The sequence below is a fragment of the Cetorhinus maximus genome, chromosome 18 (assembly GCF_964194155.1).
Source record: "Cetorhinus maximus chromosome 18, sCetMax3.hap1.1, whole genome shotgun sequence".
Classification (NCBI taxonomy): domain Eukaryota; kingdom Metazoa; phylum Chordata; class Chondrichthyes; order Lamniformes; family Cetorhinidae; genus Cetorhinus; species Cetorhinus maximus.
In genome coordinates, this window is record NC_135896.1 from 2,906,312 (window position 1) to 3,338,811 (window position 432,500).

A 432,500-nucleotide genomic window follows, 5' to 3' on the forward strand; every position below is an offset into this window, starting at 1 on the left:
TGTAGAGAAATCCCTCCTGACATCGGCTCTGAGCAGCCGAGCACAGTGTTCTTCACTGCAAACCTCGCACACCACTGGCAGCTCCCATCCTCACGATGATGTGCGGCTTCCCGACTCTCCCTTCCCTGTGATCTCGCTGAGCGCCACGAGAGTCGTTTTAAAGTCGTTTCCCATGTGACTGGCCCGGAGACACGGAGCAGCTGATCTCCGAGCTGTGGCGGGATCGTGAATGGGGACGCAAGTCTAGGAGAGGGCAGCAGCAAGAGGATGAGTCAGGGGGGCTCTGCGAGAGGGTGGGTCAGAGAGGGGGAAGAGGGGCCATAACTGGAAGGTCGGGGGAGGTGGAGAGACCACAATGCTGTGGGTTAGGGAGGAGGATAAGGGAGCAGGTAACAAATAGAAAGTTTCTGTTAACTTTTATATCTTTAAATTTATTTTATTTCAGTTACCAATTTAGCAATGTAGAATATTGCCACTTTAGTAAGTTTTGCATTATTCAGCTTTTAAAAACCTGACTTGCGTCGGTGCATTTTCAGTTCTGTATATTTTCCTGGTTATTGTTTTATGAATGCTGTGTTTTAATTGCACATGTGTGTTTATTTTTAAGAATAATATGTGATTTTGTATCAGATGCGCGTGTTCTGTAACATTACATCATGAAGGAGTAGGAAACAATGATAATTTGGTGAAGTTGTCGATGTGGCTCTCACGCTGCAGGTTTTTTTGCTGAAGTGGCCCTTGCTTGACAAATAGTGAAGATCATTGGCCCAGCTCCAAGTTTAAGGTTAATGCCCCCCTGTTCTCGATTTCCCCCAACAAGAGAACACGTTTCTCTATATCCCTATCAAACCCTTATTAAATACCTCGATCAGACCACATCTTAATCACATAAACTGGAGGAAATACAAGTCTGGTTTATGCATCCACTACTTTCATCCTTTTATCCCCAGTTTGATTGTAGTGAATCTGGGCTGCACTTTCTCAAAGGCCAAGCTATCCTTCCTGACTGGCCGTGCGCAGAGCAGAACACAGGGTCTGGCCAGCATGTTATACAACTGCAGCATCATGTTCTCCCCCTGCACAAAAACAAAAATACCTGGAAAAACTCAGCAGGTCTGGCAGCATCTGCGGAGAGGAACACAGTTAACGTTTCGGGTCCGAATGACCCTTCAACAGAACTAAGTAAAAATAGAAAAGAGGTGAAATATAAGCTGGTTTAAGAGGGGGTGGGGCAGGTAGAGCTGGATAGAGGGCCAGTGATAGGTGGAGATAACCAAAAGATGTCACAGACAAAAGGCAAAGAGGTGTTGAAGGTGGTGATATTATCTAAGGAATGTGCTAATTAAGGGTAGAAAGCAGGACGAGCAAGGTACAGATAGCCCTAGTGGGGGTGGGGTGGGGGGAAGGAATCAAAAAAGGCCAAAAGGTAGAGATAAAACAATGGATGGAAATACACTTAAAAATAATGGAAGTAGGTGGGAAAAGTTCTCCCCCTGTGTATTCCAACTATTTGAGATAAAGGCCATTCTTCCATTAGCCTTTTCAATTATGTTTACATCTGCACCTTTTGGTATGGAAACAGGAAATGCTGGAAATACTCAACAGGTCTGGCAGAATCTGTGGAGAGTTAAACAGAGTTAATGTCTCGTGTGTGATCAGTGATTGCTATGCACGTTTGCTTGGATAGTGTAGAATGAGTCCATTCATGATCACCATCCAGTCACCCGAACTGGGAAAGAAGCTTTTCTGTTTTGTTCTTGGATATGAGTGTCACTGACAAGGCTGGCATTTGTTGGCCGTTCCCTAGTTGCCCTTGAGAAGGTGGTGATGAGCTGAGCTGTGGTTTATGTGTATATCAGCTGAGGATAGGCTCAGACTGGACTCTGGTCACTTTCACTGAGTCAAAATCCTGGACATCCCTCCCTAACCGTGTTTCGAGAGTACCTGCACCAAAAGGACTGTGGTGACTCGGGGGTGGGTGGGGGAGCCATCACATTCTCAAGGGGCATTGAGGAGTGAGCAATAAATGTTGACCATTCCCATGAATGAACATAAAATGGTGCCTGTACTGTGACCATCCTGGCTAGGCCTGGTTCTTGGGAATGAGGTAGGTCAATTGGACCAATTGTCAATAGGCGAACATTTAGAAGATGGTGATTGTTGCATCATAAGATTTAGGATAACTATGGAAAAGGACAAAGAACAATCCAGTGTAAGAAAAATCTACTGGGGAAAAGCCAACTTCAATGGGGGAAGAACGGATCTGGGCTGAATAAATTGGAGTCAAAGGTTGGCTGGAGAAACAGTAGCTGAACAATGGGCTACCTCCAAAGAAGAGATGGTTTGGACAGTTAAGGTATATTCCCTCAAAAGGGAAAAGCAGGACAAACAAATCCAGAGCTCCCTGGATGACAAAAGAAATAGAAATTGAAGAAGAAAAAGGTGGAAAATACAATTGAGAACCAGGCTGAATATAGAAGGTTCAGAGGGGAGGTGGTAAAGCAGATAAGAGAAGCAAAGAGGGAGTATGAAAAGATACTGGCAGTCAACATAAGAGGGAATCCCAAAGTCTTCTATAGGCATATAAATAGCAAAAGGAGGAGTAGGGCTGAATAGGAACCAAAAAGGGGATTTACGTATAGAGACAGAGGGCATAGCTGAGATATTAATGAATAATTCACACATGTCTTTACCAAGGAAGTGGATGCTACCCAAGCCATGGTGAAAGGGGAGCTAATTCAGACACTAGAAGGGTTTAATAAAAGCAAAATATTGCAGATGCTGGAAATCTGAAATAAAAACAGAAAATTCCACATTATTCTTCATAGCTCTGAAGAAGAGTCATACGGACTCGAAACGTTAACTCTGTTTCTCTCTCCACAGATGCTGCCAGACCTGCTGAGATTTTCCAGCATTTTATGTTTTTTTACTAGAAGGGTTTAAAATTGATAAGTAGGTATGGGATAGGCTGTCTGTACTTAAAGTTGATAAGGCACGGGGACCGGACGAGATGCATCCAAGGATATTGAGGGAAGTGAAAGTGGAAATTGCAGAAGCATTGGCCATAATTTTTGAATCTTCTTTAGACTCAGAGGTGGTGCCAGAGGACTGGAGAATTGCAAATGTTGCACATTGTTCAAACAGTGTAAAGATAAGCCCAGCAACTACAGGCCAGTCAGTTTAACTTCGGGGGTGGGGGGAACTTCTAGAAACAATAACTAGGAACAAAATTAATAGTAACGTGGACAAATGTGGGTTAATTGAGGAAAGCCAATATGAATTTGTTAAGAGAAAACTAACTAGCTACAGTTTTTTTTGAAGATGTAACAGAAAAGGTTGATGATGGTAATGCTGTTGATGTGGTGTACATGGACTTCTAAAAGGCATTTGATATAGTGCCACACAACAGACTTGTGAACAAAGTTATAGCTCATGGAATAAAAGGGACAGCAGCAACATGGATACGAAATTGGCTGAGTGACAGGAAACAGAGAGTAGTGGTTAATGGATGTTTTGGAGCTGGAGGAAGGATTATAGTGGGGTTCTCTCGGGGTCAGTGTTGAGACACTTACTTTTCCTGATATATATTTTTATTCGTTCATGCGATTTGGGTGTCACTGGCTAGGCCAGCATTTATTTCCCATCCCTAATTGCCCTTGTTCAGAGGGTATTTAAGAGTCAACCACATTGCTGTGGGTCTGGAGTCACATGTAGGCCAGACGGGGTAAGAACTGCAGATTTCCTGCCCTAAAGGACATTAGTGAACCAGATGACCTAGACCTTGGTGTACAGGGCACAATTTCAAAATTTGCTGATGATACGAAACTTGGAAGAATTGTAAACTGTGAGGAGGATAGTGTAGAACTTCAAAAGGACATAGACAGGTTGGGGGAATGGGCAGACAGGTGGCAGGTGAAGTTCAATGCAGAGAAATATGAAATGGTTGATTTTGGTAGGAAGAATATGAAGAGACAATATTAAATAAAGGGTACAATTCTAAAGGGGGGTGTAGGAGCAGAGAGACCTGTGTGCACATGTGCATCAGGTGGCAGGACAGGCTGAGAGAGAGGTTTAAAAATATATATAGTATCTTAGGCTTTAGTAGTGGTTAATGGATGGAGGGGCATAGAGTACAAGAGCAAGGAGGTTATGTTGAATTTGTATAAGACACTAGTTTGGCCTCAGCTGGAGTATTGTGACCAGTTCTGGGTGCTGTACTTTAGGAAGGATGTGAAGGCATTGGAGAGAGTGCAGAAAAGATTCAAGAGAATGGTTCCAGGGATGAGGAACTTCAGGTATGAAGATAGATTGGAGAAGTTGGGATTGTTTTCCTTAGAGAAAAGAAGGCCGACAGGCGATATGATAGAGATATTCAAAATCATGAAGGGCCTGGACAGAGGAGATAGGGAGAAACTGTTCCCACTCATGAGAGGATTGAAAACGAGAGGGCACGGATTTAAAGTATTTTGCAAAAGAAGCAAAAGTGATTTGAGAAAAAAAAAACTTTTCACACAGCAAGTGGTTAAGGGTTTGGAATGCAGTGCCAGGGAGTGTGCTGGAAGCAGGTTCAATCGAGGCTTTCAAAAGGGAATTAGACTGTTATCTGAAAAGGAAGAATGTGCAGGGTTGCAGGGAGTGGCAGGAAGGGAATAGCTCATTCAGAGAGCTGGTGCAGACGCAATGGGTTAAATGACCTCCTGTACTGTAACCATCCTCTGATTCTGTTATCCACAGTTTAAGCTCACTTCTAAATGTCAGTGAATACAACTCTAGTTAACTTAATCTTTCCTCATACCTTGGGAGTTCAGGTATCAATGCAGCAACCCCTCCAAGGACAAAATACTTTCCAAGGTGTGTTTTTCTATCGCTCTCTTTGGTGAACTATTGGAGAGTAGACATGCTCATGGAGCTGGGGGAATCAGCAGTTTCAGTGGAAAATGCACCATTTCTGTCCATTTCACACATCCACTGCACACGTGGCCTTTGTATCCAGCAGTAAATGTAACGATTCAAACTGCCGCCTTCCGCCCACTCTGCTTTTCTAATTGGTCAGCTGGCTATCCAATCAAAGGATGACGCCGCCACTTGAGATGCCAATCAAATTCAGGCGCCGCCCTACTTGGGGCCGGCCCTGTGGAGCACGTGCCGCTGGCGGTTGGTGATCAAGACGCCTTGGCCCCGCCCTCCTCGTCCGCTCCAATGCAACGTGCCCGTGCGCGGCCCCCTTTATTTTGATTGGTCGGAGCTCGGCGCCTTACGCGCAAGCGCCGTTGGCACACGTGCCGACCGCCGCACAAGGCGAGGTTAATCTCCTCGCGAGGTTGGGGAAGCATTGTGTCCGGATTGGCTGGCGTCCGGATACGTCGTTTCCCCACGTGCCCGGCTGTACAAATGCTGTGCTCTGATTGGCCAGGCGGGGTGTGAAGCGGCAAGTTAAAATGGCGGCGGGCTGGATATAAAGAGCTCGAGCGGAGAAACGGACAGCCGCGTGGCGCCCGCTCCCCCTCAGCTTGTTATCCCGGCGCCATGGCGGGCCGCTCGCAGGCGGTCGGCATTGACCTGGGCACCACCTATTCGTGCGTCGGCGTCTTCCAGCACGGCAAGGTGGAGATCATCGCCAACGATCAGGGGAACCGCACTACCCCGAGCTACGTGGCCTTCACCGACAGCGAGCGCCTGATCGGCGACCCCGCCAAGAACCAGGTGGCCATGAACCCCACCAACACCGTCTTCGACGCCAAGAGGCTGATCGGCCGCACCTTCGACGACCCGATGGTGCAGACCGACATGAAGCTCTGGCCATTCACCGGTGAGCGGGGTGAGGATGGGATGGGGATGAGACCCAGGGCATGAAATGGCCGTCGGCAACTCTAGTCAGCAATAAGCACCTGCATTTATATGGCGCCTTAACAACCATCTGCATTTATATAAGCGCTTTAACAACCACCTGCATTTATCTGGCGCCTTAACAACCACCTGCATTTATATAGCGCCTTAATAACCTCCAGAATTTATATGGCGCCTTTACCACCACCTGCATTTACATAGCACCTTAACAACCTCCAGAATTTATATGGTGCTTTAACAACCACCTGCATTTATATGGTGCCTTAACAACCACCTGCATTTACATGGCGCCTTAAGAACCTCCTGCATTTACACAATGCCAAACAACCTCTTGCATTCATATAGCACCATAACAACCACCTGCATTTATATGGTGTCTTTATTGTAGTGTAAAACGTCCTGGCAATGTTATCTAACAGAATTTCACACTGAGCCGCATAAAGAAATATTAGGTCAGATGATCAAAAAGCTTTGTCAAACAGGTGTGTTTTAAAGATAGTCTTAAAGGAGGAAAGCAGGTAGAGTGAGAGATGGTGAGGTTTTGGGAGGGAATTCCAGAGCTTAGGACCCAGGTAGCTGAACGATGCAGCGATTGAAATCAGGAATGCTCAAGAAACCAGAATTAGAGGAGCACAGAGATATTGGAAAGATGTGTGGCTGGAGGAGATTACAGAGATAGGGAGGGGCAAGACTATGGAGAGATTTGAAAACAAGGATGAGAATTTAAAAATTAAGATGTTGCTAGTCTGGAGTCAGTGTAGGTCAGGGAGTGATAGGGGAACAAGACTTTGTGCCTTTTAAGATACAGTGTTTTGGTTGATTTGTGTCTACACCAGAATTGGTGTGATGAATCAGTGATAAATGTTTGATACAATTTAAATAAACCATCTCCACCAATACAGTGATCACAGGACATCCTAAAGGATTTTTTTTGCCAACTCACTGTGCAACTCTGTGTCCTTCATTTTTCTCTTCCTTCTCCACTTCCTCCTATAAGCTGTGCTGTTCCAGTGCTTCATGCTCTTCAAGGTCCACGCCTCTCTGGAGGACCATGTTATGAGAACACAGCAGACCACCACCATGCAGGAGATCCTCACAGGAGTGTACTGCAGGGTGCCACCCGACCGGTCCAGGCACCAGAATCACATCTTCGGAAGCCTGAGGCCTGCTCAGTCATTGTCTTAGTGAGCAGATGGCTATGGTTGTAATGCTTCTGCCTCTGTGTTGGGTTCTTGTAGAGGGTAAGTAGCCATCTCTTCAAGAGCTATCATTCTATCATTTGTTACTTAGAATTGACCCACAGAGTTTAGGTGGTGGAATGAAGAGCTGCTGCACTCTGGACTGGAGGAGAATGAAGGAGTCATGGCAGCTGCCAGGAAAGCAAGTGCACAAAGCTCTTGTTGTAGCCACAGACCAGTTGAGCGCTGAGGCAGTGAAAGCTCTTCCTGTTGATGAATCTCACAAACCAGGCATTGGGTGTTTTGATGGTCACATGGCTTCAACTGATGATGCCCTAAACCTGCACAAATATCACGATGGAGGTGAAACCCTTTGTACCTGTGAGGCACTCTGTGTATGGAATTGGATGTATTGTAAAGAGGACATGAGTAACTTGTGAGATGCAATAGTGAGCAGCTGCTTGCGATACACCACCAAGGTCCACAGTTAATCTATGGAAGGAGCCAGAAGTGAAGAGATTCAAGGCTACAGTGATTCTGATGACTCCTGGAAGGCATGGTGAACCGTGCTGTGAGACGTGAGGTTTTCCACAATAAGTCTCTTCTGGCATTGGTTCTTGGTCATCTCAAGGTAGCTCCATCATTGGTGATAGATCCCGTACCTGATATGAACACCAGTATAGTTATTAAAGATCTTGTGTGGTGGTAACATTCCAATGATACTGCATCTTCAGGTGGCATGACATAACAGGATCACATAATCAAAAAATAGTATGCATGCTTGGAAACATTAAAAAGACATAAAAGACAGCAACAGTGCAATACAGAAAGGTGAATAATGCTCTTTCCTTCCTCACCCCACCTTTTGCCTTCAGGAAACAGTGTAATACATGATCTGGGCATTAAAGATTTAATAAACACTCAAATACAAGGCAGACAAAAGGTAAACCTTCTCATTTCCTATCTTCTAGACAATCCTTTCCCTCTCTCCTTTTCACCTCTCAACACCCCTCTTCCACCCCTCCACTTCTCCCACTCCAGTCTTTTTCCCCTCTTTCTCTGGGGTTTCTGCTGAAATTATAAGGATCCCTACCGTTCTTGAAACAGTGACAAGTAGGTAATGGGAAAACGATACAATAAGTGTTGACATTTATATGGATTTTTAAGAAAGCAGATGATTAGATGTCCCACAGGAATTTGTTGCAAAATGTTAACACATGGTGTAAGAAGAAATGAACCATGGATAGAAAATGTGTTGATGGTCAGGAGAGAAAGACCTGGTTGCTTACTTTGGAGAAGAGTTGGAAGTAGTGTACCTTAGGAACCAGTGCAAGGTTCACTTTCTTGTTTCTTGGTGTCTACATAGGTGATTTGAACTTGGGCATAGGGATCACAATTTGCTGATGATACAACAAAAAGAGTTTTTCAAATAGCAAGGGCTATAAAGAGTTTAGGAGGACATAGACAGTTTAGTGATAAATGCAATGTTAATGTGGAACTGCGAAATGATAGACTTTGGAAGGAAAAAACAGGAATGGAACTTTACACTGACGGACAGATGCTGATGGATCTGGAAAAATCCTCTGGCTTAAAATGCATGATTCCCTGAAAGTGTGAGTGCAGGTACATAAGATGCTAGGAGATTTAACAGATGCTGATTGAGTGAGTCGAGAAGGACTATTTTCACTGGCTTAGGAGCCAGTGTCAATTTACACCAGCCAGTGAAAACGAGAAGAAACGTTGTGAAGATTCTTTATGCAGAGAGTTGTTAGAGGGAATAAACAAATAATTGGCTGGAACAGACACTGTTACATTTTTCAAGGAAAAATATATAAATGTTTGAAGCTGAGTTTATACAGAGGGAGAACGCAGGACAGTAAAATTAGTTTTGGACTGCTACAGGAAAGAGCACATACACAATGGGCCAAATTGCAACATCTGTGCTGTTAGCATCTATTCTCTGACGACCAATTGCTTTGCCCAAGGAAGGGAGGGAAAGTCAAAGATGCCAGAACGTGAGGCTTTTCTTGGCCGCACCGTGTTCAGATGGTTATAGATTAAAATTGGCAGGGGAGGGCTGCGAGCATGTCTTACCACTTGTCCTGTAAGGGGAGGTACTTGACATTGGGAGATTACAATTATTCTTATTAAGAACTGGAACGAAAGAGTGTGTTCATTTGACATTTCGCTTATTAAAAATGTCTTCATTCATCTTTCCCCAGTGATTAATGATGGAGGGAAACCCAAAATTCAGGTGGAGTACAAAGGAGAACAGAAGACTTTCTTTGCTGAGGAGATTTCCTCGATGGTGCTCACCAAAATGAAGGAGATCGCAGAAGCATACCTGGGCACTGCTGTGAGGAATGCTGTGATCACTGTGCCAGCTTATTTTAATGATAGCCAAAGACAAGCGACCAAAGATGCTGGAACCATTGCTGCTTTAAATGTGCTGAGGATTATCAATGAACCAACTGCAGCTGCCATTGCTTATGGACTAGACAAAGCAGGATCTGGTGAGCATAATGTCCTCATCTTTGATTTGGGAGGTGGAACATTTGATGTTTCTGTTCTTACCATTGAGGACGGTATCTTTGAAGTCAAGTCCACTGCTGGAGATACTCATCTGGGAGGAGAAGATTTTGACAATCGCATGGTAAGCCATTTCATTGAGGAATTTAAACGGAAATTTAAGAAGGATATCTCCCAGAGCAAGCGAGCAGTAAGACGTCTGCGTACGGCTTGTGAGCGTGCGAAGAGGACCCTATCCTCAAGTACACAAGCCAGCCTTGAGATTGACTCTCTGTATGAAGGGGTTGATTTCTATACATCCATCACAAGGGCCCGGTTTGAGGAACTGAACAATGATCTGTTCCGAGCCACACTGGAGCCTGTTGAAAAAGCCCTTCGTGATGCAAAAATTGACAAGTTTCGGATTCAGGACATTGTTCTTGTAGGAGGCTCCACGAGGATCCCTAAAATCCAGAAACTGCTTCAAGAATTGTTCAATGGGAAGGAGCTGAACAAGAGCATCAATCCAGATGAAGCTGTGGCTTATGGTGCTGCTGTACAGGCGGCTATTTTAACAGGTGATAAGTCTGAAAATGTGCAGGACCTGTTGCTGTTGGATGTTGCTCCCCTGTCTCTAGGTATCGAAACAGCTGGTGGTGTCATGACTTCCCTCATTAAACGAAACACTACTATCCCCACCAAGCAGACTCAGATCTTCACCACTTATTCAGAGAATCAGACCAGTGTCCTTGTTCAGGTTTTCGAGGGTGAGAGGGCAATGACCAAAGACAACAATCTGCTTGGCAAGTTTGCCCTTTCTAATATTCCACCAGCTCCCCGCGGAATTCCACAGATAGAGGTGACCTTTGACATAGATGCCAACGGCATCCTGAATGTTTCAGCTGCGGACAAGAGTACAGGTCGAGAAAACAAGATCACCATCACCAATGACAAGGGACGGCTAAGCAAAGAGGAGATTGAGCACATGGTACAGGATGCGGAGCGCTACAGGACGGAGGATGATTCTAACCGAGAAAAAGTGACTGTCAGAAATGCCCTAGAGACCTATGTATACGCCGTGAAGCAGGTTTTACAAGATGAGAAATTGAAAGGAAAAGTCACTGATCAGGAGAAGAGTAGTATCCTTGCGAAATGTCAGGAGGTCCTCGGCTGGCTAGAAAGAAACCAGGCAGCAGAGAAGGAAGAGTTTGAGCACCAGCTGAAAGAGCTGGAGAAAGCCTGCAAGCCAATAGCCAAATTCTTTCGATGTCCTTGTGCTGGTGTGCGTGGAGGGCCTGGCAGTAGCTCCGACCCTGCCAATGTGTCTGGACCCACAATTGAAGAAGTTGACTGAGTGAAGTGGGTAGGGGCACTGGAAAATTTTAAGACGTTTGGCTCGAGTTACTAACTGCTGCTTAGTTTCCAGATCACTTCAGTATTGTAGAAGGAAGGAGGGAATATGTGATAGTGCATTGACAAGTTACTCAACAGTTTAGTTATCTTGCAGTGTGAAATATCTGAGGAGCATTAGCTTATTGTAGATTAACTACCAGAGTTCATGACCCGATTATGATCCATATCGGCCCATTGTCTTTCCACTTTTAATTCTCAATGGGTTTCTTCACAACCTCAAATGTGTGTTTATTCTAATGAAATTTGCACAGTTATCAAACAGAGTGGATTCAGATAAGGGAAGAATGAATACAATCAGTAGAGATCCCACCACAATGAACCCACAACTTCTTTAGGTGGCACCCTGTCCCTTAACAGAATAAGGAATGTATTGTTAGCTTAATTTGGGAAAAACATTTAAATAACCAATAAAAAAGATGCCATCATTTTCAGCCACAATTTGGCAAATGTGCAGTGATGTAAAATCTTCCCTTGTAAAACAACTGATGGGGAGGAGGAACAGAGGCCTTTTTATTGAGGGAGTGGGAACTATTGGTGGAGGGATTACAGTTTTACTGTATTTCTGGAAGGGGAAGAGGAACTACACCCGTTCTTTATTATGGTGTCAGAGGAATTGTAACCCTTCTGTACTGCTGGAGAACATTAACTACACCCCTTTAATGGTTGAGCTTCAATCTGTGGACTGCTGCAATAAGAGTATTGCATGTGTTCATGAAACTGTTGGAATAGATCTAAACCTTCTGTGTAATGCAATGGAGCAATGTTATTCATTGCTCCTTGTGGAACAATGATAAGTTGCAGAGATCAAAGTTACTTGGCTTTACAACAGCATGCTTTAGATGAAAGTATAGCTTTGCTGCAAAACATTATAGTTAACTCTGGTTATAAGAATGTGATAGCTCTCTGTGGATGCAAAACTTTGTCTGTTATCTTCAACTATTTCTGTGTTCCTTATTTATTTTACTAAACAAAAATTCTTAAATAAAAACAAAATGCTGGAAACGCTGAGCAGGTCAGGCAGCATCTGTGGAATGACAAAAAGAGTTAACATTTCAGGTCTGTGACCTTTCATCAGAACTGGAAAAAGTTAGAGATGTCATAGGTTTTGAGCAAGGGGTGGGTGGGACAAGAACAAAGGAAGGTCTGTGATAGGGGGGAAGATAGGAGAGATTGAATAACAGAAGAGTGAGTCTTCCAGGGCCAGAGGGAGTGGTGAAGGGGAAGGGATAGCAACAGGGGTGCTGCTGTCTGAAAGTGTAAATAAGAGCAAATCAGAAACACGCATTCTATTACATTGCTAACTTTTCTGAGTTCTTATGAAAGGTCATCGACCTGAAACATTAACTCTGTTTCTCACTCCACAGATACTGCCAGATCTGCTAAGTATTTCCAGCATTTTCTGTTTTTATTTCAGATTTCCAGTATCCACAGTATTCTGTTTTTCGCTTAACAAAAATTCTTGTTGAGTTTTTTTGTTTACATGTATTTTGATTCATTGCGTTTAACCCAGATGTGAAACGTTTTAAAAAATAAACAAAAAAAATAAAGACAACCTTATTTCAGTGCTGTCTGGAGCAGAGTTTCTAGAGATGGGACCTGACATCATTGAAGAAGTTGCTACTTTTAAATGTGTTTTAATTCCTACTCTACTGAGTTAAGTAACCTAAGCAGAAGGTGACATGAAAGGCACTATAATTGGTGTTAACAACTTAAGGCTAAGAAAATCCTAACTAGTATCCAGTGAGGATGCTTGGAGATGAGGTGAGGCTTCATATAGGTTTACTGTAGTCCCCATCCACCATGAACAAGTAGCCAACACTCCCGCATAACACTCAGCCGCTAGCTCAGATACTGTCACTGCACATGGTTTAGGAACAGGTTTGGAGTTGGGATTACCGTGTGATGAGTAACTGGACATGAATGGGCTGCAGTCAGGCCAAAGGGAAAAGCCTTTAAGCCTGCTCCGCTATTAAATAAAACCATGGCTGATCTGATTGTAACCTCCCATCTACCCCTGATAACCTTTCAGCCCTTTGTTAATCAAGAATCTATCTCGTTCTGCCTTAACAATATTCAAAGACTCTGCTTTCCCACCGCCTTTTGAGGAAGAGAGTTCCAAAGACTCACGACCCTCTGAGAGAAAGAAATTCTCCTGTCTTTAACGGGCGACCCCTTAATTTTAAACCGTGACCCCTGATTCTAGATTCTCCCAAAAGAGGAAACACCCTCTCCACATTCATCCTGTTGAGACCCCTCAGGATTTTAAAGGTTTCGACCCAGTCACCTCTTACCCTTCTAAACTCCAGTGCATACAAGCCTAACCTGTCCAACCCATCTAGTGTTTGAATTACCTCCTCTTTTACCATTGCCTGGTTAGTGTCTGCTTCCTTCATAAAGATAGACGCAATGTATTCATTTAGTACCTCAGCTATGCCTCCTGTCTTCATGTGTAAACCCTGTTTTTGTCCCTAATCAGTCCCTATTGGTCCCTACTCCTCCTTTATCACCCATTTACTACTTAAATGCCTATAGAAGACTTTGAGATTCCCTTTTATGTTAGTTGCCAGTCTCTTTTCATACTCCCTCTTTGCCACTCTTATTTGCTTCTTCACCTCTCCTCTGAACCTTCTATATTCAGCTTGGTTTTCAATTGTATTTTCTACCTGACACCTGTCATAGGCACACTTTTTCTTCTTTATTTTAATTCCTATCTCCTTTGTCATGCAGGGAGCTCTGGATTTGTTTGCCCTACCTTTCTCTTTCGAAGAAATATACTTTGAATGTGCCTGAACCATTTTTTTTAAGATAGCCCATTGAGCAGCTACTGTTTATCCTGCCACACTCTGACTCCAGTTTATTCGGCCCAGATCTGCTCTTAACACACTGAATTTGGCTTTCTCCCAGTTAATTATTCTTACTCCAGATTGTTCTGTCCTTTTCCATAGTTACCCTAAACCTTCTGATACAATGATCACTGTCCCCTAAGTGTTCGCCTACTGACACTTGATCCACTTGGCCTACCTCAGGTCTAGCAATGCCTCCTTCCCTGTTGGACTGAAAGCATACTGCTGAAGAAAAGTTTCCTGAACACACTTTAGGAACTCTTACCCTGCTCTACCCTTTACATTATGATTATCCCAGTCTATATTTGGATTATGTCCCCCATTATAATTGCTGTTATAATTTTTGCACTTCTCTGTAATTTCTTTGCAAATTTGTTCCTCAACATCCTTCCCACTTGTTGGTGGCATATAGACTACATCAAGCAATATTGTTGCACCTTCTTTAATCCTTAGCTGTAGCCAAATAGATTCTGTCCTTGAACCCTCTGGGACATCTTTTCCCTAGCACTGCAATGCTTGCCTTTATTAATACACCCACCCCTCCCCCTTTTCTTCCATTCCTATCTTTCATGAACATCTTGTATCCAGGGATATTTAACACCCAGTCCTGCCCTTCTTTGAGCTATCACATGGCAATCTGTGCCTGTAACTCACCAATCTTATTTACCACAACTCTGTGCATTCACATATATGCACTGCAACCCTGATTAGACTCTATAACTTTCTCCTGTGCTCTGACCCCACATATTAACTTACAACTCACTAACCTAGTGCTAGCTGTTTTTCCCAGTATTCTGTGCACCTTGCTATCCCTCTTTAATATTATTTCCTCATTCCCACACCCTCCCCATCAGCACTAGCAAAACACCCAGTAAGGAATTCAGTCCCTGGCTCTGTTCAGCTGCAACCTGTCCAGTTTGTGCAGGCCCAGTCTCCCCTAGACCTGGTCCCAATGTCCCAAGGAACCAAAGCCCTCCCTCCTGCGTCATCTGGCCAGCCGCACATTCACCTGATTTATCCTCCTGTTTCTGTACTCGCCCCAGGTACTCTCCCTGAGGTAATTATTCAATCCCTGTTGGGGGTATGCGCGGGGGTGGGGGGGGTGGTGGGAGAGGTGTTACTCTTTCCCAGGGAGGGAGGGGTTTACTCTACTCTATCCTGGGGTCATCACTCAATCCGGGGGCGGTGGGAGATGGGTTGGTGGTTACTCTCCCCTTGGGGTTATTACTGTCAATCTCCGGTGGTTACTCACTGAGCTCATTGCTCCCCGCGTTACTCATTACTTGGAGATTTGGGGGGGTGGGTGGGGGTGGTTAAGGGGTAGGGGGGGTTACTCTCACCTACCCCGGGGGTTATCACTCAATCCCCAAGGCCGGGGGAGAGTGGGGGGGGAGGTTTTACTGTCAATCCCCTCTGGGGACTCCCACTGGTTACTCTCTCCTGCTGTGCTGCTGGAATGATTGTTACTTGCTGCGGTTGCCAGGATACCGGTGTAAACAGGCTGTGTGGGGTTGCGGCTGCTGCCTGGGAGGGATGGACGGGTACCTCAACCTGGAAAAGGTGAGCACTGCGAGAGGGGGAAATGTTCCGAGAGGAGCCGCAGGGCAGGACGAGGCGAGTGGGGAAGGAGCTGAGGAGAGCCCGGGAGCTGGGGGTAACCCATCCCGGTGAGGAGACTCCTCGCTCTCTCACTCCCCTCCACAACTGACGCTGTCACTAGCGGGCTGTTATTGATCGGGCACTGTACACCTCAATGAAAAACCTAACCATTTGCTCTACTCGCAGCACCGTGAGACTAACTCTAACTATTAACCTTAACCCTAAACCCTCACCCTAAAACCTTATCCAAATCACTAACCCTAACTCTAAAACCTAACCTCAATCACCAACCCTAATCTTCAAATCTAAACCCAGTAACCGTGGTGAGAGGTCACTTGGAATAGTTTTTTTTGTTGCCCATCCCTAGCTGCCCTTGAGAAGGTGGTGTGATCTGCCTTCTTGAACCGCTGCAGTCCGCCTGGTGCACATTAGGGTTAGGAGCTGATGGAAAGGGTCCAGCTATGATGTCCTCGCATGGTGCGTGATCTTGAGACTTGGAAAGGGTGCAGAGGAGGGCGAGTTGGCAAGTCTCCAGTAAAGCATCTTAGTTATCAAAGTAGGATAAAAGAGTTTAGAGAAGTGTAGATATAGGGGTGATTTGATGAGGTTTATAAGACAATAACAGGAATAAATTGTGATACAGTTGACTGATGGTTCCAATTAAAGATATTAGGGAGAAGAAACAGTCACAAATATTGCCCTGGATTTTTTCACCACTTCCAGACAATCACATGGTTTTGGTTGGTGTGGGGAGTTCAAGTTCAATGTGCCAGAATTGTGTGGGACAGGCTGGATTGACCAGAGGATCTTTACCTGTCCATCAGTGTTCATGTGTTCCTATAAATTCCTCTGGCCACATTTATAATGGAAACTCCCTATGTAAACGTGTCATGCTGTAACTACACCGTCATGTAAGTGTAGTGCATTGTAGTGCTTCAATTTTCAATTTCCCAGCCTCGGGCTATTCTGCAGAGTATCTCCTGTATCCAGGCAACTTTACTTTTCTGCTTCAAGTCCCACTCCAGAGCCTTGAGCACGTAATCCAGACTGACACTCCAGTACAGTACTGAGGGAGTGCTGCACTGTTGGAGGTACTGTATTTTGGATAACATGTTAAAACGCAATGCCATCTGGTCTCTCAGATGAATGTAAAAGATGCCACGGCACTATTTTGAAGAGCAGGAGAGTTCTCTCCAGTCTCCTGGCCAATATTTACCCCTCAACCAAAAAAAATCTGATCATTATCACGTTGCAGTTTGTGGGAGCTTGCTGTGCACAAATTGGCTGCTGTATTTCCTACACTACAACAGTAACTACAGCTTCATTGGCAGTAAAGCACTTAGGAACATCCTGGGGTTGTGATAAGCACTACAGAAATATAAATCTTTATTCTCCTTTTTTTACAAATAATATAAACCGTTGTCTTACATAAAAGGAGAGTAGACTGGGTGCCTGTAAAATGAAGATTGACTTTTTTGAGGTCTTTGTACCTGTTAATTTTATATCCTTTCCTCTCATCCCAATTTACCCGAAGACTACATGACCCTGAGTTCTTGTGTAGCAATGCCTTAGAAAACGGACTCATAATAAATAGCAGCGCTTGCATTTGTTAAAAGATATTCACATTGTAATGTCTGAGGCTGTCATTGGCAGTGCTATCAAGCGGCACTTACTCAGCAATAACCGACTGAGTTTGGGTTCCACTAGGGCCACTCGACTCTGGACCTCATTACGGCCTTCGTCCAAACATGAAATAAAGAGTTGAACTCAAGTTGTTCAGTACCATTTTCAACTCCAGATACTGCATGCAGCAAGGCCTGGACAACATTCAAGCTTGGACTGAAAAGTGGCAAGTAGTATTCGTGCCACACAAGTGCCAGGTAATGACCATCTCCAACAAAAGAGAATCTAACCATCTCTCCTTGACATTCAACAGCATTAATATCGCTGAATCCCCAAACATCAACATCCTGGGGGTTACCATTGACCAGAAACTGCACTGGACTAGCCATATAAATACTGTGGCTACAAGAGCAAGTCAGTGGCTAGGAATCCTGCAGAGAATAACTCACCTCCTGACTCCCCAAAGCCTGTCCATCATCTACAAGACACAAGTCAGCAGTGTGATGGAATACTCTCCACTTGCCTGGTTGAGTGCAGCTCCCACAACATTCAAGAAGCTTGACACCATCCAGGACAAAGCAGCCCACTTGATTGACACCCCATCCACAAACATTCACTCCCTCCACCACCGATGCACAGTGGCAGCAGTGTGTACCATCTACAAGATGCACTGTAGGAACTCACCAAGCCAAGCCTCCTTAGACAGCACCTTCCAAACCCACAACCACTACCGCCTAGAAGGACAAGGGCAGCAGACACATGGGAACACCACCACCTACAAATTCCCCTGCAAGCCACACACCTTCTCACTTGGAATTGTATCGCTGTTCCATCACTGCCTCTGGGTCAAAACCTTGGAATCTCTTCCTGACAGCACTGTGGACTATCCTATCCCACAGGGACTGCAGCGGTTCAAAAAGGTGGCTCACCACCATCTTCTCAAGGACAATTAGGTTGGGCAATAAATGCTGACCTAACCAGCAATCCACATCCCAAGAAGGAATAAAAAGGATACTTTGAATTACTTTACTTGAATGGTGGTGACTGTTATGTAGGTGAACATGATAGCCATGGGTAATATATCACAAACATTGCAAAGAGTGGCTGCCAAAGGAGGATCATCCTCCCTGTTATACAGAGCAGGGACTGCCCGTAATACACCCACGGTCACTTCTAATAAACCTAGGGTCACTCATAATACACTCCAAGGTTAATCACCCACCACTTATACAGCCCAGGGAGGATCACCCCTTCCTGTTATACACCCTAAGGCTGTCGTTATACACTGACAGTCACTCGTAATACACCCCCGAGGATATCACATGGCCATTATATATCCCAGGGAGGTTAATCATCTGTTATACCCACTGAGGCCAACACCACCACCCCCTCCCCCCCACCCATTATATCCCCCAGGGCTGATCCTCCTTACCCGTTCTACACCCCGGGGGAGGATTGACTTGAATAGAAAGCGATATTGGATATGGTGTATATGGGGGTGCCAATTGTAGATTTGACCTCCAACCTCGAATTGCCGCAGCCTGGCACTGCTTTCTTTGGTCTGCCCTCCAGGGACACCGTCTTTTCATAGCCAATTGGAAATGGAACTGAGCCTTTGTTACCCAATAAGATTAATTTTAGCTGTCAAACAACCTATTTTAGCCATCTCCAATATTTTATAACTGATAGACAAAAAGTTTGAAAGAAAATGAAAGAAGCACAATTTTGTTTAATATTTCTATGATTTTTCTCCTGGGTTTTTGCTCCGAGCAGTTTCCAGGAGATTAATCTTCAATCCCTGGGGACTCCAGGACAATCCTGGAGGGTTGGCAACACTAGGGTGGACTGCTGATATCCTTACCTTTAATTCGATATACTTTGATATTCTACTGAGAATCTCATGTATTTCTTTTCATAATTGGACTATTTGTATTTTGCAGCTGATTGCAGCAGTACCTGCACAGTGGGTCTGGAAGGATGACACAAACACACTTGAGTTAGTCAGGTATGTGACTTGACCTGTTCAGTCCCACATAACGCCTGCAGCCTTCCTCCTCTGTAGGGTTGTTCAGTCAAGCGTTTCGGGAAAAGACTGACAGAGATTCTGTTCATGTCCCTGTGCATCATCTGGTGTGGTATGAAAGAAAGAGTTTTCACTTCTGTCCATCAACACATCGATTTTAAAATTCTCATTTCTCACCCCTCCCTATCTCTGTAATCTCCTCCAGTCCCACAGCCCTCCGAGCTCTCTGTGCTGCTCTCAATCTGGCCTCTTGTGCATCCTTAATTTTTATTGATTCACCATTGGTGGCCATGCCTTCAGCTGCCTGGGCCACAAGTTCTGGGATTCCCTCTCTACACCTCTTTGCCTCTCCACCTCTCTACCCGACTTTCCTCCTTTAAGACATTCCTTAGAACCTATCTCTTTGATCAAGCTTTTGGTCACATGTCCTAATATCCCTTTATGGGACTCAGTGTCGTACAATGTTTGAGAATGCTCCTTTGAAGCCCCTTAGGATGTTTTTGCTTTGTTAAAGGAGCTATATAAATACAGGTTGTTGTTGGTGTTGTTTAGATTGCAGTTTAATGACTTCTCCCAGAAGCATTATTGAACAGCCGCTGTTGTGATGTACGATAAGTGTACCAACTATTGGTAAAGTCCCAACAACAGTGAACTGAGTGGCCGATTCATTTATTGCTATTTTGGTTGACAGAGGTTGAGGAAGGAATCCTGACAGGACAGCAAAAGGGTTACGTGCTTTTCGTCAAACTTAGTGTGGGATCTTTAACTCTGTCCCAGTTACAAAAGCAAAACAGGCAGACAGGTGGAGCTTGCTTGACCAGATGATGATTGGATACAGGACTGTACACACCAGACCTCACTGGGTCCTGGGTTCAACCTGTGCTGATTGGCTGATCTTCGGTGGAGTTGCTGGTGGAACCTGATTCTGAACACTGTACTATCCTTCATCTCATTAAAGTAGCTTTCCTTTTATGTGTAATAAAAGCAAAACACTGCGGATGCTGGAAATCTGAAATAAAAACAGAAAGTGCTGGAAAAATTCAGGAAGCCTGGCAGCATCCGTGGAAGGAGAAAAACAGAGTTAATGCTTCAAATCTGTATGACTCTTCTTCGAAAGAAGATGACAGTTCCAAAGAAGAGTCATATTGGACTCGAAACATTAACTCTGTTTCTCTTTCCTTTTATGTGTGTAAGCCAAGATGATGAATTTTGACTGTGGAGGGGATCACAGCCCAGACATTGTAACCCTCATACAATGTCTACAGGTGTGTACCTCCAGCAGCGGTAGCTGGACATGAGTGGGATCCCTGCCACTACCTAAACCTGAGAACTTGATGTCAGTTGTGATACCCCTGACCTTCGGACATTGGCTAACGTAATAGAGACTGGGCATTGAGAAAGTGTGCCACTAGTCTACAACACTGCTTATTGAATGAGTCTGGGAAAATTTAGTATTTTGGAGAGACGGTGGCATAGTGGTAACGTCACTATACTAGTAATCTAGAGACCCAAACTAATGCTCTGGAGTTGAGATGATCAGATTAGCCATGATCTCATTTAATGGCGAAGCAGTCTCATTGGGCCGAATGGCCTACTTCTGCTCCGATGTCTTATGCTGTTATGTTCTCTGGAGGTATGGGTTCAATCCCACCATGGCAGCTGGTGAAATTCAATTCAATTAATAAAATCTGAAACTGAAAGCTAGTCTCAGTAATGGTGGCAATGAAACTACCATTGATTGTTGTAAAAACCCATCTGGTTCCCTAATGTCCTTTAGGGAAGGAAATCTGCCGTCCTTACCTGGTCTGGCCTACATGTGACTAATGTGGTTGACTCTTAACTGCCTCTGAAATGACCTCGTAAGCCACTCAGTTCAAGGGCAATTAAGGATGGGCAACAAATGCTGGCCTTGACAGTGACACCCACGTCCCATGAAAGGATAAAGGACTCTTCACACTGTCTGTATAAATAGTACAGGTGTCAGCTCTTGTGGTGACACACTGACCTTTCTCAAACAGCTTTCCCTGTTTTTTTTTGCAATCTGTGTAATTACAAATCCATTTTCAGCAGAAACCATCTCTACAGAAACCATGGCCAGGATTTTCTCACTGAAAGTCAATGGAATTTATGCTGGTTCATCAAATTTTCCATCCTGCTCAAGACGGGACCCCTGGGGGCGGGGCCAGGAAATCCCAGCCCATAATACTAATGGAAAATACTGAAAATGCTGGAAATCTGAAATAGAAACAGAAAATGCTGGAAAACCTTTGGGCAAGAGGTGCAGGAGGAATGTGAAGAAGACCTTTTTTATGCAGCTGGTGGTAATGACCCAGAACTCACTATCCATGAGGGTGGTGGATGTGAAGAAGATCAATGATTTCAGAATGAAATTGGATGGGCACTTGAAGGGAAAAGGCATGCAGGGTTGTGAAGATGGTGCGGGTGAATGAGACTGACTGGATTGCTCCCTGGAGAGCCGGCATGGATTCAATAAGCCGAATGGTCTCCTTCTCTGCCATAAATGGCTCTATGACTGTAAGTGACTCTAAATACTCAGCAGGTCGGGCAGCATCAATGGAGAGAAACAGCGCTAATGTTTCAGCTTGATGATCTGAATGGAAGGTCAGGATAAAATTCATCGACCTGAAACGTCACCTCCACAGCCTGACTGGCTGAGTATGTACAAGATTTCCTGTTTTGCTATTCTATGGAAACCATCTCTTTCAGATCAGACGTTAAATGGTCTGTCCACTCAGGTGGACATAAAAGACCCTTTGGCACTATTTCAAAAAAGAGTAGGGGGGTTCTCCCCAGTGTCCTGGCCAATATTTATCCCTCTAATCAAAATCACAAGTACAGGTGACCTGGTCATTATCTTATTGCTGTTTATGGGAGCTTGCTGTGTGCAATTTGGCTGCCACATTTCCTACATTACAACCTTAGCTATATTTAAAAAAAAACACTTCGCTAGCAATAAAGCACTTTTGGACATCATGAGCTTGTGAAAGGTGCCACAGAAATATAAGTTCTCCTTTAACCTCTTTTCCTTTATTCACCTTTCCCATTCAGTCTTGAAATTTGACATTGTTTCTGACTCAGTTACTAATTCCAACGTGAAGTCCAATTTACCAGGCCAGGTCCCTTCTCTTCGTTGTTCTGACCAATATTTACCTTCTCGATCAATATCACAAAAACAGGTGATCCGATCATTATCCTATTGTTTCTTTTTGGGATCTTGCTGTGCAGAAATTGGCTGCCCTGTTCCCTAAATTACACCAGCGACTACACTTCAAAGGTACTCGATACTTAAGCATTGATACTGAGCGTCCTCAGGTCATGAAAGGTGCTACAGAAATGCAAGTTCTTTCTCTATACCGAAAAGATTACTGTGCCTCTGAAAGAGGAGATGCATCCTTGTTTCCAAAAGAACTCTTGGTTGAAAAAGTGGACAATGACAATGCCCCCCCCACCGTCAGTGAGGGACTGAAGAGCTGTTGCTGGTTTGCTCACAGAATATTCACCCGACTGTCTTTATGATTGCAACAAGACCATTTTGTGCACCAATGGATTTAATGTGGAGGTCAATGACGTCTGACCTTCACTCAGGCAAAGAAATTCACAGAATTCTACACAGTATTTAAAAAAAAAATCACACACACAAACAGCTGACCCAAGTTGCTGTTTACTGGATTCACTTTGTTGAGCTTGTCAGGAATTTAGGCAAATTTAGGTTGTACCCCAGAGCAGTTTTAAGTTTTGTTGCTTCCGATTTTATAGGAATTCCTGTTTTCACAGGTTTTTCCTGGGCAGGGACAATTAAGTGGGTTTGCCTGTAGAGGGCGTGTGTAAATTTTACAGCTAAGGGGAATGCAGTGTGACATGCTAACGTCTCTTAGGGCAGGATTTTTAATTCGGCAGGCGTGTGCGATCGGCAGGCCAGGGAACAGACCGCCGACCACGATTGGCCCCCGACCTCAGTTTCACGCTGCCTGGCCAATTAACGGCCAACCAGCATGAAACGCACGCTGAAATGCTCAGCGCTGCCAGAGCCGGGGTGAGAGGGCAGGTGCTGATGTACACAAGGGCGCAGGGGAACGTGGAACAAAAGCTCCCCGAAGGCGGAGAGCTACCTCAGGGAGCTGAAGAATTTAAAAGCAATCAAAGATTTTAAAATCCAGGAAAACTGTCCACGCATCAGAATCAGTCACCTGAACACATAGATGATGAAAATTCTGCCCAAACATTTTTATTTTTAAAAATTTAATAACGGAAACCTCTTCCCACTCTTGGATGAGGTTTCATCAAAATGCAAAGTCTGCCTGGCAGATTCGCCCGTCCGCCAACCGAAAGGTTGGACGGACCACGAAAATCGGGAACAATTGGAACTTTAATGGGCTTAAATGCCCTCTTAATTGTTGGCAGGTGCACTTCCGACTTTTACCGACCGAAATATCACTTGCCCGACATCATCGGACACTATTTTATACTCGAGCGGGTTGGGCATGTGCCTGAATGCCGAGCTAAAAACTCTGCCCTAAGTCTGAGAATGTTAATAAGCTTACCAAGAAAGTGTGGGTGAGGAAGACTTTGAAGAACCCAACAGGTTCCTCCAAACTGAGCTATATGAGTAGAAAAGTAGTTAGTGAGAATATTTATCCAACATCACAAAGACAAACAGGTTATCTGATTACAATCACTTTGTTTGTGGAAGTTTGCTATGTGCAAACTAGCTTAGTTTTTTATTTGTTCATGGGATGTGAGTGTCGCTGGCTAGGCCAGCATTTATTTCCCATCCCTAATTGCCCTTGAGAAGGTGGTGGTGAGCTGCCTTCTTGAACCGCTGCAGTCCATGTGGTGTAGGTACACCCACAGTGCTGTTAGGGAGGGAGTTCCAGGATTTTGACCCAGCGACAGTGAAGGAACGGCGATATATTTCCAAGTCAGGATGGTGAGTGACTTGGAGGGGAACTTCCAGGCGGTGGTGTTCCCATGTGTCTGCTGCCCTTGTCCTTCCAGGTGGTAGAGGTCATGGGTTTGAAAGGTGCTGTCGAAGGAGCCTTGGTGAGTTGTTGTTATTGATGCTTCCATTCTTGTAACAGTGATTACACTTCCTAATTATTGACTGTAAAATGTTTTGGGACATTCTGAGGTTGTGAAAGGTTCTATAAAAATGCAAGTGCTTTCTTTTCTTCTAATTGTAACACCGAGGGCACGCTACCTGTCCAGCTGTCGTTCCTGCCAATTTTAATGTCCATGTTTTTGTTTTGCAGCTTGCTGCCGAGTCCAGACACTAAAGAGAAAAGGCCATCGTCCAGAATTCGTACTTTCATGGATCCCTTGAACCAAGGGTTTGAGAAGTGAGTGAGTGACTTGCAGACATAATAACATATCAAATAGGAGCAGGAGTAGGCCATTCAGCCGCTCGAGCCTGATCCGCCATTCGATAAGATCATGGCTGAACTTTGACATGAACTCCACTTACCCACCCGGTCCCTTATCCTGTGATTTCATTGGTCTCAAAAATCTATGAACTGAGCTCTCTAACCCCAAAAATTCCCAACACATCAGTTCAAGAAATTTCATCTCATCTCAGTCCTAAATGGCCAACCCCTTATTCTGAGACTGTTCCCCCTGTTCTAGATTCCCCAGTCAGAGGAAATAATCTCTCAGTATTTCCCTGTCAAGCCCTATAAGAATATTATGTTTTCATCCTGACTTCACCATCCTGACTTGGAAATATATCGCCGTTCCTTCACTGTTGCTGGGTCAAAATCCTGGAACTCCCTCCCAAACAGCACTGTGGGTGTGCCCACACCGCATAGACTGCAATGGTTCAAGAAGGCAGCTCACCACCTTCTCAAGGGGCAATTAGGGATGGGCAATAAATGCTGGCCAAGCCTACAAAGCCCACATCCCATGAATGAATAAAAAAAATCATGAAATCACCTCTCATTCTTCTAAAATCCAGGGAATATAGACCTATTCTACTAAAACTCTTCTTATATGACAGACCTCTCATCCCAGTAATCAATCTGGTGAATCTTCTTTGCACCCTTTTTAAGGCAAGTATATGCTTCCGTAGGTATGGAAACTAAAACTACACATTGTACTCCAGCTTTATCTAATTGCAGTGAGACTTCCATACCAACAGCCGATTGGTAATACGGAACTTGAATCTTGATGAAAAGAGAGACATGTTGCTGAATCTTTTCATCTTGCACTCATCAAGAATGCCAAATTTCAAAAGATTACAACAATTTATATTACGGGAGAAAAGGGTGCTTATTGGTGATTCCATGATTGGGCAGCACTTGCCAAACAATCCTGAGTGTGCTAATAGCTACACTAACAGCTAATTTGAGCTCATAAAGTGGCTCATTTACGCTTGGTAGAAATGACATACATTCATGCGCAGGGACCCGTTCTCTACAAACTAAAGGAAAAGCCCTTTTTTGAATTACCCGGGAGCTTATGGAGCCTGTAGTTCCTCTTTGCTTTCTCCGTGGCAATGCCTTAGCCAATCAGAGTCGACTTACCAATCAATCAGCACCTTTTCTCCTGCAGTATAAATTGTTATGATCATTTGAAATTTGGCATTCTTGTATTTGTCCTGATAAGTGCAAGATGAAAAGCTTTGACAACATGTCTCTCTTTTTAGCAAGATGTCCTTGCTCTAATCCATCCCCCAACCTCCTTGCAATAAAGGCTGAGATACCATTTCTCTTCCTAATTAGTTGCCGTTCCTGTATGTTAACTTTCTGTGATTCTTGTACAGATCTCTCTGGATGACAACATTTACTCATCTCTTAAAAAATAAAGAATATTTTACTTTTCCATTCTTCCTACACTTCCCTGCATTATACTTTTTCTGCTGCCCTCTTGTCCACCCACTTAACTTATCTGTATCCTTTTGCCTCCTCCTATATTTCCCTCATAGACTACTTTCCTAACCAGCTTTGTAACATCAGCAATTTTGGTTTTATTACACTCAGTCCTCTCTTCTAAGGCACTGATGTAAATTGTAAATTAGCTGAAAGCTGAATGCTGCTCCTTGTGACAGCTCACTAGTTACAACCTGCCAAGCTGAAAATGCAGGGAATGGCAGCGTAGTGATAATGCTACTGGGCTAGTAGTTTAGATATCGCTATCAAATCCCACTAGAACATCTGGGGAATTTAAATCCTGTTAATAAATAAACCTAGTATTTAAAAAAATACAGCTGCATCAGTAATGGTTGTTAGTGGAGTGTTGTAATCTGGTTCATTAATGCCCTTTAGGGAAGGAAATCTGCCATCCCTACCAGGTCTGGTCTATATGTGATGCCAGTCCCATTACAATGTGGTTAACTCTTAACTCCCCTCTGAAATTGCCCCACAAGCCACTTAGTTAAGGGCAATAACTGTAGACCTTGCCCATATCTGTGCATGAATTTAAAAAGTGACCTGCTTCTTCCTACCCGGTTTCTGTCTGTTTCCCAATCCTAAATCCATGCTAATATATTATCCCCAATCCCAAAAGGCCTAGTTTTGTGTAATAACCTCATATATTCCACCTTATCAAACACTTCCTGAAAATCCAGTTTTTTTTTCCCCACTCATTCCTCCTTGTCTATCCTGCTAGTTACACACTTAGAAATCTCTACTAGATTTGTCAAACATGATTTCCCTTTCAAAAAACAGTGTTGACTCTGGCTAATCATACTGATATTTTCCGAGTATCCTGTTGCCTGTCCTCAGTAGTAGATTCTAGAATTTTCCCTTCCACTGATGTCAGGCATTCTCTCTCCCTCCTTTCCTGAATAAGGGGGATAAAGGCCTTCCAATCCACAGAGGACATTCTAGAATCTAAAGAATTTTCAAAGATCAAACCAATGCCTCCACCATCTCTGTAACTACCCCTTTCAAAATCCTAACAGTTGGGCCAACAGGTTTGTTAAGATTTAGCAGACACGAGACCGACACTCCAATGCGGTTCTGAGGGGGTGCTGCACTGTCAGAGGCACTGTCTTTCAGTTTTATTTTGTTTCTTTTCTTTGATGTTGGCACAGGAAGGTGAAAGGTAAATTAGCAACTCAATAATATCTTGTTTTTTTGAAACCAGCTCAAAGACTGGCATTTTCAGGCATAGTATTGCCATGCTGAGGAAAGCATTAAGCAATGGGAAAGTTCTGGGAAGTGCACTAGAAGTCCAGAAATCATCAGATCGGCGAGGACAATATGTTACACTCGAGGATGTCAAACGTGAGCATGCCGTGTGCAATATTACACTTTTCATTGTTTCCCCTTTCCCAATCATTGCCTCCATTCCTCTTCCAAAGACACTAACTCCCACGAGAGCTGGCATTCCTCCAAGTGTGTCTGTTATGGTTCAGTGTGTACCACTTTCGTCTCTGAAGGTCACTGCTATTACCCCCACTCCAGAGGTGTAAGCTAATCTAGGCTATTGCTCCAGTGCAGTGCGGTATTATCCCAGTCTTTCAGATAAAATGTTAAACTAAGTCTGCCGTGAATGTAAAAGATCCCACGGACACACTTAGAAGAAGAACGGGGCGTTCACCCTGGCACCCTGGGCCAATATTTATCCCTCAATCAATGTCACTAAGACAGGTTATCTGATCATTAGTGAGTCCAGGTTGCTGTGGCAACATGCATGATGTAATCTGGAAATGTGCATAGTGGTGATAGAGGCGCCAACGTTCTTTCCATCACATGGTCGATCAGGAATCTCTGCCACTCTTACCACCTGGCAATGGCATGTGTTGGAAGGATTTGCAGGTTGATAATCAACCTGTTTGGCCACATTATGAACATACCTTCCTTGGCCCTCCTGGGGTGAGACTGGAACCTGGAGCTTCTGGCTCAGGGGCAGGGACGCTACCCACTGCTCCACAAGATCTCCATAACACTGGAGTAGAGAATTCCAAAGATTCACAACCCTCTGAGTGAATAAATTTCTTATCATCTAAATGGCCAACTCCCTATCCTGAGACTGTGACCCCATGGTCCAGACTCTCTAGTCAGGAGAAACAGCCTCTCAGCATTTACCTTGTCAAACCCTCTAAGAATGGCATACATTTCGATGAGTTCAATTCTCATTCTGCTAAACTCCAGAGCCTAGAGGCCCATTCTACACAATCTCTCCTCCTAGGACAACTCTCGCACCCCAGGATTCAATCTAGTGAACCTTCCTTGTTCACTCCCTAAGGCAAGTATATCCTTTCTTAGAGATCAAAACTGTACTCAGTACTCCAGATGTGGTGCCACTGCTCCATTCTACTCTATCCTTCCTTGTAGAATAGCACTATCATCCCAGAAATGAATCCATGGTTGATCTGGAATCAGAGTGGAGTCAGTGAAAAAACCTTGCACTGACATAGGGGAGATAGAAATGGATAGCAAGCAACTGGGGAGAGGGTATCTGAAGGTGGGAGCAGACAGGGTTATTGTGTTAATTGCGTTCAATATATTGGTTATTATGATGTAACATGTTTTTGTTCTTCCTTTAACAGAGGCTGCTTTCCTTTTATTGAAAGAATATGATTCACTGAGAATTTCACTGCTTTTTCAGCAGATGTTAGGGTAAGAGGCTGGCTCTTTTTGCTGCCTTATAGCTGTGCTACTGCTGTTCTGTCCTTCCTTATTCAGAGCAGAGAGATTTCTCAATCTTCATGGCCAACAGTTATCCTCCGTTGAACAACACCCTTACAGATTATCATGTTAGTGTTTGTGGAAGCTTTCTATGCATGTTTCCTAATTACAGTAGTGACCACACTTCAAACAAAGCACCCCATTGGCTGTAAAATATTTTGGGGCATCCTGGGGTGGTAAAATGTGATATAAAACTGCCGGTCTTTCTCTGTAGTCATCTCTGTCTCTCTCGTCCTCTCTCTCCCTCCCTCCCTCCCTCTTCCTTCCTCTCTCTCTTTCTCCTGCCCCACTTCTCTCTCTCTCTCTTTCTATACATGTTTGTCAGTCACTTTGTTTGTCTCTGTGTTCTTCTGCTTGTCTTTGTCAGTTACACTGGGAATAATTTTAATTCAGATGGTGGGATAGGCTCGGGTGGAGTTTGCTGCTTGGCCCATGACTTCGTTGGACACTAGATCCAGGGATCGCTCGAACCCCATCCCTTCAGTGTCCCAGTGGGTGAGTTAGGTTAAAGGGATCACCCACCACCCCAGCCTTTTCCCACCCTCCCCTACCTCTTCCTCAAGTCTTTCTCTCTCTTTCTGTGTTTTTGTTTCTCTTGATTTCTTGTTGTTAATATTTTGATAGGTCAGCATTTGTTGTCCATCCCTAATTGCCCTTGAGAAGGTGGTGGTGAGCTGCCTTCTTGAACCGCTGCAGTCCATGTGGTGTAGGTACGCCCACAGTGCTGTTAGGGAGGGAGTTCCAGGATTTTGACCCAGTGACAGTGAAGGAACGGTGATATATTTCCAAGACGGGATGGTGAGTGACTTGGAGGGGAACATGCAGGTGATGGTGTTCCCATGCATCTGCTGCCCTCATCCTTTTAGATGGTAGTGGTTGTGGGTTTGGAAGGTGCTGTCAAAGGATCCTTGGTGAGTTGCTGCAGTGCATCTTGTAGATGGTACACACTGCTGCTACTGTGCGTCGGTGGTGGAGGGAGTGAATGTTTGTGGATGGGGAGTCAACCAAGTGGGCTGCTTTGTCCTGGATGATGTGGAGCTTCTTGAGTGATGTTGGAGCTGCACTCATCCAGGCAAATGGAGAGTATTCCATCACACTCCTCACTTGTGCCTTGTAGATGGTGGACAGGCTCTGGGGAGTCAGGAGGTGAGTTACTCATGGCAGAATTCTTAGCCTCTGACCTGCTCTTGTAGCCACAATATTTATATGGCTGGTCCAGTTTAGTTTCTGATCAATGCTGACTCCCCAGGATGTTGATGATGGCGGTGGGATTCAGCAACATATTGCCATTGAATGCCGAGGGGAGTTTCTCTCTTGTTGAAGGCTGAGATAAGGGAGATGGAATGGGAGGAGATTCATGCGAAGCATGAACACCAAAACAGACTAGTTGGAATAAGGGCCTGTTTCTTTGCTGTATATTCTATGCATTTCTTTCAACAAACCAGCACAGGTATTATGGGATGAATGGCCTTTTTCTATGTTGCTTGATTCTATGGTTGCATAAACACTGGTCTGTAGCCCAGTATTGTAGCCAATGGGCAGCAAGCTACGTGACCACGTCACTGAAATGGTGGTTCCTGTATGGTACTTTCTCACTGCACCATGTCTCGGTCTCTCTGGTCCCCACCCCACTTTCCAACGAACTAAAGCAACTGATAGAATGCACATGGAGATGGCTCAGGAGGCACAGAGATGCTGCTGATCAATTTATTCTGTTGCCTTAACCCTGCACAGAGAGCCTCCAATCTTGGTGAGTTTTGACCAGGACAAGACATGGAATGAAACATCAGCATTCACCCAATAGCTGTGATAGGGAGGCAGAAGCTGCTATTGCATTTTTTGGGATCGGTGGGGGCCTTACTGGCCATTGATGCATTTAGGGGTTCTCTAGATGAATATATGAGGGAGAAAGGAATAGAAGAAAATGCTGATGGTTGAGGTGAAGAGGAGTGGGAGGAGGCTCATAGGAGCATAAATACTGTACATGTCAATGACCTGTTTAACTTGATGTAACTTGTTGAGGTCCTAAGCCCTACTGGTCTATTTTGTGCCCTGGATAACGGTAAACCCAGCCTGGAGATTATTGGATAACGGTAAACCCAGCCTGGATATTATTGGATAACGGTAAACCCAGCCTGGAGATTATTGGATAACGGTAAACCCAGCCTGGAGATTATTGGATAACGGTAAACCCAGCCTGGAGATTATTGGATAACGGTAAACCCAGCCTGGAGATTATTGCATAATGGTAAACCCAGCCTGGAGATTATTGGATAACGGTAAACCCAGCCTGGAGATTATTGGATAATGGTAAACCCAGCCTGGAGATTATTGGATAACGGTAAACGCAGCCTGGAGATTACTGGATAACGGTAAACCCCACCAGTTGATTTAGGGATAAATATTGGCCAGGACACTGTGGATAACTCCCCTGATCTTCATCAAACAGTGCCATAGGATATTTTACATCCTCCTGAGAAAGCAGTTGTAGCTATGATTTAAAGTTTCATTTGAAACGGCATCTCTGACAGGGCAGCACTCCTTTAGTACTCCACTGGAGTGTCAACCTAGAGATTATGGGCTCATCTCTGAAATGGGATTTGAACCCACACCCTTCTGCCTTAGAGGTGACAGTGCTACCCACGGAGTAGGTGCTGCACTGTCATAGGTGCAGTCTTTAAGATGAAACAATAAACCATGGCCCCACCTGCTCTATCAAGTGGTCATAAAAGATGCCACAGCCACTATTTGAAGAAGACCAAGGGAGTCAGTAACAATACTTCCACTATTGGGAAAGGAATGGAGAAAAACGTGGATGGATGATGGAGAGGGGAAGAATTCTGATGAAAGGTTCACCAATGAAACAATATTTTAATTTCCCAGTTTCGGATGGAACTGCTGTGTATTTTCCAAAGTTTTCATTTCCAAATTTTTGCTGGTTGTATTATGATATGTAAAATGCAGCCTCTTTCTTTTGCTGTTCCAGGACTCGTCACTTGAATGAATTCCTGATGACTTTACTCAGTTACTTTTCCGCATTTCTTTCCAAGTATGATTTGGAGTCCAAGCCGGGTATTTTTGTGACGTAAGTGTGGTCGTAAGAACCTAAGAAATAGGAGCAGGTGCAGACTACATAGCCCATTGAGCCTTCTCTGCCATTCAATATGATCATGGCCAATCTTGGGCTTGGAAATTTGAATTCAATAAAAATCTGGAATTAAAAGTCTGATAATAACCATGAAACCCTTGCCGATTGTTGTGAAATCCCATCGGTTTACTCATGTCCTTTAGGAAAGTAAATCTGTCGTCCGTACCTGCTCTGACCTACATGTTTTTTTTCATTCACGGGGTGTGGGCTTCGCTGGCTGGGCCAGCGTTTATTGCCCATCCCTAGTTGCCTTGGACAAGGTGATGGTGAGCTGCCTTCTTGAACCGCTGCAGTCCCTGTGGTGTAGGTACATCCACAGTGCTGTTAGGAAGGCAGTTCCAGGATTTTGACCCAGTGACAGTGAAGGAACGGTGATATATTTCCAAGTCAGGATGGTGAGTGGCTTGGAGGGGAACTTCCAGGTGGTGGTGTTCCCATCTATCTGCTGCCCTTGTTCTTCTAGATGGTAGTGGTCGTGGTTGTGGAAGGTGCTGTCTAAGGAAGCTTGGTGAATTCCTACAGTGCATCTTGTAGATGGTGCACACTGCTGATACTGTGCATTGGTGGTGGAGAGAGTGAATATTTGTGGATGTGGTGCCAATCAAGTGGGCTGCTTTGTCCTGGATGGTGTCAAGCTTCTTGAGTGTTGTTGGAGCTGCACTCAACCAGGCAAGTGGGGAGTATTCCATCACACTCCTGACTTGTGCCTTGTAGATGGTGAACAGGCTTTGGGGAGTCAGGAGGTGAGTTACTCTCTGCAGGATTCCCAGCCTCTGACCTGGTCTTGTAGCCATAATATTTATATGGCTAGTCCAGTTCAGTTTCTGGTCAATGGTAACCCCCAGGATGTTGATAGTGGGGGATACAGTGGTGGTAATGCCATTAAACATCAAGGGGCAATGGTTAGATTCTCTCTTGTTGGAGATGATCATTGCCTGGCACTTGTGTGGCATAAAAGTTTCTTACCACTTGTCAGCCCAAGGCTGGATATTGTCCAGGTCTTGCTGCATTTGGATATGGACTGCTTCATGTGACTCCAGACCCACAGCAATGTAGTCGACTCTTAATAATGCCCTCCAAACAAGGACAATTAGGGATGGGCAATAAATGCTAGCCTAATCAGCAACACCCACATCTTATGAATGAGTAAAAAATACCCAATTTTCCTGCCTGCTCCCCATATCCCTTAATTCCCTGAGAGACCAAAAATCCATTTATCCCAGTCTTAAACGTATTCAGCGATGGAGCATCCACAACCCTCTGGGGTAGAGAATTCCAAAGATTCACAACCCTTCGAGTGAAGTAATTTCTCCCCATCTCAGTCATAAATGATTGGCCCCTTATCCTGAGACTGTGCCCCCATGTTTTAGATTCCCTGACCAACAAAACAATCTCTCAGTGTCTACCCTGTCAAACTCCTTCAGAATTTTGTAGGTTTCAATAAGATCGCCTCTCATTCCTCTAAACTTTGGAGAATATAAGCCCAATTTACTCAGCCTCTCATCATAGGACAACTCCCTCATTCCAGAGACCAATTTAGTGAACCTTCCTGTACCACCTCCAAATCAAGTATATCCTTTCTTAAATGTGGAGACCAAAATCTTTCTCGCAGGATGTGGGTGCCGCTGGCTGGGCCAGCATTTTTATTGCCCATCGTTAATTGCCCTTGAGAAGGTGGTGTGGAGCCGCCTCCTTGAACTGCTGAAGTCCATGTGGTGTAGGTACACCCACAGTGCTGTTAGGAGGGAGTACCATCGTTTTGACTCAGTGACGATGAAGGAATGGTGAAAACTGCACATAGTATTCCAGATGCGCTCTCACCTAAACCCTGTTCAACTGTAGCAAGACTTCTATATTCTTGTACTCCGATCCCCTCGCAAAAAAGGCTAACACTTGCATGCTAACTTTCTGTGTTCCTTGTACACCCAAGTCTCTATGAACATCAACACTTACAAGTTCCTGACCTTTTAAAAAATACTCTGCTTTTTTATTCTTATGACCAAAGTGGATAACTTCACACTTCCCTATATTATATTCCATCTGCCATCTTGTTGCCCACTCACCTAACCCATCTATATCTCTTTGCAGCCTTTCTGTGTCCTCCCTGTAGTTTACCTTTCCACCTAGCTTGGTATCATCAGCAAACTTAGATACATTACTCTCTGTCTCTTCATCTAAGTCATTAATATAGATTGTAAATAGCTGAGGCCCCAGCCCTTATCCTTGCGGCACTCCACTATTCACTGCCTGACAACTTGAAAAAGCTCTATTTATGCCCACTCTCTGTTTTCTATCCATTAACCAATCCTCTATCTATGCTAATATATATACCCTCAACTCCATGAGCCTTTATCTTGCCAATTAACCTCTTGTGCGGCACCTTATCAAATGCCTTTTGGAAATCCAGGTATACTACATCTACTGGTTCCCCTTTATCTACCACGCTAGTTACATCCCCAAAAAAATCTATAATAAATTTGTCAAATAGTGTCTCGCTAAAGGTGTTGGGAATCACATCGCCAATAGTCCGTAACCAAGGGGAGATTTGAAATAGGTGTTCCAAAATATGAGGGGATTTTGTTAGAATAAAATAAGGAGAAACTATTTCCAGTGACAGGAGGGTCAGTAACCAGAAGAGATTGGTTGAAGGAAATTGACAAAAGAACCAGAGGGGGACAAACATTTACACAGTGAGTTGTTGGTGATCTGGAACGGACTGCCTGAAAGGGCGGTGGAAGCAGATTCAATCGGAACTTTCAAAAGGGAATTGGATGAATAATTGAAAAGGAACCATTTACAAGGCCCTAAGCTCTGGCATTTCCCTCCTAAACCTCTCCGCCTCTCCACCTCCCCCTCTCCTCTTAAGATGCTCCTTAATAAGTGCAGAGAATATTTTTATACTCATGTAGCTGAGGTGATAGATAGACAGAAGTAGACCGCCATCTGTAACACACTGTGGGAAATCTTTGATGACCTGTGAAAGAACCCCGGAAACAGTGGCTGGCTGCAGAAGCCAGGCACAGCTTCCAACAACATTGGTAACTTCTGGATGGGCAGCTGACTGTGGGTGTCATAGACACTTTCAATGTGACTTAAAACCTGACTGGGACTATTTGGTCTCAGATGACTGAACAACATGATAAACAACAACTTGTATTTATAAAGAACCTTAAACATCGCAAAATGTCTTCACAGGAGCAATTAGCAAAAGACATTTGACACTGAGCCAGATAAGGAGATACTAGGACAGGTTTTAAGGAGCATCTTAAAGGAGGAAAGTGAGGTAAGAGAGGTGGAGAGGTTTAGGGAGGGAATTCCAGACTTAGGGTCCAGACATGAGTACCAATGATGGAATGATTAAAATCTGGGATGTGCGAGGGGCTAGATTTGGAGGTGCGCAGAGATCTTAGATGGTTGTGGGGCTGGAGGAGATTACAGAGCTAGGGAGAGGGGATGAAGCCATGGAGGAATTTGTGCATGAGGATTTTAAAATTAAGACTTTGCCAGACTGGGAGCCAATGTAGGTCAGAGAGCACAGGGATGATGCATGAACGGGACTTGGTGCAAGTTAGGATAGGGACAGCAGGGTTTTGGATGAGATCAGGCTTGTGGGGAGGGGAGGCCAGCCAGGAATGCATTGTAATTGTCAGGTCTGGAGGTGATAAGGTCAAGAGGTAACAAAAGTTACCGATGAGTAACACCTCTCATATTAGGAATGTGGTAACAGAGCACTTAAAGATCATAATATAATTAGGCAGAGTCAAACATGGATTCGTGAAATGGAAATCATGTTTGTCAAATCTACCGAGAGATTTTTGAAGTTGCAACTTGCAAAATAGATAAAGGGAAGCCAGTGGATGTAGTGAATTTGGATTTTGGAAAAGTGTTCAATAAGGGGCCAAACAAGAGGTTTTTACACAAAATTTCGCTTATGGGCCGAGGGTAATATAACCCAATGCAGGCAAGACAACGTGTATCGCTGACGGTTCCCAGGGCTGGGGGAATTGGAGGGTTAGTGGCAGGAATGGCATCCAGCTGTAAAATCTGCCAAATCCAAAAGAAAAGAGATGATAGTTGATATAAAGAAATGATCAACCAGCATTGTGGTGACCCCATGTCACATAGGAAAATCTGAAAGAGGAAAGAAAGAGAGGATGGGACTAATATATGAGCATGGATTGAGGATTGGTTAATGACAGAAAGTAGGAATAAAGGGGTTATTTTTGGATTGGCAGGCTGTAAGTAGCAGGGTACTGTAAGGATCAGTACTTGAGCCTCAGTTATTTACAATCCATATCAATAATGTGGAGGAGGGCAGTGGGTTTAATGTACCCAGGTTTGCTGACATTACTCAGTTAAGTAGGAAAGGAAGCTGTGAGAACAATGCAAAGAGGCAGCATAGGGACAAATGCAGGTTGAGGGAGTGGGCAAGAACATGGCAGATGGAATATAATGTGAGAGAATGTGTGGTTTTCTATTTTGTAGGAGAAATAAAAAAAAAAGCAGAACATTTTTTGATTGGTGAGAGACTGGGAAATGTTTGCATTGAAAGGACCTGGGTGTCCCTCTACATGAACGTACAGAAAGTTAACACGCAGATGCAGTGAGCAACTAGGAAAGCAAATGGTATATTAGCTTTTGTCACAAAGGGTTGGAGTATAACAATATCGAGTCTTACTACAATTATTTGGCACTTTGTTGAGATCACACCTGGAGTATTTTTTTTATTTGGTCACAGTATGTGAGAATCACTGGCTGGGCCAGCATTTATTGCCCATCCCTAATTGCCCTTGAGAAGGTGGTGGTGAGCTGCCTTCTTGAACCGCTGCAGTCCATGTGGTGTAGGTACACCCACAGTGCTGTTAGGGAGGGAGTTCCAGGATTTTGACCCAGCGACAGGTGAAGGAACGGCGATATATTTCCAAGTCAGGATGGTGAGTGGCTTGGAGGGAAACTTCCAGGTGGTGGTGTTCCCATGTTTCTGCTGCCCTTGTTCTTCTAGATGGTAATAGTTGTGGGTTTGGCAGATGCTGCCGAAGGAGACTTGGTGAGTTCTTACAGTGTATGAACATTGCATTGAGAAAATGAGTGTATGTGTGTGTGTGTGTGGGGTGGGGGTGAGAAATAATGAGCGTGAGATTGTGCGTCTGCCTTACTCCCAGTCTCAGGTTTCTCATTTACTCTCACCACCCACTCACAGTAGGCGAGGGTGAGTGATCACCCTGAGCCTGGAAGTGAGACTGGCACACACACATACTCTGGTCATTTTTATTAATTACTCTTTTTTTAAGCTTAACTTATTGCTCTGGGTTGTTTCAGTTTTGTCCAGCAGTTGTTTCTTTTCTTAATGCCTCAACTTTTATTTTGGAAATTCAGTTTAAGGTTGTGCCGAACCCAGATTAAAGAAAGTTGGAATGTTCAGGCTGAGAGTTTGGACTTTTTGAAGCTGGTCTGTCAGGTCAACTTCATTCGTTGCTGCGCGCTGCTGTTGAGGAGATTGGGGGCTTGGGAGGGGGGTTGGGTGGAGAGGGTTTGGTTGGGGCATGGGGAGGGGTAGGGGGGAAAGTTGGGGAGGGGGTGTTGGGGAAGGGTTGTGAGGGTGTTGGGGAGGTTGGAGGGAGCGGTGGGGAGAAAGTTGGAGGGGATTGAGGTGGATGGGAGATTGGTGGGAGGGAGTGGGAGCTGGGGGGTGGATGGAGGAGGCTGTTGGAGGGAGGGGTGAAAAAGACATTGGTGGCACCAATATTTTTTCACTTAAAAAAGCAAAGTTTTACTGACTTTTGGGGACTCAAATGATTAATACATAGGAAAACAATGTAATAGTAGATTTAGAAATGATATGGCCAACACATTTTCTTAGACCTCCAGCATCTCAAAATTTGGCACTGATTGTGACCCAGCGACAGTGAAGGAACGGTGATATAGTTCTACGATGGTTAGTGGCTTGGAGGGGAACTTGTAGGTGGTGATGTTCCCAAGCATCAGCTGCCCTTGTCCTATGTGGTAGATGTCACGGGTTTGGAAGGTGTTCTCAAAGAATGTGATGAGAAGGTGGGTGGGGTGGGTTTGAGGGAATCGAGGCAGAGATGGCAGACCGGGTTGATCAATGAAAATGGGAGGGGCTTACTTAGTCTGATCGCTCTTTGCTGTTTTGTTTCTGTTTTGCTTCCCCTTATTCTCAGTGCTCTGGACCAAATAGAGATAGCTGAGGCTAACGCTAAAATGGATCTGGCACGAAAACTGATGGCACAGATATACTCCAGATTGTTACTGGGCCTGGGCATGGCTGAACAGCACCACATGGCATGTGGAAAGTAAGTACAGATCTCAGGAGCTCTTCAGTTTTGTTCCCCATCACTCACATCTGCGTGGATGGCTGCCAGGTCTGGGCTAGCACGAGGCTGAGTGGCCGCTCTCCCAGGCCCTGCTCCCAATCTCATTTCCAGGTGCCTCCCTCCTTTTTTGTTTTTGGCTTCTTTCCCTCATCTCCCCTCCACCTGATTGGTATTGGCACAGCCAAAAATATCCTGCATGGTGGCAGCGTGACCGGCCAGAATAACTACTACAACCACAGGCTCTCTCTCTCTCTCTCCCACCTAAGCTGCTCCATAGATTCTGTGTCTGGAGGAGCAGTGAGAGTGGGAGAGAGGGAACTGTTGATTGGATGAACTGGGACACCGAGTATGGTTGGGAGAGCAGCTCTTCACAGATTCTCTCTCTCCCATACTCGTTGCTCCTCCAATCAAAACTATTATTTTCCCACTCTCAATGAGATACCTTTGCTTGCAATTGTTCATCTGTGTTTGGACTGGGGAGGACCCATAATGTGTGGGTGTGACCTTTCTTGAATTTTTTTGTCCCCATCGTTGATGTTTCGTGGGCTATTTGTGAGGGCGAATTTGTCTGCTGCCCTCGTGTATTTTGAACACAGGGCTCATTTTAGACAAGTAAAGAGCTCTTGTGGAGGCAGGGGACATGACTGATACTTTGCATCGTTACATCATATTATAGAATGATGCAGCACACGAGGCCATTCAGCCCATTGTGCCTGTGCCAGCTCTTCAGTAGGGTTATGATTAGTTCTACTTTCCTGCCCTTTCCCCATAGCCCTGTAAGTTTGTTTGTTCATCAAGGGCCGCTGGAGCAGATTGAATAGTAACTTTCAAAAGGGAACCGGATAAATACTTAGAGTAAAAATTTGATGTGAAAGAATAGAGTAGTGAGACTGTTTGGATAGCTCTTTCAAAGAGCCAGCACAGGCACAATGGGCCCAATGGCTTGTATCTTTTCATGAATCTGTGGTCAAATAGATAGATTTTAAAGGTATGTCTTAACGGATGAAATAGATTGGAATACAGAGCAAGGGATTTCCTGAGTTTGGGTCCTTGGCAGCTGGAGGCATGGTCACCAATGGTGGGAAGAAGGCGGGAATACACAAGGGGCCAGAATTGGATGAAAACAGTTCTCAGAGGGTTTAGGGCCAGAGTAGGTTACAAAGATAGGGAGGGGTGAGGCAATGCAGGAATTTAAACAGAAGAGTGGGAAAATAAAAACAAAACATGGGGTGGAATTTAATGTCCTCCCCCTTGGCAAGTTTCATAGGGGGGCATTTAATCAGGCAGGAGGGCAGATGGTGGGAATGACCACTGAAGGGCCTAACCCCTCACTGCTGGTATTCACCCAATGGTGGGCGAGAGACTTATCAAGCAGGAAGCCCAAAATGCAAACCCCAGTGTCTTTGCTTAAGGGCTGCCAGAAAGGGAAACCTCATTGTCAAGCACTCAGTGCGTGATCGAGGGAACCAGCATCAGGATGGAGGGGACCCACCGAGAACCACCGCCACCCCCCCTTCCCCCTTGCTGCTGACCACCCTCCCCGTTCCCCTCATCTGCCACCTCCACCCCATGACCCACTCTCCCATCATCACTCACCTGGGATCCAGCAACAATCCTAGGCCTCGGGTACGTGTAGTACCAGCAGCAGCCAAATCCCCAGTGGTACTGCATTCAATAGAGCTGTCAGCCTGTGATTGGCTGGCAGCTCTTGGCAGGCTGGACTTCCAACCCCAGGGTTGTAAATCCTGGGAAAGGCCCGTCACTACCTAATATGGTGTGCCTTCCTGAAAAGGGGCAACGCGGGAATCTCATCAGCTCTCCAGACCCAGTCACCTCCATTAAGTACTGTCCATAGATCCTATTTTGTAGTTAAACACGTCAACCATCCCCACAGGTACATTCCCTCCCTGCCCTTGGGTATATCCCCATGGATATATTGGCCTTGGAAGTAGTGCAATATAGATTTACCAGAATGATACCTGGACTCCAAGGGTTAAATTGCAAAGAGCAATTAAATACTTATGGGTTGTATTCACTGGGATTTAAAAGGTTACGGTGTGATTTGATCCTAGTTTAAAATATTAAGGGAACAGATAAGGGTCGATAGAGAGAAACTATTTCTACTGGTTGGGGAGTCTCGGACTTGGGGTCAGAGCCTAAGAATTCGAGCCAGATCTTTCAGTAGTGAAATTAGGAAACACTTTTCCAAACTTCTCCCACCCTTTGTGTGTAGCTCTCTTACACAGTATATGCTCAAATAGCCGATTGGTTTTTACTGTGTTGGTTTGGGATGAAGCAAAGTAACTGATTGGATTTCTTGACAGGGCGATGGGGTCATCCACACACAAGGACAGGCAGCTGTATGAGGTAAGTGGCATTCTCACAGACAGGGAATAGCTCACCAGCCTCTCCTCCATTCCAGCTAAAAGGATCGAAAGCCCTCAAGGGTAAACTTGAAGCTCAATCCAACAGCAATCAGCAAACAACAGTTAGCATGGATTCTAAAGAGGAAGATCCTCACTGACACTTCATCATGACTGTTTCCAAAGACATGATACCTCATAATCCTGCAAACCTTTCCTCTTTAAATGTATATCCAATTGTAAGTTACTAGTGAATCTGCTTCCACCTCCCTTCCAGATCACAGAATCTCAGTGCAGAAGAGGCCCATCGAGTCTGCACCGACACGTGAGAAACACCTGACCTACCTACCTAATCCCATTTACCAGCACTTGGCCCATAGCCTTGAATGTTATGACGTGCCAAGTGCTCATCCAGGTACTTTCTAAAGGATGTGAGGCAACCCGCCTCCACCACCCTCCCAGGCAGCGCATTCCAGATCCTCACCACCCTCTGGGTAAAAATGTTTTTCCTCACACCCCCCCTAAACCTCCTACCCCTCACCTTGAACTTATGTCCCCTCGTGGCTGACCCTTCAACTAAGGGGAACAGCTCCTCCCTATCCACCCTGTCCATGCCCCTCATAACTTGCTATGTAAAAGAAAAATTATTTTCACATCACTTCTGGTTCATTTGTGAATTATTTTAAATCTGTACCCTCTGGTTACTGACCCATCTGCAACCAGAAACTCTCCTTTTTCATCCTGACAAAACCATTTCTTAACGGTTGTTAAGTTCCAATAGATGTTTGGAAATGAAGACTGAAACCAAGACAGACTCCTTCAGACAGAGTTTTATTGTTTGTCATAAAACTTTCCACAGACCATATTAGTCTCAGCTGTCATCCCTTTTATCCAACCAAACGGGTACTTAGTTAAACAGCCTAATAATTAGCAATTGAACTTTAACTGTTTCCTTCCCAACAGATTCCCCTCTTAAAAAGTAACCCTGAGTTTATATAAACACAAAAAATAGTAATGACAAACAACAGTATATATTTTTCATTCAATAAATTTACCTTATTCCCCTCCTTAAAAATAAAAACACATGTATAGATATGAGCACACAAAAGTATTTTTTCTTAAAGAAAAAGGCATCCCTCTTTGAGGGTCTCCAGTAACTCCTTGGAGCTCACTCCTCTTTTGGTGAAGCAACCAGATAATTGGTAGCTGCTTTCAATCCATTTGACCTTGGCAATCTCCTTATTCTGGAGCATCTGTTTTGAGATTGTAACATCAATTCACAATCTCTTCTCGTTAACGCACTTTGGAGAGTGAACATTTTCCCCAAAGTGAATTATCTATAAGTCATTCGATTGGTGCCATTCCTGAATACCCTTTTCCATTTAAAACTTCTGCCAGTATCTTTGATATAAAGAATGCCATATCTACCACCTCAACAAGGGTAAGAGTCTCCGCTGCCAACCTACTTTTTACAACTCTTCGTATCTTTTTAGATTCCCATGCCAAAGGGCACCCTCAATTGGGGAGGTGATGGCATAGTGGTGGACTATTGTTCCAGAGACCTGGGATCAAATCCCACCACGGCTGATGGTGAAATTTGAAATCAATAATAATCTGGAATTAAAAGTCTGATGGTGACCACAGAACCATTGTCGTAAAAACCTACCTGATCCACTAATGTCCTTAGGAAAGGAAATCTGCTGTCCTTACCTGGTTCTGGCCTAAATGTGACTCCAGGCCCACAGCCATGTGGTTGACTCTTAAAATGCCCTCTTAACAAGAGCAATCAGGGATGGGCAATAAACGCTGGCCTAGCCAGCGATGTCCACATCCCATGAATGAATAGTAAAAAATAATTTGCCTTTTTCCCTCCCATGAGAAATATTATAAATCCTCCTGCACTCGAAAATCCATCACAGAGATTTGCATAAGACGCACCACTGAACACAGTTTCATTTTTCTAACATCACCCAAAGATGAGAATTTCAAAACACACTGCTCGATTTTAACTCTTGTCCGTTTTGTTTGCCCGAATGATTTCTTCATCCTTAGGATCGTTCATTTTAGTGCTCAATTCCAAAAAGTCAAAACTGAAGTATGGCTTGTTTGCTTAGCGAACTGAGTTGCCAAATTGGACTTCTGAGTCCCTCTTTCTGTTTCAGAAGCCACTGTATCTTTCTGGGAGACCCTACCACAACTAATTGCAATGGAATTGATGTTCTCTAAATAGGATTGCTAATGTAAAAGGGCGTGTGATCCGCTCTGCCTAATTTCCAATCCAATGTACTTAAATGCATCAGGAGCCTGACTTCCAATTTTAAACTCCGTTCTGAGCCCATTAACGACAACGGTTTCAAATTTGCTACTACCAGCCCACAGAAAAATAATCTACATGCATCATAAAGATGCCTGCAAGTTTCCCTCTGTGGTGCCAATATAACATTATCAGGTCTGCTTCCAACTGAAGACAGCCCAAGTTTAATAAAACTAACCTCAGAGAAATATCAAACTCTGGAGGCATCGTTTAAACCATATATGCATTTATTTAGCTTCCAGAGAGTCCCTTCTGCATTTGGTGCCTCTTTTGGTGGACGGAGAAAGACTTCCCTTTGAAGTTGATGTCTTTGCAAAAAAGCAGCTTTAATATCAATGGATGTACATTCCCAAGCATTTGTAGCTAATAGAGTCAAAAAGATCTTCAGCATAACTTTCCCTGCCGTAAGTGAATCTACTCTTATATCCCGGTCACCCAATTTTTCTTAAAACCCTTGTGCCACTTGCCTGGCTTTAGCTTTATAAGTCCCATCAGGAAGCACCTTTTCCGTGCATGTCCATCTATGAGACAGAGCTGGTTGTTCCCTATCTGGCACCTGTATATACCCCAAATTCTTTCCAACTATGGAGTTCTTGCTGTTTGGTATCCTTTATTAATTTATCATTTAATTTGTTTGAAGCTACAAAGACTTCTTGATCACATGGGCTTCTCATCCTTGTAGCATTACCAGTCTGTCTATCCTGCCCTCTATCATGCTCTGCACTGTTACTGTTTGATCTCCCTCTCTCATTTAAAGATGTTCTTTCAACAGTTCGCAATCTCTTCCGAGAGAGATGTTGACTCCGACACCCACTGTCTGGACTGATACTGCAATTCCGTGCCTTCCATTTTTGTACTTCGTGTTCCCAATCCATAGGCCTAACTGCCTGTCCTTTATCTCATACGTTTAACTAGTTTTTATATTGCCCAATGGCCTTTCCTGCTCTACCTACTTTTATCACATCCCGCCTTTGACTGACCCCCTTCTGGGAAGTATGTAACTTTAGTGCCAGCTTTCGGCAGTTGTCCTCTGGGACAAATCACCTCATCTTGTTCGTCCGAATTACTGTCTTCATCTTCAGATACCCGGTCCTCACAATCATGCAACATAAAGGTATGAGAAGTACGTGGTTCCTTGACCCTTCCTACCACACTTTCCATACCTGTAAATTTGTAATCCCCGCCAACTAATCTTGATAAGTGTGCCCATATGGCCTGGCTCCGGTGTTGTAAAATGTCTGTTTTACCATCTTTACCTACAATCTTTCCTGGGCCTTTCCACTCGTTAAGTACTTGTCTTTTACAGTATACCATGTCTCCCTGATTGAAAATAGTTTCCAATGGTCGTACATTGTGTCTTAGAGCTCGCCAAATTCTTTCTGAAACTTCGGCTTTAAGGAATGTTCTTCTACCCATGTGCAGTGCATTTAAATGCTTAGAAAAAAGGTAGAGTTAATTGTAGTTCCCTCCCAAGCTGGGGGATGATTACTCAGGACTGAGGGAATTTTTGGATTTCTACCAAAAACCAACTGATATGGACTATAGCCCCCAACCATCTGCAGTGAATTCTTGGCATGGACAGCCCATGCTGGAGTTGATGTTAATTTACAGCTTGGACTATCTGCCAATATTTTACGAAGCATCTTATCTATAACCGCGTGATTCCTTTCACACTCTGTTACTAAAGGGGCTTTTTGCTGCTGTATTCATAATTATTATATTCATGTTTTCACACATATCCCAGAACTTGTCATTAGCAAATGCCCCCACATTATCAGTGAGGAATTTCGCTGATGGTCCCTATACAGTTCTCCATTACCTGATCCACAATTACTTTCTTTACTGTACATGGTCATCAACAGCCTAAACCTTGTTGCCAAATCTACGAAATGTAAAATAAAAAATGTTCCTTCCTTTATCCCACACCTTTAAATCCATCACCACAGCTTCATTGAAGTCCCTCGCTAAGGGCAGACTTGCTATCGGCTGTGATGATGTCCTTCTGCATTTCCTACATCTGTCACTTATCTCCTCTATAAGTCTAATGTCCTCTCCATCCCTTAGCAAAATGTTTAATCTTTACGAAGAAGGATGGGCAAACTGCTGATGCAATTTTAACACAATTTGCTTTTTGTCTTCCAAATTCCTTTCCCTGACGCTAATAACGCTTTTAATTTCCTTAGTAGAAAAGTTAGGTTTCATTAAAGGAATACAGTAGTGTCCAGATTGCATAAATTGTAAATCCACAGGTTTTCCAAATACAATGACCTTGTCATTTTCCATATCCAGATTCATTTGTGGTTTCTCCATCGATGGTCTGTTAAACAGTAATGGTATTTTGCTAGACACTACATTCATGCTGATGAAATGATTGACTCCAGCTATCTTACAGGGAATCACTACCATTTTTAAAGATTTAGGGTATTATCATCTCCAAATCTGAAACTGGTGAAACTCTCAAATTCTTTAACCTTATTCTGGTCCTTGTCATTTAAGGAGTCCAGGTAGCGTTTTAACCAGTCTATTCCACAGACTGTGTAGATGTGCATCCACTATCTAGCACCGCACAGCTGAAGGACTCTTCCACCAAGACATTCATCACCGGGCTGAAGCTTCTTGTAATTAATACAACGCCCTCTCTTTGGTCAATATCTCCATCTTCTTCGTCTTCTGTCTCATTTTTAATTTCGAACACGTTATTACATTGTTTAGGACAGTTCATTACATAATGGTATTTTGAATTGTATCTAGCACACCGATTGACCACATCCTGGGCATTTCTCGGGTTCTTTCTTTTGTCGTAATTCCCCAATTCTTTTCTCCTGCCAGAAATGTCCAAGGTGTTTCTGTCCTTATTGTTTCTAGTTACAAACCATCCTTTCATACTGAGGCCTGTGTCCTGTTTCTAAATGATCTTGCCATCCCATTAACATTGTATCCTCCATTTTCTGTCTTACCACCAAATGGCTCATTTGCGCCATGAACATTGCCAGAAAGGAATGTTTTCCGAGGAATTTTTTAGAACTTCTGACATCTGTTCTAGCAGTGTGTGTGTGTCTTTCTGCAAACGGAACTCCCATTTGAACTAGAAGCCTGTCCATATTCAATACTTTGGCACGGTCTAGTAAATTGAATGCCAGCACCGATTGGGGAATTTCTAAATAGAACTTTTGCAATCTTGCATATTGTCCACTGAATTCCATTTTGTGATCTTCTATGGAACTTTCTTCCAATTCTCTAAATTTGTCAAAATCAGACCATGCTTCATAAGCACTTAATAAGTCATCCTTCTAGTAGATCTTATTCATAAAATCTAATAACATTTCCAAACCTTCATCCGTGTTCAAATGTTCAGGCCCCAACTCAGAAAATACTTTGCATCTTATTTTGTTTTTGTGTGGTAACAAAAGTGCCAAGGCCATTCTCCGTTTTTCCTTCAGCAAGGATGTAACCCGTGTCCATATAGTTACTTCATTCTTCCATTGCTCATAGGGTTCACTCTCCAAAAACATTGGTGGGTAATCCTATCCCGAAACTCAACATTTTGATTCAGCCATTCTCCTTTTTTTTTCTCCAAACCACTCTGCTCTTAAAGTTAACTCCAAATACAGTCTGTTGTCCAAAGAAAGCTTAGTTTCCAATCTATTACTTACAAGCAACAACCATTCTCTGCTACCACAGTTAAGTTCCAATAGTTGATTAGAAATGAAGACTGAAACCAAAAGAGAGTTTTACTGCTTTTCATAGAACTCTCCACAGACCAAACTAGTCTCAGCCCTTATCACTTTTATACAACCAAATGGGTACTTAGTTAAACAACCGAATAATTAGCAATTGAACTTCTTTAACTGTTTCCTTCCCTAACAAGGGTCAGTGCTGGGACCACTGCTTCTTTGATATATATGAATGACATGGATATGGAAATACAGAGCAAAGTGACACAAAGCTGGAGGTGCAGCAAACAGTGTGGATGATACCAGTCTAACGGTGTACTGATCAAAAGGGTTGCTTTGTTCTGTATGGTGTCTTCAAAATAGTGTCATGTGTTCTTTTATATCCACCTTAGCATGGGACCTCAGTTTAACATATCATCCGAAAGACAGCACCTCCAACAATGCAGCATTCCCTCAGTACTTGCACTGGAGTGTCAGCCTTATAATCACAGGACCTTATCACTCAGAGGCAAGAGGACTACCGCAGAGCCTCAGCTCACACTCGGTATAAAGGGATGTATTTCGCCACTGTTTGAGGAAATAACACGTATGTGTACTTTAGGGTCATAAGAGTAATTTTTCACAAAATGTAAATAGTTTGGTGTAAGTGACTCCTGCTCCTATGTTCCTAGATACTAAGCGACGTCCTCTTGTAATTTTAGAGCTTTTACTCCTACTGTGCTTATGTGACGTGGGTGACATATGGAAGGAAAAACCTTGATGTGATCAATTCAGAAATAGGACGATTGCTTCGATCAGACTTTTTCAACCCTGCTCAGAAAGTGAAGAGGGAGGAAACCTCCAAAAGTTCCCAAGGAAGCTCCAGGTAACAGTGTTACAATGAAGAACCCTGTATTTTGAACTTAAATGCTTTCATTTTCCACCCTCCTTTCTTCCCTCTCCTGAAGGTGCTGAATCAGACGGGGATACAGGTCACCTCTCCAGGGCAAATTTCTCTCTACACTGTCCCCAACAAACACTCCCAGGACAGGTACAGCACAGGGTTAGATACAGAGTAAAGCTCCCTCTACACCGTCCCCATCAAACACTCCCAGGACAGGTACAGAACGGGGTTAGATACAGAGTAAAGCTCCCTCTACACCGTCCCCATCAAACACTCCCAGGACAGGTACAGCACGGGGTTAGATACAGAGTAAAGCTCCCTCTACACCGTCCCCAACAAACACTCCCAGGACAGGTACAGCACGGGGTTAGATACAGAGTAAAGCTCCCTCTACACTGTCCCCATCAAACACTCCCAGGACAGGTACAGCACGGGGTTAGATACAGAGTAAAGCTCCCTCTACACTGTCCCCAACAAACACTCCCAGGACAGGTACAGCATGGGGTTAGATACAGAGTAAAGCTCCCTCTACACTGTCCCCATCAAACACTCCCAGGACAGGTACAGCACAGGGTTAGATACAGGGTAAAGCTCCCTCTACACCGTCCCCATCAAACACTCCCAGGACAGGTACAGCACGGGGTTAGATACAGAGTAAAGCTCCCTCTACACTGTCCCCATCAAACACTCCCAGGACAGGTACAGCACAGGGTTAGATACAGAGTAAAGCTCCGTCTACACCGTCCCCATCAAACACTCCCAGGACAGGTACAGCATGGGGTTAGATACAGAGTAAAGCTCCCTCTACACTGTCCCCATCAAACGTTTGCAGGGCAGGTATAAAATGCCAGAGGTCCAAACTCAAGGAGCATCTCCTAATGAATGAATCTTCCAGTTGCCATTTGTGAGACCAACTTCCTTTCTGATGGAGATTGCCAATTTAGTGCCAAATGGCGCTACCTTAGATGGCTTTGGGGTGGGGTGGTGTGTGGGTGGTTTCTGGGGGTGCTTGTCTGTCTATGGACTCCAGGCAATTAGATCCAGTTGGGAATGCTGGTGCGTGAGGTCCACTCAATTGTACACGGGTGAGATTCCTTCCTCTGATTTCTGATCAACCTTTTCTTGTTGCTCAGATGGCTTCAGCCACGGAGACCACCAATAAATAAAATCCTTAACCAACGCTCACCAGTCCTTAAATCACTGCTCCAGACGCCTAGGGAGAAATCGGAGTACCTCTTCAAACAGCACCGTGTGAATCCACACTTCAGCACTGACCTGGCCGATGAGAAGATCAAGGCGGTGCACCTGGAGTCCAACTTGTCTAATGAGTAAGAAGATGGTCAAAAAAATTAACTCCACTCATCCCAGGAGATGTTTTCTGGATACGGATATTGCAGTACAGAAGGAGGCCATTTGGCCCATCATGCCTGTACCGGCTCTTTGAAAGAGCTGTCCAATTATTTTGACTCCTCTACTGCTCTTTCCCCATAGCCCACACATTTTTTTCCCTTCAAATATTTATCCAATCCTCTCTTGAAAGTTCCTATTGAATCTGCTTCCACCGCCCTTTCAGGTTATCACAATAACTCGCTGTGTCAAAAAAGTTCTCCTCATCTGCCCCTCTGCTTCTTTTGCCAACTACCCTAAATCTGTTGTCCATTTGGGCTGTCGACCCTTCTGCCACTGGAAATGGTTTCTCCATTTTAAAAAATTCTTTCATGGAACCGTGGGTGTGTCGTTGGCCAGGCCAGCTTGTTGCCCATCTCTAACTGCCCTTGAACTGAATAATTTGCTAGGCCATTTCAGAGGGGCATTTAAGAGTCATCCACATTGCTGTGGGTCTGGAATCACCTGTAGGCCAGACCAGGCCAGGACGGCAGATTTCCTTCCCTAAAGGACATTAGTGAACCAGATGGGTTTTTACAACAGCCAATGATAGTTTTATGGTCACCGTTACTGAGACCAGCTTTCAATTCCAGATATTTTTTTCATTGAATTTAAATTCCGCCCATTGCCATGGTGGGATTTGAACCTGTGACATCAGAGCAATAGCCTGGTCTTCTGGATTACTAGGCCAGTGAAATTACCATTACACCACCATTTCCCCCAATACTTTACCCTACCAACCCCTCATGATTTTGAATATAATTATTCAATCTCCCCTTAACTGTCTCTGCTGTAAGGAGAACAATCCCAGCTTCTGATTTTGTAAAGTGTTGATGAGCAAGAGACCTTGGTGTCCATATACACAAATCCTTAGAGATGACTGGGAAAGCTGATAACGTAGTTATAAAAGCATATAGGTTATTTGGATTTATAAATAGAGGATAGAATAGAAAAGAAAAAAGATCCATCTAGAATTTTATAAGTCACTGGTTAGGCCTCAGCTGGAATAATGTACCGACAATTCTGGGCTCCAAACTTCAGGAAAGGTATAAAGGCCTTAGAAAGGGAACAGGGAGAGGTTTACCAGGATGTCACCAGAGTGAGGGATTCAGTTATGAGGAGAGGTTGGAAAAGTTAGGACTGTTCTCCTGGGAAACCACTGCATTACTTTGCCAAGCAAAATTATGGACCAATCCAATGGAAGTCTACGGTTGCCAACACTCTCTTAGGGCATGATACCTGAAGGAGGAGGAGGTTCCCCTCGGAACAGAGAAGGTTAAGAGGTGACCAAATAGAGGTTTTCAGGATGATGAGAGATTTTGTTCGAGGAAATAGGGAAAAAGTATCATCTCTGGCCAGTGGGATAATATCTATAGGTAACCGACTCAGAATTATTGGAGAAAGATCTAGGGGGAGATGAGTTTTTTTTCTCGTTCAGAAAGTTATCACAGAATCACTACTGCTGAATCAGATAGCAAGATCTTTCAATATGCAAATGAAGTTCCTGTTTGGTATTTGAGGACAATGCTGGTTGGTTATCTGAAACAGTGAAGGCTGAGAGGAGATTTGATAGAGGTATTCAAAATCCTGAGGGCTCTTGACAAAATCATGAGGGGTCTTGACAGAGTAGATAGGGAGAAACTGTTCCCACTCCTGAAAGGATCAAGAACAAGAGGGTACAGATCTAAGGTGATCGGCAAAAGAAGCAAAAGCGACATGAGGAGAAACTTTTTCACGCATCAAGTGGTTAGGGTCTAGAATGCACTGCCTGAGAGTGTGCGGTTCTATCGAGGTATTCAAAAGGGAATTAGATTATTATCTGAAAAGGAAGAATGTGGAGAAGGTGGGGAAGTGGCATGAGGTGAATTGCTCCTTCGGAGAGCTGGTGCAGTCAGGATCTGGAACACTCGATCTGAAAAAGTGGTGGAAGTTGATTTCATGAATAATTTTAAAAGGGAGCTGGACAGCTTCTTGAGGATGAAGAACTTAGACAGTTGCTCAGAAAATAACAGTGGTATGGATGACTGCTGTTTCAAAGAGTCAACACAGGCAGGAAGGGCAGAATGGCCTCCTTCTGTGCTGTAAGTTTCTCTGATTCTCTAATCTCTCCACAGAACTGAATTCCCTCAGTTTTGGACCAAAATGATCGCAGAGTTGCAGCTCTGCTGGTTAATCTGCTCTGAGGAGGGAGAGAGACCAGAGGCCCCAGCCTACCTGAGCCAGGTTGGAGGAAAGAACATTCCGAGCTCATGTGCTTGAACCCTGTTCCACAGACTTGCACTCTGAGTGTGCACATAAACTTTGGGTGAGGGAAGTTTGGGATTGCTTCACTTGTTGAACAATGTGCTGGAGCTCACTGTCCTGGGCCACACATTACAACTGGCCACCTTGGTAAGGTATGAGAGAGACCTCAGGATCTGTGCACTTGTATCCCAGAGTCAGCACCCTCAGCAGTGAAGGGAAGGCCTGGGGAACTCAGTGAAGGAGGAGCGCAGTGTTTATAATGGAGCCACAGGGAATGTGAGATGAGAAGCCAAAACATTATAGCGAAGGTTGTGGAGAATATCAAAGGGAAAGGGTGTGGGTTATATCAAAGAGGTGTACAGTGAGGGGTATGGAGATATGTTAATGAGGTATACAGAATTACAGAATTGTTACAGTGCAGAAGGAGGCCATTCGGCCCTTCATATCTGCACCAGCTCTCTGAATCAGCCTTGTGACTCCTGTCTTTTTCCCGTAACCCTGCACATTGTTTCTATTTAAATCATCTAATGCCCTGTAGAATGCCTTGATTGAACCTGCCTCCACCACACTTCCAGTCAGTGCATTCCAGACCCGAACCACTTGTTTTTCTCACCTCGCATTTGCTTCTTTTGCAAATCACTTTAAATCTGTGCCCTCTCATTATCTATACTTTTACGATTGGGAACAGCTTCTCCCTATCTACTCTGTCCAGCCCCTTCCTGGTTTTGAACATCTCTATCAAATCTCCTCTTAGCCGTCTCCTCTCCAAAGAGAACAGTCCCAACCACTCCAATCTGCCTTCATAACTGAAGTTTCTCATCACTGGAATCATTTTTGTAAACCTCTTCTGCACTGTCTCCAATGCGATCACATCCTTCCTAAAGTGTGGCGCCCAGAACTGTACACAATGCTCCAGCTGAGGTCTAACGAGAGTCCTATACAAGTTCAGCAGAACCTCCTTGCTCTTGTACTCTATGCCCCTATTAACAAAGCCTAGGATACTGTGTGATTTATTAACTGCTCTGTCGACCTGTCCTGCCACCTTTAATGACTTGTACACAGAAACATTCAGGTCCCTCTGCTCCTGCACACCCTTTTGAGTTGTACCACTTATTTTATATTATCTCTCCATGTTAGTCCTACCAAAATTAATCACCTCACACTTCTCCGCATTGAACTTCATCTGCCACCTATTTGCCCACTCCACCAACTTGTCTATGTCCTCTTGAAGTTCTACACTGTCTTCCTCACAGTTTACAATACTTCCAAGTTTTGTATCCTCTGCAAACATTGAAAATACACCAAGATCTAGATCATTGATATATATAAATACAATGAGGGGTATGGAGTTATATATCTAGGCTGGGAGACACCATCTCTCCTGAAGGTGCTGACTCTCACTGGGATAGGGGTCACAGAATCACACAGTGCAGAAGAGGCCCTTCGGCCCATCGAGTCTGCACCGACACGTGAGAAAACACCTGACCTACCTACCTAATCCTTTTTGCCAGCACTTGGCCCATAAGCTTGATTGTTATGATGTGCCAAGTGCTCATCCAGGTACTTTTTAAAGGATGTGAAGCAACCCGCCTCCACCACCATCACAGGCAGTGCATTCCAGACCGTCACCACCCTCTGGGTAAAAAAGTTTTTCCTCACATCCCCCCTAAACCTCCTGCCCCTCACCTTGAACTTGTGTCCCCTCGTGACTGACCCTTCAACTAAGGGGAACAGCTGCTCCCTATCCACCCTGTCCATGCCCCTCATAATCTTGTACACCTCGATCAGGTCGCCCCTCAGTCTTCTCTGCTCCAACGAAAACAACCCAAGTCTATCCAACCTCTCTTCATAACTTAAATGTTTCATCCCAGGCAACATCCTGGTGAATCTCCTCTGTACCCCCTCCAGTGCAATCACATCCTTCCTATAATGTGGTGACCAGAACTGCACACAGTACTCCAGCTGTGGCCTCACCAAGGTTCTATACAACTCCAACATGACCACCCTACTTTTGTAATCTATGCCTCGATTGATAAAGGCAAGTGTCCCATATGCCTTTTTCACCACCCCACTAACATGCCCCTCCGCCTTCAGAGATCTATGGACACACATGCCAAGGTCCCTTTGTTCCTCAGAACTTCCTAGTGTCATGCCGTTCATTGAATACTTCCTTGTCAAATTACTCCTTCCAACGTGTATCACCTCACAGGTTTCAGGGTTAAATTCCATCTGCCACTTATCTGCCCATTTGACCATCCCGTCTATATCTTCCTGTAGCCCAAGACACTCAACATCACTGTTAACCACCCGGCCAATCTTTGTGTCATCCGCAAACTTACTAATCCTACCCCCCACATTAGCATCCAGCTCCAGGTCCCCTCCTTTCCTGAAGGTGCTGACTCTCATTGGGGGCTGCTAAGGCAAATGGTAGTGCCTCTCCCTTCCTGCTGTGTTTGAGATGTGAGAATTCATCTTAAGTGGAGATTAAACTGGAGCTTCCTGGCCTTTGCTAGACAGCGTGGTTATAGTGGCTCACTATGGGGGGAAGCTAATGATCTGCTGTGGCTCCAGTATCAGACAGAGCTTGGATGGTACTTGGTAAGTGCAGGTGGGGACAGAATTGGGCTTGGCCGGTACGCCCTCCAGAGTCAAATAGCTAACTGACACTCACTGGCTTACACGTCAATAAGGGAAAAGCCATCAGCACCCATGTAACCCAGTGAGGGATCAGCGGTTTTGGGAAAAGTGAGGAGGAATCTGAGAGAGAAATGCCTCCTTTATTATTGTCTGCTTTGTTTCTTGTAGCATGGGAATCATTGGCGAACCTCTCTCTAACTTCTTTTCGGATATGCTTATCCCCATCGAAAGTTACATGGAGAATGAAAACCTGAAGGGGCAGGAGGAGGGGGAGGTCCTGCTGCAGAAGAGTGGATACTCTCACACAACTGTGATTGATTCTTCTACTAGAGACATGAGCTCCGACCATCAATATAAGGACATGTCCAGAGCAACAACAGTAGGTGTAGGCTCTGAATACAATTTATAAGTTATGTCTACTAGTTACACTAGCTAAACTGACTTTGATGTTTTCATGAATAAAACCTGTATTTTGTGTGACTGAGTGATTTTGTTATATGTTGGGAGTTTCTCCCAATCTGCTCCATCATTATCCAGCTCCTGGAAAGTGAAGGCACAGAGAGGGATAGACAGACCCTTAGACAGTCCAGGACAGCAACCCGAATCACCAGCACTGCTGGTGGACAGAATCACACCCACCTTTTCCAAACAACAAAAGGCAGATATCTTCAGCTTTCACCCCCATCCTGCTCAAACTTCAACTTGAACAGACTGATATTTAGAAGAAATAAAAATCTTACATTTCTATAGTGCCTTTTCCAACCTCGGAAAAGCCAATGACAAAGGGCATAACTGGAGCTAATCTTTACACACATTTATAAGCATTTATTTACAGAGTTACACATTACAAGCATACACCTCCTAACCTCTGGTCCTTACATCATCAACTAATGATAACAGTTTGAATGGCCCGTCCTAAGCCCTAATGACTCTTTCTCATCTGAAAACCAACAGTTCTGATAGTGCAGCACTCCCTCAGTGACTGCACTGGAGTGTCTAGAGATACTGTGCTCAAGTCTCTGCAGTCATGACCTTCCAATCCACTGAGCCAGGGCCAATAGGAATAAAACAACTGAAGCAGAGGCACACACACTCATTCCAGCAGCACATCATAGTAGCCACTACAGAGACTTGGCTTCATATTAAACACGATTAGGAGAGAGATATCCCAGACTATAAATTCATTCATAAGAATAGGAGGAGTGACAATATTGTTAAAAGACATTATGAATGCAGTTGGAAGAGGATAAAAGGTAATAGATGCGATTAGAAGGTAAACCAGAAAATAAATCAAAGGAAAGAACTTAGTGCATTCAATATTCATAAAAGCAAAAAATGTTAATGCAAAAAATTAATAGGGCTTTAAGATAAGCCCTAAATCTCTAGGACCTTACAGTTTTTACCCCAGGGTGCTAAAATCAGTGGGGAGGAAATTGTAGAAGAAGTAATCTTTCAGAGTTCTCTTGGGAATTGTTCCATTAGTTTGGAAATTTCTTAAAGCCATAAACACATAAGAAATAGGAACGTGAGTGGGACGTGTGATCCCGCAGGTCTGCTCAGCCATTCAAAACCTCAACTTCACTTTCTTCTCCTATGCTTCCCTTCCCCCCACATATCCCTTGATTTCCTAATGTCACTTAATTAAGGATGGTGTGGTAGGTAACTACAGGCCTTTTGTTAAATGGAGGAGTTGGGAAAATTACTAAAATCTGCCATTAGGGCCATTAAGGTGCAACCAGTCCAGCCTGAAGAGGTCCCATCTCCCCCAAAACAGTCCCAATATCACAGGCATCTAAAGCCCTCTCTTCTGCACCATCTCTCCAGCCACGCATTCATTGGACTATCCACTATTTCTGTGTTCTCTCGCATCTGGCACCAGGAGCTGTCCAGAGATGGGCCCTGCTCGTTGGTTTCTTATCCAGCTCCATCAGATCCGAATTCTTTGGATACTGAAGTAGTCCATGTCCAAATGCAGCAAGACCTGTTCAACATTCAGGTTTGGGCTGAAAAATGGCAAGTAAGATTCACACCACACAATTGCCTGGCAGTGACCATCTCCAACAAGAAGGAATCTTAACCACCTCCCCTTGACATTCAATGGCATTACCATCGCTGAATTCCCCACTATCAACATCCTGGGCATTGCCATTGACCAGAAACTGAACTGGACTAGCTGTATAAATACTGTGGCCACAAGAAGATTCCCTGTGCTCTCAGTGCCTTGTTTTATGGCTGTGAAACATGAACTTACAGTTATCAAGAAAGGAAGCTCAGCAACTTTCACCTTTGCTGTTGCGGCATATTCTGGGCATCTCATGGAAGGACAAAATCATGTGTGCATTAATCCTCTCAAAGCCAAAGCTCCCAAGCATGTTGGCGCTCATCCAGCAGAGGTGACTTCACTAGCTTGGGCATGATTGCAGGATGGAAGGTTGATGGTGCAGGATGATGGAGTTGAGGTTGAAGATCAGCCATGATCTTATTGAATGATGGAAAGGCTTCAAAGGTCTTGAGGGGCTTTTTGCAGTTCAGATGAACAGGGGAGCTGGTGGCATAGTAGTATTGTCACTGGACTAGTAATCCAGAGACCCAGAGTTTAGGGAAGGATATCTGCCATCTTTACCTGGCCTACAGCAATGTGGTTGACTCTTAAATGCCTGCTGAATTAGGGAGGGGGCAATAAATGCTGGCCTGGCTGCCCACATCCCAAGAATGAAAAAAAAATGAACGGACATTAACTCTGCATGGATGCTGCCAGCCCTGCTGAATATTTCCAGCATTGTTTTTATTAGAGGTTAAGTCTGGAGGTAACAACATTGTTGTGTTTGTCAGTGCGGCCCCTTTAAATGGCAGCACGTGGTTTTGTTCAGCGTGCTCCCTGGACCTTAGTAACAAGAATCCGGGCCGGGGGGGGGAGAGAAGCAGAATCACAGAATAATAATTTAATATTAATATAATTTCCACAAGGAGTAGGGGCTGTTTATAGAGAATTTTATTTGAGTAAATTTTATTTATTGAAAGCGGAAGGGGTTGTTGAATAGTTATGTTCTATTTCTGCCTTTTCCTTTACCCCCCCCTCCCCTACCCCACAGGTGGTGAATGGGCGGTTCCAGCCCAGTCTGGCTCCGGCCGCCGAGCGGAGCGGCCACGGAAACCGGGCTCCGGGCGGAGGAGCGAGCGGGCAACCTGGAGCAAACAAATCACCGAGAGAGAGAGAGAGAAATAAAACAGGCCGGAGAGTGAACCGAATCCCCTTCCCTCCCAAACCTGATTCAGTGTAAACCCGGTTTGTCCAACCGACTAGGCCGACAAGAAGCCTCGGGCTTTCCTGAGCGGAGCATCCGACCCGGAGGAGGCCGGGGCCGGCCTGAGTGGTCGTGGTCAGTCCCCCTTAAGAAGGGGGGGGGGGGGAAGAGTCCCCGGTGCAGTTTTTATTTTGAAGCTGATTATTATTATTATTATTTGGGGTGGTTTGTGAGGCGTCGCCATGTCCAGCTCGCGGGTTTGCCGCACTTGCGGCTGCACCGATATCGACATTGACCAGGCCCGGGGCGATGCGGTGTGTACCGGCTGCGGCTCGGTGCTGGAGGACAACATCATCGTCTCCGAGGTCCAGTTCGTGGAGAACAGCGGCGGCGGCTCCTCGGCGGTCGGGCAGTTCGTCTCCCTGGACGGTGAGTTGCATGGAAACCACTCACCGCGCGGGCAGCGGACACGGTCCCTTCGGCTGGTCCCCGTAAAATACCTGCATTTCCAGCATTTCACTGTCCCAGCTACACTTACACTGATTCCTGCGCTGATTCCTGCGCTGATTCCTACGCTGATTCCTGCGCTGATTACTGACATAGCTGCTGGATTGCTGCAGTGTAAACTTTTCACATTGCCAGCCTCACTAACTTAGTATTATTATTATTATTGCACGATTACTGAAACATGAAGAGCTTTTGATTCCTGTGGAATGAACTTAAAACACCAAAGGTGCTCCCTCCAACCCTGTCATGTACTTTTCCAAAGTGTGGTCATTGTTGTAAGGGCATTGTTGCACAGCAAACTCTTCCCCCCCCCCCCCCCCCCACCACGTGTGACAATGATCAGGCAGTCGGTTCCAGTGAGTTTAAAAGCAAAAAAAAAACTGCGGATGCTGGAAATCCAAAACAAAAATTCCTGGAAAAGCTCAGCAATGTCTGGCAGCATCGGCGGAGAGGAGCACGGTTAACGTTTCGAGTCCGCATGACCCTTCAACAGAACTAAGTAAAAATAGAAGAGAGGTGAAATATAGTTCCAGTGAGTGTTGGTTGAGGGATAAACGTTGGCCCGGACCTGGGGCTCTAACTCTCCTGCTGCTCTTGGGATGCAATGGAATCTTTACATCCATCTGAGAGTGCAGATGGGGGACTCGGTTTACTGCCTGATCTGGAGCCTGGCATCTCGGACAGTACGCCATTCCCTCAGTGTCGCACTGAGAGCGTCGGCCAGCGTTACGGGCTCCAAGTCTCCTCAAACCCCTCTCTCAGAAGGAAGAGTACTGCCCATTGACCCACATTGCTAATGCGCAAGACTTTATACATTAATGATTTAGATGAAGGAACTGAGGGCATCCTGGCTAAGTTTGCAGGTGATACAAAGATAGGTGGAGGGACAGGTAGTATTGAGGAGGCGGGGAGGCTGCAGAAAGATTTGGACAGGTTAGGAGAATGGGCAAAGAAGTGGCAGATGGAATACAACGTGGGTAAGTGTGAGGTCATGCACTTTGGTAGGAAGAATAGAGGCACAGACTATTTTCTAAATGGGGAGAAAATTCAGAAATTTGGAGTGCAAAGGGACTTGGGAGTCCTAGTCCAGGATTCTCTTAAGGTTAACTTGCAGGTTGAGTCGGTAGTTAGAAAGGCAAATGCAATGTTGGCATTTATTTCAAGAGGACTAGAATATAAAAGCAGGGATGTGCTGCTGAGGCTTTATAAGGCTCTGGTCAGACCACATTTAGAATATTGTGAGCAATTTTGGGCCCCGTATCTCAGGAAGGATGTGCTGGCCCTGGAGAGTGTCCAGAGGAGGTTCACGAGAATGATTCCAGGAATGAAAGGCTTAACATATGAGGAACATTTGAGGACTCTGGGTCTCTACTCAATGGAGTTTAGAAGGATGAGGGGGGGATCTGATTGAAACTTACAGAATACTGAAAGGCTTGGATAGAGTGGACGTGGGGAAGATGTTTCCATTAGTAGGAGAGACTAGGACCAGAGGGCACAGCCTCAGAATAAAGGGAAGACCTTTTAGAACAGAGATGAGAGAAACTTCTTTAGCCAGAGAGTGGTGAATCTATGGAATTCATTGCCACAGAAGGCTGTGGAGGCCAGGTCATTGAGTGTATTTAAGACCGAGGTAGATAGGTTCTTGATTGGTAAGGGGATCAAAGGTTACGGGGAGAAGGCGGGAGAATGGGGTTGAGAAACTTATCAGCCATGATTGAATGGCGGAGCAGACTCGATGGGCCGATTGGCCTAATTTCTGCTCCTATGTCTTATGGTCTATGGTCTTATGGCGTCTGTTGCTTTGGTGTCAGTTGTAATTTGGGTAACACATTCGGTAGATGGTGTAACCAAGAGATTTTTAAGTGTGGGAGGAATCTTCATCCTTCATCTCTGCATTTCCCACTCCACTTAAATGGCCCAGAAATAACCTATATGTGACAGAAGAGGAGAGAAATGTAGCGCTATGGCTAGTTTTGTTCACTGTTATGATCCTACGCCAGTCCCCCAAGTAGTTGGCAAGATCCAGTTAGGGGCCATTAATGTTTTGTTTTAAGAAGACAAAGTTTGAGATCCAAGACACTTGCTCAGTGAATAAACCATAAGATGCCACGGGTTTTGAATAAACAAAAATAAACTTTACTGTACAAGGTCAGAAAAATAAAGCAATTTACAATATCTACCTTGTACTCTTAACATTCAGGGTGAGTATGAGGTACATGTGAATTAACAAGCCAACTGTGGTTTAACACACCACACTATAGAATAAATGGCAGATGTGACCAAGACACAGCCCATGGGTTTCTCAGCAACCCATCCAGATGTCAGTAACACTGTGAGTCAACCAATCTCACTGAAACTGTCTCTCTGTCACGAGGGATTCCAATCTAACCTGTGAATTCTCTCCAAAGTTTGCTCCAACTCGGACAGCATCAACAATGGCCCGTCTTGCAGAGTTTCAGTCTCGTCTTCCGAGACTCGGTTTCCCTGGATTCCCGAGTATACGCACTCAAACATCAACTCACAAGCACAACTTCAGCTCTTCGGCTGTGCCGAGCACAACGCCACTGCTCCAAAGGGACACCTTTGCCCCAGTGGCCCTCAGCACGGAGTCATCAACATTTGGTGCTTTCTTGGATCTTCAGGGCTTCTCCTCAGCCCTCTTCAATTACCAGGGCTTTCCTTGAGCCCTTTTTATTAAAAGTCTGCTAACTGCAGCCTATTTGGAGTCTTTTTTTCCCTGCTGCTCTCTTTTTAACTGAACTGGGCCACTTCCTGTCCCCTCCCTGAGACTCTCCCTGTCCCCTGCCTGGGACACCAGTCTTCCATGGCGCTCTGCTCCTGGTCACCTGACCTGGGTTTTCACAGCGTTTTCCCTTTTTGTGCAGGCACGCTAGGCCTGGTCAAGGCCTGAGATAAAAACAAAAAACTGCGGATGCTGGAAATACAAAACAAAAACAGAAATGCCTGGAAAAACTCAGCAGGTCTGGCAGCATCGGTGCTGCTTCATGCTCTCGTCGGGACCTGGAAAAATTTATTAATTTTGCTTCCAATCTCCACCCCTCCATCATTTTCACATGGTCCATCTCTGACACTTCCCTTCCCTTCCTTGACCCCTCTGTCTCAATTTCTGGTGATAGACTGTCCACCAATATCCATTACAAGCCTACCGACTCCCACAGCTACCTCGACTACAGCTCCTCTCACCCCACTTCCTGTAAGGTCTCCATCCCATTCTCTCAGTTCCTTCGCCTCCATCGCATCTGTTCTGATGATGCCACTTTCAAAAACAGTTCCTCTGACGTGTCCTCCTTCTTCCTTAACCGAGGTTTTCCACCCACGGTAGTTGACAGGGCCCTCAACCGTGTCCGGCCCATCTCCCGCGCATCCGCCCTCACGCCTTCTCCTCCCTCCCAGAAACATGATAGGGTCCCCCTTGTCCTCACTTATCACCCCACCAGCCTCCATTTTCAAAGGATCATCCTCCGCCATTTCCGCCAACTCCAGCATGATGCCACCACCACATCTTCACTTCACCTCCCCCCCGGCGGCATTCCGTAGGGATCATTCCCTCTGTGACACCCTGGTCCACTCCTCCATCACCCCCTACTCCTCAACTCCCACCTATGGCACCTCCCCATGCCCACGCAGAAGATGCAACACCTGCCCCTTCACTTCCTCTCTCCTCACCGTCCAAGGGCCCAAACACTCCTTTCAAGTGAAGCAGCATTTCACTTGCATTTCCCCCAACTTAGTCTACTGCATTCGTTGCTCCCAATGCGGTTTCCTCTACATTGGAGAGACCAAACATAAACTGGGCGACCGCTTTGCAGAACACCTTCGGTCTGTCCGCAAGAATGACCCAGACCTCCCTGTCGCTTGCCATTTTAACACTCCACCCTGCTCTCATGCCCACATGTCTGTCCTTGGCTTGCTGCATTGTTCTTGTGAAGCTCAACGCAAACTGGAGGAACAGCATCTCATCTTCCGACTAGGCACTTTACAGCCTTCCGGACTGAATATTGAGTTCAACAACTTTAGATCTTGAACTCCCTCCTTCATCCCCACCCCCTTTCCGTTTCTTCCCCCTCCCTTTTGTTTTTTCCAATAATTTATATAGATTTTTCTTTTCCCACCTATTTCCATTATTTTTAAATCTATACCTTTTATGCCCTTTTAGTCTTATTTCACCCCACCCCCACTAGAGCTATCTGTACCTTGCTCGTCCTGCTATCCATTCTTAATTAGCGCATTCTTTTAGATAATATCACCACCTTCAACACCTCTTTGTTCTTTTGTCTGTGACATCTTTTGATTACCTGCTCCTATCACTGCTTGCTTGTCCCTACAACCACCCCAACCCCCACCTTAAACCAGCTTATATTTCACCCCTCTCCTATTTTTACTTAGTTCTGTTGAAGGGTCATGAGGACTCGAAACGTCAACTTTGTTCTTCTCCGCCGATGCTGCCAGACCTGCTGAGTTTTTCCAGGTATTTCTGTTTTTGTTCTGGTCAGGGCCTGTCCTGGGCCTGAAGAACTTACATTGCAGAACTGCTCATGTGCAGCCCACTCCCGGCCTGCGCATGTGCGAAAGTCTGAGATTTGTCAGGAGTTGAAGTTTCCAACTTCCGCTCTCAGCATTAAGGCAAATATAGTTTTCAATACATGGCTTATCCTTTTTTCAGCACTAGACTTGACCAATCCTGACTGACCTTCCATATTCTACCCTCCATAAACTTGAGGACGCCAAAAACTCTGTTGCCTTGTCTTAACTCGCACCAAGCCCCGTTCCCCCCTCATCCATGTTCTCATTGACCTACATTGGTTCTCGGTCAAGCAATGTCTTGATTTTTAAAATTCTCAATTTAATATTCGGAAGATTTGTAATGGAGTTCCCTAGGGATCAGTATTGGGACTCCTGCTTTTCCTGATATATATTAATGATCTTTCCTTGTTCAAGAAAGATTTAGGATAAGCCCAGCAATTACAGACCAGCCAATTTAACTTTGGTGATGGGGAAACATCTAGAAACAATTATTTGGGATAGAATTAAGTCTCTCAGAAAAAATGTGGGCTGATTAGGAAGAGCCAGTATAGATTTCTTAAGGGAAAATGGTGTTTTTTGAAGAGGTAACAGAGAGGGCTGATGAGGGTAATGCTGTTGATGTGGTGTACAGAGTCTTACAAAAGGCATTTGATACAGTGCCACACAACAGACTTGTGAGAAATGTAATGGAATAAAAGGGACAGGTGCAATTTGGGTTCAGAATTGGCTGAGTAATGGGGAAGCAGAGAGTAATGATCAATGGATATTTTTCAGGCTGGAGGAAGGTTTGTAGTGAAGTTCCCCAGGAGTCAGTATTGGGGCCTTTGCTTTTCCTGGTATATATTAATGACCTAGACCTTGGTGTGCAGGGGACACTTTCAAGGTTTACGGGTGATACAAAACTTGGAAGTATTGTAAACTGTGAGGAGGCCAGTTCAAAACTTCAAAGGGACATATACAAGTTGGTGGAGTGGGCAGATGGGTGGCAGATGAAGTTCAATGTGGAGAAGTGTGAGGTGATGAATTTTGGTAGGAAGAACATGGAGAGACAATATAAAATAAAGTGCACAACTCAAAAGGATGTGCAGGAGCAGAGGGACCTGGGTGTATATGTGTGTAAGTCATTAAAGGTGGTAGGACAGGTGAGGAGAGCAGTTAATAAAGCACACAGTATCCTAGGCTTTATTAATAGGGGCATAGAGTACAAGAGCAAGGAGGTTATGCTGAACTTGTTTAGGACATTGGTTAGACCTCAGCTGGAGCATTGTGTACAGTTCTGGGCGCCACATTTTAGGAATGGTGTGATCGCATTGGAGAGACTGTAGAAGAGGTTTACAAAAATGGTTCCAGGGATGAGAAACTTCAGTCATGAAGGTAGATTGGAGAAGTTGGGACCATTCTCCTTGGAAAGGAGAAGGCTAAGAGGAGGTTTGATAGAGGTGTTCAATGAAGGGGCTGGACAAAGTAGATGGGGAGAAACTGTTCCCGCTGGTAAACGGGTCGAGAACCAGAGGGCACAGTTTGAAAGTGGTGTGAAAAAGAAGCAAATGCGAGATGAGAAACTTTTTCTCTCAGTGAGTGGTTTGGGCCTGGAGTGCACTGCCTGGAGGTGTGGTGGAGGCAGGCTCAATCAAGGCATTCAAGAGGGCATTAGATGATTATTTAAATAGAGACAATGTGCAGGGTTATGCAGTAAAGGCTGGAGAATGACATTCAGTCATAATGCTCATTCGGAGAGCTGGTGCAGATGCAATCGGCTGAATGGCTCCTTATGCACCTTAACAATTCTGGGTTTATCCTTGTTTTCAAATCCCTCCCAGGCCTCTCCCCTCCCTATCTCTGTAATCTCCTCCAGCCTTGTAACTCTCCAAAACCTTTTCATTCCTTGAATTCCGGCCACTTGAGCCCCCGATTTTAATTACTCCACCATTGGCGGCCATGCCTTCAACTCACCGAAGCTCTGGAATTCCCTTTTTTAAACATCTTGCCCCCTCCCCTCCTCTCTGCCCACTGCTTTCCTCTTTTAAGACACTCCTTAAAACCTACCTCTCCAACCAAGCTTTTGGTTGCCGGAGTTGAGGGCTATGGGGAGCTGACAGGAAAGAGGAGTTGAGGCCCGGGGCAGATCAGCCATGATCTTATCGAATGGTGAGGCAGGCATGAGGGGCCAAATGGCCGACTCCTGCTCCTATTTCTTATGGCCTCTTATTTCCTTTTGTGGCTCAGTGTTACACTTTCTTTGATAATGCTCTGGTGAAGTACCTTGGGATGATTTATGACGCTAAAGGTGCTGTATAAATATAAGTTGTTGTAGTGGTGTTGGGAGAGCTGAAGGGGGTTGAAGTACACCGATACTTTAACTAGCTTCCTGTGACAGGCTGTGAGCTTAATACCGTTTCAGTGATGCCTTTAATTGATGTTTGTGGATCGAGCCATTAACCTGAGGGAGGTGACTGTCTAGATAATGGGAGGATGATGGGAAGTCTATTGCAATATCTTTGAAACAGTTGTAATGTTATTTCAGAATTCTTGTGGTTAGGTTTTATTTTATTTCATTTCTCTGTCACAATGATGGTGACATGTTGTACCATGACCATCTTATAATCTGTTGTGCTGGGAAAAGCTGTAGAGATCCGTTGGGATCTAACAGAATGCTGGAATGGACTTGGGCTGAATGGCTGTCTCCTGTTCCTAAATAACTTGAAAGAGCCAGTGTTTGAGAGAGTGTTATCCAGGTGCTTTCCTGTTGTGAGTTTACGTGTGTATTTTCATGCTATATCGATATGGCATTTGAGCCTGTAGCAGCATTTCCGTCAAGTTGAATCTCCTTTTGATAACCGTTTGTTTGTATCTGCATTAAAGTATTTGATGTTTGAAATTTATGTTTCAAATAAATGATGATATGAGGTGGCGGAGTAGTGGTATTGTCGCTGGACCAGTATTCCAGAGACCCAGGGTAATGCTCTGGGGACCCGGGTTCGAATCCCACTACGGCCGATACTAGTGGAATTTGAATTCAATAAAAACCTGGAATTAAGTCTGATGATGGCCATGAATCTATTACAGATTGTTGTAAAAACCCTGGTTCACTAATCTCCTTTAGGGAAGGAAATCTGCTGTCCTCACCTGGCCTTTTTTTTATTCATTCATGGGATGTGAGCTTCGCTGGCTGGGCCAGCATTTATTGCCCATCTCTACTTGCCCTTGAGAAGGTGGTGGTGAGCTGCCTTCTTGAACCGCTGCAGTCCATGTGGTGTAGGTACACCCACAGTGCTTTTAGGAAGGGAGTTCCAGGATTTTGACCCAGTGACAGTGAAGGAACGGCGATATATTTCCAAATCAGGATGGTGAGTGATGTGGAGGGGAACTTCCAGGTGGTAGTGTTCCCATGTGTCTGCTACCCTTGTCCTTCTAGATGGTAGTGGATGTGGGTTTGTAAGGTGCTGCCTAAGGAGCCTTGGTGAATTCCTGCAGTGCATCTTGTAGATGGTACACACTGCTGCTACTGTGTGTCAGTGGTGGAGGGAATGAATGTTTGTGGATGTGGTGCCAATCAAGTGGGCTGCTTTGTCCTGGATGGTGTCGAACTTCTTGAGTGTTGTTGGAGCTGCACTCATCCAGGCAAGTGGAAGAGTATTCCATCACACTCCTGACTTGTGCCTTGTAGATGGTGGACAGGCTTTGGGGAGTCAGGAGGTGAGTTACTCGTCGCACAATTCCTAGCCTCTGACCTGCTCTTGTAGCCACAGTATTTATATGGCTATCCAGTTCATCTCCTGATCAATGGTAACTCCCAGGATGTTGATAGTGGGAGATTCAGTGATGGTAATGCTACTGATGGTTGGATTCTCTCTTGTTGGAGATGGTCATTGCCTGACTCTTGTGTGGCGCGAATGTTACTTGCCACTTGCCAGCCCAAGCCTGGATATTGTCCAGGTCTTGCTGCATTTGGACATGGGCTGCTTCAGTATCTGAGGAGTCGCGAATGGTGCTGAATATTGCAATCACCAGCGAACATCCCCACTTCTGACCTTATGATGGAAGGAAGGTCATTGATGAAGCAGCTGAAGAGGGTTGGGCCTGAGGAACCCCTGCTGTGATGTCCTGGAGCTGAGATGACTGACCTCCAATAATCACAACCATCTTTCTTTGTGCTAGGTATGACTCCAACCAGCGGAGAGTTTTCCCACTGATTCCCATTGACTCCAGTTTTGCTAGGGCTCCTTGATGCCACACTCGGTCAATGCTGCCTTGATGTCAAGGGCAGTCACTCTCACCTCACCTCGGGAGTTCAGCTTATTTGTCAATGTTTGAACCAAGGCTGTAATGAGGCCTACGTGTGACTCCAGACCCACAGCAATGTTGTCGATTCTTAAAATGCCCTCTGAACAAAGGCAATTAGGGATGGGCAATAAATGCTGGCCCACATCCCATGAACGAATAATAAAAAAAAATCCAAATTAACCTTTGTGTTTGTAGCACCTGATTATATGAAAGAGAGAACCTGTATTCTTACTATGCATTTCTGAACATCCCAGAGTGTTTTACAGTCAATGAAGTACTTTCCCTCTGAAGGGCCCCACGAGGCACATTGCTGCCTTTTTACGCTACCCCAACCTACACTCTCTCCAAATTTCTTGCCCAGTGTACCTGCTGGGGCGGGGTGGGAAGGTGGGCTAACCTTGCTAAACCCCTCCCTGTCTAACTCTCCCCTCCCAGCCCTGCCCCTGTGGACTCTGTCAGCAGGTCTGCTCTTACCGACCCTTTGCGCATCTTGATTTGTCTAGAGAAGAGTGTGTAGATAGCCTGGATCGTGTTGAGATCAAAAAAGAGGTGTTAGGCGTCTTGAAGAATCTTAAGGTGGATAAGTCCCCAAGGCCAGATGGGATCTACCCCAGAGTACTGAGGGAGGCAAGGGAGGAGATTGCTGAGGCCTTGACAGAAATCTTTGTATCCTCATTGGCTATGGATGAGGTCCCAGAGGGCTGGAGAATGGCCAATGTTGTTCCATTGTTTAAGAAGGGTAGCAGGGATAATCCAGGAAATTACAGGCCGGTGAGCCTTACGTCAGTGGTAGAGAAATTATTGGAGAAGATTCTTCGTGACAGGATTTACTACCATTTGGAAGCAAATGGGCGTACTAGTGAGAGGCAGCATGGTTTTGTGAAGGGGAGGCCGTGTCTCACTAACTTGATCGAGTTTTTCGAGGAAGTGACAAAGACAATCGATGATGGAAGGGCAGTGGATGTTATATACATGGATTTCAGTAAGGCCTTTGACAAGGTCCCTCATGGCAGACTGGTACAGAAGGTAAAGTCGCACGGGATCAGAGGTGAGCTGGCAAGATGGATACAGAATTGGCTTGGTCATAGAAGACAGAGGGTAGCAGTGGAAGGGTGCTTTTCTGAATGCAGAGCTGTGACTAGTGGTGTTCCGCAGGGATCAGTGCTGGGACCTTTGCTGTTTGTAGTATACGTAAATGATTTGGAGGAAAATGTAACTGGGCTAATTAGTAAGTTTGCAGACGACACTAAGGTTGGAGGAGTGGCAGATAGTGAAGAGGATTGTCAAAGGATACAACGGGATATAGATCGGTTGGAGACTTGGACGGAGAAATGGCAGATGGAGTTTAATCCAGACAAATGCGAGGTAATGCATTTTGGAAGGTCTAATACAGTTAGGAATTATACAGTAAATGGCAGAACCCTTAAGTGCATCGACGGGCAGAGGGATCTGGGTGTACAGGTCCACAGGTCACTGAAAGTGGCAACGCAGGTGGATAAGGTAGTCAGGAAGGCATATAGCATGCTTGCCTTCATTGGCAGGGGTATTGAGTATAAAAGCTGGGAAGTAATGCTGCAGCTGTATAGAACCTTGGTTATGCCACACTTGGAATATTGCGTGCAATTCTGGTCACCACATTACCAGAAGGATATGGAGGCGTTGGAGAGGGTGCAGAGGAGGTTTACCAGGATGCTGCCTGGTCTGGAGGTTATGAGCTATGAGGAGAGGTTGGAGAAACTCGGATTGTTCTCACTAGAGCGACGGAGATTGAGGGGCGACTTGATAGAAGTTTACAAAATTATGAGTGGCATGGACAGAGTAGATAGTCAGAAGCTTTTTCCCAGGGTGGAAGAGTCAATTACTAGGGGACATAGATTTAAGGTGAGAGGAGAAAACTATAGAGGAGATGTGCGGGGCAAGTTTTTTACGCAGAGGGTAGTGAGTGTCTGGAATTCGCTGCCAGAGGAGGTGGTGGAAGCAGGTACGATAGTGGTGTTTAAGAGCAGTTTGACAAATACATGAATAGGATGGGAATAGAGGGATACGGACCCCGGAAGTGCAAAATGTTTTAGTTTGACGGGCAATATGATCGGCACCGGCTTGGAGGGCCGAGGGGCCTGTTCCTGTGCTGCACTTTTCTTTGTTCATCTCCCTGCAGAATGTCTGTTCGCTCTTGGACAAAGTGCTTACAACCCATGAGCTTATCATGGGTGGTGACGTTGTCGTCAGGTCCTTGATGGTATCTGGCTGAGGGGGTCACCTTTCCCCAAACTGAAGGCTTCCCACTTGGCTAAAGCTTCCATCACTGTTCAGCCCTGTCAAGATTTCTTGGTCTGTGACCCATACTGTTCTAGCACTTTCTCTGCTATGAACATCTTGTTCCACCCTCTTACCTTTCGTTTCAAATCCTGGTTCTCTACTGCTCACCCAAGCACCCAAAAATGCAACCTGCTCACTGAGCTGTCTTCACTGCTCCCCCCGCTCAGCCTCTGTACCGGATCATTTCTCATCCTTGATGATTTCCGTCTCAGTTCATTCTGTTCTCTTTCCTCTAATTTCATTGTTCTCCTAACTTTCTTTGATCTCTCCTTCCATTTAAACTCCCTAATATTCATGGCCGTCCCCTTGACCTTGTCATCCCACTTGGCCTGGCTACTCCCGTGGTATTAGTCACAGATAAGGTCATCTCTGATCACTTGTTTTACTGTGCACCCACATCCCTCTTCACGCACCTCTTCCCCCCGCCACCAGCGCTTTCTCCCCTTGTACCCGCCTTGATAGCTGCACTTTGAAAGTCCCAGCTGTCCAGCCCTCTACCCTCTGCTAACTGTGACATTTCTGCAGCTGATGATTTGCTCAGCCACCCTCTCTCCACCTAATGATGTCCCAGTCTCCATTGAAATCATCTCTCTCTCTCACCCTGGCCATTCTCCCTGGTACAGGCCTCATCACTCCTTTAAGTTCAAAGGTTATGGTGGGCACTGGTTTAACCATTCACTGCCAGATCGGTCTGGACCACATAAAATGCTATCAGGTCCTGCTCACAGAATCACAGTGCAGAAGAGGCCCTTCGGCCCATCGAGTCTGCACCGACACGTGAGAAACACCTGGCCTACCGACCTAATCCCATTTACCAGCACTTGGCCCATAGCCTTGAATGCTATGACGTGCCAAGTGCTCATCCAGGTACTTTTTAAAGGATGTGAGGCAACCCGCCTCCACCAACCTCCCAGGCAGCGCATTCCAGACCATCACTACCCTCTGGGTAAAAAAAGTTTTTCCTCACATCCCCCTCTAAACCTAAACCTCACTTTGAACTTGTGTCCCCTCGTGACTGACCCTTCAACTAAGGGGAACAGCTGCTCCCTATCCACCCTGTCCATGCCCCTCATAATCTTGAACACTTCAATCAGGTCGCCCCTCAGTCTTCTCTGCTCCAACGAAAACAACCCAAGTCTATCCAACCTCCCTTCATAACTTAAATGTTTCATCCCAGGCAACATCCTGGTGAATCTCCTCTGCACCCCCTCCAGTGCAATCACATCTTTCCTATAATGTGGCAACCAGAACTGCACACAGTACTCCAGCTGTGGCCTCACCAAGGTTGTATACAACTCCAACATGACCTCCCTACTTTTGTAATTTATGCCTTGATTGATAAAGGCAAGTGTCCCATATGCCTTTTTAACCACCCCACTAACATACCCCTCCACCTTCAGAGATCTATGGACACACATGCCAAGGTCACTTTTGTTCCTCAGAACTTCCTAGTGTCATGCCGTTCATTGAATACATCCTTGTCAAATTACTCCTTCCAAAGTGTATCACCTCTCAGTTTTCAGGGTTAAATTCCACCTGCCATTTATCTGCCCATTTGACCATCCCGTCTATATCTTCCTGTAGCCCAAGACACTCAACCTCACTGTTAACCACCCGGCCAATCTTTGTGTCATCCGCAAACTTACTAATCCTACCCCCCACATAGTCATCCATGACATTTATATAAATGACGAATAATAGGGGACCCACATCTCATCTGCTAAAACTGCTCATTATTCCAGAATCTTCCTGGAATGTGAAAGTAATCCCTGGCTTTTTTCTACTTTAAACCCCTCTCCCTTGTCTCCTCCACCCTCACCTTTGTCACTAAGATGAAGACTATCTCGTCACTTGCCTCCCTTCCTCTAGATCACTGGACAAAATCCAAGTCTTAGCCCTGGACTTGTATCTTCCTCTAGTTTCTCTCTTGTATCAACTCATGCCCTTTCCAATATCATCTTGTCCATGAGACCCACCTCCTGCTTTCTCGATCTTATTCCAATTAAACTGCCAACCTCCGAACTCCCCTGCCTGGTTCCCATGTTAACCGATATTGTTAATAGTTCTGTCTCCCAAGTGTTGCCCCTCTCTCCTTCAAATCGATCATCATCGTCCCTATCCTCAAAAGAAAACGAACCCTTGACCCTGCAGTCCTGTGAACTACCATCCCACCTCCAACCTCCTTTTCCTCTCGAGTCCTTGAACTAGTTATTACCTCCCAAATCTGTTTCTGGGAACTTCGTTTTTGAGTCCCGCTGATCAGGCTTCCTGCTAGACCATTAAAACGACTCTTAGCAAAGTCACAAATGACATCCTATGTGACTGTGACAAAGGTAAACTTGTCACCCTTATCTTTCTCGATGTGTCTGCAGCCTTTGACATGGTCGACTGCACCATCCTCCCCCAGAGCCTCTCCACTGTCGTCCGGCTAGGTGGTACTGCTCTCGCATGGTTCCATTCTTATCTATCTGATTGTAGCCAGAGAATCACTTGCAATGGCTTCTCTTCCTGCTTCTGCACCATTACCTCTGGTGTTCCCCAAGGATCTACCCTTGACCCCCTCCTATTTCTCATCTACATGCTGCCCCTCAGCGACATCATCCCAAGGCACAGCGTTAGTTTTCACATGTATGCTGATGACACTCTAACTTGTCAGACTGCTTGTCCAAAATCAAATACTGGGCAATAAAAGTTTCAACCAACTATATATTGGGAAGACCAAAGCCATTGTCTTTGTCCCTGTCACAAACTCTTCCCTAGCCACCAACTTCATCCTCTCCCTGCAACCTTGGTGTCATATCTGACACACTTGAGATGAGTTCCAGATCACCTAGTTGCGCCGTTGCTATGACTATTTCAACCTCCGTAACATCGCCTGACTCAGTCCCTACCTCAGTTTATCTGCTGCTGGAACCCTCATCTGTGCCCTTGTTACCTCCTTGACTTGATCATTCCAGTGAGCTCCTGGCTGGCATCCCGCTTTCTATCTTCGGTAAACTTGAAGTCACACTGCTGTCTGTGTGCTAACTTGTGCTAAATCCTGTTGACCTATCACCCTTGTGCTCACTGACCTTTGGCTCTCGATTAAGCAGCATCTCAATTTTAAAATTTTCATCCCTGTTTTCAAACCCCACCCCACCCCTCCCCTGTGGCCTCACCCCTCCCTATCCCTGTAATTACCTCCAGCCCAACGATGCTCCGAGATCCTTCTGCTCCTCTAATTCTGGCTTCTAGACTATCCCCAGCTTTAATCACTCCACCACTGGAGGCTGTGCCTTCAGCTATCTGGACCCTATACTTTGGAACTCCCCCCAGGACTCTACATCTCTAAGACACTCTTTAACCTGCTTCTTTGAGCAAGCTTTTGTTTGATGATGCTCATGTGAAGTGCTTTGGATGTTTTACTATGTTAGAGATGCTTATATCTAAAAGGTTGTTGGTTATCAGATAAATATTTGCTAGAAAAATGGGGATAATTCCTTTACTGTTCAAAGTAGTGCCACTCGATATCTTTACGTCTATCTGAGAGAGCTGAGGGAGCAGACAGTTCAACTTTGCATCGAAAAGCAGCATCTCCAACAATGCAGCACTCTGGCTCGGGAGTTGAAGCTTCTGACTCGGAGGTGAGAGTGCTACCCACTGAGCCACGATGGACACCTAATGTTGCTCAAACATTCCAAGGTGTTTCCTGTACAACAATTTGCCTCAAATTTGGCACCTAGGCTGGAGTGACTGTCTGCTTGCATGCAGCAATATCCTACAAGGAACAACTGGCCAGTTAATGTACTCTGATGGTATTGGCTGTGTAAAGATTACTGGGAGATTACTCTGCTTTTCAAATAGTGTTATCAATACCTGTAGCTGTAGTTGTTTGGTCGTACAGCACTTGAGCATTGCTGAAAAAAGAGCCACGTTTAAGCTTTTCATCTTACACTCAACGGAACACTCGCAAGAGTGCTGATTGGTTGGCACTCTCTTCACGCATACTATAAATTGTTATTTTCCCCTTTATATTGGTATCCTTGCGAGTCTCCTCATTATGTAGGCAATTATATCATATCCATTTACCTCTCTTTGTGCCTTTAGATCATCTACCTTATTGTGAATGCTGTGCGTATTCAGGCAGAGTGCCCTTTGTCTTTTTGACATCATTCCGCATTCGAAGTATACTCCCATGTTCTGCTTTGTTTCTCCTGCCTTCTAGTCTCACTACTACTTCCTGTTATCAACTTTACTTTCTCCCAATTTGGGCCACCCCTCAAGTTCCCACCCCAGTGACAATCTAGTTTAAACCCACCCCAACCGCATTAGCTAATCTCCCTGCCAGTATATCAGTCCCAGTCCTGTTAAGATGTAACCTGTCCAGTTTGGATAGGTCCCACCTGCCCCAGAGCTGGTCCCAATGTCTCAGAAATCTGATGCTCTCCCTCCTACACCAGTTCTCCAGCCACATATTTAATCGATCAGCCCATCTATTCCTATGCTCGAAAGCACGTGGCACTGGGGGTAATCCTGAGATTACTGCTCTTAAGGTCCTGCTTTTTAATTTCATCCTTAACTCCCTGAAATCTGCTTTCAGGACCTCCTCCCTCTTTCTACCTATGTCGCTGGTACCAATGTGGACCATGAAACCTGACTGATCCCCCTCCCCCTGAAGGATGTCCAGCAGCCTCTCCGTGACATCCTTGACCCTGATACCAGGAAGGCAACACACCACCCTGGAGTCACGCTTGCCTGCAGAAACGCCTGTCTGCTCCCCTGACTATGGAATTGCCTATCACTATTGCCCTTCCATTCTTCTTCCTCCTCCCTGTACAGCTGAGCTGCCCGTGGTGCCACAGGCTTGGCTCTGGCTGCACTCCCCTGAGGAACCATCACCCTCATCAGCATCCAAAATGGAAAACCGATTAGCAAGCAGGTTATCTCAGGAGCCTCCTGCACTACCTGCCTGCTTCTCTTAGACTGCCTGGTGGTCACCCGTTGCGCCTCTGGCTGTACGCTTCTGACCTGCTGTGTGACCACCTCCCTAAATGTGTTTTCCAAGTCGCCCACTGCCTCTTAGCTGCACAACAGTGACTCCAGCCGCCGCTCAAAAACTGTTTATTACACTTAAAGTAAGTAGAATAAATTACTAGTAACTTAACTTTACTGCACTTAATGCTAGCTTTCTTACTATGGTTTACTTTATTACTTTATTTCACTTTGACTTGATTTAACTTTACTTCCCTATTGCTAGTGTTCCTTACTGAAATCCAAGTAGCTACTTCTTTGTAAATGATAGGTTTTTCTAGTTTTAAGCTATTTAAACACACTCCCTGACAGCAGCTTCTCACCAACCAATGAACTTAGTTTTCCTGTGATGTCACTCCTGGATTTATTTCAAACTCAGCCTGCTGCCCGAGTAGAGGTGTCCCTCGCAGGTCTGGCTGTCTCTGCTCCTGGCAGGTGAGTGAAGGCCCCGAACCTCGCCCTCTATTTATCCGCTGCCCGAGTAAGTCCAGCTGTTACCCCCTACACCATGAGCTTTTATTTTCCACAAAAAGCTTTGATGTGGCACTTTATCTAATGCCTTCTGGAAATCCAAGTACAGTACATCCACTGGCTCCCCTTTATCCACAACACGTGACCCCTTCAAAGAACACCAGTAAGTTTGCTAAACGTTATTCCCCTTTCTCTAATTTTTCTAAGTGCCCTGCTATAACATCTTTAATAATAGCTTCTAACATTTTCCCTATGACAGATGCTAGGCTAACTAATGGAACCTTCCCCAAATCCAAGGAATTTTGGAAAATTAAGACCAATTAAAATAAATCCAAATCTGAACCTGGAAGTTTCAGTGTATGCGGAGATTTTGATTGGCTTTAAAATCTGCTTGTTTGCATTCTGGGGAGACCGTGGCATAGTGGTAATGTTACTGAACTATGTAACCCAGAGGCATAGGCTAATGTTCTGGGGACATGGGTTCAAATCCCACCATGACAGCTGGTGGAATTTAAATTCGATTAATAAATCTGGAATTAAAAGCTAGTCTCATTGTCCATTGTCATAAAAACCTACCTGGTTCACTATTGCCCTTTAGGAAAGGAAACCTGTCCTTACCTGGTCTGGTCTATATGTAACTCCACACCCACAGAAATGATGTTGACTCTTAACTGCCCTCTGAAATGGCCCAGCAAGCCACTCAGTTGTATCAAATGGCTACAGAAAAGTTAATAAGGAATGAAACCGGAAAGGCCACCCGGTATCGGCACCACACGGCCTGCAGCGGTTCAAGAAGGCGCCTCACTATCACCTTCCCGAGGGCAATTAGGGATGGGTTATAAGCGTTGACCTTGCCAGTGATGCCCACACCTGTGAAAAAATTTAAAACAAAAGCTTCTAGTGGTTTGGTTGATACGTGCACTATCCTGAGCTGAATGCTGGAGATAATTTGAACTTCCAAGAGTGAGCTTCCGGTGAATGTGTCACTAAATTCAGTTTAGTATTCCTTATCCCGACACCAGCCTCACCAGTCTTGTTGTCAATCCCACCCAACGTAAGGCGGTCAGGTTTAATGGCAGAAACACTGGGAGTTGGTTAGTTGACATTGGGCTGGGGCTGCAGTCCAAATTCACAGGTTTCCCAAGTACAAGCACCTGTATATTTTGGGAGATCACCCTGTGATGAACTAGCTGATTTTGGCCATACATTGAAGTCCTGCATTTGGGCTCGGTGCTCCCTGGGCTGAGGAAGGGAAAACCCAGCCAGGGTTCTTGCTCCTGATGGCTTGTCACAAACTCCCCCTCAGGTGAGTGGATGTAGGTTTTGTGGTGAGGGCTGTATAGCTGGACCAGGGTGAAATGAAGTGATCGTTTTAAAATGAGTGAACGGGACATTTTTTAAAAATTCATTCATGGGATGTGGGCGTTGCTGGCTGGGCTAGTATTTATTCCCCACCCCTAATTATGCATGAGAAGATGGTGGTGAACTGCCTTCTTGGACCGCTGCAGTCCATGTGGTGTAGGTACACCCACAGTGCTGTTAGGAAGGGAGTTCCAGGATTTTGACCCAGTGACAGTGAAGGAACGGTGATATATTTCCAAGTCAGGATGGTGAGTGACTTGGAGGGGAGTTGCCAGGTGGTGGTGTTCCCATGTGTCTGCTGCCCTTGTCCTTCTAGATGGCATTGGTTGTGGAAGGTGCTACCTAAGGATCCTTAGTGAGCTCCTAGAGTGCATCTCGTGGTGGAGGGAGTGAGTGTTTGTGGATGGGTACCAATCAAGCAGGCTGCTTTGTCCTGGATGGTATCAAGCTTCTTGAGCATTGTTGGAGCTGCACTCATCCAGGCAAGTGGGGAGTATTCCATCACACTCTTGACTTGTGCCTTGTAGATTGTGGACAGGCTCTGGGGAGTCAGGAGGTGGGTTACTCGCCATAGGATTCCTGGCCTCTGACCTGCTCTTGTAGCCACAGTACTTATATGGCTGGTCCAGTTCAGTTTCTGGTCAATGGTAACCCCCAAGATGTTGATAGTGGGGGATTCAGTGATGGTAATGCCATTGAACGCCAGAGGGCTATGGTTAGATTCTCTCTTGTTGGAGATGGTCATTGCCTGGCACTTGTGTGGCTTGAATGTTATTTGCAACTGGTCAGCCCAAGCCTGCATATTGTCCAGGTCTTGCTGCATTTGGACATGGGCTGCTTCAGTATCTGAGGAGTCGTGAATGGTGCTGAACATTGTGCAATCATCAGTGAACATCCCCACTTCTGACCTTATGATGGAAGGAAGGTCATTGATGAAGCAGCTGAAGATGGTTGGGCCTAGGACACTACCCTGAGGAACTCCTGCAGTGATGTCCTGGAGCTGAGATGACTGACCTCCAACAACCACAACCATCTTCCTTTGTGCCCGGTATGACTCCAACCAGCGGAGAGTTTTCCCCCTGATCCCCATTGACTCCAGTTTTGTTAGGGCTCCTTGTTGCCACATTCGGTCAAATGCTGCCTTGACGTCAAGTGCAGTCACTCTCTCACCTCACCTGACTCTGTTCCACAGTTACCAGAAGACTTCATTTCTCAGCATGTTCAGGAGAGAAGGGAAGAAATAGTCAGGGACCAGGAATACTTGGCTTCTTTCTCACAGGCCTGTTGAGTTTTTGCTCCGTCTGCTCCCTCAAGTGGAAGTAAAGCTCTCCCATCTCTGTTTCAAGAGCTGCGGAGTTCTCTCCGGTGCCCTGGTCAATATTTATTCCTCAGTCAATATGACTAAAAATGTTATCTGGTCACATATTTCGGTCCTGTTTGTGGGGGCTTGCTTTGCACAAATTGGTTGCTGTGTTTCCTACATTGCAACAGTAGCTCCACTAAAATCTACTTCATTGGCTGTAAAGCGTTTTGGGGCATCCTGAAATGGTGAAAGGTGCTAGAGAAATACAAATCCTCCTTATCTCTTGTACCATCAGGCAAACCATCGGGGGAAAGTCTATCGACAAGTATTTAAATCGAAGCACCTGTTGTCTTGACTCTTTTGGTCACATGCTGAAAGTTAGGAAATTGTTGGAAAATCATGGGTTCAAACTTTGCTCTGGCCAGGTGCTCGCAGTGTTGTACTGAGGGAGTGCTGCACTGTCTGAGGTACCATCTTACGGGCTGAGATGTTGATCTGAGGCCCGCTCTCCCTGATCCGCTGGATGTTGTTATTCCTGTGGGATTATTCGAAGACCAGTTTCCTGGCCAGAAGAAACCCCCATAATCAGTACCATCGTAACCTGTTTGCTCATCTCGTTGCTCTGTTCCTCGCTGATCTCACATTGAATCCTCTTGATATGTTTGTGATGAGGTGCAGAATGACACTGTGCAGGATCGATTACCTTCATACAGTGGTTCTTGTGGCAGTGTTGGGAGTTGGCAATGCAACATGGATGGTGTAGATTCCACCACACCACTGGCCATAACGTTAGAGTTGTGTCAGGAAGGGAACAGCTTTGAAACTGTAACTCCTACCCACACTCTTACCCCCTGGGATGGTTGGTACTGACCTGTTCAAAAGGTGGCTTTGCGAAATATGTGTTTGGATGATATACAATGACTGGCTCCTGGTGGAATAACACTTCCAAAGAACACATTCTGAGGTGGCTGTGTGGAAATTTGTCTCGAGGTCAAAATTTCTGACTCTGTCTGTGTTAAAGAACTTTAACGTGATCTAGCAGCTGTAATGGTCCTCAAGGCAACCTGCTCGGTAAGTATTTAGGCTCTGGCCCGTGGGCCCTTGCAGATCTCTGAGGTCATCAGATTTCCACACTTTATTATATCCATTGACTTACTCGTGCACCATATCTTCTGCTCTATCCATTCAAAATTCCCATGTCCACATGTGCAATGGAAACTACCTGTGTAAAATGTCCAGGCTGTAATTACACACTTTGTCACTGTATTGCTGAGAGTGTGTAATTACAGCCCATTTGCATGTGCAATTTCCACTATTAAATGTGATCGTGAGAACTGACAGTGGAAATAGCAAAAGGACTGAATCATGGCCATGGCCCTGTTCACGTTGTCGTCTCTCATCCATTTCTTCCGAAGATTTCACTCGTGCTAAACATTGTCCAGAATCCAGCATTGTCTAATAAATCACAGATGTTTGGTGATTTTCCCGGTCGCTGCAGATGAGAAAGGCGCTTTGTATTCAATGAGTGATCCCACTTCTGACATTTGCTTAAATACAAAGCGTCACTAATAAATCCAATAGGGAATTGAGGGAAAACCTCTTCACCCAGAGAGTGGTGTGAATGTGGAACTCCCTACCACAGGGAGTGGCTGAGGCGAATAGCATTTGAATACATTTTAGGGTAAGTTAGATGAGAGAGCAGGGAACAGAAGGGTAAATGTTGATAGGATGAGGTGAAGAGGGTTGTGAGGAGGCTCCTGAGGAGCATAAACAGCAGCGAGGGCCCAGTTGGACCAAATGCTGCCTTGTTTTTGTGGCTGTAAATTCTAATAATGTCCCAGCAATTGGCATTTTCGTTGGTTCAGTACAGGCCTCCTGGGGAAGGTTAGATGAATAGGATTCTTCACATGGGATGTGAGAGAGGACTTTTTTTTGTCCTTCTCGCTTCCTTCTGACACTCCGATGAAGAATGGCTCATCCTTGGACTGGTTGTGTTGTGTTGGCAGCTTGCAGGACCATTCCTGACATAAAGCAGAGAGAGTGAATATTATTTCACTCTTGGTCCATTAGGGTAACATTACAGCTGAGCTAGTTTCAAGCTGCACTGGATAATCGAGCGGCACAACCCCTTGCTGACTTGTTTTCAATTTGCTTCCTCATCTTTCTTTAATTGAAGTTTCAGCTGAACCATAGCCGGCAAAGTTAATCCTGCTGCTTTTGTTCCCTGTGCTTTCCTATTGCCTCCATTCAATTATTCCAATGTTCTCCAGGTCTGTCTCCCATCTTCCGATTTCTGTAAACTGAGCTCATTCCAAGTTTTGCTGCCTGTATCTTAACTTCCACCAGGTTATTTGCATCCATCAATCCTGTGCTAGCTGATATACATTGGGCCCCAGTTCACCAATGCCTCATTTAAAGTTCTCATCCTTGTGTTCAAATCTCTGCAGGATCTCACCCCTCCCTATCTCTGTAACCTACTTCAGCATTACAATCCTCTAAGATGTCCCCCTCCATTACCCTCAACTCCCTTGTCGATCAAAAATCTGTCTAACTCGGCCTCGAATATATTCAATGACCCAGCCTCCTCTGCTGACTGTGGAAAAGAATTCCGAAGATTAACAACCCTCTGAGAGAGGAAATTCCGCCTCATCTCTATCTCAGATGGAAGATCCCCTATTTTTAAAATTGTGTCCCCTATTCTCGATTCCCTCACGAGAGGGAATGTGCTGTCAGCATCCATCCTGTCAAACCCCCTCAGAATATTATATAATATAATAATATTATGACAATATAATACAAGATTACCTGTCATTCATCCAAACTCCTGTGGGTATAGGCCCAACCTGCAAAGCTTTCCTCATAAGACAACTCCTTTGTCCCAGGAATCAGCTGAGTGAACCCCTTCTCTGAACTGCTTCCAATGCAAGTATATCTCTCCTTAAGTAAGGAGACCAAAACTGTGCGCTGTACCCCAGTTGCAGTATCACCAATGCCCTGTACAGTTGCAGCCAGAACTCCTACTTTTATAATCCATTCCTCTTGCAATAAAGGCTAACATTCCATTTGCCTTCCTAATTACTTACTGTACCTGCTGTTAACTTTTTGTGACTCAGGTACCTAGACACCCAGATCCCTCTGTACTTCAGAGTTCTTCAATCTCTCCATTTAAATTTAAAGAATATTCTGCTTTGGGATGCTTCTCTTTGATCGAGCTTTTAGTTACCTGTCCTAATATCTCCGTATATGGGACGGTGTTCATTTATCTGAGAAATTCCTGAGAAATGGATTGCATTTAACTGAGTTAAAGACATTTAAATACATAAGTGGTTGTAAACTGCTGTCAAGAGGGGGGGTTATTCTATCCGGGACACCCTGGTCCACTCCTCCATCACCCCCTACACCTCAATCCCCTCCCACGGCACCTTCCCGTGCAACACCTGCCTCTTGACTTCCTCTCTCCTCACCATTCAAGGGCCCAAACACACCTTTCAATTGAAGCAGCATTTCACTTGCACTTCCCTCAATTTAGTCTACTGCATTCGCTGCTCCCAATGCGGTTTCCTCTACATTGGACAGACCAAACGCAGACTGGGTGACCGCTTTGCGGAACACCTTCGGTCTGTCCGCAAGCATGACCCAGACCTCCCTGTCGCTTGCCATTTCAACACTCCACCCTGCTCTCATGCCCACATGTCCGTCCTTGGCCTGCTGCAATGTTCCAGTGAAGCTCAACGCAAACTGGAGGAACAGCACCTCATCTTCCGACTAGGCACTTTACAGCCTTCCGGACTGAATATTGAGTTCAACAACTTCAGATCGTGAACTCTCTCCTCCATCCCCACCCCCTTTCTGACCCCCCTTTTTCCAATAATTTATCATTTTTTTACAAATATATTTTTCTCTTCCCTCCTATTTTTAAATTTATTTTGATCTATTGTTTTATCTCCACCTTTTAGCCCATTTCGATCCCTTCCCCCACACCCCACCCCCACTAGGGCCATCTGCCACTAGCTTGTCCTGCTTTCTACCCTTAATGCCCCCATTAGCACATCCTTTAGATAATATCACCACCGTCAACACCCCTTTGTCCTTTTGTCTATGACATCTTTGGCAGTCTCTTCTTGGCCTCCACCTATCACTGCCCCCCCCCCCCCCCCCCCCAGCTTATATTTCACCTCATTTCTATATTTTTTAGTTCTGTTGAAGAGTCATTCGGACTCGAAACATCAACTATATTCCTCTCCGCAGATGCTGTCAGACCTGCTGAGTTTTTCCAGGTATTTTTGTTTTTGTTCTAGATTTCCAGCATCCGCAGTATTTTGCTTTTATTCTATCTTTGTCTGCTCTGAAGAACTGTGCACAGTTATGTGCGTATGGATATATTTAAGCCTGGTTTTTCTTGTTAATTCATTCACGGGAAATGAGCCAGGGGGAAGATGAGGAGAAGCATTTCCTGTAACAAGCTGATGTGGCCTGCCATTACAAGGCCTGATAGGGGGCGGAAGCTGATCCAATTATGACTTTCATAACGGAATTGGATAAAAGCTTGCAAAGGTAATATCTGCAGCACTGTGGGGAAAGAGCAGCAAAGTGGCACAAAGCTCTTTCAAGGAGCTAGCACAAACGTAATGGGCCAAATGGCTGCTTTCTGTGCTGTCAGGTTCTATGCTGCTATCGACTATATGTCTAAGTGACTGTACTGAATAAGCGAGGATGCCACCTGGGGAAGTCCAAAGGGTGTTTATTCAGATCAATGACCATCTCCAACGAGAGAGAATCCAACCAGCTCCCCTTGACATTCAATTATATTATCATCACTGAAACCCCCACCATCAACATCCTGGGGGGTTACCATTGACCAGAAACTGAACTGGACTAGCCATATAAATACTGTGGCTACAAGAGCAGGTCAGAGGTTGGGAATTCTGCAGCGAGTAACTCACCTCCTGACTCCCCAGAGCCTGGCCACCATCTAGGACAAAGAAGCCACTTGATTGGCACCCTATCCACCACTTTAAACATTCACTCCCTCCACCACCGACACAGTGTGTGTGTCATCTACAAGATGCACTGCAGGAACTCACCAAGGCACCTTCGACAGTACCTTCCAAACCTGCGACTGCTACCATTTAGAAGGACAAGGGCAGCAGACACATGGGAACACTACCACCTGGAAGTTCCCCTCCAAGTCACTCACCATCCTGACTTGGAAATATATCATCATTCCTTCACTGTCGCTGGGTCAAAATCCTGGCACTCCCTCCCCAACAGCACTGTGGGTGTACCTACACCACAGGGACTGCAGCAGCTCAAGAAAGCAGCTCACCACCACCTTCTCAAGGGGCAATTAGGGACAGGCAATAAACTTGCTCACATCCCATGGAAAAATTTTTAGAAAGTTTGGAGGGAAGTGGAAAGCATTGTCTGGCAAGGATCGGTGTTGGGACCGCTCTTCTTAATGATTTGGAGTTGGGCAGAAGTAATTGTCAGTATTTGCAGAGGAGACCAGGCTGTGGTGGGGCTTGAGGGGGGAGGTCGGAGGGGTAGTATTGTTATCTGAGGATAATGCAGCTTCAGTAGAAAGTGGCAGAAAGCCTGTGGACTGGACAGTTAAGTGGCAAATGAACTGTAGCAGATAAACGTGAGGTGATGTGTAAAGACGGGAAAAATAGAAACTATTTATAATCTTGGAAATTTTTTTTTAAATGGGATATAAGAGCAAAGGGATATATAGATAAAGACTTACATTTATATAGCACCTTTCATGACCACAAGCGCACAATGCTTTCCAGCATTAGGAACCGTGGCAACCAATTTATGCACAGCAAGCTCCCACAAACAGCAATGTGATACTGACCAGATAATCTGTTTTTGTGGTTTTGATTGAGGGATAAATATTTGGCCAGGAACATGGGACAGCTCCCTCATCTACTTTGATATAGGGTCGTCCATTGAGGGGACAGACAGGGCTTTGGTTTAATATAAAAGCAAAAAACTGCGGATGCTGGAAATCCAAAACAAAAATAAAAATAGCTGGAAAGACTCCGTAGGTCTGGCAGCATCGGCGGAGAGGAACACAGTTAACATTTCGATTCCATATGACTCTTCAACAGAACTGAGGAAAAATATCTTGCCTGAAACGGCTTCCAGCTCTTGTGCATAATTCTGTCGATTGTGGCACCTCAAGGGCACATCCAGGGACTGTTTTTAATGCAACGAGGCTTTCTCCCTCTACCACCCTTCCTGACAGTGAGCTCTGGGCCCTGCCCCTACCCTCTGCAAGGAAAAAATACTCAACTCCCCCTGACCCCCCAACGCATTCCTCCTGCCAATTTCGTCCAACCTCCCTCTACTGGCTCTTGACCTCTCTCCTAATGGAAATAGCTCCTTCGATCCACTCCACGTCAGCCTCTCAATCTTCAAATCAGCCTCACCTGTTGCAAAGAAAATAGCCCCGACCTAAGCAATCTTTTCCCATTACTAAAATTCTCCGGCAGCATCGGCGGAGAGGAACACAGTTAACGTTTCGAGTCCGTATGACTCTTCACCAGAACTAAGGAATTTAGTTTAATATCTTGCTTGAAACGGCTTCCAGCTCTTAGGATAATTAGAAGACAGAATTATGCACATCAGCTGCAAACTTCTTAATCACGCCGCCTGTATGAAATCATTGATATTTCCCACAGACAGCAAGAGCCCCAGTGCTGGGCCCTGCAGAACACCACTTTCCCATCAAGGAAATCATCTATCCACGGTTTCCCTTTGCTTCCTGTCACTGAACCAGTTTTGGATCCAAGCTGCTATCCCCCCATGGATCCCACTAGTTATAAATTTTCTGACCATTAACCCATGAGACCCTGTCAAAAGCTTTGTGAAGTCCATGTAAACCTTCAGTCACGCTACCTTCACTGGTTACATCTCATATCCTGTACAAAATCCCCATTGCCCCGTCCTCTCTGAATTGTAACTCACTGAATTTCAGATCCTCCTCATCAAATCTTCCTCCCCCTCTGCTGCCTGCTCCACTACATCACACCACCCCAATCCTTGCCCATTTGCTACCTCTCTGGCTTTTGTGCTTTTGTCATCAGTGCCAGTCTTGTGCCACTTCATCCTTATTCTCTGAAGCTCCCTCCCTCAAGTCACCAATATCTGTCTCTCTTTTAAAACCTATCCTTCCCACTAAACCTTTGGTCACTCACACCTCCTAAACCCCTCTAGGACTTGCAGTTATCCTCCCTTTTATCGAGTAGCTTTCTGAATTCTGCTCTCTGTCCCTTCTAAAAAGGGCTGTAATGATTGTGCTGACTGTGATTGTTCAGTGGAATCAGTTTGCTTATCTTCAGGTGAGACATCCTGTCATGTTGGCAGTGCAGCAAACGTATTGATAAGTTTTTATATGGAGCAAGGACTTGTGCATGTTGCTAGGTCTCGGTTATTGGAGTTTATCAGCTGTCCTTCCACAATCTGTCCCCCAGATGGCAGCATGTACCCACGAACAGAAGCCCGGTGCTGGTTTGCCTGGTCGAATGTTTTGCTGCACTTGTGGCGGGAATGAATCGCACAGTATCGGTTTCGAAGCAAATGTAAACTGTTTCTTTACAGCCAGTGAAGTACTTATTGAAGTGTAGTCACTGTTGTATGGGTATTAGTTGCCATGTTTCCTATAGTACAACAGGGATTACATTTCAAGGCTCTTCATGGAGAGTAGAACTCTTTGAAACATCTTTGGGTCGTGAAAGATGTTATAGAAATGCAAATCTTTATGTATTTAACACATAATGTAGGCGGACACTGTAGTTCAGCGCTGAGGGAGTGCTGCACTGTCGGAGGGTCAGTACTGAGGGAGTGCTGCACTGTCGGAGGGTCAGTACTGAGGGAGTGCTGCACTGTCGGAGGGTCAGTACTGAGGGAGTGCTGCACTGTCGGAGGGTCAGTACTGAGGGAGTGCTGCACTGTCGGAGGGTCAGTACTGAGGGAGTGCTGCACTGTCGGAGGGTCAGTACTGAGGGAGTGCTGCACTGTCAGAGGGTCAGTACTGAGGGAGTGCTGCACTGTCGGAGGGTCAGTACTAAGGGAGTGTTGCACTGTCGGAGGGTCAGTACTGAGGGAGTGTTGCACTGTCAGAGGGTCAGTGCTGAGGGAGTGCTGCACTGTCGGAGGGTCAGTACTGAGGGAGTGCTGCACTGTCGGAGGGTCAGTGCTGAGGGAGCGCTGCACTGTCGGAGTGTCAGTACTGAGGGAGCGCTGCACTGTCGGAGGGTCAGTACTGAGGGAGTGCTGCACTGTCGGAGGGTCAGTGCTGAGGGAGAGCTGCACTGTCGGAGGGTCAGTACTGAAGGAGCGCTGCACTGTCGGAGGGTCAGTGCTGAGGGAGCGCTGCACTGTCGGAGGGTCAGTGCTGAGGGAGTGCCGCACTGTCGGAGGGTCAGTGCTGAGAGAGTGCCGCACTGTCGGAGGGTCAGTGCTGAGGGAGTGCCGCACTGTCGGAGGGTCAGTGCTGAGGGAGTGCCGCACTGTCGGAGGGTCAGTGCTGAGGGAGTGCCGCACTGTCGGAGGGTCAGTGCTGAGGGAGTGCCGCACTGTCGGAGGGTCAGTGCTGAGGGAGAGCTGCACTGTCGGAGGGTCAGTGCTGAGGGAGTGCCGCACTGTCGGAGGGTCAGTGCTGAGGGAGTGCCGCACTGTCGGAGGGTCAGTACTGAGGGAGTGCCGCACTGTCGGAGGGTCAGTACTGAGGGAGTGCCGCACTGTCGGAGGGTCAGTACTGAGGGAGTGCTGCACTGTCGGAGGGTCAGTGTTGAGGTCAGCCCCTCGATCCTGCCCCACCATTCAATACGATCATGGCTGTTCATCCACTTCAATGCCTTTTTCTCTCACTATCCTCATATCCCTTTATGTCATTGGTATATAGAAATCTCTCAATCTCTACTTTAAACATACTCAGTGATTGAACTTTCACAGCCCTTTGGGGTGGAGAATTCTAAAGATTCACAACCCTCTGAGTCAAAACATTTCTCCTCATCTCGGTCCTAATTGGCTTTCCCTTTATTTTGAAAGTGTGTCCCCTGGTTCTAGACTCCCCAACCAGGGGAATCATTTTACCTGAATCTACTCTGTCTATCCCTTTAAGTATTTTGTAGATGTCAATGAGATCACCTCTCATTCTTCAAAACCCTAGAGAATACAGACCCAGTTTCCACAATCTGTCTTCATAAGACAGTCCCACCATCCCTGGAACAAGTCTGGTGAACCTTCGTTGCGCTCCCTCTATGGTGGTAATATCTCCCCTAAGGCAGGGGGTTTAAAACTGCACAAAGTATTCCAGATGCGATTAACCACGGTTCTGTACAATTGAAGCAAGATTTCACTACCCTGTACTCAAATCCTCTTGATTAATTCCATTAGCTTTCCTATTTGCCTGCTGCACCTGCACGTTAGCTTTCAGTGACTTATTGACAAGGACAGGCAGGTCCCTTTGTACATCTACACTTTCTAATCTCTCACCATTTGAGAAATACTCTGCACATCTATTCCTCCTACCAAAGTGGATAACCTCACATTTTTCCACGTTATGTTCCATCTGCCATGTTCTTGCCCACTCACTAAGCCTGTTCAAATCCTCTTGAAGCCGCTTTGCATCTTCCTCACAACGCACATTCAAGCCTAGCTTTGTATCATTCGCAGACTTGGAAATATTACATCTAGTCCCCACACTCAAATCATTGATATATATTGTGGAACAGCTGGGATCCAAGTACTCTCAGCCTGCCAAGCGAGAATGACCCATTTATTCCTACTCTCTGTTTTCTGCCTGTTAGCCAATCCTTAATCCATGCCAGTATATTACCTCCTATTCCATGTGCTTTAATTTTGCTAATCAATCTCCTGTGGGGGATTTTATCAAAAACCTTCTGAAAATTCAAGTATACCATGTCCATCGACCCTCCTTTATCAATTCTGTTAATCAAATCCTCAAAAAAAAACTCCAAAAAGTGCGTTGAGCATGATTTCCCTTCACAAATCCATGTTGACCATGCCTAATCAGATCACGATTATCCAAGTATCCATTTGTCACATCCTTTAAAACAGATTCCAGCATTTTCCCTGCTACTGCTGTAAGACTAACAGGTCTGTAGTTCCCTGTTTTCTCTCTCCCTCCTTTCTTAAACAGTGGGGAGGCATTTTCTACCTTCCAATCTGCAGGAACCATTCCAGAATCTTTAGAATTTTGGAAGATGATCACCAATGTATCCACTATCTCCATAGCTCCCTCTTTCAACACTCTGGGATGTAGAATATCAGGTCCTGGGGACTTATCAACCTTCAGTTAATTTCTCCAGTGCAACCTTCTTATTAACACTATTTTTCTTCAATTCCACATTCTCCCTAGTCCCTTGGATCTCTAATTCTGGGCGATTTCTTGTATCTTCCTCCGTGAAGACAGACACAAAGTAATCATTTAGCTTAAATAAAAGCAAAAAACTGCGGATGCTGGAAATCCAAGACAAAAATAAAAATACCTGGAAAAACTCAGCAGGTCTGGCAGCATCTGCGGAGAGGAACAGTTAACGTTTCGAGTCCATATGACTCTTCAACAGAACTAAGTAAAAATAGAAAAGAGGTGAAATATAAGCTGGTTTAAGGGGCGGGGTGGGACAGGTAGAGCTGGATAGAGGGCCAGTGATAGGTGGAGATAACCAAAAGATGTCACAGACAAAAGGACAAAGAGGTGTTGAAGGTGGTGATATTATCTAAGGAATGTGCTAATTAAGGGTAGAAAGCAGGACGAGCAAGGTACAGATAGCCCTAGTGGGGGTGGGGTGGGGTGAAGGGATCGAAATAGGCTAAAAGGCAGAGATAAAACAATGGATGGAAATACATTTAAAAATAATGGAAATAGGTGGGAAAAGAAAAATCTATATAAATTATTGGAAAAAACGGGGGATTGGAAAGGGGGTGGGGATGGAGGAGAGAGTTCATGATCTAAAATTGTTGAACTCAATGTTCAGTCCGGAAGGCTGTAAAGTGCCTAGTCGGAAGATGAGGTGCTGTTCCTCCAGTTTGCGTTGAGCTTCACTGGAACAATGCAGCAAGCCAAGGATGGACATGTGGGAATGAGAGCAGGGTGGAGTGTTGAAATGGCAAGCGACAGGAAGGTCTAGGTAATGCTTGTGGACAGACTGAAGGTGTTCTGCAAAGCGGTCACCCAGTCTGCGTTTGGTCTCTCCAATGTAGAGGAAACAGCATTGGGAGCAGCGAATGCAGTAGACTAAATTGAGGGAAGTGCAAGTGAAATGCTGCTTCACTTGAAGTGAGTGTTTGGGCCCTTGGACGGTGAGGAGAGGGGAAGTAAAGGGGCAGGTGTTGCACCTTCTGCGGTTGCATGGGAAGGTGCCGTGGGTGGGGGTTGAGGAGTAGGGGGTGATGGAGGAGTGGACCAGTGTGTCCCAGAGGGAACGATCCCTGCGGAATGCCGCCGGGGGGGTGAAGGGAAGATGTGTTTGGTGGTGGCATCATGCTGGAGTTGGCAGAAATGGCGGAGGATGATCCTTTGAATATGGAGGCTGGTGGGGTGATAAGTGAGGACAAGGGGGACCCTATCATGGTTCTGGGAGGGAGGAGAAGGTGTGAGGGCGGATGCGCGGGAGGTGGGCCGGACACGGTTGAGGGCCCTGTCAACCACCGTGGGTGGAAAACCTCGGTTAAGGAAGAAGGAGGACACGTCAGAGGAACTGTTTTTGAAGGTAGCGTCATCAGAACAGATGCAACGGAGGCGAAGGAACTGAGAGAATGGGATGGAGTCCTTACAGGAAGCGGGGTGTGAGGAGCTGTAGTCGAGGTAGCTGTGGGAGTCGGTAGGCTTGTAATGAATATTGGTGGACAGTCTATCACCAAAAATTGAGACTAAGAGGTCAAGGAAGGCAAGGGAAGTGTCAGAGATGGACCATGTGAAAATGATGGAGGGGTGGAAATTGGAAGCAAAATTAATAAATTTTTCCAGGTCCCAACGAGAGCATGAAGCAGCACCGAAGTAATCATCGATGTACCGGAGAAAGAGTTGTGGGAGGGGGCCGGAGTAGGACTGGAACAAGGAATGTTCCACATACCCCATAAAGAGACAGGCATAACTGGGGCCCATGCGGGTACCCATAGCCACACCTTTTATTTGGAGGAAGTGAGAGGAGTTTAAGGAGAAATTGTTCAGTGTGAGAACAAGTTCAGCCAGACAGAGGAGAGTGGTGGTGGATGGGGATTGTTTGTGCCTCTGTTCGAGGAAGAAGCGGAGAGCCATCAGACCATCCTGGTGGGGGATCATTTAGCTTCTCTGCCATTTCTCTGTTCCCCATTATAAATTCTCCTGACTCTGTTTGTAATGGACCCACAATTGTCTTAGCCAAATGTTTCCTTTTTATGTACCTACAGAAACTTTTACAGTCTGTTCTTATGAATGTAAACTAGCAAAAATCATATTGTATTCTCCCTTTGTCAGTTCCTTGGTCCTCTTTGCTGTATCCCCCCCAATCCTCAGGTTTACTACTGTTTCTGGCAACTTTATTATTAGATTGTACCAGTTTGCCTCTATTTGTGCCTTTAAATCATGTACCTTGTTGCGAATTCTGCACGCATTCAGGTAGCGTGCCCTTAACTTTGCCTTTTTAATATTATTCCATGTTCTAAGCCTAGTAGACGCTCACCTTCATTTCGCCTGCCTTCTAATTTCACTTGCTACTTTTCTATTTCCTGTTACCAACTTTACTTCCTTCCAATTTGAGCTACCCCCCTCAGGCTCCCATCCCTCTGACAAGCTAGTTTAAACCCACCCCAACAGCATAAGCAGCAAATCTCCCTGCGAGGATTAGCACTGTGCCTGTTAAGGTGTAACCCATCCATCTTGTACAGGCCCCACCTACCCCAGAACCAGTCCCAATGCCGCATAAATCTGATGCCCTCCCTCCTACACCAATTCTCCAGCCACGTGTTCAATCACTCAATCCTCCTATTCCTATGCTCAATAGCATGTGACACTGGGAGTCATCCTGAGATTACTGCTTCTGAGGTCCTGCTTTTTAATTTCCTTCCTAACTCCCTAAAATCTACTTTCAGGACCTCATCCCTCTTCCTACCTATGTCATTGGTACCAATGTGGACTGCGACCTCTGGCTGCTCACCCTCCCCCCAGAAGGATGTCCTATAACTGCCCTGTGACATCCTTGACTCTTGAAGCATGGGTTGAAAGGATAAACCAAGCAGGCGTTCACCAAGCTTATGTTAGTAGCTTGCAAAGTCTTAAGAAACTATAACTAGTGAATAAAATGCATGAATAATTTAGATAGATCGCATGGATTTGTCAAGGGTCGGTCATGTTTGTCTGAACTGATTTTTTATTCTCTGAGACTAGCAGTCACAGTAACCGTTAGGTGAGGGAGGGTGTTGTATATTGACTTTTGTTGACTATATGGACTTCTGGAGAGCAATGTGCACAATGGGTATTTCTTTGTCTGACAGATAGTAGCTAGCGCGATATTCCAACAATTGGCCTTTGAGGAAAGCATAGAATCCTTTACAGAAGAAGGGTTAGAAAAGTTTGCAGATTCGCCAACTGAGCGGTATTGTCCCCACCTCCTCATCTCCTCCCTTTTGCCTTGTCAGCCGGTCTGCTCTCCTTTTCTGCTTCTTTGAAGTGTCTTGGGATATTTTTCAACATTTAAAGGATCTATAAAAATGCAGGTTGTTGGTATAAATCAACAGAAAGTGGGCAGCTGTTTATTAGAACATTAAGGGAATGCATTGGAGGAAAGAATAGAATAATATTGCCCTGAGAAATTTCTCTTTGTCCTGGGGGATGGGGGGTGGGAGGTCAAGATCTGCAGAAATTCAAATCGGGAAACGTGCTCCATGCCTCTGTTTATGCTCCACAGGAGCCCACTTTGTCTGAGCTTAACAACATGACCTTCTATTCCTTTCTATCAAGTCTCCTCGGGATAGAATTAATAGTCACATGGAAAAATTTGGGTTGATTCGGAAGAGTCAGCATGGGTTTGTTAAAGGAAAATGGTGCCTAACCAACTTGCTGGAGTTTTTTGAAGAGGTAACAGATGGTTGATGAGTGCAAGGCTGTTTGATGTGGTGTATATAGACTTCCAAAAGGAGCTCAATTCAGTGCCACACAACAGACTTGAGGAAAGTTATACGTCATGGAATAAAAGGGACAGTAGCAACATGGATACAAAATTGGCTGAGGGATAGGAAACAGAGAGTAATGGGTATTTTTCAGGCTGGAGGAAGGTTTGTAGTGGAGTCCCCCAGGGGTCGGTATTGGGACCCTTGCTTTTCCTGATATATATAAATGTTCTAGATCTTGATGCGCAGGGGACAATTTCAAAGTTTGCGGACGACACAAAACTTGGGAGAATTGTAAACTGTGAGGAAGACAGTGTAGAACTTCAAAAGGACATGGACACATTGGTGGAGTGGGCAGATAGGTGGCAGATGAAGTTCAATGCAGAGAAGTGTGAGGTGATACACTTTGGTACAAAGAACATGGAGAGACAGTATAAAATGAAGGAAAAACAGAAAGTTGAAGAGTCATACGGACTCAAAACGTTAACTGTGTTGAGACCTGGGTGTCTCCCTTATAGATTTTTAACCATAAAAATCCAGTAATATTACCCAAGGCAAAAACTACTACTTTAATAAAGCATACTACATGACTTCTCACTCTCTTCCACTCTGCTGCAGAAATCTGAAGGAAGTTCAGGAACAGACTGCTTTCTGGAAATGACTGGATGGCTGCTTCAGATTCACAACTTTCCTCAGCACAGAGCTGGTCTAGGGGCATCTCCCTCACACAGCCACCTCAACTCAACTCTCCCTTAAATATCAACTTTTTCCCTTTCATCCTAGACTCCATTGTCCTAAGCACCTCTTTGAACTCAGCATTTCCAGAATATAAAAATATTTAATGTCTTCCTATTGACTCCACTTTTGGGTCATATAGAAATGAATAACCATCTCTTCTTTCCTAGTGAAACCTTTGTAAGTTATAAAAGTCCCTTAAACTCCCTTTGAAATGTAGCAGCTGAAAAGTCAAGTCCTTACCCATCACCTAATGCAAATCTTTAGCCCACCCTATTTTCTTGTAATTCCAACTTCACCATAGCCTCTCATGACAAATGCATGCATTCAGCACCTTTACTTTTCATCTCTCAGTTCCCACAGACAAGCTGTCTTTACTAACCTTTAACAAAAATAGAAAATGCTGGAAAAACTCAACAGATAAACAGCATCTGTGGAGTGAGAAACAGAGTTAACATTCGAGCCAGTATGGCTCTTCCGAACTTTTACTAACATTTTCCCAGTTTGACTATTCATAGACACACCCGCTTCTTTACAGAATACCACCATATTCCCAAAAATATTAAAATAATAATATCCATCTTCACGATATCTCTTTAACCGGAAGCTGCAGTGCAGTACTGCTGGCTTTCTGAATGCCTGAGGTGCATTCCTTCAGGTGTCCTGCCTGTCACTTTGAGTAATTTAGATTCCATGTGGTAAAGGTTCCATGGTACCTAACGAAAGAAGCACAGGGGAGCTTTCCCCCTGTGTTCTGATCCCTAACCTTCATTCCTCCCTTAACTAGTGCCCCAGAAACAGATTGACTGTTGTATGTGTGCTGTTGACAGCGCATGCTGCTTCAGAAAGTCACCACTGCTGTTTTAGTAAGCGATGCTTCTCACAGCTGCGATCGAGTGCGGCGTGGGGTGTGAGCCCTTAACCTGCACAACCTGTTGGAGGGAGAGGGTGAGTTTCTGTAGTCTAGTCAGTTGCTGTGGTTATTCATTTGAGACCATACAGTGCATCCTGGAAAGAGCATGTCATCTCCTCTCCCACTCTGCCATTGCGAGGAGTAAAGGCTGAGCAAATCTACTGTGTGAGTGCTCGTTTGTGCCGTTTGATGATGTGGACTGTTGAGTAGGAACACTTTTCAGTGAACACACTGTTGCACCATTGCCAGCATTCATTGCTTACCCCACATTGCCCTGGGAAGGTGAGAGTAAGCTGCATCCTTGAAACACTGCAATCCATGTTGTTTGTAGAGGGTTCGATATGACTAAGGGGCTCTTCAGAGGGCAACTATGAGTCAACCACATTGGGAATGGGGTCTGGAGTCACAAAGAGACCCAGACTGGGTAAGGACAGCAGATTGCCTTCCATAAAGGACGTTAGTGAACCAGATGGGTTTTTACAACAATCGTACAGTCATAGTCTCTGCAGAGGTCTACAGCACAGAAAAAGGCCCATTGAGTTTGTGCCAGTCAAACAAGTACCTAACTATTCTAATCCCATTTTCCAGCACTGGGCCCACAGCCTTGTATGCCGTGGCATCGCGAGTGCAAAAATTACACCAACTACCCTTGTGGGATTTGAACATGTGTCCCCAGAGCGTTAGCCTCAGCCTCGGGATTACTAGTCCAGTGACATTATCACTATGGTACCATCTCTCCTACAGCTTCAAGGTCATTTTCAGTGAGAGCAGCTATTCATTTCCAGATCATGTAAACTGTATTCCGATTTCTCAGCCTGCCCGTGTTGGGTTTTCTGGATGGCTAGACCAGTATCCTTCCCACGATGCTCCTGCACCCGGGCTCCTTGGACCTGTGCTCTACACTTCCTCTTGGCGTGGTCGATTGCTGCTCTGCACTAGTCAGGCGTGCTGAATTTTGTCTCTGCTGAGACTCTGGGTCTCTTTCCGTAGCTATTTCAACACCGTTCACAAAGTACGCCTGCTGCTGCTCTCACCCTGACCTGTGTTAAATTCCACTTGCTGTTGGCCTGCCCGTTTACATACCTCGCCTGTGTTTTCTGCTAGTTTGTGGCATTAACTGCAAATGTCGCCATTTTGTTTTGGGTTCCTGATGCAAGTTAGAAAATATCAGTAATGTTTCAAAGCCCACACCCAGTCTTTATTCAGGAGAACTAGCCTGTGGTTGGTGGGCGTTTGCCCGTTTTGTACCTTTTTATTTTTGGGGATTTGCACTAGTTGACCCCTCTCTGCTCTTTTAAGCAGCTTTTGTGGCACAAGGTGATGGGTTTTTATTTGGGATTATTGATTCAGGGGTTTGTGCAGGCTTGAAATAGATTGATTCTTCTGAAAGAAACACAGACATTCATCACAACTGATTTTGAAACAATGAAAGGGGATTCTGACTGATGTGGTCTCTTTCACATTTAATAATCTTGCAAATTAAGATTGATACTGTACAGTGAGTCCATCATTGGGTCAGTTCTAGTGTGGAAAGGACGCTTGATAACTGTATGAGGGTGATGAGTGAGCAAGTGTGACCAATGCTCACTGAGAATCATCCTGTGTGTGTGTGTGTGGCTGTATCTCTAATTACATCATGCTGACATTCATATGACACCTTATTTTGCATCTTGGGATGTCTCAAAGCACTTCATGTAGAAAGAATTATTTTAAAATACAGTGACTGCTATGTAGGCAAACCTGGCAGTCTCTCTGCACACAGAGTTCTCAGAGAGCAATGAGATGACCCTCGTGTTCTCAAACAAAAACAGAGAATACTGGAAAAACTCAGCAGGTCTAGAGGCATCTGTGGAGAGAAAAACAGAGTTAACGTTTCGAGTCCCTATGACCCTTCTCCAGAGCCTCATGTTCTGTCAGTCTAGCATCATGGCTACTCTACTGCCAAGTCATTCATCAGCTACAGATTCTCTTGGGACATCCTGAGAGATCGAATAAGGCATTCTCCAGAACTAAGGGAGAGGAGGATAGAGAGGTTGGACCAGGAGCGAGAGGAAGGGTCTATTTTGAGTCTGTTGGAAGCAGGAAAATGAGTGACACCCGGGTGAAAGAGTTAACTGTTGTCTGAGAACAGTGTGTTCTCAGTGGAGTGAATGGCTGAGGTATAGGAGGGTCAGTGATGTTCATTGTGAGGGGTACACAAGAGTGATTCAGCCTGAGGAAGGGGTGTGGAGCAAAGACTCAGTCACACCGCATCAAGGAGCCAGTGTTCAGTGAGGACAGACTCTGCAGAACATGGTCATGAGTTTGCTGTTGATGTTTGTAAATCCTGAAATTAGAGTATTGCAGGCTTGACACCTGCCTCACTGGCAGCACACGGTGTTAACTTACCTCACCATGAGGTAATGTTACTGGATTTACAATGATTCACAAACACCAATTAGCGTGTTGATTTCCTTCGTGTTAATGAATCGATCATGCCAACACTGATGTCATTTTATTTAATACTCGGGCATGAATAAACAAAACAATCTTATTGCGAGAGATCAGTAGTGTGCGCCTAAACTTGCTTTTTCAGTGCAGCCTAGGTTTGGGCAGGTAAACTAATCTTGTAGCTGTCCTGCATTTATTTACCAGGTGACCTTGCAGACACTGCTGTAACCTGATTGAATTAAATAATACTTTGTTATTTAGTATAGACAGCTACGTGCAGTACACTGATGCTGTTATAAATGCCCAAGTCAGCAGGCCGTGGTTTCGAGTCCCACTCCAGAAACTTGAACACAAAACCCAGGCTGCCGTTCCCAGTGCTGGACTGAGGGAATGCAAAACTCTCGGAGGCACCATCTATCACATGGAGTGAATCGAAGTGGCTGAAGACTGGCGTTTGTGATGCTGGGGACCTCCAGAGGAGGCCGAGGTGGATCATCCAAATGGCACCTTTGGCTGAAGATAAGAAAAGACATAGGAGCAGAAATTAGGCCATTCGGCCCATCGAGTCTGCTCCGCCATTCAATCATGGCTGATAAGTTTCTCAATCCCATTCTCCCGCCTCCTCCCCGTAACCTTTGATCCCCTTACCAATCAAGAACCTATCTATCTCGGTCTTAAATACACTCAATGACCTGGCCTCCACAGCCTTCTGTGGCAATGAATTCCATAGATTCACCACTCTCTGGCTAAAGAAGTTTCTCCTCATCTCTGTTCTAAAAGGTCTTCCCTTCACTCTGAGGCTGTGCCCTCGGGTCCTAGTCTCTCCTACTAATGGAAACATCTTCCCCACGTCCACTCTATCCAGGCCTTTCAGTATTCTGTAAGTTTCAATCAGATCCCCCCTCATCCTTCTAAACTCCATCGAGTATAGACCCAGAGTCCTCAAACGTTCTTCATATGTTAAGTCTTTCATTCCTGGGATCATTCTCGTGAACCTCCTCTGGACCCTCTCCAGGGCCAGAACATCCTTCCTGAGATACGGGGCCCAAAATTGCTTACTATTCTAAATGTGGTCTGACCAGAGCCTTATAAAGCCTCAGCAGCACATCCCTGCTTTTATATTCTAGTCCTCTCGAAATAAATGCCAACATTGCATTTGCCTTCCTAACTACCGACTCAACCTGCAAGTTAACCTTAAGAGAATCCTGGACTAGGACTCCCAAGTCCCTTTGCACTCCAGATTTCTGAATTCTCTCCCCATTTAGAAAATAGTCTATGCCTCTATTCTTCCTACCAAAGTGCATGACCTCACACTTCCCCACATTGTATTCCATCTGCCACTTCTTTGCCCATTCTCCTAACCTGTCCAAATCTTTCTGCAGCCTCCCTGCCTCCTCAATGCTACCTGTCCCTCCACCTATCTTTATATCATCTGTAAACTTAGCCAGGATGCCCTCAGTTCCTTCATCTAGATCATTAAAGTATAAAGTGAAAAGTTGTGGTCCCAACACTGACCCCTGCGGAACTCCACTAGTCACCGGCTGCCATCCTGAGAAGGACCCCCTTATCCCCACACTCTACCTCCTGCCAGACAGCCAATCTTCTATCCGTGCTAGTACCTTACCTCTGACACCATGGGCTCTTATCTTACTGAGCAGCCTCCTGTGCGGCACCTTGTCAAAGGCCTTCTGGAAGTCCAAGTAGATAACATCCATTGGCTCTCCTTTGTCTAACCTACTCATTACCTCCTCAAAGAATTCTAACAGATTTGTCAGGCATGACCTCCCCTTGATGAAACCATGCTGACTTTGCCCGATTTTACCATGCACTTCCAAGTATTCTGAAATCTCATCCTTAATAACGGACTCTAAAATCTTACCAATGACCGAGGTCAGGCTAATCGGCCTGTAATTTCCTGTCTTTAGCCTCACTCCCTTCTTAAACAGGGGGGTTACATTAGTGATTTTCCAGTCCTCTGGGACCCTCCCTGACTTCAGTGATTCCTGAAAGATCACTAACGCCTCTAATATCTCTTCAGCTATCTCCTTCAGAACTCTGGGGTGTAATCCATCTGGCCCAGGTGATTTATCCACCTTCAGACCTTTCAGTTTTCCTAGCACCTTCTCCTTGGTAATGGCCACCATACTCACCTCTGCCCCCCGACTCTCTTGAACTTTGGGGATGTCACTCGTGTCTTCCACTGTGAAGACTGACGCAAAGTACCTATTCAGTTCCTCCGCCATTTCTTTGTTACCCACTACTACTTCTCCAGCGTCATTTTCCAGCGGCCCAATGTCCACTTTTGCCTCTCTCTTACCCTTTATATATCTAAAAAAAAACTCTTGCAATCTTCTTTTATATTACTGGCTAGTTTACCCTCATATTTAATCTTCTCCCTCCTTATTTCTTTTTTAATTGTCCTCTGTTGGTTTTTGTAGGCTTCCCAATCCCCCTCGTTTCCCACTGCTCTTCGCCACATTGTATGCTTTCTCTTTAGCTTTTATGCTGTCCCTCACTTCCCTTGTCAGTCATGGTTGCCTCGTCCTCCCTTTAGTATGCTGCTTCTTCCTAGGGATGAATTTTTGCTGTGTCTCCCAAATTACAGATTGTTGCAAATGCTTCAGCCAGAGCATAGCTTCCTCACTGCTTGGACAGTACACTGATCCTTGAGCATAGCTTCCAGACAGCTCTTCAAACTGGAATAGGTGGATTCACAGTTACAGCTCGAATATGCAGTGACCCTAAAAAGCAGTAGCACTGAGTGGTGGAGTGGAGTTGTAATATTTAAACAAAGGGTTTACATTTTACTTAATGTCTTTCACAATGTCCCAACCCACTTTATGGCCTGTTACTTTATGAAATATTGAATTATGTAATGTAGGAAACGCAGCAATCAATTTGTGCACAGTGAGCTCCCACAAATGTAATAAAAACAATGAGTGGACCATGAATCTGTTTTAGTGATATTAGTTGATGGGAATAAATGTTGGCCAGGAATGAGTAAATCAGGAGTAGAAAACCCATCTGATTTTCCCCTTCCCTTACAGGGGCAGAGACCCCCAGTTGTAGGATCATGAGTAGCCCACCTTATGAGGGAGAGGACGGACAGTCGGCAAAGCATACTCAGGAAACTGGTTTGGGTTTTCCAGGAGCTGGCTTGAGGTAATGGGTTGCTGCCCGTGATGGATGTCAGTTAACCAATGCCACAAGAAACCGACTTGAGAAATAAATGGCAGTGAGGTAACAACCAACTCATCTGATTGACGTTGATTGAGATAAATAATGAGCAGGACACCAAGTCAAACTCCCCCATCCCTCTTCGGGATTGTGCCATGGGACCTTCTATATCTAATAGAGAGCAGATGGAGCCTTGGTTTAACATCTCAACTGAAAGACAGCATTTTCCCCACAACTGCACTGGGAGTGGGACTTCAGCCCACAACCTCCTGACTCTGAGGCAGGAGTGCGACGCATGAGATCATAAGAAATAGCAACAGGAGTCGGCCACTCAGCCCCTCAAGCCTGTTCCTCCATTCAGTAACATCATGGCTGACCAGATTGTGGCCTTAACTTCCCTGTCAGTCCCTGATAACCCTTAACTCCTTGTCAGTCAAAAACCTGTCTAACTCACCTTTGAATATATTCAATGACCTAACCTCCAGAGCTGTCTGGGAAGAGAATTGTAAAGACTAACCACCCTCAGAGAAGAAATTCTTCCTCATCTCTGTCTTAAATGGGAGATCCCTTATTTTGAAACTGTGTCCCCTAGTTCTAGATTTCCCCCGTGAGGGGAAACTTCCTCCCAGCATTGACCCTGTCGAGCCCCCTCAGTATCTTATCACCTCTCATTGTTCTAAACTCCAATGAGTATAAGCTTCAACCTGTTCAATTTTTCATCATAAGACAAACCCCTTCATCCCAGGAATCAACCTAGTGAACCTTCTCTGAACTGCTTCCAATACAAGTATATCCCTCCTTAAGTAAGGAGACCAAAACTGTACACACTACTCCAGGTGTGGTCTCACCAGTGCCCTGTACAAGACTTCCCTACTTTTATACTCTATTATACTCCGTTTCCCCTTGCAATAAAAGGCCAACATTCCATTTGCCTTTCAAATTACTTGCTGTACCTGCATGTGAACTTTTTTGTGATTGGTGTACAGACCCCCTCTGTACTGCAGTTTTCTGTAGTGTGTCTCCAATAAATAATCTGCATTTCTATTTGTCCTGCCAAGGTGGATAACTTCTCTTTCTCTCCACATTATACTCCATCTGCTTCATTGTGATCTGCTTCACTTCAGCCTCCACATGGATCATCATCCACTTCCAATGTGATGCCACCACTAAAACACATCTTCCCCTTCCCCTCCCCCTCCCCTTTTAGCATTCTGGAGGGACTGCCTTCCATGACACATACTGGTCTGGTCCTTAATCACCCGCCTCCCTTACCATGGCATCTTCAACTGCAAGTGCAGGGGATGTAAGACCTCTTTCATCACCTCCCTTCCCACCATTCAAGAACCCAAACCCTCCTTCTAGGTAAAGCAGTGATCTACTTGTACTACTTTAAGTTTAGTATACTGTATTCTATGCTCACGATGTGGTCTGCTCTGTTGGGGAAACTAATACAGATTCAAGTGACTGCTTTGCGGGTCACCTCCATTCAGTCCACAAGTGTGTTATCAAGCTTCTGGCCGCCTGTTATTTTAACACTGTGCCCCATTCCAGCTCTGACCTTTCTGCCCCATACTGGTTGAACTGAAATTTCCTCCAATGAAATATTGGCAAGGCTGAAATCAGTTGTCTTCAGTTGCCTCTCAGCACAAACTCTGGTCCTTGGCTATTGAATCCATCCCCCTCTCTGGAAACTGTCTGAGGCTGAAAATTGTTTGCAGTTTCGCTGTCATACTTCGAGATGAGTCTCTGACAAAATGTCCACGCTGGGAAGACTACCAATTGCTGCTGTTGAAACCCTCATCCCTACCTTTGTTACCCCTAGACTTGATTATTCTCACGTACTCCTGGCTGGTTGCCCATGACCTACCTTCTGTAAACTTACAATCATCCAAAACTCAGCTGCCGATATGTTGTCTTGCACCAAATCTCGTTCAACTATCACCCCTGTGCTCACTGAACTACATTGGCTCCCAGTTAAGCAACAGGTCGATTTTTAAAAATTCTCATCCTTGCTTTCAAATCCCTCTGTGGCCTGACACCCCACCTCAACCTCCACCCCCTCCACCTCCACCCCCTCCATTTCTGTAATCTCCTTCAGGCCCATATTCTTGTGATTTCTCTGTGCTCCACTAATTTTGACCTCTTGAGCCTCCTTGAAAATGTAACCAGCCCTGCTTTAATTGATCAGATTGCAGCAAATTGCAAGAAGATAATGACCAGATAATTTGTTTTAGTGATGTTGGCTGTGGGATAAATATTGGCTTCTTATCCATTCCTGATTTTATTTTTTGCCACTATTGGCAGCTAGGTCTTCAGCTGCCTGAGCTCTGGAATCCCCTCCCTAAATCTCTCCACATTCCCTCTCCTTTAAGAGTCTCCTTAAAATCTGCCTCTTTGACCAGCTTTTTTAGTACCCTTCCTAATACCGCTCCCTTTTCCTTTGGGGTTGCATTATTGTCTGACCACGTCAGTAAAGTACTTTGGGATATTTTGAGTATTATATTGGCATGGCTAGTGATTGTCATGGTATTGAACCCCTCGGCCTCTTCATTCATACTTCTCGGTGCCGATCTTGCCCCTAGGAGTGTACTTTCCAGCAGGGCTTATCGGATAATAGTGGGATTCTTCTTCCTCCCCTCCCCGCCCCCAACTGCCCAAACACAGGGTAATCCATCAGTGGTTTGAAGCTGGGATCTTCCTGCTTGTGTGGTTCAGCTGCTTCCTTGTGTATACTGTATGAGCCATTGTCAAGTTTATAAGTATTTTGTAAATCTCTTGGCTGTTTTTAACCTCTTTGGAAGTATTTGACTCAGTCGTTTTCCCCTCTCATTGATGATTTGTGCTGTCTTCCCTTGCCCAATATGGTGCCTTTTTCTGGGAGATTTCAATTTCGGGATTTTGAAAGGGGAAAAATTGTTGACGTTTGGCTTATGCAACTTGTTCAGAAAACTGATTGGACTGCATGATCATGAAAAGCTGCTGCACTTTAATCCCCAGGTCTCTGCTAAGAAAGACAATGCCAGTGGTGTGAGTGGTAGAGTTGACCCCGTTGCCTTGGGCTAGAGAGAGGAAACATAAGCAAATATCCCACTGTAGGTGCGATCCAGCAAACCTATAACCTCTTGTTTTACCCCAACTCTTTCATCCCCAGTTGTTACTGTCTTCAGCAGGCTAATCCCACAATTGGAAATTCCATGGTCTCCCACCCCTCCCGGCCACCGCCCGGTAGGGGAATGGGTGGGGCCCTCTGACAGTGAGATAGCAACAACTTCAAAGCTGCCTGAAGAAAATGCTCTGAAGTGTTGACCCCAAATGATGTCCTTGTGTCGACCTCTAATCGTATGCTGCCAGTATAATCCCTAAAAAGGAATTGTGTTCCCAGAGCATGAATGCCAACTGATTAAAACTAAATTTTATAGAGTGGTTTTACTTTGGGATTGTTAAATGAACTTGGGTATAAACGAATCGATCCTGTGAATCTTGTTCAAATATTACTATGCATTTCCAAAACCCGGTTTCTGCTTGCCCATCTTTCTCTTACCCTGCTCTGCTATTTCACAGAAAAATATTTACAGACGTCGCATTGAAAATGCCAAAGGATTATTTTGCACGTACAACAGATAGAGATGGCAGGCTTCCTGGCTAGCTTGTTTCCTGTGTGTTTACTTGTAGTAACCTGCCATGTCTGAAGAGAATGCTGACTCTTGCTGAGTCAGCCAAAACAACCCCAGTAATTCCATAATGTGTTTTTCTACATCAGTATTCAAAGTTGTGTAATATGGAGCTTTTTAAAAATTGTTCATGGGTTCTGGGCTTTGCTGGCTGGGCCAGCATTTATTGCCCATCCCTAGTTGCCCTTGAGAAGGTGGTGGTGAGCTGCCTTCTTGAACCGCTGCAGTCCGTGTGGTGTAGGTACACCCACAGTGCTGTTAGGGAGGGAGTTCCAGGATTATGTCCCAGTGACAGTGAAGGGACGATACATTTTCAAGTCAGGATGATGAGTGGCTTGGAGAAAATTTGTAGGCGGTGGTGTTCCTATAAGCCTGCTGTCCTTCTCCTAAGTGGTGGAGGTCACAGGTTTGCAAGGTGTTGTCAAAGAAGTCTTGGTGAGTTGCTGCAGTCCATCTTGGTCCATGTACAACAAAATTCATCACAACTGCAGAAATACCTGTGTTTGAATCAGAGTGATTCACAGATAACGGAGACCATTCACCTCATCCTAACCCATCCATTGAGAAAGACCATCCAAATCTTTCAAAAATTATTCTCTATTTTGAATCCACTGCCCTGTCAGGAATCCACTTCATGTATTGATCATTTTGCCTCAACTGTATCCTGACATTGTTTCCTCACTTGGCATTTGCTAGTTTAAACCCTTGCTCTGTTAGAACACATTAGTTTAAGGCCGTGTTCTGGGTTAATATTTCAGATGCTGTTTGGTATCTTACACATGCAGAGGTTGCTGCCTGTCATTTCCCGACATGAGAAACCCAAGCTGCTTCTATCTGTTCTCGTAAGTCACTACTACTAATGTTAGGGGTTAGTCTTGTGGCTTATCCTCACAATGTCTCCCTTATTGTCTGAGTAGCAAGATCGAGACATGAGCTGTGGTGTGACCAGAGAAATGTATGATTTAAGCATGACTTCCTCTGTTCGCTGTCATGTTGTGGTACCTTGGAACATTTTACTACATTAAAGACAGTACATAAATGCAAGTTGTTATCATAGTGTCCTTTAGCCTCCCTGTTTTACACATTGAGTATGGGATCATCCATAAAGCTCCGAGACACAGTAATTTCAGCCAAATCACCCTTTATGGAGCATCTGACGTGCAGTATTTAACCGCATTGAATTGAATTTTTATCTTTCACTGATCTGCCCGTTTAGGTTTGGTTTGGATCAAATTCAGGCAATAAATCCTTGGCCCTTTCTTCATTCAGCCAAATCAGTGTCTGCAGATTAAATGGTTGACCACACTTGGTGTTACCATAACCCTGTGACATTTGTATTAACACAAGGTCACTGGTAGCTTGGTGAGCAGTTACACTGCTCTGTGTGCCATTGAACCGTGCAGTCTAGACAATGTGTTGGATCTTTTGGGCGAGGGAGGGTGGAGCCAGAGTCTCCCCCACTGATCACTGTAGAAGAATCCATGTTTGAAATTGTGTGTATTTCGAGTGGTACTGCACAGAATGAAGTCATTCAGTCCAATGACTTTGCAAGGCTCTTTTGAAGAACAATCCAGTTAGTTCCACTCCCTTGCTCTTTCCCCATCTCTTAGTATTTTTTGACTCTTTCTAGTAATTATCCATTTCACTTTTGAATGTTAATGTTGAATCTGTTTTCGCCATAGAGCCCATTCCTAATCCTAACCACTAGCAGCCCCTTAACTTAAATCCCCACCCTCTGCTTTCCAACCCTCCAGCCATTGGAAACAACTTTTTTTCCCCCAAGTACTCATATTAAATCTTTGTTGTAAGATATCGAAACATGACAGCCAATTTGTGCACAGTAATTTTCGACATGAGTTAACCACCAGGTAATTCTGTTTGTGATACAAAAACAGAATTACCTGGAAAAACCCAGCAGGTCCGGCAGCATTGGTGGAGAAGAAAAGAGCCGACGTTTCGAGTCCTCATGACCCTTCAACAGAACCTTCTGTTGAAGGGTCATGAGGACTCGAAACGTCGGCTCTTTTCTTCTCCACCGATCCTGCCGGACCTGCTGAGTTTTTCCAGGTAATTCTGTTTTTGTTTTGGATTTCCAGCATCCGCAGTAGTTTTTTGTTTTAATCTGTTTGTGATGTTTGCTGAATATTGGGCAGGATATCAGGGAGAGCTCCCTTGCTCTTTGAATATTGCTGTGGGGTCTTTTATATTCATTGAAGAAGGCAGGCAAGTAACATCCAATCAGAATGATGCCACTTCTGACTCAGCAGTGCTTCCTCAGTACTACACTGTGCATGTCAGCCTGGATTATGGGCTCAATTCTTTGCAGTGAGATATCAACCTATTATCTTATGACACCAAGGCTGCCATTTTGAGGCTGACTGGACAGGATTTGGGCTCAGCACCTCCTGCGCTCATGTCTCGTTATGAAGCTTGGTGTCAAATTGTGTTTGTGAATCGTCTTGGGATGTTTTACTGCTTTACAAACACTATGTAAATACAATTAATTGTTGGTTTGGGGAGGTGGTGGTACCTATGGAACTGTACACTCGGGGTAGGCTAAGGAGAAGAACAGCAGAGGTGTTGAATGATTGTGCACATTTGTTGCTACTGAGTGCTTGTTAAATGCATGTTTCTCTTGTTACTGTAATCATTGAGCCTCAGTCTTAATGTGAATGGCTGCTTGGGTTCAGTTAGTAATTGATCAGGGTTAAAGCTCTTATGTTCTGTCTCTAATAATGTTGGAATGAAACATTTCTTTATCGTCGTCCCCTAATGAGAGATGATGCAGCACCGAGTTGTTGACTTCCCAGAAATCATGATCTGCAGGATTGCATTGCCAGTCTGTGGGCTACTCTATGCTATGTGTTAACAGATTGGAATGCAGGGTTCTCCTTTATATTTTAGTATGTGCGCAGGCCTTGATATATTTTTGCTCTGGGAACATCCAGTGGGGTTTGAAGCCTGCTGCTACTTCCTCTAATTGTTGTGGAGAGGTAAAGAAGAGAATTGATGGAGAGAAATTGAATTTAAGAGTAATTAACACATTGCAATCTATGTGTAGTTCAAGGTCTTAGATATAGAAGGAAATAGCTTGCATTTCTGTAATGTCTTTCACTGCCTCAGGTCATCCCAAAGCACTTTACAACCAAGTGTAGTCACTATTTTAATGTAGGAAATATGGCAGCCAATTTTCACACAGCAAGATTCCACAAACAGTTATTAGATAATTACCAAATATTTTTTGGTGTTGATCGGGGGATAAGTGTTAGACTGGATACTGGGAGAACTCTTTAGTCTTACTCACAATGGTGGCATGAGATCTTTTGTGCTCATCTGAGAGAGAGAGCAATGGCAGGAGGTTTAATGTCACATCCAAAAGATGCTAAATTGGCAGAGTGACTTTCTGCGCACAACTGTTGGAATGGGAGAGAGTGTTTGCAGCTGAGACCAAGGTCTGAAATGCTCCACCCACCAACACCCCCCCCCCCCCCCCCCCCCCCCCCAAAAAAAAAACAACGCTCAGCAGGTCTGGCAGCATCTGTGGAGAGAGAAACGGAGTTGACTATGACCTTTTCCTCTGATGACTCTTGATACGAAGTTAGGTGGGAAAGTAGCCATGAGGATGACACGAGGAGGCTGCAAAAGGATTTAGACAGGCTAAGTGATTCAGCAAGAGTGTGAGAGATAGAATATAATGTAGTGAAGTTATCCACTTCGGTAGAAAAATGTTGGTATTCAATGGGACCTGGGTGTGCTTGTACATGAATCGCAATGTTAACATATAGGTACAGCAAGCAATTGGGTAGGCAAATATTGGTAAGTTAGCCTTTATTACAAAGGGGTTAGAGTATAAAAAGTCTTGTTGCAATTGTATAATGGTCTTGATGAGACCACATCTGGAGTATTATGTACGGGTTTGATCTCTTTACTGAGAGAAGAGGGAGTGCAATGTAGGTTCACCAGATTGATTGATTCCTGGAAGAAGGAGATTGAGTAAACTAGGCCTATATTCCCTAGAGTTTAGAAGAATAAGAGATGATCTGATTCAAGCAAATGAAATTCTTGCAGGGCTTGATAGGGTAGATGCTGGGAGGTTGTTTCTCCCTGGCCGGATAATATAGGACATGGTGTACAGTCTCAGAATTAGGGGTTGCCCTTTTAGGACTGAAATGAGGAGAAATTTCTTCACGTGGGCTTGGAATCCTCTGCATATCCACAGCTCTCTAGTAGCCTTTGAATGTGTTCAAGACAGAGATTGACATTTTTTTGGGTACGAAGGGAATCAGGGGATATGGGGATAGTGAGGGTAGGTGGAGTTGAGGTAGAAAGTCAGCCAAGACCGTATTGACTTGCAGAGCAGGCTTAAAGAACCAAATGGCCTACTTCAACTTATGTTCTCTCTCTGTACCATGCTCTTACTCTCACTCCCTCCCCTTTTTCTTTCCACCACCCCACCCCATTCTGTTTATACAGTCTGCCATTGGTTAACATGGTGGTTGAAGTTTAGCATTATGTTGATTTGTGTGCTTAAAAATCATACTTCAGTATATTTTACTGATTCACTCCCATTCTGAATTTTTATATTTCAGGTCCTGGTAAAGCTCCATCACTGGGAACAGGGTTCCACACTAACCTTGGGAAGGAATCGCGCGCACAGACACTACAGAATGGTAAATCTGCAGCAACAATGACTATTAGATTAATTGGTGGCAGCCTGTACATGTCTCTGTCTTCAAAGCAAAATACTGCGGATGCTGGAAAGACTCAGCAGGTCTGGCAGCGTCTGTGGAGAGAGAGACAAAGTTAATGTTTCAAGTCCATATGACCCTTCTTCAGAGCAAGGGTCATAGGGCCTTCTGAAGAAGGGTCATACGGACTCGAAGCGTTAACTTTGTTTCTCTCTCCACAGATGCCGCCAGACCTGCTGAGTTTTTCAAGCACTTCCTGTTTTTAGGTCAGATTCCCAGCATCTGCAGTATTTTGCTTTAATTTTGATTTTCTCTAGGGCAGTGCTTGTCAACGTTTTTGATTGTTGGGCTAGTGGTTTTGCACTTCCGTCTCTCAGGATTACTTCCAAATGTTTACAGTGAAGGGCAATGTATTTCTGTTATGCACAGGATTAGAAGACATTTTTTAAATTGTAAATGCTGTATATGTTCTAATTTTACTGGGAGTGATTTGGATTATTGTTTTTGTGCAGTAGCATATATCTGAATTAACAATTTCATATTATGTTCTAAGTTGATAACTGCTTTTTCAAATTGTTTTCAAATAATCTACCGTGTGTACATTTATTAACGTCCTTTTAGTGTTGTCCATCAAAATTTTCACTCCAAGGATAGTAGAAATCTTAAATTCTTTCTCCCCAGAAGGCTGTGGATGCTGGGGAGGTCAGTTGATATTAGCAAGACTATGATCAATAGATTTTTGTTATTGTGTTATCAAAGAAATGGAGTAAAGTGGGTAAATGGAGTTGAGGTGTAAAGATCAGCCATGGTCTAATTGAATGATGGAACAGCCTCCTCCATTCCAAAAATCATTTGTTGCCTCAAGGGAACAAAGGGGCAATGTTCTGAGCTGATTTGTAATCATGCTTTCATGGGTGTTTTTTGCTGGTGGCCGCAGGGCTTGCCAGTAGGAGAGGAGTAAGCTATTGGGCTGAAATTAGGACCTACAGGGTTAATGAGGCTCCTACAAATGTTTTATGAATGAAGTGTTTTTCTGCCTCTTGAGGACATTCCCTTTCTGTTACCACACAACAAAATCACAAGACAAAATGGACAAGGAAGCCCATGAAAGGAAGATGAATTTGTATAAGCACCTTATCATGCCTTACACCCAATTGAAGTACATCTGAAATGTATTCACTGCTGTAATACCTGAAGCGCAGTAACCAGTTTGTACATAGCAAGGCTCCATAAACAGCAATGTAATTAGAACCAGATATTCTGCTTTAGTGATAAGGAACAAATGTTAGCCAAGGCACAGGAGACAACTTCCCCCACTTATCTTGGAAATGGTGCAGTGGGATCTTTTCCATCTCATCCAAAAGTCATAGAATTCGACAGTGCACAGCCCCCTCAATGTTGCCCCTTCGATAGCGCAGTACCCATCCTCAGTCCAGCACTGGAGTCTCAGCCTTGATTTTGGACTGAAATGTTTGGGGTGGAACTAGAACCCATGATCTGACACAGGAGAGAGTGCTACCAACTGACCCAGGGCTGGCACTCTAATGGCAAAGCTCATACAAGCGTGCTGAACAACAGTTTGTAATTATATAGAGCTTTTAACATGACAAACATTCCAAGGCACTTCACAGCAGTGTTAGCAAACAGATTTTGACACTGAGCCACACAAAGTGATATAAGGACGCAACCACGACGTTGGTCAGAGGTAGGTTTTAAGCATCGTCTTTAAGGGGGGAGGAGAGGCAGAGAGGTTTAAGGGAGGAATTCTAGAGCTTGGGGCCGAGGCAGCTGAAGGCGTGGCCACCAATGGTGGAGTGATTAAAATCGGGGATGCCCAAGAGGCTGGAATTAGGGGAACACAGATATCCTAGGAGTGTAGGGCTGAAGGAGAGATGGACATTGTGGAGATCGAGGCCACAGAAGGATTTGAAAACAAGAATGAGAATCTTAAAATCATGACATTGCTTAATCAACAGCCAAAGTAGGTCAGTGAGCACAGGGGTGATGAGTGAATGTGATTTAGTGAGAGTTATGGCATTGGCAGCAGAGCTTTGGGTGATCTCAAGTTTACTCAAGAACATGTGATCTCAAGAATATGTGAGGCTGGCCAGATATATATTGGAATAGTCAAGTCTAGAAATAATTAGGGTTAATGAGGGTTATGTGTAACAGAGGTGGAAATAGGCACTGTTAGTGATGGGTGTGAATATGTGGCTGGAAGCTCATCTCAGGTCAGATATGGCAGCAAAATAATGAACAGTCTAGTTTAGTCTCAGACAGTTGGGAAAGGAGAGGGTGGGGCTATGGCCAGTCTGTGGAGGAAATTTCTGCTCATATGGTATTGAGTGTCAGCCAAGCAAGCAGTCTGACAAACTGGGAACAGTGGAGGTTCAAGAGAGGTGGTGACCGTGGCCTTTTAAAATAATTCACACATCTGTGCATGTGCAGTAATTCAAAGGGGTCAACTAGTGTCTGCTTTGCATAGGGAGTTTCATGCTGCTTCACTGTACCGCAGCTTAAAGGGAACATTGGTGATGAGCTGGATGTTGTCAGTGTATATGTGGAAACTGACACTCATTTCAAATGATCTTGCTGAGAGACAGCATATAGATGAGGAATGCGAGGGGGCCAAGGATAGGTCCTTGGATGCCAGAGGTTACGGTGTAGCTTCAGGAAGAAAAGATGCACTGGCTATGATTGGATAGATAAGAATGGAATCAGGTGAGAGTAGTTCCCCCCCCACCCCAAGCTGGACAACAGTGGAGAGGGTTAAAGGAAGATGATGTAGTCAACCATGTCAAAGGCTGCAGTCAAGTCAAGCAGGACGAGGAGGGATTCAGTGTTTCAAGTCTGTGTGACTCTTCAGAGCTGAAGAAGAGCCACACGGACTCGAAACATTAGCTTTGTTTCTCTCTCCACAGATGCTGCCAGACCTGCTGAGTTTTTCCAGCATTTTCTGTTTTTATTTCAGAATCTGCAGTATTTTGCTTTTATCTGAGGGATAGTTTAACTTTGTTACAGTCCCTTAGGATGCCTTTTGTGACTTTGATAACAACTCTTTCAATCGTGCGATTGGAGGGATTCAGACATGAGTTTTAGGGAAGGTGAGAACGGATTTTGGAGGCAGCAACATGTTTGAGGACTTTAGAGAGGAAAGGGAGGTTGAAGATGGTGCAGTAGTTTGCGGGGACAGAAGGGTTGGTATCAGTGGTTGGTATCTTAAGGAAAGGGAGGATGATGGCAGCTTTGTCGGAGAGATGGTACAATACCTGAGAGGGAGCCAGGAAGGCAAGTTGGTTGCTCAGCAGTTTAATGTAAAAGGAGTGGAGGAAGCAGGTGGTGCGTCTCGATAAGCGTGGAAAAGATATGAGGAAAACGGGAGAGCAGAAGATAAAAGTTCAGGGCTGGGACAGTGGGGTGCATTAGAAGAAGCTTGGCCAGATGGGCTGGATAAAGGGAGGGAAGCAGCAAAGGCTTTTGTGAAAGAATTTAAGGAAGGGGAACAGTGATGAATCTCTGCTCTGGTGACGTAACCACAGCCATGTGGAGTGTTCAGCTACCCTCTCCAGTGGCATCATCAGCATGTGCTCGTATCTTGGCATGGAACCGTCATATATAGTTCCTTGATCAAAAAGGGGCCGATCATTTAGGACAGAGATGAGGAGAAATTATTTCAGTCGCATGTTGTGCAATTGTCTACCCCAAGGATTGTGGATGCTCCATCGTTGAATACGTTTAAGCTCTCAGGGTATTAGGGATATGGGGGGTTGGTGGGAAAGTGGAGTTGAAGACCAAGATCAGCCATGATCATATTGAATGATGGAGCAGGCTCGATGGGCCATATGGTCTACTCCTTTTTCTTACGTTCTTGTGTTTGACGTCTGAGCTCCATTTTAAAAATAGAAAATACAGTCTGTAGATAGCCAAGTCCATCAGCATCTGAAAAAAGGTTAACATTTGCAGAACTCGCTTGATAAATCTGGGTAATTATGCTCTTTCGTCCGCTATTCAGCAATGCCTGTGAGAAGCAGTGCCATCTGGTAAGAAAAGAATGCTCAAGGGAATAAAATGACTCATCTTGAATCCCATGGTGTAAATATAATATATACTTAAAATTCCCTAAAGTAATCTCAAAGTGCACATGTTGCATAGAATTTCTTTGTAATTGCTGCAAATGACTATTCCCACAAGTGAGTTGGGAGGGAGAAATTTCTTCTGTTGGTTTTCTGTCCATGTATAGCAGCTTCCAATCCCTAATTTAATGTCCCTTCCTTCTTCCTCCTCTCTGAGGATGTGCCGACTCTTTTCTGTCATATTATTCCACACTTGTTATACTGCATTCAGGCTGCCATCCTCCAAGTTGAGGTATGATAGTGTAATGGTTGTTACTGGCCCAGTAATCCAGAGGCCTGAACTAATATCTGGAGACTTGAGTTCAAATCCCACCACATTTCAAATCGATTAATAAATAATCCTGGAATTAGAGGCTGTTATCAGTAATGGTGTAACTACCAGATTATCGCAAAATTCTACCAGGTTCACTAATATCCAATCGGTAATGCCATCAATACCAATATGGACCTCCAAATCCACAGCAATGTGACTAACTCCTAACTTCCCTCTGAAATGGCCCAGCGAGCCACTCGGTTGTCAAGGAAGTGGCTCACCGCCACCACCTTGAGGGCAATAGATGCTGGCCTTTCTAGTGATACCTACATCCTGTGAACGAATTCACGTAAAGTGTGAACCTAGTCAGCTGTTTGTGAGTATGGATGGCACCACAACTGAACTTTTATACTTTCTCACAGGGATCAGTTGGCCAGAAGTGGCAGTTTAGTGTGCAGCAGCCAGTTGCAGCTCCTCAAGCTGTGGTTACCTGCCTCACCTCGATGGCCTGATTGGCCTTTGGTGCTGTATGATTTTATGGTGGAGGAGTGGGGTTATTAACTGGATAGCTCTAGCAAAAAGCTGGTACAGGCACAGTGGACTGAATGGCCTTCAGCACAGACTTAAAATCGAACTATACTGGTATTACACTGCCAGTCTTCGTGCCCAGAGGCTATTGGAGGTGTTGAGTTGTATGCTTTTAAAATACTTTTTCTTTGTCGCCTCCAATCTCCTTTATCTCCTCATTTTGAACAGTCAAGGTGCCCTTTTGGTTAACAGGTATAAAATGAAACGTTCATAGTGATGTTGCATAATCTAGACTAATACCAGGAATGGGCGGGTTGTCTTATGAGGAAAGGTTGGACAGGTTAGGCTTGTATCCACTGGAGTTTAGAAGAGTAAGAGGTGACTTGATTGAAACCTTTAAGATCCTGAGGCGACTTGACAGGGTGGATGTGGAGAGGATGTTTCCTCTTGTGGGAGAATCTAGAACTAGGGGTCACTGTTTAAAAATAAGGGGCCTCCCATTTAAAACCGAGATGAGGAGAAATTTTTTGAGGGTTGCGAGTTTTTGGAATTCTCTTCATCAAAACGTGGTGGGAGCAGAGTCTTTGAATATTTTAAAGGCAGAGCTAGATAGATTCTTGATAAACAAAAGAGGAGGGGGGTGGTTTGAAAGGTTATAGGGGTAGGCAGGAATCTGATCAGCCATGATCTTATTGAAAGGCAGAGCAGACTCTAGGCAGAGTGACCCACTCCTGCTCCTAATTTGTATTTGCCATTTTAAGCCATTTTATGATGTGTATATGCATAACATCTGGGACCCCACTGCTTCTAATTGGCAAGCTGGTGCTAACACAGTTTGCTGTCTATATGTGTTGAGTGATCAAACAATTCTGATACTAATAAAACCTTGAAATGGGCCAATAAATTCCTTTTGAGAACCTGTGCATAATGGTAATTTGCATAGGAAAGATAAATTTGTTGGGTTATTGTGATATGATTTACTTAAAGTACACTAGAATGAGGTTTGAGCTCTTCACTAAACACCTGTTTCTACCTGCAATAACTGGCACACTTTGCCCAGTGTAAGCAGCGACTAAGAAATTGAAATTGATGGTAATAGAAATCGGTTAGTGCTACTTGTCTGATTTGAACAGTTGGCCGGTTTAAACAGTTTAAATGGTGGAATTATGTACATGAACACTCAAAATTCACTTACAACCACTTTCACTCAACTCGTGCTCGATCTGCTTTCTTTCTCTCTCTCTCTCTCTCTCTCTCTCCTTCCCTGCTCCTTCTGACTTTCAATCCAAAAATGTAGGATTTGTTGATCATGAGCTCATTTGTCATGCTGAATTTGCAGATTAGGAACTGGGCTGAGGCTGCTGAAAACATTTACCATCCATCCAGCTTTTCATCTGACTGGCCTGGGCTGAACTAGAACTCCGGTCCCCAGAGCTGGAAGGACTGTGCTTTCATAGTCTAAATGACCTAATTTTGGATTTGCACTGTTCTTTGATGTCTAGCTTTCACAAGCTTGCTTACTGTTTGGAGGAATGATTTGAAATTTAAAAAAATATTCCTTTTTAGGTCATGTTTGCTTGACATCTTTTTGAAGCTGGGGAGAGTTTGCGTTGTGTGATGTGCTGACATCAGCAGGAACGCAGCCCCTCTGGCACCTCATCCAAGCTGCCATTGTGTGTGCATAAGGTTTGACCACCAGCATCGGGTTATTCGATCGTGGAGCGAAATGAGCTGAGCCAGAACCTGTTCTCATCTTGAACAAAAACAAAAATACCTGGAAAAACTCAGCAGGTCTGACAGCATCGGCGGAGAGGGATACAGTTAACGTTTCGAGTCCGTATGACTCTTCAACAGAACTAAGACATATAGAAATGAGATGAAATATAAGCTGGTAGAGGGGGGTGTGGGACAGGTAGAGCTTGATCGGGGGCCAGTGATAGGTGGAGGCCAAGAAGAGACTGCCAAGATGTCATAGACAAAAGGACAAAGGGGTGTTGACGGTGGTGATATTATCTAAAGGTTGTGCTAATGGGGACATTAAGGGTAGAAAGCAGGATGAGCAAGTGGCAGATGGCCTTAGTGGGGGTGGGGTGTGGGGGAAGGGATCAAATAGGCTGAAAGGTGGAGATAAAACAATAGATCGAAATAAATTTAAAAATAGGAGGGAAAAGAAAAATATATTTGTAAAAAAAAATTTTGAAATTATTGGGAAAAGGGGGATCAGAAAGGGGGTGGGGATGGAGGAGAAAGTTCATGATCTAAAATTGTTGAACTCAATATTCAGTCCGGAAGGCTGTAAAGTGCCTAGTCGGAAGATGAGGTGCTGTTCCTCCAGTTTGCATTGAGCTTCACTGGAACAATGCAGCAGGCCAAGGATGGACATGTGGGCATGAGAGCAGGGTGGAGTGTTGAAATGGCAAGCGACAGGGAGGTCTGGGTAATGCTTGCGGACAGACCGAAGGTGTTCCGCAAAGCGGTCACCCAGTCTGCGTTTGGTCTCTCCAATGTAAAGGAGACCGCATCTTGTCGTCTGCATGTTTTCCAGTGGCTGGGGGATTGAAGGATGGGGAAAGGTTGGGGCTTGTTTTAGCAATTGGGAGTGGGCTGGTTTTGTTTTCCATTCCAGTGCCTTGTCCTGGGGCAGTATGCTGTAGCCCTGCCTGAGACTGGGTAACTCAGTGCAGACTGAGATTAAACATGGGACCTTTCTGATCATTGCATTTTAGTACCACAGTGGGCACATCCTGTACACCACAGGCAATTCTGGGAAAAGATCTTTGTTTGTCGTCATTTAAATTTATGGGAAAAATCGAACTCTGGTAACTAACATACAAAGAAATGTCTATGGTCTGGACTTCGCACATCATTTACTTCCAGTTATTGAATGATATGAGTGCTAAAGAGAACAGAATTTTAGGCCAAATTAATTGCACACACAACTATTTTACATTCAAGTATCCATGATTTTGTTTGAATGTTGGTTCAAATGTTCATTCACCAGAAGCAGTTCCTGCTCACTTAACGAACCACTTCCCAAGGCTGGCATGGCAGCAATCAGCCGATTTGTGCCTGTTCAGGGGTGTTTATTACATTGTGTACAGTCCCTCAAGCGCACAGGCACCTGTGATTGCATTAATCACCTGTACCTGCAGTGAGTGGCAGTCCATTTAAGCGTGACCCTGTTGCTTCTCCTGCTGCTGCTACAGATACTTCATATTCACTTCAACTTAGTCTAACTTCACTCAGTTACAAAGGTGTCAGCTGTGGCTCAGTTCATAGCACCCTCGCCTTTGAATCAGAGGGTTGTGGGTTCACGTCCCACTCCCGGAAACCAAGAACTGTGATTGTACTCGAAAGAGTTGCAATCTGTGACTGTTGATAACTCGAAAGAGTTTCACTCAGTTACAGCGAGCAGGGCACACCTGTGCGGCTTCAATTGAGTGCCGGTCACAGGTCTTATGTACCAAAGCAATCAATTGAAACCAATTAAATAGTAAGACCAACATCATTAAATGAGCCAGTTGAAGGATGGTCCTTTTGCTGGCAATCCCACTCTAGTTTGTGATGGTAGAGAATGCAATATCTCAGTCATGAATTGATTAAGTTGATTCATGGGGCGCCTGGGCTTATGTTAATGAGTCCACATGGTGATGAGCGTAATGTCACCTTGGCGCAGCATCCACTGCATTTTACCAGCTGTGGCCCTAATGTAAACTCCAGGCCAATGGATTTTTGGCTCAGTTGTGCCCAAGCAATTACTCGTTTATCAGATATGACACCGTACCTAGCTTGTTTGTAGAAGTGTCCAGAGACATTTAAACCTTGCATGCCCTTTCATATTTTCCCTGACTCTTTACACCTGACTCCTGATCCTACTGGACTTGAACACCTCCCGATTAAAAGCAGACCCTCTGCGGATGTCCAGCAGGTCGATTGATATTTGTAAAGTGAGAAGATTGAATAATAATCTGGGTATAGACTCTGCACCAGAACAGCTCTGATGGAGAATAAACCCCAAATTTGCATCTGATATTAACTCCTCAGTAACAGTTCTACACTACATTTTCCTTAATTAATTTAAATTTTCAATTACACTTTGTGCCTCTACAAAACCAGCCTTTTGGATTTAAAATATCCAGTCAAACTTCTGAATTTTAGTCTTGACTCTTAGCCATTCTTGGGTTGTTGGCAGTGGTGTCTAGGCTTTCATTTATTGCCCATCCCTAGACACCCCGAGAAGGGTAAGACAGGATGACTACTTGCTGGCCGAAGTGGGTGCAGTGGACCAAATGGCGGCCTCCTGTGCTAAGTTTCTATGATTCTATGAAAGTGGTGGATTTTGTTCTGGATTGATTTTTTAATTCAACTGTGTATCCCACTAGGCCACTTCAGAAAGCAGTTAATAGTTAAAACATGGTTGTGAGAGACTGGACTCAAATATAGGCCAGATTGGGCAAGGTCAGCATATTTCTTTCCCTTAAAGCACATTAATGAACCAGTTGGATTTTTGACATTCCAAAAGCTGTATCACTTCCAAACAACCCACATACCCAATCCTTCAAGCATTACCTGCCGTGTGTGTGGTAGAGTCTGTGGATTGCGCATTGGACTTAACAGCCATCTCAGAACCCATCAGCCCGGTGTGGGAAGTAAACTATCCTCCATCCTGAGGGACTGCTGAAGAAGACAGATCAAGTATTTTTTTTCAGATTTGTTAAACTGAATTCAAATTCTCAAACTGCCCATGATTGGATTTGAGCTTGCATCCTCTGGATATTTAGCCTGCTAACATAATCACGACACTACCTTCCGTATGAGTGTGAGCATACAAACATGAATTAGGAGCAGGAGTAGGCCATTTGGCCCCTCGAACCTGCTCCGCCATTTGATAAGATCATCAGCTGATCTGATTGTGGCCTCACTTTCCTGTCTACCCCTATACTCTGACTCTCTTGTCAGTCAAAAATTTACCTAACTTAACCTTGTATATATTCAAAGATCCAGCCTCCATGCTCTCTGAGGAAGAGAATTTCACAGACTAACGACACTGAGAGAAAACATTTCTCCTCATCTCCGTCTTAAATTGGAGACCGCTTATTTTTAAATTCTGTTCCCTAGTTCTAGTCTCTCCCATAAGAGGAAACATACTCTCAACATCTACCCTGCTAATTCCCCTCAGGATCCTATAGGTTTCAAGAAGATAACCCGTCAACTGACCAACAGTTTTCTGACTTAGAGATAGATTAAGTTGGAGATTATAAATGTCAAAACAAAACACCAATCTCACTGCATGTCTGAAATATTAATGAGGACAAAGAGTTTTGAAATTGATGCATGGTGTATTGGTTCACCAGTGAAGGTCACTCTCCATGACTTGATGCCAATGGAAAGATGTTTTGTAGAAATTGGCAGAATGAGCATTGCTTGGTGGCTGATGGCAGCGATGGCCACAGGTTGGTAGCAGAGAAGACAACAGTTGATTCATGAATTGATGTCTTGCCATTTGAGAAGATGTCCTTTTATTTGATATGGGCACAGATCTATTAATAAGGCTAGATGCACAGTTGTGAAGGCATCTGACAATTCATTATGCAGATGAGCTGGTGCTTTCCTGTTGGTCAAAACCTGTTTACCTACGCTGGAATTCTGAATGAGACGCACAGATGTGCCTCCTTGATGGCTTATTCGGTAAATGGAGCTGGGCCATAAAGACTCGGAAGACCTGGGATTAGTTCATGGTTTCATGTTTCCATGTGCCCTGAAGAAGATAGAAAATTGAGATGAGATTAAAAAATAACAGCAAACAACAGTAAGTTGGCATGATCTAGTTAGTGCAGAGTTGTGTGTTAAATCTATGAATTAAACATCAACTGCAAGCTGTGAGATTTATTCTACATCCGTTTTTTTCCCCCCACTGATCTCCATTCCTCCTCCTGAAGGCACTGATTCCTTAGTTGAGGCATGGTTTACCTGTGACTCCCCCTCCCCACACCCACAGTCAGCCTCACCAAAGAGCTGTTTATGTGTAAGCCTCAGCTTTTAGACCTCAAGGTTGAGGGTAGTAGTGCCAAATTTTTGTCTCGCCCAAATCTTTCCATGTACACCTCCAGCTGGGGTCACTGACAATCAGGAGCCGGATTACATCAAATTTACAGCACAGAAACAGGCCATTCAGCCCACCAGTTCTATGCTGTTGTTTAAGTTCACATAAGCTTCCGCTCACCCTACTTCATCTTGCCCTATCAGCATAAACTTCTATTCCTTTCTCCCTCAAATTTATCCAGCTCCCCCCTTAAATGCAGCTATTCACATCACCTTAATTACTCTTTGTGGTAGTGAGTTCCAACCAATGTCTTGACCATTCTGCCCATAGGCCATTTCCAATGACAGGAAAAGGATATTGCTATCATGTGCACACACATCTTTGGGAGCAGCCTTACCCCAGTTGAATGTTCCCCCACCCCAAAAATCCCAAGATCTGTGTTTACATTTGGTGCCACCAGTTTATATTTGGGACCAGTGATAGGGAAGGGTGTTTTCCCTTTTGGAGGCATTCATAGGAATATATGGATTAAGAGCAGGAGTGGTGAATCTTTGGAATTCTTTACCCCAGCAGCGCTGGAGTGCTGCTTTGGGCTGCATTAGAGTGCTTAAGTTGGAGTTTGGTGAGAGAGGGATTTTGCTGAAGCGGGAAGGAGGGATCCTTTCATTTTCTACCTTTCCTCAGTAAGAAGAGGAGTGGCCTTGTAATTGGGACCTGGCAAATATTTCTTCTGTCCTTAATATTCTCTAAACTAGTGGAAGTAAAAGTAAAGGGAGCAATTTAAGAGTAAGTCATGGCAGGGCAGTTCGGCCAAGTGGAATGCTGCTCCTGTGTGATGTGGGAAGCTGTGAACACTTTGTGTCCACGGTGACCATGTGTGCAGGAAGTGTCTCCAGCTGCAGCTACTCGAAACCCGAGTTTTGGAGCTGGAGCTGCGGTTGTGGCTGGAGTCACTGTGGAGCATTCGCAAGGATGAGAGCTTCATGGATAGCACGTACAGTGAGGTGGTCATGCTACAGATTAAGAATTCACAGACAGAAAGGGAATGGATGACCACCAGACAGACTAAAAGCACTAGGCAGGTAGTTCAGGAGCCCCCTGGGTCTATCTCCATCTCTAACAGATTTTCTGTTTTGGATGCTGCTGGGGGAGATGGTTTCTCAGGTCAATGCAGCAAGAGCCAAGTCCGTGGCACAAGGATTGGCTCAGCTGCATGGGGTGGGGGACAGAAAAGAGTGGGAGAGCAATAGTAATAAGTGATTCCATCGTAAGGGGAACAGATAGACGTTTTTGCGGCCATGTATGTGACACCAGGATGCTATCTTGCCTCCCTGGTGCCAGGGTCAAGGATGTCACTGAGCTGCTGCAGGACATTCTGAAGGGGGAGGGTAAACAGCCAGAGGTCGTGGACCATATTGGTACCAACAACATAGGTAGAAAGAGGGATGAGGTCCTGAAAGCAGAATATAGGGAGCTAGGAAATAAATTAAAAAACAGGACCTCAAAGTTAGTAACCTCAAGATTACTCACAGTGCCACGTTCTAGCGAGACCAGGAATAGGAGAATGGACCAGATGAATGTGTGGCTGGAGAGATGGTGTAGGAGGGAGAGATTGAGTTTCCTGAGTCATTGGGACTGATGCTGGGGATGATGGGACCTGTACAAGCTGGACGGGTTGCACCCCTTCAGGACCCGGACCAATATCCTTGCAGAGGTCGGGAGGGTTTAAACTAGAGTGATGGGGGAGTTGGGGGGGGTGGGAACTTGAGCGGGAAACCAAGATAGGAATGAAAGCAAAAGTGGAAGGCAGAGGAAATGAAGGCTAGCAACAAATAAGGGCATACTACAAAAAAAATGTATAAAAATATTAAAAAGACAAGCCTAAAGGCACTGTATCTGAATGCATGGAGCATTTGCAATAAGGTAGACGAATTAACAGCACAAATAGATGTAAACGGGTACAATATGATTGTGATTACGGAGACATGGCTGCAGGGTGTCCAAGGCTGGGAACTGAATATCCAAGAGGACACGGTATTTAGGAAGGACAGGCGAAAAGGAAGTGGCATGGCATTGTTAGTTAAGGATGAAATCATTGCGATAGTGAGAGAGGATATTGGCTCAGAAAATCTAGATGTAGAATCAGTCTGGGTGGAGCTAAGAAGCAACAAAGGACGGAAAACATTAGTGGGAGTTGTCTTTAGTACTCTAAACAGTGGTGGTAAGGCAGGGGATGGCATTAAACTGGGAATTAGAGATGCATGTAACAAGGGTGCTACAAGCAGAGAAGACTGAGGGGCGACCTGATTGAGGTGTACAAGATTGAGGGGCATGGACAGGGTGGATAGGGAGCAGCTATTCCCCTTAGTTGAAGGGTCAGTCACAAAGGGACATAAGTTCAAGGTGAGGGGCAGGAGGTTTAGGGGGGATGTGAGGAAAAACATTTTTACCCAGAGGGTGGTGATGGTCTGGAATGCACTGCCTGGGAGGGTGGTGGAGGCGGGTTGCCTCAGATCCTTTAAAAAGTACCTGGATGAGCACTTGGCACGTCATAACATTCAAGGCTATGGGCCAAGTGCTGGTAAATGGGATTAGGTAGGTAGGTGAGGTGTTTCTCACATGTCAGTGCAGACTCGATGGGCCGAAGGGCCTCTTCTGCACTGTGTGATTCTGTGATTCAGAGCCTAACAGAGCTAAACAGGGCCAAACAGAGCCTAAAAGAGCCTGGCAAAGTCAAACAGAGCTTGGCAGAGCCAAATAAAAATTATCATGGGTGACTTTAATCTACATATAGACTGGGCAAACCAAATTAGCAATAGTACTGTGGTGGATTAATTCTTGGAGTGTGTATGAGATTTTTTTTTAGACCAGTACATCAAGGAACCAGCTAGGGAACAGGCTATCCTCGATTTTGCTATTGTGCAATGAGAAGGGTTTAATTAATAATCTTGTTGTGTGGGGTCCTTTAGGGAACAGTGACCATAACATGATAGAATCCTTCATTAGGTTGGAAAGCAAAGTAATCCGATCCAAAACTAGGGCCCTAAATCTAAACAAAGGGAACTACGAAGTTATGAGGCATGAGTTGGCTAAGATAGATTGGGGAACTCTTATTAAAAGGCATGGCGGTGGATAGACAATGGCTAATATTTAAAGAACAAATGTATGCATTGCAACAGTTATACGTTTCCTTTCTGGCACAAAAACACAACAGGAAAAGCGGCCCAACTGTGGCTAACAAAAGAAATTAAAAATAGTATTAAAAAAATAGTATTAGATCCAAAGGGGAGTCATATAAAGTTGCTAGATAAAGTAGCAAGCCTGAGGATTGGGAGCGGTTTAGAATTCAGCAAAGGTGGGCCAAGAGATTGATCAAGAGGGGGATAAATAGAGTATGAGAGTAAACTTGCAAGGAACATAAAAGCGGATTTAAAAGCTTCTATATGTAAAAAGAAAAAGATAAGCGAAAACAAGTGTAGGTTCCTTACAGTCTGTAACAGGAGAATTTGTAATAGAGAACAAAGAAATGGCAGAGCAATTAAGAAACTACTTTATGTCACAGAGGAAGACATAAATAAACTTCCCAGGAATGCTGGGGAACCAAGGGTCTAGTGAAGAGGAGGAATTGAAGGAAATTAGTATTACTAAAACAATAGTACTGGAGAAATTAATGGAACTGAAAGCCGATAAGTCCCCAGGGCCTGATAATCTACATCCCAGGGTACTAAAGGAGGTGGCCATGGATATAGTGGATGTGTTGGTTGTCATCTTCCAAAATTCAATAGATTCTGGAACAGTCCCAGCAGATTGGAGGATGGCAAATGTAACCCCACTATTTTTTTAAAAAAGGCAAAAAACAGCAAATTACAGACTGGTTACCCTAACATCAATAGTAGGGAAAATGCTAGAGTCTATTATAAAGGATGTGATAACAGGACACTTAGAAAATATCACCAGGATTAGACATAGTCAGCATGGATTTATGAAAGGTAATTCATGTTTGACAAACCTACTCGTGTTCTTTGAGGACGTAACTAGCAGAATAGATAAGAGAGAACCAGTGGATGTGGTATATTTGGATTTTCAGAAAGCTTTTGATAAAGTCCCACATAAGAGGTTAGTGTGTAAAATTGAAGCATGTGGGATTGGGGGTAATGTATTGGCGTGGATTGAGAATTGGATAGCAGACAGGAAACAGAGAGTAGGATTAAATGGGTCTTTCTTGGAGTGGCAGGCAGTGACTAGTGGGGTACCGTAGGGATCAGTGCTTGGGACTCAGCTATTCACAATATATATCAATGATTTGGATGAGGGAACCAAATGTAATATTTATAAGTTTGCTAATGACACAAACCAGATGAGAATATGAGCGGTGAGGAGGATGTTAAGAGGCTTCAAGGTGATTTAGACAAGTTGAGTGAGTGGGAAAACGCATGGCAGATGCAGTATAATGTGGATAAGTGTGAAATTATCCACTTAGGTAGGAAAAACAGAATGGCAGAGTATTATTTAAATGGTGATAGATTGGGAAATGTTGATGTACAAAGGGACCTGGATGTCCTTGAATACAAGTCACTGAAAGCAAGTGTGCAGGTGCAGCATGAGAAATAGGAACTGGAGTAGACCTTTCGGCCCCTCAAACCTGCTCTGCCATTCAATAAAATCATGGCTGATCATCTTGTGTTTTGATTTTCATGTGTTAAGAAGACCAACAAGTGGCATGTTGGCCTTCATTGCGAGAGGACTTGTGTACAGGAGCAAGGATGTCTTACTGCAGCTGTACAGTGCCCTGGTGAGACCACACCTGGAGTATTGTGTGCACTTTTGGTCTCCTTAGCATAGAGGGAGTGCAGTGAAGGTTCACCAGACTGATTCCTGGGATAGCAGGATTGTGGTATGAGAGATTGGGTCAACTAGACTTGTATTCACTGGAGTTTAGAAGAATGCGAGGAGATCTCATTGAAACGTGTGTATAAAGTTTTGACAGGGCTGGACAGAATAGAAGCAGGGATGATGTTTCCTCTGGCTATGGGGTCTAGAACAAGGGACCCTCGTCTCAGGATACGGGGTCGGCCATTTAGGACTGAGATGAGGAGAAATTTCTTCACTCAAGAACCTGTGGAATTCTCTACCACAGTGGGCTGTGGAGGCCAAGTCACTGAATATATTCAAGAAGGAAATGGATAGATTTCTGGACTCTAAAGGCATCAAGGAGTATGGGAAAAGAGCGGGCATTGAGATAGAGGATCAGCCTATCTCATTATTTTGAATGTTGGAGCAGGCTCGAAAGGCCGAATGGCCTACTCCTATTTTTTCTAATTTTCTATGTTTCAGAGAGCTGTGCAAACTCAATCATTGAGCATGCTCAAGGAAGAAATCGATAGTGCGGGTTAATGGTGTTGAGGTAGATGATCAGCCATGATCTAATTGAATGGGAAGCAGGCTCGATGGGCTGAATGGCCTACTTCCATTCCTGTGCGTAATATTGGGCCTAGTGATTAGGCTACTGATTCTTTGTCCTCCTCAGGGAGCAATACATTTCTTGAATAATCTATCCCTGCACAGCAGTAAATTTTGAATATGAGAACGTTGCATGAGAAATGAAGCTCACTGAGCTCATAAAAGCACTCATCCCAATATTTATGGCAATGGTGGAATAATAAAACTGAGCAACATGGGGCACCAGTCCTATTGTATGTCTATCCTCCAAACTAATACAATGGTGGGGAATGGCAGTTTTCCATGATTACCGACATCTAGTTCTGTTATTCAAGAAATGTGAATGCCGACAGTGCATTACCTGCCTTCTTCATAAACCGTTCCCTTCATCTAATTACCAGACAAAACAATCTAGAATATATACCCTCTGACAGCTTGACTCTGTTCCCAGCCTGTAAACTCATAAGGACAGCATTTATCTCTGCAAAACATTAAAAAAAGGAGAGACTTGCATTTATATAGTGCCTTTCATGTCCTCAGAATGCCCCAAAACACTCCTCAGCCAATGGAGTACTTTTGAAATGTAATCACTGTTGTAATGTAAGAAATTAGGCAGCCAATTTGTACACAGTAAACCCCTACAAACAACACTGTGATAATGAACAGATAATCGGTTTTTGTAATCGTCTTCCGTTTGGCTGGGTATAGAGCAGCAACTATAATTTTATAAAATGTTTTCTTAATGTTGGTTGAAGAATAAATATTGGTCAGGACACTGAGGAGAGCTCCCTTTCTTCGAAATAGCATCATGGGAACTTTTATATCCACCTGATAGGGCAGTCAGGGCCTTGGTTTAACAATCCATTGAAACATGGCTAGTTATAGAATAGACAATTGTGTGTGTGTGTGTTTTAAAATGTGTTTGTTATATATTTTAACTCTATTTCATAACCTGAAACAACAGCACACCTCAATCTTGGCAGCGTAGATCGGCTTATGGAATCACAGGGACTGCAACGGTTGAAGAAGGCAGCTCACCACCACCTTCTCGAGGGCAATTAGTGATGGGCAATAAATGCTGGCCCAGCCAGCGATGCCCACATCCCATAAAATAAAAGAAAGGAAGCTTCCGCTTGTGTGGGAGGTGTTGGAAGGCAGCTTAAACCTTAGAATTCCTCAGCTCCTGAGTCTCCCGAGTAGAGGCTGCTATTGAAAACAAAAACAGAATTACCTGGAAAAACTCAGCAGGTCTGGCAGCATCGATGGAGAAGAAAACAGTTGATGCTGCTATTGAATGGAGGTTGCCATGCATTCCATAAAGAAAGGGACAGTCAGCAACAACGTCCATTTATTATAGGGCCTTTAACACAGGACCTTCACAGGAACATTGTCAGACAAAATTTGGCACTGAGCCACGCTGAGATATTAGAGCAGCTGACAAAATGCTTGGCTGAAGAAGTGGACTTTTAAGGAGCATCTTAAAAGTGGAGAAGTTTAGATCTTGTGGTCTAGGTAGCTGAATACACAGTTGTCATTGGTGGGGTGGAGAAAGCGGGAGATTTTTAAGGCAGAGGTAGATGGGTTCTTGACTAACAAAAGAGCAAAGGGGTACCAGGGTAGGCAGGACAGTGGAGTCGAGGCCACAACTCCACTTTATGGCCGGTCTGTCATTGGGTGTGTCCTCATGCCCCAGTTCCACGTGGCATTTTTAATATTTCTCCTGAGCATCTGCCAAGGGGCAGCTACAGTGTGACACTGTGAAGCTTTTGACTATAGAATGGGTCATCATGGAGCTGTACAGGTGGCTGGAGTTATTTACTCCACCCACATTTCCTTGTTCTTTTCCTACGTCATTAATACTTAATGCGTATCTGTAGTAGTATTGTAGTTGACCCGGTTTTACTTGCATTGTATTTATAGTACGGAAACAGGCTATTCAGCCCAACTGATTTATGCTGGTGTTTGTAGTCTACAGGATTCTCCCTTTCCTAATTACCTATTCCCACCTTGCTCCCCTCTGCAACCCATATCCGCCTAATTCCTTCATCCTCATGTTTGCATCGAGCCTCCCCTTGAATGTGTGATTGCTGTACTGCTTCAGCTACTCCATGTGACAGCGAAGTCTACAATCTTGCCACTACCTGTGCAAAAAAAATTGCTTCCAGATTGTTCATTGGATCGATTTGTAACCATCTTTATGCCAACCTGTAAACAGTTTCAGTACTTATGTTAACATTGCTTATGACTTGTAGCACTGTGATTGGTGTCTTTCATTCCTAGCTCTCTTTTCCCTATTTTATTTCTTAACCATCCAAGATACCACTTCAACATATCCTAATACCCTTTATGTCAGAGAACCTTTGTAACCTGCCTGTTTGCTTTTAGTTTCTAAGTTTATTCCTTGTTACTGAATCACTGCCTAGCAGAGATAATCTTTAACTACTCACCCTTAAACTCTGATCACCGTGAGCACTTTGGTGGTGGTTATTTTTATTATTATTATTTGGGGGTCCTTGTGCATGAATTGCAAAAAGCTAGCATACAAAAGGGAAGGCAAATGGAATGTTGATCTTTATTTCAAAGGGAATGGAGTATAAAAAGAGTGAAGTCTTGCTAAAACTGTACAAGGCTCTAGTTAGACCACAACTAGAAAACTGTGAACAGTTTTGGTCCCCTTATCTAAGGAAAGATATACTGGCATTGGAGGGAGTCCAGAGAAGATTCACTAGGTTGACCCTGGGCATGGAGGGATTTTCTTATGAGGAGAGGTTGAGTAGGTTGGGCCTGTCTTCGAAGAATGAGAGGTGACCTTATTGAACTTATTGAAACATATAAGATTCTTAGGGGGCTTGACAGGGTATATGCTGAGAGGTTGTTTCCCCTTGTGGGAGAGCCTAGGGCCAGAGGGCATAATCTCAGAGTAAGGGGTCACCCATTTAAAACAGAGATGAGGAATTTCATCTTGCAGAGGGCTATAGAGGCTGGGTCATTAAGTATATTCAAGGCTGAGATACAGATTTTTAATCAGAGGATCAAGGGTTAAGGGGAAAAGGCAGGAAAATGGAGTTGAGAATAATTAGATCAGCCATGATCTCATTGAATGGCAGAGCAGACTCGGTGGGCCGAATGGCCTACTTCTGCTTTTGTCATATGGTTGGGCCCCCATGACAATCTTTGCTCCAGTGAATACAGTCTGACTGTCTCATTAAATTTTTTCCCCTTGCTCTATGTGTCTGTCCAGTGGTTGTGTGGGGTCAAGTATGATAGATTGTTAAATGACAAGTTTCTCAGTTCTGGACTGGACCATCAAAGGATGGTCCTTTTTCTCCCCTGCCCCACCTCCTCAGGACACTGAAACAAAATGGAATACCATCACTTGAGACTGACCAGAAATCATTCCGGTTTGGTTAGTATGCTGAGGGGGTGAGCCACAGAACCTGCTTTTTGTATTACTGGAGATCGTGAGTCGCTGTTTCTGGTGTCTGGGAAATGGATATTCTCCCACTTACCCTTCCTGAATGAGGAAATGGTGCACATAGTTCATCTCATTTTTTTTCTCCGTCTGTGTTTGTTCCCACTCCCACCCAGAAACCGTATCCACGTTCAACCGTACGGCTAACAATAGATGAAAGATTTCCACTATCCCCAGTATCTCTAGTGTGCATGAGTCATTCCAAGAGATGAATCATTTTTTGTAGGCGGGATGGGCAATCAATTAAACTGGTGCTGGTTGACGTATTCAGCTATCAGAAAAGGAGAGGTTGGGACTGAGTGAGGTGAGGGTTTTATGGCTCCAGTCACACACTTTTTCATAGTTTGCAGGAGTTTTGACACCATTGGAGTAAGTTTTATTTCACTTTTAAGACTGAGCTAGCTGCTACTTCCCCACTCCACTCATCTCTGACCCCAAACACAAGTGTGTCTGTGTTTATATACCCACAGGACATTCTTGTGTGTGTTCATCCTCTGCCTTATCTCTATGCCCATAGTCTGGGTGTATTATTTATTTATTTATTTTGCGCTGATTTGTCTGGTATTTGAAGGACAATAATCTTTTGTTTCACTTTTAATTCATCCGTCCCCCTCCCCCTCATCACTGACTCATCCTGTTCCAGACTCTGAAGCCCACAGGGCAATCTCTTCTTTTAATTATACATGCATACAGAGCTGGGGCTGGAGCCAGACTGCAGCTTTTGGTTGCTAAATTGATGTCTCTGATAAATCTCTGTTGCGACACTAATAATGTCATGATAGCTTTCACTTTTCAATTGGGTACGGCTGTGTCTCTAACTACACATCATAGTTCCTAAATGACTTGAGAACCTATTGTAAAATAACACAAAACACATCAGGTCTCGTACACCTTTTGCTGCGGTGCTCACTGACTTGCATTGGTTTGCGGTCCACTATTGCTTCAGCTTTAAAATTCTCATCCTTATGTTCATACCCCTCCATGACCATAGCCCTCATGATCTCTGTAATCTCTTCCAACCCTACAAACCTCTAAAATCTCCATTGTTCTCCAATTCTGACCTCTTGTGCATCCCCAATTTTAATTGCTGTGCCACTGGTGACTGTGCCTTCAGCTATCTTGGCCCTAAGTTCTGGAATTTGAATGGCAGACCAGGCTGGAGGGACCTAATTCGTATGTTCATAAACCTCTCTACCTTGCCTTCCCCTCGAAACAAATGCCTTTAACAAAGCAGTTGTTTATATAGTTTCTCTCTGTGGCCCATTGTCAAATGTTAGCTGATTACACTCTTAAAGTGCCTTGGGGCATTTTATTATTTTAAAGATGCTATATGAATACAAGGTGCAATTGACCCTGACTGTTCAGAGAATGAGCTTATTGAGTCACTTTGCCACTCCTCATTTTATCCTCCATGCTTTTTGCTACATTTGAATTTCATGTCATCTGCAAACTTGGAAATTATGCCTCCTATGCCAAGTTCATACCATTTAATAAATGTATTTAAAAAGTGTGCTGGTCCTTATGTCGACCACTGGGGAATGCCACTCTGTTCTTCCCTTCAGCCTAAAAAATAGCCGTTCACCACAACTCCCTGTTTTCTATTCCTTAGACAATTTTGTATTCTTATAACCGTTAATCCAATGTGCCTCAGTTTTGCTAACAAGCCTGTTCTGTGGCACTTGCTGTTCAGTGCCTTGGGATGTGTTAATATTTTAAAGGCACTATATAAATATAAGTTGATGTAGTTCATGAGGTGCCTTTTTAAAAACCCATATGCACAACTTCAACTGTAATGCCCTGACCAACCCTCTCCCCCACTTCATCAAAGAACTCGATCAAGTTAGTCAAACTTTTATTCGTTGGGGTGATGAAGAGGGGTGGAATGAGGCTCGTTTGGAACATAAACACTAGAATAGAGCAAAAACAGAAACAGAAATACCTGGAAAAACTCAGCAGGTCTGGCAGCATCGGCGGAGAAGAGTACAGTTGACGTTTCGAGTCCTCATGACCCTGAAACGTCAACTGTACTCTTCTCCGCCGATGCTGCCAGACCTGCTGAGTTTTTCCAGGTATTTCTGTTTCTGTTTTTGTTTTGGATTTCCAGCATCCGCAGTTTTTTTGTTTTTATCTAGAATAGAGCAGTTGAGTCAATTGGCCTGGTTCTGTGCTGTAGACTTGTTGTATTCTGAGAGTTGTGACGAAGAGCTGTATAACCATACATCCTAAGTTCTATTTTGTTTTTACTTTTACTCCTCAGGTCGGCGTCAGATTCACCATCTGGGTAACCAGCTCCAGCTAAACCAGCACTGCCTCGATACGGCCTTTAACTTCTTCAAAATGGCAGTTAGCAAGCACCTCACCAGAGGCCGGAAAATGAGCCATGTAGTCGCTGCCTGTCTTTATCTAGTCTGTCGAACGGAGGGGACTCCTCGTATCCTTTTCAAGCTGCAAAAATAATGTCAACCTTAAAGGTTAATTTATGAAGATTTAAAACATGTTTACCTGGATTTATTTTTTTTAAAAACTACAGTTAATGTGTTACTTTATTCAGTTCTCTTTCCAAGTTTGTGGTTTGAAAGTCTATAGTTACTGTACGCCAGCTCTGCTCTGTGTGTGGGTGTGTGTGAAATGCCTAGTTGTTGCAGAGTAAAACTTTCAGCGTATGTAAATGCCTCGGGTGCATCTTAGTACCATTACCTCTGGTGGATGTGCTTATTTAGGCCAGTTTCTACTCTTGAGATTAACACATGAAACTCTGTCAGCAAGTGAAGATACCTTGAACTTAGAAGAGAATCTGAATATCTTGCTCCTGTTGCTATAAAGATGGATGTGCCCTGTATGAAGTTCCAGTTGCAGCTATTCTAGGGCAGTGGCCTTTTGCTTGAGTGCAGGGCTGAGGGAGCCCTGTATAGTATGGAGGTGCCTCTTCAGGTGGACATGGTACTTTCCAAAGATGAGAAGGGGAGTCTTGTCACTCAACCTGAATCACCTATCCCTTTGCAGACTTTGTGTCCTCACAACTTGCTTTCCCACCTATCTTTGTATTGTCAGCAAATGTCAGGAATCCATGCGTGTTCAGGAAAATTTCGGTGGTGTTTCCCTCAAATGCAAGCCCCAGAGTTCCAGCTTCTTAATCATTGACCCAGCTTTGCCCTGGATATTGAAGATGGTTGCACTCAGCCCTTGAAGTCCTAGATTTAGCTCAGTCTTCGAGGAAATATATCCGACAATTAGTCCAGGTGCGAGAGCCAAACTGTGTCATGCACACAGTAAGAGGGTGGGAATAGGTGGCTTATAAAGAATAACTTGACCTTGGAGTGATCTTGCCATGTGAATCATCAAACCTTCATGTGGAGCAATAGATAGATGTGCTCCCTTCCCACCTCATCTCACAGAAATGAAACTGTGCTCAAATTCAAGGATCATTGTTTTATAAAGTTTACCATTTTCACAGCATTATCCAGCGTTTCCATTGAGATGGTTTTGACAGTGAGTACTTACCAGCGTATACTTAATGCACCTACATTGCATTTGCAGCAGATCCTCTGATACAGGTCACTACTACGCTAGTCTTACGAGTCATTGACTTTGCTCCAACAGTGCTGATGCTAGTATGATGTGACCACACGATATCACGTTGATTTATGAAGTTGTCAAACAACCATAAAGTCTCCTCAACTATTGTGGGTAGGCAGCAACTGGAAAAATAAAATGTCCTCCTGTATTGCACCTCTGTAAGTATACCACATGTACAGCAGAAGGTGAGTTTAGCTTGCACTCCTGTGGATTCATCCAGGTACAGAGCACAATATTGGCTGCTAATGACATGGTTTGCTAATTGAATTAGGAAGTAATTGGTTATGTTATTAATTTGACGTGTCACTCTTATTAACTGAATTAATTTTAGTGCCTTCTCTCCAAGCATAGTGCTTACCATATCTGCAGCCACAGGTAGTAAGTATATGGTGTGAAGTCTTCCTGCTTTTGCAACTTTAACTTCCTAGGTATGAGGCTTCGGGTGGCCAAGTATTATCAGTAGCAGCATGGAGTGTAAAACTGTCTTGTCACCAGCGCAGCTAACATTGAGCTACTTGAAAAAGTTTGTTGTTTTTTCCTTTTGTGCGTGTTTTGTTTCAAAGTATCTGCATAGAAGAGATGATTTTTGGCAACAGGACTTCACCACATAAACTGCAACTTAAGATATTCACCAGATCCATTACGCAAAAATCCCTTTTCTATGCACTTGTCATATTTCCAACTTCAGGATATAGATCCTGTATTGTGTCACTGGCTGAGATTTGCAAGTTGAGTCATTAGTCGTCTTATCTGTGATTTCAGCAAGTGACAGTTGTCCAACAATTGTCCAGCCTTTCTGCGCTTGGAGTTAATTTGGGTTTTCCTTTGGTACTATATGTTGCACGATGCTATACCTGCTGGGACATAATGGTGAAAAATGGACAGCTGGCTAAAGGCAGGTTGTGTTGTGAAGAGAACGCACAGTATGAGTGATGAGAAGCGGAATAGTGAAATGCTCCTTACTAGTATTCAGTGACTGACACCCCATCCCTTTAATTTTATTAAATTTAAGGCCCAAAACTAATAGGATTTGAGCCCTTTTCGCACCTGTAATATGGCCTGCATTTCTGGTGTGACCTTGAACCCATCACTATCTGACTGAGTGATAGTAGCTCAGGTTGACACATGCAGAAATTATGAAAGTTTTCCTAAGGGAATGCATCAGATAGATGAGCAAAATGATTAAGTCTTAAGTCACTAATAATGTACTTTTACCCAGCACTCTCACAGTTAAATTTTGCAGTAACACAGAAGCAACCTTAACAATGAAGGGTAAGAAATCCTTTGGACTTCACCTCTCAATGATATTCAAACAGTTTACAAATGTAATACATTCAGTGCAGGAGTAACTGTTGTGCTGCCACAGCACACTGAACCTTTGATAATGAATGCTGATAGCAACTACCTCATTCACTTCGCCTTGCTTTTGTTTTTCTTAGGAAGCTTTTGTGGACATCTTGCTGCAGGTTAGTAAGCAGCGTTTGGCAGGAACTATCTGCCAAGTTTACTAGAACTGTTTTACACAAACAACTGCAGTTCAGACTTGCCCCTGTCAGAGTTGCACCTGGAGTTGTTGGGGCGTGCAATGGATTCTGTGCACTGCCATGCAGCGCCTGGTATACTGGACAGTGTGCCTTAAATCTTAAAGGTCATGCCATCAAAACCCTGACTGCCTTTGAGCAGTGTTTGAGTCAAGGGTAAATCAAAGGCATTGAGGTCTGTTGGAGTTTTGTGGTGCTGTTTAGAAATGGATAGACAGTGGAGGGTTCTTACGTAATCCCAGCATAGGCTATGAGACCCAAATGATACAGACTGGGGCCATACCCTTCTATGGAAAGAAGGGGAAACACACGCTAGGGTACTGCCTTGAAGGCTGGCCCAGCATATTCAAAAGAATCAATGGGACAGATCTCTGCTCACCTGAGAATACTTGAAGATGGGAGTCCTATAGAAGCAGAAATTGGGCAAATTTATCTTCCTTGCTCAACAGGTCCCATGATGTTATTTGTGTGAAGTTCAGTGAGCTCTCCCTAGTGTCCTTGACAATGTTTATCTCACAATAAACATCATTAAATTGGACTTTTTTGGTTATTAGTTCATTGTGGGGCATTGCTGTGTGTGAATTGGTGACCACATTTTCCTGCATTACAACAGTGACTGTACTTAAAATGCTTTGGCACATTCCTGAGGCTGTGAAAGAACCTAGGTAAATGCAATTTTTTTTCTTTTTTGTACTTTGACTTCCTATTTATAAAACCCAAAAATTATTAGACATTTTTTATGTATTTATCTACCTATACTTGTACTTTCGGGGAATTATACATTTGAATCACTAGGTGTCTGTTTTCCATACACTTAAATGTCTTTCCATTAAGTGTACATTCTCATTCCATGCTTTTTCTCTCAAATACTCTGCACCTGAGACTGCACCTGCCACCTGTCTGCCCATTCCACCAACCTATGTTTTGCTGAAACCTCTCGGAGCACTGTGTTTGCCAAACTGACAATTTTGTCACGTAATAAATTTTGAGATTCTGTATTCAAATCCAAGTAATCTATAGGTTCCTCCACTCCACGCACACCTCACACTGTGGGCCGATTGAGGCCACATTTGCTGAGGTCAGCTAACTAAGCTACTGAGCGGGTTTTAAACGATGGACCTTGCTGGACTGTATGGTCCTGTAACCCACAATCTGGTCACTTAGCCAACCAGCAGCTCTTCTGTTGTTCTTCGCTTTCACTGTTTCTCTGTTGGTGCTTGAGCTTTAAGAAAAAAAAACTGCTGCCACAAAACTCACTTCATGGAGGTCTGAGGGATTTAAAATTTATCCTCCCAACTGAACATGTTATGTAGCCCATAAGTGATGACAGTAGTGGAGGGTGACTTCATAGCTATTTTGTGTGGCACTACACTAAGCCACGGAGTTCTCCGTATCTATCGTTCTTTCAGTGATGCTCCTGAGAAAGGAGTTTTTTTTTTGGGTTACAGTGGGATGATGTCATTGTGTCACGGTAACTAAACTGATTAAGTGATTTATCTGCGCAGTGGTTGTGGGAACTACATAATTTGGTGGCGTGGGGGATGGACAGGCCAGGGGCAGTTTGGCGATGGTGTAATGTAGTGAGCAGCCAACATATATTGTAAGGCATTGAAATCCTAGCAAATGCAGAACAAATTTTATCCTAGAATGGGGGGAAATTCTGGAACATTTACAGATGTTGTAAATGTTTTCATGGTCATCTTGTCAGTGTTTCATAGCTCTGATTGGGATGGGGGAGGGAGGAAAAATTCAGATCTGCAGGACCAGGAATAACACCAGCAGCTTTGCCAGGAACGGTCTGTACAATAGTCCTTTATTTAGAACTCTTATTAAACTTCCACAGAGTGAAACAGAAGCAGGAATCACAATGCCCTTTGAGTCCATCTGCAGCATGTCAGATTCAGTCAATAAAAGATTTATATCTGGCAGAACCCATTTGTGCTCCTGACAGAAGGCTGAGGGGAAGGATGTACAAGACATCACGTGTGGAGCTTGAGAGGAAAAGGGCTGGTTGCGAAGATGTTGAACCATTGTGAACATCAAACTCCCCCAGCCCTGTAGCAACAATGCTGCTGATTACAAAGTGTTTTTTGCCCTGGTTTGATGGGGGCGTGGAAGGAGGAGGTGGAGTGAAGAGTGATTGTGTATTGGAACTAGTGGTGATTTTCTGGTTTTTAAAAAAAACCCATTTGAACGCCTACCCATAAAAGCTGCAGATTTACTGTGCCCTTCAGCCAAAGGGACCCTCTGCACTGTGTTGTAATTGTTCTCAATTTTCACAGATCTGATTTTGTTTTCCAAGTGAGCTGTGCAGGGATGCAGATTATTTTAAGAGAGTTATTGTTCCACGAGAGCCTGTGCAGAGCATAGGCTGCATTCGAATGCTTAACGCTTTTTTTTTCTCCTCCTGCTATAAACCTCCTTACCCTTCTCCGGAGCAAAATATGTCATTCTTTTATATCGTGATAGGTACAAAAATTACAAATGCTGGAAATCTGAACGGAAAATGGGAAATGCTGGAAATACACAGGTCAGTTCTGGGTCCACAGGCGGAAATACACTGGCTTGCTTCCAGCTTTATCTTAATTGTCCTCGAACTCCCAACTCCAGATAGGAAACAAAATGCATTCACAAGCTAATGCAGAGCTAAAATGAGCGAGTGAGTTATTTGTCTAACTGTGATTGCTGTAACAAATATAAATTTTACTTGGTGATGAGCGCACATTGATAATTTTGGTTTAGTTGAGCAGGAAAGGGATCCCAGCTTTGCTCCATGGTCTGTACTGAGTTAGCGGATCTTGTCTGTAGCACTGTGAACCCTTGGGATAGAGTGAGCGGCAGTGTCGGGGGAGGGCATGTGGAATAAGCCTGGGCTCCTAATCACAATTGAAGAATGCCTTCCTGGAAAGTATATGTTGGATGAGTTCATTATCTGACTGATTTATGATGTGCCTTCTTCCCATGGTTGAATAGGCCTGCGAACATTGCACATAGCCCTAGCTTCCTACATTACTGCGAGTTGAGTTTGAGACCCTGTACCTAACCCTCAACAACACCAGCATCCTTCACTCCCTACTGCTGCTGAGACCCTCATTGATGCCTTTACCAACTCCAGATTTGACTAAGCACTACTCACTCATCCAAGCTGTCATCCCTCGGCTGATTCAAGCTGTATCTGTGTTAATTCATGATACCCACCACCCATCAATGTTTTTGCTAACCAATATTGTCTCCTCATCCCCCAGTTCTTCCTATTTGAATTACTCATCCTCTTGTTTAATTCCTTTATGGCCTTGTTACACCCTATACATGTAGCCATCCACCTCCAATTGCCTTCCACCTTTGGGTCTCTTCATACCCCCTTTCCCAATGACTCAGCACTTTGTGGAAGTTTAATAAGAGGTCTAAATAAAGGACTATTGTACAGACTGTTCCAGGCATGCCCTACCTTCAGCTGCCTAGGCCCCACACTTAACATCCCCTCCTTTGGCATTTATTTTATGTGACTGTGTCTCTGTGAAGCACCCTGGGATATTTCTCCATGTTTGTTGTGACGGCTACTTACAGAAGGCACAAGAACATTGCTGCCCAAGAGCCAGCACTGATGGGGAGGGTAAGGGGAAGAGAGACACTTTTTTTCTGGTACTAATGGAATCAAGGAAACGAAGGTTGAGCTGAGGTGGTAGATAGTCATGTTCTTGTTTAATCATATAGCAAGCTAGAAGGTCTGAATGGCATAATTCTACCCGGTTTCTTATGTTCTTGTATAGCTTAGTGCAATCTTTCAGATCTATGGAGGATGGAAGCACTGATCTTCAAATGACAATTAAGGTGAGAAAGCAAAATGATGGAGAGCAATTGCTAACAGGATCAGCACCCCTCCACCTCTTTGGTAAGGATGGATTATTATGCACTGATTAGAGATTCAGTTTGCCAAAGTTAGTGATTTGAAGCTGGTTTTAGCATATCTTCCACAGGGTACTGGTTATACATGTGTCCTTCAGTGTTGGTCTGCGAAAGAATGTGGGCTGTTGCATTTTCTCTTTCACATCCCACCCCCCGTCCCCCAAGGCACTTGCTGCCTTACTGGGTTACAGCCCCACAGTTTGGGGTTGAACATGAGTTGGTTAGTTTGCTGATATGCATTGTTGAGGTACATTCAAGAGAAATGGCTCTGAGGTCTATCAGAGCTAGCTTCTTATGTCAGGCAAATGACGGAAGCTCACTGAAGTCTGTCATCCTCCTTAAATCTTTCAAACAGAACTCTTGAGAAATCCAAACCGGGTAGATTTTCTGGGTGTCTGATATTAAGTGTGCATTCTTTCCATCGAAGATTGTAGCCCAGCAGCTACAGGCCTGCCAGTTTAACCTATGGTGGAAAATGTTTAGAAATTATAATTCAGGACAACATTAAAAGTTATTTGGACAAATGTGGGTTAATTTAAAGAAAAACAGCATGGAATTAAGGGAAAATTGTATTGAATTAACTTGCTTTGAATTTTTTTTGCTAAGGTTACAGAGGGCTGATGAGAATAATGCAGTTCGCGTGGTGAACATGAACTTCCAAAAGGCATTTGATGAAGTGCCACATGATAGGATTGTCAGCAAATTTAGAGCTCATGGAATTAACAGGAGAGAAGCATCACGGATGCAAAATTGGCTAATTGGCAGAACACAGAGTAGTGGTGTGTTGCAGTGTGGCCTTGACGCCTATTTGTAGTAAAGCTGATCCGCAGACAACTTTCTAAGTGGAAACATTAGGTTTATTTACAGTACAGCCAGCAGCAGCTACACGTGTGCTTTCAACTCCATCTCTACCTCCACGCTGACTGTGGAGGAAGCCCACGCTGCAAACACATTTGGTTTACACAGATCATGTGACCTCACATCACAGGACTGTTGTTAAAGGCACAGTCCAACATTTGACAAAACCATAATTACTACATGGTGATATGCCTTCATCTAGCCTAAAAAATAGTGAGATTCCCCAGTGATCAGTGATAGGACCCCTGCTTTTCTTGACATATTTTAATGAACTAGACTGGGGTGTAAAATGTCAAAATTTATGGATGACACAAAACTTGTACAGTGAACTGTGAGGAGAATACTGATAAATCTCAAGAGGCCATAGACAGGCTGGTGGAATGGGAGGACAGGCGACAGATGAAGTTTAATGGAGAGAAGTTTGAGGTGATTCATTTTGGTAGGAAAAACAAGGAGAGGTAATATTAAATAAAGAATATAATTCTAAAGAGGGTGCAGGAACAGAGGGACCTGGGATATATGTGCATAAATCATTGAAGGTGTCAGGGCAGGTTGAGAAAGTGGTAAATAAAGCATATAGGATCCTGTGCTTTATCGATAGAGGCATGGAGTCCAAAGGAAGGAAGGAAGTTATGACTAACCTGCATAAAACACTGGTTTGGAGTCAGCTGGAATATTGCGTCCAGTCCTGGGCAAGACATTTTAGGAAAGATGTGAAGGCATTGGACGGAGTGCAGAAAAGATTCACGAGGGTCGATTGGAGAAGCTGTTACTATTTTCCCTGGAGAAGAGAAGATTGAGAGAAGAGTTGATAGAGATATTCAAAATCATGAGGGGTTTGGACTGAGTAGATAGGGAAAAACTGTTCCCGTTGGCAGAAAGATCTAGAACCAGAGGGCACCGATTTAAGGTGATTTGGCAAAAGAAACAACGGTGACATAAAAAAAGCCTTTTTACACGACAAGTGGTTAGGACCTGGAATGTACTGCCTGAGTGTGTGGTGGGGGCAGGTTCAGTCGAGGCATTCGAGAGAATTGGATAATTATCTGAGGGGGAAAAATTGGGAGGGCTATGGGGAAAAGATGGGAAGTGGGACTAGGGGCTCCTGCAGAGAACCAGTGTGGAAACAACAGGTCAAATAGTCTCCTGTCCAGTGTAACCATTCTGTAATCATAGGGTTGCGAACTTAGTGTTCAGTCAGCACTAGTTAGAAAGTTGCTGGTTCAAGCCCCATTCCAGAGACTTGAGCACAAAACCTAGTTGACATCCCGTGTTGGACTGAAAGTGTGTTGCAGTGTCAGACCTGCTGTTGCTTGAATAAGATGTGGAATCAAGGCCCTGTCTTCCCTCTCTGGGAAAGATCTCATGACCACTATTCCAGGAAAAGCAGGGCAGTTCTACCTGTTGTCCTGGCCAATATTTATCCCTCAACCAACATGATTAAAACAGATTATCTGTTCAGTATCACATTACTGTTTGTGGGAGCTTGCTACATGCAAATTGGCCATTTTCTACGTTACAGCCAGGGTGACTAACAGTTCTTTATTTTACAGAATTGTCCTATAATTGAACCCACTGTCCCATGGCTGGTTGCATGTTGTTTTTCCCTTAATTCAAATTTTTAGAACCCTCCCACAGATCTGGTATCCCCAGCCTCTCCACCCCCGCCCCCCTTGCCACAGTGACCCTTAATTTCTCCATGAGAGTTGGCCACCCTAATTACAATGGTGCCTACACTTCAAAAGGGCTTCATTCACTGTAAAGCATTTTGGGATGTCCTGAAATTGTAAAATGTGCTACAGGTATAAGAATGTAAGTTTGTTCATCTCTTTAATTCAATCCACAAAATTTGTGACTTGGTCCAAAACTAAGATGTATGGACCCCTAAATATATGTAATGTGCCACCTGTAGGCCACTCTTGAGAGACTTTGGGCAAGACTATTGTTCTAGTTCAAAAACCTGATTTGATCAACCCTGAGACTGGTATAATTAATCAACTTGTCAAGCTAATTTATTTCCATTCTACCTGAAGCAGCATTACAGTCTGATAATTTGAAATAAAAATAGAAAATGCTAGAAATACTCAGCAGGTCAGGCAGCATCTTTGTGGAGAGAAGAGCAAAGTTAACAATTTATGTTGAAGACCTTTCAGAACTGATAATTTGGAGTTATTTATTTCATACAAAAATTCAATTATGCATTAATTCCAATTGAACAATATTGAATTGAAGATCAGACTGTGTTACTGATTTCTTTCAACCAAACTCAAACCTTTGTAATATGAACCTTTAATTAAAAAAAAAAGCCACTCAGCCAGTTCATTACAAGTGTATAATAAAGGAGGTTAGACTTCATGACTAGGATTAAAGGCTGACAAATAACAAGTTTTTACAGATTAAGACAAATGGCGAAATGTAAACCAAGGCACTAGAAAGTCATTCAGGACTTCAAAAGGGATTTGGGATTTGAGCTCTGATCTCTCATGTCGGGCTATTTTGGAAACATTTTAAATTAGACTTTGAACTTCTGTAGGTTCAGAGCAATTCTTGACACGATTTCCCTTGTCTTCTGCAGAATTTGCAGTTTCCAACTCTCAAATTGGTTGTGCAATCACAAAGAAGTAGAGGAGTGGTTTCAGTTGCAGCTGTAGAATCAGAAGCTGATTGGCAAACACAAGATTCCTCCCCTCTTGTGCATCCCCCTTCCCTATCCTCCACCATTGACAACTGGGCCTTCAGTTGCTTAGGCTTTTCTGCAATTCCCTCCCTGAACATTCTATCTCTCTACCTCTGCTTTGATGTTCCATTAAACCTACTTCTTTTCATCAAGCTTTTGGTCACCTGCTCTAATATGTCCTTGCATTTCAAATTTTATCTGATATTGCTCCGATGAAGCATGTTGGGGTGTTTTACAAAGCCTAGGTACTGTATAAACACAAGTTGTTCTTCTCTTGTGAAGACACTGTTGCTGGGAAAATGGATGGTTCCAAATGTGTTAATGGCTCTTGGAAATCGCTCCAGGGTGTTTATTCTTCATGTGTGTGCTTCAAATGTGAATGCTGATTAACTGTTTATCTGAGGGAGGGGAATAATCTGATCTTTTACTACTTTCTGATTTTTCAAGCAGGAATCTCTGAGCAGTACTGAGGGATGCAAATACCTGGTTTCTTTACTAAGATAAAAGCAAAAAGCTGCGGATGCTGGAAATCCAAAACAAAAGCAAAACTAGCTGGAAAAACTCAGCAGGTCTGACAGCATCTGCAGAGAGGAATACAGTTAACATTTTGAATCCGTATGACTCTTCAACAGAACTAAGGAAAAATAGAAAAGAGGTGAAATATAAGCTGGTTTAAGGGGCGGGGTGGGACAGGTAGAGCTGGATAGAGGGCCAGTGATAGGTGGAGATTGCCAAAAGATGTCATAGACAAAAGGACAAAGAGGTGTTGACGGTGGTGATATTATCTAAGAAATGTGCTAATGGTGAAATTAAGGGTAGAAAGGACGAGCAAGGTACAGATAGCCCTAGTGGGGGTGGGGTGGGGGGAAGGGATCGAAATAGGCTAAAAGTTAGGGATAAAACAATGGATGGAAATACGTTTAAAAATAATGGAAATAGGTGGGAAAAGAAAAATCTATATAAATTATTGGAAAAAAGGGGGATCGGAAAGGGGGTGGGGATGGAGGAGAGAGTTCAAAATTGTTGAACTCAATATTCAGTCCGGAAGGCTGTAAGGTGCCTAGTCGGAAGATGAGGTGCTGTTCCTCCAGTTTGCGTTGAGCTTCACTGGAACATTGCAATAGGCCAAGGACGGACATGTGGGCATGAGAGCAGGGTGGTGTGTTGAAATGGCAAGCGACAGGGAGATCTAGGTCATGCTTGCCGAAGGTGTTCCGCAAAGTGATCACCCAGTCTGCGTTTGGTCTCTCCAATGTAGAGGAAACCGCATTGGGAGCGGCGAATGCAGTAGACTAAATTGAGGGAAGTGCAAGTGAAATGCTGCTTCACTTGAAAGGAGTGTTTGTGGGCCCTTGGACGGTGAGGAGGGGGGAAGTAAAGGGGCAGGTGTTGCACCTTCTGCGGTTGCATGGGAAGGTGCAGTGGGAGGGGGTTGAGGTGTAGGGGGTGATGGAGGAGTGGACCAGGGTATCCCGGAGGGAACGAGCCCTGCGGAATGCCGCCGGGGGGGTGAAGGGAAGAAGATGTGTTTGGCGGTGGCATCATGCTGGAGTTGGCGGAAATGGCGGAGGATGATCCTTTGAATGTGGAGGCTGGTGGGGTGATAAGTGAGGACAAGGGGGACCCTATCATGGTTCTGGGAGGGAGAGGAAGGTGTGAGCCCCCTTGTCACTGTCCCTCTATCCAGCTCTATCTGTCCCATCCCCCTTAAACCAGCTTATATTTCACCTCTTTTCTATTTTTCCTTAGTTCTGTTGAAGAGTCATACGGACTCGAAACGTTAACTGTATTCCTCTCTGCAGATGCTGTCAGACCTGAGTTTTTCCAGCTATTTTTGTTTTTGCCTGATTTCTTTCCCTGGCTCGGTCAGTGTTGCTCATCCCCAATTAGAAGGTCGAAAAGCAGAATACTGCGGATGCTGGAAACCTGAAATAAAAACACACAAAAATGCTGGAAAAAGCTTAGGTTAGAAGGTCCTTGTCCCACCCACCCCTTGCTCAAAACCTATTACATCTCTAACTTTTCCTAGTTCTCATGAAAGGTCATCAACCTGAAACGCTGACTGTGTTTCTCCCGTTACAGAGGTGCTGCCTAACCTGTTGAGTTTTTCCAGCATTTTCTTATTTATTCCTGATTAGAAGGTTGTTGTTCCAAGTTCCATTTCAGAGACTTGAGCTCATAATTTAGACTTTCTCTCGCATGCAGTGCTGATGGAGCATTGTACTATCAGAGGTGCCATCTTTCGGATGAAGCTGCGTCTGTCCTGTAAACTGGGTGTAAAAGATGCAAGGAAAGTCCTGACCAATATTTATCTCTTGACCAACATCTGATTATCTGGTCATTATCAGATTACTGCTCATGAGAGGTTGCTGGGCACAAGCTGGGCTGCTGCATTCCTTACATTACAACAGTAATTACACTTCCAAAAGTATTTCATTGGCTCTAAAGCATTTAGGACATCCTGTGGTCAGCTGCTATATAAATGTAAGTTCTTTTTTCCCCTGGGAGCACTGCGTTCCATCTGCAATTAGCTAACTCAAGAGTGAGACCCTGTCTAATGCTCAAAAGCGTATGTTTTGTTTTAAAGATGATTGTCTTCTCTTGACTGCCCTAATGTGGATAGCTCATACTCGCCCGCCGCTACACACCTTTATCTCCAGCTGCCACTCACACATCACTGCTGTCGCCCTCATGCATTTCCTAATCTCTCCTGTTTGGCAATCTATTACAGACCAATAAGTAATTCAAATACTGATAGCAGACGTTAAACTGCCTGTGGACAGGAAGGGCCAGTTTCACTATCAGTATTAATTCTTTATAGTCTTCAGTAATCCAGTTGGCAATTCAAGAGCTCCTCTTATCCTTTTATTGCCTGTAGTCTTACTGGAAGCAGGGAGTGTGAGATACTTGTTACTGATTGCCTGCCACATCTTCCATGCCTGCACTTGTCTAAACACTAGAAAAGCAATAGAACTGAACCTGTTGACTAATGTTTTGGTGCTTCATTGAGTAGGGATGGTGAAAGACTGGGGTTGTGTAAATCTGTAGGTCTTTGGACATTTTGTTCAGTAACTTACCCACTTTATGTCCCGAGGGAGTGTTATGAATATAACTGCAGTAACTAGCACTGTCCTTCTGAAGCACGTATGAAGGAATATATTCAGTTTTATTTGGAAGACTCTGTGGCTTAATGGGTGCGAGCACTGTCTGATGTGCTGAGTTTTACAGATCAGGAAATTTTGAGTTTGACTCTCGGTATATGCTGAGTATGCTGATCTTGGTGCTGCCTGTATTAGGGAGAAGAAAACAAATCTGCCCAATCACTCTTGGTGCAACATGTATTAGGTAGAATTACTTAGAATTTGCAGCACAGAAGCAGGCCATTCAGCCCAGCAGGTTGGTGCAATGCATGTCAGGAATGATATTTTGGCTGTGGAGGAGGGCAGTGCAGATCCACCAGAATGATGCCTGGGCCTAAAGGATTAAAATGATTATTAGTATCTCATTGTTTTTTGTGGGAGCTTGCTGTGCTGAAATTGGGAATCATCAATATAACAGTGAATATGGTTCACAGATACCTCACTGACTGCCCTGGAATGTCCTGGTCTTTCTCTGCATTTTATTCTCTGCAGGTTGGTCTTAGAAAAAATTAAAGGCTGTACTACAGGCTTGTAGCTGCACCATGAGCTCTTCAGAAATTCTCTGAATGGTGGAGGGTTGGTGGTGGTCTGTTTGATTGTCCAGTTCAGGAAGCTTCCTGAGTAAAGCCAGGCCTGACCCTGCTTGGGTAAGTGGGCAGTGGTGAATGAGGATAAGAGTGAGCTCACTTTATTGAGCCCTGTTTATAGTAAAGCATGAGTTATCCAGCCTCTGTGTCCCTCTCCAGGGGCTTAAAATAGTACATAGTTATATCATCGTTGTGCATGGAGTTTTCTGATAGAAGTATGGACAAGCTAGCCAGGAGCGCAGGAGAAGGGAGTGCTGTCTGGCTGTCTGTATAATGTTAAAACCTGACTTTTCTTTCTCTCATTCTCCCCTGAATGTGCTGACCATTGGTTGGGTAGCCCTCTGGAATCAAAGTATTTACAGCACAGGCGTGGGCCAATCGACTCAAGTCTAAGATGGCATTTTTGCTGCACAGGAGCTGCCTCCCATTCCTTCATCTCACCCTGTCAACATGTCTTCTATTCCTTGTGCGAGCCTAAACAGTGAGTGATGCCTGGCTGTTTAACTGTATAAACCATTGCAGCAGCTGATTCCTGGTCAACACCTGTACATATTCAGTTTCTAGAAAGACTTGCTTAATAACAATCAGAAATAGGAATGCTGCTTGACTTTCCCTTTCCCCCACCCATCTGCTTGTAGACAGTGAGGCCAAGTATTATCATCCTCTCGTTTACCCCATGGGAGAACAGTTCACTTCTCACACAAACCAAGGATCAAGCTTGGGACCTCCTGCTATGCTTAGTACCACAGCCGCTTGATGCACTTAATCACTGAACACAGACAGCAAATACAGTCTTTACTTTTATCACTGCTCAGTGAATTTCCTCTAACAATTGCTTGGTTGTGCACCATCAGCTTTGAAGTTTGTTGTCGTAACTGTGCCATTTCAGAGGCAGGTACAGAGAGCAAATTATAAAGGTTGATGGAATGTTGGCCTTTATCTCAAGGGGGTGCTGGAATACCAAGGGAGGAAGCGATGCTTCGGTTGTACAGAGCTTTGGTCAAAACCAGTCTGGAAAGCTGCTTTCAACTCTGAGCACTGCACCTCAAGAAGGCCTTGAAGGTAATAAAGTGCGAAATGATACCAGGGCTGAGAGGGTGAAATGATGAAGACAGGTTTCATTAGCTTGGATTGCATTCCCTTGTATTTAGAAGGTTTTGAGAGGTGATCTGATTGAGGTTTAAAATTATTAAGGCCTGATCAGATAGATACGGAGAAACTATTTCCTTTTGTGGGGAATCGAGAAGGGGATACAGTCTTAAAATTAGAGGCAGGCTGTCAGGTGTGTTATCAGGAAGCAGTTCTTCACACTTAGTAGCAGAAAAATGGAACACTTTTTCCCCACAGAAAGACTGTGGTTGCTGAGGGTCAGTTGGATTTTTAAAGACAGTTTGGTAGATTTTTGTTAGGTAAGCACATTGAGGGATGTGGAACAAAGGCAGGTAAATGGAGTTGAGGTGCAGATCAGGCAGAATCTAATTGAATGACGGAGCAGGCTCGATGGGCTAGATATCCTTCTGTTCGTATGATATTGAAGGTGACAGTATGTTATGCCCTAGAATTGGAACATGACTCATGCTGACAACTTTGTTCTTCTTTTGAGAGAGAACATGGTGAATAAGGAAAAGGAAAGGACAATGGGTTACAGATAACCATGCTTTCTGCAATCTCATACTGATTTTCATTGAGTATGCAATGATGATGGATTCCTGTTATCACTCTGTTTTCCTCATCTCATCTCTGGGTTTCCAAGAAATGTAAAATCTTGAAACCTTGGATTAATTTCCGTCAAGCAGCCTCTGCACATCAAACTGGGACTTCTTCTTTGAATGAGACACTCTAGAGACTTGAGCATATAATCTATGCCAACATCATGCAGTACTGAGGGAGCACAGCACTGTTGAAGGTGCCTCCTTTCGAGTGAGACATCAAACCAAAATCTCGTCTACCCTCTTGGTGGATGTAAAAGATCCCACACCACTGTTTCGAAGAAGAGCAGAGTTAGGTCCTCGGGTGCCCTGGCCAATGTTTATCCGTCAACCAATGCTCCAAAACAGATCATCATCTAGGCATTATCACATTGCTGTTTGCAATACCTTATGGTATGCAAATTACTACAGTAATGTGCTGGTGCTGGCCTGCTGCAGACAGTTGGGAGCACTGTGCAGCTTGGGTTCCATGAGATCCGTGAGTTAAAAGCAGATAAAAGTATAAAAAGCCACGGTATAAAAGTGACTTTACGTTCCATTTATCAGTCAGGGCTCTCGGGTGCACAGCTGTACATTTGGCTCATTGCCAGGCAACCCACTGTTTAACTGCAAGTTGATGTGGCTGCAGTGACGTTGCACATTCAACTTGGTGTAAGAGGGATGTTGATATAAGCAGAACCAGAGCTTCCCAGAATCTTGTTGTGTTGTGATCTGTTGAAGGTTGGGCTGATTCATTTCTCCTCTCAGATGGAAAGCAGTTTCTGCATCTTGTGTTACTACGAATGGCAGGAGGAGGTGGAGCTCAGTGTTCAACTTGCTGCAGTCATCATTTAACCCTTCATTGCACCTCTCAAAGCCAGAACAAGACGTGCTTTATTTTCCCCTCAGTTTTCTGTCTTTCAGTCTCATTCCTTGCAAGTGTGCGCCTAGACTGAGTGACTGGGGGGAGGTGCAGAGAGGATGTGCGCACTCGGGCATGTGCAGGCATTCCAGCAGGAGTCACTAAAGCAGCTGGGACCAGGAAAGGGAGACGGAGAAATGAAAACGTTGGAAATAACCTAGCATCTTTATTTGAGGGAATCATATCCCTCCGTGGGCTCTCCCACCCTCCCGCCCCACAAATCTCTGTAACATCCTTGAACCCTACAACCTTCCCTATCCCTGTAACCACCTCTATCTCTAGAATCCACTGAGACTTCTGTGCTTCTAAAATTCTGCCCTCCTGCACATCTTTGATTTTAAATCGCTCCACTATTGGCGGCCATGCATCTAGCTACTTAACCTCCTTCCCCCTCCTCCCTCTTTTTAAGATGACCTTAAAGCCTATTACTTTGATCAGGCTTTTGCTCACTTGTCGTAGTGCTGGATTTAAAATTTTCTTTGCTTGCATTCCTGTGAAGCATCTTGGGGTGTTTTACTTCATTAACAACAGCTTTCGTTTATATAGCATTTTTATTTAATTTACCTAGCTCTCCCTCACACAGCAGTCCTAAGGCTAGTTGTCATGGTCCCTCTTCTGACTGGCATGAGATTGGCCAACTCAGCAGAGAGTGGGAGGATGAGAAAGAGGGCGATTAATCTGAGATTTCTTTGCTTGCTATCTCAACAGGCAGCGTATTTACACACGAGGTATTTAACTGTAAATAATTTGCAATGTGAAGCAAAATGTTCCGTACAGTCAAATTCCACTTAGCGGATGTGATCCGAGGAAAAGCTTGTATTAGGTCCGCATGGAATGTTGTTATTCGTAACGCACTATTTTTCCTCCCAGAAACTGGAAACTGAGAATTGGTTTCCATTTATTCTGGGTTCTGCATGTGGAGAGGTTTGCTGCTCCGCGTATTTTCAAAATGGTGCCATAGAATAGAAGCAGTAACACTCCTGGGAATGGCTTTTACTGATGAACTGATTTGCCAGGCATATTCCCTGAGTTTTTGACAGTAGCCCACTCTAGTGCTGAATTTAAATTTTTAAAGAGTGAACATTGTTTTACTTCGTGTTAATAGAAAAACCAGGTGTCTCCCTGCATCTGTGTGTATATTAGTTATGAAAATGTGCCTCTCCTGTTGCAGGGATTTAGAGCAAGTGCTTCTCTATTGCTCTGATATGTTGGGTTGTGAAGGCAGGGGTGTGTTTCCACTTTAATTTGCTCTCTCTAAGCAAGTGTTGGAGGGTGAGATTGCATCCCTATTCTAAGAGGGGGTTGGGGTTAATAATGCCTGTACTTGGCTCCTTAAGCTAAGATAGGAGATGTGAGAAAGTGCTTTTCTGGACTGCAGCCAATAGCCTGTTAAGAGTGGGCTGCTGATAACTCAGCCTTCTCCAGTTTTATGTCCTCTAACTTGGCAATGAAACAAACTACTTCTGTTTACCCCATTTTTCTTTGAAAGCATTTCCACCCATGTGTCACAGCCAGAAGGAACAATGATCCCTTTGCTGCTGCCGATGTTCCCAAGAACCTTGCTACTGTTCAGAAATGTTTTCATTCTTGGGATGTGGCACCCACTGACGAGACCAGCAGTCATTGCCTATCCCGGTTGCCTTGAGAAGGTGGTAGTGGTGAGCTGTCCTCTGGTACTGCTGCAGTCTGTGTGGTGTCATTGAGCCATTATGGCACAGAAGGCCATTTAGCCATCAAGTTCATGCCAGCTCTCTACAGGACACTCCAATCTGGAATTCGCCTGCTGTATCCCTATGGCTTTGCACGTTTATTTTTTTCAAGTGTGTGGTGTGCAGGCTTTTTGTTGTTGTTGTTGATACAAACTCAGTGTCTTGCTTGGCTGCTTCAGAGGGTCTTGAGTCAACCACATTGTTGGGGAACTGGAGCCACATGTCCGTTAGCCTGGGTAAGGATAATAAATTACCTTCCTGCAAAGGAACCATCTCCGTTTCGTGGTCACTTTTACTGAAACTGACTATTTTTGAAATTCAGAAATTATCTGTGGTGGGATTTGAGTCTGTTTGCTGTGGATTGCTAGCCCAGTAACATAACCACTATATTATCTTACCCAGTCCTGCCTTCCAAAAAAATTAAATCAATCTTAGAATCAAAGATTGATACAGCAGAAGGTGGGCATTCGGTCCATTGTATCTATACTGGCTCTTGTGTAGAGCTATACATAGGATAATGTAGTATATACAGAGCTCTTCGGATAAAGAAATTTCTTTTAAATTCCCTATTGGATTTCTTGGTGACTATTTTGTTTTGAAGGCCTCTAATTGTGCTGTTTCCCATAATTCTCTTGGGAGAATGCCTGGTGACATAGTGGTAATGTCACTGGACAAGTCACCCAGAAGCCCAGGCTAATGCTGTGGGGACGCAGGTTCAAATCCCGGTGATGGAATTTAAATTCAATTCATAAACCTGGAATATAAAGCTAGTCTCAGTAATGGTGTCATGAAGCTCTCATTGATTGATGTATAAATCCATCTGTTTCACTAATGTCCTTTAGGGAAGGAAAGCTGCTGTCCTTACCCCATCTGGCCTACATGTGACTCCAGACCCACAGCAATGTTGTTAACTGCCACTGTAACGGCCCTGTAAGTCACTTAGTTCAGGGGCAATTATGGATGGGCAACAGATACTGGCCTTGCCAGTGATGCTCACATCCCATGAAAGAATAAAGAAAAAAAAAAGTGGAAACATCCTGCCTATTGGAACCTTTCAGAATTAAAAAAAACTCTTATTAGGTCACATCCCAAACATATCACCAAGTGGGTAAATGCCCTGAGGTTGAACTTGCTTGTACAAAGTTGGAGGGTTTATAGGTGGGGTGTCACTGGCAAAGTTGGGATTTATTGCCTATCCCTTGCCCCTTGGCTAGCTGTTGCAGTCCATGTTGTTAAGATGCGCTGTTAATCACTTCTAGGATTATGACCCGAAGACAATGAAGGAATGTTATTTCCAAACTGAGATGGTGTGTGACTTGGATGTGATGATGTTTCCATGCAGTTGCTGCCCCCCTCTTAGGTGGTGGAGGTCACAAGTTGAATCTTTGGCCTTTGCTAATGCAGTTGATATTGTCTTGGCGTTAGCTGAGCACTACAGTAAATCTCAGCAACCCTGGCTGCAGGAAGGTAAAACAAGTAGCACCTTTGGCTGTCCCTGACCCTTGTGTTTTTGTCTAGTGGATAGCTAGTCAACGGTTCCTTGGTGTATTTTTACCACAGTACTATTTGAAGAGCTGGAAGTTTTTCCAGTGACGTAGCTAAAGTACCTTCCTTCACCCACCAACAGATCATAAAAATTGACTAAACATTTATTTCTCTTTTCTTTGTGTAAATTGGCTGTCACGTTAGCAACATTAGATTTGCTGCACTTCAGAGAAATATTTAAGATGTTGCAAAAGCAAAACAAATTCCAAATGTGGGATATCTGGAATATGAACAGAAAATGCTGAAAATACTCGTCAAGCCTGGCGGCATCTGTCGAGAGTGAAACAGTTAACACTTCAGGTTGCTGGCTTCTGTTTTTACTTTTAAGATATTACGGGAATACGAATCTTTGATGTGGACATAAGAATGACCTGTGAACTGCTTAGATGGAGAACAGGATATGGTTAAATGGCAGAATTAACAAAGCGATGAGGCAACAGGAGGCGTAATAAGAGAATCAAAGGCTACCACAATGGCGATATCTCCTGTGGGCTAGCATGCACCATCTGGATGAGCAGTGCCTACAGTGGCTTGGAAACAGGTGCCAACGTCGAGAACAACAATTCACAAGGATACCCGGTAGCTTCCTGTGCGGCGCTTGTGGAAGAACCTGCCTCTCGAGGATTGGCCTCTTCAGGCATCAGCAAAAGTGCACCATGTGAGGGCACCCCACCTGAAATGGATTGTTTGCTGCATGTCCATCATCTTTCATAGATGGAAGGATGTGCTAAAAGGATGGGGATTGGCAAGGCTGTGCAACTGCCTCCAGCCTCACAGTGGTTGTAAATGAAAGGCCTCTGGCTAATTGCACCTACTGGTCCTAATTTGTTGCTGTTGTGGTTTAGTGCTTGCCTGTAGTATGTGAAGAATAGCCACTGTGAAACAATTTTTGCATTACAGGAATAGTGCCTTCTGGCTGATCTTGATGCTTTGATCAAAGAATGAGTTCCAATTAGACCACTCGAGGGGGAGTGAAGGGAGCCTTTCAAAGATGAAAGCACCTTACAGTGCTTTATTATTGTAATGAGTTCTGTTGGAAGTGCAGAATGACTCAATGCTGCACTGAGATAAACACTAGGGTTGGAATTTTACAACTGCTGTTCAGTACTGTTTACACTGCTCTGTCAAAGGAGGTGGTCACGCCCCAGTATCTTGGACAACATCTGCCTGCACTACTGATTGTGACATTGGGGGTGGAGAGAGACTTACTGTGCCTGTAACAAACCTCTTTGCCAGAGTGTGGTTAGAATGTTAAACTCGCTACCACAAGGAGTGGCTGAGACGAATAGCATTTAAGGAGAAGTACATGAGGTGGGATGGGGGTGGAGGAATAGAAGGTCATGTTGATGTAAGGTGGAAGGAGGTTCACTTGGTGGTGAACGGCCTATTTTTGTGTTGTCATAATTCCATGTAAACATAGGGCATTTTTAAACCCTGCCTGAATCTCGAACGGCTGCTGGCAGCCCTGGATTAGTCATGATCGATTGACTTAGGCATTCGCTTGGTGTTGTCAGCTGCTATACAGCCATATGTTGGGAGGTCTCGGTTTTAATTGTACTTCATTGGTTATGAAGCACTTTTGGACATCCCGCCATTATTAAAGGTGCTATTGACATGTTTGTGAGTCCTCTAACTTAGCATGGTCCAGAAGTGAAACAAAGAGGACTCGTATTCTTGATGCTGAATACCAGGAGCATAATTAACTTTGCCTAAGGAAAAAAAATTAAGTGCCGTGTTTTGAAACATAATTTTTGATGTTTGAAGTACTGAGGAATTCTTGAAGCACACTAATGAAATCCACATTTTGATTTGAAAGTGTACGTTGTACAGATTTAATCATAATGACACCGATTTTCATGGGAACACAAGCTGTCTAGTGTTTTCCCAGAGTGTGCCTTACTAAGAGTTGCGTCCCCTGGGGCAGATTGTGTGTAGCATAGCAGTTTTTGCAGAGCCCTTCCCACAGAGACTTGCACCAGCTGGGCTAAATTTAACACAAGAGGTCAGCGCTGGGGGAACTGAGGTTAACAATTCTACGCTCGCAGACAGTGGCAAAACGTAACCAGCAGGTTCGCTTGCAGTGCAGAGAGGCTCACTCATTGGTGGAATGTGTAAGCAGTGAAAGTAGCCCTTTCTGTTTTAGGGGTGTCACCTTTGCCCATTCCTGAACTTGTTGAGGAAAATGAAGTTTGCAGTGCAGACAACTGTATCTGGTCTCACTTTGAGATAGAAACATTGCCTTTTTTCTTCAGCCTCTGAAGAAAGCAACAGTGAATAAACATTGGAGCGTAGATTTTCCACTTTGGATGCAATCGGGTTAGGTTACAGTTCAAGTTTCCCATAAAATTCATTTGCATAATCACAAACATTAAAGTTTCCACAAACCAGTGCAATTGAGCAGTGTAATAGAAGGGAAAGAAGCAATTACATTCTCTTTCCATCAAAAAGTATTCCTTGATGTATTTGAGTGGTAACCTGGTCAATTTCAATAATACAGCTGAAAATGAATTTACCAGCAGAATCAATCATTTAGTAAGGGGCGTTCAGTCCTCCAACTGTAATTCAATTGCGTTTAAAATTCCCCAATCTTTTGCACTATTTGGGCAGAATTTGCCTGGATTGTGTTGATGTGACAAGTGGAAACTCTGTCCCCTGTTGTCGATGTGGCAGTACTGTAATATATTCCAGATCACCTTGATTCTGTCCGCCTTCAGCAGACTGCTGTTCTTTGAATAAGTAATTTCAAATGCTCCATTTCACGACCAATTTTCATAGAAACATACAGCACAGAGGGAGTCTCTTCAGCCCATTGAGCCTGTGCCAGTTCTTTGAAAAAGCTATTCAATTATCCCCAGTCCCCTTGCTCGTTCCCGTAGCTCACAAGTTTTAAGTAGAGATCTAATTCCCTTTTGAAAATTACAGTTCTATATATTTGCTTCCATCACCCTTTCAGACAATACATCATAACAGTTCTGATGTACTTTAGGAAGGAGTAGTTTCAGTTCCCATGTCTACTGATTAAAATTTACTGAAAACTTTGACTAATTGCTCTGAATCACCAGAACTGTAAGTGGAGACCAAATTTTGCTGTTTGATTTTCATTCCAGACATTTTCTGGACAGACCACTCAAAAACAGAACAGTCCAGTCTGATCGTTGATAAATGAACTCAACTCTTTAATTTTAACCAGCCCTCCCAAAAAAGCAACCTCTGCTTGATGTGGGCTTGATTGAAAATTGATTTGAGCTTTCATATAGCAGTGATTGTCTCTGGGAATACTGTCTGCTTGCTTCCTAATCCAATGAAAATATTCGACTAAATCTCATTGTCCAGGTGCAAATACATTAAAATTGGACAGTTAGTGTGTTTAATGAAAAGATTGATCTTTTCAGAGGCTGGAAACTTTGGCATGCTGCTCCCTTGTGTGTTTGAATCCAGTAACTAACAATGATGCGTTCTGTTTTACTGTAAGTAAATTGTATTTTCCTCTTGTACGTGTGTTTCTTCTCCACCTCTCATCAATTTTCTCCCTCTTTTTTGCTGGGGTAAATTCTTACAGGTGCTAATTATCCTGCGTGGCCTCGCACAAATGGCCCTCAAGGCTTGTCAGCCTTCATGTTGTTTAAGGCCAGGGGGGTTTATATATAGAATAACAGATACCTGGGAGTGAGTTACAGACTGGAATCTAATCGAGGGGTTCGGGGGGTTTATATATAGAATAACAGATACCTGGGAGTGAGTTACAGACTGGAATCTAATTGAGGGGTTCGGGGTGGTTTATATATAGAATAACAGATACCTGGGAGTGAGTTACAGACTGGAATCTAATCGAGGAGTTCGGGGGTTTATATGTAGAATATCAGATACCCGGGAGTGAGTTACAGACTGGAATCTAATCGAGGGGTTCGGGGTGATTTATATACAGAATAACAGATACCTGGGAGTGAGTTACAGACTGGAGTCTAATCGAGGGGTTGGGGGGGTTTATATTATAGAATAACAGATACCCGGGAGTGAGTTACAGACTGGAATCTAATCGAGGGGTTCAGGGGGGTTTATATATAGAATAACAGATACCCGGGAGTGAGTTACAGACTGGAATCTAATCGAGGGGTTCGAGTTGCAGCATAAACAGATTGGACAGTTACTAGTTCAGAGTGCTATAGCATTTAGTGGTGATATGGTATGTAAGTGAATACCTGTTTGTTATCCTGTATGGCACAACAGCTAAATAAACTGAATTATAGTAAACCTGGATTAGATCCATAGGGCCAAAGTCCTGTTAATGGAACAACGTCACAGTCTGCATTCAAACTGCACGTACTGCACTCTCAATTCTATTGGTGTCATCAGTCTGGGTGCTCCCTGTGATTGTGTACTCTGCCTCCTGTTGAGGCTTGCATATGAACCATGGTCACATGGGCGAGGTACTAGAAGCCAGCTGGTATCTGAGGGGCTAAGCCATACCTCTGTATGAGGAGAGGAGATGCGATAAAGGGGGAGAGAGACGACCCGAGTTGGAACACGCCCACAACTAATTCAAGTAACTGCATTCAAGTAACCTGAATGAACCGAGCAGCTGATTTTAAATGGCATTTGTTTTGATGCCTTACAGCACTTGCGTCATGCTACATCGTTTGTGGAATACTAATGGCATTGTGTGTGCAGAATATTTGTGTTGACTTGGTTCCGACTGGATCTAATCCAAACACCAATCTTTTCCAAAGAACAGTTTGTTACCTATTTACCGTACCCATACAATACAACACACATTCACTTTGTCTACCCTACATACCTGATGCAATGTCCTTGTTCATTTCCATTAGCTCTGTCTCCCAGTTCGTTGAACTGAAAATGCTCATACAAGAAAAATATTATGGATGTTGAAAATCTGAAATAAAAATAGGTCAGGCAGCATCTGTGGTGAGAGGAAACGTTCATGTTTTAGACTGATCAGCTTTAATCAAAACTGGAAAATGTTAAAGATGTAACAAGTTTTAAGCAAGAACAGATGGAGAGAAAAGGAGAGAGCGGGGGAAGAAAATGGAAGGTCTATGATCAGGTGGAAAGCAGGAGAGATTAAATGACACAAGGGATGCAAGGCGAAAGGAACCGGTCATGGGACAAATAAAGAAATGAGAGGTAGATCTAGGAATCTTAATCAGCTGCCATCCAAAAAAGTGGAGTCAGAGATTGCAATCGGAAGTTTTGACTCCAGAAAGTTGCAAAGTGCCTAATCGAAAATGGAATGTTCATTGACCAAATGCGAATGTCCTTCTTGAAGCCTCCGCCACAAGTGTTGAGGCTAAACCCCTGCAAAATCAACTTTGATGGACTGGATACTCTGTCTGGATGGCCAAACCCCGTTTTCCCATCTTTCAGATGACCAGTGTTCCAAGGGAGGGCAAAGAAACAGTTTCAAAGACTCTGAAACTCTCCTTGAAGCGCAGCAGCATTGTCATTAATGACTGGAGGAGCTTGCTATCGTTCATTCCGAATGGCGACAACCTGTCCATCAAGCTGCCTCACGCTTTTAGTCACTAGATCCTAATTATGAGGCAGAGAGGCGGCAGAGAAGGAGAGAAAAAGAAGCAAATCCAGCACTCCGGATCCCACTACCTTGTGGGACCTCCTGGCCCATGTGCCCAAAGGTCTGCAGGGCTAGAATCAGCCTGTTTAGTCACATGGCAACAGCTTGCGACCCTGAGTAGATGTCATTCTCGAATTGAGAGACAGACAAAGATGGTGACTTCCTTGAGTTGTATTGAGCTCAGTGGAACAGTATAGCAGGATGAGTTCAAAGTGGCATTGGTGTGGAGAATTGAAATCACAGGTGACCGGAAACTGGGGGTCATGCCTGTAGACTTGAGCAGAGGTGTTCTGTAACGTGATCACCCAGTCTGTGTTTAGCCTCCCCACTATAGAGGAGACTGCAGCGAATGCAATATGAATAAATCACTTTCATCTGGAAGGAGTGTTTAGACTCCTGGATGGTGCAAGTGGAGGAGGTAGAAAGGTAGGTGATGCATCTCCTGCATCTGAATGGGAAGGTGCCATGGGAAAGCAGGGAGCCGTGGATGTTGTTGGGAGTAATTGAGAAGGAGGCCAGGATATTGTGGAAGGAAATGCTCATCCTTCTAATCTTTTCCAATCTGCTCATTCCAATAGTCTCATCCCTGCATCATCTTCAACCTTGCAACCTAGCGTATGCCCTCTGGCGACTGCACATTTCTCTCCTCCTTTCCGGGATCTGGTTTGGAGCCTTGAGCCAAAACATTTCTGTGCTCTGGGAATTCTCTCCCTAAGTTTGTTTGCTTTGCTACCTGTTTATCCACCTTCAAAGCCAAGCCACCTGTCCACACTGAGGAGAGGAGAAATCAAATGTTTCTTCTATTCATTCATGGGATGTGGGCATCACTGGCAGGGTCAACACTTATTGCCTATCCCTAATTGCCCTTGGGAAGGTGGTGATGAGCGCCATTTCTTGAATACAACTGAATGATTTTCCAGGCCATTTCAGAGGGTGGCTAAAAGTCAACCACATTGGCCGTGGATCTGGAGTCACCTGTTGACCAGACCAGGTAAGGGTGGATATTTCCTTCCCTGAAGGATGTGACTGAACCTGATGGATTTTTACGACTGTCTGGTAGTTGGAGGGGAAGAAACTGAGCCTGAAATGAGTTACATACGAACAGCTGTATATATGCAGCTTTTAAAAAAAACTTCAACTTTGTTTTTTTGCCCCTTGCTGTGGTGACCTCTACCGTAACAAACATCCAATGGGTGACCCCCTCCCAGGGGAGGGAGTGGAAGCACAAAAGTAGTAGTTGAACTTTTTGCATGGAGGTGCTTCCCCTGATGAGATGGCTGAGTAAGAAAGACGTTCACTCCCTCCGCCACCAACGCACAGTGGCAGCAGTGTACACCAGCAGTGTACACCAGCAGTGTACACCATCTACAAGATGCACTGCGGGAGCCCACCGAGGCTCCTTAGACAGCACCTTCCAAACCCACAACCACCGAGGCTCCTTAGACAGCACCTTCCAAACCCACAACCACCGAGGCTCCTTAGACAGCACCTTCCAAACCCACAACCACCGAGGCTCCTTAGACAGCACCTTCCAAACCCACAACCACCGAGGCTCCTTAGACACCACCTTCCAAACCCACAACCACCGAGGCTCCTTAGACAGCACCTTCCAAACCCACAACCACTACCATCTAGAAGGTCAACGGCAGCAGACACATGGGAACACCATCACTTGGAAGTTTCCCTCCAAGCCACACAACATCCTTACTTGGGAATTGCCGCTCCTTCACTGTCACTAGGATAAAGGACCCCATTTTAGCAAAATGAACTGGCAGTGTTCTCCCGAGACCCTATCTACAGAAGTGCTTCTGTTCGCCTGACATGGATTCCTTGGCATCAGTGGCTTCCACATTAAGATATACCCAACTCACTGAAGTCCAGAGAACCTGAGTAACCATCCTGTTTTAGGGACGCCCAAGGTTTGCTAGAGTTGAAATTAGCTGAAAGTAATTTCTCCCCGCACAGTGGACAAATAAGCCTACAGTTAGGCTCAATAACAACAACAACTTTTATACAGCAGCATTTAATGTAATGAAATATCCCAAAGCACTTCATGGAATCATTATAAAATAAAGAACAACACTGAGCCACATGAGATATTGGGTCAGATGACCAAAAGCTTGAAGGTTTTAAAAAGCACCTTAAAGGAGGAAGGTGAAGTAGGGAGGGAAATCCAGAGCTGAGGGCCTAGGCAACTAAAGGCGGGGCCACCATTGGTGGAGCAGTTATAATTGGGAATGCACACGAGGCCAGATTTAGAAGAGTGCAGATATCTTGGGAGGGTTACGGGGTTAGAGGAGATTACAGAGATAGGAAGAGGAAAGGCCAAGGAGGGATTTGAAGATGAGGATGAGAATTTTAAAGTCAAGACATTACCGGGAGCCATTCACCCTATCCAATGATGTGCTGGCCTGACAGATTATCAGGAACCTAATGGGAAGAATTCCAGGTTAACGTTGAATAGTTGGATTTCAGTAGCCACCATTCAGTGCAGCAGTTGGAAGCACGAATAAGAATGTGGTCAGGGAGCTGCTCACTGAGTTAAAGGCTGCAGGTCCTGCCTGGGGTGGTACCCAGTCATATAGACCAGAATGCTCCATGATCAGTGTTTGGCCTGTGTTGCGCGAATGCCTTTGTGCTGGATTCACATGGTGGGGGAGATGGTAGTATCACTAGGATAGTAATCCAGTGGCCCAGGCTAATGCACTGAGGACACGGGTTCAAATCCCACCACGGCAGCTGGTGGAATTTAAATTCAATTTAATAAAAAAAACCTGAATGTTGACCGTGACAACAATAATCAATTATTGTAAAAAGAAAACTCATCTGGGGGTTCACTAATGTCTGGAAGGAAATCTGTCATCCTCCTTACCTGGCCTATCTGTCTCTCCAGATCCACAGCTTTGACATGGTCCAGCAAGCCACTCCGTTCAAGGGTAATTGGGGATGGGCAACAAGCTAGCCTTGCCTTGCCACCATGATAGAATAAAGAAATATTGCTCACCTGATTTGGAAAGTATGTGTATGTTGACTTGAGTTGTCAGTAAAGTAGAGGTCGATTCTGGTGACCACTGTTCTCGAATGACAGTGTTAGTCCATTGGGATAGTGGTCGCTTGAGTGAGTTAACAAATAGCAATCGGTGTGTGTGCATCCCAGAATGAGTCAGGATCTTCAGACAGTAGAACGATGAGTGTTTGCTGCAACATAACATCACTGTATTCTATTGAAGTACCCTGAAGGAAGAGAGCGCCTGATTTTAAATGATGTTTGTTTTGTTGTCTTTACTTACGTAATGGCTGCAGGAGTGTGTGGAATAGTAACTGTATTGTGTGCACTGTACGTGCAGAGTGAGTGTGTGTGTTGTGGTTCCACTAACGTGGTCTTAGTTTAACTGGATGTAATCCCAGCTTCATTATGATTCAAATAGTTTGTTTAACCATTATGCTATATGGGCAGTAAATCACTCCACTTTATGCACTGAATATAGCGTTGGTTTCTTGCTCAGCTTGTGGTTTTCCAATCTCTCTTCAGCTGATTACTAAACCAGTTCAGTATAACTTTCATAATTGTGATGTGATATGAACCTTTCGATTAGATTAACTCACTCCAGCTATGTATGAACCTCCTGAACCTTTTGATTACATTCCAGCCTGTAATTCGCTCCTGGATGTATGTTGTTCCAACTAGTGTTTGGTCACCTGTCCTAATTTTGGTTCAGTGACAGCTTTTGTCTGATTAGGCTCCTGTGAAGCACCTTGGGACTTCTTTATTGTGTTAAATGCATCCTATAAATGCAAGTTGTTGCTGGAAAGCTGTAGGCCCCAATAATGAGCTAAGCTCCTGGTTAATCATTGGTGGTGCCCTGATCTACTGCCACCTTGCCTGACTGGCTATCAGATTACTGAATCTGTTACAGGGAAAAAGTGCTGGATATTTCAGCATTTGTGCATAATATTCGACCTGCCTGCACCTTGATAGTAACTTACTGTCTTCATGCTGCTTCTCATGAGCTTAATGCATTTTATTCGTGCAAATCTAAATTACAGAATTTATTTTTTGTTTGATTTTAATTTTTGGCCCCCGCCAGCGACATACTTGAGCTGAACTAGACCATGCAGAGTCTTGACCCTAAGTTGAGCTACAAACCACACACAGTTAACCGTCAATTCATTCTTTACTCTCACTCCGTAACATTGCCTGCCTCAGTCCCTCTGGTCCTAAAGCTCGAATACATGTTTCTCTGCCAACACACTTCTTGCTGTCTTCCCACCCTCCATAAACTCTAGCTCTGTCCAAAGTGCAGGTACTGCCAGCCTGTCACCTCATAAGCCACACTGGCTCCCTGCACTTTGGTGCATTAAGGTAAAACCCTTGTCCTTACCCATAAACCCCTCTGAGTAGCTTCTCTATCACAGCAACTATTGATTTTAAAAAAATATATACTTTATTCATAAAATATCTGGAAGAACATTATAAAACATTTCAAAATCGCCATCACAAAAAGTACAATCAGATTCAACTTTTACACATGGATCACGAGGTGCATCAATACAATCAATGAATATTACAATAATTTCAATATGGTCATTACAGACAATCGGACAATGGTATTGGAGTTATCAACATACATCATATTGCACCCTTGAGGTGCTTCAATGCAATTATAATACAATTAGTATTCAATGCAGACATTCATTGTGAGCTGTGCAACCCGAGGGGCTCTATACAATTCCCACAGCAACTGTTGATGGTAAACCTTTCAGCTATCCTGCTCCTAGTCTTTGGAATCCCTCCCTAACCCTCTTCACCTATTGTGTTTTAATTTAAGAAAACATGCTAATTTCTCTGCCAGTCCCATCTCTTTTTAACAAGCTTTCTGTCGTGCTTCCTATTCCTTCCCTTTGCTTGATGACCATCTCTATTCTGCTGCCTTATGAGGCACCTTGAGATGAAAGACTGTATATAAATGCAAGCTTATGTTAATTTGTTATTTGAGGGATTCATTCTTTATTGTATTTTAAATTCTAATCTGTGTACCATAAAAATCTAGCTTGGCTTGGTTGGTAGCACACCCGCCTCTGAGTTGGAACACTGTAGAGTCAAGGGTTTGAGTATATAACCTGAACAGCTCAGTGCCTTTCTACGAGCAAGCTGTTAGACATACTATATTTTGGATGAGACATGAGGCCCTGTATGTTTTTTTCCTCACAGCATTAAAAATCCTGTGACACTAAATGCAGAGAGGGAGTTCTCCTGAGACCAGCATTCATCCCTCACCCAGGACCGCCATAAATAAACTAACTTATTTGTTTCATTGCTGCCTGTGCAAATTCTAATTTAAATATTTGAGTGATACTCAGGTTGTATAGAAATGCAAGTTTGAATTGCTCTAACCAGGATTAAAAAAAACACTTTAAATATTTTCTACCTCTTTTAACTCCAGAATGGAGTCAAAGGCTTGCAAGATTGTTTACAACTTGGGAAATTAATTTGCGAAGTCAGTGCACCCTGATTAAAATGGAAAGATTGAGAGGTATACAGTGTATCCCTGACTCCAGTATTGGCCTGTAAGCTGTTGTGCTCATTTACTCACTGCCCCACAATGTTGGGATGTGCTCCGATGCCCATCATTTTATTCAATGTGATGTGTGTAGCCACCCTCCTCTCAATCTTCCCCACCGCCCCATTCTATTGTTCTGGTGCCAAGGGATGATGCAAGGTGTTTCCTAGGAGGAGGGGAGAAGTGGGGATGCATTTGCCCTGGATTGGTCTTACACCCTTCATAATGGGTGACCCAGTTGGTGGTTGTGCAGTGTTTGGAGCACGTCTGCTTGCCTCTCAGTGACAGCTTACATTTATATAGCACCGTTAACATAGTAAAACTTCCCAACCCCTCAACTGGGAAATGATGTAACCTGGGGAAGCCATTAACGTGATGGGAGAAAATAAATGTGGGGCTAAATTTTATTGTTCAATTTGAGGATTGAGGAGTCTTTTCCAGCAAAAATGGATTTGATAATTCTGATCACCAAAACTAGTTAAGCATTTCTTGCCTCATTTTTTCCCCGCCCTCTGTCCCATTTTTTGCTTACCGTTCTTGACTTCCTTCTGGTGTAAACTCCCAACTCATCTAGAACTCTGCAATGCACATTGTATCCTACACATTTTCCTATTCATTCAGCACCATTCTCCTACTCAAACCCACCACCTGCTGTGCTTTAATTTCTAATTGGCCCCCTTATTTACAAATCCATCCTTTTATCACTGCAAACTCCTGTAGCACTATAACCTAACTCACATTGTGTTATTTTAAGTTGCGTCGACTGTACGTTATTCCTCTTCACTCTTCTCCTACCTTCACCTTCTGACTACGTTGCAAGTTTGTTCTTTCCTAAGAACATAGACCTGGAGAAGGAGTAGACCACACGGCCCATCGAGCCTACTCCGCCATTCAATACGATCATGGCTGATCTTGGGATTCAACTCCGTTTTCCCACTCGCTCCCCATATCCCTTAATTCCCTGAGTGCCCAAAAATCTGTCTATCCCAGCCTTAAATGTATTATATGATGGAGCATTCATAACCCTCTAGGGTAGAAAATTCCAAAGATTCACAACCCTCTGAGTGAAGAAATTTCTCCTCATCTCAATCCTAAATGATCTTATCCTGAGACTGTGCATCTGTGTTTTAGATTCCCCGACCAATGGAAACAATCTCTCAGCGTTGACCCTATCAAGCTCCTTCAGAATTTTGTAGGTTTCAATGAGATCGTCCCTTATTCTTCTCAACTACAGAGGATATAAGCCCAATTTTCTCAGTTTACACTAACTGCTTAGTTTAGTGTCTTTCACCATGGCCCAGTTCCCCTCCAAGTCACTCACCACCCTGACTTGGAAATATATCGCTGTTCTTTCACTGTCGCTGGGTCAAAATCCTGGAACTCCCTTCCTAATGGCACTGTGGATGTACCTACACCACATGGACTGCAGTGGTTCAAGAATACAGCTCACCACCACCTTCTTAAGGGCAGTTGGGGATGGGCAATTAATTGCTGGCAGATTAAAAAAAAAAAATTCTCGCCTCAGTCACAAGGTTCTGGGTTCATGTCCTACTCTAGGATTTGAGCACAAAATTCAAAGCTGACAATACCAGTACAATAATTAGGGAGAACTGCACTGTTGGGAGCTACTGTCTTTCAGGTGAGACGTTAAACTGAGGGCCCCCCCGTACCCTCAAGTGGGTGTAAAAGATCTCGTGGCATTATTTCAAAGGAGAGCAAGGGAGTTATCCCTAATGCTCTGGCTGATATTTTCCCTTGATCAACATCACTAAAAACAGATTACCTGCTCATTATCCCATTGCTGTTTGTGGGAGTTTGCTGTGCATAAATTAGCTTAATTGTTTTCTACATTGCATCATGGCTACACTTCAAAAATGTAAAGTGCTTTGAGACATCAGACATCCAGTGGTTGTGAGTGCTATATAAATGCAAACCTTTTCTGCTTTCAGTTCCTTCACTGTTCTCGCCAATCAATTGCTTTCCCCTCTAATTTTCTCTCTTGTTGATGCTGCCTCCTTATGGTCTGGATAATACCAGCTACCCCTCACATACCTCCCATTTTAAAATTGAGCCCAGATGGTGAGCGTAAACCTAGTTGTTCACCTGGGTATCCCAGCCATGCCCATCCCTCGTCTGATGCTCTCCCACCCAGGGCAGCTGTGGCTGCCGTAAGGTCATCCTGGCTACGGCCACCTAATCCAGCACAGAGACGGGAAAAAGAATGGATTGGGACTGTCCTGTTTTGATGGGGCTGCAATCCTGTGTCAAAGCCATTGGGAATCGTATGCTCTGCAGGAATTTAAGGGAGCACATGAGGTGCTCTTGAGTTCACTGTGATTTCAGCTTGTCTGCCTTTGGTCATTTCACGTGAGTGGAGTTTGTTTTTTGGTATTGACCCGTTTAGCAATTGCCACTAGAGTCATACCAATGAGACAGCAGCTTGTTACAGTTGTCTATGGTTGCACCCTGATACCTAATCCTGTATGCAAGAGAAATAGCTCTGGGGGAAAATACACTGTGTTCCTTTATTCTATTTGGGCTAGTTCCAGCAAACAATACAAGAACCACACCCATGAGTGTCCCTCTACTACACTAACTCTCTATTTCTCAACCCAGATTGCAGGATTCTCTGAAAGAACAAATATAGAGCTTGGGAAGGCCGCTTATGTTAACTTCTGACATTCTGATGTTTTCATCCCTCCCAATTGCACCAGAAGGGGAATCCACACTCTTTTGATTTGGGAGGAAATTAAACTCTTTTAACTGAGCAACAATTTGAATTTGTGTTGTAATAGAATTTGAATTTCCCCAAGGCACTTCACAGAATGGCTGGAGGAGAATTAAGGAGAGGTGACTGAAAAGCTGGTGTGAAGGATAAGGTTTGAGCAGATTTTTAAAGGTGGGAAAGTTTCAGAGGAGGTTCACTAGATTGATTCCAGAGATGCGGAGCTTGTCTTGTGAGGAGAGATTGAGCAGTTTAGGCCTATATTCACTAGAATTTAGAAGGATGAGAGGAGATCTAATTGAGGTATATAAGATGCTAAAGGTGATAGACAAAGTAAATGGAGCGGATGTTTCCCCTTGTGGGGCATTCTAGAACGCGAGGCCATAGTTTTAGGCTAAGGGGTGGTAGATTTAAATCAGAGATGAGGAGGAATTACTTTTCTCAAAGGGTCGTGAATCTGTGCAATTCACTACCTCAGAGTGCAGTGGATGCCGGGACGCTGAATAAATTTAAGGAGATAGAAAGATTTTTAATTAGTAACCAGGTTGAAAGGTTATGGGGAGAGGGTGGAAAATTGGAGTTGAGGCCGAAATGAGATCAGCCATGATTGAATGGTGGGACAGGCTCGAGGGGCTGAATTGCCTACTCCTCCTAGTTCTTATAAAAGGAAAGAAGCAAGCCAAAAAAAGTTTCAAACTTCTGAAGACTGGGAGACTTGTGTTGCTAAAGTGCTGGGAGTGAAGGATGCACAAGACCCAGAGTTGAACTAGAGTAGGTTGCATTGGAGTTAATTCTGGCTGCACCCGAGGTATTGTTGCCACAAACACTCCACCCACACCAGTATAAAAACAATTTAATTTTGGCAAGCCTACCTCTGCATGGCTCAGAGGCACTGATATGGACCCAGGGTAAATCAGTGAGGATAGGGATGGTTAGTGAACAGTGTGGGATGAGCTGAAATTTAGGACTCTCCAGGCCAGCATTACAATAGTTTTGGTGGACCTGACCCACCTCCCACCTTTTCAACAGCATAAATCCCATCACATTTCTGCCTCTCTTCAGTACCAAAGAGTCATATTGGACTGTAAATGTTAACTCTCTTACTCTCTCCACAGATGCTGCCAGACCTGCTGAGTTTTTCTAGTACTTTGTTTTTATTACAGTAGTCAAGTTTGGAGGTGAGAGATGTAGGTGAGGATTTGAGCAACAGTTGGGGCTGGTCCAGCTTTTCTCCCTCTCCCTATTCCCCGCTTTTTCTCTCTCTCCCTCTCTCTCTTTCTCTTTCATTCTTTCATTCATTCATTCTGAAGGAAGTACTTGACTCAACATTAACTGTTCTTTACTGGAAGTATATTCCACGTATGCACTGCTGTTTTGACAATGGACCAGCATCAGTAACGTTATTATACAGACATCTGTGCACATCAAACCATTAGCACCTCTGTTCACTCTTGAATTAGCAGAACAATGGTATCTGCTACTCATTGAATGTGAATAGAGTGGTTAATGTACAGCCATTATGAAACCATTGTGATGCAGGAAGGAACACTTGCCTCAAAGTATGAATTTTTAAGCATGTTTGTGATTTAATGTCTCCTCAACGCTACAGTACTTAGGTTCTATTCACTTGTGCATTTATAATTTATTGTTGGTTCTCTTCTTTCGTGATACGAGTGCCTGCTGTACCCTGCCAGAGATTCCTAGGCCTAAACTTTGCACCTGCCCAATTCTGGACTTACAAAGTATTTGCAGCACTGAGACTGGCCATTTGGCCCAAGAGGTCCATGCCATATTTATGTTCAGCATGAGCCTCCTCCCTCCAACCCCATCAACATATCCTCCTTGGGCAAATTAAGAGTTCACAGGACTGTATGCACTGCGTATCTAGAAAACAGAAACTCCGGTGGTGTAGAATTAGAAACAGCTTGCTCTTGGAGATTCCTGAGCTTGGTGATAGGCTTTCCAACATCTTAGGTCCTTGGCAGCACGAGTTCAAGTTGTGCCCGATGTTTTCCAGACACCAAATCTTCCTGGAGTCAATGCAGGCCTTCAAGGCCTGATAACCCTGACTGGTGTGTCCATGTTTCATCCCTCTTCAATATCTGGCTAAGCCTGTGTCTTTGTAAGGTCTGCCTTAGCTTGATGGATTGGCTGCTGTTTCATAACTCTCTACAGTTGTTGAGCACCAACAGTAGAATTACCAGTTTTGCATGTTCAGATTGCTTTATTGCTGCCTTCAGCAGTCTGGGCCCTGTGCTCTGCAATTCCCTCCCTAAACTCTTCTACCTCTCTTTCCTCCTCTAAGACACCTCAAACAAATCTTTGGACAATTATTCTAATATCTCCTTGGGTGGCTCAATGTCAGATTTTGTTTGATAGTGCCCCTGCGAAGTGCCTTGTGATAGTCCACTACGCTAAAGGTCCTTTATCAATGTAAGTAGTTTTTGTACTCTGACCGTTGACTCCTGTATACATACTTCTCTCATTGTTCAGTATAGTGTTATTTTGTACTTGGTAGTTATTTCTGACCCAGAGCATGGTTCTAGCCTGTGGTAGCACCTGGGGCACAACTGCAACCGCATAAAAATTAACTGGAAGATGCACAGCCCATTTAAGTGTCTACAACTACTACTATCAGCATGGAATAGGGGAGGGGTACTGCTTCATTTTCCCCCTCTTCTGCTCCAGATCCCACCAGTCCTCTTTTGAAGGGTTGGACAGGGAGGAGTGAAGTTGATAGTGGGCTGCTTTCATATAGCTAACCGAGAGATAAAAATTGAAAGTGTTTTGGAAGACTGAGATTCTGCTGGAGATGTCAATATTCCTTTCTCTTATTCACTCCCCTGTCCCCATGCTGTAATTTTTTAAAGACCCAAATCTTCGTTTCTGGGAAATGCGTTACAGAAATGTGCGGTCCAAAGGCCAAGTTTGATCCTGATACTGAGTTAGCCATTCTACCTACTGGTACACCAGTTGGGAAAATTGCATTTAGCCTTTGGCTGAGGGAGGGATAGAATTGTCCAGAGCTACTCTTGTAATCACTGTTCAATAGAAATGCATATGTGGATGTCAGGTGAGTAGAGCAGCGCGCATGGCTGTAATGCGCTCGTATTATAATATTCACCAACTCTATCTCCAGCCATTTGCTTAGATGGGATAACTGAAGGTGTCAGTAAAATTATAACCCAACAAAGGGGAAACGTTTTTTAAAATAAAATTCAAATATCAAAATGATTTGCTAACAAATATCCTGTGATTTTGGATTTGCTTTAAAAAAAAATCTATATTTCGATCCTGTGTCTTGAAGGATTGAGGCTGTCATGGTAGCAATTTCTAAACTGCATCATCTGCCTGCAGCTAATTCTCACTGTCGAGGCGATGATTCAGAGTGCGCACACATGGTGCTTGTGACTGTGATGTCTGTCGTGACGCTGAAGGGTTTATTTTGGCAATCTTCTCTCTTCTGCTCCTGCAGATGCTGACCCAATGCTGGAGTATGGATCACTGGGCTCCAGCAACTCCGCACTACTTCACCACGTGCTCATTCCATGTGTTTGTGGGCAGGCTATTCAAAAGAAGCAACTTGTGCTTGTATATAAACTCAACCTCAGGGTATGAAAGTGCTTTACAGCCAATAAAGTCTCTTTTGAAGTTTAGTCACTGTTGTAATGTAGAATGTGTTGATGATCTGTGCACAGCAAGGTTCCACAAAAAGCAATGTGACAGTGACCAGATCATTTTTTTGCGTTCTGACAAAACGTCATGGACCTGAACTGTTAACTCTGTTTCTCTCTCCACAAATGCTGCCAGACCTGCTGAGTATTTCCAGCATTTCCAGAGAGAGCACCCCTCTCCTGCTGCTCTAGTATTGTTGGCTCTTTTGCATCCACCTGAGAGTGCACTGTGTGGGCCTTTGGTAAACTACACATCTGAACAATGGCACCTCAAACAGTGCAGCATTCCTTCAGTATGGCACTGTAGTGCTAGCCTAGGTTTGTACTCAAGTTTCTGAAGCAGGTCCTTCTGACTCGGGGTGAGAGTATGACCACTGAGCCACAGCTGACAGGAACATGAACAGAGAATGTAATGCTGTACATGCCAGGAGCATTCGCTGCATAGTGACCCCTATTGCGAACCCTTGCTAATTTTGTGTTCCCTTTCTTGCCTGCCCTTCCAAACCCCCCCAATGCAGGATACTGAGATCAGTTTTAGGACCCCAACCGAGAGCGAGTTCTGAGGAAACACTGTGGGACCTTCCCATCTGTATGGTTTGCAATCTAGGTGTTGACTTAGTTCAGCTGATTGGTCTTTAGCCTCGTGAATCAGAAGAACAAGAATTCTCACTGAAGGAGTGCTGTTACTCTATCAGAGTTCCAGTCTGAATGCTCCAGAGACTCTGGTGGATATTAAAGGCCCCATGGCAATATTTGAAGAAGAACAGTGGAATTCTGTCAGTTCCTGTTCAATGCTCCTCTCTCAGTGGTCACCAGAAGTAGATTAATTGGTGTCTCACATTGCTGTTCGTAAGAGCTTGCTGCATATGAAATAATTGCTGCATTAACAACATAGCAATGATTGTACTTAAACGTTTTTTTATCCTTTCATGGGATGGGAGTGTCACTAGCAAGGCCAGCCTTTGTTACCCATCCCTAATTGCCCTGGAACTGAGTGGCATTGATAGGCCATTTCAGAGGGCAGTTAAGAATCAACCACATTCATGTGGGTCTGGAGTCACATGTAGGCCAGGCTAGGTAAGGATGGCAGATTTGCTTCCTTAAAGGAAGTGAACCAGATGGGTTTTTATGATAATCGGTGATAGTTTCATGGCCGCCATTCCTGACACGAGCTTTCAATTCCAGATTTTTATTAATTGAATTTAAATTCCACCAGCTGCTACAGTGGGATTTGAACCCATGTCCCCATAGCATTGGCCTGGGACTCTGGACTACTAGTTCAGTGATATTGCCACCATGCAACTGTCTCCCCAGGTATGCAGTTAAAGTTATAACAACTTGCTATAAAAAAAAACTTATTATTCATTCATAGGATGTGGATGTTGCTGGCAAGGCCAACATTTATTGCCCATTCCTAACTGCCCTTGAGAAAGTGGTGGTGAACTGTGTTCTTGAACTGCTGCAGTCCATGTCGTGTAGTTACACTCAGTGCTGTGCAGGGAAGGAGTCACAGGATTTTGACCCAGCGACAGTGAAGGAACGGCCGATTATATTTCCAAGTCAGGATGGCGTGTGGCTTGGAGGGGAACTTCCAGGTGGTGGTGTCCCCATGTGTCTGCTGCCCTTGTCCTTCTAGATGATAGTGGTCGTGGGTTTGGAAGGAGCTGAGTTCCTGCATCTTGTAGGTGGTACACATTGCTGCCACTGTGCGTCAGTGGTGGAGGAAGTGAATGTTTGTGGATTTTGTGCCAGTCAAGCTGGCTGCTTTGTCCTGGATGGTGTCAAGTTTCTTGAGTGTTGTTGGAGCTGCACTCATCCAGGCAAAGGGGGAGTATTCCATCACTCCTGGCTTCTGCCTTGTAGGTGGTGGACGGGTTTTGGGGAGTCAGATGGTGAGTTACTCACTGCAGGATTCCTAGCCTCTTACCTGCTCTTGTAGTCACACCACTTAAATGGCTAGTCCAGTTCAGTTTCTGTCAATGGTAACCCCCAGGAGGTTGATAGTGGACAATTCAGTGATGGGAATGCCATTGAATGTCAAGGGGCAATGGTTAGATTCTCTCTTGTTGGAGATGGTTGTTGCCCGGCACTTGTGTGGCTCGAATGCTACTTGCCACTTGTCAGCCCAATCCTGGATATTGTCCAGATGTTGCTGCATTTGAACATGGACTGCTTCAGTATCGAGGAGTCGCAAATGGTGCTGCATATTTTGCAATCCTCAGCAAACATCCCTGCTTCTGACCTTATGATGGAAAGATGGTCATTGATGAAGCAGCTGAAGATGGTTGGGCCTAGGACACTACCCTGAGGAACATCTGCAGTGATGTCCTGGAACTGAGATGATTGACCTCGAACAACCACAGCCACTTTCCCTTGTGCTAGATATGACTCCAACCAGTGGAGAGTTTTCCCCCCAACTCCCATTGACTCCAGTTTTGCTAGGGCTCCTTGATGCCACACTCGGTCAAGTGCTGCCTTGATGTCAAAGGCAGCCACTCTTGTCTCACCTCTGGAGTTCAGCTTTTTTGTCCATGTTTGAACCAAAGCTTTAATGAGGTCAGGAGCTGAGTGACCCTGGCGGAACCCAAACTGAGCATCAGTGAGCAGGTTATTGCTAAGCAAGTGTTGCATGATAGCACTGTTGAATCACCTCTTCCATCACTTGACTGCTGATCAAGAGTAGGCTGATGGGGTGATAATTGGCTGGGTTGGATTTGTCCTGCTTTTTTGTGTATACGACATAACTTGGGCAATTGCCGGGTAGATGCCAGTGTTGTAGCTGTACTGGAACAGCTTGTCTAGGGGTGTGGCAAGTTCTGGAGCACAAGTCTTCAGTACTGTTGTTGGAATATTGTTAGGGCTTAATAGCCTTTGCACTATCCAGCGCCTTCAGCCATTCCATGATATCACGTGGAGTGAATCGAATTGGTTGAAGACTGGTATCTATGATGCTGGGAACCTCCGGAGGAGGCCGAGATAGATCATCCACTCAACGCTTCTGGCTGAAGATTGTTGCTAGCTCTTTCTAACTGCTAGTTAATGCTGGATGGTAAAGTTTACCCACTGAGATGTTGGATATTTGACCTTATACCTTGAAGCGGCGAAGTTGTTAGAGTAGCAGCTTCACATTGCATTGCTTCCTTGCTACTTGATTTTCACTATCCAGTCATTTGATGTTAGAGGCTGGAGATTTGTTGACATGCAAACTTGAATGTGTAGGAGGGAATAACAAATGCAGTGAAGGTGATCAATTGGGATACGCTCACTTGTTTTGAATGCAGAGTATTGTGTCATTTCCCACTTTTTTGATCCTGTTCAGTAAAGTTATTGACTTAAGAACTTGTAGCTGAAACATTGCTGAAGGCTCTAGTTGGAAATTTATTTTGATGCCTTTAATTGTACCGTATCCAGAGGTTTGTTCCTCCTCATTCCCACATTGTTACTGCTGCTATATACCAGTGTTTCATTCTTCATCCTCTCCTTGTTAGCATTTATAATTATACGCCTCGGAAGTATCACCCAGAAGCATGGGGCTTCTGCATATGCATAGGTGAACCCTGGCTACATCAACCAAAATCTACTGATCCTACTTATTCTGACTTTAAGACTTGGTTGAGGAAAAAGTTTCTTTTGGCTTGATAGGACTGAAGCCATTGCCACGGCTCCTACCAGCTCCAGCTTGCCTTTGACTCAGTCTCCCCAGCTGCCACCTCATATTAAGCCACTGGTTGCAAAATTTAGGCGTATGCTGAATTTCAAGCTTGAGTACCTATGTCACATCTGTTCAAGTACCAAAACTGCTTTCTTACACCTCCAAGATTGCTTGTTTCTGCCCTTGCCTCTTCCTGTACCACTTTTAGCCCAGCCAACAACATTGCAATATCTGTAGTGGTTTAAAAAGGCTTACCGCCACCTTATCAGAGCAACTGTGGATGGACATTAAATGTGACCTTGCAGTTTTAACCACCCATCACAAAGCCTTTTTTTTTAAACAAAGAGTGAACAAGACAGACCAGGAGTTGATCCTGGACTGTTTGATAATGAGACAGGATGTGAAATCAGTGTAGTTTCAGTATGTATGCTTAGTGGTTGTCCAAGAGTTAAAGATTAATCCATTAAGTGCAATGAATTTAGTAGATCTAGATGGAGAAATGAATTTAGGGTTTTTAGTTACTGCTCATTAAAATTTCTTTTGGTTGAGAACCTTTAGGATAGATTGGACTGTACAACATGTAATTTGGTTCAGTTTGTACATTGGAAATGTAACATTGCTGCAAAGACTTCTCTCACCTACCCCCTCCCCCTTCTTAATCAAAACAATCATTCTGTGCTAGTAATCCCCAACAGATTACATGGCAGTAATCTTGCAGCAATTGCCCCACAGATGTGATAGTCATGCAGTGAAGCCATCACAAACCAATCTGGGGAAAAAAACTTGTCATCCAATAGATGCTCATTCATTTTGAACTAAATGTCACTGTGGATGGCTCTTCATTGAACTTCCCCTCTTGTTCCTCCAAAATTTCAGATACTCCATTTCACACATTCTTCTTCTCCTCTATCCTTACACAGATAAAATTGGTACTCTTTGAACATTCCCTACTCTTTCCAGGAGCACAAACTGGGAATACTACCTCTCTTACACTCTTTGCCTCTGTAAAATCTTTTAAATGCTTAAATTTGACATTGCCTAATCACTACTTCCTGATTTCACCTGTCTTCTCTTCAGCTGTCAAGCTGGTGGTGTCCCACACTCTAAGCCTCAGGAGAGAAGCTGGTCCCTCGACAGCACAGTCACCACCTGCTACGCTGCTAAGTCTAATAGATCATCAGCCAATGGTACGAGGACTAGAGGATATAGATTTGTGGTTCGGGGCAAGAGATGGTGGTTGGGGGGTGTGGAGAGGGGGTGAAGGGGAGGTGAGGAAGAACATTTTCACCCAGCAAGTGGTAATGACCTGGAACTCGCTACCATGAAACTCTTTCAAGTTATCAACAGTAACAGATTGCAACTCTTTTTCGAGTACAATCACAGTTCTTGGTTTCCGGGAGTGGGACATGAACCCACAACCCTCTGATTCAAAGGCGAGGGTGCTATGAACTGAGCCACAGCTGACACCTCCTACCATGAAGGTGGTGGAAGCAGGGATGATCAATGATTTCAAAAGGAAATTGGATTAGTGCTTGAGGGAAATACACTTGCAGGCTACAGGGATAGAGTGGGGAAATGGGACTAATTGGATTACTCCACGCACAACTAGAATAGATTCACTGGGCAGAATGGCCTCCTGTGCTGCAATGACTCTGACCAGGAACAAGAGTAATCAAACCCACTCCATCAGTTTTGGTTTATATTATGAGAGAGCTGGGAGTGGTTCTAAGACTAAGGGAGTTTCTGAATCCCAAGTGTAGTTGCAAAGACATAAAATCCGTAAAAGAACTTATCAGTAAGGATTAACATTACCAGAAATTTAAAACCCATAAGTAATCATCTTTCTTTCTCCCTCATGGAAGAATTGTGCAGGTACTGGCTTCCATCTAAAACCTCACACAATATCCATTCTCCATACATGAATGCTTGTGACTTACTCACAGCCAATCCCCCTATTCACTTTCTAGGAACCTGACATACTTGTGCAGCCTCCAGCAAGGGATAAGAGGCTCAGAATCCTGCAACGGGTAACTCACCTCCTGACTCCCAAAGCCTGTCAATCACCCTCAAGGCACGAGTCTCCACTTGCCTGGATGAATGCAGCTCCAACAACACTCAAGAAGCTTGACACCATCCAGTACAAAGCAGCCTGCTTGATTGGCACCCCATCTACAAACATTCACTGCCTCCACCACCGACACATAGTGGCAGCAGTGGGTACCATCTACAAGATGCACTGCAGGAATTCACCAAGGCTCCTTAGACAGTACCTTCCAAACCACAACCACTACCATCTAGAAGGACAAGGGCAGCAGATAAATGGGAACACCACCATCTGCAAGTTCCTCTCCAAGCCACTCACCATCCTGACTTGGAAATATATCGCTGTTCCTTCATTGTCGCTGGGTCAAAATCCTGGAACTCCCTTCCTAACAGCACTGTGGGTGTACCTACATCACATGAACTGCAGCGGTTCAAGAAGGCAGCTCACCACCACCTTCTCAAGGGTAATTAGGGATGGGCAATAAATGCTGGCCTAGCCAGCGACGCCCACATCCCATGAATGAATAAAAAAAAACATAGCATATAAGTGAATCTAAGCCAGACTTTAAAAAAAATCCGCTTCCCTAGCCTTAGAAAACTGACGCTGCCTTCAGTGTCCTGGGGCTACGAGCAGCTAATGTAACATAAGACCTGGGACTTTCTTGCTCTTTTGGGATCACACAATGCAGTACTGGAGTCATTGGGAGGTCCAGCTGAACCTGCTTTGCTCATCTGCAGTTAGGATGGAAAAAGTAATGAGAAGATTGCAGTGATCAGCAAAACCCACACTTTGATAAATGCTCATGACTTCAATGATCTGTCCAATTAATCCCAATACAATGGATCTAAACACTGAAAATTACTGCTTGCTATACACAGCAGCTGAGCTCATGTTTAATTGGTGGGCTCGCCAACAAAGACAAAAAATTATTGGGTTCGTCAGTACTCATGAAACTGGGAAACGTCAATGTGACCCTCCCCAACCATAGTACTGGGAATTTCTGGGGAAGGGAATGAAGAAGGCAGAGAATTTGTAACTGATATCAAGAAGTTTAATGAAGACCTTTCCCAACTTCGTATGGTCATCAGGCAAGCTCCAGGAGAGTGTGGTCTTTTAAAAAATTATTCTTTCATGGGATGTGAGTGTTACTGGCAAGTGCTAGCATTTGCTGCCTATCCCAAACTGAGTGACTTGCTGGGCCATTTTAGAGGGCGTTTCAGAGCCAACCACATTACTGTGGATAAAAGCAAAATACTGTGGATGCTGGAAATCTGAAACAAAAACAAAAATAGCTGGAAAAACTCAGCAGGTCTGACAGCATCTGCAGAGAGGAACACAGTTCTGATGAAGAGTCATACGGACTCGAAACGTTAACTTTATTCCTCTCCGCAGGTGCTGCCAGACATTGTGGACCTGGAGTTACACGTAGGTCAGACTGGGTAAGAATGACAGATTTCCTTCCCTAAAGAGCATGAGTGAACAAATCAGTGATAGTCATGGTGACTATCACGGAGACTGTTATTAATCATTATTATCAATTATTAATTTAATTCAAATTCCACCAGCCTGTCTTGGTGGGATTTGAAAGCATGTCCCCAGAGCATGAGCCTGGGCCCCTGGGTTACTGGTCCAGTGATATTACAACTATGTCACCCTCTCTCTGGCAATGGTCTTTTCAGCAATAAGCCCAAGCAATGGAGGTTTTTTGTTGCTGTTAACAATCTTCATTTAAATATGAGTTCCTCGTCATGAATCTATCGATCTAGTGTTACATCTAAACCTGCAATCTCTACCACTTAGAAGAACAATGGCAGCACAGGCATTGGAACAGCACTGTCTGCAAGCTCCCCTCCAGTTCACACATCATCCTGACTTGAACTATATTGCTGTTGCTGTTGACTGTTGTTGGGTCAAAATCCTGGAACATAATGGTACAGTGGATATATCTACACCATGCAGCCAGTGTTAATTGCTGCGCAAACCAAATCCCAGAGGGAAACTTGGCTTATGGGCCATACCCATTTTTTTTGTATTCTGAAAATGAGAAGACGACTTACCGACCTCAACAGTAAGAGGTCCAGTAATACTTTTGGGATTTTAAAAATTAAAAATAAAAGTTTTATTAACAAGAATAAAAGAAAACTTATGCACACAAGATTACAGTTGCACAATTAAGGTTAGTCATACAAACATTTCCCACAAGTAAATACCTTCCAGGCAACACTCCCTTTATAGAGGTTTTACTAAAAAACCCAGTACTATTACCCAAGGTAAACTGCTGTAGCTTCAATGAAGATATACCACATGACCTGTAACTTGCTTCCACTCTGCTGTGTAAAACCTAACTTCAGAATAAAACTGCTTTTTGCAGTCCAAGACTTTCCTGGCTTGACTGGATGGCTGATTCAAACTGTATCCTCTCCCAGCTCCAGCTGCTACAGTTCAAACAGCTTTAGCTCAACAGCTATCCCCAGCTACTCCTACAACAGCTCAAACAGCAACTCTGAAATACCTTTTTGCCCCTTTCATCTCGCATTCCATTGTTCTCACACCTCTTTGAAACTCAAACTCTTCCAAATACAAAGTCTTTTGTGTGTCTATCTTGTCTTTGCTTTTGGGGTCAATAGAATATTTACCTCTATTTACCTATGGAACTCCTGTAAAATACAAACATGTTTCTTGACATCTCTGACTCCCAAACTCAACTGATCTAAAAATGCAAATGTTATATCTAACCTCTTTATCTGTACCTCAATCATAACACCTCTAGCCTTTTCATGTTTTACACTTTCCGAGACAACCTGCCTCCTATTAATCTCTGTTCAGTTTAATTAAATCATAAACACACACACTCACACATACAGACACATGCAGCCTTTTCCACAGAATAACACAATATTCCTTCAAAATATTTTTTTTAAAAATCCATTTCTCGCACTGTTCAAGAAGGCGACTCAGCACCACCTTGAAGGCAATTAGGAATAGACAATAAATGCTGGCCTAGCCAGCGACACCCATGCCCAGAGAATGGAAAAAAATACTAGGCCATCTTTAAAGGACACTTTTTCTCCCAACCTTTCCTGAAGGGACTGACTCTTGCTGGGGTTTGAAGCCAGCAGTCTTCCCAAGTGATCATTTCATGCAGGCTGTTTATTATAGAGGAAATCACAGCCTTGCTCACCATCTGCTTCCAGCAGGTACCCCGATCAGTGATCAGGAATGAACTCCTTGATTATCAGCGGATGTAAAAAAATAGGGCTAGTTTCTAGAAAGTGGGTAGATTCGCTACGCAGGTTTGATACCCAACTGGTAAGTTTAAAATATACCCCGAGATCTTCTGTAAGCAGCAAAAACATATCTTGATTGAGGAAGAAAAGAGAAAACTTGCATTTACATAGCACCCTTCACAACTTTAGGATGTCCCAAAGCATTTTATAGCACCTTTTGAAGAGCAGCCACTGTTGAAAAGATAGGAAATGTGGCAGCTAATTCATGTACAGCAAGATGCAACAAAAAGCAGTGTGATCATGAGCAAATCAACTCTTTTTAATGATGCTGTTGTTTGAGGGGTGCATATTTGCCAGTACTTGGGGGAGAACCCCCTTGTTTTTCTTCTAATAGAGGCCATAGCATCTTTTATATCCACCTGAAAGGGAGGACAAACTCTCGGTTTAACGTGGTAGCTTCCACATAGCAGCAACCCCTCAGTACCACACTGAGTGTTGACCTAGATTTTGTGCTCGTGTCTTTAGAGTGGCACTTGAACCCACAACTTTCCGACTGAGATGAGAGTGCTACCCACAGAGCCATTGCAAACACCCTGCCCATTTTAATTGATTAGTCTCTGTCTTCTGTGTGTCAGGAGCAATACGGCAGTCCACATAGCACTCTGACCAGGTATGATTTCCCACCAGTGAGTGGGTGAAATGGAAAAGTTGTTAAGGATTTAAATGGTTGGTTTATTCTGCTCCTACTTGAACGAAAGTCCAACTCAATCTTGTGGCCCCTTTCCCTATGAATTCTCCGGTGGGTTTTGAAGTTTTAAGATTTGGGCTATTTTAAGCTTGCTGAAGCATGTTATCACTGCTTGGAATCCTAGTGATTATGGTTATGGACCTTGAACAAATGGAAGCCATTAGGTTAATCTCGTCAACTAATCCCCAGTTTAAAAAGCAGAGCTACAGTGAAAAGAATGGTTTGGCTTCTGCCATCTTGCTGGTGAAGCTGCTCTGTTGCTCTCAGGCCACAGATTCTTATTTTAATGCAGATTCCAGAACACCAGTTCCTGCTGTTTACACTGCAAAGCCCAGCTCCCTTCACCTTGGCGGCAGAATCAAAGATTCATTGATTCCAAAGGTCTGTGCCTCTCCTGCTGGGATAAGGAGCTGGATTTGGGACTGTGGATGGCAGAATCCAAATCAAAATTACCTCCAGTATAAAATCAGATCTGATGTGGGCAGAAGAGCAAGAAAATAATGGGCGTATCAGCCAGGTTCTCCCTCACCCTCTCTGTACTCTCAGGCAGATTTAATAGTAGCACCATTAATGTAAAACAAAACCTGTATTCTTATGATGAATACAAAATACTGCGGATGCTGGAAATCTTAAATAAAAACAATAAACGCTGGAAAAGCTCAGGAGGTCTGACGGCATCTGTGGAGAGAGAAACAGAGTTAATGTTTTGAGTCCGTATGACTCTTCAGAGACCTGTATTCTTATGTCTTTTTTCTCTCCCTTTCCACTCAAAGATGTTAACTTGCTCCTGGTATACTGTTCCAAAGGTGAGAGCTATTCTCCAGCACCTTTTGTCCATTTGGCTCAGTTGGTGCCACATATCATCATCTGACTCAGAAGGGAATGGTTTGAAGCTCCAATCTGTAAATTGAGCGCATAGTCTAGCCTGCCTCTCCAGTGCAGTACTGAGGGAGCGCTACACTGTTGGAGGTACCATCTTTCAGATGATACTTGAATTTGACACTGCACCGACCTGTTGGGGAAGATGCAAAAGATGCCACACTGCTATTCACAGAGCAACAGGGGAGTTCTCTGGTGTTCTGGCCAGCACTATTCCCTCAACTAGTTAATCCCAATGAGTTATCTGCTCAGCATCTCCTTACAAAATGAATGTAGGTAATTTATTGACCTTGAAGGGATTTGGGTTGCAGTAAAAGCATAATGTGTTATATCCCTGCAAATTCCTTTACTCCCTCCATTTCATTCTTTTTGTCTTGGCCATGTTAACAGCTCTTTTTTCTGATGCTGACTGGCACATTACGTTGAACAGTAAATTCTGTGCTTTATATATATTGTATATTAAAAGCTCCTTGAGTGAGCTGAGCCATCTGGTGCCGGCTGTTAACAGCCCACTGCACAGGTGTGGCCGCTCAATTGTGTTGGGATGAGAGAAGTATGCTCTTCTGTCTAATAAAGGCTCGTCTGCTTTCTGGGGAAGCTGAAGTCTTCTGTTCTTGTGCTGTGACATGAAAAGCACCTCAGGAATTATCAAAGAGATTTCAAATTGGCAAAGCTTCTGAAAAGCAATTTTTTTCAAGGGAATCTACAAGTCTTTTTATATTACCACACTCCCTTTTTTAATGTATTGAGTTTTTTTGAAGTATCTGCTGAAAACAACAGAAAAAAAACTGTCAGTGGGATTGTGGTCCCTTCACATCCATTCAAGAAAGAAGTAATTAATGATACTTGTACATTTCTATAAACGTGGCACAAAGCCAAGTATTTTCTAACCCTACTCCCCACTCCCTCTCTTCCTGAAAGCATTAACTTCTTGCAGGGCTTTTCTTTGCTTCTATAGGAACCCTGTAGTCTCTCAGTTATTCCCCATGAGCCTAGATGAAAGAATGAAAGACATACATTTCTATAGTACCTTTCACCATCTCAGGATGAATGAAAGTGATTTGCAGCCAATGAAGTACTTTGAAAGTGTGTTCACTGTTGTAATTTAGGTGCCAAATACTAGCCAGCTATTCAACCACAGCAGCTGAACCTGATTCTGTCCTTGTTCTTCTCTTACAAGGTTACAGTTTGGAGCAAGAATCCAGTCAGGACTTTTTCCCCTGCCCTTTCCATTACCCTCCCCTCCCCCTCCCCTTTCAGGGAAGTTGAAAGGCAAGTTCCAGGCTTATATTCTTACCTTTCAAAAACGGTAGTGAAATAGTCCTTTATATGAGACAGGGCTCCTGTTCTTTACCCAGTGATTCCTGTTGAAAGTGCACATCAGTGGATATCCAGTGTAAATAGGCATGAGCCTGTGATGCTACTGTGGTCAAATATCCTGGCATCATTCACTGCTGGGTTTGACGTGTAAGCACTGACCACTCGGGTGAGTTGTAAGGGAGCATTGAGCAGCTGTTAACTATATTCCAGCAAAGAGTCAACATCTTCAGCAGGAGAGAGGGGGAAACATGATAGAATTGCAGTGCTGTTTCTGGTTTGCTATGTGATTCACCACTGTATTTAAGAGTAAACATAGCACAAAGTGGCTCTTGTTCCTCACAAAGGCAAGTACAGAGCACTCCTGTTAAGTATAGAACTGATTTATCTGCAATCTGTGTAGATTTGTCCGGAGTGTAGGAGTCGATGCCGGGTGAAGGACATCATGGGAACAAAAGCCTGTTTTCATTCAGGAACAGCAAGGGGTTATGTTTACTGTGATGGAGCTGTGCAGGACTGCTTCAGAAACTCAGCCTGTGAAGTTTTTTTTCCCTTATTTTCAAAATGTGACCTGTTTTAATGTGTGTCACTCTTAAAATAGCGTACGGCATAGATTCACTAGAATAGAGAAATAAAAATGCGAAGAAAGATTTGAAAAATTGGGACAGCTTTTAGTTAGAACAACACAGATTGCAGGGTATAATAACAGAAATGCTTAAAATTTTGAAAGTCTAGGAGAAGGTAGATAAGCAGACTATTCAATAGTTGAGAGGGACAGAATATGCGGTACGTGGACACAAGATTGTCAGAAATTCAGAACAGGAAACTTCAGAGATTTGAGAGGATGAGAGTTCAGTTTCAGGTAGAAACTGTCAACATTTCAAGGTTAGATTGGGTTGGGGGATGAAGGGACAGCTAAATTTGCTTTAGGCTATTGGACCCATGTGCACATGAGCTGGATGGGCTTGAACAGCCTGTTTCCATGTTTCAGCGATTAAAGCAAATAGACAGCTCCATGTGTTCGGAGGGGTTTGCAGGCAGTGTCACTTTCTGATCCTAAATGTCACTCTTGAAGTGTATCTCCAGCATCGACAGCTCAGCTACATGCCTTTAACCGCACTAATAAACAAACCTGGCTTTCCAGACCATTGAATTTAATGCTTTTGTTGGAAGGAACATTGGTGTTTGAATTGTCTGGGTGTCTCTCCCTCCATGTTGGTCTCATTGTGTTGTCACTGGACTGTGTCACCTTTCTTTACATGTTCCTTGACTAAATTCTCAAGATATGTTATTGGATCTCAGTGACCTGTTGCAGGTATGTACAATGCACTGATTGAAAATAGTTTACGTGTCCTGATTTTTTTCTTCATTAAATCTTTGGCATCTGTCTTACACTTACTGACACTGTCAATTTTATATTTTTTTGTTAAATTAAATTTGGCCAAAAATAATTTGACAGTGGGCGAGGAGCAGGTAACACATGACAGCTTTTATTTACAAACTACTCTCCTTGACCTCTCTTATTGTTGAAATGTGCCCCAAACCGTGACTGCTTTCCACAGGAAACTGCTGTTTCCCCACCCCCCCCAATATTCTACTCTCCTTGAATGCTGAATCTTGCTGGGGTCACCAACCCATGGCTATCTCAAGCTAGTGGTCATTAAAGAAATGATTTCAGATGGAAGAAGACTATTTGGCCCATTTGGGTAATATCTATACAAACAACCCTACAGTTCCCAAGTGTAAAATCCAGTTATTTCTTAAACAGCGTCAGGATTTTTGCCTCCAGATGGTTCATGGTTAATGTGCAAAAAATCACCTGCTTGGTAAATGGTTACGTTTTACTAGTTTATTAGTCTGAACCTGTATTTCCCATATTATAAGATCCTGAGGGATCTTGACAGGGTGGATGTGGAGATGATGTTTCCTTTTGTGAGAGAATCTAGAACTAGGGGTCACTGTTTAAAAATAAAGACAGAGATGCGGACAAATTTTTTCTCATAAGAGGATCATGAGTCTTTGGAACTCTTCCTCAAAAGGCAGTGGAAGCAGACTCTTTGAATATTTTTTAAGGCATAGCTAGATAGATTCTTGATAAACAAGGGGGTGAAAAGTTATTGAGGGTAGGTGGGAATGTGGAGTTGAGGTTGCAATCAGATCAGCCATGATCTTATTGAATGGTGGAGAAGTTTCGAGGGGTGGAGTGATCTACTCCTTCTAATTCGAATGTTCATATGTCTTATTTTTGGAATTCACTTTACTGTCAGTATGGAATACGATTAGACTAAAAGGCTTAAATTGCGAGGGCAGGTTACTGTCTAGACTAGTCTTATATTCTCTGAATATAAAAGATCATGAGGTGATCTAAAGAGTTTAAGATGATCAAAGGATTTGATAGGGTCATTGGAGAGAATATTATCAAAACAGAAACAGAATTACCTGGAAAAACTCAGCAGGTCTGGCAGCATTGGTGGAGAAGAGCACAGTTGACGTTTTGAGTCCTCATGACCCTTCAACAGAACTAAGTAAAAATAGGAAAGGGGTGAAATATAAGCTGGTTTGGGGGGGGGGAGAGGGGGGGTTGTTGGGACAAGAAGCCAGTGATAGGTGGAGATAACCAAAAGATGTCACAGACAAAAGGACAGAGAGGTGTTGAAGGTGGTGATATTATCTAAAGGAATGTGCTAATTAAGGGTAGAAAGCAGGACAAGCAAGGTACAGATAGCTCTAGTGGGGGTGGGGTGGGGTGAAGGAATACTAAAAAGGCTAAAAGGTAGAGATAAAACAATGGGTGGAAATACATTTAAAAATAATGGAAATAGGTGGGAAAAGAAAAATCTATATAAATTATTGGAAAAAACAAAAAGGAGGGGGATGAAACGGAAAGGGGGTGGGGATGGAGGAGAGAGTTCATGATCTAAAATTGTTGAACTCAATATTCAGTCCGGAAGGCTGTAAAGTGCCTAGTCGGAAGATGAGATGCTGTTCCTCGAGTTTGCATTGAGCTTCACTGGAACAATGCAGCAAGCCAAGGGCAGACACGTGGGCATGAGAGCAGGGTGGAGTGTTGAAATGGCAAGCAACCGGGAGGTCTGGGTAATGCTTGCGGACAGACCGAAGGTGTTCTGCAAAGCGGTCACCCAGTCTGCGTTTGGTCTCTCCAATTTGGAGGAAACCGCATTGGGAGCAACGAATGCAGTAGACTAAGTTGAGGGAAGTGCAAGTGAAATGCTGCTTCACTTGAAAGGAGTGTTTGGGCCCTTGGACGGTGAGGAGAGGGGAAGTGAAGGGGCAGGTGTTGCGTCTTCCGCGGTTGCATGGGAAGGTGCCGTGGGAGGGGGTTGAGAAGTAGGGGGTGATGGAGGAGTGGACCAGGGTGTCACAGAGGGAACGATCCCTACGGAATGCTGCCGGGGGGGTGAAGGGAAGATGTGTTTGGTGGTGGCATCATGCTGGAGTTGGCGGAAATGGTGGAGGATGATCCTTTGAATGCAGAGGCTGGTGGGGTGATAAGTGAGGACAAGGGGGACCCTATCATGTTTCTGGGAGGGAGGAGAAGGCGTGAGGGCGGATGCGCGGGAGATGGGCCGGACACGGTTGAGGGCCCTGTCAACCACCGTGGGTGAAAAACCTTGGTTAAGGAAGAAGGAGGACATGTCAGAGGAACTGTTTTTGAAAGTGTCATCATCAGAACAGATGCGATGGAGGCGAAGGAACTGAGAGAATGGGATGGAGTCCTTACAGGAAGCGGGGTGTGAGGAGCTGTAGTCGAGGTAGCTGTGGGAGTCGGTAGGCTTGTAATGGATATTGGTGGACAGTCTATCACCAGAAATTGAGACAGAGGTGTCAAGGAAGGCAAGGGAAGTGTCAGAGATGGCCCATGTGAAAATGATGGAGGGGTGGAATTTGGAAGCAGAATATTTTCCTCTGAACAGGGAATTGAGAACAAGGAGGCATAATCTTAAAATTGGAGTCAGACCGTTCAGGCATGATGTCAGGAAGCACTTCTTCACATGAAGATTAGTGAAAATCTGGAACACTCCTCCCGCAAAAAGCTGTTGAGGCAGAAATTGGGGAAGGCAGGAAAGGGTCAATTGAAGATTTCAAAACTGCGATTAATAGAATTTTGTTAGTCAAGGGTATTAAGGGTGATGGAATTAACATTGGTAAATGGGTTTGAGGTACAGATCAACCAGGGTCTAATTGAATTGGAGAACAAACACAAGGGGCTGAATGGCCTCAACCTGTTCCAATGTTCCTTCAAAGGCAAATCCAGAGAATTACTTCCAGCGAAACCCATCGGATACTTTTATACAGCGGGAGTGCGGTCGAGGGCAGCTGCAGACCTCCTCCGTCTCTATCGTATGGACACACCAGTGTTCGTGAGACAGATGGCAGCGAAGAAACTGACACGGCATGACTCGAAACAGAAAATGCTGGAAACCCTGAGCAGTAAAACATCATCTGCGGTGAGAGAAACCGAGTTTAACATTTCAGGTTGATGTCCTTTTGTCAGCACGGGAGGAAGTTAGAGATGTGACCGGTTTTAAGCAAGTGCAGAGGGAGGGAACAGGAAGACCAAAGAGGTACGGCCTGTGATGGGGTGGTGGCAGGTAGTGATTAAATGACGAAAGTGATGATTGGGCAGGGAAAATGGAGCAAGTAAAGAAACACAAGATAGAAGCAAAAGCAGAATACTGCAGATGCTGGAAATCTGAAATAAAAATAGAAAATACTGGAAATTGCAGTGTCCGCCAACCAAAATATTGCCGAGTGACGTTTGGGTGTCCCTATCCCAAGATAGGAATAGGTTCACAGTTGAGTTGTGAGCCTAGGTGAGGGGTGCAGAAGACTGTTTAAGAACATATGAATTAGGAGCAGGAGTAGGCCACTCGGCCCTTCGAGCCTGCTCCGCCATTCAATAAGATCATGGCTGATCTGATTGTAACCTCCCGCCTACCCCCGATAACCTTTCACCCCTTGTTTATGAAGAATCTTTCTACCTCTGCCTTAAAAATATTCAAAGGCTCTGCTTCCTCTGCTTTTTGAGGAAGGAAGTTCCAAAGAGACACTACCCTCTGAGAAAAAAACATTTCTCCTCCTCTGTCTTAAATGGTCAACCCCTTACTTTTAAACAGTGACCCCTTAAGTAAACTTAACATCTGTCATAGGGAAAATGCTAGAAGCTATTATTGAAGATGTTATGGCAGGGCACTTAGAAAAATTCAAGGCAATCAGGCAGGGGCGACATGGTTTTGTGAAAGGGAAATAATGTTTAACTAATTTATTGGAGTTCTTTGAAGGAGTCGTATGTGCTGTAGTTAAAAGGTGGATGCACTGTACTTAGATTTCCAGAAGACATTTGATAAGGTGCCACATCAAAGGTCATTGCAGAAAATACAAGCTTATGGTGCAGGGGGTAACATATTGGCATGGATAGAAGATTGGCTAGCTAATGGGAAACAGAAGTCATGCATGGGCCTTTTTCTGGTTGGCAGGATGTAACGAGTGGTGTGCCACAGGGATCAGTGCTGGGGCCTTGACTTTTTACAATTTATATAAATGACTTGGATGAACAGACCGAAGGAATGGTTGCTAAATTTGCTGATGACACAAAGACGGGTAGGAAAGTAACTTGTGAAGAGGACATAAGAAGGCTACAAAGTGACATAGGTTAAGTGAGTGGGCAAAGACCTGGCAAATGGAGTATAATGTGGGAAAAAGTGAATTATCCATTTTGGCAGGAAGAATAAAAAATAAGCATATTATCTAAATGGTGAGAGATTGCAGAGCTCTGAGATTCAGAGGGATCTGGGTGTCCTCGTGCACAAATTACAAAAGGCTAGCATGCCGGTGCAGCACATAATCAGCAAAGCTAATAGAATGTTATTGTTTATTGCGAGGGGAATTGAATATAACAGAGTAGGGAGGTTATGCTTCAGTTGTACAGGACACTGGTGAGACCACATCAGGAGCTCATCCAGCATCATAAATGAAACCTGCCTCGTCCCCGTGTGTTGTTTACCCTGGACGATGATGGCGTACAGGAGGGAAAGCCTATTTGTCTCAATTTGTCTTTGAAGAATGACCCCTTGCAAATGGTACTGGAGGGCTTTCTCAAAAATACATGCTAGGGATTTGGATGTTATTGGCAAAAATCAGCATTTTACCTATCCCTAATTGCCCTTGAGAAGGTGGTGGTGAGCCACAGACTTGAACCACTGCAGTCCATCTGGTGTAGATGCACCCGCTGTATTGTTCAGAGGGAGTTCCAGGATTTTGAACCAGCAATGATTTGGGAATGATAACTTTCCAAGTCAGGATGGTGTGAGACTTGGAGGGGAGCTTGAAGGTGATGGTGTTCCTGTGCATCTGCTGCCTCTGTCCTTCTTGGTGGTGGAGATCCCGGGTTTGGAAGGTGTTGTCAAAGATGCCTTGGCATTTTGCTGCAAGCTGCAACCACAGTACACCAGTGGATGTTTAAGTCGGTGAGGTGAACTTGCTGGCATTTGGCACCCTAGATGGACACCACCCGCCCCCCCCGACTTATGTCAATACCTTTAGCGAGGCTGCAATTTGTAATGCGGCGTGAGGATTTGCCCTTTAGGGCCACCTTTAAGTCACATTTTTGCTGATTGCTTTGCCACAGCAACAGCTGTCGAGGACGAAATTAGATTGCCATTTGTTTGCATTTTAACCTGGCCAAGCGACATTGCTAAATTCTGCCCAAATGCAGCTGGTGCTTGGTTTATTTTTGTCTTTCCAGCTGCTCTCTTTGAGTGAGCACCTCGCTTGCTTTCCCTATCAGGGAGATGGTTTTTCCTTTTTTATACTTTCCAATTGGCAACTGCTCAATATTGGATAAAAAAATGATGCTGCTTTAGTGTTATACTTTTGTGAGAAAATATTCCATGTGTGCCCTGTGGTCCGTTTGATCAGATAATGTATTTTTGTAGTGTTTGTTGAGGAATAAATGTTGGGCAGGACTCCAAGAACACTTCTTCGGAATATTGCCATGGGATCTTTGCATTTACTGAGAGGATGCCTCACCCGAAGAATGGCACCTCTTAGGTGCTCACTCTTTCAGGGGTATAGTTTCACAGGAACCAGCCTATAGTCCTCACCTTTGGTGTCAGCTGTGGCTCAGTGGGTAGCGTTTTTTCTGCTGAATCCAAAGATTGTAAGCGCTCAAGAAACGTGAGGACATAGCCCAGGCTTGCACTCCAGGTCAGGACCGAGGGAATGCTGCACTCTCAGATTTACCATCTTGCAAGTGAGGTTTCCTCTTAGGTGGTAAATTATTCCGTGGCACCATTTCAAAGAAGAGTTCTCCCCGGTTTTCTGGCCAATGTTTATCCACCTACCATCATCACTACAGAGCATGACCTAGTCATTATCTCATTGCTCTTTTATCACATTGCCCTTCAGCCCATTGCATCTGTTCTGGTGCTAACTTCTCAACGTGAGCTATCTCTTGTAATCCCATTTCTGTATCCTTTCCTTGTCATCTTTGTTTTTATGCTGATATCCAGTCTTGAATGAGGTTCAACTTCCTCCAGCTAAATATTGGGAAGACCAGAGTCATTATCTTCCATCCATGCCACAAACTCTGTACGCTAACCACTGATTCCATTCCCCTGCCTTCCCACTTTCAGGATGAACCAGACTTTGCATCCTGTTCAACCTCGAACTGAACTTCCAACTCTATATCCTGTCCGTCTTTCTACTTTCACCTTTGTAAAATTGCCTGTATCCACCTTGACTTACCGTGTCTTTGCCACCTCCAGAATCTACTGAAGTATCCCATCCCCCATGCTCTTTAAAATTCAATTTATCCAAAACTAGTATATTTATCTTATCTCATTCAGCCACTATACCTGCCCTTGCTGATCCAGATAGGGCTCCAGGTCCCCCTGTATCTTCAGTTTAAAATTCTCATCCTCGTGTTTAAACCCCTCCATGTTCTTGCCTCTCCCTATTTCCCAAACTAACCTCCTCTGCCTCTACAATATTCCCCTAAATTATCCATTCCCAGACTCTGACATCTTGGGCATTCCTCTCATCCTTCGCCAAGCATTGATGGCTGTGATGCAACCCCCCCGCCCCTCTCTCTCTGTGAGACGTCTTGGGGGCATTTTTCTACTTTAAAAGCAATGGTGTAGTGGTATTGTCGCTGGACTAGTAATCCAGAGACCCAGGGTAATACTCTGGGGACCTGGATTCGCATCCCGCCACAGCATTTCAATAAAAATCTCGGTGACCATGAAACCATTGTCGATTGTTTAAAAAAAAACCCCACCTGGTTCACTAGTGTCCTTTAGGGAAGGAAATATGTCGTCCTTACCTGGTCTGGCCTACATGTGACTCCAGACACACAGCAATGTGGTTGACTCTTAAAAATGCCCTCTGAGCTAGGGCAATTAGGGATGGACAGTAAATACTGGCTTAGTCAGCGATGCCCACGTCCCATGAATAAAAAATAAATAAATAAATGCACTTTGATTTTAAAGGTGTATCCAGTTCCCCTCTAAATGATGTTCTAGATTTTGTGTGAAAACCTTTCTTCTAACTTCTCCCATGTTCTCTCCTACTCTTTGAAAGAGTTGATGGGCCGAATGACCTGCTCTTGTGCTGCACTATTCTATGAATTATATTCCTCTACTAATGACCTTGAGTCAATGCCATTTTACTGCTGATTTGCTGACCAATAGAAACAATTTTTCGATGTTTACTCTCTCCAAATTTTGAAATCTCTTTTTGGTACTCTTTGTTCCAGTGAAGAGGCCCCAGTTTTTTCTAAGCCTTTCCACATTGAAGCCCTCATTCCTGGTATAATGGCGAATCTTCACTGTCCCTTTCCTTGTTTTAATATTTCTTTTGGGATGGCCAGAATGGCATCAAATATTCCTAAGTGTGGCCCAAACTATTTCTTGTTAAAAATTCAACAGCACTTGCTCGATTATTTCATGCCCTTATGTATTAAAAACAGAATCTTCATACAGCATTTTCAAATAACACTTGTGGCAAGTGAACTAGTGAGAGAAACAGTTTCCTATCATGTTTCTGATAAGACTATACTATTACAGAGATAGTGTGCACAGTGCACTTAAAATGATGAGTCCAGGCATTGAACAGTGTAGAAATGCTGCTGTCATAGATTGTTGTGTTCTTATTTTCTGCTCCATTTCACGTCCTTGCTGTGTTACATTTGATGGCTGGATGCCAAAGTTATCCTGGCTGTTTCTAAGGTAACAGACCTCAAAACCTAACCAGAGTTTTTCATGGGTAGAGAAAGTTTTGTGTTGTTTCTTTGGGGGAGGAAGGAGGAATGGGGCCAGTGGGGGGGGTTGTTGCTGCTAAGGGTTAGAGAGTGGTGAGGTGGTAGAAGAGGGGGTGGGGTGCGGGGAAGAGGTCTCAGTTTCAGTTCCCAGGCTGGTGTTTCTGGGAATGCTCATTACGATGAATGGAGCAGCTGTGCGGTAAATGGCAGCTCTACCCAGTCAGTAACATTGCTGGAGTGGCCCTGGAAAGGAGATGGCCAGGAATGGCACACCAATACCAGGGCAGTGAATCTGAAATTTAGGTGTTATAGGTGCCTTGGTTGTTCTTTTTCACATTGACCTTGGTGGAACACATTTAACATTAAGTACTCCCTCTGGACTTAAGCTTTTCAGAAGTTTCTTTGGGCTCAGTCATTTCCTACTCCCTCCCAAAATGGATTGGGTGTTTCCGTTACTGAAGATACTTGCTCCTGGATCACAGTTCCACAGACATCAGCCACGCGTCTGTCCCTGGACTGAGTGGCCACTCTTCAGGTCTGAGCCCAAACAACTGTCAGCAGGCTATTTGACTATCAGTCCACCACAGATGAGCTGTAGTCCTGACCCAAAGCCTGCCTATGCTGTGATGCTTCCCCCACCACACCCCACTTATTTGCATACCTTACTGATTCGCAATATAGGCTCACTTGTAGAGTGCTCACTTTGGTGAGGTGCTGAAAGAAGGGAAAGTGGATTTCTAGAGTCATTATGGCACAGAAGTAAGTTATTTGGCCCTTCGAATCCATGCTGGCTCTGTATAGAATAATCATCCCATTCCCCTGCATCTCTTGCCCAAAACCTTAAATCTGTGCCCCCTCGTCCTTGTACTATCAGCCAATGGGAACTGCTTTTCCTTGCCTACCTTATCCAAAGCTGTCATAATCTTGCACGCCTCTATCAAATCTCCCCTCAACCTCCTTTGCTGCAAAGGATTTGTGGCACAGCAGCCAGTAGCCTAAGGAAAGTATGGGGGGGAGAAGGGGAAGTAACTTGTTGCGTGTGTTGGATGCTTTATTACAGGGTAGCAGCACACGAAGAAGGGGGGGAGTAGTGAAATCATGGGAAGATATGACAGTTTGGATCTGAGCTATTCTTTTGTGGTAGCAGATTATTGAAAGGTAACAGCAGGCATTCAAATATTAAAAAGAGCCAAGGGCACCTTTGAAAAGAGGATAGGGGATGTATATTTTAAAAATTCAAATTTATAGTTTTTAAAATATTGTTAAACTTTCTTGCAGGTGAATGTCTACGTTTTGGGAAAGACTTTTCTTCTCCTGGCCAGAGAGCTTTGTATAAATGCTCCAGCGATAGGTCTGTAAGCAATAATTCATTTCCTACACTATAGTTAATGAGTGCACTATTATTGTTTTTAGTCGACACTAGTGAACATAGCCTGCTTTGGCTGTATAAAAACCTGTGTAGCTTTGAGGTGAACACACTGTCTCTGAACTGAGGTAGACAGACTTTTGGTGTCTCAGGAATAAGGGATTTTTAAAATTTATTAATTTGTGGGATGTGGGCGTTGCTGACTAGGCCACCATTTATTGCTCATTCCTAATTGTCCTTGACAAGGTGGTGATGAGCTGTGTTCTTGAACCACTGTAGTCCATGTTGTGTAGGTACACCCACACTGTTGACCTGAGGAACTCCTGCAGCGATGTCCTGGAACTGAGATGATTGACCTCCAACAGCCACAGCCATCTTCCTTTGTACTATGTATGACTCCAATCAGTGGAGTTTTCTCCCTGATTCCCATTGGCTTCAGTTTTGCTAAGGTTCCTTGATGCCATTCTCGGTTAAATGCTGCCTTGATTTCACCTTGATGGAGTTCAGCTCTTTTACCTACGTTTGAACCAAGTATGTAATGAGGTCATGAGCCAAGTGGCCCTGGTGGAACCCAAACTGGGCGTCAGTGAGCAGGTTATTGCGAAGCAAGTGTCACTTGATGGCACTGTCGATAAACCCTTCCATCACTTTATTGATGACTGAGAGTAGACTGATGGGACGGTAATTGGCCGGGTTGGATTTGTCCTGCTTTTTGTGTACAGGACATACTTGGGCAATTTTCCACATAGCTGGGTAGATGCCAGTGTTGTAGCTGTACTAGAACAACTTGGCTAGGGGCGCAGCAAGTTCTGGAGCACAAGTCTTCTGCAGTATAGTCAGAGTATTGTCAGGGTGCGTAGCCTTTGCAGTATCCAGTGCCTTCAGCTGTTTTTTGATATCACGCGGAGTGAATTGAATTGGCTGGAGACTTGTATCTGTGATGCTAGGGACCCTGAGAGGAGGCCGAGATGGATCATCCACTCGACATTTCTGGCTGAAGGTAGTTGCAAATGCTTCAACCTTATCTTTTGCACTGTTGTGCTGGGCTCCCCCATCATTGAGGATGGGGATATTTGTGGAGCCTCCTCCGGTTAGTTTTTTAATTATTCACCACTACTCATGACTGAATGTGGCATGACTGCAGAGCTTAGATCTAATCCATTGGTTGTGGGATTGCTTAGCTCTGTCTGCCGCATGCTGCTTTTGCTGTTTGGTATGCAAGTAGCTTCACCAGGTTGAAACCTCATTTTTAGGTATGCCTGGATATGGAGGATGGCCAGGAGAATGGAGTTGAGGCTGAAGATCAGCTTTGATCATATTGAATGGCGGAGCAGGCTCGACAGGCTGTATGGTCTACTCCTGGTCCTCTCTCATGTGCCCATCCAGCCCAGGAAGATTCAGTACCCAGTCTGTGCTGAGTTAGCTAATCTTTGCCAGAGGCAGTGGAAGGGGTGCTGCAGTTAGTAAGGGAGAATAGTTGTTCTCTGGTGCTTCCTGTTGAAGATTTACAATTGAACAGTGACCATGTATCAAAACCCAAACATCAAGCAGGTACGTCTGTGGAGTGCATGATGGGTGAGAGAAAATAGTAGAGAGAAAAAGCTAATTAGTTATTTTCACTTTGTATGCATTGAAATGAAGAAGGACTTGCATTTCTTTAGTGACTTTTACCACCTCGGAATATCAGAGTGCCTTACAACCAGTGAAGTGCTTTTGAAGTGTAGTCACTGTTGTAATGTAGGAAGCAGGGCAGCCAATTTGTGCACAAGTTCCCACAAACAGCAAAATGATAATGACCAGATAATCTATTTTTGTGATATTGATTGAGGGATAAATATCAGATCAGGACACCAGGGAGAACTCCCCTGCTGCCCTTTGGGGTGAGACATTACAATGAGGGCACTGTTTGCCCACTCAAGTGGAGATAAGAGATCGCGTGGCACCATCTTAAAGATGACACCTCCGACAGTGCGGCATTCCCTCAGTACTGAATAGAGGTAGGTGTGCACAGGCATGGAGTCTGTTCAAGGTCCTCAGTAGAACAGAAAGGCAGTCTCCTGATGGCTCAGGTTTGTTAAGGCATGAACTGCTACACAGCTGGTTTATGCTGAGTTGTGGTTATAGGCATGTTGCAATTGGCCTACAGCTCGAGAGCAAATTGACCCGATTTCCTGCTTCCAATTACTGTTGAATGATCTATACTAAAAGCGAGTTGTGTGGACATTTGTTTTAATTATTCATCCACAGGATGTGGGCATTGCTGGCAAGGCCCGCATTTATTTCCCATCCCTAATTGTCTCTGCGCTAATCCAAAATTATTTCATTGCACCAAAGTGATCTGTTTCAGAGGGCAGTTAAGAGTCAGCCGCATTGTTGTGGGTCTGGAGCCGCGTGTAGGCCAGACTGGGTAAAAATGGCAGATTTCCTTCACAAATGGACACTGGTGAACCAGATGGGTTTTTACAACAATCCCAGTAGGTTCATTAACGAGACAAGCTTTTTATTCTGGTTATATTTAATTTGACTGCATTTAAATTTCCCAGCTGCCGTGGTGGGATTTGAACTTGTGTCTTTGGATCATTAGTCCAGGTCTCTGGATACTAGTCCAGTAACATAACCACTCCGCTACCATACCACTGTAGATTTTTGTGATGCCTTCTATGATCGAATACTCTGAGCCTGGACCCTTTCAAGTGGAAGAAAGTAAAATGGGAGGTTAGTTACAGCACCTCACTTTGTGCATTTCCAGTACTAAGTTCAAAATGATCTAAAGGCTGAACAAGATACAAAGGTGCTCAATAGGTTTGATTGCAGCACTCCTTAGTATCTCAGTGAACTCACACATGGCTGGCCTGCTACTGCCTCTCTGCCATTGCATTTGATCCAATCCAATTCGGAACATGATCACCTTGGGTTTATTTTTTTTGTCTAAAAATGTGTTTGATAGAATTGACCGCTCAACTTAGAGCAAGAACTGCATAACTACGCCATACAAATCAGGTTATCCTGGGTGCAATGTTGGGTAAGGTTCCACAGTGCCAGTACCAAATGTAGATGTTGACTTTCTACGGCCAAAACTTCATTTAACATCAAAAAATCCCAAGACGGCTCACAGCAGTGTAATCAGGCTGAAATGAGTACCAAGTCAATGAAGAGGATATTAGGAGGAATGACTAAAATATTATTGAAGAAATGGATTTCAAGAAGGATCTTAAAATCTTATATGACTGACTTAGATGAAGGGACGGCAGGTATGGTTGCTAAATTTGCTGATGACACAAAGATGGGTAGGAAGGTAAGTTGTGAAGAGGACATAAGGAGGCTACAAATGGATATAGATAGGCTAAGTGAGTAGGTAAAGAGTATAATATGAGAAAACGTGAAATTGTCTGTAAAAAAAAATATAAAAAAGAATATTATCTAAATGGCGAGAGATTGCAGGGCTCTGAGATGCAGAGGGATTTAGGTGTCCTAGTGTGTGAATTGTAAAAGGTTAGTATGCAGGTACAGTAAGCAATGTACAGTAAGCAATGTACAGTAAGCAATTAGGTAAGCTAATAGAATGTTGTTATTTATTGTGAGGGGAATTGAATACAAAAGTAAAAAGGTTATGTTTGAGTTATACAGGGCACTGGTGAGATATACCTGGAGCACTGTGTGCAGTATTGGTCTCCTTATTTAAGGAAGGATGTAAATGTGTTGGAAGCAGTTCAGAGAAGGTTTACCAGGCTAATACCAGGAATGGGCGGGTTGTCTTATGAGGAAAGATTGGACAGGTTAGGCTTGTATCCACTGGAGTTTAGAAGAGTAAGAGGCAACTTGATTGAAACATATAAGACCCTGAGGTTCCTTGACAGGTTGGATGTGGAGAGGATGTTTCCCCTTGTGGGAGAATCTAGAATTAGGGGTCACTGTTTAAAAATAAGGGGTCGCTCATTTAGGATAGAGATGAGGAGAAATTTTTTTCTCTTGAGGTTTGCTAGTCTTTGGAACTCTCTTCCTCAAAAGGTGGTGGAAGCAGAGTCTTTGAATATTTTTAAGGCAGAGATTGATAGATTCTTGACAAGCGAAGGGTTAGGCGGGGATGTGGAGTTGAGGTAACAATCAGATCAGCCATGATCTTATTGAATGGTGGAGCAGGCTTGAGGGGCCAAGTTGGCACACTTCTGCTCCTAGTTTGTATGTTCTAGTTCATATGTTAAAAGAGTGGAGGAAGATGCGGAGGCAGAAGTTGGGGGGAGCAATGGGAAGTTGCGCTACTTAGGACATAGATGGCTGAAGGCTCAGTGGCCAATGGTGAGGTGAAGTTTGGGAGTAGTCACAAGAGGCAAGAGTTGGAGAAATACTTAGAACTCAGCAGGTTGTAGGGCTGGAACAGTGACAGAGTTAGGGAGAAGCGAAGCCATGGAGGGATTTAGAGAATTAGAATTTCAAATTGGAGGCATTGGAAACTAAGAGCCAATATTGCTTAAAAAGGACAGGGATGGTGGGTGAACAGGAATCGGCGTGGGTTATGATGCATGCAACAGAGTTTTGGATGAACTGAAATTCCTGGAGGGTGGAATAGAAGAGGGCATCCAGGAGAGCATTGGAATGGTTGGGCCTGGAGTAAAGACATGGATGTTGGTTTCAGCAGCAAATGAGCTGAGGCAGAAGCAGAGAAGGGAAATGTTCCAGAGAAGAATAAAGGAAGTGTTACACAGAGGAATAGACTCTGGGTGGTGCGAGCGGATATGGGGTATAGTTTAGCCAGAGTTAGTGACTGGGGAAGAAGTTAGAACCAGTTCCAAGGGTATGGAGTTTTAATCGAGACTGAAGGTGGCAATCTTACCAACTGGTTGAAATTGTCTTGCCCAAGACTCTGTCTTGAATGACACAGACAGTGGAGGTGGAAAAGTAAGAATTGTTGGACTGGGGGTGGAATGGATGGGCTTGCGAGAGAGAGAGAGAGAGAGAGCCCAACACAGCTGGACTTGATCACTGCCACACAAGCATTTCCAGCAGGATCCCTGGATAGTGAGCTGGAGCCTTGGCTGTCACCACTCCCAGGGGACCGAGACCAGTGGCAGATTACCCAGCTCATCGCAGACAGGAAAAGAACCTCAGTGCGTGCTGCAAATATTTCATCCCTTTGGAAAACACCATTCAACTTCCACAGAGTGGTCAAGAAATGTGCACCTTAAGGAGAAAGGTCTGATGTGATAATCAAGTTCCACCCTGGGATTAATCCAAGATTGGGAAATAATAACTCTGGACTGTGGTTAGTACAAACAGAATTTATGGAAAAAAAGTTGCATGTCTATTTTAGATTGATGAGGATGAAGGTTGCGACTGTTGATGGCCAGTGGAATAAACAGTTCTTTTATTTTGGCGATATAAGCCTCCAGACAAGGAAACTGTTCAGTTAGGTCACATTTGCTGTTTTTCTTGAGCCTCTGAATGAACAGTGCTGGTCCTGTCCGGTATTTTGTAGCCACAGAGAATTCAGGCCTTTGTACCAGTGATTGTTTTCCATGGTAAAACAGCTGTGCAAAACTCTTCACAGTTGAAAGCTATCTTATTTTATAAATACAAGAGAGATATAGTGAGATGGAGAAAAAAGAACACTAGACACAAATCCAGAGAGAATGACATATACAGAGCAGGGTAGGATGAGAGGCACAGAGACTGTGGGGGCACAGACTATTTTATAAATAGTAGGATCCTGTAAGGAAACCTTTTTTATCAGCTGACAGCTATGGGTAGGTTAGAGCAAAATGATGTTGATACTGGATTTGAAAGTAAAGGAAAATTGAATGTGTATTATGGATATGAGGAGGTCCATATCAAAATTAAGACATTGTGTATGCAGATTCCAGACTCTTGAAAATAAATGTGCAATGGCATTTTTTAAAAAAGGAATTAAATTATTGTAACTATTCTTATGCTGCCAGTTTTTCCTGTTGTGTCCTATGACACTCCCTCATAAAATGATAACCATCTGTTGATGTGAATGGGTTACTGTTTGACCATGTAGCACAACCGAACCCAGTCCTCCCAAGCACTTTCAGTAGGAGTCGGTGAATGATAATCAGGGGAATTGCCCATCTTGTGTGCGTCTTTCTCTGTCAGATACACACTTGTACGTTTACCTCCGATCTGTCACCTATACTTTCCTTTTGTACATGCACCTCACTCTCTCTCCCTTTCTTCTCGGTCGCCCTGCTTCTCACTCTTAGTGTCTGTCTCTTTTTCTCTTGAACTGTCTGTCTCATGGTAATGCTTAAACTGTATAAAACAGTATTTCAGCCACATCTAGAGTACTTCACACAGTTCTGATAACCATGTCGCTGGAAGGATGTGATTGCGGTAGAGTGTAGAGGATATTGATGAGGATGTTGCCAGAAATAGAGAATTTTAGCTAGGAGAAAAGATTAGAAAGGTTGGAGTTGTTTCTTTGCAACCAAGAAGGCGAGGGGAGATTTAATTGAGATGCATAAAATTATGGACCTTGATAGAGTGGATAGGAAGGACCTATCTCTCTCAAATGCCACTAACCAGGGAATGTAGACATAAAGAAATTGGCAGAAGGACTAGAGGGGAGTTGAGGGAAAATTTTTGCTGGGAATTTTTTTTTACCCAGATTGGTGGTGATGATCCATTTATTTAAAAAATAATTGGATATGCACTTGAAGTGCCATAACCTACAAGCTAAGGACCAAGAACTGCAAAGTAGGATTTGGCTGGATGGCTCTTCTTTGACTGGCACAGAGGATAGGCTGATTTGAAGGCTCCTGTGCTATAAATTTCTACTATTCTCTCTCCTGCCTCTCTCTCTCTCCACTGTTTCCATGTGTTTCTCTCTCCTGTCTTGCTCTCACTCTCTCCTGTGTGTCTGTGTTCTCCCATGCCCCTCTCTATCCTCCTGTCTCTATCCTACTGTGTTTACCTCTCTATTCCGTGTGTGTCTGTCTCTCTTTCTCTATCCTCTGTGTTTAGTGCTCTCTTCTCACCAGCTAATCACTCTGGCTTTCTGTTACTCTTGCCTTCAGTTGATCAGTCTTGTTTTGTTTCTTGCTTACTGGCCCCACTGCCACTGCAGCTCCCTTACCAGGAGTAGATATTGGGATCTTACTGTGCATTTTGTGTGCTGCAACTTTTGTTTTTAATTAGAAAAAAGGTGGGGCAGGGAGGTCTCTGGAATCTGGATTTTAACGTGATTTGTTTCTCTTTCCTGCTCGTTGGTATTTTGAAATGCTGAATTCTAGAAGTATGCTGTCTGCATTATCAGGGCTCTTGCTGCTATTAAGCAAAGTGAGTAAATTTTTAGGCACGTAAGCATCCTTTTTATATCCTCACGTTCCCCTGAAGCCACCCTTCTCCTAAAGGTGCTGATTCCTTGGTGGAATACAATTCCAGAAATACTGGCCACCTCCCAGTATCTCAACCCAGTGATCTTTGATAGCTCTGATTCTCACTTGATATTTTGGGTGAACTCAATTTCTTGATCAGATTTGGTTTGACCCGTTCCCCCTCAGCACTGGGATTTTGACGGTATCTCACATTTGCTCTGCTGAAGTTAGCTATTTCAGCACGATTGAAAATTGAATATATCTGCTAAACATTAGAAATGTTGATCTGCCACAGGGCTTTTTTGGAGAACTGAGTAAATCATGCACTGTACTGAAAAGCTTTTCACGTGTGTATAGGGTGTATTGTGCTTAAAAGCCTTTCAACAATGTGTAAACAGTGTTTCAGCTCACAGTGGAAATACTGCACATCTGCTGGTGGTTTCATATCTAATGTAACAGGATAGGAACATCTGAGCCTTGAATTAATGACAAGATGGAAAAGTGATTTATCTGTTTTGTCCATTTAATACATAGCTGTTTCCCTGCCTCCAATTAGTTTATTGCTGTCTGCTTATTATAATAGCTTTGTTTCCACTGTCCAAGCAGTTTGATAACCTGTTATCAGGTCTCTACATCAGTGTGAGGAGCTGTCTGCATGGACTGTATATTGCAGCACAAAGTCAAGGTGTATCTTGTACTTGTTTCTTTCTGCCCTAACTGAGTTTGACAAGCAGACCAGAAGAAAATTCCAAACTGTAATTTTGACCTTTTTGGTAACTGCTGGTTTTTGCAGAAATCTTTCAGTTCTAAATCCCACCATCTCCCAGCAAGTGGTTTAAAAAAAATAACTATCCAACAAAGCACCAAAGATATGGCCAATTCCAAGTTGGAAGGATAAAGATGGTATGTCTTGTCATAGCTTTTAAAAAAAAAGCCTACAACGTAAACTTTAATTCATGAAGGTGTAGCATGTCAGTAACAGGGAGAGAACATTTTTCATTTACTTACTGTCAACATTGAATAATGCCCCAGGCCAGGTGTGGCAGAGTTTGGTGCAGTGTAAAGCTCCCTCTGCATGTCCCCCAACAAGTGTATTCAGCTCTAACTTCAGTACAGCACCCTCTTCTCATTTTCTCCCCACATTAGCAGTTTTGTCATTGCTGTATGAGTGTTCTGCTGTTGGGACTAGATTGTTAGGATAGTGATTAGCCAGACTCTCTTCACATCAGACTCCAGCTGTTAGATGGATTTTCTTGGCATCAATGTAGGCTGTCTTTGAACCATGGGACCCAGGGGAGGGGTCCGGCTGTGGGATGGGGAGCAAATCATTTAAACATTGATGAGCGAACTTTTAAGGATTATTCCAAATTGTTAACTGGCTTTTTGGGCCAGTCCTGCTTTTTGGATTAACATCTAAATACACTTTAAAGCTCATTCAGGTTCTATTCTGTGCAGTGCTCTGCATACACGACTAGACTTATTTATTTAAGAAGCTTTATCTCAAATATACCAAAAAGTGCACAGCAATGTTGGTTAGTGATATAGTGGATTGGTATCGGGGACATGCCCATGTCCACAAGTCAATAAGCTGGTTACTTCTCCACAACATGGTAAAGTAGTCTGCTGGTGTGGTGTTTCATAGCACTAATGACTAGAATTCTGTGCAAGCAGGGTTCCTAGCTGATAAGGAAGACTTGATTGAAGAAAGGAGGAAACATAGCAATAGCCACTCAATTTGGGAGAGAAATGGGCTCCTAATCTAGTACTTCCACATAAAAGGTAATATGCAGTGCCAGAGGGAGACAGTCAAAATAACACATTCAAGTAGGAACTGGACAGCATTGTGGCAAAGGTGGGTGATCGGGAAGTAACAGATCTACCACATTTGGAACTTAATCACTTGGATTACAGTGATCTTTTCTGATCCTGTGGCTTCCTAAACTTCAATGAAGACAACAGGATAAAATATAACCATGTAAAAATCTTTATACTGTACAGGTTCATCACTTGCAAGTACACTGAGGTGTTCAGACATGTCATTCGTTGGTCAGCTTCAAGCCACTTTAAACAGAGCACATCTGTACAAAAGTACGGCACAAGAGTGCACCACTGAATACTGCCCATTGCAGCTTCAGTAAGTCAAATAACAATACTCTCTAGTCATTATAAATAAATAAAATTAATTTACAATCAAACATTCCTTCAGTTTTTAAAGATAGTTTGACTCTGCAGTTGATGTAATAGGACCACGGTGTGGAGTTTAATATATTATCGGTTGAGGCAGCAAGAAGTCTGATACCTTGCTGTGCTCCCTTCTGTTAGCAGCAGTTGGATGCAAAACATCTTTTGTTTTTAGTTTCAGGGAGGCAGGTTTAAACACTTTTTGCTCATGCATAGAAAATAAGTTCGGGGATCTGCCCCCCTTGTACCCCTGTGCCATTGGTGCTGTCAGACGAGCACTGGAATTGAAATGTCACTTTCCCACACTGCACTTCTGTCATTCCCTCCTGTCCGAAGTAGCTCAGCTCATTGCCGTCCAGGATAGCACTGGCAGTGTAAAACGTGTCCTGCTCCACCTGCACCGGGTGTTCAAACCAGACTGAAAACGTGGTGCTGGAGCCGTCTGATATGAACTTGGTAAAGTTTTGAGCCAGGACTACCCCCTGCCGCTTCAGTTCAATCTTGACACTGTACTCTGCCTTGCCACAGCTCGAGCCGTACAGCCCGAGCCCGGCAATGAAGATGCGCTTGTCCACAGCAAACTGGATGCTGTCACACCGGCCCCGGTACCTCCACTGGTTGCTGCGGTAGGCGGAGGACTGGAAGCGATGGCACCGCTGAGACGCCAGGCCCTTCCTCTGGACGGTGGGGAATTCCAACTGGGGCTTCTTCAGCGCTGTGTACCACAGGAATATGTCATGGGTCTGCTCCAGGGTCAAGAGGTCACACTGCGCAGCCCCATTGGCAAACTCCTCCAGCGTCATGGTAGGAATCCGAACTATATAGAGGGCCTTGCCCAGCACGCTCCTCTTGTTCCGGGCAGTGGGAGGGAGCCCCTGTCTTTTGCACTCTGCCTCCGCCCAGTTCAGGATGGCCTCGAACACCACAACCTCTTTGGTGTTGAGCGTCTCCCGTGACAGGATGATCTCCAAAGTCTGCAGATCGATCTCACAGAAGCCCTCTGACTTCAGGGCCAGCTCTGCCTGGGCATCTATTACCTCCCAGCAGCGCTGCGTTAGCTCGGGCTCCTCAAACAGCCTGCTCTGGGACAGCAGGACGCAGGCATTCTTGGCCTCCAGGCTGGTTTCCAGGAAGTTAACACAAGCCTTTGCCAGATAAGGGACAATATACTTCTTGGCAGCATACAGAGAAGCCAGCACTGTGTCTGCTTCCAAGTCAATCTCGTCGCTGTACAAATACCTGTAGCAGCAAGGGGAATAGAAACTTATTGAAAATCTCATCAACAATTAAATCCACTTTCTAACAGTTCATGCAGAAAAAAATCATTTAAACTCATAAAAAAAAATTAGTTTCACTTAAAATCTCATGCACAAAACCACTTAAAAACCACCTTAAAGTCTCGTCCACTATAACGCAGAAATCGCAGGCAGTATCCAAAAGATGATTCTAGTTTTGTTTTAGTGATTAATGGAATGATAGCCGCTCTCCTAAGATGGTAAGTTGCTTTACACTCCTCCCACCCCCTTTCCAGGCCACACACACAAATCCCCTTACTTTAGTAGAATAAGGAAAGCTGCGGGTTCCACATCTGGAATATGAATGTCGGATTTCTCCTCGGCGAGTTCTCCATAAAACATGGCATAGAAAACGGAACTGCCGACTGCCAAAATGTACTGGAAGGGGAACAACAGAAGTTCAAAACAAAAGATTAGAGGGCGGCACATAACATGAGCAACGCCTCCTCCCTCCCCCCTATGCACAGGACCTTACATGCAAAAAAAAATCTCTCGTACGTAATTTATAATGTGCTAAACGGTTTTTTTTAAAGAAAGCAAACAATAATTATAGTTGCCAAGCTCCCAGTCACGCAACCTTCTAGTCACACAGTACTTCAAAATAGTGATTTCCCTGCAATGTTTGCAATTCTCTTAATTTAATACAAACTATAATCATTTACAACGCTCTTAAAAATATTCCTAATGGTTGAGAAAAGTCCCGGGATTTTATACACACACACACACACACACACCTTATGAGCTGGAACTCTCTGTGTCGATCCCGGGGAACCCACGATAAAATGTACATCTGCCATAAGTTCGTTATTGTACATCATCGCATTCCTGAAAGGAGGCGAGACACAAAACGTTTTAGTTTTTATTTTACTCTTGCAAACGATGCAAAATTTAAAAAAAAAACAAAACACAAATAGATGAAAAGAGGAGGAAGGGAGTGTGGCTTTGCTTGCTTTGCTGTGCTGTTTACCTTTCCCGGAGTGTGGGGTAGAAGGACTGCCAGTTACTGTTGTGGATGTGGTTGTTGTTGAGGTTCTGCTGCCGGCCCTGCCGGAGCAAGAGGCTGCGCTTGGAGCTGCTGACAGTGTTACCGGTGCTGCTGCCGCTGTGGCTGCTGCTGCTATCGCTGGACTGCAGGCTGCTGCTGTTGCTGTGTTTGGAGGGATACAACTCTGCAGCCATCTTCTTGCCGAAGGAAAGCGTTACGATCTCATAGCAAGCTGGTAGCTTGCTGCCGCTGCTCTCCCTCTTCACGCTCTTGGACTTTTTCAGCGTTTCTAAAAAGCATTTAAGAGTAAACAAAAGAGAGAGAGAGAGAGAGAGAAATGAAACCTGGCGTTGTGATTTATCCTGGGCGGCAGGTCACTTAATTCACATTTATTTACCCCCCACCCCCTCCAAAAAAAAAACCCCCACAGAAACTTTGATCGACTTACTGACCCTGGATATATTTCACGAGCAACATAAAGATCCTGGATTGTTTGAGTTTAATTTTCCACCAGTGGATGCGGGCCAGATTTGCAGTGAAAAGTTTTTTTCCTCCTCTCTTTTCTTCTCCCCAGCCTTTTAAAGCAGAGAGTGAGTGAGTGAGCAGAGATCTTAGCTGTAAAAAAACAAAAACTGCCACTGTTTTTTTTCTTTCTTTCCCTTTCCTCCAAAATCCTCAAAGATTTAAAAAAAAAATAAGTCCAGTAAAAATATCCGGGCAAAAAAAAAAGGATTCTCAGCGATATTGTTGCACTTTTGTTTTTTTTTTGGTTCCTTTTCCTCTGCAAGATGTTGGGGTCTCTTCCGGAGTAAAAAGTTGGAAAAGCAAAAAAAAAATAGAGTGCGCTTCAGGCTTTTTTTTGTTTTCAGGAAAAAGTTGACCGCAGTCGGGTTCCCAGCGAATGGCAAACACACTTGATTCCGATCTCCACACTAACTCCAAACCCCTTCCTGTAAATCCTACAAAACTAGCAGGGATCCTGCTGGCTCTCCTTTTACTAACAGCAGGTGCTCACGTGATGCCAACCTAACCCAAACATCAGGCTCCAATAATAAAAGAGAGAGAAGGGGGGAGGGAAAAGGGAAAAAATGAGGAGGAGGAGGAGGAGGGATGAAATCTCAGCCAGCTCAGCAACGATTGATTGGAATATTTAAAATGGAAAGAAGAAGGGGGCTGGTACACACACAGAGAGAGAGGGAGAGATTAGTATGTCAATCTCCACTCAGCCCACCCACCAATACAATTATGTACTTAGTCCACACATCAATATTGTATGTTTATGTATTAATTCTAGCGACTGGTTCAGGTTTAAAAGCAATGGAGGAGAGGGGGGGAAGTTGGGCTTTGGAAATGGAAGTTCAGTTGCTACTCGATTAATCGCTGTTTATTTATTATTTTTATTTTTAAACGCACGGTTAGCTTCAGCTGTAATGCCAATTGTTTCCTTCTCCACCGCCTCCACACGTTCATCGTTACCTGTGGGCCGATTGGGGTTACAAACAAAAAAAGGATTAAAAATATGGATCCAATAATTGCAAACGTCGGTCGGAAGGGGAGACTGGAAATACACCCCACACACACACACACACACTCTCTCTCTCTATCTATAGCTCGATCCGCCCGGCCGCATTCAGAGGCCAAAGTGGAACAGGATCATTGCAACACATCGCCATTTATTTCCTGTCAATCCGCCGAGCGTAGCTTTGTTCAAGGTCCTCCACTGTACCTGGGCTGCTGTGTAGCTGAGGTCGGTAAGGAGAGAACAGGCGGTGAAAGTTTGGATTCTGCGGTGCTCCCAGCAGCAGGAAGCCATGATCAAGCTCTGTGTCTAACCCATCATCATCATCATCACCACCACCACACCTCCCCCCCTCTCCTTCCTTCCCTCCCTCCCTTTCCTCCAAAACCAACGATTCAGGAATTAGAAATGAGGCCGGGGCCGGGCTTAAAGAGAAACCATCTGCTTTTCTCAAACGATGCCGACCTCCAGCAGCAGAGGGACTCCGAGCTCCCACATAAACAAGGCTGGCAAATGAAATGTCAGATCCGTGCCTCTGCAGGATGTAGGATTTAAAGGGCACTTATTGTATAGAAAAGCGTCAAAGCTTTTGTTTATCAAACACTGGGCACCATCACACAAGTCTCAAGCATCAGACATAGATACACAAAAAGAAATATACTGATGGCGACTTGCAGCTAATCTGGCCCTTGTGGTGAACGTTGTTCCCATTTAACCCTTGCAGTGCCACAATTAAAGTCACCCAGTTTGGGTACAGTTTTGGGTTTTAAACACTTGCAGGTTATGTGAGTAAAGAAGGACTGAGGGCAATGTGTAACGTGGCCTTCAGTCACTGGGAAGGAATGAGTTAGAGTAGGAGGTCTCTGCACTGAACTTTTCTTTGTGCATCTAGTCTAGGAGCGGGATAGAGAAAGTGTGTCCAGATTTGGGAACAAGATTCAAACTTTGGGTGGACTTGGGGGTTTTATAGAGAGCTGAGGCTTGAAAGCAAAATTTGTTCCTTGGAGACAGTTTCATTGATGTAAAATGGAAGTTCAGTTTGAGATGCGAGGAAGGAGAATGCCAATTTTATTGGTAAATGAAGGATTGTGGTTGGATTCAGCAAAGTGAGGAATTGGTTGGTCCTGAGCGTTCTTTTGAAAGACTCAACTATCATCCTTGAAGAATTGAAAGGTAGATTTTTAACACCTTCTTGAGGGATATAGTGACTGTCAGGATATGATTCAACCATTGCACTGGGTGAGGACTGAAAATGTATAATCTGGAAGAAATTGATGAACATAGAATGAAATCATCAGGTACTGAGCATTCGATGATGAGCAGAGTTAGTCATAGGTGCAAAGAAGGAGCAGATGGGAGAGAACAGAGACCCGGGGGAGCTATAACTTAGTAAGAGAGGATGAGACATGAACTGCAACAGGATAGTTAATCTGTGATCTAAGGGCCATGTCTGGCAACACTGACAATTTTCTCTTGAAGCTGTCTTGAAGCATCTCAGTCCTCTTTAGACTTATTTTTTGATTTGTCCTGTTTGGATTTTCTGGAATGAAGATTGTTCTGAGCGTCATTGGAGGAAAAATCCTACATCAGAATGTTCTAGTTGGTTAGTATCAGAAATTTGAAGTTGATGAGACATGGATTTAAACTTCATAAATCACTCTCGAGCACCAATGCTGCACACTTATGTGGCCCACGCAGACAAACACACATCCAACTACAGCACAGACGGAGCTTCAGAAGCCAACAAAGTAGTTGTGAACTGAGCTTTATTGAACTTCAAACTAGAGGTCACTCAAAATTCTACTGTCCACCAGTTCACACCGAATCTGGATCACCCATCACCCCTGGGCTCGCTGACCTACATTGACTCCGGGTTAAACTATGCCTGGATTTTAAAATACTCATCCTTGATTTCAAACCCCTCCATGTCCTCACCTCTTTGTATCCTGGAAATCTTCTCCAGCCTTGCAAGATATCTGCACTGCTCCAATTCTGATCTCTTGCTCATCCCCAATTTCAATTGTTCCACACAGTACAGAAAATGCATGTGCTTTTGGGGTGACATTGGCATAGTGGTAATGTCACCGGACTAGTAATAAAGAGGCCCAGGCTAATGCTCTGGGAACATGTGTTCAAATCTCACCATGGCAGCTGGTGGAATTTAAATTCAATTAATTTTAAAAAACCGGGATTTGAAAGCTAGTCTCAGTAATGGTGACTGTGAAATTACCTATAAAAACTCATCTGGTTCGCCAGTGTCCTTTAGCTAATGAAATCTGCCGTTCTTGCCTGGCCTCATCTACATGTAACTCCAGACCCACAACAATGTGATTGACTCTTTAACTGCCCTCTGCAATGGCCTAGCAAGCCACTCAGTTCAAGGGCAGTTAGGGATGGGCAACAAATGCCCACATGAAAAAAAAAAGGGCTCAATGTTTTCCCTCCTGTGCTGTTATAACTATGCCTCTATGACCGTTGGCAATCATGCCTTTAGCTGCCAAATCCCTAGGCTCTGGAATTTCCTCTCTCAACCTCTCTACCATTCCTGGACTTGAGCACAAAGATCTTGTCTGACAGTCTAGTATTACTGAGGGAATGCTGTGCTATTGGAGGTGCTGTCTTTCGGACAAGACGTTAAACTGATGCCCCATCTGCCCTCTCGGGTGGACGTAAAAGATCCCGTTACACTTTTTCAAAGAAGAGCATGGGAATTCTCTAGTGTCCTAGCAAATATTTATCCTTCCGTCAACATCTCAGCAACACATGATCTGCTCGTGTTGGTGTGAGCTTGCTGTCTGCAAATTGGCTGCCATGTTTCCTCAACTACAATAGTGGCTACACTTCAAAAGTACTTTATTGGTTGTAGCACTCTTTGAGACACCCTGTGATTTTAAAAAAGGTGCTATTTAAATTCAAGCTTTTCTTTAATTCTCTTCCCTCCTTTAAGAAGCTCTTTAACACTTAGCACTGACCAAGCTATTGATCATCTGCCCTTGCATCTCCTTATGTGGCTCGGTGTCCCGTTTTGTTTGGCAACATCCCTATGGAGTGTCTTGGGATGTTTTAATACCTTAAAGGCGCTTTATAAATATGTTATTGTTTTTTCTTTGTTTCCTTTTATTCATACACGGGACGTGGGCTTTGCTGGCTGGGCCAGCATTTATTGCCCGTCCCTAGTTGCCCTTGAGAAGGTGGTGGTGAGCTGCTGCCTTGACCTGCTGCAGTCCATGTGGTGTAGGTACACCCACAGTGCTGTTAGGAAGGGAGTTCCAGGATTTTGACCCAGCGACAGTGAAGGAACGGCGATGTATTTCCAAGTCAGGATGGTGAGTGACTTGGAGGGGAACTTCTGGGTGGTGGTGTTCCCATCTATCTGCTGCCCTCTTCCTTCAAGGTGGTAGTGGTCGTGGGTTTGGAAGGTGCTGTCTAAGGAGCCTTGGTGAATTCCTGCAGTGCATCTTATAGATGGTACACACACTGCTGCTACTGTGCGTCGGTGGTGGAGGGAGTGAATGTTTGTGGATGTGGTGCCAATTAAGCGGGCTGCTTTGTCCTGGATGGTGTCCAACTTCTTGAGTGTTGTAGGAGCTGCACTCATCCTGGCAAGTGGGGAGAATTCCATCACATTCATGACTTGTGCTTTGTAGATGGTGGACAGGCTTTGGGGAGTCAGAAGGTGAGTTACTTGTTGCGCGGTTCCTAGCCTCTGACCTGCGCTTGTAGCCACAATATTTATATGGCTAGTCCAGTTCAGTTTCTGGACAATGGTAACCCCCAGGATGTTGATGGGGTGGGGGGGAATTCAGCGATGGTAATGCCATTGAACATCAAGGGGCAATGGTTGGATTCTCTTTTGTTGGAGACGGTCATTGCCTGACACTTATGTGGCGTGAATGTTACTTGCCACTTGTCAGCCCAAGCCTGGATATTGTCCAGGTCTTGATGCATTTGGACATAGACTGCTTCAGTATCTGAGGAGTTGCAAATGTTGCTGAACACTGTGCAATCATCAGCGAACATCCCCACTTCTGACGTTATGATGGAAGGAAGGCCATTGATGAAATAGCTGAAGATGGTTGGGCCTAGGACACTACCCTGAGGAACTCCTGCTGTGATATCCTGGAGCTGAGATGACTGACCTCCAACAACCACAACCATCTTCCTTTGTGCTAGGTATGACTCCAACCAGCAGAGATTTTTCCCCTTGATTCCCATTGACTCCAGTTTTGCTCGAGCCCCTTGATGCCACACTTAGTCAAATGTTGCCTTGATGTCAAGGGCAGTCACTCTCACCTCGGGAATTCAGCTTATTTGTTCATGTTTGAACCAAAGCTGTAATGAGGTCAGGAGCTGAGTGTCCCTGATGGAACCCAAACTGGGCATCAGTGAGCAGGTTATTGCTAAACAATCGCTTAATGCACTGTTGATGACCCCTTCCATTACTTTACTGATGATCGAGAGTAGACTGATGGGGCAGTAATTGGCCGGGTTGGATTCATCCTTTTTGTGCCCAGGACATACCTGGGCAATTTTACACACAGCGGGGGAGATGCCAGTGTTGGAGCTGTATTGGAACAGCTTGGCTAGGGGTGCGGCACGTTCTGGAGCACAAGCCTTCAGTACAATTGCCGGAATATTGTCAGGGCCTTTGCAGTATCCAGTGCCTTCAGCCATTTCTTGATATCACGTGGAGTGAGTTGAATTGGCTGAATACTGGCATCGGCACTTCTGACTGAAGATTGTTGCGAATGCTTCAGCCTTATCTTTTGCACTGCTGTGCTGGGTTTCTCCATCATTGAGGATGGGGATATTTGTGGAGCTACCTCCTCCAATGAGCGGTTTAATTGTCCACCACCATTCACAACTTGATGTGACAGGACTGCATAGCTTAGATCTGATCCGTTGGTTGTGGGATCGCTTAGCTCTGTCTATCACTTGCTGCTTATGCTATTTGGCATGCAAGTAGTCCTGTGTTATAGCTTCAGCAGGTTGACGCCTCATTTTTAGGTATGCCTGGTGCTGCTCCTGGCATGCCCTCCTGCACTCTTCATTGAACCAGGGTTGATCCCCTGGCTTGACGGTAATGGTAGAGCGGGGAATATGCCAGGCTATGAGGCTACAGATTGTGTTCAAGTATAATTCTGCTGCTGCTGATGGCCCACAGCACCTCAGCCTTGAGTTGCTAGATCTGTTTGAAATCTATCCCATTTAGCACAGTGGTAGTGCCACACAACATGATGGAGGGTTTCCTCAATGTGAAGGCAGGACTTCATCTCCACAATGACTGTGCAGTGGTGACTCCTACTGAATCTGTCATGGACAGATGCATCTGAGGCAGGCAGGTTAATGAGGATGAGGTCAAGTATGTTTTTCCCTCTTGTTGCTTCCCTGACACCTGCCACTCTAGCAGTTATGTCCTTTAGGACTTGGCCAGCTCGGTCAGTAGTGGTGCTACCGAGCCACGCTCCGGACATTTAACTCCCCCACCCAGAGTACACTCTGCACCCTTCCTCCAAGTGATGTTCAACATGGAAGAGCACTGATTCACCAGCTGAGGGATTGCCCATGTTTGGCCTGATGCCATGAGACTTCATGGAGTCTGGAGTCGATTTTAAGGACTCCCAGGGCAGACTGTATACTCTGTGCCGTGCCGCCACCTCTGCTGGGTCAGTTCCAGGGATGGTGATGGTGGTGTCTGGCACATTATCTGTAAGGTATGATTCTGTGAGGCTGACTATGTCAGGCTGTTGCTTGACTGGTCTGTGAGACAGTTCTCCCAATTTTGGACCCAGATGTTAGTATGGCGGACTGCAATTGCCTTTGTCATTTCTGGTGCCTAGGTCGATGCCGGGTGGACTGTTCGGATTCATTTGTAGGCCAGTTTGGTTTATTACAACTGAGTGGCTTGCTAGGCCTTTTCAGAGGGCATTTAAGACTCAACGAAATTGCTGTGGGTCTGGAGTCACATGTAAACCAGGTAAGGTTGACAGATTTCCTTCCCTAAAGGACTTTAGTGAACCAGATGGGTTTTCACAACAATGGTTTCATGATCACCATTAGACTTTTAATTCTGGAAATTTCTGCTCCTATGTCTTATGGTCTTATATTTATTGCCGTGGTGGGATTCGAACCCGGTCCCCAGAGCATTACCCTGGGTCTCTGGATTGCTTGTCCAGCGACAATACCACTATGCCATCACCTCCCCATAATCTACTGATGATGTTGCACAGCACTCAACTGTATTGGGCACCTCCAAACCCTTTGTCAGAGGGAGTGAATGTGTATGTCTCTCTCTTTACCAAATTAGAACAAGATTGTTTAGCTGCCATTTGATTCTTTTCGCAGTTGAACACATTGTCTAGATACTCACTCAAAGAATGGCCACCTGAATGAGATATCAGAGTCCTTTGATAGGGTAGGCACGGTGAAACTATTTCCCATGTTGATGGAATTCAGAACAAGGGGCTTAATCTTCAAATTAGAGCAAGGCTATTCAGGAGTGAAATCAGGAAGCACTTTCCAGCAAGAGAGAACCCTTTTCACACCAACACGCTTGGGGAATTGACTGAACTCTAATGGTTAATATCTGAGCTGTCACTGACTAATCTAGGTCAGGTGTTGGACTGCGGTGGAGGTGGTGGGGGGGTTGGAGGGAAACCAGATCACAGTCTCCCAGCGTGGAACCAAGTGCACTAACCTAGTTAATAAAGTACCTTGTTCAGTCAAAACTACCTAAAATAAATTCCATCAGGATGATCTATGCCTAATAATAGGTTCTACCCCCACGCTGCCAACTCCACCCCCCCAATATTCTCCCTTCCCTCTCTCGAGGTGCTGACTCTTGGAGTTGAGTATCACAGGCACAGGCTGCCTCTGATGCCTCGTTCAGATGTGTAAACCCAAGCCAGTGAGTGTTGGGCAATGAAGACTCTGTTGAACCTGTCCTCATCCAATTTATGTATAATCACTGGATGGTGATCCTTGGCATGATTACTTTCCCCCACCCCCCTGCCCCTTTCCATCCAAGGACACTGGACACTGCCTCTGTAGCCCAGCTGTGATCAGTTAATTTGACAGAGTCTGGGGATTGAACCAGTGTCAGGTTTGGGCAGTCGACAATGTATATTACCTGTGGAGCAGACACTGAACCAACAACACTGGAGCGCAGTCACTTAAACAAAATAAAGAGTATTATTATGGAGATAAGTACTTGGAATTGTGAGCACTCTGAGATAAACGGCAGCTTATCTTTCTTTAATCATACCCCATTATTTGTAAAATAATCCTATTTACAGGGCTCATAAACCACTTCAGAGGAACAGATGTGTTTGAGTACACAGGAATAAGGACCTTCAGTGAGCTCAACTCTGAGAGGAAGAAGGGAAGGAACTTACATTTAGTGATGTAGCACCTTCCATGACTTCAGGATGTCCCAAAGTGCTTTACAGCCAAATAGTACTCTTGAAGCGTAGGCAATGTTTAATAAGGGAATTACAGCAGTCAATTTGTACTCAGCAAGGTCCCCCAAAAAGCAACAGGGTAAATGGCCAGACGATCTGTTTTGACATTGATGAAGGTGTAAATGTTGCGCAGGAAGCCAGGGACTCTCCTGGCATTGGGACATTTCATGTCCACTTGTGAGAACAGAAGGGGCCACGGTTTAACTCAGTGCATCTGAACGATGGCACCTCCATCAATGCAGAACCTGCTCAGTATTGTACTGGAGTGTTAGCCTGGATTATCAGCTCAAGTCTGTGGAACGGGGACTTGAACCCACAACCTTCTGACTTGGAAACCTGAGTACATATTCATTGAGCTACTGTTAATACACTACGTTCTACAATACACTACGTATTTAGGTATTTTCAAACTGATCTTGTGTAGGATTTTCAAACTTACTTCCTTCACTTATGTCCACAGTTTCCTCATTTGCTTAGACAGTTACAGATGCTGAGTTCTTTCTCTATTCCTCAAATAGGAGCTCAGCGGGTACTTGGCCATCAGTGTGGGCATGTGTCAGAGCGTTATCCTGTTCTAGTCTTTATGGAGCAGGATATTCACGCACTCTGGTGTTACTGAGTTAAATTTAGGAGTTGGAATCTACCCCATGCTCACTCAGCACAGAACAGGGACTGAATCTGAGACTTATTTGATCCTTCTGGCTCAGTCATCCATTGAGCTGGTTTCATTTTTTTTATATCTAGGACTACGTGTTAACAGTTACTGGTACTTAGAGTTTCAGTGTAGTTCCCTACATTGTTGAAATTTAATAATACCAAGAATTTGATCATTTTTAGTCTGTTTTGTTGTAATTCTTAACACAATTCTGCTACAGTTATGAATTTATCTTTGCCACAGTTATGTAGCACTTTCTGTGAGAGGAGTGGAGGAGGCAGTAATATAGGCCTTTCCATCCTTAGTAATTACAGACTTGTTTAAAATGTAGCTTTGCACCCAACACTTTTCCCAGAATCATGCCTTGCCTTCTAATCTCACCAGATTGATATAGAAGAGAAATCTTGCTCAGCTCCTCCTAGCTCCTTTATCAACAACAACTTGTATTTATGTAACCTTTTAATGTAATAAGCTGTCCCAAGGTGCTTCACAGGAACATTATAAAACACAATTTGACACTGAGCCACACAAATTGATACTAGGGGAGCTAACCAAAAGCTTGATGGAAGGGGTAGGTTTTAAGGAGCGTCTTAAAGGAAGAAAGAAAAGTATAGAGGCAGAGAGGTTTAATGAGGGTATTTCAGAACTTAGGAACCAGGGCTGAAGGCAGGGGCACTAAAGACAGAGCAATTCATTCAGGGATGCTTAAAAGGCCAGAGTTGGATGAGTGTGGATATCTTGGAGGGCTGTGGGACTGGAAGAGATGGGGAATGGCGAGGCCATGGAGGGATTTGAAAACAAAGATGAGAATTTTAAAAGCAAACCAGGAGTCAAGGTAGGTCAGCGAGGGATGATGAGTGAATAGAAGTTGGTGCAGGTAAGAACATGGGAAGCAAAGTTTTGGAGGGTAGAATTTGGGAGGCTGGCTAGGAGTGCATTGGAATAGTCGGATCTAGAGGTAACAAAGATATGAGGGTTTCAGCAGCAGTTGAGTGAGGCAAGGCTGAACCCAGGAATGTTACAGAGATGGAAACAGGTGATGTGATGGGAATCAAGTGTTATGGGGAAAAGACAGGAAAGTGGAATTGAGGATTATCAGATCAGCCATGAACTCATTGAATGGTGGAGCAGACTCAGTGGGCTGAATGGCCTACTTCTGCTCCTATGTCTTATGGAGTGCAACTCCAAAAGCAATCAAATCAGGATTGTGTGAGACTTAGAAAGGAGTTTGTAGGTGGTGGTGTTCCCACACTTTTCCAACTCTTGTTCTAGGTAGAGGTTGTGGATTTGGGCTTTACTGTCGAAGGAATCTTGGCAAGTTGTTGAGTAGACTTTGGAGAGGTAGAGTTCACCTCGGGGAGTTCCCCATTTCAGCTAAGTGGAGTGTGTGAGAGAAGGCTCCTCGAGGGGCAGTTTCACACATGCTCTAGTATGAGTAGGAAATCCAAGAAGTTTTCCTTTCTATCTTTGAGTTCAACTATATGTGCTTTCTCCTCATCTGCTGCTGCACAAGATCAGAAGAGGTCTGTGACTGGGCTATCTGCTGAAGAATGGACCTAGTAAAGGGATAGAGAATGTATTGGATTGTAAAATAAAATCCTGCAGATGCTGAAAATCTGAAATAAAAACAGCAAATGCTGGAAATGCTCAGCAGGTCAAGCAGCATCTGTGGACAGAGAAACAGAATTAACATTCCAGGCTAACATTTCCTGTTTTTATAACATATCTGGACTGTCACCTACTCCCCATTCAGAAATAATCACTCTGCAATTGCAAACATTCATAATCATATCCATATCTAATGGCACTGAAACTGCTCCTTCTACAACTGAGTGGTTTCCAGGATATTAAGAGTTAACCATGTTGTGTGGATCTAAAGCCAGGTAAAGGGCAGACTAAAATAAAGCCTCTTTCCCCAAGAACAGTAGTGAATCAGTTTTGTACTTACAGTTATCCAGCAGCTTTCTTGGTCATTTTCTGTGGCTTTAGTTCACAAATGACAAGATTTATTGATTTTTATTTTGTAGTTAGATTGTTTCCCTGGTTGGGGTTTGGGTGTGGGGGATGGCATGGGGTGTCATTGACGAGGAGACATCAATTTAAAATGGAGTGAGGAGAGATTTCTTCAGGCAGAGAATTTTAGGAGCTTGGCATGTTTGCCACAGCGGGTTATTGAGGCAAAAACAGCCGCTGCCTTTAAGGGAAATTGTTTTGAATCGGAGGAAGATACAGGCTCTGCACAGAGCACAGGGTGGTGGAATTAGTTTTGGATTGCTCTGGCAATGAGCTGGTGTAGACACTCTATGCTGTCGGCTCCTGTGGTTCCAGCTAGTTGCCTGTCGCAGCCAGGGTGGCGCTAATGGTGTTACAATTGGCCTCAACCACCCCTGGGCCAGGGAAGTGAAAATTCAGCCAGGGTTCATGTCCTCAACCACTATCCAATAACTTTCACTGGATCCTGAGCTCCTGAGGGAGGAGGGAAATGAAAACTGGGAATGTTTTTAAAAACTGATTCTGTACCTTGGAAACCAAATACACAAAATGACATTCATGAAGTGAAACAGGCCTTTCATTGAGGTGGGAGCTGAGCTTGAACTCCTGGGATTCCTTGTGTTGGAGCTGGCAGCAGGATTGGCCTCAGAAATGTTTGAATGGGAATATTATAGTGCCTGGAAGACGGAGGAAGCTAATGGGGCTTTATCAAAGATCAGTTGCAGCTAGTGGCAACATGCCATTCGAAACCTCGCGTTGCAGTTTGACAGAGCTCTCAATCTTGGGTGTGATTTTGTACATCACCTACTCTCACTTGTACGATCTTGTACTCATAAAGAATTAGGCAAACAGAGGCCCATTCTTTCAACCAATGCAGAGTAGAATTGGCACTCTGCATCTCAGGTCAGTTTCCACTGGAGGCATATGATAGTGTAAGGAATTCTTCAAAATGTATCAGCTGTGACTCAGTTGGTAGCACTCTTGATGCTGAGTCAAAAGGTTGTGGGTTCAAGTTTCAGTCCAGGACTTGAGCACAAATTCAATGTTTGTAAAAAACCAGATGTGCTGTCGAAGCATGTCCAAGAATTCTAAGTTTACGCTCCAGTGCAGAACTAAGGGAGTGCTGCACTGTCAGAGGTGCCGTCTTTTGGATGACATGTTAAACTAAGGCCTGTCCTCTTAGGTGGGCAGAAAAGAGCCCATGATACCTTTTCTAAGAAGAACAGGGAAGTTATCTCTGGTGTCCTGGTCAATATTTATCCTTCAATCAACATTACAAAAAACAGATGATCTGGTCATTATCACATTGCTGTTTGTGACAGTTTGGTGTATGGAAATTAGCTGCTATGTTTCATTGCAACAGTGACTACTCATCAAAAGCAATTTATTATTATAACACCTGGGACATCCACTGGTTGTGAAAGCTGCTGTATAAATGCAATACATACTCCCTAGGTTAACAACCTCCCCCCACCTCTAAAATTCCATGTTGTAGGCCTGGGATTAGAGTTGCTAACGCTGCTTGGATGTATTCCTGGAGGATTGAACATACAACCTCCTGGTTCCAAACACCCAGTCCTGATATTGCTTTCTTGACACGCCCACCTAGGGGAAGAAAAGCAATTTAAAAAAAAGTGTGTTCTGATGAAGGGTCATACGGACTCGAAACATTAACTGTGTTCCTCTCCGCAGATGCTGCCAGACCTGCTGAGTTTTTCCAGCTATTTTTGTTGTTGTGTAAGAAAATATATATATATATCCTGTTGGTTTTTCTCCCTGTTCACAGCAGTATCCACAAGATTAATCTTCAATTCCTGGAGATTTCAAGCCAACCCTGGAAAGTTGGCATTCCTACTTGGAATGAACAGTGGGCCAGCCCAGTGTGTTGTATGTTTACGTGGTGTGACCATTACGCTGACCCAGCTCAGTGTGCTTACAGAGTAGTCTTAATTTCCTGATGATCCTGACCGCCTAGTTCCAGCCATTTCACCAGCACCCTGTGGAGAGGAACAAACTGCCATCGGCGAGTTGTGGCACTGAACCAGCGATTCTGTTCACTGTGCCATTAAGTCGCACAGCACTAAGCCATGGAGTCATGTGAAGAATTCCAGATTTCCACTATCCCATGTGCAGGAAAAATGCTTCCTGATTTTGCTCCTAAACAGCCTGGCTCTCTTTTTAAGATTATGCCCCTCAATTTGTATTCCCTATCAAAGGAAATAGTTTCTCCATATCTATTCTATCTAATGCTTCATCATTTTTAAAGATCTCAATTAGATCACCCTTCAGCCATCTAAACACAAGAGAATACAAGACCTAGTATCATTCTTGTGAATCTGCACTGTACTCCCTCCAAGGCCAGTATGACTTCCCTGAGGTTTGCTGCCTGAAACTCAACACGGGGCTCCAGCTGGAGCCTGACCCAGGCTCTGTACAAGTGGAGCATCGCTTCCTCACTTCTATAGTCTAACACCCTTGAGGCAAAGGCCAATATTCCATTAACCTTTTTAATTACTCTTTGTACTTGTGCACCAGCTTTTAGTGATTTGTGTATATGGTTACCTAAATCCCTGTGCTCCTCCACAGCTCTTAGCCTCTCACCATCAAGATAATATTGCAATTTGTCTTTCTCTGATCCAAAGAGGATAACTTCACGCTACCCCACAATTAAACTTCTTGCTCCCATCTGCACAACTTACTGTGCCTCCTAACTTAGTGCCATCTGCAAACTTGGAAATACAAATCTCTCTTCCCTCATCCAAGTCAGTTTATAAGGTGAAAGGCTGAGATCCCTGAAGAACACCACTCGTCACATCCCCTTATCCCTACACTCTGTCTCCTACCTTCCAACCAACCATGTCACAAAGTTACCTTCAATTCTGTGTGCTTTAATTTTTGTTACTATCTTATGTTGAACCTTTTCAAATGCCTTTAAGAGGTTAACATCCATAAACACTCCCATTTCCACCAAGATAGTGATCTCCTAAAACAGGATTAATCAATGCTGACTCTCTTTGATCCTTATGTAGGAGTTCAGTCACTCTTCTCTCTGCTGTTGGATTCCAGTGACTTTATTGCAATTCATATGACACTGAGGTCTGTACTTACCTGGTTCCTCCTCGGGTTGCCAACTCAGAGTTAAGTTATTCTGGGAGATTTTTTTTCCCCCTAAATGTGATGACATCATTGATTGACCTTTAACCTGTCATTTCCAAACCCGTGCACAATAAAGCCATAATTTTTTTATTTTAATGTGAGACTTTGATTACTCAGATCTCTGGGCAGAGAGATTTCTAAGTTTGATTTTTAGTGTTTTTTATTCATGCAGTTTTTCAAGCCCAGCAGCAAAGTGAGGAGCTGGAAGCAGAAGCGCTGTCTCTCACTTGGAGTGAGTCTGGGCCTCTATTGGGACTTTCTTTTCAGCCCAGGGTCAGGGGAGCCACTTCTAGGCTGGGCTGTACTGATGGGACCATGAGTATGAATTTTCTAGAAAATTCCAGGGTGTGGACAGGTGATTTCCAGCCAGGAGTAGCTGTGAAAGCTCAGCTGCCTTGCTTTATCGCTCGCTGCTTTAACTCCTGATTGGGCTGGCTCCTTTTGTTCGTTCTTCCCTCTGAGTCTCGGGTAGGTCATCCAAAGACTCTATTGGAGCCTTGCTGGTTCCGCTCGGTCTCAGACAGGCTCAGCGCCAGCCGCCATGGGGAAAAAACAGGCAGGGCAGCAAGCACCGATGTCCACAAGTGCAGGGCGCATGTGTGACCATGATGTAAACATCCTATGTCACCACGTTGGCTGTGTCTGTGTGGTAGTGCTGCCTTTCAGTTAAATGGACTCTGGCTGCCTGGAGTTGATCGATTAATGGGGAGTCCAAATCATATTGTTTTAAAATCTCCTGGACTGCTTCTGATAGCTGCTGTGAGATTGAGGGTGATTCCGGTAGTCTCCCTGCATCCCGGGAGGGTTAGCAACCTTAAATAATGGAGTAACATTTGCAATTTTTAAATCCAAAGGTACAATTCCTGAATCTGTAGAGCTTAGAGAAAAATTGACTGTGGCATCTGCAATTCCCTCACCTAGCTCTTTTAATATGCTGGGGTGGAAATCATTAGGTTCTGGAAATTTGTCCACCCACTATTTCCTGTACTGCTATTTTATTTATTTATATCGGTGAAACTTAGCGGATTTAATATTTAATCCTCTTCCTCTACTGTACAGGCTTCTCATTTAACTAATCTGCGGTTTCCTTATTATCCACTATTGATTTGACTGCATCTGTCCTTTAGTGGATCCACATTCTCCTTTACCACTTCCTTTCTCTTAAAATATTAATAAAATGTTTGTTACCTTTTATATCTCTTGCAAGTTTCTTTCATATTCTCTTTTTGTACTTTTCTTTGAATCCTTTTGTTACTTACAGCTTTCCTGGTCCTACTGGGTTTGCACATTATATCAGTGCATCTTGTAGATGGTATACACACTGCTGCCACTGTGCATCGGTGGTGAAGGGAATGAATGTTTAAGGTGGTGGATGGGTGCCAATCAAGTGGAATGCTTTATCTGGGATGGTATTGATCATCTTGAGTGTTGTTGGTGCTGCACTCATCTAGGTAAATGACAAGTATTCCTTCACACTCCTGACTTGTGCCTTGTTGAAGTGGTCAGGTTTTAGAGAGTCAAGAAGTGAGTTACTTGCCACAGAACTCCCAGCCTCTGACTTGCTCTTGTAGCCACAGTATTTCTGTGACTGGTCCTGTTAAGTTTCTGGTGAATGGTAATGCCCAAGATGTTGGTGGTGAGGGATTCCAGGATATTCCAGCGATGGTAATACCATTGAATATCAAAAGGAGATGGTTAGATTACCTCTTGTTGGAGATAATCATTGTCCGGTACTTGTGTAGTGCAAATGTTACTTGCCACTTATTAGCCCCAGTCTGAATATTGTCCAAATCTTGCTGCAAATGGACACGGACTGCTTTAGTATCTGAGGAATTGAGAATGGTCTGAACATTGTGCAATCATCGGTGAACATCCCCACTTCTGACCTTACAATGAAGGGAAGGCCATTGATGAAACAGCTGAAGATGGCTGAGCCAAGGACACCACCCTGAGGAACTCCTGCAGCAATGTCCTGGGATTTGCATTTGTGGTATTGACACTGGACTAGTAATCCAGAGGCCTGGACCGATGCTGTGGAAACATGGGTTCAAACCTAACCATGGCTGCAGCTGGATTTTAAATTCAGTTAGCAAAAATATGAAATAAAAACCTGTGCTCAGTAATGGCAGCACAAAACAGGTTGCTGCAAAAATCCATCTGGTTCACTAATGCTCTTCAGGGAAGAAAATCTGCCATTTCTACCCAGTCTGGCCAAAGTGTGATTCCAGAACCACAGTAATGTGGATGACTCTTAACTTCCCTCTGAAATGGCCTAATTATATCAAAGGTTGAAAAAGAATAAAACCGGACGGACCATGTGACATTGACCTTGGCACCGGAAGTGACAAAGGATGCCCTTCTCAGTCAGTCCTACAAAGTCTTCCCTACTAAAATCTGGGAATTTGTGCCAAAATTAGGAAAGTTGCCCTACAGACTAGTCAAGAAACAGCCTGACATGACCATACTCACTGAATGATATATTGCAGCCAATGTCCCAGACTCCTTCATTACCGTCCCTCATTGTGTCCTGTCCCACAGGGAGTCTGCATGTACATTGTACACAGAGCCATACAGGGGGATGGAGAGGCCCAGGGAGTTTTCAAAATTGACTCCGGACCCTATGAAGTCTCATGGCATCAGATCAAACATCGGCAAGGAAACCTCCTGCTGACTACCACCAATCGCACAGCGATATATTTCCATGTCAGGATGGTGAGTGGCTGGAAGGGGAACTTCCAGGTGGTGGTGTTCCCATGTGTCTGCTGCCCTTGTCCTTCCAGATGGTAAAGGTCGTGGGTTTGGAATGTGCTGTCTAAGGAGCCTTGGTGAGTTTCTGCAGTGCATCGGTGGTGGAGGAAGTGAATGTTAGTGGATGGGGCGCAAATCAAGAGGGCTGCATAGTCCTGGATGGCGTCAAGCTTCTTGAGTGTTGTTGGAGCTGCACTCATTCAGCAAGTGGGGAGTATTCCATCACATTCCTGACTTGTGCCATGTAGGTGGTGGACAGGCTTTGGGGAGTCAGGAGGTGAGTTACTTGCTGCAGGATTCCTAGCTTCTGACCTGCTCTTGTAGCCACTGTATGTATATGGCTGGGTCCAGTTCAGTTTCTGGTCAATGGTAACCCCCAGGATGTTGATAGTGCGGGATTCAGCAAAGGTAATGCCATCGAATGTCATGGGGTAATGGTTAGATTCTCTCTTGTTGGAGATGGTCATTGCCTGGCACTTGTGTGGCACAAATGTTACTTGCCACTTGTCAGCCCAGGCCTGGATGTTGTTCAAGTCTTGCTGCATTTGGACATGGGCTGCTTCAGTATCTGAGGAGTCGTGAATGGTGCTGAACATTGTGCAATCATCAGTGAACATCCCCACTTCTGACCTCATGATGGAAGGAAGGTCATTGATGAAGTAGCTGAAGATGATTGGACCGAGGATACTATCCTGAGGAACTCCTGCAGTGATGTCCTGGAGGTGAGATGACTGACCTCCAACAACCACAACAATCTCCCTCTGTGCTAGGTATGACTCCAACCAGTGGAGAGTTTTTTCCCTCTTATTCCCATTGACTCCAGTTTTGCTAAGGCTCCTTGATGCCATACCCTGTCAAATGCGGCCTTGATGTCAAGGACAGTCACTCTCACCTCACCTCTGGAGTTCAGCTCTTTTGTCCATGTTTGAACCAAGGCTATAATGAGGTCAGGAGCTGAGTGGCTCTGGTGGAACCCCAATTGAGCACCAGTGAGCAGGTTATTGCTAAGCAAGTGCCGCTTGAAAGCACTATTGAATGACCCCTTCCATCATGATGATCGAGAGTAGACTGATGGGATGGTAATTGGCCGGGTTGGATTTGTCCTGCTTTTTATGTACAGGACATACCTGGACAATTTTCCACATTGCTGGGTAGATGCCAGTGTTGGAGCTGTACTGGAAAAGCTTGGCTAGGGGTGCAGCAAGTTCTGGAATTTAGAATGTGGTTGACAATTAAGCAATTAACCGGAGGTGGAGGCTCGTCAAACATCGCCATCTTCAATGATGGGGGAGCCCAGCACACCAATATAAAAGACAAGGCTGAAACATTTGCAACAATCTTCAGCCAGAAGTACAGGTACAGTGTGTCAAAATTGGCAGCCTCAGGGCCGAGCCTGTGTTGGGTTTTGAATCTTGTCGGTTTTCGGGTTGGGCGGTTCAGTTCAGGACGGGTGGATTAGGTGGGGTCAAGGGTCACTCGGACCACAGGAAAAGACAGGCACGCGAAGCCGATAACTAGTTGGCCCGCCACTGTACCGATTTAGCACCTTGCCAAACAAGCCGGTAAGATATTTTGCACATCTAGTAGTAATTAAAATTCACGCAAGACAGTTCAAAAAAAAAAGCAAAAAACTGTGGATGCTGGAAATCCAAAACAAAAATAAAAATACCTGGAAAAACTCAGCAGGTCTGACAGCATCTGCGGAGAGGAACACAGTTAACGTTTCGAGTCCGTATGACTCTTCAACAGAATAGTTAAAAAAAAATGCCTGGTGTTCGGACTGTCAGTTTCTGGAAAGCCGGATTTGGACACTGAACCTGTCCTGAATGGATGATCCACCTTGGCCTGCTTCTGAGGTCCTCGCCATCACACATCCCAGTCTTTAGATAATTTGATTTACTCCACATGATATCAAAATGGCTGAAGGCATTCGAATACAGCAAAGGCTGTGGGTCCTGACAACATCCTGGCAGTAGTAGACTTGTGTTCCAGAACCAGCTGCAATCCTAGCCAAGCTGCTCCAGTACAGTCACAACAGTGGCATTTATCTGGCAATGTGGAAAATTGCCTGGTTATGTCTGTGCACAAAAAGCAATCTAGCCAATTACCACCCCCCATCAATCTATTCCCAATTATCAGCAAAAGTGCTAATAGGTGTCATAGACAATGCTATCAAGCAGCACTTAACCAGAAGCAATCTGCTCACCAGTGCTCAGTTTGGGTTCAGCCAGGGACACTCCGCTCCATAACCCATTGCAATCTTGGATGAAAGAGCTATTGTTGTCATAAAGGATTCCGGTATTTTTTACTGGCGTTTGGAACTAGCTTTGTGATTGTTTGCCTTTTCCCATAAAAACATAGATGAAAGAAGGAACTTGCGTTTATGTCGCCCCTTATTATTCTCAGGATGTGCCTATCACCTCACATCTAAGGGATTACCTTTGAAGTATTGGTTGAGGGAAGCTGGCCAGGAGTTCAGCAAATGCCCTGCTGCTCTTTGAATACTGCTATTTAATCTTTAACATCGTCAAGCAAAGTTTCATTTTTAACAATCCCTCATTGCTGCACTGCAATGCCAACTTGGATGACGTGTTCAAACCCTGGAGTGGCTCTGAGCCAAGAACGCTACCACTGAGCATTTGAATCAATGGGATACCCTGATCCCTATTGTAGCACCCCTGCCACAAGCTGACTGTGACCAGATAACTCGGTGTGGACCACAATGGAACTTGAGACCTTACTGCCCGCTGTGCCACGTTACCAAACTGGAAGGTAGCAGGGAGCTAACTGTGGGGCTTCCCAGTAAGAAATCGTAGAAGCCAGTTAACTTCACCATTCTTGATAATGTGGCACTCTATGGCTATTTGCTAATAATTTGAAAGCACAATCAAAATGATTGATTCTCGCCAATGGTTGGCCATATTGTTGATATTATAGACTTCCAATACTTTTTATTGAAACTAAATGGCCCAGCTCAAGCGCTGAAGAAGAGTCATACGGACTCAAAACATTAACTCTGTTTCTCTCTCCACAGACCCCGCCAGACCTGCTAAGTTTTTCCAGAATTTTCTGTTTTTGTTTCCGATTTCCAGCATTCACAGTATTTTGCTTTTATCTTAGCATTCTGCCGGTGTTCACTGACTTTAGAGGTAGGGTTAGGGGCTGATGGGTAGGGGGAAAGATGAGCCAAAAGTTGAACGAATGAGGGGGGAAAATTGAGAGATGGGGATTTAAACTTTTTAAAATGAGATCAAGATAGAAAATGCTGGAAACACTCAGCAGGCCTGGCAGCATCTGTGGAGAGAGAAACCAAGTTAATGTTTCAGGTCGATGACCTCTCGGAACACATTTTGCTGTTAAAAGATGGCATGCTTTTGTAGAATCATTTGAGTTTTCAGATTTGTTTTAGAAGCTGCACTTACTGCATCATTGTTCATATCTCAACTCTTCTTCCTTCACCCACTATCACCACCACTATTTTGTTTACCCTTTAGCTGTCTTGCTAATATGCAGTTTGATGCACACTCCACTGCTGCAACAGTGTGTGTGAGAGATGGTGCTTAGAATCCAGCACATAGCTCAGAATCTGCATTGCAGAGGCATGAAACTAGCTGTCCAAACTCAGTCTGCTTCTGCGCTTATTTTAACAGGTCAGTGATGATGCATTGATTAGCAATAGGAAGAATATTAGGTCTTAAATTGATGTACAATTGAGCAAGTGCTTTCTCTTCTATCTCACAAGTGTGTTCACTTGCACTCCCTCACGCTCCTCCTTCATCTGACCCCTTGCGCAATAATTTCTGTCACAGATACAATTTGGTGTAATAAGCAGTTGGTGCCAAAATTATTCTTATAATCTCCTTTCCTAACTGTATTGGGAAGGTTTTGAGTGAAGTTGTTCTCCACATGTATCCTGCCTCTTTCTTTTGGTGAAGACTCATGCTGGGCATTTGCACTACAAGAGGATTGGGTTAGATCCCTTTTCTGTATCCCATCACCATTGACCTCAGCACCCTTGGCTTAGGAAGAGACAAACTTACCAGAGGTTTCTCCCTCCAGAGTGCCACTGCTACAGAGAATGTATTTGTGTGGGTGCTGTCTGAAGACACAATTGATGTTGACCATGTCGACCCATCCCTGTAGCTGAATAGCTTGCTGCTCTGACTGTATAAGCTCACGTGATTGGTCATTATGGGAAGGCAGTTGGATCAAGCACAAGACCAAACCTTCAGGGAAAGAGAAGAAAAATTATTGGAAAGAGCCTGAAATGTATATAAGCACATCAAAAAGAAATGTTAACATTCCGCCCTCTCCCAAAAACAAAATTAAAAAGGAGAAAGATATGTCGAGTTAACGGTTACGTCTTCAGTTAAACTTGTACAATATCCACCAATCTTCCATCAGTGAGTTACTGTTCATGTTGCTTCTCACTGCTAGATGCTATTGCAGTTTTCTCATATCAGAATTTTTGATTAATGTTGTAATGGAGTGTGACATTCCCAAGTAAATATTTGTAATATTGCCATCGTGAGCAAAGGAACAATGCCTCATATTTTGAAGAACTTGAAATGTAAAGTAGGAAAAATCCAACATGGCCAATCACTGCCCTTTCAGCCTATTTCAAATCATCAACATAGAAATGGCTAGTCCAGTTCAGTTTCTGGTCAATGGTAACCCCAAAGTGGAGGATTCAACGATGTTAATGCCATTGAACGTCAAAGAACAATGGTTAGATTCTCTCTTGTTGGAGATGGTCATTGCTTGGTACTTGTGTGGTGCGAACGTTACCTGCCACTTGCCAGCCCAAGCCTGAATGTTGTCCAGGTCTTGCTGCATTTGGACATGGTCTGTTTCAGCATCTGAGGAGTCGCGAGTGGTGCTAAACATCATTCAATCATCAGTGAACATCCCCACTTCTGACCTTATGATGGAAGGAAGGTCTTTGATGAAGCAGCTGAAGATGGTTGTGCCGAGGATACTGACCTGAGGAACTCCTGCAGTGATGTCCTGGAGCTGAGATGACTGACCTCCAACAACCACAACAATTTTCCTAGGTGTCAGTCCATCAAGCGGAAAGTTTTCCCCCTTATTCCCATTGACTCTAGTTTTGCTACAGCTCCTTGATGCCACACTCGGTCAAATGCTGCCTTGATGTCAAGGGCAGCCACTCTCACCTCACCTCGGAAGTTCAGCTCTTTTGTCCATGTTTGAACCAAGGCTGTAATGAGGTCAGGAGCTGAGTGGCCCTGGCGGAACCCAAACTGGGCGTCAGCAGGTTATTGCTAAGCAAGTATCGCTTGATAGCACTGTTGATGACCCCTTCCATTACTTTACTGGTGATGGAGAGTAGACTGATGGGGTGGTAATTGGCCGGGTTGGATTTGCCCTGCTTTTTGTGTACAGGACATACCTGGATAATTTTCCACATAGCTGGGTAGATGCCAATGTTGTGGCTGTACTGGAACAGCTTGGTTCGGGGTGTGGCAAGTTCTGGAGCTCAAGTCTTCAGTAATATTGCTGGAATATTGTCAGGGCCCAAAGTCTTAGCAGTTTCCAGTACCTTCAACCGTTTCTTGATATCACGGAGTGAATTGAATGGACTGAAGACTGGCACCTGTGATGCTGGGGCCTCTGGAGGAGGCCAATATGGATCATCCATTCAGCACTTCTGGCTGAGGATTGTTGCAAATGCTTCAGCCTTATCTTTTGAACTGATGTGTTGGGCACCCCCATCATTGAGGATGAGGATATTTGTGGAGCTTCCTCCTCCAGTGAGCTGTTTAATTGTCCTCCACAATTCCCGACTGGATGTGGCAGGATTGCAGATCTTAGATCGGATCCTTTGGTTGTGGGATTGCTTAGCTCTGTCTATCACTTGAAGCTTATGCTGGCTGGCATGCAAGTCCTGTGTTATAGCTTCAGCTTGACACCTCATTTTTAGGTATGCCTAGTGCTGCTCCTGGCATGCCCTCCTGCACTCTTCATTGAACCAGGGTTGATCCTCTGGCTTGATAGTAATGGTGGGGGGATATGCCAGGCCATGAGGTTACAGATTGTGTTTGAGTACAATTCTGCTGCTGCTGATGGCCCACAGCGCCTCATGGACTCCCAGTCTTGAGTTGCTAGATCTGTTTGAAATATATCCGATTTAGCACGGTGGTAGTGCCACACAACACGATGGAAGGTATCCTCAATTTAAAGACTTGCCTTGATCTCCACAAGGACTGTGCAGTGGTCACTCCTACCAGTGCTGTCATGGATAGATGCATCTGCGGCAGGCAGATTGTGAGGATGAGGTCAAGTATGTTTTTCCCTCTTGTTGGTTCTCTCACCACCTACCACAGACCCAGTCTAGCAGCTATGCCCTTTAGGGCTTGGTCAGTAGTGGTGCTACCGAGCCACTCTTGGTGATGGACATTGAAGCCCCCCCCACCCTGAGTACATTCTGTTCCCTTGCCACCCCCAGTGCATCCTCCAAGTGATGTTCAACATGGAGGAGCACTGATTCATCAGCTGAGGGCAGGGGTGGGGGCGGTACGTGGTAATCAGCAGGAGGTTCCTTGCCCATGTTTGACCTGATGCCATGAGACTTCATGGGGCCTGGAGACGAATCTAACTAGTTCCTTTAAATATATTCAGTGACTTGCCCTCAACAACCTTCTGTGGTAGAGAATTTCCCAGGTTCACCACTCTGAGTGAAGAAATTTCTCCTCTTCGCAGACCTAAATGGCCTACCCCGTATCCTGTGACCCCCTTGTTCTAGACTCCCTCCGCCCCTCCAGCCAGAGGAAACATCATCCCTGAATCCAGTCTGTCCAGCCCTGTCAGAGTTTTACACATTTGGGTGAGATCTCCTCTCAATCTTCTAAACTCCAGTGAATACAGGCCTAGTCAGCCCAATCTCTCCTCATACAACAATCCTGCCATCCCAGGAATCAGTCTGGTGAACCTTCACTGCACTCTCTCTATGGCAAATATATCCTTACTTAGGTAAGGAGACCAAAACGGCACACAATACTCCAGGTATGGTCTCACCAAGGCCCTGTACAGCTGTGGTAAGACATCCTTGCTCCTGTACTCAAGTCCTCTCACAATGAAGGCCAACATACCATTTGCCTTCCTAACTGCTTGCTGTACCTGCATGCTTGCTTTCAGTGACTGGTGTACATGGACACCCAAGTCCCTTTGTACATCATCATTTCCCTATCTATCACCATTTTAATAATACTTTGCCATTGGTTTTCCTACCTAAGTGGATAACTTCACACTTATCCATGTTGTACTGCATCTGCCATGTATTTGCCCACTCACTCAATCTGTCTAAATCACCTTGAGGCCTCTTAACATCCTCCTCACCACTCACATTCCCACCTAGTTTTGTGTCGTCAGCAAACTTGGAAATATTACATTTGGTTCCCTCATTCAAATCATTGATATATATTGTGAATAGCTGGGGCCCAAGCACTGATCCCTGCGGTACCCAACTAGTCATTGCCTGCCACTCCAAAAAAGACCGGTTTATTCCTACTCTCTGTTTCCTGCATGCTAACTAATTCTCAATCTATGCCACTATATTACCCCCAATCCCATGTGCTTTAATTTTTCACACTAACCTCTTAGGTGGGACTTTATCAAAAGCTTTCTGAAAATCCAAATACACCACATCCACTGGTTCTCCCTTATCTATTCTGCTCGTTACGTCCTCAAAAAACTCCAGTAGGTTTGTTACATCCGAAATGGGGCTTTTCACTGCCTTTTGCCATTCAGCTCCATTAGTAATTTGTCAGGTGATGAAGCAGTCTGTTCCCACATACGACAAGGCTATGGCTGATCAGTGGCAGGAGCAGGAAGAGAAGCCTTTGCAAGGGATAGTTAGGTTACAATTAGATAAATAAAAATGGAGCCAGGTGAGTGCAGTCGCACTCAGCTGGACAACAGTGGAAAGGTTTTAAAGAAGGTTGGTGTGGACAACTATGCCAAATCCTGCAGACAGGTTGAGAAGGACGAAAAGGGGATAAAAACAACCTGTAATCTCATGGCCCAGCATATTCCCCACTCGACCATTACCATCAAGTCAGGGGATCAACCCTGGTTCAATAGAGAGTGCAGCAGGGCATGGCAGGAGCAGCACCAGGCATACCTAAAATCGAGGTGTCATAAAAACATAAGAACTAGGAGCAGGAGTAGGCAGTTCAGCCCCTCAAGCCTGCCCTGCCATTCAATACGATCGTGGCTGATCTCATTTCGGCCTCAACTGCAATTTCCCGCCCTCTCCCTATAACCTTTCAACCCGTTACTAATTAAAAATCTGTCTATCTTCTCCTTAAATTTATTCAGCGTCCCGGCATCCACTGCACTCTGAGGTAGTGAATTCCACAGATTCATGACCCTTTGAGAATAGTAATTCCTCCTCATCTCAGCCAGAAGTGCCGAGTGGCTGATCCGTCTTGGCCTCCTCCGGAGGTCCCAGCATCACAGATACCAGCCTTCAGCCAATTTAATTCATTTCGTGATATCAAGAAACAGCTGAAGGCACTGGAGATGGCAAAGGCTATGGGCTCTGACCCCTTAGCCTAAAACTATGGCCTCTCGTTCTAGAATGCCCCAGAAGGGGAAACATCCGCTCCACGTCTACTTTGTCTATCACCTTTAGCATCTTATATACCTCAATTAGATCTCCTCTCATCCTTCTAAACTCTAGCGAGTATAGGCCTAAACTGCTCAATCTCTCCTCATAAGACAAGCCCCGCATCTCTGGAATCAATCTAGTGAACCTCCTCTGAACCGCCTCCAGTGCAACTATATCCTTCCTCAAGTAAGGGGACCAAAACTGTGCACAGCACTCCAGGTGCAGTCTCACCAATGTCTTGTACAGTTGCAACAACACTTCCCTATTTTTGTACTCTATTCGTTTAGCAATAAATGCCAAAATTCCATTTGCCTTCCTTATTACCTGCTGTACCTGCATACTAGCTTTCAGCAATTCATGCACGAGGACACCCAGATCCCTCTGCACTGAAGCATTCTGAAGTTTCTCTCCATTTAAATAATAAGTCGCCTTTTTATTCTTATGACCAAAATGGATAACCTCACACTTATCCACATTAAACTCTATCTGCCAGATTTTGGCCCATTCACCTAACCTGTCCATATCCATTTGTAAATTTCTTATTTCTTCATCACAACTTACTTTCCCACCTATTTTAGTGTCATTGTAAATTTAGCTATAGTACCTTCTATCCCTGAATCCTGTGAAGCTACAACACAGGATTACTTGCATGCCAAACAACATAAGCAGCACTCAGCAGACAAAGCTAAATGATTCCACAACCAACAGAGCAGATCTTAACTCTGCAGTCCAGCCACATCCAGTTGTGAATGGTGGTGGACAATTAAACAACTCACTGGAGGAAGCTTCACAAATATCCCCATCCTCTGTGATGGGGGAGCCCAGCACATCAGTGGAAAAGATAGGGATGAAGCATTTGCAACAACCTTCAGCCAGAAATGCCGAGTGGATGATCCATCTTGGCCTCCTCCGGAGGTCCCAGCATCACAGGTGCCAGCCTTCAGCCAATTTAATTCATTTCGTGATATCAAGAAACAGCTGAAGGCACTGGAGATGGCAAAGGCTATGGGCCCTGACAATATTCTGGCAATAATACCGAAGACTTGTGCTCCAGAATTTACCACGGCCCCAACCAAGCTGTTCCAGTACAGCTACAACACTGGCATCTACCCAACTATGTGGGAAATTGCCTAGGCATGTCCTGTCCACACAAAATAGGACAAATCCAACCCGGCCAATTACCGCCCCATCAGTCTACTCTCCATCATCAGTAAAGTGATGGAAGGGGTCATCAACAGTGCTATCAAGCGGCACTTGCTCAGCAATAACTCACTGACGCTCAGTTTGGGTTCTGCCAGGACCACTCAGCTCCTGACTTCATTACAGCCTTGGTTCAAACATGGACAGAAGAGCTGAACTCTCGAGGTGAGGTGAGAGTGACTGCCCTTGACATTAAGGCCGCATTTGACCGAGTGTGGCATCCAGGAGCCCTAGCAAAACTAGAGCCAATGGGAATTGGGGGTGGGGGGAAACTCTCCACTGGTTAGAGTCATACCTAGCACAGAGGAGGATGGTTGTGGTTGTTGGAGATCAGTCATCTCAGTTCCAGGACATTATTGCAGGAGTTCCTTGGGGTAGTGTCCTCGGCCCAACCATCTTCAGCTGCTTCATCATTGGCCTTCCTTCCATCATGAGGTCAGAAGTGGGGATGTTCGCTGATGATTACATAATGCTCAGCACCATTCATGACTCCTCAGATACTGAAGCAATCCATGTCTAAATGCAGCAAGACCTGGACAATATCCAGGCTTGGGCTGACAAGTGGCAAGTAACATTCACGCCACACAAGTGCCAGGCAATGACCATCTCAATGAAGAATCCAACCATCACCCTTTGACATTCTATGGCATTATATCACTGAATCCCTGACTATCAACGTCCTGGAGGTTACCATTGACCAGAAACTGAACTGGACTAGCCATATAAATATTGTGGCTACAACAGCAGGTCAAAGGCTAGGAATCCTGTGACATGTAACTCGCCTCCTGACTCCCCAAAGCCTGTCCACCATCTACAAGGCACAAGTCAGGAGTGTGATGGAATACTCTCCACTTGCCTGGATGAGTGCAGCTCCCACAACACTCAAGAAGCTTGACACCATCCAGTTCAAAGCAGCCCGCTTGATTGGCACCGCATCTACAAATGTTCACTCCCTCCACCACCAATGAACAATGGCAGCAGTGTGTACCATCTACAAGATGCACTGCAGTAATTCACCAAGGCCCCTTAGACAGCACCTTCCAAACCCACAATCCTTACCATCTAGAAGGACAAGGGCAGCAGACACATGGGAACACCACCACCTGGAAGTCCCCCTCCAAGCCACTCACATATCGCTGTTCCTTCACTGTCGCTGGGTTAAAATCCTGGAACGTCCTCCCTAACAGCACTGTGGGTGTGCCTACACCACATGGACTGCAGTGGTTGAAGAAGGCAGCTCCTTCTCAAGGGCAATTCGCAATGGCAATAAATGCTGGCCTAGCCAGTGATGTACACGTTCCATTAATGAATAAAAAAAGTTAATGATTCAGGTGTGTAACAATTAATCAGAACTGGGAAGAGTTAGAAGTGTAATAGGTTTTCAGTAAGTGAAGGGGATGTGCGGGGTCGTATCTATGATAGTATGGAGGGCAGGAGAGATTAAATGACAAAAGGTGTCACGATGTAAGCCCAAAGAGAGTGATAATGACACAAGTTAATAAAATATGTGAGGTGTGAATGGCTGGATAACAGTCATCTGAATGTAAAATAAGGAACAAATGAGAGAGAAAAAATGAATTAACAAAAGAAAGACAAAATTACCTGGAGGCAAAGGTTACAATGTAAAATTGTTGAACTCAATGTTGAGTCCAGAAGGCTGTGGAGCACCAAGTCAAAAGGACAAGTAGGGATCATTTATCCTTGTTTAGTCACACAGGATATCGTTTGTGACTAAACAAAGTTGTTTCAGAATAAAGAACTAATTGTGTGATGACCAATGGAAGTGGTCAGGGAATCTTTACGAAGAGCTTATATGTGGATGTTTATGCAGCTGGGGTAAAAGAGACAAAGATCTCCAATTTCTACAGCACCTTTCATGGCCTCAGGATATCGTAATGTGCATGGATAAAAGTAAAATAAAATGCTGGAAAAACTCAGGTCTGACAGCATCTGTGGAGAGAAAGACAGAGTTAACATTTTGAGTCCGTATGACTCAGCTGAAGAAGAGTCATATGGACTCGAAAGGTTAACTCTGTCTTTCTCTCCACAGATGCTGCCAGACCTGCTGAGTTTTTCTAGCATTTTTTGTTTTTGTATCGTAAAGTGTTTTTGTGCCAGTGAAATACTTTTGTAGCGTACTCACTGCTGTAGTGTAGGAAACGCAGCAGTCAGTGTGTTCATAGCAAGCTCTCACAGGAAGCAATGAGGTAAATAACCAGATAATCTGCTTTGATGGCATTGGATCAGGGATAAATTTTGGTCAAGGCATCAGAGACACCTGAGAGGGCAGGCAGGGGCCTTCTGACTCAGGCACAACGGTTAGCCACTGAGTCAGCGCTGACACTGTGGATTGTATATAGGTGTAGCAGGGGAATGGTGTTAAATGAGCAGGAAGAGTAAAAATTTATGTGCATAATCCACAAAAATTAACATGCTTAGAGACCCCCTAAAGCCACAGATACTGAGGACCCCCCTACAGAGACGCTGATTAGAATATCTGCCTCCAAAATGATAACAGAGCAATCACTACAGGGAATGTTTGTTTTAATTTTTAATATTAGTATACAGCAACAGAAATAAAGTGCAAATGTGCTAACAAGTACAGAATCTGATGATGGGTAGACAGAAACCAAATGGCTCCTGGAGACTGTTGCGACCGGGATGGGAGGAGTGTGCAGTTTGACTAGCCCCACTACTCCACAGATCGCACCATTAGTTTAAAAGTTTGATTCATTCATCAAAGTGCCCAAGTATTTACCTTCGCTACTGTTACCCAGAATAAAAGAGACTTTATCAGGCTTCTTTCAATAAATAGCAGAGTTATTAGCTCATTATAAAACTAGTCTTGTCAAATAAGCAAAACCTATTAACATACAGTATTAAATATGAAAGTGAACCACCTACTCTTTCGAGATACCTTAAGAGTCTGTCTCTCTCACTCACTCACTCACACAGCAAAAAAAAATCAATAAAAATGAAGGAATTCTGTCAAAGGTTAAAAGTTAATGGTTCAAGGGAAAAGGAAAGATGATAGAGTCCTTGAGATGTCGTCTGGGTTATACAGTTGGTGTCTCTGTTTTGTAGATCAGCACTATCAATGACTCTTGCACTGCTTTTCAGGCAGACTCGAGGACCACTTGCAGGTACTCCATTCCAGCACGTAGAGCAACTTAGAAGCAAATTATATTCACATCCAGCTGTGGACTCGCTATGGATTGCAGAAAGGCCGCTGTCTTCTTTCCCAAGCAGTTGGTCCTTCTCTCCTCAAAGCAAAACCCAAACCAACTTTTAAACAGTTTTCCAGGCATGGTTTCTTTTCCAGAGCCATAAGCTACCACGTGACCCCATTTGTACACAGCCCACCAGGGTCAAGAGGTTTCCAGCTTTTTTACAACTGCCTAATTACCTCGTCTTGGAAATGGATGTCCCTTCCAAGAAAAGCAATCAGAGTTCTTGCATTAACCCTTTAAGGAATGGTGTCCTTTATAACACAGACTCTTCCAGAATGTTCTTAGTCCTTGAAGATGAACCATTTTCTGTGATTAAAGTGTTCACCACAAGGGAGTGCAGAGCTGTGGAGTTGATTTTAAATACTGTATTTTAGGCAGCAGCCTAGGGGGAGAGCCTTTGGTCAGAGATGATTTCTACTCTTCCTGCCACAGGTGCCTGACACTCACTGGGGCAAAGTTCTATTCATGTTCTTTCTTTTCCCTCCTCATTGTAACATTTTCTCCCTTTTCCCACAGATCCATGTTTATATATCCCAAGGTTTGCGCATATGCTAGAGTTTGGGGATAAGAATCATGAGGTTTCTATGACAGCGCTCCGTTTGTTGCAGAGGATGAAGCGGGACTGGATGCACACTGGCCGGCGGCCATCTGGACTGTGCGGAGCAGGTAACACGTCCTCACCCTCTCTTCATAGCCTTGCAACCACCCATACCCTCACCCTCACTATCCTCCATCTCCAAACTTATAGCAACTCCCTTTCTTCAAATCTGACTTATGAAACAAACCTGTCATATTAAACTTGTATTTAACCCTCAGTTGGAGGACTCTGCTTTCTGCATATTATAAAAAGGCTATAGAGCTATTGGAAAAAGTGCAAAAAAAACAATTACAAGAATGCTACTGAAAGGTTACAACTATCAGGAAAGACTGAACAAGCCAGAACTCTTTTCTCTGGAAAATAGAAGCCTAAGAGGTCTTTGAAAAGGTTTGATAGGGTAGAGAAAGGGAGTTAGCGTTTCAAATCCGTATGACTCTTCAGAGCTCTGAAGAAGAGTCATACGGACTCGAAACGTTAACTCTGTTTCTCTCTCCATAGATGCTGTCAGATCTGCTGTGTTTCCCCAGCATTTTCTGTTTTTACCTCAGAGTTCCAGCATCCACAGTATTTTGCTTTTATATTATTTTGATAGGGTAGGTTTGTGTTGAGTCCAAAATCATGGGCCATACATATGATATGGTCAATAGTAAATTCAATAGGGAATTAAGGAGAAAGCAGCAAGTGGTGAGAATATGGAACTCGCTACCAGAAGGAGTTAAGACAAATAAAGTAAGTCCATTTTAGGAGAAGCCAGATTAGCACATGATAGAGAAAAGAATAAAAGGTTATGCTGGCAGAGTTAGATGAAGAAGGGGTAGGAGGAAGTGCATGTGGAGCATAAATTCCAAAACAGACCTTTTCGACTATTTCTATGTTGTACACTCTCTGTAACTAAGTCTCCGTCCTCTTTAAGAAGGAAGTATATGGGGAAGGGGCTTGGTTGATGTAGTAATTTTATAATTCACTTCTGGGAAACCCAGCTCTTCTGGGGCCAAGGTTTCATCTGTTTGGTGACTGTAATAGAACCATAGAAAAGTTACAACACAGAAGGAGGCTATTCAGCCCACCTTGTCCATGCCAGCACGAGGACACCCAGGTGCCCTTTCTAATCCCACCTTCCTGCACCCGGCCCATACCCCTGCAGCTTACAGCACTTAAGGTGCAGACCCAGGTACTTTTTAAAAGAATTTAGAGTTTCTGCCTCTACCACCAACTTGGGCAGCGAATTCCAGACACCCACTACCCTCTGTGTAAAAAAAGTTCTTCCTCATGTTCCCCCTATACCTTCTGCCACTTATCTTGAATCTATGTCCCCTGGTTCTAGAATTCTCCACTAAGGGAAACAATTTTATCCTGTCCACTCTCTCTATTCCCCTCATAATTTTGTACACCTCAATCAAGTCACCTCTCAGCCTTCTTTGTTCTAAGGAAAATAACTCCAACCTATCCAATCTGACTTGGCAACCTCCTTCCCTCCAGGGTGGTTAGTGCAGGGGATAGCAGCTCCTGCACTATAGGATCTGGGATGAGGTATATAGTTGAAGCAGAGTGGAGGGAGCTGCACTGTACTTGGCACTGTCTTTGCATTCTTCCCCTTGAGCACAAAATTCACTTTTTAAAAATTCTATAAACAGTACGGTATGTTAAAAACCAGAAAGCAAATGATTGTAATGGAAAGTTCAAGCATAGTAACTTGGAGGAATATTTTTATCAGCAATTTGGAGCTCTCGACACTGACTCCTCCCCACAACTGAATAGTGCAGCATTGATTAAAACCTGCCTTTAACAATACGGTGAATTCCTGATCTCTGCTGGAAGTGTTGGTGGGATTGGCAGAAGTGGGGCATGTTTTCCCCCCTCATCCCTCCCCAACCCATCCAAAACGGAGAGGGAGTTGGGAGGCAAAGCTGTTTTTCAGATATAATTATTTAATTACCCACCTCCACATCGTGTTCAGGAAATTTGCCTCTCCCTGCAAAATAGTTCAAATTATTAAGACCATTGCTCCTTTCTGCCTGAGTAAGTACGATTTGTCTTGCACAGCCTCCTTTATAATGTATTAATGGATTTATAATGTATTAATGAGCAATGAGAGAAATTTTTTCTCTGAGGGCTGTGCGCCTTTGGAATTCTCTGCCTCAGAAGGTGGTGGGGGTGGGGTCACTGAATATTTTTAAGGCAGAGGTAGATAGATTCTTGTTAGGCAAGGGAATCAAAGGTTATCGGGGTTAGATGGGAATGTGGAAATCGGAACACAAGATCATCAGCCATAACCTTATTGAATGGCGGAGCAGGCTTGAGGGGCCGAATCATCTACCCCTGTTCCTATTTCTTATGTAGCAAGCCAGGATTGTGGGCACTGATTCAGTCCACGTTGTAGTTCCTTTTTTTTATTTAGCCTGTGCTGTTCAGGACTGGAGTTGGTTTTGATTCTTACTGATTGGTACTAGAAATGGCATCAGTTCAAGATGCATGAGTTGGGTTGTGGCAGGGAGAGAGGAGTAGAGGCATGTCCAGAGATTGTTCTATAACCCAGTGGCATGTGCTAGTGTAGTCCCTCCATCATCTTAACACTGGCCACAAGCGCAGTCAATCTGCAGCACTGACATTCAGCATGAATCATTGCTAACTCTCAGTCCCCTTTTCCGAATTGTAAATGTTAGAAACTGTGTGGTGTACTATAGGTTCCAGATTCCACACAGGCTTGGCACTGCTTATTTGCAGGTTATTGTTGTGGCTGTCCTCCAGAAGCTGAGTGGGGAAGCAGCACTGCCTGGATGGATGCCTCTCTTTCACGGTGATTGCCCAGAATTTGTTTCACATCAGCAGCATGGCTGGGAAATGCATATGTGTCATTTTTCTTGTGCTTATCATACATGTGTGAGTAGGGGACAGATGATACAGATGATTAAATGGTTTGGAACAAAGTGAGGCATTCTGAAGAAAGGCCAGTTAGTCTGTCGTACCCACTCTGCAGATTCTGCAAAGGTTGAGAGACCTCGTCCCCAGGATTCTATGCTTTTCCCATCTCTGATACACAATCGCAACATAAGAGAACTGTACCTGCCTCAAGGCAACAGGTTCAATCTCTAGGCTATTCTGTGTCAGCTGCTAGCAGTCTCAGCACCTTTGGGTCCAGAGAGGAGAAAACCTGCCCCAAGAGCAGGTGCTCTTGATCATTCTCACTTTCCAGCTGGAAGTGCTTGTGGTGTATGCAGGATAGGGCAGGTACACGTGATGCCCTCCCCTGGCAGTCAAATAGCCTAGCAACACTCACATAGGAAGACTGGCTGCTTGGAGGAGATATTGGAAGGTGACAGGCACCTGTTGAACTGTATCCCAGCCATAGTCAGCACATGTGGGAGAAGAGGGAGGAGAGTTGAGGAAAGCAGTGGAGCTTGCCAGTGGCTGCACAGCGCTTTGGAGCCATGGGGCAATAGAGTTTTATCTCGACCCACAGTTTGCTATTGAGCTTTTGTTCTTGGTGCTTTGATGGAGAGACAGATCTAATTCCCAATGGAGTGGGGAGAGTTCCCTTAGACCCAGCGACTACAACAGGACAAGGTAATGAAATACATTTTTGTGTGGTTGCTTAGATATTTTGAGTGCTGTTTGAATCATTTGTGGTATCCCGATTCAGAAGCATGTTGACATATCAAAATTTTGTGCACCTGAGAATATAAAGATTCTAGTTTGTGTGCACAAATTTCAACCTGCCAAGTATCTAATGTAGCTCATGCTGAAACAGCAGAGACCTGGCCCCCTTCCTATGTGAAGGAGAAATCCTATGTGACCCTGAGAACGGTTCATCACTGCTGTCCAGTGGGCAATTCTCTAGTCAACTTGAGTGGAGCTGCAGAGCTCTGACAACATGCTAAATGACCCTTCGTTCCTCTCCCTGAAGGGTGAATGGACATTGCCTGGTGTCAAGTAGCATGTTAATAGGCATGTGTATCCAGGGCTGTGCACTGCCACTTATTTGGAGTAAGACTCACTCAATTTGGTTTCTGTTTTAATGCTCCTGCTCCCTTTTTTAAAGTAAACCTCATCTCAATTCATTTGAAGTTGCCTGCATTGGTCTCCTTGCAGTTGTGATTCTCTCGTGTCTGTGCCTCTGTTTACACCTGCTCGTATGTCTGTATGAGGTTTTCCTAGCAGTCTTTCGGGAATGAGTTTTGATGTTGTGTTTTCCAGCTCTCTTGGTTGCTGCCAGAATGCACGATTTCAGACGGACTGTGAAAGAGGTCATTCGCGTGGTCAAAGTCTGTGAGTCAACTCTAAGGAAAAGGTGAATTTGAATGTGTGATGCTTTTTTCATCAGTTTCTTTTTGGTCTTATTTTCTTCTCTCTTCTGTAAGTGTTGACAGCTTCCACAGGAGTCAGCTGTCCTCTGATACTTCACCCAATCTTCATTTGTAAACCTAGGGAGGCTGTGCGACAATTGAGGGCATCACATTCAAGTCTAGGTCTGCCCTCCCAAAATGTCCACACATGCACCCAAACTATTTAACACTCAAGCGGATACGTGACGCTGTCTCATTGGCATCCTCTCACTCACATGCACCATCATATACAAGGCTGGTGCACATTACTGGTAGGTAATTAGGTGTGGCCTGTGTAGCTGAACATTCTCAGCTGAGTGGGATGAGGGTTAGATGCTCTTAGTCACCTATACTGTTGAGTAATTGGTCAGAAACGACGCAGAGATTTTTTATTTCTCTAACGAAAATGCTGCTGTTACCCAGTGTGGCAATGAGCCAGACAGATTGGGAAGGTCAACTTAACCTCTGTGACGAGTGAGCTGATCTCAGCTAGAGTAGCGGTGAGAGCATTGCAGTTGAACTCAGTGACACTGTGCTTCGGTGGGAATCACTGAGCTGGATTCTTGATCCTGGTCATTAACCAGTGATTGCTCTTGATAGTGTAGGTCTGTGGCCAGGTGAGGAGAGATCAGGCCGGAATGTGATGCAAATAACCTGATGCCAATCACTGTTGAGGGTCACACTTGGGTGCGATATTTGACGGTGCAGGAGATTTTGAAGCTTCACTCCAACGAAGGTCAGCTGCTGAATTTGAAGAGTTAAGTCTGCCTATTGAGGGAGCCGGCCAGAAATTTTCAAACTGTAAACTAGACACCAAAGATCTTTGTTGTTTTTGTTACCTCTGCTCACTAGTTCTTTTGGTGCATTCATCTATTTTTTTAAACACACTTTGCTGCTGATAGAAACAAATAAGAATTGAAACATGCCATGATTCTCATCCCAGTACTGGACTTTGCAAAAGGTGGTCACACTAACAAAGACAATTGTCTCCTGATCGACAGCTCAGGTTGCCAGCTGCATATTACATGAATAGGGGAATGAAGCCCGTGTGTGTAAAGTTGGTATATTCACTGAGGAATGAAGAGGAGGTTGCATTTAAATAGCTCCTTTTACAGCCTTGGAACACTGAAAGGGTTTTTGACATGCTTTAGAAGTTGAGGAGCTGGGGAGTTGTCCCAGGTGTCTTGACTGTTTATCCCTTGGTCAACACCTAAAACAAGAGCATTTGGTCATTTAAATTAGAAGCAGAACATGCTGGGAATGCTCAGTGGGTCTGACGACATCTGTGGAGAGAAAAATGGAGTTAATGTTTCAGGTCAATGGCATTTAATTATTTGTTTATTGTGGGGACTTGCAGGGTACAAGCGGCCATATTTCCTCCATTACAATAATGGCTACACTTCAAAAAGTACTTCATGAGCTGTAAAGCGCTTTGGGGCATCGTGAAGTTGTGAATGGCACGATAGAAATGCTGTCTTTCTTTATGATAAATATATGTGTCGTGTCTGAAGCCAGAGAGATGATAGTTCAGCGTTTAGTCTTTCCAGTATCTATATCTTCCTGTAAAATGAAAGTGCTCACTGTGGTGCTGAACAGATGTGTTTTCCTTTAGGGCAATTCTTAAATGTTCTTTCTGACATGAGTCGATGGTTTTTTTTAAGTAGCCTCCAGTATTTCTCTTTTCTTTCCCAATGTATGTTGGGGGAGGGGTTATGATGCATGCTGGCAAATGCCTTTTTAATGGGTCCCTATGGAAAACTGCAGCTGGTTAAAAACCTGTCAGAAATACGAGGCCAGAAGAGTTCGTGTTCGATCGAAGGTTTGCTTCTAACAGTATAATGCATCGTCTTTTCGTATGCAATTTGTGTGTTTATTTTCCCTTGGTCTGTCCTAACCTCTTGAAGGTGCTGACTCTTGCTGGGATACAGTTCCACTGATGCTTTCCCCAAAGAGAGAGGCTCCTGCATGAGCCTAGTCAGGAGTGTTAGACCATGAGAAACCAGCTGGATTTTTAATGTCGATTGTTGGATAAATGCTGGCCAGAACACTGAACGGAACTCCCTTGCTTTTTTTAGTACATTTCAAAAACTTTAGGAGGTCCTGAGGTGGCGAAAGGCACTATACAAATGCACCCTCCCTCTGTACCTCAGCGTACAGTCACTGACTTTAATACAGAAGCTTCAGTCGCCTGCCCATGTAATGTTTTGCATTCAGCTTAAACTATGATAGATTAGGAGACAATTGTTTCTGTTGGCGTGAGCACCTTTTTCAAAGTCCAGTCCGTACCTAATGTCCATACGTGTGCAGAGCCCACTCGACAACGACCGGAACTGACCACTGAAGCCACTTGGAGGCTCTCACGTCCCAAAGCGCTTTACTGCCAAGGAAGTACTTTTCAAAGTGTACTCACTGTTGTAATGTAGGAAATGCAGCAGGTAATTTGAACGTAGCAAGTTTCTATGAACAGTAAACGCCTGAATAATCTGTGTTTTAGCAATGTTGATTGGGAGGATACATATTAGTCATGATATTGGAAAGGACTCCTCTGCTCTTCTTTGACAGAGTGATCTGGGATCTTTTATGTTAACCTGAGAGGGCAGATGGAGTCTTGGCTTAAATGTCTCATCCGAAAGACTGAATGCTTCAAAACCTCAAAAGCATTCGTCGGCGATGACGTCTGTCAGACTCGGTGAGACGTGAGATGACTGAAGAGCCCAATTCTGGATCTACATGTTCTTCCACTGCGGCAGCACATTGTTGCACAGGGGAGTGGAAATCACAGCCCCGGGTTGGCTTCCTCCTCCTTCTCCTGCCGCCGTTCCGAGTCACTGAGCCCAAAGTGGCTTGTGCCTTGTTGGACCAGATGGTGCCACGCCAAGCAATTGGCTGCATTCTCCTCCCAGTCAATGGTGTTAAAGCCTCTGTGCTTTAGGACGACCTTGAGCGTATCCTTATACCTTTTCCTTTGGCCGCTCTTTGAGCGTTGGCCAACAGAGAGCTGTGAGAAGAGGACCTGCCGAGGGAGGCAGTTTTCAGGCATCTGGATCTAATGGCCTGTCCACCGGAGCTGGTTCCACAGGAGCAGGGCTTCAATGCTGGTAGGCGCAGCTTCATGGAGGACGCTCATGTTAGTCTGGTGGTCCTCCCATTGGATCCCCAGGATTCGATGTAAGCTTCGCTGATGGAAGCTCTCAAGGAACTCAATGTGGTGTCGGTAAACAGTCCATGTTTCGCTGCAGTAGAGGAGGGTGGCCAACAAAACGGCCTTATAAACCAGAACCTTTGTTGACTTGCACAGGTCCCTGTTGTCAAAGCCACGTTGGCTCAGCTTGAAGAAGGCAGCGCTGGCACAGTTGACTCGGACTTGGACTTCCTTATCGATGGTAATCCTTTGGGAGAGGTGGCTACCAAGATAAAGGGAAGTGCTGCACGTACTCCAGAGCCACCCGATCTACTTGGATGGCGCAGGGGATGTTCAACTGGCCCAGGGAAAGTTGGTGAAGGACCTTCATTTTGGCAATGTTTAAGAACAGGCCAAGCCTCTTAAACGAGGTGTTGAAAAGGCCAAGCGTTCTTTGCATGTCCTGTACAGAGTGAGCTATCACACAGCAGTCACCCGCAAACTGAAGGTCGTGGATGTCCATGGGAGAGTTTTGTTTTTGCCTGGAAGCAGCAAGGTTGAAGAGCTTCCCGTCCAGACGATACTGAATGCTGACGCCAGGTGGTAGGTCATTTCGGATGAGGTGGATAATGGTGGTCAGGTAAATGGTGAACAGCCTTGCTCGATCCCGGTCTGGATGTGAAAGGTGTCAGTTTCAGATCCTCCACTCGGGTCGGTGGCGGCTGTTATGACTGATGCAGTTGGTAAAGCAGAATTATTTAAAAATCCCAGAGGGAAGCTTTAAACAACTGTCATAACCTATAATTTTAAGTGTTATGTTTGAGATGCGACTCTAAATTCAGGAATCAGACCCCCAGCTCTCAAGGTTTCACATTAAACTAATTGAAACATTTTATTAATTTACTCTGGTTAAAATATATATACACATGGCTACAAATTGCTAATATCATAACTTTTAACAGATTCCCAAACTAATATCTGTTAAGGCAACAGCAACCCATAGACTTAACCTGACACCAGGCAAAGCATTTTCACCTTACGAACTCGAGATGAGATTCTTTTCACTGTGGAGTCAGTTGGAGGCTTGCAGCTGCCTTTTGATCTCACATTACCTCTGCTGTGCACACCCAAAAACTACTGAAGTTATACCTACCACCACTGATTGAATTCAAATTCTCATTGTCTCACCAGCCTCTTTGAACTTCACCTTTTAACAATGAAACCCCTTTCATAGTACCAATTTTATTAGTAATATAAACATGTTGCTTGGTAGCTGCTAGAAAGGCGTAGGCCTGAATCTCGTGTGCCTTCTCCATCCACCAGTTGGCTCTCCATGCCTCGAAAGCGTCGCGGGACCTCAGCCGTCAGTTGGCGGTACACTGCCGTCATTCGCCGGGTATGTGGGTGACTTTACCAGGCAATGAAGGCTGCTCGCTTCCACTCGAGATCACGGATCGTGGTGTCATTGGCGTCAAGCTAGTCCTGGCTGTGTCGTGAACCTGATAGCCTGTGTGCAGGTGTCTAGGATTACGGACTTGAGTTGCTCCCAGTATGCCTGGAAGGAAATGGCATCAGTGGTGGGCACTTGCTCCAGTGCACTGTGCGACTGGGCCTAAAACTCTTCCCACAGTCCCGGGTCCTTTAATACTGCAACGTTCAGCTTTCTCCGGGTGGCTTTTTGGGTCCTCTGGTGTCTTGGCGCCAGGCAGATGTTCATCACCGGGCACACAAGTCGATGGTCCGACCAGCAATATTTAGAACACTTCGTGGCCCTCATGCCAAGCATGTCCCCAGGTGTCTGCCTCGGACAATGATGTAGTCCAGGAGGTGCCAATGCCCTGACCTCTGGTGCCTCCACGTGGTCGTGAGCTGGTTCTTCTGGCAGAAGACTGTGTTCATTGCCATCAGACCTTATTGGGCGCACTTGGTCAAGAGTAGAATGCCGTTGGCATTGGCCTTCCCCACACCATTCTTGCCGATAGTTCCACTCCAGATTTCATGCTCATGTCCAATTCGGGTATTAAAATCTCCTGGGAGGACAACCATGTCATTTTCTGGGGATAGAAGCAAGGACGCCATCGAGATTGGAGTAGAACCTCTCCTTTACTTCGTGGTCAGAATCTAAAGTCTGCGCTGATGGCTGAGTGGCGCATTGGTTACGACTGAGATGCAGGTGTAGGGTCATCAGCCTCTCACTGACCCCCAAAGGGAGTTCAGAGAGCGCGGCAGCTATTCTGTTCCTCGCGGCGAAACCAACTCCATGGATGCGGGGGTCACGGTCTGACTTCCCTTTCCAGAATAAGGTGGACCCTCCACTGGTCTCCCAGCGAGCCGGCTTTCGCTGAGAGCAGCGATGTCGATGTTGTGATTCATTAGCTCTGGAGCCATGATTGCAGTTCGTCTTTCCGGGCGGTCACTCTTTGGGTTGTCAACAAGTGTTCTTACATCCCAGGTTCCGAAGTTTAGTTCTTGTTTCGATCGCGGAGATGGGTGCAGTTTCCCAGCCAGGAGAAATGGGACAGCCTATTTTGGGGCACCTTTTCTAGCCCCATCCCATTTCGGGGTGAGCAGAGAGTATCCTGAAGAGGACTGCTCAGGTGCAGCTGCCAAAAGGCACCCCTGTCCCGGCACAGGTGCCCGTCGACCGCCACACATCCAGCGCCTGTGTGTGGAATCTTGGCTGGGGGCCTCCAGGTATTACAGCCCTGCCCCTGTTGCCAAACCCCCATCACCTCAGGGCTTTTTGCCTAACGGAGGCCTGCGTGTGGCATAGTTTTGCGTGGGGCCTCCTGTGCCTAGCCGGGTTCCACACAGTTCGCGGTTGGTGGCTGGGTTCAGCGGCATGGCGGACCATGACAACTGAGGACACTTCCCCGTTGCAGTCCTTCTCCGCCTTTGCAGCCCTCCTCTGCCTGCTCTGCATTAGGAGGAGAAGGAATTACTCTGGCTCTTGGAGCTCATTTTTTTATTTGTTCATGGGTTCTGGTGTCCTGGCTAGGCCAGCATATATTTCCCATTTCAAATTGTCCTTGAGTAGGTGGTGTTGAGCTGCCTTCTTGAAACGAGGAAAGCATGGTGGTTTAGTACAACTGAGGCCATTGCTCAGCCAGTTCAGAGGGTAGTTAAGAGTCAGCCAGAGTGCTGTAGTTCTGGAGTCACGTAGACCAGTCTGGCTAAGAATGTTAGATTTCTATTCCTAAAAGTTATTAGTGAACCAGTGGGTTTTTGACAACCAGTAGGGTTATGGGTTACAATTACTGATGCTAGCTTTTAAATTTCAGATTTGTTTAAGTAGTTGAATTTAAATAGCTCAGCTGCTGTGGTGGAATTTGAACTGGATCTCTGGAACATTAGTCCAGGCTTCTGAATTACTCGTCCAGTAACATAACCATTATGTTATTGTTCCCCATTTCTTGGAGCTCTTGTTAAGCCATGAATCCTCCTCTGTTGAGCCCTGATCTATCTTTTGTTTGCTTATCCTCGACCTGTAGGATATCTGGCAAGGCCACCATTTGCTTATCCCTAGTTGCCCTGAGATGATAATGACTTTTTCTTAAATGGCTGCAGTCATCTGGTATGATACAACTCAGGATCTCGCCTAGGCCAGTTCAGAAGGCAGTTGAGTCAACCACATAAAAGAAGAGTCATGTTGGACTCCAAACATTAACTTTGTTTCTCTCTCTGCAGGTGTTGGCAGACCTGTTGAACATTTTTATTTGAGTCAATCGCATATAGAGCAGACTGGGTAAAGACAGCAGGTTCCTAAAGCACATTCGCAACCTTGCTCCATTTTCACAACAATCAGATAACACCATAATCACCTTTTATTTTGACACCTGCTTTTAACCAGCTTTTTATTTCCAGATTCTTAAAACTAAATTAAAAATTCTCGCTCTCATATAATCATGCACTGAATTTTGTTCTGTTTGTTTACTTTTTCTATTGTTATTTCCACCTTCTGTGTTAGGGAAAGAACTGTGTATTTATATGGCGCCATATCACATCCTCAAGTTGTCTCAAAGTACTCTACAATCAAGGTGCTGTCTGTGGTTTTTGTGGCAGCTGCTTGCAAAGCCTTGAATTGATTGATCAGTTAGAAATACAGGAACAGGAGGCCATTCAGCCCATTAAGTCTGTTCTGCCATTCAATTAGATCATGACTGAGCTGTACTTCATCTCTATACCTACCTCTCTCCATACACCCCTGCTTAACAAAAACTTATTGATCCCGGTTTTGAAAGCTCCAGTTGACCTCCAGCATCCACAGCCTTTTGAGGAAGAGTGTTCTCGAGTTCCACTCCTCTTTTGTGTGAAGATTGCTTCCTGATTTTCATTCCGACATTGTCCAGCTCTAATTTTAAGATGATGCCTCCTTGTTCTGGATTCCGCCACGTTTTTTGTTTTATTCGTCCATGGAATGTGTCTGTCACTAGCTAGGCCAGCCTTTATTGACCATCCCTGGTTGCCCATGAGAAAGGGGTGGTGAGCTGCCTTCTTGAACCGCTGCAATCCATATGGATACATGAAGAAATAGTTCCTCTGTATCTACCCTTTCGACTCCATTTTATCATATTTAAGTGCTTTAGGATGTTGTGAGGCGCTGTTTAAATACCAAGTTTTTTCCTTTCCCGTCAGCATTCTTAAATTGAAGAAACAAACCCCAAGCTGTCCTAATAATTTCACTCTTTTAGCCCTGGTATTATTCTGGTGAATCTATGAGATAGACAGATTTTTAATTAGTAACGGGTTGAAAGGTTATGGGGAGAGGGCGGGAAATTGCAGTTGAGGCCGAAATGAGATCAGCCATGATCGTAATGAATGGCAGGGCAGGCTCGAGGGGCTGAATTGCCTATTCCTGCTCCTAGTTCTTTTGTTCTTATGCTGCAGCCCTCTAAGGCCATCCCATCATTCCTGAGCACAGTTACTCCAGGTGGGAAGTGACCAATGCTCTCTACAACTGAAGCACTCCCTCCCTTTTATACTTGAGAAAAAGACCAACATGCCATTGAACTTTTTAATTGCTTCTGGTATCTGTGCACCAGTGGTCTGTGTGCATGGCCACCTCAATCCCTTTGCTCCTGCACAGCTCTTATAGTCTCTCCCCATTAAGAAACTAATATGAGTTATCCTCCTCTGATTCAAAGTGAATGGCCTCAGACTTTCCCCTACATTGGACTACATAGGCTACTTCTATCTACTCACTTAGTCTATTTTTCTTTGCAACTTCCTGCTGTCAAATTACTGTACCACCTTAACTTAGTATCATTTGCAAACGTGGATATACAACTCCCTATTCTTTCATCCAAGTCTTTCATGTAAATGGTGAAAAACAGACCTCAGAAAACTCCCTGGGGACCACCACGTACCCCCTCCTATCAATCAAAGTATTTTTCCTGCCTCCCAACCAATTTCCAATGCATGTCACAAATTTTCCTCCCAATTCCGTGTTCTTTCATCCTGTTTGTAATTCCTTGTAAGGAACCTTATCGAATGTCTCCTGGAGGTCCATTCAGGCAACACCCATTGACCTTCCCCTATCCAGTGTGCTTGTGACCTCCTTAGGAGTATGTTTACAGTTTAGTCAAACCTGATCTACCCTTCACAAATCCATACCAACTCCCTCTGATCAGCTGTTATTTGTGACAGTCACTGTCTCTGCTACACTATACTGACAGGATGTAATGAGCAGGTTTTCCCCCTCCACTTAAATAATGGCGTGACATTTGCAGTTGTTCTCAGTGGTGCTGGCTGAGGGATGAATGTTGGTTGGGACAGCAGGAGAGCTTTCTCTTCCTCTTTGAATACTGCCATGAGATCACTTGATCTTTTACATTCACTCATACAAGGAGGTGAGGCCTCATGTAAAAGATGGCACCTCTGACAATGCAGCACTGCACTGGAATGACTGCCTAGATAATGCCCTTAAACCCTGGGGTGAGGCTGGAATCCAGAAACCCGAGAGTAGTGTGTGTTATCACTGAGCCAAAGCTTGCAAATAAGTTTTTTTTGAAAAAAATGCATGTTTGTCCTGGTAGGCTAGAAAGGAGTATTAGATTGGAGTTGAGGAGTTTCTAAAATGCTCATTTTCAAGCATTTAGGATGTAGAATATAAAAGGAGAATTTGTACAGGGGAATTTTTTTCAATACATTATTTGTTTGAGGCTTCTTATCAGGACTATGTGGAGGTTGAACTAACATGGTACAGTTTATGGGGCTCTATGATCCAAATTTAGCACATCAGATTCCTCCAAGCTTGCTTGGCAGAGTTTACAGTGGTTGTAAAGCAGATAGAGAAAGGAATATATCGTGGGTTCATGACCTGTAGAAATGCCATTTGCCAAGGTTGGTGTTAACACAGTGAAAAAATGACAGAGGGAAGCATTCTGTTGAGGCCTCATTAAAATTATCTGAAATAAATTTCAGCTTTGAACGTAGTGATTTTTGATCCACTCTCGCTGTTCTCTGTGCCTTTTGCTAATATTCTACATGAGTCTTGTGAGATGTGGCCTTGCTCCGCTCGCAAGCCTGACTTCATTTGCATGAGTGTTTTTAAAACAAGACATTTCTTAAAGCCTACTGCCTCTTTGATTGAGCTTTTGGTCACCTGTCCTTTTGGGGAAAAAAAGCCAGACATGTATTTCTGTATCTCCTTTCATGGCCTCAGGGTATCCCACAACACTTTAACAGTCAGTGAACTACTTTCGAAGTGTAGTTGCTATTGTAATGCTGAGAAACGGCAGGCAATTTATGAACAACAAACTCCCACAAACAACAATGTAGTAATCAGCAGATCATCCGTTTTTATTAGGAATGTTGGTTGAGGACTAAATATTGGCCAGGACACGGGGGATTAACTCAAGCAAAGTACTGCACATGTTGGAAATCTGAGATAAAAACCAAAGGTGCTGCAAATACTCGGCAGGGCTGGCAGCATCTGTGGAGAGAGAAATCGTGTTAATGGTTCAGATCAGAACTGGGAGTGCTTGGAGATGTAACAGTTTTGAAGCCAGGAGGAAAAGATGGGAGGGGAGGGGGAGAAATAAAAAAAGAAGTGGAAGGTAGGAGAGATTAAATGACAAAAGGGAGCAAGGCAAAAAGAGGTGATAATGGGACAAGTAAAGAAACAAAAGAAGTGTCTAGAGGAGAGTTGTAAATGGGAAAAGCAGAATCATTACCAACAGCTGCCATCCTAAAGAGTAGGAATTATAATCTGAAATTGTTGAACTCGAGTCTAGAAGGCTGTAAAGTGCCTGGTCAAAAGAGGAGCAGCTGTTCTTCAAGCTTCTGCTGAGCTTCGTTGATCTGGCTTAGGAGGTTGGAGACTCAGAAGTCTGAGTGGGGCAGATAGTTAAAAGGACAAGCGACCAGGAGCTTCAGGTCACACTTGTGGACTGAACAGCGGCCGTCTGCAAATTGTATCTGTATTTGGTCTTCCCAATGTAGTGGGGTCTACAATGTGAGCAGTGAATATGGTATACTAGCTTGATATGCGTACTAGTAAATCACTGTTTCACCTGGATGGCAGGAAGGGAGGAGACAATAGGCAGCTTTTGCATCTCCTATTCTTGCATGGGGAGGTGCTGTGGGAGGGAAGGAGTGCCCCAGAGGGAACAGTCCCTTCGGAATGCTGAAAGGGGAGGGGAGGAGATGATGTGTTTGGTGATGGTGGAAGTGGCGGAGGATGATCCATTGAATGAGGAGTCTGGTGAGATTGCAGAGGAGGACAAGAGGAACCCTTTCGTTGCCTGGGGTGGAGGAGGGGGAAGGGGTGAGAGCAGAGGTGTGGGAAATGGAATGGCCACCATTCAGGGCCCTGTCAACCATGATGAAGGGGAATCCCCAATCAGGTCTGCATATGAATGTGGGAATATAAGAAAGCAGTGTTGAAAAGGACATTTGGGATATTAAACCTGATTTTACTGTTCCATGAATACTCTTCCACCCATTTAACCTTGAGAGAAAAGCATCCATTGCCCAGAAATATGTTTGCAGCACTTAATGGCCAAGATTTTATGGCCCTGCCGCAACGTGTCTCCCCCTGGTGGATGTGGTGAGCTATTTAAATCTCCATTCAGTTTGGTGGGACTGTAATATCCCACTGGGCAGAAGGGGCTGTAAAATCCTGGCCAATATTTTAGAAGTAATCAAGTGATGATGTGTGGATATCTAGTTTTATTTCAATGTTCCAAATGTAGTTGTGTTTACATTCTTCATTGAGACAAATCCTAATATCAGTACTAGTGTGCATCCAGGAATGGGATACTGTCTAAATTCATACCTTCTCAAGGACAATTAGGGATGGGCAATAAATGCTGGCCTAGCCAACGATGCCCACAACCCGTAAGATGAATTTTTAAAAAAAGTCGTACAGCATTGGAGGCTATCCTGCTTGTGCTCACTCTTTGAAAGACCCCTTCAATTAGTTCCTTTGCTCTTTCCCGATAATCCTGCAGATTTTTTCTTTTGTTTCCTATATCCACATTCCTCCCACTTCAAACAGTCAGTCCGGATGTTACTGCATGCTTGAGCTGTGAAGCAGCAATCTGTAACGAGAGGGAGAGTTGTTCACTCCATCAGGCCTGTTCCATTTGGTCTGTGTATGGTTATTACATCATGGACTCTTCCAGCCTCTTCTTCACCTGGTGATCTCTTTCCTTAAGGGTACTAAGTTCTTTAAGTTTGCCTTGGAAAACAAACTATAATTAACAATATCACTACAGCCCTCGATTTTTCCCTTCTCAGCAGGAGTGTGGTGTAGCAAATGCTGAGACTCCCCCACTCATCACAAGCAGTGAAGAGGGTGGTGGAGGGGCAAGAGAGGATCAGCTACACTCCCGCTCAGCAGTGCATTGTGCAGCAACAACAACTTATATTTATAGAGTGCCTTTAACATAATGAAACGTCCCAAGGTGGTTCACAGGAGCATCATAAAACAAAGTCACATCATGGGATATTAGTTAGATAACCAAAAGCTTGGTTAAAGAGGAAAGTTTTAAGGAGTGTCTTAAAGGAAGCAAGTGAGGTAGAGAGGAAGATGTTTTTTTTATTCATTCATGGGATGTGGGCATCGCTGGCTAGGCCAGCATTTATTGCCCACCCCTAACTGCCCTCGTTTAAAGAGTCAACCACATTGCTGTGGGTCTAGAGTCACATGTAGGCCAGATCAGGTAAGGATGGCAGATTTCCTTCCATAAAGGACATTAGTGAACTAGATGGGTTTTTTTTTTACAACAGTCGGCAATGGTTTCATGGTCGTCATTAGACTTTTAATTCCAAATTTATTTTATTGAATTCAAATTTCACCATCTGCCGTGCTGGGATTGGAACCCTGGAATACTAGTCCAGTGACAATACCACTGTGCCACTGCCTCCCCATGATGGGGAGGGAATTCCAAAGCTTGAGGACTTAAGGCAACTAAAGGTCTGACCATCAGTGATAGATCATTTAGAATTGGGGATGTGCAAGAGGGCAGAATTAGAGGAGCGCAGATATCTCACAGGGTGTCAAATTATCACCTGCTCATTACTGAGGGGTATGAGGCAGTTACTGCTACCCTCATTGAAAGGCATGGATGGCTCTTATTAACTTGGCAATTTAACAGGTTAACTTTGCAGCTGTTGGTAGCTTGCAATTTAGAGTAAATGATAGTTACAGAATTTTCACCGTGATTGTGTAGCGTTCTTTTGCAGAAATCCATGTTGGTTTGAGTTGACTTCCCTGATGTCAATGTTTAGATGTGCTGTATGTAATTACGAATCACTTGAATCCCTTTCAGCTAGGTTTTCTTGACTTGTGTTGTAGGCTGAATGAATTTGAAGAAACGCCAACTAGCCAGTTAACAATCGATGAGTTTATGAAGATCGATTTGGAGGAAGAGTGTGACCCACCTTCATTCACAGCGGGGAAAAGAAAGATTAGACTACAACAGGTAACCTTGTCAATAATTGGTAGGCCCAGGGACATGCAGCAGGACACTAGAGTGGTGTCTTTGACAAACTTATTTTTAATTCCTTCTCCAATCTTACAACTTTCCTTCACCTCATTGCTGAAGATGCTGGCCCTTGGTGGGGTATGGTTCCCCAGCAATCAATTCTCCTCAAGTATCTCGCCCAAGTGCCTTTCTTTGTGTGTGAGCTGTTCAATCACAGGGCCACCATAGCTCAGCCAAGTCTGGTCAACACTTCATCTAACATCAACACCAGACTTTTCTGCAGATGTTTTAAGATAATCCCTGACAGCCCATTTTTCCCATGCTGCCTCTATGAAACAGCTGTCAAGTTAGATCTACTCCCCCCGTTCTTTCCCATAACCCTGCAAATTTTTCCTTTTTCAAGCATTTATTCAATTCTCTTTTGAAAGTTACTATTGAATCTGCTTCCCACCACCCTGTCAGGCAACAGAATCCAGATCATGACAAGTTGTTGCATATGAAATCGGCATGGAATGGCCTGTTTCTGTGCCGTATATATCCTATGTAAAATATCCTTACTTCCCCTAATACTTTTGCAGATGATCTTAAATCTGCGTCCTCTTATCTCCAACCCTCTTGCTGCTGGAAACCGTTTCTCCTTATTCATTGCTGAGAAAAAGAGACATGTCAAAGCTTTTTGCCTTGCACTCATCAGGACACTACAAGAATACCAATATAAGGGGAAAGTAACAGTTTGTACTGCATGTGAAGACAGTGCTGCTTGGTTGGCAAGTGGACTCTGAAGAATGCACCAGTGATGGTCACTGATGACCCTGAAAAGTGCCCAGTCTACCTCAGATTACCCTGGAAGGGCAAAGGTATCTCAAAAATTTAACCAACAGGTGAAGCTAGCTGTTTCACGCTGCTACTATGCAGTAACAACACGAGTGGCATTCGCCACTAACAGGATGCTGTCGTCAAGCCAAAAAAGATGTTCTGCCTATCACACAATGAGTAATGTAGTGTATGAATTTCAGTGCCAGTGTGATGCTAGCTATGTAGGCTGTACATCCCAAAGACTGGTGGATCGTATCAAACAGCCTGTCCCAGCCGCTCTTCACAATGGGCAGGGTACAGACCGTACCCAACCAGCCCGTGCTTGCAAAACTCAAAACACAGTGTCCAAAATTAGATGTGATTCCGCGATTGGACAACATTTGCTAAATAATCCTCAGTGTGCTAAGAATTACGCTGACAACCAGTTTAAGATTGTCAGTCGGGCTCGCAGTGTGGCGCATTTGCGTGTACTGGAAGCTACATATATTAATACACAGGGCCCTGTTCTTTGCAGACAGAAGGAATACGTACACACATTGTGCCTGTTTCAGCTAAACAAAGTAAGTGACAGCCATTCACTGACTCATTGGTCAAGGCGTTGCCCTGGAAAATCAGAGTCAAGCTGCCTGGTTTAAATTTCAAACAATGCTTGGCAGTCAACTGTCAGTCATCACTGGTGCATTCTCCATGGCAACGCCTCTGCCAATCAGACTCCACTTGCCAACCAATCATCTCTCTCTTCACATACAGTATAAATTGTTGTTAACCCCTTATATTGGCATTCTTGCAAATTGTCCTGATAAGTGCAAGACGAAAAGCTTTGACATGTCGCTTTTTTCAACAATACTCAATTTCTGCGCTACCAAATGACTATTTTCCTTATTTATTCTATCAAATCCCTCATAACTTTGGACACGTGTATTAAACCTCCCCTTAACCTTTTCTGCTCTAAAGAGAACAACCCCAGCTTCTCTAAGTCTCTCCACTTAGTCCTGAGTTGATGACGTGTTATGACCACAGCCGGTGTTGGTTGCTACGCAAACTAAGTCCAGAGGGAAACTTGTCTTGCGGGCCACAACCCTTTTTTGTATTCTGTTAACGAGAAGATGATGTACCAATCTCAGCAGTAAGAGGTCCAGTAACACTTTTACTTTTAATTTTTAAAAACCTAAAAGTTTTATTAACAAGAAAGAAAAGAAACCTTAACCCACAAGATTACAGTTACACATTTACAGTTAATCTTACAAAACATCCATCCAAAAACACTCTACTTGGTCAAACCCACAAGTAAACACCTTCCAGACAATACTCCCTTACAGATGTTTAAATATGAAATATACAGTAATATTACACAAGGCAAGCTGCTGTAGCTTCAATAAAGGTGTACCACGTGACCTTTACCCTCTTCCACTTTATGGTACGGAATCCACTTCAGAATAAAACTGCTTGCTACAGCCTAAGACTTCTCAACAGCTCAGACAGCTCCAGCCATCTCCAGCTTAACAGATATACAGCCGCCTCTCCAGCTCAGTAGCTAAAAACCAGCTATCCACAGCAACTCTAATATACATTTTTTCCCTTTCATCTCAGTCCCATTGTTCTCACACCCCTTTGAAACTCAAACTCTTCCAAATGTACGATCTTTCATGGTTCCATCTTGTCTTTGCTTTTGGGTCAATAAAAATATAATATCCCCACTACTATTTAGCTATGGACTCCTGCAAGATGCAAACCTTTTCCTTGTTACCTCTGACTCTCCTTTGAAATTCAAACAACCTCTCAACTTATCTAAAAATGCAAAAGTTAGATCTAACATGTTTACTTGTGCCTCAATTTACACCGCTACCCTTTTCGTGTTTCCAAAACCCAGCCAACCTGACTCCTATCAAACCCTTGCCCAGCTTAATTAAGTTATACACACACCCAGACCTCCAGCCTTCTTTACAGAATAACACTATATACCCCAAAATATATTTTTTAAAAATACATTTTCACAGAGGCATAACACCATCCTGACTCATCTCTCCTGATCAGATCAGCCTGTCTGGGATAAACCTTCCTAGCCTGTTAGACTCGGTATCGTATCATGGGCTTCACCATCAGGGAGGCTTTACTTTTTAATTTAAAAACAAAATATCAACACATGGATCAGAAATAGATGCACACATGTGCACAAACACCTCCCTATCTGTCTGCCTTCTGGATCAATTATAGTAAAGACCTGATATGGAAAATCATCAAAGGTGCTTTTCTATTGAAATGATTATCTTTTTAAAAATACATGCAAGCATACCTCCTAAAGTTTACTTTCGGATTAAGTGAATAAGCTGTGGTTTCTCGATGACATGTAGCCTGGTATAACCACACGATGAAACTTCCTAACTTGACAGGCAACTGAGCTCGAAACATGACAAGGGATGATTTTTTTTCCTAAATAATGATGAGAAAGTTGAAACGTTTTGAGAGGTTCTCTGGTTCTCTCCCCCTCACTTAGCTCCTAGATGGCTTCGCTGGTAGAAAGATAGAGAAAGAAAGACTTGCATTTCTATAACGCCTTTTGCCACCTCAGGACATCCCAAAGCATTTCACAAGCAATGAAATACCTTTGAAGTGCAGTCACTGTTGTAAGCAGTGCGGGGGCCAATTTTGTGTACAGCAAGCTCCCACAAACAGCAATGAGCTAACTGACCAGATAACCAGATAATCAACGATGGAAGGGCAGTGGATGTTATATACATGGATTTCAGTAAAGCCTTTGACAAGGTCCCTCATGGCAGACTGGTACAGAAGGTAAAGTCGCACGGGATCAGAGGTGAGCTGGCAAGATGGATACAGAATTGGCTTGGTCATAGAAGACAGAGGGTAGCAGTGGAAGGGTGCTTTTCTGAATGGAGAGCTGTGACTAGTGGTGTTCCGCAGGGATCAGTGCTGGGACCTTTGCTGTTTGTAGTATACATAAATGATTTGGAGGAAAATGTAACTGGGCTAATTAGTAAGTTTGCAGACGACACTAAGGTTGGAGGAGTTGCAGATAGTGAAGAGGATTGTCAAAGGATACAACGGGATATAGATCGGTTGGAGACTTGGGCGGAGAAATGGCAGATGGAGTTTAATCCGGACAAATGCGAGGTAATGCATTTTGGAAGGTCTAATACAGTTAGGAATTATACAGTAAATGACAGAACCCTTAAGTGCATTGACGGGCAGAGGGATCTGGGTGTACAGGTCCACAGGTCACAAAGTGGCAACGCAGGTGGATAAGGTAGTCAGGAAGGCATATGGCATGCTTGCCTTCATTGGCAGGGGTATTGAGTATAAAAGCTGGGAAATCATGCTGCAGCTGTATAGAACCTTGGTTAGGCCACACTTGGAATATTGCGTGCAATTCTGGTCACCACATTACCAGAAGGATATGGAGGCTTTGGAGAGGGTGCAGAGGAGGTTTACCAGGATGCTGCCTGGTCTGGAGGTTATTAGCTATGAGGAGAGGTTGGAGAAACTCGGATTGTTCTCACTAGAGCGACGGAGATTGAGGGGCGACTTGATAGAAGTTTACAAAATTATGAGTGGCATGGACAGAGTAGATAGAAGCTTTTTCCCAGGGTGGAAGAGTCAATTACTAGGGGACATAGATTTAAGGTGAGAGGAGAAAACTATAGAGGAGATGTGCGGGGCAAGTTTTTTACGCAGAGGGTAGTGAATGTCTGGAATTCGCTGCCAGAGGAGGTGGTGGAAGCAGGTACGATAGTGGTGTTTAAGAGGCAGCTTGACAAATACATGAATAGGATGGGAATAGAGAGATATGGATCCCGGAAGTGCAAAATGTTTTAGTTGACGGGCAATATGATCGGCGCAGGCTTGGAGGGCCGAAGGGCCTGTTCCTGTGCTGCACTGTTCTTTGTTCTTGTTCTATAACCTGGTTGGGTGACATTGATTAAGGAATAAATATTGACCAGGGCCTTGGGGATACCTCTCCTGCTCCTCTTCAAAGTAGTGTCATGGGATCTTTTACCTGAGATGGCAGACAGGATTTTGGTTTAATATCTCATCAAAAAGATCACACCTTCAATGGTGTGATACTCCCTCTGTATAGCACTGGAAGTGTCAGCCTGGAATATGTACACGAGTCTGATAAATTATTTGCAGAAGATACTGATTATGTGAAAAGTAATTTTTATTTCATTTCAGCTGGAGCAGGAACTCGCCAAAAAATTGGTGGATTTTGAAGGTAATTGAACATTCCTTCCTCTCTTGCTCGCTCTCTCTCTTTCATCGATGCCCCCACCCCCACCCTTCCGCCCCAGCTTTGAAGAGTTTTAACTTCATCGCTGGTCAGTAATAGGTTTTTGTTTATAGTATGTGTCTTAAAAAGAAAAATTATGTTTACACTTTGCAGGTGAAATAGCAAGTTACCAAGATGAGATTGAGACGGAGCTGGAGATCACTCGACCAAGGTATCGAGGAGCATATGCTACATATGCTAAAGGAGGTTTGTATACATAACTTGCTCTTTTCTGGAGGTGGTGAGGGGGCTAACTTTACATTAATGATAAAACGTTTGTGTACAAATTACCATGAATATAGGCAGCATTCCATCACATCACCAAAGTGACAAATCTTCATGACACTGTAGGATGTAGAGCATCACAGCTAGTCCTAATTCTGCCCTAATCCCATACTCACTCACAAGCAACCTTCGGCATTAGACCGCTGACACTTGTTGCAACATTTCTGCCTGTCCCGTGTTGAGTTGCTGGGTCACTGCAAGGCAGGAATAGCGTGGGGACCTCTGTGATTGACCTGCAGTGACACTGGCCTCAAGAAGGGGAAAAAGTCAGTAAATATTATTGCTCCGGCTCACAGTTTTTAAATAGGTCGCTGCTCTGCGTTGATCATGGGTGAAGCTCCATTCCAGGAGTGTAATTGAGGCTAACACCAGTGTTGAGAGTGTGTGGCTTTGTCAGAAGTGCTGTCCTTTGGATGAGGTCCTCTCTGACTGTCCCAGTGGGTAGGGTAGATGATCAAGATCCCATGGCATTATTTGAAAAAAAAATACAGGGTGCTGCCCCTGTATCCAGTTACCACCACCAGAAACAGAATAACTGGCCATTAATCCCATTGTGGGATCTTGCTGTGTATATTTTCGCTGCTAATTTTACAGAACAGCAGCAGTGACTACACTTCAAAAAGCAATTGATTCCGATATTTCTGAGAGACACATTATGGCAGGGACCAAAGGCAATGGGTGGAATCGTCCCAGATTTGCACAGAAGTGTGGTAGCAGGCAGGAAAAAGTCATTTTAGCTACTGGCCGCAATGGCGGGTTTTCTTGCCTTATCACTCCGTTCCACCTCATTAATTATGCAGCCACAGGTGTCTCTTGGCGGGCGGCCTCCAAATTGCCTTCCACGCTGTTACTTCGCCACTTCCTCATGCAGAATGTCATATTTAAACTGCAGCCGCACACACACTTCTCAATGCTCGCAGCCCAGGACTACTCTGGTGAAGACATGGCCCCAAAAGCCAAGAAGAGTGCAGCCCCCAGATTCGATGACACATCTCTGGGACGCCTTCTGGACACCATGGAGGTCTCTGTGATGCCTTCTACCTTCACTCTGGCCGCAGGAGGCCCATCAATCTCACCACTCCAGCTTGGGAGGTGGTGGCAGAGGTGGTCAGTGCCAATGCTGCACACAAGGTCAGCCATCCAGTGCAGAAAGAGGATGAATGATCTCATCCGTGCTGCCAGGGTACGGCAACCATCTCATCACTCTAAACTCTCACACTCACAAGGCCATTATACATTCAGTGGCATCTCATGCACTGCCAGCACAAGGGACATCACCACTCTCTCTCTCACACACACACCCTCACATGTCCATCTGGCCTCACCTTCTCTGGAGGCTGCCTCCTCAGCCCTCACCATCTTGAGGCTGCTTGCACAGATCAACATGTGCTCCCACGCACACCCTGGGATACCCTCCTTCCCCAGTACAGCCCTCGCCCTGCAGCTTCTTCCCTTGCCTGAGGCTGCTTCTCCCCCTTCCCTAAGCAAGCCCTAGCCTTGCAGCCATTGAAAAGCCACCCCCGCCTTACGGCTGGTCTGGTAGGTAGAGACCTGCCCGTGAGCCTCCTAAAAGTGATCTGGTGCTGCTAGCGAATCCTGGAGCTGATGACTGCGAGAAACGCAGCCCACCATTGGCAGACGATCGCAAACTGGGTTAACTATGGCGTGAAACCGATTTTTGGTGTTATCGATATTGTTTCCCCCACCTGCCCACCATGAAGTCCAACACCAAAGGGACCGGAAAATCCCGGCCAGTGGCTTTGGTCTTCCCATAATTCAGTTGGAGGAAGTTTCTGCTTGTCGAGGATTGGATGTTGAAAAAGCAGCGTAACAAATCAAAGCCAGTGGGAGGGGATGAGCGAAGTGACAGTGAGGTGTAGAGCTAATTTACCAAGCCCATCCCACACCGTGATGGCTGTAGTCTTAACTAAATACTTCCCTTTTCCCCCATCTCCCTCGCAGCATTGTAATTTCCTGGGAGGGCCAGACATAAAAAAACAAGGGCCAGTGAGGACCCAGAAGAATTTCCAGCTGTCACTTAGCGTTTAAAAAGCTGAAACAAGCATCTTCCAGCCTGAGTCGATACTCTCGGGAGAGTAGAGTGGAGCATAGGAAATGTAAAGAATGGAGAGGGAGTAGTGTGTGTCCCACTAAAGCCCATGGATAGCCATAGAGCCGAGGGAGTCATCAACAGTAGGATTAAACCCTGTGCTGTGTGAGAAACAGATCAGTTTAATTAAACTGCTCGATCGTTTTGGAACAAAATATTCGAAATGCAAGAAAAATTAATTGAGAGCACTCGACCTGTCTTTATGGATGTTTTTTCACTGTGATTAAAACAGATTACATGTCCTTACTCTCCAAGTTCCCTGCTTCACAGCTTATCCATTTCATAATCTTACTGGGTGAAAGGAATATGCCTGTGTAACACGAAAAGTTTAATTAAAGTTGTTTGACACTCGCATGTTGCTGACAGATGAAGAGTTGAATGAACAGCTGCTTGGAAAGAGGATGTGATGATCCCCCTTGGAGAGGCTGAATCGAGTGTGCCGTGTGCTTTGTTTGGCTTCTGTTCAGTATCCTCAGTGCGACAATGCAAGAGTGCTGTGGAGTATTCTTGAACCAGTGCTGATTGTACACTAAATCTGCCTCATAAAATGCCATGCAGTAAAATCTGTTGTAATCATTTTAACAACACTGAGTTATTGATTCCTCCCCCCCCCCCACCACCCCCAAACAACTGGTTATTCTTTGAGCAGGAGCTGAGACATTGAGTGCAGCAGGCTGTTTGATGTTGCTGTGAACATAACTGAGCCTGAACCTGTCCTTAATGTCGGGATCCTACCCTGCCTTTAATCAATTGGAATTGCCTAACTCCACATGGACCAGAGCTCCAAACTTGAGGCTTATTTTGGTTTTTATAGATCACTTTTACAATGTTTGCCTTTATCAGTGAGACATGAGAGGATAATTTGTGTCCACAGTGCTTTTCTCTTCACCAGCCCTCTCCACCCCTTCCCAAACCAACCTGAGCAAGGCAGGACTTATTATAGTGATCACTCCTATCTTTTCTGAGGTATATTTTATGGGGTGTATACTGATATCTTGGGAGTTCTTTTATTTTTGATAAATTTTGATTTTGACTACATCAGCAGTTATTGAAAGCCGATGACACCAAAGAATTTACCAATGTCTTGTCATTTCTGTGGCTTATTGAGTGTCAACTTGTAGTTGATTGCAAACAAATAAAGGTCATTTATGTACAGGTTGTATATGAACTATCCAAACCTCTCAGTTGGATTCGATTTGCAGACTGTAATCTAATCAAGGGGTTCAATGGGTTTATATATCAAATGTCAGATACCTGGGAGTGAGTTACAGGTTGGGTGGTTTATGAATTGAATAGCAGACACCCAGCTGATATACAGATTGGGATCTAATCGAGGGGCTCAGTGCAATTTATATATAGAATAACAGGTACCTGAGAGTAAGTTACAGGCTGGAATCTAATTGAGCTGTATGAGTGGTTTGTATTTTGAATAATACATACTCAGGACTGAGTTACAGGCTGGAATTTAATCAAGGTGTTTGGTGGTTTATATATAGAATAGCAGATACCTGGGAGTGAGCTGGAATCTAATCGAGAGGTTGATATGAATCGAAACCCAAAAGCACAGTTAAATTGTCTTGTAAATTAGATTTTTCAAAGGGGCAGTGAAGGTGAGGCAGCCTCTGTAGTCTGAGTCGTTGGCTATTTACGCACTGTGCATTCTTGAACCATTTTGTGTTTTACTGGGCTAATACTGTATTCCAGATGCTCTGGATGACGGAGCCTCAGTAACCTCCAGTGGATTAGGTGAGGAAGAGGGGGAGGATGAAGAGCTGACAGCAGTCGCAAACCATCTCAACAAGGACTTCTGTGATGATTTCCTGAATGAAGAGCGGCCAAAGGACAACGACAAAACCGAGGAGAAGAAGGAATTGGAGCCTCCGCCCAAACCCCCCAACATATCCACTCTGTTAGGCCCCCTCCCAACAGCTGCCAGCCTTGGCCTGAAGGAGTCCATCGAGGAGTGTATAGCAGCTGATGAACCTGAGTCAGGTAAGAGTGTTTGGTTTATCTGACTGTATAATGCAGCAAGAAAGTGTTGCCTGCAAACTTGTGTCTATGTGGTGACTTGGGTAGAAAGTAATGTCACGCAAAAGGCCCTGAGCAGTTGCAACCCCTTCTCTCTCTGCACTGTGGCTGAACTAGTGAATCTGAAGGTGGGGTAGAAGTCTGTGTTCTGCACCAGGGCTCCAATGCCATGCTGCCCATTTGTTAAATTGTTTAAAATTGAGAATCAAGTGACTGGCGTGTTCTCTGCACTCTTATAATTCTGGCTCCTTACACACCTATTTTTAATTGCTCCACCATTGGCAATCGTGTTATCAGCTATCTAGGCCTTAAGCCCTGGAATTCCCTCCCTAAACCCTCTGTCTCTCTTTTCTCCTTTAAGACCTCCCTAAAAACCTACATCTTTGACAAACCTACGCTTGCCTGTTTCTATTATCACCTTATGTGGCTTGGCATCAAATGTGTTTGATAATGCTCCTATGAAGTGTCATGGGGCATTTTACTATATCAAAGGAGCTTTATGAATAATATTATTATAAATCAGTAAGGGGATTGTTTAAGCCAGATACTACTATTATCGATATTCGTGGACAGTTGATCCAGTGGCAATCCCCTAATGTGTTTGTGCAATGTTTCTTTGTAATCTATTTTAGGCGGTGTTAGCTTGCAGGTTGTAAATAGAAAAATGCCTCTAATAAAGTACAACACAGGAATATTGTGGTTTTTTGCTGATATCTTCAACGCTTCTTTTTAAGCTGTAATATATTCTGTGTATCTGTTGGTCAACACACAAAATTAAAAATGGGTAAAGATTGTGTTTCTATTGTGTTGTGCCCAGTTTGGGGCTTGGGGGGGAGGGGGAGTAGTGTGTGTGTATATTTTATGTGTATGTTTATCTACACGTGCATATTTACACACATGTCTATTCAAAGTATTGTATTGGTAAAGTAAAAGCAGGAAGATTCAGCTTCACGTCTGGAGATTTTATATATAGTATCATTTTTCATGTGTGAGATATACTTTGAGTTTTGGCAGGCTAATTGAGACCAGTAGAGCAGAGTGGCCCCTGCTCTCCCCCAAGTTACATACATCCCCATCGATGGGGAGAGAGTGGTGTTGTGGTACTGTCACTGGACTAGTAACCCAGAGGCCCAGGCTAATGCTCTGGGGACACTGGGTTCATACCCTACCACGGTAGATGGTGGAATGAATCAATCCAGAATATCAAGCTGGTCTCAGTGATAGCGACCATGAAAACTGTTGTAAGATGTTGTGTCTAGTTTGGTAGGTCTCATGAAGAGGCTGTAAGTCTTGTACAGTTTAACAGTAAGTGTTTATTAACTATATACATATATACAGCATAAGGTCTAAGCTTGGAGCTGTCTCCATGTTTGCCTCTACACATGTCTCTGTCCAGTACAAGACTGCCCTTTAGACTCGGGTCATGTGCTCCTTTACATCACAGCGTGGATGATACTATACCCAGTCCCGTGTTAACCCTTTCTATGCCAGACCCTAACTACCATCGATCTTTGTCAAAACCCATTTAGTTGACTAACGTCCTTTAGGGAAGGAAATCTGCTGTCTTTAGCTGGTCTGACCTACATGTGACTTCAGACAGACAGAAGTGTGGTAGACTCTTAACTGCCCACTGAAATGGCCTAGCAAGCCACTCAAAGGCAAGTAGGAATGGCAAAAAATGCTGGCCTTGCCAGTGGTGTCCACATCCCATGAAAGAATAAAGAAAAATAAAAATGGACTGTCGGCACTGGGTGATGATCGAGTGCATGGAGTTGATCTGTTCACTCCTCCGCCCCCAGTTCAGCATGCAAGGTGCTGAGGCTAATTCTAGTTTCGCTACTGCTTACTGAACACAGTCCAAGCTATTGAGTGAAACATTGGCTCTATCCAGCAAGCAGCACCTAAGTTATTTTTTAAATAGTCGCCTGGCAGTACAGAATTTGAGTATTGCTGATAAAAGACATTTTGTCTTGCACTCATCAGGACAATCGCAAGAATACCAATGTCAGGGGAAGCAACAACTTTATATTGTATGAGAAGATTTATTTATTAAATGTTCACCGATGTAAAATGGGTGAGAACTTAAAGGCAGTAAGTGATCTTCAAAATCTTTCCATTTCAAGTTCTGCACTTCCAGCTCATGTGGTCTCCTCAATGAGATTATTGACTTGTGATCACTTCCAGCTATGAATTTTAATCCATGGAATTTGAAGAGGTTCTGTTGATGCCGCAAACAACTGAACTGAACATAAATGTTTTGAGCGTTGTCATAGCTGCCTCTGTTGTGATCCAGCTGCAATGCCTGAGGCCATCCTCTTCTCTGTTGTGGCTTTCTAAAGAGAAAAAGCTAAATATCTCACTTAAAGTGTGCTGAAGTGATTAGCTCTAATTCACCCTCCCTCAGAACCCTGCAGTTCTTTACCTCAAGAGTGTTTTCTTCATTTGGCGGGGAGACCATGGTGTAGTGGTAATGTCACTGGGCTGGTAATCCAGAGGCCCAGGCTAATGCTTTGGGGGCATGGGTTCAAATCCCATCACAGCAATGGTGAAACCACCATCGATTGTCATATAAACCTGGTTCACTAATGTCCTGGAGGAAATCTGTCATCCTTACCCAGTCTGGCCTACATGTGACTCCAGATCCATAGCACTGTGGTTGACTCTTAACTGCCCACTCAGCTCAAGGGCAGTTAGGAATGGGCAGCAAATGCTGGCCTTGCCAGCGATGCCCACATCCCATGAAATAAATAAAAGTAAATAAATAATTCTATGATCCAAAGGTTGGTAACTCAGTTGGTAACAGTTTCACTTCTGGAGTGAGAAAGCTGTGGGCCCAAGAGACTTAAGCCAGGCTGGCACTCTTAGTGCAGCACTCCCTCAGTACTGCACTATCAGAGGTTCCATATTTCAGATGAGATGTTAAACCAAGGCCCCATCTGCCCCTTCAGGTGGATGTAAAAGATCTCACAATCATTATTTCAAAAAGCAGGGGTATTCTCAGCATGTCGTAACCAATATTTATCCCTCAACCAACATGACTAAAAAAAATAGGTTATCTGGCCATTACCACCTTGCTGTTTGTGGGAGCTTGCTATGCACAAATTGGCTGCAGTGTTTCCTACATTATGGCAATGACTTTGAAAAATACTTCATTGATTGCCAAGTACTTTAGGATGCCCTGAGGTGTGAAAAGGTACTATATCGGGAAGGCAGTGCTGTAGTGGTATTGTCACTGGACTAGTAATTCAGAGGCCCAGACACATGCTTTGGGGTCCAGGGTTCGAATCCCACCATGGCAGATGGTGGAATTTGAATTCAGTTAAAATCTGGAATTAAAAGTCTAATGATGACCATGAAACCATTGTCGATTGTCATTAAAAACCCACCTGGTTCACTAATCCCTTTTAGGGAAGGAAATCTGCTGTCCTTACCCAGTCTGCTCTACACCTGACTCCAGATCCACAGCAATGTGGTTGACTCTTAACTGCCCCCTGAAATGTCATAGCAAGCCACTCAGTTGTATCAAATTGATAAAAAAAGTCAGCAAAAAGGAATTAAACTGGACAGACCACCCGGCATCGACCTAGGCACGGGAAACAACAACAGCAAACTCAGCCCTGTCACCCTGCAAAGTCCTCCTTTCTAATAACTGGCGGTTTATGCCAAAATTGGGAGAGTTGTCTCACAGATTAGTCAAGCAACAGCCTGACATAGTCATCCTCACGGAAACATACCTTACAGGTAATGTCCCAGACACCATCACCATCCCTGTCCTATTCCACCAGCAGAACAGACTCAGCAGGGGTGGCAGCACAGTGGTATACAGTCGGGAGGGAGTTGCTCAGGGAGTCCTCAGCATTGACCACATGAAGTCTCATGGCATCAGGTCAAACGCGGGCAAGGAAAGCTCCTGCTGATTACCATGTACTGCCAACCCTCAGCTTATGAATCAGTACTGCTCCATGTTGAACACCACTTGAAGGAAGCGCTGAGGGTGGCAAGGGCACAGAATGTACTTTAATGTCCATGCTCGGTAGCACCACTACTGACCGAGTTGGCCGAGTCCTAAAGGACGTAGCTGTTAGACTGGGTCTGTAGCAGGTGGTGAGAGAACCAACAAGAGGGAAAAACATACTTGACCTCATCCTCACCAACTTGCCTGCTGCAGATACATCTGTCCACGACTGTATCGGTAGGAGTGACCACAAGGACTGAGTCCTTGCCGAGACAAAGTCCCGTCTTCACACTGAGGATACTCTTCATCGTGTTGTGTGGCACTATCACGGTGATAAATGGGATAGATTTCAAACAGATCTAGCAACTCGAGACTGGGCAACCATGAGGCGCTGTGGGCCATCAGCAGCAGCAGAATTGTACCAGCCACAATCTGTTCATGGCCCGGCATATCCCGAAGATTGCAGGAGAGCATGCCAGGAGCAGCACAGGCATGCCATAGACCAGAAACTGAACTGGACCAGTCATATAAATAATAAATAAAAACAGAAAATGCTGGAAAAACTCAGCAGGTCCGACAGAATCTGTGGAGAGAGAAACAGAGTTAACGTTTCGAGTCCATATGACTCTTCAGAGCTAAAGAGAAGTAGCAATGAGATGGACTTTATACTGTCGTAGGGCGGCGTGGAACAGGTGAAGCTGGATAGAAGGTCGGCAATAGGTGGGGGCTAAGGAGAGTTGACAAAGATGTCATGGACACAAGACATAGGGAGTGTTAGTGCTGAAGACTAAAGGTGCTGATAGTGGCATAAAGGTGTGAAAGTAGAATGTGTTAACGGCAGAATGAGGGTCAGCACCCTGTGAAACAGATTGAACAAGTGACAGATGGCCCTGTTGGTGGAGGGGGGAGGCTGGTAAGGGAGCAGTGGTTGGGTAAAAAAACAGATAAAAGGATTTAAAAAGGGGATTAAAAATAAGTAAATGAAAAATAAAGTATAAATGTGTAAAAAAAAAGAAAAATAAACTAGAAAAAAATGAATAAGGTGATTTTTTTTTAAAAAGGAGGGTAAAGATGGAGGAGAGAGTTCATATAAATACTGCCATACAGCTGTATAAATACTGTGGTTACAAGAGCAGGTCAGAGACTAGGAAACCTGCTGTGAGTAACTCACCCCAAAACCTGTCTAACATCTACAAGGCACGAGTCAGGAGTGTGATGGAATACTCCCCACTTGCCTGGATGAGTGCAGCTCCCACAACACCTCAAGAAGCTCGACACCACCCGGGACAAAGCAGCCCACTTGTTTGGCACCACATCCACAAACATTCACTCCCTCCACCACTGACGCACAGTAGCAGCAGTGTGTGTACCATCTACAAGATGCACTGGAGGAACTCACCAAGGCTCCTTCGACAGCACCTTCCAAACCCACGACCACTACCATCTAGAAGGACAAGGGCAGCAGATAGATGGGAACACCACCACCTGGAAGTTCCCCTCCAAGCCACTCACCATCCTGACTTGGAAATATATCGCCGTTCCTTCACTGTCACTGGGTCAAAATCCTGGAACTCCCTTCCTAACAGCACTGTGGGTGTACCTACACCACATGGACTGCAGCGGTTCAAGAAGGCAGCTCACCACCACCTTCTCAAGGGCAACTAGGGATGGGCTACAAATGCTGGGCCAGCCAGCGAAGCCCACATCCCATGAACGAAATTTTAAAAGAGAAAATTAAATATATATAAATGCAAGTGAGTTCTTTCTAAAACCTTTGTGTCTGCTATCTCCAGACTGGTGAGCTTTATTCACCAAATCATGGGGTGCTGAAAAGCTTCGAATTTGGTAGCAAGCAGTGTACAGAGGCCATTGGGCCAGTGCGACAGACTCAGAGTCGCTGAGCAGCTGGCGCTTGTCTGCATTTGGCCAGTGTTTTCTCTGGAAAGTGAAACTCTTAGCTGGGCTGCTGTGATGAAGATTGTTAAGGATTCCTCCACCCCCGCCCTCCCTCACTCCCTCCACCAGCTCTCCAATGATAATGTCAAGTTGAATCAAGTGACAAGAAACCAGCTTAATTATATCGCAGGAAAAGGTTGTGCAGCGACAGCTTCCACTATTGCAGCTGAATGGATGGATGGAAGTGTGGATGAAAGCTGGAGAAAGAGGGGATTTCTGCTGATCCCAGGCACCTTGCAGAGTGCACAACATTCCCACTTAAGTGATTAAAACTTACTTCCATTTCTGCTGTCCCATTTTGTGTGTGATGGGCGTGGGGTAGTGATAGCGGATTGAGAACACAGCCTGGCTTCCTGCTCTGCTGGTTTCAATGGGAAACACCTGGAGTTGCAAGTTGTGTGGGGGTAAACCCTTTTGTTTTTGATTTTTTTTTGTGAAATGCTTACTGATGGCTGTTTCTGCACAAAGACAGGAAGGAGCATAGGAACAGGGGGAGGCCATTCAGCCCCTCGAGCCCTTTTTCTGCCTTTCCGCCAGACCATGGCTGATCTTTATCTGAACTCCGTACCGTGTGAGAACACAAGAAATAGGAGCAGGAGTAGACTGCACGGCCCATCAAAACTGCTGTGCCATTCAATACAATCGTGGCTGATCTTCAGCTTCAACTCTACTTTCCTGCCTGCTTCCCATATCCTTTGATTCCCCGAGTGACCAAAAATCTGTCTATCCCAGCCTTAAATGTATTAAATGATGGAACATCCAGAACCCTCTGGGGTAGAGAATTCCAAAGATTCACAACCCTCTGAGTGAAGACATTTCTCCTCATCCCAGCCCTAAATGATTGTGCCCTTATCCTGAGACTGTGCCCCTGTGTCCAAGCTTTCCCAGCCTCTGTCTCTATCCTGACAAGCCCCTTCAGAATCTTGTATTTTTCAATACCCGGTTTGATTCTGTAACCCTTAGTACCTTTACCCAACAGAAATGATCAATCTTAGCAGGCTGCCCCACTGGCTGAATGTCTAAAGACGCTGCCTGAAGTGATACTGAGCTATGCAGATGAGGACAGTCCCAAGTTTGATTTTTGAGCTTACCCTGTTAATTGACCTCAGCAGAGCAGCAGTTGAGATGCTTTGTTTGACCTTCATACCTTTGGGATAGGGAGGAGGAACAAGAAAGACATTATAGTGCCTAATTATGTCTCCACAAAATATCATAAAATTATAGAAAACAGGCCCGTTGTGCCTGTGCCAGCTCTTTGATAGAGCTATCCAATTAGCCCCACTCCTCTGCTCTTGAGCCATTACGCTGCAAATTTTTCCATTTTAAGAATAAATCCAATTCCCTTTCGAAAGCCACTGTTGAATGTGCTTCCACCACACTTTCGGGCAAAATACCTCCAAAGTGCATCAGGTAAGATGAACGGCAAACACTGCCATGTTAGAAAACTTAGTTACACAGCAGGATCCCATAATTTGCGAATCCTGATCCAATGGCTCTGGGTGGAAGGTGTGTGTTCATGAGGGGTATGCATTAGGGCTCGGCTGTGATACCCGTCAGGATCGAATGTCCAGCTGACACACACTGTCTAGGTTCACAGTGATGAAGGCCACTTGGGTGAGGTGCTGTAGGGCTGCTTGTGTCACCGGACGCTTGTGCATATCTGAGGAGATCAGCACAGGACCAAACATCATGAGCACAATAAAATTGAGAGTGATAGAGGAAACACCACAATATGGAAAACAATAACCTTGGTGAAGGGATCAAATACCAAGGGAACAAATTAAAAATAAGGAAGTTAGGAGCAAGCCAGAAGTCACCCAAAGGGTTTTGAATAAATTACCAGGGAAGCGAACAGCATAAATGGGGTCAAGAGATAATTAGATGAGGTTCTGCACTTCTCCTGATAGTGCCGTGAGCTTATACATTCAACAGATCGAGCCACATCAAGGTGGTTGGTGGCAAAGATATTAGAATTAACCTTGGATTCACCAAGTTAATAAAGGGGAAAAGGGGAAAAAAAACAGTCCAGAGATCTGCAGCAAAACTCCACTACAGTTAAACCACCTGCTAAAATTCATCATCAAGCTTCGTATAAGTGCTACCATGACACCAAGTCCAAGAAAAGATTCAACTTCTTGTGCTCAAATCTCTCGATAGCCACGTCCCTCCACGTCTTTGCTGTAACCTCCACCAGCCCTACGACCACACCACCGCAGATTCCTGGCCTTTTGCTCATCTGCAATTTCTGTTGCTGCTGCACTGGTGGCTATGACTTCAACTGCCTGGGCCCCAAACTCTTCCTAAAACTCTCCATCCCTCTCTTCTGTCAAACACCCTTTAAAACCCTGCCCTCATTGACCAAGCTTTTGATCATCTGCCCTAATATCTCCTTAGGTGGCTAGGTGTCTGATAATGCTCCTGTGAAGTACATCAAGATGTTTTACTACATTAAAGGCACTACATAAATGCAAATTGTTGTTACTCAGAAGAGGGGTGGACAAATTGGGAAGAAAAAGTATTGAGAGAGAGAGAGAGAGAGATGGGACTATGAAACCTCGTAGCTAAGTGAGGTTCACAGCAACCTGAAAGGACCAGGCTCGGCCCCTATTCCACAGTTAAAACAGATGCCAATCCGTGACAGATGCCAGTTGTTGGGTGATTTGCAAATACTAAAAGCCAGCAGGTGCTGGCCTGGCAAAGAATTACAGTACCACTCCCCCACTCCCTTAGTTTCAGGAGAAGCAGTCAGTTCTCCTGCAGGGCAATGAGGCTTTGTTGGTCACGGGTAGACAGTCGATGGAGACTCAAATCTGTGACCTTTTACTGAATGGATACAATACAACCCACTCTTTATACCAATAGTACTGCACTTCAGCTAAGTACAGGTCTCAATGGAAGTGCTAGCCTTTAACAACATTATTCTCCTCACCTTCTGCAGGGCCCCCTACAATTTTCTCTTTTCCATCCCCTGAGGGTTTGAGCCCGCACTGGGGCAGAGTTCTGGCGACACAAGCAGCCCCACAGCACCTCACCTAAGTGGCCTTCATCACTGTAAACCTAGATAATGTGTGTCTGCTGCACATTCAATCCTGATGGGCATCACAGCCGAGCCCTAATGCATACCCCTCTCAATAATCATAAACACGCACCTTCCACCAAGAGTCATTGGGTCAGGGTTCACAGCTTATGGGATCAACTGTTTAGACTCTTTGTTAGCCAGGCAATAGATTAGAACAACTAATCGTTTGCGTAATGGAAGATAAACTGGTTGACTGAAGCATACATCCTCTCATAGTAATTCCAGAACAATCTTGTTTGATTTCCAATTTTTGTCCCCCCTCTCAAGATGCTGACTCTGGCTCCACGTGCCCCTGGCAGCAGGCTCAAATAGTCATTACTGACATCAGCCTAAATGCAGCAAGAGTCTGATCAGCTGTGGGGGCTATGGGGGAATGTCCTGTGGAAAGATGGTGAATAATGATCAGAAGCGGGAATGCTGACAGACTTGTAACTCTCCCTAAATCAGAGTCAGCCCAGCTGAGATCCAACTGACTCCTGGAGCTGCGATTTTTCTGTTCTTCCTCGAGAGATTTCAGTAATTAAAAAAAAAGAAAAACTTTTGCCTTTCAGACCATCGGGTCATCCCAAAGCATAGTTACTGTTGTAACGTAGGAAAGGTGGCAGTCAGTTTGTGCACAGCAAGCTCCCCCACACACCAATGGGATAATGAGCAGGTTATTAAGTTTCTGGAGTGTGGCTTGAACCCATAACCTACTGACTCAAGAGGTGAGTGTGCTACATACCAGGCAGTGCACTAAGCCATTGGTCTATGGGGGCAACAAAGAAACGTTAACTGTGTTCCTCTCCACAGATGCTGTCAGACCTGCTGAGTTTTTTCAGCTATTTTTGTTTTTGTTTCAGATATTTATGTTCATCTGTACCTTTTGAATTATTGAAAAAAATTTTTAACTCTACATTTTATTGGGGATGGAAATTGTTGCTGTCAATGGGACAGCGTCAAAGTGGAGTTTAAGGGGTGCTGACCCTGCTCCTGTAATCTTGCCTGGACTTTATGTAATCCGTACAAATCAAATCAGTCCACAGCAAGCAGATTATACTGCACGGCAATCTCGCAATTTATGTAAGGGGATTCCTAACGAACAGACACTGAAACTGCCACAGCACAGAAAGTATAGACAGCTTTCCACCATGGGTTCAGTACTGACACTGTTTGCTTCAGTAGATAAACCCTTGTTAAAGGGGACACTGAGAACCGGATGCCACCACAGTTACAAGGGGGATTTAGGGACAGATTGTCAAAACCATAACCATCCTGAGCTCTTCATAACCCTGTAAACTTTTCAGTTATGAAGAAGGTTTTTCTTATTTAGAAAAAAGTTCTGCCTGGAGAAATTAAACAGGTAAATCTCCAAACACTTGTTACAAACGATTCTGAGGAATCAATGATATAGTAGCAAGGTCCTTGCTTTGTACGAGCTGCTAAAACAACTAAAAATACTGGAATTGCAGAGGGGGGCTCTGAATGAGAAAAGGCAGTTTGTTATCTTGGAGTGATATTGTTTCAGATTTTTCAGCCTAGCAAAGATATTTACCAAGCCGCAGCTGGTTAGGCTGCAGGTGGAATAGAACTCATGCTGGGACCAGGCTACAGGTGTGAAAAGCACTCCTGCTGGGATATTAACAATTAGATACCCAATTGTTGACGTTTGTAGGTAGACATCCAACTGTGGATCTTTGTGTATGAAGCAAAGTATGGATGTGTGTGTGTGAAATGATAAACAGATGATCAGTTATTGCTTCAGCTTTGAGGTATCTCCTATAGCCCCTTTATATTGAAGCAACTTCCAGTAGATATATTTAAACAGTACACCCACTCTGCTAATGTTGTACAGATCAGTAACCCTAAAGCTGAATTATGCACTCTCACTGCCTGTGCCACTGGCACTAATTGTTAACACTCATTACTGTGATCAGCACTGCTTGTGGGACAGCAAGTGTATCCCATCTACTGTGCTAGTTCTACACTCTGCTGACAGCAGTGACATCAGCTGAGGGACATCGACTGCTACGCTGCTGAAGTCGGGGAGGAGTGGTTGCTTCCTATCTATGACAGTCCTGTAATACAAAGGGGCCTGATCTTGTACTGAATGCCTGTGATTCAGATAACCAGGTGCTCAAACACTGAGTGAAAGGAGTTGGATGGTTGAAGTGGGCAGAGTCGGGAGTGTCAGCTGAAACTGGGTGAATTGGTTTGTTGATGGAGTTTACTGATTTGTGTTCACACTCTAAGCCCTATTCAGCCATTACCCCTGTGCTCACTGGCATACATTGGCTCCCAGTCCAACAATGCATTGATTTTTAAAATTCTCACTCTTGCTTTAAAAGCAACTTGTGACCCGTTCCTCCCTATCTCTGTATCCTCCTCCAGCCTAGCAAGCCTCACTGCACTCCTCCGATTTTGGCCTCTTGAACATCCCATTCTGGATAGGCGGTATTGCAACAGTGTAGATGGAGGCCTAAGATTATGAATGAGCAAAACAGTGGCAAATGGAATTCAGTGTTGGCAAATGTGAGGCCACCCACTTTGGACAAAAAATGGATAGAACAGAGTATTTTCTAAATGAAAAACTAGAAATAGTGAGAGATCAAAAGAGATTTGGGCGCCTAGGTATACAGGTTATTAAAATATGATGGACAGGAATAGGAAGTAATCAAAAAAGCTCTTCGAATGCTGGCCTTTATATCTAAAGCACTAGAATACAAGAGGGTAGAAGCCCTACTTCAGCTGTACAAAGCCCTAGTTAGACAACACCTAGAGTCACTGTGAGCAGTTCTGGGTACTGCACCGTGGGGAGGATATATTGGCCCTGGAGGGAGTGGGCTGTAGATTGCTATAACGATACCTGAACTCCAAGGGTTAAATTATGAGGAGAGGTTAAACAAACTAAGATTGTATCCCCTGGAATTTAGAAAGTTAGAGGATGATTTGATTGAGTTTCAAGATATCAGGGGGTAGAGAGAGACTATTTCTGCTGGTTCGAGAATCTAGAACTAGAGACCATTGTCTAAAACTTAGAGCCAGACCTTTCAGGAGTGAAATTAGGAAACACTTCTTCACACAAATGGCAATTGATGCCAGATCATTTGTTAAATCTAAAACTGAGAACGATAGATTTTTAAGGGATATGGAGCAAAGTTGGGTGTATGGAACTAGGTCACAGGTCAGCTATAATCTCATTTAATTTACAGGTTCAAGGGGCTAAAAGGCTTCCTCCTGTTCTTATATAATAAAAGCAAAATACTGTGGAAGCTGGAAATCTGAAATGAAAGCAAAGTGTTGGGGAAACCCAGGTCTGTCAGCATCTGTGGAGTGGGAAAAAGAGTTAATGTTTCAAGTCCAATATGACTTTTCTTCAGACTGAGAACCCAGTTCCAAAGAAGAATCATATTGGATTTGAAATGTTAACTCTGTTTCTCTTTCCACAGATGCTGACAGACCTCCTGTTCTCATGTTCCTTTCTCCCTCTTGCACTTGTGTAGATTTCCCCTTAAATGTATTTATGCTGTTTGCCTCAGCTGTTCCCTTTAGTAGAGAGTTCCACATTCTCACCACTCTGTACAGGGCACTAGTGAGATCACATCTGGCGTACTCTGGTCTCCTTATTTAAGGAAAGATGTAAATGCGCTGGAAGCAGTTCAGAGAAGGTTTACCAGACTAATACCTGGAAAGGGCAGGTTGCCTTATGAGGAAAGGTTGGACAGGCTAGGCTTGTATCCACTGGAGTTTAGAAGAGTAAGAGGCGACTTGATTGAAACATATAAGATCCTGAGGTGTTTTGACAGGGTGGATGTCGAGAGGATGTTTCCTCTTGTGGGAGAATCTAGAACTAGGGGTCACTGTTTAAAAATAAGGGGTCACCCATTTAAGATGGAGATGAGGTGAAATTTTTTCTCTGAGGGCCTTGAGTCTTTGGAACCCTCTTCTTCAAAAGGCGGTGGAAGCAGAGTCTTTGAATATTTTTAAGGCAGATGTGGATAGATTCTTGGTAGGCAAGGGGATGATAGGTTATCAGGGGTAGGCATGATGCAGATTTGAGGTTACTATCAGATCAGCCATGATCTCACTGAATAGTGGAGCAGGCTCGAGGGGCTGAATGGCCTACTCCTGCTCCTTGTTCGTATGTTCTCTGGAGTTTATCCTTACTGCATTTATTCACGATTGAACTCCCTACCAGTGAATCCATCTTCTCCACATCAGCCCAAAGCACCCAGTCAGGTTTCCTGTTCTAGGAAAAGGGGCCACTTATTGGTTCCCTCCCCCATTCGGCTATTAACCAGTGCCCTCCCACAACTCCTCCATTTACTGGTGCATTCCCCTAACTGGTGTTCTTGTATTTTTGGTCATTAGTTTGTACTGTTCAAACTTTGGGGCCTGTCTGTTAGGCTGTTCTTTACACTGTTGCCCTTTTGATGAATAAATCAGAGCAACGAAAATTGTTGTTATCAGCAACTGGAGAAATGTGGGAATTAATGTGAACAAACGCTACAACTTTATATAGTGACCCTAAAAGTCCATGGCACTCATTTAATCCAGAACCCTCCTGGTGAAGCATATTCAGGAGAAGTATCATTAAATCTGGTCAAAGGTGAAAATTGATTGCAATTAATATTTATCGTGGTAGAAGTCAGGTCACTGGGGTGGAACCCAGTCTGGGATGGGTCACAGTGAAAATCTAAGCAAAAGCGAAGTGTTTAATTTTGGCATCTGGGGACCTGTGTGGCAGGAGCAGCGCTGTCTTGTATCCTTCCTGTAGGAGCTGACTGTCACTTGGGAAGCTGCTGCCTCTGCTTACTAATTAAAGCATTAACCCTGACCTGTAGACTGGAATCCCACTCCTTAGGGAAAGGAGATGACATGGGAGACACTTAATTGAATGAATTGGAAAACAATATGTTTTCAAGGATTTTTGTTTTGTGTCTTTTATTTTAAGGAAATGCAATGAAACTTTTTGGAGCTCTTATCAGCCATTGTGGTTCTAAGCCAGGGGGCCACAGTTTGCAGCCCTGTCTGTGCTAAGCCAGCTGATCTCTGCTGGTGTGGTGTCAGTCATATCTCAGTAGGTAGCACTCTCACCTCTGACTCAGAAAGCCTGGAGTCCACACCAGAGACTTGAGTACAAAAATCTAGACTGACGCTCCAGTGCACTACTGAGGGAGTGCTGCTTGGTTGGAGGTGCTGTCTTTTGGGTGAGATAATAAACCAAGGCCCCTTCGGCACACTCAGGTGCTTTAAAAAAAAAACCCTGTGACACTATCTCAAAGAAGAGCAGGGGAGTTCTACCAGATGTCTTGGTCAATATTTATCCCTCAGCTAGCATGACTAAAAGTGTGTATCTGGTTATTATCACATTGTTACTTGTGGGATCTTCCTGTGTACAAATTGGCTGCTGAATTTCCTGCTTTACAACAGTGACTTCAAGAGTACTTCATTGGCTGTATAGCACTTTGAGATGTCCTAAGGTTGTGAACGATGCCAGTGAAAATGCAAGCCTTTCTTTTAGGTTCTACAATAGACATCAACACCTCTGGTAAAATGAGGATGGTGAGGGGGTGCAAATTGCTCATGACTCCAGCTTGTAATAGGAAGTGCATATATGTTCTACGAGGATAGGATCTGGTTCGGTTACAGTGCCTCGAACATTTGAATTTATCGTCACTCACTCTCCAGCTACACAGTACAGACTGGCTTCTTGGGTGAAGCACTGGAGTGGCTGTCTCAAAGTGCCCGAGAAAGAGTCACTGCCTTTGGAAGGGTATTAAAATGGGGTGCCTGGGCCCATTTCAGATCTGGAACTAAATTTATCCAGACTACTTTGCAACGTGCAAGTGCCAGCTTGTATTTTCCAGCCTTGAGGCGTCTCTAAAGGGACCACTGAGGAGCACTTAAAAAAAAAGACCCTGAATCTTTGCACGCTTTTGTTTCACAAAGTGATAAGAATGGTCGCTCAGGCTCCACAAAACCACTTGCCGGCCTATTCCTGATTTCCTTGCTCCTTCCCTTCTCCACCTTCCCAGATTTACCTGTGGGGAGGAATTGGTGAGACCTAGACAGGTGAGATGCAGCAGCTGGGGTGCCTGATTGATGCACGCAGTTCACTTGAATTGGGATGATGAAGCCCAAAGATGAGTTTAGTGTGGGATTATGCTTTTCTGTTCCAGCACATATCATTGCGTGCCAGCGGACTGGCATCCAGTTTGTGAGGCTGACGAAGTTCGACATCCCGTGTGTTTGTTATTTCCCCCCTCTCCCCAACCCCTGTGTGAAGCAGTTGACGGGGAATACATGACTTTACTGTATCAGAGGAATGATGATCAGCAAGTGTCTCTTAAATCTTGCACAGATGTTTTACACTGTGTGTGCATCTGCTTCATGTTACAAAGGGGGAGATTTAAAATTTCAGCATATTTTTAAAAGCAAAAATATGCTGCTGAGTTTAGGCTGTTTGGTGGGAGGGAAGGGAAATCAAAAGAGAGCAATCATCTTTAAATGAATTACCGAATATTAGCCCTAACGCCCATCAAACTGAGGAATTGGCATCCTGGGAGTAACTTGTAGATGGTTGAATTCACAATTTTCTAAGGCTATTAACTGGCTGAGCGATTGGGTCCAGTAGAATAATTGTGTCCAGCGGAAATTCAGCCATTTGTGAATTTAAGAGCAATTTCAGTTTGCTGTAAAGACATGTCTAACCACAGTTTTACACTGTTTGGGCATCAATTATTTGTGCTGTCTCTCCTCCCCTCTTTCCTAGCCTGCTCCAGCATCCCTGTCCCCCTCCCCGCACCACCCCGCCTTTCCCTTACTCCAGCCCCTTCTGAAGGATATGTGGGTTAAGACTTGTCAGACAGCGTTTTTACCAGTTTATTCCATCACTTTGAGCATGACAGATGGGCCCAATCCTGTCCAGACCCAGTGCCTGTGCATTCCAACACTTGCCAACAGCGGTGCTGAATTGCAAAAGGGAGTGGAAACCCTGTCTATGGTTTTATTTTCACCCCTTCCCCGTATGTGGGCAGGGGTATTGAGGTCAGCTGTAGCCCTCTCAACTTGCTGCTCTGACTGAGGTCAGCTGCCTTGGAGTTATTGCATTTGAATATTTTGTTTGTTGCATTGAATAGCCTGAAAGCCATTGTGTAGCATTGAAGTAGGCTTTTCAGCCCAGCTGGTCTATGCCAGTGTTTATGCTCCCCTACGATCCCTCTGCTACCCTACTTCAGCTGGACACATTATATTTGACTGCATTTTAGACCAAATGCTGCAGGAGGTGGTTTTGGTCCATGGATGCAAACAGATCTTGGTGCTTTCATCCTCCACAGACAACTCTTTCAACTGTTGAATTCTACTTAAGATAGATAGGCTTCAGTCAAGTAAAGTGTTCCCACCCTTGTTCTACTTTGGATATTGGAATATGCTGCCCCTCCACAATAATGGCCCGGTTGCTAAGGGCATTTTTTATTTTAAAGTTTAAAAAGTTGGAGCTTCGAGAACTTGCCAGCAATCCTTAATTGGACGGAGAGCCCACCCCCTGTCCACTGATTGGGACAGCTGGGTGGTAATAGGGCAAGAAAAGAAACAAAAATGGGCCTAGAGGAGGCGTGAATGGCAATAGGAGAATCATTAACAATAAAATAAAAGCAAAATACTGCAGATGCTGGAGATCTGAAATAAAAACTGAAAGTGCTGGAAAAACTCAGGTCTGGCAGCATCTGTGTAGAGAGAAACGGAGTTAATGTTTCAAGTCCAATCTGACTCTTCGGTTCTGAAATGTTAACTCTGTTTCTCTTTCCACAGATGTTACCAGACCTGTTAAGTTTTTCCAGCACTTTCTGTTTCTATTTCAATCGTTGTTGTCTGGAAAAAAAATGGTTATGATCTGAAATTGTCGAACTGAATGTTGATACCGCAAGGCTGCAAAGTGCCTCATTGAAAAATGAGGTGCTGGTCCTTGAGCTCCCGTTCAAATTCTTTGGAACTGGAGGCAGAGCCAGGAACCCATGGTCACTCTTGCAGACTGAACAGAGGTGGTCTGCAAAACATTCACCTAATCTGCGTTTGGACTCTGCAATGTAGAGCAGCCTGTATTGTGAGCAGCAAATATAATATTCTAAATTGAAAGAAGTACCAGTAAATTCACTGTTTCGCCTGGAAAGAACGTCTAAGGTCTCAGATGATAGGAAGGAGGGAGATAAAAAGGAAGATGTTGCATCCATTATTGTGTTTCACTCCTTCCATTTTGTAACCTCCATATCTTGAACCCCTGCCCAACCCCGTCCCAGACTCTCTACTGCATAGACCCTCCTTTGTCTCTGCACCTTAGGGCCTTTTTCACCTTGCAAAATGTAACTTACATAAATGTAAATTCTTGTTATCGTGTGACTCTGATAGGAAATATTTGTATGGACGTCGACTCAGAAAGGAGCCTGTGATGCTCATCGTGGCCCACACTCCCAGAAGGATAGTCACCTGAGTGAGATTCCGATTCAAGCATGTGTCAGTGGCTTCGAGAGACGATAAGACAATAAAATAGCTAAAAAAAACAGATGGAAGGATTCATACTTGGGTGAATCATTGAGTGTTCTTCCAGTACCCTCAATATAGAAAAACATCTGAGTGCAGACAGAAATAGGCATGGAGCCACAGGTGATATTGGGGGTGAATGAAAGCTTGGTCAAAGGGGTGGATTTTGAGAAGGGTCTTAAAGGAACAGAGGGGAGTGGTGAGGTGGAATGCTTTAGAGAAACTATTCCAATGATTAGTCAGTAGGTGGCCCAAGGCATGGCTGCAAGCGATGGAGCAAGAGGAAAGGAATGTGTAATAGGCTAGAGGAATGTAAAGTTTGTGGGATCGGGGGTTTTATGAGAGGTCCTGCAGGAGGTTATAGAGACCGGGGAGAGATGCCGCGTAGAAGGGTATAAATACACCAATGAGCATTTTAATTTTGAACCATTAGAGGATCATGAGTCAAAGTATGACAGCGAGGTCAGGTGTAATAGGCAAGCAGGAAATAGTGTGGAATAGTAACAGAGTAGAGAAGGAAATGAATTCTGATCCTCTAATGATGTGCTTGCTGAATCAATGCTCTTCAAAGACTTTTGATTCTACACCAGAAAAACTTGGCAAAGGAAAGGGCTTTGAGGCCCGAATGTATAATGAGAAACTAAATGAAGACAAATGACATGATGGAACATTGGGAAAGATAATTTAGTTGACACCTGTTCTTCAATAGTTTCTCCTCACAATAAATCTATCACTCCTGGAATCAAGTCTAATATAATGTAGCAGGAGCTCAGCTTAGTGAAGAAAGATGATTGGGTGGCATCAATGGATAAGTAACTGAAAGTTCTGTGAAGAATTTCCTTTGAGATTGGTGAATCATTTTTCCACAGTTCTGTGTAGCTTCAATAACATTTTCCTTCTATTAAACTGGACCAATTAGTAACTGGGAAGAAAGTAACCTTTCCCAAGCTCAGTATAAACAACAAGCGTTTCAAAGCTGGGGTCTGAGGAACCTTCAGCACACACTGCAGGGCAGAGATAGCAGAGCTATTTCTGCACTGGAAGTACACATCATGAAACAATTTCCATTGAGCTTATACTATAAAGGGAACAGATTTATTGGCAGCTCAGCTTTGAATTGGTGATTATTATGTAGGAGTGAGTTACAAAGCTCAGCCCTGCACAATAATCATCGTATAAGTCATCAGATTCTCTCCTCACTTACCCCGCCCCATTGAGACAGAGTGTTGCAGCTCCTAGTAGATTCACAACTATCTTCAGATTTTGCTGAAGTTCTCTTTTTTTCCTTTAATTCCCTCTTCCAATTTCAGAATTTGGTCAGCAACATTTTTGAATAACTTGTCGCGTACAGAGTGTAGAGAGTGGGAGGCCGGACAGGATAGCTTCGGAAAAATCAAGACTGGAGGCTTCAAAGTTGTGGACTCAGCAGCAGATGGGGCAAGGCAGGAATGGAGACAGGATATGGGAGAGAAGTGGTGCTCTGGGATAGGGAGAGAAGTGGTGCTCTGGGATAGGAACCTCAGGTCAGGTTCAAATAAGCCGAAGTTGTACATGGCTTAGCCTGAAACAATGGCAAGGAGGGAGATGGAATCAGCCTCACAGGTTTGCAGTTTGTGGCAGGGGTCCAACGACAATGTTCTTCCTGATGTTTAACTGCAAGAAACTTCTGTTTGTGCAAGACTTGACATCTGAAAAGCAGTGGAGAGAGGTGGAGCTGAGTGCCAACAGTGCACATGTGGAACCTGAACACATGTCTTTGAATGATATCACCAAGCATACATATAGAAAGAAAGTGGTCGCAGGGTCGGGCGGTAGGATAGGATTCTTTGGGGATTCTGAAGTTCATGGTAAAGGGCCAGATAGAGAAGCTATTGCTGGAAGTGCCTTGGTTGTCAATTTTATCAATTGAGGTTAAGTACATACCAGTGGACGGCATTGATTGAATGGTTACTTGAGTATGTATAAAGAGACACTTATTGACATACGGGTAGAGTGGTATATGGAGGTATATGTCTGTAATGATTCACTCTTGTGAATAAATCTATATCAAGTAGAGACTGGCTCTGGTTTCTTCCTTCACTGACTGGCTATCAGGATGTAACACTGGTTACGGTTGGATAAGTGTGATGTTCCAGTCCAGTAGGCATCCGAGATTCCTCCATTCCTCAAACTCCAGCCCGAGCACATTGTTCCACTATTGGCAGCTGCCTAGGCTCTGTGCTCAGGAATACCCTCCTTCTCTACCTCTCTCACATGCTCAGCCACTCCCTAAAATCTACTTGTTTGACCAAGCTTTCCGTCACCATCCTAATATCTTACGTGGTTCAGTGTCAAATTTTACTTGATGATATGCCTGTGAAGCGCCTCGGAATTTTTACTATGTTGAAGCCGCTCCATAAATACAAGTTGTTGTTGTAAGTGTTGAACTAGTCGAGTGAAGTCCCACTGAGCCTGAAATCAGAGGAAAGATATTGGAGGAGGGTGATGTGGTCTACCATGGCAAAGGCTGCAGGAGGACAGCTAGGGGTGGGGGGAAGAATTTCCTGATCACAGTTACTGATGACATAATTTATAACTTTGATTAGGCCCAATTAGAGCTGTGGCAGGGGCAGAAACCTAACACTGAGCTGGGAAAGATGGGCACGGATTTTAGAGGTGACAACATATGGACGCCAGAGTCTCAGAATTCTGTGGCGAGTAACCTCTGACCTCCTCAAAGCCTGTCCACCACCTACAAAATACAAGTCAGGAGTGTGATGGAATACTCTCCACTTGCCTGGATGAGTGCAGCTCCCACAACACTCAAGAAACTTGACACCATCCAGGACAAAGTATCCCATTCACCACCTTAAACATTTACTCCTTTCACCACCGATGCACAGTAGCAGCAGTGTATACCACCCACACGATGCACTGCAGTAACTCTTCAAGGCTCCTTCGACAGCACCTTCCAAACCTGCGACCTCTACCATCTAGAAGGACAAGGCCAGCAGATAGATGGGAACACCACCACCTGGAAGTTCTCCTCCAAGCTACTCACCATCCCCTGACTTGGAAATATATCGCCGTTCCTTCACTGTCGTTGGGTCAAATTCCTGGAATTCCATCCCTAATAGCACTGTGGGTGTACCTACACCACAGGGACTGCAGCGGTTCAGTCTGCTCACCACCGCCTACTCGAGCAATTAGATTTGGGAAATAAATGATGGCCTTGCCAGCAACACCACATCCCATGAATAAATTTAAAAATTTCAAAGAATTTGGAGAGGAAAATGAATTTAGAGATGGGGAAGTAGTTTGCAAGGACAGAGGAGTCAGGGGTGGATTTTGGAGGAGTTAGGTGATGGCTATTTCGAAAGGGCAGGAGAACAGTACCTGAGAAGAGAGAGTGTCCTTGCCTATTGTCCAACACCGATGTGACTGGGCACCAACCTTTTCTGCAGAAGTTGTGGCCCGTGGTTGCAACCCTGAGATCAGCTAACGCAGCATAAATAGGAAATTACAACAGGCAACTTCTGATTCATGTGCCTTTCTGCTATACTGGACCAAGAAATAGTGAGCAATATTTAACACGAGGCATCATAAAGCCACAGCGTGCTGGGCTATGATTAAAATAATTTCAGCCCAGGCTTTTGATAGATTTCCTCTCATTGACTAATAATTTCACTCACAGCCTCAATCAGACCTTGAGGCAGTTTTTTTTTTTAAAATGCAGGAAAGTTATTAATCTATTCAGCTGAATTGCAGGTTTTTTTTTGAGAAGCTTTATGCAGCAGTGGCTCAAAATGAATTTTACAGCCGCCAGCAGCCCCTCCCCCTATGCTCCAAAGCCTATTCCCTGTGCTGTGAGAGCCAAGACTTTGTGTCGGCTGTTCTTGTCCAGGATGCACTTTGGAGCAGGGATCACTGAACGTAGGGCTGGAATCCTGGCTCTACCCCCACCCTGCCTCTAACCCCAGCTGATGGGAGACAAGGTCAGCTGCACCCCGACTACGTTACAAGTGGAGTCAGGAGAATTTATAATGGGGAATAAGAAAATGGCAGAGAAACTAATCTTAATACCTTCTGTCTGTCTTCACGGAGGAAAATACTAAAAACCTCCCAGAAATAATGGAGAATAACGAAACTAGTGTAAACAAGGAACGGCAAGATATTAATATTAGTTTTATTTTTAAAGTACTAGAGAAATTAATGCGACTTATAAGTCGATAAATCCACTGGACCTGATGATCAACATCCCAGAATATCGAAAGAGGTGGTTATGGAGGCAGTGGTGGTCACTTTTCAAAATCCTGCTGATTCTGGAATGGTTCCTGCAAATTGGAACATAGCAAATGTAACCCCACTATTTAAGAAAGAAGGAAGAGAGAAAATGGGGGAATTACAGACCTGTTAGCCTGACATCAATGGTAGGGAAAATGCTAGAATCTATAATAAAGGATGTGATAACTGAACACTTAGAAAATAATGGTAGGTTTGGGCAGAGTCAGCATGGATTTACAAAAGGGAAATCATATTTAACAAACCTGTGGAGTTTTTTGAGGATGTAACCAGCAGAATAAATAGGGGGGAAGTGTTGGATGTGGTATATTTAGATTTTCGGAAAGCTTTTGATAAGGTCCCACACAAGAGGGTGGTAAACAAAATTAGAGCAGGTGGAATTGGGGGAATATACTAGCATGGATTGAGAACTGGTTAACAGGCAGAAAACAGAGTCAGAATAAGTCAGTCAATTTCAGGTTGGCAGGCTGTGACTAATGGGGCACTGCAAGAACCAGAGCTTGGGACCCAGCTATTCACAATCTATATCAATGATTTGGATGTGGGTTTTAAAGGTAATATCTCCAAGTTTGCAGATGACTCAAAACTAAGTGGAAGTGTGAGCTGTGAGGAGGATGCAAAGATGTTTCAAGGGGATTTGGAGAGGCTAAGCAAGTGGGCAAAAATTTGACAGATGGAATACAATGTGGAGAAATGAGAGGTTATCCATTTTGGTAGGAAAAACAGAAATATAGAATATTTTGTAAATGGTGAGAGACTGGGAAGTATTGAACTTCAAAAGGACCTGGGTGTCCTTGTTCATGAGTCACTGAAAGCTAACATGCAGATACAGCCAGTAATTAAGAAGGCAAATGGTATATTGGCTTTTATTGCAAGAGGAAAGATAGTGCAACAAAGGTTCACTAAATTAATTCCTGGGTTGGGAACATTATCCTATGAGGAGCAATTGAATAGACTGGACCTTCATTCCCTGGAATTTAGAAGAATGAGAGGTGATCTCATTCAAACATACAAAATTCTCTCAGGGTTCAACAGGGTAGATGCAGGAAGGATGCTTCCCTGGCTGATGAGTCTAGAACCAGTGGACACAGCCTCAGAATAAGGGGCAGGTCCTTTAGGACTGAGATGAGAAGGAATTTCTTCACTCAGAGGGTGCCGACTCTTTCGAATTCTCTACCCCAGAGGGCTGTGGAGGCGCAATCATTGAGCATGTTGAAAATTGAGATCAATAAATTTCTACATACTAAAAACATCAAGGGATACATAGATAGTGCAAGAAAATGGTGTTGAAATAGTAGATCAATGATGATCTCATTGAACGGTGGAGCAGGCTCGAAGGGCTGAATGACCTACTCCTGCCCCTATTTCTTATGTTCTTATGACTACCTGAGAATAAACTAGGCGAGGAACCTGGATCCTGCTGGTCTGAATGGAGCATTTCTACAATGTCTGCCAACAGAAGCTAAATGGAGATGTGGGTGAGAATGGATTCAATTGCTGACCCTTCACACTGAGAGGAGAAACATTTGGAGCCCTACAGTGTAGCATTAGAAGAAATGTAAGAGCAAGCGGATTACCTGTCCTATTACTTTACAGAGACAACCATGACCCTTTTGAATATGGAGCCTTCTCAAGGGGCTGTACAGTTGTCTACTCCTATTTCTTATGCTCGTCTGTAAAATGGTGCAGCAAAACACTTAGTGCTACCCCAAAACATTACAGTGACAACCCTGCAAAGATAAAGGGTTGGAATCGGTGTTCTGGCATCCATGTGTATTGGCATTTTCCTGGTACCTTGGACTGCCAAATACAAAGACTTAACAAATCTACGATTCTGTCACTGATGGTATGTAGCTTGTATACATCATCTAGCCAGGAATAGACTGACCTCTTGCCTGTGTAAAATCTTGCATTTCTAATATTGCCTTTCATGACCTCAGACATCCCAAAGCGCTTTACAGCCAAGTACCCAAGTACTTACTAAGCGTCGTCACTGTTGTAATGTAAGAATGTGGCAACCAATTTGAATGCAGCAAGCTCACTCACAAAGCAATGTGATAAGGCCAGGTCATTTGTTCTTTTAGCTATGTTAGTTGAGGGATAATTATTGGCTGAACACTGGGTAGAACTGTCCTGTGTTCTTCAAATAGTGACATGGGATCTTTTATGTTCACCTCAGAGGGAAGATGGAACCTTGGGTTAACATGTCATTTGACAATGCAGCACTTCCTCAATACTGACTTTGTGACAGAGCAGAGCTACCTCTGTGCTGTCTCTCTGACATCGCAGTGCTCCCTCAGTACTGACCCTTTGTCAGTGCAGTGCACCCTTGGTACTAACTCTCCAACAGTGCAGTGTTCCCCCAGTACTAACATTCAAACAGTGTATTGCTCCATCAGTACTGCCCCTCTGACAGTGCAACTCTCCCTCAGCACTAACCCTCCCATAGTGCAGCTCTCCCTCAGCACTAACCCTCCCATAGTGCAGCTCTCCCTCAGCACTGACCCTCCCATAGTGCAGCTCTCCCTCAGCACTGACCCTCCCATAGTGCAACGCTCCCTCAGTAGTGACACTCCTACAGTGCAACTCTCCCTTAGTACTGACCCGCTTACAGTGCAGCACTCTCTCTGTACTGTCCCTTCGACAGTTGCTGCATTGTTCCAGTGAAGCCCAACGCAAACTGGAGGAACAGCACCTCATCTTCCGACTAGGCACTTTACAGCCTTCCAGGCTGAATATTGAATTCAACAACTTTAGATCTTAAACTCCCCCTCCCCCCATCCCCACCCCGTTTCTCCCCCCTCCCTTTTTTTTCAATAATTTACATAGATTCTTCTTTTCCCACCTATTTCCATTATTTTTAAATCTAAAACTAAAACTTTGTTAGTCTTTCCACCCCACCCCCACTAGAGCTGTACCTTGAGTATCCTGCCTTCCATTCTTAATTAGCACTTTTCTTAGACAATATCACCACCTTCAACACCTCTTTGATCCTTTTGTCTGTGACATCTTTTGATTATCTGCTCCTATCACTGCTTGCTTATCTCCACAATCACCACACCCTCAACTTCTCTCTCCCCCCGCCCCCCAACCTTAGACCAGCTTATATTTCTCCTTTCTCCTAACTATACTCAGTTCTGCCGAAGGGTCATGAAGACTCGAAACGTTAACTCATTTCTTCTCCACCGATGCTGCCAGACCTGCTGAGTTTATCCAGGTAATTCTGTTTTTGTTTTGGATTTCCAGCATCCGCAGTAGCTTTTAGCTTTTTGTTTTTATCTCAGTGCTCCACCAGTATTGCCCCACCGGCGTAGCACTCCCTCAGTACTGCCCCTCCCACAGTGCAGCACCCCTTCAGCAGTGCCCCATTGAAAGTGCAGCACTCCTTCAGTACGCTTCTCCTCTGACAATGCAGCACTCCCTCAGTGGTGCACTGGGATTTTGTGCCTCGATTTTGTGCTCAAATCTCTGGCGTGGGGCTTGAACCCACAATTTTCTGAATAGAGGCAAGTGTGCCACAGCTGACATGATAATGCCTGTTCTCTTCCACTCACATTTTCAATTTCCTCACAGCTCAGCTGCAAGTGGCCCATGATCTCGCCTGTGTGCAATAATCCTGTTGCAGAATCGTTCCACTGGATATAAAGGACAGTGAGGGATCTGGATTATATTACAGATAAATGGGGCACAGGGCTGTGAGCTCCAGTTAGCAACTCCATTGTGTGGCTAATGGGTTATTGACTGGGTTCTGCACCGCATTTTGAATTGCAGATGAAAAGAATATTCAATCCCTTCTGAGAGGAAGGCTGGAAGCTGATAGGCTGATGCTGTAATTTTGAAGTCTTTGAAGTGGAATAGAGATCAGTCAGTTATCCCATGCTGAAATGTTTTGATGTCGTAATGGTTTCAAACAGGCAGGCAGCTGGCACTTGTAAAAACAGCATAGTGTTTGCTTTACGCACTTGAAAGAAAAGTCCAAATTAAGCCTATGGCACTGACCCACACAACAGAGAACCCAGCAATGATTCTCAGCCTATTTCGAAGGTACTAATACCAGCCAGGGCACTGCAGCAGCCCATCGTAGCACCTTCTGGGCAAGAGTGGTACAATCATCCAGCATCCCCATACTTGGTCAGTGTCAATTTCGGCTATGGTGCCTCCCACAGTCAAAGAACCTGCAAAAAGTGAGCATGAGTGATGGGCAAGAGGCTGGGAGCTGCCCGTAGCTGTGGAACTGTACCTTTAGAGAAAAAGCAGAGAGAATTGGAAGAATGTGCAAACTGTATAGGGGGGTACAGCATACTTTTATCACGGTGCCACATTCCCATTCCAGAGATTTGAGCACATAATCTAGGAAGACACTTCCAGTTGAGGCCCCGTTATCTCTCCCAAAGTCATAAAAGTTGGCATCATTTTGTGGGAGTGCAGGGAGTTTTCCTCAGAGTCCTGGTCAATATCAGCATCAGTAAATGGATTATTGGCTATTATCACATTGCAGTGAGGGAAAATTGGCACATTTCCTAAAGTGACTACATTTCAGAAAGTCAGTCATTGGCTGTGAATATCTTGGGATATTCATGAAAGGTACTAAATTAATCAAGTTCTTCCTTTCTGTGAACACCTTTGCCTCCTGTGACTTTGGGGTCATATGTAGGCCAGACCAAGTGAGGATGGCAGATTTCCTTCCCTAAAGGACACTAGTGAACCAGATGGGTTTTTATAACAATCGGCAATGGTTTCATGGTCATTGTTAGACTTTTTAATTACAGACTTTTATTGAAGTCAAATTCCACCATCTGCCACAGTGGGATTCGAACCCTGGTCCCCCAGAACATTACCCTGGATTACTGGTCCAGTGACAATACCACTACGCCATCGCCTCCTCCAGATGATTTTGCATAAAAATCTTAAGTGGTGGGGCAGAGATGTGGGTGGAAGGGTTAAAAGCCACTGAGGTGTGTGTGGATAGTCAGGTTTATTTATTTTATAACACTATCATCTCCTGCCAGGAAGATGTGACTATGGGAAGATTCAAGGACAACTTCCTCCAGTCTGTCCTACTTTACTTGCTGCTTACTGCTAGTTCCTGTAAGCATTAATAACTAACTGAATGTGTGAAACAAATGGAACTGGGTGGTGTGCTGGGCACCACATTGGTCTTCCACCTCTGAGGTCTGGGTTTTCAGTTCCACTCAAGATTGATGATTTCAAAGTGACCAGGTTTGTTGGCCTAAGCTCATAGGCTTCAGCATCCATCCCCATCTCACCTACTCATCCTACCATGTATAAGCCTGGACATCGAGTATCAGTGGATGGTCCATCCTCCAGTTACTTAGCCAAGTGGCCACTTGTGAGGTATAAGCTTACACAGCAAGTATTTGCAGGTATTTGAAAATTGAAAGAACTTGCATTTCTGTAGCACCTTTTAGTAGTATGGTAACTTTACAGCCAGTGAAGTACTTTTCAAAGTATAGACACTGTTGTAATATAGAAAATGTGCAGCCAACTCTGCAAGGCAAGCTTCCACAAACAGCAACCTGATAATAAGAACATAAGAAATATAATCTCAGTTCTAATTGATGAGATAACCTGTTTTAGTTTTTTTCATTCTTTCACGGGACATGGACGTCACTGGCCAGGCCAGCATTTATTGCGCATCCCTAGTTGCCCTTGAGAAGGTGGTGGTGAGCTACCTTCTTGAACCGCTGCAGTCCCTGTGGTTTAGATACACCCACCGTGCTGTTAGAGAGGGAGTTCCAGGATTTTGATCCAGCGACAGTGCAGGAACGGTGATATATTCAAAGTCAGAATAGAATGGTGTGTGGTTTGGAGGAGAACTTGCAGGTGATGGTGTTCCCATGTATCTGCTGCCCTTGTCCTTCTAGGTGGTAGGTGTTGCGGGTTTTAAAGGTGCTGTCAAAGGAGCCTTGGTGAGCTGCTGCATTGTATCTTGTAGATGGTACACACTGCTGCCACTGTGCATCGTTGGTGGAGGGAGTGAATGTTTGTGCATGGGGTGCCAGTCAAAGCGGGCTGCTTCTCCCTGGATGATGTCATGCTTCTTGAGTGTTGTTGGAGCTGCACTCATCCAGGTAAGTGGGGAGTATTCCATCACACTCCTGACTTGAGCCTTGTTGAAGGCAGACAGGCTTTGGGGAGTCAGGAGGTGAGTTACTTTCTGCAGAATTCCCAGCTCCTGACCTGTTCTTATAGCGACAATATTTATATGGCTGGTCCCGCTCAGTTTCTGGTCAATGTTAACTCCTGGGATGTTGATAGTGGGGGGATTCAGTGATGGTGATGCCTTTGAATGTCAAGGGGAAATGGTTAGATTCTCTTGTTTGGAGATGGTCATTGCCTGGCACTTGTGTGGCACGAATGTTACTTACCACATCAGCCCAAGCCTGAATGTTGTCCAGGCCTTGTTCAGTGATGTTAGATGAATGATAAATATTGACCAAGGCATAAGGGAGAGCTCCCCTGCCCATCTTATCTTTTGTGTCCACCTGAAAGGGAAGACAAGGGACTAGGTTTAATGTCAAACTCGAAAGGCGACATTTCTGACAGTGCAGCACTTCCTCAGCACTACCCTGAGAGTGTCGACTTTGATTATGGGCTCAAATCTCTGGACCCCTGTAACACCTCGTCCATGTGGCAGTCTGAAGTATAAATGTGTACAGCAAACATTGGCTGATATTTGACCATCAAGGACATCACATCTGATTCCTATCAACACCCAGGTGTGAAAACTTTCCAGCAGGAACTACTGAGAAGGAACTACTAGCAAACGCCATGACTATTCTCTTCTTCTTCCCTCCAGTCCAGTTTCTGGTGTCAACTGCAGTTTTCCTCATTGTGCTCCAGCTCAGACCAACAAGGGCATACGAACATACGAAATAGGAGCAGGAGTGGGCCACTCAGCCCTTCAAGCTTGCCCTGCCATTCAATAAGATCATGGCTGATCTGATTGTAACCTCCCGCCTACCCCCAATAACCTTTCACCCCCTTATTAATCAAGAATCTATCTAGCTCTGCCTTAAAAATATTCAAAGACTCTGCTCCCACCACCTTTTGAGGAAGAGAGTTCCAAAGACTCAACCTTCTGAGAAAAAAATTCTCCTAATCTCTGTCTTAAATGAGCGACCCCTGATTTTTAAACAGTGACCCCTAGTTCTAGATTCTCCCACAAGAGGAAACATCCTCTCCACATCCACCCTGTCAAGACTCCTCAGGATCTTAAAGGTTTCAATCAAGTCACCTCTTACTCTTCTAAACTCCAGTGGATACAAGCCTAACCTGTCCAACCTTTCCTCATAAGACAACCCACCCATTCCTGGTAAACACCTAGGGAAAAAAAATTCCTAGTAAAAAACTAGTCTAGTGACCTTCTCTAAACTTCTTCTAATGCATTTATATCCTTCCTTAAATAAGGAAGCTAATACTGTACACAATACTTCAGATGTGGTCTCACCAATGCCCTGTATAACTGAAGCATAACCTCCCTACTTTTGTATTCAATTCCCCTCACAATAAATAATAACATTCTATTAGCTTTCCTAATTACTTGCTGTACTTGTATGCTAGCCATTTGTGATTCATGCACTGGGACATCCAGATCCCTCTGAATCTCAGAGCTCTGTAATCTCTCACCATTTAGATAACAAGCTTCTTTTTATTCTTCCTGCCAAAATAGACAATTTAACGTTTTCCCATATTATACTCCATTTGTCAGGTCTTTGTCCACTCACTTAACCTATCTATGTCACTTTGTAGCCTCTGTACATCCTCTTCACAACTTATTTTCCGACCTATCTTTGTGTCCTCAGCAAATTTAGCAACCATACCATCTGTCCCTTCATCCAAGTCATTTATATAAATTCTGTAAAGTTGAGGTCCCAGTTGTTTTTCTGTCAGCTCTAGTATCCATTTTGGTTTCATTTTTGCCTGGCTAAGATTTTTTTCTTTGAACCTTTAATACGTTAAGATACAATTAAAACACCAAAAAGCCTTTCATTAAAGAACTGTGACCATTGGTGCTTTAAAGTACAAGATCTCTTTGTGTTGGACTCCAACTCACTGATGAAATACCTCATTGTCCAAATAATCTAATACTGTCACAGGATTAGGAGAAACGAGCCCCGACATTTTCAACAGACTGCCCTGGCTCAACGACAGCACAAAACTGTGCCTTCACCTCGCTGTGCTCTTTGTCATTGGGTTCTCTCTCAGGCAGTCTCATCAGCAAACTTAAAAAAATGCCTTGGAAAAATTAAACGTGAAAGATTAGAAAAGGGCAACCTGCACAGACACAGGCAAGGATACACGCACACACACGCACACATGCATGCGGGTACGCATGGACACACACACGGATATGCATGGACACACAGCACACAGACATGCAGGAACAGACACACACATGGATTCACACACTCGTGGGAACAGACACACACACCTACAGACATGAATATGCACAAGAATGTGCACAAATGTGTTCACACGCAGACATGGACATACAAGCATTTGCAAGGAGATACGCAGACATACACACACCCTCCTCATTAGCTGGGTCACACCAGATCAATGTCACTCAATTTCAGAACTTCTCAGTCCTCAGCCAGGGTGAAACTACTACAAAACCCAAAGTTGCTGACTTGCATTTGAAGAATATTCCGAGATCCTGCTACTTCCTGCAGAACCCTTGACCGAAACCTTTAGTGATCCCTTGCTTTAGGATCTCTCTGTTTCAGTGCCCGTGAAGTGTGTTAAACATAGACCAAAATTTAATTTGTCTTCAATTTTATATTTCCTCACACCATGCAGCATTCAAATGAATCTGCATTGCATCTTCTCTTAAAGCCTCAATCTCCTTATTTTGTGCAGCCCAATACTGCACATCTACTCAAACTGAGACCTTATTGAGGCTTTATATAAGCTTCTCATTAGCTCTTGGTTTTTATATTTTAAACCTCGTGATAAAATTTTGGATTCTATTATATCAGCTTTTTATTTACAACTTTGGAATATGTAACACCAACTTTCGAAAATGGTTTAGCTCCTCAAGCTCTGCAGAGGCTGCCAGTGATGACCACCTGAGAGTTACTTGTAGTATCACTAGATCTGACATTGTTCATCTCTGAGCCTGTCCCAGCTTATCTGCTGTTGAAGTGCTCGTCCATGCCTTTGTTACCTCTCATCTTGGCTGTTCTATCACACTGCTGACTGGCCTCCAATCTTCCACTCTCCATGACGTTAAGGTCATCCAAAACTCTGCTGCCCTTACCCTAACTTGCACCATGTCCCAATCACCTATCGGCCCTGTGCGCGCTGACATGCATTGGTTAAGCAATACCTCGATTTTAAAATTCTCACCCTTGTTTTCAAATTCCTCCATGGCCTCGTCCCCGCTCAACCATTGTAACAGTACTGGTAACTGGTAACACACACACTGGTAACGCACACTAAAACCCTCCAACCCTAAAACTCTCCGAGGTAGCTGCGCTCCTGCAGCTCTGGCCACCTGCATATCACGATTTTAATCACTGGCCTATTTTCAGCTTCCAAAACCCTCCTTAAACCACTCCACCTCTCTAACTTTCTTTCCCTTTAAAATGCTCCATAAAACCTACCTCTTTGACCAAGCTTTTGGTCATTTGCCCTGATATCTCCTTTGTGGCTTTCAGTGTTAAAGTTTGTTTGATAATACTTCTGTGAAGACACTTCACTTGACATTAGGACATTTTAACACGTTACAGGTGCTATGTAGATATAAGTTGTTGCTGCTGCCTGATTCTCTTAAACAATTAATTGGTTTCTGTAATAAAAGCAAAATACCATGGATGCTGGAAATCTAGAACAAAAACAAAAATACCTGGAAAAACTCAGCAGGTCTGACAGCATCTGCGGAGAGTCCGTATGACCATTCTCCAGAACTAAAAAATATAGAAATGAGATTGAAATATAAGCTGGTAGAGGGGGGTGGGACAGGAGGAGCTCGATAGGGGGCCAGTGATAGGTGGAGGTCAAGAAGAGACTGCCAAAGATGTCATAGACAAAAGGACAAAGGGGTGTTGACGGTGGTGATATTATCTAAAGGACATTAAGGGTAGCAAGCAGGACAAGCTAGTGGCAGATGGCCCTAGTGGGGGTGGGGTGGGGGGGAAAGGATCAAAATGGGCTAAAAGGTGGAGATGAAACAATAAATCGAAATAAATTTAAAAATAGGTGGGAAAAGAAAAATATATTTGTAAAAAAAATTATAAATTATTGGAAAAAGGGGGATCGGAAAGGGGATGGGGATGGAGGAGAGAGTTCCTCAACACCCCTTTGTCCTTTTGTCTATGACATCTTTGGCAGTCTCTTCTTTGCCTCCACCTATCACTGGCCCCCTATCGAGCTCCTCTTGTCCCACCCCCCTCTACCAGCTTATATGTCATCTCATTTCTATATTTTTTAGTTCTGATGAAGGGTCATACGGACTCGAAACATCAACTGTATCCCTCTCCGCAGATGCTGTCAGACCTGCTGAGTTTAATTGGTTTCTGTAGTTCAGATGGACATCAGAAATCCTATGGAACTGTTTGTAGAGCAGGGATTTCTCCCTTGTCTCGGTCAGCATTCCCCCACCCCCCCAGCAAAAAAAAATTCAGATCAGCAAAGCACCGATCTCGTTGCTGTTTGTGGGATCTTCCTGTGTGCCTAATGGTTGTCATGTTGGTCTAAATTTCGTTGTAATTGATTTGAGATCCAGTTATGCTCTCCACAAAGCACAACTCTGTTACCAGTACTTTTCAGCACAAATTGTCCCAACTTCCTTCCTAAAACAAAATACCCTAGCCAGAGACTTCTGAAAATAAAAAATAGTGTTCTTGTGCCACATGGGAACACAATGCCTATTGTGTGCTGAAACACTAATCTTATAAAGGTCACAAAGGAAATTCATATCAGATTCTTTTATTACCCTCAAGGTCATATTCATGGACAACAAACCCAGATCCATTTCTGCAGTAATAAGAAATGGTTCAGTAACCTAGGGGTTAACGGCGCACAGCAGTGACAGTAAACGTTAGGGTTAGGGTTTCACTTTGTGTAAAAGGGTAGAATGGACTATCCTTATAAATCATTCACACTCTGCCAGTGTCAGGTGACCAGTGCTTCAAACATTAGCAGCAGAAAGTTCCTCCCTCTTTCTCCTCCTGTCTTCCCACCCCCAAACATATTCACTCCAGGGTTCACTGAAATTGGGAACAGGAGCCTTGAGTAACTCTTGAAGGTTTTGCTAATCCAGTAATGCTTCAACCAACTGTAGCACCCAACCTGCTGCCCAGTTAAAACTAGCTGACGCAGCCCATGTTGGGGTTCGAACCTGGAGCGTTCCACGTCTGTCACCTACCAGGATGCAAGTTTCCCACTGCAGAATTCCCAGTCTCTGACCTGCTCTTGTAGTCATGGCATTTATATGGCTGGTCCAGTTAAGTTTCCAGTCAATGGTTACAGCACCCCCAGGATGTTGATAGTGGGGGATTCATTAATGGTAATGTCATTGAATATCAAGGAGAGATGCTTAGATCCTCTGTCATTGGACGTTGGTACTGTGTGGCTCGAACCTTACCCGTCAGTTATCAGCCCTGAATTTTCTCCAGGTTAAAGCTGAATTAGAAAGATTCTTGATTGACAAGGGAGTTAAAGGGCACAGGGGATAGGAAGGAAAGTGGAGTTGAGGCCGCAATCAGGTCAGCCATGATCTTATCGAATGGCAGAACAGGCTCGAGGGGCCGAATGGCCTATTCCTGCTCCTAATTCATATGTTCGTACATTTAGTCTTGCTGCACCTGGGCATAGACTGCTTCAGCATCTGAGGAGTTGTGGCTGGTACTAATAACTGTACATCCCACTTCTGATCTTATAATGGAGGGAAAGTTATTGATGAAGGAACTGAAGATGGTTGGGCCGAGGACACTACTCTGAGGAACTCCTGCTGACTGGGGCTGAGGTGATTGATCTCCATCAATCATAAGCATCTTCCTTTGAGCTAGGAATGATTCCTGCCAGTGGAGAGTATTTTTCCCAGATTGTCATTGACTCCAATTTTTCTAGGGCTCCTTGTGCCATACTTGGTCAAATGCTGCCTTGATGTCAAGGGCAGTCACTCTCACCTCACCTCTGGAATTCAGCTCTTTTGTCCCTGTTTGGACCTAGGACTTTTATATGATTCTATGGTTCTAAGGCTGTAATAAAATCTGGAGCTGAGTGTCCCTGGTGAATCCCAAACTGAGCATCGGTGAGTAGATTATTGACCTGTAAGTGCTGCATGAAGGTATCGTTGACACTAATATCCATCACTTTGCTGATGATCGAGAGTAGACTAATGGGGCAGTAATTGGCGGGTTGGATTTGTCCTGCTGGTGAACGGGAGAGGGGGTCTTGTAGTCATTCAGAATTAGATGGGAAGTGGAAATCTCCCCCCTCTCCCTAGATCCAAATATTTGCTGTTAAACTGCAGAAATGTTGATATTGTATGAATCTCTGCTGCAATTGATCACACCTGGTGCTGGGTCTTCCATGATGTACAAATTAATTATAATCACATTTTCTCTCTAACGTTTGTTTTAAAATGGTCTCAGTGATGTAGATTATTTTTGAAATTGTGTGATTTCAAGCATGTATGAAATCCTCCCACGCTATCGAGCCCCAACATACCTTGGTGGCCATTAGTTTTACGCTGATCCCCCTACTTTGTATGCACTCTTTTCTTGTCTTTCTCTGTTAACTGTCTGAATATGAGTGGGAGGCAAAGGGAGAACTGCCAAGGGTAACCGCTAATGCATCAACACCTACGCTAACTGCCAATCTATGCACAATGCAAGGAGGCTGCCTGATATGAACAGCCTTCACTCCTGCTACGGGCTTTACCACATGACACATAGAATATGCAAGCCAACAGGTCACGATAATCCTGACGATCTCAGTGAGAGTAAGGTGCAGCATTGGGCTTTGAGGGTTAAATACAGATTGACAAATACGCTGAGTATTATGAGGAAAGGTAAATGTGAAAAACTGAATTTGTTTTGTTACACAGTGCTAGAATTTGCAATGTACCTGTTGGGCCAAATGGCTTCTAATGCAATAGAAGTGTTTAAACTCTGAGACAGGGTAAGTTGTTTCCACTATTTGAGGGATCTTTAATGAGGGAATATAGAACCGCATATGCAAAGATAAATGTGACAGATTTATAACAGAGGGAAGAGCTGTGAGGCTTTGGGCTTCACTTCGGGCCTATTGATTAAGGCAAAAACTGTGTCAACATTCATGATTAGATTGGATAGTGCGATGAAGAAACTTGGAACAGAACATGTCAATACAATTAGAACCTTTACTTGCATGGACAGTAAATGCGGACATGAACTGATTCAGCTGCATTGTTTCCTTGTTGTAACTTCTTTGTCCCCTGAAACTAGTTGTCAAGAAGCACCTGATTGATAGACAGTTAACCCTTGAGGCAGGTTTTGTTTGTGATATCTGAAATATTAGTTGGGAATATATTGAATGTGGGACACAGCAATGTTGTGATGTAATTAGACCCCAGAGACTTCATCCCATGCCCAATACAAAGGACAGTTTCTGTGGGGAAGCTACGCTCCGTGAACCAAACAAAAACAACCTTGTCCATGAAATAGTCTTGATATTAGATCTTGAAAATAGTCTTGATGTTAGGCTGAATGAGGACCCCTTTTACCACATAGGAAATAACATGGGATTGCTAGCATAAGCTCCCGATCGCTTTGATAAATACAGTAACACCGATAGACAGTAAGGCTCATGCTACAACCATGAAGTAAGTTATGAATTCAATTTATTAAGAAATAAAATTAGTAGTAAAATGAATCATAGTGACTCCCTTAGCTTACAAAATCCATTACAGAACAATGAAGCATCTCAGAGCTTACATGGACCTTGAAACTAATGTTCCTCATAAGAACTATCACCCAGTAGACCAAGTTTTATATGTGAAATTGGATATCCATAAACTTCCACTAGATCCTGGTGAAGTAGATGCTCACTAAAGAACATTGATAGATAATTACACCCTTTCTTTTCTTTGAAGTCCAAACTGGGACATAGTATGATCAAAAGGGAGTCTTTAAGAATTAGTGAGAAACTGTAACAAAAAGACGGGCATTTCCACATGGAATCAATCAAAGCTGACCCATTACCATTGTCAAATTTATGTTTCAAAGGCTGAGAATCTGCCTGACAAATATCATCAGGCAAATGATCCATAATGCACCTTCAGGCCAAAGCGGAGGCAAGCATCTGGTAAACAGATCCCCTCTTGTTAGGGTGGACGGTCACAGTGAATGGTCCCGGCCCGTTTTCCCATTAGACCAGTTGTGAAAGTGAGCAAGAGGGAGTTGTCTTGTTGGACTTCTGTGTAGCGGGAGTGCATTGTAAATTATCCTGTCTGGATCCATACATTGGGTGGATGTGTGGGTGAGGACCTGTTGGAATTCTACACAATGGATTGGGAAGCTTTCCTACTGGGAGTGAATGGGAGGATTGGGGGCTCTTATCTTGGGATTCTGATAAATAGAGCTTACATGGACACTGAATGTAAGTTGATGCGTATGGATTCTATACAACGAAAATGAATGGTGTGGTCGGTTGTCCTGTAGGGATTTTATACAGTTGGAGTGAATGAGATGATTGCCCTCTTGCATTCTGTATAGTGGGAGTAATTGGTTGGGGGTGGGGAGGGGTGATTGTTTAAGGTGGGAAGAAAAGAAAGTTGGTCTGTTGATGTCCTTTGCAGTGGAGTGAATTTTTAAACATCATTCTCAAGTTGTGAGTATCACTGGCAAAACTGGCATTTATTACCCGTCCCTGGTTGCCCTGGTTTGATACAACTGAGTGACTTCCTAGGCCATTGCAGAAGACAGTTAAGTCACCATGTTGGTATAGGGGCTGATGGTTATACAGGCTAGACCAGGTAAGGACACCAGATAACTTTTCTTAAATGACATTAGCCAATCCCCCAGCTTCATGGTCACTTTTACCAATACTGGCTTTTCATTTCCGGACTTTTAAAACCAAGTTCAGGTTCTCCAGCTGTTCATAGTGAAATTTGAAGTCTCAGTTTTTTGGGTTATTAGCCTGGGCCTCTAGATTACCAGTCCAATAACTGAGGGAGTGATAAATGAGGGGGTGAATTGTCCTGCTAGGCAGAATAGGAGCTTATCCAATTATTTGCTTTCTTTCTATTCCCATGTCTTAGCTTCCTTCCAGCCCTGATGCAGCTGAATTTGATGCTGTACCGTTCTTTGATTCTAAACCCTAGAACTCAATCGATGGACGTGTCATGCCCTGTCGAGGGCTGTTTTAAAAATTGGATCATTAAGGAAAATGATGGTTGAAATTATCTTGGTTTTTCTCCTGCCCATTCATTTGCTTAAATAGTTCTGGCTTGCTGACTGTTGTTATCGGAGGTACCTAATTGCTGGCCGTGTGGGAGAGTTTAATGAATGCGTGCGGATGCAATGACACCAAACATCAGGTTATTTACGTATCGGTGCTGATGTCAAAGCAGCGCTGTAAGTGTTGGTTGGATCTTATTTCATTTGGAAAACATACAAGTCATGAATCAGCTTGTGAAGCTGTTTCATCATCTTCCCCCAGTGGCTAGATTAGTAAATGCAGCACTGTGCTATGCAAACCAGAAAGTTGCACGTTTGATCCCCCAGCTGTGCCATATTCAGCTGATCTCAACCAGGGAGCACAGCGGTCAATTTGTGCACAGCAAGGTCCCACAAACAGGACTGAGATACATGACCAGATAATCTGTTTTTTGCGATGTGTTGAGGGATAAGCATTGGCCACAGGACAGAACACCCTGCCCTTGTTTGAATGGTACCGTGTGAGTGAGCAAGCAGAAAGGGCTTTGGTTTAAGACCGCATCCAAAATATGGCACCTGTGGCAGTGCAGTACTCCCTCGGTGTTGCACTGGATGTCAGCCTGGATTAGCCACTCGTGTCTCTGGAGTGGGACTTGATCCCATGACCTTCTGACTCAAGCGAGAGTGAAATAACAATGGTTAGGAAGGATTTCTGTATCTAATCCACATTCAGTGACCTCTGCTAGATGTGTGTGGGGGAAACATTGAATACAAACCATTTCAGGGAACACAGTAACTCCTCATGGTGGGCAGGGTACCTTTAGGTGATATGCAAGAGTGGAGAGCAGAAAATGAATTGGTCAGAACTCTTTGCAACTGAAAACAAATGCTTTTTATAAGCAGTGAGCACTGATGGCTTAACTGTGGTGATTCGAGGTTCTGTAAAGCTTAGCTGCTATTTTTAACAGAGGTGGATGCAGAATGTCCTTGTACAGATTTTGTTAGAGCTTTCTAATAGGAACTGACTCCTGCTATAAGCACATTGCAGGAAGTAACAACTGTTAAACCTTGTCAGATTTGGCGTGCTGGTCAGCTCCTGAACAGATAGGGTACACACCAGGTAAAACAGGGACACTTTACTCCCATCTGGTGCTGCGTGGCCTGTATTGTGACTGTGTCAGTGACAGGACTCAGCAGAAGGGAATAATTACGACTGCTTTGTACAAACCATGTCTTCAGTATCCACCCTCACCTATCCCTCCTCGTCCTGCCTAGTGTCTGTCTTTCCCCTTGTTAAACTGTCAGTGGTGATTTTTTTAGTGAGCTGTGTTACTTAAATGCTGTTGTTTTTTAAAAGAGGGAGTTTAAGATTTTTTTTTATCATCTAGGGCTATTTTCAATGTTCCCCCCGCCCTCTCCTAAATCTGGAGTTTTATTGGCGTTTTTGTTCTCTTTCATTTTAAAAAGTGAAGCCTGAGAAAAGGAATGTGAGAATGAGTTTTTTGATGGAGACGTGCAGGAGAAAATCACTTTGCACTTACCATGAGGTTGATGAACCCATGGAAGGTTGTGCTAATTCAACTAAAAATGAAGATCTGTGCTTCAAGACTGACTTGCAGAAGTGTTGCATTGTTGGAGAGGCTGACCTTTGAATTAGTTGTGAAGTCAATCCCTGTCTCTCTGTTGAGCTGGTTGTTGAAGGTACCTGAATACTTGAAGGCAAGCAGGCAGTTCTCCTGATGTAGGTAGGGTGTCCAAGGGTGTACTGGAAAAACACTCTCCTTCAGCCAAAAGGGGCGCAGATTCACAAATCATCAAAAAACGGCAGCTGAGGCCATTAAAATGCAAACAAGTTATTGGGGTTCATTTCTAGAGGAGTAGAATTGAACAGCAGAAAAGTTTCTACTCTTAAAAGTGTGGGTCCAGATAGCAAGTGGGATCTCAGAGAACCTTAGTTGGATCGCACTTGGAAAACTGTGCATAGTTCTGATCTTATTATAACTAGGATATAGAGGCACTGGGGAAAGTGGGAAAATGATGTTGCCTGCCCGGTGCCAGGGTGAGGGACATCTCTGACCGGCTTGAAAGGATATTGGAGAGGGAGGGGGAGGATCCAGTTGTTGTGGTCCACGTCGGGACAAATAACATAGGTAAGACTAAGAAAGAGGACCTGTTTGGGGATTATCAGGAACTAAATTAAAGAACAGGTCCTCAAGGGTTATAATCTCCGGATTACTACCCGAGCCACGTGCAAATTGGCATAGGGACGCAAGAATAAGAGAAGTAAACATGTGGCTAAGGGAGTGTTGCAGGAAAGAGGGGTTCCATTTCGTGGGGCACTGGCATCAGTATTGGAACAGGAGGGATCTGTACCGTTGGGACCAATGTTCTGGCGAAAAGGGTAAATAGGGTGGTCAACAGGACTTTAAGCTAGAAAGTCGTGGGGGGAGGGAAGGGTAAAACTCCAAGAAGTATGACTAATGGGAAACAAAGCAGCTGGGTGGGGGGTGGATTCAACTTTATGGAAAATTATGAAAAAACTGAAAAGAAAGGAGAGCCCAGGAGAGGCTATTAAAGTCTCCAGAACACAAAATAGGACAGAGTGTTTGGAAAGGACTAGGAATCTAACCTCAAGCACATCAGATAAAGGGACGACAATGAGAAAGGGGACGGTAAATACAGGACTGAAGGTGTTGTATCTGAATGCACGCAGTATACGAAATAAGGTAAATGAGCTTGTGGCGCAGATTGAAATTGGCAGGTATGATGTGGTGGGCATCACGGAGACATGGCTGCAAGGGGATCAGGACTGGGAGTTAAATATACAAGGATATACATCCTATCGAAAAGATAGGCAGGTTGGCAGAGGGGGTGGGGTTGCTTTGTTAGTAAGAAATGAAATTAAATCGATAGCAAGAAACGACGTGGGGTCAGATGATGTAGAATCTGTGTGGGTAGAGTTGAGGAAGCGCAAAGGTAAAAAAACCATAATGGGAGTTATGTACAGGCCTCTGAACAGTAGTCAGGATGTGGGGCACAAGATACACCAGGAGATAGAAAAGGCGTGTAAGAAAGGCAAGGTTACAGTGATCATGGGGGATTTCAATATGCAGGTAGACTGGGAAAATCAGGTTGGTAGTGGATCCCAAGAAAAGGAATTTGTGGAATGTCTACGAGATGGCTTTTTGGAGGAGCTTGTGGTGGAGCCCACTAGGGAACAGGCAATTCTAGATTTAGTAATGTGTAATGAGGCAGATTTGATAAGGGAGCTTAAGGTTAAGGAACCCTTAGGAGGAAGTGACCATAATATGATAGAATTTACCCTGCAATTTGAGAGGAAAAAGCTGGAATCAGATGTAACGGTATTACTGTTGAATAAAGGCAACTACAGAGGCTTGAGGGAGGAGCTGGCCAGAATTGACTGGGAGATGAGCCTAGCAGGAAAGACAGTGGAACAGCAATGGCAGGAGTTTCTGGGAGTAATTTGGGAGAGACAGCAAAAATTCATCCCTAGGAAGAAGAAGCATACTAAAGGGAGGACGAGGCAACCATGGCTGACAAGGGAAGTCAGGGACAGCATAAAAGCTAAAGAGAAAGCATACAATGCAGCGAAGAGCAGTGGGAAACCAGGGGATTGGGAAGCCTACAAAGACCAACAGAGGACAACTAAAAAAGAAATAAGGAGGGAGAAGATTAAATATGAGGGTAAACTAGCCAGTAATATAAAAGAAGATTGCAAGAGTTTTTTTTAGATATATAAAGGATAAGAGAGAGGGAAAAGTGGACATTGGGCCGCTGGAAAATGACGCTGGAGAAGCAGTAGTGGGGAACAAAGAAATGACGGAGGAACTAAATAGGTACTTTGCGTCAGTCTTCACGGTGGAAGACACGAGTAACATCCCCAAAGTTCAAGAGAGTCGGGGGGCAGAGGTGAGTATGGTGGCCATTACCAAGGAGAAGGTGCTAGGAAAACTGAAAGGTCTGAAGGTGGATAAATCACCTGGACCAGATGGATTACACCCCAGAGTTCTGAAGGAGATAGCTGAAGAGATAGTGGAGGCGTTAGTGGTGATCTTTCAGGAATCACTTGAGTCAGGGAGGGTCCCAGAGGACTGGAAAATCGCTAATGTAACCCCCTTGTTTAAGAAGGGAGTGAGGCTAAAGACAGGAAATTACAGGCCGATTAGCCTGACCTCGGTCATTGGTAAGATTTTAGAGTCCGTTATTAAGGATGAGATTTCAGAATACTTGGAAGTGCATGGTAAAATAGGGCAAAGTCAGCATGGTTTCATCAAGGGGAGGTCATGCCTGACAAATCTGTTAGAATTCTTTGAGGGGGTAACGAGTAGGTTAGACAAAAGAGAACCAATGGATGTTATCTACTTGGACTTCCAGAAGGCCTTTGACAAGGTGCCGCACAGGAGGCTGCTCAGTAAGATAAGAGCCCATGGTGTTAGAGGCAAGGTACTAGCATGGATAGAAGATTGGCTGTCTGGCAGGAGGCAGAGAGTGGGGATAAGGGGGTCCTTCTCAGGATGGCGGCCGGTGACTAGTGGAGTTCTGCAGGGGTCAGTGTTGGGATCACAACTTTTCGCTTTTTACATTAATGATCTAGATGAAGGAACTGAGGGCATCCTGGCTAAGTTTGCAGATGGTACAAAGATAGGTGGAGGGACAGGTAGTATTGAGGAGGCGGGGAGGCTGCAGAAAGATTTGGACAGGTTAGGAGAATGGGCAAAGAAATGGCAAATGGAATACAACGTGGGGAAGTGTGAGGTCATGCACTTTGGTAGGAAGAATAGAGGCATAGACTATTTTCTAAATGGGGAGAGAATTCAGAAATCTGGAGTGCAAAGGGACTTGGGAGTCCTAGTCCAGGATTCTCTTAAGGTTAACTTGCAGGTTGAGTCGGTAGTTAGGAAGGCAAATGCAATGTTGGCATTTATTTCGACAGGACTAGAATATAAAAGCAGGAATGTGCTGCTGAGGCTTTATAAGGCTCTGGTCAGACCACATTTAGAATATTGTGAGCAATTTTGGGCCCCGTATCTCAGGAAGGATGTGCTGGCCTTGGAGAGTGTCCAGAGGAGGTTCACGAGAACGATCCCAGGAATGAAAGGCTTAACATATGAGGAACGTTTGAAGACTCTGGGTCTCTGCTCGATGGAGTTTAGAAGGATGAGGGGGGATCTGATTGAAACTTACAGAATACTGAAAGGCCTGGATAGAGTGGACGTGGGGAAGATGTTTCCATTAGTGGGAGAGACTAGGACCCGAGGGCACAGCCTCAGAGTAAAGGGAAGACCTTTTAGAACAGAGATGAGGAGAAACTTCTTTAGCCAGAGAGTGGTGAATCTATGGAATTCATTGCCACAGAAGGCTGTGGAGGCCAGGTCATTGAGTGTATTTAAGACTGAGATAGATAGGTTCTTGATTGGTAAGGGGATCAAAGGTTACAGGGAGAAGGCAGGAGAATGGCGTTGAGAAACTTATCAGCCATGATTGAATGACGGAGCAGACTCGATGGGCCGAATGGCCTAATTTCTGCTCCTATGTCTTATGGTTTTATAGCCTAACTGAAAGGTTGTAACTATCAGGAAAGACACAGTTAGCTGGGGCTCTTTACTCTAGAAAAAGAAAGGGTGACCTAATCTTTAAAATTATGCAAGGATTTGATAGGTAGACAAAGATGATGTTTGCGTGTGTGGAGGAGACCAAAATTAGGGGCCATAAATTTAAGATAGTCACTAATAAATCCAATAGGGAATTCAGGAAAGCCTTCTTTAGTCAGAAAGTGGTGGGAATATGGAACTCTCCACCACATGGAATGGTTGAGGTAAATACCTTCCCCTTTAGAGTATCTATGCTCAATAAGTACATGGGAGGGAATGGGCTAGAACCGTGAGTCGCAACCCTCAATAGGGTACTGGAACAAAATTTTGGGGTGGCAAGCTCTGAGGCTGTAACGGCGGCTGTGGAGCAGAGACTCTGTTAGGAAAGACCTGGGACCAGCTCTGAGGCCCCATGATACAGACACCTGGATTTTTTCCTCTCCCGGTTCGCAGTAGGTCTGGAGGGGAATGAACAAGCTTCACACCGGAAGCCTCCGTGTCTGCCGTGAATTCACCTGATTATTTTTGTTTGGTTTGCTCAGAGGGGAGGGCACTGAGTGAGCTTGGCACAGGCAGCCTCAGCCTCTGTATCTGCCGTCAGCATACTCAATGTCTGTTTTGGCTTGCAGTTTGCTGGGGAGAGGAGGTGAGTGAACCTTCTCGTGATCCCACTCAGGGTCACCTCAATCAATGGGAATTCCAATTGGAAGATTTGAAGTCTCAGTAGGCTCAGTCAGTTTGATAAAATTTTCACAAAATCGTTTAAATTTAAGAACACTGATTCTTGTATGTGTAAAGCTTTTGCAACCTTTAACAATTAAATATTGAAGGTTACTATCTTGCTGTTTCATTTTTAGTGCTGCCGGTGCCCGCCCACCCTGCTTCACTTAGGGGTCACACCGAGCCTGACGCGTTAGAATGGGATCACAAAACTTTGGGCAGCACTGGGCTAGAAGGTTATGCTCATGGGTTGTGTTGATGTAGGGTGGGAGTAGGCTTGTGTGGTGCGTAAAGACCAGCATTGTCATCTTAAGTCACTTGAACACAAGGTTGGACCAAATGACCTGTTTGTATGCTGCAAATTCTATGTAACTTTAAACAAAATTCTGTTACTTCAGGGAAAGTCATGCTTAACACTAACGTCATAGGATTTATCACTGTATGGCATCTCACAGCCATGCTCATAAGTCATGAAAAGGTGCAAGTCATATTGAATACTTGTGTCTTTTCGTCCGTCACACTGTCTTGCGCTCTCAGTCTCACATATGCATACTCACTCATACATACATTTAGTGAAAGAAGGTGATTCAAGATGCATGCAGATCCCTTTGCTGTTGATGAGATGCCTCATCCGTCCCCATTCTAAGCAAGTTTTTCAGCAGCAGAACCGTATCATCTTTGAAAGCTATATCTCTGTAGGGGAAAGAGCTGTAGCAACAAAGTGTTCATCACGTGGACCCTGTATTGTCACTGACCCAAGGCAGCAGAGTCACCAAAACTCTCCTTGGAACTGCCAGGTCACTCCAGAGACAAAAATAAAGGTTGATGTCGCTGGCTTTTGCTTTGGGCCTGTCATGTGAACTCTGGGTTTTGCTGCTGCTGAGTTACACAAAAAGTCTGCAGACAAGAGTCACAAATACAATCTTGCACCAACTGCAAGGGGCCAGTTAGGAAATGGTACGGGCAAAGCCAGCATTTACTGCCCATCCGTAGCTGATTGAGAAGATGATGGTGGACCTTTTTGAACCACTGCACGTGTGATGAAGATACTCTCACAAATGCTGTCAGGTAGAGTTCCACGATTTTGACCCGGTGATGATGAAGGAATGACCAGTATATTTTCAAGTTGAAGTGTTGTGTGACTTGGAGGTGATGGTGTTCTCATGTGCCTGCTGCTTTTGTTCTGCTAGGTGGAAGTCATGGATTTAGAAGGTGCTGCCGAAAAGCCTTAGCAAGTTGCTGCAGTCCATTCTGTGGATGGTATACAATGCAGCCATGGTGCTCTGGTAGAGGGGCTGCCTATCAAATGGACTGCTTTGTCCTGGGTTGTGTTGAGCTTTGTGAATACTGCCAAGCAAGTTGATGAGGCAGGACCAGAGAGATGGTCCCTCTTGCTGCTCGTTTTAAACACACAATATTTATACTTGGCTACAGAAACAAAAATAAATGGCAAGATCCCTTTGTTGGAATGGAGATTTTTAACTATGCCCTGCAGTGCTGTCCTGTTAGGGTGGAAATCTGAGCCCTTAGTCACAGCTACTTCAAAATCTGAAGCTTGCTGAACCCAAAGTGTACTACACCAGGTGGTAATATATACGCTTTCAAAATGCAGCTTACATCAGATATATATAGAAAAGTAAAAGACATTAGCGAATAATAGATACCGAGAGCGTAATTGCACAAGGCAATCCTACCCTTGTAACTCAATCAAAGGGCTAGGGCGATGTCACAAACCCCCTTCAGCAAATATCAATAGATTTGTTAAGCCACCTGAATCCCAAGGTTGGATTACTGCCTATAATGCACTCCCAGCCTTCAAGGAGTTTTAAACTATCTGTATTTTATTTTGTTTATGTAAAAATATTAATTTTTTGATGGATAGTTATATTAGATGTCACATGCTAGGCAGTGACTTTGAATTTATATAATGTCTTATCACACCTCTCGACACATCTTGGAGCATTTCACAAACATCAAGTTGCCTTGGAGTGTAGTGACTTAAGCTGGCAAATGCGGTGCAATTTTTCACATAGCAAGCCTGACAAACAGTGATGAAGTAAGTGATCAGTAAACGTGGACTGTTCTTGAGGGATTAGCAGCATGTAGACTGACCTGCCTGTGAGGTAGGTTCTGCCAGATTGTGGAGTTGGTTCCTTTACAATCGCTGCAACATGTTGCACCCTTTGTAGTTCAGGCTACAGTTTTGTACAATTTATCAGGTCAGTTTTAATCCCCCTGTAAATTTGGAATATATTTAGTCATTTGGAACTACAGAAATTTCAGAACAGAAAGATGCTGTTTGAACTCACCACTAACTGTGCCAATGCTGCCTCCACATCAAAGCCAGCTACTAGAATTCCTTTTTCCTGCTTGTTAATCTTCAGAACCTTTCCTCTTGAAATGTTTATCTGATTGCTTCTTAAATTTTGGAATTCTCTTCCTTAAACTCCTTTTCTCTTTTTCCTCTTAAGGCAGTATTTTTAAAACTTGCATCTTGGACCACGCTTTTGGTCACCTCTGCTAGTATCTCCTTCAGCTTGCTCTCAGTTTTTCTGGGCAAGTGTCATGATTGACTTGACTCCATTAACCTCTTTTGTTGACGTATTCCATAATCCGCTAACCCTTTACATGTAAAAACACTGTTTCCCGTGGTAATGATCCTATACGTCTAACTCCTTGTTATTGATACAACAACCAGTGGAAATAAGGTACTATCAACTGAGACAAATTGTAGCATCCTTATGACCATTCTAACTGAAATCGGTCCCTCTATTCTGCAGTAGTACCTCATCGCCTTCAGAATCTTCCCCTGACAGCACAGTTGAGATTGGGAACTCTTGAGTGTGAGGATTCGCAGGCACAGGACCATGTCTTAAGGCACCATGTATTAGATGTCACCTGCTAGGCAGTGACTTTGCCACGAATTTTATGTGTCACTGGTTACTTGACAGCTGCATAGTAACATTGTTTAATGTAAAACAAGCGGTAAGCTTGTTCCCATTGTGCTGATTTCAAGCTATTGACATTTTTATGCCAGCGAGGCCTTTTGGTAGCGCTCTATCACTGAGCCAGAAGGCCGTGAGGTTCAAGCTCCATTGCAGGATGCGGGCACATAAACTAGCCTGACACTCTGGTGCCATACTGACCTTCGTTTATTTGAACGAGGAATTAACCTGAGACCCAGCCTGTTCACGTGGGTGTTAAAGATCCCATGGCACTTTACAATGTGCAGGCCATCATTTATCCCTCAATGAACACCATCAAAACTTGTGTATTGCTGAAAAAAGAGGCATTTTGTCAAAGCTTTTTATCTTGTGCTCATTAGGACAATTCACAAGAATACCAATTTAAGGGAAAATAACAATTTATATTGTATGAGAAGAGAGTGCTGATTGGTTGGCAAGTGGACTCTGATTGGTAGAGGTGTTGCCATGGAGAATGCACTAGTTGGTGGTGACTGACAGTGAATTATCCTGAAGAGTCGAGGCAAAAAGCTTTGACAAAATATCATTTTTTTTCAGCAATACTCAGGTTCTGTACTACCAAATGACTAATTCTATACCATCAAAACGGGTGATTCATCCCCTCTTGCTGTAATGTGGGACTTTGCTGTGTGAAGATTTATTGTCATGTTCACAGTTTCTATGCATTAAACCTAATCCATTGGTTGTATAGCACTTTGGGATGTCTTGAGGATATGACTGAAGGTGCATTCTTTTCTAGAGTGGTATGAAATACAGAGGGCTTTAGACTGATTGCTGCTGTAACATTGAATCTGTGCGGATTCTTTCAGATAATCTCTTCCTTGAAAATGATTAGTGATTACATGTTAAAGACAGAGAAGCTTGTGGGTGATGTGTCCTCAGCCCAGCCATCTTCAGCTGCTTCATCAATGAGCTTCCCTCCAACATAAAGTCAGAAGCAGAGATGTCCGCTGATGATTGCACAATGCTCAGCACCATTCACGACTCCTCAGACATTGAAGCAGCCTGTGTCCATATGCAGCAAGACCTGGACAATATTGATACTTCGGCTGACAAGTGGCAAGTAACATTTGTGCCACACAAGTGCCGGACAATGACCATCTCCAGCAAGAGAGGATCCAGCCATCTCCCCTTGACATTCAATGGCATTACCTTCGCTGAATCCCCCACAATCAACATCTAGAAAATTAACTGGACCAGCTATATAAATACTGCGGCTACAAGAGCAGGTCAGATGCTAGGAACACTGTGGAGAGTAATTCACCTCCTGACTCCCCAAAGCCTGTCCACAATCTACAAGGCACAAGCCAGGAGTATCTATGGAAAAGTACAGCTCCAACAACACTCAAGAAGCTCCGCACCATCCAGGACAAAGCAGGCTGCTTGATCAGCATCCCATCCAACGCCTTCAACATCCACTTCCTCCACCACCAATGCAGAATGGCAGCAGTGTGTACCAACTACAAGATGCACTGCAGCAGCTCACCAAGGATCCTTCGATAGCACTTCCAAACCCATGAACTCTGTCACCTAGAAGGACAAGGGCAGCAGATAGATGGGAACACCACCACCTACAAGTTCCCCTCCAAGCCACACGCCCTTCTGACTTGGATCTATATCGCCGCTTCTTCACTGACGCTGGGTTAAAATCCTGAAACTCCACACACACACACACACACACACACACACACACCCCCCCCCACGCCCCCCTCCAAATGGCCTGTTTCTACGTTGTAACTATTTAATTTTATGCCCCTTAAGGAACAGATGACTTTCAAACCCGTGAATAATTTTTAAGGACTCCAGCTGCACAAGGCCACATCTAAAGCGTCTTCTACTCTCCTCCTTCATAATTGCAAAAGAACTACAAACCAGCCTTTGCTTCAGCCCTTCGATCACATTTCACTGCCTGGCTTTTGATTTGTTTTCAAGAGATTTTTTTCTTAATTAGAGAAATTGAAATTCCACAAGACAACTCTGAGGTTTTTGCTTGGGAATAGGGATCATGCAGTTTTAATGAGACTGGGAATGGTTTGCACTAAAGCACGGGAGAAGCTGAATGACAGAGTCGCAAACCCCGCTGTCTGCGCAAGTTCTTTTTGGGTTTTTCTTTTGAATGTGCTGCTTAGATTTGTTTGAGGGGCTTTAGTATTCCAACTAAACAGACCGCAGCCTGTGGAAAGTTAACCAGCTGCCCCACCCAGCACCCACAGAAATTAGTGGAGAGCCTGGGCTGAGTGTTTGGATAGATTTTATGCTGATAGTAACAAGGAGCTGGCTGATAGCTCTCTATGTTATTGCATTGGAGGTAGCTCACTGGAGATGTGGCGATGGCTGAAAATGGAAATTCTTCCCTCAGTTGGCGCATCCTCCCTCCTTCAGATGAGATGTTAAACCAAGAGCCCACCTGATGTAAGAGATCCCACAGCCACTATCCCAAAAAAGAGCAGGGGGATTCCCAGTCTCCTGGCCGATATTTATCCCTCAATTAATACCTGAAACAGATTATCTGGCCATTGTCATATCGCTATTTGTCGGAGCTTGCTGTGTGCAAATTGACTGTCGTGTTTCCTGCATTATGATAGTACAACAAGTACCTCATTAATTGTAAGGCACTTTTAGGTAAGCTCCTTGAGTCCTTGGGGCAAGACCTGCCACAGTACTTCACCTGCCCACAGTTTTTGCATCACCAGCTAATGGAGACTCTCACCAGCACTGCAGGAAAGTTGCAAGTTTTAAACCACTGTAGATATTTCTGTCTTGAGGCCAGTGGTGTAAAATCCATCACTGTGTAAATAGGGAGGATTCCAGTGCACTGAGAGCCCCAGAAATCAAACTGTAGAGGAGGCTTTCTGTCCTCCAATACCAGAGTTGACTGCTGTGTCTCCAACCCTGTCCCCAAAAATACCAGGAGCAGCAACCTCTGTCCCCTTGTATTGTTTTGAACTATTTTTTAAAACCCGTCATTCCCTTTTCACAAGATTCTTTATTTTAATGTTTGTTTAACATTTTTCTTGTTGTATGTTTTTCTTTAAAAAAAGGAAACTTTTGTGATCTGTCTTCTGATCATTGGGCCCTTAGCAGCAGTTAGTGACTGCTGGGCGATGGGGCCTACTGTTCTGCTAGAATACACAGGGGAGTCTTTAATAGATGTTCAAAGTGGAGTAAGCTACATCTGGGGAGAGGGTAAGGAACCAGCATGGGACCAGTAGATAATGACATTCGATTGTGCTGTAGGGCTGCAGTTAATCTGTCCTCCCTTTTATTTAATCTCAGCTATTCTTTACTATATCTCTACAGAAAGTATTCAGTAGACTGCGTGACTGATGGATTCGTTAACTAACTGCTATAATTTATAAAATAACCATAAGTTAGAGTACGGTGCTCAGTTCTGGTCTCCGTATTACAGCAAACGATACAGAGGCTTTGGGAAGGTGCAAAATGATTTACAAGAGTAATACCAGAGCTGAGAGGTTACATCTAGCAGGAAAGATTGAACAGGCTGGGTCTCTATCTAGAAATGGGATGACCTGATAGAGACCTTCAAAATTATGGTGGAGTTTGATAGGGTAGATGAAGAGAAGATATTTCCACTTTGATGGGGGAACCAAAACTATCAGCCATAATCGAAGATAGTCGCTAATAAATTTAAAGGGGAATTCAAGAGAAACCTCTTTACCCAGAGTGTGGTGGGAATATAGAACTTGCTGCCATGTACAGCAGTTTATCATTTACCTATTGCCTACAAATACGCTAGACGACCATACAGATGCATTTAAGGGCAAACTAGATAAGTACATGAAGGAGAAGGGAATGGAAGGAGAAAGGAATGGAAGGAGAAAGGAATGGAAGGATATGCTGATAGGGTGTGATAAAGTTGCATTGGCAGAGGCTTCTGTGGAGTATAAACACCAGCATGAACCTGTTGGGCTGGGTGGCCTGTTTCAGTGTTATAAATATTATGTAGCTCTACAAAGTTAGGTAAAGTAAAGTGCCTGTATTTTTGAAGCAAGCCCCCCTGCCCATCACCACCCACCCCCACCCCAAGCCTGATGCAGAGTAGGAGTGTGGCTGTGTGGGGGATAGGGCAGGGAGTGTGGAGAAGTGGACCTGTGACAATGCTGAGGTGAGACTCGAGCCACGTTACGATGATGCTGCGCTGATTCCTGCCTGAATACAGGATGAGTGGTGAGGAAAATGACGAGGCAGGAGCAGGAGGCTGCCGGACACCTGAGAGAACAATCCCTGCACTAAAGGGAGTTATTGAGTGGGGGGGGTGGGTGGGGGGGGAGGGTGGCGGTGGCGGTCCAAGGGAAATCGGGGAAAGGGGAGGCCACAGTTCACCTGACCTGCTTCTGGCCATGGTCCTGCCTTCGGTCAGCTCCCACTGACGGCTCAGATACTGCATGCCACTGTTGCGATCTGTAGCATAAAAACATGTTGGGGCCGGTCCATATTATGCCATCATACCCTAACATGTAAATATGAATGAAGTCCCCATCAGGCAGCCTTGATGCTGCCGTGTTAAAATGGCAGAGTGTAGTAACATAATAGGTAGTGCTTGACCTCCATTTGAACCTTCAGCCTGCCCATTCTGTCCAGGCACATTGGATTGATCATAGAATTGAATCACCCAGCATGGAAGGAGACTATTCAGTCCATCGTGCTTTTGCCAGCTCTTTGAAAGAGTGACCCAATTAGTCCCTCTTACTCTGCTTTTTCCCCGTAGCTCTGCAAAAAAATTCCTTTACAAGTATTTAGCCAATTGTTTTCAAAGTTGCTATGGAATCTGCTTCCACCACCCTTTGAGGCAGTGCATTCCAGCTCATTATCAACTCAGTCTCACTGGGAACACCACCACCTAGAAGTTCCCCTCCAAGCCACTCACCATCCTGACTTGGAAATATATCGCCGTTCCTTCACTGTCGCTGGGTCAAAATCCTGGAACTCCCTCCCTAACAGCACTGTGGGTGTACCTACACCACATGGACTGTAGTGGTTCAAGAAGGCAGCTCACCACCACCTTCTCAAGGGCAACTAGGGATGGGCAATAAATGCTGGTCTAGCCAGCAACGCCCACATTCCATGAATGAATTTTTAAAAAAGAAATTAGACGCAAACTTTTCTCCCTCTCACTAAGGTGCAACCAAACCCCTCAATTAGATTCCAACCTGTAACTCGCTCCTGGGTATCAGTTATTCTACATACATCCCACCCTACCTCCAGACCCCTCAATTACATTCCAGCCTGGAAACCATTCCTGGGTTTTCGTTGTTCTGTTTTTCACAATGGGAATAGGTTTCCTCCCTTAGTTTTTGAAGTGCGCTCTGTTCTCACTCTTGTATTTGAAAATGCTGACTCTGGCTTTCCTCAAAGGAAAGCTCCTCCTGGCAGGATCAGTGCTCACCATAATAGGGCTGCTTAGAAAGCTGGCTGTCTTCAAAAAAAACACTGAGAGTCTTAATCTGTTCGCAGTGTACAGCTTGCATTTCAAAGCTAGGTAAGGTCCTGTTGTACCTGCAGCTGGAATGAATCTGTATTCAATTACTGTGATATTTCACTGCTGTCCCCTGAAGCATTGGCCCATAGAAAGAATCAGGAGCACTGCACCTGTTCAGAATTAATCACCGGTGCAGCCCATTCACTGTTAACATCAATAAGATACACATCAATGTTGAAACTCCAAATCCCAACTTGCAACAATTCTCCCATCTCCCACTTGTCTCCCCCCGCACCCCGCCCCCACAAAATAAATACTTTTACAAAACAAAGGTTTATTATAATGGTGGGGGGAAGATTTAATATCTTGGTTGACTTTTAATTTGGCTATTGAACAACGAATGGGATTTTGAAAATGTACTCCCAGCCCATCATTGGCCATTGTTACAATTTCATGCATGCGCTGTCCTGTTGTCGCACATTTCACGATCGGAACTTGATATCTCAGTGGGTTGCACGGTGTGTTACCAAGCCTTCCAGATCCCTGATGTGGACAGGGGAGAGAGGCAAACTGAACTCCTTTATTTTTCTCGTCATTTGTCCGTAAGCAGAGGTGATTTGATTTTTGAAATAGACTATGGCGTGTTTCCCCAAACCCCCCCTCAAATTGGTGAAGTAAATTTTAAAGTGACTCGCAGCATACTTTCTTTAGGGTTAAATCAGAAGTATTGTTTATTCATACGTTCACACCCAGGGGATGGTCATCGCAACTACACACACACAATCTCACACACACACACACACAATCACACACACACTCGCACACACACACACACAATCACACACACACACACACACACACACACACTCTCGCGCACACACACACACACACACACACACACACAATCACACAAAAAGGAGATAGAAAAGAAAACAGTGTTACAACCAGGAATAACTTAACCATATCTTTGGGGGTTTTTTTGTTTTATCAGTTCACGTGAATGTCAGAGCCCGGTGAGAGTTCCTTCATGTAGGAGTTACGGTTCAGGCAGGTCCAGCTAGCTGAAAGCAGGAGTTACGAAATTCCTTTAAAGTTGGTGATAGGTGCAGCAAGGTGAGGTTGGTATCCAGAGATTTGGTCCACTCTACAGGCTATGGCAGGAATCATCCAGAGAATTTGCGAGGAGGTTTAGACTTGAGGCAGGCTTTGTTGTCAGCCCGGAGTCCTGCTTTAGTGTCGACAGGCTGGATGTTAACAGCAGACTGCACTGGGAGTCCAGGAATGTAATATTAAAACTTTCCAACAGCTAGAGGAGCTTGGGTCATGTGGTGTTACCCGTTGATGAGTCAGTTTCATGTAAACAATCAATTTCTCTGTCTCTGGTCAAAATCCATTGTTCACATTAGGGCATAGATGTTGGCTGTTGGTGCCTCCACAGGTATAGTGAGTTTCAATGGCTCTCTCTTTGTTATAAGTTCAGGCTGGGGAGACAGACTGTCTGCTGCTTCCTCGTTTCGTTGATTGTAATGGGCCCACACAATGTTAGGTGTAAGATTACACAAAGAGGAGTGTTGAGCTTTGTCCTGTAATTATTGTTGGGATGTTTTCAGAACTGAAGCCAACTTGTAAACCATGTGATCTGTAGCAGCCATGATTTTGGTCCAGCAAAGTCCATTTTTTAAATAGGCAGAAAGTAAGGTTTGATTTAAACAGTTCACGTAGCAGTGGGGTTATCCTGTAGGGTTTGATCTAAATAAAGACTAAGTAAGGGTCAGTAACCAGAGGATATGAGCTTCAAGTGATTGAGAAAAAATCAGAGGCGACAGGTGACTGAGGATTTGGAATGTGCTGCCTGGTAGAGCGGTGGAGGCAGTTTCAATAATAGGTTTCAAAAAGGAACCAGTAAAATACTCGAAAGAGAAAAAAATTCAGGGATCTGGGAGGAGCTGGGGAGTGGGACAAACTGCATTGCTCTTCGAAAGAGCCAGTACAGACTTTGTGGGCCAAATGGCCTTCAGTGCCATTCTATTCTATGATTCTATCATTCAGCTTCAGTGTCCCCTTGGAGAAATCAGCCAGGGTTCCTACTCCTGGACCCCAATGAGTGGTCCTGTTTAGAGGTTTTTCACGTGAATGAGGCACACAGATATGTTCACTCGAACTTGATAGCCCAGCATGGGTGGGTGAGCTGACTCAGCTGCTGGTGTTCAAACTCGAAAGATATCCACCCAGATGAACCACTGGAGCACAGCCAGTCCCCATGAAAACATATATTTCGGCTTCCATCCCCCATGGTCACTCACCTCCCTATCTCCGTACTCAACCCTACAATGCTCCCGAGGACTCCGCACTTCTCCAATCCTCGCCTCTTGTCCACTCCCCACTCCCTTTGTCCCAGCATTGACGGCTGTGCCTTCAGCTGTCTGGACCTTAAACTCTGGAATTCCCTTCCTAAACCTCTTGGTCCTTAAAACCTACCTTTTTTGACCAATCTTTTGGCCACCTTCCTAATACTTTCTTTGGCTTGTCAGCTTTTTGTCCACTAATGCTCCTGTGAAGTGTCTGGAGACCTCTTTTACTATAAGTAGAGGTGCTTTCTAAATACAAGTTGTTGTTGATTGAGACTAGCTAGATGAGCACACGCTGGCACCTTCAGTGAATGAGCTGAACAGGTGTTTTTATTCTCTCTCCTTGCAGGCATTGATCCTCAGAAAGGTGAACTGGACTTGAATGGCATCGATGACAATGAAATCGATAGGGTAAGCTCATTCTGCAGCCCTTATGACTGGAAATATGAGATTGTAGATCACCTTATGTAAGAAAAAGTAAAATGAGCAATTCTCTCACCATCTGCACCAGCTAGTTGTCAGAGAATCTGGTTTCAGCACTGTAGTCACATTTGATGGTTTCTCTTTTCTTTTTGTAGGCACTCATTTGGGAAAAGTAACTTTATATAATAGTTTATTGTTACTCATCCAAAATACTATATCAAGATGGGATTGCGCAGTGTGCTCGGAATGATAGCTTTTCATCTGAGGGAGCTGGGTTCTGGTCCAGCTGGACAGATAAGGAGTGAATCATAACTTGCACTCTCTCACACTCCCTCTCTCCATCACCCACTTCTCTCATACACATTGGTGAGACCACATCTTGAACACTGTGTGCAGTTTTGGTCTCCTTATTTAAGGAAGGATGTAAATGCTTTGGAGGCAGTTTAAAGGAGGTTTACTGGATTGATATAAAAACAGAAAATGGTGGAAAAACTCAGCAGGTCTGACAGCGTCTGTGGAGAGAGAAACAGAGTTAATGTTTCCAGTCCGCATGACTTCTTCAGAGCCTGTGAGAAGGTGCGATACAGCTGGGGCTGCAAAGACTCTGCTGCTGATTTAGCTTTTCCTATCTGAGTTACTGCTCATCATGACTGCCATCTCACCAAATGGACTCAAAACATTAACTCTGTTTCTCTCTCCACAGATGCTGTCAGACCTGCTGAGTTTTTCCAGCGTTTTCTATTTTGATTCAGATTTCCAGCATCCGCAGTATTTTGCTTTTACTAGATTGATACCTGGAATGAGCAGGTATAAGGAAAGGTTAGACAGACTGGGCTTATTTCCACTGTTGTTTAAAAGAATGAGGGGCGACTTGATTGAAGTATATAAGATCCTGAATGGTCTTGACAAGGTGGACATGGAAAGGATGTTTCCTCTTGTGGGTGAGTCCAGAACTAGGGGACACTGTTTTAAAATTAGGGGTCGTCCTTTTAGGACAGAAATGAGGAGAATTTTTTTCTCTGAGGGGTCTGCAACTTTGGAATCCTCTGCCTCCAAAGGCATTGGAGGCGGGGTCATTGAATATTTTTAAGGCCGAGGTAGATAGATTCTTGATCAGTAAGGGAATCAAAGGTTATCAGGGGTAGACAGGAATGTGGAAATCAAAACACAAATGGATCAGCCATGATCTTATTGAATGGCGGAGCAGTCTTGAGGGGCCAAATGGCCTACTCCTGTCTCCTATTCCATATGTTTGCACTCTCCATCCTACTCTGTATCCCATGCTCTGTATCTGACCCTGTAAACTACCTGCTTTTGAAGGTTCCTGGTGACACTGGATAAGAGTAGGAAAAGCTTAATTTCCTAGCACTGACACCCCTCACTTAATGAACATTGTGCATCGTGCAGAATAATTCATTCTTTTGGTTTACATCTTTGTATCGTCATTGAAACTAGTTGCATTTAGATAGCAGCATGGTTTTTGGAAGTACCAAGGCCACAACACAGTGCCTCACGATGAGCTTAGTTATTATCATTTGGTGAGATGGCAGTCATGACGAACAGTAACTCAGATAGGAAAAGTTAAATCACCAGGAGGGTCTGCACCTTCTTGCAGCTAACTACTGTTTGGAATTGGCAAAGAATTGCAGGCAGATCATTTACCAGCTATTCTCTTGCCTGCATTCCAAATTGCATCATCCTGCTCTCCCATCACCCCTGTGCTTGCTGACTTGCATTGTCCCCTGGTCTGGCTACATCTTGATTTTAAAATTCCCACCCTGGTTTGGGCCATGGGCTTACCTCTCCCTGTCTCTGGAATCTTCCCCCAGCCCAATGCCCTTCCCAGATACTTATCCATCTAGTTGTAGCCAGGGTGGGAGAATCACCTACAATGGCCTCTCTTCCCATTCCTGGACAGTTACCTCTGGACTGTCCCAAGGATCTATCTATGGCCTCCTCATTTACATGCTTCCCCCCGGTGACATCATCTGAAAACACGTTAGTTTCCATGTGTATGCTGATGGTACCCAGCTCTGCTTCATCAAAACCCCCTTAACTGTTTCTAAATTATCAGAATGCTTGTCCAACATCTTGTACTAGATGAGCAGAAATTTCCTTCATTTAAGTATTGAGAGGAAGGAAGCCATTGGCTTTGGTACCCAACACAAACTCTGTTCTCTAGCCCCTGACTCCATCCCCCTCCCTGGTAACTGCCTGAGGCTGAATCAGATTGCTTGCAACCTTAATGTCATGTTTGACCCCGAGGTGAGTTTCCAAGCCCACATCCACGCCATCACTAAGATCACCTATTTCCACTTCTGTAGCACTGTTCGACTCTACACCGGCCTCAGCTCATCTGCTGCTGAACCCTCATTCATGGAGATAGTGCGGGAAAGTGGCATTGAGGTAGATGATCAGCCACGATCTAATTGAATGGCGGAGCAGGCTTGATGGGCCTAATGGCTTACTGCTGTTCCTATGTTCCTATGCCTAAGTCAGCTACAGGCTTGACTATTCCAGTGCACTCCTGGCTGCTCTCCCACATTCTAGCCTCTGTAAACTTGAGGTCATCCAAACCCCTGCTGCCCATGTCCTCAATCTTGCCACCTGTGGAGCCATCCCTGTGCTCACTGACCTACACTGGCTCCAGGTTAAGCAATACATTGATTTTAAAATTATCATCCTTATTTTCAGATACCTCGATGGCCTTACCCCTTCCTGTCTCTAATCTCCCCGAGTCCGACAACTGTCTGAGATACCTATTCTCCTTCATTTCAGTCCTGCACATCCCAGATTTTAAGCAGTCTATCATTAGTGACTGTACCTTCAGCTGCTGAGGCCCTACGCTGAGGGATTCCCTCCCTAAAGCCCTCCCTCCCTCACCTTTTTGATCAAGCTTTTAGTGACCTGTCCTAATATCTGCTCATGTGGCATAAAATTTTGTTGGATAATGCTCTGGTGAAGAGCCTTAAGATAACTTACTACATTAAAGGAACTGTAGGAATAGAAGTTGTAGTAGAGGTTTAATGGAACTTTATGATAGAATTTCACCGAATGACAATGTGTCTTCGTTTATCTGTCAGAATGCTGTGCACTGCAGCTTTTCCACATTAGCCACATTGAAACTTCAGCAACTCATTGTGCAGTTGACCTTCAGCTATGATCATATCTTGTATATTTTCTGTGCAGTATCTACTGAACGAGAAGGAGGTGGAAATGAAAACTGAGCTGTGGCTGAGGGAAAATGCAGATTACCTGAAGGAACAAAAGGGTAAGTGTGCCCGAGGAGGGCGGAAAAGAACAGGAAGGACGGAGAGAAGTTGGAGAGCTGAACCTCAGGGGAATACCTTGCTAGGGGCAAGGGTCGAACAAGGAGATCTTTATCGCCTCCCTGTTTCTCATCAAACTGCACGATCTCTCTTAAATTGAGCCCAATCCCGAGTGTAATTCCAAATGCTCTTTTTCTGAAATAAAAGTAAAATACCCTGCAGGTCAGTGAGCATCTATAGACAGGAGAGGCCAGCGAACATTCTGGGTGCTGAAACTCCATTGGAATTCATCCAGAATGTTTCCATATGTTGACGAGCTGCTTATCTCCAGCATTTTCTGTTTCACGTTTTCAGCAAGTGCTATTTATCTCCGCCTCTGGTTTTCTAAAACCACGTCAGCTGCTGTGCGTTGTGAATTTTACTTATTTTTTGGGCTGGATAACATCTGGACAGTCAGAATATGCAATAAGCAATGGGCTGTGTGCTGTGACTGAGGATCTGACAGCTGTGCAGGACTGTGCTCATCCCACAGGGAATGGTTACACTTATTCAGGAAGTCGCAATGGAGATGAGGGTGGCCAATTAACTCACTCATAGGGGAAAAAGAAACGGGAATCCTACCCCATCTTTGTCCAACTGTTAAATGATTCCAGGGCCTTTGTGTCTCAGTATTCAGTTCGGTTGCAGATCTGATCTATTACAATAGCAACTGCTCTTCGAAAAAAGTTCTTAACTGGCTGTAAATCATTTTGGGATATCCTGAGGTTAAGAACGGCTCTTTAGAGATGATAAGTCTTCTTCGTCATAACATGGCACTCGCGCATAAGTAATAACAAACTCACCCAAGTGCCTGCAGCTCTGGTTTAAATGGCCATTTGTTGAGAATCTATTTGACTATAGTAAACACCAAAACGGGAAAATGTCACCCAGCACCCAACCTCCCTCTGCTGAAGCCTCGCTGCTTTAACCTTTCTGTCCCAAAGTCTCGCTGTTTGCCAATGTGAGGTGAGAAAAACCTGTTTCACACAGCAAATAATTAGGTTTTGGACTGCACTGCTTGGACGTGTGGTGGAGGCAGGTTCAATTGAGGCATTTTAAGAGGGCATTGGATGATTATTTAAATAGAAACAATGTGTAGGGGTAAGGGGAAAAAGCAGGAGATTGGCACTCAGTTGAAATGCTCAGAGAGCCGGTGCAGACACAATGGGCCGAATGGCCTCCTTCTACACCGTAACAATTCTGTGCTACGTGCACTGTCCAGCACAGGCAATTGGTTAGTAACAAGCCGGGACCCTGCCTGTGTCTCCTGGCCCAGACTTACACTGAGTGCAACTGCAGTTCCCCCTGCTGTTGTGCCAGCTGAGGTCAGCCAGCTCACCACAACCCAGTGATGGAACTCATCACCATCTGAATCAAAATCAAAATATCGCAGGTGCTGGAAATCAGAAATAAAAATGGAAAATGCTGGAAATACTCAGCAGATCAGGTAGCATCTGAGGAGATGGAACGTTTCAGGCTGTGACCTTTCATGCTACCCTGGGCAGTTCACCATTGGGAGGCTCACTCCTATATCCTGAAAATAATCTTCATATTTTCTTTGCAGAAAAGGAAGAACGAATAGCGAAAGAGAAGGAGCTCGGGATTTATAAAGAGCAGAAGGTAATTTTTGCTGGAGTGATTTCACTAACTGAGGTCCCCAAGCTATAGATCTATGGAATCGCATATATTTGCATCTTTAAATTTAACTGCTTCATCATTAAATTTTACTGATTCCTTATTTCACCGTATCCTACAGGCTGTTCCACTGAGTGTCTTTGTTGACAGATAATAATGGTGATATTATCAACTTAATAGTCCCTCAACAACTGTGCAAGCTTTCCTAATGTGTGTTTGTTTCTCTTTCTTTATAACTCTGTCTCTACTTGCTCTCTCTATCACCTTCGCACTCTATCTGTGCTCCTGCTGTCAGTCTGGCGCACTCTCTGTGTCCGATGCTCAGTCTGTGTCCAGTGCCCCTCTCTCTCTCTCTCTCTCTCTGGCACCCACCACCCTCTCTCTTTCACTCACACTCCTCTGGCACCTCACTCTCTCTGGTGCGCATGCACTCCTTCCCTCTCCCTCTGGCACGCGCACACTCTCCCTCTCTCTGGCGCCCATGCTCGCTCCCTCCCCCTCTCTAGCGTACGTGCTCTCCTCCTCTCTCTCTGGCGTGTGCACTCTCTCTTTCTGACACATGCTGTCTCACTTCCCTGGCGCTCATGTGTGCTGTCTCTCTCTCTCTCTCCCTCCCTCTGACACATGTTCTCTCTCCCTCCATGTTTGTCTACCTCTATCTCTCTCTCCCCCCAGCCCATGCGTCCCTAAATATTTGTCTGTCCAATGATGAATCCTGAGACAGATACAGATGAGAAAAGCTATTTGCATGTTCATTTCTATCCAGAAAAAACTAACAGTGCCTGGTTTTCCTAATAATCAATCTTTCTTTTGTCTGCATTCTCTCTTACCCTCACCCCCTTCTTGACTACTTTATCATCCTTACTATGTCCATTACCCCTGAATTTTTAGCTGTCTTATTCCTCATAAGCTCCAGTTGTCCTGATCACACTCCCTTTATTCTCACTGTGTTGAAATCAAGAGAGTTTGCAGTTTACTACTTTTCCCTAATACTTTTTCGGAATCTTCAAACTGGTTTTCTGTGACACACACAATTGTTTCCTACAATTATCAGACATTGAAAACCCAAGCTTGCTGTCTCTTAGTTACCTGGTTGTTATTTTTCAAACCTTGGTGTTTCTCCTATTTCTCAATGTCTAAGAAACAATAAACCAGAGATGAAGTGCCAGTTCTCAAAGAACACTGAAGGATCTATCCAGAATTTTAAACGTTTTTCTTCCTTCCAAAGCACTCGTTACTGATCTCCCACATTCTACCCTCTGTGAACTTGAAGTCATCCAAAGCTCTGCTGCCCATATCCTAACTTGCACCAAGTCCTATTCACTTATCACTCTGTGCTCACTGACCTACATTGGCTCCCGGGTAAGCCATATCGTGATTTTAAAATTCTCATCCTAGTTTTCATATCGGTCCGTGGCCTCACCCCTCCCTATCTCTGCAATCTCCTCCAGCCCCACAACTCTCTGAGCAATCTGCGCTCCTCTAATTCTGGCCTCTTTGACCAAGCTTTTGCCCATCTCAGAATCACAGAATTGTTCTGGCGCAGAAGGAGACCATTTGGCCCATCATGTCTTGCACCGGCCCTCCAAATGAGCAACTCGCCTAATTCCATTCTCCCACCTTCTCTTTGTAACTCTGCACATTCTCCCTTTCATATAGTCTAATTCCCTTTTGAATGCTTCAGTTGAACCTTCCTCCACCACACAGTCAGGCAGAGCATTCCAGACCCTAACCACCCACCGCGTGAAAAAGTTTTTCCTCGTATCCCTTTTGCTTCTTTTACTAATTACTTCAAATCTGTGCCCTCTCGTACTCGATCTTTTCACGAGTGGGAACAGTTTTTCCCTACCTGCTTTGTCCGGACCCCTCATGACTTTGAATACCTCTATCAAATCTCCTCTCAGCCGCCTTTTCTCCAAGAAAAATAGTCCCAACTATCTAATCTAATATCTCCTTATTTGGCTTGGTGCCAGAATTTGTTTTATATGCTCCTGTGAAGCACCTTGAGATGTTTTATTACATTAAAGACACTGGCCAGGATTTCCCTGTCGGCGATTTGGGGGCGGGGCCCGCTCACCGAGGGGAAAATGACGCGGGATGACATCGGGAGGAACCCCCGACATCATCCCAGTCCCTTTAAATTTTCAGGAAGGCAGGAGGACAGCGAAATCAGCTGTCCGCCCGCCGACCTGTCAATGACCAATTAAGGCTATTGACAGGATGATTAAGATAATTAAAGACCTGCCCGTCCAACCTTAAGGCTGGCGGGCAGGCCAAGAGCCCCAGTGGGCTCCTGATAATACATGAAACCTCATCCACTGGTGGGCCGAGGTTTCATGTTCATGTATAAAAAGTTTATTAAAGTTTATGTGTTTCTTATTAACATGTCCCATCTTGTGTGACATTGTCACATGAGGGGGACATGTTAATAATTTTAATATTTTTCTATTTTTGGAGGTTTTTTTACCTGTCAGTAATCTCCCTGAGACAGCACTTAGTCTCAGGGAGATGTGTGCACATGCGTGAAAGAGCGCATTTTGACAGCTGGGGAATCCCTTCACCCCCCCTACACAGTGTGCTTCCTGTCGGGCAGGAGGCTGGGTGGGCCTTAATTGGCCCGCCCACTCAAAATGGCGGCGGGACCCGTTTCAGTGGTGGGGGTTGGCTGCCCACCTACTGCCAAGCCGGTTGGGGGTGGGGGGCGCACCCACCACGGGCAAAACTCTGCCCACTGTATAAATATAAGTTGCCCTTGCTCATTGCCTGGACGATAACCCTTTTCCTTTGAGTAAGTTGGAGCAGGGAATTTATTGTCAATAATTCTCCATTTCTTTCAAAGCCCAGAAAATCATCTAAGAAACGCGAGCCAATTCGAGCCAGCACAGCAGGGGAGGCCATAGAAAAAATGCTGGAGCAGAAAAAGATTTCGAGCAAGATAAACTATGACGTGCTGAGGGATCTGAACAGCAAGGGGAGCAGCACACCGACCCGGGAGGAAAACGACAGCAGTAACCGTGGTGGCAATAACAGCCGTGGTAAGAAGGGGCCAGCTCAGCGAAAGTCAGCCGCCACCTCCCGAAGCCTGGCCGCACCAGTCAACAACCTGGGCAAGAGGTACCGTTATACTACTCAATGCAGAATAGTACAGGCTTGTCAGCTTAATCCACTGTTAAATGCTACATTACTGTAACGTCACCTTACATTGCGAAAATGAGTCTGGGCTTTCTGATGGTTTGATCAACAGGCACACTGCTTTTTCCCCAATGGTAGGGCTTATAGGGAAAGAGACAGGCGGAGTGTGACTAACTGGATACCTCTTTCAAAGAGACGACATATGCACGATGGGCCACTATGTCCTCCTCCTGTGCTGTGTGATTCTATGATGATGTTACGCTAAGCTGTGCAGTCGAGGAACGTATCCATTTCAGTTTTCAGTTTATGAATAGTTGGTTCACGTTGGCTGGCAGGGTGGTAGAGGTGTCTGTCAGCCGCAGTGCCTGGTTTAGGGTAAAAGAACCCTGGCCAGGGTCTTCTCCCACTCGAGGGAAATTAAACTTGCAAGATTCCAGGAGAGAAGCTGATAACTAACAGCTAACGTTTGGAAGCAGGTGATGGATCCTCTTATGCCCATCAATCAGGGTGCAGGACCTTCCTCAACCCTGCATCCCAATTAAATGACGAGAGGTTACTCTTTGGTGTGGCACTCTTGACTGTAGAAGGTATCTGTGATGATTTATGTTGTGCGACAGGTTCAAGTGTTTTGCAGAGAGAGAGATTTACTCAAATACACTTTCTCTAACTTCACTATTCTGGGGATAGTGCAGGAAAATGGTGTTGAGATAGAAGATAAACCATGACCTAGTTGAATGACAGAGCAAACTCGAGGGGCCAAATGGCCTACTCCTGCTCCTAATTCCCATGTTTCTATGATGGTTACGGTCTTCCCTGATGTAAGGTGGGGATGGATGTTTTTGATGGGAGAAGAGTAGGAGATCATTCATGCAGGCTAGAAATGTTAATCCTGCACACAGGAAGTCTGTATGTCCAAGGTTGTTCCCCAGACACTCTAGAATGCAAACCAGCAAACACTACAGTGCAGGGCTGAGTGAGTGCTACATTGTCTTCAGACCCCTTCCTTCGTAGGAAATAGTAAACAGTAGTCCCATCTTCCATCTCTGGTGGTTCAGTTGGATGTTAAGTAGAGTGAGTTCTCCTAGTGTCCTGGCCAACATTCCTCCCTCAACCAAAATCACCCAAAAATTGATTCATTGATCATTCAACACCTTGATATTGTGGGACCTTGCGGTACATGTTTGCCTACAGAACCATAACGACACAATGTATGAACCACTTTGGGCTGTTTCTGCAGCAGATGATGTAGTGCTACAATGACAGCAGTGCTAATGGTAAGAAGGAAAGGAAGACTTGTACTTGCATTTCTGAAGCATCTTTCACCATCTTAGGACATCCCAAGCTTCACATTGAGTGAACTACTTTTGAAGTGTAATCACTGCTGTAATATAGGAAATGTTGCAAATAACTTGCCCAAAGCAAGCTCCCACAAACAGCAACGTGATAATGCCTGAGTAGTCTGTTTCTGTGATGATTGAGGTATAAATGTTGGCCAGGACACCGAGGAGACTCCAGGAACAGTGCCATGATGTGTTGCATCCACCCAAGAGGGCAGACAGAGTCTTAATGTTTCCAAAAGACAGCACTTCTGACATTATGACACTTTCTCAGTACTGCACTGGACTTTTATGTTGGCCATTCATGGTATTTGGCTGTTGGTGCTTTGCTCTCAAAGAAAGGAGATAGAATTACTTTGTGACCACCTATCCCTTATCTCTCAACCCATGTACAGAGTCTTCTCTCTTCCTCTGTGGCATTGCATCTGAAGCCAAGGATGCTCACTGAGGTTTAGAGGCAGTTTAAGTGGGATGCAGGAGCATTTTTGAATCATTCTCTCTGCACAGAGGCTGGATAGGGAATGGGTTAGGGGGAGATGCATATTGGCGTAATTAGATTACATGGAATGAAACACTACATTTTATGTATTTAAATCATAAAAGTAATTTCAAAGTTTAATCCCTTCTTTCTAAACTGGAAAACTGGAATTGGTCACAGAGTCACTTTCTCAAACTCATTTTTTTCGCTCCAAAGTCTTGAACACCTTTATCTCACCTTTATCTTCCTTGTCTGCTATAAGCTAAAGACCTTTAAAACCCAAGGTTAGAGCTATCTAATACAAGTTCTTGATTTACCCTCTCAACTCTTCTGGAGTACTGTGTACAGTTTTGGCCTCCTTACTTAAGAGGGGTGGGGGGTATACTTGCATTGGAGGCAGTTCAGTGAAGGTTCACTCGGCTGATTCCTAGGGTGAAGGCTTTATGAGGGAAAGTTGAGCAGGTTGGACCTGTACCTATTGGAGTTTAGAAGAATGAGAAGCGATCTTATTAAAACATACAAGATTCTGAGGGAGCCTGACAGGGTAGGTACTGACAGGATGTTTCTCCTCATGAGGAAATCTAAAACTAGGGGACATGGTTTAAAAATAAGGGGAGTCTCATTCAAGGTGGAGATGAGGAGGAATTACTTCTCTCAGAGGGTCCTTAGACTTTGGAACTCTCTTCCACAGAGAGTAGTGAGGGCTGGGTCATTGAATATGTTCAAGGCTGAGTTAGACCGATTTTTGACGACAAGGGAGTCAAGGGTTATGGGAGACAAACAGGGGAGTTAAGACCACAGTCAGATCAGCCATGATCTTATCGAAAGGCAGAGCAGACTTGATGGGCTGAATGGACCACTTCTGCTCTTATTTCTTATGATCTTATCATGATCTTTTGATTCAGCATTTGATTGACATTTTGAGATAACTAAACAGCGTTGCAGATCATTCCGAGATCAATGACAACTGCTTAATATGCTCGTCTTTGACTTTAGGCATGACCTCGCCTTCAATTGGTACATGGTCTGTGTGGTCCAGAAATAGCTTAGTAATAATAATCTTGTTTTAAAAAGCCATCAGCAAAAATCGCAGAAGAGGTGTGTAGTCAGCTAATCTTCATCGGAGACAAATTAGGTCAACGAGTCCTTGCAAGCAGTGCTAAAAATAAGAGTGTCAAGGGTTGCTGTCCAGATCTGATAGCTGTCGGTGTTAATATTAGTATGGAACCTGATTCTTTCCTCTCCTCATCCTGCCCCAAACTTTCCTCAGTTCAGGGCTGTGCTTCCCTCTCAGCTGCTTACTCCAATCAGAGTTAAACGACAGATGACTGAATGCCAGCCATTAGTGTGTTGGATTACATGAATATTTAATATATCCTGCTGGTTTGTGTGTCCATGCAGTACAGCAATTATTCCGCTTTGTGAAGGGCTGTTTGGCTGCAGCTGAGCTTCACCGCACAGTTTTGTTTCTATCGTTTTCTACTTCCTCCTCCTGCCCTGAAAGATACAGACAATTCCATAGGCTCTGACAGGTGTCCCTGTGTAAGTTCAGTTCATGAATACCGGTAGATTTTTGAAGTGTAGGCAATCACAGCAGAGATCAGACCTGTCCCACTTGGATGCCTCGATTGAACCTGCACTCTCACACAGCGCATTCCAGATCTCAACCACTCGCTGTGTGAAAAAGTTTCTCCTCATGTTGCCATTGCTTCTTTTGCCAATTACCTTAAATCTGTGCCCTCTGGTTCTCGATCTTTCCACCAGTGGGAACAGTTTCTCCCTATCTACTTTATCCATACTTCTCATGATTTTGAATACCTCTATCAAATCTCTTCTTGGCCTTCTCTTCTCCAAGGAGAACATTCCCAACCTCTCCAGTTTACCTATGTAACTTAATGTGTGGCGCCCAGAACTGGGCCCAATGCTCTAGTTGAGACTGAACCAGTATCTATACAAGCTCAAGGAAGGATACATTTAAAAAAAAGACTGTGTAGTGATTATGAGTGGGAACTTGGCTGATTCCCCCCCCAACTCACTCCCCCAAACTTAGGAACATCTTTCTCTTCCTTTATTCGTACATACACTTCATGCCACATCTGATCCCACTGTTTCTGCTGCTCACTTGGAACTCTTCAACAGAGGCCCAACCTAATCCAACAGCGCTTCCCAAACTTTTTCCCACTGTGACCCCATTTTGAGGTTTCGAAATTGCCATCACCCTTCAGTGAGAGAGGTGGGGAGTAGAGGGGTGGTGTGGAGAGACCTGTGAGAGCAGGACTCAAGGTTTTTAATCTTCAGATTTTTACCTTTAGTTACCTTTTCAGTGGGTTTTTTGGAGCAGGAATCAGGCCTCAAGCGTCACCCATTTAAGCCATGCCCACCATTAAAAAAAAGTGAAGACTTAAAGGGGCCTCGCAGTTTATAACATACAGCCAGAGCTCCACAGCTGCAGAGCTTGTCATCCCAGAATCTCATCTCGTGACCCCACTGAGGGTCGTGACCCCCGTTTGGGAAGCCCTGTGGTACAACCTTCAATCTTTGCAAAAACATAATTATTTCCTTTTATTCATCCTGTTTGACCAGAAACAGCTCTCGAGATTGTGAGCATTAACACACATTATAACTGCACTCTGTACCTTTTTCTCCTCTGATGTATTGAAGTGACTGGCCCATAGGATTACCAAGTAACTGTACTGAGTCTCTCTCTCATTCACGTTCTCTCGCTCTCTCTCTCTCTCTCCCCCACACTCACTCTCTGTCACTCCCTGTAGCCCTGCTCGTTCTTCCTTCTCAGGTACTAACCTGAATCCTTCTTAGATGCCTTGATTAAACCTGCTTCCACCACAGTAGATTCCAGATCCTAATCACTTGCTGAGTGAAAAGGTTTTTCCTCATGTCGCCATTAGAACATATGGAACCGTTGCCTATACAAGTTCAAGAAAGGGAACTTTATAAAAAGACATACAATTGTGACTTCCATAGTACACGGGATCCCAGCACAGATGCAGGGTAAAGTTGTGGCAGCATGTGTCTGAAATGATTGCATTGAATTGAAAGTGCCCCACTTCTACAATCTATCCATCTTAACTCAAATGAAGACAAATAGGAATATTTATAATTCTTCCATTAGGAACGAAGATTAAAAAAAACCCTTTGAGATCATAGATGGAGAGATGTAGCTGAACTGAAATAGATTTTTGAAATATTTGGTTGTTCCAGACGATTGCTTTTGTTTCTAGTTTTTATCTGAAAATAAATGCAGCATATAATGCCCTATGATTAGTTCTCTATAAATAAATTGGTTGCCATAGGTACTAGTGGAGCAGGTAAATCTCTTGGATATTCAGAATTAGGTTAGCTAGTCTTAAAGGATATCTCTGGCCTAATTTGCTTCTGGCTATGCAGCGATCCCTGTGCACTCCTTCAGGCGGGCTGGCTTTATTCTGCCAGCTCTCTTCTGATGCTGACAGCGTTTTTCTGGGATGCAGTTCCAGAGATTTGACCCCATTATACAGTACTGAGGGAGAGCTGCGCTGCCGGAGGTACCATCTTTCAGAGAGTGGTTAAACTGAGGCCAGGTGGATGTAAAAGATTTCACGCGATTACTTTGAAGAATAAAAGGGAAGTTATTCCCAGTGCCCTGACCAATATTTATCCTTTAACTAACATTACTAAAATAAATTATCTGGTTACTAGCACACTACTGTTTGTGGGATTTTACTGTGTGCAAATTGGCTATTACTTCAGAGAAGGCTGTAAAGTGCTTTGGGAAATTCTGAAGCAGAAAAAAGTCTTGCTGTTTTATATCGGGAAGGCGATGGTGTAGTGGTATTGTCGCTGGACTAGTAATCCAGAGACCCAGGGTAATGCTCTGGGGACCCGGGTTTGAATCCTGCCATGGCAGATGGTGGAATTTGAATTAAGAGTCTAATGACGACCATAACTAACAACCCATCTGGTTCACTAATGTGGACTAATACCTTTAGGAAAGAAATCTGCTGTCCTTACCTGGTCTGGCCTCCATGTGGTTCTTAAATGCCCTAGCAAGCCACAAAAAAAGAATGAAACCTTCTCAAGGGCAACTAGGGTTGGGCAATAAATGCTGGCCTAACCAGCAAAGCCTACATCGTTTTCAGTAGCCCTGACCAGCACTGATTGACCAGTGAAAGGAAAGGGGGTTGCAGGGATACAAGAATAGGGTGAGCACATGGGATTAGGAATGTGGAGGATAACTAACAATCTGGACTGGTTGAACCAAAAGGCCTGTTTTTATGTCATGTCTTCTTTTGGATTCCAAAGCCTGTTTTTGTCAATGGTTTCCATTGCTTAATTTCATTATATTGTTGACCTCTTTCTGAAAAATTATAGTTGAATTGAATAATTAAAATATCAATGGGTTCTTTCAAAATTCATAAGTAATGGGGGAAAAAAAGTTAAATGTCAACATTTTAACCGTGAGACAGCATTAGCTTTTAGAAGCTATGAAAGCTGTACCAGGTCAGCTCTTGAAAAAGACTGGTGCAGTACTGAACCATCCAGATCAGCATTTTCCTATTCATTCATGGGATGTGGGCATCCCTCGTACGACCAACGTTTATTGCCCATCCCTAATTGCCCTTGAGAAGGTGGTGGTGAGCTGCCTTGTTGAATATAACCAAGTAGCTTACCAGGGGACTGTTATGAGTCAACTACATTGCTGTGGACCTGGAGCCATATATAGGCCAGACTGAGTAAAGATTTCCTTCCCTAAAGGACATTAGTGAACTAGTATATCCCAGATGTAATCCCCAATCTGGGCTGAGTTAGCAGCTATCAGTAAAGGAGCAACAAAAATAAGTCATCCAGTATCCTGTTCCAATTGTTTTTCATTATTCTCCGCTCATCATCCCATTCTCTGGAACTACCTCGCTCAGCATCTACAACTCATTCCCAGCTTTCAAAGCCTCCCAGAAATCTACCATGCTTTTGCCACCTCCTGACCCCTCTATTCCTCTTCTCCTTACCTCCCCCCCACCCCTTCATCTCCTGTAAAACATGCTAAAGCATCTGCTAACACCTGAGGCTTCCTAAATAAATGTAAATTATTGTACGGAGTGCATGTGTGTTGGATGAGAACAAGATCAAGCTCAACTGTGATGCTGCTGCAGTCAAATAGCCCTCCAAAACTCCTGCATAAAAATATCCCTTTGGTTGTGGTATCTGAGGGTTGCTGACCCACAAGGAGCTTTACCCAGAAAGAATCAGTTATCTTCAGGATAAAATTGGAGTGGGGGATTAACAATGCTGTTTTTTTTTCCCTCATTAAGCATAACTTTTAATTTAAACAGGGTTTCATTTCAGCTGTCATTCTGCAGCTTTCACTTAGAAATGAAAAACATTCTGATTTTTTTAAAAAAGGAGAGTCATTAATATTCTGGGATCGTTCGTGGCCAGTTTTCCTTACCTTTTCCCCCACCAACATCTAAGCCTCATTTGGATGAGCTCGTCTTTTATTGAGATGCTAATTTGTTCAGACCTTATCTCTGTCTATGCTAATTACTTCTCTGATGTTGGTTTCTAGTGTGCAAAGGTATGTAAAGTACTGAGGCATCCTGGCACAGTGAATAAAGTTGGCCATTTTGTCTGGACATGCGCCTTTTAGAATGTCAAGACAAATTATCACTGTAGATCATGGTGTTGCTGTAGAACAGTCAGATAGAGTATTTTAAGGTTGCTAGGCATCTTAAAATGTTGGCACAAATAATTACTTTTCAACTCTCCCACGCTGCAGTACCATATAAAGTATTCTGTATCCTCTGAACTAGAGAGAAGTGCGATTTCTGTTGAAGACGCACTTGATTTTATTATCTTGTTGAGGTATCATTATTAAAGAGGTCTAGCCTCAGCTCAGTGGCTAGCACCCTTGACTCTAAGTCAAAAGGCCATGGGCTCAAGCCTCACTCCAGGATATGAGTATGTGATCTTGGTTGAAGCTCCCAGTGCAGTACTGAGGGAGTGCTGCCGTGTTAGAGGTACCATCTTTTGGAGGAGACGCATCAAACCAGGGCCATGTCTGCCCTCTTGGGTGGAGGTAAATGATCTCTCAGCTCTAACACAAAGATGATCAGGGTAGTTCTTCCTCGTGTCCTGGCCAATATTTATCCTTCAATCAACGTCACTAAAAAATTATTCATTTTATTTATCTCCTCTTAGTTTATGAAACCTTGCTGTGCACAAATTGGCTGCTGTGTTTTGTTTTTGTCTCCACAGAATATGCTGCCTGAACTGTGTATTTCTAGCATTTTCTGCTTTTATTTTAGATTTCAGCACCTGCAGTATTTTGCTGTTGAAGCAACTGGTCATTTTTCTGATTTGCTGTTTCTGGAATTTTGTGTGTGCTCATTAACTTTAAAATAACTGCTTCAAAAATAATTAATTGGCTGTAAAGTGCTTTGGGGACTTCTGACGGTATGAAAGGTGCTGTACAAATACAAGTTCATTTTTTATTCTTCATTGATAAATCATTGAATGTAAATTTGTCTGTGACATATATGAGAGATGTGATAAAGTGCTAAATCAGTGCAAATATTCCTGGGTGTACAATGTGGAATTGACTGATGCAATTTGAAGGCCTCAGGTTTGTTCTCTGCTCTGTGCTGTGTTTTCTAATCTAATTATTGGGACAGTAGAGTCTCTAAAATTGGCTTCTATGTGCCTGGGTGAGTAATCAGCTGGATTATTCACTGAGGGACATAAAAGCCAACGCTGGTATCTCCTGCTGTTGTGTATACTATCTACAGCAGTATCTAGCCAAATCGTTTGTGACAGCACCTCCCAAATCTACGGCCTCTGACACCTAGAAGGACAAAGGTTGTGGGTACACGGAAACAGTGCCTCCTGCAGGTCCACCTCCAGCTCTCACACCATCCAACTTCTAAAGTATATCGGCTGTTCCTTCTTCATCACTAGGCCACTCTTTCTATCTGACGCCACTGTGGGAACATCGTGACCACACACTGCAGTGGTTCAAGCAAAAGGCCCACTAATACCTACTCAGGGAGCAGCTAAGGGTGGGACAAAAGATGTTGGCCCTACCAGCATCCCAGGAAGGAACCTTTTAAAAAAAACCTCCTGTTTCTGATCAGTGTTTGCTAACTCCAGGCAATCCGTGTAATGTTAGGATAGAACTAAGATGCTTGGTTTGTAGGCTCACCCTCACAGTGGGAACTCTGTTGAGGTACTGAATCTCCATTCGCTAATGTAGCTTGTTCAGATGTGATGTTTCTAAAGTCTCTGGAGTCATAAGTGATTTCCTTTCTCATTTTGATCAGGGAGCAAAGATGAGGAGAGTAGGCAATAAAATTCTTTAGAAAATGGGTGAGTTGCTCTCTCTATGGTACAGGTATTGTTAGACAAAAAAACCAAAGTTCATCAAGTTCATCTTCTGTCATCCTGGCAAAAGAAAGAAAAGTCTTATATTTCTTATGTGCCTTTCCTGACCTCAGGATGTCCCAACGTGAGATACAGCCAATGAAGTACTTTTTGAAGTGTGATTACTGTTGTAAGGTAGCACTGAGAGCTGCTGAATTTGTGTGAGGGAGTTTTAAAGGTCAATTTCTGTCTAAGATCTAGTTTTTTTTCTTTAATTTAGCAATCAACTAAAAATTACTCCTTAAGTAAGAGAACTTAAGTTTATTCCAGCCTTAAGCAGGGATATACAAGCTCTCTCAGAGCAGCTGCAGATAGTTAATTAGGTAGCTAGCTTAAACTGGTTTTCAAGAGCTCAAATCAGTTGCTTTTCAGAAAGTATAAAAACAGGGGGTCCTCAATGCTTCTTGGTCTGTCCTGCATGCTGCTTTGAGTGCACAGAATGTCAGGCCGGGAGTTTGATGAGTGAGGGAGTTAGGTGAGAGAGGTGTTTCCTTTTCTACTTTCTTCAGCCTCCAGTACTTGGCTCTTATTTTGGTACAGGGAAGAAGCTGATTGCTGAGTAACTGGTAAGTTATTCTACTTAATCTAATTGCAATCAATAGCTTTTAAAGTTATGGTATCTCAGCTCAGCTGAGCAGAATGTACATCCTGCTGTATGTGGGAAGTCATGGACACACCATGTGTCCTAGATGAACACATCTGCAGGAAGTATCACCAGCTGCAGAACTTTGAGCTCCGGGCTTCGGAAATCGAGTGGCAGCTGAGGTCACTGTGGTGCATCTGTGAGGCAGAGAACCACTTGGATAGTACGTTTAGGGTCACGCTGCAGGTTAGGAGCATACAGGCAGAGAGAGAATGGGTGACTGCCAGTGTAAGAGAACCAGGCAGGTAGTGCAGGAGTCCCCTGAATCGATCTTGCTTGCTAATCGGTTTTCCGTTTTGAATACCGGTGAGGGCATCGTTTCCTCAGGGAACTGTAGCAAGAGCCAAGTCAGTGGTGGATCAGCTGCACTGGAGGGGAGGAAGAAGAGTGGAAGAGCAAGTAGTGATAGGGGATTTGATAATCAAGAGATCAGACAGGCATTTCTGCTCCTGTAAATGCGACTTGAAGATCGTGTGTTGCCTCCCTGGTGCCAGGGTCAAGGATGTCATGGAGCAGCAGGACGTCCTTCTGGTGGGGAGGGTGAGCAGCCAGAGGTCGCAGTCCACATTGGTGCCAATGACATAGGTAGGAAAAGGGATGAGGTCCTGAAAGTAGATTTTAGGGAGTTAGGAAGGAAATTAAAAAGCAGGACCTCAGAAGCAGTAATCTCAGGATGACTCCCAGTGTCACATGCTATTGAGCATAGGAACAGGAAGATTGAGTGATTGAACACGTGGCTGGAGAATTGGTGTAGGAGGGAGGGCATCAGATTTATGCGGCATTGGGACTGGTTCTGGGGTAGGTGGGGCCTGTACAAGATGGATGGGTTACACCTAAACAGGCGCGGTGCTAATCCTTGCTGGGAGATTTGCTTATGCTGTTGGGGCGGGTTTAAACTAGCTTGTCGGGGGGATGGGAGCCTGAGGGGGGTAGCTCAAATTGGAAGGAAGTAAAGTTGGTAACAGGAAATAGAAAAGTAGCAAGTGAAATTAGAAGGCAGGCAAAACGAAGGCGAGAGTCTACTAGGCTTAGAACGTGGAATAATATTAAAAAGGCAAAGTTAAGGGCACGCTACCTGAATGCATGCAGAATTCGCAACAAGGTACATGATTTAAAGGCACACACCACATGGACTGCAGCAGTTCAAGAAGGCAGTTCACCACCAGCTAATTGCCATTACCGAAACATGGCTGCAGGGTGACCAAGACTGGGAGCTGAATATTCAAGGCTATTCAACATTTAGGAAGGACAGGCACAAAGGAAAATGAGGTAGTGTTGTGCTGATAATAAGGGATGGGATCAGTAATTACTAAGGGAGGATCTCAGATCGGAAGAACGAAATGTGGAATCTGGGTGGAGCTAAGAAATAGCAAGGGGCAGCAAACATTGGTAGGATTTGTTTTATGGGCCACCAAACAGTAGTGGTTGTGTGGGGCATGATATTAATCAGGAGATTAGAGAAGCATGTAGCATGGGTAATACAGTAATCATGAGTAACTTTAATCTGCATATAGACTGGGTAAACCTAATGAACACTAATGCTGTGGAGGATGAGTTTCTGGAGTGGATTATAGAGCTTTCTAGAACATTATGTAGAGGAACCAACTACAGAGCAGGCTATTTTAGATCTAGTATTATGTAACGAGAAAGGGCGAATTAATAATCTTGTTGTAAAAGAACCTTTAGGGATGAGTGACCATAATATGTTAGAATTTTACATGATGTTTGAAAGTGAGATAGTTCAATCTGAAGATAGGGTGTTAAATTTGAACAAAGGAAATTATGAAGGTATGAGGGGCAAATTGACTGAGGTGGATTGGGAAAATACATTAAAAGGTATGATGGTACATATGCAATAAACACACAGTTTACAGCAATTATACATTTCTTCAAGGCACAAAAACCTAAAAGAAAAGTCAGTCCACCGTGGCTAACAAAGGAAATTAAGGATTGTATAAGTTTTTTTAAAACGGCTGATAAAGTTGCCAGAAACAGTAGGAGACCTGAGCAATGTAGGATTTTACAATACAGCAAAGGAGGACCAAAAAACTGACAAAGGGAGAATAGAATATGAATGTAATGTAGCAAAAAACATAGAAACTTTTACAGTCTATTTTTATAGGTACTTAAAAAGGAAACATTTGGCCAAAGCAAATGTGTGTCCATTACAAGCAGTCAGGAGAATTCATAATGGGGATTAGAGAAATGGCAGGGAAGCTAAATAATTACTTTGTGTCTGTCTTCACTGAGGAAGATGCAAGAAATCCCCTAGAATTAGAGATCCAAGGGACTAGGGAGAATGTGGAATTGAAGAAAATTAGTATTAATAAGAAGGTTGTATTGGAGAAATGAATGAGACTGAAGGTTGATAAGTCCCCGGGACCTGATATTCTACATCAGAGTGTTGAAAGAGGTAGCTATGGAGATAGTGGATACATTGGTGATCATCTTCCAAAATTCTATAGATTCTGCAAATTGGAAGGTAGCAAATGCCTCCCCGCTGTTTAAGAAAGGAGGGAGAGTGAAAACAGGGAACTACAGACCTGTTAGCCTTACATCAGTAGCAGGGAAAATGCTGGAATCTGTTATAAAGGATGTGATATAAAATGGACACTGAGATAATAATGGGGCAACATTTTCGTCCCATCGGGGGGGGAAGTGCAGGAGCAGCCGCAGGCGAGTGGCCTTCCGATTGGCGCCCCCAGTCCAGAGGGGGGGAGGCGCCATTTTGTGTGGGCTGGCCAGTTAAGGCCCGCCCGGCATGATGTCCGCCAGAAAGCGCTATGCATGCGCACAAAAGAGCACACAGATCTCTCTGAGGCAAAGTGCTACCTCAGGGAGATCGGCTCCAATTTAAAACTTTAAATAAAGGTTTTTAAAAAATCTCCCTGCCATGTCCCCTCGTGACATTGTCACATGAGTTGGAACATGTCCTTAACTTTTATTGAAACCTTTAATAAAAATTTAAATACCCTCATGAAACCTCATCCCATCCGTGGATGAGGTTTCCTGTTCTTCCTGAGGCCCGCCTGGGCTCCCAGCCTGCCCGCCAACCTTAACGTTGGACGGGCAGGTCCATCGGTCAGGTTAATGAGTTTTTTAATGGCCTTATCGGCTGCGCGCCCGCTGGACTGAAAGTCTAAATGATGCGGGGTGACATTGGGATGCACACCCGACGTATCCCCGCGTCGTTTTATGTGTCGACGAGCGGGCCCTGCCCCCGATCGCTGACCAGAAGATGTTGCCCATGATCTGATTGGGCATAGTCAACACGGACTTATGAATGGAAAATCATATTTGATGAACCTGTTGGAGTTTTTTGAGGACGTTACAAACAGAATTGATAAAGGGAAGTTGGTGGACGTAGTATACTTGAATTTTCAGAAGGCTTTTGATAAAGTCCCCCACAGGAGGTTGGTTAGCAAAATTAAAGCACATGGGATAAGAAGTAATTTTTTTTTATTATTCATTCATGGGATGTGGGCTTCGTTGGCTAGGCCAGCATTTATTGCCCATCCCTAGTTGCCGTTGAGAAGGTGGTGATGAGCTGCCTTCTTGAACCGCTGCCGTCCATGTGGTGTAGGTACACCCACAATGCTGTTAGGGAGGGAGTTCCAGGATTTTGACCCAGTGACAGTGAAGGAACGGCAATATATTTCCAAGTCAGGATGGTGAGTGACTTGGAGAGGAACTTCAGGTGGTGGTGTTCCCATCTATCTGCTGCCCTTGTCCTTCTACATGGTAGTAGTCGTGGGTTTGGAAGGTGCTGTCTAAGGAGCCTTGGTGAGTTGCTGCAGTGCATCTTGTAGATGGTACACACTGCTGCTACTGTGCGTCGGTGGTGGACAGAGTGAATGTTTGTGGATATGGTGGCAGGCTGCTTTGTCCTGGATGGTGTCAGGCTTCTTGAGTGTTGTTGGAGCTGCACTCATCCAGGCAAGTGGGGAGTATTCCATCACACTCCTGACTTGTTCCTTGTTGATGATGGACAGGCTTTGGAGATTCAGGAGGTGAGTTACCCGTCGCAAGATTCCTAGTCTTTGACCTGCTCTTGTAGCCACAGCATTTATATGGCCATTTATACTGGCATGGATTAAGGATTGGTTAACAGGCAGAAAACAGAGTAGGAATAAACAGGTCATTCTTGTATTGGCAGGCTGTGACTTGTGGGATACCACAAGGATCAGTACTTGGGCCCCAGCTGTTCACAATACATATCAATGATTTGATTTGTGGGGACCAAATGTAATATTTCCAAGTTTGGGATGAGGCAAAGCGAGGTGGGAATGTGCGTTGTGAGGAAGATGCAAAGCACTTCAAGAAAATTTGAGTGGGCAAGAACATGGCGGATGGAATATAACGTGGAAAAATATGAGACTATCCACTTTGGAGGAACAGATGTGCAGAGTATTTCTCAAATGGTGAGAGATTAGAAAGTGTAGATGTACAAAGGACCTGCCTGTCCTTGTCAATAAGTCACTGAAAGCTAACATGCAGGTGCAGCAGGCAAATAGGAAGGCTAATGGAATGTTAGTCTTTATCACAAGAGGATTTGAGTACAGGAGAAGCGAAGTCTTGCTTCAATTGTATAGAATTTTGGTTAGACCACATCTGGAGTACTGTGTGCAGTTTTGGTACCCTTAGGAAGGATATTATTTCCATAGAGGGAGTGCAATGAAGGTTCACCAGACTTGTTCTCAGGATGGCAAGACTGTCCCGTGAGGAGAGATTGGAGAAACTGGGTCTGTATTCTCTAGGGTTTTGAAGAATGAGAGGTGATCTCATTGAAACCTACAAAATACTTAAAGGGATAGACAGGGTAGATTCAGGTAAAATGATTCCCTTGGTTGGGGAGTCTAGAACCAGGGGACACACTTTCAAAATAAGGGGGAAGCCAATTAGGACCAAGATGAGGAGAAATTTTTTTTACTCGAAGGTTGTGAATCTTTGGAATTCTCTACCCCGGAGGGTTCTGGAAGCTCAGTCACTGAATATGTTTAAAGCAGAAACTAACAGATTTCTAAATATTAATGACATAAAAGTATATAGGGATAGTGTGGGAGAAAGGCATTGAAGTGGATGATCAGCCATGATCGTATTGAATTGCAGAGTAGGTTCGTTAGGCTGAATGGCCTACTCCTGCTCCTATGTTTCTGTGTAGGGAATGCAGCATCTGCCAGACAACATCATAGTACTACAATGGGAGCATCAGCCTGGATCTTGTAGTTCCATGATAGTTGACTAAGCCTAGCAACTAATCTCTATCAATGAGTCTATAACATATCCAAACATAAGGTGAGGAAAACTGCTGTGGTGGAGATCTTTGAGAATCATAGGTCCAAAGTCCTCACAAGTCTGCTACACACCACTTATGTCACAAATCACTCACATACTGTGTATCTCAGAATGTTATTTCCTGAATTAGATCTGTCTAATTTGCTTCTCATGCAAAGGTTGATTTAGTGCTCAGGTTGGTAGCCAAACTTGCAATTTTTGGTCTATGTAGCTTTGTTTTCCACTGTAATGGGAGACCATGTCCTTCAATCAGTGCAACCTGACAATCGTAGGTGAGATCTCTGCTGTCAACTGCAGATGAAGTTGTAGGTAGAATTCCAAATAGAGAAGTCAAGGGTTTTGATTTTGCAGCAAACTGCCTCAATCAATGTGGTTTTAATTTGCTTTCCCTTTGGTGGTGATTAGCCCCAGCACTTTGGCACATTGTTATAGTAACTCAGTTAACCAGGGTCTCAACAGATTAATGCCCTGCACCGTGACCTGTTCCTCTGGCTGGTTCTCCCTTAAGCATACTTGCTTCAGAGCTTGGGGCCGGGACTCATGTACATACATGAGTAGAGATCACAGTGCCATTATGGACATCAAGGCTACTGAAACCAGAAATTCTTTTGTGCTTCCTTAGCTAATTTCAGGGGCCCATAACATGCTTGAAAAGGAGACATTTGCAGAGATACACGAAAAGACCAGGAAGAGGAGCGGGACTAGTTTGATCGCTCTTCAAAGAGCTGGCCTGTGCATGATGGGCTGAATGATCTCCTCCTGTACTGTCTAATTCTATGATTTGGCATGACTGTAGCTATAAAACACTGTGGTGCCAGTGACAGCTCAGGACCTCCGGACCTATTCAAACCTTTTGTGTCTAACCTGATAACGGTGACTTCTGCTCTGGTTCAGTTCCATAAGAAACCTCTGTCACCCAAATGTCCATTCTCCCTGTTTCAGGTGACTATTTGACAAAGGTAGAGGAGAGAGCAAACAAGCCTTAAACTGGATGGACAGCAGTGGTTCAGGAAGGGGTCTCACGTTCTCAGGGGCAACAAATGCTTGCCTTTCCAATGATGCTCACATCCCGTCAATTAAAAAAAAAAGCCCATCCCATCCTCTCACATCATTTGTTTTATGTGGAAAAACTAGAAAAGAATGTTGTTCTCCACAGGGCAGAGAATGTTAAAGGGAGATTTGATAGCTGTGTTCAAAATTGAGGGGGCTGATAGAGTAAGTTAGATGGAAACTGTTTCCAGTGACAGGTGTGTCAGTAACCAGAAAGCACAGATTTAAGATAATTGGCAAAAGAACCAGACAGGAGATGAGTAGAAATTTTTTTAAGCAGTGAGTTGCTGTGATCTGGAATGTGCTGCCTGAAAGTTTGCAAAAGCAGGTTCAGTAGTAACTTCCAAAAGGAAGTTAGATAAAGACATAAAGGAGAGAAAATGACAGGGATCTGGAGAAAGAATGGGGGAGTGGGGCTGACAGGATAGCTCTATCAAACAGCTGGCACAGGTGCAATGGGCCAAATGGCCTCTTGTGCCATATCATTCCGTGAAATCAAATGGGAAAGTTGTATCTAATTAAGTGGGTATCTTTGACATCTGTTTTGGCTGGAACTACAGCAGTGTTTACAGTCAAACATCAGTATGTCAAAAACCAGAGAGTCTTCATTTGGAATATAGCAGCCCATTGTTGTTGAATCAGCCTGGCCCTGGGTGGCATACAGGCAGTTTGTTGGGTGGGATATAGGTCAGGAGTGGGGCGTGCTGCTGATGGGACGGAAGGAACATCACTGACGGATCCATAGCCCATCAGGAATTGGCACCTCCAGGAGAGGGAGAGAGAAAGAAAAGCGGGAGAGGCAAAGAAAGGGCTTGATATGTTATTTTCTTTGTCCAAAGCCTGGCCTGTTAACAGTTGTGGGGTAATGAGGAGATCTTTACTGTGACGTGGCACTAGCTCTGCTTCACACTTGCTCTGTTTTCACTTGTTCCTCTTCAGTACAGTGTTTTTTTAACATAATAAAAGCTTGGTTTTTTTGTACTGAAAACCAAGGAGAGCTGAAAGGCTAATTCAGCATCATTGAAGAGACACTTGGCCCCCTGTGCACCCATGGAAGCTGCAACAGCCATGACATGGCCCATGAACTTTGCCCAGCTGAGGAACACTGGAGCAGGCCTCTGGGCTTATTTAGGTGCACTCTGCTGTCTTAAATGACCCAGTATGGTCACTGTGTTTTCCAAATGTGGGTGTGAAATGGGGTCCAATAAATATTGATGGAGTCTCACGGACAACATGGTGTTTTCCCCACTTCCGACCACCTTGACCAAAAGAGCACAGTGCTCACTGTACATGCTTTTTTTCCTGGATTTATTTATATAGTATTCAGGTTATACAATTTTTTGGAAAATATTTCCTCGTGCATTTTAAACTAGAGGTGTACAACCTCTGGCCCTGACAGCCTGGCCCCTTGAGCCCTAGGCCAACGTGGTCCTGTTTATGCTTCTATTTCCTGCCCATTGGTTCATCCTATTTAATTTTGTGGGCTGGAAGTTTGGAAGGGGCTTTTACTAGCTCTATTTTCATATTGGTGGATAAATCCTCAATCAAAATATGTTAGTATTGGTAACTTGAGTTATCTGCAAATGAATGGGAACATGGGCTTAAGCTTTGACTTTGGGCAGTAATATAGAACAGGTGATATTGGAACAGCCGCCCATTATATATCTGTTGTTAACAGAAATTAAAATTGGGAGAGGTGTATGATGAGCAACTGATACAATATTTCCCATTCTACATTAATTCTCAAAAAGTCAAAATCACCCTTTGTATGTAGCCCCTTCTCTGGGGCTTTGTGATAGGCTCACACAAGCACCCTACACAAACAATAAAAGGTTTCATCGATAAGGTTGCAGCAAATTGCAAAAAGGTAACAGCCAGATAATCCGTTTCAGTGATGTAGGTTGGTTAAATATTGGCCTCTTGAGCATTCCCAATTTTCGTCATTGCACTATTGGTGGCTGTGCCTTCAGACGCCTGGCCCCTAAGACCTGAAATTCCCTCCCTTAACCTCTCCACCTTGCTACCTCATTTTTCTTCCTTAAAGCCTAGCGCTTTGAACAAGTTTTTACCCACCTGCCCCAACGTCTCTGTATGTGATTCGGTCTCATGTTATTTTGTCACACTTGTGTGAAATGCCTTGGGACATTTTTATTGCATTAAAGGTTCTATAAAAATACAAGTCATTGTTGCTGGCCACGACACACACAACCTCCCCTGCTCTTCTTTGAAATTTTGCTTTTGCATTCCCCTGCGAGAGCAGATCGGACCACATTTTAACGTCTCATCTGAAAGAGGGCCCCTGGAACAGTGCAACACTGTCTCGGTACTGCACTGGTTTGAAGCTAGATTGCTGCCGACTGGGCTGTGGCCAACATTTTATGAAGGAAAGTCATTTATGAAGCAGCATAGTCAGGGTGCAGGAGAGGTGACCTTTGTGCTCAATCAGGAACTTGGGGGTTGCAGGTGGGGGATACAGAGTGAGGGGCAAGAAATGAAACCAATTAACATACCGATGGGCAGAGGGGTTGTGGAGCAGGTGCCCATTTTGCAGCTTTCTGGTATTATCACCAGGTTTCATCAGCTGCGGTGCTCAGGCTGTACTCCTGTTTACCAGATTATCAATCTGCAATTCACATTATGCTCAGACACTCTGGCTTAGTGACTTCATTCAGATCCAGACCCACGACCTGCCACGTTGTTGCTGAATTAGGTCCCAGTGGCAGCTATGGAGTCAAACGTGGTTGTCTATATTGTCCTGCGTTAGGGAGGGGTAAGTCAGCCTGGGTAGTTCATGCTGGTATATTTACATTGTTTTTATGTGTATACCAGCAATGAGATAATGACCAGTTAATCTGCTTTAGTGATGTTGGTTCAGACATAAATATAGGTCAGGATACCAGGGAGGGCTCCTCTATTTGATCAGTTTCCCATTTTTTCCCATTTCCCATCTTTCCTGATTTCCCAACGTAAATACAGCAACCTCACCTCATGCCACATGTTGCAATGGTGACTGTCTCACTAGGTACTGTTCTCACACAGCAGCTTTCTGGGTTACTCATTTAACTGTGCATGTGTGATTGCTGAAAATTGTTGTCCAATTTACACATTAAGGTTGTTAGCCTCACCATTATTTCTAAAGGCCATTGGTCCATTGACTCAGGTTGAGCTGCTTGGTACAGAGCAAGCAAAACTAGTTATGGAAAGTTGTGGGGTGGGTGTGGGGTCTTTGAGCAGAGGAGTAATTTAGTGCAGGGGAAGTTTCACAAAAATGATGTTCTCGCCCAATTAACTGATCTGGGGTACATTATAATTGGTCTTCGTGACTCTGGACTGCTGCAGATAAACATCTCCCATTCACTGTTCAGTGGCTACAGCTGGATGGTGTCTGTATGTGAGGGGGCACGCAGGGATTAATATCAATCTTTTCTGGTTTGCTGACATGTGAAGCATTAGTTAATCTAGCGAGGTCACAGAATGCCATTAGTATGGTAGATCCAATGTGACTCATCATCTTCCAAAGGGAGAGACAAACGGGAGAGAGAGGGATGTGGCTTTGCACAGTATGCAATAAGAAAACTGTATAATTTGATCATTCTGAAATTCTCCAGGGTGTTAATTAAAAGCTTCAGAATATTGGATATCAAACACACTGCTGCCTGGATGCTCAGAGGGGCTGGCGTATTTACCATAACAGCAACAAGGGTTCCCAGATCTTGACTGGGCTTTGTTAACCAGCCAAGCTCCTGTGTGTCCCTCTACAGCTTTGAAAATGTTTCCTGTAGGTTGTTGTCAGCGAAATGAGCCCAAAACAGTTGGCAATTATCTCATGACTCACCTGGTCTCTTTCCTCCCACCTGTAACTTACACTGTCAGTTGGAAATCTGCCTTTGTGCTATTATGGGAACAGGAGGAGACTATTCAGTCCTTCAAGCTTGTTCTGCCATTCAATCAGATCATGGCTGATCTGTATCTTCATTTTCCTGCCTTTGCTGTGTATCCCTTAAAAACCCTGACCCAGCTAAAACTGATCAGTCTCGGTTTTTTTTTCATTTTTCAATTGAGCTCAAGCTCCAACAGTTTCTTTGGGAAGAGAGTTTCTGATTTCCACTATCCTTTCTGTGAGGGAGTGCTTCCTGACATCACCATTGAATGGCCTGGTCCTAATTTCTATGTTTTCCAACCTTGTTCTGGATTCCCCTGCCACCAGAGGGAAATGGTTTCTTTCTATCAACCCTATCAAAACTGTGAGGTGAGATTTAAGAATTCAATGATATCAAACCATAATCTTCTATACTCAAGCAATAAAAGCCTAATCTGTGAAACCTGTCCTCATGATTTAACCTTTTTAACCATGGTGGCATCCTGGTGAATCTGCACTGCACCCTCCATGAGCAGTATAGCCTTCCTGAGGTATAGTGCCTAGAACGCAGGACTCTGAATGAGGCTGAACGTTAAGCTGAAGATCTGTTTGCCTGTTCAGGTGAAGGAGGAGCAGGAAGATTCTCCAATGTCCTGGTCATAGTCCAGTATCCTGATCACAGTCCTCCCACAACCAACATCATCATAAACAGATTGGTTTAGTTCAGTTTAGTTCAAATTCAAAAATGATTATAGAAAGGAAAGTTAAATTGTTCAGTAATTTTAATTAAATAAATTTAAATAAAACAGACCAAGAGCTGTTTTTTGGGAGATTTCAAATAAAATTAAGCAATTTAGAATTAAATAGACTATAATTGACCATTGATAATTGGTCATCTGATGATTATGGGGTCTGGCTGCTACATTTTCCTAAGTAATAACATTCTCTTCATTTTAAAGGAATTCAATGTGCGAAATACTTTGAGGTGTAGATTGTTTGAATACAGAGTTAGTTTATTTAATCAATTTTAATACCTCCATTTAAAGCTAGAGCAATACAAAATTCCTTTAATAAGTTTTCCTTCCCCTTCCCACTGAGAAGGAGTCAACATGAGAGGGATTTTTTTTTTTTAATTCATTGGATGCGGGTGTCGCATTTATTAGAGGGTATTTTAGAGTCAACCACATTGCTGTGTAGGCCAGACCAGGTAAGGACAGCAGATTTCCTTAGTGAGATGGGTTTCATGGTCATCATCAGACATTTATTGAATTCAAATTCCACCATCTGCCAGGGTGGGATTTGAACCCAGGTCCCCAGAGCATTACCCTGGGTCTCTGGATTACTAGTCCAGCGACAATACCACTACACCATCGCCTCACCCCTGCAACTGCTGACCACAGTCAATAAAACACAATGATTTTCACGTGTACTAATGAGCCGCCCACAAATAGCACATGAACCAAATCCATAGTGCTCTATACAGCTGATGTAAAACAGCTAGATGCTAATACTTTCCCTTGCAATATTGGTGCCCACGCATCTTTGTACTGAGGTTAAAAATAATATAACTCTGGTAAGAATGAGAAAAAGTGAATTTCTGCCCTCACGGCTTTTATAATCTGACTGCATGGTGTTTTTCTACATTAGAGGCTCTATATGAATGTAAGTTGCTGATTTAATCCTCACCCACTCTGCAGATGAGGATTAAAAGACATGGATGAAGATTGTGAACGCGCAAGTATGCACACAATGCAAACACACATGTACATATAGATGTACACGCACATACATGCACGCTGTACATACGCACACACTTGGCAGAGTTAACATTGCACCATAAACTTGGTGGGGCCAGCCCCACAGCTAGTTTGCTACGCAACATCTCTGGAAAGTTACAGAGAAATTGGCATGCTTTTATTGTATGTCAGGGCCGATGGGGATTGTATCATGACCTGTTTGGCTGGATGAAGCCATTCACCCATGTCAGCGCTATGATCCTGACCCTCAAGCAGGAGAATAAAGCACGTAAAGTGCTGATTCATCAGGAGACGTGGCCAGATGTTCTCCGGTGTGCTGCCTGACTCCGTTTACCTTTTTTGTGTGAGTGGCCACACAGGAACCTTCTCCTGCTGGCTTTGACAATAGAGAGTGAATATGCTCTGATGTAGACTAGCCTGGTTGGCTACAGCATCTTGAGTAAAAAAAGTCTTCAAGCATGGTTCATTAGGGTCAGAAGTAGAACTTGCCAAAGGCACAATGACCTAACACTAGCCAATGCTGTAGATCTGCTGCGGGGGACAGAGGGGAGTGTGCTGTTTATTTGCACTGTTTGATGGACCCAATGCACTACCTTTTGTGCTTTTTAATGGAGATTTTTTTTTCCCCCAACTTCTCCTCTCCCCTGCTCTCCTGGAGGTAGCTGTTTGGTTATGTGTTTGCTTCCTCTGCCTAACTGACCATCATTAATGTGTTGCCTGGCTGCTGCTGTTGTGTGGACACACACTCGTGAATAGACAGACGCACCCAGACACGGGCAGAACCACACAAATTAACAGACATGCGTGTAGGTGCAAACAAACATGTGGCCTGTTTATATTTTCCTCCTCCTCAACCCAGGACACTGAGGTTAAGTTTGTATTCCCACTCACACACCCTGGCTGAGATCAGCCGACCGAGCACAGGATGGGATTTAAATCTGAGACTTTCTCAATCCAGCTACTCACTGCGTAAAGCATCAGAGGTTGCAACACTGTTATTTAATTGTTAAATTGTTTAAGCAAGGATCTGTATCCCTAGTCAACAAGATATAATCAAATAGACAAGATTCAAAATTGTAACATATGTCACTGTTTCTTGGAATTAACCAACAGCTGGTGTGTGCACAGAGCTGGAAAACCTTGATCAAAAAATTACAGCCACGAGATCATTCACAGGTGAATTTTCAGGATATTTCATTGCCCTTTGAAGAATATTTTTGTAGATTCACTCTATCCTGCCTTAAAGATCTGGCTTTTGTTGGATTAAGTTTCCACTGACACTGGGAGCCCACTGATACTTAGTGCATGTGGCCAATCTTCATGTAGATGTGTTGGTAAAGTATTCAACTCTGGCTGGAAGAGGGCATAAGTATACCACATATGTGTGTTTCTGTCCATGGATGTGTGCCTGTCAACATCCGTGTTTGTGTGTGTGTGTGTGTGTGTGAGAGAGAGACACACACACACACACAAACAGCTGCTAACATGTCAGTAATACCCAGTTTTCTTTCCTTCATTTCATGCATTGATTAATTTTTGGGCTGTGGGTGTTGCTGGTGAGGCCAGCTTTTATTGCCCAATAGTTACTGCTTGAGAGGTGTTGAGCCACCTTCTTGAGCAGCTACAATTGGTGTGTGCTGTGGTACGTCCACAGTGTTCTTTTTGGAAGGAGTTCTAGGATTTTGACCCAACGATGATGAAGGAACGGCTCCTGATATATTTCCAAATCACTTGGAGGGGATTTGAAGATGCTGGTATTCCCGTGCGCCTGCTGGTCTTGTCCTAGGTGGTAGAGGTCACAGGTTTGGTGGAGACATTGTAGTTCCCCTCAGGATGACCGTTCAGGTCATTCGAACAGAGGCTGCTGCAGAGCAATAAGGAGCAGGAGCTCCAGTTGATTCCCTCCAATCCCCAAGGATAGGTGAGGTTGCCTTTTGTAACTCCTCCACCAATAACTTGGCTATTAACTAATCTGCACAGCTGCTAACATGTTCCCCACGATGTTGTCCAGTTAAATATCAAATAAACAGCATCTGCCCATCACTGAGATCTTTTTTTCTTTATTCATTTATGGGATGTGGACGTCGCTGGCTCGGCCAGCATTTATTGCCCATCCCTAATTTCCCTGGGCATTTAAGGGTCAACCACATTGCTGTGGTTCTGGAGTCACATGTAGGCCAGACCAGGTAAGGACAACAGATTTCCTTCCCTAAAGGACATTAGTGAACCTGATGGGCTTTTACAACAATCAACAATGGTTTCATGGTCATCATTAGACTTTTAATTCCAGATTTTTATTGAATTCAAATTCCACCATCTGCCATAGTAGGATTCAAACCTGGGTCCCCAGAGCATTACCCTGGGTCTCCGGATTACCAGTCCAGTGACAATACCGCTACGCCACCGCCTCCCCTATTTACGAGAAGTCAGTCCAAGATGAATGAATTATCAGTACATCCAGGAAGGCTGAACTCATTCAGGTAATTACAGGCCTGTTGACATCAGTGGGAGGGAAAATTTTGGAATCTTTATTTATCTTTGAAATGACTGAATAACTAGACGATGACAATATAATTAGAAGCAGCCAACACAGATTTCAGAAAAAGGTCATGCATGACAAGCCTGATCGAGTTCTTTGAGGAGGCAAGGGATTTGAGGGGTTGGGGAAGCACAGTGCATGTGGTGCACATAGACTTTTAGCAAGTCTTTGATCAGGTACCACACAAGACACTATTGGCATGGGTGTGAAATTGGGGGAAGGGTACGAGTTTGGATTAAAAATTGGTTGGAAGGGAGCAAACAAGTTAAAGATCGTTTCATGATGTGTTTGTACCCTAGAGAGTTCTGTTTTGGGGCCATGTGTGTTCACCTGAATTAGGAGCAGGCATAGGCCACTCAGCCCCTCGACCCCACAGTGTACATCAGTGACCTGGATAGAGGACCAGGCGAGTGATGTCCAATTTTTTGTTGATAGTAAAATAAGGGGCACAGTGAAAATAAATTCTGAGGGTAAGAGAAACTGATAGGATGGTAGAAAAAGTAGCAGATGGAATTCAATGTCAGTCAATGAGATGTTGCAAAAAATAAAAGGAGTAATTATGTTTTGAATAAGGGAAGGCCAGGTGATACGGAAATGCAGAGGTTCATCGTCACAAGGGATTTGAAAACAATATCTCAAGTTGGTCAGGTTAATAGAGTACTGGAGTACTGAGTTTTATGGAAAGGAATATGGAATAAGTCAAAATGTACTGATGAATCTTTATACAACTTTAGCAAGACCACAGTTAGAGCACTGTGTGAAGTTGTTGGTACAGTGTATAAAGGATGTTGAGTTAATAGAGTGGGTACAGTGCCGATTCACTGGATTACTACCAGGTTTAAGGAAATACAAATACAAAGAAAACATGAAAAATTGACATTTTTGAATTGAGGAGGTTACAGGATGATTTGCTAAAGGTACTTAAACTGATGAAGGATGGGACAAAGTAGATAAAAACCGATTGTTCAAGTGCCTGCAGGGACTAGAACAAGGGGTTGTAGTCACAAGATTAAAACGAGAAATTTGGGAAAGAGCAGGAGAAATTGTTTTACAAAAAGTAGCAAGTGATTAGGAATGCAAATAGAATGATGTCATCGTTTATTGCAAGACAAATGGAAGATAAAAGTAAGGAGGTTTCGCTACAGTTGTACAGGGCAATGGTGAGACCACATCTGTGTACAGGTTTGGTCTGCTTTCTCGAGAAAAGATATAATAGCATTAGAAGCAGTTCAGGGAGGGTTCACTCGACTCATTCCTGGGATGAAGGGGTTGTCATCTGAGGAAAGGTTGGACAGGTTGGGCCTGTACCCATTGGAGTTTAGAGGAATGATAGGCGATCTTATTGAAACATATAAGATCCTGAGGGGACTTGACAGGATAGATGCTGAAAGGATGTTTTCACTTGTGGGACAGACTAGAACTAGAGGACACAGTTATAAAAATAACTGATCTCCATTTAAGACGGAGATGAGAAGAAATTTTTTTCTCTGAGAGTCATGAGTCTATGGAATTCTATACCCCAAAGAGCAGTGGAGGCAGAGTCATTGAATATTTTTAAGGCTGTTAAATAGATTCCTGATTGACAAGGCAGTCAAAGGGTATAGGGGGTAGACAGGAAAGTAAAGTTGAGGCCACAATCAAAACAGCCATGATCTTCTCAAATGGCGGAGCAGGCTCGAGGGGCCAAATGGTCTACTCCTGCTCCTAATTCATATGTTTGTATGTTTACACACAGGGTTATGAGGCTGTAGAATTCACCAATGGGATCAGTGATTCAAACAGAGATGGAGCCAACATTTGGGAACAGATTGGATTGGAGGGGGAATAAAGGTATCTGGGAGCAAGATGGACAAAGTGCTGAGTTTTGAATCACCGTTGTGGAGTGGAGAATGAAGCTTCCCACCCCACTGGCTGACAGTGTGGCACTGAATGAGATCAGAAGTGTGATCACCCACCACCACATTTCCTGGGAATGGTGTGCGATTTTAGGAGGCGGAGAGGAATGGGGAAAGCTATGAAGCCTTGACATGGAATAACAGCTCCAGTGTATATTTATTCAGGCTCATTTATTAATCTCTCCCCCCACCCACACCCACCCCCTCTCCTCCTGCAGCATGGAACTCAGCTCACCCACGACTGACAAAGTGGATTGAAGAGTTAGGAGAGAGGACAGTTAATTTTGTGTGACAGTTTTATTTGAGAAAGATAGATCATTAAGGTATGTGTGTGCGCGTGGGGAGCAGAATAGCTGTGCTGCAGCACTTTTATCTTGTTCTGGTGCCTCCAGCCCTACAACCATCCACGATATTGACGTTGTTCCAATTCGAGCATCTTACTCAACTCTGATTTTAGTCGTTCCACCATTTGGGGCCATGCCTTCATTCAGCTACTTGGGTCCTCAGTTCTGGAGTTCCTTGCCTAAACGTCTTCACCTCTCTCTCTTCCATTAAAACACTCACTGAAACTACCTCTTTAATCAAGCTTCTGGTCACCTGCCCAAATAGTTCCTTATGTAGCTCACTGTCAAATTTTGTTTGATAATCGCTGTTGTGAAGCACCTTGGGGTGTTTAACTATGTTAAAGTTGCTATATAAATACAAGTTGTTGTTAGAAGAGTTGTGCTTCCAAAGTCTCAAAACACCTGCCTATTCTGATTTTGTTTCAGTGGGGCCTGGGTGTGGTGACGGACATTAGGGTCAGCTTTTCTGGCTTAATTTAAGGGAAAACGCTGGCCTGGCAGTCCAAGTTCAGGGGTGCTAGACAATGCAGGAGAAGTCATTGAATTCAAAAATAGTTCCTGTTATTTCTTTGCCCCCTCCCAGAACCTGATGGTAAGGTGTTTGTAGAAGTTGGCATGGGATTTAATAGCTGCAAATATTAACAAAGCTTCTTCCCTGCCATCTCCATGTTTCTTTCCAGAAGTGCACTATTGTTATATAAGATGTACGGGCTCCCAAAACTACTTCTGGCTTCCAGTGCTTATAGGCCTGTGTAAGCTGGTTAATTTAGCTTCAATTACTAAAGTTGTTTCCTATAATTTAGTTTGATGGATTTTTAGTTTTGCATTTAGAACTATAAATTTGTATTTTGTTCTTCATCTTTTTTTCTCTAAATGCCACTGGAGTGAGTTTCCATGGGTAGGAACTCCTTCTGCCCTAAACGACAAGAAGGAGTTCAGCAAGAATGAGCAGAGGGAAGTCTGTTTGCATCTGACAGGGCTGCATAGACCCTCTGTTACCCCAGTTGGTGGGTCCACCACTCGGAGCATAGCAAGCTCCCACAATTAGCAATGAAATAAAACACCCAGATCATGGCCTGAATTTTACATTCCCCCCACCTGTGGGTTTTAGGCGGAGCGGGGTGGGGGAGGGGGGAAGCGTGAAATTGCAGGGGTGTGATTCCCTCCAGGTTCTCTTCCCCCCCCCCGAACACACAGCGACTTTACGCTGGGGCGGACAGGGCCTCGGACAGGAAGTCCGCCCTTGTCCCAATCGAGGCCCTTATTAAGGGATGTTTCCTGCACGTCTTTAGTTTTAGGCTGGCAGGAAGATTGAACCTACATGGGGCGTGGGGGAAGGGGAAGATCTAATCAAAGTTCGATCTCAGGTGGGGTGGCGCCTCCATCAGAAGACCTGTTCTGCCTGGGGGTGCCTTCCCCTTAAGGCCCAGTGACCCCCGGACCTCCCTCCCCCTCCGGCCTCTCCCCTGGGACCCTGACTGCCCCCTCATGACCCCCATGCCTTCCCTACCCTTGGACCCCCTTACACTTACCTTGTCCTCCAGCTCCGGCACTTCGGCTTAGGCAGGTTGGTGTAGTTCCTGTTCTGTCCACCACAGCACTGTTGCTGCAAGGACTGGAGAGCTGTTGGCCAATCAGATTAGCCAACAGCTCTCGAAGGTGGGACTTCCACCCGAGTGAGGGGCACAAGTCCCGCCTGCAGCCAATCAACACCTCATTGGAGTGTAAATTGGCTGCGGGGCAGTCGGAGTCGGTGGGGATGTGTTCCTCGCTGATTCATCGGATGGTGGGAGGCAAGACCCCACCATCCAAAAAATTATTGGTTGACGATATTGGCTAGGACTCTCAGAAAACACCCTTGCTCTTCTGTGAACACTACTGTGGGATGTCACATGAAAAGGCAATTGGTTTAACATTTCATCCAAAAGACAGAAGCTCCAACAGCGCAGTGTTCCCTTAGTACTGCAGCAGATTGTTAACCTTGATTATGTGCTCAAGTCTCTGGCGTGGGGTTTGAATCTACAGACTTTGGACTCTTATGAGAGTTCTACCCACTGAGCCACAGCTAAGGCCAAGATCTGGGTGTTATTCCCTTAGAAGATGCTATTGAAGGAGCTTTGGTGAATTGCTGCAGTGCATATTGTGGATGGTACCCACTGCTGCCACAGTGGTATGTGGTGTGGGAATGCATGGGGTTGCAAACATAGATTGTGCACGGGTTTGACGGGTAGTAAATATGGAATAGGTTGATGGTATTCAGTCGATTTGAAACATGGCAGTGTTAGGTAAGCTTTTGAAAGTGTGCTGTTCTCTTGTGCAACTTATCCCAGATCCTGTAGTGTGCACAGTGATGAATCTGCTTACTTCATCCACTTTGCCAGCCACCAGTCAATAAGTGTGGTGCTACACTACTCCAACACTTGCCCAGAGAATCCCCTTCACGCTGTACATCAGGTGTCCTTTCACTCTTATACCTTTTTTCATTCTTTCACAGGACGTGGGCATTGCTGGCTAGGCCAGCATTTATTGCCCATCCCTAAATGCCCTTGAGAAGGTCGTGGTGAGCTGCCTTCTTGAACCGCTGCAGTCCATGTTGTGTAGGTACACCCACAGTGCTGTTAGGGAGGGAGTTCCAGGATTTTGACCCAGTGACAGTGGAGGAACAGTGTTTTATTCCAAGTCAGAGTGGTGAGTTACTTGGAGGGAAACTTGCAGGTGGTGGTGTTCCTATGTCCTGCCCTGGACCTTCTAGGTGATGGAGTTTGGAAGATGCTGTCGAAGGAGCCTTGGTGAGTTGCTGCAGTGCATCTTGTAGATAGTACACACACTGCTACTGTGCACCGGTAGTGGAGGGAGTGAATGTTTAAGTTGGTGGATGAGGTGCCGGTCAAGCGGGCTGCTTTGTCCTGGATAGTGTCGAGCTTTTTAAGGGTTGTTGGAGCTGCACTCATCCAGGCAAGTGGGGAGTATTCCATCACACTTCTGACTTGTGCCTTGTAGATGTGGACAGGGTTTGGGGAGTCAGGATGTGAGTTACTCTCCGCAGGATTCCTAGCCTCTGACCTGCTCTTGTAGCCACAGTATTTATATGGCTAGACCAGTTCAGTTTCTGGTCAATGGTAACCCCTGGGATGTTGATATCTACCTGTCACATTTCTTTCCTCTCCCCAGTTCTTCACAGAGATTGAAAATCATGTAGAATTCATCACTGAAGATATATGAAGTCACAAATAACACTTGCCGTCTCAAGCAACAAATTGAGTGTGCACATCCCTTTAAATTTGACCAGGTGATTAGATTTTCCATATCCCATATTAGGCTGATACTCTAAACAAGGTCAGTGCGGTACGGGTATCTATGAATAGCTGTACAAATAAATTGACCACAAAAAATGTGACGTGCTTCAAATCAACAACCCAAAGACTGAACACCATCAGCTGACTGCTGCCAGCTCACTTTACAATGTGTAGGAGAATCACAGAATCACGCTAAACATTTTTACAGAGGGCAATTAGGATTTGGAACACAGCCAGAAATCATCATAGTTTTTAAAAGGAAAATGGATAAATATTTGAAAAATAAGAAAACAATAAAAGGGGGCACATGGGGAAAGGACATGGAAGTGGGACTAAGCAGATTGTTCCAAGAGCCAGTACAGGCCCAATGGGTTGAGTGGTTCCAGTAGGGTTCCTGGGTGTGATCAGGAGTAGGATTATTACTTGACAGATTGTTATATTTTTCCTTTCTTTTCTGAGTCCTCACCTGTGGTGTAGAGGGCAGGTTTGTGGCACTCCGACTGTCACTTTCCCCAAAACAACCTCTGCACTGCAGATGGAATCCATGACCTTGCCAGCCGGCTCCTTGCTGGATTATCTCACCAAGACCTGACTTGCTGAAGTCATTTTATGCTTTGTCTCCTTGCTTTGGAAGGAAAGAAATGTTTTTGATGCTTTTAGTGTTTTGGTGTAATATAATTTCTGCTGGATCCTCGCATGCGCATCTTTCGAGAGACACCATTACTCTTGAGTATAACAATAGGGCTAAATGAGATATTATGGTCTATGAGATGGCTGTCTAGAGATTGACTTTGCAGCCCATGTACTTTGCAGGCTAGTAGCCATGTCTGGGTGTGTAGGAAGAAGGTCTCTGCATTAGAGACTCTCTGGAAAAAATTCAACAGTTGCAAAGAATTCTTTTATTTTCTCTCTTTTTAAAATTTCCTCTTGCCCTCCTCTTCAAGTACCTCACCTCCCTTTTCTTTGGCTTGGCTGTAGTTTCACCACCTTTTCTGAAGCTGCTGACTCTTACCAGATTGTTTTCAAATCCATCTATGGCCTTGACCCTCCTCATACCTGTAACTTACTCCAGCCCTTAAAGCCTCTGAGATCACTGTGTCCCTCCAATTGTGGCCTCTTGTCCAAGCCCAGTTTTCATTGTTTAAACATTGATGGCCAGTACTTCAGCTGCCTGGGCCCCAAGCTCTGGAATTCCACCCCCCCGCCCCCCCCAACCCCCCACCACCACCAAACCGCTTTGCCCCCTTACCAGTCTGTGTACTTTAAGACATTCCTTAAAATCTACCTATTTGACCAATATTTGAGTTACCTGTTTTCATATCTCATTACATGGCTTGGAGTCAAATTTTGTCTGATTATGCTCCTGTGAAGCACCCAGGGATGCTGAGACTAAAGGTACTATATAAATGCAAGTTGTTAATTGTTGTAGGGGCCAATATCATTTTAATACATCACCCAAGTAGACACGTGAGTCAACATGGTTGGCAAACATTCAGCTTCAGAAGGCACCATTGCCGAACCTGAACCTTTTTGGGAAGGGAAAACGTCAACCAGAGTTCAAACACCTACCTGCTGGGTAGTGTACCTTTTTGAAATTCTCACTAAGTCCACATGTGTACTAGCCAATGAGGGTCACTGAATAGCATTCAGAAATAGGAAGCATGGTAAAAATTTCCTACCAGGGTATTCAGGGCAACTGGAATGTCTTACTAAAGGATGTCAAGGCCATGCAGAGGAGATTTACTAAAATGGTACCATGGGCGTGGAACTTTAGATACATCGGGAGACCAGACAACACAGGAACATTTAAAATTGAGAGGCAGGAAAAGACCAGCTGGTCCATGTGACTAAACATTTCCCCCCTCCCCCAACACTCCCCCCTATAGCCTGCCACACAGCCTGGGAGACAAAAAGCAGAGAGGGAAAAACAGGACAAACAAAGGAGAAAAGAACTCGCCAGCCTCTCCAACCTCCAAGGGCAATAAAATCAGTCCAGAATATAAAACTGTGATTGTTCCCCTTGGAACATTAACAGAACAGGTTATGGGGGGGACTTAATAGAGATATTCAAAATTATGAAATAAATTAGGAACGGTTACTACTCGTAGAAGGATCAGTAACCAGAGGACACAAATATTTCACCCCTCTCCTAACTATACTCAGTTCTGTTGAAGGGTCATGAGGACTCGAAACGTCGACTCTTTTCTTCTCCGCCGATGCTGCCAGACCTGCTGAGTTTTTCCAGGTAATTCTGTTTGTGTTTTGGATTTCCAGCATCCGCAGTAGTTATTTGTTTTTATCTCTGTGTCAAAAACACTAGTTGGGAGATAAGGATTTTAAAAAATCTCACAAGTTTTGGTGATCTGGAATACACAAAGGGCAGTGGAAACAAATTCAATAGTAACTTTCAAAGGGAATTGGATAAATACTTCAAAAGGAAAATTTTGCAGGTCAGTGGAGAAAGAGCAGGGAAGTGAGACTAATTAGATAGCTTTTTCACTAACATGGGTACTTATTACTTAAATGGAGAAAGACTGCAGAAAGCTGCAGCACAGAGGGATTTGGGGGTCCTCGTGCATGAATCACAAAAAGCTAACAAACAAGTTCAACAGGTAATAGGGAAAGCAAGTGGAATGTTGGCCTTTATTTCAAAGGGAATGGAGTAGAAAAATAGTAAAGTCTTGTTAAAACTATACAAGGGACTCGGTAGACCACATCTAGAATACTGTGAAGAGTTTTGATCCCCTTATCTAAGGAAAGATATACTGGCATTGGAGGCAGTCCAGAGAAGGTTCAATAGGTTGATCCTGGGTATGGAGGGATTTTCTTATGAGGAGAGGTTGAGTAGGTTGGGCCTGTACTCATTGGAGTTTAGAAGAATGGGAGGCGACCTTATTGAAACATATAAGATTCTTAGGGGGCTTGACAGGGTAGATGCTGAGAGGTTGTTTCCCCTTGTGGGAGAGTCTAGGACCAGAGGGCATAATCTCAGAGTAAGGAGGCGTCCACTTAAGACAGAGATGAGGAGGAATTCCTTCTCTGAGGGTAGTAAATCTGTAGAATTCTTTACTGTAGAGGGCTGTAGAGACTAGGTCGTTAAGTATATTCAAGGCTGAGATAGACAGATTTTTAATCAGTAAGGGAATCAAGGGTTATGAGGAAAAGGCAGGAAAGTGGAGTTGTGGATTATCAGATCAGCCATGATCTCATTGAATGGCGGAGCAGATTCGATGGTCCGAATGGCCTACTTCTGCTCTTGCGCCTTATGATCAGATGCTGTAAGGTTCTATGATCCTGCGAACTCTGCCCTGTCTCAGACGAGCTAGCTCAGCACAGACCAGTGTTGGGCCAACGTGTCTTACTTCATTAAGCAATGAGGACTGAGTACTGTCTTCGAAGGACAGTGAACCAGGGAGTACGAGGAAACTGATTTTTAGTTTTGTGGTGATATCTCTTCAACTCGCTCATTGCCTGACTTAGCAACACCTTCAAAACAACTTTCTGGTTGCATTCATGTCATCATCACCCACTACTGCTGCAGCAGTATTTGAAATATTTAAAGACAGACCCTGAAAATGTTAGTGCCGGTCAGAATTCTTGGTAACTTCTCATTTTCAGTGGTGGATATTTGCTTTGAGCAGGGCAGGATAAGTGCATGATAAATAAAAACAAATACAGTAGCACTGCATCACCCCAAATCAGTGCCTACATCCTTCCATCTATGAAAGATGATGGACATGCAGCAAACAATCCATTTCAGGTGGGGTGTCCTCACATGATGCACCTTTGCTGATGGTTGAAGAAGCCAATCCTTGAGAGGCAGGTTCTTCCACAAGTGCCGCACATGAAGCTGTCAAGTGACATTTTAGGTTGTTTTCAGCATTGGTGTCTGTTGCCAAGCAACTGTAGCCATTGGTCATTGTGGTGGCACATGCCAGCCTACAGGAGGTGTTGCCTTTTCCCTCTGACATCAGCTAGTGGCTCCCACATGTAACCAACCCAAATAATACTGTCATTTTATGTGAAAAGAGGGTGAGTTGTGCATTTTCTGTAAGTGAAAGAACCATTTGAAAGTGTCCTTTTATTTTGTTCTTGGGTTGTGGGTATTACTGATATGGCCACTATATTTCTTGCCTCTCCTTTGTTAGGCTAGGCAAGTGGTGGTGAGCTGCCTTCTTGAACCACATGGTTAGTTGACATGGACTGACACCCAGTGCATTGGATGTGGAGTTGGTTGGTACACTTGTTTACAATTACAGAATTTTTTTTATTCATTCATGGAATGTGGGCGATGCTGGCTGGGCCAGCATTTATTGCCTATCCCCAAATGCTCTTGAGAAGGTGGTGGTGAGCTGCCTTCTTGAACCGCTGCAGTCCATGTGGTATAGGTACACCCACAGTGCTGTTAGGGAGGGAGTTCCAGGATTTTGACCTAGTGACAGTGAAGGAACGGCAATATATTTCCAAGTCAGGATGGTGAGTGGCTTGGAGGGGAACTTCCAGGTGGTGGTGTTCCCATCTATCTGCTGCCCTTGTCCTTCTAGATAGTAGTGTCGTGGGTTCTGTCGGAAGGTGCTGTCTAAGGAAGCTTGGTGAGTTGTTGCAGTGCACCTTGTAGATGATACACACTGCTGCTACTGTGCGTCGGTGGTGGAGGAAGTGAATATTTGTGGATGGGGTGCCGGTCAACTCGGGCAGCTTTGTACTGGATGGTGTCGAGCTTCTTGAGTGTTGTTGGAGCTGCACTCATCCAGGCAATGGAGAGCATTCCATCACACTCTTTGTGCCTTGTAAATGGTGGACAGGGTTTGGGGAGTCAGGATGTGAGTTACTCTCCGCAGGACTCCTAGCCTCTGACCTGCTCTTGTAGCCACAGTATTTATATGGCTAGTCCAGTTCAGTTTCTGGTCAATGGTAACCCCCAGGATGTTTATAATGGGGGATTCACTGATGGTAATGCCTTTGAACATCACTGGACGATGGTTAGATTCTCTCTTGTTGTAGGCCGTCATTATTTGGCACTTGTATGATACGAATATCACTCACCACTTGTCAGTCCAAGCCTGGATATTGTCCAGGTCTTACTGCATATGGACACAGACTGCTTCAGCATCTGAGGAGTCGTGAATGGTGCTGAACATTGTGCAATCATCAGCGAACATCCTCACTTCTGAATTTATGATGGAAGGAAGGTCATTGATGAAGCAGCTGTAGATGTTTGGGCCGAGGACACTACCCTGAGGAATGTTGTTGCATACGCCAATTTTATCCTTTCCTTTCCTTTTACCCAGTTTCTGTCCTGTTTTTACTTTTGATTTTCCCTTTGATTCTTTGAAGTTTAGTGATGTGTAACTGTAGTTACGGTGTTCCTGAAATTTTTTCCGACCATATAATAACTTGCCTGACAGAGCATGCCCCATACAGCAAGTTAAACACTGCATGCTACACTGAACTGTGGACAGCTTTTATTTGATCTAAAAGCCCATTCCATGTTGTTGTCTTTTATGGACTTGTGAAAATCTCTTGGAACCCGTCATCACCCACCTTATATCTTATATTTCAAACATGTTTCTCCCCCTCTCCCACCAACCAGATTTCCAACAAATGTGCAGTGGTCACTGACCAACTGGACTAGAATTTGAAGAAGTAAGTCTCTGAGTTAATGTCCTTGCTCCTGCTTTGAATTATATGACAGAAAGTTTGCAGTCAGTTTCCTCTCTGATCTACAGCTGTGTAAATGGGTTTCACCACAAAGTAGGCAGCTTTTGGTGAACATTCAGGGTCTTTTAGATCAAATAAGAGCAGTCCACAGTTCAGTGTAGCATGCAGTGTTTAATTTGCTGTATGGGGCATGCTCTGCCAGGCAAGTTATTATATGATATGAAAAAATTTCAGGAAAACCATAACTACAGTTACACATCGCTAAACTTCAAAGAATTAAAGGGAAAATCAAAAGTAAAAACAGGACAGAAACTGGGCAAAAGGAAAGGTTAAAATTGGTGTATGCAACAACATTCCTCAGGGTAGTGTCCTCGGCCCCACGATTTTCAGCTGCTTCATCAGTGATCTTCCTTCCACCATAAGGTCAGAAGCGGGTATGTTCGCTGATGATTGTACAATGTTCAGCACCATTCACAACTCCTCAGATGCTGCATTGGAAGGTAAAAATTCCCTTTCAAAGTAATCACTAAGTAGAGTAGGCCATGCTATTGCCCTGAACATCATCGTATTGTACTTAAGACTGTGTTGTATTAATACTCTGGTGCTCACTATACCATGTGAGGGATGGGCTTCAATGAGAGAGTTAATATGCCGGAGGAATAGGCTTCAGTGGGAGAGTTAGGATAGCAGTGGATGAGCTTTGATGGAAGAGTTAGAGTAAAGAGTTTGTTTTCAATGAACCACGTGGCTTTTCTTCTCCCTGACATTTTTCAAATGTTATTAATTCACTGAAATACTTTGAGGTCTGAAGGATATGAAACACTTCATAAATGCTTCTTTCCAGCGTATTTAAGGTATTCAGTGGAATCGATAGCAGAGATTCTGTGAAAGAGCCTGCGTGGACCTGTTTTAACTTCCACAATTCCAACATGTGCATTATTGAAATAAGTGTTCGTAGTGTAATTCATTGATTACGATTGGTAATTAAAGTGAAAGCAGCTTGTCATCATGAATCCTGGTGATACAGCCCAAATACTGACAGTAATAAAATACCGCAGAATTGGATTGGGGGCGTTTAAATACCTATTACCTCCTGCATGGAGAATTAGTGGTGAAAATTGAGCAGCATCAAGATTGGTCCCTAGAGAGTGATTGAGCAATTGAAATGGTAATTGTGCCTGTGGTACAGCAGTATGTTTTTCCGTAACCATGTATTTTTAAAAAAGTTGTACAAAATAATTTCTCAATTTTAAATTGATTAATGCTTTTTGTGCTCATCTAGTTGTTAGTGTGAAATGGAAGGCGTATGCGCTTGTCGGCCAATGTCGAAATCAAACAATTCTACATCAGTTATAATGATGGCAGATACAAAGTAAATTTCCCTCTGCACTATTACATCAAACACTCCCAGGACAGGCACAGCACGGGGTTAGATACAGAGTAAAGCCTCCTTGACACTGTCCCCATCAAACACTCCCAGGACAGGCACAGCACGGGATTAGATACAGAGTAAAGCTCCCTCTACACTGTCCTCATCAAACACTCCCCGGACAGGTACAGCACAGGGGTAGAGGCAGAGTAAAGCTCCCTCTACGCTGTCCCCATCAAACACTCCCAGGACAGGTACAGCATGGGGTTAGATGCAGAGTAAAGCTATCTCTACACTATCCCCATCAAACACTCCCAGGACAGTTTCAGCACTGGGTTAGATACAGAGTAAAGCTCCCTCTATGCCGTCCCCATCAAACACTCCCAGGACAGGTACAGCACGGGGTTAGATACAGAGTAAAGCTCCCTTTACATTGTCCCCATCAAACACTCCCAGGACAGGTACAGCATGGGGTTAGATACAGAGTAAAGCTCCCTCTACGCTGTCCCCATCAAACATTCCCAGGACAGGTACAGCATGGGGTTAGATGCAGAGTAAAGCTCCCTCTACACTATCCCCATCAAACACTCCCAGGACAGTTTCAGCACAGGGTTAGATACAGAGGGAAGCTCCCTTCTTAAAGCTTATTCTGGCCAAAATTTATTCACCCCCTCCTAATCAATGTCTCCTCTAAGCAATCATGCAGCAACCCAAAAGTTCACATGCAGGTCACACATAGGTTGGTGCCACGCATTTAAACAAATCAGCCCCGAATAGCTTCTTTGGCTCTGTGTCCTTTTTCCTTGCAGCAGTGAGGTGGTTTGGGTGGTCTGTGTATATTAAAGGTGCTGCATGAAAGGTCTGTGTATATTAAAGGTGCTGCATGAAGGGTCTGTGTATATTAAAGGTGCTGCATGAAGGGTCTGTGTATATTAAAGGTGCTGCATGAAGGGTCTGTGTATATTAAAGGTGCTGCATGAAGGGTCTGTGTATATTAAAGGTGCTGCATGAAGGGTGTGTTATAAAGAGTGAACTGTTGATTGCAATATGAAGAAGCAGCTGGTTCCTAAGCAACCAGACCCCAGAAATAGTCACCACCTTCAGGGGAGAAGGAATACATTGAAGAAAGCAAAAATAAATAACTTTTGTGTTTGAAAGAAAGAAAACGCTTGCATTTCTATAGCACCTTTCACACCTCAGGGTGTATCAAAGCATTTTACAGCCAAATATATACTTTTTGACGTGTAGTCATTGTTATAATGTAGGAAACAGTGCAACCAATTAGCACCCAGCATGATTCCACAATCAGCCATGATCAGATGTTGGCTGATGGATAAATATAGGCCAAGACACCATGGAGAACTCACCTGCTGTTCTTTGAAATACTGGCCATGGAATCTTTTACTGTCACCTGAGAGGTCAAACGGAGCTTCGGTTTAAGCATTGCATCTGAAAATAGGCACCATTGGCAATGCAGCAGCCCTTTAGCACTGCAGTAGTCGTGTCAGCCTGGATTATGGGCTCGATAAAAGCAGAAAATGCTGGAACTAATCACGTTCAACTACATCTGTGGAGGGAGAAACCGAATTAACGTTTTGGGTCACTGATGAAGGGTCATTAAACTGAAACCTTCATCCCCGCAAATGCTGTCAGGCTGACTGAAAATTTACAGCGTTTTTGTTCTTGTGTTTCCAACATCCGCGGTACTTTTTCCTTTGGGCTCAATTCCCTGAGGATACATGGTAGGTAGTGTCTGCTGAGCTACCTGTTTGCTACAGACCCATTTGAGATGGGTGTGTAGCCAAGGTGGGGGAAAGAGAGGATAGAGTGCCGAGAGGTCAAAGGAGCCAACAAGAAGATGATCGATGATTACTTGAAGTTATTAGTTGCAACCTGCGTGTGCAGAAGTCAAAGATGTTCTTGTCTGACTGAGATTTAACAGCTACAGAAGACACACTGCTTTGCTGATTGATTGGAAGTGGCAGCTTTAGTTAGATGAACTCTCTCCTTGCTTCCATCGACCATCTGGCTGAAAGATACGTGGGCCGTGAGACAGACAGGGACTCATTAGAAAATTACAAGATTTCTTTAGGCCCTTTTCCGCTCCTCTGTTTCAACCAGCAAATGCTTTACTTCAGCTGCGTTTTTTTTTTGTTGTTCATGATCATCTCTGTGTGAAATAATTGATATTGTTCCTGTGTTCATCTGCAGCTCCTTTTCAAGTGCAAATTTTGCTCTCGTGGCGTTAAATAATGGAGATTGAGGGAGGGGGCGCTGAGGGGCCAGCAACACACCACATCCCAAGTGAGGTTTAACCCTGCAGATCTCTGGTTCCTGCTGGGCTGCTGGACATGAGAGGGAGGAAAGTGCAGTAAAGACATTTACTTATATACAGTGAGGACACAAAACAAATGAGAGGGCTTGTCAGCCCTGGGCCATCTTATTGGCCATGCAGCAGCTCATTAAAAGAAACAACTTGCATTTATATCCCAACCTCAGGATATCCCAAAGCACTTCACAACCAATAAAGTACTTTTGAAGTGTAGCCACTGTTGTAATTTAGGAAATGCATTCTGTGCACAGTAACATCTCGCAGATAGTAGAGATAAACGATCAGATCACCTGTGTTTAGCGATGTTTGTTGAGGGATAATTGTTGCCCAGTACACTGCGGAGCTCCCTTCATGCCATGAGACCTTTCACATCCACCAGAAAGTGCAGGGCAGGGCCTTATGTCTTATCCAAGACAGAGCACTGAGCGTACATCCCTTTTGCAGCGCATCACTTGTGTGCATTCAAGTTAGCCTCACATTATAATGTCAGATTTTGAACATTGTTCATTGGGCAGCACATGCTAGGACAACCCCTACAACCGAACAATTGTTCAGTGACGCGGGGCTCCATCATCCACTGCAGATCAGATCATTGCCCTCGTGTCATCGAGCCCGCCTGAAATGCCACCCAGCTCTCCCTCTCAGCACCAATTTGCGGGGAAACCTGGCAAATTGGTGAACTTCTCAGACGCGTCAGCGACCTCTTGGGAGAAGGCAGTGCCAACAGAGCTACAGCAGGTTTCACATACAGCTCGTGCATAGTTTCTCAGTGTCCTAGACGTTTCTCCCCATCTTGCCTCCACCATAACAAACCCGCATACGGAGATTCAGTTCCTGTTTTTTCCAGGTCAAAATCTTATCTGGGGTGCCAATCAAATGAGTGGCCCCACACCTGGTTTCCAATTCCTGATTAAGATCCACTTGTTTCTGCTCTGGGTCTAGTGACTCACGTTGAAAAATCCATGTGTACGGATGTCAGGCGAGAACAAGATAACACTGTATTGTGGTCATTTCCATGGTCAAATATCCCAGAGCGACACTGCCAATCTGATCTGGTGCGTGAAAGTGGCTATTTAAGACAGATGCTGCAGGAGTGCTGCTCCCCCCCCACCCGCACCATAACCCCCTCCCTGCCACCCATCTCCAGTTAAGGAAAGAAGAGCACTTTAAAAAGAGCACACTCTCCATTAGCGATGCAGGCTGTGACCAGTTCAATATTCCTTTTATTAGCAACTGGCAGAGGCGAAAGGTTTGTGAATCTTGTCCTTTAGCCAATCTTGATTACTGTTTCGTTAGCGAGATTGCTGCTTTTGTTTGTAAGATCAGAAGGTGAAATGATTTCCTGCTTGCAGTCTGCTGATACAGTGATGTGAGTTGTTAGCTAATGAGGGCTGGCTTCTGGCTGTAACTGCACACAACTCGTGAGGCTGCGAGGCTATCTGCCCACACACAATTCACAATGCTGAGCTCAGCTCTCAGACCCCGCAAAACCAGCACAAGCTGATCAGGTAACCTCTCCTTTATCTCCTGCTGTGAAAGACCCTTACTCCATTTCTTCCCCACGTCCCCGGGGGGTGCTGACTCGTGGGGTGTGAGTATTATAGTCACTGCCTTCTGATCCACTTCAGAATGGCCATTTCTTTTTAACATACAAGCCCAGACCACAAAAGTGACAAGCTGTTCAATCATGGGGGGCATCACAATCAAGCCCAAATCTGATTCAATCTGACCACCTCCTTGCATGTGTACCTTGCAGCAGTGACCTCGACACAATTTTTTTGTTCCTTTATGGGATATGAGTGTCACTGGCAAGACTAGCAATTGTTGCTCATTCCTAATTGCCCTTGAAAAGGAGTGGTAATGCCACAGGGCTAGTAATCCAGAGACCCAGACTAACGCTGTAGGGACCTGGGTTCAAACCCCACCATGGCAGCTGGTGGAATTTAAATTTAATTGATTGATAAATCTGAATTTAAAACCACGTCTCAGTAATGATGACCATGAAACTGGATTGTCGTAAAAACCCATCTGGATCACTAATGCCCTTTAGGGAAGGAAATCTGCCATCCTAACCCGGTCTGACCTGCCTGTGACTGTGGGCCTACAGCAATGTGGTTGACTCTGAACCACCCGCTGAAATGGCGTAGCAAGCCATTCAGTTGTATCATGCCTCTACAGAAAATTTAAAAAGGAACATGTGCATCTTGCAGCTTTGACCCTTCCCCTGTGCATGTGCTCCTTGCAGCGGTGATTACTTTGTGATGTGAGTTGAGTTTGGTCTGCTCTTGAACACCTAACCACTAATTCCCATGTAAGGGAAGGTGGCAGTTGTGAGAAGTGTCTTAGTGGAGCTGTGTTGAGGTTGACAGCTACCCATTGTTATTATAGTTTAGAAAGCATATGACTCTGCTGGACTTGGATTAAATATCAAGGCATTTCTCTCTCTCCCCCCCTACATCTCCCTCCCATGATTTCACCAGAAATGCTGAAAAATTTTAACTATTAACTCCAAAAGGATGGATAAAAATGCTTTCACTGTAAAATACTTCAGAGCTTTTAATTTTTCATAATCTCCAGCACTAAACAGCACTGTGGGTGTATCTGCACCACAGCGGTTTAAGATGGCAGCTCACCACCACCTTCTCAACAGCAATTAGGGATGGGCAATAAATGCTGGCCTAGCCAGCGACCACATCCTTTGAATGAATCAAAATAAATCAGGATGGGATTGGCCTCTACTATAACACCATCCACATTTGTTTAGTATGTCCATCCTGATGGAGCAACTCACCCATGAAGAATGGCCACTTGGGTAAGGTATTGGACAAAGGAAGGTCCAGGAGGATGAGAGAGAAAACAGGAGGGACGGTGGAGTTACCATTAATGAGCATGTGTTCAGCCTCTGTTGGCATTGCTGGCTTCATGCTAAAGCATATGGTGAGGCTGTACCAGAAAAGGAGGATAAACAGCAAGAGAGAGAGACTGTAGAGGTCACAGCGGTACAGTTGGGATGAATTGGGGGTAGATTCTATGTAGAAAATGAGTTTTTAAGATCTTGAGAATATAAAGACTGCTCTCTTTAGCGCAGGTGTTATGCGTGTCAGTTCCCAGGCTGGTTTATTGCTTGATTTCCCTTCTCCCCTTGCTGCACCAGCTGTCTTTATATCATTTCCGTATGGCTCCTTTGTCTTTATAACAGGTTACAGATTTTTGTTTGTCCATGTTTGAACACATATTTGAATAAGTATTCACTCATTCCTGCATCGCATGGCTGAGTGATTCTTGTGCAGAATGTAGACAGGTTTCAGAATCTTGGCGGCACACTTGCTATCTCTGTTCAGTAGTGTCAGCATGGTGAATTGGATGATTCAGCATATCCCTATCACAATGCGTCTCATTAGTAATGCTGCTTTAGATAAAGAAAGAAAGAAATTGCATTTCTACAGTGTTTTATCAAATCTCTCCAATGCCCCCAAACACTTGCGTAAAACGGAGTACATTGACTGTTATTATGTGACCAACCGTGGCAGCTGTTTTGTGCACAGCAAGCTCCCACAAAAAGTGGTGCAATGAGTGACCAGTTAATCTGTTTCAGATGGTTGGGGGATGTTTGCCAAAAACTGGGGGAAACACTCCTACTCCTCTTTTCTAGATGACTCCGATTTCTTTTATGTCCCACCTGAGAGGGTAGATGGGAGCCTCAGTTTAACGCCTTATCCAGAGGCCAGTGCCTCCAACTGTGCAGCACTTCCTCAGTGGGAAGTGTCAGCCTGGATTTTGAACTCCAAACTGGAAACATTTTGCAGAAATTAATGCATGAGGGGGTGGCAATGCAGTTTCTTTTCCTTTCAATTCTCCCTCCCCTCTCCTCCGTGAAGATACTGGTGTGCAGTTCCACAGGAGCCAGCTATCCTCCGGTGCTTTGCTCGAGTGTTCAATCTTCATGTGTGTGCCTGAGATTTGACTGTGAAGTGGATCGATGCCACTCCCTGCCCGACGGTCAGGTACCTGCATCATGAGTTTCTGGACAGCAAGCGGGAATGGAATCCCAGCCTAATGTATTCTCCTCTTGTGACTCTCGGGCACAGAAGCTAGCCCCAGCTGTGGTAGCCTATTACAGCACAGAGCAGCAATGGAACTTGTGGCTTCCCTGATCTGCCTAGCTGACTGGCCTTTAGCATTAGAGTTGAGAAAGAGTTTTAATCGACATTTTCTCTTGCCCTAGTGGAGTTTCATTTTGTTTATTGTGCAGCGAGATGTTTGCCTGTAGCCTTCTCTAACATGAATTTACAAGTGAATTACAAGAACGTGCATGGTGCATAAATTACACTCATTAATAATTTCTGATTTGCTTCAAACTCCCTCGATATTCCCTCTTGTAACACCCAGAGGGAGCAAACTGGATCTCCAGTGTGATGCAAGGCTGCTACAGACTAATTTTTGGAGTTTGAGTGTGTTACATCCTTGAACACACTTCCGTCTGTTTCTTAGCATGCAGTTTCCTCACTCTCCCCCTGAACTTTATGTCTCTCTCCCTCAGCTTTCTCCCCTTCCTCCCACCCAAGCATTCTCAAATGCCACTCCTGAGCTACCGACTGAGCCCACCCTCAACTACCTCACCTTCCCCTCTCCACTCACCTGCCCTGAGCTTTCTCTGCCCCCCGCCTCACCTCCCCCAAAGCTGCTCGTCTCATTTTAGGGCGAGGTTCAGCGGGTACCTCCAGCTTCTGAGCCCAGGCTTCTCCAGCTGTGCAACTGTGTATAGGTTTTTGAGGTTGGGGTGGATAGTTGTGGACAATCCTGTTTTACAGAGCATCGCAGCCCAGCCCAAATATCACTTCACCTGAGCACTCAACAAAAAAGAAGGAAGTTGCATTTATACTTTTAAGTTGCATTTGCTACTTAATAAGAATGGGGAGGTGATGGCGTAGTGGTATTGTCGCCGGACTAGTAATCCAGAGACCCAGGGTAATGGTGAACCCACGGCAGATGGTGAAATTTGAATTCAATAAAAATCTTGAATTAAAAGTCTAATGATGACCAGGAAACATTGTCACCATTGTCGATTGATGTAAAAACCCATCTGGTTCACTAATGTCCTTTAGGGAAGGAAATCTGTCGTCCTTACCTGATCTGGCCTATATGTTGACTCTTATGGCCTAGCAAGCCACTCAGTTGTAACAAACCGCTACAAAGACACACAAAAGGAATGAAACCGGACGGACCACCCGGCACCGGAAACGACAATGGCAATCGTAGCCTTGCAAACTCCTCCTTACTAACATTTGGGGGCTAGTGCCAAAATTGGGAGAGCTGTCTCAACAGACTAGTCAAGCAACAGACAGACATGGTCATCCTCACGGAATCATACCTTACAGATAATGTCCCAGGCTCCACCATCACCATCCCTGGGTATGTCCTCTCCCACCAGCAGGACAGACCCAGCAGAGTTGGCAGCACAGTGGTATACAGTCAGGAGGGAGTTGCCCTGGGAGACCTCAACATCTACTCCAGACCCCATGAAGTCTCATGGCATCAGGTCAAACATGAATAAGGAAACCTCCTGCTGATTACCACGCACCGCCCTCCCTCAGCTGATGAATCAGTGCTTCTCCATGTTGAACACCACTTGGAGGAAGCACTGAGGGTGGCAAGGGCTGGGTGGGGACTTCAGTGTTTATCACCAAGACTGTCTCGGTAACACCACTACAGACCGAGTTGGTTGAGTTCTAAATGACGTAGCTGCTAGACTGGGTCTGTGGCAGATGGTAAGGGAACCAACAAGAGGGAACAGCATACTTGACTTCAGCTTCACCAGCCTGCCTGCCGCAGATGCATCTGCTCATGACAGTATCGGTAGGAGTGACCACCGCATAGTCATTGTGGTATCACATTGATGCTACCCTCTAGCGTGTTGTGTGGCAATACCACCATGGTAAATAGGATAGATTTCAAACAGATCTAGCAATTCAAGACTGGGCATCCATGAGGTGCTGTGGGCCATCAGCAGCAGCCGAATTGTACTCGAACACAATCTGTAACCTCAAGTCCCGACATATCCCCCACTCTACCATTACCATCAAGCCAGGGGATCAACCCTGGTTCAATGAAGAGTGCAGGAGGGCATGCCAGGAGCAGCACCAGGCATACCTAAAAATGAGGCGTCAACCTGGTGAAGCTATAACATAGGACTACTTGTGTGCCAAACAGCATAAGCAGCAAGTGATAGACAGAGCTAAGCGACCCCACAACCAATGGATCAGATCTAAGCTCTGCAGTCCTGCCACATCCAGTTGTGAATGGTAGTGGACAATTAAACAACTCACTGGAGGAGGTAGCTCCACAAACATCCCCATCCTCAGTGATGGAGGAGCCCAGCACAGCAGTGCAAAAGATAAGGCTGAAGCATTTGACACAGAACTGCTCTTATACAAAACATGTTTGAGGGGCTGAATGGTTCACTCCTGTTCCCATGTACATTTGAGAAGGCAGACGGGGCCTCGGATTACTATTTCATCTGAAAGATGACATGAAAGTCTATGATCTCCGACTCAGAGGTGAGAGTGCTATCCCCTGGGCCATGGCTGACTCATCCAGTTTCCCAGCAGAAGGCTTTGGAATAGTGATCAGGGATTGTAATCCTGAGGGTTTGGCGGTAACTGACCCCGACTGGACTTTTTAACTTGGTTTTTGTTTCAAGATTCCCAGCAGTTGACAAACTTCCTGAGTGCCACTGAGTGGACAGTGACTCGCTTGAGGATTGTGAAATCCAGACAGTTACATCACTGCCACACAAGTCACGAGAAGCTGCTAAAACGCAGAGCCACTGAGGCCAGATGGAAGCTCATTTTCCTCTTTCAAAAATGTTTCACTTTCACCACCTGCCCCCTGCCCCTGGTCCCACGAGGGAATCCCTGAAAAGCTCAACTTCCATTTACAAATGCCCAGCGTCCCAGGAGCATTGCCACTGCTCAGAGGTGTTGGAGAACAGCAGCTCATTCTTCATTCAGTTTGACACATGCAGTTATTCCCTAAAAGCCTGAGGAGGAATGTTTCCCTCAACATAGCAAGGGAGACTGGGCAGGATAGGCAGCCTCTTCTCAGGCCTCTTGCCCTGCTGCTGCTCTCTTGAAGGCCGAGGGAACAGATTCCAGTTTCAAAACTCTCCCCAATACTAAACCATGTGGGTAAGGAAGGTCTAGCCTTTGCTGGATGCCTTTCTAAGGGAAGCTTAAATAATTATTTTAATTTCTTACCATCAATCTCTTGGGGCTAGACGCACGCTCACCATACACTTAGAGTCCCCATGTGACCCACCAATAGAGGATGTTCCTGAAGTCCCTCAGTCCTCCTCAGTCCCTGTATGACCCTCCTTTAAGATCCACTTCTTTGGCCAAGCTTTGGGTCAGCCCCTCTAATATCTGCTTCTTCAGCTCACCATCCATTTCTTTTCCTCACGCTCTGTATATTATTAATGTTAAAGCCAGTGTAACCTCTAAATGGTCATGGTGGTAGTTGTTGGAATTGTCCAGGCGAACTTACAAGTGATGGTAACCAACCCAAGTTACCAGAGAACAGGTGGTGCCAGGCGAACCATACCCTGGCAAGGGTCTCAGCTGTCAAGGGGAGGAAGAGAGAATAATAACGCAAATGGTTTCACTTCAGGTACACGCCACTGTGTCCTACTTGATCTTTATTCCAACTGCTACACAGTGGGAAGGCACCAATGTACTTGAAACAAGTGGGATCATTCAATCATGTTAGTGGTGTTATTTTTAACAGGTGCTGCATTTCTCCTTAATGACTGATTTCCCAAGAGATTTGCAGATTTGATGGTGCTTAGACTTGTAGATTATTTCAACAACAACTTGCATTGATATAGCATCTTTCATTAAGCAAAAATCCCAGGGCCTTTCACAGGAGCATTATCAAACAGAGAATTTGACACCAAGCCACATAAGGAGACGTATGAGGACAGTTGACTAAAATCTTGGCCAAAGAGGTAGGTTTTAAGGAGCATCTTAAAGTAGGAGAGGGAGGCAATGAGGTTTAGGAAAGCAAAGAAAGCCTTGCATTTATATACCACCAATGAAGTACTCCTGAAAGTTAGTTACTGTTATAATGTTTAATGCAGCAGCGTATTTGCACACAGCAAACTCCCATAAAAAGCAATGTGACAATGACCAGATCATCTGTTCTTGTGAAGTTCAGTGAGGGATAACTCCCCTGCTCCTTTTCAAACTAGTTCTATGGGATCTTTTACGTGCATCTTGGAGAATAGATTTGGTTTAATGTCTCATCCGAAAAATGGTACCTCAGGCAGATCAGCAGCCTCTGTGTTGTACTGGAGAGTCAGCCTAGATTTTTGTGCCGAAGTCTCTGGGAAGGAACTTAAGAGCTTGGTGCAAAAACAGAAAATGCTGGAAAAACTCAGCAGGCCCAACAGCATCTGTGGAGAGAAAGAGTCCGTATGACTCTTCAGAGCTCTGTCTTTCTCTCCACAGATGCTGTTAGACCAGCTGAGTCTTTCCAGCATTTTCTGTTTTTGTTTCAGATTTCCAGCAAAGTATTTTGCTTTTATCTTAAGAGCTTGGGGCCTGGTTTACTGAAGGCATGGCTGTTAATGGCGGGACAAAGGAAGTTGTGGATGTGCAGAGTTGGAGGAGCCCAGAGATCTAAGAGAGTTGTAGAACTGAAGGACGTTGCAGAGATGGGGAGGGACAAGTTGTGGAGGGGCTTGAAAACAAGGATAGGAATTTCAGATTTGAGGAATTTGTGGACTGGGAGCCAGTGTTAGCGAGCACAGGAGAGATATATGATCAGGTCTTTATATGACATAGAATATGAGCGACATGGTTTTGAATGAGCTCAGTTTTATAGGAGGGTGAAAGATAGGAGGATGTTGGAATAGTCAAGTCTGGAGGTAACAAAAGCACAATAATGGTTTCAACTGCTGAGGTGCTGAGGTACAGAAACTGGACATCGAACTCATCAACTCCAGGCCAGTGTGTATCTCCACATGAGACACTTAATCTAATTGTGGTCACACCCCATACCTTATAAAATTCCTCTTTTCTTCCCCCACCATGGTCTATGGAGGGGGTGAAAAGCCAGGGTTCCAACAACTACTTCATGTGACTCCTGCTGGGTGAAAACATCATCAGGTTCAGCTGTGATACCCCATATAGTTGAATAATCTGTCAACAGTCACTGCAGATTTAACACGCGTTCTCTCTGTCCCCTTGCTCCCCCCATTTTGGTACACTGCCAGTCCTTGTAATCTCTGTTCCTCTGACTCTTCTGCATCTCCCCCATCCCTTTGCCGCACCAATGCACTGGAAGAAGCCAGCTGTGGCTCCACTTCCAGTCTTTGTATTGGCAAAAATCAGCAGTTCAGTGTGGAGTGCTGCTTCTGTGCCCAAACACGCATCCCTTTGTTCTGCTTTCTCCATTATCCGCTCTCTGCTGATTATCGTTCTGTTTCTCCATACATGCTTTTAAATCCATGTGTTTCACAAGGAAAGTTGCCCTTTTCACTGCAATTGCCGATTGTCAATCAGTTGGAAGGACAATTGTCAGCTGATTGCACCAAGTATTTTCCAATACTGATTCCTTGCAAAACTTGAAGTAAATATTTTAATACCAGCTGGTGATTTAAGAGAATCATAGGTGCAAATGTTAATTTGATGTTTTCTTTCCTCAAGTAAACTGCTAAAAAGCAGCTCTTAACGTTCCTCAAAGGAGCCTCGGCGCGGGTCATGGCCACACTTTCTCTTATTTGAACACTCCTTTCTCTGATACTAGTTGGAGTTGCTATTTTGGGGTAAGGTGAATATTGCCTGGTGTGAGTACATTAGCTGGCATTCCTAACATTACTTTTGAACTTTCAGGACCTGGGTATAAAGAGTGGCATGGAACAAGTGATGAACTTTACTTCATGTAACAGTATTTGGGATTTTACCAGGATGTGCTGTGTTGATTTGTGATTCGGACCTTTGGCTTGTTTTGTGTGCATTGCAGTGCTCTGTAACTTAACTGTTTTCAAGTTGCTTATACACACATCCGGAGTACACAGGAAAAGACAATAATACCACCTATATTAGAGCAAACAATATTCACCGAGAAATGCAAACATTCTGAGTGATGGTCATCTTCAGTCAGTCAGGTGCATCAGTGCAAATGAGATTCATATACTGGAAGCCATTGTTTTACACTTTACACACTGTGATCATTGTGGGTAGGCAGAGAAGAAAGCCATAACTTACATTTCTGGTTGAGTTAGATACAGAGTAAAGCTCCCTCTACACCGTCCCCATCAAACACTCCCAGGGCAGGTGCAGCACGGGGTTAGATACAGAGTAAAGCTCCCTCTACACTGTCCCCATCAAACACTCCCAGGACAGGTACAGCACGGGGTTAGATACAGAGTAAAGCTCCCTCTACACTGTCCCCATTAAACACTCCCAGGACAGGTACAGCACGGGGTTAGATACAGGGTAAAGCTCCCTCTACACTGTCCCCATCAAACACTCCTAAGTTCTGTGGGACTAGACCCTGCTATGATCGATGGGCTTTGGGCAGGAGCAGAGAATGAAATGTTGTTTCTTGTCTCCACACGCACATACCAATTTGCTATTTAAACTGGAAATAGCAAAAATACTTAAAAGCTGCTTCACAATTAAACAAACTGCCACAGGCCTTTCAGATAACCTTGGAAATTAATTATACAATGAAGCAGCAGTCCTGAGGAAGCCTGGACCTCTCCGATCTATCACTCTGTGTCATCCAGTGTGCCAGTCTGTGCCTGCCATTCTGACAGCAGCACGGAGCAGTTCCCCTCATTAAGCACAGATCATTTCCTAAGTGAGTTAATTAGGAGCTAGTGTCCCTTGGGTCCCTTTGCTTTGTAGTTTCTCTGATACTGCATGAACAGGAACTGCCAATCACTTCAGGAAAACGCAATCTCCACTTTGGTTTGTCCTACAGAGATGAATGTTGTGTTCCTTTCCCTCCTCGCTCATTCCCCGTGTCTGAGTCTGGATGGTGAATATCACTAGACCTAAGTGAAGATAGTAACATTCAGTTCTGATGAAAGGTCACAGACCTGAACTGTTAATTCTGTTTCTCTGTTTACAGATGCTGCCAGACTTGCTTAGCATTTTCTGTTTTCATTTCAGATTTTCAGCATCCACAGTATTTTGCTTAGGTATTTTGTAGTAACATTCAAACAGTCCACACACTACACAAACCCAGACTTTTGTTACCACTGAACCAAGCAATTCCACTGCATGCCTGGTTGGCTTTTCGCCTTCCATAAACCAGAGGGCATACCAAAGCTTCGCAGTCTGTAACCTGAATCACACCAGGTCCCCTTCACCCATTATCCATGAGCTCTCTGATCTACATTGACTCCCAATGCCCAATGCTGAAAATTCTCATTCCCTGTGTTCAAATTGCTGTTGAAGCCCATCCCTCTTACACATTAACTTTCTGACTGAAGCCCATCTCTCCAGTATCACTCTCACATTGTAATATGTAGCCACATTTAAACACCCCTAACATACTGCCTAACAGATTATTTAAAACACTTACTACACTTTGATTAAAGTTATTTTTGTTGTATACTTAAAACTTTCTCACTGATATGAATATATGGGCATTGACCCTGGTTTAATTTGAAGCCTGAGGTGCAAAATGAGGCTCTTTAACTGCATGATTCAGTCTACCCTTAGGTCTTGGGCTGAACACTAGAGGATCTAAATGAACACATCAATTGAAAGACTTATTCTCCTTTGTATTCCAGGCTTCGGCCACTGATTTCTTCAGTACCTTTGAAAAAGCCAGCAATCAACCAGGTAACTTGCCTTTAGTCAACTTTCATTGTTCTCCATTTCATACCCACTTTTCCTCCTCCTCTTCTAATGCCACTGATTGTGAGGTGGGGTTCACTGCTGTAAGAGGGCCCTTGTTGGGGTTCAGTGCTGTGGGACACTGTCGTTGGGGTTCAGTGCTGTGGGACTGCACTCGTTGGGGTTCAGTGCTGTCGGTCTGCTCTCGTTGGGGTTCAGTGCTGTGGAACACTCTCGTTGGGGTTCAGTGCTGTGGGACACTCTCGTTGGGGTTCAGTGCTGTGGGACACTCTCGTTGGGGTTCAGTGCTGTGGGACACTCTCGTTGGGGTTCAGTGCTGTGGGACACTCTCGTTGGGGTTCAGTGCTGTGGGACACTCTCGTTGGGGTTCAGTGCTGTGGGACACTCTCGTTGGGGTTCAGTGCAGTGGGACTGCGCTCGTTGGGGTTCAGTGCAGTGGGACACTCTCGTTGGGGTTCAGTGCCGTGGGACTGCTCTCGTTGGGGTTCAGTGCTGTGGGACACTCTCGTTGGGGTTCAGTGCTGTGGGACACTCTCGTTGGGGTTCAGTGCTGTGGGACACTCTCGTTGGGGTTCAGTGCTGTGGGACACTCTCGTTGGGGTTCAGTGCTGTGGGACACTCTCGTTGGGGTTCAGTGCTGTGGGTCTGCTCTCGTTGGGGTTCAGTGCTGTGGGACACTCTCGTTGGGGTTCAGTGCTGTGGGACTGCTCTCGTTGGGGTTCAGTGCTGTGGGACACTCCCGTTGGGGTTCAGTGCTGTGGGACTGCTCTCGTTGGGGTTCAGTGCTGTGGGACACTCCTGTTGGGGTTCAGTGCTGTGGGACACTCCCGTTGGGGTTCACTGCTGTGGGACTGCTTTCGTTGGGGTTCAGTGCTGTGGGTCTGCTCTCGTTGGGGTTCAGTGCTGTGGGTCTGCTCTCGTTGGGGTTCAGTGCTGTGGGACACTCTCGTTGGGGTTCAGTGCTGTGGGACTGCTCTCGTTGGGGTTCAGTGCTGTGGGACACTCCCGTTGGGGTTCAGTGCTGTGGGACTGCTCTCGTTGGGGTTCAGTGCTGTGGGACTGCTCTCGTTGGGGTTCAGTGCTGTGGGACACTCTCGTTGGGGTTCAGTGCTGTGGGACACTCTCGTTGGGATCAGTGCTGTGGGACACTCTCGTTGGGGTTCAGTGCTGTGGGACATTCTCGTTGGGATCAGTGCTGTGGGACATTCTCGTTGGGGTTCAGTGCTGTGGGACATTCTCGTTGGGATCAGTGCTGTGGGACACTCTCGTTGGGGTTCAGTGCTGTGGGACACTCTCGCTGGGGTTCAGTGCTGTGGGACATTCTCGTTGGGATCAGTGCTGTGGGACACTCTCGTTGGGGTTCAGTGCTGTGGGACGTTCTCGTTGGGATCAGTGCTGTGGGACTGTGGTTTGCCATCGCAGTGATTCGGTGCTGGAGGGCCGCTCATTGACATTTGGTGCTGCAACTTCCCTTGTTGCCATTCATTGTGGTTGAACCTCCCGTCTTGTGCTTCACTGTAGTGGGACTACCCTTAAAAATGAAGAATGTCTCCTTGTCTGAGTCCAAGCACAAAGGGGATGGAGATGCGGGGGGCAGGTTTTCCCCATTCAGTGGGGGAAGAGGCTGTGGAAGATGTAGAGTTGGTCACAGGCTGGAATCTCATTAATAAATGCAGATTGGAATCCCAGTATTGTTGTACGCACACAGCTAGCTCCCTGGCTGTCTGGGATAAACGGGCCACAAAGTGGAGGGAGGGATTTTGACACCAGTCTTCTCCATCTCAGATTTACCCTGAGTCAGAATTCCTTCCCCCTCCCAAGTCCTTGAAATGTGAGGTATCCTGCACTTTGCTCTCCACCCTCGCATCTGCTGACAAGAGTCTTTTACATCATAAAAATAAATGAGGCTCAAAACTGTGATTGTTTTGTTGTGTATGTAAATCCTTTAATAAGTTAGTTTTAAAAAATCCTAATGGTTTAATTTGCATTGCTTCATTTTAATCAGAATTAAAATACATTTTAATTTCCAGACACAGGCTGATAAAGTACCTTGGGAATTGCTTTTTATGCAATGACTACTGCTCATTACCGAAGATAAGCACACGTTTTTCCTGGTGTGACAGACTGATAGTGTCTGTGATAATTAGTAAGAATTAAAGGGAAACCAAGCACTGTTAAATTGTCACCTCATCCTAAGTATTTCGGAGAGAGAGAGATGTCTTTTCATTTACTGCTGTCTCTCAGCAACCCCTTGTCCTCAATGGTGAGATGGACTGGTCACTGTGGTACTGAGCCCAAGAGACCAGCAGATGCTTGTCTTGGTCTATGTGCTGAGTTTATCTGATCAGAGGTTGGAATGTCACGATTGACCCGAATGAAAAAATCACCAGTCAATGAGCATAAAGCATGTTTGTGTGTGCATGTTTGGTGCAGGAGGTGACCCTTGATCCAGACTGTAGTGTATGCCCTGGCATTTTTTGATAAGCGGTGAGGCAGTCCCTTCACTTTCACTGAAAGCAGCTCAACAACTGTGATTCCCCTTTGCCCTCAATCAGCTTTAACTCTGTAAAAATCAACTTTCTAATAGCTAAAGCATCTGAGCCATGTCATGGAGTCATTACAGCACAGAAGGAGACCATTCAGCCCACCTAAGTCCATGCCAGTTCTCTTTAGAGAAATCCAATCAGCCCCATTACTTCGCTCTCTTCCCATAGCCCTGTGACTTTATTTCCCTCAAAGGCCACCCCCACCCCCCCCATCCAAATTCCTTTTGAAATCATTCATTGTCTCCGCTTCCACCACCCTGGTGGGCAGAGAGCTCTAGGTCACTGCCAGACGCTGAGTAAAAAAAGTTCCTCCTCACATGCTCCCTGCACCTCTTGCTCAAAATCTTGTATCAAAACAACTCAAAAGACCCCCCATGGGATTGACATTTCTTGTTCTCTGAGGTAGCCTAGCAAGCCACCCAGTAGTAAACATTAGGACTGCTGAACGAGCCAAGGCCAAGGCCCAACTAGCTCACTTTCCGCCATCCTAGTAGACGTTTGATACAATGATAATAAAGTTGTTGACTGACCACAGTGATCAATCTCTTATCAATTGATCTAACAACAAACCAAGCCTTTGGTCATCTGACCTAATATCACCTTATGTGGCTCGATGTCATTCTTTGTTTTATAATGCTCCTGTGAAGCACCTTGGGATAGTAAAAGTATTACATAAATATTAGCTGTTGTTGGGATGAGGTGATGGAAACCACCCCCCCTGCAGTGAGGGAGAGCTTTGGGAACCATTGGACCAATGGCTACAAAAAAAGAAACTGGATGGTGATCGTGGCTACGGACCAGGAATTGTATCAGGATTAGATTTGGGCAATCCCAGCTCAGTAAACTATGCAAAGTGTTCCTTACTAACAGCTGGGCCTGGTGCCCAGGTTGGGAGAACTGTCCAACAGACTATACAAGCAACAGACTGACATAGTTACACTCACAGAATCATATCTGTCAGCCAACATCTCACCAGCCTAATAGACCCACAGTGATGAAACTGTCAGGTGAGGGGTGGCCCTGGGAGTCCTCAGCATTGAATCTGGACCCCATGTTGTCTCATAGATTCAGGTCAAGCAAAGCCAAGGAAACTCCCTGCTCATCATTACCCCACAACTGAGGAATCAGTGTTACTTTATGTCAAATATCACTTGGAGAATGCTCTGAAGGAAGTCAAGGCATTGAATGTATTCTGGGTGGGGCTTCAATACAAACCATCAGAAGTATCACCACTGACCCAGCTTGGCTGAGTCCTGAGGACATAACTGCCAGACTGGTCTGCATCCAATTGTGAGTGAACAAACATGAAATAATCTATTTGACCCATTCTCATCACACTGCCTAACATAGATGCTTTAGTTCATGTTAGCCTTGCTGCAAATGACTGGTGCATAGCTCTTGTGGAAATGAAGTCCGGTGTCCACTTTAATGTGGCATGAGCACCATGTGAAGTGGTGCAGGCTAAGGACAGATGTAGTAGCTCAGAACTGAGTATTCCTGAGCTGCCGTGGGTCATTAACAGCCACAAAATCGTAACCACCGTGACCTGTAACCTCACAGCCTGGCATCTCTCAGCCTGAGACCACCAACAAACCACGTGACTAATTCTGTTTCATGTGCCAGGAACAGTATCAGACATATCGTAGTACGAACCTCTGGGAAAGCTTCCACTGAGCCAATGATCACATCTGTTTGATTCCTGGTATTGTTTTCCAAAACATGACCCTTCTTTATTAGTCTAGGCTTATCTGTTACAAATGGGGCTTGATGATCCTCCATGCCAATAGCTAGACAATGAACTGCAGAGTATACTTTACTTCCCTCCCAGCTAGCTTCCTCATTCAAGTCTTGCATCTGGGTAGCACAAGCCAGCTATTCCGACCTTCCTGTAGTCAAGTCCTTAGGTCAGTGGATTGACACCCATAAAATATTCTGAATTAATTACCGGAGAGCACCAAATGTGGTGTGTAGAGGCTGTCACTGTGGTGACACAGTGTCCCGGGTGTGTGGAGACTGTCACTGTGGTGACACAGTGTCCCTGGTGTGTGGAGGCTGTCACTGTGGTGACGCAGTGTCCCTGGTGTGTGGAGGCTGTCACTCTGGTTACAGTGATTTATTTTTAATTTTCTATCCCTGCAGGCTCCTGATTCAGGATCTGGTGACACTCAGGCAGTGCATCCTGTTGCTGTGCTGGTAGAGAGCGGTCCTGTGGTATATAATGAGGAGGAGGTGGAAGAGGAGGAGGAGGTGGAAGAGGAGGAAGAGAACTGCCTTAGTGCACTGCAGCTGATAGGTGGAAATGGTGAGTATTAAATATAAATTCTCCCTGAAAAATTGTCCAGAGGAGAGAAGTTAAAACAGGACTTTAGAAACACAAAGGGAAATGAGCAGTGCTTTTTAAATAAATGGATAATAACATTACAGAATAAATTACTAGTGAAATATATTTAGCATATTGTAAATTGAGTGCAAGAGTTGATGGGTAGGGGGAGAGGGTGGGATTGATGGGTAGGGGAGAAGGTGGGATTGATGGGTAGGGGAGAGGGTGGGATTGATGGGTAGGGGGAGAGGGTGGGATTGAGGGGTAGGGGGAGAGGGTGGAATTGAGGGGTAGGGGGAGAGGGTGGGATTGAGGGGTAGGGGGAGAGGGTGGGATTGAGGGGTAGGGGGAGAGGGTGGGATTGAGGGGTAGGGGGAGAGGGTGGGATTGAGGGATATGGGAAGAGGGTGAGGTTGAAGGATATGGGAAGAGGGTGAGGTTGAGGGATATGGGGAGGGGAGGGGTGAGGTTGAGGGATATGGTGAGTAGTAGGGTAAATGGGATTGATGGGTATGGTGAGTCGTAGCGGGTAGGAAACAGATGCTCTGTTTAAAGCTGGCTCCTCTGATAATACAGCACTCCCTCAGCAGGCGCACTGAGTGTCAGTTTAAATAATGTGCTGAAGAGATGAATAATGTTGAATTGCCCAGCTTCCTACCCTAAGCTAGAGTGCAAACAGATGACAAAGATGATGCTTTGTGTAAAAAAAAAATGATTGTTGCCCACTTGAGAGCAAGTTGGCATATCCTAGACAGACCATCTAACTTGGTGGGTAAGGGACACAAACCAGCTCAAAGCAGCAAACTTTAAGGTCAGTTTTGAGCGCTGAGTTCGGTGATCTCGGGGCAGGTGCTGGGAGTACTTAATGTTCCTGTAATGAGCTTCCTGCTACTCAGCACTATTCATCTTGACCTTGCTGCCAGGTACATGTGCGGGCATCAGGCAAAGATAAGACTGTTCCTGAATCTATGCCTTGAAGTGATGAATGTTCTGATAACATTTAGCTGCAAAGCTCCTTGGAACATATTTCTATTAGACACAACGCAAATAGTCAGAATTGGCCATTTGTGTGAGTTTTAGAGGACAACTGGTGTCCACGGAGCTGTACCTCAGCCTGTGTTCATGTCTTAAGGAGAAGCAAAAAAATAAAAACTGAGTGAGGAAAGTAGGAGAGAATTTTCACTTTTGAATGCTGAAACACTTATTTTTCCGTTCAAGATTACGGCTTTGAAATGGAGGAGGATGATGGATTCTAAGAAACCTCGGCACTTTCCCGAAGGAGCGTTGAGAAGTCTGTCGGAAAGTGGGAATGCTTCCTGGGTTTTTCATGGCAGACAGCTTGCTGGCAGAGTCCCGCTCAATTGCGTGACAAGCTTGAGACAGGAAAACAGCCTGTAAAGCCAGGGAGTGTCCCTGGTCGGGGCAGAATGTTGGCGAGGAGGTGGAGCTTTTCAACTACTTGTGACTGAATAATTTCTTTGATCGGGATCCATTTGAAAATGAAATGATGACCCTTGGCTTTTTGATTTTTTTTTTTTGTTTATTTTTGTACAGAATTTACTATTTATTACAGTTTATTTGAATAATTTAGTTTTATATTTCTGTGTACTTAACATCCTGTGGAGCAAAGGTGCTAAACCGTTTAGGTGCGGAGTGGTGGTTTAGAAACTTGAGGGGTTAGTGCTGTCGTTTTGGGATGCCAATTTGCAAAGCTCGCTCGCCTGCCTACACAGCCAGTTGCCCAATTTTGGCGGAACTGGTGTGACAGTGTCTGTCCATGGAGTGGGCCAGCCACCTCTAAACACACCCAATATAGGGGAAAGAGGTCTGACCAGCCTGAGGAAGATGAACGCTGGTAGAAATTGCCGTTGCCTAATCTGCCGAGGGTCCAATTTGCCATTCGAAACCATGTGTAAATGACCAATTATGTTCAGTAATAAATCATTGCGGTGGTCCAGAAGTTATGTTGTTGTGGGGGGGTTCTTCCTTGTTGACTTCACAGAAAGAAATCGATGGCCTCTGTATAAATTGCTGATTGTTGTTCATGGATTCGCTGGTTTGAGTCATTTTGGGATCTTTTCTGTTTATTCCACAGGATCAGTGTTATTCCTCCCTTTTTTTAAGGAAAATAGTAAAAATGCAAACTCAGGGGAGTGAGCATTGTTCAAATAAAGGATGAGCAAGGGCATTATGGATTTGATGTATATTTTGATTTGAACAATTTGTGAGAATGTATGCAGCCATTACTCACTCCACAGCTGTGTGTGGAGTGCATGTGACATCAAATACATTAAGCCATTTCATATATCAAACATTGAGTCTTCACTACAATGTTGAAGTGTTAACAGAACCCTTTTCATATAATTATATTCCTCTAATAACAGATTACATTAACTGCTCATTCTCTCCACAACAGCTGCATCAGTTTTACCAAAACAAAGCTATTAAATGGAGATACCTATAAAGGAACATGCATGGTAGGGAGAACCTGTGTTGTCGCTTCAGCGTTTCAGTGAAGAGTTAGTGTTGGGTGTCTGAGATTTTCACATTGATTGAAACTGTGGATATGCAGCCAGCAGTGTATGTATGGCTGGTGTCCTTCCAAAGATGAAAGAGAACAGACTTTGATGAGCCACAGTAGGAATGCTCGCACACCAGTCAATTCTGGGGGGTAATTTTAAGTTTTGTCTCTGGATGAAGAACAAATTATTTTGCATCTGAATGCTGTTAAAAACGTGTTTTCCATTGAAGTTGGACAAGGTGCCAGTTCACCTTTGTCTGGTTTTGACTTGATGATTAACAATAATAATTGCCCCCTTTGGCTCTAATCAAGTTTTAATACCAGGGTAGCAAACAGCTTAGTGACAACAACAAACACCTCCATCCCCTCTCCTCCTCTTCCTTCAATGCGCCATGTGACCCTGACTCTCAATGTTTTATTGGGCAATTAGAAAATGCAAAAGAAAAAAAGATTAATTAAAAGCCATTGAGCAGTAAATGAGATTCTGGTTGCAGTATTAATCAGTATGATGCTGTACCTGTACTTTTTACAGTGAAACATTACACTGGCTGTTTCCTAATCTGGTAAAGTCAGCACTTGAATTAATGGCTGTAAACTCATATCATGAACTGGAAATAGAACTTAGGTTCTGGGCAACTGAAGATCAGTGAGTCACTCTCATATCTGATCAGAAGGTTGTGGGGCTCGCTGGAAACACACTCTGGGAGGCTTCTTAGTCGAACAAAACAAACTTTATTCACAAGTTCAAACCCAGCTCCAGAGACTTGAGCCCATCATCCAGGCTTCATACTCCAGTGCAATACTGGGGAGCGCTGCAATGACAGTCATTTAGATGAGACATTAATCTGAGGCCCACCTTCCCTCTCCAGTGGATGTAAAAGGTCACACTATTTAACAGAGAGCAGGGACTCCTTTTGGATACTCTGGCCAAAGCTCCTCTCTCAACCAAAAGCGACCTACGTTTGCCCAACAGCTTGTGGGATCTTGCTGTGCACAGGTTGACTGTTATAATTTACCTACATAATGACAGTTCAACATTACAAACCAATTAATTGGCTGACAAAGCACTCTTAGTCTCCAGAGGGTGTGATGAGGCACCATAGAAATGCAAGACCTTTTTGCTGCTGTTCCTTTACTACAATTCACATGAGAGGAGGCAAGCAGCCATTGTTCGCTGGTGATTGTTTAAAAAGTATATCAAATGGAAGATTGAACATTCAGAATAATTGATGTCAATTCTTCTTTTATAACATGAATTGTAGTTTAATAACCTACTTTAAATCAAGGCTTAGTTAATCCTTTAATTAGTAGGATTCAAGGCTTATATTATCAAAACCTAAAATTGCCAACTTTCAGATTGTTCCATTTATTTAGGTTTAATTTTGCTGATTTTAAATATTAGTAGCTGAAGGATCTTGCAAACTGTGTTCAATTAAAACCAAGTGAAGTCTTCAACTAAAACAGAGAACTGGGGAGCTGGGGATGAAACTTCTAAAGTACAAATTATGTTTGAAGTGTTAAATGAAATATTGCTGATTATTATCCCACCATCTTTCTTCCCTACCAACTCTCGCTAAAATGGCCAGGTTGTATATACTCATTCTGTAATCTAAGACATGCATCAGCCAATTTGCACACAGCAAGCTCCAGCAATCAGCAATGCGATCAACAACCAGATAATCTGTTTTTAGTGTTGTTGGTTAAGGGATAAATATTGGCCTGGACACCAGGAAGATCTCCCCTGCTCCTCTTCAAATAGTGGCCGTGGGATCTTTTATAACCAACCCGAGAGGGCAGAAAGGCCTCAGTTCAATGTCGCACCCAAAAGACAACACCTTTTAAAAAGCCAGCAATTCTCCTGGCGACCTGGACAATATTCCTAAACCAGCACCTGAAACAGATGATCTGGTCATTCCTCACAGTGCTGTTAGTGGGATCTTGCTGTGCAATGAGATGATTACCTGGACTTTTGTGCTCGGTTTTCCAGAAAGCGAAGATAGAAAGTTTATGGCACAGAAGGAGACCATTTGGCCCATCGTGCCTGTGCCAAAAAGAACTACCCAGCCTAATCTGACTTTCCAGCTCTTGGCCCGTAGCCCAGTAGGTTACAGCACCTCAAGTGTATATCTAAGTATTTTTTAAATGCAATGAATGTTTCTGCCTCTACCACCCTTTCAGGCAGTGAGTTCAAGAGTAGGTCAGAGGCTAGGAATCCTGTGGCAAGTAGCTCACCTCCTGACTCCCAAAGCCTGTCCACCATCTATTAGGCACAAGTCAGGAGTGTGATGGAATATTCTCCACTTGCCTGAATGAGTGCAGCTCCAACAACACTCAATCCATCCAGGACAAAGCAGCCCACTTCACTGGCACCCCTTCCACAAACATTCAATCCCTTCACCACTGATGCACAGTAGCAGCAGTGTGTACCATCTACAGGATGCACGGCAGGAACTCACCAAGGCTCCTTAGGCAGCACCTTCCAAACCCACGATCGATGCCATCTAGAAGGACAAGGGCAGTAGACACATGCAAACACCACCACCTGGAAGTTCCCCTCCAAGCTACTCACCATCCTGACTTGGAAATATATCATCATTCCTTCACTGTCACTGAGTCAAAATCCTGGAACTACCTTCCTAACAGCACTGTGGGTGTACCTACACCACATGGACTGCGGTGGTTCAAGAAAGCAGCTCACCATCACCTTCTCAAGGGCAATAAATGCTGGCCTAGCCAGCAAAGCCCACATCCCGTAAATCAATAAAAAAGTTCCTGACCCTAACTGTCCTCAGTTCCCCTCTAATCCTTCTAACTTTAAGTCTGTGTCCCCCTGGATGTTGCCCTCTCTAATGGAAATATGTCCTACCCAGGGACTTGGACAAGCATCTGTCTCTGGAACATGAATGTAGCCCACTGAGTCAGAGCTCACAGCAGGCAACAGCCAAGACTTATGGAACATTGTGCATGTGCAGAGGGTAGTGCTAAAAGCACAGGGCACTGGTAAGCTTCAGACTCCTTGTCTTCTCATCAGGAATTTAGCTTGGAGCCAAGTGAGCAGATTATAGTGCCAGTATCTGGTTCCATTAATAAGCCAAGCTACTTGCTTGGCCAATAGTGCACTGGAATTTGCAAGATCTCATTTTATTTTCCACCACTTTTTGCCTTGAGTGTTTTAGAGTGTTGCCTTCTCGAATTGCTGCAGTCCATGTGATGGTACTCCCACAATGGTGTTAGTTGGGAATTCCAGGGTATTGACCCAGTGTTTGTTAGCCTCTCTGCATCGTTGAAACAGCTGCAGGAGGAGATTGTTTCACTCTTTTATCACCAGGAACCGACTACACCCCTTACCTCTCCGACAAGGAGGGTAGCTAGATGCTGTGATGGCTGTCATCTATTGTACACGTGTGTTCCTAGCATGATCTAGCAAACAAAACTGGAAGCCTGGCTGAGTTCCCCACCACCACCAGGAGCTGTGAGGCTTATGCCCCCCGACCCCCCAGCTGCCCTTTCTAAGATCAGTTAACTCACCACAGACAGAGATTGAATCTAATGTCCCCTTCTGGTGGACCATATTAAACACTACACTTGGCAAACTGACCCATTCAAGAGTGGGGTTTTTTTTGTTGGCTGAGAGCAAGGACCAAAGTTGTCGTAGGTTACCAACTAGGTTGAACAGAAGCAACCTGGTGCTGTTAGTGGGTCATTCTGTTGAAGGGGAGACGCCTGCAGTGACAGTTGGATATAGCCTGGACATTTGGGATAATTCTCTGTCTCTGATGTCGTTGGATTTGTCACTCTTTGGATATGAACAGAAAAAGATTGGACTCTGTAATTTTGAATGTTGAAGCCTCCGTCCATTGAGAAATCACTTAACCACAAATTAATTTTGTTTCCTTTAACAAATCTTGGCCTATTATTCCAATTAAATGTTAAAGCAGTTTAAAATAATTTTGTATCCGTGGTTATAGAGTAGTTCTCCTTATCTTTCTCCAAGGGATCTCTCAGTCCACACTCGTACACTTTTTAATGATAGTCAATGGACATTGATCAGAAGCAAGAATCCTGGCTGCTTAATCCTCCATAACCCACTTGCACTCAACAACAAATTGCATTTATGTAGTAAAATAAAAGCAAAATACTGCAGGTGCTGGAAATCTGAAGTAAAAACAAAGTGCTGAAAATACTCAGCAGGTCTGGCAGCATCTGCAGAGAGAGAAACTGAGATATCGTTTTGCATCGAATATGACTTAAGAATTGGAATCAATGTTAGCTCTATTTCCCTCTCCACAGATGCTGCCAGAGCTACGTATTTCCAGCACTTTGTCTTTGTTTTGCATTTATGTAGCACCTTTAATGTAGGAAAATGTCTAGAGGAGTGTTAGCAAACAAAATTTGGTACCCATATCAAAATATTAGAACAAGTGATCAAAAACTTGGTTAAACAGGTATCGCTTAAGGAGCATCTTAAAGGAGGAACAAGAGGTTTAGAGAGTGAATTACAGAACCTAGGATGTAAGCAGGTAATGCCACAGCCATCAGTGATGGAGGAAGGGAAAACAGGGAGGTGCAAGAGGCCAGAATCTGAGGGGTACAGAGTTTTCGAAGGGTGGTAGGGTTGGAGAAGGTTACAGCAATAAGGAGGTTATGGAAGGATTTGAAAACCAGGGTGAGAATTTTAAAATCAAGCTGTCAGCTGTGTCTCAGTTTTGTAGGACTCTTGTCTATGAATCACAAAGTTCTGGGTTCAAGCCCCACTCCCGGGCTTGAGTGCGAAAATCAAGGCTGATACTCCAGTGTGGCACTGTGGGAGTACTGCATTGTCAGAGATCCTGTCTGTCAGATGAGATAATAAACCGAGGCCCTGTTTGCCTGCTTAGGTGGATGTAAACCATCCCATTGCACTACTTTGAAGAAGATCAGGGTCAGTTATCCCTCGTGTCCTGGCCAATATTGTCCCTCAATCAACATCTCAAAAAGCAGAATATCTAATCATTGTCACGTTGCTGTTGGTGGGAGTTTGCTGAGTGCAAATTGGCTGTCATGTTTCCAAAGTTACAATAGTGAACACACTTCAAAAAGTATCATATCAACAATTTCCAGTTCCCTGGCCCCAACCGCCTCCTCTTCACCATGGACGTCCAATCCCTCTACACCTCCATCCCCCACCGGGATGGTCTGATCGCTCTCCATTTCTTCCTCGAGCAGAGGCCCGAACAATCCCCATCCACCATTACTCTCCTCCGTCTGGCTGAACTTGTTCTCACACTGAACAATTTCTCCTTAAACTCCTCTCGCTTCCTCCAAATAAAAGGTGTGGCTATGGGTACCCGCATGGGCCCCAGTTGTGCCTGTCTCTTTATGGGGTATGTGGAACATTCCTTGTTCCAGCCCTACTCCGGCCCCCTCCCACAACTCTTTCTCCAGTACATCGACAATTGCTTCGGACCTGCTTCATGCTCTTGTCGGGACCTGGAAAAATTTATTAATTTTGCTTCCAATTTCCACCCCTCCATCATTTTCACATGGTCCATCTCTGACACTTCCCTTCCCTTCCTTGACCTCTCTGTCTCAATTTCTGGTGATAGACTGTCCACCAATATTCATTACAAGCCTACCGACTCCCATAGCTACCTCGACTACAGCTCCTCTCATCCCGCTTCCTGTAAGGACTCCATCCCATTCTCTCAGTTCCTTCGCCTCCGTTGCATCTGTTCTGATGATGCCACTTTCCAAAACAGTTCCTCTGACATGTCCTCCTTATTCCTTAACCGAGATTTTCCACCCATGGTGGTTGACAGGGCCCTCAACCATCCGCCCTCACACCTTCCTCTCCCTCCCAGAACCATGTCAGGGTCCCCCTTGTCCTCACTTATCACCCCACCAGCCTCCGCATTCAAAGGATCATCCTCTGCCATTTCTGCCAACTCCAACATGATGCCACCACCAAACACATCTTCCCTTCACACCCCCGGCAGCATTCCGCAGGGATCGTTCCCTCCGGGACACCCTGGTCCACTCCTTCATCACCCCCTACACCTCAACCCCCTCCCACGGCACCTTCCCATGCAACCGCAGAAGGTGCAACACCTGCCCCTTTACTTCCCCTCTCCTCACCGTCCAAGGACCCAAACACTCCTTTCAAGTGAAGTAGCATTTCACCTGTACTTCCCTCAATTTAGTCTACTGCATTCGCTACTCCCAATGCGGTTTCCTCTACATTGGAGAGACCAAACGCAGACTGGGTGACTGCTTTGCGGAACACCTTCGGTCTGTCCGCAAGCATGACCCAGACCTCCCTGTCGCCTGCCATTTCAACACTCCACCCTGCTCTCATGCCCACATGTCCATCCTTGGCCTGCTGCATTGTTCCAGTGAAGCTCAACGCAAACTGGAGGAACAGCACCTCATCTTCCAACTAGACAGTTTACAGCCTTCCGGACTTAATATTGAGTTCAACAATTTTAGACCATGAACTCTCTCCTCCATCCCCACCCTGTTTCCGATCCCCCTTTTTTCCAGTAATTTATATAGATTTTTCTTTTCCCACCTATTTCCATCCATTGTTTTATCTTTGCCTTTTAGCCTATTTCAATCCCTTCCCCCCCCCCTACTAGAGCTATCTGTACCTTTATTATCACATTCCTTAGATAATATCACCAGCTTCAACACCTCTTTGTCCTTTTGTCTATGACATTTTTTGGTTATCTCCACCTATCACGGGCCCTCTATCCAGCTCTACTTGTCCCACCCACCCCCCTTAAACCAGCTTATATTTCACCTCTTTTCTATTTTTCCTTAGTTCTGCTGAAGAGTCATACGGACTCGAAACGTTAACTATTCCTCTCTGCAGATGCTGTCAGACCTGCTGAGTTTTTCCAGGTACTTTTGTTTTTGTTTCAAAAAGTACTTCATTGACCCTAAAGCACTTTGGGACATCTGGTGGTCATGAAGAGCACTATATCTAGTGCTGTCTACTTTATGTTGACAGACCAGAAGCCAGTGTTGGTCAGTGAGCACAGGGCTGATGGGCAGCTGGCACTGAGTGATAGTTGGGATATGGGCAGCAAAGTTTTTACTAAGGCTAAAAGCAGTTGTTCTTTCAGATGTTAGCTTGACATAGTTGGAAGACTTCTGTCTCTAAGCATACAATCTAGGCCAACATGCCAATGCTGTGCTGTGAGAGGTGCTGTCTTTCAGTTAAATTAAGGTCCTGTCTGCCAGTTCTGGTAGATGTAATAGTTCCCATGGCACAGTTTGAAAAATAGCAGAAATTTGCTCTAGTTATCTGGCCCATATTCCGACCTTAACCGACAATAATATACATTTATTTAGCATCTTTGACGTAATAAACATCCCAAGGCACTTGTTACAAATTTGGATCTGTTGTAGATACTCTCTCAGCTTCATGGCCCTTGTAATGAAGTGGTCTGAACATCTTCTATAGGAATTGACTCAGCATAATGATCGAAAATAATGAACACGTTATACTTCCCTGCATCAGTGTGTCTGTTGATTGTTCCTGCAGTACTTCCGATCTCCAAGTATCAGCTAAAACCCTTACAACTTCCTTTGTAAATTAGACCTGACTATCTGTGCAGTAATTTCTCTTGAATACCCTATTGGATTTATTGATGGCCCCTAGTTCTGACCTCATCCCCAAATGGAAACATACTCTCTACGTCTACTCTACCAAACCACTTCGTCACCTTAAAGACTTCTATCAGGTCCCCCTTTTTCTGGGGAAAAGAGACCCAACCTGTTCAGTCTTTCCTGATGGGTATAACCTGTCAGTTCTGCTTTAATCCTTAAAAATCTTCTTTGCACCTTCTCCAGTGTAAGCCTCCGCCACCAGTGTCTTAGCTCCAACTCCCTGTTCACAGCTAAAAATCGGAATCAAAGACTTTCCAGTACAATGGGCGTGAGGGATTTTTTTGATTGTCAAGATAGGTGAAGGAATTGCTTATTTACAGCCTATGGGAAAACAATGTCAAAGCTGACTCATTAGCATCTTAATTGACTATAATCCCAAAAGAATGTATTCCTTTAATGAATTGTCTGAATACAATACAAGTAACTTTTCCCAATCGTCTCTGTGGGAAGCAATGGTCAAGCCAGCCTGAACTATGATGGTTCTTCATGGATTGGAGTACAGAATGGTGCTGAATCAAGAGAGGGAGAGATCAGGAGGGCAGACTAACAGGAATGGATTGTGAGGAGGTTTCTAAAAGAGGTGGAAGGATAGCAAGATTTGCATAGGGGGAAGGGGGTGGATGTCAGTGGCTAAGACCCAGGTGACTGAAGGCATTGGCACCAATGGTAGTGTGAGAGGAACGGTGTTCAGGGGTAAAAAATATAGGGCTTGAGTTTGCAGAGGGAGGCATAGGAAATGCAGTGATTTAAAGATGAGGAAGAGGCCACCAATTAGTGGGAGAGATAAAGAGGAACAAAATTGCAAGGAAATTTAAGAGCTATAAAGGAGTTATTATCACAGCATCATAAAGTTTAGGTTAGATTTGGAAAAGGATAAGGAGCAATCCAAAGTAAAAATAATTAATTGGGGGAGGGCCAATTTCAGTGGGGTGAGAATGCCACAGTTAAACTAAAATCAAAGATTGGCAGGTAAAGCTGTAATGGAACAATGGGCTGCATTTAAAGGGAAGATAGTTCAGGTACTGCCAGAGTATGTTCCCACAAAAGGGGAAAGGTAGGGCAATCAAAGCCAGAGTTCCCTGGATGATGAAAGAGATAGATTAAGATGAAGCAAGAAAAGATGTGCATATAACAGATGTCAGGTTGATAACACAAGTGAGAACGAGGCTGAATATACTAAGTTCAGAGGGAAAGTGAAAAAATTAATGAGGAGCAAAGAGAGAGTATTTCTTCTTCGGCAGTACCTCAGGATCGAGGATGACTTGCTTCAGTTCCAGTTTGGTGAGATGCCTGTTAAGTCCAATGCGCGACCTGCGGACTCTGCCACATGTGGGGCAGCTGGTGCTTGAAGGGTTGGGTTAGATGGGTTTTGGGGTTTTTGCGCCCTCTCTGATGCCTCGACTTTTCCTCTGTACATTCCTCTCAGAAGTCTCTTGATGTGTTCAGTGTCTCCCCAGATGAACCTTCTCCATTTTGGATCAGTCACAAGACGGGGACTCCCAAGAGTTGGCAGGGATGTTTCATTTCTTCAGGAGATGCTCTGAGGACATTTCTGCTGACCTCCTGGTGCTGCTCAGTTCCAAGCTTCAGGAGTCTGGTGTCAGGCATGTGAATGATGTATCCCGTCCAGGAGAGCTGGTTTTGAATGATTAGTGCCTTGAGTTGGTTTGGGAGAGGACACTGCTCTCAGACCGCCTGGCACTTCTCCAGTGCTTTGAGCTATCTGTTGTGGAGGTATTAGAAAGGCTCTCTGTGCTTAAAGTTAATAACTCACCAGGATCAGATCAGGTGCATCTGAGGATACCGAGGGAAATAAGGGTGGAAATTGTGGAGACACTGGCCATAATCATCCAATCCTCCTCAGATACAGAGGTGGTGCCAGAGGACTGGAGAATTGCAAATGTTACAATCTTGTTCAAAAAAAGTGTAAGGATAAACCCAGCAACTACTGGCCAGTCATTTCCCACCTCATTGGTGGGAAAGCTTTCAGAAACAATAATCCAGTTCACTTGAACAAATGTGGATTAATTAAGGAAAGCCAGTGTGGATTTGTTAAAGCAAAACCATGTTTAACCAACTTGATTGAGTTTTATGATGAGATAACAGAGATTAATGTGATTTGATGGACTTCCAAAAGGCATTTGATAAAGTGCCATATAAGAGGCTTGTCAGTAAAGTCAAAGCCCATGGACAAGGCGTAAGTGACAGGAAACAAAGAGTAAAGGTGAACAGTTGTTTTTCAAACTGGAAGAGGATATAGAGTGGTGTTCCCCAGAGATAGGGGGATAGTGATAGACTTCAAAGATGTTATGTGAACACTTGTTTGGCCTCAACTGGAGTATTGTGACCAATTCTGGGCTCCATACTTCAAGAAGGATGTGAAGGCATTAGAGAGGGTGCAGAAAATATTTATGAAGGACTACAGTTACGTGGATAGATTGGAGAAGCTGGGTCTGTACTCCTTAGAGAATGTTTGAGAGGAGATTTGATAGAGGTATTCAAAATCTGAAGAGCCTGGACAGAGTAGATAGGGAGAAACTGTTCCCATTGGCAGAAGGATCAAGAACCAGGGGGCACAGACTTAAAGTAATTGGCAAAAGAAGCAAAGACAACATGAGGAAAAACTTTTTTACACAGCGAGCGGTTAGAATCTGGAATGCACTGCTTGAGAACGTGGTGGAGGCAGATTCAGTCGTGGCTTTCAAAAGGGAATTGGATAATTATTTGAAGAGAAACGGTTTGCAGGATGATGGGGAAAGCGCAGAGGAGTGAGCGGATCTTGTATATGGGCCAGCAAGGCTACGAAGGGCCAAATGGCCTCTGTTCCTGTAACCATTCTCTGATTCTATTTCAAACTTAAGGCATGAGGACCCTGTCTGCTAGAACTGGAATGATGAACCTATTATAGGATAGGATACTTGTGGCACAGTTTGGACAGGTTCTATTTGAAGGTAACGCAAGGGAGGATTACCAGCACCCAAAACAGATAATCTGCTCTCTGTCTTTTGCTCTCCCTGGGACTTTGCTGTATGTAATTTGGCTGCAGCTTTTGCCTACAGAATAACAGTGACAAAATGTCAATATTATCCAATGTTTGCTAAATGCCGAGGGTAAGAAAGGCACTTGACTGAGGGAGGAATGTTGGACAGAGCTGTCCGAGCTGGCACTGTTTCAAATTATAATTATAGATTATAATTATTTCAGGATAGTGGGAAATTATTGAAAAATATATAGCTGAGTGGAAATTGAGATAGAGCTGGGAATGCCTGTGTCTATGGATTATTTGATGTTGCATTCAGTTGGTATTAAAGTACCATTATCCAGTTCTGAGGATTATTTTACATGTAAAATGTATTAAAAGTGCTGCAGAGGGAGTGCATTGACTTTGAAGTCATAGAAGGACAGATTCCCATATTCAAAGGAAGGAAAGATAAGATTGCTTTGGTGAAAGGTAAATATTTAATGAGATGCTTCAGACCAATCGGATTCTGAGATTCTATCAGCTTGGCCACAGGTTTGTGACCTAAATGATGAAGGGAACTCGAGAGGGACAGAACAAACTCTAAGGTATTTCAATTCAATTTCAAATTCAAAGGCAATTCAAAATACCCATCTCAGGTCTATGAAAATGTATACATAAAATTGCTGGCAGAGCTCCTGTGGCATTGTTCCTGGTAAGTTGAAGGATATGACTTTCCTAACAACAGGATCATTATGCTACATATTAATGTGGTCCCTTAAAAACTGAGGAATCTGTAAATATTTCACAGTGAGTTCATTTGCTGCTTAGTAAAGATTGGAAAGAGCCTGCAAGTTCCTAACTCTGGCAGGAAATGCCTGGCTTTTGTATACTTCTGGCACTTTGAAGTATGACACCTGAGGTGTGATACATGTGCTCAAAACGTTTACCTCTCAAAATTTTCCAGCCTCGGATGGTTACCTGACATTCCAGATTCCTTTGCTCCAGATCCACTTTAGTGGTTTCATTAACGGAGGAACAGGCTGAATCCTGCAGCCACTGCAATCAGTTTAAAGGTTCCTGCCTGGGAATTTAATGCAAGCCAGTTAGTTACTGACCAAGCAAAGGAACAGGGCCCTATGATCTGAAATAGAAACAAATAGTTTTTAAATCAAGATTCTGAGAAGCCCTTTGGGCCAAATGGACACCATGATGATGTCACTCCCCCTATAAGTCCAACACAATCTCTTGCCCATTTGGATAAATTTCTTAAGTTCCAGTCCCTAACCAGGGTGACTACCACCTATAGGTGCGTTGAATTAGTAAAATTCAATTACAAAGTTTGGCACAGAAAGCTACATGGCGAGACAGACAAGCAATCGTCTGTTAAAGCCTAAATTTATTGAGAATCCCAACTGAAGGGCCAATCCCCACAGTGCAAGATGTCACCAGGGTGAAGGGTCAGGGTTCACGGTGATGTCTTACACTAGGGTTGAAAAGGAAATGATAAAGTTATGTATATGATTATACAGTATGTAATAGAATGTTACATAAAGGATATAGAATCTTGGAGAGGGTACAGACATTTACAAGGATGGAACCAGAAATGTGTGGGTTTACACATATCAGGAATGAAATGGTCGGTGGGTCTCTTCTTTTGAAAAAAGGAAGGTTGGGGGTGACCTAACAGAGGTCTTTAAAATGATGACGGGTTTTAATAGAGTGGATACAGAGAGAATGTTTTCTCTGGTGGGGAAGAGCAGAACTAGAGGCCATCGATATGATAAATCCAATTGGGAATTCCAAAGAAACTTCTTCACCCAGAGATGGTGAGGATGTGGAACTCACTCCCACAGGGAGGATGGCTGAGGTGAGTACTATAAAGTAGATGCATTTAAAGAGAAACTGGACAAGCAAATGAGAGAGAAGAGAATAAGTGGTTATTATAATAGATTTAGATGAGAAAAGATGGGAGGAGGCTTGAGTGGAGCATAAACACCAGCATGGAGTGGTTGGGCTGAATGGCCTGTTTCTGTACCGTACACCCAATGAAAGGCTGAATTCCCTCAGTGTAGGACATCACCAAGGAGCATAATTTAAATAAATGAGGAAGCAGGGTCCAGGTACACTGACTGTGGAAGGGAGGCCTCCACAGTAAAGCATAATCCTTTCACAGAACTGGCTGCTGGGCAAAGCCCGCTATGTGTTTTCAGTGAAGAACAGAGACTGTGATTGTCCACCAATGCCTAGGGGTAGAGAGAGAGAGAGGGTTACTTGTTGCCAGTGAAGATTAGAACAGACCAGCTGGTTGCTAAATGAGTTGCTGTGTGACTTCTCCTGGCTTGTGCCTCATTCTATTTTGGGAACTGGATGCCAATGTGAGAAGTTATTTTTGCACTCCTTTCTAAAGAACCTTGTAGATGGAGGAGTGTGGCTCTATGTGTTTCACATTCAGCCTCTCAGCCCGGCTGCTGTGATGTTATGATTCAGTTTTATTAACTTCTCTTGGACCTAGTGGCCGTGGTCTGATAATTTTTAGATTCTACCTCTATCAGTCCCAATAAAACAAAAAACTTTATAGCCTAAAAATGCTCCAGGTCTCTCTCAAAATAGAAATAAATGGGAAAAAGGCAGTGAGCCATAAAGAGATTAAGGAAGGGTTTTAATTAAATGAAAGAGAAACTGTTTCCACTGGAAGAACTAGAGAACACAGATATAGGATAATTGGCAACTGAACCAGAGGAGGGTTAAGAATTTTTTAAATGTAGAACTGTTATGATCTGGAATGCACTGCATAAAAGGGTGGCCGAAAGAGATTCAATAGTAACTTTCAAAAGGAAATTGGATTAATACTTAAGTTGAGAAGAGAGAAAGAAAGCTTTGTATTCGTGTATTACTGTGGTTGATGGGTCCAGCAATGGGGTTCCTGAGAGTGAGGCAGTGGAACAGGGTGTCACAAATGGTGGGGTGGAGGTGGGAGCAGGCCATATGCACAAAAAGACAAAATGAATTTGAGGACTGGAGTATGTGGGAGTGGATAAAGGACTGGAGGAGGCTGCAGAGATAGTATGGGTGAGGCTGTGAACAAAAAAAAAGATAGAACTTGCATTTATATAGTGCCTTTCATAACCTCAGGATGCCCAGAGTGCTTTACAGGCAACAGAGTATCTTTTGAAGACTAGTCAATGTTGTAAAGTAGGAAACGCAGCACCCAATCTGCACAGAGGAAGATCCCATGGGCACACTGAAATGACCAGATAATCTTTTTTTTTAGCGATACTGGTTGAGGAATAACAAATTGGCCAAGACACCAGGGAGAACTCCCCTGCTTTACTACGAAATAGGATTTTTTATGTCCACCTGAGAGAGCCGACTGGGAAGCTGCAGGTGAGATTTCTGAGTGACTTGCTAGGCCATTTCGGAGGGCAGTGAAGAGTCAATGACGTTGTTGTGGGCCTGGAGTTACATATAGACCCAGACAGGATAAGAACAACAGATTTCCTTCCTGAAAAAGACATTAGAGAACCAGGTGGGTTTTTACAACAGTCTGGTAGCTCCATCGTCAACAGAATGTAGACAGGTTAAGTAAGTGGGGAAGAATGGAATATAATGTGGAGAAATGTGAAATTATCCACCTTGGAAGGAAAACAGAAAAGCAAAATATTTTTCAAATGGTGAAACAGTGAAAAATGTTGGTATTCAGGGGGATGTGAGTGTCCTTGTCCATGAATCATAGAAAGTTTAACATGCAGGTACATCAAGCAGCAAGGATAGCAAATGGTATGTGAGCCTTTTATTTCAAAGGGATTGGAATATAAGAGCTGCATTTATACAGGGGGCATTGGCGAGACTGCACCTGGAGTAGTGGGTTGGATTTCACAGCTCCTCACCGGGGGTGTTTTCAGGGGGGGGCATGTAAAATATGATGGGTGGCTAGTCCGCAAACGTTCCCGCCCAATCTCGACCCGCACCCCTTAACAATAGGTGGGCGGGGACCAAATTCGTCCGCGTACCTGCCATTTTTTAAAAAAAAATACTTATTGAGTAATTGAGCTTTCTAACAAACCAATTGAGCTGGATATTATGCTGCCCACACCATTATAGTGTTGGCGTGTGCAGGCAGGCGGGATTGGGCAGGCCATTTATTTTAACCCAACTGGTTAAAAGGTGGAAGTGGGGTACCTCCTTCAGGGCAGGGGGGGGGTGGAGGCCCTGTGCTAATTGGCGTGCATCACCCCCAAAGATCATACCCCCCCCCACCTCTCCCTTTGTGCATCCCTGCCTAGCCTTCAAAACCCGTTGTCCCATCTCCCCACGGTCCCTGATCTCTTCCCACCCTAAACATCCAGGACTTACGTTAGTCCAGGTTCCATTGCTCTTCTTCCACAGGCTTGCTGGCAGTGCCAGCTGCACCCGCTGCTGAGTCCTGGCACTACTGGGACTGTTATATGTGGCTGGAAGTTCTCAAGGGTGGGATTTCCTCCCACTGAGGCCCAGGAGCCCCATTCTCTGCTCGTTCAGGCTGCCTCTAGCCTGTTGTTGCTGTGAGACACCTTTTGCAAAGTTGGTCAGATTGAAAACTGACTGTCGCAGCAGGGGTAAGGCCGCCCTCCCCCCCTGTAAAACTCCACCAACTGTACAGTTTGAGTCACCTTAACTAAGGTTGGGATGCAGCAAAGGTTCACTAGATTGATTCCTAGGATGACGGGATTGATCTACGAGGAGACATTGAGTAACATTGAGAAGAATGAGAGGTAATCTCATTGAAGCATGTAAAATTGTTAGAGGGGCTTAACAGGGTCGATATTGAGAGGATGTTTTCCCTCGCTGGAAAATCTAGAACACAGGGTCACACACTCAGAATAAGCAGTCAGCCATTTAAGACTGAGATGAGGAAAATCTCAATTCTCAGTGAATTTTTGGAATTCTATGCCCTAGAGAGCAGTGGAGGCTCAATCATTGAGTATACCAAGAAATGGATTGGTTTTTTTGGACAGAAGAGAATGAAGGGATGTGGGGATAGTGTGGGAAAGTGAAACTGAGGTATAAGATCGTTCATGATCATATTCAATCGCAGCAATCTCAAGAGGCCAAATGGACTAGTTCAGCTCCTGTTTCTAATGTCACCATTACTGCTGCTGACTTTCTTATTCCAAATTAATTGAATTATATTTACAAACTGCAACAGCAGGAAATGAACTCAATCTCCAAATCATTAGTCCCAGCCTCTGGACGATTAATCCAGTAAAGTAACCACCATGCCACCATACCCACGTAGTCCCTGAAGTCAAACTCAGACGTGTTTGTGTGTGTTACAGTGAAGAATTTTGGATTCGGTGTGTGAGAGCCATTGTAGGCCAGAGAGGATAGAGTGAGTGTGACAGGATCTTGACAAGTTAGAGATGGTGGGAAGCCAGCAGGGGAGGGCTAGAGCAGTTGAGACTGAAAGAGGTGAGGAAATGGATAGGGGGCTCAGGGGAATGGAAGAAGACAACGTTTTGCAGTTGGAGGTTGATGGTGGGCTGTGGTGGTGGTGGTGAGGTTGAAAGGTGAGATCAGGGTCAGAGAGGACACCAAGGCCATAAATTGTTCAGTTCAACCTGACATAGCTTTATTCTGTATCTCTTCATGTGTGTATTTAACCCTGTGCTGTACCTGTCCTGAGAGTGTTTGATTGGGACAGTGTAGAGGCAGCTTTACTCTGTATCTAACCCTGTGCTGTACCTGCCCTGGGAGTGTTTGATGGGGACAGTGTAGAGGGAGCTTTACTCTGTATCCATCCCTGTGCTGTACCTGTCCTGGGAGTGTTTGATGGGACAGTGTAGAGGGAGCTTTACTCTGTATCTAACGCCGTGCTGTACCTGCCCTGGGAGTGTTTGATGAGGACAGTGTAGAGGGAGCTTCACTCTGTGTCTAACCCTGTGCTGTACCTGTCCTGGGAGTGTTTGATGGGAACAGTGTAGAGGGAGCTTTACTCTGTATCTAACCCCGTGCTGTACCTGTCCTGGGAGTGTTTGATGGGGACAGTGTAGAGGGAGCTCTACACTGTATCTAACCCCGTACTGTACCTGTCCTGGGAGTGTTTGATGGGGACAGTGTAGAGGGAGCTTTACTCTGTATCTAACCCTGTGCTGTACCTGTCCTGGGATTGTTTGATTGGGATAGTGTAGAGGGAGCTTTACTCTGTATCTAACCCTGTGCTGTACCTGCCCTGGGAGTGTTTGATGGGGACAGTGTAGAGGGAGCTTTACTCTGTATCTAACCCCGTGCTGTACCTGTCCTGAGAGTGTTTGATGGGGACAGTGTAGAGGGAGCTTTACTCTGTATCTAACCCCGTGATGTACCTGTCCTGGGAGTGTTTGATGGGGACAGTGTAGAGGGAGCTTTACTCTGTATCTAACCCCGTGCTGTACCTGCCCTGGGAGTGTTTGATGGGGACAGTGTAGAGGGAGCTTTACTCTGTATCTAACCCCGTGCTGTACCTGTCCTGGGAGTGTTTGATGGGGACAGTGTAGAGGGAGCTTTACTCTGTATCTAACATTTGATTCTTTGACATGCTTCATTTAGACAGCAAAATGACCTCCCATAAGGTAAATCATCTCGGGAATGATATGACATCCACTCCTCAGTGACCTGTGTTGGAATGTGAGGGAGTGAATTATGAGTGAAGACAGGGTGAGGTCCATTGTGATGCCCTCCATATTTTAATAACTTGCCCTCTGGCCTCATGTATTAAGATTGGCAACTTGGGCTGATCGACAACAAGTGCCCAAGAAGTAAGTACCCCAGCAGGTGTAAGATGGATACTTGGAGAGTACAGAAAGCAGCCTGTCCTTCTCTTTAAACTGTGTTTAATTCCAGCTGAGACCGTGAGATCAAAGTGTCCTCGCCCTGACACAGCACTATTAGTGAAGGAGTGTAGAATTTTAATTTTATAATATAAAGGAGAATTGATGAGCGCTGTCAGTGACTGTGAACAGCCTCCCTGATCTCGTCGGCTCCTGTGAGGGGACCCGACCGCGAAGGAGTCAGCCTGTAATTAAATGGCTTTTTGTAGTGTGAGATATCTCAAATTTGACAGGAAGGCTCATTACTTTAGGTCAATGATGTGATTGACAATCGGGCCATGTCCTTCTCAGGCAGGGATAACTGTGCAGAATTGGCTCTCAGGCTGCCTGTCTAGCAGTGCTGCTCCAGGTACAATGGAGTGAGTGCTTGTGTAGCCAGACAATCAGACGCACATGTACACAAGCACACAGATAGGTGCACACAAACATTGACACACACAAACACAGAGCTGCACATTCACAAACACGGACACATATGCACAGACACTCACACACAGACATATATAGATACAAACACACACAAACAGACGCAATCACATAAACGCACAGACACCTACAGACTTAACACATGCACACGTACAAACACACAAGCAGACAGACAAGTTCACACCCATGCGCAAAACACAGAAGACACACGTACTCAGACATACGTACAAAAGGGCACACACATGCACACAGGTACATAGAGATGCACACACAGACATGTGGAGACAGACACATACATACATACATATACACACAAACACACATTGGCTGTGAAATGCTTTGGGATGTCCTAAGAATGTGAAAGGTGCTACAGAAATGCAAATCCTTTCTGCACACCAACAATTCCAGAGGCTGATTCTGAGCACAGTGTTACCATGGATACTGTAGAAACAGCCTGACCAGAGTCCGAACAAAATCTAGATTTCTGTGTTTCATCCTTGGTGTGAGGAAGGTTTGAAAGTTATAAGCAAAAAACTGTGGATGCTGGAAATCCAAAACAAAAACAAAAATCCCTGGAAAAACTCAGCAGGTCTGGCAGCATCTGCGGAGAGGAACAGTTAACGTTTCAAGTCCGAATGACTCTTCATCAGTTCTGTTGAAGAGTCATTCGGATTCGAAGCGTTGACTGTGTTCCTCTCCGCAGATGCTGCCAGACCTGCTGAGTTTGAAAGTTATAGTTTATTCAGTTTATACAGACACAGGAGGAAAACTCCAATCATCTTAGCGGTTATTACCATCGACAAGTGAAGCAGTGGTCCCTGGATAGTTCATTGTAGTGAGCTTGATTCAATAAGCTGAAATACAGTTTGTATTTGTTGCAAGGACATTCTCACAAAGGCCCTGTGGGTGATCATTTCAGGCACGCTGTCCTTGCCTGACTCAGAAGAGGTTGAGAAACACGTAACTATGACGAAGCCGGTTGAATTCTGGCTGACAGCCTGTCGAATGGTGGCAGCTTTGCGAGGTCAGCGATTGTACTGATTGTTCAACGCTTCACAGCTAAGACACCCTCAAAATAAAGACCATTATCTTTGTGCTGCTCCAATTCTGGCCTCTTGAGCATCCCTGATTTTAACCCCTCTCCCATTGGTGGCTGTGCCAACAGCTGCCTGGGGCCTTATGTCTGGATTCTTTTCACAAAAATAAAACTTTACTCGTGAAATTTATAAAAGTACGTCACAAAACATTCCCGCTTGAAAATGACAGGAAGTGCAATTAAATTTAACTTTTCTCCATGCAGCACCCTCCCCTCTGAGGTGCCTCAAAACAATTTCAATACTCTTGATATTTACAGTACACATTCCTTGGCTGGGGTTTTCTAGGCCTGCCAGTGTCCAGCGTGTTCCATAGCGCGAGTGGACAATATGGCACAATCGGTTTCGTGATGGCGTGAAGCCAGTTCACGATCGTCCGCGCAGCCCGCCATCGTTCTCTGCCATCGGACGTCAGGCACCTCATACCCCTCTCACCCCCCCCCCACCCTCCTCACTGGATCGTCCGCCCACATCACCGGGAAAACACGTCTTGACAACCGTGAGGTGCAAATGTCGGGACTTAACACCAGGGCCTTGCTCACAGCGCGGACATCCGAGGGGCAGAAGATGCTGGAGCAGGTCAGCAAAGGCAGACTGCAGGAACATCCATGGCATACTGGGTGGATTCTCATGGACATGGCTGTGCTGCAAAGCAGCTCACACAAGTTGGAAACTCACCGTTCATGCTCACAACGGATGATGGTCAAGGGGGTGGGAGAGGAAGGTCTAGGGTCGGCTGGGTGAGGGAGAGGCGTTGGGAGGTGTGAGGTTGGCAGGGAGTAAATGAAGGTGTCAGGATGTTGGGAGGTGGGGAATGAAGATGGTTGGGAGTAGGGGAGGGAAAATGGGGAGGAGGGGGTAAAATGGAGAGAAGAGAAGACGGTAACTGGGGAGGTAGGTGTAAGGGGAGGTAGAAGGTGCAAGGGAAGGAGTGCGGAGAGGGGAAGGGTATCCAGAGGGAGGAATGGGTGCAGGGAGCGGAGGGTGTCCAGGGAGAGGAAGTGTGTGGACAGGGGAGGGTGTCTGGGAGGGAGGAACGGTTATGGAGAGGGGAGGGAATAAGGGTGGAGGAAGGAGTCCGGAAGGGGATAGGAGTGAGGCTGGAGGAAGACGGAAGGCTGGAGGAAGGAGTTGGGGGGGGGGGTAGGCACTAAAGGTGGCAGAAGAGGTAAGGGGTAGAGGAAGGGGATAGTAGTAAGGCTGGAGGAAGAAATGAGGCTGGAGGATGGAATCAGGAAGGTGGTGGGACTAAGCTGGGGGGGTGGGGGGGCGGTGGGGAGGGGTACAGATAGGGAAAGGGGTGCGGAGGGGGGGATGTGCAGGTAAACATACAAGGGAGGGGTCGGATGGGTCCATATCTGCCTCCTGGGGAGTGAACTGAGGGTGGGTGTGGTATGAGGGAATGGCGAGAATGACCGAGGGCAGAGTGAGGCAGTAGGGTGGGAGGGGGAGGGGTCGATGCTCGTGTAGAAGGGACGGTGAGGGTGGTTGGTGGGGACTCGGAGACAGACATGGGCCCTGGGGGTGGGAAGGAGGAGGTCGGGGAGGCGAATGTGGTTGTTGGGGCGGGGGGGGGATTTTAGGGAAGGAAGGGAAGGTGCACATTCACCTGGACATCCCTGAAGGAAAAGGGTTGTGGCTGGTAGGTCAGGGAGAGGGGGCGGTGATGCCAGTGGTGGGGGGTGGGGGGTGGCTGACTGAGGGAGAATAAAGGGCAGGGGAGCGAAAGTAAAACTGAATTAGCGCCAGGCCGTCCAAAACCGAAAGTGAAATGAGAATTGTAGTGAGAGAGATCGGGTGCTGCAGGGGAGTGTGGTCAGTGGGTGGCCGGAGATGCAGGTCGGCTAAACTGGGGGCTGCGGCCTTCTTGCCTTTTCTGGACATCTTCCCTGCAGCAGTGGTGGGCTGGAAGCAAGAAGGTGTGGGCACGGGGCTGGACTGTAAATCTGGTGCCTGGCATGATGAAACGGTGAGGAGATGTCAGGTGGGCCAATGAGAGCCATGGAAACAGTGTGTTTCCCGGGAATACGTATATAATGTGGTGGGTTTGGGACAATTCGGCGTGAAATTCCGCCATTGCGGCTGGTGTCCGCTACCGCACTTAGTGCAAGTGCGGGGTGATTCTGCCCGTTGTCAGGCATACAACCGAGGAGTTATACACAGTTTCCAGCCCCTCACTGAACCAAGGCTGAAAGGCCTTAGACCTTCCCCCATTGCGCCTCTGCAGCGGCTGCCCCAAGCTACACTGTGTCCCTCAGCACATAGTCCTGGACCCTGCAATGTGCCAGTCTGCAACACTCGGTCGGGGACAAATTTCGGGCAGACCAGAGAGCGGCTTTCACCGAGTCGATGATCCTCCAGCCGCAGTTGATGTTCATCTCGGTGTGTGTCCCTGGGAAGAGCCCATGGAGCACAGAGTCCTGAGTCATGGAGCTGAAACTGGACAATCATTCTATCGCCATGGCGATCACCCAAATCATCTCCCACTTTATCTGGAGGCCGAAAATGGGCCCTGTTCGCAGGATAAAGGGGGGAAAGACATGTCTAACATTGCCCTCATCCTGACAGCCATCTGGGTAAACACCAAGTCTACAGTAGACCTGGCCACATTGCTGCTGGATGCCCCAAGTAGCTGGGCTGGGCTGTACCACTCAGCCCTCATGGAAAAGCTTCTGCAGATCCACCGATTACTGGCAGGGAACGACTGGTACATTGTCACATCTCAGTAAGAGGGCTCATGCCAAGAGCAGAGGAACAAAGATTTTCTGTGTGGAGAATAAACCGATTTAGCAAAAGTGTTAAATGGAACGTGCCCATTAACAGCATCCACCTCCAGCACAGTAGGAGGCACATTGCACTGTCTGCATATCAGTTACCAGGATGGCTTTGATGTGATTGCAACACAATAGTGAAACACTCAGCTCCAAACAAGGACAAGGACAGAAGGTGTAATTAGAAATTGAAGATAGTGTTTAAATTTAAAGAGAGAGACACGCTTGACGAGAGGGCTATAATTGGCTGAGAGAAGGCAGTACAATGGAATTAAAGTATAGAACATTAGGACTAGTGATTTAGAAGTTGACCAGATGGTTAAAGACCCTGTTTTCAAACCACAGAGAGTTCGGCTCAGACTGAACCTCAAGCATGGGGCCCAGTTCTGGTCAAACCCACCTTGAGCACTGTCCAGTTCTGGTCAGTCACATCTTGAGCACTGTCCAGTTCTGGTCAGTCACATCTCGAGCACTGTCCAGTCCTGGTCAGTCACACCTTGAACACTGTGTCCAGTTCTGGTCAAACCCACCTTGAGGACTGTGTCCTAACTCACACCAAGTCTTGTTCACCCACCATCCCTGTGCTCACTGACCTACATTGGCTCCCTGTCCAGAAGTGGCTCGATTTTAAAATTCTCATCCTCCCTTGCCCCTCCCTAATCTCCTCAAGTATCACGACCTGTGTCAATGTTCCCCCAAATCTACTTGGGTACAATAGAGAACAAACAGGCCACTCATGAGTAGCGGTCCCTTTAAGTTGTGCACATGCACAGCCATGTTGCAATCAGAAAGACACCATGCAGTCCAATAAATAGGCCACACACAGCAAGGGGAGATCAGTAAACATTGCTCTGCACTCTCCAATCCTGGCTCTGGCACATTCCTGATGACAATCGCTTCACCACTGGCGGCCGTGCCTTCAGCTGCCTGAGCCCTGGAATTCCCTCCCCAAATTTCTCCACCTCCCTACCTCACTCTCACCTCGTTTAAGTTGCCCCTCTTGATTAAACTTTCAATTAATATCTCCTCCCTGCGGCACAGAGTCAAATTGTCTTTGATAATGTTTCTGTGAAGCACCTTTGGATGTTTTACTACATGAGAGACACTATGTAAATGCAAGTTATTGTTGATATGTCCTTAGCTCGAGCTCACTAGCCCTACAGTACCCCCCCCCACCATTCCTCCTCTCTCTTCCGACCTACCCACACTTTCCTATTTCAGTTGAGATCAGCAGAGGACAGGCCTGGGACAAGTTGTCAGAGCAGCTTTTGTTGTAAGACTGTCACAAGTGATAGCCCCTGTCCTTCCTCTCCCATCCCACCGCCATACAGAAATACACTCAGCTCTCCCATGCCCATAGCCGCCTGTGGGTATCAAAACAGCCCATTCATCTGCAGCCTTTTCCCTGTCCTCGATTACCTGAAATGAGAAGGGTAACCCGGGTCTCTCCCTGATTGTGACACAGGATCGTTTTCCCCAATAAACCCGAATTGATTAATTTTCCCGGACTCTCTCTGTGTGTTTTCTTGGCAGTTGCCCTGTTTCCTGAACTTATTTTGCAGGAGAGAAACATTGTTTTTGTCAGCTCCTGTACCACGGGCTGGTTAAGCTGTAATGAGACTCGGAGGGGAAGGAATGATAACCATTTAAAGTGAGCTGCTGTGGGCACACAGCATCCCCGTTAGCCTGGCTCAGAAACCTGCCCTGTGCAATTCAGAAACTGATAAAAATAATCTAGCCTCATCGAGTCAGTACTGGGACAGGCCAGTGCTGGAAATCTAGAAGATAACCGACCAAACAGGTACTCATCTAATCCTTCAGCCACCCCTGGGCGTGTTAGCTCTGATTGCAATTTACAACATCTGCCTGACTCATCCTGTTGCCAGGCTGCCCCTGAGAGTTTGGGTGCTCTTCAACTGCAGGTGACCTCGCACAGCTCTGATATGTAACACAAAATTCCTGGATTAACATAATCTAGACTAAGCCTCAGGGTCAGTACTGAGGGAGTGCTGCACTGTCAGAGGGCCAGTACTGAGGGAGTGCTGCACTGTCAGAGGGTTAGTACTGAGGGAGTGCTGCACTGTCAGAGGGCCAGTACTGAGGGAGTGCTGCACTGTCAGAGGGTCAGTGCTGAGGGAGTGCTGCACTGTCAGAGGGTCAGTGCTGAGGGAGCGCTGCACTGTCAGAGGGCCAGTACTGAGGGAGTGCTGCACTGTCAGAGGGCCAGTACTGAGGGAGTGCTGCACTGTCAGAGGGCCAGTACTGAGGGAGTGCTGCACTGTCAGAGATGTCATCTTAACCCAGGCCATGTATGCCCTTTCACATGGTCATGAAAGATCTTATGGTTCTCAGAAGAAGAGTGCAGTTCCCCCTGGTATCTTGGTCAAATTTATCCCTCAATCAACATCATTAAGACAGATGATCTGTTCAATATCGCATTGTGTTTGTGGGATCTTGCTGTGCACAAATTGGCTGCTGCATTTCTTATATTCCAACTATGCACATTAAATGGATTCCATGGCTGCCAAGTGCATTAGGCTGGCTTAAGATAATGAAAGGTGCTATAGAAATGCAATTTTTTAAATTCGTTCATGGGATGTGGGCATCACTGGCTGGACCAGCATTTATTTCCCATCCCTAGTTGCCCTCGAGAAGGTGGTGGTGAGCTGCCTTCTTGAACCGCTGCAGTCCATGTGGTGTAGGTACACCCACAGTGCTGTTAGGGAGGGAGTTCCAGGATTTTGATCCAGCGACAGTGAAGCAACAGCGATATATTTCCAAGTCAGGATGGTGAGTGACTTGGAGGGGAACTTCCAGGTGGTGATGTTCCCATGTGTCTTCTGCCCTTGTCCTTCTAGATACTAGCGGTTGTGGGTTTGGAAGGTGCTTCCTAAAGAGCCTTGGTGAATTCCTGCAGTGCATCTTGTAGATGGTACACACTGCTGCTACTGTGCGTCGGTGGCGGAGGGAGTGAACGTTTGTGGATGGGGTGCCAATCAAGCGGGGCTGCTTTGTCCTGGCCGGTGTCAAGCTTCTTGAGTGTTGTTGGAGCTGCACTCATCCAGGCAAGTGGAGAGTATTCCATCACACTCCTGACTTGTGCCTTGTAGATGGTGGACAGGCTTTGGGGAGTCAGGAGGTGAGTTACTCGACACAGAATCCCTAGCCTCTGACCTGTTCTTGTAGTCACAGTATTTATGTGGCTAGTCCAGTTCAGTTTCTGGTCAATGGTAACCCCCAGGTTGTCGGTGGTAATGCCATTGAATGTCATGGGGAGATTGTTAGATTCTCTCTAGTTGGAGATGGTCATTGCCTGGCACTTGTGTGGCACAAATGTTACTTGGCACTTGTCAGCCCAAGCCTGGATATTGTCCAGGTCTTGCTGCATTTGGACATGGACTGCTTCAGTGTCTGAGGAGTTGCGAATGGGTCTGAACATTGTGCAATCATCAGTGAACATCCCCACTTCTGACCTTATGATGGAAGGAGGGTCATTGATGAAGCAGCTGAAGATGGTTGGGCCGAAGACACTATCCTGAGGAACTCCTGCAGTGATGTCCTTTAGCACCAAAGACTGGTCATCTCACATCACGTTTTAAGAGGTGAGGGCAGTGTGTATGTGAGCTGTACAGACTGGAAAGGGCCCAGGTTCTAGTGTGTCGAAGCACTGCAGTAGAATGGCCACACAGTTACCCTCAGGACCCCAAAATGGTGAGCTCTACTTAACTCCTTTGAAGCCTGACATGAGGGGAAGTGGTGAGATAGCAGGTGTGTCTGGCTCCTTGCTGCACGGTACCTCAGTGAATGTGCGATTACACAAGTCCTGATGCAAGGTGACACTAAACATGGAGATGGTTTGAATTTTTTGGAGGTTGAGAGAAAGGGAGTGGGTGTTTGAGTTTGGTACCACTGTAACTCTACGCTGAATGTTCTCATTGCAGATTTTCATCTGTGCACCTGGGATTGGCTGTTTCTTTACTGAGTCACTGTAATTAGCTGATAAACACAGGTTGTGAACAATTTGGAGAACACATTGTATAGGACACCATCTTTAAGACAGTTTATTAAAGGGACTGCCCCCTCTTGTGCTGTGGCAGCTGTGCCCACTGCTGGGGTACATAGAATCTCCAAGTCTCACAATTCAGCCTATTGCCCCCACCCCCCACCACACTCCGTGTCCCCTCTCTCAAAGAGCATTTCCCTCGTCCCATTCTCCTGCCTTTTCTGTGAACCTTTTTAAATTTTTCTTTTTTAAATATTTATCCACTTTCCTTCTAAAGTCATTGTGAATTCTGCTCTCTCAGTTTCTGATCTGGTGTTCCACATTCTGACAAATCTTCCGAGTAAAAACATGAATCCAAACTGCTCGGCAATTGTCAATGGTTTAAAATTTATTCCCACTAGTTACTGACTCACCAATCAGTAGAATTAGTTTTCCTGTTCACTGTATCACGGCCTCGTCTGCCCTCTCAGGTAGATGTAAAAGATCAGTCATAGGGAAAATGCTGGAATCTATTACTGAGGAAGTTATAGAAGGGCACTCCGAAAAACTAAATGTAATCAGGCAGAGTCGACAAAGGGAAATCATGTCTGACAAATTTATTGAAGTTCTTTCAGGAAGTAACAAGCAACATGGATAAAGGGGAACCTGTAGATGTACTGCACTTAGATTTCCAGTAGGCATTTGACAAGGTGCCACATCAAAGGTTACTACGTAAAATTAGAGTGTTGGGGGTAACTTATTAGCATGGGTAGAGGTTAGTTAACAGGAGACAGAAAGTATGCATAAATGGGCCATCTTTTGGGTTGGAAAGATGTGACGACTGGTGTGCCACAGGGATCAGTGCTGGGGCCTCAACTATTTACAATCTATACCAATGATTTGGACAAAGGGACCAAATGTAAAGTTGCTCAATTTGCTGATGACACAAGGATGGGTAGGAAAGTAAGCTGTAAAGAGGACATAAGGAGTCTTCAAAAGGATATAGATGGGTTAAGTGAATGGGCAAAAATTTAGCAAATGGAGTATCACGTGGGAAAATATGGACTTGTCCATTTTGACAGGAAGAATGAGAAAAACAGTGGATTATTTAAATGGAGAGAGATTGCAGAACCGTGAGGTACAGAGGGATCTGGGTGTCCTGGTACATGAATCACAAAAAGATTGGTATACGCCCAAGCAAGTGATTAGGAAAGCAAATGGAATGGTATAGAAGCTTGGTTAGACCGCACCTGGAGTAGTGTGTGTGCGATTTTGGTTCTCTTACCTCAGACAGGATATTATTGCCGTAGAGGGAGTGCAACGAAGGTTCACCAGACTTGTTCCCAGGATGGCAAGACTGTCCCGTGAGGAGAGATTGGAGAAACTGGGTCTGTATTCTCTAGGGTTTTGAAGAATGAGAGGTGATCTGATTGAAACCTACAAAATGCTTAAAGGGATAGACAGGGTAGATTCAGGTAAAATGATTCCCCTGGTTGGGGAGTCTAGAACCAGGGGACACACTTTCAAAATAAGGGGGAAGCCACTAGGACCGAGATGAGGAGAAATGTCTTTACTCAGAGGGTTGTGAATCTTTTGAATTCTCTACCTCAGAGAGCGGTGTTAGCTCAGTCACTGAGTATGTTTAAAGCTGAGATTGAGAGATTTCTGATTAACAATAACGTTAAGGGTTATGGGGATCATGTGGGTAAAAGGCATTGAAGTATTCGATCAGCCATGATCGTATTGAATGGCGGAGCAGGCTCGATGGGCTGAATGGCCTTTTCCTGCTCCTATCTTTCTAATGTTGTAGATTGCAAGAGGGATGGAATATAAAAGTAGGGATATTTTGCTACAATTACACAGGGCATTGGTGTGACCACATGTGGAGTACAGGGTACAGTTTTGGTCTCCTTATTTAAGAAATAATATAAATGCATTAGGAGCGATTTAGAGAAGGGTCACTGAACTCATTCATGGGATTGTGGGTGGGGTTATTTTACGAGGAAAGGTTGGACAGGCTGGGCCTCTATCCACTGGAGTTTAGAAGAATGAGAGGTGATGTTATTGAAATATATAAGATCCTGAAGAGACTTGACAGGGTGGATGCTGAGAGGATGTTTCCCCTTGTGGGAGAGACTAAACCAGGGGACACAGTTTAAAAATAAGGGGCCTCTCAGTTAAGACGGAGATGAGAAGAAATTTTTTCTCTGAGGGTCGTGAATCTTTGGAACTCTCTTCCTCAGAGAGCGGTGGAGACAGGGTCATTGAATATTCTTAAGGCAGAGGGAGATAGATTCTTGACTAACAAGGGAGTCAAAAGTTACCGAGGGCAGGCGCAGAGTGGAGTTGAGGCCACAATCAGATCAGCCAGTTGAACTGCTCCTTCTCAACCCCCCGTCTGCTGTTAGCGATGGTCATTGGTTTATCCCATTCCTTACAGGGAGAACAAACTCGCTGCTCGTCTTGCACAGCTCAATCTGCTTTTCTTCCAAAGTATGGCTTGCCATGATGCATGTTGGGATGGAAGATGTCTCTTCCCGTCGTGTGGCTGTGACTGATCAACGAGCTCACCTTGCGGCTAAGCTTCCTGTGCAACAATGTTTTCATTGGTTTGCCTTCCAGCCTCACTGAGCTGCGCTGCGGTCGGTTGAAGGCTGATCCTCTGTCCCAGCGTCGTCTGGTCAGCGGTTGTACTGGCCGGAGGCTGCAGCGCCTGTGTCGTGCTGTCTTGAGCTATCTTACCAACAGGCGTTGGAGCTGGAGGTTGAGGCTGTTCTTGCTGCTGGTTCAGTTCGGGGCTGCCTTCCACTCGAGGTGCCGTGGTAACCCTCTGAGTGGTTGGCTGGTCTGACCAATGAGGAGCTTCTGGCACCTGCAAAGAAAGTGGACAAACCAGCTCTGCAAAAAGTGAAGACAGCTCCGAGCTGAAGTCTCAGTCGAGTGTATCTTTTCTGTTGGGGCTTCAGGGAACTTGCAGTTCTGTGTAATTGATGACAGAGGCAGTTTTGACGTCTTCCGCCATTTTAAGAACGTTCGGGGCAACACAGGCACCTCTGCTCAAGAGAGAAAAATACTGGTTACGGGCGACATACAGGACTTCAAAGATACTTCAAAGATTTGTTTGCTGCCATACCTTAATGGCTCCAGAATCATGCCTACCACCGGAAGTCAGATTCCTCTGGGCCCATAGAGCAGTGTTTCTGTCGTTTGCAGTTGTAAGTCTCTCAGCCACTGTTCCTTGTCTGAGAGGATTGTAACACTGGCTCCTGTGCCCATTGTAAAGTTTGTGAGATGACCATCAACTGAGATGTCGATGTTCCAGAAAGAAAATCCCTGATCTTTGACCTCACCCAAGAAGCGTGGTTGTGTTTCCTCTTGGTGTGGTACCTCGACCTCGTGAATCACCTTGGGATCATCTATGCGTCTGGTGTTAGCTTTGCGTAACTGTCCGAAGTGCCCTATGCGGTTGTAATTAAAACACCGTGCGGAGGCTGCCGGACATTGACCTTGCCTCTGGGGTCGCTTGGCTTCTCAGCGCTGGCATGGTCACCCACCCTCTAGTGATCAGTTAGGGTATTGCTTCCCTTGCCTGGAGTGTCCCTGCTCCTTTGCTGTTTCAATAGCTGGACAGTGGGGTTTGCTCTGTACTATGGTTTGCTTTCGGCTCTTAAGATGGATCTGTGCTGTAAATGGATTTTGGATTGCCTGACAATCTGAATGGCCTTTCCAACGGTCAAGTATTCCTTAGCTTGAAGCATTGCCTGAGAGTGCACAGCCCACCACCCCGACGACAATTCTGTCCCTGATTGGCATTGATTTCAGGTCACCATAGCCACATCCTTCAGCCATTCTGCACAGCTCATTAACAAAGGAGTCAACATGTTCTCCTGGCTGATGCATTTGTCAAACTTTGCTCTTTCAAGAATCTTGTTAGTGCTCAAATTAAAATATGTATCAAATGATTCTAAAACTTTGTAAAATTTTGCTGAGGATTCATTGATTCCTTGTCTAGCTATTATATCGTTGGCTATTGGACCTACCGAATAAAGCAGTGTGCTAACCTGTTCAGCTTCTGTCTTTTTGTCTAGACCTGAAGCAATCGTGTATCTAAGGAACCTCTTTCTCCGATGTCCCCAATTTTGTGACTGGCCTGGGTCTCGGGTGAGTCCAAATTGGTCTGGTAAGGTAGATTTTTGACCCATGGTCGTTTAAAATTAAAAGTGTGTATAGCTTTAAAGGCTGTCAGGAAATCCAAGTTGGCATTGCCATACGCTTCTCAACGAGGTTTCCTGAGCTTGTTGGTTTTGGCGGGCTCCTGCAGTAATGGCGGCCGCAATTTCTGTGTTTTAAATTTCCAGCTCCGAGCCCCGGGATTGACCTATTTTGCGTCTTCCCTGCAAAATCTGAGGGCTATTGGGCCTTGAAACCATCGATTCCTGGATTTTGATAAATTTTAAAGATAATTAATGAATTATTTTTTTGTTCGGAGTGAGCTCAGCCGCTGACTCAGGTGTTTTTAAAAATGGCAATTCTGACTGCTGCTGACTTAAAGGCCTTTTACGACTCTTTTTGGCCTAGAATTTAAGATTTTAGCTCACCCCTGCTGGACCTCCTGACTCTGTGCATTCTGGGCATTGAAGCTGGACTTCCTTGGGACTCAGCGGAGTTTCCTGCTGCCGTGTAAAGTTTCATTTCTGCCTTCTGCTTCCAGTCCCGCTTCGGAGCGTTTCTCTGGTGATCTCCTTCTGCACCTTTTGCTTCTGGAGCTTTTCATCAGGTCAGAGTGCTGGTTTTTCAATCTTCCAGGTTTTAAATTTCTTCTCCACGTTTGTGAGATTCTGGGTTTTCTGATCGCTGCCACCACGTTATAAGATGCTGTGTGTAGTTTGGTAGGATTCACGAAGAGGTTCTGAGTCTTGTATAGTTTAACAGTAAGGGTTTATTAACTACTCATAACTATGTACATATATACAGTATAAGATCTAAGCTTGGATCTGTCTCCATGCTTGCCTCTACACATGTCTCAGTCCAGTACAAGACTGACCTCTAGGCTTGGGTCATGCGTTCCTTTACATCACGGTGTGGACGGTACTGTACCCAGTCCCACGTTAACCCTTTCTATGCCAGACCTTTATATTACAGAACCGAGAGGCCAGGAATCAAACAGAATTGCCATTAACACCTCAATTCTAGAATTCATAACCCCAAGTCTCTCCATGGACTCACCCTTCCCTATCTCTGTAATCTCCTCCAGCCCCACAACCCTCTGAGCTATCTGCACTCCTTTAAATCTGGCCTCACGAGCATCCCTGATTTTAATCACTGCACCACTGGCGGCCGTGCCTTCAGCTACCTGGGCCCCAAGCTCTGGATTTCCCTCCCTAAACCTCTCTGCCTCTCGACTTCACTGTCCTCCTTTAAGCCACGCCTTAAAACCGACCTCTTTAAACATATGTTCTTATATCTTAATTTATGTATCTGTGCCAAGCTTTTGTTGACAATGCTCTTGTGAAGCTCTTTACGATTTGCTACATTAAAGGTGCTATACGAATGCAGGTTGGTGTTGTTTTGATTTACTGCCCTATCCAATTCCTCCATCAAGGACCTGGATCCCTCATATTCATTGACTGTGTTAGATTTTGATTTGGATTACAGTGAATTAAAGATCACAGTGTTTCAGCTCTCTGAGCTTTATCCCATTTCTTCAGAGTTCTTGCTAATCTTCTTCTTCAATTTACACCTTCATAAATTAGCATAAATTAGCATTTTAAATTAAGCAATAAATTTGGAAATGAGAGCAAGTAAGAACACAGTAGGCATCTCCACTCCTGTCACCATCCCCTCATCCCCTCCTCTCCTCCCATCTCCTCCCCTACCCTCCTCTGCTCCACTGCTCTCCCCCTCCTCCCCGTCCCCTCCCCTACCCTCCTCTCTCCTCCACTGCTCTCTCCCTCCTCTCCATCCTCTCTCCTACCCTCCTCTCCCCTACCCTCCTCTCTCCTCCACTGCTCTCTCCCTCCTCCCCATCCTCTCTCCTACCCTCCTCTCCCCTACCCTCCTCTCTCCTCCACTGCTCTCCCTCTCCTCCCCATCCTCTCTTCTACCCTCCTCTCCCCTACCCTCCTCTCTCCTCCACTGCTCTCCCCCTCCTCCCCATCCTCTCTCCTACCCTCCTCTCTCCTACCCTCCTCTCTCCTACCCTCCTCTCCCCTACCCTCCTCTCTCCTCCACTGCTCTTCCCCTCCTCCCCATCCTCTCTCCTACCCTCCTCTCTCCTACCCTCCTCTCTCCGTCCCTCCGTCCCTTTCTCCTTCCCTCCTCCCCTCTCTCCTCCCCTCTTTTCCCCTGGAAAATGGCAATTATGGGATGGCCGATAAATGCTGGCCCATCCAGTGACGCCCACATCCCATAAATGAATAAATAAAAAAATTCCTGGATGAGAAATGTTCCGGAAAGATAGTCCTGACCTTTTTTAGCCACAACATCATAACCCATGTTAACGTTTCGAGTCCGTATGACTCTTCAACAGAACTAAGTAAAAATAGAGGAGAGGTGAAATATAAGCTGTTTTAAGGGGGGGCGGGGGGTGGGACAGGTAGAGCTGGATAGATCTACTTGTCCCACCCCCTCTTAAAACAGCTTATATTTCACCTCTCCTCTATTTTTACTTAGTTCTGTTGAAGAGTCATACGGACTCGAAACGTTAAATGTGTTCCTCTCCGCAGATGCTGAGTTTTTCCAGGTGTTTTTATTTTTATTTTTGTTTTGGGTTTCCAGCATCCGCAGTTTTTTGCTTTTATCATAACCCATGTGTTTATTTACACTCGCAGCTCACCAACCTTATTTACCGCACTCCGCACGAGTACATATCTACCTGAATTAGACCTGATTACATTCTCCCTTACGCTGACTGACCTGTACCTTACTGTTTCTTACAGTGGTGATATCTGTCTCCCCCACTCCTTTGCCCACCTTGCTTCCCTGCTCTATTGCTACACCCTGGTTTGCGTTCCCCCTGCCAAATTAGTTTAAACCCTCTCCCCAAGAGCCAGCAAGCTGCCCTGCTATCTCAATAGCCCCGAGCCTGTTGAGGTGTAACCTGTCCGGCCTGTACAGGTCCCGTTTCTCCTGACCCAGTCCCGAAGTCCCAGGAACCTGGAGCTCGCCCTCCTGCACCTTCTGTCCAGCCACACACTCGTCCAATCTATCCTTTTAATTCTATATTCACTCCTGTGTGGTAACTGGGAGTGATCCGTATCTTTGAGTTGCTGCTTCTTTATCTCTTCCCTCGCTCCCAAAAAACTGCCTGCAGGACCTCATCCCCCTTTCTACCCATATCGTTGGTACTGATAGGAACCACAACCTCTGGCTGTTGTAGGTAAATATAAATTACCCCTTGTGGTAGCAGCTTCTATATGTTAACAACCCAGGTAGAGACATTCTCCTGATTCTTCTTCGATTTATTGGGGACTGTCTTATATTAATGACCCCTGGTTCTAGTCTACCCCAAAAGTGGAAACATTTTCACTACATCTACTCTATCAAATCCTTTCCTAATTATAAAGATCTTTGTTATATTATCCCCTCAGTCTTTTATTCCCTCAGGAAAGGGCCCTAGCCTGCTCAGTGTCTCCTGATATTTATAGCCTCTCAATTCTGGTATCATTGTAGTAAATCGTTTTTCTACCTTTCCCAATGCATAGATATCCTTTTATATAATACGGAAACCAGAACTGTGCACAGTGCTCCAAATGTGGTTTAACCAAGGTGTTCTGTGATTGACTCTGGGCATGGGACTTGATTCTTAGACAGACTGTAGACATAACTCTGGTGTCTACTTAACATTTATTAGTACTACTCCCAAACAGCTCACCGAGTAGGCATGTAGCTCTCTAGAGTCAGCACATGAATGACTAGTGTCAGTGGTATGTCATCATCCATGCCATACATCAGCATATCCCATCTGTTAACCCTTTATACTACACCTCTCCTGAAGTGTGCTATCATGAAAGTGTGCTAACAACATGAAATTGTGGTCTAACTATTTACATTGTATTTCTGTAACTCCCTTTTTACAACTACAGATTATATCCAACTCCAACCCCTACTTTTCACCCCCCCCACCCCCAAGTCTCAGTCCCGGGGGATTCAGTCTCCCTCACTATCCTCAGTCCTTCGGGAAGACGTGTTGGAGACATGAGGGTTTCCTTCTGCATCTGGTAGGAGATCATCATCTGCAGAATGTGGCAACACTTTAGCAGCATTGCTGTCAGAATCGCTGGGAAGCTGAGCGGAGGTTACAGGATGACTGAACTGTAAGGGCAACAGTGACCTTTCAATGGAAGATTGATCCAAGAGAGAAGACTGAAGAGAATTGAACTTTGGACCCTCTAGGACTAGAAGAGAAGAACTCAGGACGCTCTGTAGAACCTGCTGCTCCCTCGAAGGACTGTGGGAAGAAACTTTCAGAGGTGGAATGGCCTCCACATCTGGGAAGGACTAACAGCTGTATCAGCTGCTGAGATAAAGATCGAAAAGGCATTGCAGACCTGTGATTTCAATAAACTTAGACAGTGAGGTTAAAAACAACCAAGTTCCTGTAAGACTGTCAGGAAAAGAAGAAGAGATGGATTCCTGATGATATTTTGGGAGGACCATCTACTTTCTGGAGGCAGTGGTAAGAGAGCCACACTTCTCTCTGTGTGAGGCTGCTCCACACTGGGCAATGGGAAGAATTGCTGAGGATATGGAGACTACGAGAGCCTCATCTTCTGTAATGAGAGGAATTTCCTGTAGACAATCAACTTGGCCACAAGATTTCTGGACAGGATTCTGCAGCTTCAGAAATGCTAAAGATTCTGCCGTAGCTTCTGTGCTGACCGGCAGCTCTGGGGGGAAGGAGGACTTTCAGCTGGGACTGAAGTGTGGGGGGTAATTGACCTTCACCCTGGGCAGGTCCCACCTCTTGAGCAGTGTGACCCTCTATGGACTCTGGCCTGGACTCAGGCAAAGCATCCTCTCTGGAAGCCGCTTCATGAACAACAGGAGATAAAGTAGACAATACATTGGGAGATTCAGTGGAACTAATTGCTGAATGCTGTTCAGCTACTAAAAACACAGCTGATACTTCTAAAAAGAAACAGAGACTTCATAAGGTTGGTCCAGCAATGGAAAGACCTCAACCTCCAAGAGGTCATTCAGTGCTGCAAGGAATTCTTCCTCATCACTCTCTAGGAAGAGCCAATTCAGGTCCAGCAGCTCTTCCTGAGGATGGTCACCGTCTGTATCCACCACCTCTGGCCTGACCTTGTGAAGAACTGCGAGATCCATAACTTCCTTGCCTGCCCGGGGTTTACTGGATGGTGTCTCTGTGAAAGCAAGGAACTTACTGCTGAGCATATAAACTTCCTCAGCTTCTGAAGGCTAAATTTCTACTGCTTCTAAATAAAAGGGTGAAGGTTGTTGCATGCAGAGTTGTTCAAATGATGAGCATCGTCTGTTTTTTCTAAGCCTCCGAGAAGGATGCCAACATCACCGCTCAATAAAGACGCTCGTTGATTGTGAAGAATGTATCAATGATCTGTCACCTCCTGTAACTAAGAGGAGCAAAAATCCTGCCTTTGATTGGGAGGTCTATGCTACCTGGACCTTGTAACTTGATGTCTGATGGATAAAGGGTCAGCAGCTGAAGCCATTCGGGGTCATCTGCAAATATGTTCAGAGCTGCTCCAGTATCAATTTTAAAAGGTGTATCAAAGCCTTGAACTTGGGACTGTAACTGACCAATAGTCTGGGTTAATTCTACCGACTTCCCCCAGGAACTCGGCAAGATCCTCATTTTCTCCACTTTCTATTTCTTGGAAGGATTACACTTCACAAATCCTCACTGGCCTGTGACTTTGATTAAAACTCCTGGCCTTGCGGAAATGCTTGAACTGGGATATCCCACGCTGGACAGTCTTGGTGTCTATGCTGGGTTCTCGAGCTACAAAACAAGCATCTCAGAATGGCTGCCGGTGTGGAGTTTTTCACCCTTTCAGTTTGTCTGGCAGGTTTTTGTATGGATGGGGTCACTGCCTGTGGACCTACCCAATCTAGGGAGCCTCAATATCCCCACAAATTCTAACTCAATTCACCGATCGGAGTTGGGGCTGCTTCGCGTACTGGATCACCTGCTTGATAACGGGGATCCCTGGCAGATTGAAAAAGGTATCCAAGGCTTTGATGAAGGAATCAAAACCGGTGATGGACTCCCGCACACCCAGCCTGAGGAGAACGTCGCCTGCTATTGGACCTACTACATAAAGAAACTTGAAGCTTTGGCACTTTTTCATGAAGACCTGACACTGCTCAGTACCGGAGAAACTGGCGTTTCCATAGCTCCCACTGCTGGCCTCTCTGCGGGCCCTCAAGGCAGTCAAATGGTCCGGGCAAGACCAGGGACTGCTCACTAGGCACAATTATCATTACCTCTCTCCAGTGTGCCTCCACCTTCCGCTGAAATCTCTCCAGCTGCTTTCAAAGTTTCCTTCATGCTGTGGCTCCTTCGATGACACCAATATGTCTTTTACATCGATGTCTCCGCTGCTGCCACCATGTTGTATGATTGGTTCCTTCTGTCTTGGACTCTAGGCGTGGGACTTGGTTCTTAGACATACTGTAGACATACTCTGGTATCTACTTAACACTTGCTTATTAGTACTACTTCTGAAAAGGTTACAGAGTAGGCATGTAGCTCCTAGGCATGTTGCCAGCCTCTCTCGTGTGAGTCTAACACATGACCGACTGGTGTCAGTGATACATTGCTATCTACATCATACATCAGCATATTCCATCTGTTAACCCTTTATACTACACAAGGTATATGGAAACCAGAACTGTGAACAATACTCCAAGTGTGGCGGAACCACACATATGGAACAACAACTTATATTTATATAGTGCCTTTAACATAATAACACATCCCAAACTGCTTCACAGGAGGATTATAAAACAAATTATGTCACTGAGCCACATAATGAGATATTAGGTCAGGTGACCAAAAGCTTGGTTGAAGAGGTAGCTTTTAAGGAGCTTTGTAAAGGCGGAGAGTGAGGTAGCGAGGTGGAGGGGGTAGGGAGGGAATTCTAGAGCTTGGGGCCCTACAGCTGAAGGTACAGCCACCAATCATGGAACAGTTCAAATCGGGGACGGGAATCGAGGCCAGAATTAGAGCATCGCAGATATCTCAAAGGATTGTAGGGCTGGAAGAGGTTACAGAGGCCATGGAGGGATTTGAAAACAGGATGAGAATTTTAAAATCAGGATGTTACTTGATTGGGAACCAATGTAGGTCAACAAGCAGAGCGCAGGTTATGACACGGGTAGTGGAGTTTTGGATACCCTCAAATTTACTGAGGTTAGAATGTTGGAGACCAGCCTGGAGAGCATTGGAATAGTTTAGACCAGAGTTAACTATAGCGTGAATGAGGGTTTCAGCAGCAGATGAGCTTAGACAAGGGCAGAGTCAGGTGACATTACAGAGGTGGGAATAGTGCTCCAAGTGTGGTCTAACCTAGGTAAATGGAGACTGAAACTGTGCACAGTACTGATCTTCATTGGGTGATCTCTCCTAGGCAATCCATTCTCCCTGCAATGAATTACCTTTCTCAATGGTTTTCTGAAGCCACATACTAAACTAATTTTCTGCTGTGCCCCCCACCTCCTTCAACAGCCCTGTACCTTTCTCTGCCTGAAATATTTTTCCATTTTCCATGAAAATATTCCATGGTCTCTGCTTCAACTATTCCCTGTGGCAAAATATTTCACACTGCAACTATCTCTCCTGTAAAGAAATTTCTCCTTGCCCTCTCTCCTCACCCTCTCAGTTACTATCTTCGAATAACGCCTCTCAGCACTGACTCCAGAGATACAGGAAACAATTCTTTCCCTATTGCACCTGTGAGAAACCTTCTGTAACCTCAAAAACCTCCATTCATTCTCCCCTGAGCCTTCTCTCCATCATTGGAGATAGTCCCAGTAACTCGAGCCTCTCCTCAGAACTGCTTTCTCCTGCTGATATCATCCTGTCTTGAATTTTGACTGGGGCGGCCTACAGTAAACACAGACACCTCACTGAAAGCATATTGACATCAGGTTAGAGTCAAACAGACCTTCACTGAGGCAGAGTCAGTAACAACTTTCTAAAGGGAATTGGATGATGAATCGACAGTGAATAAAAATGCAGGATTATGACGGAAGAACATTGACGTGGGACAAATTGGATCGCTCTTTCAAAGAGGCAGCACAAACACAATGGGCCGAATGGCCTCCCTGTGTACTGTAAGATCCTCCGACTCTGTGTAGACGTGCATTATAAACATAGGGACAAATTAAAATCGCATCCCCCCGATGCCTATTAGAGTGAAGACATTGACTCATTTTATTTGAAAAAAGGGTAAGCCTCTTCCCTAAGATAACAAAGAAAGCTTACATCATGTTAAAGTGTTGATTAATTTCACACAGTTTGGTTTCAAACCATAAGTCTCCAACTTAATGAATGCATTATTATATCAAATTATTTTCACATCGATAACTCATTAGGAAAGTGAATGGAACAAACACCTAAGGCGTCTAACACACCAGCTCTTGCTTCTGAGTCAAGAAACCCTGGGTTCAAGCCTATCTCTAAGATTTAAGCGTGTAGCCCAGGCAGGCACTCCCATTGCAGTACTGAGGGCATGCTGCACTGTCGGGGGTGCCATCTTTCAGAGGAGTCATTAGGACCAAAGGATGTGGGAGCAGGAGTAGGTCATTCAGCCCTTTGAGCCGGCTTCACCATTCAATAAGATCATGAATGACTTGGTCGTGGTCTCAGCTCCACTTTCCTGTCTGTCCCCCCCTATAACCCTTGCCTCCCTTGCCGATCAGAAATCTGTCTAACTCAGCCTTGAATAAATTCAACGAACCAGCCTCCGCTGCTCTCTGGGGAAGAGAATTCCACAGACGAACTGCCCTCTAAGCGATAGGAATATATAGGAATTCATAACCCGAGGTTCCGTCTCCCCTATCAGGTGGATGTAAAATGTCCCGTGGCCACTATTCAGGGATGAACAAGGGAAATTCCCTGGTCAATATCTAGCCCTTAACCAACATCAACAAAACAATATTAACTTGTAATTTTTTGTTTGCTGTTTGTCCCTTCAGCACAGGGTGGGGGGTCGATACAGAATAAAGCTGCCTGTACACTCCCATCAAACACTTGCAGATCCAAGTTTGATACAATGTGGACTGGGAGATGTGGTTTGCACTCTGAGCATTTTATCCCTGGGTTTGGAATCGAGCCTGGACTGGATGGAGCTGGAGATGTATTTTTCTCTGGTGAAACATTAAATTGTTTCAAAACTCTCTCACTTTCTACTGTTAACCCGACAATGGCTGCATTACTGTCCTGCTCCTGTGACCCATTCAAACCCACTCTTATTCTTTTAGAAACAGAGAAACATTGGCAGCACAGACCATTTGGCCTCTGTCATTTCTCACTCTGCCTTTGGTGAACTATTCGTCATGTTACTGAGCTGCTGTGGACAGGCTTGGAGATGATTCAGATCCCCACTATCAGCAATAGACTTTCCCAGGCTGGCAATAGCAGGAAGGCAAATGGAACATTGTCATGTCTTGCATGGGGAATGGAATATAAAGAGCAGGGGTGTTTTGCTTCAGTCATACAGGGTGTTGGTGAGACCACATCTGGAATACTGTGTACAGTTTTGGTCTCCTTATTTAAGAATGGATATCAATGCTTTAGAAGCAGTTTATAGAAGGTTCACTCAACTGATTCCTGGGATGGAGGGGGTTATCTTACCAGGAAAGGTTGGACAGGCTGGGCCTGTATCCATTGGAGTTTAGAAGATTGAGATGATCTTGTTGCAACATATAAAATCCTGAGAGGAAGACTAGAACTAGGGGACAGTTTAAAAGTAAAGGGTCTCCCAGTTAAGATGGGGATGAGGAGAATATTTTTCTCTCTGAGGGCCACAAATCTTTGGAACTCTCTTCCCCAGAGAGTGGTGGAGGCAGGGTCACTGAATATTTTTAAGGCAGAGGGAGATACACTCTTGACTAACAAGGGAGTCAAAGGTTATCAGGGGTAGGCAGGAAAGTGGAGTTAAGACCACAATCAGATCAGCCATGTTCCTCTTGAATGGTAGGAGCAGATTCAAGGGGCCGAGTGGCCTACTCCTGCTCCTAATTTGTATGTTTGTATGTAGTATTTGTTAGATACAATTTGAAACCCCTTCCCTTCAAACCCCCCACAATATGTCTTAACTCCAGCCTCAGGAACATCCCACACATCACCAACACCTTACAACACCTTGCATCATTCATCCTGAATATTTAGATTGTCCTTTTTGGATGTCAGTGGGGCGTTGGCAGGATGTTTGACAATGAAGGGCATCACAGACTAGCCCGACTGCCTGACCCGCTAACCCAGCCTGCGACCCTGACTGATGTAATTCCTCTTGTGGGTAGAGATGGGCCAGTCACAGTCTCCTGCCCTCAACACAATGGCTCCAGCCAAAAAAATATAATGAGGGAACTTGAATTTCTATAGCATCTTTCACAAGAAGAAGACGTCTCAAAGTGTTTTACACCCAATGAAGTGCTTCTGAGGTGTAGTCACTGTTGTAACAACACCCAATTTGTGCACAGCAAGCTCCCACAAACAGCAATGTGATAATGACCAGATCACCTGTTTTTACTGAAGGCCAGGGGGGCGGGGAGAACAACCCTGCTCTTCTTCAAAATATAGGATGGTTTATGCTAAACAGGTTGGAAGGGCTGAATGGTCTTATCCTGTTCCTATGTCCATCTGAGGGGGTAGATGGATTTACCCCCTCTTCTGAAAGATGGCAGCTCTGACAATGCAGCACTCCCTCAGTACTGACCTTCTGACAGTGCAGCACTCCCTCAGTACTGACCATCCAACTACAGCACTTCCTCAATGCTGACCCTCTGACAATGCGGCACTCCCTCAGTACTGACCCTCCAACTACAGCACTTCCTCAATGCTGACCCTCTGACAGTGCAGCACTCCCTCAGCACTGACCCTCTGACAGTGCAGCACTCCCTCAGCACTGACCCTCTGACAGTGTGGCACTCCCTCAGGACTGACCCTCTGACAGTGCAGCACTCCCTCAGCACTGACCCTCTGACAGTGCGGCACTCCCTCAGCACTGACCCTCTGACAGTGCGGCACTCCCTCAGCACTGACCCTCCGACAGTGCAGCACTCCCTCAGCACTGACCCTCTGACAATGCAGCACTCCCTCAGCACTGACCCTCTGACAGTGCGGCACTCCCTCAGGACTGACCCTCTGACAGTGCAGCACTCCCTCAGCACTGACCCTCTGACAGTGCGGCACTCCCTCAGCACTGACCCTCTGACAGTGCGGCACTCCCTCAGTACTGACCCTCTGACAGTGCAGCACTCCCTCAGTACTGACCCTCTGACAGTGCGGCACTCCCTCAGCACTGACCCTCTGACAGTGCGGCACTCCCTCAGTACTGACCCTCTGACAGTGCAGCACTCCCTCAGTACTGACCCTCTGACAGTGCGGCACTCCCTCAGTACTGACCCTCTGACAGTGCGGCACTCCCTCAGTACTGACCCTCTGACAGTGCAGCACTCCCTCAGTACTGACCCTCTGACAGTGCGGCACTCCCTCAGTACTGCACTCTCAGATCCCATCCTGTGATCCTGGAGTGGAGCTTGAACAATAGCTTTCCTGCTCTGAGTTGAGTGTGCAGGCCCAAGCAGGCCCAACCCAGTGCCATGGGATCTTTTACTGGGAGGGCAGACGGGGCCTCAGTTTAACATCTCAACCCTGAGATCTGTACTGGGAGTGCTGGCCTGGATTCTCTGTTCTAGTCTCTGGGATGCTCGGACTTCCTCCTGATATGACTCAGTTTGTTTGATGGACGAAGGTGGGGCAGGGAACAGAGGCTTCACCCCAAAACCAGGGCCTGTGAATATTGGACCCCAGGTCGTGGTCCAGCTCCTGATTCTCAGCAGGAATGCGCGAGGGGCACCTCGAGGAGAGCTCGTCTCCCGAAACCGGGACAAGCACATTGGAAAAACACTGAAAGAATGCATCTTACAGAGATCTCTCTCTGCTGTGGAGAGACAGCCTCTTGACAGAATGCAGCCCACACAGTCCCCTGCTTCTGTACTTTACTCCAATTAGACTGACGGTTTGTCAGGTACGATTCCAACAAGATAAGTATGAGATCTGATTTTAATTGGAATGATTCTCCGCTGAGCTGCAGTGTGGGGGTGGGGAGCTGAACTGCTAACCACAGGCTCTGGCTTCTCTTTGAAGCTGAAGAATCCAATTGCCATCATCCTTTACGCAAGAGAGGACTTGCATTTCTATAGCGCCAGGACCTACCAAAGCACTTCATAATGGGATTATTTTGAATGGCAGTCACTCTAGTGATGCAAAAAAGAAAATGTGCACAGCAAGCTCCCACCTAGAGCAATAATGGGCCAATCACCTGATTTAATGGTGGGGGGGTTGATGGATCACTATTGGCCAGAGCACTGGGGAGATCTCCCTAGCTTTTCTTCACTGGGGGGGGGAGGTTTGCGGGACTGGAGCAAGTCACTGATGTAGGGAGGTGAGGGGTGGGGGCTGGTGCTGTGAAAGAGATGTGCAATGAATTAGGTTTGAGCTGGAGTCACTGTTGTAGCTTATCAAAGCGGAGAATGTGTGCATATCAAGATCCCACACCTGGGTGAAGTGCTGGATGTTGACTGGATGTAGCCCAGCGATGCTCTCTGCTGCAGAGAGACTGGAGGGAGGTAACTAGCTGATAAACTTCATCGCCACACTATGTTTTGCAGTGTTATGTAAGGGTGGCAGACTGCACACACTCTGTCAGTCAGCCAGCCTGGCAATGGGTAAACCAAACATTCCTCACTCTCCACTGCGGAACTCACCCGTCTCTGACTAATTCTGCCTCCCCCACTGCACCTTGAGAGGTGATGGACAGAAGCTGCTGAGTGTGTGGGTTGCTGGGAGGGAGCTGGACATAGATCAGAGAGAGAGAAATGAAAGCGGGTGCACCGGAGACCTGTCCCAGGAACAAAGCTTGGGAATGATTAAAATAGATGGGGAAGGACAAAGGGGGAAAAGATAAAGAAAGAAAAACCTTGCATTTCTATAGCACCTTTCAGTAAACCAGGATGTCTGATAGGAGCAGGAGTAGGCCATTCAGCCCATCCAGCCTGCTCTGCCATCAATACGATCTTGGCTGATCACCCACTTCAATGCCTTTCTCCCCACTCTATCCCCAGACCCCTTTACTTCATTGGTGTTTAGAAATCTGTCTATCTCTGCTTTAAACGCACTCAGACACTGAGATTCCACAGCCCCGTGGGGTAGAGAAATCCAAAGAAACACAAACCACTGAGTAAAAAAACATTCTCCTCATCTCAGTCCTCAGTGGCTTCCCCCTTATTTTGAAATTGTGCCCCCTGGTTCTGGACTGAGCTTTAGAGCTCATGAAGTATTTTTAAAGTGTGGTCACCGTTGTAGTGTAGGAAATAAGGCAGACCTGTCCCCAAAGGTGACCTTTCCAACCACAGGCGTATATGATGTATCACTCAACCCCATAACCCCACTGCCCCTTCATCTCACTGCTGTATGTAGGAGCTCACTGTACACACAAGTTCACCAAAGGTGACCACATTTCGATAACAATTCGTTGTAGTTCCCTTCTGCATCCCCCACTTCCTTCAGCCCATGGCCACAGCTTTACCTCTTCCAGGCCAACAACCCTCTAACTCTCATCCCCTGCTCATCCCCCAACCCCTTTGCTTCACCATTTGTGGCTGTGTCTTCACAGTTAAGTTAGACTCTTAAGGTTGGAATTCCCCCCCTAAGCCTCTGCCTGTCTGCCTCCTCTCTTAAAATCTATCTCTTTAACCATGTTTTTGATACAGTTACACAGAGAGGAACCCCGCTCAGAATTATATTCTGTTTTTTAATTACCATTTTGTCCATTTTCCTTTACCTTTCCTGGGAATGCTGATTTTGTCTGGCACTAAGAACTCCCTTAAGTAATAACACTTCACTCAGTATTGGCAGCATTCTTATCCCCCAGTCAGGAAGCTGTGGGCTAAACTCCCACTCCAGAGAGTCACAGTGTTATTTACAGCACAGCAGAAGGCCATTTGGCCTATCGAGTTCATGCCAGCTCCCCGCAGAGCAATCCAGTCAGTCCCACTCCCGCACCCAATCCCCGTAATCCTTCAGGTTTATTTCACTCAAGTGCACATCCAATTCCCTGTTGAAATCTTTGCTCATCTCCTCCTCCACCCCCCTCGTGGACAGCGAGTTCCAGGTCACTACCCCTCGATGTGGGTCAAGAATTGGCCTGTTCAGTCGCTTGAGGACCCAAGACAGAAACTCACAACACTGAGCGGACATCATCTCAAACTGATGAAATACAGCCAATGACAGCGACATCTCTATCAAATCCCCCCTCAATCTCCTTTCCTCCAATGAAAACAACCCCAGCTTCTCCAACCTAACCTTGTAACTAAAATCCCCCATCCCTGGAACCATTCTGGTAAATCTCCACTGCACCGTCTCAAGGACCCCCACGTCCTTCCTAAAGTGTGGCGACCAGAACTGGACACAATACTCTATAAAACTCTGGTTAGGCCCCAACCAAAGGCTCAGCATAACTCCCCTGCTTTTGAACTCAATGCCACTATTTATGAAGCCCAAGATCTGCTTTGCTGACCACTCTCTCAATGTGTCCTGTCAGCTTCACAGATCGATGCACATGGACCCCCAGGTCCCTCTATACTTGAGCACACCAGAACAGGGATACAGGACTGAGGGAGTTCAACACTCTCTTTCCAATGAGGCATTAAACCAATGCTGCATCTGTCCTTTGAGGTGGATGTCCAACATTCCATGGCCACTATTTGAAGAACAACAAGGTACAAGGTTAGTACCAACTAGGGCACCAACATCTAGAACAGATGATCTGGTCACTATCATATTGCTGTTTGAGAGAGATTGTTGTGTGCAAATTGGCTGATTATAGTTTTTTTATTGCTTTACAAGATGAGTGTGTCACTAGCAATCCCTGCGTTTATTGCCCATCCCTAATTGCCCTTGAGAAGGTGGTGGTGAGCTGCCTTCTGGAATCGCTGCAGTCCATGTGGTGTAGGTACACCCACAGTGCTGTTAGGGAGGGAGTTCCAGGATTTTGACCCAGCGACAGTGAAGGAACGGCGATATATTTCCAAGTCAGGATGGTGAGTGACTTGGAGGGGAACTTCCAGGTGGTGGTGTTCCCAAGTATCTGCTGCCCTTGTCCTTCTAAATGGTAGGGGTCGTGGGTTTGGAAGGTGCTGTCGAAGCAGCCTTGGTGAATTCCTGCAGTACATCTTGTAGATGGTACACACACTGCTGCTACTGTGCGTCGGTGGTGGAGGGAGTGAATGTTGAAGGTGGTGGATGGGGTGCCGATCAAGCGGGGCTGCTTTGTCCTGGATGGTGCTGAGCTTCCTGAGTGTAGTTGGAGCCACACTCATCCAGGCAGTCCCTATCGGTGACAACCTGATATTTATGACCCCTAATTCTGGCCTTGCCTGCAAGTGGAAACATCATCTGTATGTTTGTCCATTTAAATCCTTTCAATCTTAAAGACCTCTAGCAGGTCAACTCTCAATCTCTTTTCTAAAGAACAGAGCCGCAGCCCATTGGTTAAGTCAGGGTGGAGATGGAGCCTGTGCAACTTTTTAATGAGCTTTTCAAGAATGTCTGGTGTTTAATTTCACTGCTGCTCAGTTAATCCAAACTTCAGTTCGCTAGCAGCTAGCTAGAGATTGGATTTTAATTAAAGCATCTCTCTAGAGTGAGAGAAAGAATTTTAATCTGACCAGGGGCAACAGGCCACAGATTCCAGGCGAGACTCTGTAGCGCCCCGGAACACTCTGTTACCTGAGGCCAAACCAGACACGTCGTCTCTCCAATATTCTGCTTCTCTCGGTCTTCTGCTCTGTATCTACTTACTCATTATCCTCTTATTTCTGTTGTTCGACACTATTAAAAGCATTTCCTGCAAAGATAGAATGACTTCCTTTTGGTGATTGTCAGTCAGTAACCCGGAGGTATTATTGTGGTGTATTCACAAAAGGTCCCGGGAATCCATCACTGCTTTACTCCAGTAAACACTCCCAGGACAGGTACAGCACGGGGTTAGATACAGAGTAAAGCTCCCTCTACACTGTCCCCATCGAACACTCCCAGGACAGGTACAGCACAGGGTTAGATACAGAGTAAAGCTCCCTCTACACTGTCCCCATCAAACACTCCCAGGACAGGTACAGCACGGGGTTAGATACAGAGTAAAGCTCCCTCTACACTGTCCCCATCAAACACTCCCAGGACAGGTACAGCACGGGGTTAGATACAGAGTAAAGCTCCCTCTACACTGTCCCCATCAAACACTCCCAGGGCAGGTACAGCACAGGGTTAGATACAGAGTAAAGCTCCCTCTACACTGTCCCCATCAAACACTCCCAGGACAGGTACAGCACGGGGTTAGATACAGAGTAAAGCTCCCTTTACACTGTCACCATCAAACACTCCCAGGACAGGTACAGCACGGGGTTAGATACAGAGTAAAGCTCCCTCTACACTGTCCCCATCAAACACTCCCAGGACAGGTACAGCACGGGGTTAGATACAGAGTAAAGCTCCCTCTACACTGTCCCCATCAAACACTCCCAGGACAGGTACAGCACGGGGTTAGATACAGAGTAAAGCTCCCTCTACACTGTCCCCATCAAACACTCCCAGGACAGGTACAGCACGGGGTTAGATACAGAGTAAAGCTCCTTCTACACTTGCAAAGAATGTCGGCCTGTTCCAAACTATGAGACGTTTGTCATGGGCCCAGTTTCCAGTTTTGTCCTGTTTCCTAAGTGAAACCACCAACTTGGGACCAATTTACTGCTGATTCCCTTCCCGCTAGAATTTTCACTGAGACTGTCTAGACCTGTTTAAGACGGGGTCCTATACAGCCTGCAGAAAGAGGAGGGTTTCAACTGATTGGACTGTGCTGGAAGGGCAACGAAATCCCAGAGATGGTTCATTCATTCTGATGGCAATATTTATTTATTCATGTCAATCTGATTACACAGAGACAAGCGCATTCACATCACATAATGGAACTGATAGAATTGAATTATTAAAAATTACAAGAGTGCCTTTTATTTATTAAAGTCATGGTTCTTATACATCCAAGTTAATCTTGTTAATGGCTTCTGCCCTTGGGCCCTCAACAGTCATGACATAGACATTGCAGGTGGGTCATGTACCAATATATAAGCCTAGAATGGTAATTCTATTCACCAGCTGTTTTGTAATCAAGGACTTTTCAAACCCGCCAGCTGCAGATGTTTAAAATGTAATCGATCTTCAATTGTCTTCGGATAGTCTGAGAATGAATCTCTCCAAAGCTACACAGAAGAACAGGGAAATTGTAAGGATAGAAAAAGGTTATTAGACACAAAAGCCCAAATTGTGACAGTTTCCCCATCATAACTAGAGTCAATCCCTGGTGAGGAACAGCCATCGTCACTCAATCCTCACTACCCGAGGAGGATTTACTGAGACACCTGATTCCATCACTGATCAATAACTCGAGCTGGAGAATGGATGTCTGGAACATTTGGAGAGGGCGGGATTGTGATTCCACACACAGTTGCATAGCCTGTGAGCTCTCACCATCTTGGCTTGCACAACAACTTGCATTTATATAGCACCTTCAAACCAATAAAATGCCCAAGGTGCTTCACGGGAGCGTTATCAAACAGATTTTGACGCCAAGTCACAGAAGGTGATTTCAGGAGACGTAAAGGAGTAGGTTAAAGAGGTAGGTTTTAAGGAGCGAGTTAACAGAGAGGAGAGAGGTAGAGAGGGGTAGAGGTTAGAGAGGGAACTCCAGAGCTTAGGCCCAGGCAGCTGAAAACATGGCCACCAATAGTCAAGAGATTAAAATCGGGGATGTTCAAGAGGCCGGAATTAGGGGAGTGAGATACAGTATCTCAAAGATTTTGGGGCTGGAGGAGATTACAGAGATAGGGATAATAACCATTTGGAGAAGATAGAAGTTAGTCCCTGAGAGAACCTCCCTTAGTTACAGCCTATAGAAATAGTTTTTACCATTCTCCTCTTCTTCCTCTTAGATATTCCCTCAGAATCGAGGGTGACTTGCTTCCACTCCAGTTTGATGAGTTCTGAAATGGCAGATCAGAGTGACCCACAGACTCTGCCACATGCTGGGCAGGTGGTGCTTGAAGGGTTGGGTAGGTGGGCTGTCTGGAGGTTTGTATGCTGCCTGCTCCCTCTCACGCCTTAGCTTCACCTCAGCACATTCCTGACAATCCCTCTCAATCTGCTCGGTACCTTCCCGAATAAACCTTCTCCGTTTTGACCTGTCACATGTCAGGGCTCCCAAGAGTCAGAGGGGATGTTTGATATCTTCAGGGTGCTTTGAGGACATCCCTAAAGCATTTCCGCTGTAGTGGGAGCCTCCTGCTGTGACTGAGTTCTGAGTGGAACAGTTGCTTCAAGAATCTGGTGTCAGGCATACGAATGACATGATCTTGCCCAGTGGAGCTGATTTTGAGTGATTACCACCCCAGTGGTGGACAGATTGGCTTGGGAGAAGACGTTGCTGTTGGACCGCCTTTCTTACCACTGGATTTGGAGGATTTTGTGAAGGCACCATTGATGCTATTTCTCCAGTGCTTTGAGATGCTGGCTGTGGGTTGTCCAAGTCTCCAAAGCATGTAGGAGCTCGGGATCACTGCTGCCCAATAAACCATGACCCTAGTTTCATGAAATTAATTTTTATCATTACTGTGCATTGGAAGAGCATCTACAATGATGAGACCAGATGCACATTGGAAGGTTCTCAGTTACCATGTGCTAGACCTTCCCTCATAGCCCACGCCCAGGAAATGCTTAACATCCAGGCAATAAAGACAAGAATCTATCCCCCCTTGTAGGGGCACTGGAGGGTGGGGTGGTGGGTGGGGAATAGGGAAGATAACATGACCAAAAAGAAGTTTTCTTGCTGAATAGCCAACATTTAACAGTCTTTATTGTTTCTATGTTAGTAAACTGCCCAAACTGATTGGTTTTGGATGAATATACTTTAGAGTCTTGGGAGTGATAGAGTCTAACATTGCTCACATCGGGTCAGACACTAACTGTACTCTTATTTTTATTCTTTCAGGGGATGTGAGTGTCACTGGCAAAGCCAGCATTTGTTGCCCATCTCTAATTGCCCTTGAACTGAATATTTCAGAGGGCATTTAAGAGTCAACCACATTGTTGTGGGTTTGGAGTCACATGTAGACCAGACCAGGTAAGGACAGCAGATTTCCTTCCGTAAAGGACATTAGTGAACCAAGGCTCCTTCAACAGCTTCCAAACCCACAACCATGACCGTCTAGAAGGACAAGGGCAGCAGATAGATGGGAACACCACCACCTGGAATATCCCCTCCAAGTCACTCACCATCCTGACTTGGAAATATATCGCCGTTCCTTCACTGTCACTGGGTCAAAATCCTGGAACTCCCTCCCTAACAGCATGGTGGGTGTACCTACACCACATGGACTGCAGCGGCTCAAGAAGGCAGCTCACCACCACCTTCTCAAGGGCAATTAGGGATGGGCAATAAATGCTGGCCCAACCAGCGAAGCCCACATCCCGAGAATGAATAAAAAAAAACAATTGATGATAGTTTTATGGTCACCATTACTGAGGCCAGCTCTATATTCCAGAGTTTATTAACTGGGTTTAAATTCCACCAGCTGCCGTTGTAGGGATTTGAGCCCATGTCCCCAGGGCATTAGTCTCTGTTCAGTGACATTACCACTCTGCTACCATATCCCCTCTAACATTGACAAATGAAGAGATACTGGCCAGAGCTCCCAGACCATCTGCTCCACTAGTCTTGGGATGGGATAACTCTCAGTATTTGAACAGTTTTCATTAGGTCAAGTCGGTGATGGATAGACATGTTGCTCAAACAGTCCCTTCTACTGCATCAACATAATGCAAACAGGCCTGGTTTCAATAGGGTCATTGACTCAGGGAATGCAGCACACCTCACCTCCCTCAGTCTTCAAGCATCACCTGAACATTATTTCCTGAGCTACCTTATCAAATCTTCTCTCCTGCTCTTTGTAACGTTGGTGCATTCCTGTACTTTGGGCCATCGCCAACTGCTCCCATTAAAATGCAGATTCAAAGGGTAACCCCTGCTCTGAGTAGCTTGGCTTTGTCATGTGGCTACATTTTTTCAGCTGCTAGTTACTGGGTGTAGTGCTGATCATTCCTGTAGCCTGCATGCGAATTGGTTCTGTAGTGCAGTAATTTTTTATATATAAATTGTGAAATGTAAGATTTATAGAAGGCAGTCAAATGTTAAACCTCAATCTATTTTTAAATAACTCCAGGGAATAGTTACTGGAAATGGAATAAAGTCACTGGTGGCCCAGGAACATCTTTGCTCTCAATCACCATGAACTCTAGGTAAACACACACATAACACTCCCAATGGACAATACCCCTTCCCATTCACTCCCAATGTATACAATCCCAGTGGACCATACCCCTTCCCATTCACTCCTAATGTATAGAATCCCAGTGGACCATACCCCTTCCCATTCACTCCCAATGTATACAATCCCAGTGGACCGTACCTTTTTGCCATTCACTTCCAATGGACCATGCCCCTTCCCACTCAGAGAATGACAGACAATAAATCAGGAGATGATAAGGGCATGTAAAAAAGGCAGTACATTAATCATGGGTAACTTTGATCTTTATGTAGATTGGGAAAATCAAATTGCCAGAGGTAGGCATGAGCAAGAATTCATAGAGTATATTCGGGACAGTTTCCGAGAACAATATGTTGTGGATCCAACCAGGGATCAGGCTATTTTGGATCTGGTAATGTGTACTGAGGCAGGTTTAATTATCTCAGAGTAAAAGATCTCCTAGGAAACAGTGACCATAATATGGCAGAATTTAACATTCAGTTTGAGAGTGAAAAACTTGGGTCAGAAACAACTGTGTTAAACTTAAATATGGGTAATTACAAAGGAATGAGGGCAGAGTTGGCTGGAGTGGACTGGGATAGGAGTTTAGCAGAAAAGACAGTTGATGAACAATGGCAGACGTTTAAGAAAATAGTTCATGACTCACAACAAAGATATATCCCAGAGAAGAAGGATTCTAGGAAGGGGATAAACCAACCATGGTTAATCAAGGAAATTAAGGATTGTATCAAATTGAAAGAAAAAACATACAATGTGACAAAGATTAGGGGTAAGCCAGAGGATTGGGAAAGTTTTAAAAACCAACAAAAGATGACCAAAAAATAAATAAAAAGGGAGAAAATAAATGGACAGTAAGATCTTCTTTAAATATATAAAAAGGAAGAGAGGCCAAAGTGAACATAGGCCCCTTAGAGAACGAGGCTGGGGAAATAATAATGGGGAACCAGGAAATGGCAGAGGAGTTGAATAAATACTTTGCACCAGTCTTCACAGTAAAAGACACTAATAGCATTTCAAAAATACTAAATAATCAAGGGGCAAAAGCTGAGGGGAGGAAATAAATACAATAACTATCACTAGAGAAAATGTACTAGGGAATCTAATGGGGCTAAAGGCCGATAAGTCCCCTGGACCTGATGGGTTGCATCCTTGGATACTAAAGGAAGTAGCTGCAGAGATAGTGGATGCACTGGTAGTAATCTTCCAAGAATCCTTAGATTCTGGAAAAGTCCCCGAGGATTGGAAAACTGCCAATGTAACACCCTTATTCAAAAAGGGAGGGAGACAAAAAACAGGTAACTATAGGCCAATTAGCTTAACATCCATCATTGGGAAAATGTTAGAGTCCATTATAAATGATGTAATAGCAGAGCATTTAGAAATACATAATCTAATCAAGTAGAGTCAGCATGGCTTCATGAAGGGGAAATCATGCCTGACAAATTTATTAGAATTCTTTAAGGAGGTAACAAGCAGGATAGGTAAAAGGGAACCAGTAGATGTAATATATTTGGATTTCCAAAAGGCATTCGATAAGGTACCGCACATAAGGCTACTTAATAAGATGAGCCCATGGTGTTGGGGGTAGTATATTAGCATGGATAGAGGATTGGCTAACTAATAGAAGACAGAGTTGGGATAAGGGGGGCATTTTCAGGATGGCAGCCTGTAACTAGTGGAGTGCCATAGGGATCAGTGCTGGGGCCACAATTATTTACAATATATATTAATGACTTGGATGAGGGAAGTGAATGTACTATCGCCAAGTTTGCGGATGACACAAAAATAGGTGGGAAGGCAAGTGGTGAGGATGACACAGAGTCTACAGAGGGATATAGACAGGTTAAGTGGGCAAAAACTTTGGAGATGGAATATAATGCGGGTTATGCACTTTGGCAGGAAGAATAGAGGAGCTGAATATTATTTAAATGGAGAAAGACTGCAGAAAGCTGCAGTACAGAGGGATTTGGGGGGTCCTCGTGCATGAATCACAAAAAGCTAACAAACAAGTTCAACAGGTGATAGGGAAGGCAAATGGAATGTTGGCCTTTATTTCAAAGGGAATGGAGTATAAAAATAGGGAAGTCTTGTTAAATCTATACAAGGTATTAGTTAGACCACATCTAGAATACTGTGAACAATTTGGTCCCCTTATCTAAGGAAAGATATACTGGCATTGGAGGCAGTCCAGAGAAGATTCACTAGGTTGATCCCGGGTATGGAGGGATTTTCTTTTGAGGAGAGATTGAGTAGGTTGGGCCTGTACTCATTGGAGTTTAGAAGAATGAGAGATGACCTTATTGAAACATATAAGATTCTTAGGGGGCTTGACAGGGTAGATGCTGAGAGGTTGTTTCCCCTTGTGGGAGAGTCTAGGACCAGAGGCCATAATCTCAGAGTAAGGAGGCGCCCATTTAAAA

At 44.6% G+C, this 432,500-nt stretch overlaps 4 protein-coding genes across 7 annotated transcripts; 3 read left to right on the forward strand and 1 right to left on the reverse strand.

The window, feature by feature from the left end:
• Window positions 1-5,526: 5,526 nt before the first annotated feature.
• LOC144693545 (heat shock-related 70 kDa protein 2-like) lies at window positions 5,527-12,464 on the forward strand. Its single transcript, XM_078563389.1, has 2 exons — window positions 5,527-5,809; window positions 9,248-12,464. Exons 1-2 carry the CDS (start codon window positions 5,527-5,529, stop codon window positions 10,885-10,887), a joined length of 1,923 nt encoding a protein of 640 aa, XP_078419515.1. The 3' UTR covers window positions 10,888-12,464.
• Window positions 12,465-15,322: 2,858 nt separating this feature from the next.
• On the forward strand, window positions 15,323-51,043 carry ppp1r36 (protein phosphatase 1 regulatory subunit 36). Its single transcript, XM_078563391.1, has 11 exons — window positions 15,323-15,349; window positions 18,952-19,016; window positions 24,305-24,391; window positions 27,135-27,274; window positions 28,543-28,612; window positions 31,668-31,766; window positions 38,012-38,143; window positions 40,489-40,531; window positions 47,217-47,380; window positions 48,532-48,726; window positions 50,899-51,043. The coding sequence occupies exons 1-11, from the start codon at window positions 15,323-15,325 to the stop codon at window positions 51,041-51,043; spliced, it is 1,167 nt and encodes a 388-aa protein (XP_078419517.1).
• A 5,835-nt stretch (window positions 51,044-56,878) lies between these two features.
• Window positions 56,879-380,182, forward strand: LOC144692875 (transcription factor IIIB 90 kDa subunit-like). 3 transcript variants are annotated; one of them, XM_078561956.1, is made up of 18 exons: window positions 56,879-57,339; window positions 106,348-106,428; window positions 128,572-128,745; window positions 179,164-179,195; window positions 188,439-188,511; window positions 231,424-231,573; window positions 235,700-235,793; window positions 248,751-248,877; window positions 253,885-253,924; window positions 254,093-254,185; window positions 258,078-258,365; window positions 313,035-313,096; window positions 316,298-316,379; window positions 317,981-318,036; window positions 320,891-321,165; window positions 372,252-372,303; window positions 377,004-377,166; window positions 378,403-380,182. In XM_078561956.1, the coding sequence occupies exons 1-18, from the start codon at window positions 57,153-57,155 to the stop codon at window positions 378,438-378,440; spliced, it is 2,067 nt and encodes a 688-aa protein (XP_078418082.1). In that variant the 5' UTR covers window positions 56,879-57,152; the 3' UTR covers window positions 378,441-380,182. The 3 variants fall into 3 exon arrangements, with proteins under 3 accessions (XP_078418082.1, XP_078418083.1, XP_078418084.1); XM_078561957.1 differs by lacking the exons at window positions 372,252-372,303; window positions 377,004-377,166; window positions 378,403-380,182 and adding an exon at window positions 344,126-344,189; XM_078561958.1 differs by lacking the exons at window positions 56,879-57,339; window positions 106,348-106,428; window positions 128,572-128,745; window positions 179,164-179,195 and adding an exon at window positions 182,153-182,349.
• btbd6b (BTB (POZ) domain containing 6b) lies at window positions 197,819-201,287 on the reverse strand. Of its 2 annotated transcripts, none has more exons than XM_078561961.1 (5): window positions 200,771-201,287; window positions 200,301-200,607; window positions 200,068-200,158; window positions 199,593-199,711; window positions 197,819-199,277 (listed from the first exon to the last, which is right to left on the reverse strand). In XM_078561961.1, the coding sequence occupies exons 1-5, from the start codon at window positions 200,793-200,795 to the stop codon at window positions 198,245-198,247; spliced, it is 1,575 nt and encodes a 524-aa protein (XP_078418087.1). In that variant the 5' UTR covers window positions 200,796-201,287; the 3' UTR covers window positions 197,819-198,244. The 2 variants fall into 2 exon arrangements, with proteins under 2 accessions (XP_078418087.1, XP_078418089.1); XM_078561963.1 differs by having other exon boundaries at window positions 201,233-201,252.
• Window positions 380,183-432,500: the final 52,318 nt, after the last annotated feature.

Bases quoted from the DNA above. Each gene is read 5' to 3' on its own strand.
- LOC144693545 (XM_078563389.1), top strand. From the start codon at position 5,527: ATGGCGGGCCGCTCGCAGGCGGTCGGCATTGACCTGGGCACCACCTAT. The intron at 5,810-9,247 runs GTGAGCGGGGTG...ATCTTTCCCCAG, and splicing joins GAAGCTCTGGCCATTCACCG to TGATTAATGATGGAGGGAAA.
- ppp1r36 (XM_078563391.1), top strand. From the start codon at position 15,323: ATGGACGGGTACCTCAACCTGGAAAAG. The intron at 24,392-27,134 runs GTGAGTGAGTGA...TTTTGAAACCAG, and splicing joins TTGAACCAAGGGTTTGAGAA to CTCAAAGACTGGCATTTTCA. The intron at 31,767-38,011 runs GTAAGTGTGGTC...CCTTATTCTCAG, and splicing joins AAGCCGGGTATTTTTGTGAC to TGCTCTGGACCAAATAGAGA.
- LOC144692875 (XM_078561956.1), top strand. From the start codon at position 57,153: ATGTCCAGCTCGCGGGTTTGCCGCACTTGCGGCTGCACCGATATCGAC. The intron at 248,878-253,884 runs GTAACCTTGTCA...ATTTCATTTCAG, and splicing joins GAAAGATTAGACTACAACAG to CTGGAGCAGGAACTCGCCAA. The intron at 377,167-378,402 runs GTGAGTATTAAA...TTTCCGTTCAAG, and splicing joins GCAGCTGATAGGTGGAAATG to ATTACGGCTTTGAAATGGAG.
- btbd6b (XM_078561961.1), bottom strand. From the start codon at position 200,795: ATGTTGCTCGTGAAATATATCCAGG. The intron at 200,608-200,770 runs GTCAGTAAGTCG...AATGCTTTTTAG, and splicing joins GCTCGTGAAATATATCCAGG to AAACGCTGAAAAAGTCCAAG. The intron at 199,712-200,067 runs GTGTGTGTGTGT...TTCCCCTTCCAG, and splicing joins AGAGAGTTCCAGCTCATAAG to TACATTTTGGCAGTCGGCAG.